Source organism: Emys orbicularis, chromosome 2 (assembly GCF_028017835.1).
Source record: "Emys orbicularis isolate rEmyOrb1 chromosome 2, rEmyOrb1.hap1, whole genome shotgun sequence".
In the NCBI taxonomy this organism is placed as follows: domain Eukaryota; kingdom Metazoa; phylum Chordata; order Testudines; family Emydidae; genus Emys; species Emys orbicularis.
In genome coordinates this window covers 227,930,827-228,507,542 of record NC_088684.1, presented here as the reverse complement: position 1 = coordinate 228,507,542, position 576,716 = coordinate 227,930,827, and the positions used below count along the sequence as shown (strand labels likewise).

At 42.0% G+C, this 576,716-nt stretch overlaps 1 protein-coding gene across 1 annotated transcript; it reads left to right on the top strand.

Moving 5' to 3' along the window:
- Positions 1 to 146,053: 146,053 nt before the first annotated feature.
- Positions 146,054 to 524,570, top strand: KCNH8 (potassium voltage-gated channel subfamily H member 8). The gene is made up of 16 exons (XM_065398842.1): positions 146,054 to 146,129; positions 276,068 to 276,301; positions 305,012 to 305,143; positions 334,858 to 334,985; positions 346,124 to 346,364; positions 389,762 to 389,919; positions 397,752 to 397,959; positions 445,741 to 445,938; positions 460,015 to 460,214; positions 462,374 to 462,623; positions 466,204 to 466,418; positions 498,274 to 498,312; positions 500,193 to 500,551; positions 510,824 to 510,930; positions 512,371 to 512,447; positions 523,863 to 524,570. The coding sequence occupies exons 1-16, from the start codon at positions 146,054 to 146,056 to the stop codon at positions 524,568 to 524,570; spliced, it is 3,330 nt and encodes a 1,109-aa protein (XP_065254914.1).
- The last annotated feature ends 52,146 nt before the right edge of the window (positions 524,571 to 576,716 follow it).

Below are 576,716 nucleotides of genomic sequence, written 5' to 3'. Positions count from 1 at the left end.
TCTCCCTCATCTTCTTTGAAGTTCAGTATTAGAAAATGCCCTGTCTCGCAACTACAGGGGTCCAACCCTGCTGAGATTTCTTTCAGGAAAGTTATATTTACCAGTACTTCATCTGGAAAGGTTTTCTCATGCATGGCACTTAAGAGCTATTAGCATCTATTGTTTTACCTTAAATTATATCCATACCAGAGAGATCTTTAATAATCCGGAGAGCCTCCATAACGTTAGCTTGCTTAGGGTGACTAAAATTATTCTAATCTGTTAGTCCTCAAGAAGTATAATGCCATTAAAGTCAATGGGACTGTTCACGTGAGCAAGGTGCTTAAGACCTTTCCAGTATCAGGATCTTTTTTTCCTGGTGATGCCTATATATTTATAAGTAGAACTGATTGAAAAATGTTGAAAAAGATTAATCAACTTTTTTTTTTACTGAAAGTTGGAATGAACATTTAATTGAAAAATCAAATTTTAGAACATTTTGACCAGCTTTATGTATTTGGATGTATTTATTGTGCCAGTTCTGGGCAGATAGAACCCTGAAAGATGATTAACTTTTCAGGAGGTTATTGGATATTGTACTCATGTGACAAGGGATTTGCCATCCCTTATCAAAGATTTGTGTTTGTTTATTCTCCATTCTCAGTGAGATAGCAATAATATTTCCACAGAAACAAAATAAAAAACCAATAGATAGAGTTGTCTCAAGTAAAGCCATCTTTTTAATAACAATTGTACAAGAAATGGATACCATCTTTTGTTACTGTTTATGGGGCAACAGTGAGAGTTATAAAAGAGGAGACAAAACAGCCTTCTAAGGAGCAGAACTGCCCAAGGAGAGTACTTTTACACTAAACTTTATAGTTACTACATGATTATTTATAATTTGTATTTTGGTGGAGGTTTTGGGCACAGGTAGAGATCAGTGGTTCAGGATTGGGGATCCATTGTTTTAGGTGCCTGTGGTGGGGTGGCTGCCCCACGCCCAGAGAGAGGGTGGGCTGCGGCAGGCCTGGGCGCCTGCGTAGACACGCAGCCAATCCGAGAAGGGCTTACTGGGAGCCAATCAGAGGACAGATTGGGGCCAGCCAATCAGGGCCCAGCTCAGCCTTATAAAAGACTGCTCAGAGCGAGAGCAGTCAGTCTGTCCCAGGCCTTCAGAGGGGAAGGTCTGTCTCCAGAGCTGGGAGGCCAGCACCACGGACAGCGCAGTGCAGGCCAGCCTTAGAGAGTAGGAGAAGGCCCTACTCTGTAGCCTGGCAGGCGGCAGGTCTGGAAGGAGAAGGCCTAGCACGGAGAAGGGCTGTTGGGGAAGTGGTCCAGAGGAGTAGTCAGAGAAGGAAGGAGAAGGAGGACAGCAAGACTGTCGCCAGAGGGCCTCTGGACTGGGACTCAGAGTAGTGGGCGGGCCTGAGTCCCCCCCTTCCCCCCTTATTGTTCTATTGGGCCATACCCTCAGCCCTAGGCCGCAGGGAGCGGCCGGCCAAGACTACACCAGATCCTTGACCGAGGGGATCGGACTTGAAGGTGTAAGACTGTGAGTCATCCAACGTCCCCCAGAAGGGGTTGTGAATGAACGAGGGGACACTGTCGGAGGACAGTGTTCCAGAAGAGGACGCTGTGCGTTGGGAGCAACACGAGTCCGGACGCCAACTGAAGGCGAGATGACAGGTGGGACATCACCAGAAGGGGGCGCTCTACCGGATCGAATCAATTCCCCAAGACGACCGGTAGGAGGTGCCACAGTGGTGAGCCCCAATCCTGTCACAGTGCCGTACAAATACACAATAAGACACTGTCTTTGCCCTGAAGAACTTATTATTGGCCCTGAATCAATATTCAGAAAAATGTGTGACAATGACAAACAAAAGAAAGGAGAGGGACAAGGTAATGAAGATAAAATTGTGTGCCTACATAGATTAGCAGGTGTATAATTTGATAGATCCTGATGGTTCCAAATGATCCTAAAGTTTTTAAGTATCAGCTATTCCTGGCTACATGGATCTGTACACTGGATTATTACAAAAGTCTGTGAAATTGCATTTTTTATATAATAACACAAACATTTTGCTTCAAATAGTTGGGCTTATTTAGCACTTTCTTCTCCAGTATATAACACCTGTACTTATTTATCACACTTGGCTATTATATTTCTCAATAAAATGAAAATGTAAACACTTACAATATCTAGTGTAATGTGCCCTGTGGGACCTAGTTCTGAATTCCTAACTGAGGGCCAGATTCTGACACCCTTACTGTCGTTGAAGAGTACCTTACTCCATGAGTAGTGCCTCTGGAATCAAAGGGCTGGATTCTCCAATCATTTATATTGGTGTAAATCAGGAGTAGCTCCCCTATGAAATTAGTGTCAGGGAGAAGATTCTCGGTTCAAAAGTCTTTCGAAAATTGTACATTGGTATTTATATTTCTTATAAAGCAAAAAGTGATAGTCCATTCCCATATATAAAACAATTACTTCAATGTGTTGTACCATGAGCAAATCCCTTCTTATAGGATATTGAAGGGGCACAATGCTAGGCAGCCAAGGAGAAGATAAAAGGTATAGGACAAGATATATTTGTGTAAATTAAAATTTAGAACAGGCCATTTTCCCCCATGGATCACTTTTGAGGATTGAGGCCTGTGTACAGTCATTCTATATTCAGAATTTAGAATATTTTTTAAACAAACACTTAGAATAAACTCTACTAAGTAAGAAACTATCAGCATTAACAGAAGCAATCCTGACAAACAATTATTTTCATTTTAGCACTGACAATTATGTAAATGTGTCTGGAACAGCAATGGGCACCTAATTATGACACCTAATTATGCCAATTTATTTATACACCTCCTTGAACAACATTTTATTTATAACTCTCCCACTCATTCAAAGACAAGATAAAGTAAGGAAGAATTTCATAGATGATTGCTTCATCATTGAAACACAAAACACAATATGAACTATTTGAACTTTTACATCCATATGCACACGATGGACACATTGTATTTAGTTTTCTTCCTTTTGCAGGTTGTGAAGGGAGACAATTTATGATGTCTCTGCATTTGATATAAATACTACTTTGACTGGCAAATAGAGGGTTCCCCCTTTCAAAATTACCTCTCAAATGTTCTTTTTGTTGAGGGAACACACTGACTATGGTTCCAAAATTACCTACATTACACTCAAATTTGATGTCATCTTATTCTTATTGTTGAAAATTATTTACATCAGAAATAAAGAGTCATGAACGTGAGGTTACAGAAAGAGTTACTTATACTAAAGGCACATAGCCCACAGAATTTTAAGTTATCTGCGTGAATACATTGTGTGTCACTCATCTTGGGTCTTTATCACGTTATGTTCTACATTTGTGTGTTGGCCAGTTGAAAGTATGTTTTCACAGATAAAATAGCTGAGGTAACTTCAGCAGCAGAGCTTAGTGTAAATGAACATAATCAAAATAAAGGTTTCCCGAAAAGAGAGTTTCCTCAACATTTTTCAGGAATGTTAACATCACTGTGTAGATGCCAAAATATGCAAATTTCAATAAGACTAGATAGATAATAAAAGTTTTCAGAAAGGGTAACTATTCCTTGGTTTCTTTGTGAAAGAAAAAGAGGGATGAATAATGAGCACTGTTCTTCACTACGTAGTTCAGCAAACAGCTGGGAGAAGGATGTTGTTTCAAAGTTTTTTCTCTACTTCTCTGGTTTGGATTAGGTTGGAATTCTAGAACTTTAAATTAAAATTTCTTAGAAAATTGCCAATATTTCCCAGCTACTGCAGGTTGAAATTTCCAGAATTTTGAGATTTTGAAGAATTTTTTAAATCAGAAATTCAATTTTTTACCTCCCCATGAAAATGTTTTATGAAAAATTTTGTCAGAAAATTCATAGCTGGGTGAAATTTTTCACTAACTAAAAAAATTTAATATTTGATCAAATTTTTGAAAATGTCCTGCAAATGTTTGCTTTCACCAGCTCTATTCCTAGAAGTAGCCAGAATCCCAATAGACCGTATAGGGCTGATGTAATATTTAGTAGCTTAAAAATAAGCATAATGTGTTTCTGTTTTTTAATAACTAATAAAAGAATGGAGAGTAATTATTTACAGTTGCTCTTGAGGTTACAGCTAGGAGAAATGGGATGAAAGAAAAAATGGGAAAATATAGGTTGAATAGCAGAAAAACTTCCTGAGGCCTTGGCTACACTTGAGAATTCACAGCGCTGCCGCGGCAGCACTGTGAAGCGCGAGTGTAGTTGCGCCGCCAGCGCTGCGAGAGCTCTCTCGCAGCGCTGCAAGTACTCCACCTCTCCGAGGGGAATAGCTTGCAGCGCTGCGAGCGAGCTTGCAGCGCTGCAGGCGCTGATTACACTGGCGCTTTACAGCGCTGCACTCGCTGCACTCGGGGGGGGGCGTTTTCACACCCCTGAGCGCAGCAAGTTGCAGCACTGTACAGTGCCAGTGTAGCCAAGGCCTGAGAGTGATTCTTCCCTTGTTGTAACTGTATCAGTCCTAGAGTATTAGAGAGACAAGGTAGGTGAATTAATAGCTTTATTGGAACAACTTCTGTTGGTGAGAGAGCCAAGCTTTTGAGCTAAAGAGAGTTCTTCCTCCAATCTGGGAAATGTACTTGGAGTGTCATAGCTAAATACAGGATCAAACAGATAGTTTAACATAAGTAGTAAGCACATATTCTAAGGGACCATTGAAGGTGAAGTTGCCCATTAACACCCCTATAGTCACAGAACAAAAAAGTGGGATTAGTGGGTTACCTATTGTTTTAATAAGCCATAAAGCCAGTGCCTTTATTAAGACCATGATTTTTAGTGTCTAGTAGACTAATGGATTTAAGCTCCCAGGTTTGTCTTTTGAAAGTATTGTGCAGGTTTTCTTTGAGGATGAGGACTGATAGGTCACATGTAGAGTGACTGCTTTCTGAAAAGTGTTCACCCACAGGCGATATGGTGTTTTTGTCTTTTATCGCTTTCCTGTGTGAGTTCATTTGAGAGTATAGTAATTGTCTGGTTTCACCCACACAGTTGTTATTGGGGCATTTAGTGCACTGGAAGAGGTGTACCACATGTTGTTATAGACATGTATAGGATCCATGGATCTTGAAAGGTGTGTTGTGGGGGGTGTTGAACTTTGTTGCAGTGGACATATGTCTGCAGGTTTTGCATCTGTTGTTCTGGCAGCATCTGTGCTGCTTTGAGTTGGTGTGTCCTGGTCTGTTGAGAGTTGCTTCTAAAGATGAGCTTGGACAGGTTGGGGTGGGGTGGGGTTGTTTGAAAGCTAGGAGAAGGGGTTCAGGAAATATTTCTTTCAGGATGGAGTCCCCATCAAGTATGGGTTGTAATTGTTTGATGATACCCTCTATGGTTTCCAGTGGGAATGGTAGGCGACAACTAAGGGTGTGTGGTTGGTGGGTTTTTTTTTTTCTGTATTGAAGCAAGTTCTGTTGGGGTATTTAGGTGGCACGTTACATGATGCAAATTACTTCTCTGATGGAGTGTCCTTGTTTGGTGAAGGTGGTTTTGAGTGTGTTAAGGTGTATATCCTGGACTTCTTCTCTGAGCATGTTCTGTGGTATCTGAGTGCCTGGCTCTAAATAAAAGATTTCTTGGTGTGTTTGGGGTGGGTACTGGATCAATAAATGTTGGTATGCTTATTCAAGGGTTTCTTATACATAGTTGTCTTTAGGGTTCCATTGTTGAAGCTGATAATGGTGACCAGGAAATTGATGCTAATATGGGGCTGTTCCAGAGAGAGTTTAATGGATGGGTGGTTGTTGTTGAAGTTGTGATGGTGATCTATGAGGGAGTTTAAGTCATCTGTCCAGAGGATGAAAATATCATTGATGTATCTCAGATATATCATTGGTTCTGTGGTGAATTTGTCCACAAATTCTTCTTCAAGGTGGCCATGAAGAGGTTGGCATATTGGGGAACCATCCTAATACCTATGGCTGTTTCATTGGTTTGGACAAAGTGTGTGTTTGTTGTTATTGTTATGGGTGAGGATGAAATGGATGAGTTCAGTGATGTGTTTGGGGTGGATATCTGAGAGTTGTCCATTGTCTTGTAAATATTTGAGGCAGGCAGCTATGCTGTCATTGTGAGGGACATTGATGTATAGGGAAATGACTTCCATGATGGCAAGGATGAGGTTCTGAGAGAGGCTGTTAATGTTGCGGAGGAAGCTGGTTGTGTTCAGGAGGAAGCTGGACCTTTGTGTGACCTTTGTGGTTTGAGGATGATTTCTAAGAGTCATGATATTCCTTTATCAAGAGTACCATAGCCAGATATGATGAGTCTGCCTGGGTTCCCTTGTTTGTGTATCTTTGGAAGCATGTAGAAGGTCCCTGGGGTGGGTTTGTGGGGATGAGTTTGTAGTTTCTCTTGGAGTTGTTTGGGGAAGGATTTGATTATTACATTGTGGTGTGGGGTGTTCTTTGAGTTCTTTATAGTAGGTGGTGTCAGAGAGCTGTCGGTTGCCCTTATTCATATAGTCATTTGTGATTGAGGACTATGATGGCACCCCCTTTATCTGCTGGTTTGATCACTATCTGGTGATTAGATTTCAGGAACTGTATAGCTGTCCTCTCAGCAGTGGAGAGATTTTGGTATACGTGATGTGTGTTGAGGATTTCACAGTCAATTTTTTTCCTGAAGCAATCAATGTGATGATCAAGAGTATGGTTTTGTCCACTCTGTGGTGTTCAGTCAGATGATTCTTTTTTGTTATGATGGTCGGTGTGGATGTGATAATTGTGAGTGATATCATCATTGTTGTGAAAGAGTTCTCTGAGGCAGAGTTGGCAGAAGAATTCTTCTAGTCCTCCACATGTTAGGATGGTATCAGGTTGTATGGTGGGGCAGAAGTTCAATCAGTTAGAGAGTACAGATAATTCAGCTCCAGTTAGGGGTAGTCTTGATAAATTGATGATGATCAGGTGTCATGTACTCTCCATGTGGTGGGTACTGGTGCCATGGTTTCTCCAGGAGATGGTGCTCTGTGGGTTGTGGAGTCATTGTAGTTGGTTCCGCTTTTTGTTTTTGTGTTGGATGGCTGTCATCAGGTTACTTTTATATTTGTTTTTGGATTCCTTGCAAGATTTCCAGGTAAATTTCCTGATTTTGTTTCTTCCAGTGTGTGTGAGCATGTGATGATTTCTTGTTTGAGGTGGTCCTTCTGGAATATGTGAGATGCAGGAAGTGGTTCCTCAGTTTTTCTGAAGTCCATGTGCAGAACTGTTCAGCATATTTGGAATTGTATGTAGGGGTCTGAGTGTTATAGATGGTGAGACCTGTGGGGATGATGTTTTGTTTCTTGCGTTTGCTCAGGAAGTAGATGTTGCTGTTAAGTTTTGCTTCTTTTTCCTTCATGTTGTGGAGTTTCCACAACACCATTTCATCACTTTTTACAAAACGACCTATGTGTAACCTGTCAGTCCTCATCCATAAAGGAAACCTGCACAACACTTTCAAAAGATGAGCCTGTGGCCATGCGTGGAGCAATCGCAATAAGGCTGTCCAGTCTGGAAGTGATAATAGCATAACAAAGTCTGTAATATCTCAGTTGACGAGTGCCAAGTCATCTGTCACTCAAATAACTTTTGTTCCTTCTAAAAATGGAGATAGTTCAGAGTAGACCGAACAAAAATATCTGGCAAATGGCCCTCCATAGAGGAGCTTTTCTTTGTATTGGCCACAGCCATATCTTCTGGATATGGAAAATCCACACTCAGACTGAGGTTAGAATCGTTGAACCAGTTAGCATTCTAAGCATGTGGGAGCTAGAAATTGCATGTTTCATAGGCATATAACTCAGAGGTCCTTGTTCGTTGTGTACAGATCCACCATGTTTATGGCAGCTCCTCCTAGGGAGACAGAGGGGATGATTTGGCTTTTAGCCTGGAAGTTCCTTAGGACAAGGACTTTATATTTCTTTGTATTATTACAACATCAAAAATACTGTCAGTGCAGGAAAAACACCATAATAAAATTAAAGCACAGTTCATGGGTTAAAATATGGCTTATACATAAGGAGATATATAAAAAGAGAGAAGCAAATGACTCCAATACAGTTCTGTGATTCTCAACAAAAACTAGAGGGGAATATCCTATATGTGCCATGCATTCAGAACCCCTCACTGGTGTCTCTGAGAGTATACCTACTTTCCAATGGGGAGGTATATTTCCCAGCTCAGGTGGATGTACATGCGCTAGCTTCGCTTGAGCTAGCATGCTAAAAATAGCCCTGTGACCCTGGTAGCATGGGTGGAAGCAAAGGCTATCTCCCCCAAATACATACCTCAGCTCTCTAGTGGTGTTGTACTCAGGGCAGCTAACCTGAGCCACTGCCCATGCTGCTGTGATCACACAGCTATTTTTAGCACCCTAGCCTGATCAGCTCAAGCTGGGAAGTACACGTCCCCATAGCAGTGAAGATGTACCCTGATACCCTACACAACAAAGAAATGTAGTATATACCCAATAATTTCTGCTCTAGAGCTGATATTTTCACAGCTGCCTATGAGGGTTGGATGCCAGTGGAAATTGGGTAAATATAACAGGCTTTGGAAAATTCAGCCTAGTATTCTAGCCTTATATCCTTTGTCTCACTGAAATATTTATTATTCACTTCACTGATCTGAAAAGGAAAAGACAAATAAAAACAAAATCGCTATCTCCACTTAAGGAATTCCTTCAGCAACAAGGAATTTTTAAATGTGCATTCATTTGGCTGTGGCATTATCTTAAGACGATTATACAGGGTATGAATGTTTATTGTCTGACTTTAAGATGCACAATGTAAGATTAACAATCACTGTTTTTTTCTATAAATGCTTTATTTCTGCTATTGTGTTTGTGGAAACAGCTAGATAATAATTGATTCTGTGACAGGGATTGGCTAATTTGCCGACACTATAGTATAAAACACATTTATACAGTCAATTACACCCAAGTGCATGGCCTATTTGCTTTATAATTTCATAAACTTGCCAGCAATTTAAATAAAAAAGTTCCATTAAATTATCATATCATGTGATGGAATGATATTGCCAAGTATATTAAACCATGTGGGTTCAGCCAGAATTAATTAAATATTATTACTTTTTTCTTATTAACACATTGAACCTACCCTTCCTACTCGCGACTAGAAATAGAAGGCTATTAGTGAACAAAGTAAACTTAAGGGCAAAGTTTAAACATTTTCCTGAGGGTGTTTCATTAAGATCCCTAGTTCTTTTGTTCAAACATTTGCTCATGGTAAATGTACTTGTATTGTGAAAATATTTTATGTTCCTAGATATGAATACTGGAAAAGTTTAAGGAATAGCTTTAATCATATTATTCAGACCTTTAAAACAGACCATATTTGATCTTATTTTTAACCCATCTAGACAATGCATTATTGAAATAATCCAGAGTATATTCAGATTCAGTGTTTGTTTCAGACTCCATGTTTATTTGTGATCATGATTTGATAGCCTTGTGTGCCCTTGTAGGAAAAAGTAAATATTGAAGATATTGGTATGGCAGTTATCTTAAATGTTCCCTCCCTCCACTGCCGATTAAAATAAAGCAAAGCAGGGGAAATACCTGTTTCATATTAAATAAATTAACAAGATTATCTCATGGGAGTTTGTTACTTTAATAATATGGTAAGATTACATATAAGAATTAGCCTTTTTTATGGCACCTGTTTCATCTCCTGCAAAGCAACACATAAAGGGGTCAACTGGTTTGACATCTGCCCACTTGATTGAATAATAATATAACCAAAAAAAACCTACCACCACACACACAACTTGCTCTCTGCCGGTGTTATGATTTCACATATTGTCTGCACTCTTGTGGCTTGTAATCACAAGGGATCATTTTAGGGAAGGCTTTATCTTCTCCTTATTTTTTTAAAGACTTTTAGAAAACCCCAAATTTAAAACACGCAGCTTTATAATTACTAGAGTGCATTTCGTTTAATAAGATAGCGTGTTTGAAAGTGGATAAGCATATCTTTAACAGCAGTCTACCAGGAATCAGCAGAAATAATTACCATCAAGATTTAATTATGTCAGACAAGAGTATCTGTCCTGAATAACTGTGTAGACAGTAGAAATTGGCATTGCTGTATGTTCTAACTTGATCCCTGTATACTTCTGTTGAACATAGTGTTAGCTATTCTGCTGTGACTGACTTTAAATTAATGTAATTGAACACATCAAAGCAATGAAGAGAATTATATGTGATAGAGAAAGGAGGAAATATGATGGAACAGAAAATTTTAGAAGAATTGAACTTGATTCTCCCCTCAGTACAAAGGTGTAAATCAGGAGAAACTTTCACTAAAGTCAGTGGAGCTACCTTTGTGAAAAAGTGGAGTAAGTGAGATTAGAATAAGGCCCACTGCATCTGGATATAACCATATCCTCCTGTCCCCTGTCCTATTCCTTCCCCCTTCACCTTTTTAGTTTTCCTCATGAGATCATCTTTGAGAGTCACTTTTTAAACAATTTAGGTTGTGATGAGATTTCCCCCTTTTACTAAAACTTTCTCCAAAGCATCTCCACACTCTAGGAATCACTCTAGCTTGTGTTGATGCCAAACTGAAAAAATGTGAGGTTTTTGATTATTCAAGTGACTGGTGTTTTTGAGAGAGGCAAATCTGTAATCTGAGTAAATATTACACACTATTATTAAAAAGGGGGAAAAAACAAAACAAAATTGTGCTAGAGTTAATTAAGGCTTCAAGAAAAGCTTGCTTTTATTGGCAATTTTTAAATATTTTTTTTTTTTTGCAACAAGAAAACTAAAAATTAAGAGGATGGTTGGCAGCAATATTGATATGCTAATGGATAAACATGCTAATTTAGAAAAAAACTAATCAACAAAGACATTACTAATGGAAATGTACTGGAAAATGGCTAATGCTGTATGCAAACCTGGTATCTGCAGAATTAAGAACTCCTCATTTTGTATTTATAATTGTAACTTGAAAGCTAAGCTTTGGTCTTCTCTCTGATTTGCTTCAGTTAAGATTTAAAGACATTTCAACTGACCTGGCCTGGTACCATGAAACCTGCTCAGTCACTATATAATTATACAACTTAAATTACATGTTTTGTTGACTAATACAGGAACTAAAATCTAACATATTTTCTGTTTAATTTACCAATATCTGCAGATAAAGAAGAGCCCCTTCAAATTAAAAATTGTACACAAGAAAGGCAGAAATCTATTTACCTAAAATAGGGTGTGGTGGAATTTCTCTGTTAAATTCATCTTCTATATCTATTATCTCAATATTTGAAAGTGTGATGAAGCAACATGTGAGTATTAGGGGAACAATGTTCAAAAACACTCAATATTGGCCTGACTCTGCTGCCATTGAAGTCAATGGATTTCATTGGGAGCAGTGTTAGGCCAACACTAAACTTTTGAAAATCATACCCCACAGTTGTATTGCATTCTTTTCTAAGTATGACATGAGACTGCCCTGCAAACTCTTCGACATCTGATGAACAACACTGAAGTGCCTGCCCTCCTGTAGTGAGGGTGGAGTTAACCATTATTCTGTTGACACAACATGAATAACTCCATGTCCTTCTTGGTGGTTGTATTTTCCAGGGAAGCTGCTACTTTATCCTATTTCATCTCTCTCCTTTAGACTCAACTCTGTTACAGTTCCAACAAAGCATTACCAGCTGACAGTTATTGAGTGAAGACTTATGTATGATAATTTACTTGCTTTACTGTTACACTGTCCTTCCTCCCCTTCCCTCCCACCCCCATTTGTTTGTCTCATCCAATGGTGGTATCCTGTCACAACCTACATTGTTAACTCTTCTCTTTTCACTGTATGTCTGTGGGGCCCTGAGCCCTGAGCCTTGACTGGTGCCCCTAGGTTCTAATGCAATAGAAGCAATAATAAATGCTGATCCTCCAGGACTGACACATCAGTCTGGAGATAGGATACTCTGGAATGGTGGGTTTTTTTGGAAAGGATGTTTCAGCTAGTGAAACTGGTGAAGTAAAGGGCAAAGCTCAAACAGTCAAGGTTTAGTTCAAGTAACACCCCCAAAGTTTATATACTTGTACACCCATCTGAAATTTATCTGAGCTTGGAAATCTTTTCTCCTCTTCCCCAGGAGTCCTCCAAACCAAACTATTCTTTCTCTTCCCTACCTCAGCTACCCTAACTGCACCATCTCTCCCAGTAATCTCTTCTTAGTCTACATCCAGTGACACCCATGCTATCCCTTTTCGTTCTTTTCTTTCTTCCTTCAATTTCCGTGAGTTCTGCCTTTCTTTGCTGATAGGCATGCTTTAACTTCATGGAACACTTCATATAAATTCAGTGCTCTGTGACTATGTAGGTCTTCATGGTTAACACCAGATAGAGAACTCTGGATTTCTTCTCCAAAAGCAGAGTTCCCTGCCACTTGAGCTAAAGGAGTTGAAGATTTTAGTACTACCTGGATTTCAGAGTTTTAGGGCAAATAGAAGGCTATACAGTTGCAAAGCATTTGACTAGCTCTGGTATTATGTCTAGTATGGTATGCATACACATTACAGTACCAAATATCCTGCAGGGTCTCAGTGAGTCTAGGCTGGCTGCTGACATCTTCTGAACACAACAACCCAAGAAATGAGTAGTAGATCTTGTCCAACACCAGTTTCTTAAATGATCTTTCAAGAGATTTATAGAACAATACTCAGTGCTTGGAGATGTGCAAATTTGTAGGGCTCTGTTCACAGTGTTGTTCAAAACGAAACCCTGTGATTTTGTTTGTGACATTGAAACGACCTTTATGTTCACTTAAAAGGTCTGAATTCTATGAGCCTCAGCCTCCAAGGGAACATCCTAATTCCACTTTCCCTGAACCATTTAGGTACTATTGCCATCTTCAGTGGTCTCCTCCCTGCTCTTCTGTTTCATCCGCCTTTGGGGGTGGGAGGGTGCCAGGTGGCCATTTTCCTTCAGAGTTTTCCAGGCAGTGCAACTGCCCTCCTCAATCCAAAGAGCACGAGGAAGGCTACCACTATGCATTCAAACATGTAACCTCATGAGAAGGAAATCCTTCCTCTCCCATTGCAGCCAGCATGTCTCGAAAGGGCTGTCTACATGAGAGGTTAAAACTTGCAGCTCTCAGGTTAAATGTAGTTAAATTGGTGCAAAGCTCTGTGTGGACATTCTTATTTTAGAGTGAATGTGAGATAAAATTGCCATTGTTGTCCCAAAGAGCTATTTCAGCACTAAGAGAGGCTTACAGTCATAATTGACAATTAATATAATAATAATTCACAGTAAAATTATTACAATAATCATCAAATTAAAATAATCATGTTTGATTCAACTCACGTATTTGGACATCCCCAAACAAGGTGATTCTAATCACAGTCAGCCAAATTCATTTGTAGTGTGGAACTCCACTGCCCATCCTGTATTAATTTAACTCAATGTATGATTTATTAAAAGATGAGCAAAATATAAAATCTCCTGTAAACATATATATACTGTAGTAAATCTGTGGACTGAACTATTCTTTAAGTTTTCTGCTTATCATTTTACCAGCTCACAACTTTATTCAGTTTAACTTATTCAAACTTTTCTGACTAAAATGGTTTTTGAGACAGACCATTAATCAAACTCGCATCTAGTAGATTAACTGATTTAATATTTTACCAAAGAACATCATATTTCATTTACTGTAATATTATAATAAATTACCCAAATGGTGTGTGGAAAAGTTTTACATTTGGGGGATGAAAACCTCTACAATGACTATACATAACATTAGAGTTTCTAAATTCTAGATTATTCTTCAACAAGAGCATTATAAAAAAATCAGTACCCAATCACAGTTGTAGTTAATGTAGAAGCAGTTTTAAAGTATTCCCTTTTCTTTCAGAAAGCAATCCTAATTAAGAACTGTATGACTAGATCTTTAGGTGGTGTGGACCTATATTATTTACTCTAGCTGAGGTCCTGTGAGTTCTATATAACACACATTCGTTCCTGACTCAGGTTTTGAAAATTCCCATATTGACCAAATGAACCATGAAAGTGACTAGATGCAATGCTATTTAATTCTATAATGCTCTGATTATATTACACCACCTTGGCTAAGTGTTTTCCCCGTCAAATAGAAGGGAATTGAGGCAGAGAGAGAGAGGAAACTTGTTCTTAAAAAATCAGTGGTGAAATTCACCACTCTTCACTGAGGCACAGGCAATGCACAACCACTAAGACAGTGGATGAAGTTATAATAAGAAGACCTTACGTAGATGAAGGCAAGGGGATGGAACTAGTGGGTGAAAGGATGGTAGCAGTAAGTTCTGGTATGGGGAGCTGGTTGAATTTATTGGGCCAGAGTGTCAACTGGTGGAAATCGGCATAGTTCCATTGAAGTGGCACTATTGCAATTTACACCAGTTGAGGGCCTGGTCCACTAACTATAACTAGCTTACAAGAGTTGGATATTGAACTATGCTTTTAAAAGGAATAGAGTTAGTGAGCCAATGGGAGGAAGGTAGGCTCCTTCAGCTGGTTTGCTGACAAGTACTGTAAGGGGCAGACGAGAGGAGAGAAGGTATTTAGAGGAGGTCCCACTGATGCTTGTAGGTGTCTGATGTCATAGTTTGTTATAAGGGAAGGTTAGAGACTGCTGTTTCAACTTGTCCTTTAGCCCTGACATGCTCCATATTTGGTCTCTGCTCAGAGGTGATGTTATTTTGTTTCCTCTCTATGCTTCAGTTCCCCATTCTTAAAATGACAATAATCCTTGTTCTAACGGGGGGTAGAGAGGAATGTTAGGATAAATTCATTAATGTTTGTGAGGTGCTCTTGTGTAACTGTCTCCATTTAACCCTTGGAATAATGGAGTCAGAAAACAATGCACATCATTCTCCCTTTGTTTGACCTGCTTTAGGTGATATGCAGCTTGCTGTGGTTGAACTTGCACAGACTTTCCTAACATTAAAATATTCTAGGAAGCCTAGTACCTGACATTGGATGCTGGTTCTCCTCTCCCCAAAGAGACCACATAATCTAGAGGATTTAGTGCTAAGAAGAGAGAAATAAACTTCTGATTTTATTGCCATCTCTCCCAGTGACTGGCCTTAATATTTTCCACTTTAGGCAAGTACTCACACAATCCTCAGTTGCCCTTATGACCTAAGCAAATACTATCTCAGTGTAATAGAAGGAGGCACTGAAACACAAAGAGCTTAACTTGAGACTTGCTCAAGTTCACACAGTAATTAAATCTAACCAGGATGAGAACCTTTCTGCTAGTCTGTGCATCATCTAGTATATCACAGTTCCACCTTCACCAGAAAAACTTAACTCCTCTTTATTTCAGTTATCCAGTCTGTAAAATGGGCATAGTAATGATGTATAAAGTAAAGGTTGCAAGTAAAGTATTTACAGGGGCAATATGCAGATTTACACTCACAATTGATTTTTCCAGGTGAAAAATGTGAGCACAAACTACATATAATGAAAGCCACACTAACTTGTGCTTCATCAGAGTGAAGCTCTTCTCCTCTTCACTTCTCACTTCCAGGGTCCCCAACTTGAGTCTTACCTGTCCCCATGCTCTCCCTATACAATACTACAGTTCCATGATCATCTCCTCACCCTGCTTTTTTCATGATGCACCTTTCATGAAGAAGGTGAGCAGGGCTATTAGGGCAGTCTGGCGTGAATGGATCATGAGGAGGAGGATAGGGGGAGAGGATTTTGGTTGGGAAGGAGCATAGGTAGGAGGGAGCCAGAGCTGTGCAGGCAGTGTGGGGTGTTAGGGATACTTGTGTTTCTGTACAAAGGTGTTAGTGCTTTAACATCTCTCCTGATGCTGCTGGCTCTGCTGCCTAATGCACTGAGGCAGCAGCACCATGGGGAGGCCTTGATGTACCAGTGCTCCAGTGCAGAGAGCCTTGGCTATCCCAGTGCTTGAACCTGGTGTGATGGAAAAGCAAGGTTGGGAATCTTTGTGTTGAGGCACTGGTGCTTGAAGTGTAGTTACACATGGCAGTTCTGTTTCAGCACTGGGGAGCCCTTTCAGGCATTAGTGTCTCAGGGCAGAGATGCTGGAGTACCAGCAGCCCATCAGGTCTTCCTTCCACAGCTGCAATTCCCACCCCACAATCTGCACACAAGCATCTTCCTCTCCTTGCTACCTTGCTTGTCTCCCTGCTTAACCCTTAACCCCCCAGCCATTCTGTCCCCCTCCCCATCTCTGATCACCACTCCATGGCACCCCAGAGCTCATCTCCTTATTCTTGCTACGATGAGTGTGTGCACAGCATGGCCCTGGGTCAGGAAGGCAGGCAGGCAAAACAGGAAAATGGACATAGCTGACAAATCTAAGCAATTCCATCAACTAATCTTGGCAAAATTCAAAGAGTATCCTGAACGGGGGGAATAATGCTATCTCTTTAATTTTAAAAGTTCAGAAGTGTCCTGTGACTGAGATATTGTAAGAGAGAGAATTTGTGGGGACTGTGGTGGTGAAGCTAAAAGAAATGAAAGAAATGTAATATAAACATTGTAATATAATGCAACATGTCAAAAGAAGATAATTTTAAAATGTTTCCTGTGCAAAAGTCAGTAAAGATTTCAATGAAAATAATTAGATAGGAAATTTAGTTGTCCTCTAAAGAGTTACTGTGCCAAGTTTGCAGACTAAATTTCTTTAAAATGTGAGACAGAGGGATTTTATTTTAAATATTAAGTTTTTAATCTTATTTTATGTACAAATCTCAGCACAAATTTAACTGTGGAATTACTACTAATGTCTCCATAACAAATTTCAGTGACATTATAAGGGGAATGATTAAAGAATGAATGGCAGCTAAATGATTGTTAAAGGATTGTTTAACCTAATCAGAGAAAATGAGCATTAGTGGAATAAAGAGTGTTTATAAACAAGCAAAATATCACCCACAAAAATGTTTTCTCAACTCCCTGACACATTTCTGAAGGCTGAGGTGACCAGGAGCCTGCTCTTGCTCCCACCTGAAAAGAGTTAGATTTTTGCCATTGGCATCTATGGAATCTGTATTGGTCTCCAGGTTCAGAGTTAAGATTTATGACATCTTCTAGGGGTACACTTTGTACAAAACTCTGAGGATCATTTCAGCTGAAAAGACGCTTTTTGACTTTATCTCATACTTCATAAGAGCTGGAAAACGATCAAAGTAATGAGTTATATACCACCTCTTAAAAATGTTAAGAGCGTGTGGCTCTCTCTCTAGTCGTATGAGTACTTTAAATAAAAATTGCTCTGCTCCTTTTTTGGGAGGCAGATTTTCATACATACAGACATATATCGCTAAAATATATGAAGTACAAATAGCTGTAAGATGTTTACGACTTTTACACTATATTAGGTAGTCTAACCTTTTTAGAAAATGGGTATAATTTGAAGATAAAGTGTGCAGGGAGTGTTATTAGTGTTGCATTAATTACAGAGAAGGCTCTCTTTCATTCCTTTTTTGGAGACATTCTTTGACATTTTGTGTGAGACAATGCATATAGTATTGTGGCAATAATGAGCTTAATATAACTGGAAACTCTGAGAAGATATAGTTTCAGAATTTCAAACACAAACAACACTAGAAAATCATTTGTATGCTTGTTTCTTTGTCTCACATATACTGAAAACTTTTTTTTTCTTGCCACTAAGTGGCACTGTGTTATTTGCATTACGCTGTTCAGGTCATATTAAAAGCCTGTAGGGCCAAATTTATCCCTGATATAATTCCAGTGAAGTTATATGTGAAATAAATTTGGCCCAGAGTTTTACAGGCACATAAACTCTACAGCATTGTTGTAAATTTCCACTGTGTAGGCCAGTATAAAATAAGAATCAGTTAATGTTCAATCTTGCAAGCAGCTGACCCTTTCATCTTGTATTTAACTGTTTCATTATGATTTTTTCCTACCAAATTAGCCTCTATTTAAAAAGGATCATCTTATCTATTTCAGTAGGTCCCTCAGTAAATTCTGATTTAGAAATGGAAGAGCTGTGTGTTCAGCATTCATTCCCAGTATTAAAAGAAAAAAAAGGGGGGGGGGAAGGAAGAATAATAATACTACTGTCTGCAATAAGGAATTTGAATTTAAAAAGAAGTGCAAGACTCTTAGTGTTTTAAAAATGTTTGCGTTAGTCTGGCAAAAATTGTAGACTTGTAAAGAATTTCAAAATGTTCATTTTGTCCAGTATCATTGATCAATCATGCCTTGTTTCCCTGCAGTGATAGGAGTTTAAACAAGCCCAGTAGAACTTTAAAACAGAGTTAGTCACTTTTATCTCTGACAAACACCTGCAGCCCAAAGCACAGAAATGTTTCTAGTTCTGCAGTTACCATGTGCCTTTAAACAGAGCTACCTAGACCAGAGACATACGGCAACCCTTTCCCTCCTCACATACAGATAAAAACTGTCACTTCATTGGGTGTTAAAAGAAAACTGCAGTTTTTTTCTGAGCATTTGGAAATTAACATAGAAAGAAGCATCTTTCAATCCTGTATATGTAAACTGTGAGATTTATCTGAAAATAAAGGGCCAAATTCTGCCTGCAGATCCATGTGCAGATATCTCATTGATTTCTCTGGGGTTTAGGCACATGTACATAAGGGCAGAATTAGACCCAGAAGTTGTTAAGGTAGTTAGGATGACTGTGACTAAAAGCACTAGCCTGGAAATCAGGAAACCTAAGTCCTATTTTTGGTTTTACCAAGGAAGCTAGTCATCTAATCTCTGTTCTTTCCATAAAAAAAAATAACAGCAACCAACACTCTACAATATTCTATAATAATAGACATCGGCACTGAAGTATCACAATCATTAGCCATAGTGTTTTGGACCAATATTGTATTTTTTTTTTAAATACGGGTCCGTTTCTATCAGTAAAATGGGGATAACTACTTTCTTACCTCCCGCAGATGTTGTGATGCTTAATTTATTAATGCTCATAAAGTGCTTTGAGATCTTTGGATTACTGCTACTGTGGAAATGCAATGTCTTATTATAGTTAGCATCCCTCATTTTCTTGATGATGATTGTTATTTTACTAAATAGGAGTAGATACATTTTTTTTACATTTAACATTAATTTTTCAATTAAAGTTTCCAGTCTCTGCCATGGAGTCCTAAATGGCTGATTCCAGAAATTATATCTCCTTAAAAAGTAAGAGGTATAATAGTAACTGCTGGAGTCAGTGAATACTGACACTTGTCATGTGATGGGTGTGTGTTTATATTTAGTTTTGAAATACTGACTTAGGTCATGTGACCAACCCAGTAACTAATTTCTTCCTAGAACTCTGGAATGTTTCCTCTGTTCCAAACACTTACTACAAGTTGCTGCAAACATAAGACTACCAATTTTAATGCTTTTTTCCCAAATATTTTTCAAAACTCACATATGAAATGTACTCCCTATGGAATTAACACTCAGAATGCTCTGATAAAAGAAGGGTCACCATATTTTAACTATTCAGTTATAACTCCAATAGTGTGAATGGGGCTGGAGGTAAATGATGTTTTTAAAAAAGTTATCTGAATTTAGTGCTTAGGAAGAATGCTGAATTGACATCCCTGAAAATGTCTCTTTTTAGCCATAGAACAGGTACAGCATAGACAGTGTGGAGTTTTCACACACTATCCCTCCATTGTACCTTTAACTTGGACACACCAACTTTCAGAATAAGTTCGGTCTCTCATCCTATTCATACCTGAGCCTCACTGTTGAGAACCACAAAAGATGTCTTTTAGTATCAAGCATGATGTAGTGTGTTGCGGGGTTTTTTTTGGTGATTTATCTACATGTCCATTGGGAACTAGACTGAGACCACCAAACAAACCACCAAAAAAGGACAATATTTTTCATTACCAACCTAAGCTGGATTTGAACTCTCAATCAAAATGCGGAAGGCTTTGTAAGTTATTACCATTTCTCTGAGCCCCAGGCCCCAAAATATTATTGCACATAAGGGTCAAATTCTGCCCAGAGATATATACACACAACTCCTATTGATTTCAAACAGAGTTGCATGGTGATATATCATCAAGAAAAAATTGACTGTAGGTATGATAATAGATGAATTAAAGAGTTTCTGAACCAATTTCCAAGAGCCTTGTCTTTTAGTAATATTAGTATAGGTAATAATTTTCAGATGTGGATGCCCAAAATTAGGCACATAAGTCCATATTTTAGAGTTTTAGAAGTACTCTGCACCCAAGCATGAAAATTTTGGCCATAAAATATTAAACATAATGTAATCAATATTAAACAATATATAATAATATAGTAAGGGAACAGTTAAGTGGCAGGAAGCCTAAAGGTGACAGTTCACTTTAGGAACACCTTGACAAAAATTGTTTTTTTGGTCATTTGGGACATATGGCTTAGCAGCTAAGTTGTTCTCTCAGTTGCATCTGAACAACCCTATGTAAATTTGTTTAGGAGATTTGCTTGTAGAGTGCGAGTTTCATGAAGAATCTTGATGTCACTTTTGACTGTGCTCGCTCCTTGAAAAGCCATATGTCAAATGGGGTATGAAAGTGTTGTGCTATCTCCAGATGCTCCGTCATAATTTACCCCAGGATAATTTTGCAAGAGCAACAGCTCCTTTCATGACCAAGAGGCTCAGTTATTGTAATTCTTTCTGCTCCAAGTCTTTCTAGGGTTGCTCCATCACTTACAGCTTGTTCAGAGTACAGGAGCATATTTGTTCACTGGCTTGAGCTACTGAAATCTTATTATGCCCATCCAACATTCTTTACATTAGCTGCCTGTAAACAGGAACACTGACTCAGAAATTGCACTATAGGTATTTAAAGTCATTACTAGTGACAGTTGTGCTACATTTTAGACCTGCTCCTTAAGCTTGGTACTGACTGACATCTGTGTTCACATACCACCTGCTATTTAAAGATGCCACCATTGCATATGACATTTTCAGTTGATAACCCGTTTGCTGTGGTGAGCCAAAAAAGTGAGGCACTCTCTTCCCACTGAAGTCTTTCTCTTTTTTGTTCCTTCCCACTTGTTAAAACACCTTAAGGTTGGTTTGTTTGTCTTAAAGTTGCTGCTAAAATGACCATGGTAGGCCCTGGATTTATTGCCTTTCCTTCCACGTCCTCTCTCTTTCCCATTTTAAAATTGTAACCCCTCATTTGTATTTGTGATTATATTTTAGGAGACTATATTCGCTCTAATTCTGTAGTACAGAACCCCACACTTGCCTGAAAAAGGAATGAGTGTAAGGACCACTGGGTTTGGCCCAATAGTTTTGTATACTGCCCCCAGCAAAAGACCTTGGGGAGCTGTACAGCAGAACAAAAGTAAACACAGTATAAATAAATGCCATTCTCTTAAAATACTAGCATACAAATGATATAACTTGTCCTACATCCCTGCGTAGAAATTGTATTATTTTTTCCAGCCTGCCCTCAATATAGCTTCTTAGCTTTGTACTCTCAACTGCAGTGAAAGCAATATCTATCAGCTTCCATGAGTAAGGACTCTGTAAAAACTGAGTAAGGACCTCTGGATTTGGTCCTTTATAATTATAAATAGTAGCAATAATTGTTAAATAAAAGCAAAATTTGGCTGATTTACTCCAGACTATGCATTTATGCTCATTCACCTAATCACATTTTGCCTTCAGAAGTCTTTGGGAGCCATGAGCTTATATCTAGGAGCAAATTTAAATTATTCCAATCAAAAGACATATAGACAGCATAATGGGGTAAAATGATGGGCCAGATCCTCAGCTTGTGTAAATAAACATAACTCAAAAGACTTGAGTTTACACCAGGTGAGGATCTGACCCCATCTGTGAAAAAATAATGCCTACTTCCAATATGTAATTTCGGATAGTTTTTTTTAAGAGAAGAAATGTTTCAGCACACAATTGCTGTCATCTTGCAGACCGAAGAGATGATGCCAGGTATTACTCGAGTTTGTTGAGTGGTAGAGGGTGAACTGGCACACCACACTATCTTCAATGTTACATCGCATTTAAAACAACGAAATTATCCCTCATTGCTTACAGTATTCTGACGTGACTGCGTGCCGTAGGCATTATCTCACATCTGCGGTACAACATGCACTTATCCCGCTGGTTATATGTGGTAACAAGAATCTTACAGAGAATACATTACTTGTTTGCTGAGATTATATATCTCGGAGTGCAGAACGCTAGGTTGCACCAAGCCTGTGAGGAGGCTTGGAGTTATACCCGTGATTTACGCAGACTGCAGCCTACACACACCTACAGTTCACCCATACTTACAGAGATCACAGAAACCTAAGTAGATAGCGTGGTAACCTAAATATGCAACACCTGGGGTTTTTGCAAGTTTTCTCAAGCCTTTTTTAACCGTGCTGCTATACTTTTTTTTTCTTCACTTGACAGGTTGGCTGACCAACATATACATAAAACTGCTAGACATATGCTTATCATTTGCATCAGGGGCAATACCTCCTACACGCACCTACATAACCAGCAATGACCTACATAAATCCCCACACATGTTGCTTTGAATAATCTGCATCAGTCTGCAGGTGCTTGTGCACTAGTCAATAAATACTGGGTTCTTGACAAAACTCATTGTGTTTCAGATCCTTTTAATTTACAAGGCTTGATGAAAAACAGCTTTTTCTGTATGATCTTGTAGGTACTGAGATCCACTTTTACTAGGTGGTGTGGAGAATGTGCACAATCCTGGTCATTTATGGGACTCACTAACTACTTCTGAAACAAAATTAGGGCAGGTCTTTGCTACCAGGAGTGATCCGCTACTAGAGCTTTTCATTAAGGTTGATAGTAGAAAGCTAAGAAGCCATATGCTGGGGTTGTTGAAAAAAATATACAATTTCTAGGCAGAGATAGATTACAGGATAGATGTTTTTCTTAAAAACAAAACAAAACCTATTATACAGTTTTCTTAAAATGCTAAGAAGTTCTTGCATATTGAGGATTTTACAGCAATTTGAAAACAAATTCTTGTTGTCTAAACTACTGTTTCACAAAAACATAGGGAGGTATTCACACTGGGCCTGATCCGTGTCTGGTGTGAACAGGCATAGCTCCACTGATTGATTGTCAATGGAGTTGTGCCATTTAAACCAAAGATCGGACCCAAACAAGTCACAAAATTTATTTCAGTGGAAAGAAGAAACATAACAATCAGTGAACTTTTGCAGCTGTTATAACTGCAGCAATTTACATTTGGTTATATGATCTAAATGCTCTCTCTCTGTGTTTAACCATACTGATTCATCCATCCCTGCTTCTCTAACCAGGATCACTACTAGCGTAGGTCAGATATTATTACTCTGTCACTTCAGGGCCTGTGCTTAGAAGGGGGCCCAGACAGTTTCCACCACTGTCAGCAGATCCCTCAGTACTAATGGGGCTTAGTTTTCAGAGCTGCTGACCGTCCAAAGCTCCACTGACTTCAACTGGAGTTACAGATGAAAAGCACCTTTGAAAATCAGGTCTTATACAAATACTTCATTGCTCCATGCAGAGGAGAACCAACAGGGGATGAATTGCTACATGGTTGCAATAGGGCTATAGTGTGGCTGGTGGGGAGTGCTGAAGCCAGCAACAGTGAGAGAGGTGCCTGCTGTTTCTTTCAGCAGCAGCCTTTGGAGTTGGTGAAGGGAAATCATGGAGAAGTGAGGTGCACAGACAAAATGAAGAAACATCTTTCTTATAGTGAAAATGTCTTCTTTCAGGCAAGAAATTGTACTCACTCTGGCTATACTAGCAGATTAGACATCCTCTGCGTGTTTTATTATTTGAACTTGTCTCAGAGGCTAAATGAAAAAAGAATAAAAAACAATTGTCCAACAGGAGCAAAATTTTCACATCTGCAGAGCTTCATACATAGAAAAAGTGTCAATGACCAAAATATCCCACTACCCATTGGCTGGGCTGAAAATGTTCCAGCCAACATTCTTTCAGGTGTGCTAGTTAAAAGTGAAAATACAGCATACTTCATTGCTGTTCCCTGAGGCTGATCTTGAATATCAATGAATTCATGTGCTGTAGTCAGGTTCACTTTATAAAAAAGATTTTTATGATGGGCTCTAGTGGAGTTGAGAGACAGAATACAGTTGCCTGGTGCCAGATAATAAGCAAGGAGCTTAAAAATGAAAATATATATTATTTCAAAAAGAACATTGTCAGGCACAAATTCTTAGCTTCCTGTCCAACAAAAATAAAAAAAACCCTGACAGCTAGGGCCAAATCCTGCTCCAATTAAAGTCAATGGGAGTTCGGACCCTATACTGAATTTCAGCTGTCATATTGCATTTCATATTGTGTAAGAGATATGGTAAAGTAATCTCTGAGTAACTGCTAGTAAAATGGAATTATTTTTCTTGTGCACTGAATATTCCCTTATTTAAAATATTTGCTCCATTTTTGTGGTTTAAGATGTAACCCCCTTCTTTGTTTCTGTATCAAGCTGTATACACTCAGAGAGCCTTTATCTGATGGGCTATGTGCATTACATTACATTAATGTAATGTATCACTCGGCTGTAAATTTGCACATTTTCAGTGACCACTCTCCTCTCTCTACAAATATACTGCATTTTCCCTTACAATAAAGATGTTTTATAATGGCAATATGGTGCTGTAACTCAAGAACGTGGTGTTGCTCAGCTTCTCTTTGTCATGCAACTCCCACTGTATTCTAACGGCATATGTTACCTCTCTGTCATAAATTATTGTTTGAGTATGGCACATTTGTGTCTATATTTAGAAAACAACCCTCTTCTTTTGCAAAGACCCAAGAGCCATGCTAGAATGACCACATTGGATAACGGTTTCTGTATTGTAAAACAGTTCCTTATGGTGCTTCATACTTGGCTTTTGCTTCCTAAATTCTTAATTACCAATCCTTAACTTATATTGGTGTCTGAGGAATAGTGCCTCATTGTGTTGAAATAACTCTTCAAGCTGTTTCAGTCCATGAGGAAAATATTTTAGGTTGAAAATATACAATTCCAGAAAAAGGAATATTCAATTCCCCAAACCCCACAAATGGGGAACAGGTGTATGTAAGAATAGGGGACTGTGTACATTTTAATATTGGTTTTATACAAATCCAATAAAAATATTAAACAAGAGGGAGTGAAATAATATACTTGGGACAAGGGAACCCTCAATTTTTTTAACTTAGTTATGTGTTGAATATACTTCTGAAACTCTGACACCTTTTTCTGTGTTACGCACTTTTAAAGAACTCTGCTAGTATGCAAAGACAGCAGCCATTTTCTTTTCAGAGTTGCTATAGCCTGTGCCAAGGAAACAAATGCACTGTGCGCTCTCTCATGGAGACTTTTATTTTTGTTCTTTCCTCATCTAAACTGAGATTGGAAGTAGGTAATTGCTCTTTCTTTATGGGAAAAAACATAACTTATAGCCTAAATCTTGAACGACGTCAATGCTACAGCTTTATCTAGACTCAAAAAGTTTATAGTAATACCGTGTCACCCTTTCAGCAGGACTCTTACCCTTTCCCTACGTTAGGTTGACCAGTGCATATTTTCAGGTTGAAAGCTCTTCTGTGCATTGACTGCATCTTTACTTTTGTGTGTGAATAGTTCTAAGCACTTTGATGTTAAGCAAATAATAATTTGAGGTCTCCATAGGCTGGGCTCCCTTAGCCAGCTGCTTGCTGTCTTCAAATATAATAAATTATGGAGCTTCCCTGGACTCTAGGATAGTGGCATATATTCTGGAGCATCTCTGATATGGAAGATGTAGAACTCATGAGAACTGAAGAAATCATGTTCTCAGAACCTAGCAGAGTGAATGAGAGACCTGAGACCTTCCCAGTGCAATTTTACCAAAAATAAGAGTGCCTATTGGCAAAAAGAGATCAAGAGTCAGTTTGGACACAGGGAGGTCTGGGACATGCTGGGGTTTGTGAAGATTGAATTGGATTGGAAGATTAGATCAGGGAAGAGCAAAAACATCCAGCTGGGTTGGAAGGGATTCTGGGGGAAAAGGGAACTTTTATAAGACCCAGACTTTATAGGATGTATCAGAACTGAACCTTTTTGAGGTTCAACATTCACTGAGGATTAAATTATTTTTAAATCATTCTGAAGTTGAATGAGTTCATCACTCATAGCAATTAAAACCTAAGAATGCAAAAGACCTTGGGCAATAATAATTAATTTCTGAGATACATGGCTAGTGAAAAGATTTTATAACTGGCAAGAAAAAAAATGGTTCCCATTTTAAGTATGGAAATCAGCAATAAATGCTGAGTACTAATGAAACTCATCAATGTGTTCAAAGAAAAGGACACACAATACCCAGGTCAATTAAAGGCTGCCTTTGATAACAAAACAGAAATATTTACAGATTCAAAGATGCTGGAGAAGTTTATTAAGACTGTGGATAAAATCAGAATAAGCAGTGAAAAAATCTACTAACAGATGAAATCAGGGAATTATGAAAATTAGCTGAAATAACTGCTTTTACACAATGTTGAAAGAATGTTGAAGAATCCGATTGGCTGAATTTGGACTTTTGGCTCAATGGTTGGAAATAAGAAAGTAGAACTAAAATTCAGATGCTTTAAGTGCACCGATTATCATAAATTTGGATGGTATGAAAGATCTAAAGGGAGCAAGTCTTTATTGTGTACATGGAATTCCAGGAACTTTGAGGTACATGCGAAAGGAATGTTCACCCTCATTCTTTTAAGTGATGGGTGAGGAGCAGGTGTTGGGTGAAGAGAAGGTCATTTTGCTTCGTGAGCAATACAATAAGGCTTTTTGAAACATCAGTCTTTGTATACACAGATAACAGTGATACAAAAAACTCCCAGAGACATTGGGTTATGTTTTCAGATATAATATAGTGCAGTGTGTACAATACATGTGAAAAAGATGGCTAAACATTGATATTTGTTGTTCGGAAGCCCTATACTGAATTATTTATTTCTTTATGGGCTTTTCCATGGCACTCATCATGGCATCATCTGAGTGCTTCAGAATACTAATGAATTTATCCTCCCAAAACCCCTGTGAGCTAAAGTGGTACTATTATTCCCATTTTAACAGATGGGCGACTGAGGCACAGAGAAGTTAACATCCAAAGTGAACACTAATTTTGAGTTCCCAATTTGAGATGTCTATAGTCTGTTTTTTTTTCAAGAGAACTCAACATTTTATTGCACTTTATTTGTTCAGAGCACAGCTCCTGTTGACTTCAGTTGCAGCTGTGAGTGCTTAACACTTTTTAAAATCAGACTCCAGGTGTGTTACCTAGCAGCTCTCTGTTCTTGGGGAGCCAGGGCCCAGTACCCAGCCTGTCTGAGTCACGAAAGACCTTCCTCCTCTCCCCCACCCCCAGACTCTGTTTGAACCAAAGCCGATCAGAAGAAAGACTTAGAAAAAACAATGAAAAGGCAGTGGGGGAGACACCTAAACCCCTGGGATAAGGGTGACAGGATTAAGGAAACTCCCATAGCCTCATTTGCATCGAAGATGGGACAAGGAGGCATTTCCATTAGCATTCAAAATGGAGAACAGAGATTCCAAGGCAAGAACCACATGGAACTCTGGGACCAGAAAAGCAGGGAAGCACTGCATCCTGGGGGATCTCTGCTCCAGATGTAAATGAACCCATGCCTGCACACACCCAATTCAGTAGTTATCAGACCAATTCTAGTAATAAAGCCTTTATTGGTATCCAAAATAGTGAAGCTCCCTAATTGCATTGTGAGCTCCCTCCAAGGAACACCGCCCATAGCCAGGAATGATCAGCTCCTATTGTCTAGCCTGAACAAAACAACTTTGGTATACTCCCTTGAGCCTTCAGTTTACACATAAACAAATCTAATGTTCTCCCTCGAACCATTGTTATTTCTCTACAAAACCCCCTACCCATGCTCAAGTAAGTGTTCTGATGCCTGGATCCAAAATCTGTATCAGTTCCATTGGGACTTCATCTTCCCCTGACTGATCGTGTTGGGGGCTCTGCCTTTCTGCAGCACACTGGATCCTCAGCTACCACCACCACCTGGGATCACTGATCGATTAAAGCTTCACAGCTCTCTCTCTCTCTCTCTCTCGGTATAGCCTTCTGACCCTGACTTGTGTGATCAGTTATAGTTTTCTAAACCTGACATAATCAAACTTAAGTTAGATTTAATATTATAACTGTTTTGTTTGGCTCCCCTATGGTTATTACCTGGCAATAAATAACTTTCATGGTTAAGCTGGTTGCTTCTCTCTCTCTCCCCCCACCCCTTGGGGGTGTTTTTTGGTTTCCTCATTCGCTCTGCAGCAACGCTCCTCGTACCTAAGCTAAAAGATCCTTGCAGTGCCCAAAATCCTGTGGGGTTTGCTCATCAAGTGGGTTACTACCAAAACAATTGTAACATGAAAGTGGGGATAGGTGTGCTGAACCTGGGACATATGAGGGTGTCAGCTTGGATGCGCTGCTCGACCCAGTCTGCTGAGTCCAGGGGCATATGAGGGTGGCTGATTGAAAGTGCTGCTCAACCCAGCCTGCTCAGGCGCACTCTATTCTGGTATGGTGCCCATGGTATATGAGGGTGACAGCTTGGAAATGCTGCTTGACCCAGCCTACTGAGTCCAGGGACATATAAGGGGTCAGCTTGGGAGTGCTGAACCCAGCCCTGGGGAACCTAGGTCCTGCAGGATAGCTCCTTTGGAAGGAAACTTGCAGCAAGGAGAAGTAGAGCTCTGTATGAGAACACAAGTGACACAAGCGGTACATTGATAGAATTACAGAACCCCCGCCCCCAGAAGAGTAACCCTAATAAATGAGCATACCCCAAAGTAACGGGCAAATTTGGTGACAGGTGTTTCAAGTTGGGTACCCAGAATCACCACATAGGAATGCTGACAGAGGCAGGGGTAGAATCTAGTTATTCAGGGCAGCATTCAATTACCTTAACCATGAAACTATCCTTTCTCTTCCTGCAATCCTGTGTGTTATTCACTACACACCTTCCAGCTTCTGCCACAAATGCTCCATTAGCTCTGTTGCGGCCCCTGAGTATAGTCCATTCTGTGCCCAGAATGAGGCATGGGTTCTGTGGAAGGAATAGTATATGATTATGAATTCAAGACTGTATCAGAATGCATATGCACAAAGGCAATCTTAATTCTGAACTCAAAGATTTTGAGTGCTTGCCTTTGCAATCTTAATATTCTTTTAATGTAGTATTTTGTAATTTCCTAGTTTTTTTTTTTAAATCAAATTCAAAAACAAACACACACACAATTTTCATATTGACTCACAGGGTTCCTCAGCAGGTTTGGAGCCATTAGGTCCATTGTACAAACCTCTATCACCTCATCTAACAGAATAACTGATAGGAGTAATAGGTTATCACCCTCTATGTGGAAAAGCCACTAGAAGGATACAAGACAAGCATTTTGCCAGTGGGTTTCCACAGCTATTTGCTGACAGCAGAAGGATGTTGAGACTCAGGAATCCAAGGGTCTATTCTAGGTTCTATGGGATGGTTGCTCTAGTGGTAACAGACACTTCTGCCCCTGCCCCAGCTTGTCCTCGTCTCAGTCCCAGTCGCTCCTTTCCCCGCTCCTCTCCCAGTCCTTTAAAACCACCCCCATTGTCCATAACATACCTATAACATTTTAAGTACATTGGTACATTGTGGCATCCATGTGGTCTTGAATGAGCTTATGGAACTACTATGCTTTGGGCTGGTCTTCACTGTGGGGAGATCGATGCTGCTGCAATTGATGCACCAGGGATCGATTTAGCGGGTCTGGTGAAGACCCGCCAAATCAAAAGCAAAGCACACTCCAGTCGACCCTGGTACTCCACCTCTCCGAGAAGAGTAAGGGAAGTCAACCGAAGAGCATCTCCTGTCGACACAGTGTAGTGAAGACACCGGGGTAAGTTGACCTAAGCTACGTTGACTCCAGCTACATTATTCACGTAACTTAGGTCGATTTACCCCCATAGTGAAGACTATCTCCAAGATTCAAGCCCTTAAAATATGTCACCTTAGAAGATAAATAGCAGTAAGATGAGAAAAGACTTTTTTAATATTACATTTACTATTTAGATGGTTTTGGCAGATGACTACTTCATGACAGTCAAATATAGTTTTAATTTTGTTTAGTAACAATGTAACCTTGAGTAAATCATTACAGTGATATTATTTACAATATAACCATTTTACAGGGTGTCATTATTAGCTGACAGAACTCCACCTTTTGCAGTGGCCATACCTGCCTTCAGCAAGTTTCTTAGGAAAAATCTGATATGAGAAAACTGATGACCACAGATAACCCACATTTCTCCACAGTGGAGTCCTCAGAAGTCTTAATATCTATATAAAGGGCCTGAACGTCTGTGGGGCACTTGTAAATTTGTAAGCTTTTATATAAAAGTATTTGAGGTCCTTTTGGTGACCTTTGGTAGAGCGGTCACATTTCTAAATTGAGACATTTTTGTACTCAGCAATCCATAGTGAATGAGTATTTTTAGCTATTTCAGAACCATTAAATGTAGTTTAAAGTGCTGTAGTCTTTGTGTGAACATTTACTTCTAATTAACAAAGCACAGTTGTGTGCTACCAGAAGTTATAGTCTAGCAGAAACAGGTAACAATAGTTATTCTTATATTCCTAGTTAAGTTTCCAAGACACATGGTAACTTTATACCCTGATGCAGAGACAAATTTATTTTATTTGGTTTGAAATGATAAAAGCTCATAAATTTATGTAAAGTGTAATAAAAAGGAAAAGTTGTTGCCATTATCATTAAAAGTAGATTTAACGGATTGAGATGAACTGATTGCTTTTGACAGCCCAGAAGATATTTATATTTTCACTGAACTTTTTATGTCAATTTTTCATCAGTAAACTATTTACTCTCTGTGGTTCAGCTAGATTTTGACTCCCTTGATTGTTCATATGGGAAGCAGATGATGACGTTCTATTTAATTTTCACTACTCCTGTGTGTGTGTAATATATATTTTTCAGATGCTTGCCAAGATGTATTCTGCTCATATCATATTATTTTAATTCTCTCTTATCCTTAAGTCTGTATTTATTTATTTTTATTAAAAGTAAGAAGCCTTCCCTGAAATACTAAGAACATGGCAAAAGAAATTCCTTTAAAAACACACACACACATCTTATGAAACAAAGACCTGGATAGGAGAAGATTGTCTTTCCTGCTCTGCTTAGTGATTTTTTAAGGCTTGATCCAGGACTCAAAACTCCCACTGACTTCTGTGGAGTTCCATATGCACACTGTAGCTCAGACTAAGGAATGTCAAATTGCATACACCTGCCAAATAGACCTGGGAGAATACTGCAGTACATTTTTAGCAAATGTTTGAATTTTTAAATTAATCTGTTTCAGACATCCTTGTGTCTCTTTTCTGTTTGTTTTCCACAAAAATTAAAGAAATTGAGTTTTACCAGCACTAATATTTATAGAATGAAATGGCGTGAATTCAAAACTAATATTTATAGAATTCAAAATGGCGTGACTACATATTTGCAGAAATCAAATTTTAAAATTGTGCACACAAGTATTTGTGCTAGAAGGGCTTTCATATTCATCCAGACAGGGAATTCAAACAAAACCACATGATTTTACATGACCAGTCACAACTAAGTTGGTGGAACACAGGGAGTCTAATGGAACCACAGAGGTATCAGAAGGCTCTGCAAGAGAGTACTGGGTCTTCCAGCTGACCCCACTATTAGCGGTCGGCTGGGATGTTTTGAGGATGCTTTGTCCATAACTATTGTTATAGTGGCTCCTAAATACACTCTTCATCAGCATTGCAATCCCAGGTTACTATGATTTACTGATGACTTGCATGAAATGAAATGGAAGACAACCTAAAACAGCGGAGGTAGAAATCCTGATCTGAGTCCAATCAATTGTGATATAATTCTTAATAGTCTTGTTGAATGTGTGGCCATCAGAACATCTGCAAAGTCATGCATGGCAGAAATGTTCTAGGTAGCATGTATCTTAGATACTTTGAGCTGCCTCCACTTGGAGACGGAGACTAGTTTTCTTACTGTGTGTGATTTGGGGGGAGGGGTGGTTACTTTGCAGATAAAATCATTGTCAGACAGAGTTTGAGTCTGTTGGTTCAGCTATATTCAAAAAATCTGAATAATCAGAAGCATTATTTGTAATAAAAAGGGTTTTTCTGCTTGCCGTTTGGCCTGTGTTGTTTGCTGAGGATCTGGAAGTGTTTTGGACACTTCCAGAATTGGAACTGTGTACATCCTAGCTGAGACTAGCAGAGACCAAGTGAGGCCTTTATTGGGAGAGATTGACTGCACACCTTTAAGCAGGGGGGAATTTGGCTGGCTGACAGAATGAAGGGAACAGTGCTTGCTGGGAACAGGGAAAACTGCTGCAAAAGGGGAAGAGGGATCAGTGTGGCAGTACTGACTCATTCCCTGGGAACTGGAAGGGCAGAAGGGTTTAAAAGAGGCAATCCCATGCGGCGAAGCCACCTTTTACACGAAGCGAGAATGAACTAATCGATAGAAATGGTCAGGAATTTTTCAACTGATTGTTTTTTCACTGAAAAATGCTGACTCACTGAAACCAAAACTGTTTGCAGTAAAGGGTCAGTTTGGACAAATTTCCTAACTCAAAAGGAAAAAAAAAAGGTTAGAAAAAAGTTTCAAAATTGTCAAAAGGGAAAATTTCAACATTTTCAAAACAAAAATTTTTGTTTTTCAGTTTGAAAAGACTTTTTATTTCAAAACACCTTAATTTAACTTAATTTATACAAAGAAGTTGGGTTTTTTTAAATGAAATGTTTCAAGACTATTGAAACAAAATGTTTTGATGGACCTGAACCAATTTTTTTTCTGGTTATTTAGATTTTGACTTTTTGTCCTGAGTTAGAATGGGGAAAATTTTCCAAATCTCAAAAATTATCATGACAGGAAAACCATTTCCTGCCCAGCCTGAAAGACCAGCAGTCATCGTGACTCTATTGGGGATGGGGCAAAGGTGGTGCATAGTGTCCTTGGGAAATGCAAGAGAACATGGCCACGTATGAAGGTGACATTAAATCATCTCCTCTCTGCACCTGGCTAGCTACATTGACTGTTTCAGAAGGGATGCAGGGCCATAGTCTTACCCTCTTACCAACTACTGTAGAGATACCAGTCTTGTGTAGGCCACAGGGGTGTTCCTTTCTCTTCACTCCTCTGCACATTCATGCTGGGCCAGGCAGTCTTACCCACCCTGAGCAGAGATGTGCTGAATTATGCTATTGAAAATAATGGGCCAGATTTTGATCTCAGGTATACCAGCTTCAATGGAGTTACTACAGGTTTACACTGGTAGAAGTGGTACCAGTATCTGGCTCAATGGCGTTTTACGATAGCTAAGTATGTCTGAAGCAATAGGGATGCATCAACCGTTGACCAAGGAGTGGTTTATTCACCCTGGATTTTCTTTAGACCATATCCCCTGTTTCTGTTTAAAGAAAGCAAAGTCTAAACTTATGTCATGCAGAAAGCTTCCAGATTCATGAGAAGAATGACATTTAGATATGTTTGTATTTGCTAGTGTTTTAGTGTATAAATGCTGTTCTAGTTCATTTATTTTTCTGCTTGTGAATTTTAACAAAAAATCTGGTGATAGTTTTCAAGTCCATGTTACCTATAGAAATTGGGCACAGGTGATCATAGTATTAGAGTTTAGTATTTGATTCCAGCTTCTCCCTCCAAAAAACCCTATGAAATTGGCTTAAAAATCAGTTATGATTTTTGAAAAAAAAATTATAAATGTTGGTACCTTTTTATTTGCTTATGGGTTTTGAGCCTTTAGGCTGCAAAGGGATAGAAACATATTTTTATTTTAAAGGATTTTAAAGCTGAGATTTACAAATAATATCATTATTCCAACATCTGGGGCTTTAAGGAAAACATTGGAAGTCATGAGACATGCAGCAAAATCACTAGAGTTGTCAGCATTGGTCTCCCTAAACAAAGTCCACTGCACTTCTGGAGCCTGCTGCAGGGCACAATGTCACTATAAAAACAGACCTGGGCCATTACAGGCCTATTCTGTCTTGGCCCCTTTAAAACCTGACTGAGGGAGGTTATGTGATAAAAGGACAATAAAAGAGTTGCCCTGTGGCTCAGTTTCTGGGAGAGACTCTCAGAAATGTCTTGATCTTCCTGAGTCTCTCCTTGGTGGTCCACAGAAGATGTGTGGGAAGAGGCTTAGAAGGACAACTGAAAAGCAGGAGAGAGTACCTCATGGAAGTGGTGGTGTTTGGCCTAAAAAGACAGCAAGAGTATGTGGAAGAAACCCAAGATAAAAGATTATTTGAGTCTTTAGGGCAAAGAGGAGTGAGCTCCATGTCAAGAGGTCAATGGTTGTTATTTCAGGTAAAGATTTAAGGCTGTGGGGAACAGGAGGAGGACTGTTTGGCCTAGGACAGGTAGAGTGGTGTTAGTATTAGGCCTGCTTAGTACCACTTCTCAACGTTGCCAACTTTTGTAATTTTAATGAAAGTCATGTGATATCTTGCTTAAAGGTTCAACTCCTGTAGAGAAGTATTTGTGTGAAAAGCTCATCTTTCTTAATTTTTTTTCTTTCTTTTTTTTTTTTTTTTTAAGTAATTTTCTAACCCTCATAATTGCAAGAAAAAAGCTTGAAAATGTGACTGGATTGTAACCTAAAAATTCAAAAACCAGAAGGCAAATAAAAAATTCCCAAAGTTGTTATTTTTAAGACAATATCTTGATTTTTCAAATTTTATTTAAGGTTCCAGGCTAGAAATTCTTGAAAAGTTGGGAAGCAGCCACCTTTGTCTCCCTGTGTCAATGAGGGAGATGAGGTCAGACCAAGGAAGAAAGACAATATTGTCTGGGAAGGCAATGAATCCAGTACCCATGGGGATGTGTAGGGTTGAAGCAAGTAACCCTTTATAATAGGGAGTAGCCCCAGAGTTGCTTGCCTTTGAAAGCTAATAGAGAATGCAAGGTCCAATAACTGTGGAGATAAGCTTGGGTTGGCTAAGGTCCATAGACTGGATCTGTGGAATGAGGCACTGGGTTTTTAAGGTCAAACTTTTTCCTGACTGGTCCCAGTCAGCTGGCATCAGCAGAAGGGGTGAATATGCAGAAATGAGGCTAAATGTCCTCCATTTCTTTACAAAAGAAAAAACTGGTAACACAGAATAAAGTAAAATCCTCTTTACTTAATGTGAATCTCTGTCTCTGGTGATCAAGTCCTCTGCGTCCAAAGATAATTAGCACTTTATAATGCTAATTATTATAATTATGTCTGCGAAAAAAATAATTAGGGGGTAGGTCTGTTCAATGATTTTCAATTGCCCCCACTACTCAGAAATAAGGTCACTTTTCGATTAACTTGCTCTAGGAGCTCAAAGATGAAAACATACTTACAGAAAATCCTTTGATTGTTTATTCCCTCATTTATAACATCCTGCAAATTATCTAAAAAGCCAAATAAAGAAAAATAAAATATTAGTGTGAGAAAATTACATGAAAACTTTCAGGTTCCAGGCACTGAGATTAAAGAAATCATTGCCTCCTTTGCCATTTTTGTGCCATTAACGTGTGCACTTTATGCCAAAATAGTATTAGAAAGCTCCCTTCTAGATTCTCTTGTGTCTTGTTTTTATTCATATTCCCACAACCAATTGGGAGGGGAGGGTTGAGATAAATTTACGAGCAACTGTAGAAAATATAAATGTGGACCAGTAATAAAAAATTACAAATGGTGTCACCATGGTGACTGGAAATTATCAGTTGTATAGTAATTTCCTATTTCCTCCATACCACTAACATGTCTATGGAGGCTGATTTAGCAGTCCAAATCCTTTCCACATTGGCTTGAAAGTGTTTTGCAAATTATATTGTGATCAGTTTACAGGTTCTTATACTCTCACATTTGAAATAACCCAGTTTTCACCTGGTCAAATCTTGTGAATTCAGGCTTTAGGGAAACTGAGACGAGAATCCAGTATGAGGAACCAGGGAACTGAGGGTAGGGGTGTTGCCCCAGGGGTAGAGTTGAGAGGCTATTAGGTGAGAAAGTGGGGGAGATTAGAATAGGGGAGCTGGGCTATAGGAGAAGTGGAGGAGAAACTTACTTTGGGAACCAAAGTTTGATAATTTTGGCCTAAATGACTTGCACAAGGCCACACAAGAAGTTAGAGACATAGCCAGGAGTTCCTCAATGCTCAATCAGACAAAGTTGTCTCTCCAAAATAGACACTTTTTAAAAACTATCTGGAGATTTTATTGAAGCCTATATTATGTTACTGCTTACAGTCAGATAGACACATAGGGGTTAGAAGAAAATAGGTTTTTTCCTGACTTTATAAGCTAGATCAGAGAATTCAACTAAAACACAACTCCTGTTTCAAAGAAACTAAATTAATATTTCTTTCTGAGCTCAGCTGACTGTCATGGTCAGATGAGATAGGCTCAGCCAGTCAAGGACACAAGAAAAATTCCATGTGACTTCTGCAATATGACTTAACCCTTGTTTCATAGTCTCATGAACCAGGCTTGACATAAAATATACCACAAACAATAGCCTAACAAATAAACACACAGTAAAAAAGATCACAGAAAGTCTTTGTTGACAGTTCTCAAGCATGCACAAAATTTGAGCAAACAAGTACAGGTTTGTAGAAGCAGTTTGAATTTGAACTAAGGCTGATTTTGAGTACTCTTGCAGCCTGATTCAAAAAGTTCCTACAGCTCAAGAAGCTGGCATAAATAAAGAAACGTTATTGGAGAAGAAAACATTGCCCTCCCAAGGTTGTGAAGAAGAAAGATCCTCAATGATAAGGTCTCCATATGGAAATTAGCCCTTCACATGTAATTTGACATCTTAAAAGGAAAAGCTTCCCAGGAGAAAGCAAGATCTCTGTTACATAGTTTGAGCTCTTTGAAAGGGAAAGACTCTAGTGAATTTTGAGAAGATGGCCATTTCTGTGAATTTTCAAAAGATTATATTTCATTCTCAGAAAGTGTCAATCAAAAATCTTAATGAAATATCTTTGAAGGCCCTCCTTCCAAGCATGTACACCACTGTTTGGTAAGATGTTGTAGTAAAATATGTTGAATCCCAAATATTTATGCTGAAGGGAAAAAAGTCAGATGAATGCCAGTCTAGCAGCCAGTTCAGAAAACATAGGTCAGACATAGGATTAACATTACTATATTTCCTTCCTTGTGAATTGGTGGAGGTGGACTGATTTAATTTTGTTTTGAGGCCTGTAATAGATTGGGCCTATCTTATAGCACCCTCCTCCTGTCAGACCAAGCTTTATTATGCCAGTCCGCTCATTCCCTGAGGCAACCCTCATCTGTATTTCTCAAGGAATCAGGGAAACTATCTTCAGCTGGGGCAGTTTCTTTAATTGCATCTTCTTAACAAACACAATCCTACCCCCTGCAGACTCTTACTTCAAAGTCTGTGCAAGCATATCAGTCCCTTCCCCAAGTCAGTCTCTCACACCAGTAATTCCCATAACAAGATTTCTTGGCTCAGAGCCTCAGTCCCCAAGAAGAACAGGAGTACTTGTGGCACCTTAGAGACTAACCAATTTATTTGAGCATAAGCTTTCGTGGACTACAGCCCACTTCTTCGGATGCATAGAATGGAACATATATTGAGGAGATATATATACACATACAGAGAGCATGAAAAGGAGGGAGTCGTCTTACCAACTCTGAGAGGCCAATTAAGTAAGAGAAAAAACTTTTTAAGTGATAATCAAGATAGCTCAGTACAGACAGTTTGATACGTGCTCCCAAACAGTCTCCCCTCATGTATGTTTGGTTTTCTTGAGCAGTTCTTTTCAGCAGTAACTCCGGTGGCAGTTCCTTGGGAGCACCACCCAGGCACTTACACTTCCTGGAGGAAGTTGTAGTCCCCTCCTGCTTATTCGTGGTGCTGTCTTTTATAAGGTTCAGCTAATTAAGTTCCAACTCTTTCCTCAGGTTCCATTGCAATAAAGCACATTAGTATGTGCTTAATTTTAAACAACATTGATGGCAATGGAATTACTCGTCTGCTTAAAGTTAAGCATATATTTAAGTGCTTTGTTGGATCAGAAGCCATTCACCTAGGGCAAGTTAAATGAGACTCTCCTGCAGTACAAATTAGCTGCAATTCCTCACACTATTATCCTGTCGAGATTGAGGTCAGAAAGTGATGTAAGTGCATCAGGCAGGCAGCCATTTAAAATTGCCTTGAGCAACCCTGCAATCCAGTTCTGCCTTATTTTTAAACAGCAGAAGGAAGCAAAAGTAAGAGGGCTGCTTTTCTGCTTTTTTTAAAAAAATGTCTTTTGTACCTTTGACTAGAGTGACGTAGCTTGGCTAAGCTAGTCTCTCAGTACAGTGGAGTTCCTGAACATGAAAGTCATTTGTGTTGTCAATCACAAACATAAATTTGTTAAACGAGGTATCACATTTAAGCCATGGAAAGGAGTGTGTGATTAAAAGAGTATTATCCCTTTAAAGGACAAGCTGGAGCCTGCATTCTGGGGATAATCAAGGCAGCCTTGTCCTGCTCTACCCTGGGGGCTGAGCTATATAAACAAGAGCAGAAGTGGAGCAGGAGAAAGAAGTAAAAGTCAGGTGGGCTGCAGTGGGTGGCAGTTGCTCTCCCGGGGACCTGCAGCTTCAGACAATCCGAGTCTAAAATAGGGAAAGAACAAGTAAAAAATTACTTAGACAAGTTAGATGTCTTCAAATCACCAGAGCCTGATGAAATGCGTCCTAGAATACTCAAGGAGCTGACTGAGGAGATATCTGAGCCATTAGCAATTATCTTTGAAAAGTCATGGAAGATGGGAGACATTCCACAAGACTGGAAAAGGGCAAATATAATGCCCATCTATAAAAAGGGAAATAAGGACAACCCGGGGAATTACAGACCAGTCAGCTTAACTTCTATATCCGGAAAGATAATGGAGCAAATAATTAAAAAATCAATTTGCAAACATCTAGAAGATAATAAGGTGATATGTAACAGTCAGCATGGATTTGTCAAGAACAAATCATGTCAAACCAACATGATAGCTCTCTTTGACAGGGTAACAAGCTTTGTGGATGGGGGGGATCAGTAGACAGAGTATATCTTGACTTTAGTAAAGCTTTTGATACTGTCTCGCATGACCTTATCATAAACAAACTAGGGAAATGTAACCTAGATGGAGCTACTATAAGGTGGGTGCAAAACTGGTTGGAACATCATTCCCAGAGAGTAGTTATCAGTGGTTCACAGTCATGCTGGAAGGGCATAACGAGTGGGGTCCTGCAGGGATCAGGTCTGGGCCCGGTTCTGTTCAATATCTTCATCAGTGATTTAGATAATGGTATAGAGAGTACACTTAGAAAGTTTGCAGACGATACCAAGCTGGGAGGGGTTGCAAGTGCTTTGGAGGATAGGATTAAAATTCAAAATGATCTGGACAAACTGGAGAAATGGTCTGAAGTAAATAGGATGATATTCAATAAAGACAAATGCAAAGTACTCCATTTAGGAAGGAACAATCAGTTGCACACATACAAAATGGGAAATGGCTGCCTAGGAAGGAATACTGCGGAAAGGGATCTGGGGGTCATAGTAGACCATCAGCTAAATATGAGTCAACAGTGTAACAGTTTTCAAGTACATAAACAGTTGTTACAAGGAGGAGGGAGAAAAGTTGTTCTTATTAATCTTTCAGGATAGGACAAGAAGCAATGGGCTTAAATTTCAGCAAGGGAGTTTTAGGTTGGACATTAGGAAAAACTTCCTAACTGTCAGGGTGGTTAAACACTGGAATAAATTGCCTAGGGAGGTTGTGGAATCTCCATCATTGGAGATTTTTAAGAGCAGGTTAGACAAAAACCTGTCAGGAATGGTCTAGATAATTAGCCCTGCCATGAGTGCAGGAGACTGGACTCAAGGTCCCTTCCAGTCCTATGATTCTATGATTATTTTGCCTAGATCTGTGCATTTTCTATGCTATCTAAGTAAAGAGTAATCCTGTGCAAAGTCTATATGTGTGTCTGCTTTCACTACGGCATATCCCCGAAGAGTTAAACTATAAATACTGAGCACCTATATGTCTGGGGATCTGGGAAGGGGTGTACTTAACTTATAATGGAGTCAGCATTAATCCCAGGGGTTAGGCAGTTGGACCATGGAGTCTCAGCTCTTGGAAGAGGGTGCAAGACAGAGGAGCTACACCTTGAGAGTGTGACTAGAGATCTCAGCCAGGGGAAGAGCCTGGACTCTGTTAAGACTCAAGAGACTTAAAGCACATCACGTCCAGTGAGGTGGGCCCCAAACACAATAGCCTCGGGAGTGTCCAGCCAGGGGGAGCTCTACTACGGCTGTGTGTGTGTAACCCCATCATTTCAGATATAGACAAAGCATTAGAAAAAATACAGTTGATTCAGAACAATCTTCCCTTATAAGGAGTGTGAACTAGATGACATGATAGGTCATTTTCATTTCTAACAGATATGGAGGAGCATGAGGATTGGACAGAAACATCCCACAGGAGAAGAACTATTAACTGGGATTCTCTATATCTAGTAAAGAGGAAAGGATAGAAGTTGATAAAGTACAGGTAGGAACTGAAGAGAAACAGTCAAATGAAAAAGAGTCCCATTCAATTACATCACATGAAGGCAGATAACTAAAAAGTGTCAACTTTTATAAGTACTTGTCTACAAATGCTAGAAGTCTAAATACTATGATGGGTGAACTTGAGTGCCTGTTATTAAATGAGGATATTGATATAATAGGCATCACAGAAACTTGGTTGAATGATGACAAACAATTGGACACTGTAATACCACGGTACAAAATATATAGGAATGACAGATAGGTCGTGCTTGTGTGGGAGTGGCACTGTGTGTGAAAGAAAGCATAGAGTCAAACAGCGTAAAAATCTTAAATTAATCAAACTGTACCATAGAATTGCTATGGATAGAAATTCTATGCTTGAACAATAATAGTATAGCAATAGGACTGTTCTACCGACCACCTGGTGATCAGTGATGGTGATTGTGAAATGCTCAGGGAGATTAGAGAAACTATAAAAACAGAAAATTCAATAATAATGGGGGATTTCAAGTATCCCCATGTTAACTGGGTTCATGTCACCTCCGGTTGGGATGCAGAAATAAAGTTTCTATTCACCATTAGTGACTGCTTTTTTGAATAGCTAGTCCTGGAACCCGCAAGGGGAGAGGCAATTCTTGCTTTAGTCCTAAAGAAAGCACAGGATCTGGCCCAAGAGGTGAATATAGCTGAACTACTCGGTAATAGTGACCATACTGTAATTAAATTTAACATCCTTCTGGGGGAGGGAAATTCCAAAGAAACCCACCACAGTAGCATTTAACTTCAGAAAGGGGAACTACACAAAAATGAGGAAGCTAGTTAAACGGAAATTAAAAGAAACAATCACAAGAGTGAAACACCTGCAAGCTGCATGGAAAGTTTTTGAAAAGCACCGTATTAGAGGCTCAAATGAAATATATATCCCAAATTAAAAAAATAGTAAGAGGACCAAAATAATGCTACCGTGGCTAAACAGAGTAAAAGAAGTGGTTAGAGGCAAAAAGGCCTCATTTAAAAATTGGAAGTCAAATACTACTAAGAAAAATAGAAAGTAGCATAAACTCTGGCAAGCCAAGTGTAAAAGTATAATTAGGAAGGCCAAAAAAAACTTGATAAAAGGGAAGGTCCTCTTGTAGATCTGTAATTGGTTAAAAGGCAGGAAACAAAGGGTAGGAATAAATGGTCAGTTTTCAGAATGGAGAGGGGTAAATAGCTGTGACCCCCAGAGGTCTGTATTAGGACCAGTGCTGTTCAACGTATTCATAAATGATCTGGAGAAAGGAGTAAACAGTGAGGCAGCAAAGTTTTCAGATGATACAAAATTACTCAAGATATTTAAGTCCAAAGCTGGATTTTGAAGAGTTATAAAGGGATCTCATAAAACTGTGTGACTGGGTAACAAAATGGCAAATGAAATTCAACATTGATAGATGCATGCATATTGGAAAGCATAATCTCAACTACACATATAAAATGATGGGGTCTAAATTAACTATTACCACTCAAGAAAGTCATTTTGGAATAATTGTGGTTAGGTCTCTGAAAATATCCTCTCAACCCACAGCAGCAGTCAGAAAAGCTAACAGACTGTTAGAAACCATTAGGAAAGATTAGATAATAAGAGTAAATATCATAATTCCACTATTTAAATCCATGCTATGCCCACACCTTGAATACTTTGTGCAGATCTGGTCACCCCATCTCAAAAAAGATCAATTAGAAATGGAAAAGGTACAGAGAATGTCAACAAAAATGATTAAGGATACAGAACATCTTCCCTATGAGGAGAGATTAAAAAGATTTGGACTGTTCAGCTTGGAAAAGAGACAACCAAGAGGGAGGTATGATAGAGGTCTATAAAATCATGACTGATGTGGAGAAAGTAAATAAGGAAGTGTTATTTACCCCTTCACATAACACAAGAACCAGGGGTCACCCAATGAAATTAATAGGCAGCAGCTTTAAAACAAACAAAAGGAAGTACTTCTTTACACAACACAGTCAACCCGTGAAACTCATTGATGGGATGTTGTGAAGGCAAAAAAACTGTAAGTGGCTATTAGCCAAGATGGTCAGGAACGCAGTCCTGTGCTCTGGGTGTCCCTAATGTTTTGACTGCCAGATGCTGGGACTGGATGACAGGGGATGGATCACTTAATGATTGCCTGATTCTGTTGATTCCCTTTGAAACATTGGCTTTGACATTGGCCACTGTCTACTGGGCTAGATGGACCATTGGTCTGACCCAGTATGGCCGTTCTTATGTTTTTAACTTTGGTTGGCCAAATCCTGGTAGATGTTGAGCACTCACAGTTCCCATCGACATCAAAAAGATCTGTAGTGCTTAGCATCACTTAGCAGTTGGCCCTTAGGTTATGAGTATGTGGTTCTAAAAGTTATGGCTCTGACGTGACACGAACAGATATGACACAAGACTATGAGCTGTCTTGTGGTAAGCCTTATATTGGTGCACAATTTAAGAGCTGGGGGGAGGGATAGCTCAGTGGTTTGAGCATTGGCCTGCTAAACCCAGGGTTGTGAGTTCAATCCTTGAGGGGGATTGGGGCAAAATCAGTAGTTGGTCCTGCTAGTGAAGGCAGGGGACTCAACTCAATGACCTTTCAAGGTCCCTTCCAGTTCTAAGAGATAGGATATCTCCATTAATTTATTTACAAGGAGCAGTGGTCATCCAAAGTCTCAGTTCTTGTAGTCACTTCATGCAAGTAGTGAGAACATTTAGTGACTGTAGCAACCCAAGAGGGGTTGGTTAAGTGTGGGATAGGAACAGGTCCACACTCACCAGAATTGCTGAGCCAGCATTGGGGAAGGAGATAGCAAGTAAGGAAGCATATACTGCCCCAGTTACTGCAACTCCCTCTGTGTGCCCCCCTTCCACTTTGAACAATATACATGCATCAGGTACCACACCTTTGGGAGCAGATGCTGGGAAAACACAAGCACCTTTGTGCCTTCCACTACAGCATGTGGATAGTGTATCAAAGTAAAGTTGCTCTAAATGAAGAGGTAAAATTCTAGTGAACGCAGATGGTAGCCAATCTAAAGAAAGAATTGCTTTTTCTATTCTCATTTGCTTCATTCAATGATTCTGCTGGTTCAATCTGGGTGCCCGTAGTTCAGGGAATGGACTCACTGCACATGAGAATAATGAGATATTTGTTTTGTTTATAGTTTCCTTAAAATGGAAGGAAAGTTGAAATGAGGCAATAATGCTTTTGTTGTTGCTCTAACTTTTTAAAACTTCCTTGTACTAATCTGTTAGTTTAGAGAGATTAGTTAAATTAATCTCTTGGTTCCAGTGGGTGTAGAACCCCAGGTGCAAGCTGTGAGATTTCTAGCCCAAGGAATTAATAAATCTGCTAACTGTGTCATGTCTGTGATTTAGACTGGAATATATTTTGCAATTTGTTTAATAAACTTGTGTGCCTAAATACCATGTGTTTGTGGGATGGTCCCCTGAGATTCATCTTGAAGGTTGCCCAAATGTATCTCCTCTTCCACAGTGACCTACGTAGGAAGTGACATGAGACGTGTGGTGGTTTAATTAGAAAAATGTTGGCATCAGATTAATAATGTAGAATACCCTTTTCTTCAGCTTCTGTTTCATATAAATATCCCTCTTCAGAGCTCCAGTTCCATATGGCAATTAGAAATACTTGTTCACATGCTGAACCAGTTCTGTAGCTTTGTGAACAGTGAAAACGGTTTTTCTATGAGCCTGTAAAAACTAGCGATGGACAAACTTCTTCAGATAAAATACTACTTGCCCTACCCACCCAAGAATGTTTGTTTATTTTTAGACCCAAACTGAGATCAGAACTTTTTTGAAGTTCTGACATTTTTGTATAGCTTTTTATTTTTAATTCCAGTTTTTGTGTGCCTGTAAACATCTGGATGCATGCCGGGAATGGAAGTGGCAATGGCCTGAAAAATCTCGCAGGGTGTGCAGCCAACTTTGGCAAATTCAGTAAATCTAGGTAATTTGAATGATAGTATTTAAAAGAATAGCAAATGATTTACAGTAAATTATTTATTCAACAAAATAATCTCTTTTGTCTGCTGTTGGAACATCCACAACCAAATAGTGATTTCCTTGAATTTTCTTATTGCTCAGAGAATTTTTGAGTGAGTTTTTGTTACTCTATAGATTGACTGGAAACAATGCATAGTATTTGATACTCTGTATTCAAAATGTTAGCTATATTGATTGGTCATGATTGGTCACATAAATCACACTGAGAACATGATAGTTAATATATTGGTGGCTTTTACTTGAGCACTAAGTGTTGCTACGTAAGGCTGGTGAACCTGCGAGGGTGGAAACTTTTTAATTCCACATCAGGATTGCCTACATTGTTTGCATGGAGCATCTTTACAGGATCTTCCTGCTTTGCCAAAAACAAGTTATTCAGCCTATTTAAGTGGAAAAACATATGGATGTCACCTCCCTATACACCACATCCCTCACAATGATGGCATAGTTGCCTACCTTTCATATTTACAAGACAATGGAAAATCCTCAAATATCCACCCCAAATACATGGCCAAACTCATCCATTTCATCCTCACCCATAACAATTTCACATTCAGCAAGAAACACTTTGTCCAAATCATGGGAACAGCCAGGGATAATAGGATGGCTCCCCAATACTCCAACCTCTTCAAGGTGGCCAATGAAGAATAATTTCTGGATAAATGCACCATGAAACCAATGATATACCTGAGATACATTGATGATATTTTATCCTCTGGACAGATAACTTATACTCCCTATCATGGATCCACAGGGCCAGTGTTCTTGACAGCTCTTGAACAGTCCAGTGTGTCAGCTCCCTTAGGGTCACACTCTCTCAGTGGGGTGAGCCCCTTGGCTTCACAACCTCCTGGGACCAAACCTCGGCGCCTTCAGCACCCCTGCTTCACACCATGAGCTCCCTTCAGCAAGTCCATCTGAATTGGACACCTGCAAGACTTACACACCCAAAAGAAGCAATGCACCACCACATATTCACAGAGGCCACAGCATCTTTTCCATTACCTTGGCAGTTGTTATACCAGGCACTTCTAAGATTCCTTTAGCACTCTTGCTAATCTATCACATGTACAGTTTACAGTACACAGTTCAGAGCAGTTTCACACCCTCCCTTAGATCTGGTCTGTTTGATGAAACTAGTGGGGTGCACATGAGGAGCTCAAGTGTGTCTCCCACATCCTTTTTCCACCCCAAAATCTTTGGGTTTGTGTAGCGGGGTGGACACCCGCTCCTGCCCTGAGGGGTTTGAAACAGCCCTGGGAGAAGGCTGTTTCAGGGAGAAGCAGCTACTGGACTGATTGGGGAAGTAGCTGCAGCTGGGCCACACCCTAATCAGAGCCCAGATGGCCTGTATAAAGAGGCTGGGAGCCAGGAGTTCAAGAGTCTCTCTCTGCCTCCAGAGAGAGAAGGGCCTGGCTGCAGGGAGCTAGACACAGAGTACCTGGGTGGAGCAGGGCTGGGGAAAGGCTGAGGAGCTGGGGAGCTCCAGCCTGGAAAGCCCCAGGCTGCAGCCTAGGAGAAGGCTAAGGGGTACTGGGGGTTGCAGAGGGCAGCCAGGACTAGGCCAAGGCAGCAGGTCCAAACCCAACCTAGCCGATGATGAGTGGCCTATACTGCAGTCTGCCCCAGAGAGTGGGGGCTAGTTGGTGACTGGCAGTGGCCTTCACCTGAGGTGAGGTGGGGTTAGTGGGTGGGGGTTCCCCTGGGAGGGGAGACCAGCGTGTGTGGGTATTGCCAGGGGGCAGCACCCAGAGCAAGGGGCACCGGGGTCCTGGGAGGGACATGGGGCCAGTGCAGATGAAAGGGTGGATCACTGGCCTGCAGAGGGCGCTCCAGAGGCTGGTGAGCTAATTCCCTGGATGACCAGCAGGAGGCGCTGCAGGGGTGAGTCCAACTTCTCACAGTTTGAAACTGAGATGGGGTCCTACTACTAACTCCTCATCATCATCTTCCAGGGAGTGAGGAGGGCAGTGAGCTCATATTCCTCCTGTGTCAACTGTCTTGACTGCAATCTGGGGTTGTGATTTGGACTCTCTTGGTTAAAAAACCCACCATGGTGAGCTCACTGCTTTGGTCACAGCATCAGAGCCAGTGCGACTCATCTCACATATGGAGATGGGCGGGGACTATCTCCCTGTCCCACTCAGCTACAGGGATCTGATTACAGATAGGCAAATAACTTGAGCTCCACAGCTCTTCCTTTGTGTTACTAGCCAGGGGGGAAATCCCTGCCTCCCTGCTAGCCAGGCTATTGCCTGTTCTCTGACACCTGCATTCTCAGCCTTCTGGCTCCATGGATTCAAATCTTTGGCCATTACAGAAGCAGGACTGGATCCTGTCTTAAAGATATATGGTCATTTCCCGAAAGGACATCAAAGCTGATATCCTGGAGAACCCTAACTACCAGCCACCCCGATCCCTCCTGTTTCTGCACAGGGATCTGAGTTGTAGGCAGGGTGAATAACTTCATATTCACCCAAGTTACACAGCCCTTCAGCATTTGAGGTTGAACAACACAGGGTCTGACAAAGATTCTCTCTGTTCCAGAGTCTCTCCACCACCATAAATGTCTGCCCATTAACCATCACCTTCTTCTCCCACTGGGGATCAGATGTGCCTGAGTCCTGGAGAGTACAAGGGGACATGTACACTGGGACCTGGAGTGGGAGCCCGTCTGCCCCCACCCCATGTTCCCTGGAGGAGCTGGCTGTGTGACTGACTTTTTGGAGGAAAGCAGTCACATATTTCACTCTCTGAGCCTGAGTTACAAGCTGCCTTCATGGGTGGACAGAGGGTGGGTTAGCTCCCCCGTCCTGGGCAGTCACCAAATTAACTCTTCAAGGATTCTGTTTGGCCACCATTCCCTTGATTTTTGGGGCATTGTGCCCACTTATGCCTTTTTTTTCTCACAGGTCTCTGCCCCATTGGCTCCTCCCCCAACTCCGGATTTACCTGAATCCCACTTCTGGGGATGTCTCCATGGGTTCCCTTTCCCCAGACCCATGCTTAGGCCAGTCCCCTTTGGGTCTCTTCACACCCAGACCTACTGTCCACAAACTCATTGACCAACCTGCTTGCACTCCACAGGTCTTTAGGCTTCCTGTCTACTAACCACATTTTCAGGTCCTGAGGGCAGATCTCATACAGCTGCTCCAACCCAAGCAAGTTATACAAATATTCCAGTGTAGTGACCCCTGCATCCTTACCACATTTGCAGAGATATTCTCCCATTAGGATGGTGACTTACATGTAGGTGACACCTACGGTCTTTTGTACATCCCAAAACCTTGTCCTATACACCTCAGGGGTCAATTTGAACTTGAGCACCAAAGCTTTTTTGAACAGTTCATAGTCCCGAGTATCCACTCCATCTGGCTGTATGCCTCTATGTCTTTGGGTGAGGACAGTGAAGCCGATCCGCAGGATCAACCTGGTTCAAATCACAAGTCTTTTTACAGTCAGTGAGGTAGGCATCAATATTTCTTCCCTCCTTCCTTAAACTGGGGCAATAATTTGGTATCTTGTTTCCCTGTGGAATTGGCATTTCCCCACTTACCTCTCAGTGGGTCCTCTTTCCCCTCAGCTTCTCCATCTTCCGTTCATGCTTCTGCTGCTTCTCCAGTTGTTCTGCTCATGCTTTTGCTGCTCCACACAGTCAGCTCATTCCCTCTCCCAGTCCTCTGTCTATTTCCTTTGCTATCAGCTCCAACTCCAACCACTTCAAATCTATCAATGGGGAACCAGGTTGTGAAGACCCCTTTCTGCATTGGGAACCAGATGTGGTGAATGCCCTGTTTCTGCACCATCTGCTGCCTCTGCTATTCCAAGACTCTCTGGAAGCCCCACCTGGATCTCAAACCTGCTTCTTGGACTGGTTGTCCAGATGTGCGATCAGCTGCTCCTTGTTGAGCTTCCCAACACCTAACCCTCTCTCTCTGCACAGGTTTGCAGTGTTCTTCTTAGGGAGATGTTATACAGCATTTCCTTACTGTTTCCTTTATCTTCCCTTGTTTTACCACTGCCAGTCACTTCTGGTGCCTTTACCACCCACCCTCTGCTACCACCTGTCACGGATCCACAGAGTCACTGCTCTCTAACAACTCTGGAATAGTCCCTGGGGGCACCCCTTCGGTGTGCAACCCTCTTAGGGTCAAACTATTTCACTGGAGTAAGCATCTTGGCTTCACTATCTCCTGGGACTGAACATTGGAGCCCTCAGCACCCCCCTTCATGCCATGAGCTCCCCTCAACGAGTCCACTTGAATTGGACACCTGGGGAAGACTTACACATCCAGAGTTACACACTCCTAACTCTGGAGTGACTCTCAGCCAGCGTTGTAAAAAGAGAAGGGTTTATTAGATGTCTAGCACACAGTGTAGAAAGTCCTTAGTTAACACAGAGAAATAGAAAGTTACAGCAAAATCCATTTGGGTCAGCCCAGGCTCTGACACCAGTCCAGTAGCATCTCCTCTTCCAGCAGCCCACACTAACAACTACAAGGGGTCCCTTCTTAGTCTTTTGTTCTTGTTCCCAGGAAATATGGTCACCTGGCCATCTTCCTTTAGGGTGACTAGATGTCCCGATTTTATAGGGACAGTCCCGATATTTGGGGCTTGTCTTATATAGGCGCCCATTACCCCCGACACCCTGTCCTGATTTTTCACACTTGCTGTCTGGTCACCCTATCTTCCTTAGTCCTTTTGTTTGCCAGCTGGTTACAGTCAGCTGGCTTCCTGCAGAGAGTCGGCTCCTTGGTGGTTAGTTGCTAGGTACCCAATGTCCAGGCAGTTATCTGGGCCCAGGCCCCAGACATCTAGGCGTCAATCATGCCTGGACCTCTGGGTCTCTGCAAAGAATAAACTAGCTTTTCCCACCAGCTAGTTAACCATGCACCACAGAGAGGAAACTGAGGCACAAACAATATTCACCCAAAATATTATGAAAAATTCCCACTTTGTCTCACTCCCTCAGGTTTTCACCACAACTTCACCAACTACCACCCACCCATTAAACTCTCTCTGGAACACTTCCACACCAGCATCAGATTCCTGGACACCACAATCAGCTTCAATGATGGAATCCTGCAGACAACTATATACAAGAAACCCATGGATCACCACACCTACCTTCCAGTAACCATCCCAAACACACCAAGAAATTTATCAATGCCCAGGCACTCAGATACCACAGAATATGTTCTGAGAAGAAAGTCCGGGATATATACCTTGACACACTCAACCACCTTCACCAAACAAGGACACTCCACTAGAGAAGAAGATTGCACCATGGAATGGGCCACCCAAATACCCTGAGAGAACCTGCTTCAATACAGAAATAAGCCCCGCTCTGACAGCACTCGCTTTGTTGTCACATATCACTTCACACTGGAACCCATATGGGGTATCATCAAACAACTACAACCCATGTTTGATGGGGACTCCATCCTGAAAGAAATCTTTCCTGAACACTCACTGCAGGCCTTCAAACAACCCACTATCATCTCTAAGCTCATCTTCAGAAGCAAGCTCCCCACAGACCAGGACATACCAACTCAAAATGGCACCAGATTTTGCCAAAATAGGTGCAAAACCTGCAGAGATGTCTCCACTGCTACAATGATCTACACGCCTTGCAACAAACCCTTTCAAGCTCCATGCATCCTATACGTCCATATCACAACGTGTGTAACAAACCTCCCGCACCTGCTGCTTTTTCCTCCCTATGACTGGACGTAATAATGGGCCACTTCACCTTGAAGGGTCCCTTGAAATGTGTTAACTTCTTATGTTAAACAATCTGTTCCACCTTGTATTTAGCAGTGACACTTTAGGTTAGTTTCCCAGCCCTGAAGAAGAGCTCTGTGTAAGCTTGAAAGTTTGTCTCTCTCACCAACAGGAGTTGGTCCCATAAAAGATATTACCTCACCCACTTTGTCTCTGGAGAAATATAGTCATGTGTAGTATAACCTTAATGAAATCTGGCAGGGTAAAGGGCAAAGGAGGTGAAACTGTGACATTCTCTATCTCCCTCATTAGGCTGGAGGTAAAGTTTGGGAGTATTCCAATCCTCAGTCCATTAAGCTTTAAATTCTCCTCCTTTACTCTTGCTTTTGTTCAGAATATGCTTTATAATTTTTTTACTCATTCACATGGGAAAAGAACAGTTCTGAGGTTTCTTGAAGCCTCTTCCAAAGAGGAATGCTCTTGGTAGAATGAATTGTATAGGTCCATGGAGATACTTCGCTGCATTTCGCTGATGAGGCTGCCATGAATTGGCTTGTCAAGCTCTGCATCCATTAAGAAGTGGGGACATGTATTCCATATCCCTCCTAAAGTCACACACTGAAAAATGTTGTGATACCTTCCTCACTCTGTTTGAGAATTATTAGTGTTCATAAGCAAACTCTTGATTCTTGCATGATTCTCAAGTGAATAAACCTTGCTTAATTTTGCTTTGTACTGCTTCAGGACTTCATTTCAGGATTAAGTTGTCTTTGAATTTTCAACATCAGTAATCCTGATTATCTATCAGAACTTCTTTAGTTTGAGAGTTTTCCTTCAATTTTTTTTGTAAGAGGTTAAATGTCTCTTGTAGCGTTTCACATATGGTTCACCTGCCATTTTGAAATCTGTAACTATTGCCTGTAATGACGCTGTTTCACCCTGCAGGGAGCTGGTCTGAAGAGGGGGAGGAAGATGGCAGCCTGCTGTCTGTATTTATCAGTATGCACAATTTAGAGAGTACCCCACACAGGATTTGATGTACCGGTAGGTTGTTTGGGCATCTGTAAACACCTTGTAGTATTTGCAGCATCCTGAAAAGTTTTTGCAACATGATCAGTTCTCATTCTAAAGTTTAAAAAAAAAAAAAATCCACTCTAACAGCAACAGAGCTGCAGGAATAGATCTTGCAGAAAACAGTCATTTAGCTGATCCATAATTGTGAATCTATCAATGGACATTTAAAATATTGTTGTGTACATTTAATATGGAGCATAGTAAAGGGCCACTAGCTCCATATTAATATGGACAAGCTCGGGGCAGGTTTCCACATGACAGGTTCTGCCCATGCACCTTAATCTTGACCTGCTGCATCTTTGTTAAACCAGTGTTGGGCCTCTTGAACAGAGGCTGTCACACACCCTGAACTGTATGTATCAAATGGCATCAAACCAATGTTATAATATGGGAAGAAGAGAACACTAAGAAAGTAGGAAAGTCATTTCTTGTGACCATAAATCCACAATCAAACCCATCTTTCAGGAGCTGAAAGGTTAGCAACTTGATCCTTTTAATCAGATTTGCATGAGCAGATCTTTGTGCCCAAACTGAGTTCTGTTGACATCGATGGGGCTGGCTGTGCACAAGCATGAAGATGTACCACTATAAATCTGATAGCCGGATCAGGGCCTGGGGTATTCATGCATTTATCCCTATAGTTCCTCTCCTTATGTTGAAAATGACAACCAAAAGTACCCTTTCTGCTTTATCCCAGCTACTAGTCTCAACATCCTGGTACCTTTTAAAATAGATCAAGAGAGAGAAAACGGGGATCCATTCTAACCCAGCTTTATGACTGAATGAATGGGAACTCAACTAATGTATAATCTTCTTTTTGGAAAGTGAGAAATATTTACAGTATATAATGAGATTTCATGTCAAAATGATGGTATTGTGTTTTAATAAAGGCAGATTTGAAAGTATTAGTTTTATTAAACAAAAAACAACACATTGTTAAAAATATTTCCATTTTTATATTTGCTTTTTCTATGGAGACCTTTATATGAAAAGACAGATTTCAAGCTAACTGTATTACTATGGAAATCAGTTCCAGCAGAGTGGAAATAGTACAAAATAATGAAAACATTAATACATCTTTACACATTGTATTATTCATCTATCAATTACTTTCCTTCTTGTGGTGTTCACCATCCCAAGCTCACTTGTTATAATAGTCATAAGGTTCCCCTCCCCTCATCTTTACTCACTATTTCTTTCCTTGAGCTGAATCCCCCAGAATTAGGAATGAAAGAGCATTTAAAAGGTTGTGTCCTGCTTTCCAGAACAAATCTGAAGGTTAACGGTTTTGCTACTGAACTTTGTAATGTATGTATAAATGTTGCATAGAGTACTATGGTTCTCATCTGAGAAACTTTCTTTATAAATAAGTCTCATTGTCTAGAAAAAGTGTCTGTTCTCCATTTTTGGTGTTCCATTGAGTCTTCAGTAGCTTCCAAACTGACTGACGTAACTCCCATTATGGAATCAGCTAAGACTATGGAAGTCATCTTTCTTAGTGCCTTAAGAGAGATTTTACTCAGGGTCTCAATATGAAAATGTTAAGTGCTGGAAAACATCTAAGTGGGTCATTCTATTTGTATCAAACATTTGACCACTTAATGCCTTCATTAGAAAAGGATGTGGGCAGTCAGAGTTGCTTTTAAAGAGGCTGGAAACTCTAGGTGGACTCTAAACAATCCCAATATTTAGCTTCCCCAGGTTTTTGTGACTCTCAGAACCTTTCTGGCTAGCTCTTTCATCCCTTGTTAGGCAGTGTTATTCAGGATATTGATGAACAGTTTTAATTTTTTAAATTAATAATTAAAAACAAAAATCTGTCAAAAGAAAAAAAAGGAAAGAGTGAGCTATGAAGTCAGTCCACCTGCCACTCACAAAGTAATAAATAGGTGGTGTGCATGTATATACTATTTTCTTTAGATCAACATTTTTTTGCTGCAGGCAGATAGAAAGCACTTATAGGACCCCTTTCATTGGCATGAAGCCAAACTTGTTCATTTTCTGCAGCTGGCATGAAAATAAACTCATTTTTTCAGAAGTGACCCCCATTATTTCAATTTTGTTAGCTCCCAACTAGTTGATGAGCTATAATACAAAGCAATGCAATTAATTTTTATATGGCATCTTTGTTAGATGGGTAATGGTGATCAGTGGTCGGGGAGGAGGAGTCAGTCATAAGCGAATGATGAAATCAAGATTTTCCGGAGAGTAAATGGGGAAAGGGAATGGCTTCTGCTAGAAGGTATGTACCGTGCAGTAGGCTACAGGAAAGAAAGAATGGCCCTAAACTGTGGAGAGTCATAGGCCAAAATTGGAAGAGCAAAGTGAGTAAGAAAAGGAAGAGGTGTCTATGAGGTAGTGTAGCTCAAGCCAGTGCAGAGTATGGAAAAGGGAGAGTTCTTTTGCATGAGATTCAGAAATGTGCAGAAGGTGGTGAAGGGGATGGGTGTGAAAGGGTGCCATTTCTGGAGTGAGAAGGTAAGAAACTTTACTGTAGTATGCTGAATCCCCTGAAGCTTAGCACAGGGATTGGGGAAGAAATGATTTAAGGAGACCATTAAAGAGGAATTTGTAGTAGTCAAGATGAGATGATTAAGGCCTGCATGCTCCTCTCCACTAATGCAAAGAGTAGAAGCTGGCAGAACTAGATTGTGGTTGTGGAAAATGGTTCCCTGGTTCAGTGGAAACCCATTTGCCTTAAGTCCATGGTTTGGGGTTACCCAGAGGGCATGTGCAGAAGGGTAGAGCCAGGGGCCGTAGTGATTTTTCGTTCCATATTCCCCATCTAATATCACAGTTCAAACACCTATCTGCATTGGAGTTAACCCTGCCTCAAACAGAACTAACTTCCACTCTGTACGCCTGTGCAGAAGGATTTGTGCAGGGGTGGAGAGAAGGTCTACTTCACTGTGATGACTTAGAGATCTATGAGTGCTAAGCACTTCTGAAACTCAGGCCATTTATTGAGTGCCTAATTTTAGGCGTCCAAGTTTGGAAATGTTGGCTTTATTATTTTTATTAAACACTGAAAATTAACTTAAAATCTGCAAAATTAGGGTTTTTTAAAATAGAAAATGATCTTTCTGCGTCTGCTGATACTTGTGAAGGTTGACAAATTGACAGACCTAGTAAATAACGTCCTTTTGTTATCTGCAGAACAGGTAGCAATACAAACTTCCCACACTGCCCCACAAATATATCTCCAACTTGATCCAGAGAGACCAGCTGTAGGAAGGAAGGTCGGTAGTTTGGTCGCTGGGCACATTCAAACAGTGGCCTCTCTGAGACTGGTGATTGTTAACAGATATGGTGGCGTGTGCTGTGTTTTGGACTCTTGTCCTCTAGATGCTAGTTCATACTTGCTTCACATACTATAGGCCACAAACCTACTGGCAGATGGTAGCGACTTTTAACTCACTATCAGTTTGGATGGGTTTGCACTGGCTTCCTAAAAGTGAAAGGCTCTCTATTCTGCTATCAGTTCCCCATGTACTGATGTATGTAACTTGCAGTGCTGCAGAAACAGAAATGATCGAAGCAAGGAGAATTCCAATAACACCCAAACTTATGAAGATGAACCATATAAGCATCAAGCAAGTGATCTCCACTCCCTCTTGGGTCCTTATCATAAAATAGGAACAAACACTGGTTTGAACTACAGACACAGACAAAAAGACTGACCGGTGATTGAAACAATCATTCAATCAATCATTCATTCTTCCCTGATATCATAGAGTGCAGTAGGGAATGACCCCCAATCAGAATGAAGAGAAGGAAAGGAGAGAAGAGAAGCAATAGTACTGAAAGCAACAACTATTAGTGTCAAGTATCAGAGGGGTAGCCGTGTTAGTCTGGATCTGTAAAAAGCAACAGAGAGTCCTGTGGTACCTTTAAGACTAACAGATGTATTGGAGCATAAGCTTTTTTGGGTGAATATCCACTTCGTCAGACACATGTAATGGAAATTTCCATTACATGCGTCTGACGTGAGTATTCACCCACAAAAGCTTATGCTCCAATACATCTGATAGTCTTAAAGGTACCACAAGACTCTCTATAACTATTAGTGTGAAGACCCATAACAGATGGAGAAGTGGACTGGGTGACTGGCCCCTTGATGTGATTCCTCTAGAAATTTTGGCCATGTCCTTCAATTTGAAGGGAGAAAGGCAGGGCCGGCTCCAGGCACCAGGCAACCAAGCTGGTGCTTGGGGCGGCACCTGGAGGGGGGCGGCGCGGCGCTCGGGCCGCCGGGGAGAGCGGGACCACAGCCGGGCTCGCCGCCCTCCCCCCCGGCGCTCTGGCCGCCCTCCCCCCCCCCCGCGCGCCCTCCCCCCGGCTGCCGGGGGGAGAGCCGAGCCCCAGCCGGGGCTCGCCGCCCTCTCGCCGCCCTGCCCCCGGCGCTCTGGCTGCCGGGGGGGGGGGGGAGAGCCAAGCCCCCGCCGGGGCTCGCCGCCCTCCTCCCAGGGCTCCGGCCGCCCTCCCCTCCGGCGCCCTGCCCCCGGCCGCCGGGGGGAGAGCGGAGCCCCCGCCGGGGCTCGCCACCCTCGCCCCGGGGCTCCGGCCGCCCTACCCCCCCGGGCTCCGCCCCCCCCCCCCCCGCGGGGGGGGGGGGGGGGGCGGCCGGAGGCTTTTTTGCCTGGGGCGGCAAAAAAGCCAGAGCCGGCCCTGGAGAAAGGAGAAGAACCCCACTCTAGCATGGTGTATAAACTCTTAAGAAAAAGATCACTCATTAGAGTCATTCCATTTTATACTAATATAGCATGATAGAGGTGTATGACACTTCACAAAGTTAGTAAAGACAGAGTTCCTGCCTCAGGGACTTACAATTTAAGGCCCTGGTCCTGCAAATATTTATTCAGAAGAGTAACTTCATGCATATGAGTAGTCCCAATGAAATCCTTCACAAGAGTGAAGTTAGCTGCATGCTTAAGTGTTTACAGGCCAGGATCTAAGTTAGATAAGCACAACACGAGGATATGACAACACAGGGATAAATATTGGAGAGGGAGAATGAGGATAAAGGCAGTATGAAATAGGGTTGCCAACCTCTAAGATTGTCCTGGAGTCTCCAGGAATTAAAGATTAATCTTTAATTAAAGATTGTCATGTGATGAAACCTCCAGGATTATGTCCAACCAAAACTGGCAACCCTAGTATGAAAATGTGTTCACTTAAGAGTTATGTATGCATCTTGAGAGCTACTCTGTATGTTATATAGGATAAATTAATATCTACTGATCCTTGTGACATCCTGATTGTCACAATCCTAAAAGAAGACCACATTTTAAAGAGCCAACACAGACAAAAACAGCCTAAATAATTTTTCTTAAACTGTACAAAATATTTCCACGATAGATTTTCTGTAACTTATATGGCAAATGTATAATGGCATTCATAGGGTGATGTAAAGGCTTATTGATACTTGTTTGTATATGTTACTTTGCTACTCATAAATAATGAATCCATCCCAAACTCAAGTGGAAAAGTTATGAGTGAGTCATGGAAGCACCCCAAAGTGTAAAACCTTTACATTACCAATGAGGTAGCTGGCCTAGCCTCCCATATTATTACAGTGAGTTTCATTTACTATGTTATTAGCACAAGGTTTGCCACCAGATTAAATCATTGATCCACCAAGTATCTAATCTTTTACCTGTGGGAATAGCTAATACCTGATATATCAGACGTTAAAACCAAACTTACCAAACAAAAATCCATAATGCATTTAGTAATGCTGTAGGTGGTGATTCTGTCCTGACCTCTCCTGGTCATCTTATCTTAGTATGGATAGCTACATAGTTTAGGCCTGATTTTGATCTCACATTGGTGTAAATCATGAGTAAATTCCATTCAAGTCCCTGGAATTACACTGGTGTAAAATTAGTGTGAGTGAGAACAAAATAAGAGGCTAGATAGATACAGATCTAGAACAAAAGTCTCAGCTGGTGTAGATAACTATTCATCAGAATCAAACCCCCAAGACAGGAAAGGAGGCAGAAAGTGATGAAAAGAGGGAGGCCAAAATTATGCAGGGCAGAAATGCACAAAAATCCCCTTCCCCTATCACTGATTACAAATTATTATACAAGCTGAGTCCCATATTGTATACTTCATTTACAATAATTGTACAACAGCTGTGTAATAGGTGTAGTTTAGGTATGAGTGTTGCTCAGAGTGTAGCTTAAATGTCCACAGTGAGATGTTAATATGAATATGAATAGTCCTGACTGCATGGTAATTGGTAGTATTACCAGAGTGAATGGGAAAGCTACATATGGATGAATGGGTGGGGCGAGGAAAGGGTGCAGCACAAGAGACTAATGGTAGATTTTATTTTCTTATATAGATGCCTTTTCCTTTAAATAATTAGCCAGCGGCAGTAAAAGCAAATGGAAAAGAGGAAAGAGGAAGACCAGTTTCACACAATGAAGCTATATACTCATTGTATTAAATCATTGCAATTTCCCTCTATCCACCGCTCCAGCTATCGATTCACCCCTATTATATTTATAACATGAACAATAAAAAGTTCCTATCAGAGTTAAAAATAAGGCTGAAGGAATATGGTAAAAATAAAGCACGATTATACAAAATGCTTTATCAGTCAGAGCTATCCAGATTTGTTCTTCTTTTGCATTTATGTTTCCAGTATGTGTGTTTGCAGTTAGGGTGTAACAAAATAGGAGGTGACAGCTCCCATGAGGAAATAATTTGTTAGGACTCCAGGGTCAGGACAATTGCATCTTAAACCTTCTCTGTTTTATTCTTCAGTTACAATGATATATGAAAATTTCTTTTCTGTCCCTTATTTATCTGACTTTTATATATGCACAATAATCTGTCCATTCTGTAAAATTGGATGTATAGTTATTAGAAAAAATATGGGATCTAGATTACTTGTGTGCTTTGTATAATCTGTAAGTGAAAAAGCATGAATCAAACTTTCGAGAAGCAAAATGACTTAAAAAGCATTGAGAATAAATTGTAGAATGTTGTACTCAAACAATTACATTGACATTTCATACAGACTAAGAGCCCGATCATGTAAATTCTTGCGCTTGTGAATAACTTTACTTCAGTGGAATTACTCAGATGAGTAAAGGTACTAACATCCATGAGTGTTTGTAAGGTCAGGCCCTAAGTCATGACATTTACCTGATGTTGCTTTACTTGTGCAGTTTACTGATCTGCACTAGAAAGTGGCAAAAGATAAAACTGACCACATACAACGTTTAAACAATTATATTTGGCGTGACCTGTTCATGCTCTCTGTATGTGTGTATATATATCTCCTCAATATGTTTCACTCTATATGCATCCGAAGAAGTGGGCTGTAGCCCACGAAAGCTTATGCTCTAATAAATTTGTTAGTCTCTAAGGTGCCACAAGTACTCCTGTTCTTTTTGCGGATACAGACTAACACGGCTGCTACTCTGAAACCTGTCTTATTTTATGTGTATCAAAATCTTTGTGTATCATGTCTTGTTTTACCAGAGATAATTTTCTATAGTACACACTTAATAATAAGCAGAATATACCAACATCATGTACCTATTTATAAATTCTAGGGAATAAATGCAGCAAAATCAATTACAGTTATTCATGTTCTTGAAAATGACAGTATATGACAAGTAAAAGGGGTCACTCCTCAGTCACTCTCCTTTTCTAAGACAATCTTTGTTTACCTAGTCCCCAAGTCTTAAGAGATTGTATGGTACATTTGCATAGGATAACTAATATATACCACACCATTTTCACGTCTGCAAGTACACGTGAGTAACCGTAATTACACGTGACACCAATTACTCTATTACTTTGTATTAAATTATAATGGAAAATTCCACTAGAGAATTGAAGCCTAATTGCATCTTAATTTGCATAATTTTGCATATTAATTACATCTCAGATGAATAATAAATTTCAGCAGATTTTTAATTTATGCATAGACACAAAAACAAGTGAAGAAATAATTTAGAAAAAAAATACCAGCAACTATTACTTAGGGCATTCAACTAATTTTGCTTAGTTTAGCAAAACAAAACTTGGTTTGTTTAATATAGCATCTTTAGGCTGATTGCTGTTTATTGCACAATATGTCAGTCTTAAAGCATAGAGAGAAGCCAAGCCTTTTCTTAATAATAATGAAAAAAGTGTTAATTCACAGCATTTTAAGTTTAGGGATTTTAAATTTTGAACAAAATGTTTCAAGGACAATACTATTTGGCTAATATGAGAATGTGTTTGAGAATTGTGGTAGATTTTTTTTTTTTTTTACTTACTAAGCATCTTATTTCAGTTGCAGTTTTAAAATATGAAGGAATAAAAACAATATTAAAGAAAAATCTTGATGAGGAGGTTCCTCTGTTAATCAAATGCAAAATGTTTTCTTATTTAGAGACAGGGGTTAAGCAACTGCAATTTTTGTGACTATTAATTTGAGACAAAGGGCACAATTAAGGCCAGGAAATGTGTGGGTTTTTAAAACAACATATATTTAAATAATTGTAGAGGCATTGTGTAGATTCTAGAACAGTCTTATTTGCTAGACAAATATCTACATAATCATGCCTGCAAAACACATGCAAACTATACCCTAATCCTGGAAAAAATATTACATTCAGTGGGACTACTCATTTGTCAAATTAAGCATATGAGTAAGTGTTTGCGGAGTCAGTGACTATATGCCCCATTTTTTGGCTATCCGTGTCCACGCCCACATTAGCTCCCCCCCCCCCCAAAAAAAAGAATAAATTGATTTTTAAAATTGTACCGTAGCAGTATAGGTGAAAAAGCCTATATATTTGGTTTACTTAATAAAACCATTTCAGTCAATGGATATTTCACATTGACAAAATTGCTCCCGTGAACTGAAGTCATAATTATCAGTCCACTTATTGTTCTTCAACCTAGTCTGTGAAACTTAAGTCCCATTCCATTGTTAATTCACCTAAAACCCTAATCTGGTATTATTCCTTTTATACCTGCTGCCACAGTCAATCTGAAACTGCCTGCACCAAGGATAATTCTATTGAACACTTGCCAAATTATACAAAAGGAGTGGATATCAACACTCTAATAAATCAGGAGAGTGTCAAGATCAATACATGTATTCTGCATCTCTATTGCTTAAAAGGGGGGGGGAGGGAGAGAGAGAGAGAGACTACAAGAAGCATATATTTACCAACTCATTTTATAGTTCTGTCAGTGAAACTGCTGGACAGAATCCAGAAGGAAGCTGTGTAATCTCCAAGAGGCCATTCTATATATCTTTTATCACATTAGTCTGGATTTTGCCAATTGTAATGGTCCAGGAGATTGTAAACAAGAACACTTCGTAGCATATGTTTCTGCTGCTCTTGTTACAGATCATCATTTTTACTTGCTAGGAAACAATTTGATCTGATGACTACTGGGCTGTTTTTATTTTACAGTAAAATGTTTTTAATTAATGTCTCTCTGGAAAGTTCTCCTTCTCTTTAGAAAGTACTAAACACAGTGAATGCTTTCTTTTATGATGTCCACTGCTATCGTGTCTGGTTCTGGTATCAGGCTTCTGTCACTTGGCTCCATCCATACATCACACTAAATCCCATTAGTAGCACCGTCTTTAGTACCCTTCTTGTTAAAAGTTGAAACAGTTTAGCTTTCAAAAATAGCATTCTAATGAGGATTGAGACTGTCCTTTTACTTTCTGAACATCCCATTTGGCAGAGTTCAGATAAGCAGGGGGAAATTGCATTGAATGAACTGAATTGTGGAACCAAATCCTCAACTGTTAAACAATGATTCCCTCTCATGGCCATTGCTAGCTACTGCAATTTGGGGAATTAATCCAACAGTTTTGAGATATTTTAAAAGAAAAATCGTTCATCATTCTTCATCCCAAGCAATATATAAATATATGCTGTGTAATTCCAACTGAAATTTTCCCAAATCCCTTTATTTAATCATACAGTTTTCAGAGCATTATGTGTTGATTAAAATACTCACCTTAACTTCAAGATGCATATTGCAACTGAAATTCCTAATATTTTATTAGTTTGAGGGATATGTTAAGATAAGTAAATTGGGCAAATAAGATTGACAAGATTCTCCTTTCCTTTGTAGCCTTACTCATTCCTGGCCTTAGGGTTCTAGTGATTGTGTTTGATACTGCAAGATGGAAAAGGCCAATTTAAATTTCTGGGATTTGAAGTGGAAATTAGGCTGCACCCACAGTCCTGATTTACAAAGGTAACATTCCTCCTTCTCCCCATGTCCTTCATCCACCATTGCTGGGAAGGGACATATACACTTTCACCCTGCTCCCAGGATCATCAAATGAGTGTTGTCTGGTCATTACCCTTATTGCCTTTGCTGGCCCTGCTGCTTTCTTCACCTCTCCTCAGTTCAGTAGAATAGCAGATCCTCATGCACATAGGGGAGCAGAGAATATCATGGTATATTTTCTACAGGTAGGACCACCTATTTGAACTACAAATCCCCAAATTATTTCACGAGTCTACATCAGCTGTTATCCTGAACTTTCTGCCATTTTGATTGGGAGATTGGATCAAAGCTGGATCTGTTAGAAGGATTTCAATCAAAATTCAGTCTTGAAATTTGATCTCTAGTGGAATCTGCTTGTGGAAGCAAATACTGCCAGGTTAGCCATTCTCTGCGCAAAAGACTTGGGACCCACTGATGTCCGCTGGTGTTTTTCCGGGGTATAGGTTTCAGGATTTGACCTTACATGAGAACATTTGGATGCCACCATTCTGCAATCTCCAAATTTTCCTAGATACAAAGTCACCTTCTAGGCATTTCAATAGGAAATATTCTTGAGTTCAGATTGGTAAAGGTTAGGATGGAATATTTAGGATCAGGTTTAATATTTTAAAATATTTTCAGCTGAGTTTAGGGGATTTGTATTGATATTTAATGAAGATTGATATTATCGGCAGTATAGAAATATTAATGAGTAATAAATATGTAAACTTTTAACAATTTCAATTAATTTAAATAAATGAAAACCTCCATATTTGTCAAGCAGTTTTCAAGCTGCTAAAAATCCAGTCCAATAACTACTGCTGGTCACAAAATGTGGAGGGAAAAGTCTATTAAAATTATTGCAGCATGTTTTTTTTTTAATTGTCTGACCATCTGGTCAAAAAATATACACAAAAATAGAACAAAGAGGAAAAAGTCTGTGAAAGATTTCATGAATTTTTTTAGGAATTTTTAATGAAAATTTTAAAATGATCCACCCTGATCTACCAATAAGATTATGGGTAAAATTTTCTTTAAAAAATTTTTTTAAGTGAAAATTTTTTGCATATGGAAAATGTGAAATTAACATTCCAAGACCCCAGTCCTGCAAATCACCTCACTACTGCTCTACACATGTGTGAGGTTGCGTGCAACAACTTACAGGCTCAGAGACCTAGAGAATATTTTCTACAGTTTGTCCATAGTACACAACAGCAGGTGTAAGTGCTTCTCAGACTGCCCTAGCAGTGTGCCTTATCCTTGTTCTGGGTACCACAACGAGGGGCGAGACAGCAGTTAATTCTTGGTCCCTGTGCAAAGAGTGACATTATAGGTATCGATTCCTATCAATACTGAGGGTGCTTTTGTGATGAAGATGCCTAGCTACCCAGAAATGGGCTGGACTGCCAACTCGTTTCACATAAGAAAATCATGCTTAGTAGTGGATTATAATTTCCCTCTCTTTATATTGTAGTTCATTGACTCTATTTCATTGTAATTATATCACAAACTATACAAAACAGTCAGTCTCCTATATTGCAGTAATGATTTTTTTTTACCATATTTAAACCCTACTGAGACCATCATGTCTATTGCCTCCTAGCGACATAGCATGAAAAAGCCCCAAGATTAATCAAAAACTTGGGTCAGTTATGCTTCAGTTGGGACATGATTTTTCTGCCATAAATTTACTTCAATTAGACTTTTAGTTGGGGATTTGTCTGTTTTGTTTAAGTTTTAAGCTGTTACTTTGCTCTTCTCCTCAATGCCATTAGACTCCAGAAACAGAGTTAGTCAGTGAGATTTGCTATGCATGTCATAACTTCCCTTGAAAGGTAGTATTTAAATGTATTATTTAAAGCACTATATAGTGTTTACAACATAGTGTTTCATAAATGCTAGAGAACCACAGTGTGAGGTAAAGAGACAAGGAGTTAGATGCCCTAGAAAAGAGTAAACAATAGAGTAACTACAGGTTTGGGAAATGAAAGCCCTGACCTGACATTCAAAAGATGCTACTTGGCAGTCTGAAAAAGAGGAGTTAGAGTTTCTTATGTGGTGCTTGTAGAGTTTAGCTGTGCTGTAGTCTTTTTCTGACTTATGTAAAACCATTTTTGCTTCCCTTGTTTTAACCATTGCACAAGAACTCTTGGAAATAAAAATGGGCAGAAGAAGAAGAGCTGTTGACTAAAAATGTATTTGTTTGTTTTTTCTTACCAGGCCAACTGACCTTTTTCTCCAGGTTGCAGATTTGGAGAACCTAATCTTAGACTTGAGACAATTAGTAAAGTCACCATATATTTTTCCTTTACTCTGTTTCACTTATTTTGACATTACAACCCTTACCAAGCCAAAGCAGAGAGAGAGGCACATAACATTTAGTTCTGCCACATTTTTTTTATAAAATGGAAAGGACATACAATATATCAGTAGGATCACGTGCATCTCTCTTAGCTGGGTGGATGTTTCTGTATATCTCCAGAGACCCTATAGGGTTAAGTTAACATAGTGGGACAAATTGGTCCACTGCTCTTATTTAAAGCAGCCCATGATTACTAATTCATGAGTGTGCTATTTTCCATGCCTGTTTCTGCTTTCAAATCTCTGCTTTGGATTGGCAAGATTTGCTGAGTAAATCAACTGAACTGAAATGAATAGGTATTCTCATTTTTCTTCTACTTTCTGTTTAATATATAGCAACCCTGAATATCAATCAAGAAGGTAAAGTATTGGGGGGAAACCCTGGCCTTCATGAGACCAGCAAAGAAGCATTAGCCATAGAGAAGTGAGAAAACCACAAGCTGATTTCATAACTGGCAAAAATATTGTCTGGGATACTAAGCTGCTTACTAGACTCTTTGTCTCCCATCTTGTAGATAAAGAGAGTTTAAAATCTGTGCTAAATTTTCAAAAACACCTTTAAAAGATTCCATTACTTAAAGTGATTTGGATAATTGTGTTCAATGTTAGCCATTATTTAAAAATATAATTAGTTGCTGAACTCAGAGAAGGAGGGAAATTTCTGCAGGTGTTTCTCATTATTTGCTATGCATACAAAATATCTGCATAAATTACCATTATTATTCCAATGTATACTAAGAGACAATAAAGCATTAGCAAGCAAAGAAAAATGTTGTTGACCCACAATCTGTGATAGCAGCATGGATGTACAGTAATAGAGTTTTGGCCTTCAGTGCTTTTGATGCACATGTGCAACTGCATTCAAGATTAAAATTATAGTTTTGCACCTGTAACAATATTAAGCATGTAACAAAAGGTGCATCTGAAAGATACTGAAAATGCAGAAGACAATGTGAGAAAGATATCAGTATTTGCCTGAAAATGTTTTATGAGCCTGTATGCATAAATAGTAATGGTAGGCAGAATGTTCCTTTTTCGTGTGGTGTTTTATCCAAAGTAAGCTTCCCCCTCCTTCCCGCCCCCCCCCCCGGCCTTTTACCGTAATGGAAATTTCCAAGTTTCTCCCTTTTAATATCCCTCTGATGTAAGGGAAAGGTCTAGGCACTACTTACGAGCATCAGACTCAGAGCCTGGAGTTCCTGAGGTCTGTTCTGGTTTGGAGAATGAATTGCTCTGGGGCCTTGGGCAATTGTCTATTTCTAAGTCTGTAAATGGGAATAATAGTAATAATCAGAAGTGAGCAAACAGAGGTAAACTCCAATTATCTATATGTTTTTCAGACATTCAGATAATCCATTTCAGATAAATGAATTTTGGTTCCACCATGAATCTCAAATATGAGGTTCAGAAACTATTTTCAGACAACCTGAAATTTTCATGAAAATTCAACCAAATAAAAAACTCTGAGGTTGTTCATTGCATTTTAAATTTCTTTTCCCATAAACACTCATACAAATGATAATTTGTTTGCTTGAATATTTGTGGAAAGAAAACTCATAAGAATTCAGCGTATATATTGTGTAATGAGAAATATGTGCATTTCTAGTATGAATCTCTTTGATTTCCCTCTTCCTGTTTGCAAAAGTTTATCCAGTCAGAGGGGTGAAACAATAGCATGTGACTAATGTACTGAATAATGAAAAATAAATAGTCAAAGAACAGTTGAACACTAGGCCAGGTGGAAATATGTCTGTGTAGGGTGTTCGCACAATTTTAACTAATGGACAAATTATTAAATATCCAAGTTTTTGTGATTAATTTGTGAACAGAAAAGGGGCAGCATTTTGCAAATTTATTTGTAAATACATGATTTATTTATACAAGCATCTCACCCCTCTCTATTCATATTTACTTGCTTACCAACTTCACAGGGTGAGGATTAATAAATGTTTGTAAATCAGTTCAAAGTTGCCAAATATTGAATTAAAAAAGACAAAAGTAGTTGTGTTTATATAAGGGCCAAGAATCAAGACTTTAAAAATTGGAGACTAAGGCTAGGTTCCTAAATCCATATGTAGATACCTAAATAATAATAGTTATCATCATCATCATCATCATCATCTCTTTTCATCTTTAGACCTGAATGTGCTTCACAAGGGAGGTCAGTATCATTATTCCCATTTTACTGATGGGGAAACTGAGGCATAGGGCAAAGAAGTGACTTGCCAAAAGTCAGCCATCAGCCCAGTGGTGAGCTGGGAATTGAACCCAGGTGTCCTCAATCCCAGTCCACTGCTCCATGCACTAGGTTATACTGCCTCCGTGGGTGCTTGGTGTTGTGGTCCGTTGTGGCCACCGAGGGGGCAGACCTCCTCACAGAGCCCCTGCTACACAACTCCCATCTTCATGTGCAGGTGGCGGAGTCCCCCTCAGTGCGCCGGAGGCTGGTTCTGGTAGAAAGCACCAGAATCGGACACCTCCTGCACTATGACGGGGGTACAGGGTGGATCCCCAATCGCTCAGCCGGCCCATGGGGCTCTCCACCCTTCAGACCCCCCTGCACGTACTCCAGGAGGTGGGGGCAGCCTTGTTGCCCACCTCTCGGATTTTCCTTGAGCGGGTCCTGTGAGAGGGGTGCTCCTCACCCACCCCTCACCCCAGGCCCCCTCCCTTCCACAACCTGAGCCGGTTGTGTGCCCTGCAGCCGGTTTGCTTCCGAACTGCATCAAGGGAACAACTGTACATGTTCATGCTCCACATATTTTATTTCTTCACCCTCGTGTCCTGCCCTGATACCAGGTGGCAGGACTATCTACCACCAGTAGAGGATGAGGCACCCTGGTGGGCCTGCCTCTATTCCACCCTGGTCCCATGGCCCGCCAGGGATATTGGTTGGCAGCTCCTTCATGGAGCCATGAGCACGGGCGTGTACCTGGCATGGTTCACCCCCATTCCTGACACCTGCCCCTTTTGCGGCGTGAGAGAGACGCTGGTGCACGCCTATCTCGAATGCGCCAGGTTGCAGCCCCTATTCCGGCTCCTCCTATTGAGGGTCTGGCTGCACTTTTCCCCACACCTGTTTATATGCTCACACCCCGTCCGTGGCCTCACGAAGTCATGAGACCTCCTCATTAACCTCCTACTGGCACTGGCCAAAGTATCCATCTACAACACCAGGAGAAGAATGCTGGACGAGTGGGTGCTCTGTGACAGTGGGGCCTATTTCCGTTCCTCCCATGTCTCACGCATCCGGGCAGAGTTCCTCTGGGCGGTGTCCACTAGCTCCCTAGACAGCTTTGAGGAGCAGTGGGTGCTGTCCGGGGTTCTCTGCTCGGTGTCACCCTCCGGATCCCTAGCTTTGAACCTGTGACCTCCACTCCCGTCCCTGTTATTTCTTAGTTGTCCATTGTGTTTAGTTGGATCCCAGGTCCAGTGGTCCCTTCTGCAAGGCTGTGGGAGAGGCCTTTAGCCAGGGGCGGGCTTGTGCTTGCCTCCTGGACATTCAATAAGGCCCTGGACATTCACTCCTGGACATTCAATAAGGCCCTGGGTGCTTGGCACTTCTGAAATCAAATCACTTATTTAGGCACCTATAAAGATGAAGACACCCCTAACTTTTGTCCTACATTTTTGAAAATCCTTGCCAAGATTTAAAAAAAACAACCCCCCGCTATACTTAGATTAAGTGGACTGTTTTTTTAAAGTGTTAAGCATCCAACAGCCTTCATTAACGTAGGCAGGAGGGTACATGTTAGGAGAAAGGACTGAGCAAATCTACACCTAGATTATCCGTTTCAAGTTTGTTCATCTTAAGAGATTTACAATAATGTTGTGCTTGGCATTCAAACAATACCATACACTTGATGTTTGTATATTGGGCCAAATCATAGCTGTTGGTCAATAACTTCTGTCACAAGCACATGAAAATCACAGAGCTCACAAAAGAGCTGAACCTTTCATTCACTGTTCACTGACATCTCCTCTGGCCATTATGTCCCTCTCTCTTGACTTTACCCTGATAGAAGGGAATGAATAATTATTTCTTGAAAGCAAGCAGTTACTCAAAACAAAGAGTTACTCATGTGTGTTCACTTCTTATGTTACATTCCTATTCAGTGCATTGTTTCTTACACACACCCACTCACCTGAATGCACAGCCTATGATATAGGAACAACCCCCTTCCAAATAAATGGGAGCTCTTTTAGGTCTAAAAATTCAAAATATGAAAAACAATTGATTAAATACTGGAATTTATCCTGATTTGACAGTGGAAGAGAGCTGCATAGATAGGACAACAGAATTTTAAAATTAGGTATATTTTTGTTTTGTTTTCCAGTTTTTAGCTTTCATGTGTCCGAGACTACTGTGTCTAGTAATTGATCCAAAAATACCTAACTCTACTGTTACCTTGACCTCCCTTTTCCCTGCCCCATTTGCCTGTTTATTCACGTGGGTCTTGATCCAAATCCAACTGAAGTAAATGAAAAGACTCCCATTGACTTCAGTATTATATGTGCTATATAATCAAAAGCTGCCTCTTTTTGTAGTGAGTTCAGTCAAAGGTGCTAAATTAGCAGTTCTGGTGACTGAAGTCCTTTATCCACAGAATAGGAATGGCACAGACAAAGGCATACAGTCTTCTTCGTGCTGTAATGTGGTTTAGCCTGGAGATAGAAAGACTGCCTATGGGGTTGGGAAATTAGTTCATTGTCCAAGACCATCCCATTTGCTTTGTTACAGTGGCTTTTCACTACTTTACATATGTTCATTGGGAACTGGCCTGAGACCAAGAATTCCTTTCATTCAGGTCAGTCATATACTTATCAGATGTAAACATTTTTTATGATTGCTAGTATAAGTCAAATTCAGATCAGTGATCTAAAAGAGAGAGGGTCCATATCAATTTACCAGTATCTGGGGCTATCCAAACAAGGCACTTATGGTCTCCAAGGTTGCTAATTTCCTACAGTTTCCTATTAGAAGAGTACAAAAATCTAGTCACTGTCTTATAGCCAGTATTAAAATAAAAGTAAACATCATCATGAATCTTTATCATAGCATAGGATCACAGGAATTGCTATACTGGATCAGAATTAAGATCCACCTAGTTCATCATCCTGCCTCCAACAGTGGCCAGTACCAGATACTTCAGAGGAGGGTGTAAGAACTAGAACTGGGCAAAATGGTTTGACCAAAAAATTTTCAATGAAACATGCCAATTTATACTGATTGAAACATTTTTCAAATCTGTGTCAAAATGTTTTGACTTTTTCATTCAAAATGATTTTTCATTTAAAAATTTTCTTTAATTTAATTTTCTTTAAAAAAAACTTTTTAAAAGCTTCAAGTCTACATGAAACATGTAGTTTCAGATCAAACCAAACATTTTGTTCAACCTAAAAATATATACACCAACAATTTCTAAAAATTTTGTTTTCAGGTTGACCTGAAATTATCCCACCCTCCCTCCACTCCGGAATTGCTAGCAATCCAAAAATCCATTATTTATATAGACAAATGTGGGATAATCTGCTGCCCACATTAGATCTTTACTCATCTCTAATAGTTACAGATTGGTTTAAGCCCTGAAGCATGAGGTTTAATATCTCTTCCAAAATTTTTATAATTAAGTATAACAGCTCTGGATATTCTTGTTATCCATATAAATGAGAAGAGGCAAGAAAGCAAGGAGAAAAGAGTTGATTCAAACTCCAGGAGCAAAAATATATCTTCACCTAAATATCTTCCTCCAAAGTTTTTCCGAGTTCATTTATTTCTGTCTCTGCATTTAAGGTAGACATTTGTCTTTCAGGAGTCTCTGACATCACTCTGGTTACCCATTAAACATAATTTACTCCATTCAGAACCAGGCAAACTTTAGCTGAACACAGCGCTCCTGCTTCTACTCCCAAGTGGCAAATTTCTTAAAGCATTTAATTTGCATATTTGGGCTTTATGGCCTGAGATCCATCCAGAAACATTATAAACTACTTTTCAAATGGAAAATCTGTATTTCATTTTTCATGTCTAGAAAGACGGGATTCCAATTCTGGACTGAGGAAAATGATACCATAATGAGCTCTCTGATCTGCATTCAGAGGAGTCAGTTCATTTTTTAATTTGTCATGTGCATTTAGTTTGTTTAAAGTTTTTAATTGACAGTCCTAGAGTCCTGGTACAGCAAAGGCACTGAAAACATCAGCACATTACCTATCTCTGGTGGTGAGGGAATAGGTTTGCCTCCTTGGCCTTTCAGTCCTTGGTCTCTTTGCTAACAAGGAGTCCAATTAGGGTATGTCTACACTGCAATTAAAAACCCACGGCTGGCCTGTGTTAGCTGATTCGGACTCGTGGGGCTCGGGCTTCAGGGCTGTTTCATTGCAGTGTAGACTTCCAGGCTGGAGCTGCAGTCTGAGCTCTGGGACCCTTCCACCTTGTCGGGTCCTAGAGCCGGGGTTGCAGCCACATAGCTTTATGGAGGTTTAATAGAATGTTAAGTAAGTATAATAGAATGTTGAGATACGGTATTCATCTTTAATTTTGTGACCTGAAATGTGGCATAGGGATAGGGGGAGCTATCATATGATTATATGTAGGAACTTGGAATACTCTAATCTCAGGAAGTGCTTGATGAGAGAGAACAGTATGTGTGGAGGAAGAAATAAAGCCTGAATGTTGCACTGTCTTGGCTCTCTCTTTTTATGTTCTTCCACAGAACAAATGGGATGGCCAGGCAGGGCTACTGTCCCATAAAACCTGAGAATATTCTCAGGGAACCAGCAAGTGGCCTGATCTTCCCCCAGGGAAGCTGGGCAGGGAAAAAAAATCCCTTCTCCCTTTTGCAACAGCTCCTTATTAAATCACAAGGTCAGGAAGTGCCCCCAGATACATGGCATAGAAGCTAGAGGTCCCCAGATAGGGGATGCTTAGAGGAGAAGGGTAAGGGCCAAACTTGGTCCCTCCAAGAGAGCAGCGATGTGGGTCTATTGTAATCTGGTCCTGAGACTTCAGTCTGAGACCATTACTGTAAACCTAATCCTGCAAGGTTCATACTATATTAATCACAAGGTGCCATGATGTAGCTTGTCCGGGGACTCCATGTTGCACCCCAGTGACTCAGCGAGAGGGGAGACCCTGTGGGCTGGTAGTTGGTATGCAGATATAAAACATCCCTACACGCTGCCAGTAGGTGCTGGAGAAAAGAGGGTCAGTTTAGAAATGGAGAGGAAGAAAAGTGTCAGGGAGAGAGCAAAATAAGCTAAACAAAATCCAAATCTCACTCTAGTACTGAACAATCTTTATCCAACACCACACAAGCCCCTGGCAGAAATGTGGCAGGTCTGCACTTTTGCCATTCCTATCCTTGCTGACAGAACGAGAAGCAGTCATCAGAATCCTCTTTGCCCACAGAACTCCTGAGGCGCTGCTTTATTGTGCTAGAGCATGTGAAGCAACATGCCAAAAAAGCCTGATCCAGTGCCAGTGGAGTCAATGGAAATCTTTCCATTGACATTAATGAGCTCTTCTTCAGACCCAAGGTGCACAGCTACACAAGTCTGCAACACTCTTATACATTTTTAAATATATGGAATTCATTTAAAAGGAAATGAGAGAGTGTGACATTTTTTGTATTAGTTGAGTAGTGACACTATTACATTTGATGTGAAAATATTCTGGATGCAGCAGGTTTATGAATTGTACAATTTTCCTACACTTCTAGATCTACTTATGATGTTTAGAATGTAATACTACCAAAGAAGCACGAATGTAATTGCTATATTTTCCCTCTTACTTATTGGTAGACTACGTCAGACCAGTACATGGTATTTGGTATAGGTTACATTTATTTTGAGGGCTTCACTGGGATTTAAGTGATGCATCAATCTTCTGCTGGCTGCCTGCAGAGGAGTAAATTTCACCCCAAGGCCAAATTCATCCATGTGCTACTTGCGCAGGGACTGAGGGGATGTGACTTGTACCTCTCCAGTTCTGGGTTTGCCAGGGGGCAGTACAAAGTGGCCTCAGCAGCGTGAATTATTGGAGCTGGTACAAAACCTATTGAAGGTGGCAGAAAGATTCCCTTTGACTTTAATGGGCTTTGTATCTGGTCCAAAAGGAATAATGTAAAACCTAGTGGGCCAATATTCCAATGTCATGTGATCCAATGCATTTTGCTTATAAAAATCTGTGTTAGAAAAAGAACCATTAAGCTATATGAAACTGAGTTAAAAGAATCAGTCATAGTAGAAAATAAGAAGTCATTTAAATGGCCACCTTTAAATAATTTGGGCCAGATCCTCAGCAGGTGTAAATGAACATAGCTCCATTGACTTCTGTGTCCCCTGGAACTACTCTGATTTACATCAACTGAGGATCTGGCCCCATTTTTTTTTCCTAACCTGCCTTTATTAAATGTAAAATATTTTCAGTTCGGGTTTTGGAGGGTTGAGTTGTCCCCCTACACACACACAGAAAGAGAGAGAGAGGGAGAGAGAGAGAGAGAACTTTAAGAAGTTACCTATAATCAAGTAAACTATATGCATTTTTTAAAAAGTACAATCTTAGTAGGATTTAAATATGGAGGGCCAGATCTTCAGTGGGGGGTTTGAGCTACTTTGGCAAAGCCAAGCAGCCATAATGCTGGCTTAACCAGCTGGTGGAATAATCTTCCTGTATGGGAGAATCCCAGATGGTATATAGCTGCCGTAGCCAAGGGTGCACATGGGAGGGACGGTGGGCATAACTCTGTTGCATGGTCCCTCCGTGTTAGTGATAGAATGCACATTGTGCTCTCCAAACTAGTTGTCTAGAAAAGGACTTTGTTTAAAGTATTGTGGTTAACAAAAGAAATATTTGTCCTCTTCAAAAGAAAAAAATCCTATAGTTTAAATTTGTATGTGGTATTTTAATCCTTGAGTAGTTCAAGCATCATAGCTTGATGGCAGCACTGAAATCTATAAAGAAATTGTGATCTTCTGAGTATTTTAGTGGCTTATCAGAGAACATAGAAGAACTGATGTATTTATTCTTTCTTCTGAGATTAAATGTAATTGGTTTAAAAAGATAATCATTCTTTTGTTTGAGTTTTATGCATTTCTTATGAAGAGCTAACACATTTTCCTGTAGGCTGACAAAGTGTACAGTCTTTTATCCTTATTTCCCAGTGGATAAATACTTTGTTAATTAATAAAGTATTATACTAGCACTTATTGTCTGCATTTAACTGTAGAAGGATTTTATTCAGATTATGTTAATAGATTGTCAGCTTTATTTTTTGCATTAATTACAAACTTTTCTGTGATGTTGTCATATGAGAATTGTTGCTACGAGTACAGGGCATTTTTGGGATTATTTTTTGTTTGACTGTTTTGAAATAATGTTGGCAACATATTGTTACATACTATATATTAGACCTGTACTGAATTATTTACTGAGAATTATATTAGTTACAAATTCAGCCATTTTTCCTGCCTCCTAATTGTTTGCAAACTAAACCTAGTATATATGAATCTACTTATTATTTATAAATACTCACTACATAGTGCAAAACAGTAATCAAATAATTTCTTGTGAACTGTTCTGAGCTGCTATTCGCTACTCATTACTTGTAATTTTTAATTGGTCACCTATGCCACAGAGTATTGTTATTGTTCCTGGACAAGATGACTGACTTTTTTAAACAGAAGGTTGACAAATGGAGAAATAACTGTACATTAATTATGCAAGTCAGATTTCAGGAAATTGCATATGTGAATTAAATAATGAGATTTAGCTATACAGTTATGGGTCAATAACTGTACAGCATTACTGAATTATTATCGTCTGAGACAACTCTATTTCAGTGTAACTTCTAGTGAAGTGAGGATTTTTGTTGTATATTGTCTGGGGGAGAAGACAATGTTCATTATATTGCTGCGGATCCCCCATACTTAGTATCTGGAGAGGTGTAATCAAGATGTTTAATTTTTGGCCAAACTTCCTTTGTAACAGGAAATAACTGACCTTGCCACTTCCTGACATTCTATTCATTATTATTTTTGTGTACAGATAGAGATAGTGAATAGTCAGGTACTAATAGAGACACCAGTCCTTCATGCAGAATCTCATTGGCTTCTATGGGACTCTGGTTATATCACTCTGTACAGATCAGGATCCAGGATTAGAGCTAAAATAATAATGGAATTGCATTTTAAAACAAAATTTGTATATTGCAACATTTTACTTTTAGGTTCAATTGGTATCCACATCCCAATTATTCCCCATGTCTTTCTGTTATAAAACCATAGCAGAAATGTAAATATTGGAACTGAAGAAACAGTTGGGTTTTTTAGACTAACATTCAGAATCCAACATCTGGTGTATTTTCAACTACAAATGCTATCTAAAAGCACAGGTTTTTTTAACTTATCAAGAGCAGTGGCAGTTATCATATACCTCATAAAATAGATGTTTGCTTGGCTCAAGATATATTAGTAGGCTGTTAAAATAAATCTTTCTTACATATCTCAGGAGGCAGAAAATTATTGAAGGGGTATCATTCTACCAACCATGGGCTGCTATCCTTCCAAATGCCTCTCTGTGGCTTCTTTTTTTTATTGCTTCAATTTCCATTGTGCCTGAATTATAAACATGCTAACATGCACTTCAGTGCTGTCAATCTATACAGAATGGGCTGATAATGGAGCATTGCTCTTAGTAGCCCTAATTTAGTCACATAATGAAAACATCATAGACCAGTTGGCAATTTCTGATGAAGAGATGTCCAATGCTGGGATAGCTGAGGTATTGGATGTCAGAATTGAGGTGTACAGGCACAGCTGTCTGGAAAAGCTTGTATAGCACTTGCCCACAGTATGCCTGGCTCTTGTTGGTGCTATCTGTTTCTCCTTTTTCTATGCATTCATCAAATGCACACAGAAAAATATGGTGAAAATGGGAAAAATATGGATACACTGGCAACCATATACAGTATATAAACCAAAGTATTCCAGCTAAAGTATATTCAAATATAATGGGCTAAATCCGGAAGTCCTCCAGTTTTTAGTGTCCTCATTCAGGCAAAACTCCCATTGAATTCAGTGGATGTTGTTCCTCAGTAAAGCCAGTATCAATTAAATCTCAGAATGTCCTCTCTTGTGTGTATGTAAGTGATATCTCTCTTTCACTGTGTGTATGGAGGTGATCTCTCTCTCTGTATGGGTGGATTTCACTCAGCCCATGTGCCAATGTGGAAGACAGAGGAAATTATTATATCACTATGTATACAACCGTTTTGTATCCTGTTGAATCCTGATACAGTTTGTGTCACCTAAAAAATTCAATTTAAAAAGAATCTTCCAGTGAGAACAAACCAAGGGATCCACAAACTCTAAGCATTTCACTGGTAAGGACACCACCAGTCCAGCCAAATCTTTGTCTATCCCTCTAAATGGAAGGTCAAGATTACAAAATAATCACTTGAGGACCAGGGGCGGCTCTATGTATTTTGCTGCCCCAAGCAGGGCAGTCAGGCGGCTTTCGGCGGCGCGCCTGCGGGAGGTCTGCTGGTAATGCGGATTCGGCAGCATGCCTGTGGGAGGTCCGCCGGTCCCGCGCCTTCGGCGTACCCACCGCCAAATTGCCTCTGAAACCGCGGGACGGGCGGAACTGCCAAAGGCAGCCTGACTGCTGACCTCACGGCGAACGGCAGGCCGCCCCCCACGGCTTGCCGCCCCAGGCATGCGCTTGGTGCGCTGGTGCCTGGAGCCGCCCCTGTTGAGGACTATGAATCCTTCTTCCTCCTGGAGATTAGTGGTCCTTAAGGGAATGGAATATATGATGGATCCCTTGGACCCCAGGAGATGCAGTTTGGCATGTAAGACCACTCATTCTCGCCCAGAAGTTATCACTTTAGAGAGTGGTGGAAAGAGATGTGCCAAGTCACCAACTGAAAACACCATGTAAGGGAGAAAGTGGGATTGGCCCTACCAGACTATTCTCTGAAGAAACTAGAGGCAGGGCCTTACTAGCCCAGAGGATGATGCATCCTGGGCCTAGGGCAAAGTGATTGTGAAAATGCATTTTTTAAATGCAAAAATACCTGGGATATTCAAAAGCACTCATGGTTGGCTTAACTCTGCTTTCATTGTAAGTCATTGGGAGTTTTACAGTTGACTTCAACGGAAGGAAAGATAAGGCAACATTCAGCACTTTTGCAAATTGCACCCAGAAAAGAGTAATTGTGATTAACTTCTTCATTCCTAATTTTTTTATGAGTGGAGAGGAAGAGATAAGTATTAGTTGGACCTTGTTGAAGTTAAGGGTTAGGTGGATACTTTGGTGAGCAGAAGTGTAGGGCAGAACAGGAAATGCAGGCAAGAGAGGATAGGCACTTACAAGAACAGATGTCAAACTCAAGAAACAACTGATCAGAGTTCTTCTACAGGAGGTAATTAGTGTATGAAAGGGGTGAGTAATGGCAACACTTTTCTCACGTATATGTTTTATAAAAGAGATTTGTGTTTAAAGGAAAAATACTAACACTAAAAAGGAGGAAAGAACCTAGATGAGGATGCCTGATGGATTTTGGTTTGTTCTATGAGGTGTTTGTTGTTTTTCTTTTTAAAATTGTTTGTCAGGGTTTTTGTTTGTTCATTTCACATTCTGAAATTTTAGAGTAAGTAATAGACCAAGATTAGCATCTGAGCGCCTTCTAAATAACCGGGAACCTTTGTCACTCAACATATCTAACATTTAGTCCAGGCAATCATACCTTCAATAGGGAAGATTTGACTGTATAAGCCTCTTAGTATTGTGACAGCACTCTGTTGTCATTTATTTAAAGAACAGTGAAGTAATGTGACTGGACTTTCTGAGCAAAGTTGCAGATACTATTATTATCTATGTATAACCTTTTTAAAAAATAAATTTGGAGGCATTCCAGTTCATGCTGTCAGTATAGGCATAAGATGGGCAGTACCAGTTGACTGTTTTTGATAATGCAGTTTAATAGTTTGTTTGGAAGGCCCTCGGCAATTTGATTAGTGCTGTTTGATGCTGCAATGACATCAGCATGAAGTGGAACAGTTCTGCTTGTAAGTGTCTGGCAGGAGATCCGAGTTTCTGTGCATCACACGGGCATAAGCATCAAATAGCATGCTATTGTACATTCCAGTTTAGATTTTTTTTATAGCTTAAGAAAATTAATAATGCATGAGCATCCAATAGGCTTCCATAAGACTCTGCCTTCAAAATAAAAATGCAAAATACAATTTGTAGTACTTTAAAAGTCTCTTCTGCATATTTCCGGGCATGTTTTCTGTTTCTTGAGGTGATAAGAGCCTGGGATGTAATCCTGGCCCTATTGAAGACAGAATTCCACTTGACTTCTCTAGGGCCCCCATTTCACCTATGCTTAGTAGGATGAAAGGTTGTAATGATGTTGCTATTCTGGATGTTTCATAAGGTGCTGCTGGTAGATGGCATAGATTGTTGGGGTAACAGGAAGTTATTTCTCTCCCTCAGGTTTTCTTCTGTTCAGAACATTAGGGATACAGTTCAGGTGGCTGTGGATTTATGAGACTTCAGTGTCAGGTACACTGTTTATCATAAGTAAAGACCTCTGTTATTCCATGGTCAGATATTATTATTACACGTATTTGTTGCTTCTGAAGAACAAGCTGATTGCATGCGTAAGCAGGATCTGAATGAGCTCTCCTCGGACACCTAGTGATGAGCTAGGGAAGAGGACATCAGGAATTGACCTTGTTAGCATGGGCACACCCACCCTGCCTAGGTGCTCAGCATGATGGGACTGCTTTGCCCAAATGATCACTTTTGGCTAGTGTTTGTGAGAGGGGAAGTATTGCCTCTTAGAGGTGCCCAGAGGGTGGTATGTAATTGTCCCAGGTTACTGGGTGGGGGCTCGAGCCAGTCTTGTGATGTATTGTTGAAAAAGAAAAAAACTAGATATTGAACCATGAACCTCTTCACATTTTCACCTTGCAATTACCGCGCTGTGGCTGATCTGGGGGCAGTGCCACAAACCTAACCCTATGAGTGACCAACTTTAAGTTGGGAGTGAGGAAGAAGAAATGGTTCCTTCTCACGGATGATCCCAGAGCTTTGTTTGACTATAGAGAGTGAACCTAAAGACTGTGGCTTGGAAAACATACAATAATAGATTCATAGATTTTAAGGTCAGCAGGGGCCATTATGATAATCTAATCTGATCTCCTTCTTAACACAGGCCATAGCATTTCACCAAGTGTATCCTGCATCAAGCCCAAAATGTGTTGCTGAGTGACAGCTTATATTTTAGAAAGATGTACAGGCTTGATTTAAAGACTTCAAGTGATGGAGAATCTAGAATCCCTTTGTAAGTTGTAATGTTTAATTACCCTCAATGTTAAAAATCCGCACCCTATTTCTGGGCTGAATTTGTCTAGCTTCCACTTCCAGAGATTGGATAATATTGAATGCAGTAATGGTCCTCCTGGAAGTTTGGACTTCAGAATGGTCCTGCCAGGGGAGGATCGCTCAGGGTAGAGATCATCTTCATATAAGGAGCTGTGTAGGTGGACTTCTTAAGCCTTCTTAGTAGAGACTGACATAATTGCAACAGTGGGTAAGTGGAACTAAGACTGTGATAGAGTGAGGGTAGTAGAGCTAGGTTTACATTGTCCCATATAATCAAATTCAGATAAAATATTGCATTCGTTTTTATGGAAACAGATTCAGCCTATGTGGTTGCACAACCAAGGAAATGAGTGGAGATTGTTTTCTAGTGAGTTAGAGCCCTTCATAAGTAATACACTCGTTACCATCTGTGACATACCAGGGTACAGTCCACACTAATGAGGAGCTGTGTCATCCCTGCCCTTTAACCTGGTGTGCCCTTTACACTGCGTTGCTGCTGTAGCCTCCAGCCTGAACTGCTCACAAAAAGCCTCCAGTTCTGTCTGTGTGTGTGCATCAGCCAGCCAGCCAGATCTTGGTTCTTACCAGTCTCGGTTATACTGAAGGGTGACCCCAACACCCTCCCAGTCTTAGATTCTCCCCCAGAAATGGGTATCCTGTACTGCCCAGAAGTCTCCTGGACAATACAAGTTTCATATAAAGTCCATTATGTCTTTAATAGAAATAATATGCACACAACATGCCATCTTAAATGTAGTTTCCCAAACACTTCAATTTAAACACACTGGATTAGATAAAACAATGAAAGAAGTCTATTAACTACACAGAGATAGATTATAAGAGAATACAAGTAATGAGGCATAAAAGTCTTAAATGTCTACAAGAAAGATAAAGATAAAATGTAACTGGTGCCTAACTTAACAACCTACATTAAATTCAAAGCAAAGTTTTCTCACCACGTGCTTTCAGAAGTCTTACTGACCAAACTCCTTGGGTCAAGACACCTTCCCCCAAAATCCAACTTGTTGTGTTAAGTGCCATGAGAGACAGAGAGAGAGAGAGAGACTGGGGGTGTCTTGGAGTGTTTGTCCTTCATTTTTATTGTTTCAGTGCCCCTCTGGAAAAACACTTCTAGCTGGGTACCAAGAGACAAAAAGTCTATAGGGAAAGATGTTCCCTGGTGCTTTTTTCTCACCTATTTGAGCTTCCTTTGTTTCCCTTCCTGCTTGATGACTCTGTTTACTGCTTAAATGCAAATTTCAGCAGAGCACATCTTGCTGTTTGAGATAGACCCATTTGCCAACCTCAGTTTGGAACATGTGTTAATAACACCATACAGTGGAATCTTATAACTTCACATATGAGGTTGCCACATGTTTTATCAGGACAATACTAACCAGGAAATTATGAGTTTTCAAATGATACTTTATAAGTCATACTTTGTACAAAGATTATTAGTGTGTGGGGTGTGGACACAAGGGTACATTCTGTCATACCAGCATATTCTGGGCAGGGAGCTGGCTAGCACAAGCAGGAAGGGGAGAAATGGAGGATCAGAATAAAACAGTGAGTGGAAAATGTGAGTAATATATTTACTGGGGAAAGAAGCTGAAAATTTATGTGACTGATAAGGTAGATAATTCCTAGCTTTTAGGTTTATTAGTATCAATACTAATACAAATAATTATTTTTAATATTAAACATAGTAATTTTATTGCCCTTTTGGATTGTTTTAAAAAATACAGACAGGGCACCAGAGTAATTGGAATTTATGAATCTTTAAATAAAACCTGTAGATCTAACCTGGAAGTATTCAGCCAGCAGTTATTCCTCTTCTTTGGCATGTTCCAGTGTAATAGTGAGGAGGAGTTAATAAAGTGATCACTTTGTCCATAACTTTTTACATTTTTACATTTTTACATAACATATGTCCATAAATTGTAATGTCATTTTGTGGATTGGGTAAAAGTGTTATGTTGTTCCAGTGGATAATTTCATGTCATGTAATTTGTCGAGATAAGTAACTGTAGAAGCAGTTTTGAGTTGATATGTAGATCTGCCAGGGTTTCATGGATTTAGATTACTTAAAAAATTAACCCCAAGCAAGATTAAAAATATCAGGGACAATACAGAGCAGAGTGTCTTACAAAAAGGATGCCTTTATAGCTCATCAGTGAAAATTTCTTGTCAAAAAGCTCCCTGAGCTAAGTAAAGGTTACTTATTCATATGAACACCTGACTTATAAAATCAATCAAGCCCTGATATCAAAGATGTCTGGTTTTTGCATCTATTCAGGTTGATGCTTCCATTAACTGAACTTCATATCCTAAAAAGGTATTTCATTTTTAAATCTGCTATGCATAACTCATTAACATCATAGCCCCTCACAGTAATTGCCTGAAACTGAGTAAAGAAAATCGAGAAAGATGAAGAGCTGAATTAGCACTTAATGAAAGGAAAAAAGTCAGACTATTTAATTGGCTGCCTGTCTGCCATGCAGCAGCTATTCCCTGCTTTATGGAAAATGTACGTTAAAAGTGTTTCTAGTTTCTAGGTGGTATTTACAGTTTGTAGAGAAGCTTTTATAGTGGGATGTCAAAAAGTGAAAAGCAGTGTTAAACATTTGTTTTAAACTGCAGTGTGCAGTATGCTTCAAGTGTAAAGAAAATTATCCAAGAAATACACATGTTTGCAATCATCTAATATCACACAAGAAATTTTTAAAAGTTTTCAAATATTTCTAGAGGCAGAACCTAATGCTTCTTCAGCTGATGTACTTTCTGTTACAGTAGCTCTGGGTAACTATTATTAACTATAGAGTTAACCTCCCAATTTTCTGAAGGTTTGAGATACCAAAAGACTTCTGAAGGTTTCCTGGAAGTAGAAGATCAATGCGTAGCTTACGTTGCCTGACTGGCCTTCAGTTAATGAGGAGTTTCAATTAGTTCAAGGTTGGAATAATTAAGGTAATATTATATTAACCTCTGTTCTTACATTTTTCTGGATTTCACCTACAGTATGAGGGTGGGACCAGATCCTCAGCTGATGTAAGTCAGTGTAGCTTCACTGAAAGTAACGGAGCTTTGGAGATTTACACCAGGTGAGGATCTGGTCTGGTGTGTTCAAAGAGATCATTTGGGAAACAGATTAATAAAAGCTAAAATATGGGAAAAGTGAAGGTGAGGAAAAGTTTTCTTCAGTATTACAAGCTATCATGATAAATGGGCCACTCCGCAGGCATGGCTAAGCAAGAGGGTGCCCATTGGGAGCTAGTGGAAACTGTATGTGAAAGGCTTTATGAAAAACATTAGGACATGTAGGAGATACAGCTACATCAGGATCATAAAGCTGGAGCCACTAAAATTACAAGACAGGATTCTTAGAAAATATGGTGAAGTTGCCACTGAAAAGTGACATGAAATAAATGGAGCAAACATGAAATCCTGTAAAACAAAGAGGATGGGCTACCAGTAATTTAAAGGTGATTGAAAACTTAAAAATAAAAGGGGGGGCAGTCTTATATCTGGGGAGCTGGGTTTGTTTTTTGTCATGTATAATAAAGGCCTGAAAGGTTTTTTAATACTTATAAGTTCAGGGCTTGTCTACGCAGGAAGACTCCATGATCATTGGAGATCTAGGCTGAGATCCTCATCTTTGCTCCAACTCCTGTACAGCCACATAATAGGCCCAAGTGGCATGAAGGGGCCCTCCTTTTAGAGCCCCCTTTATGCCACTTGGGTAAAGGCACTGTGGAACGCAGACCATAAGCACCCTGGAGCAAAACAGGACCAGAAGGGTGCAAAGGTGACTTAAAACCTATAGCGTTCCTTCCCTGGGTAGAGACACATCTTAGAATCTCATCATTCGTCAAATATGATGTCACACGATCAAATCACACTAACAATGGTGATGTCACACTAACAAATTTTGGAAAATTGGAGTAATTCTGAGAGACTGAAGGACTGCCAAGATAGTTCCAATATTTAAAAAGCATGACTCAGGGAGCTAGAGACAGGTTAGCCTGACATCAGTCCTGGTAAAATAATGGAATGGTAAATTTGATATCCACCAACAAAAATTTTTAGGCTAAAAATATAATCTGATATAGTATACTTGGATTTCTCCACGGTGTGTGACTTAGAACCGTATGACATCTAGATTAATAAATTTACGTAACATGGAATTAACAGGACACAGATTAGATAGATTAAAAACTATGTTACTTACACATAACTCTCAAAATGTACTTGGCAATGGGGAGATACCAATGGCTGTTTTGAGCAGTATCCCTCATGGATGTTGGTCCAAAGATATTCAATATTTTTATCAAGTTAGATGATGATATAAAATCTTTGCTGGTACAGTTTGTAGATTGGTGGGGTAGTAAATAATGAGGAGAACAGGATACAGATACAGACTAATCTGAATCAGCTGGTTAAATGATCACAATCCAACAAAAGGCTTTTTTAAGATAGCCAAATGCAAGGTAGTACATGTTATACCTACAGCATGAGAGAGACTGTCTTGGAAAGCAGTGAATCAGAAAAGGATTTAGAGGTCACTGCAGATAACCACTTCAACATAAACGCTCAGCACAATACTGTGGCTAAAGGAGCTAATGTGATTCTAGGATGTACAAAAAGGGGAGTGTAATCACATAGAAGTAGGGAAGTGATCTTGCCTCTGTACACAGCATTGGTAAGACTGCTACTAGAATATTGTGAACAGCTGTGGTGTCCACACTTCAAGAAGAATGCAGAAATAATGGAGATAGTTCAAAGGAGAGCCACAAAAATGATCCAGTGGCTGGAAATGATGTGATGCTGAGGGAACTCAGTCTATTCTGCTTATTGAAGAGAAGGATGAGAGCTGACTTGATCACTGTGTATAGGTACTTACACATGGAAAAGATGCCAGGGGTCCTCAAAGAAAGCCAGGAAAGAACAAACTTGACACTCCTGATATTTCTAGGTTAGAAAAAAACAAGCAAAAAATGTTTATTTAAAAATCCTTTCAGACTTCTTTATAATCATAAAGAAGCAAAAATGCGCACAAGCTCAATTTTTTAAAAATCCTGTACAGGTCACCTTTAAAGCAGCTGCCATTAAAATCTTTGTAGTGAGAGAGAGAATTTGAAATACTGCCAAACAGCTAAACAAAAAATATGAGGTTCCTGAACATACGTGCATATGAGCAAACCCTATCCCAATTATTTCTCACAAAAAGAGAAAAAATAGCCCTGATTCTGATCTTACTTTATCAATGAATTTCCATTTATTTCAGTGGAATTACTTCTGATTTACACCAGTGTGAAATCCTTTATGTTGTGAATGGTATAAAAATATAATTATATTATTTTCAAGCCAGGTGGGTTTGCCTCATTTCTTATTTACTTAGATTGTAGTCTTGCTCTGGAAACTAATGTACTGATTTAATAAATGGTGTAGATTTGCCAAGGTCTGCTTAAAAACAAATATAATATAGACCATTGCATAGTCCAGGTAGGTATAATATCTAAATATTTAAATGTATATGTATGTAAAGTATTAATGAAGTCTGTGTAGAAGAAAGCTGCTGCAGAAATAACAAAGTGAGCAAACATTCATGTGTGTCCTGCAGCTGTAGTTTGGCTTAGGTACAGTGAATTAACAGTATTGGGTTTATTTTAAAATACTCAGAGTTAATTGTGAGCCAGAGAGACTCTGACAAATGCTATTTGATCACAAATGTGCCTTATTACTAGCAATCAGCAGTCCCATGGCTGAAATGTTTAAAGAGCTTCTCTTCTCCCTGAATCTTTTGCAGGCTCCCATCCAATGCTTCCAACGGATATTTCAGATAACCCTTGATAACTCTTCAGACTTTTTTGGATTTCTCTGAAGTAAACTGAACTTTGAGCTTTGGCCATCACTGTCACTGACCAGAGCTGTGAAAAGCTCCTGGAAAAATCAGCAACATAAACAGTTTTTTTAAAAATTTGTGGTGAAAGATGCCTTCACAACTTAGCAATGAACCATGAGGCCTAGGTATTCTTCTGTTCCAGGGGTCCCCAACGCGGTGCCCGCGGGCGCCATGGCGCCCGCCGGGGTGTCTAAGTGAGCCTGCATACTGGCTGGTGGACGAGCATCCGCCGAAATGCCGCCAACAAGCAGCGTCATCCAGAGGCATCGCCGCCGAAATGCCGCCAAAAATTGGCAATATTTCGGCGGCGATGCCTCTGGATGACGCTGCTTGTCGGCGGCATTTCGGCGGCGACACCTATTGACATTGCCGCTTGTCAGCAGCATTTCAGCGGATGCTCGTCCGCTGCCGCGGTCCTCCGTGGCTCGTCGTCTGGCGCCTGCCAGACGAAAAAGGTTGGGGACCACTGTTCTGTTCTATTCTGTACCCATCACTGTGGTACCTGAGTGCCTTCCGATAGCAAAATAAGCATCGTGACTAATATCTGTTGCATGTGGTTCTCTCACTCTTATTCTCTCCAGGGCAAATACTGCATGTGCATATTTTTTTCTTTAAAAATATATATGTATGCTAACAATATACAATGTGCTTTCATAAGGGAAGGCAAAATCAATGAAGTTCACCTTGCACTTGAAATGGAATGTTGGCAAGGCTTTTTGTGGTTCTTTGATCCTGCAGTTCATTCCACAGTTCTAAATCAGCCCCTGAAAGTGCTCCATCTCCCGCATAGATATGTTTTACCCTTGTCACAGCCAGTTCCATTGCACACAAGAGCAGTTTTTGGTCACAATCTTCATCCTGGAGCTTCAGGAAATCTTCTAGGCAATCCTGGACCCAGATAATTAAGTATCTTGAATATAACTGAGGTCTTGAAGTTGTCACCTTCTATGAGGAGCCAGTGTAGTGAGACATGCTGCTGTGTCTTGGAGTAGTTTCAGTTTTGAGAGCCTATGGTTTCATGACTGGGTAGATTGCATTGCTGTAGTTCATTCAGGAGGCAGGTCAGGCCAGGTCATCCCAAGATGGGATGCAGTTTCCTAGCCAGACAAAGATGGTAAAATGTGATGCTTGTGGATGCTGGTATATGAAAGCTCAGTGACATCAAGGAATCCAAGTACACTCCTAAACTATGTTCTGACTTGACTAGTTTTGAGTATGCATCTTCAACCAGTAAAGATTAGACCATGGCTGAGACCTCATCAGAAGTTTTTCCTCTGCCAACCAGCATAACCTCCATCTTACTCAGGTTTAGCTTTAACTGGCTGTTCTTCAGCTATGAACTGATCTCAGATGAGCATTGGGCTAGCTTGGTGAGGTAGGCTGTGAAAGATAAATAGCGCTGTTTGTCTTCTGCATATTTTTGGCAATTCAGTCGATGATGTCTGACCAGCTCTCTCAGAGGTTGCATGTAAATGTTAAATATACTAGAGCGAATTGATCATTGTATGATTCCAACAGTGAGGAGTATGGTGAGGAAGTCACATTTTCCCCATCACTAATCATTGGGTGAGTCCCTCCAGGAAAGACTCAAGACATTTTACTTCATCTGCTGGACTCCTGACAGCTTCCTCAGACAGCACAGCAATATTTTTTATCAACTATGTTGAATGCTGTAGAGAGGTTCAAGAATGTAAGGATGGATGTCTGTCCTCCGTCCAACAGCATGACTCATGCTGTTTCTGTTCCTTGTCCTGGCCAGTCTCCAGATTGTCCAGAGCCTAGAAAATTGGCTTTGGCTAGTTGAACATGAAGAAGGCTTTTTGATAGTGTCCCAGTGAGCTTGCTCAGGAATGGAAGGCTTGATATTGAGTGTCAGTTAGCTAGGTCTGATACACCCAGGATGGGTTTTGTCAGTGTTGGTCTCTCTATGTGTTTTCGAAGAAGCAAGAAAAGATTACTTTCCTGAGTAAGGCATTTCTTCTCCTGTGGACCTTTTGGGACCCAAGCCCAGAGAAATTACATAAAAATTCCTTAGATTATATTTTGTTCTTCCTTCCTGGACCGTTTTTGCTTTTCTGAAATTCCCAATTCTCTTGTTGCCCCACTTGTCTTCTCAGCCAGTGATCTGCCAAGATGGAGTTGTAGCATGACTCATAGCAGCCATTGAAACCAATTATGCCAATTTTTCAAAGGCAGATTCTTAAATTATACCCATACAATGAATACTTTTGTCTGTAAATACCCATTTTCAGTTCAGTGAGTAAATTTGTGTCTAAAAATGTTGAGGATGCAACTTTGAGGATGCTTGCTCTGAAAATATGTCCCTTTAATTTTTGTTAAGACACAATGGATTTCTTCATGGAGACTAAGAAAAGCCCAAACTGAGTGTAACTGAACAAACTAAGCAGTTTTTTTGGAGTGGATAAAATATTGCCAAATAATTTAAAAAAATGTGGTGCTGTGATTCCTTGAATCCCATATGAATCTCCATTAATACTAAATAAAGTTGTGGTCCACAAATTTAAGTTGTGGCTACTGTTTAGAGGGTCCCTGGGTTGGAACCCAGAGTAGTGGGTAGAACTGGATTCCCCCACTGGCAAAGTGGCCTAATCCCCGAGAAGAGGACAAGGCTCCTTTAGAAGCCTGAGCAAAAGGCTAGATTTAAAGGGCCCTGGGATGGGGCTGAAGACTCTGAGGGCAGACAGTTTGTTGAACTCTTTGCTACCCTGGAAGGGGTTCATTTTTCCCTGTGTGACTTGGCTGGAGGGCTGAGGCATTGAAGACCTGCCTAATGAGGTTGGCAACCTACAGGGGGTGTCAGGAGTGGGGGAAATAATTGCAGTGCCAGACTCAGCTGCGAGGAGGCACTCAGGAGGTGAGTGCCCCATTGCACTACCTCAAAGAGCTTACAGTTGAAGTGTAAGGCGAGACCACAGGCTGATACAGCAGGCCGAGTTTAAGACTAGGTAATGATGAGACAATGTGGTCAGCAATAGTCACAGCCAGGGCCAGCTCCAGGCACCAGCGAAGGAAGCAGGTGCCTGGGGCGGCCAGTAGAAAGGGGTGGCAGTCCGTCCGTTGCTGGGGTGGCACGTCCGGGTCTTCGGTGGCAATTTGGCGGCGGGTCCTTCACTCCCTCTCTTCACTCATCGGCGGCACTTCGGCAGCTCAATCAGCTTTTTTTTTTTTTTCTTCACCGCTTGGGGCGGCAAAAAAGCTGGAACCGGCCCTGGTCACAGCACACTAGCTGCCTAACCACTGAATTTTTTGTAGGCCTCACATCAGAGGGAGAGGCTTGAAGGGGATAAAAAGCCTATCCCTAGGCTTGGTGGATATTTTTGAGACCTCCTCCCCTGCATAAGGGCAGAGTGGAAGGAAGCAGTGTCCCAGAGAGGGCCGTTGCAGATGAGTATCAATTAGAACAAGCTGTGGGTCTGCTTTATCTTACATCAGAGACTTCTCTGTTCCCTAGCCACCTGCAGATCCTGCAACAGCCTTTGCCCAACACTTCCTGGCTCCTATGTTGAGCTCGGCTCATTTGGCACTGAGAATTGGGGCAGTGGTTTTCAGTTTTGCCCATTTTAAGTTGACAGCAAGATATTAAGGAGGAGATGTCAGAGATAGGCTGAAATATAGGCTTGAAAGGCCCCAGACCAATCAAGATGGGAAAAGCTGACATACAAATCAGCATAAAGATGTTAATTGAAGCCATATACGAGGTCTGTGTCAAAATTACGCTGCTTTCTCCTGTGTCTTGAACTTGATAAAGCAGAGTCAGGAGATTAAAATAGCTTTCCTTTCCGTGTGTAATCTTTGTTGTCCTCTTTGTAATGATGCCATATGTATATGTGGTGAGATATCAGCACATCTTAAATGTATATTGAGGCATGAAAGGTTTTATGGAGAACTGGCTCCTTAACTCAGTCTGATTACCAAACTGAGATTCATTACTCTGAGTGATCCTGAAAGAAGGACTACTTCAAATATTGTATCATGAAGCTTGCAGGCATTCTGAGTTTCTATTGGCATTCATCAAATACTAGTATCTTGTTATGCATTTGGCTTTCACAGTCCAAGTGTTCATACAGTGTATTATTCATTTATGTGTGGATGAATCCAGTCCAGAATAGCAGACCTTTGGCAGCAGACAGGTTCAGTTTTACTGTACTCGATGGGGCTGAATGCAGAGAATCATTTATGAAATGTGCAGGGAGTGAGAAAGGGCAAAGCTCAGAGAGTCTTGGGATGGGTCTAGAAGACAGGATTGACCACTGTTTGAATCCCACCATCCTTCCTCCCTGAAGGAGGCCACATTAGGATTATTTACTGTCACACATCGGCCCAGGTACAGAGGCTGGACATGGGTATTAACTTTTTCCCATATTGAAGAAATAAGGAAAAGTTCTCTTCATTACTATACATCTAGATATCTCTTCCTGGTGGGTGAAATTCATATCCCCCATGAAAAGCCCAAGTAACTGGGCTTAGAGTGGGGGTCCTTTGCATGTGATTGGAAGATGGATTCCTCTTCCTTACTTGCCCCAACCTTGAGGAAGGGCACAGGGCACTGCAGTGCTGCAGCTACCACTACAACTCACGCTTAGGGTGACCATATGTCCCTTTTGGCTGTTTTGGCTGTTTAAGCCCTGTCCTGACCATCCTGACTTTTTTGGCAAAAGTGAGCATTTGTCCCATTTGCTTTTATCAACTTGATCAGTTGGCAAGAGCAAATGGGACAAATGCCCACTTTTAAAAAGTGGGGTGCACAGGAATGTGCAGGGGCAGTGAGCGGCGTGGGCCAACCCTATGTGGGGGAGTGGGAGGCTCGGGCAAGCAGCTTGGGCCAGCCCGGCGGGAGAGGAGGGCTCAGGCTAGCCCCATGTGGTGTCCCGTTTTCCCTTTGAAAAATATGGTCACCCTACCCATACTGTAAAAAGAATGTCTATGTATTCATTCTATTTTCTACAAATAGCATTCTCCAGTCATTGACTCATAGACATTAAGGCCAGAAGGGACCATCATGATCATCTAGTCTGACCTCCTGCACATTGCAGGCCACAAAACCTCACCCCACCCACTTTTGTAGTATGGCTCCAGGACTGGGGAAATGGTAGCAGTATGAAGAGAAAAAAGATCCCAAGTTTCCTCTTGTATTATAGTGAGAGTAGTTGTTGCTTACTGTTAAAGTTGCAAAATAGATATCATTATAACGGTTTTTTTTCAAATGGTCATAATTTTCTAAACAATAGCGTTGGTTGGGTTGTGGGTTTTTTTTTTGTTTTTTTGTTGTTGTTGTTTTGAAGAAACTGGTCTCAGCCCAAAGTTGAAATTTTTAGAAAAAAATTGAGGAAATTTCTTTCATCTGGTTAAGCTTAGTGATCATCAGTAGACACATATCTCCTGTTTATAAAATGTCTCAGTCACAGCTTTTGGTCATGGCTACAGCAAAAATAACTGAAGTTTGAAATTTGCCATGTAGACAGACTTTAATGAGGAGTAGTGATATTGCTAGTTTTTGTTTTGTTCGGGAGAAGAGGGGAGGGGAGGGGAGAGGAAGGGAGAGAAACTTAGAAAAAAAAAGTTATAAGCAATTGAAAAAGTCTCTTCTGAATATGTTCACTAGTTAAGACTTTTAACAGAGCATAATGAAGGCTCCTTGCTCCTCCCCCCAGTGATATAACCAGAGAAACATGCTCCCAGCCTTATAAGCATCATGGATTTTTGCTAGGACATCTTCCATGAGAGAGAATAGAAATGTCTCATTACCCTCAGCAGAATCTTACAAAAACACTAATTTCAGTCAAAAGAGATTACTGCAATGCAAAATAAATAAATAAAGAGAGAGAGAGAGAGAGAGAGCAGATTTTATGATGTAAGTACATCTCAACTTTTGTTGCTTCATTCTGCAATATATATTGAATTCCAAACCTGCATTAAAAACAAACAAGAAAACTTTCTACCTTTGCCCACTGTGAACACACACTATGGCGATGTAAATTGATGTGTTGCAGGTATCAAGTTTTGAGGAATGTTCTCTCCAACCAAACCATAGCAACATATGCACTGCTGTGGCTTCACTGTAGGGTGCTATCTACACCAAAGGGAGGGGTTCTCCCACTGATGTAGGTAATCCACCTCCCTAAGAGGCAGTAGCCAGGTTGGCAGAAGAATTCTTTCGTCAACCTAGGGCGGTCTACTCCGGGGATTAGTATGGCTTAACTATATTGCTCAGAGGTGTGACTTTTTCACAACCTTGAGTGATGTAGCTGGGTCAACCTTACTTTTTTTTAGTGTAGACTAGGCCTTAGTTTCTCTTTGTGTCTGCTTTCTCTATCTTTCTGGAGATTGTGAACACAGAACTGCTGGAGTTCTGAAAATGTTGTGCTACAACTGTGAGTTACAAGCTGCCATATTTTTATCCCTGTTCACCTGCTTGAAAATATAAGATACAGCATGCAGTGAATATGGTGGTTTACTTGATGCAGACATAGCAGCAAAATGAGGACAGACTTATGTATAAAATTAAGAAGCAGGCTGCAACTTTTATTAAACTTTAACACAGGGGAGAGGTGATACCCACCCATTGCCAGTGCACTCCTGTTCCAGGCATTTAATTGGTTCCAGTGGAGGGTTACAGGCTCCTACCATATAACCCATAACTTGGGGTAGGCTCTCCTCAGCCTACCCCCCCAGGATTCAGCTCACTCTGAGTCTTAGCACCCTTCCCTCTACCATGAGGGGAACAGAGGGTGCAGAAGGATGGGGACCTCAGTCTGTGAGGGCCACAGGATCTCTCCCTATCCCATTAGCTTAAGGTCCATCACCAAATCCCAGGTCCTTTACCTCTGGGAACTGTTCATTTTATCCTTTTAACCACACCGGAAACAGGCCACAAGTTGTGACAAATTAACAACTCAACCCAAGTACCACAGTTTGGTTCTAAGTGCCTTCCTACTTAACCCACTGTGGCTTGAAGGAGCTGTGATCAAGGCAAAAAGCTCCCTGATCTTCTGCCAATTAGCCTATTGGAGAAAAATTGTCTCCTGACCTCCAACTGGCAATCAGCTAAACTTGCAGTATCAGTCAGGCCAGACTCCCATTCCTAGTTTGGGGTGGGTAGGGTGGGGCTGCTGGAATGGAGCCATACATGGCCCACTCTCCAGATCACATCTTGGGAGCTGATGAATGCTGTAACCTTCCTGCTCAGCTGGCCAATGGGTGCCAGAGATTCCCCGGGTAGGAGGAGCTGCCTGGTGGCTCTCATTGAGTGTTTCTCTCCCTCGCTGCTTGGACTGTCCTCCTTGACCACCAGCCCATCAATTTCCCCCCATCCATTGAGGCAGGTGGGTGGCATTTCTGTCCCCATATGGAAATAATTCACTCTTGCACCTGATTACACCATGAATCAAGTTCCTGACATAATATTTGGCCCCTGGAGTCCAAAGTTTCCTCACTGAGCTTTGAAGGAGATTGTAGTGGCAGAAAATGGAACTATCATTTGATCTTGAACATTTTCTGCCAATTGACTTGCAGCTCTTCTGTCACAGGAGTGCAACAAGCCTTTGTTCTTGAAGCCCCACTTTCAAAAGGAAAAAAAAATGCATTTCTCAGTTGTGCTTATGTTTGAATACAAGGTTGCTTTTTCACAGCAGATACGGAATACGGTTGAGCAAAGTCAATGTAACGTACAGTGAAGTTAAACATTTTCAATGACTTCAGTTTGTTTAATATAAGCATACTCCAATTTATAACTTACTGAGGATAAGCCACATTTCATTATCTCGTAAATTATAACTGTCAGCAGACATATAGAAAATGATAGGCATTTGATTATGGATGTACATATTTTTTTTTGCCCAAGCAAACATTTTTGAAAGCAAAATAGAAACTGGAAGAAGAGATTAAGCTTACCTCTTCTTTCTGTATTTTTTGGACTGTATAAGGCAGAAATCATTGTCCCAAATAAATAAATTGAGTGTACTGCTCTGATTAGTGTGTTTCTATTTCTTCTAATTAGGTTGTTTATGCAGGTTTTTCAGTCAAATTTTTGGTGTTGGGGAATACAGGCAGAACATGTGGCTAGATCTGCCTGTATTCAGACAACAATTGCTCCTTTGAAACAATACCATACAGACCTTCCTATTTCATTATGGGTCCATTTGAACTATGACATTTCAGGGTTTTTTAAATTTTCATGAGGCTAAAGCTTGCCCCATCCCTACAGCTGTCAAACACATATGACCAATTCTCTTCCACTGTTTGTGTTGAGTATGGATGGGTTTTGGGAAGCCATACAGGGAGGAAGGGCAGTTCTACACAGTTTGTGCATTAAGGAGCACCGCTTCAAGGGGCTGCTGCTTCTATGTGCCAGCATAGCAATAATCTGGGGGTAAGGTATAGTAGGGTCCAGTAGGGGTAAGAATATAATTAAGGGATTAGTGGGTCCACTGCCATTCTTTTTGGAATGGAGGAGTAACAGCGATTTGAGCAACTGCAGCCTCAGAACTTCAGTAGAAGATATAAAGCATTTCCCTAGTACATGGGCGTACACATATCACGAAGTGATCACTCCATATCAGATTTCTCAGTTCTTGTCCTCAAAGGAAACCTGCCCAACACCTTCAAAAGACAAGCCTGGGAATTTAAATTAATAACTCTTCTAGACACAAAAAATCATAGGCTCAACAGAGATATTGTTTATGGCTTATTACAACAATCTGTAACCTACTAACACTTATCTGTCCTATGACTGCAGGAGTGTTAATTGCCCACTTCATTTTTAACTGGACTCCTGCAATATGTGTTAACTCTTTTATGCTTAACCCTCTGTCCCACCTTGTATTTAGTTGTATAACTCTGATTTCCTTTTCCAGACCTGAAGAAGAGCTCTGTGTAGCTCAAAATCTTGTCTCTTTCAGTTCATCCAATAGAAGATATTACCTCTCTTATATATGTGTATGGGATTTAGCAAGGGGAACACACATGCTTCAGTTTTTTCCTAGGCTTCACATAGGCCATGTCTGTACTAGAGAGCTTACAGTAGCACAGCTCTATGGATGCAGCTGTAAGATCTCCCATGTAGCTGCTCTATGCTGAGGGGAGAGAGCTCTCTCATCAACATAATTAAACCACCCCCAAAGAGTGGCGGTAGCTATGTTGGCGGGAGAGCGTCCAGCGTGTCCACACTGGCACTTCTGTCAGTATAACTTATGTCACTCGGAGGAGAGTTTTTTCAGATCCCTAAGTGGCATAAATTATACTGACAAAAGTGCTAGTGCAGACATAGCCGTAGAAAAAGGGTGGGGAAGTTGTCTAATGTAAAGAAGTCCAATTTCTACCCATTAGAAAGGTTTGCCTTTTTTCACATAAAAGAAAAACATGTCAGTAGGCCAGTTTGTAACGTGCTGTAGTGAGCTAAGTTTTTAATGTTCATTCTACAGGTCCTGGATGTAATGTAGTATAAGGCACACTAGATGGTGTTCTTGCCACATCAGAGTCCAGCTAAGGAAATGTTTTCCTAATATGTTGTGGAAAATCCCATTTTGAAAATAGCACTTCATTTTGTTCATGGTAGAAGTATGACAAACATAATGTTACTGAAAATCTTCACTGTGGGCTGGAAGAACAATGCATGCCAGTTTTGCAATTACAAATCTGCAGTAGGGTTGCCAACACTCCAGGATTGTCCTGGAGTCTCCAGGAATTAAAGATTATGTCATGAGATGAAACCTCCAGGAATACATCCAACCAAAATTGGCAACCCTAATCTGCAGGCAGTTGATTTTCCTGAACCTCATAAATCTTACTTATTTGGCAATCATTACAGCAATTTGTTCTTCTCTATTTTCCTGTTTTTCTAACAATGGGTTTTAGGTGTGAGAGAGGGAGTTAATGGCTTCATAGTTGAAATACATGACTTACATTTTTCAGATGGAACATTTGCATTTGTATTATATTGAGCAACTCTTGTTTCACATCTTGCTTTTCTTTACTGGTTTGTTTACACTGCACTTTCATTGTCATGATAAGATCATGCAGGGATGCTGCACATTATTCAAAATGTAAAACCAGGTGTGGGCAGGGATAATGCCTAGTTAAGACCACTGTTGCATAATCCTTGCTTCATACATGATGCTTGCACTTTTCTGATGCTGCACGTTATTCAAAATTTAAAACCAGGTGTGGGCATGGATAATGCCTAGTTAAGCCCACTGTGGTATAATCCTTGCTTCATACATGATGCTTGCACTTTTCCAAATATTAATATTTCTGTAAGGAGTGTGTGTACGTGGATGTGCCCCTTGAAAAAAAAGTCTCTACAAGAGTTCCTGGTAATTACAGGCCAGTGAGTCTAACTTAAGTACCAGGCAAATTGGTTGGTTGAAACTTTAGTAAAGAACAGGATTATCAGGCACATAGAATAACACTATTTGTTGGGAAGTCAGCACAGCTTTTATAAAGGGAAATCATGCCTCACAAATCTATTAGAATTCTTTGAGGGCGTTAATAAACCCATGTGGACAAGGATGATCCAGTGTTCTTGGACTTTCAAAAGCCTTTGACAAGGTCTCTCACCAAAGACTCTTAAGCAAACTAAGCAGTGATGGGATAAGAGGGAAGGTCCTCTTCTGGTCAGTAACTGGTAAAAAAAATAGGAAAAAAAGGGTAGGAATAGCTGGTCGATTTTCAGAATGAAGAGAGGTAAAAAGTGGCATCCCCATGGATCTGTGTGGGACCAGTGCTATTCAACATATTCATAAATGATCTAGAAAAGGAGTACACAGGGAGGTGGTAAAGTTTGAAGATGATACAAAATTGCTCAAGATAATTAAGTCCAAAGCAGACTGTGAAGAATTACAAAAGGATCTCACAAACTGAATGGCAGAGCAACAAATGGCAGAAGAAATTCAATGTTGATAAATGCAAAATAATGCACATTGGCAAATATAATCCCAACTACATATACAAAATGATGGGGTCTAAATTAGCTGTTACCACTCAAGAAAGAGATCCTGGGGTCATTGTGGATAGTTCTCTAACTATCCACTTAATGTGCAGCAGCAGTCAAAAAAGCTAACAGAATGTTAGGAACCATTAGGAAATGGGTAAATAATAAGACAGTCAATATCATAATGCTGCTGTATAAATCCATGATATATCCATACTTTGGATATTGTGTGCAGCTCTGGTTGCCCCATTTCAAAGATATATTAGAATTGGAAAAGGTATAGAGAAGGGCAGCAAAAATGGTTAAGGGTATGGAACAGTTTCCATAGGAGGTGATATTAATAAGACTGGGACTTTTCAGCTTAGAAAAGAGACAATTAAGGGAGGATATGATAGAGGTTTATAAAATCATGAATGGTTTGGAGAAAGTGAATAAGGACGTGTTATTTACCTGTTCCCAGAACACAAAAAACAGCGGTCACCCAATGAAATGAATAGGCAGCAGGTTTAAAACAAACAAAAGGAAGTACTGCTTCACACAATGCACAGTCAACCTGTGGAAGTGGTTGCCGGCGGATGTTGTGAAGGACTGAACTATAACTGGGTTCAAGAAAGAATTAGACAAGTTCATGGAGGATAGGTCCATCAATGGCAATTAGCCCAGATAGTCAAGGACACAATCTCATGATCTGGGTGTACCTAAGGATTTGACTGCCAGATGCTGGGACTGGACAACAGGGAATGGATCACTTGATAATTGCCCTGTTCTGTTCATTCTCTTTGAAGTATTTGGCACTGCCCACTGTCAAAAGATAGGATACTGGGCTAGATGGACCATTGGTCTGGCCCAGTATGGCCCTTTGTGTGTGTGTGTGTGTGTGTGTTTGTTTATGTAAATACTTATGTCTATACTTGTAGGTATACCATCATATATATACCCACAAATATTTGAAAGCAAAGAACAAAACAATCATAGCAGCAATCTAGAGATGTTCCTGCTCCAGCAACCTAGATCCAAGCTTTGCTGTACTTTGGGGAAGTTTAGATTCACACTTCACAGCTGGGCCTTATCTCTAGAATGGTTGAAACCAAAACCGTGGATCTCAATGCCCTCAAACTTGGGGAAGTTCAGACGCAGATTTAGATATGAATACTGGTGTATAGGGCCACCTCCATTCCTTCACTGAGAAGCAAACATGAAACATCTTGATAAGTAAAAATAGGAAAAAAGCAAATGAAAAGAAAAAGAATAAAGAAATGGAGGAAAGGATGGCTATTTGCCTCAACTGAACACACCTGAGAGACAGATGGCAAGAAGGTTAAGAGAGAGATTTTTCAAAGGCACAAGTGGCAGTTAAGTACCCAACTGCCACTGAAAGTCAGTTTCTTTGAAAATCTCTTCCCATACCCCTTACTAAGTGATGATGACCGAGTCTCATGTCTGTGTATGAGGATTCGGCAAACCCTATAGGTGAACATTAAGGAACAAAGGCCGCATCTGGATTTAAGCCTAAATGACTTTGGCCAAATGTATAACAAAAGTTAAGATAGTTAAAAGATGGTTAAAGCAGCTTTTTGTATGTAGACAAAGGGTCATTAGGATAAAACCTATACATTTGCCCTAGCTGCTACCCCACTCCTTAGGCTATTTCCCCAGTATCATAATTAACTCATTATTAGGAGAATGTGTGGAAATGAGCTAATGAGTATCTTTAAATATAATTCATGATTTGTTCAAACAATTGAGACATTTGTGTCTGGGGTCTAAATTGGAAGCTTGCCTAACAATTCCTTGTCACATGACAACTTCTTGCATCCTGTTTTCAAGAGAAATCTGCAACAAACTGGGTTACAACACGTACACTCTAAACTGGAACTTTTGATGTAACTCCAAGACCAGGTCATTGGTCCCAGATGAACTATCCCACCATGCTGGAACCCCTAATTGGACAAGAGTATCCTTTGGGGTGGGTTCGAGGAATCAGTGATCCCTATAAAAGATGCCATCATTCAGAGCAAGGAGGGGAGTGCTCCCTTGCACCAATAAGATACCTTAAGCTGTATCCTGCTCCATTCCCTGGGCCAGACACCCAGAGAAGGAGAAGTGAAGATCAGTAACACTGACTAAGCAGAGCTTGAGGTGTAACCAAGAGACAGGTAAAGATCAGAGCCCCACCACATATAAAAGTGGAGATCATGTCGTATCATTGATGGAGATACCGGGAAATATCAACTTAAGTCCATGTGAGTTAGAGACTTTAATGAGAAGAAGGTATGAATTCAAGGATGCTCAAACCACTCCAACTCATTAGAGTGTGTGTATATGTGTGTGTCTCTTTGTGTGTTACTGGTTGTTCCCCCAAGTAGACTCTACACCCTGTAAGTATGTTGTTGAAACAGTGAGGGATCCCAGGGTTAAACCAGTGTTGTTCTAAAGCTGCTATACATTTGGAGTTTTAGAAATCATTTTGTGTTTGTGCCAGACTGTCAAAAAACTACAGGCATTTTGTAAGTGGGGAGGAAAATATATTTGACAAATCGAGCTTAATACAATCTTTGTGAACAGCAAAGCTTAATGGGAGAAAGGTAGCCAAAAAAAAGCTACCAGGAAATTGTACTGAGAGTTGTCTTCCTGAAAATCAAGATGAAGTAACAGCTGTTGCTTTCAGCAGACTTTGAGTTAAATTAATCAAGTTAATAAAGGAAAAGGGATTCTCCCATCAATCTTTCCATAAAACCTTAGGAAGGATTATTTTTCTTAACTTATTCAATATGATTTAATGTCCAGTTATGGTAATTGGCGATCCAGATAAATCGAACCATTGACTTATTGATTGTAGTCCAACTGTAATATTAATTAGATAATTGTAATGTACTCTTGTAAATTAAGTCAAGAGAAAGTTCACCTAGCTAACAGTATATTTCACATAAACCTATATTCGTTTTATAACTGCTTGCTTAATCTTTTAGTACATTTATAAAACACACACTGAACTGGTTTATTTCCCAAATCTTCAATGGAAACAAAGTAAGTTATGTAGGAGAAAAAAGGTATATTCCTTAACAGTCATTTCTGAGCCCATTCTATATTTCAGGACCTTAAAATATAGCCCTATTATTCGTACAACACGTAAATGTGAGGTCAGACGAATATGAGAACCACAAACATGTGGAACAGAGAAGATTGTCCAGACCATTGTTGACTGTTGTATCCTTGCTTTGTAGCTGTTCCTGTTTTTCACATAAGGTGTTAAGTGCTTGGCTTCAAAGTGGATAACAGTGACAGGACAAATGTGCCGCCACCTTGCTCTGTCATGGGCTGTTGCTTACTAGTTGCTGGGGTCAATCTGACATGCTTTCAAGCTTGACTTCAGTATATCTTCATATTATTTTTACTGGCCACCACAAGAATGGGTGCCTTGCTTTAGTTGACCATAAAATACAGTCTTGGGTATTCTCAAGTTGGCCATATAAAAAAGATGCCCAAACCTTACAGCTGAACTTTTATGACCACGCTTTAAATGCCAGATATCTGACAATGATGAAGAATTTTGATATTGGGAATCTGGTCCCACCATTTGACCCTGCAAACAGACCAAAAACAGTGCATATCGAACTGATCAAGTTTGCTGCTGTGACAGCAATATTGTCCATGTTTTAGAACCATATAGAAGCATTGTGAGCACAACTGCCAAATAGATATTTAGCTTAGTGCTTAGTCTGACACCCCTGTCATTCCACAAGCAGTGTGAGAGCATTCCAAATGCAGAGGTGGCCTTGGCTATGTGATGGATAATTTGATCATCAATTGTAGCGTTATGTCACAGCATACTCCCTAGGTAGAAAAAATTCTCTCCAGGCTTGAGAGGAATATTGTTGATTTTAATAATTGGGAAGACAGGTGCGTCCCCAGCACAGGTTGGTACAGAGCTTCCTTTTTTTTTTAGGCTGATTGTGAAATCCAAATGATTGACTGCACAGACAAAGTGATCAGTTATACACTGAATGTCATAGAATCATAGAATATCAGGGTAGGAAGGGACCTCAGGAGGTCATCTAGTACAACCCCCTGCTCAAAGCAGGACCAATTCCCAACTAAATCATCCCAGCCAGGGCTTTGTCAAGCCGGGCCTTAAAAACCTCCAAGGAAGGAGATTCCACCACCTCCCTAGGTAACGCATTCCAGTGCTTCACCACCCTCCTAGTGAAACAGTGTTTCCTAATATCCAACCTAGACCTCCCCCACTGCAACTTGAGACCATTGCTCCTTGTTCTGTCATCTGCCACCACTGAGAACAGCCGAGCTCCATCCTCTTTGGAACCTCCCTTCAGGTAGTTGAAAGCAGCTATCAAATCCCCCCTCATTCTTCTCTTCTGGAGACTAAACAATCCCAGTTCCCTCAGCCTCTCCTCATAAGTCATGTGCTCCAGACCCCTAATCATTTTTGTTGCCCTCCGCTGGACTCTTTCCAATATTTCCACATCCTTCTTGTAGTGTGGAGCCCAAAACTGGACACAGTACTCCAGATGAGGCCTCACCAATGTCGAATAAAGGGGAACGATCACGTTCCTCGATCTGCTGGCAATGCCCCTACTTATACAGCCCAAAATGCCTTTAGCCTTCTTGGCAACAAGAGCACACTGTTGACTCAGATCCAGCTTCTCGTCCACTGTGACCCCTAGGTCCTTTTCTGCAGAACTGCTACCTAGCCATTTGGTCCCTAGTCTGTAGTACTGCATAGGATTCTTCCATCCTAAGTGCAGGACTCTGCACTTGTCCTTGTTGAACCTCATCAGGTTTTTTTTGGCCCAATCCTCTAATTTGTCTAGGTCCCTCTGTATCTGATCCCTACCCTCCAGCATATCTACCATGCCTCCCAGTTTAGTGTCATCTGCAAACTTGCTGAGAGTGCAGTCCACACCATCCTCCAGATCATTAATAAAGATATTAAACAAAACTGGCCCCAGGACCGACCCTTGGGGCACTCGGCTTGAAACCGGCTGCCAACTAGACATGGAGCCATTGATCACTACCCGTTGAGCCCAACGATCTAGCCAGCTTTCTATCCACCTTACAGTCCATTCATTCAGCCCATACTTCTTTAACTTGGCGGCAAGAATACTGTGGGAGACCGTATCAAAAGCTTTGCTAAAGTGAAGGAATAACAGATCCACTGCTTTCCCCTCATCCACAGAGCCAGTTATCTCATCATAGAAGGCAATTAGGTTAGTCAGGCACGACTTCCCCTTGGTGAATCCATGCTGACTGTTCCTGATCACTTTCCTCTCCTCTAAGTGCTTAAGAATTAATTCCTTGAGGACCTGCTCCATGATTTTTCCAGGGACTAAGGTGAGGCTGACTGGCCTGTAGTTCCCCGAATCCTCCTTCTTCCCTTTTTTAAAGATGGGCATTACATTAGCCTTTTTCCAGTCATCCGGGACCTCCCCCGATCGCCATGAGTTTTCAAAGATGATGGCCAATGGCTCCACAATCACATCCGCCAACTCTTTAGCACCCTCGGATGCAGCGCATCTGGGCCCATGGATTTGTGCTCATCCAGTTTTTCTAAATAGTCCCGAACCACTTCTTTCTCCACGGAGGGCTGGTCACCTCCTCCCCATACTGTGCTGCCCAGTCCAGCAGTCTGGGAGCTGACCTTGTTCGTGAAGACAGAGGCAAAAAAATCATTGAGTACATTAGCTTTTTCCACATCCTCTGTCACTAGGTTGCCTCCCTCATTCAGTAAGGGGCCCACACTTTCCTTGACTTTCTTCTTGTTGCTAACATACCTGAAGAAACCCTTCTTGTTACTCTTAATATCTCTTGCTAGCTGCAACTCCAAGTGCGATTTGACCTTCCTGATTTCACTCTTGCATGCCTGAGTGATATTTTTATACTCCTCCCTGGTCATTTGTCCAATCTTCCACTTCTTGTAAGCTTCTTTTTTGCGTTTAAGGTCAGCAAGGATTTCACTGTTAAGCCAAGCTGGTCGCCTGCCATATTTACTATTCTTTCTACACATCGGGATGGTTTGTTCCTGCAACCGCAATAAGGATTCTTTAAAATACAGCCAGCTCTCCTGGACCCCTTTGCCCTTCATGTTATTCTCCCAGGGGATCCTGCCCATCTGTTCCCTGAGGGAGTCAAAGTCTGCTTTTCTGAAGTCCAGGGTCCGTATTCTGCTGCTCTCCTTTCTTCCTTGTGTCAGGATCCTGAACTCGACCATCTCATGGTCACGGCCGCCCAGGTTCCCATCCACTTTTGCTTCCCCTACTAATTCTTCCTGGTTTGTGAGCAGCAGGTCTAGAAGAGCTCTGCCCCTAGTTGGTTCCTCCAGCACTTGCACCAGGAAATTGTCCCCTACACTTTCCAAAAACTTCCTGGATTGTCTGTGCACCGCTGTATTGCTCTCCCAGCAGATATCAGGGTGATTAAAGTCTCCCGTGAGAACCAGGGCCTGCGATCTAGCAACTTCTGTTAGTTGCCGGAAGAAAGCCTCGTCCACCTCATCCCCCTGGTCTGGTGGTCTATAGCAGACTCCGACCATGACATCACCCTTGTTGCTGACACTTCTCAACTTTATCCAGAGACTCTCAGGTTTTTCTGCAGTTTCATACCAGAGCTCTGAGCAGTCATACTCCTCTCTTACATACAGCGCAACTCTCCCACCTTTTCTGCCCTGCCTGTCCTTCCTGAACAGTTTATATCCATCCATGACAGTACTCCAGTCATGTGAGTTATCCCACCAAGTCTCTGTTATTCCACTCGCATCATAGTTCCCTGACTGTGCCAGGACTTCCAGTTCTCCCTGCTTGTTTCCCCGGCTTCTTGCATTTGTGTATAGGCACTTAAGATAACTCATCGATCATCCCGCTTTCTCAGTATGAGACAGGAGTCCTCCCCTCTTATGCTCTCCTGCTCGTGCTTCCTCCCAGGATCCCATTTCCCCACTTACCTCAGGGCTTTGGTCTCCTTCCCCCGGTGAACCTAGTTTAAAGCCCTCCTCACTAGGTTAGCCAGCCTGCTTGCGAAGATGCTCTTCCCTCTCTTCGTTAGGTGGAGCCCGTCTCTGCCTAGCACTCCTCCTTCTTGGAACATCATCCCATGGTCGAAGAATCCAAAGCCTTCTCTCCAACACCACCTGCGTAGCCATTCGTTGACTTCCACGATTTGACGGTCTCTACCTAGGCCTTTTCCTTGCACAGGGAGGATAGACGAGAACACCACTTGCGCCTCAAACTCCTTTATCCTTCTTCCCAGAGCCACGTAGTCTGCAGTGATCTGCTCAAGGTCATTCTTGGCAGTATCATTGGTTCCCACGTGGAGAAGCAGGAAGGGGTAGCGATACGAGGGCTTGATGAGTCTCGGCAGTCTCTCCGTCACATTGTGTATCCTAGCTCCTGGCAGGCAGCAGACCTCTCGGTTTTCCCGGTCGGGGCGGCAGATAGATGACTCAGTCCCCCTGAGGAGGGAGTCCCCGACCACCACCACCATCCTCCTCCTCTTGGGAGTGGTGGTGTGGAACCCTCATCCCTAGGACAGTGCATCTTTTGCCTTCCAATCGGTGGAGTCTCCTTCTCCTCCCTTCCTTCAGATGGGACATCTAGTCCACTCTCCGCATTAGTACCTGTAGAGAGAACATGGAAACAATTGCTCACCTGTATCTCCATTGCTGGTACATGGACGCTCCTCTTTCTCCTTCTGGAGGTCACATGCTGCCAAACTTCTTCACCATCCTTCTGTCCCTGCTGCACCTGCTCTGAATCTTCAGAACATTGTGACTGTAGAAGCATCTCCTGACGTCTGTCCAGGAAATCTTCATTTTCCCTTATGCAACGCAGAGTCGATACTCGTTTCTCCAGACCTCAAACCTTCTCTTCCAATATGGAGACCAGCTTGCACTTTGTACAGACAAAGTCGCTTCTGTCCTGTGGAAGAAAGACAAACATGGCACAACCTGTGCAGGTTACAACAGCTGATCGCTCACCTTCCATATCACCTTCCTCTTAAGAGCTTCCTCAGCTGTTGCAGTAACTACTCAGAGAAACTCGCAGATGAAAGCCTCAGTGAGTTCTCCCCAGGCGAACTCCCAGGCAAACTCCCTCTGTGAGCCTCTGCTGTTCACCGCTCAGCTGGTTCGCTGCTGACTGCCCTTATATACCAGTCAGGCCCACTCAAGGCCCACCTGGAACAAAGCACTCCCAAAGCACTCATCAAATTGAGTGAGCAACCAGTGCAATCATCAGTGCACTTTCATGTTAGCACTGAAGAGTTGCAGATTGAACAACTTCACATCAGTGCAGAACTGGATAAATGTTACTCTGTCAATGCCATGAAATGCATCCATAACCATATGGAAAATGCAAAAAAGGATGGAAAAGAGTGTTGGGTGCCACTGGAAACAGGAAAGGGGTCTGATATCTCACCATTTTCCACCACTGTGGCCATCATCCCATCATGGAAGGACTGGATAACAGACTTAACTTTTCAGAGCATCCAAAGATGAACAAAAGTTTTCAGAATCCCTCGTGATTTACAGAGTCAAAAGCTTAAACTTATTTGACAAACACCATATAAAGACCACAGTTTGCTCCTGGCACCTTTCCTGAAGCTGACAGGCTGTGATGATCATGTCTAGAGTGCCCCATCTAGACCAAAATCCACACTGAGACTCAGGGAGGATGGTTTTCCACAAGGCAGGTGTTAAGTTCGATATGGCCAGTGAAATAATTTCCCCAGCAGCAGAGATAGTGAAAAGTTGTGGTGATTATCACAGTTTGCCCTCTCACCCTGATGTTTACAGAGGTGGACAATGTTGGCATCACTGAAATTCTGTGGCACTGACTCTTGCTCCCAGATAATGTGGAAGAGTCATTTGAGGTGCTTTGCAGTGTGGTGTAGTACCCACCCTGCTTATAGCTCTTTGGTGGAATGCCATCTGGTCCAGAAGTTTTCCCTTTTGACATCTGCTTGCTTGCTCATTTCATATGATGAGCATTAGTGCAAGTTCTTCTTTTAATGGGCTTTGTGGAAAAGCATTAATTACTTCCTCAGAAATGTCAGAAGGATGGTTGAGAAGTGAACTGGAATATTCCATCCATCGGTCAAGTATTTCTTTTTTCAGTCAGTTACATTATAAATGGAAGGTAGGTCTATACATTTTCCAGTACATACATGCATTACATTTAGCCATCTACTGAAAGGTGTTAATTAGAGCTAAATATCTGTAATGTTTTTTTCAGTTAAAATGGTTATTTTGAGGACATGAAAAGTTCATGCAGAGGAAGCAAATCTTTGAATATTCCAGATTTTTAAAAAAAATCTTGAGGAAAAAATCTCTACTATGAAAAGGATTCATTTCTTGTTTGTGAGTGAACATTTCACACTGTATTGAGGGTTTCATATTACAAATCTGAACGATTGGGTTTGGATGCACAAGACACATGGTTATGTTTCTGTTCGCTCCTTAGATGAGCATAACTTTACAATGCAATTACTCACAAATTCAGAATTCTTCCTGCAATATTCTCTTCAAATTCACCATTTTGGTAAGCACTTCCAATATTATGCTCACTTACTAAAGTATTTGTGGAAAGCTAATGCACAGGTTGAAGTTAATTAATTTAAAATCTGTAATAAATATTTGCAGAAACATCTTTGCTATTTTTGAGCAGTTCTAACTGTTAACATATATATAATTTGTGGCAAGGCTGGTTCACAGTATGCTTTAACATATAGGATATGTCCACACTGCATACTCCTTATGGAGGTGCGCTGGAGGGCCATAGAGTATGTGTACTCTACAAGGCTCTCTAGCATGCATATAATTAGCAATGTAGATGTTGAGGCCCTGCTTAGACTAGTAGAGAAAAGACATGCCTGAAGCTTTATGGTACATACCCTAATCCCTGCATGGCTCTCTACATGCCCACGCTGTGCCTCCCATGTCTACACTACACTTTTTAGCAGTGTAGTGTCCCATTACCTCCCTAGTGCCGGAGACTTTCCCTGCTTCAGTGAAGACTCGGGCAGTGGGGAAAGGCTCCAGCTGCAGGGAACTGCTGGCGCCTTTCTCTGCTGCCTTCCCCTGCCAGAGCCTTTCCCTGATGCATGTAGCTACACATTGCAGTGTGGACGCAACCTGCTTTTCACTGCAGTGTGTACCTACATATACCCGACACACTGCTGCCAGTGGTGTGCAGTGTAGCCATAGTTTGGCTATATCAATACTGGCCTTTATGCATGTTGTTGTTATTGTTGTTTTGTTTTTGTTTTAAAATAATAAAATTCCCCTTAAAGTCACATCACAAGAATAAGTAATACTTTGGATGGGCTTCTGGGGAAACTCTGATGGCCTGGTGGGAAATTGGCTGATTTGCTTATTTGTAGCCTGATCTTGTAAACTACTGAGCAATCTGCCCCCAATCTAGCAAAGCACTTAAGCTAGTTCTGAAATTTAAACATGAGTAGTCCCATTGACCTGTGAATAGTCTCATCATGGTTAAAATCAATCGTGTGTTTAAGTACTGACTGGGTGCGGGCAGATTGCTCACTCAGCACCTTGCAGGAGCAAGTCTTACGTTTTCAACCTCTGACAGGCCACTGATTCAGAGCAATCTGGATTGCTGGGTAAACTGGGCATAAGCAAACAATATGTGTTTCAACATGGCTAAATGTAAATGCATACATCAAGGAACAAAGAATGTAAGCCATAATTACAGGATGGGGGACTCCATACTAGGAAGCAGTGACTGAAAAAGATTTGGGAGTCATGGTGGATAATCAACTGATCAGAGCTCCCAGTGTGAGGCTATGGCTAAAAGAGCTAATGGGATCCTGGGATACATAAATAGGGGAATCTTGAGTAGGAGTAGAGAGGTTATTTTACCTCTGTGTTTGGCACTGGGATGACTGCCCCCAGAATACTGTATCCAGTTCTGCAGCCCACGATTTGAGAAGGATGTTGATAAATTGGAGACAGTTCAGAGAAGAGCCACCAGAATTATTAAAGGATTAGAAAACATGCCTGATAGTGATAGACTCAAGGAGCTCAATCTATTTAGCATAACAAAGAGAAAGGTAAGGGGTGACTTGATTACAGTCTATAAGTACTTACATTTGGTAAACAAATAATGGGCTCTTCAGTCTAGAGAAAGGCGTATTACATGATCCAATGGCTGGAAGTTGAAACTAGACAAACTGAGACGGCAAATAAGGCATAACTTTATAACGGTGAGGGTAGTTAACCATTGGAACAATTTTTAGCAAGGGTCATGGTGGATTCTCCATCACAGACAATTTTTAAATCAAGATTGGATGCTTTTCTCTGGGAATTATTTTTTGGGGAAGTTCTATGGCCTGTGTTATACAGGTGGTCAAACTAGATTATCACAATGGTCCTTTCTGGGTTTATAGTACACCTCTACCTCGATATAATGCTGTCCTCGGGAGCCAAAAAATCTTACCGCGTTATAGGTGAAACCGCGTTATATTGAACTTGCTTTGATCCACCAGAGTGCGCAGCCTCCCCCCCTACCCCGGAGCACTGCTTTACCGCGTTATAGCCGAATTCGTGTTATATCGGGTCATGTTATATCGAGGTATCAGTGTACATGAATCTATGAAAAACTGTTCTCTCATCACTGTGACGCTTCCCAGAGGAACGGAGGATTGTGAAGCACTTTGTTACCCCCTGCCATTAGTGTGAGTGTCTGTGCCGACTGTGTATCAACTTCCTGATTCCATCAGTCTCTGGCAACACAAGCTGTCAAGGCTGTATCCCTACTTTGAACTTTAGGGTACAAATGTAGGGGCCTGCATGAAAACTTCTAAGCTTATCTACCAGCTTAGCTCTGGTCCGCTGCCACCATCTTAAGAATTCCCTCCCTGGGAAGCCTTGAGAAACCTTCACCAATTCCCTGGTGAATACAGATCCAAACTCCTTGGATCTTAAATAAGGAGAAATTGACCCTTCCCCCCTCCTTCCTTTCACCAACTCCTGGTGAATACAGATCCAAACCCCCTTTGGATCTTAAAACAAGGAGAAATCAATCAGGTTTTTAAAAAGAAGGCTTTTAATTAAAGAAAAAGGTAAAAATCATCTCTGTAAAATCAGTATGGAAAATAACTTTACAGGGTAATCAAACTTAAAGAGCTCAGAGGAATCCCCTCTGTCTTAGGTTCAAAGTATAGCAAACAAGATAAGCACTTTAGTAAAAGGTACATTTACAAGTTGAGAAAACAAAGTAAATCTAAGACGCCTTGCCTGGCTTTTACTTACAATTTTGAAATAAGAGAGACTTGTTTAGAAAGATGGGGAGAACCTGGATTGATGTCTGGTCCCTCTCAGTCCCAAGAGCGAACAACCCCTTAAACAAAGGACACACACAAAAGCCTTTCCCCCCCCAAGATTTGAAAGTATCTTGTCCCCTTATTGGTCCTTGGGGTCAGGTGTCAGCCAGGTTACCCGAGCTTCTTAACCCTTTACAGGTAAAAGGATTTGGAGTCTCTGGCTAGGAGGGATTCCATAGCACTGTACACAGGAGAGCTGTCACCCTTCCCTTTATAGTTATGACACGCCCCCCAAATCACAGATAGTGTTGGACGTCCGGTTCCACACTGGCTGTGATTTCTTCCTGGAGCTTTAGGAGAAAACAGAGTTAATAAAACACATGTACCTTTAGACATACTACTGATTATATAAAAACTAACAATATGTTTTATTTCAAGAACAATTGTTAACCAGTTAACTCTGGGAAACTTTCCCGGGAGAGTGCATCAGCCACTTTGTTAGAAGCTCCCGAAATGTGTTGTATTTCAAAATCAAAATCTTGGAGAGCTAAACTCTACCGAAGAAGTTTTTTGTTATTTCCCTTGGCGGTATGAAGCCACTGTAGCGCAGCATGGTCTGTTTGTAGTTGGAAGCGCCGTCCCCAAACATATGGGCGTAGCTTTTCCAGCGCGTACACAATGGCGTAGCATTCCTTTTCGCTGATTGACCAGTGGCTTTCCCTCTCAGACAGTTTCTTGCTGAGAAACACGACAGGATGGAATTCTTGATCTGGTCCTTCCTGCATTAAAACTGCTCCCACGCCTCGCTCGGAAGCATCTGTGGTTACTAGGAACGGTTTGTCAAAGTCTGGGGCCCTTAGCACAGGGTCAGACATGAGTGTTGCCTTAAGCTGGTTAAAGGCCTTTTGACACTTATCAGTCCACTGAACTGCATTTGGCTGTTTCTTTCTGGTTAGGTCTGTCAGCGGGGCGGCGATTTGGCTGTAGTGTGGTACAAATCGCCTATAATATCCGGCCAAGCCTAAGAAGGATTGGACCTGTTTCTTTGACTTTGGAACCGGCCACTTTTGGATAGCATCCACTTTGGCCTGTAGGGGATTTATAGTTCCTTGACCCACCTGGTGCCCCAGGTACGTCACTCTGTTTTGGCCTATTTGACACTTTTTAGCCTTAACAGTTAGTCCTGCCTGCCGGATGCGCTCGAAGACTTTTTTCAGGTGCTCCAGGTGTTATGTCCATGAATCAGAAAAAATGGCCACATCATCGAGATAGGCAACGGCAGATTCTCCCAATCCCGCTAAGAGACCATCTACAAGTCTTTGGAAGGTGGCGGGTGCATTTCGCAACCCGAAAGGGAGTACATTGAATTCATACACCCCTGCCTGGGTGACGAAGGCGGACCTTTCCTTAGCGGGTTCATCTAGTGGTACTTGCCAGTACCCCTTGGTTAAGTCTAAAGTAGAGATGAATTGGGCATGTCCCAATTTCTCCAATAGCTCATCTGTGCGTGGCATTGGATAGTTGTCAGGACGAGTTACAGCATTTAGCTTACGGTAGTCCACGCAAAAGCGTATTTCCCCATCTGGTTTGGGAACTAGAACCACTGGAGATGCCCATGCACTGGTAGAGGGGCGGATTATACCCATCTGTAGCATGTCCTGGATCTCCCTTTGTATAGCCGCTAGGGCATGAGGTGACTCCCGGTAGGGTGGGGTTCTAATTGGGTGAGCATTACCTGTGTCAATGGAGTGGTATGCCCGTTCGGTCCGTCCTGGAGTGGCTGAGAAAATCGGTGCAAAGCTTGTGCACAGATCCTTTATCTGCTGTCGCTGCAGACGTCCCAGGGTCGTGGAGAGGTTCACCTCTTCCACGCCACCATTCCTTTTTCCTTCATAGTAGACACCTGCAGGCCACTCCGCGTCATCAGTTTCCTGGGCTGTAAACTGGCAAACGTTTAATTCTCTAGAATAAAAGGGCTTAAGAGAATTAACATGGTATACCTTAGGCTTTATGTTGGAGGTGGGGGAGGCTATGAGATAGTTAACAGCTCCTAGGCGCTCCTGGACCGTGAATGGTCCTTCCCACGACGCTTCCATTTTATGGGCCTGGAGCGCCTTTAAGACCATGACTTGGTCTCCTACTGTGAAGGACCGTTCTCTGGAATGTTTATCATACCAGGCCTTTTGCTCTTCCTGAGCATCCTTTAGGTTTTTTTTAGCAAGGGCTAAAGAGTGTCGGAGGGTGTTTTGTAGGTTGCTTACAAAGTCTAGAATGTTAGTTCCTGGAGAAGGCGTAAACCCCTCCCATTGCTGCTTCACCAACTGTAATGGCCCCTTAACCTCGCGGCCATACACAAGTTCAAATGGTGAAAACCCTAAACTGGGATGTGGTACAGCCCTGTAGGCAAAAAGCAACTGCTGCAACACTAGGTCCCAATCATTGGAGTGTTCATTTACGAATTTACGTATCATGGCCCCCAAAGTTCCATTAAACCTCTCCACCAGACCATTGGTTTGATGGTGATGAGGGGTGGCAACCAAGTGATTCACCCCATGAGCTTCCCACAGGTTTTTCATGTTCCCTGCCAGGAAATTAGTTCCCGAATCTGTAAGGATGTCGGAGGGCCAACCTACCCTGGCAAAAATGTCTGCTAATGCCTGGCACACACTTTTAGCCTTGGTGTTGCTTAAGGGTACAGCTTCCGGCCATCGGGTAGCAAAATCCATGAAAGTCAGTACGTACTGCTTTCCTCTGGGTGTCTTCTTTGGGAAAGGACCCAGAATATCCACAGCTACTCGCTGAAATGGGACCTCAATTATGGGTAGTGGCTGGAGAGGGGCTTTAACCTGGTCTTGGGGCTTTCCCACTCGTTGGCACACCTTACAAGACCGGACATAATTAGCAACGTCCTTGCCCATTCCCTCCCAGTGGAAGGACTTCCCCAACCGGTCTTTGGTTCTGTTCACCCCAGAATGGCCACTGGGATGATCATGGGCTAAGCTCAAGAGTTTTACCCGATACTTAGTGGGAACTACCAGCTGTCTTTGAGGATGCCAGTCTTCCTGGTGCCCACCAGAAAGAGTCTCCTTGTATAAAAGTCCTTTTTCTACAACAAACCGGGATCGGTTAGAAGAGCTGAGAGGCGGTGGGGTGCTCCGTGCCGCCACCCAAGCTTTTTGAAGGCTGTCATCTGCTTCCTGCTCGGCCTGGAACTGTTCCCTTGATGCTGGAGACATCAGTTCCTCCTTGGACTGTGGACTGGGGCTTGGTCCCTCTGGAAGCGATGCAGGTGCTGGGGCTTTTTCCATTGACTGTGAACCGCTGTCCGCTGGTGCACTATGTGGTATTTCAGGCTCTGGCTGAGCCTCTTGGGTAGGGTTATCTGCTGCTTCCGCCAGTTTAGGCTCGCTGGTGCCCTCTGGCATTGGAGTTGTAGACGGGGTTGCAAGCGCTGGACTCAGTGCTGGCAATGGTTCTGGTGTTGGTTGCGTTGCCAGTTCCGGTTCTGGGACTGGCTTTGGCTGGGTCTCTGGGATTGGATCCACTACGGCTGTTGCAGTCGTTGGCAGGGGATCTGGTTCCACCACCTTTGGTTGGGTCTCCGGTAACACAGACGGGGTCCTGGTGGACGGCTCAGGAACAGGGATGGGGGTGAAAGCTTGCTTAGCCTGGCTGCGGGTGACTATTCCCACCCTCTTGGCTAGCTTCACATGGTTGGCCAAGTCTTCCCCCAGCAGCATGGGAATGGGATAATTGTCATAGACTGCAAAAGTCCACATTCCTGACCAGCCCTTGTACTGGACATGCAACTGGGCTGTAGGCAAGGTTACAGACTGTGACACGAAGGGTTGAATTGTCACTGTAGCCTCCGGGTTGATGAGTTTGGGGTCCACTAGGGATTGGTGGATAGTTGACACTTGTGCCCCTGTGTCCCTCCAAGCGATAACCTTCTTTCCGCCCACTCTCAAGGTTTCCCTTCACTCCGAGGGTATGAGAGAGGCATCTGGGTCTGGGGTTCCTTGGTGTGATTGGGGTGTAATGAACTGTAATCGGTTGGGGTTCTTGGGGCAGTGAGCCTTTATATGCCCCAGTTCATTACATTTAAAACATCGCCCTGCTAAGGTATCACCGGGGCGATGTTGGTTGATGGAGACTGGTGTGGTGGGGTGAGAAGGCGTCTGGGGTTTCCCTTGGGATGTGGGTGGGGCCTTGGGTTGTCCCCGGTGATAAGGTTTTGTTTCGGCTTGCCCCTTCTGATATTCGCTCCAACTGCTACTAGCTTTTTTCTTTTCTGTCACCTCCACCCATTTGGCTCCAATCTCCCCCGCCTCGGTTACAGTTTTGGGCTTCCCATCTAGGATGTACCTTTCTATTTCCTCAGGAACACCCTCTAAAAACTGCTCCATTTTTACTAGGGAAAGCAGATCTTCCAGAGATTTAACATTTGTTCCTGATACCCAGGCATCACAATTTTTGTCAATGTGGTAGGCATGCCGGGTAAAGGACACATCTGGTTTCCACCTTAGGGCTCTGAACCGCCGACGGGCGTGCTCGGGTGTTAGCCCCATTCTGAGTCTGGCCTTGTTTTTAAAAAGTTCATAACTGTTCATGTGTTCCTTAGGCATTTCAGCCGCCACTTCTGCTAAGGGTCCACTGAGCTGCGGCCTCAGCTCTACCATGTACTGGGTTGGAGGGATGTCGTATCCAAGGCAGGCCCTTTCAAAATTTTCTAAGAAGGCCTCAGTATCATCGCCTGCCTTGTAGGTGGGGAATTTCCTGGGATGGGAAGTGGTACCTGGAGAGGAGTTGTTAGGATGGTCTGATGCACCCTGCCTAGTCCTTGCTACTTCCAGTTCATGCTTCCTTTCTTTTTCTCTCGCCTCCTCTTTGGCTTTTTCCAGCTCCATCTCTCTCTTGTGGGCCTCCTCTTTGGCTTCTTTCTCGAGTTTTTTAATTTGAAGTAGTCTCTGATGTTTTTTTCTCATTTTCTTCTGCTTCTAGTCTGGCCAGTTCTAGTTTGTTAGCTGCTTCACTGGTAGTCATTTTCCTGCTTTCCTGTGCTGGGCCACACCCCTCTGCAGTTGACTGAAACTGGGATGTACTCAGCTCTGGCTGCTGCTGAGTTAACAGAGACTTTCTAACTAGCTACTCACGAGGATGTAAAAAGAAAAAAAAAACAATTCAGCTTGTAAATTCCTTTTACCAGTCGTTTGCTCATTAATTGAACCCTTCTCTTAACAAAGGACCTTGTTAAAAAAAACTTAACACCTCTGCCTTCAGGCAAGGAGAGATAAGATATGCATCTACCTTCAGCTCTGCTTTCCAAGCAGCTAGAAGGAAAAAAAAAATCTTACTGGCTTTTGGGTTTAAAATGATCCCACCGCTGTGCCACCATGTCAAGGCTGTATCCCTACTTTGAACTTTAGGGTACAAATGTAGGGGCCTGCATGAAAACTTCTAAGCTTATCTACCAGCTTAGCTCTGGTCCGCTGCCACCATCTTAAGAATTCCCTCCCTGGGAAGCCTTGAGAAACCTTCACCAATTCCCTGGTGAATACAGATCCAAACTCCTTGGATCTTAAATAAGGAGAAATTGACCCTTCCCCCCTCCTTCCTTTCACCAACTCCTGGTGAATACAGATCCAAACCCCCTTTGGATCTTAAAACAAGGAGAAATCAATCAGGTTTTTAAAAAGAAGGCTTTTAATTAAAGAAAAAGGTAAAAATCATCTCTGTAAAATCAGTATGGAAAATAACTTTACAGGGTAATCAAACTTAAAGAGCTCAGAGGAATCCCCTCTGTCTTAGGTTCAAAGTATAGCAAACAAGATAAGCACTTTAGTAAAAGGTACATTTACAAGTTGAGAAAACAAAGTAAATCTAAGACGCCTTGCCTGGCTTTTACTTACAATTTTGAAATAAGAGAGACTTGTTTAGAAAGATGGGGAGAACCTGGATTGATGTCTGGTCCCTCTCAGTCCCAAGAGCGAACAACCCCTTAAACAAAGGACACACACAAAAGCCTTTCCCCCCCCAAGATTTGAAAGTATCTTGTCCCCTTATTGGTCCTTGGGGTCAGGTGTCAGCCAGGTTACCCGAGCTTCTTAACCCTTTACAGGTAAAAGGATTTGGAGTCTCTGGCTAGGAGGGATTCCATAGCACTGTACACAGGAGAGCTGTCACCCTTCCCTTTATAGTTATGACACAAGCACTATCTTTCAGGCCTCCACAGACCTCACTTTCTCTGTACAGGTTAGCAATAGGTACACATCAAACCTGAATCCTTCAAGTATCCCCCTGGAGTGCTCAGCCCCTGATCCACTGAACACTCACAGAACGCTCTGATCCTCTGTACCCAAAGGAATAACTAACACTCCCCCCCCCCCACCAGTTTACAAGAATCAACTCGGGATCACCACTCCGCTGAATGCATGGCACACAGGTATATTTATAGTGAAAATGGGAATGTTTATTATCAAAGAACAGAGATTCAAGTGACAGTAAGTAAGAATATTGGAAACAAATGGTTACATATAAAACTAAATTATAATACACTTTCTAAAGTTCATAGAATATCAGGGTTGGAAGGGACCTCAGAAGGTTATCTAGTCCAACCCCCTGCTCAAAGCAGGACCAATCCCCAGACAGATTTTTACCCCAGTTCCCTAAATGGCCCCCTCAAGGATTGAATTCACAACCCTGGGTTTAGCAGGCCAATGCTCAAACCACTGAGCTATCCCTCCCCCCCAAAAAATAACAGAATATCAGGGTTGGAAGGGACCTCAGAAAGTCACCTAGTCCAACCCTCTGCTCAAAGCGGGACCAATCCCCAGACAGATTTTTTTACCACAGTTCCCTAAATGGCCCCCTCAAGGATTGAACTCACAACCCTGGGTTTAGGAGGCCAATGCTTAAACCACTGAGCTATCCCTCCCCCTAATCTTAACGCACAAAATATTCCCATTTCTTACAAGATACCTCACTCCAAGTCCTTTTCCCAGCATTTTCAGATAGGATACCTGGGATCCCCCTTTCATTAGATCAAGCCTCCTGGTAGCTTGTCTTCACAGACTGAAGGATGCCAGAGCAATTCTCTGTATTCGCAAGTGTAGCAGAACAGACATTTGATCATCACCTGAAAAGAGGATTCCTTCCTACCACTGTTTCCCTCTTTTTGTTAATTTCCTTCTGAAGTCTCCATAAGCTCTTCATTAGCCTCAGTATGCTAATAGAGTCTATTGTGAGATACACAATGGTCCACCAGCGAGAGAAATATTTCCCACCTGCTATCTCAAGGCATGCTACCTTTGATTGACCTGGGTTTAACCACAAGTCCTCGAGAACACAATTTTCTGCATATATACATACATTTTGCAATGATTATGATGTGATTACAAGTGTGACAGGCTTTTGTTAGAGACCTTACATAATATCTTTTGGTGAACCCAGGGGATCCCCTGTGCCCTCTGCCACTTGGCATCCAGAGGTCCTTGGGTCACAAGTATCCCTTATAGTACTTAAACAAACGACATCCCCTCCCTTGGTTAGTGTCAGGTGAATATTTTGTTGATTTATGGCAAGAGGTTTTTTTAAGGTATCTTTACTTTTTCATATTAAATCTAATATAGTGCAAGTTGTACTCTGAATGTTATTTAATATTTATGGGAAATTAAGGAAGTGTTCTGACTTTATGATCATTATATTCATCCTATTATGATTATGAATCCAAAGCCCCTTGAAGTCAAAGGCAAGAATCCCATTTTTTTTAACTCCAGTAAAAGGAATGTACAAAATCTTGAAAAGTAGTATCAGAATGTTTTAAGATTTCAAGTGGCAGTGTGGACTAGTGGATAGAGCACTGGAATGGGACTCAGAAGACCTGCATTCTATTCCCAGCTCTGTCCTTGGCCTGCTTAGGCAACTCCATTCAGCTTTTTGTGCCTCAGTTTCCCCATGTGCACAGTGGAGATAATGATATTGACTTCTTTTGTAAAGCACCTTGAGCTCTATTGATGAAAAGGGCTATATAAAAGCTAAGTATCATTATTATTATCTCACTTGCCCTTCTAATCTGAACATCCTTTTTTTTCTGTAGATGGTCAAGAAACTTGACAAATCCTACACATATTATGCAATAAAACCTACAGAAAAAAATCAGAAATGGAAATATGTCTATCTAAAATGCATTCTGTATGCACTTTGGTTAACTCTTGACTCTTGTGTAGCAGATGCAGAGTAATTGTGCCCATTTTCAATTAGGTTCAAAGAGTATTTGTCTTCTCTTGGAGAAGTGATCAAGTTTAGCTAACATCTGGTAGACTACTTTTCCTAGTCTACCACATGTAAACTTTAGTACTTATGCTCATTTTTCATCTGTAGAAAACAGATTTTTTTGCAAGACAATTATTGATTTAAAAAGTTCTTGAAAAAAAGAAATTTGAGGAGGGAAGCTACAAAGTTAAAGACTCAGGGAATATTGTATAGTTATTCCCTAAGTATGTTTAACGCATGGCCATGCAAAGCACCAGAAATATAGTATTACGTAGCTAAGTTTTGAAGCTTACAGAGCAGGTAGTTTCAACCGAGGTGTGAATTTTCCTGACCTCAGCATCTTAATTGTATGGGATTTATAAACGTCATTTTTCTGTAAGGGCCTGATCTAAAAGCTGTTGAAGTCAATGGTTGTCTTTCCATTGACTTCAGTGAGCTTTGGATCAGGCCCTAGATTTGCAGTAGTCTCGTGTCTAAACTGTGCTCTCTTTGTAAGTAACAAGATAAAGATGCTTTCCACCAGGATGATAGATGGGCAAACAAAACATAACTTTTTGGGGACTTGTAGAATTTTAAGAATACACTCATTTCATAGTAAAACCCATGGATTTCTAATTTTTAACTTATTTATACTGGATATTTTTGACCTCAGATGAGGAACTGCGCTAGTGTAACAATATGTTATATTCTCTAGTCTGGGTTTAATTTTAGATTTATATTCTTAAAGTTTTTTGCTGATCTGATGTGTATTTTAAACAGTAGGTGGCGCTTACCCTTTACATTAACATCAAATTGTAGGTTTGTTAGCATGTGCTATTGTTTGTGTAGGAAGTTCTTTGGAGTTTTTTTCAGCCTGTGTTCATAACAATGATGTGCGATATTATCAAGGAATGTTTTTTTCAAATTAGAAAAGTATATGTGAGGAGTACAGAACATGGTTTTTAAAACATCTGAGTGCTATATAATGAAAATATTAGAAAGAATCTGTGGGATTTGGAATTTGTCCCATAAGATTGAAAGCAGAACTCATGAATCAGGAAGGTTAAGTGAAATTAAATTATGGACGCCTTTCCTTCGGAGTTGGAGTTGTTCCAGATCTCTCAGACGCGCATTATGTGTTCTGTCTACAGTACCGTGGGGAAGCAAAAATAATTAAACCTGAAAATTAGATTTAAATACTGTTAAAGGTATGACTCAAACCAATAAAAGCAAGGAAATTCAAAGTTAACATTGACACACCATCCTTAAATTGTTCTGTTCAATATCACAAAGTGTAAGGTTATTCACTTAGTGAGAACAAATAAAAAATTCAGGTACTTGCTTTAAGCTTAATGGACTAGAGCTGAAGGAAACTTGAAATAAAAAGCTAGGGGGTGGTACTGATTAATGAATAGTATGAAAGTGGGTGGGAAAAGAACTGAATGGCAGTGCAAGGAGAGCAGAGAAAGTAGTTTGATTGTTTTTATATGTCAAATATGCACAGTAGTTAATTGTCTAAGGAGATACTGATTTGACTGCCAAGCTGACTGAATTACTCTTGAAATACACTTTTGACCATTGTATTTGAAAAAAGGAACTATGTGAGCCCCGAGGTTCATTTAGCAGTGCCCTCAGAGGAGGTGAACTTTAAAAAAGGCGACAAACATCCTTTGAATTTGTTGTTAGAATATTAGTATAGGATTCTTAAGAGCTCTGAAGAGCCTCCTCTGAGGTACTGCTGCCAGCTAGGCCTGGTCTACAATAGAAAATTAGGTCAGTTTAACTATGTTCACCAGAGGTGTGAAAAATCCACATCCCTGAGCAGAGTAGTTAAACTGGCCTAAGTCCCCATGTACACAACTCTTTGAATTTTCTATCTACGGGCATGGCTACATTTGCAGATGTAGAATGCTGAGAGTTAAACCAGCCCTTGGCGACCGCAGCAGGGAAAATGCTGCCGTGTGTTTACACCGTCAGCTGCAAGTGCACTGGCGTGGCCAAATTAGCAGCTCTTGCAACGCCACAAAGAGCAGTGCATTGTGGTAGCTATCCCAGTGTGCAAGTGGCTGCAACGTGTTTTTCAAATAGGGGGGTGGAGTGTGACAGGGAGTGTGTTGTGTGTATGTGGGGGGAGAGACAGTATGTTTTGGGGGGGCTGAGAGCGTGTCAGCATGCTGTCTTGTAAGTTCAGACAGCAGCAGACCCCGCCCCCCCCCACACACACACACACTCACAACAGCAGCATTCCACAGTAATGGTTTGCTTTGTCCCGGAGCAGATAAGCATGCCGGCTGTCAGAAACGGATCTTTGAAAGGGGATATCCGCATGCCTGCAGCCGATTTCAAAACAATGAGAAGAATGGCCACTTGACTTAAGGGAATTACGGGACATTTCCGGACAGGGCCGGCTCTAACTTTTTTGCCGCCCCAGGCAAAAAACAAGAGCGCCGCCCCGCCATAACCCCCCCCCCCGAGCGACGCAACGCCGAAACCCCTGCTCCCCCCCGAGCGCCTCGCCGGGTCGCCCAACCCCCCAAGTGCTGCGCCAGGCCGCCCAAACCCCCGGAGCGCCGCGCCGGCCAAACCCCCACCCCCCCGAGCGCCTCGCCGGGCTGCCCAAACCCCCGTAGTGCCAGGCCGGGCCTGCCAAACCCCTGCCCCGAGCGCCGCGCCGCCCAAGCCCCCGGAGCGCTGCGCCGCGCTGGGCCGCCCAAACCCCCGCCCCCCTGGAGCGCCGCGCTGGGCCACCCAAACCCCCGAGCGCCGCGCTGGGATGCCCAAACACCCCCGCCCCCCCCCCCCCAGCGCTGCTGAAACACTCCCCATGCTGCCCGGACGAAACAAAAAAAAACAAAAAACAAACCCCTCGAGCACCGCCCCGCCGAACAAAAAAAACAAAAACAAAAACACCGCGAGCGCCCCCCGCCACCCCAACATTGGCCGCCCCTTCTAAGGTGCCGCCCCAAGCACGTGCTTGGTCGGCTGGTGCCTGGAGCCGGCCCTGTTTCCGGAGGCCAATTACAGCGCAGTAATGCAACACCTCGTCCACACTGACGCCCGGGCATTTCAGCCAGGGCGCAGCAAGCTTTATGCTTCTTGTGGAGGTGGATTACCAGGAGTGCTCCAGCTGCAGTCCAGGCTCTCTACGTGCCTTGCCAGTGTGGACACCTCAGGAGTTAGGGCACCTGGGACTGCTTTAATGCACCCTAGTTACTGCCTCTCAGGGAGGTGGATTACCTACACCCATGGGAGAACCTACGTCAGCATAGGTTGTGTCTACACTGAAGTTCTAGAGCGGTGCAGCTGTGCCACTGTAGCATTTTAAGTGTAGACAAGCCCTTAGAGTTTGAAGTCTACACTTTACTGAGATGAGTGAAGCAAAAGAGGGTGCAGTGTACAAACCTCAATGACTTGAAGTGGAGCTGGATTTGTTCCAGATCTCTCAGACGCTATTTTTGCTAGGAATCAGTTTTGCTGCATGGATGGTTTTACCTAGCAGGGGCACATCTGTTTCCATTGTGATGACTATATCTTGCCAACAGAAAAAGAAAGGGACTAAGGGCTAAATTATTTTAAAGATATTTGGGCACAGAAAGATGCAGATAGGTACTTAAGTGCCTGACTTGCTTAGGTGCTTAAATATATTTAAGAAACTGACCCCTAAGTTTGCTGCTGTTTTTATGCTTGTTTTTAGATGACTGCTTAGATGTTCCATGCTAACTAACCAATATATTTAAAAGCAGATTAAAAAAACAGTTTGTTAAATGTAATATGGAAACACAAATGAGTGCTAAGGCTCTGAGACTCCAGATTAAAAGGGTACTTAATCATGTGCCTAACTTTAAGCACACAAGCGGTTCCATTAAAGTGAATGGGACTACTTGCATGCTTAAAGTCACCCAAGTGCTTAAGTAAACATCCGACTCAGGGCCAGACACTGTGGGTTTTATTGAAGTATTGGAATGACATTTCCAATTTATTGTAGCATTTATATTTCCAAAAGGAAAACCCCTGTGTATTTCACTTACAATTATAGGCCTAGTCCAAATTTGATCAAAGTCATTAGGAGTCTTTCTGTTGACTTCAGTGGCCTTTAGATCAGATTTTCTCTCTCTTGAACTACTTGTTTTCCCCTTGGTTGCTGGTGCCTTGTTGATAATACATTACATGCACATTCAACAATAAATAACACCAAATAAAATATTACACTGTATTTCAAATGAAGCTTAACTAATGCCATAAACAGTGATTCATGAATGGGAACAGTGCCCCTCAAATGAAATAAAACCTTCCTGTTCATGTTTAGTTTGTATTCATTTATCATGCATAATATAATCAGGAAATAAAAAAAAATAGTTAGAAAAGGGAGATACTGGAATAACAGCTTGCCAAGGCAGTATAAATATAGACAAAAAAACAGATTGTGATGGAGCAAAACAAAAAGCAAATGAGAGAAAAGCAAAAATGGCACATTCAAAGGAATTACTAGGGTAATGCTGCATATTTCATACGAAATGAAAGTATTTGGTACATGATGAAAAATATTCTGCTACAGATTACTAAACTTTTAAGCAAATAAAATGTATTGTGCAACCATTAGGTTTTTACCCCCAAATATTGTTAAGGGTAGTTACAAAACATCTAAATTAAAAAATGGAAAATATTTGTTAAAATGTTTCATTTTTCTTTAGCAGAAACAAATTCCCCTACTTTTAAGTGTTATTAATATGTAGAAGCACCTTAATTACTAACCTATTTAAGTATCACAGTCAGGGGCGGCTCCAAGCACCAGCGCAGCAAGCGCGTGCCTGGGGCGGCAAGCCGCGGGGGGCGGCCTGCCGGTCGCTGTGAGGGCGTCAGGCAGGCGGCTTTCGGCGGCATGCCTGTTGGAGGTCCGCCGGTCCCGCGGCTTCGGCGGCAATTCGGCGGCGGGTACACCAAAGCCGCAGGACCGGCGGACCTCCCGCAGGCATGCCGCCGAAAGCCGCCTGACTGCTGTGCTTGGGGCGGCAAAAAACATAGAGCTGCCCCTGATCACAATGACTACCTGTTAAAATTAAATTTAATGTTTAGATAGGTTGGTAAAGTTTAAACGTTATGAAATGAGTGCACTGTACTAAGCAAGCCCTGGACACTTTTTGTATATTTTTCTCTCCTGGGTTTTCAGAGTCAAAACCAAAAGCTCACCAACGGTGTGTGTACACTCCAATGTAAACCCAGGATTAGTGGAATTTGATTCAGCTGACCTGTGTCAGGGAGCTCTGGGCTTGAAAGTCTACATTTGGAATGTTTTCAAAATTGGAAAGAACTTGAATTATGATTGAAAAAAGGAAAAACTATCGATGAAGAAAATTTACATGTGATCAAGGAAAAAGAAGAATATTGGCAACAAATATTAGAGCGTCTGATTGCTTTAGTGAGAGTTCTCAGTGGGCAAAATTTAGCATTCCACGGCCGTGGTAGAAATGAAAAATTATACACTCCAGGTAATGGAAACTTTTTAAAATTTGTTGAATACCTAGCTTTGTTTGATCCAGTCATGAAGGAGCATCTATGTAAAATAACTGATCATGAAACACAGGTTCATTACTTAGGAAAAAATATGCAGAATGAATTGATTCAAATCCTAGCAAATGCTATTAAAAAGAAAATTGTAGAAGCTGCCCATTCTGCAAAATACTTTTCAATAATACTGGACTGTGCACCAGATGTGAGTCATGTTGAACAAATGACAATGATCATTCGTTTTGTGGATATGGAAAAGTCTGCAGATGAAGATAATGTTGAAGTGCTCATAAAGGAACATTTTTTGGGTTTCATACCACTTAAGGAGACGACTGGAGCATTTATGACTAAAACTATTCTACAAGAGCTTGAAACAATGTCATTATCTGTTGAAAACTTACATGTCCAAGGCTATGATAATGGGAGTAATATGAAGGGTAAAGACAATGGTGTGCAAAGGAGAATGATGGAAATCAGTCCTAGGGCCTTTTTCGTTCGTTGCAGTGCACATTCTCTGAATTTGGTTGTCAATGATGCTGCTAGATGCTGTTTGGAGGCAAGCAGTTTCTTTGACCTGGTGCAATGTGTTTATATGTTTTTCTCAGGCTCAACATGCCGTTGGGAGATTCTGACTCGCCATGTGAATTCTCTAACTGTGAAACCACTTAGTCAGACAAGATGGGAGAGTCGCATTGATGCTTTGAAGCCTCTTTGGTATGAACTTGGAAACATTTATGATGCCCTAATTGAAATTTCTGATGATACTACCTTTACTGGATCATCTGGCAATACCGCACGTTCAGATGCAGAAGCTCTTGCAAATGGCCTTTCCAAGTTCAAATTTGTGACTTCACTCATTTTGTGATATAATATCCTTTTCGAGTTTAACCTCACTAGTAAGCAACTTCAGGAAAAGAACCTGAACATACATTCTGCTATTCAAAAACTGCAGCAAACTAAAAATATTCTGGAGCAATTCAGAAGTGATGAAGGGTTCGAAAGAACACTGGTAGATTCTCTCGAACTTGCTGAAGAAATAGATTTTCCAACAGAATTTGAACCAGAGCCAGTTCGCATTCAGCAAAAGAAACAGCAGTTTTCATATGAAGGATGAGACACACCCATTCAGAACCCAAAACAAAGGTTCAAAGTGAATTTCTACTTTGCAGTCCTTGATACTGCTATTCACTCGGTTGATGAAAGATTTCAACATATGCAGCAGCTAGAGTCAGTATTTGGCTTTCTATATGATATCCACAGCTTGCAAAAGAAAACAGCAAAACAGGTAAGAGAATTTTGTATAAAACTGGAGTCGGCTTTGACTCATGAAAATTCAAAAGACATTGATGCTGCAGATTTGTGTAGTGGGCTTTTTCAAGATGACTTAAGAAACATTCCACTCCTGAAGAAGAACTGAAGTTTGTTTGTGAAAATAAACTCACAGACAGTTTTCCAAACATTTTTATCGCTCTACGCATTCTTTTAACTTTGCCAATTTCTGTAGCTAGTGGGGAATGTAGCTTCTCAAAGTTAAAATTGATAAAAACATATCAGCGTTCAACAATGGTGCGAGAGAGACTTGTTGGACTTGCCACAATGTCAATAGAGCATGAAATAGCTGGAAAACTGGATCTAAAAGAAGTAGTGACTGAATTTTCAAAACGTAAAGCAAGAAAAGTCATGTTTTAAAAGCACAGAGTGTTTTTTATTCGGAGTGTTTTGTAAATACAGTTTAAAGTTCATTGAAGAGTTTTCTTATTTCTTTCTATATTGGATGAATTAATGAGTAGTTTCAGTTGCCCAGAAACTGCATGTTGTGGTGAATAAACTATTCAGCCATATTTTATTGTCCAACCCTACCCCAATCCTGTAAAGATTTATACAATGTGGGCTTGGTCCTTCCAAATACTGATCCTGCAAAGCACTTAGGCCCTGATTCAGTGTGGCATTTTAACACATGCTTAATTTTAAGCATGTAAATAATACTACAGTAGGGTTACTCATATATTTAATTACGTTTCAAGTACTTTGAGGGATCAGGACCAGAGTGCTCAACACTTTGCAGAATTGAGCCTGACTCAAAGTTTTAATAATATGCATAACATTTATTCAGTATTGGAGTCGGCAGGATTGGAGCATTGGCTGTGCACGGTCTTAATTTTATTCACCTTGATGGAGCATATGTGCAGGTGTAAAGTTAAATACGTGTGAAAGCATTAGAAGAATTGGAGTCAAAGTTTGTGTCTGTATATGTGACAGTTCTGCCACAGTTCCAAATAGAACTCAGGGAATACTCAGACAAGTAAGTATTGCTCAGCACATGGGTTGCAGCATCAATTCATATTGTCAAGTAAACAAATGAATACAGCAGCAGGACTGGGTATGAAATGACTTTCCAATCCTTTCTATTTATATTATATTCTGTTAGTGTAAAACTATTCAAGAGGTATACCTAATAAGGATCTGCAATTGTTCTGCTTGCATTTTCATTTGAGAGACAGACAGAGTTTGGGGTAGAGCATTTGAGTGGTGTGCAGAATGTTTATTTAACAAACCACTCACATTTAGGTTTTGAACATCATTAATTTACATTATATCTCATTCATTAATAAGATTTGCTGTAGTATTTATTGTGGTATAATGGGTCTTCTCACATGAGTAAATGTTGAAGAAATGGGCCCCAAATCAGCTAAGATCTTGGGGCCAGATTTACAAAGATAGTTAGGCACCTACCGATATAGACTGCTGCCAAGTGGGATTTACAAGCATATTTAAGTAGGTTAGGCACCTAAGTCCTATTGAAATGAATGGCAGTTAGGCACCTAACCTGCTTAGGCACTTTTGAAAATCCCACTAATCACCTACCTGGATCTTTAGTCACCTAAATACATTTGCAAATCTTGCCCCTAGTGTTTCTCCTGTTGAAGTCAGTGGCAGTTTTGCCATTGACTTCACTGAAAGTGGAATCAGTTTCTTGTACTTTAGTATTTATTGACTGCAATAAAATCAGATTAATGGGGAAAATTAAATTCATTTTCTACTCTCTCATCCATAAAAGAGCTGTATTAAATAAAGAAGGTACAAATATCAAGGGCTATCGAGGACTAAAGTTTAATACACAGGTGTTGGCTACTGAAATTATTGCAGCCACTAATTATGTTAAGAAAGGAGGTGGATTAGGGAGTGAAAATTTAATCCCAAATTTACATCCAAACATTTCATGATTTTCTGAGTATTAATATAATGCATCTTAATGCTCAAGCAGAACCCAGTGTTCTTGCGGTTGTGTGACGCTGCTCTGTTATGGCTGTGGCTCTTCATTTTTAATAGTCAAATTACTGAATGTACATCTTATAGAAATATAACAAACCAACCAGTAAAGCATCTTCACCAACTACCACAAGTTAACCAAACAGGGAAACAGCACTATATTATGTGACTTACAGATGGTCAACACAATGTGATTTTTTTGCATATGCATAGTAAGCTGAGTGTGATCTACCTGCAGGCCGAGAACTACCTCCTGAAGAAATTCAGGAATAATTGAGCATGGGGGTGGAGCATGAATTAGAGAATTCCTTCATGTGTTCCTGGATCAGAACTCCCCCACCAAAAAAAATTAATTAAAAATCATGTTGCTAATTAATTCACTGAGCTCTACAGTATATAAAATAGGAGCTAAGTTTCAGAATGACTCCTTTGTTTATTCAGAAGAGCCCTGAGGTTTGACCATCCACCCTTTCTGCCCACCTTCAAATTCTTTACAGAGAGGTTCTTGCTCGTTAAATGTGTTATGATTCATTGTCTTCGTCTCTAGTGATTTTCCTCACAACTACAGTAGCATTCAGCATTACTAACACAAAATGACATGTGGATCTAAGCCTTGACTCTGAAAGGTGCTGAGGACTTTGCCCCTGATCCAGCAAACACTTAAGCAGAAGCTTAACTTTAAACACGAGTAGTGTCTCATTAACTTCAGTGGGATTACCCACATGCTTACAGTTATACATGTGCTTAGCTGGATCAGAGCCTGATAGCTCAACACCTTGCAGGATCAAGCTGACGATGCCCATTTTCCCATTAGAACTTAAAATAAAGAGCCAGAATGTCCAGTACAATGCAGTTGCTTTGCACTGCAACCCTGGCATATTTGGAGTGATGTGTCTGACCCTCTGAGGGTCACTCCAGTGTAAGAGGAACCTTCCAATGGTATAGACATGGCATGGAGGCTCCTTCAGCCCACCTACCCCATGCTTCCAGCATAGGTGTTATGGTTGGGACACTCCTATTTTGCTCTGTTCCCTGGCTGAAGTTTTGGTCCATGGGGGTTGTTTGCAGTCAGGGTATTTTAGAGCAGCTCCAAGGCAAACAGGGGCAGCAGGTCTGAAGGAGTACAAAGTAAAGCTTTAGGTGACTTTTGCAGCCCACTGCTCCACAGCTGCATAGTATACATTTCAGCTGGACCTCGTGATCTAGGCCTAAAAGTACACTGCATTGCCAGCAACCGAGCAATAATACCTCCTCTTTCTATTTACAGTCAGATCATCCAAAGATGACCATGCATTTCTGTCAATTTTTGAAAAACAGATTAGGGTTGGGGTTGAAATATTTTAAACAGCTCTAGCCCAAGAAAAATGTCAAGCTCTGAATTCCTGGAATATAGTCTCTATAATGGAAATGCTGACAGATTCTTAATTACAAGACAAGGCCACACAAATGATGTGGCAAACTGGCAATGTGTTCTGTGCTATCATTTATTGCTTCTCTGGGAGAAAGCATCAGAATGCTGGCTGCTGGTGTTCTAAGGACAATGGCTTGTATAAAGACTGTATTATTAGTTTAATTTTAGTCTTCTTTTGGACTAAAAATCCTGCAGTACGCACATTTTCTGAACTAAATTCTGTAGTTACCCCAAAACTGGCTATGTGACAGTAAATGCCATCATAAATAAGAGATTCTTCTTGAGAAACATACTAAGAATATACAAGCTGATGTGCAATTAATAAAATGAAATAATAAAACATCCCCCCCCCCACAGACACACACACCATGGGTAATTAATGTAACATGACTAGGAAGCAGATTGTACATTATAAATAAGAATCTACGAGACTTTGCATTTACTGCAATGTTTGATGTTTTGTGTAGAATAGACTCTACATATATTGGCTCTGATTCTGCAAGCAGATGCTGGGCTGATACTTTCACCTATATTACACCATATTGACTTCACTGAGGCTTTGTGCATGGGCAAGGGTCTGCTTGCATAGATCCAATTGTAGGCCATTATCTATAGAAATAGTTGGAGAACTATAAAATGAAGTGTTTTGTAGAAACAGTTGCTCAGGAAATAATTCTGCAGTAACTAATATAGTGGTGATACAACTTCACTTCATTTGGAATCCCAAGATATTACAATTTGTGGAAATAATACAATAGTCAACATTATAAATAAGAATTAGAAATGTTGTCCTGGTCACAAGCATTCTGTTTTGTGTCATCACATACAAGCAAAGTGAATTGATACATTTCAGTCCTGTGGGCCTGATCCTCAGGTCTTCCTGAGATTTACTCAGCACAGAACCTAAGGGATGGAAGCTAAAACAGCATAAAGTCACCTCTGGGATCCTTGATCTTGGTGGTAGCCAGAGTACAAGGCACTCCATGCCCCTTACTGCTGCTGCCAAGCCCCCAGCACACCCTCCTGCCTCTGTACCCTGTGAAGGGTGAGTCAGGAGAAGACTGCATATAGCCTGTTAAAGCCAACAAGAGTTGGATCAGGCTCCAAGTGCTCACCTGTATCCTTTTCTTCATATTTATGTAATGAAAACCATCTTGATGTTTTTCTCCTTATATAAATAGACTCTTCATTTTTTCTGCTTATCTTTGCGCTCCCTGAATCTCCTGTTGTTCCCCATCTTCTCCCCTGTGCTTGGTTCACTTTTTTCACCTATGTGCTCTCATTTGTCACCTCTTCCCTTTACACTTCGCTGTCTTTTCCCAAGACCTGGAATGACAGATTCCTGTGCCAGATTCCTCCATTACATCCTCCCTCCAAACTCACTTTTTCCACCTTGCTTTCTTTCATTGACTTCTCCTCCTGTGATATCTCCTTCTGCATTATTTCTCTATTTAAAAAATCTGAATTCATAAGTTGCTCCCTATATAATATGGCTCATTTTTGTTTGTTTGAAACCTTATCCCTTCTTTCCCCATCCCTATCATTTGTCTCTCAGTAGTCTATGCCTGTGTAGTTTATATTGTAAATTCAAGGCGTGCATGTGTGTGTGTGTGTGGTTTTTTAATCTTTATAAAGTGTCCTGCAAAATATTGGTGGTATATGATTATTAATAATAATCAGAGTAAGAACAAAGGAGATTTATTTAAGTCACTTGAAAAGTATATTAGGCCTACCAAATAGAAGAGTGGTAAGAGGAACATCTGCTGATGTATCCAAATGAGTTCCTCTATTTTAATGGCCTCATGAGAGAGAGAAACTAATGATGCTGTTATTAAGAAAGGAAGGTAGTTGGGTTGGAGAAGATTAAGAAGCAGATGAATCAATATTAAGGCAATCTGTTATACTCTTGCTGAGCTCAGGTTACTCTGCAGTTCCTTAATTAACTAGGGTCTATCTCAGGGGTGGGCAAACTACGGCCCGGGGGCTGCATCCGGCCTTCCAGACATTTTAACCTGGCCCTCGAGCTCCCGTCGCGGAGTGGGGTCAGGGGCTTGCCCCACGCCATGTGGCTCACGGAAGCAGCAGCATGTCCCCGCTCAGGCTCCTACATGTAGGGGCAGCCAGGGGGCTCCACATACTGCCCCTGCCCCAAGCGCTGCCCCCACGGGTCCCATTGGCCAGGAACTTCAGCCAATGGGAGCTGCGGGGTGGCGCCTGTGGACAGGGCAGTGCGCAGAGCCGCCTGGCCATGCCTCCGTGTAGGAGCTGGCGGGGGGACATGCCGCTGCTTCAGGGAGCTGCTTGAGGTAAGTGCCGCCCGGAGCCTGCACCTCTGACTCTCTCCCCTGCCCCAACCCCCTGCCCCAGCCCCACCCCAGAGCCCTCACCCCCAGCTGGAGCCCTCACACCACCCAGGTACCCCAACCCTTTGTCTCAGTCAGGAGCCCCCTCCGGCCCCCTGAACTCCTAATTTCTGGCCCCACCCCAGAGCCCGCACCTCAGCCAGAGCTTTCACCCCCTCCTGCACCCCAACCCCCAATTTCGTGAGCATTCATGGCCTGCCATACAATTTCCATACCCAGATGTGGCCCTCAGGCCAAATAGTTTGCCCACCCCTGGTCTATCTGTTCCCTTCTGCAGCATTTGTACCTCAGTTGTATTTGTATTGTATGCCAAAAGTTGTTTGTGACGTGTAATAATTCATTAAGTGTAGAGAAAAGTATAATGATGAATTAATACAAAAGGGAAACACAAATATCATAAAATGTGCATTCACACAGCCTGATCCAAAGCCCATGGAATTCATTGGAAAGAATCCCAATGACTTCCCTGAGTTTTGGATAGGCCCCATCATGCACAATATGCATATACACATGGTGTGTTGTACTCTACATATGATGGGTGAAATCCTGGACTGTGACAGGGTGCTTGGCAAGAACTGCTGACTCAGCCCTCTGTCACGCCAGCTCCCATTAAGGGAAGTAAATTGGAGCTGGCTAGAGAAAACCTGTGCCTAATTGATGAAGGGGAGACAGCTGCCTGCCCAATTACCCTGGGGCTGTACAAAAGGCTGGGAGGAAGGAAGCCCGGAAAAGAGGGGGAGTGGAAGCAGAGCGATAGCGCTTCCCTCCTGGGTGCAGACGCTACAACCCAAGCTGTGTATGGTGAAAAGGTGGCGGGAGCACAACCTGTAAATAAATGGCACCAGTGGTTACTGAACTCCAGGGTCTCCGAGTGACTTTGTCAGCACAGCAGGGGCAGGAGCCAAGAGGGCCCAACAGCACCCTGCTACATGGACTCATTGACGTGAGTGGGAGTTTTAACATTGACTTCAATGGAAGCCAGGATTTGATCTTGTAACTTCTGGAGAATAAGCTTTGCTTTAGGATATCCAGAAAAGGGTCTCTCTTTTTATTTTCCCTTTGTCCCAGGAGTTAATCTTAGGCTAGGTCTACACTACCCGCCTGAATCGGCAGGTAGAAATCGATCTCTCGGGGATTGAAGTATCGCGTCTCGTCGGGACGCAACAATCGATCCCCGAATCGACGTGCTTACTCCACCAGGGGAGGTAGGAGTAAGCGCCATCGACGGGGAGCCGCGGAGGTCGATTTTGCCGCCGTCCTTACAGCGGGGTAAGTCGGCTCCGATACGTCGAATTCAGCTACGCTATTCGCGTAGCTGAATTTGCGTATCTTAAATCGACCCCCCCCCCGTAGTGAAGACCACTACGGGGGGGGTCGATTTAAGATACGCAAATTCAGCTACGCGTATCTTAAATCTTAGTAACTCCACCTTAAGGCACTGATACTGAGATAATGATATTGACATTCCTCTTGACTGACTATTTTAAACTGGTAACCTCCTCTTCCATTCCTATTCTCCCAAGTCCCTAGTCCCTCTTTCTCGAAAATGTATATTTTAAGAAAAAATAAAATCTGGCTCCCTCAGAGCTGATGACAAATTTCATGTTTCTAAAATTATTCAAATGAATACTGTACAAATGGTTTGTTACAAGCAGTTATATAAATATAAGATATAGCTGAATATGTAATAGAAGGATCACCATCTACTGGTACATAAAAAAATGTTTTACTATTTCATAGATTCATAGATTCTAGGACTGGAAGGGACCTCGAGAGGTCATCGAGTCCAGTCCCCTGCCCGCATGGCAGGACCAAATACTGTCTAGACCATCCCTGATAGACATTTATCTAACCTACTCTTAAATATCTCCAGAGATGGAGATTCCACAACCTCCCTAGGCAATTTATTCCAGTGTTTAACCACCCTGACAGTTAGGAACTTTTTCCTAATGTCCAACCTAGACCTCCCTTGCTGCAGTTTAAGCCCATTGCTTCTTGTTCTATCCTCAGAGGCTAAGGTGAACAAGTTTTCTCCCTCCTCCTTATGACACCCTTTTAGATACCTGAAAACTGCTATCATGTCCCCTCTCAGTCTTCTCTTTTCCAAACTAAACAAACCCAATTCTTTCAGCCTTCCTTCATAGGTCATGTTCTCAAGACCTTTAATCATTCTTGTTGCTCTTCTCTGGACCCTTTCCAATTTCTCCACATCTTTCTTGAAATGCAGTGCCCAGAACTGGACACAATACTCCAGCTGAGGCCTAACCAGAGCAGAGTAGAGCGGAAGAATGACTTCTCGTGTCTTGCTCACAACACACCTGTTAATACATCCCAGAATCATGTTTGCTTTTTTTGCAACAGCATCACACTGTTGACTCATATTTAGCTTGTGGTCCACTATAACCCCTAGATCCCTTTCTGCCGTACTCCTTCCTAGACAGTCTCTTCCCATTCTGTATGTGTGAAACTGATTTTTTCTTCCTAAGTGGAGCACTTTGCATTTGTCTTTGTTAAACTTCATCCTGTTTAACTCAGACCATTTCTCCAATTTGTCCAGATCATTTTGAATTATGACCCTGTCCTCCAAAGCAGTTGCAATCCCTCCCAGTTTGGTATCATCCGCAAACTTAATAAGCGTACTTTCTATGCCAATATCTAAGTCGTTAATGAAGATATTGAACAGAGCCGGTCCCAAAACAGACCCCTGCGGAACCCCACTCGTTATGCTTTCCAGCAGGATTGGGAACCATTAATAACAACTCTCTGAGTACGGTTATCCAGCCAGTTATGCACCCACCTTATAGTAGCCCCATCTAAATTGTATTTGCCTAGTTTGTCGATAAGAATATCATGCGAGACCGTATCAAATGCCTTATAAAGTCTAGGTATACCACATCCACAGCTTCTCCCTTATCCACAAGACTCGTTATCCTATCAAAGAAAGCTATCAGATTGGTTTGACATGATTTGTTCTTTACAAATCCATGCTGGCTGTTGCCTATCACCTTACCACCTTCCAAGTGTTTGCAGATGATTTCCTTAATTACTTGCTCCATTATCTTCCCTGGCACAGAAGTTAAACTAACTGGTCTGTAGTTTCCTGGGTTGTTTTTATTTCCCTTTTTATAGATGGGCACTATATTTGCCCTTTTCCAGTCTTCTGGAATCTCTCCCGTCTCCCATGATTTTCCAAAGATAATAGCTAGAGGCTCAGATACCTCCTCTATTAGCTCCTTGAGTATTCTAGGATGCATTTCATCAGGCCCTGGTGACTTGCAGGCATCTAATTTTTCTAAGTGATTTTTAACTTGTTCTTTTTTTATTTTATCTGCTAAACCTACCCCCTTCCCATTAGCATTCACTATGTTAGGCATTCCTTCAGACTTCTCGGTGAAGACCGAAACAAAGAAGTCATTAAGCATCTCTGCCATTTCCAAGTTTCCTGTTACTGTTTCTCCCTCTTCACTAAGCAGTGGGCCTACCCTGTCTTTGGTCTTCCTCTTGCTTCTAATGTATTGATAAAAAGTCTTCTTGTTCCCCTTTATTCCCGTAGCTAGTTTGAGCTCATTTTGTGCCTTTGCCTTTCTAATCTTGCCCCTGCATTCCTGTGTTGTTTGCCTATATTCATCCTTTGTAATCTGTCCTAGTTTCCATTTTTTGTATGACTCCTTTTTATTTTTTAGATCATGCAAGATCTCGTGGTTAAGCCAAGGTGGTCTTTTGCCACATTTTCTATCTTTCCTAACCAGCGGAATAGCTTGCTTTTGGGCCCTTAATAGTGTCCCTTTGAAAAACTGCCAACTCTCCTCAGTTGTTTTTCCCCTCAGTCTTGATGTGCAACAACTTTATTGGTCCTACATATTTATAAATATGTAGGACCAATAAAGTTGTTGCACATTTTAAATGGCTCTCGCTATACTGCTTTTAACACAGCATAGTTAATCCCTTCTGTAAAGACAGTGTGGTCTGTCTTTCTTCATCATACACCCATCACCACAGTTTCTAGGCATTCTGCAATTAATTAATTGTACCCTGTTCTCATTAAACTTAAATATGTTCATGAAGACGGTATAAACACATTCTATACTCTTCTTTATAATAAGCATATAACTTTTCCCATACTAATGCTAAAAATAATCCAAGGAATTGTTTAAGTAGAGATAACACTTTTATTTAAATCAGCTCGAAAAATGCAGTTTTATGTCTTAAAATTTAAAAAATGTTTTTATTTTATTCAAAATATTTTATGGGAAATTTGATTTTTTTTCAATAAAATTCTACATGAAATGAACATTTTCATTTAATTGACATTTTTGTTTTGATTTTTCTAAACCAAAACATAATAATTTTTTTGATCTGGGACTTCTTGCCCTTTTTCCTTCGCTCAGGAAGGTTTAAAAGGGAAGAGAAAGGAAGGAGGAGAATTTTTTTTTTCATTTTTGAAAATCAGAACTAAATGAAAGCTTCAATTAGAAACTAAACACATTTTTGTTTCATTTCCATTGTTTCACTGAGCAGCTGAAAATTTTGTCAAAATTGGTCTGTGAAACATTTTGACAAGGCTGCATTTTTCAATAAAAAATAGATTTAATAAATTTCATATTTCCCTACATTTTATGATCTACCAAATGATGTATTTAGGTGTTACAATAATCAATATTTTAAAAAGAAAGAGAACGACATTACATCTGCCAACACCTCATTGAATTTTTAAGAAGATACCAAGCACAAACCCAACATAGTTTTAAATTTGGTGATCAGCACACATACAGTCCAGTTTGTCAATGATCAAAGGCTTCATTATACCTTTTAAGGCATGTACAATTAAGTTAGTGAGATGTAAATTGTGTTTGACTACTGAGAATAATGACAAAAATGTTTTTGAAACAAAAATGCTTCAAGAGCTAGCATTCACAGACTTAGTTACAGTAGGCAAACAATTTATTTACACAATATGAGTGAAACTAAAGACATTGATTACAAATGTATAATGGAAACAAGCTCAATTTTATGTTAGGAACTTCCTTCAGTAAGATGTAAATCTTTAATAAAAGACAAAAAATTGATACGATCTGAAGATCCTCAGCTGGCATAAATCAGCATAGCTCCATTGATGTAAATGGAGCTATGCCAATTTTCACCAGGTATGGATCTGGTTCAACATCTTCTTACTCTTAGTTGTGCCTCTCTGGCAAACCATCTCATCAATTAGGGTCTACACATGTTTTACTACAATAGTTACATATTTTAAAATGTGATTATGTTGTTGCTAGTGGTTTTCTTGCAATAGAGAGAAATGGCCTATTCAGTTTTGTTAATCATATGACATGCCTACCGAGACATACATGCTTCATGGGACAACACTCATTTCCGTATCTCTACTGTTCATGAATATAAAGAGAAGAAAATATATTAGAAAATATAAATGGAATTGCCAGTGTTACTGCTTTGGGTGGACTGCACCTCTGACCCCTCTTGGTCTCCCCAAGTGAACCCCTTCTAGGTCTCAGGCTATCACAGGAGTCCCTCACTTTCCATCCAGGTACTGGTTGGCAGTTCCATGTGTCTTAACTATGATTACCTTTGCACGTGTGACTTGAGCTCAGACCCTGCATTTCTGTTCCTTCCAAGACAATGACAGTGGTAATTAGTGATCAAACAGCTTCCTTAAAGTAAAGTATTGTTTATTTAGAACAAAAGCATTTTAGAGAAAGTGTATCTCAAAGCCAATAGAACGTACTGTATCTATATGTATTCTTCCCTAAGGCTTACCATTCCCTGGATGTGGAAGGACCAATTCTTTCAGATTCCTCCACAGTGCCAGCCTGTGCCAGCTTCTCTGCCTAGACAGCTGCTCACAGGTGAACCCCTTGCTATTCTCCCTCTCCAAGAATCTTTTTAACTCTTTAGTCTTCTTTTGCTTTCTAGTTCCCCACCTGGCAAAACAAGGTTTACAGCTTGTTGGAGACATGATACAGAAACTATTAATCTAACAGCTGGCCCCTATTGTCTTTCTAATGTGTACCTACGTATTCTTATCTGGGAAGCTTTCCTGTATAGTTCCCATTGAAATCAAGCACTATAGGCATATAAAAAACATCCACTAACCCCCATACAAGTGAGATCAGTGCATTCACACTGGAAAATATTATAACCCAGAATAGAATAACTTCCCTTCACTGACCTGGTCATGTATAATGTGCATCCTATTATATCACTATTCATAGATTAACCCATAGCAATTCCTACCATAGTCATAACCTTATTACATTTCAGCTCCATTTCTTTCATAACCAGTAAATAGATCTGTATGTAACCATGCAAGACTGAAACACATTACAGAGCTTTCATAGGTTCAGTTGCTAATCTCATATTTTAATATGAGAACTAAATTTCACATTTACAAATAAAACAAAATCTAAAATAGCAGAAGTAATAAACATCACTAATATTATCCTGGGTTTCTCTTAATGAGACCTCCAAAGAAGTGATCACATTGCAAACTATGTTGAAGATGGCATCACAGTGGAAGACCAATCTTTTTTTATAGCTTTCTCCCCATCATATAGCCTGCAGTAACTGACATGCCTCAGCTTATCAGAATCAGTCTGGGAAATCTTTAGTGTTCTCTTGATGAGTACAAGAATGGCCATTAAAATGTTAAAACAAATTAGCGTTACCATAGTATTATAGATATTCCCTATAGTTAGTACACTTTTCACACCAGAAATACTGATAAGTGGGCCTTATTCTGCTCTTTCTTACACCAGTGGAAATCAGGAGTAATTTCACCAAATTCATCTGAGTTACATTGGTGTCAAACTGGTATACCTGATACAGAATCAGACCCCGTATCCATTGTATGCTAAAAATATTAGAAAAAAGAACAAATAATTAGTCCTAGTATTTGCTATCATGTAGCCAACTGAATCACTCAAAAACAGGCTCAGGTGGACTATGTTATGAACTACGATTCTAAGGCTGGTGTTTGGAAAGTGATCATACCTAAGGGTTAAATCCTGTGGTCAGGGAAGTTTTCATGCTTACTTCCCCATGTTCAGTGGATCTCTGCATACAAGCAGGGCAGCACAATTTCTAACAAATTCCTATGGATCTGGCTGTGGGAAGGACAGTTTTACAGATCTGCACTTCAGAAACACATGTTTAGGGCTTAACAGCTAATCCTGTATCTAAGGGGATGCTTAAGTGTGCTGTCTTTGTTCAAAGTGTTTTAGTGTGTCTGCTAAATACGGACTATGCTTGATGTCAAGTCACAGTGAAAGATTCTGCTCCCCTACTCCCTACTCTGCAAGTAACCCTCTTCATTTTAATGGGACAACTTCCAGAGAGAGGGTGGCAGAACTAGCGCATAATAATCTTCCTTATTTGGAACGGCATTTTTAAGCAGATTTTTTTTTTCCTTTTTGCTGAAATTTCAGGATTCCAGCAGATAACTATAAAGGATTATTCCTTGATCCCAAATAATATATTAAAAATATAGCACAAATAAGACAACATGCAGGATACTTCGGTGATGGAGACTCTGGATAGTCATGTTTATGTTCACTAGGTATTAGAACAGGGGTTGGCAACCTTTCAGAAATGGTATGCCGAGTCTTCATTTATTCACTCTAATTTAAGGTTTCGCGTGCCGGTAATACATTTTAATGTTTTTAGAAGGTCTCTCTCTCTAAGTCTATATATAATATAACTAAACTACTGTTGTATGTAAAGTAAACAAGGTTTTCAAAATGTTTAAGAAGCTTCATTTAAAATTAAATTAAAATGCTGATCTTAAGCCGCCGGCCTGCTCAGCTCGCTGCCAGCCTGGGGTTCCGTTCACCTAGGCCAGCAGCGGGCTGAGCGGGGCCTGCAGCCAGAACCATGGCTGGCAAGGGGCCAGCAGCCAGAACCCCAGGTTGGCAGCGGGCTGAGTGGGGCCAGGAGCTGGGACCCCAGCTGCCAAGGAGCCGGCAGCCAGGACCCCGGGCCGGCAGCTAGAACCCCAGACCGGCGGCGGGCTGAGGGGGGCCGGCACCCCAGACCATCAGTGGGCCAAGTGGCTCAGCCCGCTGCCGGTCTGGGGTTCCATCCGCTGGCTCCTGCCAGCCAGGGTCCCGGTTGGCAGCCCCGCTCAGCCCACTGCCGGTCTGGGGTTCTGGCTGCCGGCCCCTTGCCAGCTGGGGTCCCAGCCGCCGGCCCCGCTCAGCCCGCTGCCAACCTGGTGCTCAGGGTGGGGGAGTGGGGATGTGGGGGGTGCAAGAGTCAGGGCATGGGGTGTGGGGGGGCTGGGTATGTGTGGGGAGTGCAGGAGTCAGGGCAGGGGGTGTGGGGAGTGCAGGAGTCAGGGCAGGGGTGTGTGGGGGGGCTGGGTATGTGTGGAGGGTGCAGGAATCAGGGATGGGGTTGTGGGGGGGATGCAGGTGGCTGAGGTGCAAGGGGGTGCAGGGGTCAGGGCAGAGGGCTGGGGGTGGGTGGGCTGGGATCTGTGGGGTGCTCCCAGCCCCCTGCTCTGAGCGGCTCACGGCAGGGGGCTGGAGGGATATGCCCCGTTCCTAACTCCCTTCCCCAAGGCCCCACTCCTGCCTCCCTTCCCTGCCTCCTTACCGGTCTGAGCAACAAGGGCACTGGGGCTGCTCTTCTCCCCCCCCTCGCAAGGGCCATTGGCGGCAGAGAGGGAGAGGAGGCAGGGCTCCCTGCAGCACGCTGGGGGAAGAGGCGGGGGAGGGGGAAGCTTGGCTGCCGGTGGAGCCTGCTGTACAGCAGCAGCCGGCAGGAGCAAGCTTGCTTCTGCCCCCTGCTCTCGCCAGAGAGAGCGGTAGCCGGGGGGCGGAGAAAAGCGGGCTGGGTTGGGCAGGATTTTTAATGGCATGCTGCTGCCTGCCGGGGTCCGGCTCAGCCCGCTGCTGGGGTTCGGCAGCGGGCTGAGCGGGACTCCAGCAGGCAGCAGCGTGCCATTAAAAATCGGCTCGCGTACTGTCTTTGGCACGCGTGCCATAGGTTGCCGACCCCTGTATTAGAAGAAAAGCAGTGGGAAGACTTCTAGCATTTATTGAACAGAAAGCATGGCATATTTTTAGCTGTGTGGAATGCAACAAGATCCTCCATGTCAGTGCTATCTTGTTGTATGCCACCATAAAACAGGTAGGTGTTGTGTGACATGCCTTTCATGTCAGCATTTTGTATTTTGTTCTTTTCTCTGATATACAGTTTGTTTTTTCATAATCTGTTCCCATTTTTGTCAACCTACACTTTGACCTCATCATGGCAACTGTCAGAGTTTTCTTCTGATCTAAACTGGACTTAATTCTGGCTGAGTGTTGCTTCTTGTCTGTGCATTGCTGTGCTGTTGAAGATTGCTGAGTTCTGGTTTGGGGCACAGAAGTACAATTTCCCTTTTAAACGGACAGATCCTCATGGGAGCTGTGGCACAGGTTGTAGGTGGTTATTTTGTTGGGTTTTTTTTTAGAATGATCTCCATAAAGAGGTTGCTCAGAATGATCATCAGATGCTTAGTTGCAGATATTTCATTAAGACATTTGCTTTCAGAGATAATCTTACATACAAAAATTATCTTAAAAACATGGAAGAAATAGAATTTGATCATGTAGTTAAAGACTTTATCATAATGCATATGCACAAGAGGGCTAACTTAAGGGTGTACAGGCAACTTTAATTCTCGCATTTGCTAACTTTTGAGTGTTTGACTTGCAATCTTAATGATGTTCTTTTAATGCAGTGAAATTTAATTCTCTTGTGTGGCTAATTTCCTAGGTTTTTAGAAGAGCAAACTGAAAAATCAGAAATTCTGTCATGTGGCATCATATTGACATCCACTTTGTTCATCTGCAGGGTAGAAATCTTTAGGTCCACTGCATAGACCTATGCAACTGGAGCTAACAGAGTTACTGATTGCAGCAGTAGGTTGAAATCATCTATGTAGCTCAGCACTAGAGGGGAATGAGACACTTAGCCAGAGTGTTTCACAAATATTTGCTGACAGCAGAGGAATGGTGGAACTCTGGAATCTTGGGTTCTATTCCAAGCTGTGGATGGGAGTGTGCTCTCAGGGGCTCGGACTCTTCCACCTATTTCCCCCATTCTTATAGTGGGAATTGTTGGGCAATCTTAGTGTTACCAGCCCAGCTTCTAACAAGGATGTGTAAATTCCCCATTATTAAATATGCTCCTGAACAGGGTGTTCTTTAAACTACCCAGGCCAAATCTTCAGCTTGTGTAAATTGGCATAACTCCTTTAACTTCACTGGAGCTACACTGATTTACACCAGCTAAGGAACTTTGTAGATCTAATTCTGCACCAGTTTACAAAATGTGGTTTACATGGGATATAAATCTAGATAAACTTTGGCCCAGATTGTCCCTCATTTGACAGACGTTTAATTGTAAGCGATCAGATGGATGAAATGCAAAGTATGCAGCTTTATTATTATACATGTTCTATTGTTGACATATTTAATTTAAAAGAAAATAGCTCAGAGTGGTAAAGAGCAGTGGTCACAGAGGTGTGCTTAGTGCTTCACTGTGATACAGTAATATTCCTAACAGGCACTATTTCAGATTACATTAGCTATTTCATGGCAGATGAACGGCGGGTTGCCACTTCCTTGGCCTTTTCTAGTATTTTTAGACTCTTACCTAGTGCTCTCTCTCCCCTTGGGGGGGCCCATGTTAGCAAACAAGGAAGCAGGTGGAAAATTCAAGCACAAAAGGATGACGTAGGTAGACCTTTTGGATCAGTAATTAGATATTTTTTGTTAATTATTTTCAGTTGCATGGTTGCAGCAGTAGGTAGGGTCAAATGTTTGTGCTGTGAAAGCAGAAAGCAGCTCCTAAATTGTTACACTGCAAGATGATTCATAATGATTCACAATATTCTTCAAGGAATTTGAGAAGGAAATATGGTTCATATCCAGCATGGGTTATTTTCTGTGGGTCCAGACCTGAAGGAATGAGCAATGTCCCTGTAAAATTGTTTTGATCTTGTGAAAGTGTGATCAAACATAAGGGAGGGTTCCTTGGCCCTAACATGTCCTCAGGGACCAGAGCAGCTGCACAGCCAGATTACTGTTCCTGGGTGTGGTGATCTACCTCATGCATCCCTCTGCTCCTTCATACCAGTCTTGTGCAAGACTTGCTCACCATACCCCTGTTCCTGGGTAATCAGTGTTGCTTAATAGAAAAATATGTAATGCATTAAATATAACACTTGTATTAGATTAGTGAATAGTTGGGACCTTATCGCTAAGCTTACATTTTGTATATTGAACAATCTAAAGCAGTGGTTTTCAATATTTTTTCATCTGTGGACCACTAAACATTTGCAAAAGGAGGTGCTGACCCTTTTGGAAATCTTAGACATAGTCTGGGGACCCCCAGATGCCTGCGGACCACAGGTTGAAAACCACTGTTCTATGGTAATGACAATCTTTTGCAGACCCCTTAGACATAGGCCACGTCTACACTTTCCGGTAGAACCGCACTGCTGCAATCGATGAAGCAGGTGTCGATTTATCGGGTCTGGTGAAAACATGCTAAATTGATGGGAGAGCGCTCTCCCATCGATTTGTGTACTCCACCTCCCCGAGAAGAGTAAGGGAAGTCAGCGGGAGAGCATCTCCTATCAATCCTATGCAGTGTAGACGCCACGGTAAGTGGATCTAGCTACGTCGACTTCAGTTACGTTATTCACGTAACTGAAGTAGCGTAACTTAGATTGATTTACTGTGGCAGTATAGACCAGCTTATAGACTGCGGACTCTCAGAGGTCTCCAGAGCACAGAAAACCACTGATCTAAAGCAACAAACTTTGCTTGCTGGAATTATACTTGTAGTCTAAATTGTAAACACCTGATTAACCTGGGTTTACCGTGGGGAGACACTGATGAACCTAAACTATAGCAATCCTATTAGACCCCAGTATATTATTTTTGGTGTAGTCTTTCTTTAAGTATCTGCTTACATTATGAACTCAGTAAAATGCTCAACTGCACTAATATAAATGAAGAGAGAAAGGAATGGAATGAACTGTTTACCAAAAATAGTGATATAAGCATATAAACAGAAATGAAAATCAACTCTCCAAGTTACTCTTATTTTGCTATCTTTGATAGCAATATAAGTGAATGATCTTGTAAAATCAGCATCTAAGGATATTTACTACTCAACTTTAAATTTAATATAACAAAATGTAAAGTGAATTTGCTGATGGATAAGAATAAGATATAAATACTTTCTTTTTGTCTGTTCATATACCAGGAAAGTAAACACAAAAAGAGGGTAAATATTTGAATACCTAGTATGTGCAAAAAAACCAAAGGTTTCTATCTTAACTAAAGCAAAAGAGGTAATTCTCCAGGACCTGACAGCAGACTTTCATTTGTCTGCCCATCACATTCAACTCCCTTTTAAATACTCTAGGCCTCTTAGGGGCATGTCCACACTGCAACTGGGACGTGTGATTCCCAGTGCGGGTAAACAGACTTGTGCTAGCTCTGCTCAAGCTAGCACACTAAAAATAACAGTGTGCTAGCTTGACATGTGACATGGGTTGTGCCTCAGGCTAGTTGCCTGAGCTTGGACCTTGGGGGAGGAGGGGGCTTGAACTTGGCTACTAACCACAATGTCCACAGTGATATTTTTAGCATGCTAGCTCAACCAGATCTAGTGTGAGTCTGTCTACCTGTGCTGGGAATCGCACCTCACAGCTGCAGTATAGACATACCCTTATTCTTTGCTTTCTTGACCTTCCTGTTCTCAGCACACTACTGTTTCAAGCTGCTAATTTATCTCATTTGAGCTATTCCATACTTACTGCTTTCCTATCCTTTTGAAACTTTTTGCATTTAAAACTCCGATGTAAGTATCAGATTGATTTCATTGGGACGACTCTTGTTAGTAAAGGGTTGTGGAATCAGCCTCAGTTGATTTCAGCCCAACGTGCAAAATAGAATGCCAGTGCCAGCACTAATGCATTTCCACCTCTTACCTGTTCTTTCCTGTGTCCCACTACCCTCTAGTAGTTCAATGTCTATTTTTCATGTGTATCTACCTTTTAAACTATTTGATCAGCTCTAGTAGTAACTGCAAGTTCTAATGGCTGTTCTGAGGCATATGAAATGAGTTTGTGGTCTAAGTCCAGTTCCTAGTTGTCCACAATACAAAAGTCATGGTCATAATTGGCACTATTTTTATTACTGGTATACTACTATTTATATCATGGTAGCATCCACAATGTGCTATGCACTGTTCAAGCATAAAGTGTGATACACTATCTGCCTATATTCCCCGTCCTCTGCCCTGAAGGACTCATCATCCAGGAGACCTTTGTCAATTTCAACTGAGAGGCCAAAGAATGAATGATATTAAAGATGAAATATTCTCTCTCCCTCATATGTAGTCTCTCTAAAACAGGGCAAAGGCACATAGATGATGCAGTTTGCATTGCAACTGCCAATGCTATTCCTCTAGCTAGTTGCTAGAGGGACTTCAGTCACTATGACACTCAGTCCTTCACCTTTCACCAGAAATGAATTAATGTTTGAAGCATGCAGGAGAGGTTGCCTGGCAGGTGTTAGTAACGTCTGTATTTTCATGTCAATATAGATTTTTTTTTTTAAAGTGCCTTGGTTAAGCTTTTCAATGACAGGATTTGTTTTTTTTACTTTTCCCCCTTGTTTTCATTACACAATCACTGTGGATTCTTTAGGAAGCTCTGCTACCCTTCACTGAATGGGGCTGGTCCAGAAGATGCTGTGAAACCTACAGTTGCCCAGGCCCCACAGGTCACGGAGACCCCAAAACTAGCACAGTGTTTACTGCTGCAGTGCCATGTGATGTGAAATACCATATGAGACACTATGAGCTGGCAGAGTTCTCTAATTATGACAACTTGACTTTTCTAGATAATCAGGACATCTGCCTGTCACGGTGCTGGCTGGTGCAAAATGTAGGAAACTTCCATCCATTATATTCTAACTCCCTCCACAAACACACACATGAGTTGTGGACAAATTACTTATTCTCTCTCCTGACACCCCTCCTTCTCCATTGTACCCTGCTTTGCACGATATAGGAGTTTGGGGCAGATGGAAGGAGAAAGTCACAGACTGAATCTTGCCTCTTACAGACACAATTTGATGTGAACTATTTCGCAAATTGCAAGGGCCACAGTTTTACTTCTACTTTAGCAAAGGGGCCTTTCTGCTGCCCATGATAAGTATGTGAAATCTAGTTTGGACTGAGATCTGCACCCAACTTGGGAGACAATATTCAGTGATTAAGAGAAATGAAATGTTACTTATAGTGTAACACCTACTTAAGTTGGAGTATATAGGCATAGTCTAGGAGACCTTGGATACTTTCATCTGAGGGGCCAAAGAAACAATTTTGACACAGGGAAGTAACAATGGCTCAAATTTTCAGTTTGCATAGTTTTTAATACTAAGGTACCCTGCTCGTGCCTGGTGTGAACGAGAATCTATACTAATCTACCATCCATCTGAAGTTTAGTCAATCAACTAATGTAGCTAATGATTCATCAGGATGTTGAAGGCTTTTAAGGTGACAGCAGGTAACTGTAGGACAGAGAGTGTCTCTACTCCCATGTTCCATTTAAAAAACAAGCTGGGAGCTCCCTGTTGCTGAGCCCCAGCAACACAGCTGGGACCCACCAGTGTTTCCCATGGGCTTCCAATAGAAGGAGGATTGGACGGATTAATGTAATCTCTGCAAAATACTGCTGTATTTGCAATGCCAAGGTGAGGTTGTCATGGACAAGCTTTATGCTGTGCAATAAAATCAATGCATCAGCATCCTCTTACCCCATGAATCTTCCTCATCAATCCTGCTGCAAAGAACATTTTTGACCCTTTTGTGCCCCCACCCATGGTACTTCTCTTAGGGAGTGAGAAACCAGATCTTATCTGCATTGTCAAAAGGAAGGGAGACCACAAAGAATTAGGAACTGCCAGAAATAAAAATAAAAGAGGCAAGAGAAACACTGTGAAATAATGAAAGCCAGAACCCTCTGTTTAATGCACAGGGATTTGAAAACCTACCCTTGCCTACCTCCTGGTGAACCTCTTTGGGGACTGAAAGAACAGAGAGATGTTTTGCCACCACAGCTGCTACAGTAAATGAAATGACTTTACTCTGGGGAGTAATACTAGGCAACATTCAAACAGCAACACAGCCTGAGCAAATCACTAGTCTCAACAGAGGAGTGGCTTTCATGCATGCCAATATCACTCCCTTCACTCCCCTTTTCTCTCTAGCACATAAACTTGTCATTCTGTGCTGTGACATGCATCTTCACACTTTCTTTCCTTTTCTTGTTAAAAGGGTTGTTTTTTTTCAGGTTAGGCAGAACTCCTGAATCACAGGTTGGGAGATCGTCAAAAAGAATCTAAAAACACTATATAGGAAAACAAAACCAATCTCTAGGGTCTAGAGTAGTCCCAAAATGCATACAACTCATTTGAGACTGTACTGCTGTTAGAAAGTGGATAAACTCCTGATCTTATGGACCAGGGAGCATCCATAGTTTCATTTATTTATACACAAAAATCTTAAATGTTTGTTCTTTTTTCTAAATAGGATCCTGTGCTTTGTCTTGCAAAGTTATTTCCCACAAAATTATGGCTCAAACTATTTAGTGTGACACAAGGATACAATCAAGGAAACAACATTTTTAAAAAAACCCTTCACAATAATTAAAAAATGCAGTGTATAGGGAACTAAAATGCATTTCTTACAAGGCAGTAAGTGAGGTGAGCAACAGCAACAAGGAAGTCACTCTCTTATTAAGAGATTAATAAGGCAAATTAAAAGGAGAAGGGGGGTCTGGGTAAAAGGCAGACCCTGCCAAATCTTCCCAGTTTTTGGCTCCAGCCCCACAAATTGCACTACCTAAATGGAGAACAAGTCTAGCGTCTCCTGTTGGTCCAAAATGATTCACACCATGAGGCATCTAAGTGCAACAGTGCTTCAAAAATGACAATCCAGAACCCGGTTCCTGCTGGATTCTGCCAATTTTTAGCCCATCTCCCCAACTTTTCTGCAGAAAAAGAGAAGAAACGTAGACACCTCTCACATACAAATCGGGGGAAAGAGAGATTCAGGCACCCAGTGCATCTTGGTTCAATAGAACCTCAGTTATCTGGATCCTGCCAGCTTTTGCCTACACCACCCAAGTCCCATGATTATCTATTTCCACTACACCTGGCTCTGATGTTCTTGTGAGCAACAGCACTGCAGAACTCAGATCCAGTGTCCCAGGTGGACCCAGCTGGATTCAATTTCTGGATACACATTTTTGCAACATTGCTATATCACAATACATTGGGGTTGAGACTACTCTAGTGGAGTAAGAGTAACTGTATACCCATTAAGTTTAGACAGTAAAACCAGAAGGGATGCAGCAAAAAAAATAGGTGGATCCAGCAGGTACTGTTGCCAAATTAGAGTTTTTGCAGCTTTCTGTACTAGACTGCGTACAGGGAGAGGGAGTCAGATCTTTTAGGAGGAATAGTAGCAGCAACACTTATTCTCACTTTTAATGGTACAATTTGTAGGTTTGGGCCAAAAATTGGCAGGCTCCTGATGCTGGGTTTTTGCAATACTGTTATATCAGGGTCTACGTTTTTAAGGTGTAGTTTGGAATTGGGAGCCAGAAAGTGGGAGGATTTAGGTATTTGCAACAATACTGTGGGGTTTTTTTTGGGGGGGGACTGGATTTTTTGGGGTTGAAATGGAGTCTATATTCTTATGTTCTATTTAGGCAATAGAACTAAAAGGATTGAGGCCAAAAAAGCGCCTGGAAACAGGTTTTTACAGCTCTATTGTGTTGAGGTTCATTACAGCCTGGATTTTATTGGTGAACTCGTTCTTTAAGCACACTCTCTCTCTTTATATATATAGGACTGGTGGAGGGGGTGTGACTGGCTGGATGCGGGAGCCTCAGCTGTTACCTTTCCGCTAGAAGGTGGAGTATTGTCAGATGAACGCACACTCAACGTGCACCCCAGTCATTTGCAATCCCAGCTGCCCTTAGCATCCTCCCTTACCCCCAGCCCACCTTTCCTCCTGGGACTACGCCCCTTCTGCCCAGGGGGCCCGCCACACACGCCAGCCAGAGGCTCTCCGCTCCGAGGAAGGGCTGAACAAAGCGCTTTGAGTGCAAACAAACAACCCCCAACCCACGCGCCCGCCACCCCACGCGTCTGCGGCTCCCACGTCGTGCAAGGAACCTCCCACGCCCCCACACATACAAACCCCTCCCCGGGTCTCTCTCGCCAGCCAATCAAGGGGGGGAATGGAGCGCGCGGCGGCTGCTAGCGGGCGCAGCCGGCGGGCGGGAGCTCCGGCAGCTGGTGGAAGGGGGGAGGCGCCGAGCTCTCTCGCTAGCCTATGTGTGGCCGGGGAGACGGGCACTTCCCCGGTTCGGCGAAGTCGCAGCGACCCGCGCTCCCCCCTTCCCTCTTCCCCCGCCCTTTGCACTTTCTTTGCGAGCCGCCCTCCCGGACAAAGTTTGATGGAGAATTTCGCACCGCGCTGGAAAGATGCCGGTGATGAAAGGATTGCTGGCCCCGCAGAACACCTTCCTCGACACCATCGCCACTCGCTTCGACGGCACGCGTGAGTCGGGGGCAGCGGGAGCGTGGTGGCCCCTTCCCATCCCTGCAGCGGAGCCGGGGGGCTGCCGGGGAGAAAGAGGCAGAGCTGGATGTCGGTCCGGCATTGCATGCACCCCTCTCCCCTGGTTGTGGCGGTGCGCCTTGGCAGCGGGGGGCGGGGTGGCTCTCAGCCCCTGGCTGGGAGGTGTCCCTGGTGTGCTGGGTGTCGGCTGGGGCAGCTCGCCAGTTACCAGGAGACCGGGATGCGCTTGGTGCCTCTTTGGGAACTTGCAGGGTTATTCCCGGACTGCGGTCCCGGCCGCTCCCAGCTGTTCTCTGCATGGAAGTTGTAGGCTCAGGCTGCTGCTTCCCGGGGCTTTCTGCCCCTCTCAGCCGCCCTCGTGCCGGCTGCGTGGTACCGTGTAGCAGGTGCAGCCCCCCTGAGAGTAGGGAGCGAGGAGAGATGCAGGCTTCAGACTCGGGACGTGGCTTTGAAAGTCTTTTTTTTTTTTTTAATCTCTTTGACAAGATTTAAGCTTTTAATCAGGTTTTGTGTTGGCCAGACAGCTGTGCAGGGGGTTGTTGAATGAACGTCTGCGGCGGTTTAATGAATGAGTTGAGTTGTGATTTCAGGACCCTGGACAGGTCCTGCTCCTCTCCCTTTGCGCGTCACTTACCTTCTAGCTGTTCTGACTTTTAGTCTTACCACTTGCACCCAATTTCCTGCCCCCTTCCCTCCCCTCGGCTCTTACTGCTGCTCGGGTCAAGCCTGCTCAGCGGTTCCCTTGCGATGGGCTGCATCAATCTGTGGAGTTTGTTCAGGTGCGGGGAAATAATTTGCGACTGGAGGCGCTAGGCTGTTGTTTAGGGGCTCCCTGTACCTAATGAGATGTTAGTCGTTACTGTAGTTTAAACACACAACGGCGGAGAAAACGTTTCGCCAGCGTAAATCTCTTTTTCTTGGGGGGTGGGGAGAAATCTGAAACGATTCATACTGGAGTGAAAATAAAATCTTTAAACTCATTTAACTTCGTTTTTCATTTTCTGCCAAACATTTTGATGTTTATATATTTTTAATCTTGTATCTATTGGCGTATTTTTATTACTGTTTTGGTGTTAGTGTGAGATGAAAGAACTGAGCTCAATTACTATATCAATAAATTGTAAAATCTCAAGACACATAGTCACACAGATAACTGCACGGAAACATAAAATCACGTTACAACTGTCTCTCTAGTCTGAGGGTAGCTTGAAAACATGATTAAAGGCTGCTTTAAATCTATATTCCATTATAAAGTAACTCTTAGAGTAGCTGTGCCTTAAAGAGCTATATCTATTTTGTTAGTGTATATGTCACAATATTCCAAATCTCCCCCCACCCTTTTTTTTTTTTTTCAGTTAGAGAGTTTACAATCAACTATCCAGGTGTTATTGAGGAGGTTAATTCTTGCAGATTTAATGTTGTAAGGTTTTTGTACTTGCTACTGTCACTTGATTGAAAAAATAATTCCCCTCTGCTGTCTGCTTAGAAACTCCCTACAATGGCTTCCAGTTCAAAGGACTGACCGCAGTGTGTGAGGAATTTACTAAAAAAACACTTCAGAGATCATTTATTTTGGGAGGTTCAAATTGGCTAAACTCCCTACTAGTGATATATAGGCTTTTAATTATTTACACATTACTATAAGAATAATTTTATTGTCTGTGTTAAGAATGACACCTTGGTGTTTGGGATGTTTATTGGGTTAGTTGAATCTTAAGACTAAGCACAATTTCTCATTAATTTATGCAGAATAAAAGAATTGCTGCTTAAATTTAGCTGTTCTGTTCAATCCCCTATCCTTTCTAGCAGCAACATGTAAAACAAAAGCATTAAAAGACATATATCTGGCACTTATTTGAGGTTTTTAAGAAGTTAAGTTTTGTATGAGACCTGAAGAAGAGCTGTGTATAGCTCCAAAGCTTGTCTTTCTCGCTAACCAAAGTAGATCCAATAAAAGAGATTACCTCACCCTCGTTGTCTCACTAATGTTTTTGGAAGGCTTTTAATAAATACATTGTTAACTCTTGACATCTTAGTGAATACATTCTGACGTTTTTATTGAGGGAAAAAATCTACGTGACTAACTTATTTTAAAATAAGTTAAATATTGGCAATTAATGAACTTTCAAACATAGTAATACACTTTTGCACAAAGTAATGGGAAACATATTCTTGATGTCTCTATTGAGGAAAATCCCCATTGGTTTCAGTGGAAGTTTTGCCTTTAAACAGGACTTTGGGATTTGGCTTCAATACCTGATAAACAGGCATTATTTAGAAGACATTACCATGGACAAATATATTTCTGCCTTTAAATGCTCCCAAAAATTCACAACAGAAAGTCTTATCATTGGCTGTGTATTACTGAGTGGGACTGATTGGGATGGGACTACATGTGGAGAATAGTACTATTTGGTGTAAAGGGGGCAGCATCTGGCTCTTAATTTACAGATCCGTAGTTCTCAACCTTTCCAGATTACTGTACCCCTTTCAGGAGCCTGATTTGTCTTGCATACCCCAAGTTTCACCTCACTTAAAAACTACATAATTTCAAAATCAGACATAAAAGTGTCAGAGCCACACTTTTACTGAAAAATTGCTTGCTTACTTCTTTTGTCTGTATAAAATTTTAGTTTGTGCTGACTTTGCTAGTGCATTTTATGTAGCTTGTTGTAAAACTAGCCAAATATCTAGATGAGTTGATGTACCCCCTGGAAGATCTCTGCATATGCCCAGGAGTACACGTACCCCTGGTTGAGAACCACTGAGGTAGATAATGCATTTTTATATTATTCAAATATATCAATTAAAACAAATAACATAAGTTATTAAACTATATCTTTCCTTGAAGAATGATAATATAGATCAAGTGCATAACATGATACAATTTTAAATCTGCAAAAATAGTTTTTTCACTTTGAGGCTGATTTGATATGATCTAGTTGGCTTTTTTTAAATCTAAAATTAATTTGCAAAGTACTTATTCCGGTGGTGGTTTAACTAGATTTTTTTTTTTCATATAGAAAAAAAATGCTGTTTTGTAAAGTCTAGCGCAAGCTCTGGGCCCAAATCTGCAAACTCTTAAGCAAGTGAGTAGGGTTACTCACCTGAGCAGTGTAGTAATATCAATGATAGTGCTAGATTAAGAAAAGTTACTCAATGTGTAACTCTTTATGGGATCAGGCCCTTCATGTTTTTAAATATGATTATACATTTTATTTTGGGGTTGACATTCAATATTTAACACAGGATATGTTACATAAACTACTTTGATTTCAGAGGTGATATTCTGTTATAAATATTTTTCTGCGTGTTTTGTTACAGTAATGATGTCTGTAGTTAACAGACCTCCTTTTATTTTAAGCCTTTGGGAAGGATATATTTTTGTTGTCATCAATGATAGACTAATCCACCAATGCATCTTTAATCCAGAGGAGAATTAATTCTAATTCTGGGCAACAGTGCAGAAAAGGATTCCAGAAAACACTGGAAAATATGCTTCACTTCGCATAGAACTTTATGAATGAGTTTTCATCATAATATTTCTCTTGGTTTTAATGTTGTACCAACTTACCCATATCATGAAATACACTGTGGGGGAAAAACAGAGAATCTAGAACATTTGTAGATAATGTGCACCCTCAAACATCAATGTTTAGTTTTATTATGTACTTTAGATACTTGGAACTTTCATGGTCATCATAATTTTAGTTGTATTATAACATCTGTGTTAGACTGAAATATAGACAATGATCATCAAACTATCGAATACATGTCAGTTACGGGGAGTCAGGGCACTACAGGAATTGCTCCATCCCTGATCCCCTGACAACACATTTATGCCCAAAAGCAGACCTCCTGCTGCCTCACATGCAAAGCAGGGCTTGCACACCTGGAGAAATAGGCTGCACCCCTTAAGGTGTGTAGTACAGGCATGCTCCCTCTGCATTCTGGAAACCTCCTGATGTTTCCCTTGTGGTGCTGTCCCTTCATATTGCCACTGTCTTGAGGCTGTGCCTAGTGGGCACATAAAAACTGCCATATTGGATCAGACCAATGGTCCTTCGAGCCCAGTTCCCTGTCTTCCGACAATGGCCAATGCCAGGTGCTTCAGAGGCAATGACCAGAACAGGTAATCCTCAAGTGATCCATCCTGTCACCCATTCCCAGCTTTGGCAAACAGAGGTTAGGGACACTTTAGAGCATGGTTTTGCATCCCTGCCCATCCTGGCTAATAGCCATTGATGGACCTGTCCTCCGTGAACTTATCTAGTTCTTTTTTGAACCCTGTTCAAAACCCACAATTTGAACCCCACAATCTAGTAAAGCTCTCAGGAATTTCTCCACAAAACACTTTTTTAATTGGAAAATGCTGATTCATCAAAACTAAAACTTTTGTGGGAAAGAGAGGGTTAGTTTTGACAAATGTTTTTAGGAAAAAAAAGTTGAAAAAGAAAGATTTGATATTTTCAAAACATGTAATTTTGATACTTTAAACAAGAAAAATTCCAGTTTTCTGGTTCAAAATCTTGCAAATTTTGAATTTTAAGCTCATTATAGTTTATTTTTAGTAATAAATGGTTGACATAAAAACAAAACACTTAGGTTTTTTTTTCAGATGTTTATCTCTGAACTTTTTTCAGTCTTTTGATATATTTTTTTTTGGTCCTGTCTGTGATGGGATTTCCCCCCCAATTTCAATTTTTTACAGATTTCAAAAACTGTTTCCCAGAAGCTCTACAATCTAGACTATATACTAGAAAAATTTTCACATCAGAGCCTGATGTTGCTGCCGCTTCTGTTGTGGATTCTTATGCTACTTTCCTGTGGAGCAAGGTTAAACTACATTTTAGTAAATGGACATGCCTAACTAAATTGTGCAGAAAACACACTATTTCTCAGTGTGATTTTATTCCCTAAAACCCCTCTAAAGATGAAAATCTGGAATTTTATAGTTGTTTTTCAGTGCTTTCTGTACCAAACGTTCTCAAATTCCAAATTAAATACACCTCTACCCCGATATAACACTGTCCTCAGGAACCAAAAAATCTTTATAGGTGAAACTGCGTTATATCGAACTTTCTTTGATCCACCGTAGTGCGCAGCCCCCCCACCCCCCCCGGAGCTCTGCTTTACCGCTTTATATCTGAATTCGTGTTATATCAGGTCGCGTTATATCGGGGTGGAGGTGTATGTTTTTCCCCTGATTGCTAGCCCTGTAAACTGAATCTAGGATTTGAGTCAAGCTTGCTTACCATTAACTAACTGATAATGACCTCTCTGTAGGAGAACTTACACCTTCAGTTACACTGTTTTCTACTTACAGCTTGATTGACACACATGCAGACTCATTATTGTCAACATGTTGGTAAACAAGAAAGAATAGACTCCAGCTCTTAGGTTAGGTTTTGATTTGCTAGCAGGAATAAAAAGCAGTAAAATATTTTTTTTCACTAAATGTAGGGAATGAGGCTACTGTGTGTATTATTTTTACAAATCTCATGTGCCACTTAAGTTATTTGATATTAACTTGCTTGACTGACAGGAGTTAAATCAAAAAAGGCTGTTAAGGGAGAAACCCACAGGAAATGAAACTATGACAGATATAAGAATCTTTGAGGAAAGGTGGCTGGGCCATCAATGGGGAAGAAACTACCTATCTGGCTTTGTGCAGGCTAGAATGGCTTACTGTTCCCAAGCCTAAAACCTGTTATCAAAGAGGATCTAAACCCTCAAAGATGTAAAAGGGGCTGCCTAGTCATTTGTCAGTGAATAGGTGACAGGCTGGCAAAGTCGTATGAAGTGAGGTAGAAAATGCAGCTGGGGCAGTCTGTTTCTCTCTGATAGATATAGGGTTAGCTGAGCTGAGGGGAACTTACAAAGGTGTAAATCATATCCATGTGTGTAGGCTTTTTATTGTGTTAACCCATTTTCCTAAATGCTTTCTACTTTTGAGGAATTAATAAATGATGCTTTGTTTTGATTATGCTATCTCTGTGTCACTGCAAAGTATACTGTTAGAGGCTCCTCAAGGAAAACTATTGTGTACCAAAGTTGAATTGGGCCTGTATCATTAACATGGCAGGAAGCCAGGTTTATGCCACAGTTCACCCTGTAGCCATGATGTGAAAATCAATACACATGATTTTGAATATAGAGAAGAGGCCAGATCTTGGCCCCAAGTCTGGCTGCTTCTACTACTCTGGCACTGATAGCTGAGATGCCATCTTAACCAGCTACCTGTGCATCCTCACAGTGTGAGTTGCTTGATGTCATAGGGTTGCTATGTCTGGCTAATCCCTGGCTACTGTTGCCAGCAAACATAACTTCGAGCAACCCTTAGTCTGACCTAAGCTGTTGCTTGAGACCAGCCTGGATGCTTCAGGATCAAAAGGATGTAAAGGTGACTTAAAGCTAGGGTGACCAGATGTCCCGTTTTTAAAGGGACAGTCCCATTTTTTGGGACTTTTTCTTATATAGGTGCCTATTACCCCCCACCCCCATCCCGTTTTTTCACAGTTGCTATCTGGTCACCCTACTTAAAACCACCTTTGCTCCCTAGTTGCTGAGCTGCACCAGCTACAGAAGGGCTAGTCCTGAGGATTTGGTGCAAGAAGCATCTGTTACATAAAAATTGCACCTTTTTACTTGTTGCCTTTCAGAATAGAGCTGTGCTTTAAAGAAGGCTCTTTCATTTACACTGGATTCTGAGGTGATTTTTCTTCATAAAATATTTATTTGAATTAAGTTAATTTATTTTGTTTTGTTTTGTCTGAGACTAGAATTAATTTAGGAGTGGAGGAGAGTCATTCATCAACTGACTAATTTTGCAGAATTGTATAATTATATATTTGGGGCCCAATCCTCAGCAGTGACCAGGTGACACCACACAATTGAAGGGGTGCCAAAGTGGCTCTAAGGTGGTGTCTCAGTCCAGGGACATCTCTTCTTTGATCAGGTTCCCTGAAAGAAGTTACAGCAACCTCCTGCACCGGGGCCAACGACCTCAAGAGGTTATCATGGCAGTTGGGGATGATCAGTGTGTATAGAAGATCCAGCCTTGCTCCCTTTCTTCTCAGCAATGCAGGGGTAAGGGCTGGTGCATGAGTTGCCACGACTGAGGAGCCTTCATCATGCAGTCAGGTAAGATGACTTCAGGACAGCTTTCCACTGGAGCTGTACACAGCTGTCCTACTACAGAGGAGGATCTGAACCATAGTTCTTTGCACTTCTAAAGCATCTCTTAAAGAGTTTTACAAACAATAATAAGTGAAACCTCACATCATCACACAGAGGAGGTAAATAATATTGTCCCTATTTAACAGGTAATTGGAGAAGAGAAGCAATGTGAGTAAGATTCAGTAAAAAGTGAGTGGGAGAGCTCAGACTAAAAGATTCCTGATGCCCAGTTCTGTACTCTGACCGTTAGTCAACACTAGCATAAGAATGCTGGGTCAGACCAGTGGTCCATCTAGCCCAGTATCCTGTCTTCTGACAGTGGCCAATGCCAGATGCCTCAGAGAGAATGAAAAGAACAGAGCAATTATCAAGTGAATCCATTCCCTGTCATCCAGTCCTGGCTTCTGGAAGTCAGAGACTTAGGCATGGGGTTGTGTCCCCGACCATCTTGGCTAATAGCCATTGATGAACCTATCCTCCATGAAGTTATCTTATTCTTTCTTGAACCCAGTTATATTTTTGGTATTCAAAATGTCCCCTGGCAACGAGTTTCACAGGTTGACTGTGCATTGTGTGAGGAAGTACTTCCTTATATTGGTTTTATACCTGTTGCCTATTAATTTAATTGCGTGACCCTTGGTTCTTGTGTTATGTGAAGGGGTCTTTCTTGAGTGGCAACAGCTAATTTAAACTCCATCATTTTGTATGTATAGTTGGGATTGGTTCCCAATATGCATTACTTTGCATTTATCAACATTGAATTTCATCTGCCTTTTTGTTGCCCAGTCACCCAGTTTTGTGAGATCCCTTTGTAACTCTTCGTGGTCTGTTTTGGACTTATCTTTAGTAGCTTTGTATCATCTGCAAACTTTGCTATGTCACTTTTCACCCCTTTTCCAAATCATTTATAACCTGTTGAAGAGCACTGGTCCCAATTCAGGTCCTTGCGGGACCCCACTACTTACCTCTCTCCAATTGGAAAACTAGCCATTTATTCCTACCCTTTATTTCCTATCTTTTAACTAGTTACTGATCCATGAGAGGACCTTCCCTCTTAGGCAAGATAATCAGTCATGGGATAAGAGCCTTTGGTGAGGGATCTTGTCAAAGGCTTTCTGAAAGTCCAAGTACACTGTATCAACTGGATCACCTTTTTCCACATGCTTGTTTACTCCCTCAAGGAACTCTAATAGATTGGTGAGGCATGATTTCCCTTTACAAAAGCAGTGTTAACTCTTTCCCCAAAAAAACATGTTGTTCTATTTATCTGATAATTCTATTCTTTACTTAAGTTTCAACCAATTTGTCTGGTACTGAAGTTAGGCTTACTGACCTGTAATTGCCAGGATCACCTCTTGAGTTTTTTGTAAAAATGGGTGTTGCATTAGCTATCCTCCAGTCATCTAATACAGAGGCTGATTTAAGTGATAGATTATATATCACAGGAAGAGTGCTAAAATTTTGTATTTAAGTTCCTTCAGAATTCTTGGGTGTATACCATCTGGTCCTAGTGATTTATTACTGTTTAGTTTTATCAACTTGGTCTAAAACCTCCCCTACTGACACACAAATCTGGGACAGTTCCTCAGATTTGGCACTTAAAACGAATGGCTTAGGTTTGGGAATCTCCTTCATATCCTCTGCAATGAAGACTGATACCAAAAATTAACTTAGGCCTTGTCTACACTACAGAGTTTAGTCGACAAAAGTTTATATAGACACTCAAAAAGCGCTATAATAAAAATCAATATTGCATGTTCATACCTGCTCCCTCTGTCAGCAGAGCACAACCACAGTTGGGGCCCTTTCATCAGCAGTGTGAGCAAGGCACTGTAGGTATCTATCCCACAGTGCAGCTCAACACCTTCTGCTGCTAGGTCTTGTGGGAAGGCGGAGTGGATCGCTGCACATCTTGGGATTGGGATCAATGTTCCATGATTCATTGTTTTCCATCCCAGCATTCTATGGGCTTCCGGCTTTCTTTCACAGCATTTTTCAAGGCCCTTGTTTGCTGTGCACCCCGGCATCTTTGTGTGAAGGGATGGATCCCACACTGCTTTCCTGTGCTCTGATAACTGTCATTAAAACATCACGAATGGCACTGCAGTTAATCATGAAGTTCCTAACCGAACAAGACTCCCAGATGCCTGACATGGTGTGTGATATGGATAGGAGCAACTTAGATTTCTTTTGACATTCACGGAACAGCTACACATGGTAGACTGTCACTTTTGGTGGGAGGATTGTATTGTCATGCAGGTCTGGGATGACAAGCAGTGGCTACAGAACTTTCGGATGCGGAAAGCCACCTTCCTGGAACTGTGTGCAGAGCTTGCCCCTGCACTGCGGTGCAAGGACACCAGAATGAGACATGACTTATCAGTAGAGAAACACATGGCAATCACAGTGTGGAAGCTGGTGACTCCAGACTGCTACTGGTCAGTCACAAATCAGTTTGAAGTCGGGAAGTCGACCCTTGGGGCTGTGTTCATGCAAGTGTGCAGGGCAATTAAACACATCCTGCTATGAAGGACTGTGACTTTGGGGAATGTGCGTGAAATAGTGGATGGCTTTGCAGAATGGGTTTCCCTAACTGGGGAGGGGTGATAGATGGCACACACATTCCAATTTTGGCACCAGACCACCTTGCGATGGAGTGCATCAATAGGAAGGGGTACTTCTCCATGGTGTTGCAGGTGCTTGTGGATGACCGTGGGTGTTTCACTGATATCAATGTGGGGTGGTCTGGGAAGGTACATGACGCACACATCTTCAGGAACACCGGCCTATATAGAAAGCTGCAAGCAGGGACTTTCTTTCCAGACCAGAAGATTACAGTAGGGGATGTTGAAATGCCCATTGTGATCCTGGGAGACCCAGCATACTCTTACAGCCATGGCTCATTAAACCTTACACAGGAAACCTGTATAGCAGTAAGGAGTGGTCCAACAACAGGTTGAGTAGGTGCCAGATGATGATGGAATGCGCCTTTGGCAGATTAAAGGCATGCTGGCGGTGCCTTTATGGCAGATTAGATCTCAATGAGGATAATATATGCATGGTGATAGGCATGTGTTGTACATAATATTTGTGAAGCTAAGGATGAAAGGTTTGCTCAGGGGTGGAGTGCTGAGACAGCTAGATACCAGGGCTATCAGAGGGGCCCAGAAGGGGGCAATTTTAATCAGGGAGGATTTGAGGCAACACTTTGAAAATGAGAACTAGTAATGTATATATCTGTGATTGGTACTGCAATGTTACATTACATCTAGTTTTTCTGGGAAGCAATTGTGAAATTTGGGGACTTAAATTCCAGTAAGCAAATGATAAAACTGCCTGTGTATGTCTTGGTAGTGCCTGCTATCTCCATTTGCAGGACAAAAATAAAGATTAGTTATTCAAAAACTTTGCTTTTATTGCACAAAAAACAACGCGCGCAGACACATAAGCACGCTTGGTGGGAAAGGAGGTAGCAGGGATGGGCAGACTTTCAGAGCTGTGTAGTTCCAGCTATCATTTTGCAAGTTGTCCGCAGGGGTGGAGTGAATGGGAAACTGAGGAGTCTGGGAAATCAGAAAGGAATGTGCGGGTGGAGTTGGGGGTGGGGAGGGGCACAGAAAAAAGTTCTGAATGTGCTGCAGGGGAGGGTGGGCATGCATCTGCTCAGTCTGCTTCATTTTTAAGGACTTCAGCATCTGCATTCGCTCCTCCATTACTTTAATCATCCGCACAGTAGCGTCCTTAACGAACTCCTGAATTTCTTTTCTGTCCTGTCTTTTGGCTTCCCTTCACTCTCTGCATTGAAAAACTGCAGTATCTCCTGGAACGTGTCGTCTTTGCTCCATCTCGGGCACTTTCTTATCTGGTGGAGACACTCGGCCGGTGTGCAGGCCACATCTGCAGAATCATAAGAAACAATGCACAGAAACATGATTTTTAAGTTCATGTGCAGCATTGAAGCATAATCGCTTTCTCACTGACCCTTGGCAAGCGCACATCTCGGCGAACACCCAAAGCATGGTGTCTTGGCCTGGGCGGGGGGTGCTCTACATAGGGAAAAGAGCACTCTGGAAGGGTTGTGGTGCAGCCAACTAGGGAAAAAATTCTAAATTCTCCCACACTTTTCCAGAGGCAGGGGTCACAGTAGTAGGTATCTCACTCCTGAGGGTAAGCAGGAAAGCAAGGGCACATCTATTACATGCTTGTGGCTACTGCCCTGGTCCCTATGCTGCTCGCCTGTGTGCCGCTTTGGTCCCTGCACAAGTGATTGCCGAATGGCGTGGGAAAGCTTCCTACAATGGGGGAAGGAACAAAGCAGCTCTGCCAAGGAACCTTTGGCAGAAGATTGCCGAGTACCTCCAGGAAAGTTTCTAAGAGATCTCTGTGGAGGATTCCTGTGAGATCATGGCATGCATTAACACCGTGTTTCGCCATATTGATTTGCTGCACAGGGATATGTCCGGCACACAGAAACACAGCTAGGAAACACAGCTAGCCTTGTACACTTCTATACATCTCCTCTCCTGCTTCTTGCTCACTGGAGAGCAACTGCTGAGACCGGCTAGACACCTCTGGAGTGGTAAACAGATCCTGGCTGTCTGCACCACCGAGCAACCCTGCTCTGGGCTCCACATCACCGTCTAACTCCACCTCTTCATCAAGGACTTTGTCCTTTGGGTTAGGTCCTCTTTCCACCACCTCCAGGCCCGCTGAAGTATCCACGGGGCTCTTGGTGGTGTAGGTAGGGTCGCCACTGAGGATCGTGTCCAGCTCCTTATAGAACCAGTAGGTTTTGGATGCAGCACCAGAGCAACTGTTTGCCTCCATCGTCGTATGGTACACCTGCCTCAGCTTCTTTATGTTCGCTCTGCACTGCACCGTGTCCTAGTCAAACCCCTTTTTGCAGAAGCCTCAAGAAATCTGCCAAAATTCCTATGGCTGAAGCCCAGCTGGGACTGTACAGCCTCCTCTCCCCAAATACTGAGCAGATCCCAGCAGCTCCGCAGTGGTCCAAATGGGAGAGCATTTGCTGCGTGAAGCTGCCATGGTCACCTGGGAAGATGCAATGAGACCTCTCCACACTGAGCAAACAGGAAATGGAATTTCAAAAATTCCCCGGGGCTTTAAAGGGGAAGGTTGTTTACCGGGCTGCAGGGCAGTGGAGTTCAAACTGCTGACAAGAGCGGTCAGGGTGGGCATTGTGGGACACCTCCTGGAGGCCAATTAAAGCGATTAAAATCAAGAGCAGTATCTGCACTGGCACTTTGTCGACAAAACTTTTGCACAAAGAGCCTTGCATCTCTCGTTGGGGTGGTTTTATTTTGTCGCCAAAATGACATTTTTGCTGCCAAAAGTCACATCGTAGTGTGTATGTTTCTACTGTTTTGTCGACCAGAAGCTGCCTTTTGGAGACACAACTCTGCAGTGTAGCCAAAGCCTTAATTTCTCCACAATGGTCTTGTCATTCTTGAATAGTCTTTTAGCACCTTGATTGTTCAGTGGCCCCACTGATTGTTTGGCAGGCTTTCGGCTTCTGATGTACTTAATTTTTGCTGTTAGTTTTTGTGTCTTTTGCTAGTTGTTCTTCAAATCCTTTTTTGGCCTGACTAATATTACCTTTACACTTGACTTGCCAGAGTTAATACTCCTTTCTGTTTTCCTAAATAGGATTTGACGTCCAGTTTTTAAAGGATGACTTTTTGCTTCTACCCACTTCTTTTACTATGTTGGTTAGCCATGGTGGAATTTTTTTGATCCTCTGACTTTTTTTTTATTATTATTTTATTTATTAGAGGCTCAAATTAAATGTGTGCTCAATTAGGGCTTTTTAAATAGCTTCCAAGCATTTCACTCTTGTGGCTGTTCCTTTTAATTACTGTTTAAATAGCTTCCAAGCATTTCACTCTTGTGGCTGTTCCTTTTAATTACTGTTTAAATAGCTTCCTCATTTTTGTGTAGTTTCCCTTTCTGAAGTTAAATGCTACTGCAATGGCATTTCCCCCCCTACAAGGATGTTTAAATTTAATTACATTATGGTTGCTATTACTGAGGGTTTCAGCTATATTTATCTCTCAGACCAGATCCAGTGCTCCACTTAGGACAAAATCAAGAACTGTCCTCTTGTGGGTTCAGGAGTAGCTGCTACAAGAAGCAGTCATGGATGGAGTCTAGAAATTTTATCTCTGCATTCCATCCTGATGTGACATATACCCAGTCAATATGGGGCTAGTTGAAATCCCCCATTCACAATAATTAGCATTTCACAATCACTGCCACCATTCTGGCCTGGCTATTCAAGCCTGGAATTTCTGTCTGTAGTGATTCTATGATACGGTTTGAGTCATTTAAGATTTTTACTATATTTGACTCTGCTTTTTTCCCACTTATAGTGCTACCCCCCACCAGCGCAACCTACTCTGTCATTCCTATATATTTTGTATCCTAGTATTACTGTGGGCCATTGGGTATCATCATTCCATCAAGTTTCTGTGATGCCTTTTATATCAATATGCCCATTTAATACCAGACACTCAAGTTCACCCATCTTAGTATTTAGACTTCTTGCATTTGTATACAAGCACTTGTAAGACTTGTCAATATTTAATTGTCTTCCTTAATGTGATGTAATTGAATGGTACCCTTGTTCATTTGACTTTCTCTTCAGTTCCTACCTGTACTTTATCAACTTAGCCTAGTAAAGAGGGGAGAATCTATGGAGTATTCTCTTTAATCCTCTCCTAAGGGATGTGTGTGTTCAAATCATGTGCTCCTCGGCACCTGTTTATTTTCCCCCAGTCCTTAGGTTTTTTTTTTTTTTTTTTTAAACTGCCTCTTGTATGTTTTAAATTAAGTTTGCTGTACCTTATTCAGTTGATCACAGTAGAACTCTCTATATAGATATTCTAAATCTAATAGAATGATGAGAGTTCTTTACTACTCATAATGGTTGTGCTGTTGAAGAATAAAGAATGTCACATTTATTCCTGATATAAGTTCACTGAAGTAAATGGAGTTACTGTAGAGGTGGGGCTACTCCATTATTTGCTTTGGAAGCTCTGGAGCAGATTTAAAAAGTACTTCTAATTAGAAATTAGACTCTTTTAACCTAACTTTTTGCTGTGAGTACTCGTAATAATTTTATAAATCTCATTCCTTTCACATGCAAAGCAGATGTGCTTAGGGTACTGACCAACATAACGAAATGATTAAAATATGATAAAAACATCATAGTGCCTTCAGTACGCATAAAAAAGAAATCAGTTTGTGTAAGGTTGTGTTGTGCAATTATAACTAATTTGAGACTAAGAGCCTAATTTAAGTGTGACCTGCTTTCATTTGCAGTACAGCACTACCTTGCCCTGCTGCTGAAAAAGAAAAGATGGGAGGTGGGGGGGAAGAGAAGTCAAATTAAAATCTCCCTTTACAAATCTCAAAGCTCGCTCTCAAACTTCATATGGGAAAAACTTCCTTGATAGAAGGAAATTTCTGTTTTGTGGAGCTTCTCTGTGCCAAGAAACCATTGGCTGCTTTTGTGTTCCAGGACCTTGTAATATGACTCAAGGGCTTTAGAACAGCTGTTATACTTAAAAAACTAGTATGTTCAGAGAGGGCATTGAATATCCCTTGAATGCTCCTAAAACTTTAATCTAGCCTGTCAATTACTACACAGAGTTAAAACAGATTGCAATGTGGGAAAACTCCCTGCCTTCTCTTGTTGACCTTACACTCAGGGCTGGTATTTTTAACAAAAATCTAGTGTCTTGTGATCTTGCAATGAAATATGCCTTCTAAAATCTGGCTGATAGTAAGTTTCTGCAAGCTGTCTGTCCTATTTTTGGTGGCTGTTCAGCACTGAAGTTAAGGAATCCTTAGGTCCTTTTATGAGAGTGCCTCCCCATAAGCCTTTTAAGAAGGGCTAGCTATCTGTCTTCAAAACTCTCTATTCAGTAGTATTTTAAAGGATTTTCCAGGAATGTTCTCCATCTGACATTAAATAAAAATAAAAATAATAATAATAATAGTTCACAATAATCCCCAGGATATAATTTGAATAGCCATCTCCTTAATGGAAGCACTATTTCTTTTTTTATTAACACAAACTGAATCTGATAGGCATATATTTTATATAAAGGAAGAAAACAGATAACAAGGAATGTCAAAAGAGTTGCCTTCATATTATACAACTTCCAGGTAAATTTCTCTCCAGTGGGATAAAAAGGCATAACTATTTCTATAGCTTTGTTTCTCTTCTTCAGAGGAATTTAGGAAATTTAATGAAAACTATAGGAAGAAAACTACTATCTGTGTTAATACAAAATGCCATGAAAACCCTGGTTCTTGGTCAATTTCCTAACTTCTTCATCATAATGGCAAATCCCAAAGGATGTGGCCTTCTTTTCAAGTGAGCTCCATCTGGATTGAGCTCCGGCAAGGTGCTTAAGGTGGTCTGATTGTATCTTGTCCGTCACTGGCAATCTTGTCACATCATTAAAGGTTTTGGTGCCCATGTGATCGTTGGATGTGTAGGAACATTCTTCGGTACACACACTTCAGAATTCATTGCCCTTTCCTTTTTTTATATGTCCATACCAAGAAAGCTGCAGAAACTGAGCCCCTGCTGATAGAGGTGCTTGCTGTTTTCAGCTTCGAATAGCTTCATTTCTGATCTTCTCCTGCCACTTGATATGGAGCAGCTAATGGAGAAGATGAGAACTGAAAATGTCAATCCAGTGTTCTTCAGCCTTCCTTAGTGCCTATGTTTCACTTACATGCAACGGAGTTGGATAACTGGTTTTATAGATCCTCAGCTTTGCAGGAAGCTTGATGTCACAACATCCATATGGAGGCCGCTGAAGGGCCTGATACATAGCTGCAGCTACTGCTATACCAGCGTCCATATCATTCAAGAATTCTCCAGCACAGTGTATTTGTTGCCCAAATATTTGTTGGCTACAACCTGCTGAATATCCTATCTGGACAGGTTAATACTGAGCTGGTTGTAATCTGGAGCTGGAGGCTGTTTGATGGCAATGGCCAGGGACTTTGTTTTATCAGGATTAATCACCAGACCCATGCATGCCACTTCTTGACGAACCAGATTGGCCATCAACTGCAGTCATTCACCAAACTGAGCCAACCATAAAATGACAAACAGAATGGTGGTCAGCTGAATGTTGCTGATAGCTGCCTCTTCAAGGTAATCCATCACCCAAACCATGCCAATATTGATGGTGACAGGTCACAGTCTTGCTAAACTCCCATGGAGATAGGAAAACATGCTTTGTATCTGCCATTGACTCAACCAGAGCTTTTAGTTCCATTATAGAGATTTTCTGTCAATGACACTATTGTCCTATGGATGCCAAGATGCTTCATCAGATCCCACAAACTTGCTGAATGCACTGAGTCAAAGACCTGATGGCAGTCTATAAAAGTGCTGTGTGCAGCTTATTAAATCCAGCCAACTTCTCCAAAAATTGTCTCAAGGTAAAGATCTGGTCAGTAATGGAACAACCAGGGTCTAAAGCTATACTTGGTATTCAAGCCTTTGCCATAAAGGATGTCGCTGATTTGAGATATTAACATGGAAGCAAAGACTTCTCCTGGGACTCATAATAGCATAATTCTTCTATAGTTGCTACATTTGACTTTATTGCCCTTTTTGAACAGAGGCAGAATAACAGCCTTCTTCCAGTCATTGGGGATATTAGTATACCAGATGGTTTGGAAGAACCTATTGCAGCCACGAAACAATACTCTCCCCTGTCTTCAGCAACTCAGGGGTAATGTTACAAACCACTGGTACCTTCCCAGGCTTCAACTTATGGACTGAAGTCCAGACCTCTTCTTGGTTGAAGGAAGATGGATCTACTGGAATTTCCTGCCCTTTTTCAAATAGAAGAGGGACTGAAGGTGACAGACAATTGAGGAGCATCTTGAAATGATCTTCCCGTTGATGCAACTGATCCTGCAGAGTATGGCTGCTGCTGCCACCCTGATTCTGTACAGGAAAAGCCTCACCAAAGGCTCTTCCATAAACTAAGTTGTCATGGAATAAGAGGGAAGATCCTTTCATGGATTGAGACCTGGTTAAAAGACAGGGAACAAAGGGTAGGAATAAATGGTACATTTTCAGAATGGAGAAGGGTAACTAATGGTGTTCCCCAAGGGTCAGCCCTAGGACCAATCCTATTCAACTTATTCATAAATGATCTGGAGAAAGGGGTAGACAGTGAGGTGGCAAAGTTTGCAGATGATACTAAACTGCTTAAGATAGTTAAGACCAAAGCAGACTGTGAAGAACTTCAAAAAGATCTCACAAAACTAAGTGACTGGGCAACAAAATGGCAAATGAAATTTAATGTGGATAAATGTAAAGTAATGCACATTGGAAAAAATAACCCCAACTATACATACAATATGATGGGGGGGGGGGCTAATTTAGCTACAACTAATCAGGAAAGAGAGCTTGGAGTCATCATGGATAGTTCTCTGAAGACGTCCACTCAATGGGCAGCGGCAGTCAAAAAAGCAAACAGGATGTTAGGAATCATTAAAAAAGGGATAGAGAATAAGACTGAGAATATCTTATTGCCCTTATATAAATCCATGGTACGCCCATATCTTGAATACTGCGTACAGATGTGGTCTCATCTCAAAAAGGATATACTGGCATTAGAAAAAGTTCAGAAAAGGGCAAGTAAAATGATTAGGGGTTTGGAACGGGTCCCATATGAGGAGAGATTAAAGAGGCTAGGACTTTTCAGCTTGGAAAAGAGGCGACTAAGGGGGGATATGATAGAGGTATATAAAATCACGAGTGGTGTGGAGAAAGTGAATAAGGAAAAGTTATTTACTTGTTCCCAGAATATAAGAACTAGGGGCCACCAAATGAAATTGGGCAGGTTTAAAACAAATAAAAGTAAGTTCTTCTTCACACAGTGCACAGTCAACCTGTGGAACTCCTTGCCTGATGAGGTTGTGAAGGCTAGGACTATAACAGGGTTTAAAAGAAAACTAGATCACCTCCATGAATTTAAGTCCATTAATGGCTATTAGCCAGGATGGGTAAGGAATGGTGTCCTTAGCCTCTGTTTGTCAGAGGGTGGAGATGGATGGCAGGAGAGAGATCACTTGATCATTACCTGTTAGGTTCACCCCCTCTGGGACACCTGGCATTGGCCACTGTTGGTAGACAGGATACTGGGCTGGATGGACCTTTGGTATGGCCATTCTTATGCCACCTTCTCTGAAAACACCATGAAGTTGAGTAAAGGGTGTGAAGATCATGCCTGGCAACAGCCTGTTCTAAACTGGCTGTCTGGATTCCTTTTTTTTTTTTTTTTTTTTTTGCATGATGACTTGACAATGTTCTCAAGTCAAACCCATTCAGCCTTTGCTTTTGTGGTCTACTAGCATGTCTTTGAAGACTCAAATTGTAGCTATTTCCTTAGTTCCAACTGCTGTCAGCATCTTCAGGCTGATCCATGGATGACATTTGAAGGGTAGGTCCTAGCACTGAGCTCACAGCAGTCAGCACTGATGACTTGAAACAACGCCATTTCTCATCAGAGGACAGAGGGAGTGAAACATCAGTCCCTAATGTTTCAGTGTGCTTATGCTATTCAGAACAGAGAGCCATCTGATAGCTTGGTTATAATAAGAGCTTTAGATTGAATCAGATTAATTTCAGCCCATTAACTGGCTGTCTTCAAAGTCTCAAAGTGCACTTCTGTCAGCAGAAGCCAGTGTTAACATGGCAAATTACAAAGCTGATATGTAGGCGAAATTTATTGCCCAAATAGCAAACTTTCTAGGAAAAGAGGGTTGGATTTTCAAGTATGTCTAGTATTTGAAACCTAACTTTGCTACCATTGAAGTCAACAGGAATTTGACTTCCATTAAAGTTGAACTCTAGTAGGCCAATATTGAATAAATTTGAAAATTCCCTCAAAGCATTAACAAAGGACACTGATTTCTGTTACATTAGTGTGAATCATCTGGGATTACTCTGAGGTCATTTATTTGCTCCAGACCCACATTGGAGTAAATAAGATCAGAATCTGACCCTAAGAAGTAAGAATGTGCAAAATTTAATTTTGCACATTTGTTAACTTATTCATGTACTTTTTTAATTTTACAAATTCTGTATATCGCTCCATTGTTTTTGGAAAGTTCTTTCTCTAGTTCTGAATACAAAGCGATGTCATCTTCAAAAATTGGAATAGTGAAATTGGTAGTTAAATTAAATCTTCCAGTGAACAGTACAGTGGGTATTGATCTCTTTTGGTAGCAAAGTATGTAATATTCAGGCAATGCAAATCTAACACACCTCCAGTATATTGAGAATATGTTTATCTCGTCCATCAACCAAAGTTATTTTCTGCATTAAATCTATATCAGGCGTTTTATTTTGCTTTCCCTTCAAGATGAACCTATTGAAATGCACAGAGATCTCTGAGGCTTGTGTGGCACTGAAACTTCTTATTGCTACATTATGTGTTTTTTCTTTTCTTTTGAGCTTTCTGGAGAGATGTCCTCATTCATGTCAGAACGGCCTTCCTTACTTCAAGGATCTGAGAGAGAGGGAGCTCTGAACTGGGAATCTTATCATTTTGTTAGATTCCCCTCCCCACCCCCCCAAAGACAGAATGATCCATTGAATTGGACTAGAGTTTATCTAAATATCAAATATCTGGTCTGATGAGAGAAACTTGCACTAATTGTGTTCCCCCTTCCACCTCCTCTCCCCCTCCCCCCCCCCACAACCTTGGAATTAACAGTGGTAGAGAACAGAGAGGGTATAATGTATTGGCAGCTTTACATTTTAAAAGAGAAAAAAATTCTCAGAAATATGAACTCCTTTTTTTTTTTGGTGAAAGATTCATATCTTTGGCTAAAACACCTTTAGCAAACCATTAATGACCATATTGTTTCAGAAGTCAGTTTAAATATGATGTACCAGATTAAAATACAAAAGTATTGTTAATCATAGCTTTTCTTTTGCGGTCATGGACTGGTGCATATACCTATGAAGTAATACCTAATTGTTTGAGATACAGAAATGTTTGAATTATCATATCCTGTTATCAACTATTTTCTTCATTCAAGTGTTGTGTAATAAGTTGGCTGAACTGTGATTCTTGAAACAAGTTTGTCTGAGGCCAATATGAATAACTAAAAGTTTTGGGGATGGTTATTCTCTCTCTCTCTTTTTTTTTTTTTTTCCACCTGTGACTAGTAGAAAAGAAAATCATAGTTTCAGAGACTAAGGTTATTGACTAGAGTATTATATGTTTCAATAAATTAAAGTTTCAAGTAGGAGAGGATAGTTAAATATTAAAGTAAGAAAATAAGTTGTATATGTACAAAGATCAAAGAAACTTAACAGGATCACTGATAACTGTAGATAATACTTATTCCTGCCTTGAGTGCAGGGGACTGCACTAGAAGACTTCTTGAGGTCCCTTCCAGTCCTATGATTCTATGAACTTGGAAGAAAATGTGTGGAGCCTGATTCTCAGTTACTATATTCCAGCACTTGGGGCATGAGCAAAGGTGGCACAAAGCCACTTCTGTGTTCCCCATATTATGGGGCTGTTTATGGGTCCTATTGTAAGAGAGTAGCCCAAAGGCTGCCCTAAAACTTATGCTCTGATCCCCATGGCCTCCTATGCAAACAATATCCATAGTACTAGGTATTCATGCCATGCTCCTTCCCTAGCCCTCCCTCAACACTCCCCTTACACTTGGGGCTGAAAGAAGGGTGTGTAGTGATTAAATGTATCTCTTTAATCTCTTCTTCTGCTTTTAAATAAATATCAATTTAAAACATGTTTAAATGATTGAACTTGGAGGAAATACTTGCACACTATTCAATAGCCTTTGAATGCCTGCATTTAATAATAGTTGAACCATTTACTACCTGATTTTGCACCCACAATCAAGTAGATGCAAGTGCAACTAGTGGAGATGTGAATTATGCCTGTAAAAGGGAGGCCACCCTTCTCAAATTAACTACTTTTTTGTTAATTACATTTTGTTACAATTTTGTAACAAAAATTAACAAAAATGAGAGGGATATTATTGGAATCTGAATGAGATGTATTGAAGAGTCCGTTTTATAGATATTGGATGATGATTAGTTAGAGGAATGATTGATTTGCAGAAGAAGGTGATGTGGTCAGATGTGGTATTGTGTACAAAACATGTTTATCCAAGTAGCAGAGCAAGGGTGCACTAGCTGGTTGTGACTTTGCACTCTATATGATTTTATTAAAATATGCTAATGAGTTTAAATATAATGTAACTGGAATATGCTTTATGCAAAAGGTCTCTTGTAAGGTATCATTACAAAGCTTATAATCTACTGAGTGTGGTCATCCTATTTGTATAAATGTACCACTCTTGTATCTGAAACTAGAAATATGAAATATAACTCTGAGAGCCTATTGTAATTATGCAAAGTGTGGGCCATTAATGGTGGTTTGGAATCTTGATGACTCTCATTAACCTGCACTTAATCTGCACTTGGCTCTGTTTTACTTGTAAGTCTCCCTGTATACTTGTGCTGGAAAGTGGGCAATGAAGTCTTACAGTGACATGTGATCATGTCACCTGAACTGGAATCCATCTTTAACCCGGTGCTTTTCCATTGAGAAGGAGGGGGTAGGAACCCAGAGAGGGACAAAGGATTCCCGCCTTATGCAACAGATATATAAATGGGTGGAACAGAAAAAAGGGGGAGGCCATCATGAGAAATCCCCTAGCCACCACCTAAGCTGGAACAAGGGCTGTACCAGGGGAAAGGACTGTGCCCAGACTAGGAAGGCATCCAGTCTGTGAAAGAGACTTATTGAAACATCTCTGAGGGTGAGATTTTATCCGTACTTGGTTGTATTACTTGGTTGTATTATGCTTGGATTTGCGTGTTTTGTTTTATTTTGCTTGGAAATTCACTTCTGTCTGTCACTACTTGGAACCACTTAAATCCTACTTTCTGTATTTAATAAAATCACTTTTACTTATTAATTAACCCAGACTATGTATTAATACCTGGTTGGGGGGCAAACAGCTGTGCATATCTCTCTATCAGTGTTATAGAGGGCGAACAATTTGAGTTTACCCTGTATAAGCTTTATACAGGGTAAAACTGATTTATTTGGGGTTTGTACCCCATTGGCAGTTGGACATCTGAGTGTTAGACAGGAACACTTCTGTAAATTGCTTTCAGTTTAGCCTACAGCTGTCAGGGCATGTGGTTCAGACCCTGGGTCTGGCTCAAACCAGGCAGGGCACTGAGGTCCTAAGCTGCCAGGGCAGGAAAGCAGGGGCAGAAGTAGTCTTGGCACATCAGTTGGCAGCCCCTAGAGGGTTTCTGTGATCCAACCCGTCACACTGGTAATAAGCTGTGAATCACTAATCAATTTGCTGAGTGAACAGTGGGCAGTGGCTTGGAATGAACTAAAGAGGAATAACCATGTCAGAAGTCTCTTATGGAATATTGCTAAGTTATAGTCTTCTGTGAAGTCAATTACAAGTTAGAGGCTGATTTGCTGGAGAAGCGATGTCTCTTTAATCACGAAACCATCCATCCTCCCTGTACTAAAGTAGTGGACTGTGACCTGGGAAACTTGGTCTCATTTCCCAGCTATGTCACAGACTTCCTGTGTGGCCATGAGCAAATTATTTAGTCTTTCTGGGCCTCAGTTCTTAATTTATAAAAGGGGGATAATAATACTTTGTGCTTCCTTGTCTGTTTGTCATATTCATCTGTTCTCTCTCATCTAAAACGTATGTGAACTCTTTAGGGCATGGACTGTCTTTTTGTGTGTGTGTGTGTGTGTGTGTGTGTTTGTACAATGTCTCATACATTGGAACTGGAACCTCTAAGTGCTACTGTAATTCAAATTAATAATAATCCTTGTCCTCCTCAGGCAACAGGAGAGATCCAAGGGGAATCGGAGTGTGAGAGAGGGTTGTAGGTTGTGGTGATGTTGGTGACCTGTGGAGACTATTCAGCTGGAAGTAAATCCACATCCAGGTGATTCACTTTCTGGTGTTAAGCAAATATCGCAAGCTGCTCTTGTGATATTTGCAGCACCTTTTGAAGTGGAATCAAAATGGGCTCCGGAGGGCTCTGATTCTGGCTGGAACACACATTCCCAAGAATTAGAACAGATAGCTGAATCACCAACACTTAGGAAATATTCAGAGAGGAAAAATGTTCCAATAAGTTTTAGTTTTGTCCATTTCTATCATGAACTAGTTGAGCCACTAATTTTTTATTGTGGGTAAACAGAGTTGTTGTTGATGTAAATGGTTTTTCTTACATAAGCAGTAACACAGAGGGATTTTTACTGGGCCTGTGGAGCTGATAATTGAAGCTGTCAGAAATTAGTTTCCTCTTCACCCTAACAGTATCCTAACAAAAATCAATTACTTCCCCACCCCTCCTTGCAATCATCTGCATTTGGTGCATTTTTATAGAGTGAAAAATGATTTGTTTTAATTATGAGAGAAAACACACTTTAGTCTAAACAGGAGAAATTGTTCATGTACACTTCCTCCTCCTAATAGATTCCCCTAGTAATGGTTGCATGGACTATATGCTGTGTTAGTTACTGTTATTAACAGAAAATCAGGTGGAGCCTTTCACTTGTGCTTTTGACTCTGAATATTTTGCTAATTTTCTTTTTATTTAATTATCCTAAACCAATGTGGTGAGCATTACATCATCCAAAATGGAAGCAACTACCAAATATACTTTTTTCCTGTGTAACACGTTTAACCAATCACAATCATATACAATTGTGGAAATTAATTTCTTCATGATGAACATCGGGGGGGGGGGGGGGAGGAAGAACTACTATATACAACAAAATTGTAGATGTACAGAAAAGGTAAGTTTGCCCAACAACCAGCCCTGCAAGTGGCAGGTGAAAAGTAAAATTTTACTAATCTTCCTAGTGAAATAGGTTCATTCCTGCATCATCACTTCTCACTCCCATTCTGCTTTAAAGCCCATTTTGTCTTTGATTCCTGTTTGGACAGGGTCCTCCCACTGAAAGGAAGAAAGGGGAAAGCAAAACAATGTCTCTCTGTAGGCTACTAAAGTACTGTGTATGACATATACCATATGGTATAGATCTTAATGAGATGAATTTTAAGATTTGTCTGAAACCATTACAAGTAAAACAACAGTTTGGAAATAATACTGGGGCATTCTTATAGGGATATATTTTTGCTAATATGGCTGACGTGATTTTCCATGATCTACTATTTGGAAAACACTTTCAGGGTTACAGTTAAAAACATTGAGACATATTTTGGTGCCTTATTGTGTAGGAGCTGACTTCGAGACCTACTAATGATTTCAATAGGACTATAGGAGAACAGAGTGCCACTCAGTGTGAGTAATGCGGGCAGAACTTAAGCTATAATTGGTTGCTTTCACTGTAGCTTGAATTATTTCTCTCCCTTACTTGCACAGCAGGTCCCCTCTGCGTGCCAGCTTGGAATAGATCTCCATGGAAGGGACAGGGTTTGCTGCTGGAATGGCATTGTCTCACATGTGCCTGAAGAATCTAGGAGGAGCCAGAGCTTGGCTGCTTAGGGGAGGAGTGGATGACCCAGGGCAGGGGAAGGAGATTGACACATCAACTCCAGATTTGTGGAGATGTCCAAAAAAATAATATCTTATCAAGCTGTATCATCTTTTCCACAAAGTCCCCGTCTCCCCCCACCAGCCCCCATGTGCATTTTCAGGGATTGCGTTGGGGTGCGATGGTGTGATAGGGTGAACTAGCAAGGGTTAACAAGCTATTGTGGGCTCAGTCAGTCCCATTTTCAGGTTTGGAGGGGGCAGTTACAAGGAGAAGGCCCAGCTCAGTTCCTGCCTGGCTGGAAGGAGGAGCAGATTTCCTATTCTTGCTCCCTGAGAGAGAGGCTGGTAGGCACCAGGACAGGCCAGAGCCTTCCTCAGGGAAGATAGGTCTGGCACGGGACTATTATGTGTGCTTTTCTACCAGAAACTGTCTGGGTAAGATTTCCACATGTGGCCCTCTTCAGAGGGGAGCGATAGCTCTCAAAAACAAAACAAAACACTCTGGATTTTTTGCTCCCCACTGGAGTCCACACTGATTTGTCCTAAGCCCAGAAGTGTCCTGGTCAAATGAGGCAGAAAATGTGGGCAGCAGACTAGCCCCTGTAGAAGAGCGAGGCCTGAGTGGCATGGTTCTTCAAACATACCTAGGCTGAGAACTGGAGCAGATGCTAAAATGGATGATAGAAAACCAGCAGCAGCTCCTGCAACAGATGGTGGGCAAACAGCAGCAGCTGGTTTGGAAGCTAGGTGCTCAGCAACAGGAGTCACAGCAACAGCAAGGGATGACTATCTTGCAAACACTGTCATGGGATATAAAATGTCATGCCGGCTTAACAAGGGTTAATAAGCAGCTATGGGCTCCATCAGCCCCTCCCTACTAACCCTGCCTGTGCTGTCAGGCATGGTAGGGGGTGGTTAAAGGGGGGTCTCAGCTCTGTTGCTGCAGGGCTGGCAAGAAAAGAAGTCCTTCTATTCCAGCTCCTGGAGATAAGGGCTGGTGGGGATCAGCACCCACTCAGAGACTGCTAGTGGCCACAGCCTCCCTGGGGGAAGGTAGGCCCAGCACAGGATTATTGTATTTGTTTTTCTGCATGGGATTACTGTGTGTGGTTTTTCTACCTGGAGTGGCTTCTGGTCCAAACAAGACTACTGAAGGTCGCACCCATCTGAGAGGGATGACTGCCCTTAAGAACACTCTGTGGATTTTTTCACCCTACTGGAGTCCACACCATAATTCGTCCTGATCCCAGAAATGCCCTGCTCACAAATGGCCATAGAGAGATCCGGGCACTAGTGCAGCTCCAACACAGCCATGCAATAAGGGGAGAGTGGGACTGCTGCAGCCAGGATCGTGCCAAGTTCAGTAAGTTGGAGCAAGGCATGTGATATTCCCATAAGTAGTAGAGAGGGTATAACTGAACATAAAATATAGGATCAGCATTAATTTGGGGACGATGAGAGAGAGGAAAAAAACATAACTTGCTATACTGATTGCATGTAGGTATTGGCACAGACAGGAAATTACCCACCTTTGTAGATGCCTGGAAGTGCATAAACTACTGAACTAGTTCTGCTCAGATCTAATTAAAATATACATAACCATAATTACTCTAATGACAATATTTTTCTAAATCCAGTTAATGAAGAAAAAATTCATTCAAAGGCAATTTTTAGTTCAACGGTTGCTAGATTTCCAGCTATTAAAGTTTAACATTATTGCTGAGCAGAGCATAGTGATTTCCTTTTTTCTCCTTTTAATGTTCAAATTATTGCACTAGTTTACATGACACTTCAATTCTTTGTGGTTCATTTATCATGGCTAATTTGTAGCTTCTAGCAACAGTTTGTGAATGGCACAATAAAGTAAATACAATAATAGAATGGTTTTCTCTGGGGATTGGCTGTCTGCTGATTGTTACTCTAGCTTGGGAAATGGCCTTAGTGGCAAAAATACGTTGAAGTGAGTTTTCTAAAAGCTTTTTATATCTATGAACAAGCTGAACCCCTACCCCATCTGTAACAGAGCATGAAGATCCTGATCTGGGGCTAGATTAGAATTCAGAGTAGAGGTAAAGTCTTCCATGAGCACCTCAGTGAGGAATTATGCCTCAGATAGGCACAATTTCCCCCCCTTGTTCCAACAGATCTACTACTGGCCCTTATCAATAGCAGATTGGTTAGTGCATTCTGGGGCAGGGGGAAGAGCCAAATCTCTGGCCCCATTAGACCCTCACCATCCATCTGCTAAGCATGTGGAGAAGGATATAAAAAGGATGGGCATTCCCATTTTGGGTAGGGGAATTGTGAAACTAGGCCACAGGAGGTCCTAGAGGAAAGCCCTAGTCAAAGGGTAGATGCTTAGGCAAAAAAATTATATTGTTTTTGAGTTACTGATCAAGCCAAACTGGAGGAGGTGTGTGATGGCCTTCAAATTGGTGGTATTAGTAGGAAAGGAGGTGAGAGATTTGCCAAGGAGGAGGGTTGCAGCATCTGCTTATACCTTTGCACCCAGACCAAGGTCCAGGTACTCTGTGTGAGAGTTTAGTGGGTTTTCATTTTCCTGTATTCTGTGCATGGATATGCAGTCAGTCACAGTCTAGCCCGTATTGTTAGTAAGAAAAAATATAATGGCATTGAATGAGCTCCTTGTTTTCCAACTCTCTGAAAATCTGGATCAATCTCAGTTTTAGTTAGGTTATTCCAGGGATCGGCAACCTTTGGCATGTGGCCTGTCAAGGAAATCTGCTGGCGGGCCGGGATGGTTTGTTTACCTGCAGCGTCCGCAGGTTCAGCCAATCGCAGCTCCCACTGGCCGCGGTTCGCCATTCCAGGCCAATGGGGGCTGCGGAAAGCGGCACGGGCCAAAGGATGTGCCCCAGCATGATTGGATTGATAAAAATTGTCAAATTCATAGCTGTCTTTATGTACTTCAGCAAACAAGTGAGATCATTGCCAATTGCTAGATTAGCTAAAATCCAGTTTATCATGGTTCCTTTTCTCTCTCCAAGACTTTCCCTTATTATCTCCTTCCCCTCCTATCTCACCAAGTTGTTTTTTGCTTCCATTGCTCTTGTTTTCACACGCCTTAGGCATTGTCTAGACTAGTACTTTTGTTGGTCGGGGGTGAAAAAACACACCCCGATCAACATACGTTTCACTGACAAAAGCACTGGTGTGGACAGCGCTATCTCTGCGGGAATGCTACTGCCGTGCATTGAGGGGAGAGCTCTCCCGTTGGCATAGAGCGGCTACACTGGAGACCTTACAGTGGTGCAGCTGCAGCAATACAGCTGTGCCGCTGTAAGCTCTGTTGTGTAGACGTAGCCTTAATGTCAAGATAACACTGGTATGTGGGAAGGTTCATGCTTTCTTACAAGACAGTTTTTCTTTGTCTTGTTACTGCAGCCACTCTTACCATTGAGAGAAAACTTACCTTTGTTTTATTAGTTACTTTTTTTTTTTTAAACCATACATTTCTTCCCACTACATTCTGGTCTTATAACTCCTGTTTCTTGTGGTCTTCCTTTACTTGTTGATTAGGGCCTTTTTTACTAGCCACAAACTACAAAGCAAATATATTATTAGCTTAAGTTTGGTTAAGAAAACTTTAATTCTTTAATTTCATAACTATCCTACAATGTATTTTCCTACTCTTGACATAAGTGACATATTTTGCACTTTCTTTCTTATACTTGTTGTATGAATGAGTTATTACACTGAGGATAGAAATGTAGCTACCGTATGTATAGTTCCAAAATTATTCTTGTAAGAGATCATGTATGCAGATAAGCAGAAAATGTCCAAAAGTTAATTTAGTCTCATGACAAAAATGCAGAAACAAAGCACAGAACTAACAAGTGCAGTCTCATGGAAATTAGCCAAAACCGAAAATAGCACATTCATACTAATCTAGGGATGCTCTGAATTTTGTAATTTCTAAGATCTAGAGAATTCTTGGTGACAAGTGATAACCCCTTTCCTTGCAACAGAGGATGCTAACGATTATAAAACAGCATCTATCTAAAGACGAATCATTTTTATGCTCTCAATGCATACCTTTTATCACATTAATGCTCAGTCAGCACGATACAATCCTTTCAGAAACTGTTGTAGTATATGTCAAGGGACAAATGTTCCTATAAAAATGTATTTCCTACTTTCAGAAAATTGTTTCCAGAAAACAAAATACAACTGATACTTAAAGTGAAAAGACAATTACATAAACTTAAGAAGCAGTTGGGTGGCTATTAAATTAAAACAAACTGAAAACAATGCGAAAATTGTAGCATTAATAGTTTTGTTTTTACATACTTTCATCATTTATTCATTTATCTCTTAACTTCAGTGTTGCAATGGACAGTATTTTGGTCTATTATACAGAGGCTCTTTAACAGCTCTGAGTGATGGAAAATGTACTGGTTGTTAGGGCTAGTTGAGCCGTAGTGTACTGGGGTGCAACTCTTTCAGTCAGTGGATCTAAATTTGCATAAAGCGTGATTGAATTTGGTCCATAGTTTGAATACAACCCCAAGATTTCCGTGTTTGTTTCTGTGGTTTTGAATTCTTTGAGATAATTTCCTGTTAGTTTGTATGTGGAATGCAACTGCTCTATTGATTTCATAGATCTCTTATCTTTTAGGAGCCTTTTTTGGCAAACCTTACTCCTAAGAATAGCCCCTATGCAGGTGAGCTGTCCCATTGACTGCCAGCAAAAAAAGGGGTTTACAGGATTAGGACCTTTGCTAAATGTTTTCTCATGCAGTGTGAACAAATCTTTTGGTTATTACAGAATTTTATAATGAAATCTCATTCCTTAGATTTTTCCTGTGACCTTTGGGGAAAAAATGGTGACAGAATTTCAACATTAAGGATAGGTTTACATTTTCAAAACTATATTCATAAGAAAAGGCTAAAAGCCTGCTTGTTTTATTGTTCTAAAATACATTCTGAGACTTGTCCTTGTAGTTTCCCCCTCCCCAAGATTAGGGGACCCCCAGCCAAAAGCTACCTCTGCCCCCCAGCATTCACCTGGAATTGACTGAGGTCATTGGGGAAACCCTTCCATCATTGATAAACAAGGCAAAGATGTCCCCAGAGTGAGATTTCCTTTTCTCACATGTTTGCAGTGTGTCGTCTTATAGTTGCTGCTCTCAGCTGTTATACTTCATAGGATGTATTCTAAGCATTTAGGGGATCATCATCTGAATACCATTGCTTTGGATGTAGCTCACTTGTCTTGAAACCTGGAGTCCTGACTTCAAGTAAACAATCTGAAAAGAAAAAGTGGTAGAAATACATACTGTGAAACTGGCACCTTCCATATGCATTAAATTAATTTTGCACCAAATTCTGGGGTACTGTGTGTCTGTGCTGAAATCCAAATAAGGGTGAAGTCTTCTCATCCCTTCTGATCTCCATGACTCTAGAAAGCACACATTTGTAACAGTGAGGATAATTAGCCATTGGAACAACACATGAAAGGAGGTGGTGGATTCTCTATTACCTGAGTCTGTAGAATTTAAGGCCAGAAGGGACAATGAGATCATCTAGTTTGGCCTTCTGCATATCACCGCCCAGCACCCACACACTAAACCCAACAATCAAAATTGATCAAAGTTTTACATCGCACAGGAGACTAGACTATTATGTGCCACAAGTAGAGAATAGGAGGGAGCAAGGTGCACAAGGGCTTGAGCCCCCCCCCCCCCAAAGGCAGGGAAATGATTAGGTGAGCTATACCAGATAATCCTTGCATGTGACCCTCACCCACACGCTGCAGAGGAAAGCAATCTTCCCCCCTCGCCCTCCGCTGGACTCGTTCCAATTTTTCCACATCCTTCTTGTAGTGTGGGGCCCAGAACTGGACACAGTACTCCACATGATGCCTCATCAATGCCGAATAGAGAGGAATGATCACGTCTCTCGATCTGCTGGCAATGCTCCTACTTATACAGCCCAAAATGCCATTAGCCTTCTTGGCAACAAGGGCACACTGTTGACTCATATCCAGCTTCTCGTCCACTGTAACCCCTAGGTCCTTTTCTGCAGAACTGCTGCTTAGCCACTCAGTCCCTAGTCTGTAACAGTGAATGGGATTCTTCCGTCCTAAGTGCAGGCCTCTGCACTTGTCCTTGTTGAACCTTATCAGATTTCTTTTGGCCCAATCCTCTAATTTGTCTAGGTCCCTCTGTATCCTATCCCTACCCTCCAGCATATCTACCACTCCTCCCAGTTTAGTGTCATCTGCAAAATTGCTGAGGGTGCAATCCATGCCATCCTCCAGATCATTAATGAAGATATTGAACAAAACTGGCCCCAGGACCGACCCTTTGGGCACTCCGCTTGATACCGGCTGCCAACTAGACATGGAGCCATTGATCACTACCCATGGAGCCTGATGATATAGCTAGATTTCTATCCATCTTATAGTCCATTCATCCAACCCATACTTGTTTAACTTGCCAGAATACTGAGGGAATACTGTGGGAGACTGTATCAAAAGCTTTGCTAAAGTCAAGGAATAACACATCCACTGCTTTCCCCTCATCCACAGAGCCAGTTATCTCATCATAGAAGACAATTAGGTTATTCAGGCATGACTTGCCCTTGGTGAATCCATGCTGACTGTTCCTGATCACTTTCCTCTCTTCTAATTGCTTCAGAATTGATTCCTTGAGGACCTGCTCCATGATTTTTTCCAGGGACTGAGGTGAGGCTGACTGGCCTGTAGTTCCCCGGATCCTCCTTCTTCCCTTTTTTAAAGATGGGCACTCCATTAGCCTTTATCCAGTCATCCGGGACCTCCCCCGATCACCACGAGTTTTCAAAGATAATGGCCAATGGCTCTGCAATCACATCCGCCAACTCCTTTAGCACCCTCGGATGCAGTGCATCAGGCCCTATGGACTTGTGCTTGTCCAGCTTTTCTAAATAGTCCTGAACCACTTCTTTATCCACAGAGGGCTGGTCACCTCCTCCCCATACTGTGGTGCCCAGTTCAGTAGTCTGGGAACTGATCTCGTTCGTGAAGACAGAGGCAAAAAAAGCATTGAGTACATTAGCTTTTTCCACATCCTCTGTCACTAGGTTACCTCCCCCATTCAGTAAGGGTCCCACACTTCCCCTACCCTGCAGCAGTGCCCATGCAGTGAGTGTGCCTTCATGCTTACAGAAAACAGGCTGACGATTTCACTCCTCATCCCAACATGTACATGATTCTATACACAATTTTGACATAAGACAGAAAATACTTTTTTTTTTTAAAGGTTTTTTCACATCCTGATTTAGTTCTTCTGGTGTTTTGTCTCCTTTCAACTTCATGGTGAGTGCACTATGCTCCCAAATATTGCTCCATGGAAGATGCCAATTTGAAAGGAAACTATTCGCCATTTGTATGTAATATTACTTTTTAGTGGCAGAGTGGTGTATAAAACTCTAACAGAATATTTAAGAATCAAGGGGTTCCCAACTTATTTGAAACCCATCGTTCATTTCTTCTTGCTCCTAGTCATTCTTGTGCTGGTATTTTGAACTGGCTTCAGTGAAATGGTGATGAAGAAAAATATTGCTGCTCTTTACAATTGCTGTTTGGGATGAAACTCTGTTTAACCTAGTAAGTTCCTGTGGTAATTGGAGAGACAAGGTAGGTGAAGTAATATCTATTGGACTAACTTTATTTGGTGAAAGAGACAAGATTACATAGAGCTCTCTTTCAGGTCTGGGAAAGATACTCAGGCCAGGTCTACACTACACCTCTACCCCGATATAACGCGACCCAATATAACACGGATTCGGATATAACGTGGTAAAGCAGTGCTCCGGGGGGGGGGGGGGCTGCGCACTCTGGTGGATCAAAGCAAGTATAACGCGGTAAGATTTTTTGGCTCCCGAGGACAGCATTATGTTGAGGTAGAGGTGTATAAACTTAGGCTATGTCCATGCTACCACTTATGTTGGTATAACTTATGTCACTCGGGAGTGAATAAGCCACCCCCTGACGGACATAAGTTACACTGACCTAAGTGCCACCTCCCACTAACATAGCTACCACCGCTCCTTTGGGGTGGATTAAGTCAATGGGAGAGCTCTCTTCCGTCAGCTTAGAGTGGGTACACTAAAGAGCTTACAGTGGTGCAGCTGCGCCGCTGTAAGGTCTCTAGTGTAGCCATAGCCTTACATCGGTATAACTACGTCTCTCAGGGTGGATGTGACCCCTAACCAATGCAGTTATACCAACATAACCCCCGCTGTAGACAGCGCAATGTCGATGGGAGAGCTTCTCCTGTTGGTGTGGTAGCATCTTCACTGAAGCACTACAGTGGCACAGCTGCATTGGTGCAGCTGTGCTGTGGCAGCCTTTTAAGTGTAGACCTGCCCTCAGTATCACAGTTAAATACAAGCTGGAGCAGATTGTTTAGCATAAGTAGCTAACACACATTGTAAGAGACAATTCAAGGAGAAGTGGCTGATTAACACCTCTGCACCTTTTTTTAAATTTTTGGTCCTATGAGGGAACACTTTTCACAAAGCAATCACTCCATATCTGACATCTCAGCCCTCATCCTCAAAGGAAACCTACGCAACATCTTCACAAGACAAGCCTGGGAGCTTACATTCATAACTTTGCTAGCCACTAAATATAATGGACTTAATAAAGACACCTGATTTATAACATGTTATAGCAATCTTGAGACTCTTACTGTAAATGATACACACTTAATATTAGTTTATAGCAACTACAATGTGAGCCAGAGTTCTCCAGCATTCTTGAACGTAACCACTTTGGCAAGAGACATGAACCTTTAGGGCCTAATCTTGCATTGGTAATTTTGAGCATGCAACGAAGCCATAGGCGGACTTGGCAAATATCTTTGTTCTTCTTTGCTTTTTCCTTGGGTGCAAAACAGCCATAATTTTAAAAATTGTTAAAGAATTGAATACACATCCTTTTTTCAACTTCCCCATGACCCGCACAGCAAATTAAGCACAAGAAAAATCCCGATGGACCATAGCAGAGTCTGCAGGGGCTTGGAGTGTTGGACAGGTATAACTGAAAGCACCCCTGTAGTCATACCCTACATGTAATTGTAATATTTGTACAAAATATTCCTTGTGAGGTACTTGAAAACTAATAATTGCTGGTCATTTAATATCATGGTGAAATGTATGTAGCAATGCAGTATTTAAAGTTATGACTCCACCTGTATGATGATGTTAGCATGTGGTCAAAATTGCGTAGCCCTGGCTAGGCAAAAAGTTGTTAAGCAGCTCTATCCTAAACAAAGGCATGTGTGTTTACCTCAGTTTACATATAAGTAGTAAACAAGATCCTCGAGACAGCATGGGGAGGAGGAGATGGCAGACTCAGCAAATTGGCCTTTCAGTAAAGGCAGGTGAGGAGAAAGCATGGAGTCTCCTAACCCACCAGACTCCATGTTGTCTTCTTCACTATTTGAATAAACTTTACTTTGAAGGGTTTGTCTCAGAAGAATCCACTTGATTTCTAACTTTATCTCTTATACTTGAATTCACTGAAACTCTTATCTTCCTTTTTTTAATAAATGTGTTTTAATTTTTCATCTAAACTAATCCAGTGCTGTGTTTAAACTGAACTGTTGGGTAACATCAGTTAAAGTAATAAACCATTGAATGTTGACTCTTTATAGGGCATTGAATGCTAATACCTGAACTGCCCAGGAGAGGGCTGCACAGTGCAGAACATATGTTTTTGGGAAAATTCAGGACTGGGAGTGTTTTGAGGTCACCCTGCAAGTCCTAACCAAGGCTGGTGGAAGCCAGTGTGTGACTGGTATGTTGTTGACAGGCTGTTGGGGTCAGGGCTGCAGCTATCACAGGCCCTCAGGGTGTGACCTACATGCTGTTAGGTTGTTTGTGAGCAGCACAGGTTGGGAGCTACAACAGCAAATCATTGTGAGGAGCCCAAGGTTGTGGGGCAGGCAGTGACACAACCTCTCATTGGTCTGGATTGCACCCTGGAATGTGACAACAGGTCTGAGTGCTCAGTCCCTAGGGTAAAGTGTTTCCCTCACAGAACTCACGAGCAGCCACTCTAGCTGATGCCCAGAGCTGGGTTGATTGCCTCTAAACAGGGACATGTTCACACTTCCATGGCTGAAAAGAGAGGTTTTGAAGAGTGATTTCGAGAGTGTTGTCAGCATTTGGGAAATGAACATGTTAAAATAGTGGAAAGATGGGAGGTTCTACAGGTTCCTGTGGAAAAAAATGAAGCTAATGTTTGAATCGGTGAGTAGTTATTGGAGCATCCTGTTTGTGTCTCTGGGTCTGTCAATCTTTCCTTTTTTTTATTGAGAAATCTTGAAGATCACTCTTTAAAAATTAACAAACTTGTATGGGAATGTATCGCATAGAATTGTAAAGACCTCTCTGTTCTTCTGTCATTTACTGGTTTGATTACTTTGCCTGTCAGATATTTTGGAGGGCTCTATGTGCAGGGAATCTGGGAGGATGCTATATGCTACCCTTTCTCCTAAAGGATATTCTGAAAGGTTGTTGAAATTTTACAATTAAGGGTAGGAAAACAGAGACTGACCCTCTGCTTGAACTGAATAAACTGAACATTGCATAACTCAGGAGTCAGCAACCTTCGGCACTCGGCCCATCAGGTTAATCCGCTGGCGGGCCATGAAACATTTTGTTTACGTTGACCGTCTGCAGGCACGCCCTCACCACAAGATCCTAGTGGCCGCATTTCGCCATTCCCGGCCAATGGGAGCTGCAGGAAGTGGTGCAGGCCACAGGGACATGCTGGCAGCCACTTCCTGCAGCTCCCATTGGCTGGGAATGGCGAACCGGTGATAGGAATCCTTTGAGACCCTACCAGATCAGACTGTATCCCTAAATATTGGGACAAATTGTATTGCCATTCATCAAAAAGATTGTCTCCATAAGCATATGTATTTTGATCATGTGATTGTTAATGTTGAAAAAGGGTATAGAGTGGTGAAAAGCTAGCCTTCTTTGTCAAATCCTTATTTTTTTTAATTGCATCTGTCTAAAACAGATGGATTTTGAGCTAATTTCGTCAGTATTAATTACTGCTGAATTTAACTGGATAGTTTGTGCTTGAGGCTGATTAGAGATAAATGACACTTAAGGAGTTATCTAGGTAATGAGTTTTTACACAAATTTCAGTTAAATCGGAGATCCAAACTCAAAATGAAACAGTTAGGGATAGCATGTAGATTTGTAACACATTTGGGCTGAGGGCAGGGAGGATTTGCATCCATAAACCAACTCATCCATATATATAATTATTATCCATATCTGTGTAAAACAGAAGACTATAATATAATCTGTTTTACACAGATATGGATAATAATTTTAATCTGTAATATTTGTTTAATTTAAAACAAATTCCTAATATATGGCCAGATTATAATACTCTTTCTGTCGTTGAATAGTACCTTACACCATAAGTATACTTGCCAAGTAAGAGACCCTAATTTACACTAAGTATTTAAATCAATCCCTTTTTTAAATTTTATTTAATAGTTTCAGAATATTCTGAGTATACAACTGACGGGTAGTTAAGTGATGTAATGAAGTAGATCTCAACCTTTCCAGACTACTGTACCCCTTTCAGGATTCTGAGTTGTCTTGTGTACCCCTATATTTCACCACACTTAAAAACTACTGGCTTACAAAATCAGGCATAAAAATACAAAAGTGTCACAGTACACTATTACTGAAAAATTGCTTATTTTCTCATTTTGTCTGTATAAAATTTTAGTTTGTACTGACTTTGCTAGTGCTTTTTATGTAGCCTGTTGTAAAACTAGGCAAATATCTAGATTGAGTTGATGTATCCCCTGGAAGGCCTCTGTGTACCCCCCCAGGGATACACACATTCCTGGTTGAGAACTACTGATACAATGCACTGATCAAGTACATTTTATTGCTTTATATATTTTATAATTTTTAACAGACATGGAAGAAATTCTGTATGTATCAATATCTTTCTGCCCCCTTAAACTCAGACAGCTCTTCCATGTCTATCATACATATACAAATGCAATTATTTCAGCGCCACCAAACACCATACATTACCACACCGTTCCTCATACTTGCTTCCCCCATGTAAACTGGAACAAGTACTTCAGAGAAGAGAAAGCAGAGCATCCCTGCTGTGTTTTGACCTGTCACAACAGCTTTAAAAATGCCAAACACAAGAGAGCCTCACATTTTGCTATATCACACATTTTGCAATTCTCACAAAAAAAGGAGAGTTTCTTCTCCACTCTGTTAGCAAAGAGTTTTATAGCAGAGTGCTGCAGGGAAGTCTCATATTGCTAAGAATTCATTATTTTTTCCCAAAAGATACTACAGTACATTTGCTAGCATACGATGATGTACTATCCTAAATAATTAAAACTATACTACAATTACTACAAAGTAAATAGTCTCTCTTGTGATACATTATGTTTGGAGTTTGTGTGTTCACTTGCTTTCTAAGGTCCTGATATAAAGCCTATTGTGGAAAGACTCCTATTGTGTACTGCATGTTTTGTATCCGGTCTTAAATTTAAGTACATGCTTTCAATGCTTTGATGGATCAAAACCTAATCTGCTAAATTATATAATTCACAATAGGTCTCCCAATCATTAGTGCAAATTTGCAAGGTAGTGTTGTAGCGGTTACACATGTTCCTGTACACAGTATAAATATATAACCACTATAAAGACAAGTAATAATGTAATACACCTCTACCCATAACGCGACCCAATATAACACGAATTCGGATATAACACGGTAAAGCAGCGCTCTGGGCGGGCAGGGCTGCACGCTCTGGCGGATCAAAGCAAGTTCGATATAATGCGGTTTCACCTATAACGCGGTAAGATTTTTTTGGCTCCTGAGGACAGTGTTGTATTGGGGTAGAGGTGTACTTAACCTCTATCACTATAGATGAAAATAGTCAAACCTATAGCTTAAAGTATGTAGAAATCATAGAATCATAGAATATCAGAGTTGGAAGGGACCTCAGGAGGTCAAATCCAGAGTTCATAGCTGGTCAGATCTGTTACTTGAGTACCTCTGTGTCAATAACTTATTCTGAAATGGTTGGCATTTAAAAAAAAAAAAAAAGATGCTATAAGATACCTAGACATCTGAGCTATATTCCTACAGAATTGCCTTAAACTCTTAAAAATATTGTTTAGTTGTAGGTATTAAACTTGTCTTTTGGGCCATACTTTAAAAGAACAGATACCTAAATTGTACATGCAAAACATGCACACATTGGTGCAAACATGTAACTGTGCATGTAAAATATGCTTCTGTTCATGGAAAAGAGCTATTCTCTGAACAATTACCTATTTTCTGAGTGCAATTACTTGTTTGACCTCATGTGCGCATAGGGCTCAATCCTGCCTTCTGTGTGGTGCTGAGTGTCCTTAATTTCTTTTGACTTCAGAATCTGATCAAACTCCTAATTTAAAGGTTAAATGTTGTCATCGTTGGAGCCAGGAATTTCAAAGGTGCTTAGGGGAGCTACATGCCTTCTCCCCTTCCTACCATTGGACTAACTCACCTTAGGCTCCTTTGAAAATCCTAGCCTTATTTATGTGAGTGACATTCTAGATGGACTATTTTAATAACTTCAAATTTTGTTGATATCCTTGTCTGAAGATATAGGACATTTTTTCCTTTTAGTTTTTGTATTGAGATCCTTAACTCCCTCTGTATCTCAAATACCCTGAAAGAGGAGTGCATGTTTTCTAGGAGTCTACACCCTAAAACTTGTGCAAGAGGTGTTCTTGTTCCTAATAACCATTTTAAATGGAGCTTGCAGTGAAGTAGCAAGATACTTGGAACCACATCCCACAATCTTTACTCAGTTTTTAATCATATAAAACTCTCATTGACAATAATGGCAGTTTTGTCTGAGTAAACACAATGGGGTTTGTTTTGCAATGGCAGAGTGCTTTCTTCTCATTAGACTCTGTTGTACCATGTGGTATTTAAAGATTTTGCATATAAACAGGTTTTTAAAAATAATTATATTTTTATCCATGATTAAAAAGGTGAATGATTGAATGTATTTGTATTCTAAAAACTACAGCTGCCTCAAAAGTGACACTCTGTTTATACGACAGCTGGGAGTGAAGCTCCCAGCCCGAGTAGAGAGACTGACCATAGCAGGGCTTGAGTGAGGGTGCTAAAAATAGCAGTGTGGAATTTGCAGTATCAGCTAGACACCTGTGCTTGGACCCACTTTACCTTCAAGATTCACACTCAGGTGGCTAGCCCGAGCCTCCACGGGTTCCACATTATGCACATCACTAGTTTTAGCACACTGGGGTGATCCCCACTAATATAAGCCTGTCTGCTTGGGGGGAAAAGTTCTCTCCCAGCTGCAGTGTAGACATACCCTAGAGATACAAATATATAGATATATTTTAGGAGTGCAGATTCACATTTTTCTTTCAGAATTAATTATTCATAGAGGAAAATAATTGAGTTTTTTGGCTAAGTCTGCATTTGTATTTAGTGCATGTGAAAGTTGAGTAATGAGAAATAAGGCCTCTCATGGCATTTTTCAGTACATTGATAAGAAATTAGATTATAGCTAGTAATTCATCAATGATGAATCCCCAAGTGATTTATAATTTATCACATCTTTTTTTATATACAACTTTAGTTTTATGACTAATATAAGTGATTTATTAACATAGTTGACTTACTTCTACAGAGCAGAGTATGTAAAGTATTAGGCCAAATTCAAAAGTAGGATAAAATTCAGATTTTGGTTAAAAGGAATGGATCTGACCCATAAGGGAATTGCTATGGCTCTACTGTGGAGAAGGTATACCAAGGGGACTTGGGCTTTCTGAGTTGGGAGAAGACCTGATGGGTGCAGGAGTGATCTGGGGGATTGCTGCAGTCTACATTATAGGCCTCCTCAGTCCCATGGGGATGTGGCAATGTGAGATAATCTTGACCCTATAGTAGTAGTAGCAATTTATTTTTCCTTTCCCCTCCACACATTGAAACTGAAGGTAGCTACTGGTCAAGAACTGAGGAGAACATGGTTCTTGAGAGAACTCTTCTGCCATAGAGAGGGGAGGGAGAGCATGGAGAATCCACCAAAATGTTCCAGCCCTTTGCAGATTAAGACCTATCCCTATCCCAATACCAGGTGCTAAGTGCTTCCTGTGAGCTGCTGAACAACCCCAAGCTGATTGCTTAGACTCTTGTGAGCCTGGGCTTTAAGGAATAAGAGTTCTGAAGATGTTATCATACTAACACACACAACAATTTTTCCAATTATGATATTTTAGTGGGAAATGAAAGTCTTCTGTCCCTGGATAAGATCTATGTACTTCAGGGGTGGGAAAACTATGGTCCGCGGGTTGGATCTGGCCTGCCAGCCATTCTAATCCTGCCCTCGAGCTCCCTCTGGGGAGCGGGGTCTGGGGTTTGCCCCGCTCTGGCGCTCCAACTGGGGAGTAGGGTGGCGGGGCGTGCCACACGGCTCCCGGAAGCAGCGGCATGGACCCCCTCTGGCTCCTACGCCTAGGGGCAGCCAGGGGGCTCTGCTCTGCACACTGCCCCCGACCCAAGAGCCACCCTCGCAGCTCCTATTGATCGGGAACCATAGCCAATGGGAACTGCAGGGGAGGTGCCTGCGGATGGGGCAGAGTGTAGAGCCACTGGCCGTGCCTCCATGTAGGAGCCGGAGAAGGGACATGCCACTGCTTCCAGGAGCCGCTTGAGGTAAGCGCCGCCCAGATCCTGCACCCCATAGCCTCTCCCCACACCCCAACCCCCTGCCCCAGCCCTGATCCCCCTCCTGCCCTCCAAACTGCTCAATTCCAGCCCGGAGCACCCTCCTGCACCCCAAACTCCTCATCCCAAGCTCCACGCCAGAGCCCACACCCCCAGCTGGAGCCCCCTCCCACACCCTGAATTCCTTATTTCTGGCCCCACCTGGGAGCCCTCACCCCCTCCTGCATCCTAACCCCAATTTTGTGAGCATTCATGGCCCGCCATACAATTTCCATTCCCAGATATGTGGCCCTCAGGCCAAAAAGTTTGCCAACCCCTGGTGTACTTGCAGACATAGTTATTTTATAAGATAAAATATGACCTGTAGGCTAATCAACAAATGTTTATTAGTTTAGTTTAACCGGACTACTTTTTAAGTTAGTTTTGAATGAATTCAGCATTAATTTGTTAATGAACTTATATCCAAGAGAGGTGTGGTTTGAGCAGAGGAACTTCTGAACTTCACCATAATCCTGGCTCTGACACCGCCTCCCTCTGTAGCCTTGTGCAAGTTGTTGTTGCATAACTGTTCTGCCTCTATTTTCCCATCTCTAAGATAGATGATGATAGCTATATGCTTACTTATCTCATGATGGGACTGTGATGATTACAGAGTGTCTGCAAAGCATTTTAAATATGAAGTACGTTGTACATAAATGCTAAGCATTATTCCTTATTACTAAGGAATTATTCTATTCCCAAATCCATTAACATAGCTATTATTTGAATAATATAGAAGTGAAACAACGTTGTTCACTTTTGGTTACTGAAGTGTATTAATAATTTTCTGATTGAGATTTGCAATTAAACTGTCAGAAGCCTGAAAGCTACATTTTCCCCACCCTAATAAAACCTAAGATTTTTGATTTAACTCTTTGATTACCTTCAATGGCGCTAGCCACCCCATTTGTAAAATTGTCACTGGGATCCTGATTCAGCAATCATCCCTATTCAGCAAAGCACTTGGGCATGTCACTTAAGTCCCAATGACTTGAAGTGGACTGAAGCTGATGTTTAATTGCTTTGCTTTTTATGTTTGCTTCTGAAAGACATGTAGGTCAGAATTTTCAAAGCAAATCAGTACCTACAATCAGGGCCCTTTCAAAGGAGCACATCAGATGAGGGTGTGAACACATTTGAAAAATCTAGGTGTGATGTCACAAGGGGAGCTGTTAGGTGCTAAGAACTTCCTGTCAGGAGCATCTTACTCACTATCTAACACTTGCCAAAGAAATGCATGGAGTGGAAAAGCCTTAGTCAGCTGCTTCTTTCTAGCTAGGATGGTATCTACAGGAGTCTCCTTGGATTTAAGGTAGGTTGGCTTTGGATTGAAGGTTACCTGTTTTATTAGGGCTGCCAGATCCTCCTCCTAGGAAAGTCTTGCTTCAGAGAATCTGGGCTGATTTATTTAGGGGAGATAAAAATTGGACCTTTATGCCTGGGTGTAAGAGGATGCAGTCAAATCCAGTCAAAATTTTATTTTATTTTTCCTAATTATGGTGTAGGGTTTTTTTAAGAAGTTTCATTGTTTCCAACATACCCATGTTCTCTTCAATGGGCATTGTCAACATAATTAAAATAAAGAAGGTTTTGAGAAGGAATCACTTTCACCTGTATTTTTAATCTCTTTACACTCTTGTTTAACTATTACTCACCATTTGTTACCTTGCTGCTTTTTTTCTCCATATACTTGGTTTTTCTTTCAAGTGGACATTATTCTATGTTTCTATCTGTAAAAATACAAAATGTATTTTTGAAAAACTACTCACTAAAGGAAACATACTGTACTATTGTAATGAAAATACAAAAATATTATTTCCACATCTCAATGAATGAAAAAAATGTGTAGGATTGTGCTCTCTCTCTCGCTCTCATGTGGCCTGTTATATATCTTTTTTGATTTGAGGGAATCCTCCCCTCTTGAGAGCATTCAGTTTTTCCACTTCCTCTGCTGGAGATGGATAGATGATTGGGATAGTTGAAGGACTAGGGTCTTTATTATCCCATTTGTTGCTAGGACACGTGTGCCTACATAAAGCAAATCTATATATCCCATGCTGCCAACAGGGCAATGTAGGACACTCCCAAAACATGGGACATGGAAGTTTGTTGATCCCTGAAATATTAATTTTATTTCTTTCCGTCTCTGCTTTGATTGTTTACCCTTTCCTTTATCACTTCCTCCTCCGTCTGCCCTTCCCTAAGCATTATGTTTAGCCCTTGCCCATTCAAAGTTCAATTGGACTACTCAGAGAGCATAGAGGTAAGCTTGTGTGTAAGCTGTTGCACGACTGGGGGTTTTAATGTCACCCTTTAACAGTAAAATGCACTTAAAAAGCTCAAAAACCTGTAAAAGTTGCATAAAAAGCAAATGTTTATCCACAGTATAGCACCCCCCCACAAAAAAATCCCGAAAGGAATAATTGTTTTGCTAAAATGAACTTCTGTTGTTCACGTTTGTTTACCTACAAAACTTTATACCTGCTGGGGAACCTTAAGTAGCCTCAGAGTATTGCAGCTTAGCAGCAAAGCTGTTCAAATAGAAGTGGGTTCAAAATATTTAACGTGTGCTACCGACGTTTGTACTACAAGTATAATTAAACGTCAGTAGTTGAGAGCCACCAAATGAAAAATACAGGTTAAAACCTGAGCCCCCTGCCATTTTTAACTGTGCTGGACTCATGCCCAAGAGCAGCACTTTCCTACTGCCTCACAATTCCCAGTAAGATTTTTCTGTTTAAAATCCTTAATACCATAGAACATGTTTAGCATCCATTTTTAATAATAGGGTTGTGTGGTAAGTGTGCTGATTTCTGCTATTTCTTATGGAGTTTGGTCGAGGCTTTTAGAACAAGTGCCATAAATGTCAGAGCATAAATAATCTATCACTATTCAGCTAATTCATAAATAATACATAAATCATGATGCAAAAGAGCACAGGCTCAGTAGACTTTCCAATTGTTGACAAACAACCACAACAAAACTTTGTAAATACAGTTCTCAGCTTTGCAATATTTAAAACCTGGCAAGTAGATAAAACAAATGTTTGTATGATGCATGAAAACAAAATGCACCCTCAGGCATTACCTGCTGTAACTGCATGTCATTGTTGTTATTGTGTTGATCTAACACTGCACAGGATCAGCATATTACTGTACTATTAGTAAATTAACTTAAGGAAGAGGCACTTGGAATATGTGCAGCTTCTCATTGTAGGACAACATTTGCAGATGGCATTGCTGGTTAGAGTGTGTAAATATGTAACATTTTAAATGCATTATGCCAGATGATTCACACAAGATTAGCAAAGTAGCATTTAGAAAGAAATATTGCACCATTTTAATATTGATTGAAAATGTTCTACCTACTTGGTTCATTTTATTTTGCAACAATTATTGATTAATCATATAAGCATTTTCGTTCTTGTGTGGGACTGTGGATTTTGATTGCTACTGAATATGTATTTCGATTATTATATATGTTTTAAAAGTTGTTTATTCTGAAACGTTCTTAATGAAAACAACCTCTTTGTCTATATTCTGTTTATAGTACTACTACATTCTGCTTATTCCTGCTGCTGCATAATCGTGGATAATTGCAAAATGCTGTTCCCTTGAATATAGGATAATCATTTCAAAGAACATATTTTCATGTTCACATTTGTAACTAAAAGTTTTATAAAGACTAACAAGGAGCAAAGATGAAAATGGGTATAACAAATCCAGAAAATATTATAAATTCAGAAAATGGATCAAATTCTACCAAATCATATTATAGGATTTAGGACAAAATGATGTATTACAGAAATATTTAGGGAAAATATACAGATAATGGCTGTGCAGGTACACAGACAACGGGATGAAAATAAAACAGAAACCAAAAGGTAGTATAACCTGCAATGAGGGGAAAAAATCTATTGCTATGGGATTATTTGGGTTTATCTCCTGATATTGCATTGATCGCTGCATGCAAGGATAGCTTCAAAACTTGTCCAAATATCCCTTGGTCCCCAATGCCCCACTCCCCATGCCCATGTACACACACTTATAATTCTTAATATGTGAACTGGGTTAAAGAAAGGTCATAGGAATGGTGGGTGGGACTGCATTTCAGAAACGCATGATCAGAGTTTAACCAGCATCTAACACATTATCTGGGATGACACTTAAGTGATAATTCCTGTTGGTTTATTCAGTCTGCCAACACAAAACGGACCCCCATCCACATGGCATTTTGTTGCCTAAAATTAGGATAGTCATTCTAATTTGGAATAACATAATCTGAAGGACTTTTATGATTCTGCTGATTAAACCAGGGTCCCAACTGATTGTATGAGAACTGTTGCACAACCCTGTATCGTAATTTCCCAAATCATTACATATTACGTATTAGACTCTCTTAGCTCTGTTAACTGACATTGAAAAAAATTGTTTCCACAAGAGAGCAAGAAATGTTGAATCATCTTGTAGCACACATATAATTAAGCAGGCATATGACATGCCTTTTATTCTGTCAACTGTGATATGCCACCAAATTATGCCATGTCTAATTTATAGCATGCCACTGCTGAAAACCAGGGCTGTAACATACCTTTCACTTTAATTACATGCATGCCTCAAAATATCACATTTGGGCAAGTCTTTCATTTTCACACATGGCGTTCATAAAGTGCTGGGAAAGAAAGCTATATCAATTTTAGATGATCCCTGCATTCTGAAATGTAACAATATGATCCCAAACTATTTTTCATATATATTTAGAACTATATTCCTGTGAAATAGCAATTCTTACTGTTTGAGATCCTAGATTAGACATACTAAGGTGCTTTGATGCCTTGTTGATAGGAGCCTCCGTCCGTCCTATTTTTAAAGCAAATAGGTACAGTTACCCTCTTTTTAAATAGTATGAATTACATGGTAACAAGACTGTAGATGTCACAATTTTATATAATTCAAGCATATTAGTGTTACTGTAGCTATTGCACTTTGATATTTGTAGTTGTTTGGAGACCCTCTAGCTAAAGAATTTGTCTCTAGAAATCCCAAGTTTACATGCATTTTCACTACCATTCTTGCACAGAGCAGTTTTAAACACTTTTATTCTCAAAACAACAGTTATTCCCTATATTCAGATACAGCTGAGCAGCAAGGGAGGCTCTTGGGCATCATGGGGGAGAGAGACAAGGTCTCAAGAGGTATATGGGGACTATGCACAACTGTGGAGGGACAGGTAAGAAAGGGGACTGTACAGGAGTGCAATGGAAATTTTTTTTGACACTACTGACTGGGCTCCTTAATAGTAGGTAGCCCCACCCTACAGGAAGGAAAGGAAGATGTAGTGGGGCATCAGGGATGGGGACAAAGAGACTGAGTGAGGTTTGGGAGTAGGTCATGTGAGCAAAGATGTCTGGGCACCTTAATGGGTTCCCCCAAGCCCTGGTGTAGCAACATAAATTAGAAGTTATGAAGTATAGAAAATTGCTAAGGGAAGCAAAAGACATTAGGGAAAAAATCCATGGCTGGTAGGGCTAAGGACAATAAGAAGGAGCTTAAGTATATTAGGAACAAAAGAAATTCTAGCAATGATATAGAACCATTAGTAAATGGATATGGTAAAAAAAAGCAGGTATGGTTAACTTGTGCCCAAGTGTCCTAAAAGAATTGGCTAAGGCATTCTCTGCCCCCTTTGATGTTGATTTTTAATAAAACTTAGAATATTGGGGAAATTCCAGAAGAGTTCAAGAGTTCTAATGGTGTGCCAATACTCAAAAAGGGCAAGTGGGCTGACTTGGGTAATTATAGGTTGGTTAGGCTGATATCAGTCCTAAGCAAATTAATGGAAAAGCTGTTATGGTCTTCCATTGAGAGAGAATTAACAGATAGGAATATAATGAGAACAAATCAGCATTGTTTTATGGAAAATAGATCTTGTCAGATAAACCTGATTTCATTTTTTGCTGGGATTACACGTTTAGTCAACAAAGTAAATTACATCTACACAGTTACCTTTTGACTTTTGTAAGGGGTTTGACTTAGTATCACATACCATATTGATTTAAAAAAAAACCACTAGTATTCTCCAGTATCAATGGAATACACATTAAATGGATTAAGATATCAAAAAGTAGTTATCAAGGGAGAATTGTCTCAAATTGTTTCTAGTGGGATTCCAAAGATGTATGAGTACTAGTCCCAACTCTATTTAACATTTTTATCTGTGATCTGCAAGTAAATATAAAATCACTGCTGATAACATTTGCAGAGATTGGTGAAGTGGTAAATAATGACAGGACAGTCAGAGTGATCTTGATCACTTGGTAAGCTGGGCCTGTTCAAACAAAATGTGTTTTATAAAGTCAAATGCAGAATCATACATATAGGGAAAAAATAATTCAGGCCATTCCTACAGACTGGGGAAATGTATCTTGGAAAGTGACTCAGAAAAAGGATTTAGGGGTCAAAGTGGACCAGCATCTCAATGTGAGCTCCCATTGTGATGCCACAGCAAAAAGGGATAATATGATCCTTAGATATATAAATGGAGTAGTAAGAAAGAATAGGTGGATGATTTTATACCTGCATATGGCTCTGGCGAGACCAATACTGGTATACTGTGAACCGTTCAGAAGTCTGCATTTGTTAAAAAAGATGAAAAATTGGAAAGAGTGAAGAAAAAAAGCAAAAAAAAATTGTCGTCTGGAGAAAATGCATTACCGTGAGAAGGCATATCTACAGGGGTACACTTAAGGTTAGTCGACTCAAGGTGTGAAGTAAATGTATGTAAGTTAAAGCATGAGAACCCTCTGTGTAGATGTTTTCAATCAGGAGTAAAGTGGTAGTTTGCTGTAACTTTGTTATAGCAAACTAAGGTCACTTTACTCCACAATAGGAGGTTTGGGGGTGGGGTTAATATACTTTACTTACACCCCTTCACTTCACACCTGCCGTTGATTTGCCTTCGCTTTCCTGAGTGTTCCTGCGGAGATGTGGCCAGAGACTTAGAACTCAATTTGTTTAGCTTATCAAGAAGAAGAGGTAACAGATTACAGTGCAGAAGTACATTCATGGGGAGAAATTAAGGGGTACTGAAAGCCTCTTTAATCAAGTGGAGAATGGTGTAACAAGAATCAATGACTGAAAACCATCAATGAGAGCACAGTTGGACCCCAAATCTTCCACAAAAGTAGTGGTACAATTTTAAGTTCCCAAATTCATATGAGGTTCTTGAGTACAAAAGCATTCTTATGCAGCAGATTGATTGCTATGAGTATTGCAGTTATCAGTATTGTATCATGTGAAGCCATGATGTTTGTAATTCAGAATCCTTCAATGCAACCAGATTCATCCAACAGACTTACTTGTCTCCTCTGGAACAGACTACAGGCAGCACCATGCCTTAGGATACTTGCTTTAATTTTTCATTTTCCCCAACATCACTCTACTTTTACCCACCCACAGCCTAGCTAGTTTGCATACCTGTCAATGTGACAGCCCAAATGTGAGACACAATGAGTAATACCCCAAAAAAGGTGCAGGGTGCAAGGAAAAAAAAAATTCTTACAGAAATGTAAAATGTGGGATTCATTCCATTGGTGCAAATAAAGTGTGTTCCCTGCGCGCGCGCGCACACACACACACACACACCCTGTAATATTAGTTTAATTATTCTTTTTCTGAGTAAATAATTTTCAGCAATAACAGTGAGTGGACATCAAATTTGGGTGGAATGTGAATAACTTTGGGACTAAAATGAATAACTTTTTTCTAAATGTGGTGCACGTGAGAAAGATGCTAGCATTGGAGAAGAACCCCATTACAATATGTTACTAGCTAACTCTTTCACCACATCAGAAAGACTGTTGAGAATATTGTTTTGTCTCATGTACTTGCACTCTAGATATAGATTGAATTTAAGTGAGTCCAAATTAGTGTTGTAAATGGAGGGGAGGAACTTGAACCCATTGTGCTGTACTAAGAGTACTTCTTTTTGGCCAAATTGCACCCCTTTCTAGAGCTCCAGCTTCTGAAACATAATAAACATTTGCCTGGAGTCAAACACTCTGAAGCATGGAAGAATTTTGAAGAACATATGTTAAGCTTTTCAGGCTGCCATGAAGGGATGCAACTCTAATTTTAGGAAAAACATGCATGACTCTGATAGAACTTTGTTCAGGAAGCCACGAGTCAAATATTTATCATTTATTGAAGATACTGCCATTTAAAAAATATATTGAGACATAATATTTTAAAATAAAGTAATTTGCTACAATGATTTTGAAAAAAAACCCAACCTTTGGTAAAATGCACATAATCTTATTACTTTGATAGTGACAAGCTGTTGAAATATTCACTGGAATACAAATCTTGTATTGATGGCAACTCTCACTCAAAAAGTCACAGTTAGCTAATTTAAGAAGCGATTCTGTTCCTGAAAAGTTTGAATATTAAAGCTTCTTGTGACTCTTATTAGCAGGTTATCCGTCTGAATGGTTCTTGGATTACCATATATCACCTACGTTGTCATCAGCGCACGTCTCCTCCTTGGTCTGCATGCGTTCCTCTGTGTGTCTGACTGCAGCCCTCATGACATACCATCTGGGATAGAACCTGATCTGTTTGGTCTGTGCCTTTTTTGATTGAGACCTCTGAGTCCATACACACTTTATCCTTCACTACCTCTCCTTAAATGTTTGAACTGTTTTACATATTTTTGGGCTGCATGCATGATATCCATGCAGCAGTCCACAACACATACAGTTGTGTTTAAAGCATGATTTATTAAGAAAGAGAATCCATAAAAACAAAACAAATGGTTTTGTATATTAGACCTCATCTGAATGCCTTGCAAAGAAAAATGGGGTAGCGTGACCTGAGTTTACTTTCCACGTAGGCAGGAATTTTCTTTGTTTTTAAATGTAACTAAAGTCACTTTCGGACCATTTTTGTCAGATCTCTTTCTTCCCTGTCCTCTGTATCTCAAGAGCTGTTGTTAAAGTTCCTGGTCAGTATGTTGGTTCCTTTGATAAGTATATCTTAACATCATCCCAGACATGCCCTCCCTCCATATCCCATATAGAACAACATATAGTTATTCTGGTTTATTATCATACCAAGCATCGTTCACTCATTCCTCTGTGGGTAGATCCATAATAGGCTTTTGTGCACATTTTGGATCATCAGGAAAGGAAGAATAAAGTATTTAGGAATGCTAATTACCTTTCAAATAGTTAATTTCCTCCTCATAGCCCTGATACGGGAAAGCATGTCAGCACATGCGTGACTTGAAGCATGTACTGAAGTGTCATCTTCAAGAATTCTCCCCTCCACTAGGTGGGGGGGGGAGAGGAGAGAATTCTAGGGGACAATGGGATTTCAGCAATACTTATGTGCTCTTTTGAATAGGTATGCTTTTCCAATTTGTGGCCCAAGCTTCTGGTCTGCCATGTGAGAGCCATTCCATTCAACTTTCTCTTTAGAAATGTAGCCTATAGCCCTTCATAACACATTCTCAACATAATTCTTCATATTATAGATCTCTTATTGACAGATATCCGAGCCTTTGTCACATCAAAATTAAAATGAGTTCACAGTAAGATGATTGTTAGAATTCTTTCTACCTTAAACAGTTCAGTTTAATCAACTAAAATTAGGCTTACTTGTGTTAAACCATACATTTGGAATTGCCCTGTGTGAAAATGTGGGCACAAGTTAGCCCGATTGCACAACTGGCAGTGTATTCTACTCTTACGTAGCCACAGCTCTGGATTTTGTGTACTGTAAATGTGTACTGTATTTTGCCTGTAGTCTTGTGATCTAAAGGCAAAATAACACTACTGCAGTTACGGTACTTTTAGACTAAAATGTCTGCACTCCAGATATTATCAAATGAAATTTTGCAAAATGAAATTGCTTTCCTTGCAATTTTCCCATTAATATTTTTTCCTATGTGGACTACATAGATTCCAATTCATCTCAGTGTGGGAGAAAAAGGGTGAATCTTTCTATCTGGCCTAGAAGGAGTTGGAAGGTAAGGTGGAGGGAAGAGATTTCTGTATGAATCCTATAGGCTGTTTGGTGGTTGCAGTGGGTTTCTGAAGTACTTTAACAATCATTTTTGATTTGGTGTGGTAGGAGGAGAGGTGGGGTCTGAATAGGTTTTACCCAAACTAGTTTTGTTTCTGAGAACAGTTTAGACTTAATGGCCCAGCTGTGACAGATGGGACCTGACTTTGTGGTTCATTGATCCTGGGGCTCTCTATGCATCCGGCTGGTTCCTGGCATAAAGCAGAACAATGTGAAGACTTCTCTATATCATGCCATTTGCCCCATGGTGCTGTTTCAGCAGTTGGGTTTTGGCAGGATATAGGGCCAAATACAACAAAACCTTTTTTCTCAGTCTTACTCCTGTAGTAACTGCAGTGGAAGATGGTGCATGAGCCACTATAACAGGGGTAGGCAACCTATGGCACGTGTGCCGAAGGCGGCACGCGAGCTGATTTTCAGTGGGACTCACACTGCCCGGGTCCTGGCCACCGGTCCGGGGGCGCTGCATTTTAATTTAATTTTAAATGAAGTTTCTTAAACATTTAAAAAACCTTATTTACTTTACATACAACAATAGTTTTGTTATATATTATAGACTTATAGAAAGAGACTTTCTAAAAACATTAAAATGTATTACTGGCACACGAAACCTTAAATTAGAGTGAATAAATGAAGACTCGGCACACCACTTCTGAAAGGTTGCCGACCCCTGCACTATAACATGTCTGCACCACCTGAAAATTTCCTTATACTGGGTGTATTCTCAATTGGCTGGGTAAGCCATTTTCACATAACTTTACATTGCTGGGGAAGTGTAAAGGTGTCTTATGCACAAGAGAATCTGTTCTGATGACTCTTTAGTACCGAAGAAAAGTGAAACAATGGGAGGTGACAATTAATACTTCCATAAGAACACAAGCAAAGAAATCATCTACCTTACAGATTAGGTGACCAATATGTGATTGGTGTACACAAATACAGAACAGGTTTTTTTTGTTTTTTTTTTTTAAAGAAATAAGTTACACCTTCAGCAAGAGATCTCCAGAAAAGGAAAAATAAGTTCTAATGGTTTTGATTGGGCGAGACTGGATGCCTTTTGGCATCAGCATTGACAAGAATTACTTAAAGGTTTATCTGTTGGCTATTGGAGTGCATTAACAATCTTATATTCATCGTAAATCCATGAGTGAATTTTGGTGAGTATGTACAGTTAGTCATTAGAAACCTGTCCTAAGTTAGATGATTTTCTTGACTACTGTAATACCATACAAAGAAGATTAACAGTAAGATATGCACTCATTAAAGTTAGTCTTGTTCAAAAAAGAAAATTTGTAAATGTTTTTAAAAAGTGATTGAGATATAAAAAAAACAGGAGTACTTGTGGCACCTTAGAGACTAACAAATTTATGAGAGCATAAGCTTTCGTGGGCTACAACCCACTTCTTCGGATGCATATAGAGTGAAACATATATTGAGGAGATATATATACACACACATACAGAGAGCATGAACAGGTGGGAGTTGTCTTACCAACTCTGAGAGGCCAATTAAGTAAGAGAAAAAAACTTTTGAAGTGATAATCAAGATGGCTCAGTACAGACAGTTTGATAAGAAGCAAGTGTGAAAATACTTACAAGGGGAGATAGATTCAATGTTTGTAATGGCTCAGCCATTCCCAGTCTTTATTTAATCCTGTGTTGATTGTGTCTAGTTTGCATATCAATTCCAGCTCAGCAGTCTCTCGTTGGAGTCTGTTTTTGAAGTTTTTCTGTTTTAAGATAGCCACCCGCAGGTCTGTCATAGAATGGCCAGACAGGTTAAAGTGTTCTCCAACGAGAACACTTTAAACGAGAACAGACGAGGATGCATCCGAAGAAGTGGGTTGTAGCCCACGAAAGCTTATGCTCTAATAAATTTGTTAGTCTCTAAGGTGCCACAAGTACTCCTGTTCTTTTTGCGGATACAGACTAACACGGCTGCTACTCTGAAACCTGAGAGATAAAAGGTAATTTCATACTTTCGTCTTGAGCTCCCATGTACTTGAAATTTTGGGGCAAGGTTCTCATCTGTTTTACTAGCACAAATTCTGAATGACTCATTGACTTGTAAACGTCACTGTTTAGTGGAATTACTCAGGATTTATATTAGCATAACTGATACCAAAATCTGTTGTGGTTTTTGAAGTGTTCCCTCCTTACAACATGGATATATAAGTATGAATCTAATGAGGAATTTGCCTCATAGTTGAAATAGACAGGTTTTCATGGCATGGCCCACATCCCAGGATTGTCTGGATTATATCTTCTCTCAGCGGTAATGGATAACATCTCCGTGGCAACTACAGCAATTACTGTAAGGAAAAGTAGTGTTAAGAATGCATTAATGCACACTTTCTTAACTATTTTAATGCAGTTTAGCAGGTGGAAACAAGTAGGAAGAGTCTACCATCTGATTAGCTAGCTCTCTGTGGTAACCTGTAAATTTTCTGAGGACCACTGGCGGCTGAGACATCATAGCTATTGGACTCAGTACAGGGGTAACTAGGTGGAATGGTCTGTGATATAGAGGAAGGAGGTCAAACTAGATCATCTAATAGTCCATTCTGGCCTTAAACTCTATGAAACTATGAATACTCTGGGAACCACTGATAAACAAAAACTCATATCTGTGTGAGTTTGTTTTCTGTGTACATTTAAAAAAAATGGTATGCGTGTGTACAAAGGTATATTTAGAAAGATGTATGTATTTATGAACCTGTATATTATGCAGCTAGTCTTAGATTGTTGTGTGTATATATATTTTTTTCTGCAAATCTAATATAAAATTTACCTCTGGTGGTAAATTTTGAATGCAGGTTCTAAGGCAGGGGTCGGCAACGTTTGGCACGCGGCTCGCCAGGGTAAGCACCCTGGCGGGCCGGGCCAGTTTATTTACCTGCTGACGCAGCAGGTTCGGCCGATCGTGGCCCCCACTGGCCGTGGTTCGCCGTCCCGGGCCAATGGGGGCGGCGGGAAGCCGCGGCCAGCACATCCCTCGCCCACGCCGCTTCTCGCCTCCCCCATTGGCCCGGGATGGCGAACCATGGCCAGTGGGGGCCGCGATCGGCCGAACCTGCCGCATCAGCAGGTAAATAAACTGGCCCGGCCCGCTAGGGTGCTTACCCTGGCAAGCCGCGTGCCAAACGTTGCCAACCCCTGTTCTAAGGGCTATGATTATTAACGATATAACCTAGTTTCAATTCAAACTAGTGATAAATTAGCAGAATTGTATGAGTACTGAAGACTAATGGAGACAAAGGTACTTTTCTTTACCTAAAATGTTAACATAATTGCTATGGATCTCTATTTTGGAACACATGGAATTCAGTACAAGCAGTTCTCGTCCTTTGTATGGTAGGTTATAATATATAAAACATACAGCATAATACTGTATTCACTTAAAGAAAACTGGTACTTAATATAGGAAACACCAATCTTTTCCCTATGGATTTCATTTTTCAAAGAATGAAGCAGGATTTATGGTAGTGTATTTAATTACTGTCTTTTCCCTGCTACATGTTCTAGACTGTGTTAGACACTAGATGCTATAGTAATTAATTACTTCAGTATTCAGGCTAGTTATTAAAAGATTTCTCATGAACTTTCCTTGGCAATGTACACAGACAGGAGCTATCTCAGAATGCAGCCAGTTGCCAGTTAGCTGAGTTCAACAATACACTTTAGCCAATAAAGAGACACTTCATTCTCTTGAATTACTGTAAGAACAACACAGATGATTATAGCTGAGTGAACAACTTATGGCAAATAATTGAACAAATTTAGCTCTTTTTCTGCATATGAAATGTTCACGATGAGATCATGATTTCCTTGAATGTATTTGTTTTTTTAATTTTACCAGAGAAATATTTTTATATGCTAATTTTTCCTTTGATTTTCCTCTATGGATTGATAACTAATAGTTTGCTATGAGTATTTCATACTCAGCGTTAGGTCCCAGTCCTGCCACTGTTTATATACATGACTAGCTTTAGGCACGTAAGTAGTCCCCTGGACTTCAGTGGAACTACTCATATGTTTAAAGTTAAATACATGTGTAAGCATTGGCAGGATTGGGACCCAACATAGCTAAAATGTTGACCAATCCTAATGTGGAAACACTTATCTGAGAAACTGCTCATCACTGAGAGTAAGGGATTAACTATCTGGTCCACAGTAATTTATGTGCATGGTATTAGCTATAAAGATTGCAATGAGTTTCTTATCTAACTTTAATGGCATCTGTACGATTTTTTTAGAAAAGGGTTTTGGGAAGCCTGATCCCTTCTATGTCAAGAAGTGCTCCATCCCATACATAATTCCATATCCTTTCCAAAGTTGTTTTACTTAAGCATTCATCTGAATAAAACTGAGTTACAAAAGGAGTAGGAGCATGGTCAAAAGAATTTGGGTCAGATCCTGCCACCCATATTCTCATTCAGTAGTACCTTAAACCATGAATACTTGCATTAATTTCATTAGGACTCCAAGCAGAGCAAGCCAAATGCTGGCTATGCTAGGAGATCAATGATCTGTTCGGAGCCCTCTGACTCCCATCTCAGGCTCCTGTATTGTGGGTAGAAACATGGGGGAAGGAAAGCAATTGTTGGTGGGATGCTGCTATTCCTCCAGTGCAGGTAGGCTGCAGGTGGGCCAGCAGTAGCAGAGAGTGGGTAGAGCCTTGACTCTACCTCTCTCTCTCTCTCCAATATGTCAGCCCCTGCATCCTAGTAAGCACAGCCTGGGACATAAGATGTATGAGGAGAAGGGCTGACATAGCTTACTTTCCCACCACAACCCCACCCCATGGAGAAAGGGGAAAGCAGGAATCAGATTGTCTGAGTTGCAACTCATTCCACATACTGCCTGGGGACAGCACAGCTACTGCTGAATCTTACTCAGGGTGGATTGAAGGGGCAAATCCATCATAATGTGAATAAGGGTGGCAGAATATGGACCACTTGTTTTTAAATTTGAACAAATGATTAAGGAAAACTTGTTGGGTTTTCATCAATTACAACACAGGGTACATCTATACTTACCTCCAGGTTCGGCGGTAAGCAATCGATCTTCTGGGATCAATTTATCGGGTCTTGTCTAGACGCGATAAATCGATCCTGGAAGTGCTCGCTGTCGACACCGGTACTCCTACTCCGCGAGAGAAGTACACGGAGTCGACGGGGGAGCCTGCCTGCTGCGTGTGGACCCGCAGTAAGTACCTTGTAGTTCGAACTAAGATACTTCGACTTCAGCTACGCTATTCACGTAGCTGAAGTTGCATATCTTAGTTCGAACTGGGGGGTTAGTGTGGACCAGCCCACAGAAAACTTCAAATGCAATTATTACCACATTATTATTACTATTTTGCATATTCCAGTGAAAATAAAATAATCATACTAATTATCTGTCAAGGTATATGTAGAACAATAATAAAGTAGATGAAATACAGTATTGATTTTCTCACTTAAGCCATTTGGAAGTGATAGATTAGCTAGTTATGATCCTAGGATTGACGTGTTGGAAAATACACAGCTCTGACTTTAGCATTACTTTGTTTCATTTGATAGTTGTGACTGGTAGGAAGATAGGTATAATATTTCTTCATACCTCCATTAGTCTTGAATCGAAATGAGCATAATCTGTAAACCATCATTGTTATCTGTAATATTAGAGGCAGCTATTAAAGAAGCTGGGTTTCTCAGAAGGTGATATTCACAGCATATTTCAAGTATATTTCTTTATCTGAAGTTTCTTTTTATAGAGGCTGCAAAAATGTGAAATTAATGACTCCATGAGGAACAGCTTCTTTTTAGAAAGATAAGCGCAAATAAGTGGAGGAATAACTAAGTTTTCTTTTAACCAGCATGAACAAGATAGGCCAGCAGTGGAGAATATGAATATAGGAAATTACTAGAGCAGCCAAACCATGACTCCATCCAGTCTTCACATTATTAAACAAAATTCAGCATTCAATGATAATTAAAAGACAAAGGCAAGATAAAATGAAAATAGTTAAGGCCAGGCATTATTAGAAATTAAATTGATGTATGAAAGCAAAGCCAGTAATCATATGACATTTTCAATTTAGAAAAGCTCATTCTTTACAGAATTACTCCACATATTGTTAAACATCTATATTTTCCCATGATAAGTATAGTTCATTGTAGTTCTTTTATAGGCTACCCTGATTCAGCTTCCTCTGCTTTTACTCCACTCCACCCCCTTTTAAAAAAATGGATAGTATGTTTTTCAGAATTATACATATTCTGATTTAGAGTGAAATTCAGATTCACCCAGCTGTTCTGCCTGTCCTGGAATTGCTTCAAATTGAGATTTTGGATAGTGTGACTTAAGGTTATGTTATTGCCTCCTAAAGAATGCTGGGAATAAAAGAAATTGCCATGTATACAAAAATGGTATAAATTAAGTAGATAATACCTACTGAGATAACCAAAGAGAGAGATAACAAAGAAAACAGAAATCCGTGGGCTTTTGATTCACCTTTTGTGGCTTTACACTGGTATAACTTCAATGGAGGTCTGATTTATAAAAGGATGAGATAAGAATCAGGCCCCATAACTTTGAACTTTCACTTAATCACAATTCAAAAGCCCAAACCTGCAAACTTTTACTAATAATCCAGTCTGCTCATATGAGTAAGAGTTTGCAGGGTTAGACTGCAAATGAAATGACTAAACTGGTAATCTCAATAAAATATCTTTCTAGATATTCTGAGATTTCTGGATTTGTTTTCTGAATTTGATATACAATACCAGTTAAAATTTCAGTTATAATGAATCCGAGCATTGGGCCAGATCCTCAGCAGATATAAATTAATATAATACCAATGGAGTTATGCCAGTTGACACTAGCAGAGGATCTGGCCCATTAAGTTTCTGCTTGATTTCCAGGGAGAGCTTTGGAAGCAGTCATTTATTTGTAACTGTTTCTCCTCAAATAAGTTAAGCCCATCGTTCATGCATTTTGTTCTATATTCAATAAATGAGTAGTAGTTTGAAAGGGGTTGGTGTTTTGTGGGAAATGGTATTTATTGGAGATTGACCTGGAGAACTAGAGGTGAGTAAGCATGGTGCCTGGGAAAGGAAAGATAACCTTATAAATAAGTAGCTGTAGCAGGGAGTTGCGTAGGCAGGGGGACCAAAAGTAGTGGCATATTGAGACTAAACTAGGACACTGAGGTTTAGGACCTATAAACAGTCATTGGAGTAATTGAGAAAAACTCTAGCAGAATCAAACCCTTTTAAAATTTTCCAGTGTTCAGTGTTTGGTAAATCTACTGGTATTGTCTTTTTGATAAGAAACATAAAAGCCTCTCATTTTGGAAGCAATTATCCCTGTCAGAAGCATCCAAGAATAAACTAGGAATATTCCTGTAAATAAGTGATACTCTATAATCACAGGTTGAGGATCTTCAAGGCACTGCATTCAATTTTTGTGGAGACTACATCTGAGGCACAAGTTTAGTCTCCGGCAGTGAGTACTGATCACAAGAACACTCCTCATACTGCGTGAAGCGCAATATTGCTCAAGGAGCACTGAAAAAATGGACTGGACTTTCAACATCCTTTCCAGTCCCACCAAGCAGTCAGAACTAAGGAGAAAGAGGAAAACCAATTGATATTTCTTCCCAGTGGCCAGGAAGGAGAGAGAAAACAGTCAATATTCTATATCAGCAACCAAGAAGGGAGAGGAGAGAAAGGAGGTATTGTGTTTAAATGGAGATGTGCCAATAAACAATCATGTAAAGTTGACATGCTTGGGGACGTCAGCATAATAACATTACATCAATGTATAATAGCATTGTGTTTTGGATGACTGCCATCTCCTGTTCCAAATGCTGCAGTAGAATTTCAGGACAACAGCATGCACGTTATTGGCTCTCCAGAGACTAAGTTAGCTGACTAATTGGCTTATCAGCCACACAAAGTTCAGGATCATTAGACTGGTATGTAGTCTCTCTTTAGTACAAAAGTTTCTGTATTGTGGGGATTGTCTGCTTTCGCAGCGCTTAATTTTATATAATGATTGCTGTGTATAACTAGGGGACAGAGGAAATAAACAGGATACCATCAATGAAGAACTTGTCATCCTTTCAAAGACATCTATATACATGTTGATTCCCTGTAATGCTTCATATTTAAGGCCCACATTCACAAAGGCACTTAGGTACCTAAACCCCAGGTTTACATGCCTAAATCTGGGTTTAAGCACCAAAATCCCAGTTTCAGGATCACTGCAATGCACAAAACTGCCACTGAACCTGTTAGTGCCTAAACTAATTTGGTGCCAAAGTGTGTTGTGTTTTGTTTGTTTGTTTTTGGTTTTGGTTTTTTTTGGCAGTAGAAGTTACCTAAGTGCCTATGTTTCTGCCTCTGGGCATGCACATGGCTGCTACTCTAGCCATCTGGATGCCCATCTCCCACCCAACCTCCAGAGCAATTCACAAATTTGGACAATCAGGACACCCAAAGCATGGAGTTGCATATCTGACCATCTTGGCTAATGGCCATTGATGGAACTATCCTCCATGAACTTGCCTAATTCTCCTGCCTAATTCCCATTATAGTTTTGGCCTTCACAGCATATTCCTTGAATTATATCAATGTGGCCTTTTTGTTTAGACTAACTTAGTCTTTCTGTCTCCCTTTGAACCTTTTCCCATCAACATTTGTTATTATAGGTAATTGTGACATTTTATGAATTTTTCACGTACTCTTACAGATGAGCTTAAAATTAGGGTAAATTTATAGGCCCAGTTGTCACAACAGGTTCCCAGTTCAAGTCCCCTCCCCCTCCTCCATCTGATAAGAGAAGGGTTTTGAACAGGGACCTGCCATCTCAGGTGAGTGTTCTAACCATCAAGCTACAGAGTCATTCTCATGCTTGTGCTCTTCCCCTCTGTCTCTGGCCCAATAGCTCTGTTTTATTTTAAGTATTTTTACATTAAGAGGGTTTCCTTGAGGAATCTGCCATAAATGAAGGGCTGATACTCTAATAATAGGACTATCCTCTGGGACAGCACATTTTATCCTAGGAGGATGACATCCTTCGAAGATTTTCACATTGTATGGAAAGTTTCTGTTTTTGCCTCTGGGTGTAATAGGTTATTTTTCATTCAAAATACTCCAGGAGTGCTTTCAGTCATAATATTCTGAGGATGGAGAGAAATGTGGTATTTAAACTGTGGCAGTGGAGGATTTGCAGTACTTATTTAAATAAACAAAATAGAGATGACAGCAGTGGAGGAGCTATTGAAAGCAGGGATGTCTGCTGACTAGCAGGGAAAACTGCTAGTAAATAAACTAGAAATGCTAGTAAATAAACACAACTATGACAATGTTAGCATCACAGACTTGGTGGGATAATACGCATGACTGGAATATTGGTACTGACGGGTACAGCTTGCTCAGGAAGGACAGGCAAGGAAAAAAGGGAGGAGGTGTTGCCTTGTATATTAAAAACATATATAATTGGACTGAGGTTGAGAAATAGGACACAGACTTGTTGAAAGTCTCTTGGTAAGGATAAAAGGGGTAAAAAACAAGGGTGATGTCATGGTACTACAGACTACCTAACTAGGAAGAAGAGGTGGATGGGGCTTTTTTTAAGCAACTAACAAAATCATCCAAAGCACAGGACTTGGTGGTGATGGGGGACTTCAACTACTCAGACATCGGTTGGAAAAATAACACATCAGGGCATAGATTATCCAACAAGTTCTTAGAATGTATTGGAGAAATTTTTTTATTTCAGAAGGTGGAGAAAGCTACTAGTGGAGAGGTTGTTCTAGATTTGATTTTGACAAATAGGGAGGAACTGGTTGAGAATTTGAAAGTGGAAGGCAGCTCGGGTGAAAGTGATAATGAAATGATAGAGTTGATGATTCTAAGGAATGGAGGAGGGAGAACAGCAAAATAAAGACAATGGATTTTAAGAAGGCAGACTTTAACAAACTCAGGGAGTTGGTAGGTAAGATCCCATGGGAAGCAAGTCTAAGGGGAAAAAACATTGAAGACAGTTGGCAGTTTTTCAAAGAGACATTATTAAGGGCACAAGAGCAAACTATCCCATTGCATAGGAAAGAAAGGAAGTATGGGAAGAGACCATCCTGGTTTAACCAGGAGATCTTCAATGATCTAAAAAATCAAAAAAGATTACTACAAAAAGTGGAAACTATATTCATCCTTTGTAATTTGACCTAAACAAATACTACAAGTATGTAAGGACAAAATTAGAAAGGTCAAGGCACAAAATGAGATCAAACTAGCTAGAGACATAAAGGGTAACAAGAAAACATTCTACAAATACATTAGAAGCAAGAGGAAGACAGAGGACTGGGTAGACCCGTTACTCAATAGGGGTGGGGGAAATAACAGAAAATGTGGAAATGGCAGAGGAGCTTAATGACTTCTTTGTTTCAGTTTTCACCAAGAAAGTTGGTGGTGATTGGACTTCTAACATAGTGAATACTAGTGAAAATGAGGTAGGATCAGAAGAGGCTAAAATAGGGAAAGAACAAGTTAAAAATTACATAGACAAATTAGATGTCTTCAAGTCATCAGGGGCTGATGAAATGCATCCTAGAATACTCAAGGAGCTGACTGAGGAGATATCTGAGCCATTAGCGATTATCTTTGAAAAGTCATGGAAGACTGGAGTGATGCCAGAAGACTGGAAAATGGCACGATATTTGCCCCTCTATTAAAAAAAAGGAAATAAGTACAACCCGGGGAATTACAGACCAGTCAGCTTAACTTCTGTACCCGGAAAGATAATGGAGCAAATAATTAAGCAATCAGTTTGCAAACATCTAGAAGATAATAAGGTGATAAGTGATGGCATGGATTTGTCAAAAAACAAATAGTGTCAAACCAACCTGATAACTTTCTTTGACAGGGTAACAAGCCTTGTGGATGGGGGGAAGCGGTAGATGTGGTATATCTTGACTTCAGTAAAGCTTTTGATACTGTCTCACATGACCTTCTCATAAACAAACTACATAAATGCAACCTAGATGGAGCTACTATAAGGCAGGTGCAAAACTGGTTGGAAAACCATTCCCAGAGAGTAGTTATCAGTGGTTTACAGTCATGCTGGAAGGGCATAATGAGTGGGGTCCTGCAGGGATCAGTTCTGGGTCTGGTTCTGTTCAATATCTTCATCAGTGATTTAGAAAGTGGCCTAGAGAGTAAACTTATAGAGTTTGCAGATGATACCAAGCTGGGAGAGGTTGCAAGTACTTTGGAGGATAGGATTAAAATTCAAAATGATCTGGACAAACTGGAGAAATGGTCTGAAGTAAATAGGATGAAATTCAGTAAGGAAGGACAAATGCAAAGTACTCAACTTAGGAAGGAACAATCTGTTGCACACATACAAAATGGGAAATGACTGCCTAAGAAGGAGTACTGCAGAAAGGGATCTGGGGGTCACAATTGACCACAAGCTAAATGAGTCAACAGTGTAACACTGTTGCAAAAAAAAGCGAACATTATTCTGGGATGTATTAGCAGGAGTGCTGTAAGCAAGACACAAGAAGTAATTCTGCTCTACTCCACGCTGATTAGGCGTCAACTGGAGTATTGTCCAGTTCTGGGCACCACATTTCAGGAGGCATGTGGACAAATTGGAGAGAGTCCAGAAAAGAGCAACAAAAATGATTAAAGGTCTGGAAAACATGACCTATGAGGGAAGATTGGGGGGGGGGATGGGTTTGTTTAGTCTGGAGAAGAGAAGACTGAGAGGGGACATAACAGTTTTCAAGTATGTAAAAGAAAAGAGGAGGGAGAAAAATTATTGTTCTTAACCTCTGAGGATAGAACAAGAAGCAATGGGCTTAAATTGCAGCAAGGGAGGCTTAGGTTGGACATTAGGAAAACATTCCTAACTGTCACGGTAGTTAAGCACTGGAATAAATTGCGTAGGGAGGTTGTGGAATCTCCATTGTTGGAGATTTTTAAGAGCAGGTTAGACAAACACCTGTCAGGGATGGTCTAGATAATACTTAGTCCTGCCATGAGTGCATGGGACTGGACTTGTTGACCTCTCGAGGTCCCTTCCAGTCCTATGATTCTATCTCCCACCCTCATTTTGTGTTTGCATGATCTTTAATCAATAAACAATTTCTGGCAGAGTGTATATGAAGTGGTACTTCACAACTGCAAGAGTCTACTCCAGAGAAATATTTAGGAAAACTAGAAGCCACCGTCCCAACCATTTTTAGGTGTTGATCAGGAAAGAATTAATTTAACATGTAATACAGATATAATAGTTAAATGAACAGTAAGACTTTATGGGCAGTACATTTTCTGGTAATGATTGCATCATGTTGCGTTGCTACTCCACGAAACCAGAGGGGTCTACTGCTCCCTACATATCAGATTTGATTGCTGAACATTTCCCTACTGCCCTCCTGTAGGGAGAATAAACCTCCCTGGAAATTAAATAGGGAAGGATCCAGGAAAGCAAGTGTAAGTGTTGTTAATAGAAGCTGGCATAGGTAAGGTTTAGTACGTCTGCCTAATAATTTCTAACATAGCAGATAAAGAGAGACTGACTCACCCTGCAGCAAGCATCCCTCCATCATTGCCTGCTATTAGATTATGGTTCAAATAAAATTGCCACTTACCTTTGATTCCCCCAGTCCCATCGAATCCCTCTGCAGCTTGCTATGAGGAATTCCTTTTTATTCCTGTGACTGTAAGATATGGAAGATAAAAGCATAAGCACAAGTTTGATGTATTTGTTAGGCATGGAGGGGAGATAGTGATTTCATTGTGCTAATTGACTACTTTAAACACCTCTGACTCTGTGTTGTACAAAAACTCCAGGTTCCCTCTGGGAGAACACCATAGGAAGTTGCTACATCACTATATCTTTGAGTTTTGGCTATTCTCTTAGCCATAATGGGCTTTGTTCTGCCCAACATTTTGTACCATATACAATAACTTTTGTTTTGGGGTAGATGTAACAAACTTTTGCATTACAATCCCATGGTACATTTTTGTGTTTCCTGCCTACAGGAAAGACTTCTGAATCCAGATATTCTCCCGTACAGGAGAGTGCATTCAGATTTGCCAAGTTGATGGCTTCTACCTTCCACAATATGTCTCAATTTAATCTGATGTAGACCAGAAGTTCTCAAACTTCATTGCACCGTGACCCCCTTCTGAGAACAAAAATTACTACATGACACCAGGAGAGGAGAACTTAGCCTGAATCTGCCCGAGCCCCGCTGCCCCGGGTTGGGAGGCCAAGGCCCGAGCCCTGCTGCCCTGAGCGGGGCAAAGCCAAAGGCTTCAGCCCTAGGCAGGTGGCTTGAAATCGGAGCCCTACCACCCAGGGCTGAAGCCCTCGGCCTTCAGCTTTGGCCCCAGGCGGTGGGGCTCAGGCTTTGGTTTCAGCCCTGGGCCCTAGCAAGTCTAAGCCCGCCTTGGCAACCCCATTAAAATGGGGTCGTGACCCACTTTGGGGTCCCGACCCACAGTTTGAGAACTGCTGATGTAGACTATTCCCACATCTACCACTCTCATTTCCTGAGTCTGTGGGTGTTGATGGCAGCTTCACTGTGGGACTATACTGAAATATGGATCTACAAGCCTAACTTTAAGCACCCTTTTTTGAATATTTTGGCCAAAATGAAGTAAATATTTTAAGAAATTACACAGCAGGTGTAGGAAATTTTCTCTCCTCCCCCAAACAGAGTTATGTATTTGCTTCCCTTTCTGTCGTCCTCTACCTATTTCTCTGTCCTAGGTATCTAATTTTATCTAACTCTGTGTTATTGGCAACTCTAGGCTGTGGGGTCCTGATGGTAGACAGGTCAGGAAGACAGACAGACCTGAAGGATGTATCACATTTGTCCAGCTATTGAATGTGCATTTATGGCAGAATGTGCCTGTGTGTGTATGGGAAGGGAAGTGGTTGTGTTAAGATGAGTAACAGTGGTGTGGGGAGTGAAGGAAAGAGGTGGGTGGGAAGAGATTCCTCTTTTCTCAGAGGGAATGGGTCAGTCGGCTTTTGTAAGTCTGATTTTGCTGAAGTTGAGTGTGTGTCAGGAGAGTGAAAATAAAGCATGGATAGATAGCAGAGAACCTTTAAGGTCTGTACTAAAATACAATTATTAGTAATGATACTCAAAAATCACAGACACATAAATAAAATCAGAGTCCCTTCCTCCTATAACTATATAATTATTGGCCTAATTAAACACCTTCTGCTATAGACCAAATAATAGTTTAAAAAGTATTGATTTAGGAAAATAGAATGGGATTAAGGTGCAATATTTCCTGGTTTTTCATCCCCCAACATAACTCTGGTTGCCCTTACTTGTCTTTGGTTTCTTATTGTCACTAAACTTTTAATAATTTTCTCTTATACGTTTCTGAACTGACCTCATTGCTGAAATTAGTTTGATATTTTTTCTGTCATCCCCTTCTGCAATAATACATGCTGCAGAACTACAGTAAGCAGTCCACTAAATTACCTTATTTTCCTTTTCTTTCCTGTAACTGAGTGCCTATTAGGCCAGAATATAAATGCACAGCTGATGCCACATAATTCATGAATTCCACCTTTTCATGAATTCCACCTTTTCCCTGAGGCAGAAACTGCCCAGCTCAAAAGAGGAAGGGGGAAGAGAAGGGAGGGGGAAGTGAAAGGAAAAACCTAATCCCTTATTACTGTTTTGCTTAGCACTATTCTGTAGTTACTTTTTTAAAGTTAACTTAAGTATCACAACAGGAGGACCTTGAGGCCCCAACCAAGACTGAGGCACTATTGTGCTAGGCACTGTATAAGCACCTAGTAAAAGACAAAGCCTCTTTCAGTCTAACTACACTGAACAAAAGATGGGAGAGGGAACAGAGACACAGAGGTAAAGTGACTTATCCATTGTTATACAGCAAGTTAATAGCAGAGCCAGAAATGGAACCTTGTTCTCTTCAGTTCCAGTTCATTGCCCTGGCTGTTTGACCACACTACTTCAGATAATCAATTTCCATATCCAGAATTTATAGAATAATTATTTAGAAAATGTGGGATGGGAGTCTACTTCAGATTAGATGCTTCCTTACCCTTTTTTAGTTTCTACTCACATTACCTAAACTCTGCGATGCCATTACTCGGATGAATGAAATGGGATTATTTTCTTTCCAATTCTGCTCTTAAATGCATTTCTGACCTTCCCAGTTATCACACAGATGTTTTGTAGGAAAATGTTATAAGATTGAATACTTTTTTTCCCCACAGCCCATTTGAAATGGAAGGATTAGAAATATCTGTTAGAGCATATCCATTTGAATGCATTAGTTTCTTTAAGTTACTCTGTTTTTTGACATTTTCTCTTCAAGATAAAATTTCCACATTACTTAGATGCTATTATGCATGCAAACCTGTCACTTTTTAAAAATGTTACTTTAGTTGCATGACTGCTTTCGGAGTTCTCACTAGTCAGAGAAGCGGGACCAAGAAAATTGTTTAACGAAAGCTACCTGCAGACTTTTCTTCTAATCAGGATCATTGTACACACATTAATTTAAAACCATAGGGCCTGATGCTGTTCCTATGACAGTTGGTGGCACAACTCCCACTAGACACATTTCAATAGTTCACACCAAATGTGCTCTGAGCTTCTTCGTCAGGGAAGGAATTGATAGTAATTCAAACATTGCTATAACATTCATGTGTGACTTTTCTGCACTTTATTTATGTTTATGCAAAATGCTTGATCTCCGGATTTACACTGCAGTTGGGACAGAATGGAAAATTCTACTGAAAGCTTTTGAATTTCTGAGACGTTTAAGGCTGGGAGTCCTATGATCAGTTTTCAGTACGTTGATCCTAGTGCTGTTTGTCCTGGTTTCATAACAATGTATGCTAGTTTAATCATAGATTCATAGAACTGGAAGGGACCTCAAGAGGTCATCTAGTCCAGTCCCCTGCACTCATGGCAGGACTAATTATCTAGACAATCCTGACAGGTTTTTGTCTAACCTGCTCTTAAAAATCTTCAATGATGGGGATTCCACAACCTCCCTAGGCAATTTATTTTAGTGCTTAACTGAAGTTTTTCCTAATGTCCAACCTAAACTCCCATTGCTTCTTGTCCTATCCATATTTAGCTTGTAGTCCACTATGACCCCCGGATCCCTTTCTGCCGTACTCTTTCCTAGGCAGTCATTTCCCATTTTATATGTGTGCAACTGATTGTTCCTTCCTAAGTGGAGTACTTTGCATTTGTCCTTATTGAATTTCATCCTATTTACTTCAGATCATTTTGAATTTTAATCCTATCCTCCAAAGCACTTGAAACCTAAGTTCCCTCTAGGTTGCGCAGCCGCCTATTAAGCCTCACACGGGCTCAGGGCTGTGGCGGGGAGAGGCGCCTCTCCCCCAGCCCCAAGCTGCTGTGGCGAGAGAGGGCTGGGGAGAGTGATCTCTCTCCACCACAGCCCTGGGGCAGCCTGCACCCCAAACCCTCATCCCTGGCCCCACCCCCCTGGCACCCCAACCCTCTGCCCCAGCCCTGAGTCCCCTCACACATTCCGAACCACTCGGCCCCATCCTCACCACATTAATTTTGTTATGTGCACCAAAATGAAGGTGATGTCACACATCACCTTCATATTGGTGCACATAAAATTAATTCCACACATGGACGTAAAAAATTAGAGGGAACACTGCTTGCAACCACTTCCAGCTTGGCATTGTCGACAAACTTTGTAGGTGTACTCTGTATGCCATTATCTAAATCATTGATGAAGATATTGAACAGAACCGGACCCAGAACCAATCCCTGCAGGACCCTTCCAGCATGACACTGAACCACTGATAACTCCTCTCTGGGAATGGGTTTCCAATCAGTTTTGCACCCACCTTATAGTAGCTCCATCTAGGTTGCATTTCCCTAGTTTGTTTATGAGAAGGTCATGCGGGACAGTATCAAAAGCTTTACTAAAATCAAGATATACCATGTCTACCACTTCCCCCTATCCACAAGGTTTGTTACCTTGTCGAAGAAAGCTTTCCGGTTGGTTTGACATTATTTGTTTTTGACAAATCCATGCTGACCATTACTTAGCACCTTATTATCTTCTAGATGTTTGCAAATTGATTGCTTAATTATTTGCTCCATTATCTTTCCGGGTACAGAAGTTAAGCTGACTGGTCTGTAATTCCCTGGATTGTCTTTATTTCCCTTTTTATAGATGGGCACTATATTTTCCCTTTTCCGGTCTTCTGAAATCTCTCCTGTCTTCCATGATTTCTCAAAGATAATCGCTAATGGCTCAGATATCTCCTCAGTCAGCTCCTTGGAACATGGCTGCATAGATACAGATATAATGCATTGAACCCAGGACATTCAATAAATAAAAAAAGAAAACATAAGCCCCGCTGAAGCTAAAGGAGTAGCTCCATTAGATGTGAGTAAGCAACACTCATGTTTGATTCAGGCCGGCGTCTGAAGGGAAACGTGTTCCCAGTGTTAAGCCAGTGTACTACACTAGCATATTTGGGTTCCCGTTCTTACCTATCCATTGCTGCTCTTTCCTGTAGTTCACTCCAAATTCCACTGAGGTCAATGCCAACTTTGATTGACTTCAGTAGGGGTTGGATTGGGCCCCTTGCTTGCATTGTCTTCATACTTTTTCAAGCTGCTGTAAATCTTGTAGAAACATCTTTTATCAAACTACTTCTTAAAGTGCTCTCTTTTTAATTTGCTCTTTGGGGAAAGGTGTAAAAAAAAAAAAAAAAAAAGACATTTGTATGGCTCAACTTTAAGTGAACAGATTGCCCTTTAATGTTTGCAGAAATACTTTTAAGTGACTGCATCAACGTAAGTGTCTGTTTAAAAGGAAACATACACTCACACTCAAAATCTGTCTTTTAAAGTATCAGACATTCCAAGTTCAGTGAAATCTAACTGTAAAATCTTCAGTAGTGAATACAGAGAAATTGAGAGGCAGATTCTGTACTACTTCAGCAAGATGTAGTCCGCACAGGAGAGGGCAATCAGAGAGCCATTTATAGCTCCCTAATTCTGAAGTTACTGCCATTTGGCCATGGTGTAAATTAGAGCAGCCTAAGGATTGCTGTAATTTATGCTAGCTGGATATGGTCCCTAAGGGTATTTCTATACAGCCATTAAACACCCATGGCTGGTCCATATCAGTTGACTCAGGCTTGCAGGGCTGTAAAATTGCGGTGTAGACATTTGGGCTTGGGCTAGAGCCAAGGCTCTGGGACTCTCTCCTCCTCACCCCCACAGGATCACAAAGCACAGGTTCCCGCCTGAGCCCAAATGTCTACAATAAAATTAAACAGCTCCTTAGCTCAAGCCCAGAGAGCCTGAGTCAGCTGACACAAGCCAGTAGCAAGTATTTAATTGCAGTGTAGACATACCCTTAGGGACCACACAAAAGCTGAGAAAGGACAGAGTGAAAATGTGGGCTGCCATAATGCTAATGCACCTGTTTTTTCCCTCCCTCATGCTCTCTTAGGGTGACTAGACGTCCCGATTTTAGGGGACTTGTCCCGCGTCCCGACCTTACATTGGTTGGGACGCACTTTGTCCCGATATCCGGGGGGCCGTGGCAAGCCGGCGCCACTCACTTGTTCTTCCGGGGCCCCTGGGGCAGCGCTGCAAAGCTGAGCTCCCAGCTGGCACCTGCATGCCGGCCGGCAGGAGCCTACAGAATGCAGCAGCAGCCCGAGGCACACACAGAGGTGAGGCAGGCAGTGAGGAATTCTCCGCAGCTCGGCTGCATGCTGGGGGGCGTGGCTTGTAGACACCGGCAGTGGGCAGAGAGACTGAGTCCCCCGTCCCCTCGACCCGACCTGCCAGCGACGTGACCCCCTTAGGCTAGGAGCCAGAGCGGGACCTGCCTGCTGGATGCTTGCTGCATGCTGCTCCAGGTAAGCAATCAATGGATCAACTTACTCCTGCTTTTGCTGCGGCTGTATGTGTGCCTGTGGGGGGATCCGCCGGGAGGCAGTGAGAGCGCGGGATGCTGGGGGGGGGGAGCTTTTATAGAGTCGCCAGGTGCATCTCGCAGCCGCTGGCTCCGGCCTCCAGCAGCTCCAGCCCCGCCGTTCTGCTCTGCTGATGCAGAGGGCCGCTGGCCCTGGTGGGCATGGGGGCAGGGAGCCACGTTCTTTCGGGAGGGGGCTAAGCATAGCAGTTCCTACACCCCCCAGCCTGCTAGGAAGCAGCTCCTCTCTTGTGGAGGAAGGCGCCAGTGGGGGGTGGGGACATTGAGTGATTGGGGGGGGGGTGAAAATAAAATAAAAAATAGGGGAGGAAAGAAATAAGCCAAGGAGGGCGACTGTCCAGCAGGGTTGGGGGGAGGGACGCTCAAGTTGTGACAGATGTTCTGATTCTGAAAGATTTCGATGAATCCGGTGTGCCTCAGTTTCCCCTATATTTTGCATGGCTACCCAGTGGGGGAATGGCCAAGCAGGTGTGAAACCTGGCGGCCAAAGGGGGGACTCCCAGGGAGGGTGCGGGGCGAAGTGACTCCGATTCTGAACAGCTGCGGAGAAGGGAGCGGGGCGGGCTTGGGGGAGACCCCCCCCCGCACCGCCCAGCTGGGGGCTTCAAGGCTTTAGGAAACAGGGCGAGCCCGGCCCTTACCTCTCCTGCTCTTGCCAATCTGCCCCAGCTTGGGGGGCCTCTTGTTCTGTCCCCCCTCCCCCCACGAAGAAGTTGCTGGTAAATCAATGTGGGCTTGTGCAAAGGGCACCACACACATGCCATGCTCAAGGATCAGTACTGGAGAGAGTGTGCCTTCTGAGGTAGTGTTTTTCACCACCACTGCATGCAAGGCAGGGGCTTGGAAGCCACAATCTATCTAGCCCATGGCACAGACAAGATAACTAGTCTAATCAAAATAAAGCTTGGATGTTTTCCCTTAGTACAGACTGCAGGACTGATCCCACATTCTGTATTCAAACTTACTGATTACAAGTGAACACATGGTGCAATAAAGCCTCATAATGATTAAAAAATTTCTGCACTGTGAGCATGTTGCAGCTAAGGGTAGAAAAAGCCTGTATTCCATATGCTGTGGCCACACCTCAAGGTATGTCTACATTGCAATTAGACACTTGCGTCTTGCCCAGGCCAGCTGACTTGGGCTCACAGGGTTCGGGCTAAGGGGCTGTTTAATTGTGATGTAGACATTCAGGCTTGGGCTGAAGCCTGGGCTCTGTGAGGTAGGGGGGTCCCAGAGCTCAGGTTACAACCTGAGCCAGAATGTCTACGCTGCAATTAATGGTGTGGCCGGGTGGGTCCGCTGCCCCTGGCCCTCCGCCCGCTCCTGCTCGCTCGCAGCCGGCAGACAGGGTCACCGCTGGCCCTACAGCCCCAGTGGCCCGGCAGGGGAAACGACACCGGTGCGGGGGGGGTCCCTCTCCCGACTGGACTCAGAGTCTGGCTCAAGGGGGGTGGGGGGGGTCATTAAGTCTTGTAAAAGCCATCCACTCACACACACATAGGCGAGACAAACATTGGTATGGAAAGGATGATTTGCATGCAGAATCCATGATTATTCTGACCAGTATATGGCAAATTTTGAAGACTTAAAATAACTTTAGCCACAAATAACACACCAAAGCTTTAATGCAAATCTGTATTTGATTCAAATTATTTATGCTGTGATATTTTAAACATGCATCCCCTCTTTAGATGGGCTTGATGAAAACTGACAGGCAAAATACAGTGAGCAATGTCAATTAAACGTTATGGGTAGAGAGGAATGTATGAAGCAGAAGGATGCCTACAATGGCATGTAGCTGATCTGTGACTTCTAGGAGCAATACCCCTGCAGCCATGGATAGGGCACTAGATGGGGAGGGTTCTGAGGGCTTGTCTACACTATCCGCCTCTGCACATGCTGATTCTACACAGGGCAGGCTGGGGCTGAGCACTGCTAGGCTGCTGCCCAGTTCACTTACCCACATTAGCAAGCAGGGATTGCACCTGGCAGCGTACATCTGCTTGATGTACAATTGGGACGCCATTGTCCCGATATTCAGGTAAAAGTTTACATTTGGTAGTGAAATAGAAAATTAGTTGATTGGGAATGTCCCATTAAACCTGATTGTGATTGGTTATCTACTGGCATTTTTGTTTTTTCAGGTTGTTTTCCGATGTAACGCAAATTTACGGTAGTGTACAGTTCTGAACCACAGTGCATACCGTAGGACAAACTACGGTGGGCACGTAATAACACGTAAGAAACACCGAGACTGCACAGTTCTTTTCAGTGTCTAGCTAGCTAGCTAAAGGTCTTCAGCCAAAAACCCCACCTGAAATGGCAACGGCAAGGGAGGAGCCAACTACCGAAAAACAAGAGAGACAGTGCAGATACAGGACAGAATGGGAAGCCACTTACACCTGGATTCGGAAATCCTATGTGTGTGATTCAAAAGCCTTTTGTAAAGCATGCAGGAAGGAATTTACCATTTGCCATGGCGGTGAGTCTGATGTTAAGCATCATGCTGAATCAAAAAATCATGGACAAAACACCCAGACTCACAAGAGCAATACCCAGACTCAGCAAGCCAAATGAATCCTTCAATAACAAGGTTATCACTGTTGAGCTAACTCAAGTTTATCAAACAGTAGTCCATCAACACTCCTATCGCTCGTCTGACTGTGAACTTAAACTGGCACCTACCTTCTATCCAGATTCAACTATTGCAAAGCACGTCAGCTGTGGCCGGACTAAAATGGAGGCATTGCTCAAAAAAGTGCTGTCACCACTCTCAACAGAATTTTTAAAAGACCTCAGCAAGCCAGATGGTCTCTATTTCTCAGTTGCCACAGATGCATCTAACAAGGGCAATGTGAAAACTTTCCCCTTATCACTGAGATACTGGACACCTGAACATGGGGTCCAAGATAAACTGTTAGACTTCTATGAGCAAAGCGAAGAGACCGCAGAGGCAATAAGCAACACATTACTTGAAAAACTTGCGACACACAAACTAGACCTAAACAAAGTGTCTTCCTACTGTGCTGATAATGCAAACGTGAATTATGGAAAGCGACAATCAGTGTACCAGAATTTAAAAAAACAAAATGAAAATATCTTGCCAGCAAACTGCCCTGCCTATATTGTACACAATGCCGTGAAACATGGTAGCAATACCCTACAAGTTGACATTGAGACTCTGGTGATTAAGATGTTCAATCATTTCAGCAGTTCTGCTAAGAGAGTAGCAGCACTGAAGGATATGTTTGACTTTGTGGATATGGAGTATGCCACTTTACTGCGCCATGTTCCAACGCGCTGGTTGAGTCTTTTCCCAGCTGTAAACAGGCTTGTAAATACGTAGCAGGCTGTTAAGTGCTACTTTGTTTCTCTGGGCAGTGAGAAGTGTCCAAAATTTCTATGGATGCTGTTCTCGGACAGGGAAAAGGGTGAACAAGGTGAGGGGCCTAGCAAAGTTGCGGTTCATCTGTTTTTCCTCCAGAATGTCCTGAAAATCTTGAATGATACTGTGCTCTGTTTGGAAAATGAGAGTATGACAGCATGTGAACTGTATGCCATAATGAATACTCTGAGAATTAAACTTCAGCAACGGAAAAATGACATATTCTTTGGCTCCAAAGTTGAAAGTGCATTAACTGAGATGCTGCCTGTCACTGCTGCATGTCTCCAGAAAGATTTCCTGAACTTTTACGATGTGTCGATCCTATATTTGGAGAAATGGTTTGATTTTTCAACAGCTGGCTACTTGTTCAATACCTAGTGCTTGAACATCAAAGTTAATAGGGTATTCGAATTCAAGGATCTGTCTGCAGTCGTGACAGTTGTAAACCTTCAGAAAACAATGGATCTTGATCAGCTCTATGATGAGTACTGTATCATCAAAGACATCAACTCCAAGTTGGAGCCTGGAAACTATTCAGTTGGGGAACTCTGGTCTCAAGTGCTGAGAAACAAGGACAGGAGCACTGAATTCCTGAACATGGCAAAGCTGGTGTCATACGTGCTCAGTATACCCGTAAGCAATGCATACTCTGAGCGTGCATTTTCAATCCTGAAAGGTGCATGGACTGATGTCCGGAATCGAAGCAGCATAGACTTGGTGCGGAGTGAAACCCTTGTCATAATGAATTTCCAGATGAGTTGCAAGAACTTCTACAACTTTGTGATTGCCCAGAAGCAAGTTATGGCTATGGCAAAGTCAGCCAAAAAGTACTAGACTTCTGGCATATCTGAGAGATATGCAAATTGGGAAGTTGATTTATTGACTGAATAAAAAACCCGGCCCTTTACCCCTGTTGTTTGTTTAGTGTACAAATAAATCTGTATGTTTAAATATGTATTATGACTAAGTCTATAATTTAGACTCACTGATTCCAGACCTCTGTGATGTAGTTTGCTTCAGCTGTCAGTGGCTGAAGCTGGGGCTGAAGCCAGGACTGGGGGCTTCCCCTCTGTGACTGCGGCTGGAGCCAGAGCTAGAACCGGGACCCTTCACTCCCCTGCCCTGCAACTGGATCTGACTTTGCAACCAGAATCCTGTGCCCCTGTCCTGCAGCTTCAGCCGGGGGCTGGAGCCGGAGCCCTCTGCCCGTGGCCCCGTGGCTTCTACTGGGGGCTGGAGCTGGGGCCATGAGTCCTTGCCCTGTGGCTTGTGGTGCGGGCTGCAGCAGGGGCTGTACAACCCCTCTCGCAGCTTCCTAGGGCCTCCTCTCGCAGCTTCCTAGGGCCCCCTCTTATGGCTCTGTGCACCTGTGTCTGTCGTCGTCATCTTTCTCTCCCTTCTCCCCCCCCTCCCCCCCCCCCCCGCTCGTCCAATGTGATATTTCACTCTTGCGATCTGGTCACCCTATGCTCCCTTTTTCTCAAATATATTGAGAAAATAGAAACTGGCTTCCCTGGCTTTACACAAGCTGTGAGGTCACTAACCCTTGGGGAAGTCTTAACTGGGCAGTTGTGGCCAGATTCTGTATAGCCTGAATGGTGCAAAGAGGCCAGTTCAGGGAGAGGAACTCTAGCCCAAGAGCTGACTAGATATGGTTCTTTTTGTGTAAGTACTTTACTAAGAAAAGAATTTTTGCAATTTTGGTGATTCTGATTTTTAAAACTTAAATCTTGCAGAACCCTCCCTCCCTCCGGTGCCCGCCGGGCCGCTGCAGAACCCTCCCTTCTTCCGGTGCCCAGAGGCTGCAGGAGGTGCTGGCTCAGCCGCTCCTTAAAGGCGGCTCGGCCGGGCCGGGCTCAGAGCGGCGCGGGAGGCAGAGGCCGGTGCAGGCAGCGGGGAGTGGCGCGTCCCGGGGAGCCCGGCGGCACGATGAGTGGCGGGGATCGCTAGTTCTTGCCCCTCCCGGGCCGGGGTCCGTGCCCCTGCAGGGCTGGGCTGGCCACCCCAAGATTGGCCAGAATGCCGCCCCTTACAATGTATCGCCCCAGGCATGTGCTTTCTCGTCTGGTGCCTGGAGCCGGCCCTGATTAGTGTCAGTGCCCACAGATTCACCTTAGGCACCTGCCTTAAGCTACCATTATTGGTCCTTTATAGTTTTTAAATAATTTCCCTGTTAGCATTTTTAATATCTTATTTAGTGATGGTGAATTTTATAGACTTAATCTGCTCAAACACCTCTTGTCTGCTATCGGAATTAAGTGGTGGCAGAAATAGTGAAGGGGCAACCAGGTTAGTAAATCCTCAATGGATACTCTGGGTTCTAGAACGCTGGCATAAGAGACGTGGCCAGCGCAGTCTAGCATGTGATATCGTACACCCATTAGAACATAGTGAAATGTCAACATGCAAACCTGGAGATGTACTATGGGTGGAGTGATGCATTACTAAACACTTCACCATTTCATTAAATACAACCAGGTTATTATAAATCCTGTCAAATAGTCAATTTTTCTTTTTATTTTGAAGTTTGAAGAAAAGTACCGTTAATCAAATGATTCCACAGGTCAGCAATTACACATGTAATTGCTAAATACACAGATCTAAATAGAAGATTTCCATTATACCCCATCTCATTCTCTTTGCTGTATCTTGTATATTGAAGAGGTGTCTAAGGAATGACTTTCATGTAAAAATCAAATTGAGCAAGAGCAAATTTTCTTTCTGCGGTATGTATTGTCAGAAAATTCCTGTATCGCTTACAGGCACATTTTCATGGAACTTCATTTTCAAAGTTCTGAAGTTATAGTAATTTTTAGTGACAAAAATTCATAAGGCATATTTGTGGATCAAGGCCTTTATGAAGTTCTTGATTAGCTTATTGGTATTGATATCAGATGTTTAAACAAAGTCTCTTAAATTTGCCCCAACACTTTTGTCTGTGATTGACATTCTGAACTCTTTTTCTGGATTGAGATATCTGATGTCTATCATTAGTAGAAAATCTGGACAATGTAGCCAAAGAATAAAAGCAGTGAGTTCAAGGGGTAGATCCTGAAAAATTAGATTGCTGTGGTACATGGGAACTAGATTACTCTGGGACAATGTGACAAATGTACATTTAGGTAAGTATGGTATAACAATATTTGCAAATGAAGTGTCCAGAAACTTATTTTCTTTCTTGTGATAACTAATTGCTCCCATGATTTACACAATAATAATCTGAACAATTGTCTCAATGTTGTCTCTGCTGTACAAATCCTGTCAAATCATACTGTGCTGTGAATGACTAACACTTGGAACACTTAAGTCACCATTTCAAGCAGTAGTACTTACTTCATAGTGCAGAAGTTGGAAATAACTTATCTGACCATCAGTTTTAAAGTAAATACTTATTGTTGCTGTCTTTGTTCTTGCCACTGGTTTATTTATATCTTCTGCCACTGCTGTCAAGTGTAAAATGGATGCATTTGTTAAGAGCTACTTAGTGATTTAGGAGGGTTTAGAGAGGATGGAAAAGTTGGTGTGCCAGTGATCAGAGATAGTTGAGCTGATTGAAAATGAGGACAGCATCTTTCAATAAGCTCATTTCACTTTCAAGACTTATAGACTCATAGACTTTAAGGTCAGAAGGGACCATTATGATCATCTAGTCTGACCTCCCGCATGATGCAGGCCACAAAATCTGACCCACCCACTCCTCGAATAATTCTCTCCCATGACTCAGCTGTTGAAGTCCCCAAATCATGATTTAAAGACTTTAAGTCGCAGAGAATCCTCCAGCAAGCGACCCCTGCCCCATGCTGCGAAGGAAGGCGAAAAACCTCCAGGGCCTCTGCCAATCTACCCTGGAGGAAAATTCCTTCCCGACCCCAAATATGGCGATCAGCAGAACCCCGAGCATGCGGGCAAGATTCTCCAGCCAGACCCACATTGACCATTGATACTAATTACCAGCGATGGCACGTTATTGACTTATTGACTAAAATCACATTATCCCATCAAACCATCCCCTCCATAAACTTATCAAGCTTAATCTTAAAGCCAGAGAGGTCTTTTGCCCCCACCGTTTCCCTCGGAAGGCTATTCCAGAACTTCACCCCTCTGATGGTTAGAAACCGTCGTCTAATTTCAAGCCTAAACTTCCCGACGGCCAGTTTATATCCATTTGTTCTCGTGTCCACATTAGTACTAAGCTGAAATAATTCCTCTCCCTCCCTGGTATTTATCCCTCTGATATATTTAAAGAGAGCAATCATATCCCCCCTCAGCCTCCTTTTGGTTAGAGTAAACAAGCCGAGCTCCTCGAGTCTCCTTTCATACGACAGGTTTTCCATTCCTCGGATCATCCTAGTAGCCCTTCTCTGTACCCGTTCCAGTTTGAGTTCATCCTTCTTAAACATGGGAGACCAGAACTGCACACAGTACTCCAAATGAGGTCTCACCAGCGCCTTGTATAACGGAAGCAGCACCTCCTTATCCCTACTAGAAATACCTCGCCTAATGCATCCCAAGACCGCATTAGCTTTTTTCACGGCCACGTCACATTGCCGACTCATAGTCATCCTGCGGTCAACCAGGACTCCGAGGTCCTTCTCCTCCTCCATTACTTCCAACCGATGCGTCCCTAGCTTATAACTAAAATTCTTGTTAGTCATCCCTAAATGCATCACCTTACACTTCTCACTATTAAATTTCATCCTATTACTATTACTCCAGTTTACCAGGTCATCCAAGTCTCCCTGCAGGATATCCCGATCCTTCTCCGAATTGGCAATACCTCCCAACTTTGTGTCATCCGCAAACTTTATCAGCCCACTTCTACATTTGGTTCCGAGGTCAGTAATAAATAGATTAAATAAAATCGGACCCAAAACCGAACCTTGAGGAACTCTACTGGTCACCTCCCTCCAACCTGACAGTTCACCTTTCAGTACGACCCGCTGCAGTCTCCCCTTTAACCAGTTCTTTATCCACCCCTGGATTTTCATATCGATCCCCATCTTTTCCAATTTAACCAATAATTCCTCATGCGGTACCGTATCAAACGCTTTACTGAAATCGAGGTATATTAGATCCACCGCATTTCCTTTATCTAAAAAATCTGTTACTTTCTCAAAGAAGGAGATCAGGTTGGTTTGGCACGATCTGCCTTTCGTAAAACCATGTTGTAATTTGTCCCAATTGCCATTGACCTCAAGGTCCTTAACCACTTTCTCCTTCAAAATTTTTTCCAAGACCTTGCCTATTACAGATGTTAAACTAACAGGCCTGTAGTTACCTGGGTCACTTTTTTCCCCTTCTTGAAAATAGGAACCACATTAGCTATTCTCCAGTCCAACGGTACCACCCCCGAGTTTACAGATTCATTAAAAATTATCGCTAACGGGCTTGCAATTTCTCTCGCCAGTTCCTTTAATATTCTCGGATGAAGTTCATCCGGTCCGCCCGATTTAGTCCCGTTAAGCTGTTCGAGTTTGGCTTCTACCTCGGGTACTGTAATGTCAATCCCCCCTCCTTTATTCCCCTCTGTCACACTGTCTCTATTCCTAAACCCTTCATTAGCCTCATTAAAGACCGATGCAAAATATTTGTTTAAACATTGTGCCATGCCTAGATTATCCTTAATCTCCACTCCATCCACAGTCTTCAGCGGTCCCACTTCTTCTTTCTTTGTTTTCTTCCTATTTATATGGCTATAAAACCTCTTACTATTGGTTTTAATTCCCCTCGCAAGGTCCAACTCTACACGGCTTTTGGCCTTTCTCACTCCATCTCTATATGCTCTGACCTCAATAAGGTAGGTTTCTTTGCTGATCCCTCCCCTCTTCCACTCTTTGTACGCTTTCTGCTTTTTCTTAATCACCCCTCTGAGACGCTCGTTCATCCAGCTCGGTCTAAATCTCCTGCCTACGATCTGTTTTCCCTTTCTCGGGATACAGGCCTCCGACAGCTCCTGCAACTTCAACTTGAAATAATCCCAGGCGCCTTCCGCCTTTAGATCCATAAATATGTTAGTCCAATCTACTTCCCTAATTAGTCGCCTTAATTTATTAAAGTTAGCCCTTTTGAAATCGTAAACCTTAGTCTCCGATTTAATTTTGTTAATCCTTCCATTTAGTTTAAACTGAATTAGCTCATGATCACTCGAGCCAAGGTTGTCCCCTACAACCATTTCCTCAACGAGGTCCTCACTATTCACCAAAACCAAATCTAAAATGGCATCCCCCCTCGTCGATTCAGCAACTACTTGATGAAGGAATTCATCAGCTAGCACGTCTAGGAAAATCTGAGCCCTATTATTGTTACTAGCATTTGTTCCTCAATCTATATCCGGGAAGTTAAAGTCTCACATGATTACACAGTTCCTATTAGTATTTACTTCCCTAAAAACATTAGAGTTCCCTATCCATATCCAGGCTAGATCCCGGCGGTCTATAGCACACCCCAAGCACTATCCCAGGGGAGGCTCTAGTAGTTTTTTTACCCAATGTGAGTATTGCCCAGACAGACTCCGTCTTATCCATTCCCTCACTTATTATTTCTTTACAGTTTACCTCATTATTGACATACAATGCTACTCCCCCACCTTTACCTTTGTTCCGGTGGTTCCTAAACAGCACATACCCTTCCATACCTGTACTCCAGTCATGACTACCGTTCCACCACGTTTCGGTTATTCCTACGATATCCGGTCTCATTTCTCGGACCAGGAGCTCCAATTCCTCCATTTTGTTACCTAGGCTTCTCGCATTGGTGTATAAACATCTTAATTTATGCCGTTTAGCCTCCCTCCCATTTGTTATCCGATTTGGTACGGACACTGTACAGCCAGTATGACCTATTAGTCTAGTATCCATCCCCCCCGTCTTCCTTATGTCCAATCTCTTCCCCCCGGCTATGTCTGTTCTTGTCTCGTCACCCTCCTTCTCAATGTTGTAATTTGGCGTGGAGATTAACTGGACATCTCCCAACCGTCTCCCCTGAATTCCTAGTTTAAAGCTCTCTTGATGAGATGAGCCAGCCTCCCTCCCAGAAGTCTATTTCCTTCCCTACTTAGGTGAAGTCCATCCCGTGAGAACAGCTGCCTGTCCCCGAAAGCCTCCCAGTGGCCATACCTCCCAAAGCCCTCCTTATAGCACCAGTCCCTTAGCCAACTATTTATCATCACAATCCTGTCAGCCCTTTGCTGCCCTTCTCTAGGAACAGGCAGAATCCCACTGAAAATGATCTGAGCCTCGATTTCCTTAAGCGTCTTCCCCAGCCTGGCATAAACTTCCTTGATTCTCTCTAGCGAGAACCTAGCCGTGTCATTCGTTCCTATGTGAAGGATGATCAAGGGGTTCTTACCTGCTCCTTTTAGGATCCTTTTCAACCGCAGGTCCACATCCCGTATCTTAGCGCCTGGCAGACAGCACACCCTTCTGTTCTCTGGGTCCGCCCTGGTCACAGGCCTGTCTAACCTCCTCAGTAAGGAGTCCCCAATCACATAAACCTGCCTTTGCCTGGTGACAGTGCGATCTACTAATCTATCCCCTGTTCCCTCTAGTCGCAACCCCTGTCTGTTCCTATTTTCCCTTATAGTCTCTCTTATGCCACCCTGTACTGTCCCGGGGCCCAGATTTGGTGCTGTCTCCATCAACTCCTCCCCTCTTTCTATGGGACTAGCCGCTCTTCTCTTCTTCCTCACCCTTCCCCCTTCAGTGACCATCTGCTGCACCCCTTCCTCGTTATCCAAACACCCAAACCTGTTTCTGAGCTCTATTTCTCCTTCACTGACCCTCCTTTTCCTTGGCCTGCTTCTCACGGTCACATGCTTCCACTGCGCTTGTTCTCCCCCCGACATTCCCCCCTCACAGACCCTGGCCCCTGCTTCCACCTGTACCCCTGAGCATTCCCCTTCAGCCACCCCTTGCCTTTGCTCCATTAGCTGCTCAAACCCCCTTCTAAACTCTACCAGGGTCTCTACCTGAATCTCCAAACCTCGGATCTTTTCTTCCAGCAGCTCTATTAGGCGGCATTTCATGCAGACGTACCTCTGGCCAGGCACCCCCGCTAGGACCATGTACATACCGCAGCTGCCACATGCAATCATCTGCATTGTGTCCCCCGCTGCTTGGCTCATGGCTGCTGTGGTCTCTGCCCACTGCACCTGGGGGAACACAGCACACGGGACACCGCGCCCTCCTGTCTCCCCGTCCACCTCCCCCTGCAAACTCCCACTCAAACTCCCCTGTTAGCAGCCCTGTTTGCCGGCTCCTGGGTATTGAAGTAAAAGGTGCCAGAATTTTCCAAAACGTCTTAAGATTCATTTTCTCTGCCTCATGATGGAGAATATTTCTTTTACTAGACTGCTGAATTTTTACTCCCAAAATCCCTAGCAATTTAAGACACCGTTTTTAAATATTTGTGGAATAGGTTGAATATACTTTAGAAACTAGTAATAACTGCTTAAACTTATTTCATCCTAAAGAAACTATAGAACACTCTTATGCATAAACATGCTCTGCAATTTATCTGTTATCCTTGCAGAATGATTTATAATGACTAGAGGCAATCTATGATGGTCCAAAAATGTGACTTCTGAAAGCTGAGTTGGCAAAATTATTTTTGCTTCCAGATGAAGTAAAGCAATATCTAACACTGGGACTCCTTAATATGTAACTAAAGTAGTGGGAATTATATCCTGTCCCCACAGAATGACTCCATCTGCAGTTGCAAATGAAAATGCACCTTTGAGGCATCATAGCACAATTGGGAATTTAGAAACTGAACAATGGACATGTTTGAAATTAAATATTCATGGTCTCAAAAGCCAAGCCTATTGACAACTTAAATTAGCAGTTTAATAACATTTGTCTATACTTATTTTTACAGGCTAGGCAAATCAACAATAGTGCAGTTTTACCATTTTATGAAATCACTTTTTCACTACTATGCTGAAATTATTGGTGTTCGTGTATAAAACAGAACAAATATGACCAGATACAAATGCGAAATACTACCAAGGGACTGTTCTTGAAATTCAAAAACACTGATTTCATCAGGAGATGAGCAAAAAGTTTCTTTCCCTACCATTAGGAAAGCTATTAAATAAACAACACTTCAGATGTTGTTAAAATCACTGTGTCATCATTGGTCAGGATATACCTTATTTTAAATATATAAACATACAAAGCCTTTTCTGGTTCCTGTAAAACCAGTGGAAATGCACTATATTGTCACATTAAGGTAATAATATACATTGCCATTTTTTAAATTAAAGGATCTATAATAGGTTAGAATCTCCAACAGTGACGGACACAGTGAGTTTCTAATCGAGAATTTCCAAGACTTGTTTTAAGTCTGAAAGAAAAGAATAATGCACTTTGTGTTTCATCTGGCATTTATCTAGAATTTCTGTATTAAATCCTGGTCCCACTGAAGGTAATACAAAAACTCCCAGTAACTCCAATGGAGCCAGGATATTTTTCTCTTTTTCTCTTTCTCTTCTCTCCCCTCCCCCCTCCTCACCCTTGGGTTTTATATTGCCACCAATCACAATAATATTTGAGTGCCTTCCATGTAAAAGGGAATGCAGCTGTGGCAGTGGTTCATAGACAGAAATATCTTTGTAGCTGGCGCTTGATCTGTTCCTTACTATGAAAATAAGGAACAGGGCCTTAAAATGACATGGGAAGCTGACTAGTAGCCAATAAAGGGACTTGAGTACTGGCCATATGTGCTCAAGAAAAAGGCGGAAAGTAGCCTGCTGTACCAGTTGGAGCTTGTGCATTGTCTTCACATTCAGCTTCAGCTACAATGAGTCACTGTAATCCAGCCTGGTGGTGACAAGTGTGTGGATTACTGTGGCCAGGGAGGAAATTTCCTAGCAAGCTGGAGGAGAAAGAAGTGTTCTGTGACCATATGGTTGTCTTCTAGATGGGTCAGTACAAGCAGGCGGAATCCCTGGAATGATAACACAGACATGTGCTCAGTAACAATAGAAGATGTGTTACTTACTGTAAGAGGGCACAGAGGCAGCACCCCTCCTGAAGCTGGTGCTGCTGATGTTCCTTCCCTTAGACCGCAAACACCCTGCCCCCCAAGCTTCCTGAGTCGAGATGTCCTTCCTCTCTGGGAGGAGCCCTTTAGGGTCTGTCTGTGGATGTGCCACACACCCAGACCCAGCCAGCACAGTAACTCTGTTACAGAGGGTATTTCTGAAAACTGATGCTACCTGGTCACCCAGGCTTATCAAGGTGTCAGAAGACCCTGAGGCTTCACAGACCTTTGCAAATGGGGGCTGTAAGACTTTGATAGAAAGTGGAGACACTGTTTTGGCCAGCTCTTTGAAGCATTTCTCCTTTCCAACCAGCATCACTTGATCTTGCTTGGGCTCAGCCTGAGCCAGCTGCTCTTCATCTAAGAGGTGATTTCCTGTCGGCATTGTGACATTTTAATAGTGTCTGGGGTTGCATCAGTTGAGAATGAGATATATAGTTGAGTGCTATTGGCATGCTGATGGAAGCCAAATCCATGGCATCTCATTATATCTCCCAGTGATCACAGGTAGATATTAAAAGGAAGAGGGATAGTATGGATCCATTTGGAACCCTGCAGGAGGGGGCCCTCAGAGAGGAGGAGGAATTACCCATCATTAGTCTGAGTTCTGCTGGAGAGGAATAATTGGTGCCACTGTAGTGCTGAGCCATCTACTCCTGCTAGGTCATATAATGTTAGTAGTACTATGTCAAAGGCTACAGAGAGATCTGGCAGAATGTGCATGGGAGATCTTACCTGTGTCCATGGCTATGAGGAGGTCATCTTTTAGTGTCACTGGAACTGTCTGTACTGTGCCCTGGTTTCCACCCAGTGAGGCATTGAGGATGTTGGCTCATGTCATACGGTGTCAGAGCTTGGAAGTTATTACTTCTCCATTTGTTTCCCCCACAAATGGGAGGTTGGAGATGGGATGGTAGTTGAAGAGATTTTCAGAGCAGGGTGTTTAGCCTCTTGAGGATTGGGTGAACTTATTACATTTTTTCAAGGAGTTTGATAGGTGTGCCTCTCTGAAAGAGGTTAAACAGGGTTGTCGTCTTCTTTAAAGGGTAGGTGCCTGGGGCAAGCCCACCTTGTTCCGTTATCAGACCTATTTGGGAAGGGGTCAGGTGATGGTAATAATGACTGAGATTGGAGAGTTAGCAGGAGCTGCAGGAGGGAGGTGGGCTCCTACAATCCTTCCAGAAGCAGGGGGATGATTGAAGGGAAGGATGTGTCTGCCTTTCAGCAGTGAGAGAAATAAGGGGAAATGCTTCTGAGAGTTATAGTCCATGGTGGGCTAAGTGTTTGTTTTTGTTTTGATGTTTTCCCTAAATTTTATGTTTAAAACTGTCCTCTGAAGGAAGTATGTGAAAAAGAATGGGACATGGCACAGAGTTCTTTTTGGGCTGGAGAGGGATTCCATGAGGCTGCAGAAACACTATTTCCATTAGTAGTGGGCATCATTGTTCTTCACTGGTTTTACCAGCCTGGAGGGGCATGGATCTGTTTCACAGGTTGTGGCTCTAATATGTTTCAGGGCTTCTTGAAATTTGGTAGGTGTGATTGGGGCCAAACTTAGTCAGGGATGGTTGGGCGGATAATCCATCTGGTCAAGGAGTTTGTATCACTCCTTAAACTCCCATATATATGGGAGAATGAGTTGTTTAAAATATTATTTGCAAAATACATATCTTATGATGAACACTCTATCTATCTAGATATAGATAAATGCAAAGTGTAGATCCTCAGATGGAATAAATTATCAGAGCTCCATGGAAATTAATGGCGCTGTGACAATTAATTCCAGCTGAGGAGCTGCCTCCTTGTAAACAATATATTAGATCCCACAGATACACAGTAGAAGGACAGACAGTTGATGGGATAATTAAGAAAAAAAGTCTTGGTAATAACTTTAAGTACTGTTGATTGCTTGATAGTTATTAGTAATACTGTTACTACTATTTGGCTCTGATTAAGGAAGGTACTTAAGCATGTGCATAACTGTAAACACATTATGCACAAATAATACCATTGACTATCTGTCAATGTACAAGTTAGGACTAGTCTACACTGGCTACGCTAATTTAACATGGCTTTTGTGGTCGCGGCACAGCACGGGGAGAGAGCTCTCCCAGCACTCTAAAAAAACCACCTCCACGAAGGGTGTAACTATCAGCGCTGGGAGCCCGGCTCCCAGCGCTGGTGCATTGTCTACACTGGCACTTTACAGCGCTGAAACTTGCTGCGCTCGGGGGGTATTTTTTCACACCCCTGAGCGAGAAAGTTGGAGCGCTGTAAATTGCAAGTGTAGACAAGCCCTTATATATGTGCTTACGTACCCTCCTTAACTGGGGCTGCTATTATGGTAGTAGCAACTAAAAGCTTCAGTCAAGACTGAGGTCCCATTGTACTGGTTCTATACAAACACATACAGTATGTGGACCTTGTCTTGAAAAGCATATATAGGAGTTTATTTAAAAGGGAAAAAACATAATGTATCTCATCATAGTTATAAAGTTCAGAAAATAGCAGTTGTGAATGTCCAACAAAAGCACTTAATTGGTATGTAAAACATAAAATCATTTGTAACCATGAGTAAAGAATGGCATGCATTGATGGTCTCCACTGTGGGCTGATAAGCAAAATGATACAGCAAACAACCACCCAGCAAACGAGCTAGTCCATGTGTTTTATTTCATATTTTACCCTTTGCATAAAATAGTTGTCTGAGTACAAATTTTACCTAAATTTCCTGATTTTTCTTTGTTTTTAATGGCCTACCACAGGGCGGCATGGTGCTTTTAAGGAAGGTGGTTTTAGCCCTCACTTGTGTCTGATTAGCTGTCTCCCAGGTGATGGATCTGAGTTCATAGCCTACAAGTCATCAGGTGTTCAGATAAAAGGCCTGTAAGTAGTTCAGCTAGGAAAAGAGACCTGCAGAGAGTAGAAGACCTTGGGACAGAGGAAAAGTGTTTGAAGGGAGCTCTCCACATAGGTGGAAGAACTGTCTGGAGATACCTCCTGTGTGGGCAGGGGCACAAACTTTGAGGAGGAGGGGCTAAGCAGCAACACCTAGCTTATCTGTTTGGTCTGTGTTGGACTGTTTTCGTTTTGAGAAATAAATTCATCCCTGAAGAAAGGGGTTGAATTTCCGCTGCTGTTGGAGTTTTATTTGATGCACTAGCCAGTGAGTCAATCATTTTGTTTTAAACATTCACTGCTGTAAAATTTGATCTCTGTTGACTTTATGAATCCCTTGCAGAACTCTGAAAACCTGCATTTAATTAGGTCATCCTCTCTTCCATGAAATTTTTCTTTCTCAGTACTATAGTGTGGGGAGGATAGGAAGAGCAGGATATAAATGATCATTCTATGCATTCACTTCTCCCTGTTGCCAGTTGAAAGCTGACATCAAACCACAACACTTATTTTCCCCAGTTAGAACACTGTTTCTCAATTTTTAAAAAAAAACGTTGATATTTATCTTTGTTGCCCTATACAGGGTAGTATATAACCTGTAGTAAGAGGTCCAACAATGCATGCAATATTTCACATGTCAATCAGGGTCCTTATTATTTTTGGGGTGTAGCGTTAGAAATCAGTGGCGTAGATTATGCACCCTTTGCTCATATGGATGAGTTTTTCCTCATGTGTGGACTGTTTATGTAAATGCCCACCAGGGTGAATAAGGACTCTAAAATATAACCCAGTCTAGAGTTGGAATAAGAAAGATGTAGTAGTGTGTCAACCTCAAGAAAACTGGAAACAATGTCCTAGATATCCGAGTCAAAGTTTTCATGTAATGTAGAGGAAAATGTAATTCTTCAAAAGACTCCATCATCTCCATGTTATTTAGAAAGAATTTTGTTTCCTGATTTGACATACAGGTTCTGATCATACTCCTTTATATGATGTACACACACAACTTTGAGACCCACTTAGTTTTTCCTAAGCCAGGGAAGATGGATTGGTCTCTGACTAACTACCTTAGAACCTTGGAGTTATGAACGCCTCCGGAATGGAGGTTGCTTGTAACTCTGAAATGTTGATTAGTCTGAACAAAATGTTATGTTTGTTCTTTCAAAGTTTACAACCGAACATTGACTTAATACAGCTTTGAAACTTTACTATGCAGAAGAAAAACGTTGTTTTTAACCATCTTAATTTAAATGAAACAAGCACAGAAACAGTTTCCTTGTCAAATCTCTCTTAAACTTTCCCTTTATATTTTTAGTAGTTTACATTTAACACAGTACTGTACAGTATTTACCATTTTGGGTGTGGGGGGGGTCTTATCTGCTGCCTGATCGCCTACTTCCGGTTCCAAATGAGGTGTGTGGTTGACCAGCCTGTTTGTAACTGAGGTTCTACTGTATTGCCATTTACTTTTTTAAAGCCATTGTCTATTACATCTATAGAGACACTGACCTATGGCTGTGGAAGAAAAGACCTAGAAAATGTAAGCAATACAGCTATGTCTACTTTTTTTTTTAAAAAAAAGCAAAATCTCATTCTCTGCAATGCAAACAAGCTCTTGAGCACTACAGTAACATGTCAGGAAATTAACTCCAGACCTAACAAAGATTTTTTTTTAATTAACAATTCTTAAAAGAGAGCATTATATAGATGCTAATATCTTCAATGCACTGTACAAGCATTAGCTAATTAATTTAAGAGTCTACTATAATTATCTCATTTTATTCACAAAGCTTGGAGGGGCTCAGACTTGTGCAGAATACAGATGGGCTTAAATATTTATAAATAATAGCCATGATAAAAGTTATAGGGTAGATATTACCAAAAACATTAAGCCTAAACTGTCCTTTGCTCCATTTATTGTTTGAAATCCTAATTTTAGATGATTTTATGTACGAAGTGCCCTCTTTCAGAGCCCTTAATGCAACCTAATATAGTAACGTAAGAACCACCTTGTTAAAATTTCCATTCAAAGGATTCAGTACAAAAACGCAGAAAAGGCAGGTTAATAAATATAAAGGTAAAAAACCCACAACTAACAAAATTGTCTCGTGACAAGTCTGAAAAGCAGGAAGAGAGACAGCCTGGGAGAATGACTTTAGATCACAGCAAAGCAAAAGTGAGATCACTTGCCAACCTAACTCGCCATGTTAGGATCCCTAAAAGGTATCTTCTTTGTGATAACACTTACTGAGGTGGTCTTTACCAAGGGAGGGTGCAAGGATGTTTTGCACCCTAGGCGAAACTTCCACCTTGCACCCCCCTCACGCCCCCGAGCCCTGTGGCAGCTCTCCACCCCCCCCCGGCCCTAAGGCGCACCCCCTGCGGCAGCTCCCCCCGGCCTGGGGAGCCGTGCAGCAGCTCCCCACCCCAGCTCACCTCTGCTCCGCCTCCTTCCTGAGCACGCCGTCACCGCTCCACTTCTCCCACCTCCCAGGCTTGCGGCGCCAATCAGCTGTTTGGCGCCGCAAGCCTGGGAGGGAGAGAAGTAGAGCGGGGCGGCGTGCTCAGGGGAGGAGGCGGAGCAGAGGTGAGCTGGGGCGGGAAGTTCCCCTGTGTGCCGCCCCTCCCCTTACTTGCTGCAGGCGGCCCTTCCCGCGCCCCCCTGCCCCAGCTCCCTCCGCCTAAATGCCGACGATGACCGGGGCGGCCGAAGCTCCGGCCACCGCGGTCGCCGCCGAAGGACCCGAAATGCCGCCCCCCAAATGCTAGTGCCCTAGGTGACCGCCTAGGTCACCTAATGGGTTGCACCAGCCCTGTCTTTACCGCCAGGGCTTACTTGGGGCTTTGAAACCTCACAAAACCAACTTACTCAGTTCACCATTTTGTAGGTGAAAATATAAAGAACACAGAGCAGGCATAACATATTCATGCTTGCTTAAATCAGTGAACAGCATAAAATAAAAGTGGTGGTGCTGCTCTATGGAAGTGATCATGAGAAATATGTTGTTTGGAGATCATCACAGTATATAAGGTCATAACTAGGGCTGGACAAAAGTTTTTGGATGAAATTTTTTTTAGATGATAAATGCAGATTCAGTAACACTTAATGATATACAGGTGCATGTTGGTTTCGCTAAATTGTTTGTGATGAGGAAAACAAATTCCAAAAAAGTCAAAACTGTGAGTGGGGTGGGGTGCAATGCAGAGAGAGGGTAGTGGCATGTTAAAAGGACATTCATTCATTGGACTTCCATACCACAAGATGGGAAACTGAGGCAAGGGACACTGACCAACGTACGGTGGTGTTGGGGTTTGCTTAATGGTTACATGCTTTTGAATCCTGGTTGTGGTGTTTTCTCAAACTAATGCTGTGTTCCCTTTCCTTTTTAATAAGGTTCTTTTTGTTATACACAGACTCATTGCTTGTGAGTGGGGAAATATTGCATCTCGGCTCGGAGGCGCTCAGGGATTGTGTTTAATTTTCCCAGGTTATTGGGTGGGGCCTTGAGCTGCGTCTCTTGTGTTAAGAGGAACCCCTAGATAGTGAACCCAACCCTTGTGGCTGCAGACACCGCCTGGCCAGAAGGGTTACGTATGGATTTAGCATGGTGCCTAAGCTGTCTGATGCCCGGAGAGGATAGCTAGCAGACATAGCGCCTCCCTGCAGCCTGGATTTCAGCTCCTAAGTCTGTGAGCGGGCTGGGTCTTAGTTTGCACTACTTTGATTGGCATCTCCCATTGCAGGTAGCTCCCTGCCTACCATGCTGGCTTTTGTGGATCCAATTCTTAGGCACTTCTCTCTCCCCATTCATTGCATAGGGAGCCTAGACACCTGACTCAGGCCTTGTCGATCCCATTGTTGTTCCTGTACATTTTTAGGTAACTAAAAGTTAGACACTGCAGTGCAAAGTGTTGCAATGCCTAAGTCCCTTTGTGGATCCAGGGCTGGATGTTTTAGAGGTGTGTTCTGCCTTATCCCATGCTGTTTTCGTTGCTATATTTGATCATTACTCACAGCTTAGCTTGTTTGATAGAAATGCCCCCAAAGTTGGTTTGGTTGATTTAAAGATGTGAATTTTGTTGTAATTCCTGGACATGGTGATGGAATTAACTTTTCATTTTCAGTATTCTGAAGTTAAGGTATATATCGTATAAAAACTAAGTAAATCCTTCTCCTTTGATTCACAAGGCTAGCTGCACAGTTCATAGATATCAAGGTTAGAGCCACAAAGTATTTCTGTTCTATTCCTCACCTACTTACTCACATAATGGACAAAACGATCATTCAAAAATAGGCTGCCACTTCAGATTCACCAGTCATATTTTTATCTCTGCTGAATTCATTAAAATCCAGGGCATGATGTAGTGCCTTGTTATTTGTAAAACCTTTTATTTGTGGGTTTGGCATGGAAGCGATTGAGATTTTATTTTTTTTAAGTGGTAAGAATTTTGTTTGTCAGTTTGGATTTTGGTTAATTAATTAGCCCATTTCAATTTTGTCCATGTGCTTAAAGGAATGCAATAAGTTCATTTTGTAAACTTAAACTAACTTTAGCAAGGGATTCTGCTTTTGTTGTTCATCTTAAAACTTAGTATGCAGTCTGTTTCATCTGAGGTAGCTTGAAGCAGACAATTAATTTAGGTCCATATTTTCCATCCTGGGCCAGGGTGTGTGGACCTCTTCAGGAGTCCCAGACTAGTTAAGAGGGGTAGAGAAGAGGATCAATCTGAGCAGGAAAAACTGTAGGGCTCTAGATCCACCCTGCACACGTGCAAAGCAAACCTCCTATTTCATTGGGAAATAAAGCACCGGTTGGCTCCTAGAAAGCTACTCCTATATCCTCCTGTGCTCCTGTTGTATCACCTGGTATAACAGGCTGCAGTAGCAGCTAACATGTAGTGGAAGCCCACCAGCCCAAGCTTCTCTCCTTTGTCCAGGGCCTCCAGCTCTGTTTCAGGTGGCACTAATAGATGCCCTTCGCTCCGAGGAGCCAGTAAAGAGGAGTGGGGTCAGAATTATCAGAGAGTAGAGTGGAGCACAGAGGAGCAGAGTTACAAGAACACTTGTAAAAGAGTAAGAAAGGAAAAGGTTGAAAAAGGAAGGGTGGGGGGAAAGGAATGTCAAGGTGGAAGAAGGAAAGAGTCCAGAATCAAACATTTAAAAAAAAGTAAGAGGGGAAAAGTAGAGAGAATAAAGTAGAGATGGCAGCAACTATGTCAGGTCTGAGGGGACCTGAATATGGTGGGAGTCGGGGCTGGGAAAGCATACATCCATCAGTCCATCCCAAGAGGGGCTTTAACAACAACAAGAAGTTGGGAACTTCTGATTTGAGCCCTTTGTCAACAGGCTGAGACCCACTGAAATGTGCTTTATGCTGAAAGCTGATGCAAGATCACCAGGACTAACAACCCCTACTAGGTTGTTTTTTTTTTTTTTTTTTGGTGGAAAAGAACAAGGTTGCGTCTTTTTTTTTTTTTTTTTTTGTGAGGCAGCATCATGTTAAAATCTCAGAATAATGAAGCAGGACTATCCATCAATACAGTGGGCTTCTGTAGGTAGGATGTACAGTATGTGGGACGTGTCCTCAAAATAGTGAGCAATGTGCCAACAATTCTGCTTCTTTAATAAGCCGGGTCCAGTGATTCTCATCTAGTGGAGGATGTCAAATCACAGACACCAGAACAAACCCAGGGTTTATGCCAAATTCACTGGTGTATACCCAGACATAGGTCTCTAGTGATGCAAATCTGCCAGGGGCGCAGCTGCAACTTTCCCTGTGCTGAGTGCACAGGAAGCTAGCACTGCCTAAGAAGCGACTGAGCTAAGATGTGTACATTATTTCCTGCATTACCTCCTCTGTTGGGGTTCCTGTGGATACCACAGAAATTGACAATCCCCTCCTCCACCACACACACCTGGTAGAAAACCTAAAGTAGGGCAGCAGAATAACACAACTGTCCTTTATTCTGGGTGAAGGCGACCTGGTGCTAAAAGGGATTACCTAATCTGGCCCGTGGTCTAAACAGATTAAGATGCAATTTGGAACTGCATTAAATCCCATTGCAAAAAGATAGGACTCTCCCCTAAATTAAACACACATGGTTAACAATCTTCTTCTTCTGCTCAAGAAGAATTGTACATTCCCCTTCAGCCTACCCTGACTCTATTGTCTCACAATTATAGTGTACATGTCATTATCTAATGGCTGGAAGTTAAAGCTAGGCAAATACAAACTGGAAATAAGGCATACATTTTTAACAATGAGGAGCAATTAATTGTTGGAACAATTTAAGGGTTGTGGTGGAATCTCCATCACTGGCAATTTTTAAATGAAGATTGGATGTTTCTCTAATAGATATACATTCTAGTTCAAACAGGAGTTACTTTGGAAAGTTCTGTGGCCTAGCTATACAGGAGGTCAGACTAGATGATCAGTGGTCCCTTCTGGACTTTGAATCTATGAATTCTATCTGAGTTGCAGGCACCTTACACTGAGAACAGATGAAACAGGTGCAGGGGAAGAACTGCTGTATTATGTGGATATTGGGCAAAAAAGATCTCCATTCATTTGAATCTTACTTTCTGTGACAATTCCCTCTCCACCATTGCCTTGCCCTGTGCTGTTACTGATGGATGAAAATGCCGAGTGCTCTCTGAAGTCTTTCTTTATTCTGCTGCATACACGTGGCAGGATTTATATAACATGAAGCAGACTAGGTTTGACACTAATAAGAGAGGGGAAGAAGAGATGTCAGTTTCAGCAATGACCATTTCAAGTCTATTGTTAAGGCATCTTATTGATTTGGTTGATGATGTGTGGTGGGGATCTGTTGTTTTAACAAACTGAACCAAAAGAATAATTATTCAGCAGATGATTGATATTGTGAGATCTGAACAGGTGCAGGTATTTCAACTTGAAATTCTTCCAGAGCAGGAAGAGAGAACCCATAATTCCCAACCGATCTTGGTTATAAAAAGAATAAAAAATTGCCTGCTTTTCCTAGTGTATTTAACCTCTCTGCTTCATCACAGAGATGGCAAGCAAGGAAGTAGGGTTAGCTCAATAACATACAGATTGGAAGAAAAGATGCAAAATTACCTTTTTAATAATGGTCTCATATCTTGTGTTAATTGGAAAATTTACATCTTATTCCTAAACAGTTCAGGAGGTTGGAATTAAAATTCCAAACAACTGTGTGAAATATCTCCTCATTGAAAAGTCTGTTGGCAAATCTCTCAATCTTTTGCTTTGGAGCTGCTGCTGTGGTTTTATTACTTCTAAACTTTCAAAGCTTATTAATTTAACAAGCAATTTCTCCACGGAATAATCATGCACTCCCCACAGACACAGATGGGGTAGATGACAAGAGAGAAACTGTGAAGGAATAGAAACACATTTTTGAGATTGTCAAATATTTTCCAGACTGACAGGTTGAAAGTTGTTCTGTGCCATTCTTTTTGCACTTCTTCGCAGAGGGAAGGAACTAAAAAAACCCAAATTCAGCAAGAGAATAAATAGTGCAACATCTGCTCAAGAAGAATCTATATGATTATTATAGAAGAGAAGGGGACATAGGGGTTTGGAAACAGACTACATTAGTTGGCACTAAAATCAACAGCAACCTAAAATGTTTACGCTCTTATTTACCCTTTCACCATGACTTTGTGATAAAAAAAATATTATCTTTTACTTAAAATGGTGAAAATTGCTGGATTGTTTTTACCATTATTCCCTCTCTCTTAGTAAATATTTTCTGTGAGAGGCAGAAGAATATTATTTAAATCAGAGCATAATTTGCCAGCTGCTGGAGGAAAAGCATCTATTTAACTGAAACATTTTTCAAAAGAAGTGAAATCTAATCTGTATTGCCAGATTCCTATCTGTTACATTAGGGTAACTCCATTAAAGTCAATTGAGTTACTTTGGATTTACACTGGTGTAATAGAGAGCATGGAAAATTTGATGATTTTTATTTGTAAGGAGGGACACAATAGATCAGTTTCTGAAGATGGAAAAATTATGCTTTGACTAAAATGGCATTCGTTCCGCCTCATTAAGAACATAATTCCTAAGGAGTTCAGGGAGAGGAAATCGTGATGAAGTTCAGGGAAAACGTTTATTTTCTGCTGCTCCCTACTTTTTCATTACTTTTGCATGATAAGAGAAGAAAATGAATTATTTAAGTTTTGTTCTTAGGCCTGGATGCACAAAAGGTGTTAGACACCTAAACCTGATCTGCACTACAAACTTATGTTTAGGTAACTGAATTTTCGACACCCCTGAGTGATGCAGTTATACCACCCTAACTCCCGGTGTGAACAGTGCTATGTCCACAGGAGAGCTTTTCCCATTGACATAGCTACGGACTCTTGGGGAAGTGGATTAACTACGCTGACAGGAGAAGCTCTCCTGTCAGTGTAGGGGGTGTCTTCACTAAGCGCTATAGCAGCGCAGCTGCAGTGCTGTAAGTGTAAACAAGCCCTTAGTCCCTATTTTAGGGACAAAACTCCTGCTGAAGACCCTCTAGGTGCCTAAATTCACTTGGTGCCAAGATTTTTTTTTTGCAGTACAGATCTGCTAGGCACCTGTGTTTCTGGCTCTGAGCCTGTGCGTTGCTGCTTCCCTCTACGCACCCAGGTACCTCTCTCTCTCTCTCCCACTTAAGGCCCCAAGCAGTTTACAAACCAGAGGAAGATGTATGTTTGGCCACCTAACTCGCATGCATTGCCTGATCTGGTAGGTGCTCAGAGGGCACCCACTGAGTCAGGCCCCACAGCCAAGTTCACACAAAACAGATGGAGGTGGGAGGGAGGGTAAAGTCATTCATTCATCCCTCATAATTTTTAGCCCAGCAGTCAGGGTACTCACCTGGTTATGGGAGACCCCCGGTTCAAGTCTCTCCCCCCCACCCCACCCCACCCCCCAAGGGGAGAAGGGATTTGAACAAGGATCTTCTATCTCTGAGTGCAATAACCACTGTTCTGTGAGCTGTTCTGGTGTGTGTGTGTGTGTGTGGGGGGGGGGAGTTCCTCAATCTCTCCTGTCATAACTAGAAAAGCAAGCCAGAAAATGATACCTGAGCATCTTGTCTTCCTTGGAAGCTGGATGCTGCTGACTTAAGTCTGTTTTGTACAAAGTGATTCATAAAAGTTTTGGATCTTCATCTAGCTGGGAAAACAGAGCTACCTAATGCTTACTTATCAGCAATTATCTGAAGGAAAAAAAAACCCTAATTCAATTTATTCCCCCCCCCTCATTAATTGAGAGACTGATGCTATGAGAAATTAATCAAGGGGCTGCAGGGTTAATGGGGTATTTAGAATGGCATGGCTGTCATTTGGACTCCATCTGAAAGAGCAGCTGTATTGGTTAAAAGGAGCAAGTGCTTGCTTCCAAATAAGCACAAATGCCAACAACTGGGCATTGAATCTGTTGTACCTTACTGCACTGAATCTGGAATGAGGTACAGGCTGGTGAAGAAAGTCAGCTAGCTCAGCAATTAAACAAAATCATCGAGAGAGAGACTTATCCAAGACTTTTTCTTGAGCCTTAGTTACAGCAAAAGTTAATGCTAAAAATAGAACCAACGGGACTTTGGGTTGCAACATGCCTGAAGAAGCTTCTTTTGACTTCACTTGTATCAAGTGAGAGACGTGATTTCAAAACTTTGTGGATTTGGCATCTAAAAACTTGGGAAAGGATTGAAGTTGATGGAAAATTAGGCACCCATTGTCCACTACCTTGCACCTTGGACTATATCCTCCTGCGCCTTTGTGGTGGCACAGAGGGGCCACACAGCCAGTTTAAGTGCCTACTGGAGGATTATCCTGGAGTGGGGGAATAACCAGGTGGTAGAGAACCAGCTGGCTCTGTGCAGTCCCCTCTTTCCTGGACAAGGAAATAGGGTCCTGACATGGGGGCTTTGGCCTGATTGCTTTGCTGTAGCTGCAGAAATGCTCTCCTGGGGCCATGGGCAGCAGGGGTTGATCTATAGCAATCCAGTGTAAGTCAGAGAAAAATCGGGTCCAGTATTTGTTTTTCTTCCAGTTAAAAATGATGTTTGGAACAGTTTATATGGACAGGTTGATAAAACAAAAATCTGACGCAAAAGGCATGTTAGTGGCAATACCATATGGATGGGTGTTCTGGTGAGTACAATAGCAAACAAGAGTGTAGGGATGTGTATACTATACACTTACTGAAAATTGCTGTACTGTGTTGAATCTGTAAATGCACAATTCCTTCAATCTGATTGGCTGAGACTACTTCATTTTAGTAAAACTGTTCAGCAAATTGAATCGTATTAATGGATGTTTCTGTATCTGATTGCTACCATGTTACATATTCATAAATATAAATACTGCATAAAACTTAAATCAAGACAATTCAGTTCACCTAAGAGTTCTGCCATTTTTTTTGTTATTAAGCCAGCACTTGTGAGTATTATGCTATACAGCGGTTCTCAAACTCTGAGTCGGGACCCCAAAGTGGCTGGCTTAGACTTGCTGAAGCCCGAGCCCCACCACCTGGGGCCAAAGCCCGAGGGCTTCAGCCCTGGGCGGCCAGGCTTGGGTTACAGGCTCCCTGCTGGGGCTGAAGCCCTTGGGCTTTGGCTACCCCACCCAGGGCGGCAGGGATCGGGCTTTAGCTCAGGCTTCGGTCCCCATTCCTGTGGTCGTGTAGTAATTTTTGTTGTCAGAAGGGAGTCGTGGTGCAATGAAGTTTGAGAACCCCTGTGCTATGATAGTTATGTGAGTAGCAGTCAGACCAAGCAGGTTGCTTACTGCAATTGCTTTTTAAGATGCTGAAACTATGGGTCTGTATTTAATAAGGGGAAGGCCTTTATACACCATACAGTCTTTTCCTGGCCCTGAATGCACTTTATGTTCCTAAGCCAAACATAGACTATGCAAGTTAGGGTGTTGGGAGGTATTCGCAATCACCACCAAGACAACAAGCCCAGATGCATTGCACTGTGCTTGACAAACTGACATCAACATCATTGCTTTAGGCAAAAGCATCAGCCAATATATTGTTAACAATGTTGCTTAACTACCAGCAATACTGTGTCCTAAGAAATGTGCTGATTAACAAAGTTAAAACACCAGTAGAATGCAGCTGTCACATGACTGGGGCGTAGGTACTTGGCTCTTTTTGGATAACCGTATTCTTGGAATGCTACATAATTTGCATATTCATTCTGTTACGGATATGGTTTCTGTTTAACATTTTATGGGGGGGGAAATCCTCTAGGATATGAAACATCTCAATACAGAAGCACCTTTGAGGATCAGGGATAAGAAGTACATTACCACAAATTACAAAACTCATCCCATACTTCTAGCATACAGCATATTGTAAAGGTATAAATATTCTACCAGAAATATTGTTTTCAAATAAGAAAGCATATTGAATTTGAAGATGAGAAAATAGGTCATTTGACTCCTTCAATCTGATTCCAATTAAAGAAAGCAATTTAAGTGAAGGAAGATTTAGTCGTTAGCTTTAGAAGCTGTATGTGATTGGCTCAATTAATATTGGCTCCCAGTTTTTAAAGTATAACTAGCACTACTAAGTCTAACAAGGAAAGATTAATGTGGAAAATTGGGAAATGTAACAATCACCTATTTACCAAAGTTAACCAGCCCATCTATTTCATACATAATATAATGAAGAATGTGCAAATTAAATGCTTTAATCAAAATTTGAGATTAAATTTGTAGAGGGGAAAAAAGGATGTAAGAGAAAATCCTAGGGTCCTATCTCAGTGGAACCAGGAGTGTTGGAGAGCAAAATATAGCATAAATCCAACTTTTATGGAAATTGGAATTTTGCACAGGCTGTTAGCCGGGGTTTCAAATCTATGCTATTGGTGCACATCTGATTGCACTCATGTGCTGATTACATCACCACAAGACTTGTATGGGGGCCAGTGGCCCAAACTGAAAGAACCCACTGGGGGCCACAAGGCCTTTCCCAAGAACAATAGAAATAAACAAACAGGGGAAGGGTCCTTGAGACTTGAGGAGGAAGGATGGCTGCTGGTTGGAGGAAGACTGTGCTGAGAGAGGGCTGTGTGAACCATGTCAGTCCATGATGAACTTGTACTGACAAACTGAGGTTCAAGAATAGGATGAAGCTCAAAATCATAAGTTGAATTGGTTCAGGGTTTGGTGCAAATGTTTTACCTTGCTCTGCTTAATTAGTTCCCTGTTTACTGAAGCAATCTAAAGACGACTATCATAAATACCAGCCCAGCACCCTTTTTGAAAAATTAAATCTGCTCAAACAAGCGGTGGTTCTGGAAATGATAATGGCAATTTGGTTCACCACAGACAACTCTGATACCTAATCTTCTTAGCTGCTTAAAGACAGTAGAGAATTTGAATGACCTCTACCACCAACAGTCATTGCTGAGAAGGAAACCTACATCCCACTCCCAAACCATGCAGTAGCTTGAGTGGTACTTACGTAATAGTTTCTCATTTTAGCAGACATCACAAACTGCCTCTCTTCCAGAGTAAAATGATAAAGAACCTACTAGAGAGCTAACTCCAATTTCAGCTGCTGGTACCTTGGATCTCTCCCAATCAGATTTCCATGCCAGAATGTGGAACTGAGACAGAACTGGATATGCTGATGGATGACCTCCTCTTCTCCATGGACATGGGGCGGATGCACGCACACACATGTCCAGCATGGTCTCTGAAGCATTTGAAACTACTCAACATCAAATATCACTTTCCCCATGTTTGAGAAATGTCCAAGGTGACTGGAAATGTGCTGCATTTGATCCACTCCTTTCTCTTGGGCTGTCTTCCCAAACTTGGAATGAGGCATAATAAGCAAGTGCACCTCCTCATCCAAAGCCCTCAGCTGTGGAATTCCTCAAGGCTCTACCTTTCCCCATCATCTAATTCAATATCTTTATGAAGCTACTAGGGGGAGATTGTGGAACCTAGGAAAGAAGGCCAGCAGCATGCCATCAACATGCGGCTCTGTATCTCTTTTTCATCAAACATAAACAGCACCATCACCCAGCTTTCTCAGTGCCTGGCTAAAATAAGCACCTGGATGCTGAGCTAAAGCTGAGCCTAGGCTAGGCTGCTTCCAGGATAAAGTGCAAAACGAATGTGCTTGACTTTCGCTTCTGTACAATCATTTATTATTTAAAAGATTCAAAACAAATTATTACTACCTGTGGGGAGGAAAAGAGAAGGAACAGATATTAGAGCATTTTTTGTGTGTGATTTGAGTCCATTAGATACCATAGTAATGGGTGTAGTAAAGCACCTAACTAGCATATACAATATTAAAACAAATTCCTTCCTGTAAAGTCTAAAGGAATGTCAAAAGATACTGAAAGACTTCAAAAATAAATATACATGACATGATATAGATTCATTCCTTGATCTTACCTAGTTCCATCTCCTGGTGAATAATTATAGTAACAATTATCTTTACGGTATGCCCTCAGCCAAAGGAGATTTACAGAATAATACTTGGTAACAAACGTCTCACTAGTTGAAAAGCTAGTAAAAACAAAATCTTTGTTTTTCCATTTAGTTTAACTTCGTTCATTCCATTTTAATTTTAAATTATTTTTAAAATATAAATTTTCTTACCATACTCTGTAATCAACTATGCTTAGTGGATTTTCTTAAGATCTCTGTTTCAAATGGCAGTATATGGAAAACATGTGTAAATTTATATTCATTTTTGCCTCCTTTTTACATCTGGTAAGATGCAGGCGAAGGAGGAACAATATAGCATATTAAGATGTAGATCTGGAAACCAACATTGCTGGAAAATGGCAAAATACCTCCACATTAGCTGTATGGTAGATGAATTGCTCTCTGCCCCTGTAATGCACAAGTTATGCCAAATTCTGAAGCTCTGGAGATGAGAGCTGAATCAAGCTCTAGGAATGGGTGGCAAAAGATTCTCTGATACAGATGAGAAATAAAGATTGGCGTAGTCAAATAAGTTTTTTTTTTTTTTTTTTTTTTTTTAAGAAATCAGTTATTCTATTTTTGCTACTAGTCAATGTCTTGCAAGATATATTTCTACAAAAACATCCAATTTGACATTACCTATCTATGTATTTATTATAACCATCTTTGAAAAACTATCTGAAATTTAACCACAAATCTAAAAAGAGCTTATTTTGGAAACTGGATGGAGAGATACTAATGCAAAGGAGTGGGACACCTTCAGCTCTGTTATCCCAACTTCCACCAGTATAACTAAGGCCTGGAGTACACTACAAAGTTAGGTGGAGGCACAGCAACTTACATCGAGCTAACTGTGTAAGTTTCTATGCTAAAAGGTCGCTCCCACCAATGTAACTCACCAGTTTCACCAACTTAATTCTTTCTCTGCAAGAGGCATAACATTTAGGTCAATGTAGTTAGGGTGATGCAGTGTCAGTATAGACACTGCACTACATACATTGACTTTAGTGGTCTCTAGTAGGTGTCCCACAATGCCCCACCATGACCACTCTGGTCACCATTTTGAACTCTGCTGCACAGCGGCCAGGTACATGCGCCTCCCCTTTTAAAGCCCGCAGATTTTTGAAATTCCATTTCCTGTTTGCTCGGCATGGAGAGCTCACCTAGCAACTGCCCAGCTGACCATGCCGGCTTCACGCTGCAGACAGACTCCTGCTTGGAGTACACAGGAGGTATTGAATCTACTGGGTCTGTGGGGAGAAGAGGCTGTGCAGGCACAGCTCCAATCCAGCCACAGAAGTGTCGATATCTCCGAGAAAATTGCTTGGGGCGTGAGTGAAAAGGGCTAAAGGAGAGACCCGCAGCAGTGCCACGTGGAAGTCAAGGAGCTTTGGCAGGTGTACCAGATGGCAAGGGAGGCCAACAGTCACTCCGGTGTGGAGCAGCAGACATGCCACTTTTACAAAGAGCTGTGTGCCATCCTCGGTGGAGAGCCCACCACCAACCGCACGGATACTTCAGGGGAACTGGAATCACTGGCCCCCAGAGGGAACAGTAAGGAGAAGGTGTCGTGACGAGGAGGAGTATGTGGGACCGGCGACTGGGGGGTTAGGGTGACCAGATGAGAGGAAGAAAATATCAGGACACATGGGGGGGGGGAGGGGTCCGCCGGCGGAGCAAAAAAAAAAAGGCGAGTGCTGCCGGCGGAGCGAAATATCGGGACAAATTGCATCCTGACCAAAGATTGGTCGGGATGCAGGACAAACACCTAAAAATCGGGACAGTCCTGATTTTAGCGGGACATCTGATCACCCTATGGGGGATCCAGTGATGCAGCAAGCCACGACCTGTTTTTGTCATGTGAATCCTCCATAGAGATCTTGAGGAAACTTTCCTGAAGATAGTCTGCAATCCTCTGCTGAAGGTTTCTGAGGAGGGCTGCCTTATTTCTTCCTCCAGGGTAGGACACTTTCCAACACTACTCTGCAGTTACTTCATCAGGCACCATTACAGCACTCAAGCGAGCAGTATATGGATCTGATCTGCAGCTGGACACCTGCAGGAGTTGTTCCCTTTCAGACTCGATTACCCTCAGGAATGAGAGATCCGCTAAAATCACCACTGCCTGTGGAAAGCACTGCAAGTATTCAGTTCAATTGCCCTATCTGGATATACTCATGCCCATGAGAGATCTCCCCCCCCCCATATTGTCCTAACTGCCCCCTGGGCCATACTCCCCATGGCTGAGACTGCCACTGTGCTCTAGGAATCCCAAGGAGAAGTAAGAATGCAGTACTTGCAACTTGTGTGGATCAAGGGGAGTGAGTTCAGTTTACTAAATTTCCATTTACCTTGTGAATATACTCACAATAGTACCTCTGTGTAGCTTTTGCAGCTGGAAATGTGGGCTTGAGGGTCTCTCCATCCACACCAGCAGAGCAGCTCAGCCACATAAGGAGGAGAAGAAAGAGGATTCGGAGTTAACCTGATTTTTAGAGGGTTCTATATTATAGGCTTGCCAATGATCTGACTAGAAGATAATCAAGTTCTTGTCCTGGAAATCCGGCTACACAGAATTAAATGTAGAGAAGTCAATACTTTTTGTAAGGACCCTCGGGGTATGTGGCAAGAACAATCTTGCTGAGGACAAAGCCAAGCTTTAGAGATTTTTATTAAAATAAAGGAAAAAGTGATCAAAGCTCCAAACCACAGAAACAAACAGAAATAATACAGTTCTGGGGGTACCTGTTGTATCATTCCTTACAAAGTCTACTTAGACTAGCACTCACACCCTTTCTTGGGGACCTGATGATACGAGACAAAGGACCATCTTCATCACTGGCATGCCAAATAAGTCCAATGGTCCAGGTTCCTCAATATCCGAGATTGATGGTTGGAGAAAAGGGTCAAATGTTGAGTAGCTAATTTATGATGAAAAGCTAAGCTAAAAGTTAAAGAAGGGGGGAAAAAAAACAAAAGGGAACTTAAAAGAACTAAAGATTCACTCCACATGGTAGTTTGCCCTCTTATAGGGTCATGTCACTATCCTGAATATTCATGTCAGTGCCCAACCTTCCAGGCCCAAATCTAAATTTCCTCACCCACATAAACTTACAGAACACTTACTATATAGGATAGCATATTCATAAATATTAATCCCATCTATCTCATTCTCAAAACCAGTTACCTTTGGCCTGAACCATTACTTCCATGTTCTTGCAGTGTTCCTTGTGGTTACCAGCAGGTCCTAAAATTTTGGTGAACACATTCAGTTCCCTAAAATCTAAAGGGTATCTAGTAGGCCATTTATCTATGCCAAAGATTACAAACACTCATGTTAAGACTAAGGCCTTGTTTTTTGTTGGCATCCTTTTCTCTACGAGAGATGGTGGGAATTGCAGCCTATGATGTAGATGGTTTGCAATGCCTCATGTGACTGAATAGTCCCATCTGAGATTTTCATTATCTTTGGCAGTTGTTTGTATCTTGGTTGGGAGCTCCTTGCTTCCTATGGGCTCTTTCCCCTTCAAACTGTAGGAGCCAGCTCCTGTCCTGGACTTTGATACCCTGATGGAGACAATGGTGACACTTGTTACAATCACTTGCCAAGATTTCCCAAAGGTCAGGATCAATTCCAAATTCCTTCATATCTTGCCTGCATGTGTCTTTATAGCTCTGATAGCTCCCCATATAGCATGTACTTGGGTATGTGTCTGTCTTCCAATCTACTCAGATGGCCCAGCCAGCGCAGTTGTCTTTGCTTGAGCAGGGCTGTCACACTTGGTATAAAGAACCTCTGCATTGATGACTTTATCTTGCCATTTGGTGTTGAGTATGCAGCATAAACAGCGCAGATGGAAACTGTTTAACCTTCTCTCTTGAGGAGCATAAATTGTCCATGTTTCCCACCATACATGAGAGTGCTGAGGACGCAAGCTTGGTACACTAGCATTTTGGTGTTTATGGTAAGCTTTGAGTTGTTCCATGCTCTTTTAGTTAGTCTGCTAAAGGTGGTGGCAGCCTTTCCAATGTGAACATTTAGTTCTTCATCCAGTGAGAGGTTGGTGGTCACTGTAGAACCTAAATAGCTGAACTGTTGGACTACTTACAGCTGGTTTTCATCTAAGGTGATTGAAGGATCTTGTGGAACCCCCTGCCCTAATATAACCATTTTCTTAATGTTGATGGTGAGAGCAAATGCCTGACAAGCACTTGAAAGGTGGTCCATGAGTTCTTGTAGTAGACCTTCATCGTGGGCTATGAGGGCAGCAACATCAGCGAATAGAAGTTCCCTGATTTGCTTTAGCTAATCATACAGACCTGTAGATTCCTTGCATTACCGCCAAATATAAAGTAATGTCTACTGAAATTATTCAGTACAAAAATATAAGCCTAATATAATCAAACCAGTAAATAAAGACACAGGGTATGATGTAACAAGCTAGCAGGAGCAAGAGGACATGTTCCAAGTGATCCTGCAAGCCTCTGGTGTTAGGATATAGAATACAGGGCTTGGAGGATCACCCTCCTGGACAGGGATAAAGCGAAGAGGAGAAGTGCACCAGGTGATGCCAATGCTTCTCAAGTGGCGAACAGACATGCTGGAGACTCATGTTGACCTTCAGGTTCAACAGACCCATGCTCACCTCCCTTTTCAGCCCCTAGAGAACTGCATTCTGGGACCTCCCTACACCCCTTCCCCCGATATTACATATGTCGCGTCCAGGACCTCTGCACTACCCCCACCACCCTGCCCTTGGGGAGAGTACAGACCATCTCAGCCACGCATACACTGATCTGTGAGAGATGCAGTCGCTGTATGTTTGTGAAATGAAAATGACTGTTCTTTTTCCATGTGTTCATAAAGTGTCATTCAGTTACAAATATGTCTGTGTGCATGGGTTTGGAATAAAAGTCTATTTATGGAAACTTAATTCATCTTTATTAGTTAAGTTTATTAGCTGGATGGGGCTGACATCATTCACAGATGATAGCAATAGGTGCATTTGCAATGTTATATTACTATACACACAGCACTAATTACAAGTTCATTCCAGGGTACAAAAAAATGATGCCACTATTAAAATGGTCTTTCAAAGCCATATAGTTTCCTGTTGAGCTCTTCTTATAGCCCTGGTATATGGCTGCTCAAAATCAGCAGACAGCTGTTCCACCTCTGCCCTCCTCCTCCCCCATCCCCTGTGGAAACTTTCCCCCTTTGATTCACAGATACTATAAAGCACACAGCAGCCAGCTATAACCATTGGGAAATTTTTTTCAGTGTGGTCTAATCTCATGAGTAGACAGCGCTAGCCATCTTTCAAATGGCCAAAGGCACATTCAGCTCTCATTCTCCACCTGCTGCTGTCGAGGTGGCTGTTGTACAACTTCATGAGCCCTGATAGTGAGGGGTAGGCTGGGTCTCCCAGGATCTCTGTTGGCATTTCAACATTCCCATTGGTAATCCACTTGTTTGAAAATCTTTCAGCTTTCTGAACTGGCCTGTGTTCTTAAAGATGCACGTGTCATGCACCTTCTTCGACCATCCTGCACTGATTTTGGTAAAATGTCCCTGATCATCCACTGGGGCTTGCAATACCTTAGAAAAGTAGACCTTTCTGTTGATGTACTCTGTGGAAAGGTCATCTGGTGCCAAAATAGGGATATGTGTGCCATATGTCTCCCCACCAGAGTTTGGGATCCCCATTGCTACAAAATCATCCACTACATTCTGCACATTGCCCAGAGTCAGTCCTTCATAGCAAGATGTGATTAATGGCTCTGCACATTTGCATTACAGCAGCCCCCAGAGTGGATTTCCCAACTCCAAACCGATTCCCAACTGATCAGTAGCAATCTGGCATTGCAAGCTTCCACACAGCAATCGCCACTTGCTTCTCCATTGTCAGTGCAGCTCTCGTTTTGTTGTCACTCTGTTGAATGGCTGGGGTGAGCTCCACACAGACTTCCAGGAATGTGTCTTTGTGCATCATCCGAAAGTTCTGCAGCCACTGCTCATCATCCCATACCTGCAGAAGGATGTGATCCCACCAGTCACTGCTTGCTTCTTAGGCCCAGAACCAGCACTTCACTGTTTGCAGCTGCTTCATGAATGCCAACAACCACCTTGAATTGTTTTTCTATGTCCCACAGTAAGCTAGCCTCCAAAAAAATCATCATATTCCCGATGGCTCCTCTGGTGGGTCTGCAAATACAGCAGGATCAGGTGCATTGTGCTCACAACAGTCATCACAATAATGCAGAGCTGTGCAGGATCCATGCTTCTCGCAGAGAGGGTGTACACGTGGGTTTGTGGGGCTTTTGAAAAGAGCAATGAAACATTATGGGATGCAGATAAAATTATGGGATAAAGAAAACTGCATCATGGCACATTGAAACCATGTTTCCAGTCACCTCGCGCGACTTGTTTGCCCCCATGCAGCATTGCAAACCCTTTCCAATACACCCTGTGCTAGATGGTGGCCAGTTGCACAGTGGGATAGCTATGCAGGTGCACTGCTCTCCGCATTGATGCAAGCACTGCTAGAGAAGACGTGCATCACTGACACAAGGAGTATAGTGTGGACATGCAAAAGCGATTTAATTACTGTGGAGTCTGTACGTCAACACAGCTTAGGTTAACTCAGTTTTGTAGTTTAGACTTGCCCTTAGGGCACAGGATCCATATTGTGGGAAAGTGGTTTGGCAAGACACAGTGCCCCCAGGCCCACTCGACTTTGGGGTATGGAGTCACCATCACCAAATGTCGGCGGCTCTTGCTGAGGATGAGGTGTAGCTAGAAAATGGGCTAGTTGAATATATCTCCTGAGTAGTCTATCGAGTCCCACCCAAAAGCTGCCTTGCCCTACCAGTCATATGAATCCCTAACCAAAGAGAGAAATGATTCTTTAAAGTTTGTCTTTTTTCTATGAAGACTGTTTGGTACCAGGAACTGTAGCCCTTTGCCATTGTGAAAGAAGTGGTCTAAATAACAGTAGTTACAATCCTCTGATTTAAAAAACACAAAACAACCAAATTATCTAGGTAGAAAATAAAGATTGAGTACTCTAGAGCGGATGGGAATAGACTTTCTCCAATTTAATGAAAATCGATCTCAAACTTTCACAATAGTTCTTTAGTCCTATAGGGACCAAGACATTCACTATTTGGATGTCAAAATCACAAGTATCTCTCTTGCTTTACTCTTGATCTGCTCCTTCTCCTTTTCTACATAAATAGATTAACGATACAGGAGTGCCTAATGTACTTACACAGTAGTCTCTGCCTATCTTTCTCAATTTCATTGTGATTCTCTTAATTCCTTGCAATATTTCATAGAATTGTCCTACTAAAAGACACAACAGCAACTAAAACGCGTCAGAACAGTTTCCCCAAAACTAATAAGGCAAAAATGAATTATTTTGAATGAAATTGCATTTGATATCTTCTGCATTAGCATTGCTAAATGTAATTAGAGGTGCCTGGGGTGGTGTTTCCAAAGCACAAATAGCAGATAAGCACCCAGCTTTGAAAATCCCCCCCTTAATTATTACATTTAGAATGTCAATAGACAGTGCAATTGGTTATGTAACTGCTATTTGAAAGCTTCTCCCTTGCTCATTTCAAGGTACATTTAAAGAAAAATCTTTATTGAAATATCATCAGTGTATTACAATGCACACGACTACATACATTTCTTTTTCTCATGCCCTGCAACAGCCATCTCATTTCCATTGTTATTCCATTATGGAGAATATATCACAAGTATAAGATGAATATTGGGAGAACCAGTATCCATCCTCTCCCATGTGCTCCTTTTACATTGTCATTATCTCATATGAAACACAAATTTGATATTGTTTATTAGAGAGAAAGTTAAAGCATTGCTATGTGAGGTTCATCTTTGTAACTGCGTGGTCTGACCCTTAAGGGCCAGCTGAGGCTAGCCGGGCCAGTTCAATTATCAGACCCAGCTAGGAAGGGATCAGCTAATTATAAAAGCCAGAAAGTGGCTCAGGGAAGAGAGCTGCAGGAGGGAGGCTGACTCCTCTGATTGGTTTTTGGAGCAGAGAGAGGGGTATAGAGTGAAAGGTGCAGCCTATGTTGCTCAGGGGAATTAGCTTTGTTGAGTGTTACTTCTTGAGTTCTTGACTGAATTAATAAATTGTGGCCTAAGAGAAGGGTCTGAAAGAGTCTGGGGAAGGCAGGCCAACAGCCCTACTTTGGCTTGTCAATTTACTTCATGATTGGTTTCATTTCACATATCTATTGTAGAGCATATAGGGACACTGAGGAAAACGAAGGCAAATCAGCTAAAGGTGTGAAGTGAATGTGTGTAAGCCAAAGCAAGTTAAATTCGGGTGACCAGATAGCAAGGGTGAAAAATCAGGACTGGGGGAAGTAATAGGATCCTATAGAAGTCCCTAATATCAGGCTAGTCTCGATAAAATAGGTACATCTGGTCACCCTAAGTTAAACCCTCATGTGGATGCCTCATTAAAGAGTAAAGAGGCCTTTAACTCATGCACAGTAACTTCACACCTAGTAGATTAGCCTTAACTTTCCTCAGTGTGTCCACGGAGACAAGCTCTTACTACCATCCTCTTGGAAGATGGATCCTCTGAAGCCAAAGTTGTATGAAAAAGATACCTTAGAAAACCAAACTGAATGAGTTAATTAGCACAGTTGTAGTAACAATTAGTGCATCTTGTAGTTCTGAAATGTCCTTTAGAGTGTGGTGATTTTTTTGAAGAAATAATGAAGCTTTCTCTCTGGGGCAAATTCTATACCAACTTCATGAAGACCAAAACCTAGTTCTTATTGAAGTTATGGCAGTTTTTCAATTGACTTAAAAAGAACCAAGATTTGGCCTTACCGAGAAAGTGGAATTTTGCCATTTTCTTTGTGAACACTGTTTGTTAGTAGAAATAGTTACATTCATAAAACTATCAATGGAGCATTGCAGCCTCTGCAACCCATAAGCATTCAGTTCGTCCCAAGAATTCCCCAAATCCTATTTCATAACAGTACTGGACTAATACAATTATATTTATGAAGATGCATAAGCTATGGGTGGCTCACTTTCCATGTAATAGTCACATGGGGTCTTTTTTACAAACCCCACACTGGGCCAGGACAGGAAGAAGTTAATGCTTTGACCTGCAGCAGGGGCTGATGTCAGTTGCACGTCACAACACTTCTCAGAAATGGCAAGCTTATTTCATAGATCACAGTAGTCTCTGTGACCTTGTGTTCCCCTCCCCATCTATTTATTGTATTCACCTGTTGCTTGCCCCATACTAAGGGCTGGTCCATACAGTGAGTTACTGCATGGCAAGCCAAGGTGTGAAACTACAACACACAGTGAGGATACTGCAACAGCACAGTGAAGCCCTGCCGTGAGGCTTAGTATAACACTACTTGAAAGCAAAATATGAGAAGTTCAGGCTACGGATTGTTCATCCATCCATTCAGAGACTGAGAAAGCTGGACAAATTTCCCTGAGGCAAGGGTAAGGGGAAGCCTGGGGAACAACAGTATGGGGGAGGGTTTTTCCTGCTGAGTTGAGGTTATAAACTGTTTGAAATCCTAGTGAATGGGAGAAATGGAGGGAAAAGGAAGTCTGGGAATAGTCTAGAGGTGGTGAATTTCTCCCCTCCCCCCGCCGTTGAAGGAATCCTAGTTTATTCCTAGTTAGGATGACCTATTATTGAGTCTTTGGAATAATTACTTTGATTCAAGAGTTGTTTTCCTGCCTTATCCTACAGCATGCTTTCTTTTTAGCTCCTGCTGTGGCGAGTCAGCTTTCTCATGACATGGCTCCCACACTGGCTTACATATTTATCTGAAACACAACACAGTAACATTCAAGTTCCAGGCTCTTTATTAAACTGTGTAGTTTATTCATCTTGTGTGTCATGAGAGAGTGGATCAAAAGAAATTGAATACCAAAAAATTGTTTAACTGAGAGGTATGAAATGCAATTGTGCATTTTCTTTGTTTCAAAACGCTACAACCATTGTTCATATCTGTTCTAAAACAAAGTGTCATGTTGAGCATAAAAATAGCTCTTACATCAGTTTCTTTTTGAAAATGCTCTTATGTAGTTTAAGAACTGCAAAAAAAGACAGATATAATGTAAGAGCTAAAAAGCAAGCAGAATAGAGAAGGTATACAGTTATGTCTACCTTATAAAATGACAGGTGAAGAGGGTGAATGTAGAAAGGGGGTTGTTAAGTGTCACAGAGCAGCTGGCAGTATGCATGCTGCAATGTCAGCAGATTGAACAAAAACATTTCACTTTCACGAGGCTGAGAGGAAGGAAAGAGCTGAGTGACAAGTACAGCAATACCAGTTTTGAAGGGTTAGATTAAAGGTCCCAGCCAGAAAGGTATCCATCATCACAGAGAAAACTCTGCATAAGCCCTTTTCCAGTGTTCTTTCATTCATACTAAAGCTTAACTGTGTGGAGTTTGTTTAATGTACACTTTGGATGCATATGACTTAGTGGAAATGGAATATACCAGTAATTTGATTTCTTTACTCCTGTCATGTTGAGTTTAGCTTACACTTTGTCTCTTCTCCTTGGGGAGCCAATATTGAATAATGGTCTCTTCAATCCAGTAGAGAAATATGTAATACAATCAAATGGCTGGAGTTTGTAGCTAGCCAAATTTAGACTGGAAATAAGGCGTAAATTTTTAAGTGTGTAATTAACCATTGGAACAATTTATCAAGGGTCATCGTGGATTCTCCATCACTAACAATTTTAAAGTCAAGATTGGATGTTTTTCTAAATATGTTCTAGGAAGTATTTGGGGGAAGACTAAATGATCACAATGGTCCCTTCTGACCTTGGAATCTATTAAACCTTTGAGCTCAGTGGTCAACCGAAGATGATTTGCAACTTGGATAGCTTTCTTTGGCATACAATTATCAGCAAAGTTTCAGAAGTGCTCATGTATCTTTTGACCCTGACACAAGCAAAGGACGAGTGTGAAGCCTGTGGGGGGAGATGAAATTGTACTATTCTACAGCCTTATCACCTTAGGACAGTGGTTCCCAAACTGGGGTTCGCAAAATGTTACAGGGGGTTCTCGGGGGGGGGGGGGGGAAATTCCCTAATGGCGGACAGAGCTGTCCCTAGGGACCCCGGGCAGCACGGGTCCAGCAGCCTGGAGCCCCTGGACTTCCAAGAGCTAAGCAGATCAAAGCAAGCATATCTATCACACTGAGGAGATTTAAACTTCAAGACTCCTTATAAGAATTGGAAAGGGAGATGGATATTTTTTGCTGTTTCTAAAAGTAAATAGGTAGCTTGTATTGTTTTTAAAATTTATTATGAAGAACAAGTTTAAACTTTGTTGTAACGTGTGTTGTTTGCCTGGACTGCTCAAGACCTGAATGCTTGTGTAGGAGGAACTCTTTGAGTTGGTTTCTTAAATACCTTCATGCCGTTTCACATCTGATACTCCTTGATGAAACATAGGAGCCTTGTCTTATAACAGGCTTATTCAAAGTGATACAAGCTACAAAAGTGAGATCTTGGAAGAGTGTTGCTGTTTTCATAATGTACTAAAAATACTGTAATGATAAATAATAATTAATAATAATGTGTAATAAGCATGTCATTTAAAAACAAATTTTATATTTCCAAGATCACTGCTTTTATAATTTATACTCAGGTAAAGGAGACAATCCCTGGAAATATTCATTTTTAGGAGGGGGTTCGCGAGACTTGACATTTTAGTGAAAAGGGTTCACAGGTTGTTAAAGTTTGGGAACCACTGCCTTAGGATAATATGAAGAGGAGGCGCTAGGCTGCTTTCCCTTCCAATCTGTATTATTAGGCATTGTTTTTCTTTTTGTGAGCAGTGTACAAATATAGAACCTGATCCTGAAAGATACTGAACTAAAACTCCAGTTGACTTCAACGTGTGTTGAGGAATCGCAGCACAAGGTTCTGTGAACTTTACTGATAAACAAGCATAAGTAAGATGAACTGTATATTAACTGACTTGTTTAATATCTTGAAATATTCTTACATGGAAAGGGTTTGATTGTTGGCTTGCCAATACACTGGAATGTGGGATGGGAGTGGGGGAGAAGAGGGCAGAAGGACTCTTCTCTACTCATTACATGGCCAGCACGTGGGCCTGCCATATTGCAGTCCTTGCACTCAAGGGAGGAAGGATTATCTGTGGCATTAGCAGAGGGGGAGGGGTCAGACAGCCTCATCCTGTAGGGAGCAAGCAGCAACATTTCCCTGCACGCTGGTCTGTTCAGAGAGAATTGGGCCTTCCTGAAGCATAGCTCCACCCAAAATCCCTGTGTGTTAGTCCAGCTCCCTCGCCCCGCCCCTAACACAGACCGGTGGCTCAATGATACAGTTGTGGCCCAAAGTATTTGCCACAATTGTGGTGTGGCATTGCATTACAGGTTAGCATTTATTGCCAGACAATGAACTGTTATATCACTACCAGTCCTTCTTTTTTTTTTTTTTTTTTTTTAAAGACAGAGGGACAGATATTTGTCATGATGATAAGGAATCTTTGCTTATTGAGGTGGTTTCTTTTCTTTTCTCTACAAATCCCCTGCACCATATCTTTTGTGCTTTACTATTAATAAAAATGGCCAAGTTTGAACGGGTTGTATCTGAGGACTGCAGCATTTTCACATTTTTGAAGGCTTTCACCTGAGGCTCAAAGCCATTTACCAACACTGATTATGTAAAGCTACTCACTACACTGTGAAATAGGTGCATATTATTATCCCCTTGTACAGATGCAGGCACAGAGTCACAAAATGGTTAAATGAGATCTTTTTGTAAGTCACAGAGCAGGCCACTTGAGGAGTCTGGAAAACCACAATTCAAGAAGGATGTTGATAAATTGGAGAGGGGCATGGTTAATCATTCTCATGGCTCTTCCCAAAATTTGAGGATTAAAAAATATGTCTTAGATACAGAGACTGAAGGAGCTCAATCTATTTAGCTTAGCAGAGAGAAGGTGAAGAGGTGATATACACTAAAATCATAAGTGCCTATGTAGAGAACAAATATTTGATAATGGGAGTAGCAGAGAAAGGCACACCTTGATGCAATGGCTGGAAGTTGAAGCCAGGTAAATTCAGATTGGAAATAAGGTGTATATTTTTAACAGTAAAGGTGATTGAACATCGAAACAATTTACCAGGGGTCATGGTAGATTCTGCATCACTGTCCATTTTAAAATCAAGATTGTGTGTTGTTTTAAAAGATATACGCTAGGATTTATTTTGGGGGGAGTTTTATTGCAGATGCTATATAGTAGGGCAGACAAGATCTCAGTGGTCCCTTCTGGCCTTGGAATCTATGAATAGTATCCGAGAATCTGAACTCCAGTTTCCTGCTTGAACTACTGAATATTAGTGTCCCTTTTTCTTATGTAAGAGCAAAAGGGAGTGCAACAAGTTGGAAGAATGGTTTTCTTTTTCTTCTATTGAATTCTAAGTAAGAAATTAGTTCTGCTTCTCTCCCCAGGGGTGAATTCCTTATTTGAATGCTGATGCTCTTTACTGTGTTTTTGCCCTTTATGAAACATACATAACATGAAGAAATCACAAGGGCACAGAGGGGTTTAAATAACTTTACTAAACATAGAGAACTTGCAAAGTCTAACTACATCTGTGCACTGCAGCTCTGGCTTCTGAAAAAAAAGACAGGGAGGCTTGTTAGAGGACTTTCAAATTATTCAAAGGGGGGCTACAGCATCCAATATACTACATATTGTAATGTGAAAGACCATAAAGTCATAAATGCATTACAATTATTAAACATACAATATGCTACAATTCAATCTGAGATGATTTACAACTTCTCTCTGGATAATGTCTTGTAGGCATCACAACAGTATCTGAAATAGTGTGTCTATATTTTATGGGGTAGCTGTATCAACAATATTTTCCTGCTCTGTACTGTTAGGGTCACTTGCAGTAGAGAGCAGGACATGATGTTTACAGATACTATTACAAGTAACCGTCTGCTGCTGTATTGTAGCTGTGGTATTTTCAGTGGATGTCACTGATGTAGAACATACTGCAGCTGTTATGGTGATGGCTAACACCTTGCACTTCTTATGAACAATACCACCCTGCTTGAACAGATGAATTAACAGAAACCTTAGAACAATGGTACCGCAATAACAGCCTTGAACCCATTACATGGGATCCGGGAGAACTACAAACCAGTCACCGAGAAGGATAGGCAGCACCAGATTTTCAGACCATAGACAAGGATGTGCCCTTTCTCCTTGAGTAGGCTTCTATTCTTCCTCAAAAGAAGATGAACACCCCAATTAGGAGGATTGGTAGACTATTAACCTTTCAGTTTATTCATGCACCTGTGTGGATTGTTGGAAGCCAAAATCAAACCTGGGACCTCTGGATCTTAAAGCATAAGCCTCTACTGCCTGAGCTAAAAGAGTCTGCTGTGGTCGTCAACACAGTAGTAGTCTCATCAACCTCTATATGTAGTCCAGCTACTACTACAAGGGGACAGCACACCACACAGCATGGGAGTGGATTACACAAACAGCCCTCTCCTGCCTTATGAGGGATTTAAATGCCCACCAATTTTCACTGAAGAAATGAAAGTGTGCTCCATATGACAAGATTCTGTGTACTTTGCTCTCCGATGTGAAAAAGTAGAAAAATGCCACCAATTAAACAGCAGCTGAATTTTAATTCAAAGATGGAAGCCTCAATTCTGCAAGGTAAACAAGCAGCCTCAATTCCCAATGTGATTTAACCCCTCTTCCACGTAGTGCAGCATTGGTGGGGAATGCCTTTTCAATACTATATATCTTGTTTGTTGTATCTCAGTTTTGTTCCCCTTGAATGTTGTTTTATTGTAATGTAAATAAAATTGTATAATTATTTGTAAGTATTTGACTGCTAGGACATGGGCATTTTTAAATTGGGTCACTATTGTACCACTTTACAGATAACATAAGGAGAGCTGGGTTGAAAAACTTCCAGTGGAACTGTTTTCCATCGAAAAATGCAGTTTCATCAAAAGCAAAACATTTTGTGGAAATGTGTTTTCAATGACATTTTTGATGGGGAAAAGGTTGTTTCAGTTTTCATTTTGATTAATTTTGTTTCAACTTTCATATTATATTTAAATATATAAATATTGCATTTAAGATGTATTCCATATAGTATACATATTGAAAATGAATTGAAAAACATTTAAACACTATCAGAATGCAGTGTTTCAATGGCCTCAAATTTAATTTTTTCAAAATTTTCCTTTGGAGGATAATTTTGAAATTTCAGCTTCTTGTTGAGATTTGGAACGCTTCTTTCCCCCCACCCCCAATGTTGGAATTTCCCATTGAATGGAAATTAGACCAGGTCTAATTATACATATTTTTAGAATGGAAATAGAGCCCTAGAGACATGCTGTGATAACAAATGTTGTGTGAATGATAAGCATGGCTGTGGCAGTTACTTCTCAGGGTATGACAAGGTCCTTCGCCAAAGGCTCTTAAGCAAAGTAAGCTGTCATGGGAGAAGAGGGAAAGTCCTCTCATGGATTGGTAACTAGTTAAAAGATAGCAAACAAAGGGAGGAATAAATGGTGAGTTTTCAAAATAGAGACAGGTAAATAGTGGTGTCCCCCAGGGGTCTATACTGGGCTGAGTCCTATTCAATATAGTCATAGATTATCTGGAAAAAGGGGTAAACAGTGAGGTGGCAAAATTTGCAGATATAAAATTGCTCAAGATAGTTAAGTCCCAGACAGACTGCAAAGAGCTACAAAAGGATCTCTCAAAACTGGGTGCCTGGGCAACAAAATGACAGATGAATTTCATGTTGATAAATGCAAAGTAATGCACATTGGAAAACATAAGCCCAACTATACATATAAAATGATTGGGTCTAAATTTGCTGTTACCACTCAAGAAAGCGATCTTGGAATCATTGTGGATAGTTCTCTGAAAACATCCACTCAATGTGCAGCGGTAGTCAAAAAAGCAAACAATATTGGGAATCATTAAGAAAGGGATAGATAATAAGACAGAAAATATCATACTGTCTCTCTATAAATCCATGGTATGACCACATCTTGAATAGTGTGCAGATGTGGTCGCCCCATTTCAGAAAAGATATTGGAATTGGAAAAGGGCAACAAAAATGATTAGGGGTATGGAACGGCTGCCATACGAGAAAAAGAGATTAATAAGACGGACTTTTCAGCTTGGAAAAAGATGACTAAGGGGGGATATGATAAAGGTCTATAAAATCATGACTGGTGTGGAGAAAGTAAATAAGGAAGTGTTATTTACTGCTTCGCCTAACACAAGAACTAGGGGTCACCAAATGAAACAGGCAGCAGGCTTAAAACAAAAGGAAGTATTTTTCCCCACAACGCATAGTCAACTTGTGGAACTTCTTGCCAGAGGATGTTGTGAAGGCCAATACTTTAAATCTTAATTGCCAATATATCAACTGATTTCTGGTCTACACTACAGATTTACATTGGTATAAATACATAGCTTAGGGGTGTGAAAAATCCATGCCCTGAGCAAATGTAGTTATACCAACCGAACTCCTGGTATAGACACTACTATGTTGGCAGGAGAGCTTCTCCTCTCAGGGAGGTGGATTCACTGTGCTGATGGGAGACTGGTCTCCTGTTGGCAAAGAGCGTCTTCATTAAAGTACTGCAGCTGCGCCAGTGCAGCATTTTAAGTGTAGACCTGCCCAGAGAGATGTTAGAATCTCCTCTCCTGAGGATGCTAGATCCCTTGCTGCAAACTAATGATGTCAAAACTCTATGGGCTGTTTCACCTTCGGGCTTATCCCTGAATAATGAGTGGGATAGAGCTGTACTGTTCCAAAGAGAGCTTAGGAAAGGAATTGTGACTCCCTCTCGGTTTTCCCCCTACTCCTCTCTTGCTTTGTCCCAGGGATAGGGACTAAAGTACGTCCTCTTATTGGGATGCAGTTCACTCCTCCTTTGCAGTCAGGCAGCTCTGCTAGCTGAGGTGTATGGGGGTAAGGGGATGACTCCATTCCAGGAGGCAGGAAGTATATTCTGTAAGCTGATGAGCACTCTTGTCAAATCATGAAGCCTCTCATTCAACCTCGTTTCTCAAGAGGAATGTATACAGTGATGAGAGAGCCACTATGTTCTTGTTCTTTCTACAGCTTTTCATTTTATTGGCAAAAACATCTTTTGAAAGCATACATTGTATGCCTAGGAATGATTTGTTTTGTAGAGTCCTGTCTACAGCTAAGGGCAATATGACGAATGAAAGTAGGTGGAAGTCCCCAGGAATACTGGATCATCCTTTCTGTGAAATATGTATCTCCTGCAACATTCATCACAGAGTAGTGAGGTTCTGCAGACAGCACAAAGAAGGCTTTGATATAAACTAAATCACTGAGAACAGGAAGATTACAAGTACTCCCTTCCTAAATATTATCAGCATTTGCAGAGACATATACATGAAAGGACAGAGATAAAGCCTGAGAGCTGTTTAACGTAATGGTATGCAGTGTCTGTGTGGGTAAGAGAGTGGCTTTCCAATTCACCCTAGGACAATGGTTTGCTTCTAAGGGAGGCCAAACTTCAGATTGTGATGTCTGGCTCATTAATCAAAAATCCAAACTTACAGCAAAAACCAGCCACCATGAACAGGCATGCCATGATCAGGAGTTTTGGATAAACTGTCTGAATCCCAAAATAAATCTGTTCTCAAAACCAGTCAGAATATAAGACACTAATACTAAATCAACTTCCATAAAAAACAAAAACTCCTCTGGTGAGAGTAGTATATTGTAATCTAATAATAGAAAATCAATATAGTCATTTAGAAAATGAATATTTTGGGTGTACCTTAACATATTGGGCTCAAAAGGATGTACTAGATGAGGAAACAATGGACGAGTATACTCCGGTAGCAGGAATTCCTTGAGCCAGTGGAACTCAGACCGGCACAATGCCTTCCAGAACACCGGAAGAGCATGGCTACCGCACCAGTCTGAGAGATAGCTTGAGTGGCAGTGGGGTAGATGAACCTCCCTTGGAGATTGTAACAAGGCCATAGTGTTGCCCATAGAGGCCAGGAAGGGGAAAGGGGAGACTAGCCCTGGAGTCCCGTTAGCCTGGAGTAGTCATTTATGCTCCCATTGTGCCTGACTCCTATACAGGGATACAAAGTGGGGAGGATTTCCATGAATGCAAGTATGAACAAATGAGCTCATCGGTAGCAGCAGGAGGCCTTTATTCTGTAGCATCTTTATTTTCCCTTGATAAATGCTCCTAATAAAAAGAGCTGCTTTGCTGTCACTTACAAGCTGAAATAAATGTAGTCCCAGCTCAAAGTATTAAGTTACAGTTCAAATAGGTCTCCATTTTGGCCTGTTATGATTAATCATAGTTTTGGAATATCGCTTACCTATATTTAATTATATCCATTGGAACTGTGTTATTGACAATAGTAATCATCTGTGTCAAATAGTTGATGTAGTCTACCTGTTTTAAGAATGTCAATACTTTTCTGGAAGAGAAAGGAACAAGGACCATTTGTTTTGTAAATTGTTTTAATTTAGCTCTTAGACCATTGGTGCCTAATGCTGTACAAATATAGAAGTAGATATGATCCCCAAATAGATAGGTAGAATGCGAATTTTTTGAGGCAGGGAACTGAAATGCGCTTTCCCCTCTTTTTCTGATGGTTGCTAAATTTGACTGAGTAACACAATTACTGACCTTTTCAGAGTAATCTCCTCCTGAGGAAGAGTCAAAGGAATACTGCTACTAATAGAATTTGAACTTGAAGAATTTACATAATAAGGCATCTGTTATCAAATAATGTAATTATGGGTGATGCCAGATATGTATTGCACTTTTCTTGGATATTTTACTTGATTGACCACAGAGCACTAGTTTTTAATTCCCAAAGAATGTTAAATATCTTGTACCAAAAAAAAAAAAAAAAAATCACCACCAAACTCCCCATACAATATAAACCAAACTTCCCATATAATATTCCCATAACCCAGAATGGGGAGAGGTACTAGTTAACTATATTCTTTCAGTTCACTTAGGTCTAAGTAAATCCCAGAAGGCAATAAGAAGTAAGTTTACTTAAACCTTATATTAGGTCTAAGTAAACCCCCAGAAACATAGCGAAATTGTGTAAATGAATTATTACCTATTTTCTCTCCCCCACAGCTGTCCTTCCTCTTTTTTTTGGTCACATATGTATATTACATCTTATCTCAAATTATGCTAATGCTCCTCAAGGTGGGGACAATATCCATCTGTTGGTCTTTTTCTCATAATTTTGTACTACCACCAATCACTGTAGTATCCGAGCACCTTCCATGTAAATAGAGTGGCACTGACAAAGTTGCTAGTGGACTTCATGGAGTTTCTAGCTCTTCTCCCTTTTTGAGTTATAGAAACTTCTGCTTTTTTTTAATAATTATTTTTAAAGCATAGTGGTAGATGTCATAAATGGGGTTTTGGTGAGAAACGTTATTAAATAGGAAGGTTAACAGTGTTTCCTAAAGGTGGTCAGATTCTGGCTTCATCTAATCTCCCCTGGAAGTCCATTCCACTATCAAATCCCCTGAGCTGAAAATGTTTAACTCCTGGCTCTGATGCACTTCATTCTGGGCTTTATGCTTTGCATTATCCCAGAGGACCGCATTTCCATGCTGTTCATAGAGGGAGATGTGGCTTCCTGTTTAGTTGTGACCTGAGCTATTAGTGGCTTTGAAGATTGACCAATGTCCTGAACTGGCAGTGGATGAGAGGTGGGAGCCAACTGAGGGACCACGGCACAAACCCAATGTGCTTACATGAGCAAAACTGGGATGGATATAGACAGCTGTCGTTTGCCCCAGACTTTGCATTGTCTTCACATTCATCTTTAGATACAATGAATTGTAGTGTTCCAATATGGTGGTGACAAATGCATGAATCGCTGTGGCCAGGGCTTCATCTAGCAGGAAGGGCTGATGATTCTTAGCAAGTTGGAGGTAAAAGGAAGTATTTCCAGCCACTGAAGCTGCCTGCTCATCCAAGTTCAGTGTCATCCTCTGTGTTCGTGTAGCATCTAGCACAATATGGGGTTCCAATTTTGAGTGTAGTTTTTAGGCACTACCACACTACAAATACAGTAACTTCTAAAGGCTCAGCTAGGATATTAGTTACATGACATGCATTGCTGCATAGTTGGTAAAATCAGCACTGTGATACAGCCACACACAATACCTGAGATCAGAGTTAGACCACTAGATGGTGATAAAGATACTAATGGTGAATTCAATAGTGCAAATTAGAGACCGGGGAAGTCCGGTACAAGATTGACCCATTTCTACTAGTATGGTAACACTTTATTGGCCAATACCCCCAAACCCTTTTTCTCTGTAATGCTCCTAATTAATTATTCAATGTTTTATTTGGTGGGTCTGAAGGAAAATTCCATACTAACTTCTACAAAATTACTTTTGGAGGCAAAAGATTTGACTGACTATATAAATTTTGGGCCAACATTTTCAAACATGAGTACCTAAATTAGGCAGCCAACCCAAATTTGAAAGTTTTAGACTTTTTTGTGGGGGACTGGGCAGAGGGTGGAGCGAGAAGGGGGTGGAGGTGGAAAAATGTAGTGCAGACTTTTCTATTGAAAGTAAGACAGTATTGAGAAGTGATACCTTCAGGTCACTTTATACTGAAGAGGTTTCTTAAAATAAGGAACTAATTATTATTATTTTTTAGAGTTAAGGGAATAATTCATAATGAATCATTTATTTGATACATTTTGTCTCCACACAGATTGCAATTTTCTCAAATTCACCCATTATCTTGAGAGAATTATTTGATTGTATGCTCACTTTTGAGCAATTTGACATGAGTATCTGGTATGTGAAGTCTGAGATTTAAGCTGTGTAAAATTAGTTACTTAAGTCATGAGGTACATTTCTGTTCCTTGATGAGAACTTTTAGAATCACATTTTCCAGTGTGTGTGTTTATGGCAGGTGAATTTTTAAATTTGACATCTGGGAATATTCTCCAGTATGTGCTTAAAAATTGCTGTTTCTGTGAGCATTTAATTCTTAAAGTCAATATTTGCTGAAAGTGTTTTGCAGTGTCTGCCTAACTACATAAAACCAACCCAATTACCACCATTCTGCAAACACTACTAGACACCATACTTACTACAGAAAATAGTCTCATTGAAGGCCCATTAAACTTACTCATGGTAATAAGCAGTGATGAGCTGCCAGAATGTTAACAACCAGTTCCCTACCGGGTCTTCGGCGGCGGGTCGTTCACTCGCTCTGGGTCTTTGGTAGCACTGAAGGATCCGCCGCCAAAGTTCCGCCGAAAACCCGGAGCGAGTGAGGACCTGCTGCCGAAGTGCCGCCGAAGACCCGGTAGGGAACCGAAGTGCCACCGCCGACCTGGTAGGGAACCAGTTATTAAGCGCCGCTCAGTGAGTACAAGTCCGAGACCCCCCCCCCCATCATAAATGCCCCCCAGGACCCCACCCAACTTGCCCCGCTCCCTGTCCCCTGACTGCCCCGACCCCAGGGTTGAAAGTAGAAATAGGGACTTACCGGTACGGGGTTGGGTTGGGGCCGGCTCTGGCCCCCGGAATGGGAGGGGCCTCGGGCGGAAGGGGCGGGGATGGGGGGGGTCAGAGCCAGCTCCAGCCCGCCCTGTACCAGTAAGTGCCCTCCCCCTCCCCCGCCGAGGTAGCAGCCGGGGGCTCTGGCAGCAGTTTAAAGGGCCCAGGGCTCGGCCGCCGCTACCGCCCCTGGCCCTTTAAACCGCTGCCGGAGCCCCCAGCTGCTGCTGCTACCCCAGGGCTCCGGCAGTGGGACTCCGGGGGCTATTTAAAGGGCCGGGGCCGTAGAGGCAGCAGGAGCCCCGGGCCCTTTAAATAGCCCTTGGAGCCCCGCCGCTACTCCAGGGGCTATTTAAAGGGCCCAGGACTCCCCTGCTTCTACTGCCCCAGCCCTTTAAATAGACCCCGGAGCCCTGGGGTAGCAGTGGCGGGGCTCTGGCAGCTATTTAAAGGGCCCAGGGCAATAGAGGCAGCGGGAGCCCCGGCCCTTTAAATAGCCCCTGGAGCCCCACTGCCGCTACCCCAGGGCTTCAGCCGTGGGGCTCTGGCGGCAGTTTAAAGGGCCTGGGGCTCCAGCCACTGCTGGGAGCCCCAGGCCCTTTAAATTGCCACCTGGGGAAGCCGGGCCGCCCCGCTACGGCACACCAGCTCTTGCCAGTACACCGTACCAGGGCGTACCGACTTACTTTCACCTCTGCCTGGCCCCATCCACCACCACCACCCCGATAGACCCCCGGAACTCCCACGCCTACCCAACCCCCCCCATTCCCTGTCCCCTGACCGCCCCCCCAAAACCTCCCCCCCTTCCAACCGCTCCCTGCCCCTTATCCAACCCCTCCTCCCCGGCCCCCTTACCATGCTGCTCAGGGCAGCGTGTATGGATGCCACATGGCCCACTGGAGCTCGCAGCCCCACCCCCTTATCATGCCTCTCAAAGTGGCAGGAGCTGCAGAGCTGCCCAGGAGTGGTCCTGAGCGCTGGCTCCAGGCTCTGCGAGAGGAGGAAAGGCAGGGGAGGGGCCGGGGGAGCCTCCCCAGCCGGAAGCTCAGGCGGGCCGGACAGGACGGTCCTGCGGGCCGGATGTGGCCCACAGACCGGAGTTTGCCCAGCCCTTTAACAACTGGTTCTAAACCGGCTTCTAAATTTAACAACTGGTCCGTGTGAACCGGTGCGAACCGGCTCCAGCTCACCACTGGTAATAAGTCTTACACAATATTTTCAGTATCAGTCCTAGTTTTGTAGCTATTCCAGTGGAAAAGGTATATTTTCTACCCACTTTATTTGGGACTGCAATCCCCAAAAGTTTTTACACCTAGAGTCACATCCTGTGGGGCATTTGAGTCATCTAGCACCTTGATTTCAATGGGAGTTGAGGTAGCTCAGCCCCTCATTAGATGGGCCCCATTGTTGGTTGTAGTTCTGGGTTGCTATAGGGTCCCACACAAGAGCAAGCCCCACATTCAAAGAAACAACTCACCAGGTAACACGCCCTTGTGGCTAGGTGCAGGGCCTTCCCCTTGGTAGGTTCTTCCTGTTGGACATCTCTCTTCGGGCCTTTGGTGGCCTAGTCCTCTGGCCAGGTCAGTTAAAAGTTCAGTCCCATCCAGGGGTATTCAACATCCCAAAATGAGCACCACTTTCAACAACAGTCCCAAGTTCCCAAAAAACAAAAGGTCCTTCACTCCTCCCAGGTTCAACTCACTGTTCTTCTCACTCTTATCAGCCTGCTGACTCCCTAGGCTTTCCACTATTGGGTGTCCAAGTATATCATAAACCAAAACCGTCTCCTTCCACCACAGCTTTTCTTCAGATGCCTCTTCCTTGTGGAATGATGGCCTCAGGATCACATTCCAGTGGCCTACCACAGGAGTTCATACTAGTCTCCTCTACAGCTAGCTCCACACTAATGGGCTTCCTCCCCACAGACTGCACAGTTGTTGCAGGGCGGGGCTAATTAAACAGGGTTAGGGCATGGCTACACCTGCAGATGTAGAGCGCTTTGAGTTAAACCAGCCTTCATAGAGTGCAGTAGGGAAAGTGCTGTAGTTTGTCCACACTGACAGCTGCCAGCACACTGGCGTGGCCACATTAGCAGCTCTTGCATGCTGGGATAGCTACCACAATGTACTGCTCTCTGTGGCCATTGCAAGTGGCTGCAACGTGCTTTTCAAATGGGGTGGGGTGGAGTGTGACAAGGAGTGTGTTGTGTGGGGGGGGGGAGAGTGGGTTTTTGGGGGGCTGAGAGTATGTCAGCATGCTGTCTTGTAAGTTCAGACAGCAGCAGTCCTCCCCTTTACCCCCCGTCTCTCGCGCTCGCTCGCTCTCTCACTCACACACACAAAATTCCATAGTAATGGTTGCTTTGTCTCAGAGCAGATAAGCATGCCGGCTTATCCAAAACAATGACGAGTGGCCACTTGACTTAAGGGGATTATGGGACGTTTCCAGAGGCTGATCAGAGTGCAGTAATGCAACACCTTGTTCACAGTGATGCTGAGTGGGGGCACATCAAACGTTATTCTACTCGCTGAGGTGGTGTACCAGGAGCTCTCTAGCCGTGGAGTCAGAGCGCTCTACGTGCCTTGCCAGTGTGGACGGGTAGTGAACTAGTGCACCCAGGGCTCCTTTAATGCGCTGTAACTTGCAAGTGTAGCCAAGCACTTAGTCAGCCTCAGGCCCCCGGCCTATAAAGGAGCGGGCCACCTTGTTTCATGGACACTTTAGAAATAATTGACTGGGTTGAGCGAAGGTATGTTTGTACCCTGCATTTGTAAATGTTGCCTAACTATGAACACATATATGCAATGAACTAAATCAATGTCAGACTTCACTTGGAGAGACTTGGCCAATTAATTCAATTGTAAAGTTTACAGTGATGGGTCCTGCATTCATAAGAAAGTACAGACGTGTACTTTATTATGTAACATTTCTATCTTCTTCAGTGCCACTCCAAATGCATTTAAAGATATAATATTCCCATAACCCAGAATGGGGAGAGGTACTAGTTAACTATCTGCTTTCTTGCAGTTCACTTAGGTCTAATTTAGTGCATCTGAAGAAGTGGGCTGTAGCCCACGAAAGCTTATGCTCTAATAAATTTGTTAGTCTCTAAGGTGCCACAAGTACTCCTGTTCTTTTTACTTAGGTCTAAGTAAACCCTTGTCTCCTTATTATGATAAGCAGTCTGATAGACTTCAATGGGCCATACTCATCTGAGGAAGATTTGGCCCTCAGAGAGTTTGAGTTATAAAATGCTCCCATCCTCAAGTCCACCATGGAGACAATTAATGTTTGTTGAAAATAGGTCAGGGATTAAATCGGTTTCTGTTACATCTGTTAGCCTTAATATTTTCAGCTGCTATTTTAGTCATTCAATATACTCTTACACTTCTTATTGTTACATTCTTGCACCCCCTAACTTGGGCAAAACTGCCATTAACTGACTCACGTCGTGAGTTGCCTGAGCAGGAACTGTTGGATTAGGCCTAAATATCATAGCTCCTCTGATTTGGAAGGATTCTGAAGCATACTCCAATCTATATATTAGTTATGTAAATTATTTACTCCATTAATTTAGCCTTTGTCTTCTCTTGAGGTTTGTGTTCTATATTGTTGTTTTTTTCACTCTGATCATGAACAGTTTGCTGAAAGTATTTAATACTTAGTATCAAGGCCGGCTCCAGGCACCAGCGGCGGAAGCACGTGCCTGGGGTGGCACATGCTAAGGGTCAGCATTCTGTCCATTCTTGAGGCGGCACAGTCTGGGCATTGTTGGGGGGTGTTTTGGGGTTTTTTTTTTTTTTTTGCTTCGGCAGTTCGGGTGGCAGTCTGAGCGGCTTTTTTGGGGGGGGATTTTATTTCAAATTTCAAAATTGTGGAAATAAACCACTATTAAATCAAATTACTTAGCTGCGAAGAAACATTATGCCAGTATACATTTAAAATAGTACTTAATAGTATTTCTTTTTTAGAATCTTTTTAATTAACGAGCAGATCAATTTTTGTTTAGAATCCACTGGGCCTATATATAAACTATTTTTAGCACAAGTGTTGAAGCAACTCTTACAAATATTAATTGTTCAGGCAGTGGAAACATTTATACGTTTTCTTCTGGTTTTTGTTTATTTCATGGGTAACTATGATTTATACTTTGTATAGTAGAATTATAAGTACACAATTTCTAGTTAAAGCGGAATTTGCAAATCAGGAAATAGACTATGGCCCTGATCCTGCAGCATTAAAGTTAGTAGGAGCTTTGCCATTGACTTTAATGAGTGTATGATCAAGCCTTAGGAACCTGAGCCAACATATTTTAAAGTCAGTGGAAAGGCTGCAATTGAGTTCAGTGGGCTTTGGATCAGGCTCTTTGAGCATTTTTTCCCCCCCTCTGATTTATGCAGCAGCACTGATGTCAATGGACCAATCCCAAATTTACTTCAATGTAACTGCTGGTAGAATTTGCCCCTATTCCATGATTTACAAGTTCTTAGTATAATTGGTATATTCTAATCTATTCCTGTATCTAAAAACACATTCAAACTCTCCTACAATTAGGTAGCATTCTCCAGAACCCTTTTTGTCCTTTCAGTGTTCGAGTCTGCTTCATGCATCTGACACTGAATTAGATAAAGAGATAAATGACTTTGCAGTGGATAATTGTAATTTAAGCAGTAAGAAACCCAGAAATAAATTAAGTTTATAGCTACAGTTGCTTTTGGGATGTGAGATCCATCACTTTTATACTGTAGCACCATCATTAAGTTGCAGTGCAAGCATATGATTTTAATTCTTTTGGCAGTATGGGGATTTGATTTTGTGTTGACAGCAGGAGCAGTATATGTCAATGTACAATTGGTAATAATTATTCCTTAGTTAGGCAAATAAAAATGACAGGCTGGGGAGTCAAACAATACATTGAACTGATCTAGATTTTTTAAAATAGATATGTGGCAAACAAGAAGTATCTATTTGAATTTCATCAACAATTTTGAAAAGATCTTTAATTAGATAGTAGCAAAGAGTGAGTAATTGAACCCAGACATGTGAAGTGTAACCCCTGAAGGCAAACCTATCCAAAGAAAACTCTGCATTGTCCTAAAAATACTGGTGTCCCAGCAAGTATCAGCCAACATCTCTCACTATGGTGTAAATAAGGAGTAACTCAGTTGAAGTCAGTGGAATTTCACTGATATAAAACCTAAGTATGAGGAGAATCAAGCCCATTGTTTTTTCCTGTAGGTTTATACACTGTCTCCCCACCAAAGAGCTATGAATACTTCATTGTTTACATATTTAGATTTATATATTGTGCAGACTGACCCAAGCCATTATCCGCTTATGAATATTTATCCAGGGATGCATTTTATTCAGCATCTTCCCCCTCACCACACAAACAGTTCTAAACAATGAAAGATGTCTGCTTTGGGAGAAAGCTGCACCTGGGTCCCCTTTAGGATGCTGTAGGGTAAACACACATTAATGAGCAGAATACAAGAAAAATACTGGCTTTTGGCATTCAGGGTGAAGTTTGGACAGACCACGAAAGGCCCCCTACAACACTGAAGCCCTGCATTTTATCTTGATGGTACGAGAAGCACAGGCAAAAAGGCTGTGCAACGGGACCTATACGCCACATGGAGGGGGTGCCATACTAGTCCAAAAGAGACCAGAACAGAGGGGACTGCTGAGTTAGGGTGATTGTGTGTCCCTCATGAACCAAAAACCCCAAAAGGAGTTGCAGTCACCTTCAGATTCGTCCACCGGGGATTGAAGTGAACTGTTCCCTGCAATTTGAAAGGTTTAAACTGGATTTGAACCTCCAATCAAAAACTCCTGTAGCCAGCCCCTCTTTATTTCCATGCCACTTCAGCAGCTCCCAGCACCACCACCCACTTCTTCAATGTCTTTAACTAAAACCTCTCCAGCGCATCATCAGAGATCTACAACCTATCCTGAAACATGATCCTTTACTCTCACAGATCTTGGTAGACAGACCTGTCCTCGCTTACAGACAACCCCCCAACCTAAAGCAAATACTCACCAGCAACCACACATCACTGAAGAAAAACACTGACCCAGGAACCTATCCTTGTAACAAAGCCCGATGCCAATTCTGTCCACATATCTATTCAAGTGACATCATCATAGGGCCTAATCACATCAGCCATACCATCAGGGGCTCGTTCACCTGCACATCTACCAATGTGATATATGCCATCATGTGCCAGCAATGCCCCTCTGCCATGTACATTGGCCAAACCGGACAGTCTCTACGCAAAAGAATTAATGGACACAAATCTGACATCAGGAATCATAATACTCAAAAACCAGTGGGAGAACACTTTAACCTGTCTGGCCATTCTATGACAGACCTGCGGGTGGCTATCTTAAAACAGAAAAACTTCAAAAACAGACTCCAACGAGAGTTGGAATTGATATGCAAACTAGACACAATCAACACAGGATTAAATAAAGACTGGGAATGGCTGAGCCATTACAAACATTGAATCTATCTCCCCTTGTAAGTATTTTCACACTTGCTTCTTATCAAACTGTCTGTACTGAGCCATCTTGATTATCACTTCAAAAGTTTTTTTTTCTCTTACTTAATTGGCCTCTCAGAGTTGGTAAGACAACTCCCACCTGTTCATGCTCTCTGTATGTGTGTGTATATATATCTCCTCAATATATGTTTCACTCTATATGCATCCGAAGAAGTGGGTTGTAGCCCACGAAAGCTTATGCTCTAATAAATTTGTTAGTCTCTAAGGTGCCACAAGTACTCCTGTTCTTTTTAATGTCTTTAATGTGATTCCTTTTGCCTATTAAAATGTGGGGGACAGAGGCTGTTTGAAGAGGAGCAGAATTTGCCAGCTTTACAGCTAGGCAAACAATTTCAGCCCATGCTTCTGAAATTTCACATGAACAGTTGAAGTTTGCAAACACATTGAACTTTGAAATCAAGACTGAGTTTGAGTGGGCTTGTGATTTAATATGACTATTGCATACAAGAGCTTCAGTCTCTAGATGAGTCATGATTCAGATGTTTTGAAAGAGTGGTACATAACTAAATTATCAGAAATTTACCTCTATTTCATGTGATTTTTGTCTTTGGTGTAAACTACAATTATATTCTGAACAGTGGTTCTGTATGTGACGTTTTACCAAAGATCCCTAAACATTAGGAATTATCAAATAAAATGTGATTGTAAGTAAACTCCTAACCAGTATCACTGTTATTCTTCAAGTAGAGTTATATGGAGCCTACCATGAGTTCTAGAATGGGCTGCTGCAACAAGAGAACTAAGAAACAGATTAATTTATATAGTGGTTGTGATTCACCTTCCTGTGAATTCTACAGTATCCCCGTCTCTGCTGATATGAGGCCAAAGCTAAAATGATTAGAACATTAGCTCATTAGCATGCACTTTTAAGAAATGTGTTTAGAAAAATGCAGTTCTCATTTCTTACACACGTTCCAAATTAACTTCTTTGTAATGTATATTAAACGCATGATCAACTTGGCTGGAGATAAGACAGAATGTTGTTTGTTTGTTTTTTAATTGGGTGAGCAGCAGCTCAGACTTCTGGAAACAAGTTTGAAATATTTGAGAAGCAACAATAGGGGGATTGAGAGAGATTCAGGAGAAAGGTGATTGAAATTAGGATTTCTCTCTTATGTTGTGGTCTCAAGAATGAAGAAGTTGAAGCACTAATCTAGGACCCAATTTTCAAAAGTATTAGGTTTATGAAGATACAGATGGTCACCAAATGAGATTTTGAAAAGCACCTGCACAGCTTAGATATCTTAGACATCTAGGGTTTCATCGTTGGCTAATTTTTCCTTAAAGATTTTTTTAGACGCTTTTCTGAGCTCCTCCACTATTAATTTTCAAGTTACCATTTCCTTAGTAACATAAAGGTTAGTTCTTTTGTTTTCCTTCTTAAAATCAATTTGCATGAAATGACTCTTTAGAAGTCTTGCTCACATTTTAAAACACATTGCAAATAAAAATATGAGGTTTAATAAGCCTGATAATATTAAAGGGAGCAAATTATGTGGTTCTTAGTTGAGCAAAACTCATTTACTTCAATGGGAGGCTTGCTTGATTATGAATTTTGTCCCAGAAGTTTTTTTTTTTTTTTTTTAATTATAATATAGCAAATATGTTATAGATCTTTTTAAATAATGTTAGGTTTTTAAAGTGAATGCTTGTGAAAAGCATTTGTGTGACAGCTTTTTAGACTGAAATCTGCATCCCCAAAGAGGAGATGCACCCTGAGAAGTAAGAGGGCAGCTGTCTCCACAATGCTTCACCAGCATGCCTCAATCCCACCTTCAGGGATGCCTCAAGAGATATTGTAAAGGGGTATTTAAGTTCTTCTCATTCAGTCATTGGCTTCTCTACTAAGGTGCTCAGTTGTGGTTGTTTTGATATATTGACAGCAGTCCACTAAAAAATGCTCTGAAACCATTAACTTATTTTAAAAATACCACACCGATCATGAAGAGCCATTTGAATGGTAATGTCTTTTGGCTACTGGACTTAATCTAAATTCAGTCTAGTGAGTGAGAAATGGAAGTTTCAGTCTGATCCCTCTTTCCCACAACCCCTGAGTTATGGGATAGGTAAAGTTGGGGGCATTGGTTTGCTATTATTCTCTTTATTTCAACCCAATAACATACTTCTGTTGTACACAGGCTGGTTTTATGTATTCATGCACAGTTGTGGCATCCATCATAGCTATTCACAGAACTATGATAGACATGCTGTAATTCAGTCTGTAATTCATGTTTTACTTCTGTGTTCCTCTGCAGATAGTAACTTCATCCTTGCAAATGCACAGGTGGCTAAGGGATTCCCTATAGTTTACTGTTCAGATGGCTTCTGTGAACTTGCTGGATTTGCACGAACTGAAGTCATGCAGAAGAGCTGCAGCTGTAAATTTTTACTTGGTGCTGAAACAAATGAGCAGATGATTCTTCAAATTGAAAAGTCACTGGAAGATAAGGTGGAATTCAAAGGAGAAGTCATGTTTTATAAGAAGAACGGTGAGTTTTATTGCTTTCATCAGTGTTCTATTAGTTCCAGACAAGCTGAAATTTGCTATTATTCAGCATAGTAGTTCTATATCCACTGTGTTTAACGATACTGCATGTGAATGTTCAGAAGGCTACAGAAATGGATTTGAATAAAGGCAGGGCTGTTATGATGGTAGAAGTGTGAATATATATGTAGAAGTGGTAATATCTATGTGATAAGTTGCAGGGTATTGTAAAAAGCTGGAGAGACATAAATTGCAGTGTGGAGCACTGAGTTATTCAGTGTAGAAGGTGCACCATGTCTACTCATCTTGTAATCAAACATTGACCTGGTCTTATTGAAACTTTAAAACAAAAATTAAATTAAAACTCACCTACAGTGAAACTGTTTTCCTTGGGAAAATACCATTTTGACCAAAAAAAACCCCACAATTTTTTCACAAAATGGCTTGATTTTGAGAAAATTTCCCACAAAATTTGTTCAGAATTGGAACGAACAAACAGATTTTCAAATATCAAAATGTTTTACCAAATGGAAATTCCAAGTTTCAACCAGCTCTACTGATTCTGAAATTTTCAGAAAGTTTTGAATGTCTTAGAGTGCTCTTTCTCTAGCTGCTATAATACATGTAATAGCCAAGGTTTAAAAAACAAACAAACAAAAAACAGATGCCTCAACTTAGTTCAGTGGATATTGGATTGGGACCCAAAAGCACAAGCCCCTACTTATTTACAGCTAAAGGAGTTCATATTTGTATGAAGAGGTAGAGGCTTGTGCGTTTTGCGCTGAAGGCCCTAAGTTTGATCCCCATTTATGACTGTGATATCTGTCTGTGTCTGCACAGAAAATATATCAGCAATGATACCACAAAGGGGAAAAAAAGACTTGGGTTTGCACCAGCATGCCTGTAGACAAGTGATATAGACCATTCTTCCACCCATTCTGTTGTTGGCAGGCTCCTTCACTCCACTTCTTAGAACACCTCCTTCACTCGTTGCTATGTGTTTTGATTGTGTTGCCTTTGAAGTGAAGCACTGGCCATATGTGATGCTCAAGCACGAGTAACCAATGGGTGAGCAACTGACATAATGCCGTGAGAATGGTCTCAAACAATTAAAAAATATTTAGGGCTTGAGGCTGTAGTTCACTGTGTATCAGCTTTCATTTTTATTTTTTAAGCTTAGCATTTGTGAACAAATGTTCTGGCTAGGTGCCTTCTTCACAGCTCTTGCTTAATATTTATGTGCTGTTGAAATGTTTCCCTGTAGAATTATATTACTTTGGTATTATACGTTTTTAAAGATGAGCATTTTCAAATAATGGATAATACTCTGAGGAAAGAAAAGACAATGTATTGAAAATACTAGGAGAAAAATTGTCCCCTTTTCTGATTGCAATATACGAGGGGAAAGGGTCATATAGTCTATAGGCTCATAAACCTCAGGCTAATACAAACTCCATATTTAAAGTGTCGTATTATGTAAAAACATTTTGAAGATGCAATAAAAGGCTTCCCTCTCCTACTTTTAGCATTTAAAAGAAAACGTTGCAGTGTGTCTGGAGCACATGTTCTATGAAGCTGATTCAAAGAAGTCAATTACTGATTTACTGATCTTTCTTGGATATGAAAAATGTTCCAGAAGTTTCAAGGGCCACTTTTTTTTCCCCATTGTTGGATAGTGGTGACTAAACAAAGTCCTAAGAGAGAGGATTTAAGATTAGGTGAATGGAAGAATTAGGGCCAGTTGTACTCACTGGCTTTTACCTGGGATGTAAATTGAATTCTCACTGTACCATCAGCAATGAATATCGCCTGTAACACTTATGGTGGTAAAAAAGGCAGAAAGAAATTATCATGGAATTGTAGGTAGACTTCCTTAGCAATTAAGGAGTTGGATCACAGATCAGTTGGGATGGACAAACTGGTTTGGATAAAAAAATTTCCACCTACTTTCACCTCTTAAACCTTTGTATATAATTTGAATCAAACTCATCAAATCATTTTTCAAAGTATAAACAAATTCCTCTTACTACCCATTATATTTTATTTTCATGTATTTATGCACCAGTGCTGAAATATCATGAGACTGTTTTTGCATAAAAAGTAAGAAAGGCAAGAAATCTCACAAGAAAGATTATTCTTGTGGTTTTTCAACTCTCAGTTGCAGACCCAGAAAATTTGGCAAAGCATCCATAATTTATGTATCTGAATAAAATGGAATTACTGAAACTCTGAGGTTTGCCCAGAAATTGAAGACATAAGACAGTATGTGGATTTTTTTATTTTATTTTAGCTCTTTAAGGGCATCTATGGAATACAAAAAAGAGGTTTTTGGGTTTTTTTTAATTTAAAAAACAAAAGAAAAATTGAAACCCTTTCATTGAAAGCACTCCCTTTTTTTAAGCCTTGTCCCAGCTGTCCTCACTTTTTTGGCAAAACTGTTGGCAAGAGCAAATGGGACAAATGCCCACTTTTGTCCAAAAAAAAAAAAAAAAAAATGTGGAAGAACGTGCGGGGTGGGGAAAGAGGTGAGAGGGTGAGCGGCAATGCCAGCCCCATGCAGTGTCCTGTTATTCCCTTTGAGAAATATGGTCACCCTAATCACAGAAAATCAGAGTTGGAAGGGACCTCAGGAGATCATCTAGTCCAACCCCCTGCTCAAAGCAGGACCAATCCCCAACTAAATCCCCAAATGGCCCCCTCAGGGATTGAACTCACAACCCTGGGTTTAGCAGGCCAATGCTCAAACCACTGAGCTATCCCTTCCCCACCATCAGTCATATGAATATTCACATAACTGAGTATCTGGGTTTAGGACACTGTTCACCGGTGCAGACTCACCCTGGGTGCTAGACCAGTTGGGATTCATTGCACATAGTATACATTACTAAGAGTCTGCTTAATTAAAGAAAATGATAGAAAAAGGGAGAGAAATAAGGTTCTGTTAGGAGAAACCCTAAAACAGTCTGCACAGGCTAAGCCAGGGGTCCCAAACACGCGCGGCCCACGGGGTTCTTTCGTGCGGCCCGCCAAGCTCCCTGCACCCCCTCTGCCTACCCCGTGGCACCGCGAGTACTGTGCCGCTCTCTGAAGCGGCTGGAACTATATCCCTGCAGCCCCGGGTGGGGGGGAGAGCAGGAAACAGCGCCATGTGCTGCTCTTGCTGCTCTCGCTTCCAGGCACCACCCCGGGCAGCTCCCATTGGCCGGGAATGGGGAACCACGGCCAATGGGAGCTTTGGGGGAGGTACCTGGAGGAGCAGCAAGAGCAGCACATGGCGCTGTTTCCTGCTCTCCTTCCCCCCCCCCCAGGGACTCTGGTTGCTTCCTGGAGCGGAGCGGGGCCAGGGGCCAGGGCACGGAGCCTGCCCTGGCCATGGTACGTGGCACTGCTACCCCGGAGCCGCTCTAGGTAAGCGGCGCTGGGCCGGAGCCCGCACCCCTCCTGCACCCCAACCCCCGGTCCGGAGCCCCCTGCCACATCCCACACCCCAGCTCCCTGCCCTGAGCCCCCTGCCACACCCTGCACCCCAACCCCCTGCTGCATCTCTCACCGCTCCTGCACCCCAACCCCCTGCCACACCCTGTACCCCAACCCCCTCCTGCACCCCCACCCCAACTCCCCGTCCTGAGCCCTCTGCCGCACCCTGCACACCTCCTGCACTCCCTGCACCCCTCACCCCTCCTGAACCCCCCACCCCAATTCCCTGCCCTGAGCCCCCTGCTGTACCCTGCACACTTCCTGCACCTCAAACCCCTGCCCTGAGCCCCTGCCACACCCCGCACCCCTCCTGCACCCCCTGGGGACAGGGAGGAGGCAGAGTTGGGGTGAGGACTTTGGGGAAGGGGTTGGAATGGGGGCAGGGAAGGGATGGGAAGAGGTAGGGCCTCGTGGAAGGGGTGGAGTGGGGGCGGGGCCGGAGGCAGCAAGGGGTGGGTGTCAATGCACTAGTCCTCATGCGGCCCTCGTAGTCATTTGAGTTTGAGACCCCTGGGCTAAGCCTCTGCTGGGTAAGATTTATGTTGTAAGAGTAGTCAGGCCTCAGGCTTCTGATACATGACTTTAAAAATAAAAAATAAAAATTTACCTCAGGAAGGAAGTGAGTTTAGATCATAAAACCCTTGTACGTGTTCCTCGTGGGAAGCGGGGCTTACTCCCATTTGAAACCTGTGTAGGCACATAAGTTATTAAAAATCATTATAACTTTTGTTTTAAAAGTGCTCTTCATGCTGAGAACTAATTACTTACCAAATTTCCTATTAGATTTGTACAGCTACAAAAACCACTCTATTAAAAATCCAGTAGATTTGTCCAGCTCTTCTCAGTGTGACACTTCACTTTCTTCAGTATGTCCTTTATCATGGTTATTTGCTTATTTTTTGGCTCTCCCTCTGATACTAGGCATGCATCTCTCCATGAATTGTGGTTCAACTTTTAGCTTCTACTTTATATTTCTGACAAATACCGTTAATAGATCATAACTTGCAGGTACACAGCATCAGTGTGCCCCCTGATCTTAGTTGCTTTATACAGCAATGTGATTGGGCTGGAAGAAGTCTGAGAGTTTTGCTCTGGGAAGGGGTTGGCTATTGGATAGCTGTGTAATCCCTGATCCAACTAGTGAGGAACGTACCTCCCTGCAACCTATGTTGCCCAGATGGCTCTTTTGCCTATCCTGCACGAGGAGTCATGTAGCATAGAATAAATTCCTAAAGTTCTGACCTGTCATGCAATGGGCTCACCTTAAAACCCAAGATAGAACTGCCCCAGATAATCTAAAGTCCTGGTCAGTAATGTGAAGAGATGTCCTAGTAGGAAAAGCTGTTACTGTAATATATTACAGTCCTTTAATTTGCTTGTGTGTTAGAATTGCAATTTTACACATAAGCATAGGCAGAGAATATGGGGTAACTTTGGAACCGAGTTAGCTATCCTGCAAAAGCCAACATGGAAAGTCATGGGGAAATACTTTGAAATGTGGGCACTTGCAGTAATTTCAATCTGCAAAAACAGGAATGTACCCATTTGAACCTGCTAACCTCATATTTGACTATGTAAGGCATTTCCTACTTATTAAAAGGATATAGAACATCCTAATGGCTGTACTTAGGTGAACAACATCGTTATATTAGTGCTTCAGCTGCGAATCTCAGTAGATCAAATATGGACTTAACTGCTGAGCCACTAACATACTTAAATGTATACACTAGATCTGGCTTTAATAAAATGGTTGTAGTATGTGTGCCTGTTTATTTTAATAAGCCCTTTAGATAAAATGCACACTATCTATCTAGATAAGACACGTTAACCAGACAGGAGTGCTGAATTAATGAAGATGTCCACAAAAAATTGTCTGAGCCATGTATTTATTGCACTCAGCATCAGGTTTTGTATTGATGTAGTCCTGTGTTCATATAGTCCTGGGAAGCAAACCAGTGGTCAAATTCTTAGGCCTAAATTCTGCACTCAGACACCTATGCATGGTTCCCAATTTGGTTAACAGAAGTATTATGTGCACACTCAATAGACTTATCAGACAAACTGGGCCAAATTTAAGCCTGGTGTGAGCAGGGGCAACTTCACTGACTTCACCTACTTGACCTATGGCACCTGCTTACACCAGATCTAAATTTGGCCCATAGCAAGTGTGCAAAGTTTTACAAAGTTGTCTGACTTATAAATGTGAGAACAGGCTTGTTCCCTCTGAGTATTTATTTTTGTTTTAGAAGGAACAGAAAGCCTTGAGACATACCAGCAAAAAAAATATCAGATTATTCTATAATTCTGCAGCATGCCTGACTTCTCTAATTGGCAGGTCTGACATACCCTCTAGGCAGGCTTGTCTTGCTACCTCAAGAGCTGTCTCAGGCACAGTTCTGAGTTCACAGTACAGATTGGAATGTCCTCTCAGCACTTATTTAAAAGCTTCATAATGAGCACTGAGCTATGATAAATAATGATTATCAGAGGACACCATGTTTGTGAAAATGCGGTATCGGGTTTTTTTGGTTTACTTTCTCTCTGTATTTGATGTAAAATGTAGGGCTAGTATTTTGTAACCATTTAGTAATATTTTATTTTATGCCTTATCGTGCTGGCAAGACACAGACCCAAGCTGCAAAATCTGAATACAAGTTCAGTGCTGGAGTTTGAACGCGCACAAACTTTTTCAGTGTTTTTATCTAAGCTTCCAGTTTGGCATATTATGGAGAGAAACTATTATGAAATTTGAAATCAAGATTAGGTTTGGATTTGAGTCACTACATAGTTTAGGGTGTTTGGATTCAAGTTTCTATTTCAATCCCATCTCTAATGCTAGCCTAAATTTAGTGGGTTTGACTCTTGCCCCCAGCACCCTACCAGCTTCATAATTAATTTTTTTCCCCCTATCACTTAGACGTTTCAGTGGTAGTTCAGCTCAAGAATGTAATTGTCAGAAAAACAAATTACAGGTTCTAATTAAAGCAACCCCACTAACTCTCAGAACAAGTTCAATGGAAGTTTTAGAGAAAGTACTGCTTTAAACTGACATCAGCAGAAAGTAAAACTAGCTCGTAGGCACTGAACTGAGAGCTGCATGAAGTGTATGAGCTGTACGTGGAAAGCGGTGGCATACCAGAGTTGCACTGTACATCTTTGTCTTTGCAATTATTTTATTCCTGGTCCATGATTAGAGTTAGCAAAAATTTTTTGCCCAAAACTTTATTTTGGCAAAAGATGCAGTTTGGGTTCACTTATCAAATATGTGTTGATGTCAGCAAATTGTTTTGGTAAAAAAGAAAAAAATTCAGAAATATTTAAACAGTTTCAACATTTCCAAAATGAAAGTTAGATTTTGGGGGCTACCTTCACCAGGGATTCACAAAATAGAGGAGGACAAGGTGGTGATGCCCCCTGTCCTTACACTCAATAGCTCAGTGGGTAGGGTACTCAGCTGGATGGGAGAGACCCAGGTTTGAATACCCACTTTGGAGCAGGGATTTAAATGCAGGTCTCACTCCTCCCAGATGAGCGCCCTAGCCATCAAGCTATAGGTTCTCTCTCTCTTTCTCCTGTTGAAGCTGTTCCACTTTGTATACGTATTTCTGTATTCTTTGGGCTAGAGAGAGTGAGAATGACTCCATAGCCCAGTGGTTAAAGCACTAATTTGGAGAGTGGCCCCTGGGTTCCTGTCCCTAGATGAGCACCTAAGTGCTTGGGTGCTTTTAAAAATCCCACCCTATATTGACTTTTATTATATATCTCAGTGTTTATGTGGCTCCTGACAGCTTCTAGCCTCTTACTTCACAACATCTTGAGTAGAAGTATGGTGACGTAGAAAGAAACAAGGCAATTTATCATGGTGTTTTCTACTTCAGAGGGCTTTACAGAAAGGGGTACTTCAGCAGGATATTTTCATAGATCTTTTCCAAGTAGACCTTTGCTTTACCACAGACGCTGGGCCAAATTCTGATCTCAGTTACAGCAATGTTAATTCAGAGTAACTCCACTGAAGTAAAGAGATTTACTGTGGATTTACACCAGTGCAACTGAGAACAGAACCTTGCTCACTGGATCTCATTGCTCGAATAATCTGCAACCAGAAAAATACAGCATTGAAGAAATATATTTAGACAATTCTCATCAAGTTAAATCAGGTCTTCGGAAGCCCCAGAAGTAGAGCACTAACCAATAGTAGATTGGACTTTTTCCTATATTTGTGTCTGTCTAAGAAGATGCTACAATGAGCTGTGTAATTGTTGAGGTAGTCAAATGTAACATCTCTACACTGAACTTGAATTGCTATTGAGGTCACATCCTGACTCATTCATGCCCTTGACAGACTAATTCCCTAAATCTCTCCCAGAACTTGAACAGCCCAATGACTTTGTCTCTTATTAAAGAAATTTCCCCCCTTTTTGGCCAGCTACTTTACTTTTCTCGTTAAAATTATGACTACTTAAACCTTTTTGTTTTATTGTGAAATTTCTCCTTTCAAGAATCAATGTAATAGAACACAGGTGTTCTGAAGAGCCCTTTTCTTTCTCTGTCAGTGTAGGTGAATGCACTTTAGCAGTTGTATGATAATCAGTGGGACTACTGAAGGAGTAAGGTATTGCTCAGTGGGAGTAAGGATGCTGGGAGCATTAGACCTGATAACAAATTAAAAACAAAAAAGAAAGCTAGCAAAACTGAACAGCTTTATTATAAAAGTACTGAATACCATTTAAGAAATGGCCAAAGTGGGCAGCTGATTAGGAAGTTTAGGGCAGATCCATCTTCTGTGATGATGACCAGATCTGGCAGCACTAGCTAGGGTTGCCAACTTTTCAATGTCTGAAAACTGGACACTTCTGCTCCTCCCCCTCCCCCTGAGGCCTGCCCCCTGCTCCACCCTCTCCCCCAAGGTACCACCCTCCACTCATTCCTCTCCCCCCCCTGCGCCCAGCCCGGGGACTGCCGCACTTTCCCCACCCCACCAGTTACTTGCGGGGGGGGGGGGGGTTCTCTCCTCCCGCTGTGCCTGCCCCCTGGCATGTTCAGCCACTGTCCTTGGCTGCCGGGTCCAGGTGGGGTGTAGCCTGCCGCCACCGCCTTTTACAGCCAGGCTCTCTCTGAGGCAGCCCAGTCACCGCATTGGGCAGCTGGGCTCTCATGCCAACCCAGAGCGGAGTGGCCGGCAGGAGAAATGGGTGGTCCCGCCCCTTCCACTCCCCAGCTAATTTCTGGCTCACTTAGCCTGTACCCTGGCAGCCGGGCCTGGGCAGGGAGTGAAAGGGGCGGGACCATCCACTTCTCATGCCAGCCACTCCACTCTGGGTCGGTGTGAGAACCCACCAGCATACCAGCCAATGCGGTGGCTGCCTGGGGGAGAGAGAGAGAGAGCCTGGCTGCGGGAGGCAGCAGGCAGCAGTGGGAGAAAGACAGAGCCCCACCCGCCCCCGACAGACTACTCTGTGGAGCATTTGCACCTGCATGCCCCCCCAACTCTTTGCTCCTGCAGGCGACAACCGGACTTTTGGTCATACCAGACTTTCCGGTCAAAAACTGGACACCTGGCAGCCCTAGCCTACATAACAGAAGGAGAAATCTCTTGTTAGCAAGTTAACAATAGAAGCTATCAACATTATTTAAACATGGAGTGCAATAACTAAACACAACAACATGAAAAGGGGGTTGAGGGGAAGTAAAAAAGCACAACCAAGCACTAGTAATGAAAGTCTGATATTGTTCAATTGAAATTACATATCCCATTGACCACAGAGTCCATCTTTTTAATTTATAAAGCTAGCTTTACCATTATTCCCACTGGCCTGTTTTACTTGTAGCTCAATAGTTTCAGCTCCCTGGTGCTCTACTAATTACATTTCAGATAAGCTGTGATTTTAAAAACCTTGTATATTAATGCAAGTAGATAGGGAGGAATGCTTTGAGAGAGGAAGTTATATCCTATTAACAGTCACTGATAAGGAACACTTTCGTACCTTCAGCACCTTTTTTCTCTCTTTCCTCCAAACAGTTGACCTTATTCACTTGTGGCCACTGATTATCATTTGTATTACTGTGGTGCCTGAAAGCCCTATTGAGACTGCAGCCTTATTGTGCCAGGTGTCACACAAATACATAGTAAGAGAGAACCTCCTCTGCCCTGAAGAGTTCACAGTTTAAAAACGCAAGACACAGAAAGGGTGGGAAATAGGAAGTATTGTTATTCCAGCTTTTATAGTGGAGAACTGAGGCACAGAGACATTAATGGCCAGATTTTCAAAAGAGCTCCACACCCCTTCGGCACCTCCATGAAGTGGCCAGACTGCACTTAATGAAAGAGATAAAATAAGGGGACAAATTTCATTTTAAAAATAGAAATGGCAGTAAAATAGCCCGTTAGTAACATGATCTGAAACATTCATGATCTCTCACTGTAACTTAGTTATATTTAAACAGAAATATTGCTGACTGACTGATGGAGTTGATACTGTTCTTATATTGTTGGCATTGAAGTTGACACAACCTACTAACTCCATTGAATAGCAACATGATTTAATTCTGGCATAATCCAGTGAAAATGGATTTGTTCCAGTAGTTTCAAACTGTGATAGTCTTAACCTAATCCATACATGAGTTTTACTACTGATGGCACTGTTATAGAGAGAAACAGACTTTTTTCTTATTTATAGCGATGTTTGCAAGTGACTGCTGTTCACACACATATGCAGTTTATAGATGCATTTGGGACAACCAGTTGTAAGACGTTACATGCATTTTCTTATTTTTGATCAGGTTTTTTTACTGCTTTTTTTAAGTGTCCATTTTAAGTACATTGAGGTAAGAGTGATGCTCCAGCTCTTTTCCCCGAGTGGTTACAATTAAATTAACACTCAGCAGTGTGTACGAGTAGTTCAAATAATCGTTCCAATATGCATGACCAGGCATTTTTGAACAATGATTTTCACATTTCAGATTGTCCATTCATTTAGCATGGTTAGGTTAGAGTTCCTCATGCTCTTCCCTAGTTTTGACTATTCTAATTTTATGTCTTCTGTAACTTTTGTCACCTTCTACTGATCCTTGGAGCACCCCAATGTTAATTTTTTGCTAAGCTGAAAATTGAGTGACCATTTATTTCTTCTCCTGTTTTCCATTTCTTAGCTATTTTCTATTACATGACAGCACTTTGTCAAGTTCAGACACTTTTCAATATCCTCTGAGTAAGGGGGAGCCTCTGGGAGTCACATTTCAGCCCCTGGTTCCCACCTTGCCCTGTAATCTGCTCCAGCCTTGTACGAGTAGGAAATCACTTCTTGTTCCATAGTGGCATAGCTGTGCTGGCCAGTATGTTGGGGTGCAGTCCAGGCTCCCTGTTCCCACCCATACCCTACCCTCTCTTCACTGACCTGCACAAGAGGGTGATTCATGGCCTCAACCATGCTGCTGCCCTTCCCCTCACAGTATGACCTATGATGTGGGTAGCCCACACAAGCAAATAAGGAGGATACCTTCTTGCCCTTTTTGATGATTTAGGTTCTTTACTACCCTCCATGAGGCGTTTTGTTTGACTTTTTGAACATCCAAATGAATTATATGAACTGACACTGGTCTACAATTTTTGAGACGTCATCTGCTTCAGAGATAAAAATGTGCTATTTATTATGTATTTTGATGTGCTGAATTCAAATATGACAATTTAAAACAACTGATTGGCTACTGTTTCTAAGATATTTAAGTTTTTACATTTTATGTCTATGTATATTGTGTAGATAGTAGAGTTTTAATCATAAATTGTAAACCTAGGTCTTTTCATGTGTTTATGGTTGCTTTACATGATATTTCACCTGTCCTGTTTATGTAACACTTTAAAAATCAGCAAAAGGGTTATATAAATATTTATTATGAAACAAAAGGCAAAAAACGATTATGTACATAGTTTAATCCTATTCAGTGTCTACTCGGCGCTTCTTGGCTTGTCTCTTGTATTCATTAAATGGAGCATCTCTTGTCACTGTCCAGCAATAGTCTGCAAGCATTGATGGGCTCCATTTGCCCTGATAGCATTTCTCCATTGTTGCAATGTCCTGGTGAAATCGCTCGCCGTGCTCGTCGCTCACTGCTCCGCAGTTCGGTGGAAAAAAATCTAGATGAGAGTGCAAAAAATGTATCTTTAGTGACATGTTGCAACCAAGGCTTTTGTATGCCTTGAGGAGGTTTTCCACCAACAACCTGTAGTTGTCTGCCTTGTTGTTTCTGAGAAAATTTATTGCCACTAACTGGAAGGCTTTCCATGCCGTCTTTTCCTTGCCACACAGTGCATGGTCAAATGCATCATCTCGAAGAAGTTCACGAATCTGAGGACCAACAAAGACACCTTCCTTTATCTTAGCTTCACTTAACTTTGGACATTTTCCACGGAGGTACTTGAAAGCTGCTTGTGTTTTGTCAATGGCCTTGACAAAGTTCTTCATCGACCCAGCTTGATATGTAAGGGTGGTAACAAAATCTTCCTTGATTCAACAAGTGGTGGATGCTGAACACTTTTCCTCTCAGGCTCCAATGACTGTCGGAGTGGCCGATCTTTCTTGATGTAGTGGGAATCTCTTGCACGACTATCCCATTCGCAGAGAAAACAGCAGTACTTTGTGTATCCAGTCTGCAGACCAAGCAAGAGAGCAACAACCTTCAAATCGCCACAAAGCTGCCACTGATGTTAGCCATAGTTTATGCACCTCAAAAGTTGTTTCATGTTGTCATAGGTTTCCTTCATATGGACTGCATGACCAACTGGAATTGATGGCAAAACATTGCCATTATGCAGTAAAACTGCTTTAAGACTCGTCTTCGATGAATCGATGAACAGTCTCCACTCATCTGGATCGTGAACGATGTTGAGGGCTGCCATCACACCATCGATGTTGTTGCAGGCTACAAGATCACCTTCCATGAAGAAGAATGGGACAAGATCCTTTTGACGGTCACGGAACATGGAAACCCTAACATCACCTGCCAGGAGATTCCACTTCTGTAGTCTGGAGCCCAACAGCTCTGCCTTACTCTTGGGTAGTTCCAAATCCCTGACAAGGTCATTCAGTTCACCTTGTGTTATGAGGTGTGGCTCAGAGGAGGAGGATGGGAGAAAATGTGGGTCCTGTGACATTGATGGTTCAGGACCAGAAGTTTCATCCTCTTCCTCTTCCTCGTCTGACTCAAGTGAGAATGATTCTGGTGCATCAGGAACCGGCAGTCCTTCTCCGTGGGGTACTGGGCGTATAGCTGATGGAATGTTTGGATAATGCACAGTCCACTTTTTCTTCTTTGACACACCTTTCCCAACTGGAGGCACCATGCAGAAGTAACAATTGCTGGTATGATCTGTTGGCTCTCTCCAAATCATTGGCACTGCAAAAGGCATAGATTTCCTTTTCCTGTTCAACCACTGGCGAAGATTTGTTGCACAAGTGTTGCAGCATATGTGTGGGGCCCACCTCTTGTCCTGATCTCCAATTTTGCAGCCAAAATAAAGATGATAGGCTTTCTTAACCATAGTGGTTATACTGCACTTTTGTGATGCAAAAGTCACTTCACCACAAACATAGCAGAAGTTATCTGCACTGTTCACACAAGTACGAGGCATCTCTGCTCACTTTGGCTAAACAGAAATATGTCCCTTTGCAAAATCAAACACTGACAAATAAGAGAGCACGACACTGTATGATTTCTAGAGCTGATATAGGGCATTTTGTTCAGCAGAGTGATGTAAGCTTCGTTATGATTGCATCATCCATGACTTCTAGGAATAACATCATGCAATTCATATCATGTATGACGCAATACCAGCTTCAGATTGCATCATTCATTGTTTTGCCTAAAAAGCAAGTACTGTCCAAACCCAGTCATAGATTTATTCATAGATCCAGTCAAAGATGTATTTTAGTCATTTCTGGTTTAAATTGAGATCCCTTCCCTTTATAACTCACTTATCCTCCGCCATTCCCAAGTCAAGGGTCGTATATACTGACCCAATAACATATCTTGAAAACTAGAGCCAATCAACAATTTTAAGCATCATTTTCGTTCTCAGTGACCCAGAATTAGCAAAGTTTGACTACATTTATTTCAGAAGCATTTTGGCTGTAGAGCAGTGTTATCCACATATTTTTATAGACATTCAAAGAATACTAGTAGATTATCGGAGCACAATTTTCTTTAATAGAAGTGATGCTGTTTTGTCTCTATCCTGTCATGTTCATCGAGGTGCTTTGTATTTCTATATTTAATCTTTGACTATTGGCTCGTCAAATAATATAATAATTCTGATTCCTCCTAATTCCTATTTTATGCTATTACCTGCCTTAGTTTGAGTTCCTTGGTGTTGGCTTCATGTAGGCTGGATTTCCATATTCTGAAGGATTCCTATGTTGGAATAACTTCTTGAACTTTGTCATGTAATCATACTGTTTCTTCCTTGACTTCCAATTCCACTCTTCTAAAGGGGAATGAATAACTCTGTGTCTCTCCTCCTTCACTAGCCTGTATGCTGAATATAAGGATGCCAGTTTTCCTTATTGTTAACTTTAGAGCCGCCTTTACCAAGGCTTTGTCTTGTGCAAAATGCACCTGCTCATCTTATCTATGGGTTAGGCTACCTTAAGCAAATCAGATCTGTGCTTTGGTCCCTCCTCTGGCTCTGTCTGTTTCCATGACAGTTGACAGCCTTGGTCCTGACCTTCAAAACCATTAAGGAACCATGCCTGCGCTACATTAGATACTATATCTCTAGCTATGAATCACCAAGACAGTTGCTCTTCTCTGGAACAATTCAGTTCACAAAGCTTGTGGCAAAACATGTGAAAGACGGTGATGAGATATTCTTAGACAAGGGGATCCTGCTGTTGAATGAACTTCCAAAAGAGATTACACAAATCCAGAGTCTGACCACCATTAGCTCATGCTGCAAGACCTTGTTCTTTTGATAAAGCTTCCCCCACCCATCTAGTATGACATTTACAACAATCACCATCCCATTTAGAAAAAACATCCCCAACGTTATCTCAAGAAGCAGTATCTTGTACCTGAGAAGGAAAAAATTCCAAGGAATCTGTAAAGTACACAAGAGGCCTTGTTATACCAATTTAAGTTATGTGGGACATGCTCAGATCCCATGATTGTAGACTGTGGAGGGAAAGAGATGGGGATGAACCATTGCTTCACTGATGTGTAAAGCAGGGTCACAGGAGGGACAGGGGTTACTGCAGGCTCTGGACTGTTCTGGCAGCTGTTACAGCCCCACTGTGGAACTCAACTTTTCTTAGAGCTACTTGGAAAATTTCTAACAAAACAGTTTTTCATTGGCATTTGCTCATTTGTTCAAATCAAAATCTTCAGCAGAGACTGTTCGAATTTGACAAAGTTCCTCAGGAAACCAGGGCTGATAGTGCTGCATGAAAGAATTTTGGGGCCCTGTGCGCTAAGGCAGTTGGGAGACCCCCCGCCTTACCTGTCCCTGGGAGAGAGAGGCCCCGGGGGTGTGTATCAGGGGGAGGCTCCACGATGAGAGGGGGTTAAGTTCTTCCCTGGGGGGGGCGGATTTGCGAGAGGCCCTAGGTGTGGGTGTTGGAGACCAGTCCCACCCTGTACTTATCCTGCAGTGATTCCTGTCTGGTGAGGCTGACCCAGCTTCCCACTCCAGCTCCCATTGGTTCTCACCGCATTGTGCAGGCAGGGCCTTCCTGCTGCATCACCCAACCTCCTTCCTGGCCTTCATGATTTTAGTTGGCGTGTGTGTGTGGGTAGTTCTGACCCCCTCAGCGAGTGATTCTCCTTCCCCCCCCCCCCCCCCCACCAAGATGCACCAAGTCATCTTGGTTAATCTGAGCCTGCAGATGGAGCTTTCAAAACCTTTTCCCTAAGGGCTGTTCAGGACTTCCACGGCTGCTCTGAGACAGCCACTGCCCTGAAAACAGAGACCCTGGTTTACAGGGTTCATGACTCAGGAGCAGCCAGCCAGGCAGACTGCCAGTGATTTAGGCATCCCAGGGTTTACAAAGTCCATAGTTTGGGGACGGACAGCTAGCCATGGAGACAGTCTCTTTTTTGCTGTGGATTTCGTTTTTGGTTTTCATTCTGAATAGGAACAAAACCAAATGGAATTATCTTTCTCTGAACACCTCTAATTGTGCTAACCCCTGGACTTGCTGTAGGGAGTAGATTTGGCCAAAACATTATACGACATTGTGTGTTTTTATATAAAATGTTAGCAGTGAAAAGGTTAAACCCTACAATTTTCCAACTCACAGTGTTACTATAATTCTCTTCAGTGAGCAGGCTCACTCTGTGTACAGCATGTGCTCATGCAGATTCAAATGATGAATTGGGAAGAATAATCCTCTGTACAGCCTTGTGTAATTCCTCAGCATGTGCTGTAAAATCCTATTATGCAATGAACGTAACCTGGCAGAAAGGGCAATGATATCAAGCCCAAATCGCGTCCTCTGTGACATGTCAACTCTGAGAACTCTCTCAGGCTCCAAACTTAGGAGCTTTTTCCAAAAAAGTGCCAGGCAGCACAACTTCAAATGCAAGTGACAACTCTAAGAATGTATGTATATGCTGGACACACCTTAATTTAGGTTGTAACTCTTGATGGATGTGAACAGAATTAAAAAAAAATATTAATTGACATAAACTGATGATGATCGGCGATCCCTCGATTTCGAGGATGATCTCTACCACGGATTTACATATAGGTCCTGACATGACTCAGGAGTCCGATCCTGGAACTGCAAATCCACCTGCAGTAGGTACAGACATTTTGTAGCAGGCCAGTGGCCTGCTGGGAGACGGTTATTTCTTTTTCCTTCCTCCTCTCTCTTTTCATCTTCGAGGGCAAGGCGCTTCTCCTCGAAGCAGGCCACCGTCTGATGGAGGATATGGCGCCATTGGGGTCGGTTGGTGGCTTGCTCTTCCCAGCTTGTGATGTCCACATCAGTTTTCTTGAGATACATTTTCTGTGTGTCTTTGTAGCATTTCCTCTGACCACCACAGGATCTCTGACCATGGGTAAGCTGAGAGTAGAGGACTTGTTTTGGGAGGTGAGAGTCTGGCATCCTCATACAATGTCCAGCCCAGTGAAGTTGGTGCATGAGGATCATTGCTTCAATGCTGGTGACATTGGCTTCAGCAAGGCTGCTGGCGTTAGTGCGGCAATCTTGCCACTTGACGTGAAGGATCTTCCGGAGGCATCGTTTGTGATACCTCTCCAAACTCTTGAGTTGCTGTTGATAGGTCACTCAGGTTTCGCATCCATAGAGGAGTGTAGGAACAACAATTGTCTTATAGACCTGGATCTTAGTGTCCTGCCATAGGTCACGGTCCGTGAAAACGCGTCGAAGCAATTTCCCAAAGGAAGTACTTGCACACTGGATCCTATGCTGGATCTCACTGTCGATTTTTGCATTTTGAGAAAGTTGGCTACCAAGGTAGCAAAAGTGCTCAACTATCTCCAAAGTCTGACCCTCAATGGTGATTTGTGGTGGGTCATGTGCAAGGCCTGAAGCAGGTTGATAGAGCACTTTAGTCTTCTCAATATTGAGTGAGAGTCCTAGGCTTTGGTAAGCTTGTGCAAGAAAATCCAGTATGGACTGAAGGTCATTCTCAGTGTGCACGAGTATGACCCAATCATCAGCATACTGAAGATCAGTAATGGACGCCCTGAAGACTTTAGACTTCGAGCAGAGATGTCGAAGATTAAAGAGCCGCCCATCCATTCTATACTGAATGTCAACTCCACTGGGGAGGTGATCTTTAACGAGGACCAAAATGACTGCTAAATAAATGGAAAACAGAGTTGGGGCAATAATGCATCCTTGCTTAACCCCAGTTTTTATGATGAAAAGTTCTATCTCAAGGCCATTACAGAGAACCGTGGCAGTCATCTGATCATGGTGTAGCCTTTGGATCTTAATACATTTTGGAGGGCAGCGAAATCTGACCAGCACCTTCCACAGGGCTTCACTATTGACAGAGTCAAAGGCCTTTGTCAAATCGATGAAAGCTATGTAAAGGTCCTAATTTTGCTCCCGAGACTTTTCCTGGATTTGGCGGGCAATGAAGATCATGTCAGTTGTCCAGCATGATGATCTAAAACCACACTGAGATTCCATCAATATTTCCTCAGCAAGGAGAAGTAATCGGTTTAAGAGGATACGGGCAAGAATTTTCCCTGCTGTAGATAGCAAGGCAATGTCTCGATAGTTTACGACTTATCTCCTTTCTTAAAGATTGTAACAATGTTAGCATTTCTCAAGTCTTCTGGAATCTTCTCATTATACTAGATATGAAGAAAGTTTGTGGAGTTTCGCTACCAGTTCTTCATCTCCATACTTGTAGACTTCAGCTGGTATGCCATCTGGCCCTGCTGCCTTGTTGTTCTTAGTTTGCATAATGGCTTGTGTTACTACTTCGAGGGTGGGAGAGGTCAGCAAGAGATTCTCTTTCATGTCATTGAGGTATAGATTCAATAGTGGCATCAGAGACCATTAACTCACGGTTCAGGAGTAACTCAAAATGCTCTTTCCATCTGGCTTTGATGGCTTTGCTGTCCTTAAAATACGTTGACCCGTCTTGGGCTTGGAGTGGTGTGGGTCCATGGGAGCACGGGCCATAAATGGCCCTTATTGCCTGAAAGAAACTACTCATGTCATGTTTATCAGCATAAAGCTCAATCTCCTTGGCCTTTTCTTATTTTTGATATCATGGATTTTCCTTTGGCTTTCAGCTTTGAGTTGCCTGTATGACTCTTTCTTCTGCTGGTGTGATATGTCATTTTACCACATGCGATGAGCTTTTCTTTTCTGGTCAAGCAGGCCCTGAATCTCCGCATCATTCTCATCAAACCAATATTGGTGATGGCGGGTAATACAGCCAATGGACTCGGCACATGCTGAGAGAACGGCAGTCTTTAATCCTTTCCAGAAATTTTCATTATCAGCGGTAGCAATAAACTTCTCTTGGAGACACTGCTGAAGTTTCTCCCGAGTCACTATATCTTCAAGGGACTTGACGTTGAATTTCTTTTGTACTGATTTTGCCTGCTTGCGATGCCTTGAGGCGATCTGGAAATTCACGATTGATCTAACAAGGCGATGGTCTGTCCAACAGTCATCGATTCCATGCATGGCCCTTGTGATGCGGACATCCTTACGATCTTGAGCTCTAACAGTAACATAGTCAAGAAGGTGCCAATGCCTGGAGCGAGGGTGTCTCCAGGTGGTCTTATACTTCTCACTTTGTCTAAAGAGGGTTTTTGTGATGATCAGGCATTGTTCTACACACTTGCTCAGGAGGAAGATGCTGTTGGAGTTAGCCTTTCCTACTCCTTCTTTTCCGATAGTGCCATTCCAGAGATCTGACTCCCGCCCAACTCTAGCATTAAAATCTCCAAGGAGAATGATCTTGTCCTCCTTGGGAATGTTGGTCAAGACTCTCTCAAGATCTGTATAGAATTGTTCCTTGATATCCTTAATAGAATCAAGCATTGGGGCATACGCACTGATGACAGCAGCAGACTGGTTGTTGCTGAGCTCAAGACGAAGAGTCATCAGATGCTCATTGATTCATACCGGAAATTCTATAAATTGACTGACAAACTTATTCCTAATTGTAAAACTGACACCATAAATGCGCCTGTCCTCTGCAGATTTTCCTTTCCAGGAAAAGGTGTAGCCTCCGCCTTCTTCTCTCAGTTGACCTTCATCTGGGCACCTTGTCTCACTCCGGGCAGCACCACTGATGTTATATCTAGCAAGTTCCCTAGTGACAATAGCAGTTCTTCTTTCTGGCCATACATTATCTTTGTTATCCATCAGGGTGCGAACATTCCATGTAGCAAAAGTCACTGTCTTATAGCTTTGACTGCAGACAGAGTGATCCCACTGGACCAGGTAATCCACCCAGGAGTGGGTGAGACAGCCTAGGTTTAGGGAACCTTTTCTATCCCTCTTCCCATGCAGGGTGAGCAAAGGGGATCCTAAAGAGGACTGCTCAGTCGCGATAGTAGCTGCCTGTCTCAGTCCAGGTGCCAGACGACCATCTAACTACCGCTGCCTACATGCAGATTCATGGCTAGGGACTGCCAGATTGACTAATCCTGTCCCCGTCACCACTAGTCTGTTGCCCCAGGGCTTGGAAGGTTGGAAAGTTATTTCCCATGGTAGAATCCTGCATGTGATTTCTTTTAATGTGGGGAAGCAGGTGAGCCTACAGCGACCACACTATCATGACAAGTTGGAGGTGTGAGGTTCAGTGGCTGGGAAAGTCCGAGATGACTGGAGATCTCCACTTGCTGCAGCCTTCATTTGCTTTCACAGCCATTGAAATCTGAGGACCCTCTTCCACCTGATCCACCATTGAGGATGGGGGGATTGGACCGTGCTTTGTCTGGGACCTCCCCTCAGACCTGTTCGCCTTGGGAGACCCTTCCAGGAACATGAAGCTCCTGACAACTTAGCTCTGAGGTTCACTGGAACACGCAAGACCCTTCACCACAGCAAGGTGATGGTCCCCAGAGAGGATTGACATAAAAACTAGCAAGAGAAGTAACATTTTTCTTGTTCAATAACAAACATCCCTGAACCCAGTTAAAACGTGAAACTCTTTTGGAAAATCGACCTGACTGTAACCAAGAAAATAGGTTATATTTCTAAAATAGAGCTTTTTAGCAGTAGAGTAGAAGACTAACCTACACATATAAACCCTTGGAACAGTAACATTTTTCCATTGAATAAGGTGCCTGATATTCTTTATTAAAAAAATATATATATATGTTACTTTTATTCATTATAAGAGGAGTGAGACTGGAGTAAATGCAAAAGCTTTTGACTCCAGGAGAATTACATCATGAAGGCAGTTTGTGGAAATAGCTGCTTCACCACAGGAGACGTGATGAGCTTCAACTCACCAGAAACCTCATGTACACAGTTTAATTTATGCCCCAATTCATGATTAGAACAAGATGACTGGAAACTCTTACCTCGGAGGAAGAGTTTTGCATCCAGTTTTGTTTTTGTAAATGAAAACAACTAACATTTTCACTTTATTCCTTAAAAAGGGGGCTTCAAAATGGTGCTCAAAGAACAATACACTTGTCTGACTATTTAGTTTTAAAAAAATGTGTTTATTCTAAAACTTCCAGTTGAATATATGGCCATCCATGATGATGAATACATTAGATAATGCTTTTGAAGCAATGCAGCAAGGAACAAACAAAAGACAGAAATAAAACTCATTATACATACTGGATATTTCATTAACTTATAAAAATGAGCTGTTTATTTTTGAGAGTAAAAATTCCTTTTAATCTAGTTTTCAGGGACAGCAGTACATTCTCAGTTACCTGAAAAAACTACATTCGCTAGTGTGATTACTTGGTTATTCTGAACTTGGAGCTATTAGCATCCAGCAGCATTAGGCAACAAGTATGTGAACATGGTCTTTAATGATAAGATACAGCAATGCTGGTGATCAAGGGGAAGTAAACAATGCCTGCTGGTTGTATGACTGCCAAATAAAGGGAAATAATAGAGGTTGACAGAAGGAAATACCTTGAGAACAAAACAGTGGAGGGATTGGAATGTTGAGAAGGGGAATGATCTGGAGAGGATCTTTCTCTAACAAATTACTCCACGGAGACAAAAGTTGGAGGACCACTATTGTAAGTGATCCAAATACAAGTAACTCATTGGGGTGTTTCTTGTTTGTTTTCAATTACAGTATACTAGGGGAATAATTATATCACTAGAGTTACAACAGCCACTAAATACTACAGCTAGAAAAAACCTATTGAACCTGGTCTATCGTTAAAAAATGGAGATCTGACACTGAATAGCTAACTAAACTCTTTCTAGATTAGTGCTCTATAAGGGCTGTATAGGCCAACCTGCCACCACTAATGTAGTAATTGGTACATTGTAATGCCCTTGGAAAATAATTGGGGGAACTGCAGACAGCTTAGATCCAAAAACTATTCACGTCAGTGGGAATCTTTCTGTTCACTTCAATGGTGTTTGGGTCAGACCCTAAAAATAATTTTGTGTGTTTCCCTAACTGTTGGTTATGTAATCTGGTAAATTTCTGACACTGGGAGGTCACTGTCTTTTTAAATGGAGTCTCCTCCTAATCTGTTGTAGGAGATAAGAAAAAGGAAATTAGAGCAGAGTAAAAGTAAGTAGTGCACATAAGGACAAGGGAAGAAAGTCACGTGGCTGCAGCAGGGACTGCTTAGCTTTTCATTTTTTGTTCAGTGGCATTCAAGGAAGTGTAATTGAAGGATTTCAAAATTGTGAGTTTTATAACTGTGACATCCCTTTCAATCGGTGAATGGAGAGAGAAGAAAACTGTGAGTAAACAAAGACAGAAAGTAAATGTGGATATATACTCAGGGACGGCTCTATGTATTTTGCTGCCCTAAGCACGGCAGTCAGGCGGCTTTTGGCGGCGCGCCTGCAGGAGGTCCGGCTGGTAACGCGAAATCGGCGGCATGCCTGCGGGAGGTCTGCCGGTCCCGCGCCTTCGGCATACCCGCCGCCGAATCCGCGGGACCGGCGGATCTCCCACAGGCATGCCGCCGAAGGCTCCCTGACTACTGCCCCCACAGTGACCGGCAGGCCGCCCCCCACAGCTTGCCGCCCCAGGCACGTGCTTGGTGCGCTGGTGCCTGGAGCCGCCCCTGTATATACTGCTCTATGTATGCTAGAGTCCCTAAGTAATCTACCAGTATATGAAAACTACACTGTATATTATGCCTTAAACATACTATATATTGTATTAAAAATTAAAAGAACATTAAGGTTGCAGAGTCAAACACTCCAAAGTTAGGAAATGACAGAGTTAAGGTTGCCTGTGCAATCTTAATTCAGTCCCCTCCTACATGTGCATTATATTAATGTGACTCTATATGACACTGAAAGTTTGTGGCAGAGCTAAGAATGGAACTTAGCTCACTTGGGTACCAGTCCAAGGCCTTAAACACAGGGAAATCTCCTTGTTTCTCTTACAACCCTCTGCCTTATTTACTATACATCCCATGCATCTACAGGGTCCTGTAGATCATGCAATTATAGACTGTATCATAATGTATACACAGAAGAGGGCTGAATTTTTTTAATGGAATTTGCTATTTTGCTGCAGCCAGGAACCTGACTTTTTTTGTGTGTGTGTGTCATCTTGCCTGCTAAAATCTACCTGCAGCTGTCTTTAACTCTCCAGCTTTTCACATGAACAGAACTGAGTTAAAGCATTGCTAGTCCTCGCCCCAGCATAGCCTTGCCCCTCTATGCCATGGCAGCCATGGCAGATGGGAATGAAGGATATTTAATGCAGATACAATAAGTTACTTACCACCTAATTTAGGAGATGCTTGCTACAGAATTTGGTCCTATTATGCAGCAAAATCCTCAGAACCCTGATTACAACTTATCAACAAATAGCCAGTATATATAGCCTCAGTTCCATCTCTATATTCTAATGCCTTTATAATACCCTGGAGACATCCCCTCTAGGTCCCTGTCCAAAATTTTAGACCAGCCAAAGAAGAGACTGCCCCCAAGAGATTCTATTGCTGGTTTTACTTTGATCCTTGTGTATGCTGGGACAAGTTTTAGAGAGTTTAGCTTGTGCTCTGTGCCCTTTCAGTACTCATGCAGTACAGGTGCTATCAACAAAGCTCATGATCATACATCTCACAACTGAGACTTAAGCAGATCTCAATAGTTGGAGGGGGGAACGCATCAATACTTATATTTTAAAGTTTCTGGCATTATAAAGGTAGAGCACTGCTTGAAACTTTAAAGTTGTTTGTTTTTTTGAAGAAAGGTTAGTAGCTCAGTTTCTGCACAGACTCCCAGGTGAAGGCAATTTGTGCTTATTTTGACAGAGGGAGTGGAGGGATAGGTAGAAGTAGCTGTGGATGAGAGGGTGACCATAAAATAGTCACCTCCGTGTTGCTGAGAACAACTATTGGGCTAGTTGGATTGCTCTATGATGAGATTTTTCTTTTGTTCTGCCTCTCCCTCCTGTCCTGTGATGTGCTATTCTCTGCTCAAGGATATTAAAATATATTTTGAGGCTTCAGATCTTACTGCAATGGAAAGAAAGGAAGCTTTCTGATAGAGATGTAGCCAGGGTCAATAAAGAAGGCCCATAAAAATAAAGCTGCAAAGGAAATCTTTTTGGTAGACAATGATTTGTTGACAGTGCCCTTTGTATGCACTAGCTGAAGCAGGAAAGGAATTCCCCTCCTGAAAAAGAGTTCTCTCAACAGAATAATAGTAACATTGGGTTTTATTTATCTAACAAGTAAGAAATCCTACTATAGGCATATAACATTGTGTGATACAGCTTTTCAATGTGCAGACCATATGCAGTGGGTTGCATTATATTTTTTTCAGTGAAAATCTGACAGCATTGAAAATTGAAGTCTACTCTTTTTCTGCTGGAAAGGTACAAACCCTTCATGATCTGTCTAAACCAGGGGTGGGCAAACTTTTTGGCCTCAGGGCCACATCGGGGAATAGAAATTGTATGGCTGGCCATGAATGCTCACAAAATTGGGGTTGAGGTGCGGGAGGGTGTGAGGGCTCTGGTTGGGGGGGTGCAGGCTCTGGGATGGGGCTGGGGATGAAGAGTTTGGCATGTAGGAGGGTGCTCTGGGCTGGGACAGATGGGTTCGGAGGGCGGGAGGGGGATCAGGGCTGGGGCAGGGGTGTGGGAAGGGGTGCGGACTCTGAGGTGGGGCTGGGGATGAGAGGTTTGGGGTGCAGGAGGGTGCTCCATGGTGGAATCAAGGGGTTTGGAGAGTGGGAGAGGAATCAGGGCTGGAGCAGGGGGTTGGGGCGTGGAGAGAGGCTCAGGGGTGCAGGCTTTGAGCGGCGCTTACCTCAAGTGGCTCCCAGAAGCAGTGGCATGTCCCTTCTCTGGCTTCTATGCGTGGAGCGGCCCCCGACCCTGCTAGCACTGGAGTGAGTCCGTGCGGCCCCCGACCCTGCGCCCCAGAGTAGGGCTATGCCGCGGCTTCTGGGAGCCGCGTGGTGCGGTCCCCGACCCGGCATACTGACTGGAGCGCCGGAATGGGGCCAAGCCACGTGGTGCGGCCCCCGCCCTGGCTGGAGCACCGGACTGGGGCCGAACCCCAGGCCCTGCTCCCCAGTGGGAGCTCGTGGGCCGGCTTAAAATGGCTCACGGGCCGGATCCAGCCTATGGGCCATAGTTTGCCCACCCCTGGTCTAAACCCTGACTTAGGAAATCATCTCTCCTGGGCTGAGGGGATACTTCACCTCCATACCCATTCATTCCATGGCCTTTTTGCCAAGACTGCAATGGGGTAGACAGTTGTTAAGGCATGGTGCAGAATTCAAACTGTTGATCCACATTATGGTTAAAAGACCCCATTACTAATCCCAGATCATGTGGTTCCTTCATTCCAGGAGTTACCTTGTAGCTCATGAGAGAATTAGTATATGCATCTATTTTAAGTTGGTGGTCTCCGCAGCAGTTTTTATTTGCTTTGTTCAGACAGTGTTTACACTGGGAGGAAAATAAGAAAAGATACGTAAGGAGATAATATGGCTGATGAAAACCTGACATGAAACAAACAACATTATGCAAGCCTGCCATAAAAATGCTGAGCAAGCTTAATGATTATTATTCATTTACTGAATCCACCGTAATGCAGCTATTTTAACTAAAGCAAATGTTGCACATTGTGAAATATTGAAGGGCTTTCTGTGTATTATAAATACTTTTGTAAGGACAGAGAGTTTGTTTGACGTTAATTTCCCTAGGTCTCAGAATCAAATTAATCATTTCAGATAAAGTTACCAAATGCAAAATGCAAATTAATGCACACTGGAAAACACAATCCCAACCCCATATAAAATAATGGGATCTAAATTAGCAGTTACCACTCAAGAAAGAGATCTTGGGGTAAATCTCTGAGAACATCCACTCAATGTGGACTGGCAGTCAAAAAAGTGAACAGAATGTTGGGAATCATTAAGAAAGGGATAGATAATAAACAGTAAATATCATATTGCCTCTATATAAATCCATGGTAAACCCACATCTTGGATGCTGCATGCAGATGTGGTCGCCCCATCTCAAAAAAGATATATTGTAATTGGAAAAAGTTCAGAAAAAGGCAACAAAAATGATTAGGGGTATGGAACAGCTTGCATATAAGGAGCAATTAATAAGACTGGGACTTTTCAGCTTGGAAAAGAGATGACTATGGGGGATATGATAGATGTCTATACAATCATGACTGGTGTGGAGAAAGTAAATAAGGAAGTGTTGTTATTTATTCCTTTTCATAACACAGGAGCTAGGGGTCACCAAATGAAATTAATCAGCAGAGGTTTAAAACAAATAAAAGGAAGTATTTCTTCACACAACACATAGGCAACCTGTGGAACTCCTTGCCAGAGAATGTTGTGAAGGCCAAGACTAGAACATGGTTCAAAAAAGAGCTAGAGAAGTTCATAGAGGATAGGTCCATCAGTGGCTATTAGCCAGGATGAACAGGGATGGTGTCCCTAGCCTCTGTTTTCCAGAAGCTGGGAATGGGCAATAGTGGATGGATCACTTGATGATTACCTGTTCTGTTCATTCCCTCTGGGGCACCTGGCATTTGCCACTGTTGGAAGACAGGTACTGGGCTAGATGGGCCTTTGGTCTGACCCAGTATGGCCATTGTTATACCAAATGTATTTGCTAGAATGTATTTATATATATATTTTTAAATGTCTGATGCCTGTAACATTATTGCCACTAATCCAGTGCTTTAATGGCTGTTTCTGTATTGTTGATGCTAAAACTATATCAAAACAATAGAAAAGAGAAAAAAATTCAGCTACTTCTAGAGTGGATAACAATAGCTGTTTAAAAAAGCATAGCGGCCAGAAACAACAGTTTTGCAGAGGAAGTGAAGAATAACATTGTATCCAATTGAAATTATGGGAGAAATTTAGCTAGGCAGAATGTAATTTTAAAAAAATGGAATTTGGCTAAGTAATATGAGTTATAGTAATATTCTTTAGAGACTTGCAATTCTGTCTTTCAATCAGAAAACTATAAAATTTTACTGATGCTTTTCATTTTGGATACACCAGTATAGATTGATGTATTGGTTGCTTTTCAACAAATAAGCGACAGGAAGTAGCACCAATCAGATTTTCCCAAAGGTTTTGATAAAGGAGATAACAGTAGTCCTACCCTCTCTCTGCTTCTTGCTTTGTCTTGCTCAAAGATGCTCATAATAAAACGTGCTTGCTCCATCACGTCTGCGTGAAAAGGAATAAGAAATTCAGGATGGAAAAAAGGGGGAATAAGCAGGCAGAAATCTTTTGCTTCTGATCTCCCATTTCTACCCTCTTTTTATGATGGTATCTTTGCTTGCACTGTTTTCACAGCTTACAAAATAGTTAAAACCCAGTATAGACCCATTCTGTTTCATTTGCCATATCCTTCTTTCCTCCCTTTCTCACTTTCCTGATTTCCTTCAAACTGGGAACCTGGTCCCAGCTGCAGGTTAAATTTACTAACCTAACTAAAAGCTGCCCAACTGCCTCCAGAGAGCTGTGACTGAGTTGGGAGAGGAACAATTGATTTTCCTTTGAAGCATCCTACTGGAACTTCAACTGCAATAACACTTCAAGGGTAACTGCTATATCCCCTGCTAGGCTCGGCCCCAGCTCTCAAGAGGCAGTCAAGTTGATTTTATATTAAAATTTAGATTAGACAGCCGAATTGTAAGCAAATTTGCAGTGCCTGGTACCATTTTTTAAACTGCAAAGTTGAGAAGAGAGAAAATAGGGGGACAGGGACAAGAGCGCCAAAAGCAAGCAGCTCTAATCTGCTCTTCCAATCAATCTTTTCTGAGCTCAGACATATTTATATACATATTAGCTATGTATTTTCAGCCATAGCTAGTGGCCCAGTGACCATGTTTAGTTTTATTTCATGAGAACTGGAAGTAGCCTTTGAGCATTAAATTGTTGCCAAAAGAGCAGTGAGATGGATAGGATATAGGAGTCTCGGGGTCAGGCACGCCCAAAAACAAATTTCAAATGAAAAATACTTAGTCCAATAACAATGATCCATCCCATTGTGAACATTAGTGGTCTGTTGGTATGCTGGAAGTGTCTGAAGATAATTGTTTTTCCTTTGTGACTTACAGAGATGGGCCCAAGCTGCCAACTATAGTTAGACTCTAGACTGATTTACCCCAAAATCAGTGGGGTTTGGATCCAGGGTTTTGGTATGATCTCAGCTTTACTCACAATGTGCTTGAACTATGCTGCAGTACAACACCAACACACTGGCAATAATTAGCTTCTATGCTGAATTATCTGGGTGAATTACAATCCCAGTGCTTAAAACCATTAGACTTGAATGTCCTATTTTCCAAGGATGATTTGACTTTTAAAAAAAAAATCTTTCTAGTTATACAACAATTTGACACTAAATAGGCAAGTTGTTTTACATTTAAAAAAAATATTATTTTTTACCCAGGCTACTAACTGCTATTACTGCAGTTAACATGTAACAGGGAAGATCTTTATTGTCATTAATTTTCACAGATAAAATGTGGGTATTATAACACTCATCTTCAATGAAATACAAGGACTTTGAGTTTTCGCTTGCCTAAGTTTAACAGCTCAGATTTGAATAATGGTACTTTACTTTCTATTTTAAGTCACAAGTCTGATTAGTTTAAGTATCTTCGAATTAGTGAAGCGATACACTAGCTACTGGGTCTTCTGCCAAGGGATGATGAGAGAGCCAAATTTGATAATTAATCTAAGGTAAAGATATTTCATAGTAAACATGGAAGCTTCAGATATCAGAGTTAACGTAGTGGCAGACACTCCATTAAAATACGAAGTGCCAGAATCAGTTAAGATTTCAAAGGAAAATGTGGTTTGAGAGAAGTAAGCAGCTTCATTAAACTCTATTAATGTTCCCAGTAGATAAATTTTGCATTTAAATTAATGCCTTGATTGCACAGAATGCAGCATTACTGAGCTTCGACCGATGATGCAAAGAGATTTACATGAGCTGAACATCTGTGATTTCCTGACTGACCTTCTAAATAAGATTTTTTGTTAGAATTACGTTAGTTGCAGCTTTAATAGTTTGGATTTTTCAGCAAAAAGACAGCTGTTTGAATTTAATTCATTCTGTATCCTTGCAGGGTCTTCATTTTGGTGCCTACTGGACATTGTTCCTATAAAGAACGAGAAAGGAGATGTAGTACTGTTTCTGGCCTCTTTCAAAGATATAACCGATACAAAGGTGAAGATTGCTCCAGAAGATAAAAAAGAAGGTCTGTATAGTTTCCAACAAACACTGATAAATACTATCGATACTTCAACATTTTGAGATATAGTCACCATTAAATAAAGGGGTCGGGGTGGAAATTCTTTTGAAGTTCCCTTTTAAAATTCAAAAGAGTACATTTATGTAGGACTTTTTGGGCTAGAAATGTAACCAAAATCAAAGAACTAATGATATGGAAAATGCAATGTTTTTTATTTGTTTTAATTTAGATCTTGCCCCACATTCAATAAGCTTTGAGTCATTGCCCCGGAAAATAGAGTATTCTGTAATTCAAAATTAAATTTAGAAACAGAAAATAAAATAAAAATTTTATTTTTTAAAGGAACATTTTGAAGCAGCTAGAACTGTCTCCATTCTTGGAAGATCTGGAAATATTTGATTTTTTTCATGCAAGCAGAGTACCTTCCCTTTTTAGAAAGAAGCTGCGGTTGCACTTTTCAACAGGGAAGAAAATGCATGACCTGATAATATTTATTTCAAACAGTGAAACATTAGAGAGCAAGTGCTTTCCTCAAGGGTTATAGTTTAGTATGGATTTTTGTCAAGGCCCACTAACATAAGAAGAAATGGCATATTACTAGTAAGCTTCTATTTTTCTCATTTAAATAGGAAGTTATCAAGGATTTTTATTTCAATGGGGAGTTTCACTGGTAAGTCTTTGCACCATGTTGATGATGCAAAGCAGTCATAAACCCATCTATTTTGTATAATTAGGTTTATGACTGGTTTGCTGTTGTTGGCAGGGCACACACAAAGCAGAGTGTACTGGTGAATCTGGATCTGAAAGGGTAGCCTTGTCATCTTAGAGTAGTTGTGGTTTTGTTTTGCTTTTAATTTGTGTTTAAAAAATTAAGGCCATACTTCATTTTGAACCTTAGCAACTGACTAAGGGCTGCATAATTTTGCCTTACTTGCAATTATTTAAAAGGTCTACAAATGTATGAATGATTAACTTTTAGTACATTTTTCTTGAACAAATACCATGACATTTCTAACATAATCAAATAAGGAATAAACGACATTCATACCTGCTCTAACTTTGACAGTGGCAACACAACATTTAAAAAGTCAAGGAAGAACTCAAAATAACAACGTTGGAAGAAAAGGCTCTGAGCAATATTCTCGTCTCAGTTAACTTTGTGTGTAGGATAGGATGGGGTTGGTATATGGTGTAATTGTTTTAAATTGTTACTCTAGTTTAAATGAGAACAGAATTTGGATCTTCATCTTTCCAATTCCTTTGAGTGTCAGGAATCCAGAACAGCAGAGCTTGAAGAATATAATTAATGGACATGGTAGGAATATCTTTCAAAATTCCAGCAGGATGTGCCTATATGCTGGAGTTCTAAATTCCGGTACTGTTGTTTTCTTTAATTATTTTTAAAACCTCGTATGTTGGCTATTCGTTCTCTACAATACACTAGAACAATGTAGACATGCCCCCTAAACTCTCCTGTGCCCCACTTCCTCATCCTACAGGATTTCTGTGTTTTGGCACCCACCGAAAGCTGATTCTGCACTTGCTGGAATAGGAACTGTGTAACAAAATGCAAATTATATGCAAGCTGTGACAGTAATAGTAATGTAGTATCTCATTACAGTATCTTATCATTTGGAAATTAGAAAATGTTACCCTTGTCTTGTGATAATACATATTCTTAAATCACTATGAATTCTAGAAATGTCTGATTTTTCCTCACATTTTGACAAATAGTTTCATCATTGTCTCATTTCCCCCCCCCAAAAAAAAATCTTATACAATGGAAGTATTTTTACACACCACACTTCTTGCAAAGAATATAATTTGTGAATTTCTGAGCCAGGAGTCTAAAAGAGAGATTTTGAAGTAGCACCTAAGTACGTTTCTGTAGATAACCTATACATCCAGTCTCAACCAATCCTTTTCACCTCAAAGTAGAAGCCGTCTCATATCTGTATCTAATTTCTCCCTGAGACTTAAAACATCTTCCATCTACAAAAGCTTTAGGGAGATAAAGGTTATTAAAATGTGGTGTGCGGGAGCCTTGTAGGGGAGAGATTATTTGAACATGTGTGGTCTGAAGGCTAATGATTCTCATTCTAAGAGTTGCATATCTCCAGAATACAGTAGCTGCTAAGCCCCATGAAATATTTCAATTATCATTTGAAATGGGTATAATAAATTACTTCAGTTCTTTTTAAAAAAAAAAAGATGAATATTGTTTTTCAGTATCTAACACCATAGATTCCTATTCTCCTCTCAGAAATGGGGGGGACAGTGCCTCTTAGCTTTTCATATGAAGTCTTAAATTTAAATAAAGACCATGAAATATAAAACAGATTATAACTCATACATGCCATTGTGAATTTTAAATGTACACTTAGGGCTTCTGAAGAAGTGGGCTGTAGCCCACGAAAGCTTATGCTCAAATAAATTTGTTAGTCTCTAAGGTGCCACAAGTACTCCTGTTCTTTTTGCGGATACAGACTAACGCGGCTGCTACTCTGAAATCTACATGGTGTGTCGGACTGCACTAGAGGTGTGAAAATTGTACAGCAAACAAGCTTGTTGGTGCACTACTGGTGCACACTAAAAATTCCCTAGTGTGCATTAATGTAGTTGTGTTTGAAACAGGACTACATTAATGCGCCCTGGGGAATGTTTAGTGCACACCAGCAAGGTCTACACAGGCCCGTTAGTGGGCAACACGTGAGTGTGGACTAAAATTTAACTCCCCTTGTGCAGACTAACGCACTGTGTAGACAAGCTCGGAGGCAAGGTGTTTTGGGTGGTCAGCGGGCCTATTGGTCTGGGTCTCCACCTCCAGCCATTCTATTAGTTCACAGTATCCCAGCTCTCTGGGTGAGGTCTTATCTGGACTGGACTTTTTGATGGTAACCCCTAGCTCTGTCCTCCTCAGTTCAGGGGTCATAGCTCCAGGGTAGGTAGGGGGACCCAGGGCCTTTCTCCTAAAAGTGAAGTGGTATGTACCAGCCTATGTTCAGCCAGGCCACTTGCTTACCTTTCACGGGCCACTTCCTATCACCCCTGCATCTCAGGTGGGGGTATGGTCATAGTCTTTGCTTCAAAGGCCCCACAGTCTAGGGCTGATGCCTGCAGCCTTCTTGAGCCCTTGGCCACAGTTATCCCTCCCTCCTTCCCTCCCAGAGTGTCTAGGAGCCAGGGGAAGACTGACAGCCAGGTCCCCTAGGTAGACATTTTTCTCCTGTTTCTGCAGAGCAGAGTTCATCCATAAATGGTCTCTTTCTGGGGCTGCTGAAGCTTCCTTTATACTGATGTTCTCCTCAGGAGCATGTGCGGCAGTCCTTGAGAGGCAGGACCTCCCTGGCCCAGTACTGCTCCAGCCCTTCCCCGTCTCGGCCTTAAACCCCATCACAAGCCCATAGACCCTAGTCCTGTAATATATAGCTTGTGGGCAGATTGTAACAATCATGCAAAGCTCTGTGAACTTCACTGGCACGCCACGCAAGCACAGCTGCATGATACACAATGCCAGATTGGCCCTTAAGGATTGAATACTGAAATTCTTCTTATCTTGAGTGATATATCCCTGAGTGCACAAGGTTTAGGACAAGTTCTGCTCTCACCTATGCTGGTGTAAATCCATAGTAACTGTTATTCTCTGTGGAGACACTTGCGCAAATGAGAACATATTTTGGCTGCTGGACTTTTTAAAAAAAAAAAAAAAATTGAGCAAAACCTGATCTGTATAACATGCTGAGACTGGAAATGATCTTCAGTTTATTTTAAAATACATTTAACATTTCTTAATTATTGTATTGTATGTAAAAAACGAAACAAAACAAAAAAAAATACATGTAGGTGCCAGATTGTGAACACTTTACTCACAAAGGTGAATGACTGTGCTACAGTTGGTATCAGAGGTATACAAACCTCACGCTGGGCCAGAAGGCAATCATGGGCCCAGGTAGCCCTACCCCTACCGGCCTGAAGATCAGGTTAAAAGGTGCTGAGAAGCCCAGGCATGTGGTGTTGGACAGGATGCAGGAGAGAAGAACCCTTCTCCAGGAAGCCAGACAGAAGGTTGCACCTGAGAGGGAACCTCACAGTGGGTAAGGCCTCCAGCAGCACCTTCTCCAACCACCACCTACTTTGAGAAGCAGCATGTCTTGCAGCACACTGCTCGTTTGGACTTGCTTGTGAAGCTATTGACTGTTTAGACTATAGGGGTCATGTCCCAAACTGAAGGAGCACATGGCTGAGAAGTAGCCCAGATTTAGGCTCTCTGTGGGGAGGAATCTGTCAATCTTACTTCCCACAGGGCCTTGAGCAGGGACCTGGTGAGAGGAAGGCCCTGGGTTCCCCGTACCATGACTCACTTAAGGGCAAAGGCCCAGGTGCAGGGGGGAGGCCTAGACACTCGCAGCTTACGGGCAGGAACCAGGCACTACTACTACGCCTCTGCCCCTGACAGCAAGACAAAGGGTAGAGGTCAGGTGCACTAACCACTAGGCCACCCAGCCCACTGAGCACCCTATCACATGGCCTCTTCCTGGGTTATTTTACTCAAATAACATAATTTTAAATGCTTAAGACTCGGTTCTCCCTTGTTGGTAAATCCTACAGTCCTTGTCTTTACTCTGGGAATTTTTTGCAGGAGTAAGAGTTCAGAAAGGACTTCATAATTTGGCTTTGGGAGAAACTGGCATGACCCAAAAGGTTTATCTGTGTGTTCTATGAGCCTGATCCAGCACCGGAAATTCCCACTGAATTTCCCAATGGAAGTTGCAGGTGCTCGTCATCCCACAGGATCAGGCCCACACAATGAGCCAACCTTAGCAACTTTAGACAACTTTAGCCTGCAAAACAATTTTACATTTGCCCCTCCACCCATGAAGGCAGCTGATTTCTTTTTATTTTATTTTATTTTACTATCACACACAACTCTAACTTCTCTGTTTTTGAGGAGGCCCAACAAGAAGCTCTCCAAAATTATTTTTCAATGAAAGCTCAGTTTCCTGGGAATCAGTCTGGCTCTGACCATAGAAGATGACAGAGTCTACACCATAAACAGCTTTTTATTTCTGTCAGAACTGTGTTCTCCGATCTGACTATAGACAGGGAAGGTTTATAAACAAACATGCTCCGTGTTTAACCCTTATGACTGCATAAAGGTGTTTACTAATAGGATTTTCTTTCAACCTTTGCTGTCTTCTCTCTATCCTATCCAGAAAAGACCTTCCACTAGCTATTTATTGGACATAATCAAAGAGGGCTTAGTAAAACTTCCTGATTTCTAAACTATTGAGCACGTCATTTGCAGCCACTGCTTGAGTTCCTGTCATCTGTTCTCCTCTGGTATCCTCTTATCTCTCTGGCCACTCCTTTGGCATCTCTTCCACTGTTTTCTTTCTGCTTCCATAGGATCCCATTCTTGGCCCCCTCCTCTTCTTGCTCTAGACTGTTTATTTGGGTGATCTCCTCTGCTTACACAGCTTCAACTACTATATTTATACTAGTTGATTGCCAACCTAACTGCCCGTTCTTGACTAATTTCACTTCATCTCGATTCAAATCTCAGCCTCTGTCTCTGACCTTCCCTTCTGAATGTCTCAGCAGCAATTCAAACTTAACATGACCAAAAAAGAACTCCTCGTGATGCCATCCTTGAAATGGCCACTCGTCTGCTTCTCTCTCAAACAGCTGAGTTTTCTTCCACGCTGCTCCTATGTATGTAAAGTTCTCCCTGAATTAATCTGTATGGCCACTACCCCCTCCCAAAAATCCACTGCTGCTATGAAGCTGACAAGAAATCATCCAAGCAATGATGGGTAGGTTGTGCAATAGCTAACCAATGGAACCACATGATGTTAACTTCATTTCCTAGGTCATCTCTCTACCCTTCAGTCTTGTTGTTTGTCATCCTTGCTTGTTGCTTCTTATTTCAAATCAGACGGTAAGTTCTTTGGGCCAGGAACCAGATCTACTTGTATGTTTGCAGAGATTCTAGCACAATGCATTCCCAATCGCTAAAAGCATCCCCTGTATAAATAATAGTGACTGGTAGTAATGGTGTCTACAAATCCCATACTGAGCAGAGGCAGAAGGAGGAGGGGAGCTTCTCCTGCCTACAGGCAAGCAGCTTGACCACACACCCACACAGCTGCTACAACTGCCAGTCATGGAAGGAGTCACCCTCAGCTGCAACCAATGAGGGGAAAAAAGGCCTGCTATAAAAGGAGGGAGCTCAGAGGGGGAGGGGAGGCGAAAGGCCCGGGGCAGGGAAGGGGCAACACCCCTGCACCAGGTTTCCTTCAGGAATAAGACACAAAAGCAGACCCCTGGGCCTAATTAGAGGCCACGGTCCAAGAACTGCCCTGATCAGGGGCTAACCAAAGGAAACCAGGCAGGTAGCAGTAGAGACGCCCTGCAAGACCACACCAAGGACTACTGACACTGGCCTTAGAGGGCAATGAACAGTCTTGGGCTAAAATGAAACGTTTGAAACAGCCTATATAACATAGCAAGAAATTTGTAATATTTACTCCTTGGCCCTGATTCTGATTTATATTAAGGTTATTTTACACCGCTCTGGCAATGTATAGGGGATTGAAAGTGGCTGTAAATATATACAATAAATTCCCACTGACTTTAATGGCTGCACGATCATTAATACATAAGGAAACTTAATAACAGCATGTTATATACTAAAGCTCTGTTCCTGCTATTATTCTGTATAAAAGCTCCCACTGAAGTCAGTCTTGACAGACAATGGCAGTATAAGGCCCTACTGCTTCAATTCTATATATATGCACATGCATACCACCAAAAGTCGGAAAAAATGTGCATTTAAGGGATGGTAGTAGTCTCTCTGTCAGACAGCTGCTATGACAATCTGCTACTGTCCTTTAAAAGTGACTGTTATGCATTTAGTGCCGCTGTTTGTTTTTTTTAATCAACAAGCTCTTTGATGGACAGTAGGCATGTTGCAACTTTTCACCGTTTACACTCTTAATTTGCCTTTACACAAATAGATTGTTTCCCCAACGCAGTAATGTATCAGAGAAATCCCACCATCCTCCTTGTCTCTTTAAAAATACCTATAATCAAGCACTGTTGTAAAAGATAGCTTTTCAACACCCTCTTTGCCAGATTTGGAATACTGTAACAAAATTGATGGTCTTTTCTTTCCGACGTACAGAAAATCTCTTATTTTAGAAAAGCAATTGTTCCCATCAGAAGGCGAGGAAAACACTAGTTGTTTTGCAAGGCAAAAGTTATTTCAATACTATGTACTAAGCTGGGAAGCCTATAGGTTAAATTCTGATTGTGGTTACATCTTTTTAAAATCTGGAGTAACTCCCTTGAAAGCAAGCAGATTTAAACTGGAGTTACTGAGATCAGAATCTGGCCCTCAATGTTGGAAAGTTTAGGGCTCTATTCTGCTTTCATATACATGCAGTAATGTCCTTTGACTTCTCTGGAGGTTACAGTTGTGTTTCTGAGAGAATAATTGACCAAACAAGTGAGTCCTGATTATCAATGCATTTCTTAATCTGAAATCCTGTAAAAAAAATTTATAGTGGAGAAAATTAGGCTTTGGTAAGAGGGGCAATATTCATTGTGACAGATATGACTGGTTTGGAGAAAGTAAATAAGGAAGTGTTGTTATTTACTCCTTTTCATAACACAAGAACTAGGGGTCACCAAATGAAATTAATAGGCAGCAGATTTAAAACAAACAAAAGGAAGTATTTGTTCACACAATGCACAATCTGTCTGGAACTCTTTGCTAGAGTATGTTGTGAAGGCCAAGACTATAACATGGTTCAAAAAAGAACTAGAGAAGTTCATGGAGGATAGGTCCATCAATGGCTATAAGCCAGGATGGGCAGGGATGGTGTCCCTAGCCTCTGTTTGCCAGAAGCTGGGAATGGTGGATGGTTCACTTGATGATTACCTGTTCTGTTCATTCCCTCTGGGGCACCTGGCATTGGCCACTGTTGGAAGACAGGATACTGGGCTAGATGGACCTTTGGTCTGACCCAGTATGGCCGTTCTTATGTTCCTATATTATGATATATCCAGCAAGCCCGTCTGCCTAATGGCCAGATCCTGTGTTTTGCTTCCTCTTCAAGGACAAGGAGCAGTGCAATTGCCGACAGTTACCACACAGCACTTGGTCAGCACACATTTATTTTTAAGATAAAAGCCGTACAGAGAGAACATACAAAAACAATAGTGGATTGGAGTGTTGTTCTAGTGATTTTTCTAGGTGACTATAAGTTAGGGTCAGCATCACAATGCCTATCCTTTTTGTGGTTCTGAGCCAGGGAGAAAATTTACGACACTTTGGAGGACATACTATTAGTTGACAGTAGCACCTGGGGCCTGATCCAGCTCCCATTGAAGAACGGGAAAACTCTGTCGCAGGCTGGCTGGCCTTTTAACACAAGCCAAGCTCAGCCTTTCCTGTAACCTAGCAGCCTAAGCTGATGGTGATTTTTGGCAACTGAAGGCTCATTAGTGACCTTACCTGTGAATGGGTTAGGAAAAGACTATACAAGTATGCAGGGGTGGGGGAAGCCTGTAGAGAAGGCAGGACTCTCCTGCAAGTAGGAGAACCCACAGAGCAAGGCTCCTGTGAGGGGGATACATGAGCTAGAGCCTACAAGAGCTGAGGAAATCCCATGGGAAGCTGCCAGAACCCCTGAGGAAGGGAGGAAAAACCTGCAAAGATAAGACATTACAAAAGAAGAACTCTGCAGGGCAGGATAGGCTCCTGTGCGGGAGGACCTGAGGAAGGGATAGTAAAAGCACATCAGTGGAGACTGAGAGGAGCAGAAAACTAATTAGTTCAGCAGAGAAGGAAGAAGGAAGAAGCAAGAGGCCTGAGAACCAAGGGGAGGCTGTGTTGAGCACAGGGTATGGGGAAGCAGCACAAGGGGGCTTGGAGATAGGAAGCGGCCCAGGGAAACAGAAGCAGGGTCTGAAGAAGCAGTGCTTAATACAGGGTCCCTGGGCCAGGACACAGAGTAGAGGATGGGCCTGTGTTCCCCTACCAGCCCCTGAGGAAGGGGCATGCTAGCCCAACCACAGAAGTGGGTTAGGCTCCTGGGAGGGAGGCCCAGTACAGATCCTCCAGCAAGTAACAGAAGGAACTCTGAAGAAGTAAATTAGGCTCCTGTGGGGAGAGGCCCTGATGAAGGCGAGTAAGAACACTTCAGTGGAGCCCGAGAGGGGTGGAAGAGTTATTTGGTCATATAGCTTGGAATAATCACAGTTAACACACGTGATTAACTCAAAAAATTAATCGTGATTAAAAAAATGAATCATGATTAATCACCGTTTTAATCACACTGTTAAACAATAGAATACCAATTGAAATTTATTAAATATTTTGGATGGTTTTTCTACATTTTCAAATATATTGACATCTATTACAACACAGAATACAAAGTGTACAGTGCTCACTTTATATTTTTTTATTACAAATATTTGCACTGCAAAAATGACAGACAAAAGAAACAGTATTTTTCAATTCACCTCATACAAGTACTGTAGTGCAGTCTCTTTATTGGGAAAGTGCAACTTACAAATGTAGATTATTTTTTTATTACATAACTGCACGCAAAACTTTAGAGCCTACAAGTCCACTCAGTCTTATTTCTCGTTCAGCCAATCACTAAGACAAACAAGTTTGTTTACATTTATAGGAGATAATGCTGCCCACTTCTTATTTACAATGTCACCAGAAAGTGAGAACAGGCGTTTGCATGGGACTTTTGTAGCCGGCATTGCAAGGTATTTACATGCCAGATATGCTAAGCATTCATATGCCCCTTCATGCTTCGCCCACCATTCCATGCTGATGATGCTTGTTTAAAAAAAATGCGTTAATTAAATTTGTGACTGAACTCTTTGGGGGAGAATTGTATGTCTCCAGCTCTATTTTACCTGCATTCTGCCATACATTTAATGTATTAATAGTCTCAGATGATGACTCGGCACACGTTGTTCATTTGAAGAACACTTTCGCTGCAGATTTGACAAAACGCAAAGAAGGTACCAATGTGAGATTTCTAAAGCTAGCTACAGCACTCGACCCAAGATTTAAGAATCTGAAGTGCCTTCCAAAATCTGAGAGGGACGAGGTGTGGAGCATGCTTTCAGAAGTCTTACAAGAGCAACATACTGATGCGGAAACTACAGAACCCAGACCACCAAAAAAGAAAATCAACCTTCTGCTGGTGGCATCTGACTCAGATTATGAAAATGAACATGTGTCGGTCTGCTCTGCTTTGGATTGTTATCTAGCAAAACCTGTCAGCATGGACACACGTCCTCTGGAATGGTGGTTGTAGCATGAAGGGACATATGAATCTTTAGCGCATTTGGCATGTAAATATCTTGCAACACTGGCTATAATGGTGCCATGAGAACACCTGTTCTCACTTTCAGGTGACATTGTGAACAAGAAGCGGGCAGCATTATATCCTGCAAATGTAAATATTTGAGCTTGTTTGAACGATTGCCTGAACAAGAAATAGGACTGAGTGGCTTGTAGGCGCTAAAGTTTTATATTCTTTTATTTTTGAATGCAGTTTTTTTTTGTACAAATTCTACGTTTCTAAGTTCAACTTTCCTGATAAAGAGATTGCACTATAGTACTTGTATTAGATTAATTGAAAAATACTATTTTTTTTACAGTGCAAATTTGTAATAAAAAATATAAAGTGACCACTGTACACTTTGTATTCTGTTTATAATTGAAATCAATATATTTGAAAATGTAGAAAAATCAAAAAATATTTAAATATTCTATTATTGTTTAATGATTAATCACGTGATTATTTTTTTAATTGCTTGACAGCTTCTATTTATCTATCTATCTAATCAGTTTCTAAGACTAATCCATGTACCCATGGCTGAAAATGCACCTTTAAATTAAAGTATCTTGTCACTTTTTTTGGAGGTTTTATTTTCCTCTGCTGGTATTTCGTGTGGGTTTTTCTAATACTGGAGCAAGAAGGGGCACAAAATCCACACTACAAAATGTCCATAGAGACTCCCCATCTCCTCCACCAATGTGTGTATGAACCTTTTCCCTTTTCAAGTACCACCAACAGCAATAGATTCTGCTGCTGCTTCCCCTTGCCTGCTCTGAGCCTCTAGCTACATGCTGCTCAGACACAATTTAGAATGACAAAGTATGAGATCGATTCCAGGTGCCAAATTAGTCCAATTAAAAAATAAATCCTTATTGCAGTTTGAATGTGCCATGTGTGTGAGAGAATTTAGCTTCTTATTTAAGTATTTTTATAAGATACAGTAAAAAGAAAGAGGTTATAGGGTAGGTAAATCATCTTTTTTGGGTGCACCATCATGTCAATAGTTCTGTAATGACTTGGCTGAGTTTGATAGAAAGATCATAATACATGCTCATAGACTATCAGAATGGCTTCCCCCAGAGTCCCGCAGCATGTCCATAGTGATACTACCTCTTCTGTCATTCACACACAAGCAGGATCACATCAGTTTTCTCCTTCTTTAATGTGCATATATATAAAATATATGACATGTTTCAATGATGCTGGCTATAATTAAGCAGCAGGTATGCTCTCCAGTGGCCACGATTGCATTTATTTTTATAAAATATGGCATATTCCTATGCAAAAAAGATCTTTATTATGTCGATATATTCTCCACTACAGCCTTCTTTCCCTTTTAATGAAAATTGAGGGTTTATCAATATTTATACTAAGGGGAAGACTAATGGCCCTTAAAGGATTAATAGGTGTTTAAATGAATGGTTAATCAATTGCTATAGCATCCAGCAGGCCAATATTTTGCTTATTATCATGGCTTATAAACATAGTACCTTCTACTGATGAGCTTATAACCACATAGAAATCTTCTACTCGTGTGTATAATGAACATTATACTAGCCCTTTATAAAACATTTTATAAATGGAATCTTAATATAAAATATGGCTGACTATTCTGTACCTTCTTTATGATCTTTCCTTCCACCATTTTTTGCTCTCCCGTGCTGGTGCTGCGCTGGGCTCCAGGCAGCTATGGCACACTCAGGACTAGGCTCCTCCTAGGCAATGCCCTGTGCAGAAAGATCTTGGGCTTTCTTGGGGCACCAGCCTAGCCAGAGGCAGTGGGGGAGGAAGGAGCCCACCAGGCAGCCTGCAGGTGTGCTGAGTGTTCCTGCCAGGGGTTGGTTCTCCACACAGCCTAGGGAGAGGGATGTGCCCCACCAGGGTTTATGGAGAAGCAGCGGGGCTGGGGTGGGGGGGAAGGGGTAAAGGGAGGAGAGATGCTGGGGAAGGAGGCAGCAAGAAGGGGAGCATGCAAAGGGCTGATGGTTGGGCAGCAGAGGCGATGCATGGGGCAGTCAGGTGCCCCTCCACTATCAACAGTTACATGTTCTCCCTGCAAAAATTATTCTTCTAGCATGGAGATGTTGAACAGGACCCTCGTTATCCTGCAAAGAGACAGTGGGTGAGTGAAATGAGGTATGGATGGGGTTTTTTACTATTGTGTCTGGGGGAGAAAGTGTAATAGCTGCCATTTTGAAAAGGTCAGACAAACAAAGGAGAAGTATGGTAGCAGCTGTCTTTAGAAAGGCAAAACAAGCAAGGAGAAAAGATAAAATTTAGATGTCTGAAAAAGGAAATACATCCTCCAATACAAAAATCTGTTCCCATGGCCATGAAAGAGAGTAACTCCCACTCCAGCAAACAAAGTATGGAGGCTGATGGAGAAGCACCCATCACTAAGGCTGACTTGAAGGACATGCTGGTAGAAATCAGAAAGATTAATAGGAGATGAGGGAAGAGTTCCAGGCTTACATTAAAAATATAAAAAGATTAATGGGAAAAATCAGCTGTGGAAACAATTAAATGAGCATTACTAATCCAGATGACAGATTGGGGAGAAAAAGAATTAAATCTGGAGGATGTGGAATATAGAGAACATATGAATAACAGAAGGTTTAAAGGTATTCCAGAGGAGACTGAAGGAAGAAATCTGCTGGACACATTGGACGATATTTTCCATGACACACTCAGACTGGGCAATAAAGATCTCATTCATACAGAGAGGGCTCACAGATCCCTTTTCTCCAAGCCCTCAGAAAGCTCTGGATCAATGGATGTAATTGTCTGTCTACACTGCTGTCAAGACAAGGATAACATACTGAGGGCAATGAGGAAGAGAGGTGAAACACTGATGATTTTTAACCACCCCATACAAATTTTCCAAAAGCTGGCAACCTCAATCCTTAGCAAGCAAAGAGAGCAATGCCAGGTGCCATCTATTCCTAAAGAGAACAGTATAAGATACAAATAGGGGTTCCCATTTAGACTGTGCTTTAAATGTAATGACAGGTATGTCTGTCTGAGATGCAGAAGAAGGGAAGCTGGTACTTATAGACCTGGGAATAGGTGAATCCATTCAAGAACAATTTGAATGAGATCATAGGCATCGGTCCTACAGGTCACCAAGAAATCACTAGGTATCCGTGAGATCTAAGAGAGCCTGAACATCTCAAAAAGATGCACAATCACGACAACAGTACAGACATGAGAGCAGAAGAAACAGTCCAGATCCAGAAGAACAAGATGAGTGTATAGGCTAAGATACTACAATAAACCAAGAATATAATCTATTAGGTTATAATGATAAAGGGATATAGTTAAATGGAAGCTGAGATGTATAGCATCCAGGTGATTTACTCTGTGTGGATACAGTATACTTATGGGTATAGCATAGTTTAATGTTATGAATTATATCAGTGATACACAATTAGATCTACCCATTGGCCAATTTGAGAATTTTATGACAAGAGGTGGGCCGTTTGCACGGAAGGCTGACCAAAAAAAAAAAAAAAACCAACCTTCAGCTACCAATAAATAAGGACCTTGATTACAACATAAGTATTAGTACTTCTATCTTTTAACAAAGTTTATAAATCAACATTATTATCTGTGTTTGTGGCAATCTCTAGTGGGAGGGGTGACACTGACAATCTCTGGCAAGCTTTGTGACGAGTGGTTTGTAGAAGGTCAGGGCATGACACATGCACTGAAGATGCTCATCTGTCAGATGATTGCAGTTTTGGTTCACAGAGATATGTTGATCCGAACATCGTTAAAAGGTAGATGGCTACATTCTGGCTATCCTGAAACTGGTCAGCATATTGAATCCAGAAATCACAATGTTCCCCACTTCTCTGAATTTTGCCTTCAAGACATCTGAGCTCTGGAGCCTTACAATTTCTAATTGAAAGACACTTTCATTAATTGAGTCAAGAATGTTCTTTGCTTCAGAAGGGCAAGGTCCATTGGTAGAGACAACAAATGGTTCACAAAGAAAAGCAAATCCTTGGAATTCTAAAATTCTCAAATCAAATTTTAAAATTTTCGATCAGAATGTTTAGGAATTCTTGCATCGTTTTCATCAAAGTTTCATCTGTAGCAACAACACACAATGTGGGAAAGTATAACATTTTTTCCTGTTAAGGCTGTTTGAAATATTTCAAGATTCCGCTGAAAAGCACACACTTTTTCAAACAGATCCCCAACTCTGCTTGAACAGCCTTGGAGCTGCAATTAGGGAATTCAAGTGACTAGTAATATCGCTCAGAAAAGCGACCTATGACCAGTGGCAGATTTAGAGTTAGTTGGGCCCTGTGCTCAGCTTCATTTCTCCCTCCCCTCCCCCCGGGGTAGCATTCTCTATCTCCCCCCCCCTTTTTTTCATTTTTTCCCCCTCTAGTCTCCTCTTGGGACTCAGGGCTGCGGGTGCAGGGTCTGGGAGGGAGTTAGGGTGCGGGAGGGGGCTCAGGGTTGGGGTGCAGAGTCTGGGAGGGAGCTGCAGTACGGGAGCGGGCGGGGGAGACTTAGGGTGCAGGAGGGGGTTCAAGGCTGGGGGTGTGGGGTCTGGGAGGGGGCTCAGGGCTGGGGCAGGCAGGGGGTTGGGGTGCGGAACACTTACCTGGGGCAGCTCCTGTTTGGTGCAGGGGGTGCAGGTGGCTCCGCGCGCCCCCTGCAGCTCCCATTGGCCACGATTCTCAAAGCCACCCCCCCCCCCGCCAGGCAGGGCTGGAACGCAGGTGCTTTAGGGGCTGCAGCCCAGGGAGGGCCCCAGGCTAACCGGGGCCCTGGGCTGCAGCCCCTAAAGCCTCGCCCCCTTTCTGAATCCAGCCCTGCAAGGAGCAGCAGGCAGCCAGCAGCCGGAGAGAAGCAATGGTTTCCCCTTCAAAGCGCCACTTCTCTCTGGACGGCGCTCCCGCCACCCGCACCTCCCGTCTGCTCCCCTGAGGCTGCAGGTGAACCTCCCTCCCTGCTCCCCTGCCCCCCCCCGCAGTCCCACCTGGTGGGGGGTGCGCCGGTGCTGAGCTGCCTGAGTGCCTGGCCCTGGGCCCCCTGTTGTTGGGGGGGCCCCATGCCAGGTAGAGTGACCAGACAGCAAGTGTGAAAAATAGGGATGGGGTGGAGGGTGGGGGTAATAGGAGCCTATATAAGAAAGTCCCAAAAATTGGGACTGTCCCTATAAAATCGGGACATCTGGTTACTCTAGTGCCAGGGTACCCTGTGTTTAATGGTAAATCCGCCCCTGCCTATGACATAGAGGAGACATCATTCATAAATTCCAGGAACTCGCAAGCCTTGCTGGTCTTGTGGTTTGAAAGAAATTCTATCATTTCTTTTTGAAGCATACAAAACCTCTCTAACACATGCCCCCTACTTAACCAGCTAGCATTGTGCTGCAACAAGTCACTGTATTTGGCTGAAATGTCTTGCAAGCTAGAGGTTGAGTCTAAGTAGTTCACTAATCTCATTACAGTACCATTGTTTTTTTTCAAGTCCCCAGACAACTTACCCCTCAGGACAGTCTGGTGAATGATGCAGTGAAGTGTGTTTAATGAAGTGTGTATCGCTGGCAAATGTGAAGCAAAACCCTTTTCTTTCCCTGTCATGGAGGCACCACCATCTGCACAAAGCAAGTTTACTTTCTGGAAATCTAAACCATTCTCTCCCACTGCCTCTTTCCTACCCCCTCCCCTCCCCCCCCCCCCCGCAAAAAAAGCATGTTACCTTTTCAAAAATGTTCACTCCTGTGGTGTAGGTATTAGGAACAAAATTGGAGAAGGGTCACCTATGGTGGAAAATTTTAACAATAAATGAATTTAAAGATGGTATAATCTCATAATGATGGATGTTATATAGATAGTTTGAGATTAGACAAGGCTTGGTTCTTAAAGTGTGATTATATAGATATAAAAAGAAAGAAGAAAATCCCCCTGTAGCAAAGAACTAACATGCCCATGAAGAAAGTAAGGAGAGCCCAGGCTAGAAGGGACACGTGACAATGGTGGAATGTATGGGGAGTGAGGGGATAAGAGAACAGAAACAGATGTTAAATATTGTTATATGTTTTAATATTGGTTATTAATTTAAAAAAGTCAGGGCTCAGAATTTAAGAATCTATGGTAAATGAGACTCAAGATCAGGGTACAACAATATAGGTGTTAAAGAAAGGAAAAGCAACATATGTGGGAGTTTTAAAATTACTCTGTGTGTGATGTGAGCTGTATCTTAAATGTCTTATTTAAAGAGGAGTTGCAAATGTAACGGAGACCTGACAACTTTCTGGCGGGGGTGGGAAGAAGCTGTATGACTATTTTTAACAAAGGGTAATATACTGGGGGAGAGCAGACTTAGTCCTCATGGGTGAGTTTATTAATGTCATGACTAGTAGTGTTAAGGGGATGAACAATCCAACAAAAAAGGAAAAGGAGGCTCTGTTCACTGAAAAAGGGTTTTCCTAGTATAATCTAGGTACAGGAAACACTTGAAGGAAAACAATGATAAATACCTGAATGCTTCTTGGACACAGCTGCCATGTCTCTCCAGGGCAATCTAATAGAAGAGGGGTGGCAATACTGTTTGCTAAACACTTCCTTTTTATTGTTTCAGCAAAATTCATAGATACAGAGGGCAGATATATTTTAATTAAAGGATATTTTTGAAAGGTAAACTTTTCACCATAGCTAGTGTATATGCTCCCAATCAAGGGGAAGCTTCTTTTTATCAGGTTTTTTTTGGGATTTAGGAGATTTTAGGGAAGGGAATATTATTCTTAGGGTGATTTTTAATGAGGTGTTTAATCCCATTTTGAATCAATGCAATATACACAGAGGGCGTTTAGGAGGAGGAAGTGTAAATTTGGTGCATCACCTAGAAAATGAGGATCTGGTTGATGTCTGGTGGGAGATGAATCTGGATGTCAGGGACTATACATGTTGTTCTGCTACTCACGGATCTTATTCAGATTGACGTGATTTTTGTTTCTAGGACCAGGGCTAATTTGGTCTAAAAAGATAATCTCAGTTATAACTTGGTCTGATCATGCCCCTGCATATATCAGAATAAAAGATTGGTACTCAGTGGAAAAACAAAGGGCCCAGCAGTTGAATAGAGCTTTGTTGTATGACCCCCTTAGAATTTAAGATCTGGAAGAAATTTTTTCAGAAATATATAGAAGAAAATGAAGAAAGGGATCCATGCAAGTGTTCTCTGAGATGCTGGGAAGGTAGTAATGAGGAATATCTTTATAAATAAAGCATCATACATGAAAAAGATCAGAGCTCTTGAAGGAAAGAGTTGGTTAAACAACTTTGTGTTTGGAAAGGTAGACCTAGATCTACAGGATCTAAAAGAGTATAAGAAAATAAATTATATGAGAGGGAAGATTAACCTGTTTAAAAACAGTTAAGATGTGCAGACACTTAGATAAATGTAAAAAATAGTATGAAAAGGGCAATAAACCTGATAGGCTTTTAGCCATAAAGTTAAAAAAGAAACAGGAAAATCAGCCATCCCTCTGATTAGAAATAAAAAGGGAGATTTAGTAAGTTGCTCCGTACAGATCTCTGAAACATTTGCTAACTTTTTCAATATTTTGTATGCTTCAAACCATCCAAATCCTGAACTTATAAATAGATATTTGAGAAGTGTGAAATTACCTCAGTTCTCAGAGGATGATGTGGCAGCTCTTGATAGGCCAGCTTCTTCAGAGGAAGTTGAAGTTGTAATTTAAAATCCAATAAAGCTCCAGGTCCAAATGGGTTTTCTGGAAAGTATTATAGAGCTCTAATGCAAGTGTTTGTTCCTATTTTAACTGATTTTTAATGGTATATTTTGGGGTATGAGATTCCAGATTCATGGAAAGAAGCAAAAATTGTGGTCATTCCTAAAGAAGGAAAAGATCTTACCAATTGCACGTCCTAGAGACCTATTTATTTAATGTGGTTGCTAAAATTTATGCTAAGGTGCTAGCAGACAGATTGAGAGTCGTCTTGCCCAAATATGTTCACCCTGACAAATCTGGATTTGTTGCTGGTAGGCATCTATCTGACAAGATTAGTAGAACTCTGAATGTAGTCTATAATGCTAATTCTAACAATTCTTCCTTTATACTGCTTGCTTTGGATACTGAGAGAGCCTCCGACTGGTTTGAGTGGGAGTACCTCAGACAGAATTTGGTTAGGTTTTAGAAAACAGTTTTATAGGGGCATATCAGCCCTATTGACTCATCCTCAAGTGTCTGCTTTGGTTAATGGTCATCAATAGACTATTCACACACTGGGTAAAACTCGAACAAGAGTGAAGCCCAGATATAGCTATTGCTAGTGATGGGATAAAAAGAAAGTTAGGTCACCTAAATAAATAAATAAGGTGGTCTGGATGAAAGGGTTAATAGCTTTGGACAATTTTTTTTAAATTCCTGTTGCCAAGGCCCTCTCTCTTAAACATGTTCAATAATAACTGGAAATTTATACTTAGGAAATATCAGAGTGACTATTGGTTCTGAGTAAGGGCTTAAATTACTCAATTTGGACAGCTGTTCTTGGGTCCTGATGTAAAATCATACCAAGAGATATGTAATACGATTATATCATATAAAGATTATATAAATATATATATAAATTATATAAAGATTCTATAGTTTCAGTATTTACAAGTCAAACATTTTATTGTGAAATCGGGATGCAAAGTGGCGCTATCTAGAATTTTAACCATCTTTGAGCAGTTGACCCAGGACGAAGCTGGGACAAAAAGTTAAATTTCTAAGATAATATGCAATTTTGATTGAAAAGGATGTTAAGAAACAACAATCCAGATGAAAAGTTGGGAGAGGACTTTTGATAAATAAATTGACCTGGGTAGGGAAAGGGAATATACATCTTCAATTTGGGTAGCTCATGAAGAATTTTTTATGAATTACCATATAGCTGGCATTTGACAGGCTAACCTCTACATCACAGCATTTGGCCTGAATAACTGGGGCAGGCACTAGACAAATGCACAGGTGCAGTTGTGGGGAATTGTTCTCCTTCTCATCTCAGCCATAAAGCGCTAGAGAGCCTATGTGGGCCACTTGATGTCCCTCTCACTGTTTTTTGGTGGTGATGGAAGGATCTATACAGACGTGGAACCCTATAGGTCCTGTACCCACCCCGCCATTGGTGTGTTTATTCCCTATTCCTTCCCACCCCCTTTGGGTTAGCATTGAGGTGCTTGCGGGACTTCCCTATCACATAATAGAAGATGCCACACACAGTCCACACATCCAGGCACCCCTTGAGCAGAAGAACTACACGAGTTCCACACTATGGGGTCCTCCTTAACTATGGAACAAAGGGCCCGGTTTGACCCACCCAGCTCTCATTTACTTTATTGGGAACCTTACTCATGCATCCAGAGACAGAATTTGTCCTTTAGACAGTCTTTGCTTAGCTATTATTTGACTACTTGAAAATTGCCTTCTATTTTGGCTAATGACTAACTTTCCTGTATAGATTTTTTTTTTAAATAAAAAGAACCTCAGTTAAACTAACCTATTAAGCTATCTGATGCCCCAAGAGAATAGTAAAAGAACAGAAATTCATAAAGTGGTGAACATGAAAACTGTAAGACAAATGCTCCTTACTCCCAGGTCCTAATTCATTAATGATTGCATGCATTATTCATGCAAAACTTGAACAGGCTTCTATCAGGAAAAATTGCTTTAAAGTACATATAGTGAGGAAAGCAGGCACTATTACTATTTTAAAATCATGTTTTTTCTCCTGTCTGTTTCTCTCTCCATTAGGCATCAGTGGTGCAGGCAAGCAAAATCACAATGCCCCATTGTATTGTGATTCATAAGTGAACTTACAAAGGGGAGTTAAAGGAAGTATTCCAATTAACTCATTTGGTTCTTGCTCTATGGTATCTCTAAGAGTAGGTCTACACTTACGGCGGCGAGTAGAGTACAGACACTGCATGCCCCACTGGCATGGGTATAAATAACATTGTAGACAGTGAGGTACTGCTTAAGAGAGTAGAGTGCCCTATATGCCTGAACCTTAGAGTATATACCCTACATGACTCTTTCCATGCCCAATCAGTGTCTTCCAAGTCTACACTGCAATTTTTAGCAGTGTAGTTTCCTGCTGTCCTCCCTGCTTCCCTATCATAGGGAAAGGCTCTGGCAGTCAGAAAGCAGCAGAGAAAGGCTCTGGCATTGGAGAGCTGACGGAATCTGCTACTATACATTGAGGCTTTCACTGCCATGGATAACTACACACAGCAGTGAGTGTGGACGCAGCCTGCCTTTCACAGCGGCGTGTAGCTCCACATATTCCCCCACATTGCCACCAGTGAGAACTAAATAGGTTATCTTTTAAAGAAGAACATAATTTTTGACCCCATCATAACAATATAAGAATGGTCATACTGGGTCAGACCAATGGTCCATCTAGCTCAATATCCTCTATTCTGCCGGTGGCCGGTGCCAGATGCTTCAAAGAGAATGAACAGAACAGGGCAATTTCATATGATCCATCCCCTGTCATCCAGTCCCAGCTCTGGCAATTGAAGTTTAGGGACATCCGGAGCATGAGACTGTGACCCTGACCATCTTGGCTAATAGCTTGTGATGGACCTATTCTCCATGAACTTACCTAATTATTTTTGAACACTTTCATATTTTTGACCTTCATGACATTCCATGGCAATGAGTTCCACAGGTTGACAGTGCTTTGTATGAAGAAGTACTTCCTTTTGCTTGTTTTAAACCTTCTGCCTATTAATTTCATTGGGTGACCCCTAGTTCTTGGGTTATGTGAAGATGTAAATAACATTTCCCTGTTCACTTTTTCTGCAGCATTCATGATTTTATAGACCCCTATCATATCCCCCCCCATAGTCCTCTCTTTTCTAAGATGAACAGCCCCAGTCTTTTTAATCTCTCCTCATATGGAAGCTGTTCCATACCCTTAATCATTTTGTTGCCCTTCTCTGCACCTTTTCTAATTCTAATTATATCGTTTTTGAGATGAAGCAAGTGCATATAGTATTCAAGGTGTGGGAGTACCTTTATATAGTGGCATTATGATATTTTTTGTCTTATCCCTTTCCTAATGGTTCCTAACATTCTGTTAGTTGGTTTGTTGTTGTTGTTGTTTTGTGTTTGTTTGTTTTTTTGATTGCCATGTTCATTTTGAGCACATGTTTTCAGAGAACTATCTATAATGACCCCATGATCTCTTCCTTGAGTGGGAACAGCTAATTTCGTGGGGCACAAGATCTGGCCCGTCATTTTATATGTGTAGTTGGGATTATGTTTTGCATTGTGCACTACTTTTGTATTTATCAACATTGAACTTCATTGCCATTTTGTTGCCCAGTCACCCAGTTTTGTGAGCTTCCTTTGCAATTCTTTGCAATCTGCTTTGGATTTAACTATTCTGAGCAATTTTGTATCATCTGCAAATTTTGCCACCTCACTGTTCACCCCTTTTTCCAGATCATTTATGAATATGTTGAACAGCAGTGGTCCCAGTACATTTCCCTGGGAGACCCTTTCATTTACCTCTCTCCTTTGTGAAAACTGATAATTTATTCCTATCCTTTGTTTCCTATGTTTTAACCAGTTACTGATCCATGAGGAGTTTCCCTCTTATCCCTGCTTACTTTGCTTAAAAGACTTTTCTGTGGGACCTTGTCAAAAGCTTTCTGAAAGTCCAAGTACCCTGTCAACTGGATCATCCTTGTCCACATGCTTGTTGACTCCCTTAAAGAATTCTAATAGATTGGAATCTATTCCCTTACAAAAGCCATGTTGACTTTGTCCCAACAAATTATGTTCATCTGAGAGTCTGATAATTTTGTTTTTAGTATAGTTTTAACCAGTTTGGCTGGTACTTAAGTTAGGCTTACTGGCCTGTAATTGCCAAGATTTCCTTTGGAGCCTTTTTTAAAAATAGGTGTTACATTAGCTGCCTGCAGTCATCTGGCACAGAGACTGTTTTAAGAGAGAGGTTACATACTACAGTCAATTATTCTGCAATTTCATATGTGAGTTCCTTCAGAACTCTTGGGTGAATACCATCTAGTCTTGATGACTTCTTATTTAGTTTATCAATTTGTTCCAAACCTCCTCTATTGACACCTCTATCTGGGACAATGCTTCAGATATGTCACCTAAAAATAATGGCTCAAGTATGAGGATCTCCCTCTTATCCTCTGCAGTGAAGACCGATACAAATAATCCATTTAGCTTCTCCACAATGGCCTTATCTTCCTTTAGTGTTCCCTTAGCACCTTGATCATACAGTGGCCCCAATGACTGTTTGGCAGGCTCCCTGCTTCTGATGTACCTTTTTTTATAATTTTATTTGAAAGGATGTCTTTTTGTCTCTAACTGCCTCTTTTACTCTGCTGTTTAACCAGGGTGGCATTTTTTATTTTTATTTTTTGGTTCTTTTGCATGCATTATTTGCGGTATACATTTAGTTTGAGCCTCTATTGTGGTTTTTTATAAGTTTCCATGCAATTTGCAAACTTTTCACTCTTGTGACTATTCCTTTTAATCTGTTTAACTAGCTTCCTTATTTTTGTGTAGTTCCCCCTTTTTAAGTTTTTGTCTTTTCCTCCTGCAAGGATGTTAAATTTAATTATATTATGGTTGCTATTGCCGAGCAATTCAGCTATATTCTTGGGCCAGGTCCTGTGCTCCAGTAAGAACTGAGTCAAGAATTGCTTCTTACCTTGTGGAGTCCAAGACAAGCTGCTCCAAGAAGCAGTCTTGGTGGTGTCTAGAAATTTTATCTCTGCATCCCACCCTGAGGCCACATATTTGCAGTCAATATGAGGAAAGTTGAAATCCCCCATTATTATTGCATTTTCTGCCTTTGTAGCCTCTCTAATCTCCCTGAATGTTTCGCCATCACTGTCACCATCCTGGTCAGGTGGTCGATAGTATATTCCTACTGCTGTACTCTTATTGTTCAAGCACAGAATTTATGTCCATTGAGATTCTGTGGTATAGTTTGATTCATTTAAGATGTTTACATCATGGTTTTAAGACATAGGCCCATGTCAGAGCTGCACCAACCCAGGAGCTCCCCAGAGCCTGAGGGAGTGTGCACATACTGCCACACTTTTGGAGGATAAAACATGTCTCCTCCCTGCTGCTAACCTGTTCCACTGGTGATATGGCTTTTTAAACTGGTTTGCACTACATGGGGCACTAGGAGGCAGCAGTCCTATGCTGCAGCTGTGCCTGGCCATAGGGATGGGTGCCAAAGGACAAAAGCCTAGTTATTCCTTCTCACTGCTTGCTCTCGCTCACAAGGACTGAAAAAAAATAGTCCTGTGTCATTCATACCACACTTGGCCATTAATATACAATAGTTTAAAACAGGGGTTTGCCAGCAAATGGGCTTTGCCGGTTGAATATCCATTGTAAGCCAATAATTGTCAAGTTGTAGCCCATCACTTGTCTTCAGAGCTCTTCCTTGTGGTCTGCCGAATTAGACACTTTGAAACCCAAGCAATGGAGGACTGAGGTGTTGCCCATTGTGGTAGAGTCCATAAGATCTTTCCTTCTGATTAGGGCCATACTAAATTCATGGCCATGAAAAACGTGTCCCAGACCGTGAAATCTGGTCTCCCCCGGTGAAACCTGGACTTTTGGGTGCTTTAACCCTATACTATACGGATTTGACAGAGGAGACCAGTGTTTCTCAAATTGGGCGTTCTGACCCAAAAGGGAATTACAGGGGGATCACAAGGTTATTTTAAGGGCGTTGCGTTATTGCCACCTTTACTGCTGCGCTGCCTTCAGAGCCAAGCAGCCGGACAGCAGCGGCTGTTAACCGGGCACCCAGCTCTGAAGGCAGCATCCCGCCAGCAGCAGCACAGAAGTAAAGATGGCAATACCATACCATGCCACCCTTAGTTCTGCGCTGTTGCCTTCACAGCTGGGTGGCCGGAGATGACAGCTGCTGACTGAGGGCCCAGCTCTGCAGGCAGCAGCGCAGAAGTAAGGGTGACAATACCATACCATGCCATCCTTACTTCTGTGCTGCTGCTGGTGGTAGCTCTGCCTTCAGAGCTGGGCTCCCGGCCAGCAACTGCCACTCTCCAGCTTCCTGGCTCTGACACCAGTGCTGCTGCCAGCAGCAGCGCAGAAGTAAGGGTAGGAGTACCACAACCCCCCCTACAATAACCTTGTGACACCCCCACCCCCAACTCATTTTTGGGTCAGGACCCCTACAATTACAACACCGTGAAATTTCCGATTTAAATAGCTGAAGTCATGAAATTTATGATTTTTAATATCCTATGACCCTGAAATTGACCAAAATGGACCATGAATTTGATAGGGCCCTACTTATGATAAAGTGGCCCATTGAATAAAAAGAGTTGCGTTACTTCTTTTTATGGGCCCTGCGCTGTAGGCACTTACGCACTTGAGTAAGTTTACCCACATAAGTGATTCTGCTGAAGACAGTGGGGTTACTCCCAAGAGTAACTTATCTAATCATTTAAGTGTTTGTAGGATTAGACCCTAAAAATATTTTATGTATCTTCTCCCTCTGCTCCCACTGTCACTTCTAAGTTTTGAAATAAATCATTTTCCTAGTGATTAAAAGGGATAGTTGTATGCACTTGCTGTTTTTCTGGTTTCTGACTTTGTGACTGCTACCTCAATGTGACAGTGTGTGACCTAAATAAAAAATTATTGAATAATCATTGGAATACACCTCTACCTCGATATAACGCTGTCCTTGGGGGCCAAAAAATCTTACCGCATTATAGGTGAAACCGTGTTATATTGAACTTGCTTTGATCCACCGGAGTGCGCAGCCCCGCCCCCACGGAGCACTGCTTTACAGCGTTATATCCAAATTCGTGTTATATCGGGTCGTGTTATATCGAGGTAGAGGTGTATACTTGAGATAGGCAAGTGCGGTTATTTTTAAGATTATTTTTATTTACCTATGATTTTAGATTTCTCTGGCACTTGTTAGGGCTTCAGGCACACACGTGTATGCATACACTGAATTGGGTCCTCTGTTTGTTCCTTTTAGTAGTCCACCCAGCCTTTTGTTTAAACAAACTTTCAATTAAATATTAGAGATGTTCTTACAGAACCCTGTTCTACATAAATAAGGGTGGTTCTTTTGGTCTCTAAAGCAGCCTCTTATGAATTTATTTGGTTGCTGAATCTGTCTAGACTACTACTATATATTGAAATCCTGCTCATGTGATTATTTATGTCAAAAATAAATCTCCAGGATTTTTCTGGGTAATGTGAATGAAAAATACTATACAAAGGCTGGGTATTAATCTTCTCACACATGCGCGCGCGCACACACACACACACACACACATGCACGCACAACAGCTTATCTAATAATTATCCATGACTAGACCATGCAAGGGCAAGGGACACTGGGGGATCCTAGTCAGAAGAGGAGGTTCTAGTTAGGGAAACTTAAGGGATTTCTGAGTAACACATCCAGTTGGTGGATAATGTTTAATTAGCAGAGGAAATAAAAGCAGTGTTATAAAGAGACATTGAAAACACTTAATGTCTGACCTAATCCTGTGGAAAAATACCAGAGACTGAGACACTCTAAGTCATGCTTAATTTGGAGTTGCAGTCAACAAATAAAAATTTATGGCTGTAACCACCACCTAAGGTCAATATTGAATCAGTGGTATAACTTTTATCTCCCACTTCATGAATAAACATTTTATTTTATATTTCAGATTTTTAAGAATCACACTTCATTTAAGGAATAAGAATATTATAAACAAATAAAGTGTTCTGTACCATATCCACTGCTATGCACTGGCTGCTTTGCCCTACTCTGATGATGCAATGTATGGCTCAGTCAGCCATATAAGCTGAGTTTGCGATTCTTTTACATTGCTAGAGCAGCACAAAGCCACTGGAGCATGTCAATGAATCTGTCTTCTGATTTATGAATAAGGGGGAGCTTTTCAAAGGTACAAAAAGGAATTTAGGTACCCAACAGCCATTGACTTTCAATGGGAGTAACAAATGTGGAAGACATTTGAGGCTTGATCCTGCATACACTTTTTCCACTATCAACTTTGGCAAACAGGATGCAGGATCATGCCTTTACTTTATATTTGGAGGTTTATTAGCAGGCAGTGCCATGGGTCTAATATTAAGATTTACCATTCTTACCAAATCATATGTTTCTTGTGACATAATTTCTAATCTTAATACATGTGATTCTGTAGATGACCATGTATAACAGAGGGCAGCAGGAAGAGATGAAAAATGAACGGTTGCTTCTATCACAGGTGAAGAGGTGGAGTGAAAACTAAACTGGAAAACATCCTTTCTAAGTGCTATTTTTTTAGGTTTTTTATCACACAGGAACTGGGCATCTGAACAGATTTTCAGCCCCAAAATGGAGCTTTTTTTGGACTGTTAATCCGTCACAGTAGAATTCCTTTGTTCTAAGGAGTGATTTGCAGACCTGGTACAATAGGGAATGATCAGGAGTTGCAATACTTCATAAAAAAATATACACAGATTTCAAAAACACAATCAGTGAATAAGGAAGCTGAGAAGGAAATCAGGATTGACTCCTTCAGTGGTTGCATATACAAGTTCAGGAAAAAAAGGAGAATTCAGAAACTTCCCTCATCCAGTATATATGTTACAAGTGATGGTTTAAATGGGCCAACAGCCTCATTAAATTCTCTTCTTTTTCACAAGCAGCTCCTTTTCATTGTCATCACTAACTTCTACTCTAGGATGGGAATTTTCTGTCTCATTTCTGTAGTATTTTTCTCAAATGTGTTCTACATTCCTTTTTCCTCCTTCTAGTGATCACTGGGACTTCTGTTGCTAGTACTCCTAGTGATACAATCTCTAACAAATAATGGAATCATCAGGCTCCAACTGGAGTCAAGTGCTGTGGGAAAGCTACACAAATATGCAAACTTTGTAATTCTAACTGCCATATCAAGCTATAGAGCCTGACTCTGATAATGAAGCACTGAAAGAGATGCTAGAATGGGAGAGGGATGAAGATTCTGGAAAGAAAAAGAATAGAACAAACCGAAAATAAGTTTTGAAAAAATTCCACAGAAACCACAAGTGCTCTCACACTAGAGCAGCAGTTGGGCCCTGATTCAGCAAACTGAGGCACATGTTAAAATTCATCCCCATTTAGCAAAGCACTTAATCCCATGCTGACTGTTAAGCCAATTGAAGTAAAACGGACTTAAACGAATGCTTAAAATTAAATGTGCTTATGTATTTTGCTGAATTGGAGCCTTTGGCTATGTCTCCACTACAGACCTTACAGCAGCACAGCTGTACCGCGGCAACTGCGCCACTGTAAGGTCTCCTGTGAAGCTGCTCTATGCCGATGGGAGAGAGCTCTACTGTCAGTATAATTAAACCACCCCCAACGAGTGTGTTTTTTCACACCCCTGACTGACAGAAGTTTTATCGATAGAAGTGTTAGTGTAGACAAAGCCTTAGTGATGACAAGGAAAAAGAATTACATGTGAAGATGAACACCGAGGTTAGTGGTGCTGTTGGTGTGTTCAAAAATTCATATGCATCAGTCTTGCCTTGCAACACATCTCACTGTTATAACCAGGGCCGGCTCTAGGCACCAGCGTCCCAAGGGGCGGTACTTTTCAAGGCGGCAGCACTCCGCCCCCCCCCCTCTTTTTTTTTTTGCTTGGGGCGGCAAAAAACCTGGAGCCAGCCCTGGTTATAACCTTGGCTTTGCTGAGAAGAGACTGCCATTTGGGCTAAATTATGTAGTGGATTATTTTATGTGGAAAAGTGTTCACCAAGGAATGGATGATAGTACCAAACTGTGACCAGAATGGGATTTGAACTCTGAAAACAAAGGTTTGCTACCATCTGTGGCCATGTGTATCTTAGGTCCACATTAGGAAATACATATGGTCTGACTTTCAGAGGTGCTGACTACCAGGAGCTCCCATTGATGTCTGTGCAGCTGCTCATCTCCCTTAAAAGTCAGGGTAATGCAATTGAACAGTTTACAATCCAGTGACCTGATCCTGCAAACATTTTACTCAATTACATTACTCATATGTAACTTTGCTCATATCTGCTTAATAATCCATGGTTTGGAGTCTAAATGGTGGCCCTAACTGATATGTGAACATGCCACAAAGGCAAAAGGGCAAGGATGGATATGGGGTACAGATGTATAATTACCTGGCTATTCAGTGGGTGCAGCAGCTTTCTGGGTTTTTTTAACTGAAGTATAAATACGCTCCTTTTTGTTTGGCTCTGTTGCATGAGTTAAATGTAATATTCTTCAGTTAGAGGATGGGGAGGTTGGCTCCCTCCACATTGCCTCATTAATGGTCTCGTTCTGCATATTATGCTTCACATTAGTTCTGTAGATATCAAGGCTTCCTGACTTCTCCTGGGCAGGCTTCAAGATGTGCAGCTTTTGGCTACTAATTTCTGGCTGTGCTAATTGTAATTCTTCACCTGTACATTCCGCATTGATTTTAATTAGACTTGCTTGACAGACAGATTCGTCCTATACTCCCACAATTCCTTTTCTCAATTGTGGTGATACTGTTCTTGACTTTTTGTAGAATATGGGCCAAACTCTGCTCTCCTTTACTCCAGCAGTAATCCAAGGTAATTCCACTGACTTCAGTGGATATACTCTTAACTTGCTACATTATAAGTGAGACCTGAATTTGCTTGTATAATTGACAGTTGCAGATATCTGAAGGGGGGAGGATCCTTGTCCTTAATGGATTTTATGTCATTAAAGAATGCATCAAGTGATGACTATGTGACAGGAAAATTACAATTCTAAAGACATGGAAACGAGAATTGGACATTCGTAACCATCACACTTGCTGACAAGCATATATTGTCATTGTGGAAATCTGTTAGGTTTGGGTTTTTTTTCTTTTTTTTTTATTACACCTCAACAGGGGGATTTCTAAATTTACATTTCCAACATTTTTTTTTTTTAAACAAAAAGTAGTTGATGGAATTTTGAGGACATGGTGATTAATCCCAGACACTGTTGCCTTTGGTCAGTAATCAGTCGCAATTTATTTTCTGAAAACGAAAAGGAAGAAAAGCGCTGTATTTTCCTGTCTGAAGCCATGAGTTATAATGAATTGTTTTTCATTTGAGCAAAGTTATTTGCCTTTTTATAGGAAAGTGATTTTTGCTTCCCTTTCTTCTGAAATAGGGTATTTTGAGGTATACAACACTTACATGTATTCTTATTTGTATCAAACTCTAAAATGTCAGTAGTTCAGCTCTCACAGGTTAAAGTGACACCAGCTGTTGTTTAATGGGCTTTCACTTTTATTCTACAGAAAAATGCAAAGGAAGAGGAAGAGCAGGTTCGCATTTTGATTCAGCTCGGAGGCGGAGTAGAGCTGTCCTTTATCATATCTCCGGACACCTGCAAAGAAGAGAAAAGAACAAATTAAAAATTAATAATGTAGGTGTAACGCATATGTTTCATTTTCCCTCCTTTTTTTGGCACATATTTTCCCTTGCTGCTGAAAGAGCAGCAGATGCGCTCACTAGCTTTACTAATTATTTTTCATTTTCTTTGACATACATATTTGCACAGTTGTTTCTTTTAACGAATACACTGAAAAAGGTCAGCACATACATAAGAGAAATCCCTAATCACAGTGTTGTCATAGCAAGAAGATTAAAGTATATGCCAGTGCAGTGCAGAGCAGCAGGTAGACAGCTTTGGCTGTGGTATTTCATTTGCAGTTTATGAACCCAGACAATGTGTTTAGTCACATTATTTTTATCAAAGGAAAAGGCCTTATGAAATTTCTCAAAACTTAATTTTAGCTTCCAGTTTTCCCTATATAATTGCTTTTAGTATCTTTTGCTAGAAGATCCATGAATAGATTAAAGTAATAAAAACCTACATGCTACAAGAAATTGAGAAGGCGATTTCTCTGAGAATAACATTTGATTGGAATGTATCAAAGTTGCTGCAGTACATAACCTGATGTGCTCGTACTTTAATTGCAGTAAAACGCTCTCTGTATTAAGAAAATCCTGGTGCTTATCTCTAAGTAACAATAACTGACAAGTAAGTTAATAAAATACTCTGTGGATGTTGTATTTTTTTTAACTTTGTCAGTTTTGTTCAGCATCAGCCTTCTATCATTATATTCCTGACTCCCCTTCCCAGAAGGCACAAAATAAAATAACTAAGTTCTGGGGAAAGCCCTTACACTCTTTTTTAATAGCTATTTTATTTACTGGTTAAAATTTATAACTGTTACCATGATGCCCTATATGTCCATAATCTCCTTCCTATCAATTAATCCCAAAGCATGTCTATATGCTACACTATGACAGCCATTTGCCAAAGTGGCACTCAGAACTTCAAGAGCCAAATCCTCAGCTGCAGTAGACCAGCATCACACCATTGACACTGATGCTTATTTACTCCAGCTGAGGCTTTGGACCCACGTCTCCAATACCTTTTGAACTTTAACCCCATATGGGGGACTCCTTTGTTCCCCCACCTCCACACAGGTGAGTATTCAGAATCTTCTAGAGAATAGTCTTTCTGGGAATCTTAATGCAATAGTACTAGTTATGCTTGTCCCACAACACTCCATGATGCCATATCAGCACATTTAGTCTCTGCTGCCATTAAGCAGGACTCGTGGGTGCTGCCTCTGCCTCCTGAGCCCAGTGAATAAGACTGACTGCCAATTAAACCTTTGCAAAGGAATCCAATGTACATGATCCTAAGAGAAACAGAAACAAGACTAATTACTTAATTTATGTGCTGAGCCATGATATTTCTCAGAATTCCTTAAACTTGAGGGGCCATGACACATCACTGACCGTAATCATATCACTGACATCCAGGAAATAGGTGGATTGCTAAGTGTGGCGATTGCACAGTATTGTGGGAGGGGAATAAGGAACTTACATAAAAGCTGGACAGAAGTGCTGTCCTTGCACTCATGGAAACTCAGAGACTGCTCCTTTAACAACTCCCTTTGGCGCACCACAAAGGGCACAGGAAAAGGTAAAAAGTTAATAGAGCCATCCCACCCACCCACCCACCCAAACTTGCTAGCTAGCAACTCTGTTTGGCCATAGAAGGGGGAGTATGCCTCACCTTTTAAAAAGGCTTCCTGGTGTATGAGCAAATTCTGAGAGGCACAGTTATTATGGTGCTCTACTGGGGCAATGCAGCTCCTCACAACCCTAAACAAAGGTCTGTGCCTAAATGGCACAACCTAACCCTTAATGATTTGGTCAGTGCCCACTGCGAAAACATTGCCACTTCAAAGGAGGACTTACATATTCTTTAGTGCCCACCCTCAAATACTGAATCTTCCAACACTGGGAAGTAGTCTGATTAAAGTAATGCCTCTGATCAAGCCACGGGCTGGAAGCAGACCACAAAGACAAGCCCCCCTAATTTATGTGTAGTGGTGATAGGGGTCAGACCTGGAGAAAGGAGTAGATTGGGACAATGAGCCTATCAGGGAGAGTGGGACTGAAAGCTGGTGGTGGCGGGGAGGGAAATTGGGACTGAGAGTGGGGGTGGAGGGGAGAGTGGACTGGCTTGGCAAGGAGACTTGGCCTGGAAATGAGTGGAGTCTAGGGAGATAAGGTATTGGGTGAGACTGAGGAAGGTCTTTGGGGGGAGAATTGGAACTGGCTGGGTGAAGAGACTGGAGCAAGGAGTTGGTAAAGGAAACAGTGAGAATGGATGAGGAATCCAGGGGTGGAGACTGGGACTGGGAGCCAGGGGAGATGGATATAGACCGATCAGGCAAGGATGGGTGGAACTTGGACTTGCTGACAAGGAGATCGGGGATAAAAGCTGGGGGAAACTGGGAATGACTGGACAAGTAGACTGGGAGTGGAGGATGCAGCCTGGGACAGAGCAGCCAGAGGTGGAGATTACGACTGACTGGCACCAGGCTGAGAAGCCTGAGGATTGGACACTGGGACCGGCTAGATGAGGACAGTAGGACAGGACTGAGGAGGCAGGGTGGGAAATAAGACATGATTGAGAGAGAGTCAAGTAGGAGGGAATGGGGCACAAAGAGTCAAGCTTGAGGAGAACAAGCAGAAGAGTCTGTGCCCACAAGAGCATCTCCGTCCATCTAGAGCCTGGGTTGGAACCCAAGATTCACGAATCTCACCATTCCTCTGCTGTCAGCAAGTATCTGTGAAGCACACTGGCAAAGTGTCTCGTCAGTCGCCCTCGAGTTCTGGTTCACATCTAAGATGACAACCTCCTACTGCTATCAGTTACTCTGTTAGCTCAAATGACCTTGGTCTGTGTGGCAGATGTAAAGGTTTCAACCCTGCTGATTCATGACTGTCAATATGATTCCACATGATGGAATTTTACTTTTTTCACAGTTTTAAACATGCAGAAAATTGCATACCCTACAATATGTTAAAAGAATGTTAAGGTTGCAAAGTCAAGCACTAAAATTAGGAAATGTCAGAATTAAGTTGGCTGTTTTACCTTAATTCACCTCTCACAGGTGGTCCCCAATTGTGTTCTTCGTTTTCTGCATGCCTGACTTGAGACCTTGGGGTCAGATTTGCAGAAATGCTGAGCACTCACAACTGCAACTGAAGTCAATGGGAACTGCTTTGAATATATTAGTGCTATATAATGCTATATACTCTGAAAATTCAGGTCCAAGGTAGCTCAGATTGGGTGTGCCAAATTAATACAGGGGTACTGGAATAATTTGTATAGTGTACTGCTGACAGCCACTGAACCAAACTGTAAACTCTGTATGTGATGGAAACCACTTCAAGCCAGCGGGTGCGGCAGCACCCCCAGCACCACTACTACCAGCACCTATGAATTAATGGATACTTTTGACCTTAATTCGTCTGCCTTAGTTCCCCATCTATAAAATAGGGATTATACCATCCCCTCACCTTTATGGAGCATTATGAAAATAAAGTAATGTTTGTGAAGCACTCATTTATTAGTGATGATTGACATAGATAGGCCCATGAGGAAATTAATAATTCTTTTTTCAGAGCAGGGTACAAATAGCGTCCAAATAATAAATAAAGGCCTGGGACCATACATTCAATAATAGGGCGGAAAAAAATATTGAACAGCAGCTAATTAAGTGAGCACCGTGCACTGAATGAGGCAGGAGTCCTGTGGAAAAAATAGTATGTGACCATTTAATTAAAAATGTATCGTATTGAATACACACAATTAAAGTTGCACAGGTGAGCTTAAGTCTGGCACTTGCTCACTTTTAGGAGCTTGACTGCAACCATAATGTGCTTTTAATGTATTTTTGTGTATGTAACATAACATTCAATTTGAAAACCGTACAAAACAAAACTAAAGTTAATTTCTAAACAAAATTTAGAAACAGATTTTGAATTTTATCAGCTTTTATTTTGCAGCAACTAAAAGTTCGTGATATGAAAGTAAGGTGACATTAAATGAAAAATATGGCTTTGGATGTGGAGGAAAAAATACTTTTTCATCGGACTTAGTCTCTAGAAAGAGAAAGATATAGTTCACTTGACTGAAGTCCTAAAATAGCTGTATATTGATGATCTCTAGTTTAATATTTGGCCACAGAGCCAAAATATTCTCATCAAAGCTTTCAGTCTGCACGCTAAGGTTGATTTTTAACATGAACAAAAAAATGTTAAAATAACCAAAGTCCATTGTAATACTCTGTGTATACAATGGGTGCTTAATCCAGCATCTTTTGCACACTTAGAACAGGTATCTAAAAGAATGTACCCAAGGTGTAGATTCATAGGTTATAAAACCAGAAGGAACAACTGTGATCATCTGTTAAGACTTCTTGTGTAAGGCCACAGAACTTCCCTGAATTAATTTTCTGTTTGAAATAGAACATATATTTTAGAAAAACATCTAATCTTGATTTTTAAATGTCCAGTGATGGAGAATCTGCCACAAGCCTTGGTATATTGTTATAGTGGTTAATTACCCTCACTATTAAACAAGTTTTGCCTTATTTCTAGTCTGAATTTGTCTAGCTTCAGCTTCTAGCCATTGCATCAGGTTATACCTTTGCTACATTGAAGAGCTTTCTATTATAATTTTTTTGTTCCCCATATAGGTATTTATCGACAACTCACCCTTTACCCTTCTCTTTGCTAATCAAGTTCCTTGAGTCTTTCACTCTGAGATATGTTTTGAATCTTTTAATCATTGCTGTGGTTCTTCTCTGAATCCTGCTCCAATTTATCAATATCCTTCTTGAATTGTGTGCACCAGCACTGGTCACGGTGTTCCAATAGCAGTTGCACCAGTGCCAGATACAAAGATATGTAGCTTGCCTGCTTCTACTTGATATTCCCTTGTTTATACATCCCAGGATCACAATAGTCATTTAGGCCCCGGCATCGCACTGGGCGCTCCCGTTCAGCTGATTATCCACCATGACTTGCAAGTCTTTTTCAGTCCACCATGCTGAAAGTATGGCCTACATACTTATGGTTGATGGTAGAAAAGAAGGAAAAGGCACCAATTGTTAAGCCTCTACAGTCTAGAGCATAGTTAGTTTGGTATAGTTTTTTTATACACATGGAAGGGTCCTGCCAACTAGCCAAGTAACCAATCAATTTAAGAAATCAAGAGGCTGCAGTGAAAACATCAGAAGTGTATTTAGCTAAATGGAAAATTCCAGCGCATATGGATAACCTATTTGAGAAGTAGAAGAATGTCAAATGCCTTAGGATTTATGCTATATTAGCCATTTTTGGACACTGTCCATCTGTTCAATAGGTTAGTATTAAGGTTGGTTTTAGGCACAGGCAGTGCTTCCATTCCTCCATTATTTTTTACTCACTGAAAATAAATATATTATAGTACCATTTTAATTACAGAGGATCATTACACTGAGCTATGGAGCTGTAAAATTGCAGTGTAGATGTTTGGGCTCAGGCTGGAGCCCAGACTCTAGGACCCTCACAGGATCCTAGAGCTTGGGCCCGAATATCTACGTTGCAAATTTTACAGCCCCATAGCCTGGGCCCCACAAGTCCAAGTCAGCTGACTTGGGCCAGCCATGGGTGTTTAATTGCAGTGCAGACTACCCTCTCTGTACTGCAGAGCTTGGGGGAGATATTGTGGTCTGCACTATCCCACACTCAGGGCTGTGCTTTAAAGGCACATCCTAGCCCTGAATGAGAAAGCACATTTGTGTATCAATAGAAGGACTTAATTGACTATATTCACAACTAGAATTGTCCTAGAACCTGACTGGTCAAAACTGATTTTTTTCCCAAGCTACAGTAACTTTAGTGTTCTTAGCAATATTACAATGGTAGCTCTAAGACACTGCTGATCACATTAGACATGCTGCATTGTTCCTTGTCTTTCCTATTGCTTTGTCTGTTCCTAGGAGGGAAAAAAAAAATCAGGAACTTAAACAGTGAACTAAGATTTGTGAAAAGCTGAAGATAAGAACTATAGCTCTTATAATCAAGAACTTAAAGCAGAGGAACAAACTTGGTTCTTGTCAAGCTCAAGATTCTTCCTGCTTAGGGGAAATAATTTCAACAGCTGTACTGCAATATAATTAAACTCACCGAGGCCTATGACAAGGACAAACAAGAAACCACCAATAGCTGTGAAAAAAACACAACAGAAGAAAGATTTTTAGAGCAGTATACTTAGGAGAAAGAACAACTCTTTTTCAGGTTTATGAAACTCTGTCATGAGTATAAGACGACCTAGAGGAGTCTAATGAAGAGACAACTGCTATCCAAGGATGATGTGGAGTATCAGCCTGTAAAGAATATTCACTGGAATATTCTTTGAGGGAGAACTTTGAACAATAGTGCAAGTCTAAGAAAGAAAACATGAAGATACAGCTAGAAGAAAAAATATTTTTTTTTTTTGGTATTATTATAATTTGTATTTTGCTAGCATCTAAAGGCCAAATTGAGATTGGGATCCCAATACACTAGGTGCTGTACACACGTGTAAAAGATAGTCCCTGCCATGAAGAGTTTATAATCTAAATAAACAAATCAGACAAAAGGTGGGAAGGGAAATGTAGGGACTGATCCAAGGGTCATACAGCTGGTCAGTGGGAAGAGAAACCAAGTCTCCTGACTTGTGGGCTAGCGCAGTGTCTTAAGGATCATACTGTCTCTCAGGCACAATTAGGAATGTTTACTAGACTTCCCTGGAAATTCCCCTGGGATGGTGCTAGTGCAAAATAATCCAAAAAGAATTGCAGATGTCAAGTATTCCAGGTCAGTGGAAGCAGCTGTGCCAGGCCCCACTACACACACACACACTCTCTCTCTCTCTCTCTCTCTCTCTCTTTAACAAAAGAAACATAAGCACAGAATTTATATATCCTGCAGATCTTTTTGGGGAGGCACTGCAATTGCACCTTTCACCCACCACAGGCTTCTGTGGTGCCAGAAGAAAGGGAAGCTGGCTCACCGGTGGAGCAGCCAACTGTGGAGAGGGAGGGGGAACTTTGGCCTTGCTGCCCCCACTCCTACAAAGGTTCCAGCACCCTTGCTGTGATCCTTCCTCTGAAGCATCAAGAATGACTGCTGTTGGAGATAGGACATTGGGCATGGGGGAGGGGGGCAGTACTCTGAGGTGAGGCCAAGCATTCTCTTTCTCAGGTGCTTAATTGGCTGGTTCTTGCTCACGTGCTCAAGAAGGTAATTTCCTCCTAGGTCAGACTGGCAGTGACCTTGTTTTTTTAGTTGGTTGGTTTGTTTGCCTTCCTCTGCAATGGTGGGTGCAGTTCTTATGGGTATATCTCAATCAATTTCCTAACACTAGGGCCTTTGGGCATCAGTGCACTTCAGTCCCTCCTCTTTTCTGCCTGTGACACATAATAGTTTAGTCTCCTGCAGGCAGTAATACATTTTGTCTAATTCAGATTGGTGGGTGTGGCGTGTGGGTGGCTGGGCGGTGTTGGTGGCCTGTGATATACCCAAGGTCAGACTGGATGATCTGAAGGTCCCTTCTGGACTTAAATTATATTTGGTGAGTGGAAAAAAAACCCCACAGGTTCAGCAGCTGCAAAAATGGATTACTATTGCAGAGTACAAAGCTAACCTAGCAAGATCTCAGAAGTAATTTGAGTAATTGTAGCAAAGAGAGAGAGCTAGTGTTTGCCACTGCAGAAGAGAAGTGGGAGAAAGGTCATGGAGAAATGGTGAATTCTAAGTTAGCATCAGTAAACATAAAACAAAAGGAGCTGGAAGAGAAGATACTTCTCAAAGGAGAACTAGAACTAATACAAAGATTTTAAACTGTCTGATTAAAAATTAACTGACAGCAGTCTGGACTTAGTGGAACATAGGAAAACAGGATGAAGCTGTTGAAAACAAGAACAAGGCAAAAGCTCGGATTAGTGCAACCGTGGAAATTCAGCCCTTCATCTTGAAGAATGAAGAGGCTGAGGATGGAAAAGACAGGAATATCAGCGTTCTCAGAGAAACTTGCAATGATAAAGGTTGTGTCAGACAAAGCTAGTTTGATTTTTACCTGCAGTCGCACAATTGTTATCCATCTGTTATGTTCATATTGAATAACTTCAGAATCAGAAGCAACCTTGGCTTGCTGAATGCACGCCAATTTCTACACTGTATTTTGTGACGCTTTTCATTATCTGTACTGCAGGCCTGGTGATAGCAGCACTAGCCAGGATCAGAATGACACTCGGCAAGTCCTTCTCTTAGTGAATAATATTATGAAAAGGTTCATGAACTAGATGCTGCTGTTCAGCAGGAGGAGACTTCTTTTTTTTTTTTAAATTGAAAGATGAAGAGACTGAAAATGAGGGAATTGGGAAATGTATTTGAATCTGAACTTTGTATTTGCAGGGACCCCTGCAAATGATAAGGATTCAAACAAGTTGTTCCTCTGGGAAACAAGACTACCCAGTGCACCATATGTATTCTCTAATGTCTATTGGGTCATGTTAAATATATGTGTGAGGCAAGATCTGGTCCTAAAGTAATTATAAATAATGTTAACGTTCATATAGCAGGCATCAAAAGGCAAATAGTTTATCTTAAGATAAAATGAAATAGACTGCTTAAGAGGTAAAAGCGTAGAGGGAACCCTGGGATAAGCTCATAGGAAGAGTCAGTATGGGAGCCTTAAAGTCTACCTGTCCTGCAGAAAAGGAGAGTCCTTTAAAAGGAACTCTGTGGTATTTAATGGAATTTACCCAGCAGAAAAGGAAAGAGTCAGTTCCTGGCCAACCCTATTCTTTATTAATTCCTACATCTTGTGGATTGATGGGGATTAACATTCACAGTCATCAGCACCACCTAGCCACATCAACATGTCCATTAGGGAAAGAAGAATTTTGTAAAAACATTTCCTGTTAATATAGAGGGGGGAAATAAAGAATATGATCATTTTCGCAAGATGTATTTCTGCCTTGTTTGGGGAATGTGCTTCATTAAAATAGAGCTCTTTGCCTTGTAGAGTATGTCTGCTACAGCTGGGAGGTGTGATTCCCAGCTCAGGTTGACCTATGCACACTAGCTCTGCTTAAGCTAGTGTGCTAAAAATATCAGTGTTGCCTGAGGTAGCACGGGCAGCGGCTTGGGCCAGCTGCCTGAGTACATACCCAGGCTTCATAAAGGTTTGTACTAAAGCAGCTAGCCAAGGATATTTTCAGTGCTACTCCTGGCTACACTGCTATTTTTAACATGCTAGCTCCAGCAGAGCTAATGCACTTCTGTCTGTCTTAACTGGGAAACACACCTCCCAGATGCAGGGTAGACATGCCCATAGATACTATACTGAAAGCGTATGGCTATTTGAGTAATTATTGCTGATTATAAGAGACTTGGATAACAAGTCCCTAAACTATGCATGCTGTATATGACCAGGGACAAGCTTAAACAATGGTAGCTTTAAGTGTCAGATGAATGTGGTACTTGAGCAATCCTATTTTTTCATGTTTTTTTCTTTTCTTTTCTAGTTTAAAAACAAACTGGGTTTTGTAGTGGGTTTTCATAATGTCTGTTCCAACTTCATTGTATGTTTAAAAGGAATGCTACTTTCACCCTGGGGATGGGTAGAAGGAGGAAAATTTGGGGACAAAATCTGATCTCGAATACACTGGTGTAAATCCAGAGTAATGTCAGTAGATTGATGTAACTAAAATCAGAGTCTGTCCAATTCTGAAAAGCAAGGTGCTTTTTTCTGGAAAGGTGAGCTCTGTGCTTTGCTAAATTAACTTAATGAAGATTCTTTGCCCTTAGGGTCCAACTGTGCCCCCATGGGAGTTTATTGGAAGGGACCATGCATAGCTTAGTTCAGTTTCATATATGGTAGGGCTAGCATTAGTCAGTTTGGTTCAGCTCTTTTACAGACTGCTTATCTGTGGGCTAAGGCATATCTTCCACCAGAAGCTTTCAATGATTCACATCAATCAAAAGCACAGACCCAACCCTAAATTCAAAATCAATGTACTTGAGGAACAGGATGTTTCCTGAGTCATTAATGTACAGATTCTATCAGGTAAAATGCTGCTTACTGCAGTTAGAATTGATGCTTTTAATTTTTGAACTGTAAGTTGTAATAATAATATCCAGTACTCCAAATTTCTTTGATGCAAATACAGAATGTGCATTAGTTCTGCTAGCCCCCCAGGAAAATATTCTCCAGCAAAAGAACTGAAATAAAAAATTATTCATTAGCAAATTATTGCCTTTGTAGTGCAGTTCACTTAAAACTTGTGTAATGATCTTGGAAATCCTTATATAAGAAATGAGACCACTCACAGAAGTCTAAGTTTCCTGGATCAGACCAATTATAAAGTTGGTGTGAAATCCATTAACTGTATAATGCAAGAAAAAAATCTTGGCACTACTTTAATGTCAGGCCTAAATCTTTTATCAGTTTAAACTACTTCATATCATGCTAAAGTTAAATACAATATGTGTGTGTCTGCATGTCTGTCTCATGTAAATTGAAACAAACTTTCTTTCTCTTACAAGAAGGTAGTATGATTAATTCATAACAATTTGAGTAAATTTTGCTTCTTTTTCTTTTTATGAATGATCTGCAAACAGATTTTCCCCAAATTTGTTTTTGAAAATTGTTTACCAGATAAATTCTTCAAATAATTCTGTGTCTGTAGTTTGTTCACAGGTGGTTCATTGTGAAAATTGGTATATTAAGCTGAAGTAGTTTTGATTGGCTGTGTAGGTCATGTGATGTATATCTGTTCCCCAACTGAATGAATGTAACTCTCAAGGTCAAATTTCAGTGATGTTTGCTATAGCTTATGAATGGAAAATCCACTTTCCTTTGATATTCTGCAATATTTGCTTAACTTTCACTGATTGGGAAAATATTCTAGCAAATGATTTTGTTTTTTAGGCATATTCATAGAGTGAACACAAAAGGGTTTACAAATACATTCAAAGTGAATCTGTTTGTAAATTTGAATGATTATCTACCAAAAAACGTTTTGCAGTATTTGTCCAGCTGTAAGTGTCACAAATATTTCTTGGCTCTTTTTATAACATGAAAGATCAAATTCATTGAAATATAATCTGAGGTCAGATATTTTTTCCTAATTTCTCCCATTCTTTCTCTTTCAGAATGTTTTTGTAGATAAACCAGCATTTCCGGAATACAAAGTTTCAGATGCAAAAAAGTCCAAATTCATACTGTTGCATTTTAGCACTTTTAAAGCTGGCTGGGACTGGCTTATTTTACTGGCAACGTTTTATGTTGCTGTGACTGTACCTTACAATGTTTGCTTTATTGGCAATGATGAGCTATCTACAACTCGAAGCACAACTGTCAGTGACATTGCAGTGGAAATTCTTTTTATCATAGGTAAGATATATTTTTCTGCTTTCTGAATTTTGTTTTTCATTTTTTATAGAAAATCTAAATTTAATGTAAAAAGATGGAGTTATGATCAGATAATTATATCACTTTTTAAAATATTCAATTTCTCAGCAGCACGTCCTAACAGATTTTTTCCTTACAGATATTTGGTGGTTTCTTTATCCTTATATATTTATCATGCCACTTACCAAAATGTGGTTTCTAGTTAGGCTTGTTATTATAGTTTCAGTGAGAGATCTGCTTTAAAAAAGTGGTGCAATATGTTTTTCATATTGGAAATGATCTCCATGTTTCATTACAACACAGGCCACATTAGTACTGTTGGTTATGTTCTGTAATCCACCTGAATGTTTGTATTTGAAGTGTAAATTTTGCTTTTTTGCTTGTCCCCTTTCAGATTCTTAAACTGATTTTTGTTTTATGAACCATCCACTAATTATATCTCCAAAACATTGAGGTAAAAATATAATATATTGGGAAATAGGATTATTCCTGATGGCTCTTTTGAGGTGCATGGAATTTCTTTTTAGAGATTCATTCCTTTTCTTTATGAACACAGAAAAGCTGATCATACACGTTCACATAGGCCTTTGAGTATAACAGGAAGGGTCTTAGAACTTTTTGTAGTTCCAATACAGTTCTATATCTATTGATTAAAAAATATGTAGCTACATTACATAAAAAGTATAGTGCAATTCTGGTGCCAATACATAGCTGTAAGGCCTTTTTTAGAGAAACATGGAAAGTTGAATAGGATTTTATTTAACCCACAGAGACATGGGAATGCAAAATGGTAGAAAGGAAAGGATGTGGAGGAGGGAATAAAACTATCAGCAGAGTAGAAGAATCTTTAAAGAAAATATCTAAAGTACAAAATAAAATGGGAAATACCATACATTTTCCTGCCACCCCCCTCCCACCCCCCAAAAAGGTGATTTGGAATGAGTGGTTAGCTCATGTATGAGAAATAAGAACAAAACCCAAACTTCTTATACACCAAATACCAAATGTAGGCTATTTTTAAAGAAGAAAACTGGGAGGGTGGAGTTTTTTCTTAAGATCATCTTGAAAAATGTTTCTTCCCCTTTGCTGATAGAAGTTTAACTTCAATATAAGAATAGCTAGCAGGGACGATGCTTAGTGGAAGATTCTGAAATATTTGTCTCTTCACCTTTGGAAGTAGAGTTCAAATGCAGATTTAAGGCAAACTTCTTCTCCCTGATACTCATGGTGGATCTTCACTGACTATTATTCTTTATTTATTCCCTGTTAATTGCTCACATTATCCTCAACCATTGCAGAATATGCAATAGAGATCTACGTTCTGCGATGCAAATCAGACAGGAGAATTTTTGTCCTTTGTAAAATGTGTGAGGTTTTCACTAATCAGTTATGAAGTGACTACAGATTACATTATAAAAAGTGCAAAAACAAATCAATTCCATTAGATCCATCTTAGGGAGAGAGAGACAGAGTGTAAAAATAATATAGATTTAAGGTTAAAATAACTGGATGATCACAGGTTCCCTTACCATACAGAATGCAGATAACTGGTTGATGTTATGATGGCGTAATTGGAATCTGAGTATGAGAAAACATACACTGCATCTATCTGATTTATGTGTAGTATTATTTATATGTAGCAAGACAGAAGATTTAAGGCCCAGCACTACCTTTTTCTTTCAATTCCTGGGTAAAAATACACAACTTTGATATCAATAAATCATCAACAATGATGTATCCATGATGCATGTAGCAAATGTTCTTTTTATTTTTCCTGACTTCTCTGATCTTTGCCTGCTATTTTTTGTGCCAGCTCTTGGCTTTGTGATATAGTGAGTAAAGAAAGTAAAATCATGAATAAACACATATGGGTAAAATTTTTGGTGCACTAAGAGGGATTTATCTATCCAATTTCAATTAACAGTAATGAGAATCACAAGCATCACATTGAAAATGTACCCAAATACTATTTACTCTTTTTTTCACACATTTTTCTTTGGTAATTGTTTTATTTATCCCCTTCGCTCTCCTCCTCCCTCTCCCTCCCTTTCTCCCTTCCACTCCCGTTGTTTTTTTTTTTTTAACAAAGAGGCTGGATTTTCTAATTTTTTGATCTATTGTTCTGGAGACAGGTTGTTCAGATCTTTTAGGGTTTCTATTTATTGTGTGTAAGAACTGGTTCTTTCATATTTATGTGGGAGTGGAAAATAGTAGGCTTAATGTTCACTTGTGCCACAGTCTAGCAAAACCCTTAAGCATGGACTTAACTTTCGGAACATGAGTAAGCACACTGAAATCAATGGGATTAGTCATGTACTGAAGGTAAAGCACAAGACTGAGGGCTTTGTTGGCCTTGACAAGGATACTTTTGATGGATAATTTGTGCAATCTTAGGGAGACGTTGAAAAAGTGTTGAGAAAATTCCTCAAGATTAGCAAAGTGAGAGAACTGATTGTAATCAGTTTGTTGTACATGAACTACTGCATCACTGTACTTGCAGATACCGAAGAATCTTGTATCTGTTTTAAATCTCTCTTGGATATCTCAGAATTTTTGATAATTTTTATTCACATGTGTAATTTTGATAAACTTTGTTTTATTTTTAGGTAAGATATGCTCTCATTTTTAGCAGTATCATTGATGAGGGTAAAGCACTCACAACAAGAAGGAAAAATACCTCTTGCACTTTCTAGAAGAATGTGAAGTTTAATGAGCAAGAACAATAGAATACTGTGCCTGCTGCATACCAGTTACCAAGAAAATTAATAGGATGTGGACTGTTGCTTTCCTTTGAGAAAAGAAATGTCTGTTAAAGTGCTGGGGTGAATCCTTTGCCTTGAGTGGAAGACAACTGCCAGGTTTATCTGAGCTGCAATTCAGGAAGGCATTCCTAGCAAAGTACTTGAGCACATGCCTAAATCCCATTTAAGCACATTGTTAAAATTAAGGGCATGCTTAAGTGCTTTCCTGAATCAGTAGCCTGGTGAGTGGAGTGAAGTGTTCAGATTAAATGTCTCTCCTAAAGAGTGAATAGTAGGTCAAGCTGTGGGTTTAACTGCTGTAACTTTTAAAATTCTCAAAAGCAAAGATTGGGGGTAAGAACGTATTTTATTATTTCTAGAGGGGGACATGGTTTTCTTTCACAATTCAACCTAATTTTAATTTGTTAAATCCTGTACATACTAAAGTGTTCTTTTGGTCATTTGTTTTCATGTAGCTATTATTTCAAGCCTTTTTCTATTCTCCTTCCAGTTTTGTATATAGTTCTTATCTAGTTAGACTCTATAAAGAAATATTTATTTTTTATCTGTTTCTCCATCTTTATGAAGAATGCTTTATTTTAACTAACAGGACTACCTAAAAAACTGCTTAAACGTTCTTTTAAAATAATAATAGATGGACCCAAAGAGAAATCCTTAACTCTAGTGAATTTAAATGCTCTCACACACAAGTTTTTAAAGGGTTTCATTGGTGACTAAGAAAAACACATTTATTTTACCATTTATTTCAAAGTTCTTGCAAATGATATTGTACAGGCAGCTAATTGGATAGGATTTGTTATGTAATACATATGCTAAGGATCTCAATCTATCCCTATGCTGTTCTTTTCCAGTATGCGTGAAGGTTTGACATATAGAATATGTTATGAGAGAACTGGATTTGATACAATCAGCAACCTTCTTACACACTTAACCCCATTTGCACCCCCTGAGCTGGAAGCGAGAATACCACAAAACCAGGATCAAAATCTGGCTTTGCTTAGGCAGACAAAAACAGCTGAAAGCTGCAGTTTTACTGACTGGGATAGATAAAGTGAAAGGACAGATTCATGAGAAGGGGGTGGAAATGTGGAAAACTGATCTTGATTCTGGTTGTCTGTGTTCAAGTTTTTTTTGCTGAAGCTGCTTTTCTGATAAGGAAAATAATGCATTGTTATTGGCTGTTGCTAAGGAAATTGTTAGCCTGTTAGGAGCAATTTGAGTTGTATGCTTTGTTTGAAGAAAATCTATAAGAAGTTTAGTTAGCGTGCATTGAAGCTTTTATTTGGGCAAGGATCTGGCACCTAAGCTCCCCTCCAGGTGGAAGGAAGGAGGGCCCCAGAAGGCTGGTTGCTGATTCCTCGAAACCAACTCAGACTTTGAGTAAATGTAAATGTTTGGAATGCTCTGAACCTACCGCAACAGCACATACGTACGTGTGTGTGTGTGTGTGTGCGTGCTTGAGACCTAATAAAAAGGTATTTTTAGGTAAAAGCACACTTGTTTGTACCAATCATTTATCAGATAGAGGAACTTGTCCCCGTTGATTTACTCCTGCCACAGGACCCTCTGTTGCTTTTTGTCTGGAGAAAAACAGTGATGTTTCCACTGCTTTGTTTTCTGAAAACCATGGGTAAAATATAGTATAAGGGACCTTGAGTTATTTGGCATGTTCTCTTTTCCTTCTGGATGATCTAGTTGACTAATCTATCTGGGGAAATTATTTCTTCTCTCTCCATTTTGTTAGTCACACCATTGTTGCCATGTGACTTTTACCCTTGTATAAATCTCCAGTCTCATGTTTTTGTTTCTACGAATTGCTTCATTCTGACTTTCAGATAAAGAACCATCTATTTCATTTCTTTATCTAAAAAAGCATTGATCACCTTCTTAATTGTAAGTGGTGTTACCTGAAAAATCATTGATCTGTTGTAGAGTCCTATCATTATTACTAAATAAAATAATATGAGCAGAATTTATCCTAAAAAGAAGTTGGAAGTCTTTTCAGGCACGTAACACTTTTTTGGTAGATTAGCCATTAGAACTTTGAAGTTTCAGTAGAATAATGATTATTCTCCACATAAGGCTATTCAAACCTAGTAAGATGGCAGATGGCCTTGTAGACAAACTTTTCTCATGTTGAATACCATTTCACAAACAAAACTGAAATGTTTTGTAAGTAACTCATTTTTAATGAGCTACAAGGAAATGTAGAGATCAGTAATATTCACATCCCAACAACTCCGGAACCAACATACCCTGCATGTTGCCGTAAAATGCAATACATCATTTGTTAATTATTATATCCTAATCTTTTGAGTTCAAAATAAGCATATCACAGTCATACAACACACTGTACCTAGCACATCAATTAGAACATTTTCATAAGACACTTCCTTTGTGATATTTTCTGTTGCATGTTATTATAGAACATGGAAAATAATTGGATCATTAATGTATCTTTCACAAATTAAATACCAGATGAATGGATCTAAGCCATGGACCTCAAATCTTCCAAGCATTGCCATAAATCCACATGAATTCCCTGGGTCTTACATTTTGCATATGAATATCTGAATAATTATAGTACAATAATAAAGTACAAGCATATATCTCACTATTGGTTATGCATAAATGATTCAGATATGCACATTATTCCATCAAAGGTCAAGTATAATGTACACTTACAAAATTTGGCCTACATCAGCCGTAACAAGATGGTAGTAGCATTTTAATAACTCACTCCATTATTAACAAAAATACACATGTTGCTTCATATTTTTTCCCAGTGAAAATGATTAGTTATTACTCACGTAGCATCATAGGTGCATTGTAGTGCTTTACAAGTAATGTTCTTGCCTGGAAGAGCTAACAATGTAAATAACACAAACACTGACAAGAGTAGATCAGAAGACTTGTGTATTTACGAGGGCAACAGAGTTCCTGTGGATAAACAGGGAGGCTTCAAAGCTCTAGTTGCTAAACTTGCTGCAAAAAAACCCCAAGAAGGGATATAAAGTGATGATCTGATAGCAGAATTTGTCCCTTCATATGTCACTTCATAATGGCAAAATATGAACTGAATAGAATGCGACTTCTCATACAATTTATTCCATTGGAGGAATATTGTAATAATAACCATGAGTTATGGATTAGTTAGTAATGTAAATCAACTACCCGGCAAGTTGTTTTGTGTTAGAAGTTTGGGGTATTTTATCTATAATTTTCATGTCAAAACAACAAAGTGAAACTGGCAAAAGCAAGGAGTTACTTGCTGACAATTTTTCAAATAGCTTCCATTAGCACACCCACAAAACTTACAAGCAAAGCCACTTGTCTCTCTCAAATCCCTATTTGCATTCATAAAGTATATCTGTCTGAAAATAGAGTGGATAGGCATAAACTACCTGATTTTTCTATGTACAAACGCCTGTTTGTGTGTGGGAGTGTTTCTGTGTTTATAAATGGGTGCAGGCACATTTTACGTTAATGGAAGCCACTTGAAAATGCCATAGTTCAGGTTGCCTCTCCATCTGTTTGTCATCTTGTTTGTGTGTTGCTATTTAAAAGAATCTCAGAGGGCAGCTTAGCTTTCATGTTATAAACCAGCTGGTGTAAATTGGTGTATCTCCCTTGACGTCACTAGAGCTGTGCTGATTTACAGCAGCTGAAGATTTTAATCCCATATAAAAGGCTTCATTTCTTAAAACAACAACAAAATGTTGTTATTGACCGTACAGGCATAAGTGTGTGGATACAGGGCCGGCCCTAGATTATATGACGCCCTAGTTGAGGAGTGTCTTCAGCACCCCCTCCCCCCATTTGTTAAACTTTTGAATACCTTATTTTTTATTGCCTCTGTAGCCCATTTCACGACTTTAATACACGATTTGCATGCATGATTTATCCCTGTCATATAAGATGATACATTTGCATATTAGGATCCGTAAATCTGTATTTATTCATGCCATATATAAACAAATAAGAAAATCATTTCCTCTAAGCTTATAGAAACTTTTCTTAATTTTAAGAATAACTGAAATGTACTAACATCAAGAAATTGAACTGAGCACCAACATTAGGTGGACCAGTATTAAATAGTGTTACAGTAGGTGACAGCCTTAAAATGTGAATTCTAATCCTTTAGTTCAAAAGTTTGCTTTTGTCCTTGCAAACTGAAGCACAGCATCTGAAAATCCAAAGGCAGTTTCAAGTGATAAAATAGCAAGCAATATCAGTCTCTCATCAGCCATCGTCGATCAAAGATATGTTTTAATGAGCCTGAGCTTTGAAAATCTGTGCTCATCACTCGTGACTGTGACTAGCAATGTGAGCAGAATCCTCAAAGCTATCCAGACATTAGGAAAAGTGCCCTTCGGCTCTGCATCATGAATGAATTGGAGAACATGAAGTGGAGAGTGCTTCCCGTGTTGCAAAATGTGACGGTTGTTGTCCAATTTGATATAAAGGTCTTTATCATTGACGTCCGAACATTCCTATGTGTCGTTGTCCGGTAAAGGTCCAGTACAATTGTTCGAGTATTTCCTGTCCGCCAGCAGCTTACTAAAATCATACAAGAATCCCCAAGTCTTTTTGTGGTGCTTCATTTGTCCAAACCTTTCTTCGATGGGCACTCAAGCAGTGTAAATGAGCGAGCAAAAAAGTCCCTCTTTAATTTTTCTTCCAAGCTTCCCATCAACTCATCTCTGCCCTCGTAACCAAACTGTCTCTTCTTCCGATGAATAAGAGTTTCCTTGAAGGCAGGCTCAACTCTGAAGTTTTCCACCATTTCTTTGGCAGCAATGACCGCATCTTCAAATCTGTTGTCTCTGTAAGCCACAACAAAATCAAGGCAGCTTCTCATCAAAAGTAGTAATGGTACCGATGTCCATCAACTGAGTTTGTAATGCCTTGCTTACAGTGTTTACTTGGAACAAGATATCGTGCCAAACCACAACTGAGACTAGAAATTTGAAGTCAGTGATCTGGTTTGTCAGGATTTGTGCTTTGGTGTAGGATTCTGGCCTTGTCTTTATTTGACTATGACAGTTCCATCACAGTGTCATAAACCTCAGTCACTTGGTACCTCACTGGCCTTACACTGTCAATGCAGCTCTCCCAGCAAGTGTTACAAATTTGACCATGAAGTCTGTGATCTTCCACCTGATGATTCATGCTGAAAACTGGATGTATATCCTGTGCAGAACTCCAAATAGAAATACTGTATCTAAAGAAGATGACGCCACATCTGACACAACCAGGTTGAGGGAATGGCAGCTAAAAGGCATGAAGAAAGCTCTTGGATTCAGTGCAAGGATCCTTGCCTGGACACCACTGTTTCTTCCCTTCATGTTCATTCCATTGTCATGACCCAGGCCACAGCAGTCTTGAAGCTTTATTTTATTCTCATTCAAAATATTCATAAACTGTTCTGTTAAGTCTTTTCCAGTAGAGTTGTCCACAGACCGGAAACAGATAAAGTTTCTTTACTTGGATACAGCCACCCTTGTTATCAACAAATCTGTAAATGACATCTTTTCACTGTGGCTGTCAGGAGTGCAGTCCATTATTATGGCATAGTCCTTTGCTTTGCCAAGTCTCATCAATATGTTATCAAGCACCTTCCTTGCCATGAGGTCAATCAATTCATTTTGAATTGTTTTGCTGCAGTAATGGTCCATTGCTTCTTTATGAACTATTCGATGTAGGTATTAGGGAGAGCAAGTCTATGTTCCTCAGTCTTAGAAAGTTATCAAACATTATGTGTTAAGCATGGCACAGAAAGTAACAGAATTTCTTTTATATTGTTGCATAGATAGGGGTTTAATAGATATCTCTGACGTCTCAATAAATATGTCCTTTATTAGTCACTACTTACACTCTTCAACTCTTAAGACACAAGTACATTCTCACACTTACACAATAAAACAAGGTTCACAATATCACAGCTGGGCTCTCGCTTTATTCTTATATCTCACTGACTAGTGATGCCCCACCCCATATATACCCAAGAGGGCATGGCTGACAAGATTCTGGGAGGTTCAAGGCAAATGTAGTACTCAGAAAGCCTGGAAGGCTCCATGATATTCTACAAAGCTCCAGAACATTCCAGGAGGTTAGTGAAAACTGAATCTACTTATGGAATACCTGAAATGTTTTATTCAAACATTCTATTTTACTCTTTGTTGCTAACAACTAAAACAGCACCCCAAGGCGGTCGCCTGCCCCTAAATCCAACCCTGTGTGGAGAGACACATTGGCATGAAAATTAGAATCTGTCTGCATATGTGCTACAACAGAGTTAGGGTTGGAATGTTCATGTTTAAGTTGGAACAATTTAAAATAAATTTTAGTAAATGTAATTTATTTGTTGATCTAGAAATAATTATAAATTAACCTTCTACTGTCGTCATAATGATAATTAAATTAAAATCAGCTCCTAGCAGCTCTTTACAGCCATTATTATTCTATCCGTTCAAGAGTGTAAAAACCTTTCATTATAAAAATACCCATTGTATCAAAATTGCTGGCCTTTTGGACTGACCATGATGTAAATGGAGTAGCTAACGACTCTTATATTATATTTATACTTTTAATAGACATAGTGAGTACACACATCTTTGATCCATGATCAATGGAATCAGGTCAGTTCTATTGTGACTTGTTAGTGATGTTCAGCACATTTATTCAAATTTTTTTAAAAAGTCACCTGAATGGGCTGTAATGATGTAAATGGACTTCTCAAGATGTTTGCAAAGGGGGAAAAGTGGACAATAGAAAAGGCTGTGAACAAGAGAATTGGATATAAGAGGCCATCTTCTCTATCTCACACCATCCAAGCTACAAATAAAGTCCATAGGACAAAATTCTATTTTGTAAAGAAAATATTAAGTTTCAAAGGGCTTGATTCTGAACTTTAAGAAATTTAGAATTGGGAATACCTAGAACAAAGCTGGTCTGTTAAATGTTATAAAGGCCTGCTCCAAAACACATTTAAGTTAACGGGAGTCTGATTGGGTCAGGCTGGAAGTGCAGCACAACATAGACCATATACTGAGTTGCTATTTTTGGCAGAACTGTGTAGGCAGCTGTAACTGTGACCAGATCTGTGAATGTGCTTCTGCCAAATATGGTCAATGTTCGCTTTGTCAGTGATCATATACAGGTCTCTGTTTATAAAGATTTTTCTCTCATATATATCTTTCTGCCTAACCAATTCACGGTTGGTTTCCTAGCCACTTCTTGATAACAGAAACTGAAATAATTGAAATTAGCATCACGTAACAATACAAAATCTTTGGCTGAAGCCATTATTTCTTATCCCCTTATTGTGACTTCTGTGATCACTAATTTCTTGCACTTTAGCAATTAAGTACATAATCATCAGTACGCATTAGCATAATTTTGCAATCAGAGTTGCAGCATTCCAGTAATATGTGACATGGCACTGGGGGTATGTCTACACTGCAATCCACTGACTAAGGCTTGCGGGGCTTCTCCTAACCGACTGTTTAATTGCAGTGTAGATGCTAGGGCTCAGGCTAGGAAGTTGGTCCAATAAAAGATATTCCCTCACCCACCTTGTCGCTCTAATATCCTGGGACCGATATGGCTACAATACTGCATCTCATAAAAGGACACCGTTTTCTGAAGACACTATGCTTTTATAAAGTCTCAACGTATTTAAGACATTTTGTTTATTTAAAATGGCTGAAGGTAAAAACAAATGCCAAGCCCAGAGTTGCCAGCTTTCACGGTTTTATCATGACTTTCAAGGTATTGGATATTATAGTTGTATCACAATTTCTGTTTAAAAGTTGATATTTCTAAGTCTTCTAAAATGGAATAGCTTAGTTGACTTCCTTTGAAATTTGGTGTGCCTTTAGAGAGTGGTGGGTAGGGTTAGTGACCCATGTTTGGGGTTATTTGAGCAAGGGGTTGCGGCCACAGAAGCCTTGAACAAAATTGCCATTTTCAAAATGTTTCTAAGTGGTGGTTTGTTTGTTTTTAATTTCGTTGGGGGGGGGGGGGTTGCGCACAGAGCCAGAGATCAAACTATTGATGTGATGTAGGTCAATATGGTCTCAATTTGTCAAGTTTTACCCAAGGTGGTGCATGGCACCCACTAAATCTTTGGGGCACCCAAATTGAGAATGGTATTTTACAGGGAGGTTTACTGTGAGTGCAACAGAATAGTCAGCAGCTGGTCTAACCAAAATTTTTGTTATATCAGGTGGGGAGGAGCCAGAGACAAAGGACACTGTGAGTCTGTCCGGTGGGAGGAAAGGAGGGGGAGGTTAGGGAGAGGGGTTGTGTCTGTGGGAGAGGGCAGGAAATGTGGACAGGTGGTAAGCAAGCTGTGGATTGGTTGTTTGAGAAAACCTGTTTAATTAGGAGGCACGTGGTTACTTCTTTATCTCGAAGCAGATTAGTGTGATATTTCCAAAGATACCCAGAGCAGAGGTTTTGGAACTGACAACACTGGTATCTTTACCACTGGGGGAAAAGAAATATGTGCACTGACAGGGTTGCCAATGTGTGGATTCTGGATGATTCCTGTATCATGAAAAGTTTGCGGGAGAGCAAGGAGTACCCCATGATATGGTAAGTGCTAAGTACAGACTGATTTGGGTGGAAAGAGGTGACCTGCATTGGCATCATGTTTTGCCCAATTTGCAGTGCCTAACTGGTAACTTAAGAGGTTGTGATCTACTAGACATTATGGTGATTCACTTCGGTGGAAGTGATCTGGGCCTTCTTCTTGGTGTTCACCTCATGTATGAGAGCAGATTTGGAGTGCATCAGAGATTTGAGTCTGGGAGTTCTGTTAATTTTCTCTGATTTGGCAGAGTATCTGAATAATTGCTACAGTAACAATATGAAAGTTAATAATAAATGTTGGTAGAACATTGATCAGAAAATGTGTACTGTGCAGTGCAGCATAGAAATGTTGCAAGCTCTGACACCTCACTGTTTTCAGAGATGAGGTATGGATATTGGATGAGGTCATAAAGTCTTTCAAATATAACTCTCAATATTTTGGAACAGAAACCCAGTCTGTGATTTCTCTCAGCAGCCCTGCCACAGACTCCACCCTCCAACCATTCTGAAACACGACCAGGAACACCATTCCACTATAACACAGGTCTCCTTTGCTCCAGCAACTGCATGTGAGTCGGGTTATAGTGGGTAGGGAAGTAACAGCAAAAGAAATACATGTGTAACAGAAAGTGAAGATTCAGGGAGATGTTTTCCTTGTGTGGATTATTTTGAAGTGTGTGACAGAGCTGTGATTGTGCTATGAGGAGAAATATATTTTGCACCCTCTCATATGTGAGGAAAGGGAAGAGGTGTATGTGTGCCTTCAGGATGCAGTATGCATGTTATCTGTGTAGAATGGTGTGGATTATGTCAGAAGCAAGATATAAGGCTTTTATTACAAAGGACATTATCAGCAGTGAGGTGGAATATGAAAGGATTATAATGCTTTAGTGATGGTTAAGTGAAAGTGCAGGTTGATATTGTATCCTGTGAGTATGTGTAAATGAGCTGTAAAAGGCTGTGAAGTGGTTCTTAAATTGTACATGTGTGGCGTTCTTTCTGGGGAGTTGGCTAAGTGTGGGAAGGTATGCCAGGAACTGAAACCTCCTTATAGTGCCAAGGATGATTATGTGATACATGCTTATTGAGACAGAGGATAGAGGAGAAGTGTCATGAACAACTTTGTTTTCCCCCTTTTTGTCCTTTGATAGTGTTTAGATGAAATCCTGTGGGTGAGAGTGAATAAGTTATAAAAGGAGGTGAAGAGCTTGTACATTTCAGCAACTGTGGTTTTGGCAGAGTAAATGTATGTGTGTTAATAGGGCATTGCTGAGAGAGGGCAAAGTTGAAGTTGCATGGGCAACCTTAACATCATTTAATTTCATGGTTTTCAGAAGTTTTGTGTTTTGCTGAACTCGATGTTCTGCAAGAGGACAACACTCCATCGAGCAACCTTAACTCTGCGTTAACACACCTTTTTTGTCATTGAATTTTTCTGAAAATCCTAGCTCCTGGACTCATATGATTATGTGAAAATCTTCTTTACCAAATTAAAGCTGTTTCTAGCCCTTATGCTTGCCTAACATAATGAATAATGGTTCAACCCACAAAACAAATAAGAACCTAAAATTTCTTTATTTAAAAATCTCCTTTTTTAGCCAATTTCATTATACGATATTTGGAGTTTGATTGATTGATTTTTGGAATGCTTAGAGTTAGCAGCTCTGCAAGCCATAAATCCTTCTCTCAAAATCAAACTCTTTTGTGTAAAAGAAATGGCAATTTTAAAAGTCACAGAATCACTACTGTAATTTACAGAAATTTAATTATTACATTTGGTACTCTATACTGTAATGTTGCATTAAAGCTGGTCAGGTCACAGTGCCAACAGACATTAACCTTTGCTACCACAGGAGCCCTTTAGGCCACTATATGCCTTTAAATTTGCAGATTTGCAGATTGTTTTATAGATCAATAAAATGGTTTACTCTTGGGTATAATTTTAACATCTCATTAAACTCTATTAAAGAAACAAATACTCAGTGAGACAAAGAAATTCATCTCTTTTTCATCTCTTCAGCTAACCCACCGATGTGTTTTTGGAATGTTCCGTCATGGTGTGTGTGACGGGTTTGGTCACAAAGACCCCCTTGGGACTGTCACCTGACGTGCTAAACTACCTCTGAGCCCGTTTTTCCCTTTCAGCTTGGGACTCCAGAACCCTGTCTTGTTGAAGCAGACATGCAAGCCTGCTGCAACACAGACCCAGGGTCTGAACCACATCTCCAAAGCTGCAGGCTTTAACTGAAAACCACTCAGCAGGTACTCCTGGTTCCAGCACCCAGACACCCAGCTCCCAATGGGATCCAAACCCCAAATAAATCCGTTTTACTCTGTATAAAGCTCATACAGGGTAAATTCATAAATTGTCCACCCTCTATAACATTGATAGAGAGAGATGCACAACTGTTTGCTCCTCCAGGTATTAATCACTTACTCTGGATTAATTAATAAACAAAAGTGATTTTATTAAGAATAAAAGGTAGGATTTAAGTGGTTCCAAGTAATAACAGACAGAACAGTGTAAGTCACCAAGTAAAATAAAGCAAAAACATGCAAGTCTAAGTCTAATATATTAAGAAACTGAATACAGGTAAATCTCACCCTCAGAGATGTTCCAATAAGCTTCTTTCACAGACTAGACTCCTTCTTAGTCTGGGCCCAATCCTTTCCCCTGGTACAGTTCTTGTTAGTTTCAGCTCAGGTGGTAACTAAGGTTTTTTTCATGACTGCAGTCCCATTTGTTCTGTTCAACCCCCTTTTATAGCTTTGGCCCAAGGCAGGAATCCTTTGTCTCTCTGGGTTCCCACCCCTCCTTCTAAATGGAAAAGCACTAGATTTAAGATGGATTCCAGTAACAGGTGACATGGTCACATGTCACTGTAAGACCTCATTCTTCATTACCCACGTGCTGGCCCCCATGTCCACAAGAAGGCTTGCAGGTAAATAAACCATCTACAGCCAATTGTCCCAGTCAATGGCTGCCATCAAGAATCTAAACCACCATTAATGGCCCACACTTTGCATAATTACAATAGGACCTCAGAGTTAACTTCATATTTCTAGTTTTAGATATAAGAATGATACATACATACAAATAGGATGAACACACTCAGTAGATTATAAGCTTTGTAATGATACCTTACAAGAGACCTTTTGCATAAAGCATATTCCAGTTACATTATATTTATATTCCAAGCATATTTTAATAAAGCATATGGATTGCAACGTCACAGTGTGTCTTAAGACTTGATCTTACACCCACTGAAGTCATTGAGCATTTTACCATAAATATCAATGAGAGCAGGATTGAGCCTGTATATTGTAGTGCCCCCTTAGGGCAAGGATCATTTCTTCCTTTATGCACTGTACCATATCCAACACTGTCATGCTCAGTAAACAGTAGCAATAAACTCTGTGCCCTCAGGGAGAATTTAGCTGGCAAATGACCCTGGTGCATGCAATAATTATTTTAAGAAAATCAAGCCTACGTATTAAATTAATTCTGCATTCTCAGAAAACATCTTGGTTTTTTTGTTTAAAATTGTATCCAACTACATGATAGATATTTCCTTGTGCTGGTGATTTTAAGAATTCATGGAAGAAAATAGCTTTACACTGGTGCTTTTCATTATTCATCTGAACATTAAGCACCCAACTAATTCTGCTAAACCATTTGAAACGGGCTCCTTTGAACTAACATGTAACATTTAGCTGAAATCAAGTGCCTAATCTTTGTACCCAGCTATCCAAACTAGGCTGGAATGTCTCCAGAATGTTCTGGAGCACTGACACTCACTTGAAAATGGGATTAAGGATTGTGCAAAGGGGAAATAAAAGAGAAAATATGTTTTGCCTTTCGCTCTCTCCTGTTCTAAGATGTCATTTTGCACAAGAACTAATTCTAATCCTTTTGAATTAATCTTTTTCTAAACTATCATGCTCCCAAGTAAGAGTAATATTTTTTTTAAGTGAAATCCATAAGCTCAGAAAGAGAACAAATTTTTCTGTTTGACAAAATGATAGAGCTGTACAGCTCAATGGTGCAGCAACAGCTTGTAGAGCTGAAGTCTGTTTGGGTAGTGCTTTATTAACAACAAACACGCACAAACAAAAATATTGTCAATATTGGCAGACCCCAAACTTATGTTTAACTTGTGTTTAACTGCCTTTATGATCCAGTATGAGCCTCCCTTACAACTGAGAGAGAGTGCCCCATAGCTAACATCTTGACATGTGCTGTGTAGCATACAGGCAGGTTGCTGACCCTATTTAAGTTCTTCTTCCAAGAAGAATCAGCGGTGTGCCTGTGCACTACACATTGCAGGGTTGGGGCCGTTAAGGCCATCATCTCATCAAGTAAGTGACCTGTTGACAATAATCACAGTGGATCCAAATGTCTTTGGAAAGTTTGGTGTGGATGGGCACAGATCATCTGTCAGCCTTTTCCTTTGGCATAGTCAGGTTATTGAAATAGAGAAGTTGCCTAGTTTATTCTTATTTATTTATTTAACATTTATATTGTGTTAGTACCTAGAATCTAACCAAATCAAGATGCCATTGTGTCTAAGGACAAGATTATGGACTCTTGAATCAAATGTATGCATAAAAGAAGAGTTCTGGAATATTGTTGTGCATCGCTAGGACATTGGGATTTATATTTTGTATTTTAGACTTTTTTGTTTGTTTGTTTGTCCTTAAGTTGCTGAAGATATAAAAATGTAGGAAGACTTCTTCATGCTGTTGCCTTTGTCAGACAAATATGGCATCCCTCGCTTTATCATATGGCATCCCTCAATTCATAGATTTATAGAGTTTAAGGCTAAAAAGGGATCATTAGATCATCGAGTCTGACCTCCTGTATATAACAGTCCATTAAATTTCACCCTGTTACCACTGTATTGAACCCCAAAACTTGTGTTTCGCTAAAGTAGGGTTACCATATTTCCACAATCAAAAAAGAGGACACTGGCGAGGGGGAGCCCCGCTCTAGCCCCGCCCCCGTCCTGCCCCACCCCATCCACTCCCTCCCACTTCCCACCCCCTGACTGCCCCCCTCAGAACCCCCAACCCCCCCTGCTCCTTGTCCCCTGACTGCTCCCTCCTGGGACCCCTGCCACTAACTGCCCCCTAGGACCCCACCCCCTATCTAAGCCTCCCTGCTTCTTGTCCCCTGACTGCCCCCTTCTGAGAACCCCCCAGACTAACTGCCCCCCTAGGACCCTACCTGTCCCCTGACTGCCCCAACCCTTATCCACACCCCCACCCCATATTCACACCCCCGCCCCCAGACAGACCCCCGGGACTCCCATGCCCTATCCAACCGCTCCCTGCCCCCTGACAGGACCCCCAGAACTCCCGACCCATCCAACCCCCTCTGCTCCCTGCCTGCCTCGACCCCTCTCCATACTCCCGCCCCATATCCACACACCCCCCCCAGACAGACCCCGGGGACTCCCACGCCCTATCCAACTGCTCCCCACCCCCTGACAGGACCCCCAGAACTCCCGACCCATCCAACACCCCCTTACTCCCTGTCCCCTGACTGCCCTCTCCAGAACCCCCCTGCCCCTTCTCCACCCCCTGGCCACCTTACCGTACCGTACCGTGCAGCGTGCTGGGCAGCAGGGGAGGAGGAGGAGGAGGAGGAGGGAGGAGCTCGACAGCTGCCGGAGGCCGATGTGAATGGCCTGGCAGGCGGCGATCTGAGAAGGGGGGGGAGGGAGAGAGGAGGGGAGGGGAGGAGCTCTAGAGCCCGGCCGGAAGGGGAAGCAGAGGAGGGGCCCTGGCTGCCGGAGCCCCATGCGAGTGGCAGGATCCAGCCAGCTGCCCTGTCAGCTGTGCCCCGCTCTGAATGGGGGGGAAATCCTGGACATTTTTAGACATTTACAAATTCCCCCCCGGACGCTATTTTTAACTCAAAAAGCCGGACATGTCCGGGAGAATCTGGACGAATGGTAACCCTACGCTAAAGCACACCATCCAGAAAGGTATCCAGTCTTGATTTGAACACATCAAGCGACAGAGAATCCACCACTTCCCTTGGTAGTTTGTTCCAATGGTTAATCAACCTCACTGTGAAAAATGTGTGTATAATTTGAATCTGGCTGGCTTCAGTTTCCAGCCATTGGTTCTTGTTATGCCTTTCTCATTTAGATTAAAGAACCCTTTAGTACATGGTATTTCCTTCCTATGAAGGTACTTATACTCTCCAATCAAGTCAACTCTCAATCTTCTTTTTGATACCTAAAGAGCTCAATCAGTTTAGTTTATCTCCCTGTACAGCATTTTCCCAATCCTTCAAATAATTTTGTGGCTCTTTTCTGCACTCTCTCCAATTTTTGACATCCATTTTAAAATGTGGACACGAGGGCTGTACAAAGTATTCCACACTCAATATCACCAATGCCATATGCAGAGGTAAAATCACCTCACTTCTCATACTCCCTACTCCCCTGCTTATCAATCTAAGGGTCACATTAGCCTTTTTAGTCACAGCATCACTCTGGGAGCTCGTGTTATGTTGATGGTCCACCATGACACCTAAATACTTTTCACATAGGTATAGTCTCCATTCCTTGTTCCCTAATATATAGCTTTTCATTTAGCTCTTTTAAAATGCGTTTTGTCAGAATGGGCCGAGCTTACCAAGTAATCAGGTTTGCTCTGCATGACTGTCCTATCCTCACTGTTATTGTGATAAATAAAATGGGGGGGATAGCTCCCTTTGATGGACACCCAGCCAGACAGTTAGCTGTAAAATCCCTCTTGGTAGCTGTTCTTTACTTGCTTTATCTGTAAAGGGTTAAAAAGTTCCCCAAGTAAAGAAAAAAAAAAGGGCACCTGACCAAAAGAGCCAATCGGAAGGCTAGAACTTTTTAAAATGGGGAAAGAAACTTTCCCTTTGTCTGTTGTTCTCTGGAGAAGGAGACATGGAGCAGCAATGCTATGTAAGGCTTGAACCAGGTATGAAAATTCATCTTCCATATCTAGAAGAAATAATTTGGATAGGGAATGTTTAGTTAGACACAATCAGGTTTATTTTTTATTTTGGCTTGTGGATTCCTCTGTGCTAACTCCTGATGCTTTTGTTTGCTTGTAACCTTTAAGCTGAACCCCCAAGAAAGCTAATTTGGGTGCTTAATTTTTGGAATTGCTCTTTTAAAATCTAGCAAAAGTCTAAGTTCCAAATGTATTTTTTTCCTTTTTGTTTTTAATAAAATTTACCTTTTTTAAGAACAGGATTGGATTTTTGGTTTCCTAAGAGGTTTGTGTATATGCTGTTTGATTAGCTGGTGACAACAGCTAATTTCCTTTTGTTTTCTTTCTCAGCTCTTCCCAGGGAGGGGGGCGGTAAAAGGGCTTGAAGGTACCCCTGGGGTCAAAGGTGGTTGTTTGTTTGTTTGCATTTGGGTGGTGGCAGCATTTACCAAGCCAAGGTCAGAGAGACGCTGTAACCTTGGAAGTGTAATACAAGCCTGGAGTGGCCAGTATTAATTTTTAAAATCCTTGCGGGCCCCCACTTCCTGCACTCGAAGTGCTAGAGTGGGGATTCAGCCTTGACAGTTATTTACCACTCCTGAGTCCCAGACCAGTGTTCGACCCACTAGACTACACTGCCTCCCCTTCTCTCTGTTCTGTCTCTTGTCTTACCCTAGATTGTAAGATCTATAGGGATCATCTTTTTGTTGTGTTTGTACTGTGCCTTGAGCAATGGGTCCCTGATCCATGACTGAGGCCCGTAGGCAAGTCCACAATTCAAAGAATACATAATCATTGCTGTTAAACTGTCCTGCAGGGGCTCAAGAGTGAGTTCCAACCTCAGGGCAGACTCTTAGGAAGTAAAGCGCAAACCCCAAATTGGCTTTGAGTTCTATACTTATTTCACCAACCATGTATTAAGTGTTAAACTCCTCAGGTACTATAACAGCCTTAACATGGAGTCACAAACTGTTCCCTTGGATACTCTAGTCTATCTTGTCACCCAGATAAGTTTGCCTTTGTGGTAGGTGGTCCTTTACACCAAAAATCTCAACAATAGTCAGGTTGTGCCCAGTGACTTACCCCATATCAATTGCACCTTAGATCTCACACCAAACACAATGTCTGTAGCCAATCCTATAATAAAAATCTAAAGATTTATCAACTAGGAAAGGGAAATCAGTGAGTTATTTACAAGATTAAAGCAGGTAAACATACACACACACACACACATGAGTTGCAGTCTTGAGTTTCAAAGGGTAATAGAAGCTTCTATAATAAGCAAGTTCTATATGTCCCATAGGGCAAACCTGGGCTAACCACTAGGAATCTCTTTCTTATGCCTACAAAATCTTGCCTTCAAGAACCCAAACAGCACAGAAATATAGTTTCTCCTCCTCAGGGATTTTTATTCCCTTTTCCTCTTCTCTGAGCTTCTATTTCAATGGAAGGGGGAATTCACTTGCACATCTTCTCTTCATGGGGGTGAAGAGCAATCTACAAAGTCTTTTGTCCTCTGATGTTGCACAATAGTTCATCTGGTACTGATGGGTCTTCTCTGTTGGGCAGGAAATACCACCACCTGTAGGAGACTAGTATTTTACATTAGTTAATAGTTCTGTCCTGTTTTGGTGTTAATTACAGAGGCTTACAATTCAAGTGCTCAGCTATTACCTTACAATATGGGATACAGATGTCATAAGTGAGATTAATGCAAGCAGCAATTTACAATCATTCAAATCTGAATACTAAATGCACTTTTATAACTCAGACTTATTTTAACCATAGAGAGAGACAGTAATATGATAGCTTTATAAAAGATATTGCCTCACCCACCTTGTGTCTCTAATATCCTCAGACTGACGTGGCTACAACTACAGTGCCTATTTTAACAATACCAACACACAGGTGAGCCAGACTAATCCCAGCTATGTATTTGTCAGAATCCAAGTCAGGCCTGGAAACTTGGGCATAAGCTGTCACCTGGTTGGTGAGCATCACAATTGCTCCACAAGTAAACTCAATAAATGTGCTACTTACACTGGAATGATGGTATCAGAATCTAGCCCTTAATTTTGCTGATAAATTGGCATGCCCAAAATAAATGGGTTATTTCAAATAATTTTATTTTGCATCATTGTCAGAAAGACAGATGAATGCCATGTACATTTTCTCAGCTGTGCCCTGGGAGATGAAGATCTATGGCACTAATGATATCCAGCCTAACTCCAGATCAGAAGAATGGGCATGAAACAGTTTAAAATAACTACTTAATCTATATTTATTGGGAAAACCAAAAATCTCTACAGAACATAAAAAGGGAAATATTAGAATGCAAATTTCAGTGCAATGAGTTTGAACTGAAAAACTGAAAAAGAAACATAAAGCACAAAAACCTGAGCAACTACAACAGCGAACTTTGGGTACAGGTAATGGAGAACAGAAAGCTGTATGTGGATGATGAGGGAAGATACCTAGCTTTCCTAGAAAGCATGCCTAGCTTGAGAAGCTGAATGCCATAACATTCATTAAAAGGGACATTATGCAGCATTATGCTGAATTTCAAAGAAAGCTGAAATTGCATATTATGAGGAAGAGGAAATGGTCACAGAACACAGTTAAACAGCGGAGGCAGGAGACATCCACAGTAGATATAGTTACAAAGCTACTGATGTCTGATCATGACCATGCTGAAGAAGGAGCTTCCTACTCCTCTGTTACCACATCCCAGTGAGGAGCAATTTGTCTTTGTAGTTTTCATGTGAGCTAGACTATAAGGGAGTCTCAGGTTTACCTTGACCAGCTATCTTGTGTGAGATTTTTTTACCTCATGTTATGTAACTTGTGTTAAACATGCACCTTTTTTTCCTAGTGAAGACAAAGCCATAGAGAGAAGCCCACCTTAAAACAGAAACATTTTAGAACTTATGCTGGCATTTCAGATGTCTTTGTACAGAGTGTGGTGAATGGACATATTTATGAACCTTAAAACGTCTATTGTTTGCTCCTGCTGCTGTTTCTTTAGTTTCAGTTAATTTTTTCTGGGCATTGTTCATAACAGAGCTATTATTTATTTATCCTGTTCTGCTTTTCTGAGCATGTGGCATGACTTATGGAACTTGAACTTGATTTACAACGTTGTTGATCCAATTTACACTGATTCCCCAGAGAGAAGTCTCCCAAGGGATATAAAACTGTATCACTGTCAAAGTTTGTCTACAGCTTTTTAGAAATAAAATTTTTTAGATCTACCACTAGAATTATTATTCATTATTTACTGAGCTCCAGTACTGTTCTCAGCACTGCAAAAATATATGAGAAAAGACAGGTCTTCCCTAGGGGATTATAGTCTCAATCAGGCCCACCCAATACTGTCTGGGCACCCTGGATGCACAGACTGAAGGTTTAGTCTTGAAGCAGTGTAGCTATGCTTCGATGATGATGGTTCAGTGTTTTGCCCAAGAAATGTGTTTTTTAAAATATGCTTACAAATATGCCATTTAATTTGCTAAATAATTACATGTCCTTAACTGTTTTGTAGCTGCAAATCTACTGTAAAACTCATGTCCTTCCTTTTATAGAATATATATCTAAATATAATTTTTAAATGCCAGTGCAATTGGTACATTTGGGACACAAATTTCTAGCCTGTCAGCATTTTTGGCAGTCATAATAAAAAAAATTATTACCACTTCTGGAAAGTCCAGAAGTCTTGCATTGCTCCCACTGACTTTATATTTGATCAGCTCACACTTTGATAAAGATGTTGTATCATTCAGCTTTAATGCCTGACTCTCTCCCTTATTAGCACCAACTTAGTCCCCAGTCTACCTGCTCTGGATTTTAATCAGGAGGAAAATGTTTATTTAAAGAGTCAAAATGCTTAATCTTTCATTTCCCCAAGCAACCATATCAGTAAGGTTCTGGAACGTGTGGTGACTATGTAATTCCTAGAAATAATGAAGTCTCTGAGGAAAATCTCTCTTGTTGATAAAATTTTACAAAAAATGTTTATTGCTTGAGTAGTTCCTGTTTCCACTACAGCATTCCCAAAAAATCAATAACATGGTAGTTAGGCTGTAAAAAAAGTTGCCCAGATGAAGATGTTCTAGGCCCCCCAAAAGTTCAGAAAGCTGTCAAAATGAAAGATAGACCACCATCACCCAACTCACTTTGAATTTCTATATACCAAGTTTGGTGCAAGAAGATGCTGTTGCTAGTATATCTCCTCCTTTTCACAACTGCTGCTTCCCCTTCGTCATCTTTTCCTAGTCAGTTCAAAAGAAAATCTGTACCTGTTGCCCTAATCTGGTTTGAAGAAACTAGCAAAAGAGGGTGAAGTGTCAAAGGAAACTGCCATGTCTGAGATCTTGTATGAGGGATGCTGCATGCAAAATTGTAAGCCTTTGGTGTCCTGGCAGCTCCAGGGAAATTTAGGCCAAGCACCTAACTCCTCTTCAGTTAAGTCTTTCGCTGTCTGTCAGCTACTTATGTGCAGTGAGTGAACAAATAATTTTTACTTCAGTACCTGCTCACCGGAGGTGTTTGAGCCAAGTGAGGATGAGCAGTTTTGTCATATTTCAGGTCTCCTATCCAACAGACTGGAGAAATGCTGGCATGTTTCTACACTGGGTATTTTGTAAAAATTCATAACCAGAATTGAAATTGTGATTCACATTGGGAAAATGGTTTACGTATGAAAGCAAACAACTCTCTCTCTCACCAAAAACTTCTCCACTGATTAGTCTTTACTTGGCTTGCTACCACAGCATAGGAAATTAATGTGAATAGCATCCACCAAAGTCCAGATATGCATGGAGACGGGATGATATTTGTGATCAGAACTGCAGAAAACCATGCTGGTTTCAGGTCCTCATCATTAACGGCTTTATTTTCAATAATGGTTTCTATTTTTTTTTTAAGCTACAAGTTGTCCCTACAGATATTGCATCTGCACTTTTTTGTGCCTGCACTTCAAAGCAAACACAAAACTGTACCCACACAAATAATGCTAGTTTGAAATCTAGTTGGAAATCAAACCTTAAGTGTTATGATGATAATTCCAACTTCCTCTTGAAAAACTTCAATAAAACCCAAACACACAAACAAAATCAATGATGAGCTGCAAAGTAAAATTATTAGTAGTATTTACAGTATAATTCCTGGAGGTTATGTCAAAATCATCCCTTATGTGAATTTATGCAAAGAAGATGCAAATGGCAATGAGACCCACTAAATATCCAATTGTCCAAAGGTTGAAAAGTTAAGCTAATTAATCTTTTGTGAAAGTGAATGTATCCAAATAATGACACCCCCCCCCCCCAATGACAGTTCAAGAGTTCTTCCCTTTACATTTCTTGGAGAAGAAAAGTTTGAAATTTACTTGGATCACCTCACTGAGAGGAAAAGTCAAATGGAGGTAGGAAAACAGGAAAATGTGCATATTGTGAATGTGTTTCAGGGCTTAGATGGCTTTTCATCAGAAACTTCTTAATGGAAAGAATATGATGCAATAATAGACATTCACAAAGGAACTATGTATATTTATAGGCAAATCAAATAGTAGAATTGAGCAGAAACAATTATAAAATTGACATCCTTGTGACACTGTGTATTAGTATTAGGTGGTGCTTTTTAAACACATTTTTACACCTCACTCCACAGAAAGCCTTTTGTGGCCATCATCGCCATAGTATCTGAGCAGCACATCTCAACAAACATTATCCTCACAATAGCCTTATGAAATAAAGAAATCTTATTCTAACTTTAAAGAAAAGGATGAATTGGGATTCTCTTCTTTCCCACTCCCCTCTACAAAATGCACCTCTCGTCTCTTTTCCCTTGTCTTGTGTCCATCAGTCTGTTTTCCCTTTCCCCTTTTTACCTTTTCCTCCTGGCTGTCCCCAACTCCTGAGTCCTTCTGCCCTCTCCAGATCTTGTATCTTTGTCCACTCTGTCTCATCCCTTGGATCCTTCTCCCCTCTTGCCCTACAGCTTTCTCCAGCACCCCTGGATTCTACTTCCCGCATGGGGCCTTGGAGTCTAGTGCTTCCTCTGCTCCCATGGAGCCTACTTTTTCCCCTCTGAATCCTTCTGCTGATCATGCTCTGCCACAGCCTTAGTTTCTTTCTACTGGCAGCTGCACTGAGGAGAACAGGGAGTTGGATAGCTGAGCAGAAAAAGGAATGGAAACATCTTAACCCAACAGTATCAACTTTATCTACAAAGATTGGCAAAAGTTTTTCTAAATGTGTAAAATAAATAAATGAATAACCTTACAAAACAGCCTTCAGTAGTTGAGGGCAAACAATCTGACTAGTTTTAAGATGGAGCTTTATACATTTATGGAAGGGATTATATAAGGCAGTTGGCTGTGATAGCAGGGGACTTGACTTGAGGAGCAAGGAGGTCCTCCAAAGTCCTATGTTACCAAAAGAAATAAGAACACATTTTAATTGTAGCATTTCAAAATTTGTTTAGAAAGTGAGGATTATTTTACAAATGCATGTTCTCAGAGTTCCTTGTAGTGTCATTGACATATTTCTCATTTAAAGAAATGTGCATACTTGCTATGTTATCTCAGGCAACAAATATTGACTTGCACTCGCATTGACAATGACAATATTACTAACTGAATCATTGTTTAAACCTAAGTGTCCCAATTGCTAATTTCTTGAATAATATTACTGGGTAGAGAACTATGGACTGGATTTACCAGATATCTGTCTGTGTAAATTATTTATATTGCTTAAACATGAATTTATTGCTCTATGTCGTTTTTAATTAAATGCAAAAAACTACACTAAGGCTCCTCCAATCGGCTTTCTGAGGGCAGGCACCTGTGTCCAGGTGGAACCTCATTTATTTCAGTGCGGTTTGGTGTAAGCATGGGAGCCAGTTGTAGAATCTGAGCCTACAAATGTACAGTCAGATGGAGTCAGGGATTGCAGAATGTCAAATTTAAGATTGGAATTGCAACCCTAGCTGCTCTTTTTTATATATGAATTATAATGTTTTTATGTGAGCACATCAGAGTGTTCAAATAGTGCATAGTAATAGAAAACATTTTTTACAACCTGACATAAAAATGTTTTAGATTACAAATGATCAAAAAATTAAATACTGTATGCCTGAGGGTGCAGAGCTAATGTTGTGCAATGTACTTTAAATTTAAAGCATTTTCTGATTGTGTGCTTAGTTTTGCAACCTAAATGTTATCATAATATAGTATTGTATTTTATTTCCTAATTTTATTTTTAATTTTTTTTAAAGAACAGATTAAAATACATATAAAATACTTATGCTGATGTTTCTTCAAAAATTTAAGACCATAAATAAATTTAAATATATTCACTGCTTCTCCCATAAAAACAATGTACAGGACAGCCTTTGATACCATAGGGCGGCAATTCAATTCTAAAATGGTGTTCTGGGTACAAGAGGTGACATTTCAATAGACTAAATCCAACAACATGTACAGCTGAGCTTTTAAAAGAAACACAGATGACAAGCTGCTTTATTCTTTTGAGAGATAATCTGTTCAGGTAAAGGCTGAGATAGTTAATGGTGCCATCTTACATAGTGGCTATGCACTGGAATGAACTGCTATTGTAATGCATCAAGTTCTGAGGTAATCAGAAAAGTGCTGTATCAACTGTTTCCCCTTGTTTTCTCCAACACAAATACTGATTGATTGATTAATTGATTTTTTTTAAATGTCCAGGAGGCAGTAATATATTGAAGGGAAAAGCATTTTGTCTGAAACCACATGATTTGATTAGAGTGAAGGAGAAATCAGTTAGAAGCAAGGATCATTTTTCAAAGAGAGAAATGTTATTGAGGTACATGATTAAAAACATGAATGAAGAGGGAGGACAGAGAAATATTTATAATATAAAATCAGCAAAAGCACTTGGCAAAGGGGTGAATAATTTAACACAGGTATGTTTGGAGCTCCATGCTGGGACCTGTATTTTGAATACTTGGGGATAGATTGTTCTTTCACTGATTCCAATCTTACATCAGTGTAATCTCCACTGGAGTTCTCCTAATTTTCAGTGGTGTGAGTGGAGAAAAAATAGGCCCAGGATATTTCACAAGAGTTAGTATCTTCTCGACATAACACAAGCTGTGATGCTGCTCTGAAAAATTCTGTTTTAAAGTGACACTCTTTGGAGTGATGTAATTGTGACCAATGCCTAGAATGGACCATGCTAAAAATACCACACTCAGGACAGACTGCAAGAAACAGGACAGGCACCCCCCCCAAAACAGGTATTTTATTCAATAATTAGATTCACCAAACCAATAACAAAAGAGATTCTGTAGCACCACAGTGTTTAATAAAATGCAGTCTCCTTTAAGCATTACAGCCCTTGGTTCCCATTCAGACAAACTGGTCTTATATGATGAGAGGTTATTGAAAACCCAATTAACCATACATGAGGTTCTACCAATCCCAAAGGATCAGACACTTGCCCCAAGGTCGATATGTATCTCAGATCTTACCCAAATATCATGCTGTCAGCCAATCAGTAAACTAAAGATTCAGAGGGGTAGCCGTGTTAGTCTGGATCTGTAAAAAGCAACAGAGAGTCCTGTGGCACCTTTAAGACTAACAGTTGTACTGGAGCATAAGCTTTCCTCAGCGTATGCTCCAGTACATCTGTTAGTCTTAAAGGTGCCACAGGAGACTCTGTTGCTTCTAACTAAAGATGTTATTAATAATAAAAAAAGAAAAGAGTTATGGAATGTTTAAAAGATCATATACATGACAAATGATTGCAATGTCCTTAGATCAGGTTTGTAGCAGTGATCGATGAGTCTGCTGGCTTGCAATCGTCTCTCGGGAAACTTCCAAAAGCCACTTATGGCTGCGTGTAGAATACAGACACTGCATGGATCTGTATCAATAGGTATAAATATCGGTATAGATAGTGAGGCATAGCTTAGGTAAGTAGAGTAGAGTGCCCTACACACCTGAACTCCCAGGGTATATATACTCTCATGGCTTTCTACATACCCAAGCAGTGCCTCCTACATCTCCACGGCTATTGTTAGCAATGCAGCATCCTGCTTCCTCCCCATTTTTGTAGACTTTCCTTGCCACAGAACAAGGCTTTGGTGGCAAGGAGCTGCTTTATCTTTTTCCTGCTTCTAGAGCCTTTCACTGCTGCATGTAGCTACACACTGCAGTGACAAGTGTGGACACAGCCTGCCTTTCACTGTGGTGTATAGAAACAACTGCAGTGTCTGTACTCTACACACTGGCATTGTGTAGACATAGCCAAAAATTCAGGATGGTTACACTTGCAGCAATCACACCATCTTTAGATCCAGGGGACTGGTTTGCAGCTCTCTACCTCCAAGATGCATATTTTCATATTGCAATCCATCCAGCCCACAGATGCTTTCGTATGGTTTATAGTTGGTCAGGGCCATTTTCAATATCAAGTCCTCCCCTCTGGACTTTTCACCTCTCCCAGGGTCTTCACAAGGTCATGGCGGTAGTAGCAGCACAGCTTCACCATTTCAGAGTAGTCATCTTTCCATACCTAGACGACTGGTTTCTCAAAGGTGGATCTTACGAAGAAATTCACTCTGCAGTATTGAAGCCCTTAAATCTATTCAACAGGATAGACTTACAACTCAATGGAAAAAAAGCCCATTGTCACCCATTCAGAAAATAGATTTTAATATGAGCTACCCTGATGTTCAGGGCTTGCTTAGCAGAAGACAGATTTGTTACTGTAAACAAACCTAATTTCCCAAGTTCAGATGAGACCACAAACTTCAGCAATAACATCCCTGGAACTTCTGGAGGCTTGTGCTTTTGGGGCACTGCACTCCTGTTTATATATTGGTTGCTGGGATGGAGAACCTCTCCACTCATGGTGCCTCCTGCTGGTTGCTCTGGGGATCAGCTCAATCTCTTATCTGCATGCTCCCCAGCAGGCCCTCCACCTGTCTTCTCTTTGTATGCGGCCTCTCTCACTTTGCTGCTGCTTCTGGTCTGTGGTTCAGCCCTCCAGCCATGTCACTAAGTCCCTCCCAGAAAGACTGATTTCTCCAGAAGGGATGAGGTGTCCAGCTGGCATCTCCAGTGCCCTGAGCAATTGCCCAGTGTTTCGTAGAGTAACCCAGGCCCACCCTCTACACTGGGTTCCAGCCCAGGGACCCTATAACATGCAGCCTAGCTCTGTACTTCTTTTAACCTTGCTGCTGTTTCCTCTCTAACTGGCTCCCCCCAGGTTCACCAGCTTCTCCACTCCCTCTTTTCAAGGAGCCTATGCAGCTTGCCTTCCTGCAGCCTCAAACACTCCTCCCCCTTTCCAGGGAGTGACTCTCCGGCCCTAGTTGCTGCCCTCTACTCTGTAGCCAGCTACCGGATTTTCTACAGGCCCTGCCTGTTCCTGCCCAGGTGAGGCCATTCCTCCTCTATTAGCTCCCTGGCTTGCAGTCTAACTAGTAGCTTGGACCCATCTGGCCCCACTCAGCTCTTGCCAGGCCAGTGTGGGGTGCACACATCATCACCGTTGCTTCCAGGTGTGATTGAGAACTGTCTACACTCCCAATAGACACAATCTGGACAAAATAGTGTCCATTCCATGAAAGATTTTGGAATCACTCAACTGGTGGGCAAACCTAGATGAAGTGTGTTCAGGAGTTCCATTCACACCAACTCCCTTCACTGTGATCATAGTCACAGATGTATCCCTGATAGGATGGGGAGCTTGTCTACTAGATCGCACCCTTTGGGCATATCCCATTAAATCCTCACCTTGGCCACATACCTACCAGGATTTCAGAAGATGATAGCTAATAACCTAAGCAGACACTTCTGCCAGGATCACAAAGTGGGAGTACAACAACTCGACACTGAAGAAGGTATTTCTTAGTGGGATTATCTGGATGTGAACCTCTTCACCACCATCACCAACAGAAAATGCTAGCGGTTCTGTTTGAGGACAGGTCTGGGTCCTCATTTGTTAGGAGACACCTTCCTTATTCTTTGGTTGAGAAAAACTTCTATATGCCTGTCTGACTCAGATGGCTCAAAACCATTACCAAAATCAGACAAGACAAAGTCAGAGTCGTCCTAATAACACCAGCCTGGCTGAGACAAGTTTGGTTCCTTTATCTAGTTTGCCTCTCATCTCACCCCTCACTTTGTCTACTACTAATACTTGACCTTCTGACCCAAGACTTGGGGAAGGTCCTTTATCCCAACCTTGTTGCTCTGTGTCTCAAGGCTTGGCTCCTAGAGGGCTGGCAGGAATAGAATGTACTGTTTAAGTGAAGTGCCGGAAGTATTACTGAATAGCAGGAAGTCACCTACTAGAAAATCATACCTACAGAAATGGAAGAGATTCCACCACTGGTACACACAGCAGAGTATCGCATATTTTGGACTACCTCTTTGCTCTGAAGAGCTCTGGACTGTCCTTCAACCCCCACGGTACAAGGATTTTCAGTACTTGCTCACACTGCTATGTCTTGATTCATTAACGGATTAACAAATCTCTTCCCACATGTCAGGGAGGACCTATACCTTGTTTTCAGCTCCCTAATGAAACTTCCTTTTGACCCATTAACATAATTTAAAGACTGAGTCCCCCCAGTACTGTCTTTTATAGGGAAAGATATCTCTTAGACCACATCCTTATTTCCCCCCTAACGTAATCTCAGATTTCCATAATAATCAGGAAATTGAACTCCCAGTCTTTTACCTTAAGCCTCACCAGTCAAGGGAGCAAGCTGCTCTTCATATCTTAGACACCAGGAGAGCTTTGGCTTTCTGTCTAGGGCTTCTCTCTGATTGATTGTTTCCTTTGCCGACAGTATTAAAGGAGCTCCTACATCTCCCCGAAAACTCTGCAAATGGGTCTCTGGCTGTGTTCTGTCTTGTTATGAGGCTGCTAAATTCCAAGCCCCCTTGTAGAGTTATGGGCCCCTTGTACCAGATCACAGTCTACACCAGTAGCTCTGTTGAGGAATGTTCCAATAACAGAAATCTGTAGAGGTGCCATGTGGGCTTTGGCTCACATTTTCTCACAGCATTATGCTCTAGTTCACACCTCCAGGACAGAAGCTGCCTTTGGAACAGCTGTTTTTCAAACAATCTTAGATCAAGTTTCTAAGAGGGTACTGCCTGGGAGTCACCTGAAGTGAAGAACCCATAAAGAAATTACTCAGAGAGGTTACTTAACTTGTACAGTAATTGGAGTTCTTTGAGATGTTTATCCCCAAGAGTGCTCCTGTACCTTCCCTTCTTCCCCTCTGCTTTGGAGACTTGCCTTGAGGAGACATTGCAGTAGAGAAGGAACCGAGAACTCCTTATCCAACATTCCCTTTGTGACAAAGTTCCTCCTCTATCTTGGTGGGTCCTGCGCTTATTGGCAGATTTTCTTGCCTCAGAGATTCACCATGTGGGTTGGGGAACAGCCCAGAGACCTTCCCCTCTGGAAGAACCCACAGTCTAGGTCAATTGGGAGGTTTGGGGGAACCCAGGCCCGCCCTCTACTCCAGGTTCCAGCCCAGGGCCCTGTGGACTGCAGCTGTCTATAGTGCCTCCTGTAACAGCTGCATGACAGCTACAACTCCCTGGGCTACTTCCCCATGGCCTCCTCCAAATACCTTCCTTATTATCACCACAGGACCTTCCTCCTGGTGTCTGACAACGCTTGTGCTCCTCAGTCCTCCAACAGCACAGCACACCCTCACCCTCACACTCTCCCTCTCAGCTCCTTGCACCTCTTGCTCCCAGCTCCTCACACTCACGCCACAAACTGAAGTGAGCTCCTTTTAAAACCCAGGTGCCCTGATTAGCCTGCCTTAATTGATTCTAGCAGCTTCTTCTTAATTGGCTCCAGGTGTCCTAATTAGCCTGCCTGCCTTAACTGGTTCTAGCAGGTTCCTGATTACTCTAGTGCAGCCCCTGCTCTGGTCACTCAGGGAACAGAAACCCTGTCTGACCTGGGATAATAGATCACTCTCCTGTAGCCCTCTGGCCTGAAGGAAGGGGGCTGCTCCTCCTCTTTCTCTACTACATGCTTGCTGGCTGGCTGCTAGACCCACCCACACCCTTGGTTGCTGCTGCTTCAGCTACAGCCCCTTGGGGGGGGCCTGCTGGCCCACTCCCCAGAGGAGGGGAGAGAAAGACCCCAGCCATTGCTCCTGCTGCTGGGGATGCCACCACCACCTCCACCTGAGAAGGGTCCTTCCTGCTGGCCACCAGACTGCCGCCTGGAGCTGCTGCGTTTGCTGCTGGGGAGCTGCTGGAGCCCTGAGGAGAAGAAGAGGATCATCTGCCAGTGGGGGAGCGCGTAGGAATTCTACAGACCACCGTGGAGGGGGCCCTCCCGGACTGAGTAACTTTTGAACTGTGCTCTTGTGGTGGGGATCTAGACTGTGTTTGTGGGGACACAGGGGGTGTGGCGTGGAGCCTGCCCCCTGGTCCATCTGTGTCCCCCCCCCGATCCCCACCACCACCATCATCGTTGCCCCCTCCACCACCCCCACCGACTACTCACCATCTGCCTCGAGCTCCTGCCTCTGGGACTCAGCTGCTCACCTAGGCTTGCCATGCCCTGTTGCCACCATTGGGCCTGATACAGCAGCCAGCCTAAACTGCTTTTCCTTTTGTTACAAGCGCACGTAGGTGCACGTTCCCCCCCCCTTTTGGACTGACCTCCTCCCCCCTGCAGCAAGCCCCCAGCTTTACCCCTGCTGCCTACCCATTTGCCCCTTGCTACCTTTTGCCCCTCCCCCTTGCCCCAGCCCCTTGCTAGCTCCAGTTTGTTTGCCTGCCCCGCCCTTTCCCTCTGCAGCCTTTGTCTGTTTGACCCGCCCCAGCCTCTAAAGCTAGCCCCGTGGTTCCTCTGCCCCATTTCCCGCCTGGTTGCTCCCTTCCCCCTGCGGTCCCCTTGCCCTGATTAGCCCCTCCCCTCGTGCGCCCATGTCCCCTCCCTTGCGCTTGTACCCCTCCCCGTTTTAGTTTGATTCTGTCTCACTGCACCCCCCAATGCTGTTCTATCCTCCCTTCCTTGGTGCAACAAGAGGAGCCGGAAACCTTCCCTGGGTCGGTGACTGACCCCTAGCCCTTGATAGCCCACCCCCATCCACCCCCTCCTTTTTCGGCGCCCTCCTCCCCTACCTACAGCCTAGCGGGGAGGAGTGGTCGACTTGCTTCCCCCTTCCCTACCCCCCCTCCAGTGTTTGCTCTCCCCCCATCCTCATTATGGCAGGGGACGAGGAGAGTGAGACCCCTCGGGCGGACCCTGCTGCCCCTCCTCCACCCGCCCCACCATCGTCCTCCCTAGCCTCTACCTCAACCGCCGCTGCCGAGCCACCTACTACCACCCCTGCTGGAGTGCCGGCAGCGGTGGGTAACGAGGTGACCTCCGCTGCTGCCACGTCCCTCGCCCCCTCTGACTCTGGGGGAGTCCCTCCAACCGGCAGGAAGGGCCAGGGCACAAAGAAGGGTAAAGGCCCCGCTAAAAAAGCCAGGCCCTCCATGGCAGGGGGTGCCCCCACTGCCACGGCCCCGCAACCGGCCGCGGCGTCCCTCCCTGCTGTTCCTTCCACCAGCTCTGTGGGTGTCCCTCCCTCGACCCCCAGGGCATACGCCCAGGTGGCGGCGGCCCCCCCGCCAGCCGCTACGTCATCTCCCCCATCCACCGCCTCTGCTACCATCTATAGCGGCCGGGGCCCCTTCCCCACCTTGACTAGGAAGCACGGCGTCCGTTGCCTCCTGGTACCCGCCTCGCCCCACGTGGAGACCTACGTGCGGGCGTTGGCAAGGGTGGTGGGGCCCACGGCCATTGTGGCGGCCTCCAAGATGTACGGAAAGGTCGTCTTCTTCCTAGCATCGGAGGCCGCCGCCCAGGAGGCAGTGGAGAAGGGCCTGGCGGTAGGGGGCGTGTACGTCCCCCTGGAGCCGCTAGAAGACCTGGGCGCCCGACTGGTCCTGACTTCTGTCCCTCCATTCCTTCCAAATGCCGCCCTGTTACCCGCCCTCTCTACCCTGGGAAGGCCGATCTCTGTGGTCAGCCCTCTCCCATTGGGCTGCAAAGACCCCGCCCTCCGTCATGTCCTCTCATTCCGCCGGCAGGTACAGTTACAACTGCCGCCGGCGGCACGTGACGGAGCGGCGCTTGAGGGGTCCTTCTTGGTCCCCTACCAGGGGGCCCGCTACCGGGTGCATTATTCAACGGGGGAGGCCCGGTGCTACCTCTGCCGGGCGATGGGACACGTCCGGAGGGACTGCCCCTTGGCCCGGCACGGAGGGACATCCGAGACCCCCGAGCCCCGGCAGGGCGCCGGCCCCGTCATCGCCGGTGCCCCTAGCTACCCGGCGCCCGAAGCCGCCCCTCCTCCTTTCTGGCCCACCAAAGCTCCCGCTCGGGCCCAAGGGGTATCTCCCCCAGTGCGCCTAGACGAGCGGGAGGGCCACGCCTCTGCCTCCTGCGTTCTGGCAGGGCCTGTAGAGGAGGGTGAGGTAGGGATACCTCCGGGCATAGAAGAGGGCATGCCCCAGGGAGAATCCTCCCTCCTACATGTTACCCCACCATTACCTCCCCGAGTCCCTAAGCTTTCGTCCTTGCTCCCTGACCCAACACCTGTTAGCCAGCCCCCAGATGATGCCATGGAGGGCTGGTCCTTAGTACAGGGGAAGCGGGGCAAGCGGAAGGCTCGAGCTCCGCTCCTCCCATCTGATGCGGTAGCCCCCCGGAAGACCAGGAAGGGGGGCACCGATGCTGAGCCTTCCGCTTTGCCCCCGGGTGGGTTTTGTCCACCATTACCGGCTAGGGAAGACGTGGCAGCATCGGAGGAAAGCACTACCCCTCCTCCGGTGTCCCTTCCTATGGAAGCCCCTGATGGAGCCCCTCTCGCCCCCTTACAATCTGTAGCCCCTGTATGCACCAAGGCGAGCGTTGCTTTGGGTACAGACGGGGAGAGCCCTGGGGTGGTGGAAGGTGATCTCCCCTCCATTTATGAGGAGATCGAGGCCCTGGGTCTGACCCCGGTTACCCAGGGGGAGGACGACCCTTTGCCAGCGGGCCTCGATCTGAGCGACCTCGCCTCAGCCCCCCTTTCCCCATGTTCCGTCCCCTTACCCACTGCTTCCGCTCCCGCCTCCGAGGAGCCCCTGGACTCTTCCACCAACCCGGCTGCAGATGGCACCCCGCTAGCGGTCGCCGAGCCTCTTGAGGCGACGGCCAGTGCCATGCAACCGGGACCTGAGTCACAAGGGGACTCCCTCATGGCTGAGGGGCAGCCGACCTCCTTCCCGGGTGGGGGCCCCACCGTTGTTTCTCCACCTACAGATGCCGTGGCCTTACCATCTGCCTTGGAGCACGAGCCTGGCATCGCAGAGGGCCCACCTCCCTCCCCGCAAATTCCTGAGCCCATTTGCGGGGTGTTACCCCCCCCCACCCAGTGGCCTGGCTGCTGGGACCCCCGATCCCAATATCACCCCTTCCCCTGTCCCTATTCCTGATTCCAGCCCTACCCTTGACACCGACCCTGTCCCTGTCCCCTCCACTTCCCGTGATGCTTTTGCCGCCCCTGGGGCTGTCTCCTTCCTTATCCCAGAGGATGACCCCCAAGGAGCGGCCTTTGTTTTTCCCTGTCCCGACCCACCAGGGGCTGCTAGTTTCCCTCCGCCGCCCCCCAGTGAGCCGGGATCTGAGGCAGGCCACGTGGCGTCGGCCCATCTGACGCCACGTCGAGGGTCTGCCCCCTGTTTGCCCGTCTCGGTGGGCCACGGGGCTGTGACAGGGGCCCCACTGGGGGCAAGCCTTAGATCAGTAACCCCACCCCCCCATACGCTGAGAGAGGAGCTACGGGAGTTCCTTGAGGACGTCCGTGGCTCCCGCAACAAGGTACAGCTTGCACTCCAGCGATGGGGGGATTTTCATCAGATCCTCCGGGCCGCGAGGGCCCTCATGGGGGAGGGTAAGAGGACCGGGAGGCAGGCCGCTGCGGCCTACCAACGGGTCCGCCTCTTCCGTGACTCCTTAATCGCCCACGGGGTAGGTCACGGATTGTTGCGCGGCCCGACGGAGGCCGTGAGCGTCTCTGCCGGCGAGGATCCCCCCCAGCCCTCCTCATGGCACCGATCATCTTTGCAACATTAAACACCCGGGGCTGTAGGATGGGTCTCCGCAGGAGCCAGGTGCTCTCCTTTCTTCGGGAGGGGGGGTACTCTGTGATTTTCCTGCAGGAGACCCATACGGATCCGGCCGCTGAAGCTAGCTGGCGGCTGGAGTGGGGGGACAGAGTCTATTTTAGCCACCTCACAGTTCGTACGGCTGGAGTGGCGACCCTGTTCTCCCCCGACCTACGGCCCGAGGTGCTGGGGGTCGCCGAGGCTGTGCCAGGCCGCCTGCTACACCTCCGGGTCCGCATGGAGGGGCTTGTGGTTAATCTCGTCAACGTTTACGCCCCGACATTGGGCCCGGAGAGGTTGTGTTTTTATCAGCAGGCGTCCGCCTTCCTCGGCACCTTGGATCCTCGCGAGTGCCTGGTCCTGGGCGGGGACTTTAACGCCACCCTTGAGGAACGGGACCGCTCGGGGACTGAGCAGCACCAGGCCGCCGCAGATGTCCTCCGGGAGATCGTCGAACATCACTCCCTGGTGGACGTCTGGCGCGACCACCACCCGGATGACGTTTCAACATTCACTTTTGTCCGGGTGGAGGTCCATCGGTCGTACCACTCCCGGTTGGACCGCATCTATATGTCACGCTTCCATCTTTCCCGGGCCCACTCCTCCAGCGTCCGGCCGGCCCCTTTTTCAGATCACCATCTAGCCACCGTGACAGCCTCTCTTTGCGCGGAGAGGCCGGGGCCGGCCTATTGGCATTTTAATAATAGCTTGTTGGAGGATGTGGGCTTTGTGGCGTCCTTCCGGGAGTTCTGGCTGGCCTGGCGAGGGCAGCGGCGTGCCTTTCCCTCGGCGCGGCGGTGGTGGGACCTGGGGAAGGTGCGCGCCCGGCTCTTCTGCCGTGACTACACCCGGGGCGCCAGCCGACGGAGGGATGCGACGATAGGGCAGTTGGAACGGGAGGTCTTAGAGCTGGAGAGGCGTCTGGCTGCCAGCCCCGGTGATCCATCCCTCTGCGGAGCGTGCCGGGAGAAGCGGGAAGAGCTCCGGACCCTCGAGGACCATCGGGCCCGAGGTGCCTTTGTTCGATCCCGCATCCGCCTCCTTCGGGAGATGGATCGCGGCTCCCGCTTCTTCTACGCCCTGGAGAAAAAGAGGGGGGCCAAGAAGCACGTCACCTGCCTTTTAGCAGAGGACGGCACCCCCCTCACGGATCCGGCGGAAATGTGCGGGAGGGCCAGGGCCTTCTACGCGGGCCTTTTCTCCCCGGATCCGACCGATCCTAACGCTTGCAGAATGCTCTGGGATGAACTCCCGACGGTCAGCGCGGGCGACCGAGACTGGCTGGAGCTACCTCTCACTCTGGCCGAGTTCTCGGAAGCCCTCCGTCGCATGCCCACCAATAAATCTCCAGGCATGGACGGGCTGACCGTGGAGTTCTACCGCGTGTTTTGGGATGTCCTCGGCCCAGACCTTGTCACCGTCTGGGCCGAGTCCTTGCAGGGCGGGGTCCTCCCTCTTTCGTGCAGGCGAGCCGTGCTCGCCTTATTGCCGAAGAAGGGGGACCTCCGCGATTTACGGAATTGGCGTCCCATCTCGCTCCTCAGCACAGACTATAAAATCGTAGCAAAGGCCATCTCGCTGCGGCTAGGGTCCGTGCTGGCGGACGTGATCCACCCAGACCAGACCTACACCGTCCCGGGCCGCACCATCTTCGACAACTTGTATCTGGTCCGGGACCTCTTGGAACTCGGGTGTAGGGATGGTCTGTCGTTCGCCCTCCTGTCCCTGGATCAGGAAAAGGCGTTCGACAGGGTGGACCACGGGTATCTCCTGGGCACTCTGCGAGCGTTTGGCTTCGGGCCCCAGTTTGTGAGTTTTCTCCAGGTGCTGTACGCCTCCGCAGAGTGTTTGGTCAGGCTCAACTGGACCCTGACCGAACCGGTCAGCTTCGGGCGAGGAGTACGTCAAGGGTGCCCCCTCTCGGGCCAGCTGTATGCTCTGGCGATCGAGCCCTTCCTCTGTCTCCTCCGTAGGAGGTTGGCAGGGTTGGTGCTGCGGGAGCCGGAGCTGCGGCTGGTCCTGTCGGCGTACGCCGACGACGTGCTCCTCGTGGTCCAGGACCCGGGCGACTTGGTGCGGGTGGAGGCTTGCCAGACCATCTATTCGGCGGCCTCCTCCGCCCGGGTCAACTGGGTCAAGAGCTCTGGCCTGGTGGTAGGGGACGGGTGGCAGGCGAGCTCCCTCCCACCCGCGCTTCAGGCCATCCGGTGGAGCGCTGGTCCGCTGCTCTATCTCGGCGTTTACCTTTCTGCCACACATCCGTCTCCGCCGGAGAACTGGCTAGGTTTAGAGGGCAGGGTGTCGGAGCGGCTCCGGAAATGGAAAGGACTGCTCCGGTGTCTCTCCCTTCGAGGGAGAGCACTGGTGCTCAATCAACTAGTCCTGTCCATGCTCTGGTACCGGCTCAACACCCTGGTCCCGGCCCCGGGCTTCCTGACCACCCTCCGGACGTTGATTCTGGAGTTCTTTTGGTCAGGACTGCACTGGGTCTCTGCGGGGGTTCTCCATCTACCCCTGGAGGAGGGAGGGCAGGGCCTGAAGTGTCTGCATGCTCAGGTCCACGTCTTCCGCCTCCAGGCCCTGCAGAGGCTCCTTTATGGTGCAGGTAGTCCGGCATGGAGCGTATTGGCGCACGCCTTCCTGCGCCACTTCCGAGGGCTCCGATATGACCGGCAGCTCCTTTGTCTCCATCCGAGAGGTCTTCCGCGAGGCCTCTCCGAGCTGCCGGTCTTCTACCAGGACCTCCTCCGGACCTGGAAACTGTTTTCAGTGACCAGGTCCGTGGCGGCCACCGTGGGGGCAGATCTCCTCGCGGAGCCCCTGCTACACAACCCCCAGCTTCGTGTGCAGGTGGCGGAGTCCCCCATGGTGCGCCAGAGGTTGGTCCTAGCAGAAGTCACCAAAGTCGGAGACCTCCTGGACTACGACCGAGGAGACTGGCTGGATCCCCTGACGCTCGCTCAGCGCATGGGACTCTCCAGACCTCGTACTCCCCGGCGCGTGCTTCAGGAGGTGAGGGCCGCTTTGCCGCCCGCTGCTCGGGACTATCTCGACCGGGTCCTGCGAGAGGGCACGCCCCGCCCACCCTCCACTCCGAGCCCTCCAGACTTTTTCATCGGGCCCTTGCCCCGTGGACCCAACCAGCCCCCTCCCCGTCCATTCGCCATGAGCCGGCTGCACCATTTGCAGCCGGTTCTGTTCCGGACCGCGCCAAGGAAACATCTATACACGCTCGTGCTACATGTTCTTCATGTCCTCACCCTCGCGTCCCGCCCCGATACAAAGTGGCGGGACCTTCTGCCACCTCTGGAGGGTGAGGAGCCCCGGTGGGCCAGCCTTTATTCTGCTCTGATCCCGAAGCCCACCGGGGACATCAGTTGGCGGCTCCTTCACGGAGCCGTAAGCACGGGCGTGTACTTGGCGCGGTTTACCCCTATCCCAGACACCTGCCCCTTTTGCGGCGTGAGGGAGACCCTGGCGCATGTTTACCTAGAGTGCACCAGGCTGCAGCCCCTATTCCGGCTCCTCACAGATATTTTGTTAAGATTTTGGTTGCACTTTTCTCCACACCTTTTTATTTATGCACTCCCTATCCGTCGCCCCACAAAGTTGCGGGACCTCCTGGTCAACCTCCTTCTGGCCTTAGCAAAACTGGCCATCTATAAAACCAGAGTGAGGAGGTTGGCCGATGGAGTTTCCTGTGACTGTGGGGCGTATTTCAGGTCCTCCGTTCTTTCACGTATCCGGGCAGAGTTCCTCTGGGCGACGTCCACTGGCTCCCTTGACGCCTTCGAGGAGCAGTGGGCGCTGTCCGGGGTTCTCTGCTCGGTGTCCCCGTCTGGTTCGCTTCTTTTGACCCTTTGACCTCACTCCTGTCCCTGTTCTTTTATTAGTTGTCCCCCGTAATTTTTTGGTCTCCAGGTCCTGTGGACCCCCCCCTTAGGCTGGGGGGGATCCTTTAGCAGTGGGCGGGCTTCGCCCGCCCACTTCCTGGATCCCAATAGGTCTGGTCACTCAGGGAACAGAAAACGACTCATCCAGTGACCAGTATATTTGCCCTCTACCAGATTCCTGTACCCCACTGGTCTGGGTCTGTCACACCTTATATGCCCTTATTATGGCACACGAGGATAGCTACAGTGCATGTGTGGACTGAACAGGCACTGCTACCAAAAATCTCCGATCAAAGGTGCATGGGGCTTATGTGTACCTGAAGTGAAGTATCCATAGGGACAAATATGTGGAAAAACTCCAGTTATTGTACAAGGTGAGCAACCTCTCCTTCTCATACTGCAGGCATAGGTCAGTCACAAATAGGCCTCTAGCCTCTGCCTCTGGACCATGACTCTTTTCCCTGGTGTAGGATACCATCTAGCTAGTATGTTGTGGCTTCCTCCTCTGTTTCTCCTTCATACTTGAACAAAGCTACTTACACTGTCTCTACCTGTTGTGCTGGTTATAGCAATAACATTATGGAAATATGTTTGCAGTGTTGTTGTAGCACACTATTGGTCCCAGGAGATGAGAGAGACAAGGTGGGTGCGGTAATACTTTTTATTGGACCAAATTTTTTTGGTGGAAGGGACAAGCTTTCGAGCTTCACAGAGTTTGACCTGAGGAAAAGTTCTGTGAAGCTTGAAAGCTTGTCCCTCCTGCCAAAAGAAGTTGGTCTAATAAAAGATATTACCTCACCCAACTTGTCTTTCTCATTATAGAACTATGTCACTTCCAACGCTGGCCAAGCTTGGAAGCAATTAAACAGAAGACACACACAGAGACAAATCAGAAAGAGGGAGAAAATAGGATGGGACGAAATGACACACAGTGGAGGAGGGTAGCAGGAATCACAAACTTTACATCCTAAAGGTTGCTTAGGATACAGTCTGTATTGGAGTTATGGTATGATTTCTCATGGTTCCAGGTCCGATCTTTAGATTCCTTGGTGATTGTTTGGATGTATGAGAAAATTCCCTCAAAGTTCAAAGGCTAAAATACTGTCTTTTCAATCAAATAAAGTACTTGTGAGTCTCTCTAAAATGTCTAGAAAGAGCATGATCAATTGTCATTGTCCCATTAAAATGTGCAGTCAAGATAGTGTCTGATAGGAATTTCTTACCATTTCAAGAATAGTAAGTCCCTTGCTATTCTAATTTGTAACCTCATAAAAACCCTAGGAAATCATCTAACTACACAAACTCAATACGTACTCTTTGTTTTGTGCTTGCTTTCATCAACACTTCTTATATGAAATTTGTTTAGGTTAGAATAATCCCCTGCCATTTTTTTTACCCATTTTGGCTCAGCAAAGATATTAAAACTCTGTCAAAACTCATACAGTTTGTACACACAAGGGATAAGGAGCCCAGACCTTTCTCTCAAGGTCTATTGGCCTTTTATCCTGTATGAGACCATGGAGGCCCAGGCCTTTTTGTAGGCTGTAGAAGTATTTTACCTTTTTCTTTTGGACTACTTTGACCCAACCCCAGTCTCCTCTCCCTAACACGTACAGCTGGAGAGCTGTACCCCAAGACTAGAAACCAGACAACAATCATGATGCCATCCAGAGAAGAATGTCCAAGGCAAGAGAGTGCCCTCTACACACATCCCCCACAGGGAATACCAGAGAGGTACAACCTATATCAGTCCCCCTTAAATTATAGGTTTTAATACCGTGGTTAGTAGCTGTTTGGCTCAAATATTTCCCTGCTACCTATTTTGATGTATTTAAATAGAAACCTCTAACACCACATAAATGCTTAATTATTTTGCCTCTGCACAGATTTCTAATTGTTTTGATGTATTTAAAGAAGAAACCTTTAAGCTAATATAAATGTTTAATTGTTTTCCCTTTGGCGCGCACGTTAGTGAAAAGCAGATCTACCTACTAATTCCTCAGCAGTCAGATATAATCGTTCTTGATTTTCTAATTGCAGAGCTTTCAAATAAATCAAAGCATGGGAGGAAAACTTTTAACTGTCCAGTTTTGCTTTTCTGTTGTCCATGTTATATGAAAGCCCACAGATAAATACATGTTGGGGTAAAGCTCACCTGGTAGTCTTTTATAGCTTTGCTAGTAATGCTGCTTTATGCATTGAGCATTGGAAATCTACACTTCAACTTTGACATCTGAGAGGAGTTTGTTTCTCTTTGTTTGCTCAAGCATGCCGGATGTTGCATACAACTGTGATGGACTGAATTAAAAAGGCAGAGATAAACAGTTTATCAGGAATTAGGAATTACAAGCACATGATGCTCCATGTGCATGCTGTGGAGGAAAAGTGTTTAATTCCTGAAAGCTCCCTATAAAACAAGAGAGCCAACTACAGAACAATCCTCTCAATGGGAGCTAAGAAAAATAAAAGTTAAAATATTGGGGGAAAGGGGAGTATGAGGTGTGGGAGTGTGAGGGGGGGAGAGTACTGAGTATGTAAGTATGAACGATAAAATTCGAGACGTACTTACAGCCTATCTTTATAACTTTTTCATATAGTTTATTGGGTTGGTGCAATTTTGTTTCACAACTGCCCTACCCAATATACAAGCTACATGTATATAGGGAAAAGAAATACTGATATTTCAGAGCAAAATTGCCTGATAACTCAAGAGATACTAACCACTGGTATTTTGTGTTTTTGTGACTTGACAATAAAAGTGAGCATACCTGTGTAATTTAGTTTGTTCGTAGTGGACTGACATATGGAGATTGTCTACAGAACCTAAACAACCAAGAAAACCCACTGAGGTCTAGCCTACCAGGCCACAGAGATAAGCCACCCTATATCCCTTTGTCTTCACAGGGAGAAAGCCAGCCCTGCCACTCTACTGTCCCTTTGTACCTGGGGCCACACAGTTCTCTTTTATGGGAGGCCCCTCAGAATTCTTAAAGCACCATGCACATTTCTGGTGCTGTAAAAATAAAATAACAATACCCTAAATCTGTGGCAGTGCTCCTTTGAGAAGAGTAGAAGTTATACCAGTAGCTCTCGTTGGCATCAGTAGGAGCTATGTGCATAGCTCAAGGGCAAGATATGGCCCTCGTCTTTTGGGAAGTGAAAATAATTTGAGACTGAACTGTCAAGATCTGAACTCTTATTTGAAATGGAACGTGTTTTAGCATGCCATGTCAAAAAAATCTCTGTGTTGACAGACATGCAGCCTTAAACAATGAAAAGGAAACACACAAAGTGCACAAGCCACCAAATAATTCATATTGCTTCTGATATCTCTCCAACGTACCCCACCAGCCAATTCTTTTCAGATGGCTCAGCACTTTTCTATTTTAAACAAGTGCTTACTGTTGAAGAGGATATTTCTTTTGGAATCCTGTGTTGGGCAGTTATAGCAGAAAGTTGTAATAAATTAGATTTTTTTTTAAATTAAAAAGAATTGTTTCCCCCTGTAATTAATAAAAGAATATTTTAAAGTAATTGAATTACATGCATTGTGGCTTCATTTTTCTCAGTGACGGGCACAGCTATTACAATGAGACTATGTGATCCATTAAAGAAAAATGTTAAGTTTGGATTCTGAGGCTTTTCTTTATTTTTTTTTATTCAATAAAAGCTCCCTTTGAAATCGATGCAAATAATGCCCTAGGGCCCATTCCTTTATACACTGACATATGAGTAACTTTACTCCTGTGACTGGTTCAATGAGAGTAGGTAGGTATGTAAAGTACATAAGTGTTTGTAGGATCAGGCCTGTAGTAAGGATTAAAGGAAAACTGAGTAAGGACTTCAAAATATGACCCTGAGTCTTTCTTACCAAGCATTTGGAAAATAGACTTACTGTCCTGTTTGACACTGCAGTCCATTTGAAGCAGGAAGTACCTGTGTCTAACTCTGTTTCTTCTCTTTGTCAAGCAGATATTATTTTAAATTTCCGAACAACCTATGTCAGCAAGTCTGGCCAAGTTATATTTGAAGCAAGATCTATTTGTATCCACTATGTGACTACCTGGTTCATCATTGATTTAATTGCTGCACTTCCCTTTGATCTCCTTTATGCTTTTAATGTCACTGTGGTGAGTACTACACTTGCATTCTATTAACAGTGTTTATCTCAAGGGGCCATTTTTGCAAATCAGCTTTTTTTTCAGTGGGGAGGGGGAATTGTTATATTCTCATAAGCAAACTAGGGAAATGTGGTCTAGATTAAATTACTATAAGGGGGGTGCACAACTAGTTGAAATAACTGGTTGAAAGAGCAGTCATCAACTGTTGGCTGTCAAACTAGGAGGGTATATTTAGTAGGGTCCCTCAAGGGTCAGTCCAGGGTCTGGTACTATTCAATACTTTCATTAATGACTTGGATAATGGAGTGGAGAGTGTGCTTATAAAATTTGCAGAGGACATCAAGCAGAGAGGGGTTGCAAGCACTTTGGCAGACAGGATTAGAATTCAAAGTAACCTTAACAAATTAGAGAATTGATCTGAAATTGACAAGATGAAATTCAGTAAAGACATGTGCAAAATACTTCAGTTAGGAAGGAAAAATCAAATGCACAACTAAAAAACGGGGAATAACTAGTAGCGCTGAAACTGGCCTCGGTTTATAGACCATAAATTGAATGAGAGTCAACAATCTGATGCAATTGCAAAAAAGGCTAATATTCTGGGGGTATTAACAGTAGTGTCATCTGTAAGACACAGGAGGTGATTGTACCACTATACTCAGCACTGGTGAGGCCTCAGCTGGAGTTCTGTGTCTAGTTCTGGGGTCACACTTTAGGAAAGATGGGGACAAACTAGAGAGGAAAGCAATAAAAATGATAAAAGGTTTAGAAAACCTGACCTATGAGGAAAGGAAAAAAACTGCACATGTTTAGTCTTGAGAGAGAAAAAGAAAAGACCTGAAAACTGTTTTCAAATATCAAGGGATGTTAAAAGAGGACAGTGATCAATTGTTCTCCATGTCCACTGAATGAAGAACAAGAAGTAATGGACTTAATCTGCAGCAAAGAAGAATTAGGTTAAATATTAGGAATAACTTTCTGGAATAGGCTTCCTGAGGAGGTTTTGGAATCCACATTACTGGAGGATTTTAAGAACAGGTTGGACAAACACCTGTCAGGGATGGCTTATGGTCACTTGGTCCTGCCTCAGCACAGCAGGTGGACTTGATGACCTCTTGAGGTCCTTTCCAATCTTACATTTCTATTATTTGAAATTTGTTTTCTCTTTCAGCACTGTGAAATGTTTTGGCCTAAGGTACTAAAGGGATAAATCAAATGCAGTTGTTGAAATGTATTTAACAGCTCAGCCATAGGCATCAAATTGACAAGAAGCCCATCAGTGGTGCTATTGAATTCAGTGGGACTTCTGGTGGAGGAAGGTGCTACTAAAACAGAGTAATGGCCCGTAGGAAATTACTAAGCAGAGCCAAAGTGTCCTCTGACAATGTAACAGTGAGTTGGGCTCTTACCCAAGTGACAAAATGTCAGCCAGACGAAGAAGAATTTTGAGCAGTATTAAAGATAGAATGTGAAGACAAAATAAATTGAGCTTGTGCCTTTTTTGCTTCTTTGTAATGTATAAAGAGAGTGTAAAAATGGTCTTTTCTGAGACTTTTTCCTGTTTGTTTTTAAATGAGAAATTCAGCTCTTTCCTAAACTGCAAGTCTCTATAGCCTTACCAACTTTAGCAAAATTAACCACTGCTGGCAACTGGGGTCAGCAATGGATACATCTGAACTAGATGCTGAAAATGCCTTACTTATCAATGTAGCCAAGGGCAAACTGTGTAAATCATCATCATTTCAGAAGTCCACATGGAAGTTAATGCTCTTCAGATCATCAATTTCTGCTTAGTACCTCTTCCACCATTTCTTTGAGAAGGTGTGTTCCGTACAGATGGAGAGGCTCAGGGGGGAGAAGAGAGCTGGACAGGACCAGGGTGAGGGCCATATCCTCAGCAGAGGGCCTGGTTTCCATAGAATTTGCCTGCAGTTCTTGTGGCAGATTTAGACTCTTTACTTCATACGTGGTTATAAATGTATGCTTAGAGTGGAGCATTCAGCAGAAACTCAATATCTAACTTTGGAAAGTTTTTAGCAGAGATTTTCCATTCCTGTGGGTTTTTCACATAAGAGGACTGGGTGCTTAATGCTTAGCATTTTGTAGTTCTTAGGTTTTTGTCCTCCCAGGAATGGACACACACATCTCTTGTTAGTATTGAGAATTACACATGTAGGTTGAGGGTAGAATAGGTTAGAGAGCAAAACTAGCCAAGCCCATGAAATTAATTTAATTTAATTAATGCATATCTTTTCATGAACAAAAAATAAAATGTAATATAATAAAATACAATATTTACATATTAATTCATAAACAAAATTCAGATTGAAATATCTGTCAATAATCCTCATTATGGTATCTGCCATAAATGAAGAATTTCATTTAATTTATGGTGACTTTCACATGTAGCAAAGTTTTATTTAAACTGAATTTGTTGACCCGTGTTGGAATCCTCTTCTATAAAATACATTCTTCATTTTTATTCTCTTTTAATTCCCTCTCCTTAGCTAACCTCCCTTCTCAACCCGTCTGGCATATTAAGAACAGACAGTCTGATGCTTGTGCTGTAATTTTAATCCCAGCTCAGTCAATGGGTCCAGGTTTTCATATCACAGTTTCTACAAACAGTAGGCATACTAGTTCATTAAGCTACCACTCCAGTTTAGCTCAGTGCATTATAATTGTGCCAACCAGCATGAATGTCAATGAATTTTATTTCCAGTCAGAAATTTACATTGCAACTTTTTTCTGAATGAGCCATTCCAAAGCCTTTTCTTCAAGGATTATTTAAAAAAAAAAGGGAACAAATCACTATTTTAGTCTGTACCATAATCTGAATAAAATGTTTCTTTTAAAACTAGTACTGTTGGCATCAGGGGTTGGGGAGGATCTTTATCGTAATGAATTCTGTGGGGAAGAACCATTTTCCAACAATTATTTTTTCTGTTAAAGACGACACAGTAATACAAATGCTATAATAATTTGATTAGTTCAGATCTGTCCTTCCTATCATTCCTTTTATCATTTGTTGCTGTGGACAATATTACAGTAACTAATAACTTAGTAGGCCGCTGAAATAGTCCTCCCAGTGATTCTCCATAAGATAGGTAGTGAGCCATAGCTCTGAGCCCTGAGTAAGGGACAGTGTATAGCTGTGTTGCCCCAGGAAGTAATTGTGACTCATAGTCACAGCTTCTCAGTTGCTCCGGGGATGAAATAAGATGTTTCATCTTTTTACAAGGTGCAGCTTGCGTTTCCACCCTTGTCCTGACCCAGCTCCATTGGCTTGTGCATTGTGGAGCATGACCCGAGGACTTGTCCACTTACTGGTGGTTGGGGAAGTATCTCCTCCCCACCCTTCACATACCCTTTGCATCAGGGTTGCAAAAAGGGAGTTGTAGGAGCTAGCTGTGTTGACCCTATGCCAGCTGAGGGATGCTGCCATCAGTTAGGGTTATCTCTAGGATGACCAGATAGCAAGTGTGAAAAATCTGGACAGGGGGTTGAGGGTAATAGGCGCCTATCTAAGACAAAGCCTATATAGGACTGTCCCTATAAAATCGGGACATCTGGTCACACTACGTATCCCCAGCAGGGGAGCTATGGGAGGTTTACTCCCTTTGTACCACCTCAATTGAGCAAAGGAGCATATCATGGCAGAGGATTGGCCAGCCTTATCTTCTCATTTAAGTCAGTCTATTCAGATCCTTAATCATATTTATGGCTCTTCTCTGAATTCTCTCTATTATGCAGTGGCCTTTCTAGTTTTGAGAAACCTAGGACTTTTTAATCTTGTGCACTCACTGTCTCCCCAAACACCTCCATGTTTTTATCCAAGGGCATAAATGCCCCACTGCTTTGCACTTTGTATAGTTATTTACCTCTGTGAAAAATTGGTGTTAAGTGCTACCAAATCAGAAATCTGAATATTACACCAGTAGTAGTATTCTACACTCATTTTGCACACCATTTGTTCTAGGGTAAATGACTATCCCTGGTGCAAGGCGAACAGCTACCAGAGTTTCTGTGGGAGTTTGGCCTGAAAAAAGAGAGTAGTGGTTTTGTGTTCAGTGCTGGAGGTGCAGTCTTGATATTTTTTTTTTCCAGTGATTTGTTCTAGATGTCTGGCTTGATTCAGTGTTTGCCGGTATCCCTTAACAAGGGGGAGGAGTTGACCTAGTTTTAAAAGCCTGTCACTAGCAAAAGTTGGAGCAACTAGCAACTAACTGTGGAGTTTCTCTGAGAGAGTAAATGGAAGTTTGGTATGGGTTTCCCCGTCCTGCCCCCCCCCCTTTTTTTTTTAAGGAATAGGGTCTAGGAAAAGAAGACAATGATGCCTACTGAGGCAGCACTAAAAAGTGACCATAGGAGATACAGAAGATGATTGGATGCAGTAGCTGTAGTATGTATGTTATCCTTGAGTGGGTATCTGATGGAAGCTACTTATTGATGAAATGTTGCCTGATAGAGCTTATGAGAGAAGACCCAAAATAGCTAGTGGTGGTGATATCTAGTTGAGTAAAAGGTTTGTTGCACTGGGGAATGGGGAGGAGAAAAGGGCAAAAGATGGGATATCGAGGAAGAAAAGAAGGGAACCAGTCCCTGAAGAAGAGAGGGAGAGATGATAGAAACAGCCAGGGACTCTGTCTAAATGAGGCTGATGTATGAGGACTGTAGTGTAGACATACCCTAAGTTGTTAACCCAGTGGAGGTGACTGTGACAGGGCGTGACTCACCACAGTGGCACCTCCTGCTGGCCATCCTGAGGATTAGATTAGAGTCAAGAGAATTCCTTCCCAACTTTGTATCAAATTTAGCAACTTCATTTCTCATCCCTAATCTCCTCAGTAGTTCGAGGCACTGAAGCCTGCTATTCTTTCAGCTTATGCTGCCTTTTGCTAAACTCTTGTCTTTATGTCATTGCAACAGAAAAGGTTAACCCAGCTAGTCTAAATTGATTAACTGAATGTAGAAATTCAGCTAGCATTGTATTTATGGACAAAGCAAATCTACCCTGGCACAAGTATGAGTGCTGATTCTTCACTTTGTCTTTCTAAATTTATTATAGAGAAAATAAAGCTGCCTGCTTTCATCTGAGATCTTTCCATGACAGATTGAACACAATAGAAGAAAAAAACTTGGAATAACTAATGAGAAAATTCAGTGTAATTATACAAGATTTATTATGCTCATGTGCAAATTTATTTTCACATAATTTCAAGATGTGGGTTTTTTTTAGCCCAAGTAGAAAAATGAATTTTTTCTAGACACCATAAAAAGAAATTGTGTATTGTTTCATCTATTGTTTATTATCCAGTAGTGTTCTCTTTTTTTTATAAAAACAAAATGGTCAAAGTTCAGAATTTAGTCACAATTTATGTATGAATGAACATGGAAATCAGCATATTTTTTTTTAGCAACATGACTTATGCCTGGGGATTTTTTTTAATCTTCACATAACTTTTGCCATGCTGTAGTTATGGTTATGTCTGAATTTAAGCATCTATATCTCAGCTATATTATCATTATTTGCTTGTATTATGGTACAGGCCCCAATTAGAGGTGAGGGTTTTATTGTGTTAGGCACTGTACATACATATAACAAGGACTAATAAAAAGGACTGTTCTTGCCCCAAAGATTTTTACAGCTGTCAACCGCAGTCCTACAAACACTTACTCACATGCTTAACTTTACAAACATGAGTAATCCCCCTGACTCCTTAGCACATGACAAGAGATAGCTAAAACAAGCAAATGCAAGGAAGGGAGGAGGACATGGGGACAGTGAAATGTTTGTTTGGTATAATAAACAGCAGTCTCAGTATGTAAACAGACTGCCTAGCTGTTGTCAGATATTATTGATTGCAGCTCTGTGTCCTTAAGGAAGGATTTTAAAGGAGGATACTGTAGTGGTTTTGTGGATTTTTCCTCCATCGTATAGGGAGCAGCATGGGAAAAAAAGCGAAAGTTCTTGAGGGATAATTAAAATAATGGGCAATGAAGGCACCGGTAAAAAGTTCAGGGGATAATGAAGCATTCAGTGTAAATCAATATCAAGGATTAGTTGTTAATGTTTTATAGTGGTGCCACATCCGTCTATTGGGCCATATTCTGCTGTCAGTAACACCAGTGTAAATTTAAACAGCTTCATTGTCTTCAATGGATTTGCTCAGGTGTAACTGGGAACAGAATAAAGCCCATGGCTGGTTTGGGGTTTCATTAGTCATTCCGAACTTAGCCCAGGTTGCAAACTTGATCAGCCAAACTAGGCCTACTTTTGAGTGAACTGAGCCATTTTATTTAACCTTTTAGAATGTCAACTTTTGTTGATTGAACCAAAAAGCCTTCAGTTCATACTGGGTTAATATACGAAAACAATGGTCAAAAATGAAAAGATTTGCTCATGTTTTTTATAGCACCCATTACTGTAATATACAAATGTTCTGGAAGTAATAGCGGGAGATATGCAGTTTGATTTGTGTTTTTCAGCCAACACAAGACAGACACAGAATGAGTCTTTAAAAATGTATATATTCCTATGACTACATGAAATAAATGTAAATAGTGATGACAAATGATAAGAAATGTAAAATGTAAGCAGAAGGCCCGGAATATCCTCTGGGTTTGGCAGGAGATTTAAAAGCTTGAGTCAAATTTTCACAATTCCTGGAAGTTATTTGGTTTCTGCATCCATTGAAAAATATAAAATCAGATTAATTCACATTGCATTCTCTGAAGCAAGAAGCTGTATCATGTGGAAATAGTACAAGGACCTTCTCTGAGGCATAATCCCTTATGGAGCTCTCCTTTGCAATGGAGCAATAACTCCTCCCATCACTGCTCTCTTCCCCAACACAATAGTGTGCTTGAATGACATATCAGAGCTTGTAACGTTCTCTCTGGTCTCTGTCCTGCAAAATATCTGTAGCGTGCTCTTGCTTCCAATGCATAAACTACATGCCATGTTTTTAACTAATATCCACCTTAGGAGAAACCGCTCATCCCCTTTTTATCCAGGCTTTAGTTACTGAGTCATTTTTATCCCACATGCAGGGTCGGCTCCAGGCACCAGGATAGCAAGCAGGTGCCTGGGGCGGCCAATGAAGAGGGGGGCGGCACGTCCAGCAGTTCGGCGGCAATTCGGCTGCGGGACTGCCACTCCGTCTGGGAGCAAAGGACCTCCCGCCGAATTGCTGCCATAGAATGAAGGGGTGCTAGAGCTGCTGCCGAATTGCCGCCGAACGTGATTGCGATCGCGGCTTTTTTTTTTTTTCCCCCTCCCTGCTTGGGGCGGCAAAAACGCTAGAGCCGGCCCTGCCCACATGTAATGCTATTGACTTTGGCCCAGTGTGGTTTTTTTAATCATACTGTTTGGCTCTTTGTTAGCAGTAATCAAACACTATTACAAAAATGGGGCAGTTTGTTTCTTCATGTTGGAGCCACGTGAAATTTGGTTAGTTTAGCTCATTTTGTTTTTTGGTTGAGGGGTTTGCCTAAATGCAATGCTTAAGTGAAACCCGAGGCCTCGTGCTGCACACAAAGCAAGGCCAAAGATTGAGGCCATCTGTGTTTTGAAATCAGTTTGGCTGCAGTCAAATAAACAAAAAATATATACACACACACTCAGTTTTAAAAAAATGTACTGGCTTAGCCACTGTTTGAACTTGTGAATCTAAATCTTAGCTCAACGCATGCACTGAGTAACCAAGTTGTGTGTGCATGTGGCAAGGAAATTTCATAGAACTTGTGTGGGGGAAGAGGACTTCCTTCCACTAAACCACGACTTTGTCTAGTTTATTTCACCAGTGCTGAAAATTCTTTTGCTTCATCTATTTTCCTAGGTGTCCCTTGTCCACCTCCTAAAGACTGTCCGATTGCTGCGTCTTTTACGTCTTCTTCAGAAGCTGGATCGTTATTCCCAGCACAGCACAATTGTCCTCACACTTCTTATGTCTATGTTTGCATTGCTTGCTCACTGGATGGCATGCATTTGGTATGTCATTGGAAAAAAAGAGATGGAAGAGAATAATCCCATTACTTGGGATGTAGGTAAGAGTCTGTTTTTTACCATATATAAATCACCCAGTGTTTCCTTTGTTGTTGTTAAAGTTTATAATACTGTAGGCTATAAAAGCTAACACTACATAGTATATTTTATCAACCAGGGCATATTTAATACATGTAAATATTTAAAATTAATTGCCTGATGATTAAGGGATAGGTAATCCCACTGAAATTTGACCCAAAGTGTCCATTCCTCAACCCCACATTTGTTTACCTACAACGTGAACATGATTTATATATAAAACAAGATTTTGCATATTTGCTCCTAAGAGGCGAAGTTCTTTTGAGTTTACCTAATTGTAAATTTTTATCTACCTACCTCCAACACAAGACTGTCATTCCTTTAACTGTCTCCTTTTCTTGTTAAAACATAGTGTGTACTTTAATATGTTTTCCATGTATGATGTTTTAAATAATCTATTTTGTTTGGTTTTTCTAGTAATGTTTATTTAAGCACTTTATTATTTTTCTCGAAACGCATTAAACCAGTGGCAAGGGTTTGTTGCCCAAATCATGTGTCTGATGATGGTATTTAAAACATTCATTAAAAGAGAGACAGTATATGGACAATAACATTTATAGGTATTGGTCCATGTTCATCCCTATGATAATGACATTGAAATCAGTGAGTCACCAGGGATTAATTTGGCCCAGTTTCTGTCATTTAAAGCTGTTCTCTTTCCTGATCTGAAAATGTGAACTCTACTAGCACACAAAAAGTTACAGGAGAGAATGTGAGGAACTAACCATTTCATCACTAGGGTTGGGGAAATGCTTTCTGCCTAAATTTGGACCCACTTGAGGTCAAGCATTTGCAAGTTTGGTGCATATTTCATTATTTTTGAGTTCCTGTTTCACTTGGAATTGAGAAGATATCCAATTTTTAAAAAAGGATTAAACTGGAGCACAGAGTAGGAAGAGTGAAAAACAAAGACTGTGACAAATGAGCAGGGAGGAAGAGTCAATAGAAAAATTCTGATGAAAAGATAAATACCACGTACTGGCTTCCCTTTAGTTAGATTTTTTTGTCAAAAAAATTGGAGAATGAGGAGGTGAGAAAAGATTTTAAATTATAGATGGTGGTGGAAGGTCTGAAATTCAAACTACTTCACTGAATCCTGCAAACCAAAACAGTAGCTCATGAGGTTTGCAAACCATGGAAAGCCAGGAGGGGCTTCCAGTTCTTAGTAGCTTCACAATGTAATCAGTAGACCCTGGACTGGCTTCTTTTCTAAAATTCTCCAGTGAAAGGCCTTGTTTGTTTGGGAAGGGTGTGGAATGGGGAGAAGAATATGTCAATGGGGAAGGTCTGTACTTTTCAGGTTAAACCTAAGGGCCAGTTTCCTCAACTGGTTATCTTGTGTTTCTTCTGAGTGATGTTCAAGACTTCTGGAGCTTTTAAAGTTGTATTGGATGGGAATTCCTCCTTCCTTCCCCCCGCCCTAGATTATATTTACGTAGTTATAAGGGTTTGCATCTATGAACTGGGTGATTAATTGACTGTTATATGTGAGTATGAAGAGGTTTGGTAATTATTGGGTATTACTGCAACTACATCACTCTTTAAGGCAGTAACTATCACCCTGCAGCTTTCAATGTCATTTTAACTTCACTCTGAATGAGGAACAAAGAAGAATTTCTTCTGCCTTTTTCTTTGCTGGCCAACCATGAGTCACCTCTTTTCTTCACTTCCTTGTTTTTTTTCTTCCTAGTTGTCTTTTCCTTTGACCTTACATAAAACCTTTTGTTCTTGTCTAGGTGAATGGAAAGAGGGGAGGACAATGGTAAAATTGGTTGGGTCTTGTAAACCCTGTTGATTTTATTTGTTCTGTAAAATACAAAAGGGCTGAATAGAAGCGTGTGAGTATTTTAGATGTGTTTTTGTTGTTTGTAAGAAAGGCCTGTTGCCTACTCGACACAATAATCATATCTGATAGAGGGATATAGGACTCATTCCCTTTCAAATGCCTGCTCAGGAAAATGTTTGGTGAGGGAAGTATACAAACAGCAGGGACCAAGAGTACAGAAAAGTTGGCTCTAGCTAAAACATCAGGTCCTTTTCTTGTCTCCTTGCATGTCTCTCCCCCCACCCTTCTTTAAAAGTTGCTGCAAGAGGAATGGCTGATGGGAAAACTAGTGAGAAGGTTAAAAATGCCTGACCTAGAACTAACTGAGGAAGTTGGAGGGAGAAGAACAGCTAACCACCGTACCTCTCCAGCTTACCGTGAGGCTACCAAAATCCTGTCTGATTCTCTGTCATGCTTGTCTATTGTTCATGTTTTCTTCCTCTTTGTCATGAATTTGTTTGTAAAAAACGGCTACTGGGGCTGGCTAACGAGCTCCTCACAAAGTGCAGTGCAGAAACCTCACAAAGTTGTAGCAGAAGCCTGGGAGATACAAAGAAAGCCCACTGTGTTTGAATTGGCCACACATTCACAGCAGAAAAAAAAATAAGGAAAAAAGTCGCGCTCAACAGGCATATTAAACAGCCTTCCAAGGACATTGTCAGCGGGTTTAGGCTCTAAAAGTTAGTTTATTCAAACACACTTAGCACTGTCTCAGTTACCAGGCAAACTGCCCTCTGATTCCCATTGAGTGCACCCCCCCTACAGTCTCAGGCCATGGGCCATCACTTCATATCAATTATGTGATTCTCCCACTCTGACAGGGTCCTAGGTGGCAGTGTCCAGGTACTAACCACAATTGCCTCAGCCGGCCTGACTAAAGGTATATCTACACTTATGGCGGTGTGTGCAATACACAGACTGCACGCCCAACTAGCACTCTTATAAATAGACTGTGAGGCACAACTTAGGTGAGTAGAGTGCCCTATACTCCCGAACCCGCAGGGTATATACTCCATACAGCTCTCTACACACCTAAGCAGTCCCTCCCATGTCTACGCAGTTGCAGTGTAGTGTCCTGCTGTGTCCTGCAGCGAAGAGCTGCTGGAGCCTTTCACTGCAGTGTGTAGCAATACACCACAGTGACAAGCGTGGATGCAGCCTGTGGCACGTACCTACATGTGTAGCGTCTGTTGTCTACATGCAGCCATAAGTATAGGCATAGCTTTAGGTTCAGCCCCTGCAGTTCTGTGCTCTCTGGGGGCAATGGCCATCGTAATTAGAGACCAAACAGCCTCCTTAAAGTAAAATAGCATTTATTTAGAACAGAAGCATTTCTAGAAAACGTATCATAAAAACAGTATAGCCCACTACACATGTGTCTGGCTTACCAGGTGTTTAACCATCTTCCATGTGGGGACAGAGGAAGAACTAGCTTCCTATACACTGTCCCACAGAGCCTCTTTCTGTCAGCTTGTCTCCCTGTCAAAGCTCACTGATGCTCCCTGGACAGCTCCTGGTGACTCACCACCCTTTGCAGGGATCAAGACAACTTTTTAATTCTTTATAACCCTTTTGATCTCTAGACTCCCAGCCTGACAAAAGAGCCGTGTCACTTCCCCCTAGAGACAGGAAGGATGCCACTGTCTTTTAAGTGTGTGCTTCGGTGTTCCTATTTGGGAAGCTATTTTGTTGTCTTCCTGTATAGACCCCATTGAATTCAAGTATTAGAGGCTGCCCTTTTTAGAGCTAGTGGGCCTGGGGCTAGCCAGCTCTGTTCTAGGCGGAGTGCCATTAAGGACCGGTGTTTGGGCCTGGTAGAGGGGATAATCAGACCCAGCAGGGAAGAGGTCAGGTGATACCTATAAAGGTTGAACTGAGGAGGCTTGCTATAGGAAGCAGGTTGGCTCTGGGAGTGGGGCGGGGGGGAGGATTTTCAGGCAGACAGCCTCTATGGGGACTGAGGAAGAGCTGCCAGAGGCATGTAAACTCTGGCAAGGAAGCCCTGGATCAGGGGAATTGTGCAGCTGTTGAATTAATGTTGAACTATTTATTTTGGGGATTTTTCTGAAGATTGCCAGCACCACCAGTAAATGAAGCCCGGAGGGGAAAAGGCCTGATCCAGACTCTGGGCATAGAGACAGTTCAGTAGCTTACACAGACACATAATAAACATTCCGTTACCCCCTCAAAGACCAGGTCACATACAGCGTTCATAACATTATTACATATCAGCTTCACATCTGTCACGAGCAGCATTGCCAAGCTTCTCTCCATATGTTATATGTAATAATTTAGTATAAGGGTTTTTAAAAGGAAAACTATTTAAAGTATTAGAATCGTTGGAAAACAATGGGCTCAGAAAGACTCAAACAAGGACTAAGTCACCTTCCATAAAATGTACATCAAATCTCTACCTGAACATATCCATGCTCCATATATTAGAACAGTGGGCTATATTCTGCCCTCAGCCAGATTTGTGTAACCACATTGGTTTTTTTCGCATGCAAGTTATTTGCTGGTAAGACAGGATGCTAGATTTTGAGCTCCCTGTGAAATCTGATTAGTGCTAATGTGGCAATGTAGTGCGTTAGCGGTGGTTCCACCACTGGGTCAGTGGGGAATCCAGCTGCAATACGCTAACTGCAGGTTAGGCAGCGATGCAGCCAGACTGAGGTCAGCTACCCCTGAGCCACTTCCTACCCTCCTCTCAGGTTGTACTGGATCCATTGAGTGTCCTCCGACTCCTCAGGATTGGTAGCCAGTGGCCGTCCCAGCGACTCCTCAATGTCTCGGTCTGCTGGCGACTCCAGCCACTCTGGCCAGTCCTCAGCTTGGCGGAGCGCCCCTTCGGTCTCCAGGCTCGGGAGTGGGCAGAAGGTGTCTGTTTCCTCTGACGGCTGCAGCCCAACTGAGCTCCAGGACTCGCCCTTTATACTTCCTGTCCCACCTCTTGACTTTGGGTGGGAGGGGCAAGCATTGCCTGGCTCTGCCCACCTGGGTTTAGAGAGTGGTCCCTCCCCCTGCGGCTCGGTGGGAGGCACTCCACCTGACTACAGACAGTATAAAGCTGATTCAAGCAGACTAAAATTACCCATAATGCAAGGGAATCCACAAGTGTTGTAAAAGCAACGCATCCAGCCCTATGCCACCCCATCTCCCCAGATAAGGGACGTATGTGGAGGAGGTGGAAAGAGTTTGGCTGGAGTGCTGCAGCACACCGGCAATCTCCAGATGCCACTTGGAGCCATAACCTAGAACAATCTTGAAGCTGCTTTACCTGACACCTGGGGCCACACTTGCCCCTGGAAGCCCCAAGGATTGGGAGAGGATAAAGATGTCATAGAGACACCTTCTTCCTGAGAGTACAGCTGAGCTGAACCCAAGGACTGGAACCACAGAGTGTCACAAACAGTTATATTGTATGAATTTCCGTTCACGTTTGTGTAGCCTCTTATTTATGTCATTGAGTTACCCTGTGAATAGTCCCAGGGTAATTATTATAAGCATGGTAGAGTTGGGTCCATGGTAAACAGGACTCACTAGTGAAGCAGAGTTTGTCTTGTTAATTTATACATCTGCATCATATTTTACCTCAAAACATGCTGGGATTTAAATACAATCAAGGAGAACACTCTCTAAATAGGATACAACTTAGCATAAGTATGAATCGCAAGAGCAGGTCCGTAATAATGAGGAGCTTCTCCTCCTGTTTTATAAAGGATGAGAGTCCACATTTATTTAGAGCCCAATTCTGACACTTGCTCATATTAGCTAATACCTTACTCCATTAAGAGTTCCACTGATTTCAATAGCACTACTTGCTAGTTAAGGTACTGCTTAATGCAGGTAAGGGTGGCAGAACCTGGCCCTTAGATTTTGTACCTAATCTGCCAATCGCATTTTACCATTACCTTTTTATTCGATGCAATTAAAACCACAACTAGACACTCAGTTCTTAAAGATGGCTGTGATCCAAAGCCCACTGAAGGCAATGAAAATCTTTCTATGGATTCTAGTGGGCTTTGGATCAGGCCCTAAGCCAGTATTTTGAGAAAGATGTACAGTATATATATCTTTATTCTGCTGTTTTTTTACAAAAGAACATGTCTCCTCCCTAGAAGCAGGTTTTTTCTTCTCCAGTTAGCTGTGGTAGCAAGTGCCTTGTAGCTGAAAAGCCCCTCTGGATTCATGGTATTGCCACTACAGTGCATCTAGCAGCTGAAAGAAAAAGATGGCTTTGGTTGGAGGAGGGACAAAAATTAGTGATTCTTTGTTTTTATACATAGACGTGTTTTATCAGGTCATGTTTCTTTTATCAACTTCCTTACCATGTTTAGTGTTTCCTCAGAAAGCTTTCAACACAGAATAAAGACTGAGGTTTTGATGATGCTCTAAAATTTTTAGGCTGTAATATTGTAACTATTTCTTAGGACCTAGTTGTGCTAACAGATATACATCATAACCCTGATCCCATACCATTGACTTCAGTGGGACATGCATGGGGCCCATGTATCTGTTTCTTTGGCTAATTTAAACAAACCAGGTACTTAATTTGCATTTGGATTAGGGAGAGGGGAATGATAAAGTGCTTCCAATGAAAATACACAAAGCAGAAAAGTGTGTGTGCTGTGTTCTTATTAAGCCAAATCATGAAGTTCTTCCTCAGTTCTTTGTCCTTATTCAGGCAAAGTTCCCATTGCAAAGAATTTAAAATAATAAATTCAAGAATTTTGCCATTCAGTTATGAGAAGAAAAGGAGATGATTTTTCATGAGGGGGTAGGCTGTGGTTCCTGTCTGCAGACGGGGGAGCAGTTATAGGAGTAGACTGACCTCTGTTGTCTTCAGTGTGAGTAACTATCTACCAATGTGAGTAAGATAGGCACAGTCTGGCCCTAAATTTACTTATTCAGCTCGAGTATTAATGAGGTTTTTACTGATTGACATAGAAATTATTGAAATCATAGAAATTTAGGACTGGAAGGGACTCGTGATAGATCATCTAGTCCAGTCTCCTGCACTGAGGCAGGACTAAGTATTATCTAGACCAACCTTATTACACAGGAAGGCCACATAAACCTAAGCGCAACCTTGTGTGTGCCAAATGGATTCCATATATTTTGATAAGATTTAAAGTCACCTGTATTGATTTATATTTTAAGTTCAGCTTGTTTCTATGTACAGTCTTGTCTATTTACACACTTTTGTAAACGACAATGATGTAAACATGACAAAATGCTAACGAATCAGCTGTTAGTATATTATGTTGAAGCAGGCTGTGGACCTTCTGAAATGCTCTGATGGGCCATATATGGCCCACGGATCATAGGATGGGCACTCTTGATCTAGACCATCCCTGACAGGTGTTTGTCTGACCTGTTCTTAAAAACCTCCAATGATGGAGATTCCACAAACTCTCTAGGTAACTTGTTCCTGTTCTTAACTACCATTAAAGTTAGGAAGTTTTTTCCTAATGTCTAACTTAAATTTCTCTTGCTTCAATTTCAGCCCATTACTGCTTGTCCTGTCCTCAGTGGTTAAGGAGAACAATTTATCACCTTCCTCTTTATAACAACCTTTTACGTACTTGAAGACTATCATCATGTCCCCTCTCAGTCTTCTCTTCTCCAGACTAAACAAACTCAATTTTTTCAATCTTTCTATGTAGGTCAAGTTTTCTAGACCTTTAATCATGATGTTTCTCTTCTCTTGACTTTCTCCAATTTGTCCACATCTTCCCAAAGTGTGGTGCCCAGTACTCCAGTTGAGGCCTTATCAGTGCTGAGTAAAGTGAAGAATTACTTTTAGTGTCTTGCTTACAACACTCCTGCCAATATATCCCAGAATGATGTTTGTTTGCAACAGCATTGTATTGTTGACGCACTTCATTTATAATCCACTGTAACCCCCAGATCCTTTTCTGCAGTATTCCTTCCTAGGCCGTCCTTTCCCATTTTGTGTTTGTGCAATTTGATTATTCCTTCCTGAGTGTAGTACTTTGAGATTGTCCTTATTGAATTTCATCCTATTCATTTCAGACTATTTCTCCAGTTTGTCACAATCATTTTGAATTCTAATCCTATCCTCCAAAACCCTTGCTATCCCTCCCAGATTGATGTCATCTGCAAACTTTATAAGTGCACTCTCTGTGCCGTTATCCAAATCGTTTATGTAGATACTGAATAGAACCGGACCAGGACAGATCCCTGCGGGATCCCACTCAGTATGGGATATGAGAAGGTGATACAACCTGAGCCTTCTTGTCTAGGACTTGAGACCCTCACCTGAGCAAGTCTTGCGGCCTTCACCAACCAAGAAAACAGTTGTTCTTTGGTCATTGTGCAGTTTGACTTTATTGCCTGATAAAGCATAGCTACTGGGCTGATCATTTACAGTCCAATCAGCACTTGAGATAGTGTTATGTTCCTTTTTTCTCTTTTGATTCCTTACTACTTAAATCCCTTGCATTTTCCTTTTGTATTGTTTCCATCATTCAGTCCCTTTGGTGAGGCAGCCATCTCCGTGAGACATGGCATGATTTTCTGCACAAATAAGTTTTTCAGTTAGCTAGCACAGAATAGAGGCTCTCATTCTGATCTCACTTACACCAGTGTGATTTCACTGACTTCACTGGCATTGCTTCTCATTTCCACAGGTTTAACTGAGATCAGAATAAGGCACAGAGCCTTTGTTGCCTGTTTTGAATTAGTCCATGCTGAGTTAGCGCCCTTCATGTTCTTACCAGCTATCAGAAGTGCCTTTTAGATCTGGCTGTACAAGAAACAGACAGTACTGAAACTGTTTCTTGTTGCTAAATGCATTCACCCTATGAGAACTGTATGATCTGTTGAAACTGGACTTCCATGAATATACAGTGAGCAGATTAGTAGGCAGCCAAGAGTCAGGATGCTGCTTCTCTTAGATAGTCAAAGCTGTCAAGTATAATTTATGTAACAGTCTTGAGCAGTTCTCCCTCTGTCAGCCATAACTTCAGCAACAACTTTTTATTAGCTCACCTACAGTAACACTTGCAATACTGTAGTCATGGATGATTTATTATCAGCACCAACTTAGAACACCTATATTTAAATGGAAAAAATGTCAAATTTGCCTCCTTTGGAAAGGATTCAAAAAATCTCTTTCATTCAAACTTATTTAATTATTCACGCTTCTTTCAAGAAATTATCTTTATTCTCTTTTCTGATTTATACTTGATAAGTAGTTTTTGTTACTTTTGTGACCATTATGTTTGACTCCGTAACAGTAAAGCTCTGGAAGGTTTTGGACCATTCTATTTGCGCTTATGTTACAAGGTTGCAGTATAAAACTCTCCATGCTGAACTTGTTCTGTGCATAGTTTGTCTAAATTCTGTCAGTATCTCTAAAGTCAGCTGTGGAGCTGGAATATTCATCATGATAATTATCAAATATCATATCCAGAGTTTAGTGGCTTAGCTAGGTTTTTAATGCTTGGAAAGTTTTCCCAGGCTGATGCAAAGAAACTTGAGGCATTCATCATTCTTTTCATTATTTCTTTTGCGGTTACCAACAATCTTGTCCGAAGCTCTGGGGATGTGGTTTGAAGATATCCTTGCGAGCAGGCACTTGAGTCACTTGCACACCTATCTAGGTTAAACTCAAGTTACACTTCTTTTGGAGGAAAGGCTATTTTTTAGGTGTTTGCAAAACCGGAGATATACAAAGCTGCTAGTTTTTCACTTTTATGTTGAGTTTTAGCGTATTCATTAAAATCTCCTAGTAATCTGAGATATGACACAGCAGGCTCAGTGGTATGATAAAAGCCAAGTTAGAAAAACAGCAGTACTGTTACTCTCGGTACATGACCAAAGAAATGTGGAAGCTGGGATGGTAACAATTAATACTTAACATTTCTTACACCTTCACTGTGTTGTACAAATCTTAATGAATCCTCACAACATTGTATAATGAAGTAAATAACATACTTCTCAATGTATGTAACAAAACTGAAGCAGAGAAGTTAAATGGCTTGCCAGAGACCACAGTGGGGAGCATGTACCAGAGCTCAGATTAGATCTCAGGATTTGATGGCGCCTATGCTTATCCTTATGTAGTGCCCTAATGAATAACTATTAATTATTATTCCTGCTGATTATTCCTGCTGTGTTTCTGTACAGACTTAGGCCCTGATCCTGCTGTTGGTTACTTATTAAAATTATTTTCTGTAAGTGACATTAGCAGTATTGCCAACTCCAAGCATTTGAAAAGCATGAGCCAGTCCCCCATCATGAAATTTTTAAAATACAGTTCTTGGGGGGGGGGGGGGGGGTGTTCATGTTTTCAAGCTTTTCTTAACAACTATGAAGGCTAGAAGCTTACTTTTTAAGAAAGAAAGAAAATACTGAAGCTCTCATGGAATCATAGGACTCCAGGTACTAGGGCTTTAAGAAAAATACCAACTGTTACAAGACTTCTGATAAAATCAAGATAGTTGACAAAACTGCACTTGTTCGACTCTGATCCTGTATAGACAGACCCTTACACCCAAGTCCCATAGACATGGGATCTGCCCTCACGGATCTAATTGCAGGATCAGGGCCTATACAAAAATTTAGTTTTAATTTAGTTTTAGTAAGTATCCAATGTATGAAGTAAGTGTGTGTGTATGTGTGTATATATATGTGTGTGTGTGTGTATATATATATATATATATATATATATATATATATATATATATATATATATATATATATATATATATATATATATATATATATATATATATATACATATAATGCTTAAGCTAGATTATGACCAACTCTTACCCTGAGTATGAGGCCATGCATAGCTACGTCCTCCTAGGAGAAGCCCTAGGAAGAAATTGTGATTGAGTCACAGTCCTATCCTGATCCACATCCTTGCTCCCATGAGGAAGTAAATTACTGCTGCCCTGAAAAGATTGCAACTTACTGCCTCCATCACACTGGCAGGCATGATGGGGAGGCAAAGCCAAGGCTCCACTCACTCCCAGCCCTATCACGATCATTTTACTCTGAGCGGGAATAGCAGCTATGGAGAGCTTGCTCTCCCTAACCCTGTGCCCTGTCACAATCCAGGCAGACCACACAGGGCATTGTGAGGGGTTTTACGCCGAATGTTGTCCTGTCTGACCACATAAGTGTAAGCGACAATCTTGCCTTTGATTTGGTTGGTTATAGAAGTGAAACACACACCAAACTAAGCCTGATGTTGATGAAATGTCACACATGTGAGTCAGTCATTCTTCTAGTTTTGCAGCTTCAAGGGTTTTTTTTATATTTTTTTCCTCTTAAGTCTCGATATATTTTTGATCACATTTATAGAACTAAATGGGTTCTCTCCTGTGCAAACAAGAGCAACTCTGAATGCCCAAGACTCTCCACCCATAACTGTGTATTCTAGTTAAGATTTGGGGCCAAATCCTGGGCTGTGGGACCCACTGGGCTTGGACAGGGTGTGAGTCGGTGCAGAATTTGGCAACTCAGTTTAAATCATGGTGTAGCTATAGTTTTATGGCAACATCTGTAAACTTCTCTTCATACCAGTGTGATTATGGACTGAATGATTTCTAAAAAGGGGGGAAGCACAATCAAGCTAAAACAAAGTTACTGAAGGAGTACTTCAGCCATTTCAAAGTGGGATATCTTGAAAAGCTTCCTCATTGGAAGAGGTCAGCTCTTTAAATGCTCAGGTTAAACAAGCCACAATTAGAGCTGACTTGACCCCTCATGCACACACACATGCCAATTTAGAGTTGGCATGTGTAGGATTATGACTCCTAGCCGGAGAAGAACTACACTCTTGACTAAATATACAGTATGTCATTCACTAGCCATTGTCAGAACTTTAGCTCAGTCTGATCTCTGCCTCTGAATTCTTAATTTAAATCTCTGCTCCAGTGCATTCATTGTATTTAATTTTAAATTCACCATTATCTTACCAGTGATGACAATACCTGTTACGTTGAAGTTGCAGTCCTTTCTAATTTTTGTGAAGCAGCTTTAAGAAGAGGAATAAAAGATATAATTATATCTCACTGAGCAGTGGCTTCTTCAATTGAAGAAAATGTATCAAGGCTCTAGTGACTTCGGGTGATCCCATTAAAGTTCCTTTGTTGTGTGGGATGTACATACATCTGCTTGCTTGTCTATTTCTGATGTCTAGGAAAAGAAAAGGATGAGTTCATCTGACTGCAAATTCTTTTCCAAATTAATGTATGAAAGAAACACTTGCTAATTCCAATTCTCGTGAAATTTTTGGGACTCCAGTTGCTTACAAATTTAACCAACCAGTTCAGATTATCCTCTTCAGATTTATAGCAAATTGATTAACCCCCGTATAATGGTATGTGAATAGTTGGTGGTACTTAAATGGTTAGAATGAAAGACAATCATCTCAAAACTTAACCAATCACAAATCATTCTTAAACTTTGTAAGCTTTTGGCAACACCCATCTCCTCAATATTTTTAAGTTTTATTTATTGGGTTTCAAAAATTTTGGGGGAAAGAAAAGAAAGTATCATAATACCATGATAAAGGCTATTTTTTAGACATTTCTGAGACGATTGGAACAGGAAGTGCTGGAAATTTCATGAAAACATCTATTCTGGAGAATTTTCCAGCACAGCTATCAAACAAAGGAAGTTTGGGTAATCATCATCTGAACTTGATCTCCAATCCTGTTGAGTTTTGCCCATCATAAATAGTTAGTATTTCAATATATTGCATATTGTGCACCTAATGCACTGACTGGAAATACATTGTTAATTCAGGAAAAATCCACCCTCCATTCCCAGTCTTTCAATCATTGAAATCAGTGCCATGGTAAGTAATATTTTATTTTTTTCCACTCAGTCAGTTGCTTTGAAATGTTGTCAGATGTCAGATCTGGATTATCAAATCATTTTTGCAAAGAAAAGTTCTAACAAAAACATGAAAAAATTGAGAATTAATTTCTGTTGATATTTATTCCAAATATCTGCCTAAAAACATAGGGCTTGATTCTGCCACACTTACTCAGGTTGAGAAGTGCTTACTCAGGTTGAGAAATACTAGCTCATATGAATAATCCCATTGAAGTTGACTGGACTACACTTTTTAGTAAGTACTACAAGGGAGGGGAAGTTCCTCTGATTCTTTCATCAAAATCCGTCCTCTATTTATTTTTACAGAATCTATCACTTGTGTGCCACGCTGCTAGAATTCACACACAAAAATCTTAATACAACAAATGGATTTTTACATATGCAGATCCACTCACCAGTGTGTGCAGCTGCTAGTATATAGGTGAGTTCTGAATGCACAAAGCTCCATGTTCACAAATTTGGGCCATGTTGAGGCCCACTTTGGATCCAAGTTTCTGCTTTCCTTGTATCTGACATATCCTACTCATAAAAGATTTTTAAAAATCATCATCATTCTCAAAGTACTGCTGCAAATGAAAAATAGTCAGGAATTTTCCATCTTTTTTTTTTGACAGATAATTCAATTTCCGCAAAATCAAAAATTTCCGCGGGAAAATTTTGATTTTGCTGAAATTTTTTGAATCTCCATTGGAAAAATTGAAATGAAATATTTCATTGTAGGTGGGATTGTCCTGAATCAAAATATTTCCATTTGTTGAACCCAGTAGAAACATTTAATTTTGGGTGAGTTCATTATTAAGCTGTGAAAGTTTGAACTGCCCTGGTCCATCATGAGAGTTAAAGTTCAAGTGTCTCATGCTCCAATTCTCCTTTTTCTCCTGTATGGGCCATCTGGCTGGACTATATCTCTCATTATGCATCATGGTCTCCTCTCTGGTTGCACCACTGCAATGAATCATGGGAGTTCCATGATTGAGCTACATCCTCTGAGATCCAGTCCACCCAGGGAGCCCAGCCCCTAGAGGAGAACGGGGACATGAAGCATCTGAATTACAGTTCCCATGAGGCACCACAGTGGTTCAAATGGACAGAGTTCAGTGTTAAACCAAGCTGAATTGTTACAACATTTCCAAATCAAAAAATTGTGGCGCTTTCCATTATGCAAAATATATATAGATATTGATGTTTTGACTTTTCATCCCAATTCAAAATGAAAACACATGTTGAAATGTCGGCATTTCCTATGGGATGGAAAGTCCAGTTTTGGACCAGCTATATTGCATACATTACACTAAATGGTTTTCTTCACATGTAGTGCTATATAAAAATGCTTATCCCAAAAGTAAAATGAGCAAGTATTCTACTTTTTGCTGTTCCCTCTCAAGTCTGAAAAATTATAGGGTTTTGTGCTAATGAAAAGCAGTTTTCACAGCTGAAAAATGTTTCTTCCTAGTTGTGAAAAGGGCCTTTTGTCCAAGGGTTAAAACTACTGTAGGCAAAACTTGGACCATGTTGGCCTTTTTGACCCAGGCTGAATCTGTTTAATACGATCATACTTTGGATGACAACTGTTGAAGCTGCACCACCAGTTTCTTAAGCAAATTTTAATGCACTTTACTGCACTGCTCTCATCTGGGAAGACAATTCAGATACTGAAATGTTAACACTCCAATAGTCCAGCAGGGAGTAAAAGCATGCAAGATAAGTAAAAATAGGACTTGGAAGAAATGAAGACAAGTGAAGCCACCTTGGATATTTTTCCTTTTAAATTTTATTTGAGCTAGGCCTATGCATTTTTAACAGACTCAGGGCAGTTGTGATTTCTGCTCTGTGTAGGGAGGACATATATACCTAATGTTAACCAAAGCTATTTTATTTTGGGGAAATGTTGTAAAAGAAAAAATACAGAGTTCTAGTGAGATATTCTGTGATCTATAGATACAGTCTGTAAAATTTCAAAATTGTTAATTCACTTTCCAGAGCTCAATGAATCATTCAAGCTTAGGTTGAAAGTAGAAAGGTCAGTACTGCCAATGCAGAAGGGCTGAGAGAAAAGTGTTCAGCCTTTTTATGTAGTTGCTAACATTTTTTTGCTGAAGAAATCATGGTACCTGGATGTAGTCCTTGTCTTTGGTGATATGCATCACAATTAAAAATCATGTGTGATGTGAACTGCAGATGACTTGCATATTTGTCTGTTCATTCCTCAAAGCAATCACTGTTGACATCAGTGGGAATACCTTGTCTGGAGCAATTGCTGCACAGGAAATAGAGATCCTCAGTGCAAACTGGAGTGAAGAATTAAGAACATAAGAATGGCCATACTGGGTCAGACCAATGGTCCATCTAGCCCATTATCCTGTCTTCCGATAGTGGTTTGTGCCAGATACCTTAGAAGGAGTGAACAGAACAAGGCAATTTATCAAGTGATCCATCCCCTGTCATCCAGGCCCATCTTCAGAGGTTTAGGAACACCCAGAGCATGGGGCTACATCCATGGCCATCTTTGCTAATAGCCATTGATGGTCTCATCCTCCACGAACTTATCTAATTATTTTTTGAACCCAATTATACTTTTGGCTTTCACAACATCCCTGGAAATGATTTCCACAGGTTCTCACTGTACATTGTGTGGGCGAAGAAGGACTTATATTTGTTTTAAACCTGCTGCCCATTAATTTAATTGGGTAACCCCAGGTTCTTGTGTAATGTGAAGGCGTAAATAACACTTTCCTATTGACTTCCTCCACACCGGTAATGATTTTATAGACCTCTATCAGATCTCCCCTCAGTTGTCTCTTTTCCAGCTGAAGAGTCCCAGTATTTTTTTTTAATTTCTCCTCATATGGAAGATGTTCCATACCCCTAATCATTGTTTGTTGTCCTTCTCTTTACTTTTCCAATTCTAATGTAGCTTTTTTGTGATGGGGGAACCAAAACTGCATGCATTATTCAAGGTGTAGGAGTACCATGGATTTATATAGTGACATTATGATATTTCCTGTCTTATCTATCCCTTTCCTAATGGTTCCTAACATTCTGTTAGCTCTTTTGACTGCCATTGCACGTTTAGCAGATGTTTTCAGAGGACTATCCTCAATTATTCCAAAATCTTTCATCACTTTCATCTGTCATTTTGGTGCCCAGTCACTCAGCTTTGTGAAATCTCTTTGTAATTCTTCACAGTCAGCTTTGGACTTGACTATCTTGAGTAATTTTGTATCGTCTGCAAACGTTGAAATCTCACCGTTGAGCCATTTTTCCAGATCACTTATGAATATGTTGAACAGCACTGGTCCCGTCACAGATATTTGCAGGGCCCTCACAATTTACTTGTCTCCACTGTGAAAACTGACCATTTATTCCTACCCTATTTCCTGTCTTTTAACCAGCTATTGATCTTTGAGAGGACCTTCCGTCTTATCCCATGACTCCTTACTTTGCTTAAGACCCTTTGGTGTGGGACTTTGTCAAAGGCTTTCTGAAAGTCCAAGTACACAATATTGACTAGAACACCCTTGTCCACATACTTGTTGACCCCCTTAAAGAATTTTAATAGATTTGTGAGGGATGACTTCCCTTTACAAAAGCTGTGTTGACTTTTCCCCAATATATCGTATTCATCTATGTGTCTGACAATTCTGTTCTTTAGTATACTTTCAACCCATTTGCCTGGTATTCAGGGGTGAAAGTAAGTCCAGTGACTTACCGGTACGCTGGGGCCAGCTCTGGCCCCCAGAAGGGGTGGGGCCTAGGGCAGAAGGGGCGTGGCTGAGGGAGTCAGAGCCAGCCCCAGCCCACCCTGTAAGGTAAGTGCCCCCCCCACTGGGGTAGCAGCAGCAGCCCGGGGCTCCTGGGGCTATTTAAAGGGCCTGGAGCTCCCCTGCTTCTACCGCCCCGGCCCTGTAAATAGCCGCGGGAGCCCTGGAGTAGTGGCTGTGGGGCTCCGGCGGCTATTTAAAGGGCCGGGGCGGTAGAAGCAACGGGAGCCCCGGACTTTTTAAATAGCCCCCAGAGCCCCGCAGCCCTACCCCAGGGCTCCAGCAGTGGGGCTCTGGTGGCAATTTAAAGGGCCTGGGGCTCCAGCCCCTGCTGGGAGCCCCAGGCCCTTTAAATCGCCCCCTGGGGAAGCCGGGCCACCCCGATACGGGAAACCGGCTCTTACCGGTACGCCATACTGGTAAGTACCGGCTTACCTTCACCTCTGCTGGTACTGATGTTAGGCTTACTGGCCTGCAATTGCCAGGATTGCCTCTGCTGGAGCCTTTTTTTAAAAATCAGCATCACATTAGCTATCCTGCAGTCATCTGGTATAGAGGCCGACTTAAGCAATCGGTTACGTACCACGGTTAATAGTTCTGCAATTTAATATTTTAGTTCCTTCAGAACTCTTGAGTAAATACCATCTGGTCTTGGTAACTTATCTGTTTAATTTATAAATTTGTTCCTAAACGTCCTCTATTGACACCTCTATCTGGGACAGATCCTCAGATTTGTTACCTAAAAAGAATGGCTCAGGTGTGGGAATTTCTCTCACATCCTCTGCAGTGAAGATCAATGCAAAGAATTCATTTAGCTTCTCTGCAATGGCCTTATCTTCCTTAAATGCTCCTTTAGCCTCTCGATCATCCAATGGCCCCAGCGATCATTTGACAGACTTCCTGCTTCTGATGTACTTAAAGGTTTTTCCTGTTAGTTTTTGTATATTTTGCTATTTGCTCTTCAGATTCTTTTTTTGGCCTGTTTAATTTTACACTTTACTTTTACACTTGACTTGCCAGTGTGTGTTACTTTCTATTTTCCTCAGTAGGATCTGATTTCCAGTTTTTAAAAAACGTCTTTGCCTCTAACCGCCTCTTTTACTCTGTTTAGTCATGATGGCATTTTTTTTTGTCCTGTTACTTTTTTTTTTATTTGAGGTATACATCTAGTTGGAGCCTCTATTGTAAAAACAGTTTGCAGGCATTTCACCCTTGTGACTGTTCCTTTTTAATTTCTATTTCATTAGCCTTCTCTTTTTTTGTATAGTTCCCTTTTTGAAGTTAAATGTTACTGTGGTGGATTTCTTTGGTATTTTCCCCCCATAGGATGTTCAATTTAATTATATTATGGTCACTATTACCAAGTGTTTCAGCTATATTCACCTCTTAGACCAGATCCTGTGCACCACTTAGGACTAAATCATGAATCAGCTCTCCCCTTGTGGGTTCCAGAACTAGCTGCTCTAAGAAGCAGTCGTTAATGGTGTCTAGAAATTTTATCTCTGCATCCCATCCTGAGGTGACATGCTCCCAGTCAATATGGGGCTAGTTGAATTCCCCCATTATTGTTGGGTTTTCTGCCTTTGTAGCCTATCTAATCTCCCTGAGCATTTCACAATCACGGTTACCATCCTGGTCAGGTAGTCGATTCCTACTGCTATGTACTTACTATTCAAGAATGGAATTTCTATCCATAGAGATTCTGTGGTACAGTTTGATTCATTTGAGATTTTTATTATATTTGACTCTAGGCTTTCTTTCAAATGTGGTGCCACTCCCCCACCAGCGTGACCTACTCTGTCATTCCTATATATTTCATACCCTGGTATTATTGTGTCCCATTGGTTATTATTCCACCAAGTATCTGTGATGCCTATTATATCAATATCCTCATTTAATATCAGGCACTCAAGTTCACCCATCTTAATATTTAGACTTCTTGTATTTGTATACAAGCACTTATAAAATTTGTCAATATTTAGTTGTCTGCCTTCATGTGATGTAATTGAATGGGACTCTTTCATTTGACTATTTCTCTTCAATTCCTACTTGTACTTTACCAACCTCTGTCCTCTCCTCTTTCCTAGACTATTGAGTATCCTCTTTTAATAAATCCTCCCCTAAGGGATGTATCTGTCCGAAACTTGTGCTCCTCCATATCTCCATATTACCCCTCCTCCCCAGCCCTTAATTTAAAAACTCCTCTACAACCTTTTTTAATTTTACAAGCTAGCAATCTGGTTATGTTTTGGTTTAGGTGGAGTCCATCCTTGCTGTATAGGCTTCACCTTTCCCAAAAGGTTCCCCAGTTCCTAATAAATTTAAATCCCTCCTCCAAACACCATTGTCTCATTTATGTGTTGATATCCTGTGGTTCTGCCTGTCTAACTGGCAAAATACCTTTTGCACCATTGGTTGGAGAAGGAACAAGAGCTAAAATAGCCCTGTGATTTCTCCAGGTCTCTTCTGTAATAGAAACACTTCAGGGGTTTATATTGAACACTCAGGGATTTATTAAAACTTGCAGATAGTGTGCAAAAGCTGCTCAGTGAGTGAAAAATCACATCAGACACTTTTCAGCCCTCAAGCACTGTAGCTTGGAGAGTTTTGTACAGTTCTAGGAACACCTCATGTAATGGAAGGCTGTGCTGGGATTGGGAATTTGCCAACTCTATATTGCCTTAGTCTTCATAACTCTTGGTCTGACCCCTACATGTTAAAAGGTTTCAAGTCCAGCACAAGTCTGGACAGACCACAGCATGTTTTTTCTGTATTTTGCATCCATTTTCATATGCTCTATTAATAGTAGGTTGTATTGCCTCATAGGCAATCTGCTAGCTTGCCTCCTGAGATATCAGTTGGAGTTCCCCTCAATGGGGCACCTGTTTCTGACCTCCTTCCAGTCTCTCTCTCTCTCTCTCGCTGCTTTCCTACGTCTGCTGCATATGGTATGGACCAGCGCCCATATTCACACTTTTTTTTTCCTAACTGAATTTTTAGAACAGACATGTGCCTTATATATCTGCTTTCTTGCTATTGAGTCATCCTTCTCTCTTCCTCTCTCTCCTCTTATTATACCAGGTACTTGGTAAAGGAAGAAGTGTTCCTGCTAACAAAATGGAAAATCTTTAATATAGTAAAGTAAAATCAAATGATATTCTGCAGTATTTTTCAGAAATCTATTCATTGCCCATAGGCCACAGAAAATGCTCAAGCTCTTTTCTTACATTTATTTTGATTGCTAATAGTTATATCAGGATGTTAATTGCAAAACTATTATTTGTTTCTATGACAAATTAGATATATCTAGGGTTGTAATGGTGCGGCACTGCAGAAAACTCCTACACTAGTAGAGCTGTGCAATAATACCATAACAACAATAATAGTAATATCTAGCTGTTATAAATCACCATTCATCAGTAGATCTCAAAGCACTCAAATGTCTTACAGAAGTTTGTGCAGCTTGAAACAGTCATGCCTTTATTTTCATTATACTATACCTTCTAAGTTATTAAGAACATTGTCAAGCCTGCAAATACAGTGGTTATGTTATGCTCAGAATTGCAGCTTTAAACATACACTATGCTTTCCTATGGACACTTTAATAGTATTTGTTCTTTTTCTGTGTTGTGTATTTTTGTTCTTGTTTTGTTTTCCTTAAGTTTAAATAAAGTCTTCCTTTACAATGAAAGTACCTGTTTTGCTCTTTGGGTATGAAGATATAACACACCGTGAAAAGACATGTGCTGCTGATTTCCTAAAAAGCCCAATATTTTTCAGCCTTGTCTTATTTATTTAAAACGGCACACACAACACTACATTATAATAAAGTTATTTAGGTTGCAAAGTCAAGCACTAAAATGTTAGGAACTGCAATGCTACATGAGGCAGGAGTCCTGTGGAAAAATAGTATGTGCTCATGAAACTAAAGACTGTAGCATAATGCACAAACAGGCAGAATGAAGGTTGTGGTGGCAACCATAAAGATTGCATTTGCTAACTTCCAAGTACTTGACTCTGCAATCTAAACAACTTTATTTTCATGTAGTCTTTTTAAAAACAAAGTATCTCTACAAATTACATAAAATAAAAAGGTAAAAACAAAATCTATTCTGCACAGTTGTGAGGACCGCCCACCATCATGAGGGTTTGAACCCTTTCAGCACTGCAGCAGAGGTTTCTACCGTATGATCTATAGGATTAGGTTGATAGCACGAGAAGACTGCTGTCACATATTGGGGGATTGCCCACCGGTGCCATGTGCTGGGTCCCCGGAGGAGGATGAGAGGAGCCCATTCCAGCACTCTCTCTTCCTGCCCTCCCTCATTCTACCCCATGTGGTATCCCTAGAGTAGGGAGGATGAGCTGTTGTGGGATATGTTGTATCCTGGGACGTAAGGGGGGAGCCCAGCCTGCTCTTTCTTCCCCCATCTCCATGTGATGTGCCTGGGGATGTGGGAAGGATGGGATGCTGGAGCTATGTGCTGGAACTGGGGTGTGCAGGTTGGTAGAGGAGTTATCCTGCCCTAACACTCCCCCACAGCTACTGCTGCACCATGAGCTGTCAGGTGTTTCCAATGCAGTGTGTTGCTGCTGTTTTGGTAGGGATATGGTCCTAGCCTTAGAATGGTCATGGTCAGTTATTTTTTTCAACAGGCTGCCAAAATATTCCTGAGGCACACAAGTGAGAGGAGAAATGGTGATTTTCAGTAGTTTATAACTCAGCCCAACCTGAATGGAATTTCATGGGTCGCGTAAAATGCACTTTTAAAGCGCCAAGGTTTTGTTCCTGGCAGATTTCAAAGGTCTGCTGCAAACAATATAGGTGTTAAAGCTTCTCAAAACAAAGTTGCAAAAATCTTTTGTAGTAGAAAGTGTTAGTCAGTCTAAATGTAGTGGTCTCTGCTGGCTTCCCCTATAATTTCATTTTGCAAGGTTAAAGATGGTTTCTGCTGTCATTTTTATATGAATGGCCAGAAAGTGGACACTTGTAGTTTTTTAGAGTTCTGTCTTTCTGTTTATAATACAAGAACTAGGTGTCATCAAATGAAATCAATAGGCAGCAGATTTAAAACAAACAAAAGGAAGTATTTTTTTCACACAACACAAAGTCAACCTGTGGAACTCCTTGCAGAGGATGTTGTGAAGGCCAAGACTATAACAGGGTTCAAAAAAGAACTAGATAAGTTCATGGAGGATAGGTCCATCAATGGCTATTCGCCAGGATAGACAGGGATGGTGTCTCTAGCCTCTGTTTGCCAGAAGCTGGGAATGGGCAATAGGGGATGGATCACTTGATGATTATCTGTTCTGTTCATTCCCTCTGGGGCATCTGGCATTGGCCACTGTCAGAAGATAGGATACTGGGCTAGATGGACCTTTGATCTGACCCAGTATGGCTGTTCTTATGTTATGTTCTTATGTTGCACGGGCTTTGCTGATGGTCAAATTCCATGTACCTTTATAGGGTAATTTATGAATAACAGACCAAGCCACTAATATTTGTAATGAAAATGGTTTTTGAACATCAAAGCGGAAAATCATTATCTAGTTCATCATCATCATCTTTATTATTATTATTTGTTTTGGTGCCTAGGAGCCCCAATCATGGACTAGCAACCTATTGTGCTAGGCGCTGTACAAACACACAACAAAAAGACAGTCCCTGTCCCAAGGAGTTTACAGTCTATGTATAAAACAAGACACAGCAGATCAATACAGACAGAATGAAACAATATTGGTCAGCAATATAGACAGTTGTCTCAGCACACCAGTGTCTGTATCATGTCAATAATCTACAAGGAAACTATCTATTGCTAATCATCTGTCCATAGTCTCACTTCCTTGATTATTTGTCTGATTAGGTCAGTAGTTACTGCTATCTAAAGCTTATATGAATTATATATGAGGTAACATAAAAATAGTGAACTTTTTAAAGTTAATAATTTCTTCTCATTTATAAAAACAAAACAGAAACAAAACTCCACATGGGCAAAGTGGGATAAATAATTTTTAAATATTTCCAACACCAAAAGGAAACTTGTGCCCATACCAACCAATTATTGATGTCGGAAGCATATATAAACCATTTTTCATTGATAAAACTTTATAAATATGCTTAGTACTTATATAGCACTTTACAATAACTAACTATAATATTCCTAAAAAGGTGGCAATATAATTATTCTAATCCTACAGATGGGGAGACAGAGAGAAATCAAGTGACTTGTAAAAGTAAGTGGAAGAGCCAGGACTAGAATCCCGATCTCTTGTGTGTCCTAAATGTACACACCTGAAAAATTACTGTTGAAAAGAGGCATGTATTCTCCTTATACAGAGGAAGACTTTCTAATACATCTCTCTTCTATATTTATCTACTTCTTGATCAACGAGACTGATAGGACTTGTGGACTAGTTTTGCAAGGATGTGTATGCACTTGTCATTTATACTGTAGCTGCTACCTACAGTAAGCATAGGTGTGCAAATAATTACTACATTATAAAATATCAATAGAAAAGTATTTCGTAGACCTGCTGAGATGGCTTTTAATAATAATATATGGAGATATGCCTATCTCATAGAACTGGAAGGGACCTTGAAAGGTCATCAAGTCCAGTCCCCTGCCTTCACTAGCAGGACCAATTTTTTTGCCCCAGAGCCCTAAGTGGCCCGCTCAAGGCTTGAACTCACAACCCTGGGCTTAGCAGGCCAATGCTTAAACCACTGAGCTATCCTTAGTCTGGTCTTTTAGGATGCATGAAATCCATAGATTATAGACAGTCTCCCATTATGGGACAGCCCCCAATTTAATATGGAGCTCTGTTGTGGGACAATTGAAGGATGTTTTGCTTCTTCATCTTTAATATAACCAAAAGAGCTAGAAGGCTGTTTGGATTCCTTGTGTTTAATATTGAAAATTAGTTGTGTGCCTGTCAATAGACTCCCGCTTCAGCTCCTGGAAACTCAGTTAAGCCCTCTGGGTGAATTAACCAGTATACACAGTCCACCAGAGTACCTTCAAGTATCTTTATTGTCATCTATGCCCCAGGTACATCACAACATAGCAGCAATTATGTAGATCACCTTTCTTACTCCCTGGTTTAGCTTTTTATACTGCCTCCTTTCCTTCCTGGGTTCTCCAGCTGGTGAGCTAATTACCTCATTAGCTTGTTGGGCTACCAGCAGGCGAAAGTGCTCTCTTCTACCTTAATCACACCCAGTGCCCTGGGTGTTCTAAGTGACCAGGGTGCTGGCTTCCATAGAGCTCAAATTGAAACTGATAACAGCACTCTGTCACTGTTCCATGAAAACTGCATTTTCAGTCCTATATGTCAGTGGGGAAGTGACTCCTCAAAGGAGATGGAATGAACAGAACAACCCACAGCCTGTACAGCTGGCCCACAGTCCCAAAAAGGAGCTGTCTGACAAGATGAACCCATCTTGGCCTGAGTTCCTCTACCACAGCAGGGACAAAGTGACATTAGAGACTTTGAGCCCTGTGGTCAAGGGTCACGCTCCTGAGACTGCCACATATCTCGACTAATAGGGGATATTTTCCTCCCAACCCAATTTCCTCTTCTTTCCCATGGCAAATTCATGGGGATAAAGATAGCCTTGTGGGAGAAAGAGAAAAGATCTGTGCCAGGTAGAGAGAGGGGGAAATTTGTGAGTATCTCATTTACATAAACTCTCCATCACCTCCAGAAGCATTATGGGTTCAGACCTTGGAGCAACTGCAGAGCCAGCCCTCATAAGGTTGGTCAAACCAGTGCAAAGTCACCATACACACAAGTAAGGTACAAAACTTTCCCTTATGCCCAAGCACAAGAGGGTCAGGATTTAGACTAATAATAAGTATCAGAGGGGTAGCCGTGTTAGTCTGGATCTGTAAAAAGCAACAGAGAGTCCTGTGGCACCTTTAACACTAACAGATTTATTGGAGCATAAGCTTTTGTGGGTGAATACCCACTTCGTCAGACGCATGACTTGCGTCTGACGAAGTGGGTATTCACCCACGAAAGCTTATGCTCCAATACATCTGTTAGTCTTAAAGGTGCCACAGGACTCTCTGTGACTAATAAGAAGTTCACCAACTGGGAATGTGATCCTAATGATGAATGAAGCAAAATGATTAGTCCTGACACAAATCTTCTTGGACTTGCCCTCACAGGAAATAAGGGCAGCTGTTGATAATTCCTTTACCTTGATGCTATAATCCATTGGGTTAGGTGGAGGAATAGCAAAACTCCACCTTGACTAATCATATGTTCAAACAAATTTATCTTTTTTTCATTCTTTTTCTAGTGAAATGTTACTGTGTTAACGGAAATATCTCAGACTAGCACAACTGCTTTGACTCGCCTTAGAAGCACCTCACATACCAATACCCAACATAAAGGAATTGCCATTGCACCTCATTGCCTTCACTCATGAGGATTCCAAGTCTCTTACATGATAAACAGTAGCTCCCCTATGGCTAAATTGTTTGTCCTTCCAAAGTGAATACCTCAATTATTTTCAAGCCCCTATCCGGTTAAAGACAGGAAATGAAATTCTGGCCCCATTGAAATTGATGGGAGTTTTGCCATTAACTTCAATAGGACTTGGGAATTTAAAAACTTTGTTTCTTTCTTACAGTCTGTGATATTTGCAAACTTCTTAGTGTCCATTGAGAGTTCAGTTTTGTGCCTATAAGGCTCAATTGTTATCAGGTTTTTGGCATTGCTGTAGATTCAGCTGTCTTTGTTATCAGCAACATTAGAATAGGTCACAGCGGTCGGCAACGTTCGGCACGCAGCTCGCCAAGGTAAGCACCCTGGCGGGCCGGGCCAGTTTATTTACCTGCTGACGCGGCAGGTTCGGCCGATCGCGGCCCCCACTCGCCGCGGTTCGCCGTCCCGGGCCAATGGGGGCGGCGGGAAGTGGCGCGGGCCGAGGGATGTGCTGGCCGCGGCTTCCCGCCGCCCCCATTGGCCCGGGACGGCGAACCGCGGCGAGAGGGGGCCGAGATCGGCCGAACCTGCCGCGTCAGCAGGTAAATAAACTGTCCCGGCCCGCTAGGGTGCTTATCCTGGCGCCGAACGTTGCCGACCCCTGGAATAGGAGCTTAGAATCTTTCTTGTTTTAAGATCCCTTGAGCACCTCTTGTTTTTGAACCAATATGATGATTAAATATTTGTTTGCCAGGAAAACTGCATTTCCAGTCAGAACAATAGAATCAATAATTTTGTTATGACTTGGTCTGTGAGCTTACAGAATTATTTTTATAATGGTTTTGAGATTCTATTTATTTCCAAGAGATAATGCTAATGCTCAGAGAGTAAAGGTACCTTCTCTCAGAAGAATTCTCCTTATTTCAACCAGTTACTTTTCTCTGTCTTTATAACCACTTGCTAACCTTTCTCTTATTATGCATTGTGTAAAATTTTCCATTATCTCTAATTGGTACCTGGTTTACAAAGATAGCTTAATGCATTACTGAGCTACTTCTATTGACTACTTAAATGTTGCTAACCAGGATCTTTCCCTTGGGATCAAACTGTAACTAATTTTATTCTCTGAAAATAAATGGCTCTTTGCTGATGTAATGGGAGCCACCTTCCTTTGAAGATGTGGTTTAAAACCTATTGCAACCTTTGCATGGCATTTTCATTTCTATATTCCAGTACAGTCGAATGGTTCTCAAATTCTGCACAAATGTGTTGTATTAATACAAACCTATTTGATAGTTTAGATTGTTTAGTCTTCATATAGCTGCGTGTAGGTATAATATATACTGTGGGGCCAGTACTATGCTGTTTCAGGAACCATGCTTGTGTGGGGCAAGTGCACTGAGAAACAGAGAGGCAGTTTGGGAAAACTGCTGGTTCTGTTTTTAGGGCCTGAAACCTAAATTCCATGAGGCGGATGCACTAGAACTCCTGTGCCTTTAATAGTGCGGGACAAAGCTGGATCCAGTTAGTTCCCAGTCATTCTCTCATGGAGGTATAGGAGAGTAGGGTTTGCTAACAAGCATCTCCCAAGTAACAGTGACAGTAGTCGTAGCAAAGTATGCTGGGATTTAAGGGGACTATATAAGCAGCACCCTTCCACCACACTACAGAAAGGCTTGGAAGAGGCCAAGAAGTTATGGGCAAGTAACCCATTTTTGTTTTGCTTTTGTTTCTTATGCAACTGTGTTTTACTTGGGATAGAATCTGAGAAACAGTGGCTGAGCCAGTTTCAAAAGATGGAAAATAAAGCTCCAGCCAGAGGTAGGTGTGTGGGTGTTTTTTTGGAAAACACCCTGGGATATTGTTTTTTTTAAATCTGGCCTACCACCCATGCAAGCTGTAAAGTTCAGATATGAATAAAGATCCACATTTTCTCAAGTCTGAGAATGAAATTATGGCCCCATTGAAATCAATGGCAAAACTTTCATTGACTTCAGTGGGGCCCAGTTTTGATTTGGCACATCATAGAGAAATGAGCTAGAAGCAAAGTTTGGGTCCAGATGTCCCCAGCATTAGTAGCTACTTGAACTTTGAGTTTTGGCTCAGGCCCATTTCTTGTTTCAGTTGCTAATTTGGGAAGAGATTCAATAAAAATTCTATCCAACTTCTGTGCTGTGGAAGTTAAATGGCACTATTATTGAATCTAGTCCTCTGTAGGGTACACTTAACTTCCATTATAACAATAATAATCCTAGCATTTGCTGCTGATAAATCCTCATTTGTAATTTTGGAAAGAAGGTGTTCTCATCAAACTCTGTTTCTGACAAGTTTGTTCTGAACCAATAACTGCAGAGCCTCCATTTTTAATTTTAAAAATGTTGGTAAATGATGACAGTGAAAAGATCCATAACAACTCCCTGAAGCATGCTGTTTGTAATGTCAAATAGAGTTGGTAATGACATATGGCATTTGTAGTTCAGATGATTTGAGGTTTTATTTTAGTGTATGCACTGGCATTTAAACAGATGCACATCTTAAATCTGAAATGTCAAACTTCTTGTGCATTAACTGTTTTTTTTTCAGAATTTTAGCTACTTAATAGAAAAGTAACACAAAATATTTACATGCAGAAAAAAAGATCATATTCCCTTCTTCATTCCATAACAAAGGATTTGTGTGTTGCTTTTATTTACAATATAGAGACCCATCCAGCAAATTTGTCCAGCTTTAGTTTTCTGAACCATCCTTCACATTAGTATCTAAGTGCTGCACTTACAACTGCACTTGAAATGTCTAGTAAAAGTCATTTGTGCAGGGTAGAGGATCCAGGCAACAGTGGGATTCCTTTTCTACACCCCACTTTTTTCCTGGCCATCCCCACCACTCCCTCCCTGGCTTCCTTAAATCGAGTCTTCTCCTTTGTTGGCGCCACTGCTTGACAGACATCTATGTCCATGGAGGTCAGGAGTGCATTTGCATAGCTGTGTATAGTTAGAATTTATGGAATGTATATGGTTGAAAGCCCTAGAGAGGCGAAGCAAGTTTTTCCATCGCGCCAGACCAGTGTGCCTCAACAGTTGAGCTGGGAGGAGTACTTCTAGGAATCATAGTATTGTTCCTCTCCATGCCCATCCCAAATACCGGTGTGGGTGTGCTGTGTGTGCGGGTGTTTTTGCTGAGATGTCAACAAGGTGCCAAGTAATGTTTATTGCAATGGTAAGTTTGGTGATGTGGACACGTATCATTGAGAACTGGACTGGACTCCGATCACTGAGAACAGGACCAAACTCATTCCACATAGGGCCGCCAAAATTTTACACCCAAATTGGTCTGGATGCTATTGACAATGTAAGTATAAAAGGCTCATATCAATTTCTTAGTCATCACCAGTCCCCTAAGTCATCAGCTGCCTCCCGTATGACATATTTTGAATGTACAGTTTAAGCTATTTACATGTCTCTAAAATACACACAACTGTGAATAAGCCTATTGTTAGCATAAACTCTATTATGAATGGATTTAATATACTTTAACAAGATTTTTTTTTAATACTTAAAGAAAACTAAGGGCTTGTCTACACCAGAAGTAATGCGTTCTACGAGGGGGGTGATTTCTAAAGCACCCTAATGTGTTATACATTAACTGATAAGAACAGATATAACTTAGATCATTTTTTCACATCTTAGCTCATAGACACTTTTAAAGTGCACTAGGGAATCTTTAGCGTGCACCAGCAAGGTCTACATGGACTGATTTATGCAAACCACATTAGTGCTTAAAATCACACCCCCACAGTGTGCATTACCCTGCCACGTAGACAAGCCCTTCAGATGTCTTCCCTTTGTCGGTTTTTTTTCCCCCCCGTAGTTAAAAAATTTTGTCTAGGAAAGTGGGTTAACAGAATAAAGACAGATGGGAGTAGATTAATTCTAACCCTACTTTATTGCAATGAAGCCTTTACAGATGTGTCTGCTGAACTTTATACTAAAGTTTCTCCAGTTTAACTTTCCCTCTAAATCAGTCTTGCACTATGTAGTGATTGAAAAAGAAACTGCCACGTACCTTTTATTTATTATGCATGCCAACTGACTCCTTGCCTCATGTTCAGTCCTTTTAAATTACACTCTCCCAGTGCATCCAATTGTGATGTAATTATATAAATGATGTGCCTTATCTGGAATATAATGTGCAGTTCTGGTTACCCCACCTCAAACTAGATATAGCACAAGTAAAGGTGAGGGTCATAAACAAATGGTCCATGGTAATGATTGGGACATAGAAACACGCTTATGACAAGAGATTGAAAAGTTTGGAACTGTTTACCTTGCTAAGAGCTGACTGTTACAGAAGTGGAGCCCAGCTGAGTATTCCTTTCCATCTTAGCAAATGTTTTGCATTGGAGTTTATTTTTTCAAGGCAAACTTTGCATGGAAAGAGCCTAAAGATATAGGGTGAAATCTTGGCCCCATAAAAGTCAATGGGAGTTTTGCCCTTGACTTCAGTTGGGCCAGGATTTCATCCACACTCTTTTTAAATAATGAAAGCTGTGGTTCTCCTTTACAGGGCCCAGCGGGCAGCTCTGTTAACAAGGGGAACCCACAAGCCCCAGTGAGCTCCCTTCAGCTCATCAATGTCCTTCAGTAGATCTAAATTGGAGGTAGGAAGCAGGCCTACAACAGTGATCGTAGATTGTGACAGTTGGAGCCAGCACTGCTCTCAAGAATTAAGTTTACTTCCATTAAAAAATGCGGTCCGGTTATGCAATCCATTTTCTCTCAGCTAGTCTTATTTTGTCAGGATGACCTCAAACTGTCTGCTCCTTACACATCAGCAGACATACAGCACCTTCTGTATTACTACTGTAAAGTATTTTTATGAGGTGATTAACACTTAATTCCTATTTTTCTAGTATTTTTGCTTTGGAGTTTTTTTAGGGTTTTTTGTTTGTTTTGTTTGCCATTTGTTCTCCATAATTTCCAGTTGTATAATATTAACTGATGTTTCATAACATAAACTACTAAGATTTGTGACTGAGCCATGGGAGAGTGAGAGGTTAAAGAGGAGTATAAGGGAGGGGAAGGGTTGAGACAGAGTGTGAGGGAGATCAGGAGATGGATGGGGTCACCTGAGCAAGTGGAGGCGTTAGAGAAGGACAGCATATGAGAAACTTCTGCATTTGTAACATGGGAGGAGGCAAGAGTTGTGAGAGAGGAAGGGTAACTGAGTATTCAGAAAAAGGGGACTGCTGAGGCTGGGAACTTGTAGAGGAGAGCTGGTCAGGAATTTTTTGACGAAACAGCTTTTCATCAGAAAATGCTGATTCATCAAAACCAACACTTTTTGCAGGAATGTCCCAATTTTAATGAAACTTTTATCAGGAAATATTTCTTGGGTCCAGGATGAAATTGCTAGTCAAAATGAGTCAAAGACAGAAAGTGAGCTTGTATATTGGAGACATGGGTTCAAGTCCCTGCTCTGCCATATTTGAAGATTGGTCTCAAACCAGGGTGACAGCATGCACTCTCGCTGTCTCATTTTCTTATGAAATCTTTTCAAACATCTTGGTTTTGTCCCAATGCAAAATGGGATATTTTTTTTTTGAAATCTCAAATACTCTTGAACTGGGAAACCAGTTTTCCATCCAGTTTTGCAGTACAGTTTATAATATTCTCAGGAAAGAGATTTTTCTCCTACAACATTATCCCAGATTGTATTTACATATATGATCATGGGGAAGTACTTCTTTTTAGATAAACTTACCACAGAGTATGTGGAATAGTCACTCTGTTATGCAGTGTGTGTATGTATAATGTAACTATTATTATCCGCATATATAAAATCATACATAGATTCACAGATTACAAAGCCAGAAGGGGCCAATATGATCATCTATGACACAGGTCATAGAACTTCCCCCAAATAATTCCTAGAATGTATCTTTTAGAAAAACATCTAATCTTGATTTTAAAATTGCCAATGATGGAGACTCCACCATGAGCGTAAATTGTTCCAATGGTTAACTACTCTCACTGTTAAAAATGTGCACCTGATTTTCACTCTAAATTTGTCTAGCTTCGGCTTCCAGCCAGTGGATCATGGTATGGTTTTCTCTACTAGATTGAAGACCCCATTATCAAATATTTATTCCTGATGTAGGTACTTACAGACTGTAATCAAGTCATCCCTTAACTTTCTCTTTAAGCTAGATAGATTGAGCTTCTTGAGTCAGTCAATATAAGTCATGTTTTCTAATCCTTTAATCATTCTCATGGCTCCAATTTATCAACATCCTTCTTGAATTGTGGCCACCAGAACTGTAAGCAGTATTCCAGCAAGGGTCACACCAGTGCATAATACTGAGGTAAAATAACCTCTCTACTCCTGCTGGAGATTCTCATGTTTAAGCATCCCAGGACTGTATTAACTCTTTTGGTCACAACATTACACTGGAAACTCATATTCTGCTGAGTATACACCAGGACCCCCAATATTTTTTCAGTCACTGCTGCTCAGGATAGAGTGCCTCTTCCTGTTAGTATGGCCTACATTCTTTGTTCCTAAATGTGTACATTTACATTAAGCCATATTAAAAACACATATTGCCTGCTTGTGCCAGTTTATCAAGAGATCCATGTCTCTCTGTATCATCCTCTTCACTATTTACCACTCCCCCAATTTTTGTCATCTGCAAATTTTATCAGTGATGATTTTGTTTTCACCCAGGTCATTGATACAAGTGTTACATAGCATAGGACCAAGAACCAATCCCTGCGGGATCCCAACAGAAACATACCCACTCAGTGATGATTCCCCATTTACAATTACAGTTTTCCCTGTTTACAATTTTGAGACCTATCATTTAGCCAGCTTTTAATCCATTTAGTGTGTGCCATGTTAATTTTATATTATTCTAGTTTTTTAATCAAAATGTTGTGTGGTACTAAGTCAAATGCTTTAGAGAAGTCTAAGTACACCTCTACCCCGATATAACACAAATTCGGATATAAAGCGGTAAAGCAGCACTCCGGGGGGGTGGGGCTGCGCACTCCGGTGGATCAAAGCAAGTTCAATATAACGCGGTTTGACCTATAATGCGGTGATTTTTTGGCTCCCTAGGACAGCGTTATATCGGGGTAGAGGTGTATATTACATCAGTCCTGTTACCTTTATCAACTAAACTTGCAATTTCACCAAACAATGATATAAAGTTAATCTGTCAGGATCTATGTTTCCCTAAACCCATGTTTATTGGCATTAATTATATTACCCTCCTTTAATTCTTTATCAATCAAGTCCCATATCAGCCGCTCCATTATCTTGCCTAGAATCAACATCAGACTGACATGCCTATAATTACCCACATCATTACATGACAGTGTTGTGAGAGAGACAAACATCCATATTGATGCAAAAATAAGATGTATAAAATTACTATAACTTTTATAAAGGTTGTTGCATATTTGTGTCTTTACTGAATACACTGGTCTACAATTTTTGAGAAGTTGGCTGCTTCAGAGATAAAATGTGCTATATATTATGTATTTTGATGTGCTGAATTCAAATATGACAATTAAAACAACTGATTGGCTACTGTTTCTGTAGACCAGTGATATTAAGATATAGCTACAAGTATGTTACACTGCTCTACAGCCAAAATGCTTCTGAAATAAATGTAGTCAAACGTTACTAATTCTGGGTCACTGAGAACGAAAATGATGCTTAAAATTGTTGATTGGCTCTAGTTTTCAAGATATGTTATTGGGTCAGTATATACGACCCTTGACTTGGGAATGGCGGAGGATAAGTGAGTTATAAAGGAAAGGGATCTCAATTTAAACCAGAAATGACTAAAATACATCTTTGACTGGATCTATGAATAAATCTATGACTGGGTTTGGACAGTACTTGCTTTTTAGGCAAAACAATGAATGATGCAATCTGAAGCTGGTATTGCGTCCTACATGATATGAATTGCATCATGTTATTCCTAGAAGTCATGGATGATGCAATCATAACGAAGCTTACATCACTCTGCTGAACAAATTGCCCTATATCAGCTCTAGAAATCACACAGTGTCATGCTCTCTTATTTGTCAGTGTTTGATTTTGCAAAGGGACACATTTCTGTTTAGCCAAAGTGAGCAGAGATGCCTCGTACTTGTGTGGACAGTGCAGATAACTTCTGCTGTGTTTGTGGTGAAGTGACTTTTGCATCACAAAAGCGCAGTATAACCACTATGGTTAAGAAAGCCTATCACCTTTATTTTGGCTGCAAAATTGGAGATCAGGACAAGAGGTGGGCCCCACACATATGCTGCAACACTTGTGCAACAAATCTTCGCCAGTGGTTGAACAGGAAAAGGAAATCTATGCCTTTTGCAGTGCCAATGATTTGGAGAGAGCCAACAGATCATACCAGCAATTGTTACTTCTGCATGGTGCCTCCAGTTGGGAAAGGTGTGTCAAAGAAGAAAAAGTGGACTGTGCATTATCCAAACATTCCATCAGCTATACGCTCAGTACCCCACGGAGAAGGACTGCCGGTTCCTGATGCACCAGAATCATTCTCACTTGAGTCAGACGAGGAAGAGGAAGAGGATGAAACTTCTGGTCCTGAACCATCAATGTCACAGGACCCACATTTTCTCCCATCCTCCTCCTCTGACCACACCTCATAACACAAGGTGAACTGAATGACCTTGTCAGGGATTTGGAACTACCCAAGAGTAAGGCAGAGCTGTTGGGCTCCAGACTACAGCAGTGGAATCTCCTGGCAGGTGATGTTAGGGTTTCCATGTTCCGTGACCGTCAAAAGGATCTTGTCCCATTCTTCTTCATGGAAGGTGATCTTGTAGCCTGCAACAACATCGATGGTGTGATGGCAGCCCTCAACATCGTTCACGATCCAGATGAGTGGAGACTGTTCATTGATTCATCGAAGAAGAGTCTTAAAGCTGTTTTACTGCATAATGGCAATGTTTTGCCATCAATTCCAGTTGGTCATGCAGTCCATATGAAGGAAACCAATGACAACATGAAACAACTTTTGAGGTGCATGAACTATGACCAACATCAGTGGCAGCTTTGTGGCGATTTGAAGGTTGTTGCTCTCTTGCTTGGTCTGCAGACTGGATACACAAAGTACTGCTGTTTTCTCTGCGAATGGGATAGTCGTGCAAGAGATTCCCACTACATCAAGAAAGATTGACCACTCCGACAGTCATTGGAGCCTGGGAGGAAAAGTGTTCAGCATCCACCACTTGTTGAATCAAGGAAGATTTTGTTACCACCCTTACACATCAAGCTGGGTCTGATGAAGAACTTTGTCAAGGCCATTGACAAAACACAAGCAGCTTTCAAGTACCTCCGTGGAAAATTTCCAAGGTTAAGTGAAGCTAAGATAAAGGAAGGTGTCTTTGTTGGTCCTCAGATTCGTGAACTTCTTCGAGATGATCCATTTGACCATGCACTGCGTGGCAAGGAAAAGACGGCATGGAAAGCCTTCCAGTTAGTGGCAATAAATTTTCTCGGAAACAACAAGGCAGACAACTACAGGTTGTTGGTGGAAAACCTCCTCAAGGCATACAGAAGCCTTGGTTGCAACATGTCACTAAAGATACATTTTTTGCACTCTCATCTAGATTTTTTTCCACCGAACTGCGGATCAGTGAGCGACGAGCACGGCGAGCGATTTCACCAGGACATTGCAACAATGGAGAAACGCTATCAGGGCAAATGGAGCTCATCAATGCTTGCAGACTATTGCTGGACAGTGACAAGAGATGCTCCATTTAATGAATAAAAGAGACAAGCCAAGAAGCGCCGAGTAGACACTGAATAGGACTAAACTATGTACAGAATAGTTTTTTGCCTTTTGTTTCATAATAAATTTTATTTATATAACCCTTTGGCTGATTTTTAAAGTGTTACATAAACAGGACAGGTGAAATATCATGTAAAGCAACCATAAACACATGAAAAGACGTAGGTTTACAATTTATGATTAAAACTCTACTATCTACACAATATACATAGACATAAAATGTAAAAACTTAAATATCTTAGAAACAGTAGCCAATCAGTTGTTTTAATTGTCATATTTGAATTCAGCACATCAAAATACATAATAAATAGCACATTTTATCTCTGAAGCAGACGACTTCTCAAAAATTGTAAACCAGTGTTATAGCCAGGATGCTTGAAAATATAACAATACATATAATGTTTAGCTAGTTATATTACAAAATGTTCAAACTCATCAAAGAAATACCAAAGGCTCTGCTTTTTGTCTCCCAAGAACAAGCGAATGTCAGAAAGATAACCTCTTTTTGGTTATAGAGCCAAGTTTATTATCTCCAAGGGTATGTCTACACTACGAGAGTAGTTCGATTTTACTTAAATCGAATATGTGGAATCGATATTACCAAGTTGAACGTGTGTGTCCACACTAAGGACAGTAATTCGACTTTGTGAGTCCACACTAACGGGGCAAGCGTTGACATTGGAAGCGGTGCACTGTGGGCAGCTATCCCACAGTTCCCGCAGTCCCCGCTGCCCTTTGGAATTCTGGGTCGAGCCCCCAATGCCTTCTGGGGAAAAAAATGTGTCGAGGGTGCTTTTGGGTAACTGTCGTCATCCAACCGTCACTCCCGCCCTCCCTCCCTGAAAGCGCCGGCGGGAAATCAGTTCGCGCACTTTTCTGGTCAGTGACAGCGCGGACGCCACAGCACTGCGAGCATGGAGCCCGCTGCGACCATCGCTGCAGTTATGGCCGTTGTCAACACCTCGCAGCTTATCATCCACCTTTCCCAGAGGCAGATGCTAAGAAATCGGGCGAGGAGGCTACGGCAGCGCGGTGAGGACCTGAAGTCTGAGAGTGGCACAGACCTGTCACAAAGCACGGGACCCCGCGCCGAGGATATCATGGTGGCAATGGGTCATGTTGATGTTGTGGAACGGCGATTCTGGGCCCGGGAAACAAGCACGGACTGGTGGGACCGCATAGTGCTGCAGGTCTGGGATGAATCACAGTGGCTGCGAAACTTTCGCATGCGGAAGGGGACTTTCATGGAACTTTGTGAGTTGCTGTCCCCTGCCCTGAAGCGCAATGACACCCGGATGCGAGCAGCCCTGACTGTCCAGAAGCGAGTGGCCATAGCCCTCTGGAAGCTTGCAACGCCGGACAGCTACCGGTCAGTCGCGAACCACTTTGGCGTGGGCAAATCTACCGTGGGGGTTGTTGTCATGCAAGTAGCCAACGCAATCGTTGAGCTACTGCTCTCAAAGGTAGTGACCCTGGGAAACGTGCAGGTCATCATAGATGGCTTCGCCGCGATGGGATTCCCAAACTGCGGTGGGGCTATAGATGGAACTCACATCCCTATCCTGGGACCGGACCACCAGGCCAGCCAGTACATTAACCGAAAGGGCTACTTTTCAATGGTGCTGCAAGCACTGGTGGACCATAGGGGACGTTTTACAAACATCAACGTCGGATGGCCGGGCAAGGTTCATGATGCTCGTGTTTTCAGGAACTCTGGTCTGTTTAGACGGCTGCAGGAAGGTATTTACTTCCTGGACTACAAAATAACTCTTGGGGATGTGGAGATGCCTATAGTCATCCTCGGGGACCCAGCCTACCCGCTAATGCCCTGGCTCATGAAGCCCTATACTGGCGCCCTGGACACTGAAAAAGAACTCTTCAACTACCGGCTGAGCAAGTGCAGAATGGTGGTGGAGTGTGCTTTTGGATGTCTGAAGGGGAGATGGAGAAGCTTACTGACTCGCTGTGATCTCAGCGAAACCAATATCCCCATTGTTATTGCAGCTTGCTGTGTGCTCCACAATCTGTGTGAGAGCAAGGGGGAGACCTTTATGGCGGGGTGGGAGGTTGAGGCAAATAGTCTGGCTGCTGATTACGCCCAGCCAGACAGCCGGGCGATTAGAAGAGCCCAGCGGGACGCGCTGTGCATCCGGGAGGCTTTGAAAGCCTGAGTGAGCAGGGTAACCTGTGACTATTAAGTTTGTTTACAGAGAAGCTGAACCTGCCCCCGTTTCTTTAGCCAGTAAATGTTCACTATCCTCTCCAGTTACATACCCCGTTCACCCCGTTCCCCCCCTTCCAACACACGTTTAAAAATAAAATCACTTGAATTTTGTTAATGAACACCGTTTTCTTTATTACTGTTTTCTCGGTAAAGTGTTGAACCTGGGACGCAGACTGTGGTGGGGAGCCGGTGTAGTGTAGTGATGCAAAGGACGCTTCTAAACTCCAGGAATGACAGGCTCCGCACTGGTGGACTGGTTGTTTCAACGGAGCCTGCCACCCCTCCTGTTCGGGACTCTGTGTGTGGGGGCTATGTGACTTTGTGGCAGGGGGAGGACGGTTACAGTAGCCCTGCTGCGTGGCTCTGTGATCCAGGATAAGGACCGCTGCATAAGATCTCTAACCGCCCTCCCCCGCCACAAAGTCACATAGCCCCCCCACACACAGAACATGAAAACCACCTCCCAGACTGACCAGGGTAACTAGTGAATGCAATGTGTGTGTGCCCTGCTGCTGAACCTGCCCCCACGTCTGTACCCTGGTAAAGGTGACTGTCCTGTCCAATTACCAACCCCCTTCCCCCCCTTCAAACAGACTCTCCTCTAAAAGAACATGATGGAAACAGTAATTAACAGAAACATATTTTTTATTAGCAACTACACATGAAACTGGGGGATGAAACTGGGACGGGGGCTTGGGTGAGGCGGGAAGGAAAGGACTTATCAAATTTTGGGGAATGAGAGCCTTCTGGTACTTGAGCAGTCTGCAGGGGTGGAGTGAAAGTTTTCACGGACTCTGCCGCCCCTCCTTCTTGGGACTTTGGGTGAGGGGGGTATGGGACTTTGTGGCGGGGGAGGGCGGTTAGAGATAGACTGCAGCGGGGCTCTGTCCTCCTGCCTCCGGTCCTGCAGAACATCCACAAGGCGCCGGAGCGTGTCCGTTTGCTCCCTCATTAGTCCAAGCAGCGTTTGAGTCGCCTGCTGGTCTTCCTGCCGCCACCTCTCCTCCCGTTCCATGTGTGATCGGTGCATTTGGGACAAGTTCTCCCTCCACTGGGTCTGCTGGGCTGCCTGGGCTCGGGAGCAGCCCATAAGTTCCGAGAACATGTCCTCCCGTGTCCTCTTCTTCCTACGCCTAATCTGCGCTAGCCTCTGGGAGTGTGATGCCAGGGTAGTTCGGGAGACAGTCGCAGCTGTGGGATGGGAAAAAGGGAGTGAATTCCTCAGAAAGATAAATTTTTGGGTGAACAAAGAACTTAGTCTTTCTCTGTGAACAAGACCATGCACAGCACCTATCACATGCGCACTCAGGACAAGGTCGAATTTTCGGCCTTCGCATTCAGTGCCTGGGGTCTTGCAGTGCAGATCAGACAAGCGGGGCAGGACAGCGGAATTTGGGTAACAGGCCGCCATGGTAAGCCGTAGACTTGTGGCTGCTTAAAACTTTAATAATATCACTGGCCTCCTTTCACGTTCAAAGCAATGCCAGTCCCTGCTGCCAGCAATCCGGCAAGTATGAACTCTGCCCCTGTCCCACCCCCTCGCGGCTGTCCCAGGGAAAGATCCCTGTATGCTGCTCCTCTCCCGCCTCCACCGCGTGGCTATAAACCACCGGTTACAGTTCTGTAAAGGAACAGGCAAGCAGTCCCAATACTAACATTCCCCTACCTAATTCAAAGCAGGTCACCATGAGCGACATCACTCTGATGAGGATTTCAGAGACGGAGAAAGAACGGATGCTTCGGGAAAGCCTGCAAAGACCAGGGCCGTATGCTGCCATGCTCTGCAAGGCAATGATCCCGGAGTACTTGCTTGTCTCCTGGCGCAGAAACGTTTCGTACCACGGAGGACCCAATAAGGCCGCTCTCCCCAGGAACCTGATGCAAAGGCTTTCCAATTACCTCCAGGAGAGCTTCGTGGAGATGTCCCAGGAGGATTTCTGCTCTATCCCCAGACATATAGACCGGATTTTACTGTAGCTGCACTGGCAGGGACTAAACAGTAGAGCGCCTAGGGCAAACCAATCATGCTAAACCGGACGTTGTTAGATTTTTTTTCAGTAGTTGCACTGCCAAGGAGTGAAACGTGAAGCGTCTAGGGCAAACTAATCATGAAAAACCCATTGTTAATATTGTTAATATTCCTGTTCTGTTAAAAATAAATGTTTACATGTTTAAAACACTTACTGACTGATCCTTCCCCTGATTCTGTGTCCGAGTTAACGCCTGGGGACGGTTGGTAGGGGATCTCTGTAAGGGTGATGAAGAGATCCTGGCTGTCGGGGAAATCAGCGTTGTAAGCGCTGTCGACTGCCTCGTCCTCCTCATCTCCTTCCTCATCTTCCCCGTCCGCTAACATGTCCGAGGAACCGGCCGTCGACAATATCCCATCCTCAGAGTCCACGGTCAGTGGTGGGGTAGTGGTGGCGGCCGCACCTAGGATGGAATGCAGTGCCTCGTAGAAACGGGATGTCTGGGGCTGGGATCCGGAGCGTCCGTTTGCCTCTTTGGTCTTCTGGTAGCCTTGTCTCAGCTCCTTGATTTTCACGCGGCACTGCGTTGCATCCCGGCTGTATCCTCTCTCTGCCATGGCTTTAGAGATCTTCTCGTAGATCTTTGCATTCCGTCTTTTCGATCGCAGCTCGGAAAGCACGGACTCATCGCCCCACACAGCGATCAGATCCAAGACTTCCCGATCAGTCCATGCTGGGGCCCTCTTTCTATTCTGAGATAGCATGGCCATCTCTGCTGGAGAGCTCTGCATCATTGCCAGTGCTGCTGAGCTCGCCACGATGTCCAAACAGGAAATGAGATTCAAACTGCCCAGACAGGAAAAGGAATTCAAATTTTCCCGGGGCTTTTCCTGTGTGGCTGGTCAGAGCATCCGAGCTCAGACTGCTGTCCAGAGCGTCAACAGAGTGGTGCACTGTGGGATAGCTCCCGGAGCTATTACCGTCGATTTTCATCCACACCTAGCCTAATTCGACATGGCCATGTCGAATTTAGCGCTACTCCCCTCGTTGGGGAGGAGTACATAAGTCAAATTTAAGAGACCTCTATGTCGAACTAAATAGCTTCGTGGTGTGGACGGGTGCAGAGTTAATTCGATGTAACGGTGCTAAATTCGACATAAACTCCTAGTGTAGACCAGGCCCAAGTGTGTTTATACAGTCTATGGAATGCAGCTTTATAATTTCTATTTTGCTTTAACACTCTATACTATTTTCTTAAATATTAGGTTTTGAAAAATATATATATGAGATATTGTGTTTCATGCTTTGTATAGAATATTTGATGAGTCTGTAATTAGGAATTAGGAATATACTGCAAATGGTAGGTTGTAAATCTAGAAACCATTTGTTCAAAACAAACAAATCCATCAGAGCGCCTCATCAAAGAACAGGACAAATCCCTCTTGTATAAGATATCCGCTTGGTATCAATATGATTTTTTTCCCCCCAAGAAAACAGACTTTGTAAGATATTTTATGTTTGAGAAAGAGTCCTGGTTGTGTAAAAGATGGGAGGGTGTTTTCATTCAGAAATTCCAAAAAGAATTAATGCTTAGGGTGTGTTATCAGAACTATAAACCAACTAATAAAAATGGATCTTTTAGCCCTCCTTTTTGGAAAGAACCACCTTAGGTTAAACCTACACAATGAATTTTAGAAATATGCTTATTGAGATTGATTTCCTTGTAAACACACTAAGAATCCGTTCTTTCAATCTGGAGAACATTTATGGTGGGATATGTTTTACAGATTATATTGGTTACTTAAAGGTGAAAACCTTTGTTGTTTCTCAAATGCATAAAATGGCATATGTTTCTTTTCACTTGTATATTTGCAAATATTTTGTATCTAAACACAAACCTTCATATGATAACTGCCTGATATCATTGTTATGAGAATAGTAAGATGTTTTATGTATAAATATATCAATGCCATATAACGCTATAACGGATTACAGATATAAGTAGCCATTTGACTATAGATATATTTATAATAATTAGGAAATTAGTTAAGCAACCCCTCACCAAACTCATGAAGACAAGAAGAACCTCTCCAAAGATTGGTAAAAAGAAAAGACAATACCTTTTTTGATGACCATTCTGAAAGTGCTTTCCAGAGCGGTCACATTGGAGCACTCTGGGATAGCTCCCAGAGGCCAATAACGTTGATTTGCATCCGCACTACCCCAAATTCGACCCAGCAAGGTCAATTTTAGCGCTACTCTCCCTGCCGGAGAGGAGTACAGAAGTTGATTTTAAGAGCCCTTTAGGTTGACGGAACGGGGTTGCTTGTGTAGACTCATTCATTATAAAATCGACCTAACGCAGCTAAATTCGACCTAACACTGTAGTGTAGACCAGGGCTAAGTCTCCTCAGCCTGGATGATGTTGGAGGCTGGATTATCAGCTGAAAGTCCAGAAAAAAACTGAGACAGAGCCACTGCCCTATTGATCCACGTCACAGGGGAGGGAAGGTGCATGCTGGGAGACCACATGGTCACACTCCTCTACCACCTTGTAGCGGGGTGGTCACCCGCTCCTGCCCTGAAGGGCTTGAAATCAGCCCCGGGGACAGGGCTGAGGCTGCGTGAGGGCTGCAGCTAGGGAGAACAGCAAGCCTTGGCTGATTGGGGAAACAGCCACAGCTGGGGCCACGCCCCAGTCAGACCGTAACTGGCCTTATAAAGGCCAGGGAAGCCAGGAGCTGTAGGACTCTCCCTCTAGCTCTTGAGGGAGACAGGCCTGGCTGCCTGGGAGCTGACAGAGGTACCTAGAGTGGAGCAGGGCCGGTGGAAAGGCTAGAGGAGCTGGGGAGCTCCAGCCTGGAGAACCCCCAGGCTGCAGGCCTTGATAAAGGCCAGAACAGGTACTGGGGCTACAGAGGGGTAGCCTGGGGTAGGCAAAGGTCCAAACCCCCCTTTGCCAGTGATGAATGGCGTGTACACTGCAGTCCGCCCCAGTGAGCAGGGGCTTGACGGTGACTGGCAGTAGCCATATACTGAGGTGAGGTGGGGATAGGGGGGTGGGGGTTCCCCTGGGAGGGGAGACCCAGAGACTGTGGGGGTACTGCCAGGAGGCAGCCCCCAAGGGAAAGGGGCACCGGGGTCCAGGAGGGATATGGGGGCCAGCGACAGGTGAGACACTGGCCGACAGAGGGCGCTCCAGAGGCTGGCGACCTAATTCCCTGGACATCCAACAGGAGGCGCTGCGCCAGTGAGTCACCGCATCGCTACACACCCTGATTGCTTCTCACTCCTTTGCTGATGTTTCTTGCTGCTTTTTGACACTTCCTCTCACTTCTGCAGTAATCACTTGGCTGCACCTAGATCTCTGATGCTTCCTCTTGCCCTCTAAGTGCTTTCTTACACTCCTCAAGGCCAATATTGCAACCTTCCCGAGCCTTATTTGTCACCTAAAGATCTTTATATAATTTTTGTGCATACTCTCTGTACTTACTGTATTTCACACCCAATCAAGCTATCAAATAAAGTTAGTTATGTGTTTTTTAGAAGCACGACTTAGATGAATCAGAGTAAGCTATTTTAAGAAGGGAAAAATGCTGATTCTCCAAAGTCTGTGTTTAATTCCATGACTGTCACATTCACAGTTAACTTGAGTTACTGCACATTAATATATTCCCATATACTGCTGGATGCTGAATAAAACTAAGACCATGCAAAAAAAATCTTTTTATCTGATGTCCTACTAATATTAATTACTAATGGCACTAATAATTTATTTGTTGTAATAGGACAATGTAGAGATTTTTATTATTTAACTTACTTTAATGTGTTAATGTGAAAAAGTAAGTCAATGTACTTTTGCAATTTTTTTTGTTTCTACAACCACAAGATTTATTTGCTATATGAACTTAATGCATCCATATCTCCTTTGTGCACTTATTGAGGGACTGATACTAATGCCTGCAAGTAAGGGCTGCAGGATCTGATCCTAAGTGTGATAGAAAAGTTCACTATAATGAATGTGATTTTCTAAGATTCTGTTCTATCAGTTTCATTAAGTAACTTATATTTTCCTTGTATAGCACTGATAAAGCACACTATCTAACATACACACATGGTAGTATTGCTTTTGAAGATCAGTGTGATATTTAGGAAACATCCAGCTGAGTCCTCTAAAGCCTGGAAAGATGCCTCAGAGATGTCATTTTGGCAGTGATGCACTTTCTCATTATTATTTTTTATTTTCTGGGCTAACTAATCATAGATTCACTGGAAGGCAGGATAGTGGGGTTGAGAGGTGTTTGATGTGCTTTGACTTTTTGGATTCTGGAAGGAATATTTGGAGAAGTGTAGGAAAGCCTGAATAGCAGTGTTTGAAAAAGTTTGGCGTTCTAAGGCCTTCGCCAAGGATGGGTCCTAATAACGACAAGGTGGATGTGCTGAAAGTTGCTCACCAAAGAATACTAAGGACATATCTATGCTATAAAATTACGTCGACCTAAGTTACATCGCCATACAGCCACTGCAGTTATTACATCGCTTGTGCACGTGCACACCATGCTCCTTGTGTCAGCGGTGCATCTCCTCACCAGCAGTGCTTGTATCGGTGCAGAGTGCAGTACACTGTGGGTAGGTATCCTACTGTGAAACTCACCACCATCCAGTGCAGGGTGTTTTGGAAAGTTTTTGCAATGCCTCATGGGGCTGAAATGAGTCCTGCTGGAGTGACCAGGATCCTAGGGTCAACTTCTCATAATGCAGTGCTTTCCATCCCATAATTTCATCTGCATCTCATAATATTTTGCACCTCTTTTCAAAATCCCTACAAGATCATGCATCCCTCCTTGCTGTCCACCACCTGTGACAGACACATGAAGCCTGCACACCTCTGCACTATTGTCATGAGCATTGCAAGCACAGGCGCTTGATCCTGAAGGATTTGCAGAGGTACAAGAGGAGCCACGGGGGACGTAACAATTCCTTGGAGGCTAGATTGCTGTGGGACAGAGAGAGAAACAATTTAAGGTTGCTGGTGGCACTCACGGAGCAGCTGGAGATGATGGAGTGCCAATTCTGGGCCCAAGAAACAGCACCAACTGGTGGGATCGCATTGCCATGCAGGTTTGGGATGATGAGCAGTGGTTGCAGACATTTTCCACGTGCAAGGACACACTCCTGGATTTGTGTGCAGAACTTTCCCCAGCCCTCCAGCACAGGGACACCAAAATGAGAGCCTCAATGACAGTAGAGAAGTGGGTGGATTGCTACTGGTCAGTCAGGAATCAATTTGGAGTTGGGAAATCCAACATGGGAGCCATTGTCATGCAAGTGTGCAAGGCCATTAATCACCTCCTGCTATGCAGCACTGTGACTCTGAGCAATGTGCAGGACATCGTGGATGGTTTTGCAACAATGGGCTTCCTGATCATGACATCACGCAGAAAGTCCTCTTTAGTTTTCCGTGGCCACTTACTAATTCTGCGCAGCCGTTCAGCCGGCGATAACAAAGAGGGAGGCTGGGCTCCCAAGGTTATATCTGTGAAGCCAAAATGCAACATTTTACAGAAGCAGTATTGTTTGCAACACACGGACCACTGATTCAGTGATTTAAAACACAGCCACTATTCACATACCTGTCACTAACTGGGTGACTCCAGGCAAGCACAAGACCCCAAAATGGTGAGTAGGCACAGGGGCAGGGGAAATCAGTGTTCCAGGACCGTGCTGCCCACTGGGCACGTGGCTCTTGGGGAGAGCCAGCACTGTAGGGGGGGGCCTTATAATCATTACTGTCCTGACATTTTCCACAGGCTGTGTTCATTATGGAAGATATCTCGCTGCTGAGGGTGAGCAGCGAATCAAGGGAGGGTCTTCTCCAAGACTGTGGCTTCCGCCCTGGCCTTTATGCGGCTCGCCTGTGTGCAGCAATGGTCGTCCACCCCTCCAGTGACAGCAGAGTGGCGCGGGAAAGTTACCCTTAATAGGGCAAGAAACAAAGCAGCTTTGCCAAAGAACCTGCAGCAGCAGATTGCCCAGTATCTCCAAGAGAGTTTGGTGGAGATCTGAGGCAGATTCCCATGAAGTGAGGGAGTCAATCAACACCCTGTTCCGCCGCTCAGACTAGGCATGTGGTGGTACGTGCATCATACAGACACAAGTCTGCTTTCTGCAAACCTCCAGCCCCCAAAAACTCGCTTCAGCAATTCCCAAAATCAAATCCACTTATCAGGGGCTTCCTCTCCTGTTTTTGCTTCGACAGCTGTGACTGGCTAGCCTCCTCTGGGGTAGAAAAGAGCTCCTGGCTGCATGCATCTCTGACATCCAAGTCATCCTTTGCCTCTGGGTCCCCCTCCCCCTCCACATCCTTGTCCAAGATTTCCTCCTCCTGGCTTGGTCCACTCTCGACTGGCACGCAAGCCACCGAAGTATCCACAGTGGCCTTCGCAGTGGAAGTGGGGTTGCCAACGAGTATTGCATCCAGCTCTTTGTAGAACCAGCAGCTCTTGGGCACAGCATTGGAGCGGTGATTTGTCTCCCGCGCCATGTAGTAGGCATTCCGCAGCTCCTTCACTTTGACCCTGAACTGTAGTGTGTCCTGGTCATGGCCCCTTTCTGTCATGCATCATATCATCTGTCTGTAGGTATCATAATTCCAATGGCTGGAGCGCAGCTGGGACTGGACAGCCACCTCTCCCCAAATGCTGATGAGGTCCAGCAGCTTGACATTGCTCCAAGCGGGGGATCACCTAGTGCGTGGGGCAGACATGGTCACCTGGAAAGATGCGCTGAGACCACTGCACGCATCACGGAGCAAACAGGAAGGGGACTTTCAAAATTCTCAAGGAATTTAACGGGTGGGGCTCACAGTTGGTCACCTGAGGGCAGGGCAGTAGAGTTCAAACCGATGACCAGAGAGCCAAGAACAGGCATTGTGGGACACCTCCCGAAGGCCAATCGCAGCACTATAATCGACCAGGGTGTCTACACTGGCACTGCGGTGCTGTAGCCCCGGCGCAGAAAGCTGTGCGCCTCTCGTCGGGGTGGGTTTTTTTCTTTTTCTTTTACAGCGCTACAACTGCACAGTTTCTGTGCACTAAGGTCTGGTCTTCACTGGGGGGCGGGAGGAATCGATCTAAGTTACGCAACTTCAGCTACATGAATAATGTAGCTGAAGTCGACGTACTTAGATCTACTTACCACAGTGTCTTCACTGCAGTAAGTCAACAGCTGATGCTCTCCCATAGACTCCGCCTGTGCCTCTCGCCCTGGTGGAGTACCAGAATTGACGGGAGAGCGCTTGGCAGTCAATTAATCGCGTCTAGACTAGATGCAATAAATCGACCCCCGCTGGATCGATCGCTGCCCTCAATCCAGCGGGTAATGTAAACAAGCCCTAAGTGTCTTGGCACTGTGTACACCTTGGCACTGTGTACACCACAGAAAGCTGCTTTACTGCGCAGAAACTTGCCAGTGTAGACAAGGCCTAAGTCACTCTGCACAGTCACCTTATGAAGGTGCAGCATGCTTGCCACCTATGCATCCTGATAATCCTGCTAGGTTATGTAGATGTGGTGGCAAGGCTACAGCTATGCTTCTCCCTGCCTCTTCCCTCCCTCCCCGAGTAGCTAGCATCCCACGGCAATGAGGATTGGGTAGCACAAGAAAACAGAGAGACTGCAGTTGTGGCTAGTCCAGCGTATTAATAGTAATGACCCTCAACAGTCTGCTTTCAGAGGCTTGATTGAACTCTTCTGGAAGATACCAATACAAAGTCACAAAACAGTCACAAAATGTTATCACAATTGTTAGACTTCATGTTTAAAGCTTATTGCCTATTTTGTAACTTTTCAGTCTAAAGGAATTTCTCCAGCTCCTAGTTTTACTGATCTGTATGAAGTGAGTGGAAAGGATAGATCTTTCTGTCCTTTAAACTGTCAGTACATGCGTAAATTAACATAATTATTCAAGCATCATGAAGGGTTTAGAATACAACCCAGAAAAGGAAATCCCACCCAGATCTTCTGACAGTGAAATCAGCATACCAGGCATATTATACTGCCCTCACTGTGCATGCATATCTAGGAAGATTTCCCACCTACAAAAGCAAATCCTCCAAAGGGCAGAACTTGGCACTATGAATATTTTTTTATCTCTGCTCCTTCCTTAATGTGTTGCTCATCTGCCATTTATTCAGATTCTTTGTTCAAGGTTTGCTTAGCTGTCCCTCAATTTGGCAAAAATGAAAATAAAGATTAGATGAGCAATTTAGAAAACAGATTCACTACAGCATCTTTTTAAAACCTTAACTCTGGTTTATAAGGCTTTCTGAATCTTTTCTTCTATACAGAAGAAATATATACATAAAGATCCAAAATCTTTATGATAATAATTAACAAGTAATGCTTTGCCTCTCAGAAGCTCAAAAAGCTTTTCAAACCGCAATGAATGGAAAGAATGAAATGGAAGTTGTATTCATGCTACAGTATTATTAGATTACTTTTTTATTTTCTCTGCTAAATTGGATTCTTTGATTTGCCCAATACAGCTGTTGAATGCATCTAATAAACACTTGATTTCAGTAAAGGAGTCTATTTTTCACCATATACACTCATGCATAAGAACAAATTGTGTATGGACATAATTCTCTAAACACCTTGTAAGTGTTTGCAGAATTGGAGCTTTAATTTTCCTTTTATTCTTGGAATCATATATAGAATCCAATGCCCTAAATCTTAAAAAGTATGACATTTATCTTACAGAATCTGTGGTTTTCATTATGCTGTTTCTCATTGGACTTTTTTTTTTTTTTTTTGCTTTTGCTTTTCAGGTTGGCTTCATGAGCTGGGGAAACGTATAGAGTCTCCTTACTATGGCAATAATACATTAGGAGGCCCGTCAATCAGAAGTGCCTATATAGCTGCCCTGTATTTCACTCTCAGCAGTCTCACCAGTGTTGGGTTTGGAAATGTTTCAGCCAATACTGATGCAGAAAAGATTTTCTCCATTTGCACAATGCTGATTGGGGGTAAGTAAAAATGTTTTGCAAAAAGTCAAATTTGAACAGGGGGGGAAAAAGGCAATTTGAAACTATAATTTGAAATGAATTCAAGTAAAACACTAATCCTAAAATGCCATGTCCTTGATTAAATTTGAAATTTGTGAGCCATGATGTGGTACATTTTCATTAGCTCAGTAGCAAATCCAATGAATCTGAAACCTTTTTGTGGTATAGTAAACCAACAAACAATTGTCTGCTGGTCTCAATTTTTAATTGCAAGGGCAACAATAATATTGAATAAAATATGCCTGATCACTGTTGTAGATGAATATCAAAGCCGGAAGGGTTTGGGTTAGATTTGGTCGGCTCATTGTTACCTGCTTTCCATTTATGGTGATACATGTTTGTTACTGTTGACAAAATATTTGCTCATTGCAGTGGCTTTATTTCTGTTGAGTCAACCCACCACCTCACTGCAAGATGCCCAACTGGTTTCATCATCCTCAAAATGTGGTATACCTGGATCAGGATAAGTGACAGTAATAGAGAAAAGTGGAGAGAGGGTTTTATACATTTACTTTCGTCTCTTCTCCAAAAATATTGGCATTAAAGCATAATACATATTTCATACTAATCAAAGGTGATGCTCTGCATGAGTGGAGGGAAGCAAAGTGAGTCACCATTAGACCGCTGTGCAGCACATTGTTTTTCTGGAGCTTAATTGTCCCAGATTTAGTGGTAAGTATTTTCACCAGTGAAGTTTCACTCCAAGCCTAGTCTTCATGACTCTTATTGTCAGTTCAGCAGTGTAAATTGCCGCAGTGTAAACTTGACACCAGAGCCCATGGTACATGCTGAATACCACTGTAAATTATGAATTCACAGCATCCAGCAATGACGTATAAAAATATAAAAAGCCTGATGAATTTTCAGCTCTTTTTCACTGTCCTGGCAATAAGTAGCTGTAATTATAATGAGTCAGACAAGGAACAGTGTCTTATTAATTCCAGCAGTTTCATGAATGCTACAGTTAGTACAGTAATTAATTTTATTGATAACATACAATTTCAATGCTGAATAATAGTGAAAAGGTTAAATATTTAACCTTCAAATGTTCCACATGCATTCAAGGTAGTCAAACAAAACTTTTTGTAGTGGAATACGGGGTGGGGATTGTTTTTTATTGAGGTAATCAAGAAATATCCATGAGGGGACGATGAAGACGGCAGGACTTCCAAAAACTTACCTTGGTAAAATATAAAGGAACCCTATAACTTCCATTTATTTCCTAGATAGAAGAATATCACTTATTTTCATTTCAAATATCAGTTCAGATGCTGGGGGCGGGGCGGGGGGGTGTTGTTTTGCTTGTGCTTGTTTGTTTTTGTTGGTTTAATTTGCAGACTTTATAATAATCAGAAGTTTGACATTTTTCATGTTAAGAAAAAAAGAGACTTCATTCTCCCTGCAGTTCATGACTATCTTTCGCTGAAGTCAGAGAGATTCATTTGAATTCTGTATGGTGGGGCACAAGGAATCAGGCCTCCAAACAGTTATTAGCTCTCAGAACACTACAAAGAGTTAGTAACTAATTGGTGTGAGATGCAGATCTTGTGTTTAACTTTGAGGGATGTTTTCTAACACCTGGGTAGTGGGTCCAGTGTGTGTGTGTGTGTGTGCGTGCAGGGACCGGGGTATTGAGGAAATACAGAGGGACTGTCAGATTCTTTCAGGACTGTAATGCAGATGCAACAGAAGAAAACTGGCAGCTGAAAGACAGGTTGAGTCAAGGATATGTTGGAAGAAGAGGGAATGAACTTGCATTCGGGAAGGGGCTGGGTGGAAGCATATGTCAAGAAGAGAAGGAAGAAGAGGTTGATTTAGAGTACTTTTGACTGAAGGTTTGTGGACATTTAAGTATGTGGGACATTATTTAGGGGACTCAGCAGAGAGGCCAAAGAGGGGCAGTGGAGTTATGGGGCAGTGGGAGGTAACAAACATGGTAGACAAAGGAACTTATCTTCACCTCAGTAGAATTTGTTGAGGACAAGAAGATTCATCTACATAGTTTCAAGGCTTAAGGTATTTTTGTCTGACAAATGCGGTTCTTAATGTGCCTTTGGTGTATAATTTTCCCAGATCTTATATTTTACTATACATTAATGAAATAACTAAAGTCTTGAAAATTAATACTTTATTTATTTTGCAAGATACTTGCCCTGGCGAGGCATTAATTAATAAATCTGTTGGCTTCATATGGAGTGGAGATATCTTTTTTTAAAGCAGAAGTAATAATGTTCTCTGGGTGTCACTGCAGGGTAGGTCAGTTGGAAGAGTATATATCATTGACTAAAGTGTGAATTTATTACATCATTAAGAAAAGAATGATCTAGCCTTTATTAATAAAGTTCTGTAGGCTGGCAGATAAAGGAAAGGGGAATATTCAGCACAGGAAGAGCCTGTAATTTTTTCCTGTAAGCACTTTTCAAGCATGACCTTAAGAATTGGGGAGAAAAAATATTTATTGATTATATCAGATGCTTCCTTATCTTAGGTTTATGAAACTTTGGTTGATGCTTATGAATTTTACATAATGTCTGTTCTTCAAAGGTAGCCATTATTTACTGTGTATTGATTTTTATTTTATTATACTGTATTCTTGTTTTATTATATCTGTTTGCTAGCTTTGATGTACTGATTTTGTATGAATTTTTCAATTATGGTGTAAGACAGATAAATAATCATAGGAAAGATAAAAATGTCTTACTCCATGCAATATGTGGTCCCAGAGCTGAAGAAGAAAGTAAGTGGATCATGCACAGATAGAATTTTCATGATAAGTAAGATCTTTAGACTTTAGTAGATCCATCTTTCTGCTCTTGACAGGTGAACTTGCTTTCAGCAGCTGAGTCCAGATATATTACAGATTGCATTGTGTTATTACTGTATTTGTTCAGCAGAACACTGCAATAGGGCAGCCATTATTACTGGACACTTTTGGGAACTGTGGCCTTAATCTTTCTGTCTCAGTTCCCCATGTGTAAAATTGGGATAATACCACCCTCTCACCTCACAGGGGTTGTGTGAAGGTAAATTCATTCATGTTTGTGAAGCTTTCCAATACTGTAGTGATGATCCATTAGTCACATAGAAAAGTCCATTTGAAAATTAGTAATTCTGAATTCAGAGGAGGGTTTGAATAGTGTGCAGCAAATAAGGCCTGTGGCCACACATTGAATGATGATAAAAAAATATTTAAATAACTACCCAGTCAGAGACCATCATAGCCACTGGAGATGGCCAGGGTGGGGAGGCGGGGTTGAGAGTCATTGACCGCCCCCAGTTTTTATATGGGGGGGCATGTCCCCCCACTTTTGAAAACCTAAACTCAGCAGGGATGCAACAAGGGGGAAAGCCCCCCAGGCTCCTGACCAGAGCAGGGTGGCATAACGGTGGAGCCCCTACCCAGCTGGCAAGATGGAGGGGCAGCTGGGCCATATTTGAGTGAGTGGCATTGCAACCTGGTACACGAGGTTGCAACACCACTGAAATTTGGCCCATTTTGGTTGCTTGCCTCCTCCCACTTTTCCCAATGCCCATGGTGAACATTCTGTCCTGTGCACTGACTGAGGGTCCCATGGAAATAAATATTATGTGATCATGTAGTTAAAGACACACAGAAGGCATACACACATGACTGTATGCATGGACAACCTGAGTTTGGCATTTCCTAACTGTTGGCTGCTTGACTTTGCAACAGCAATGTTCTTTTACCATAGGTTTTTTTAATTGTGTGTGTGTCTGTGTGTGTGTGTGTGTGTGTGTGTGTGTGTGTGTGTGTGTGTGTGTATTATCTACACACACACACACACATGTTCTCTCACTGTGCAGTCTGTCTCTTTCCATTACATCATACTCATCCCATTTTACTGATTTGCTTGTATTGCCTTGATTTCATCTCAGATCACCTCTGAAACATTACACATTTTATTATGAAATCTCACCAAATGGGTTCTGTGTTTTGTTTAATTCTCTAATCTCCTTTCACAACAAAGGAGCTACTGGTTCCTTCATTGCACTCTTCTTAGCCTATAACAGTTTTCAAAACTTTTCTAAACTAGAGAATATGTTGTCTGTCTCTAGCCCTAGAAGGAAACATCCCTTCTTTCTCACATTCCCCTTGTCTTTCTCTTTACCCACGGAATCTGTTTAAGTTGCCACTTAAGGTCAGTACCATGTTTCTTGTTTATAAACCGACATGTTCAGTACTCTGGGGAGCCTTTCTCTGCTTCCTTTCTAGTGCTGTGAAGACAGATATACCTTAAGAATAGACTCTTATAGAGTAATTAGATTCTTAAATAGTTTTTTCGTAAACAATTTATAAATAGGTACATTAGGTACCCCATTGTAGATGCAATCTAGAACTAAATACTTCCACTCACAACAGACAAGCATACTGCACACCTAAACACAGACAGATTATGTCCGTGGGCATGCTTTCAATTTTGCCTCGGGTCTTTTTATCCCCAAGCCACTCAAGTAAAAAGCTGTGTGTCAGACCTGTTGGGATAATTGGGCCTACACATTTTCTGTAATTTTGAGCGCAACTGTAAAAAGTGAATGAAAATTTATAAAAGGTCACAGTAACAAATCTTGATGGGAAAAAGATACAAAAGAGACTCAGGCTGAGTTAGTCCAAACAAAGGCTACGTTTAACTGACAAGCCTACTTGGTTACTGGACCATGTATGTGTTCATGCGTGCTTCCCATACAAGCACAGAGTGTCCACATATGCTGTGCTGGACATGGGTCTAACACTGTGTATACATATGTCCACACTGCCAACGTTAGTGCTACCATTTTAGGGGTGGTATCCCAAGGTTCTGTGCAGACAGGGAGACACCCTGGGAATCGCTTTGCTTTGTGTTCTTGGTGTTTGTCCCCTGCCTTCACACATTTGTCGATAGCAGTTCCTGATCATATCTCCCCTCACTGTTATTCCCTGCAACACTGGGGTGGGAGACATGGAGCAATGGGATGATGATGTGGCTCTGCTCCTGCTCCTTATCGCGGGACAAATGTTTATGCAGTGGAGTGGGCAATCGGCGAGATGCTGGATGAAATTTGGGCAGAACTTTCTGACACATCGACGACAGCTGACCTTCAGTGTCATAACAATTCACTTCACTCCCATGGTATAAGATGTGGTGAATGCCTCTATTGCCATGGATGCCCTTAAGTGGACTGTCGGTTCAGGTGCAGGAGAACCAGCCCAGTGTAGTGGGATCACGTTGTTTTAGAAACCTGGGAGGACCAGCAGTGATTTTAGAACTTTTGAATGAGGAAACATACCTCCATGGAACTGTGTGAGGAGCTTGCACCAACCCTCCAGTGCCAGAATGCTTGATTCAGGAAAGCCCTACCAGTGCAGAAGTGGGTATTGCCCTGTGGAAGTTGGCAACACCAGACAGCTATAGGTCCACTGCAAACCACTTTGGGGTTGGAAAGTCCATTGTTGGGGTCATGGTTTTGCAGATTTGTGAGGCAACTAACACTGTGATCTATCTACCGATGGTTGCCATAAGAAAAGTTCCAGAAATAGCTGGATTTGAGAGGATGGGGTTTCCAAACTCTGCCAAATGGGCCATTGGCAGTATCCATATTCCAAAACTTTTCCCTCCAAAAGGGGAGAGTGAGTATGTGAACCCAAAAGGTTACTCTTCATTTGTTCTTCAAAGCTTAGTGGACAAGAGAAGCAGATTCATGACTACAAATGTGGGAAACACAGGAAAGGCACAGGATGCTGTGTAGATTGGGAATTGTACTTGAAGAAGAAAGAAGGGACTTTATTCCCAAGAAGCTGTCTATGGTGTGTCTGTGCTTTGATGCTGGCAGACCAGATGCAAGCTCATGTCAAGGCCCTAGGTCTCACTGAACACTAACAAATGCATAGCTAAAAACAATTTTGCTTACTTGTGTGTTAGTGTTATCAAAATAAATATTAGATGTTAAATTGATAAGAATGTGTTTAGTGTGTTATAAAATGTGTGTGGGATGCTGCATGTATTGTTCTCACTTAGCTATCCCCCATATTATAAAGTGATAGCAAGCATTTGTATTGTAAACCTCCTGTGATTGTGACTCGTCAAACAGAAATAAGCCTTGTATAATGCAAACGATGGTCTCTGACAAGAAGTTATTAAATCCTGTTCATTAAATGCAAATGAACTGTTGTGTGAGCTGAAGGATCAAAGACACTTAAGTGCATTCTCCCCACCCCCAGCTCTCGGTGAAGAAGGGACCTGCATGGAAACTTGCTATCAGCTTGATTTCTGAGGGAAGAAGATACAAAAATGCCTCACAAGAAAAATGATCATGTTCTTGCTATTTGAACTCTCACAGAGACAAAGACACTAAACTAAAGCAGAAATCCCCAGGGTCAATCTAGGTCTGCCCTAAAAGACTTTTGAATGGGCAGATTACTACATCTCTGTCATCTTTAGGGGTCATAAATGACAACTCATATGTTTGCCTGCTTTAACCTGTAAATAACTCTTGTTTCTTTTTCCTAGTTAATTAACCTTTAGATAGTTTATTACAGGATTGGTTACAAGTATTGTCTTTGGTGTAAGATCTAGGGTACCAATTGACCTGGGGTAATTGACTGGTCTCTTGGGACTGGAAGCAACCTGAATTTTTTTTTTGGTGTAAGTGAACACTCTCACTGAAGGACTGTCCGGATATGTCGACTCTCTACTCAGACCTTATGCCACCAGCACTCCCAGCTATCTCCATGACATCACTGATTTCCTGAGAAAACTACAATGCATTGGTGATCTTCCAGAAAACACCATACTAGCCACCATGGATGTGGAGGCTCTCTACACAAACATCCCACACACAGATGGAATACAAGCTGTCAGGAACAGTATCCCTGATGATGCCACAGCACAACTGGTTGCTGAGCTCTGTGACTTTATCCTCATGCACAATTATTTCAAATTTGGTGACAATATATACCTCCAGACCAGTGGCACCGCTATGGGCACCCGCATGGCCCCACAATATGCCAACATTTTTATGGCTGACCTGGAACAACGCTTCCTCAGCTCTTGTCCACTCACGCCCCTTCTCTACCTACGCTACATTGATGACATCTTCATCATCTGGACCCATGAGAAGGAGACTCTAGAAGAATTCCACCATGATTTCAACAGCTTCCACCCCACTATCAACCTCAGCCTGGACCAATCTACACGGGAGGTCCACTTTCTAGACACCACGGTACAAATAAGTGACGGTCACATTAACACCACCCTATACCGAAAACCCACCGACCGCTATGCCTACCTTCATGTCTCCAGCTTCCATCCCGGACACACCACACGATCCATCGTCTGCAGCCAAGCGCTGAGGTACAACTGCATTTGCTCCAACCCCTCAGACAGAGACCAACACCTAAAAGATCTTCACCAAGCATTCGCAAAACTGATACCCGCACAAGGAAATAAGGAAACAAATCAACAGAGCCAGACGTGTACTCAATTAAATCATCCCAGCCAGGGCTTTGTCAAGCCTGACCCCAAAAACCTCTAAGGAAGGAGATTCCACCACCTCCCTAGGTAACCCATTCCAGTGCTTCACCACCCTCCTAGTGAAAAAGTTTTTCCTAATATCCAACCTAAACCTCCCCCACTGCAACTTGAGACCATTACTCCTTGTTCTGTCATCTGGTACCACTGAGAACAGTCTAGATCCATGCTCTTCGGAACCCTCTTTCAGGTAGTTGAAAGCAGCTATCAAATCCCCCCTCATTCTTCTCTTCTGCAGACTAAACAATTCCAGTTACCTCAGCCTCTCCTCATAAGTTATGTGCTCCAGCCCTCTAATCATTTTTGTTGCCCTCCGCTGGACTCTTTCCAGTTTTTCCACATCCTTCTTGTAGTGTGGGGCCCAAAACTGGACACAGTACTCCAGATGAGGCCTCACCAATGTCAAATAGAGGGGAATGATCACGTCCCTCGATCTGCTGGCAATGCCCCTACTTATACAGCTCAATATGCCGTTAGCCTTCTTGGCCACAAGGGCACACTGTCGACTCATATCCAGCTTCTCATCCACTGTAACCGCTAAGTCCTTTTCTGCAGAACTGCTGCCTAGCCATTCAGTCCCTAATCTGTAGCAGGTCATGGGATTCTTCCGTCCTAAGTGCAGGACTCTGCACTTGTCCTTGTTGAACCTCATCAGATTTCTTTTGGCTCAATCCTATAATTTGTCTAGGTCCCTCTGTATCCTATCCCTACCCTCCAGCATATCTACCACTCCTCCCAGTTTAGTGTCATCTGCAAACTTGCTGAGAGTGCAGTCCACACCATCCTCCAGATCATTAATGAAGATATTGAACAAAATTGGCCCCAGGACCGACCCTTGGGGCACTCCGCTTGAAACCGGCTGCCATGGAGCCATTGATCACTACCCATTGAGCACGATGATCTAGCCAGCTTTCTATCCACCGTATAGTCCATTCATCCAGTCCATACTTCTTTAACTTGCTGGCAAGAATACTGTGGGAGACCATATCAAAAGCTTTGCTAAAGTCAAGGAATAACATGTCCACTGCTTTCCTCTCATCCACAGAGCCAGTTATCTCGTCATAGAAGGCAATTAGGTTAGTCAGGCATGACTTGATGCAGGGCTGCCCAGAGGGGGGGCCAAGTGGGGCAATCTGCCCCAGGCCCCGAGCCCCTCAGGGGCCCCGCGAGCCCTGGCTAAGAATCCCTTTCCTGGCTAGAGGTGCCTTTTTACTTACCCGGCAGCGGTCTGAGTCTTTGGCGGCATTTCGGCAGCGGGGGGCCCTTCAGTCACTCCGGGTCTTCGGTGGCATTTCAGCAGCGGGTTCTTCAGTGCTGCCGAAGACACGGAGCGACTGAAGGACCCGCCACCGCCATCACCGCAGACTCGGAGCACCGCCTGGTGAGTATGTCTGCTCCCCCGCTTTGCCCCAGGCCCCCTGAATCCTCTGGGTGGCCCTGACTTGCTGAGGTCCTATGCCTCAGTAGCATCTGGAATGGTAGTCAGAGGAGGAAGAGGAAGCAGTGATTCAAGGACAGATGCAGTGAACATGGAAACAAGCAGACCACAAACTCATTTGGCCACTAGTTCTATGAGCCTCATCATTAGGGAACACTCCCATTCTCTAATGCAGAGGAAGCCAACTGTGAAATTTTTTTATTTAGTTATCATCATCATTATTATTGTTATTTTTGTATTATTTTCTCTGGAGTCTGGACCCCGACTATACCTTGACGAAGAAATGTGGGTCTTGACAAAAAAATAATTGGTTACAACTACCGTAATGCATGCTTCCTGTTCTGTGACTCAATTAATCAATGCCACTTCCTGCAGAAGAGCCCGATCCCCTGCACTAAGGAACTCAAACTGTCCCTCGTTCCTCCCATCTATGCCAATAAATCAGTCCTCCAGCATCCTCTTCCATTTGTCTCTGATGTCTCTGGGGTGCTGCTCCCGCCTCCTAGTGCAATGGTTTCCCTCTCAGGAGTTGAAGGTCATGCCAGTTCAAAGACAAGGATAGCATTATATTTTGTTTCCTGTGGAAGAAGCCAAGAAGTCTCCCCAGATAACATAACTTAGCTGTAGAAAGGCACAACTTCGATACTTTTCAGCACTCCAGTAATGTGACTGTTAGACTGTCCTTGGTTCTCAGACAACTTTTGCAGCCCATGAGAATATAGCAGAAGCTACTAATGGTAAGATACATCTTCTAATGTTTTTTTTTTTAATAATAAAATTTTCATAGTGTCTCAAGGAGAGGTGGGTGGCAGTTCATTCCAGGGGCTCTGTTACCAGTTTGAAATTTCTTTTTTAAAGGCTGGCCAACATCTGGAGAACATAGCAGTTTTCAAGGTACCAGAATGGAAAAGAGGGGTGGCTTTCTAGTCCTGTGGAGGAAATCCAACAGTTTATGCCAGAGAGATGTTTCTGCTAATGGTCACCCCCTACATATTGCTGAATGGAGGGGCTTGGTTAACTACAAAGGTTGACCAAGCACATTTAACACTGCCATTGAACCTCAAACTCCAGCTGGAGTTTCTGCTACACCAGAAATGTGATGAAATATGATTAAAAGACTCAGAGGCAATTCAACTGGAAATTCATTATATTCTCAGCTAGCATACGGAGTTTCCATGCAAAAGGAGATACGAACCACAAACACTGCCCCTCCCCTGCCAGCATCACCAGAAAATCCTGCCCCTGTGCCTGCCTAACAACATAGACATGAACATGGAAAGAGAGAGCACCTCAAGCCCCTTGCTTCTCCACTGCATTTATACAACCGTCAGACCAGATCCTTCTCCCACCCCCATTTTCCTGGCTTGTGCAGCATGACTCAGTGCGGGGAGAGGCCAGACACCACGGACAGGGATGGTGAAAATTTTGTAATCTTCCAAATGTAAGGGGACTGTTGTCCCCTTACTAAAACTCAGCGGGGTTTTTTTGGTTGGCTAGCTCCCAGTACCAAAAGAAAGGGGAAGAGTTGATGGGAAATCAGGACCCTGAGACTGACAGTCCCCAGGAACAATGGGAAGAGGCCAGTGCTCCAGGTCAGCCTGATTGACAGGGCGGGCAGGCTAATCAGGGAGTCAGGAGGCCGGGGGGGGTCCCGTCCTCTGTGTGAGCTGGAATTGCCTGGGCCAGACAGAGTGGGGCCGAGCTAAGGAGAAAGCAGGGGCCCAAGCTCAGCTGGGGAGCAGAGCCATGCCAGCCAGAGGGGCCAGAAAAGCAGCCCACAAAGCAGGTCAGTGCTGGGAGCAGAGTTACAGAAGCAGCCATGCTGAGGGAGCTGGCGGCAGAGCAGCCGCAGCAGTGCTGAGGCAGAGTGGAGCTGGAGCAGTCCGGAGCCGGGTGTGGGGAGCAGCTGGGGAGAGCAAGGGGGACCCTGGGCCACGTGCCCAGCACAGAGAGACGCCCCCAGCCAAGACGCCTGGGAGACCAGACTTGGAGGGGGATCGTAACCCCGACGGGGCAGGGGCAACGCTTGGAAGAATGGTCCTGCCACCTATAGCCTTAGAGCATGTGGCCACCACCAGAGTAAGTGTCCGACCCGTAGCATCCCTGCAGCACAGCCAGGGCCTGAGAAGGGGGCCTGGGACTTGTGAGGAACAGACTGAACTGCCCTTACATTACAGAGATGCTGGTTGTGACATCCCCGTGCCACAGAGCGGGGTGATGTTTCCTTTAACCTTTCCCATTTTTCCCTTATTATTTTAAATTGATTGCTGTTTAATAAATTGTATTTGCTTTGAACTGTATGTAATGATCAGTGGGTCAGGGAAGCATCCAGTGCAGAGAGAGCACCCCGGAGTGGGAACATCCTAGCCCCTGCCCTAAGTGACCACAACAAGGTTGGGGGTTGAGCTCCCCAGGAATCCTGGGCCCAGCCTTGTTGGGGTTACGAGGACTCTGCCACACAGGAGAGTGGAAGGGGAGCCCTTGAGGTCAGGCAGGCCTCTGGGTAAAGGAAGTGGGAGCGAGGACTCAGATCCTTTTGCTAGCCCATGTCACCAAGGTAGTGTATAAGCTAGGAAAGTTCCCCACAATAGCGGGACCATTCCCCCGCTTACATGAAGAAGAAAGGACTGCTGTGATTACTTTTTTCTCAGACAACCGGAATGTTCCCTTCCCGGACCTAACACTCTCTCTACTACCAGTCCCCTGTCCTCTGTTCCACACAGTTCCTGTTTCCAAGGGAAGGGTAAGATCAGGCGGAGGGAGGTGATAGAAACACTAAAACAGTTATCTTCCAAGGGATGAAAGACAGCCATTACTAACTTCAGACAAACAACTATAGGTTTTCTACAGTTGTCGTCACATCCCCAACCAGGACCTTTCTAAACCACCCCATCCCTTCTCCTGGTCTGCTTCCATAGGACCATTGTTGCCTGTGTGCCGGCCAAGAAATACACAGACAACGGGCACAATGATTTTTCTTTAATCTGTTTTTTTTCAGACATAGCTTCTGTCAAATGTATAATAGTGGTTCATCGGAAATCAATAAAACTGGTTATTTGTAGCTTTTCCATGCTTAGGGACCATGCAAGTGTTGCACCGGAGTGGGGGCTGGGCTTAAAATCAGGAATTTAGCACCAGACCAAGAGGAGATATTGGTGGGGGGGACTTGTAACTTGTCAGCCTCGGGTTCTGGTTCCTGATGCAGCTCGAGGCCCTCCTCAAAATCATTGGGGGAGGGGGAGGAACCTTCCCTAATCGGCTACTCTGGGTAGATGTGCAAAATCATGCACCTCATCCTCCGGATCTTCCAGAGCATCCTCTCTGTTCCCTGCTGCCTCCTCACCCTGGCCCTCCTCAGCATCCCATCAAATGATAATCTGGTGGGGTTCAGGAGGGGGTCTTGAGCCACTGAAGCTTTGTACTGGGAACCCTTGCGCCTGGGCCAGTTTGTCGTAGAAGGAGCATGTACAAGAAGTCCATCTGGAGCAACTATTGGAGTTGTTTGTCTTCTTGTACAGGATCCTCAAGTGCTTGATGCATTTCAGCTACTAGGACAGAGCCCGCTCAATGCCCACCTGCTCCAGCCTCTCTGAAATTTCACCAGTACAGTTGTATGTTCCTGCTGCTCCAGGAAGTCATGGAGGATGGTGTACTCTGACCACAATTGGTCAGCATGCAGGTGTGGTTGGCAGGCTAAGCAGCTGCTCTCAGAGGAGGATCCATATTCACTTGTACTGATCAAAACAGTGCAGCTGTGATGTGGTCAGCGCGGCTCACTATTACCCAAGAAAATGGAGGGACTGGGATCTTTGCAGTTGGGTAAAGGTGAGGAAGAAAAGAGTTCAGTGCATTGTGGGAACGGGGGTGGAGGATTACTGAAACTGGAGACCTGGTACATGCCCCTTACTCCCAACCACAGTGCAGACTGGCATGGATACGAGGCCATGCCACAGCCTGAGGTGTGTACTTACCCACATCCCACAGGCATGGTAGTTTATTCACCCTCCACTTGCCTGCAGACATGTGGTTCTGGAGTTTAGATGTGAACAATAGGGGGGTTATATGGCACAACCATGTGCATGGACATATGTAGACATAGCTAGAAAGGTCTACTGATAAAACTCAATGACTGTGTTAAGAGCATGCCTGGTAAACAAGTGTGGGACCAGAAATCAATGAGCCAAAATTGCTGCATTGGAAATTAGGCCTAACTGGTGGACAAAATAATGAGGAGATGGGCTGTTCCAACCATCAGTCCATTTTGAGGTCCCTAAAGAATGAGAAAAATGAGATGTCAGCTTCCATCATGGCTGCTACTTCCACCATCTCCTGGGACCCCAGACCTTCTTTGTCCTATTCTTGTGAGATGTCCCGCCCAGACTGAGCCAGAGAGGGAACCAGATGACATTGCCACCTCCACCAGCTCCAGCTGAATCACGAATGCCACCAAAGCAGTTCACACCAAAGATTTCACACCAAGTATCTAAACAAGAGAAGTGCCAAACAGAGGATAGATATAAAGAAATTTGGTCACCCTTTTTAATCATACTCAAAGTAGGAGGGCTCCCCACCCAGCAAGCCAGAGTCTTTAGCCCAGGTTCTTTTAATATTAACCTGATCCCGAATAAGTAATAAGTAATGTACAATGTAGTATGCTAATGTTTTATTGCAACTTTGCCTTAACAGAAAGTTTCTAAATGGCTTTAAAAACAATTTTATTTCCTGAAGTTTTTTAAATCTCTAGTCAGATAACAGCACATGTCAGCATCCATTCTGACCTAATGTTATAGATTTATTTTTTTTTTTTGGTACAAAAGTTCTGAAATGCCATGTCTATCTCCTCTCTGGTTTGGTTAACATGCTGTCAGAGTAGCTATATTTACTTAAGAGTTTTATTATTAAAGTGCTGCTCTGTATTTCAGAAGGTGTTGCATTCTCTAAAACTTCATTTTGCCTATTTATAAGTGAAAGCTTGGATTCTGTGAAAATTGTTCTAATATTTTCTATATTGTATTTTAACCATAATCTGCAAAGTCATTGCATCCCGTTGTACATAATTTCTGTTCTCCCCAGCTTTGATGCATGCCTTGGTGTTCGGAAATGTGACTGCTATAATTCAGAGGATGTACTCCAGATGGTCCCTTTATCACACAAGAACCAAGGATCTAAAGGACTTTATACGGGTCCATCACCTGCCACAGCAGTTAAAGCAGAGGATGCTTGAATATTTCCAAACCACCTGGTCTGTCAATAATGGAATAGATTCCAATGAGGTAATAGTCAAAGTGGGGCTTCCATTGGCTTTTTAGATTTGTTCTAATTGGTTTTTTTGGTTAAGATGGGTTTATTCTGAAATTTTATGTGAAGTCACACACCAGAAAGAATGTGCATAAGGAATAAAGCTGAGTTTGTTATCCCAGAGGGGATATGCAGGTTGTTGAACCATCTGTTTGGAAATATCAGACTCCCTGAAACTACAAATTCAAATTTCAGTAGGGCCACCTAAGCCCACCATAATTTGGAAGCACTGAAGTACCATTCAACAGGGGTCTTTTTGATGATGCCCTGAAACAGAGGAGTTTCTGTCCTGCACCAAATGTTAAAGTACCCATGGCACTTTTCCTAAGAGTAGGGATTTCTTCCCTGTCCTTGACCAAAATTACTACTTCCTCCATCCTTACCCTCTCTTCACTGTTTGCAACCTTTTGTACATAGGTGGCTGCATTTCATGGATGTTGTCTGTACAGAGGTTGTGAAAAATGATTGGATCCTTTAGGCTGAAAGGCACTGTCTGAATCTAAAATATACTTATTACTTCTTACATATTTTTAATGTTAACTAATTACTGAAGAAGAGTAACATGAGTGTGAAAGTTGGAGAGAGAATTCTGGTGGTTTCTTTATATATGACTCAACTAAATCGTTTGTTATTTTACTCCATAGGATATAATGACTTTCCTTGGCCCAATGCTTGTTTGAACAAACCATTCCTGTTGAACATTTAATTGTCATTATAACATGTGTCCTTATAAAATAGCTCCAATAGCTCCAAAATAGCCTCAATAGCTCCAAAACCAATATAGAAATAAATGTGAAGATTTTGGTTTCAGAACATTCCTTTTGAAGTTTTCTTTTCTGGTGCACACAGAAAACACAAGGGGTGGGATTTTCACCAGTGCTAAATGACTTAGGCACATACTGGGAGATTTTCAGAGGAACGAATGCCAGTTACTTCTTCCTATTGACTTTCAAAAAGTTACTTAAGCACTTTTTCTGTGTCTCTCTTCCCCCCCCACACACAAAAAAATTCTTGTGGTGCCTTGGTGGAAGAAAGAGAATGTTTTATCAGTTTTTATGCCATCCCTATATGAAAAAAGCATCTATGAGCAGAAACATGTACTTATTAATTTTCCTCTGCTGCACTAGATCTGCTGAGAAACTGACATAAGTGACATCAGAACCAAGCTCAAAACTACAATGGGAGCTTGCCTGAATTAGGACTGAGGAAAAACTAGGAAGAAGTATCCACCCTTTGCCTTCACCAGGGTTTTGCGCTGGACATGCACCTCATTCCACCTCATCACCATTCCCTTTTCCCCCTAACATCCAATGTAACATCATAGAGGGAACTCTGCAAGGGGGAACCTTATGGAGGTTTTATCCCCCATAACCACTACCATGGATTTTACCAAAGAAGTGGGCAATATAGGCCTGAATAAGGATTGGTTAAGGATCTCAGGAACTGGACCACAGTAACACTGTTTGCAGTTAGGGTTCCTTGGGCGGGGTGGGGTGGGTGTGATATTCAGGGTAAAACTCCATGATTAAACACACAGTTTAAATGGAAATACATTGATAGACCTTTCCCTTCCTTTGCAGCTATGATTTGCAGCTTCCTATTTAAAATGCCGATCTCCCATTCACACGATACATGATATGAACATTTTAAGAGGACTCTATTGCAACTCAACAAAATTATCATCACTTGTTTCTGCCCATGCCATATAGGCCTGGCATGAATTATTTGTTGTTTTATTTCTAGTTGGAGTCATTGTGCCAGGCATTGTTGCCACAAAGAACATACAAAGAATACAAAATAGCCTATTTTCTTCTATCAAAAAGCTGCAAGAATTGTGTGTGGGTTTTGTGCACAAGGTAAACTTGTAGTACAAATGTATTTTTAATTACCAAAAAACCCCTTAATATATTATAAAGTATCCCTGAAATCAGTGGGTGCTTATCTGTGTAAGGACTCAGTAAGAACTAACTAAGGACTGCAAGATTTGTGTATTTTACTTTAAATATAAATGCGTAAGAGAAAACCTCAGCATAAAGGCATTGTGTACATTGCTAGTAACTCAGATCATTTATGCAAAAAAGTCAAATAAATTATTTTACACTTAACATCAATCTCGTTTTCCCTTTTTGGACAGCTTTTAAAAGACTTTCCAGATGAGCTGCGCTCAGACATCACCATGCACTTGAACAAGGAGATTCTGCAGCTGTCCCTTTTTGAGTGTGCCAGCCGTGGTTGCCTCAGGTCTCTGTCTCTGCATATCAAAACCTCCTTTTGTGCTCCTGGGGAGTACCTCCTCCGGCAGGGAGATGCCTTGCAGGCTATCTATTTTGTGTGCTCAGGTTCCATGGAAGTACTGAAAGATAGCATGGTGCTGGCAATTCTTGGTAGGTTAATGTTTAACATCTTCGAAGAAAATGAATAGTCCTCTAATGCAGACAATACTGTAAAGTTAAATGTTAACAAAGATAAACAAACATCTCCAGATAACACTTAGACCACTGCTAACTGATAGATGAGTGTGTCCTAGCAATATTGATCAGAGATGTGCCAAAACCAGGTCCCTAGATCTACTACATGCAACACAAATATCCCTAAGGTTTTCGTTCTGAGTTAGATTCAAGACTAGAAGGGTCCTATTTTTAGTTCAGAAGAGGCCCAAATCGCATGAGTGATGATCTTACAATAATTCATCGTTCGAGGCAAAAATCTCAAGAAAACAGCTCTCAAGATGTTGGTACCATTAAATCTAATCCCAACCCACAGGCATAATTCAGCTTTAAACCCAAACCTAAAGTCATGGCCTAACCCTAACCCAAATCAATGTAACACTGGGTACCCTGACCCATCTCTAGTCAGGCTATGGAGTTAAAAACAGTCTGGTTTTTTAAGCTTATCTTTGCTATCAGCTTTCAAGGAAGCTAATAGCTAGAGCAGAGAGTGTAAATAGGTTCTATTCTAGGATCAGCCACTGGTTTGCTATATGTCCATGGACAAGTCACCTGTTAACCGCCCCATGTTTCAAGTAATTGCAGTAACGGGGCCCAATCCAATGCCCATTAAAGTCAATGAAAAGACTCCCATTGACTCATGTGGATTTTGGATCAGACCCATCAGACTTATCTAGTTCAGTATTTGTAAAGCACTTTGATATCTCCAGATGAAAGGTGCTATAAGTATAAAGTATTATTTAATGTGAATTGTTAAGCCCCTTTTGTAATTTTAGAATATATTCTTACATTTCTAAGTGTCACAGCCTTGAATAGTCATACAATACAGAGACAAAACAAATATTTACTTTCTGCTTTACTTGCTGTTTTTGCAGGACCGTGTTAGACCTTTGACATTACTGATCTCTATCTTTATAATTGAATTTCCTTTATTTTATTATTAATATACATTTAGGGGTTAGGTATTTTCAAGAAAATAACTATAATACATTTCTTTGTTTTATAACCCTTTAATTCCATTAAATTGACAATCCAAGCCACTCCAGACCATTACTCATTTGTAATTAGGAAGTTTAAAAATGGCTAGCATTTATTGGATCAGCTAAACCAATGCTATAAAATAGGGTGTAGAGAAATGATAAGCTTAAATATAACAAAAGGTCAAGAGTTGCCCAGAGAGGAATTAAGGTATCATTAATGCTTCCATTTTTAGGTATTTCTGAAAATGTTAATCAAAACATTTCACAATAGAGACAACAACAAAGGCTTAGAGGATTTCTCCATGAAATTAATGAAATCATAATTAGAAAACAGTGTGGATGAAAGTTTCATCACAGTGAATGGGAACTTCCTCAATTAAGTCTAATTAACACTAATAGCAGATGTATACATCAAACCTATATTACCCTAATGAGAATATACTCTGTTGAAGTGAAGTAATCCAGGAGACAAATTCATCATTAAAACAGTGGATTATTGTCTGGTCTAATTTATAAATTATGGCCTATAATTTTATAATTTATACTCTACTTGTAATTCCAATAGAGTGGTCCTCGAGTTTGATACGTTTTCATTAGCAATACAATACAGTTAATACAACATTAGATAATTTAATACAATATAGCTATTTATTTTGGTTTCTCTTGATATTATCAGTTTATAATCATGAATATGGGGTCTTTAAGTAAAGAAATATATTTTAATGCTGAAATGACATGCTATTTAAATATACGTATTAAATTTATGTTTTAAAAGGTTAGCCAGAAATGTTTGGGGAGAAAAAATCATTCCATCAACCAAATGAATTTGTGAATAAGGCTGCAATGACAGAGAGATATTATCAAACAGATGTCTCCACATAAATCCACACAAGCAATTCTGTTCTCCAATCAGAAAAGAGAAGAGCTGCTTAGACTGATTTATATGATGACATCTGTTTAAATGGCAAATGTTGGTGTACCCTGCACTTGCTCATTTTATTTTTTTGATAGTTATGTCTTCCACATTCTGTCTACAATGTTTGCTCTTGAAAAGGAATATGCAGTAATCTTGTAAGATAAATTGTATTTTTTTTCCCCAGCTGGTATTATTGTATTTAAAAGTCCTAAACTATGAGATCTAGTCCGGATGGTTTATAGATTCATCATACTAAAATGTTCACACACCTGAGGAATTTCCGATTAGTATATTTGAAAGCAGTTTTGGTAAATTCAGAATAGCTTTTTAACTAGTGCCCTTGTTTATATAGCTGACACTGGAACACCTTGCCTGCCCTCTCAGGAATATAACCAGGAAAATCTAGTCTAAAAAGCTGGTGATATCAGTCACAAAGTCAACATATCATTTTGCTTAGTTTTATATTGCTTTTGATTGAGTTGCCATTAGAACATAATGCAGTGAAATCATAGCAAAATATTTGTATTGGTGTGGTGTTGTATCTATTATGTTTACCATTCTGATCATAAACACAATTGGTCCTGATTACCATTTACACTAAGGGCACTTTACTCCATTCTTAAAATACATTTAGGGCCCTTTTATGCTGTCAGAGCTGTGTAACATAATCTTATGTAAATATGGATCAGTCCCTACTGGGTTTACTGTAGGCACTTGTGAAAACAGAATGTTGTAACATCTGGATCTTTACAGTGAAGATGCAGTAGCAATAGAAAGCAAAACTGATCTGCTTTAACCAACTTCTAGTGGGTTGTTGTTTTTTTAAACTCTTAAGTTAAGCGTTCCAGTGCAATATCCATTTGGAATTACCAACTGAATGGAATTTCAGCTTTGAAATACTGTCTTTTACTTATATGTACAAATATTTCTGAACATTTCACCATAAAATTTCCATGCTCTCAGGATCAGTTGTGCCCTTTAATACATGTGCGACTCAAAGGCAGTTATGCCTATATCTGAAGGTATAACGGCTTGAGAATCAATTTGGTTTTTTTATTGACAGGAATTTTGTTCAACTGAATCCCCTGTTTTGCAACAATACACTGGTAAGGTATACAATGACACATAGCCACCGTACATTGCAAATCATTCACCATGCAGATTTTAAGTAAAAAAAATATATATTTAAAAGAGCCCTTCCTTAGAGCCATCTTTTTGATTATAAATACTTTTGTCAGTTTTCCTCCTTTCTGACAGAGGGTCTGTGAATGAGCCTCTACTTTTGCAGACACAAAATTGCACCTGTCACTAATTGCTGGTGAAAACACTTATATTTGGATAGCTAATTACTATATTGCTCCCTTCAAGAAGGTAGTTACACATCTGGAGATTAGCATTTGTGCCTTCCACCAATTGTAGGTGCAGAAGTAATATTGCACCTGCAAAAATCGAGAAAGCTTTTAAATATCAGATCATGGATGTCTTTAAAATGTTAGGAATGAAATTGTGCAGTAGCAGCAGCAGACTTTAAATTTTAGCAGTTAACATTAAATGGACCTTTAAGTTTCAAAGGAGAGTCAAGTATTTATTCTTTTGAAATAACTTTCCTATTTTCCTTTAGGTAAAGGAGATTTAATTGGAGCAAACCTCTCAATTAAGGACCAAGTTATTAAAACAAACGCAGATGTTAAAGCTCTAACCTACTGTGACCTCCAATGCATTATCCTCAAAGGACTCTTTGAAGTGCTCGATCTTTACCCGGAGTATGCTCACAAATTTGTGGAAGACATTCAGCATGATCTCACATACAATCTGCGAGAAGGCCATGAAAGTGATGTAAGTACGTTAAGCTATCTGCAGTGTCCATTAGCTTTAAAGATGATTCTCGTACTTAGGTGGTTTAGATTATCGCAGTAAAATAAGGCTTTATTGTTCATTTTAAAATGACTACTCATTATGCTTGACATGATAATTCAGTCGTTAACCACATGAATTATTGATTGGGTAATCCCAACATGACCTCTTTTTTCTCACTTGTCTATGTGAAAACATTATTTATGAATGATTTCTTTTGAGTGGATTTTGTCCTCCTGTGCTTATATTTAACAACTATTTGCTATCATATAAAATATGTACCCAAAGATGTACTAGAGTTAAAGCTCCTATAGATCCTGAAATGCCAGGTTAATGAATATTAACTTCGTAGCTCACTGAATTCTCCATTTCACATTAAAAATTTTCAATGCTACCTGGGCTTGAAATGAGCTCTTATATGAACAACTGTTTTTCAAAGCAGTACAGATAAATATATTTTGCTGTTTAATCCAGGACTTCATAGGTATGTGACTGTGCAGAAAATCAGTATGTTGTACAACCTGTGCTTGCAAGGAAGAAGCCCTGAATAGGATATTGCTAAGGACCACAAAATGGATTGACCAAAACACTTTATAGTTTGCCACACAATTTCAGTTATACTAACAGTTTAATAATTAAAACATTTGGAGACAACTCTCCTTTTGTGATTCAACATATAAATGTATAAAATCTCCTAGGTAAGGGGAAGTGTTTAACTGAGTCTAAGTAACCACAAGACCAAGTATACTAGTTAGAAAATAGTGATGGACAACGTTCAAGAGGTTCAAAGGTTTGGTTCACATAAGCTTTGATAAGTTTAGGTGTTTATCTGAATTTCTCTGATTTTGTGAAGCTTCACAGTGACTCCATGGAATGAAGCCTTGGATAACCTAAAGCACGTGATCTGGATCTTAGTCCAAACGTTTCCATAGCTATCTGCATGAACTATACTCTGTGAGCAAACAGACTCATCCACCCAATCCCATAGCAGCTCTCAGGCATGTGGACTGTGGCCAGCTACTGCATAGTACAGGGGAAGAAGGGGATGTGGCCTACTGCTCAACTATTTCATGGGGCCAGGAACCAATGGATGCACAGTGCATGGACCCAAACAGCATCATGTCGTCATCCTGCCCATATCCACTGCCGCATGTTCCTGCACAGAAAGTCACTGTGGAGCTCAGTTCTGCAGCATGTTAGCCTGTGCACAGCATAGCCTGCATTAAGACAGCTTTATGCCCTAAAGCAAGGGAGATGGACCAGGGTGTCTCTCTGTCAGTGCTGACTGTCAATGTTGTATTTTGGTTATATTTAAACTTAATATCTCGGCATGCCCTAAATCTTATGTGTCCTAGAATGCATTGTGCTCTCCCATCCCTGCAGCAGCTGGGAAGCCCCAGAACTCATTGGGACTAAGATAGCAACTGAGCCAGCATATATGGCCAAACCTTTGCTGCAAACGGTAGAAGAATGTTAGCTAAATGAAGCCAAGAGGCCTCTCGGAGGTTGGGGAGGAGTTTGAGATACCATCTCAATCTAGAAAAGGGAATTGGTTCACTTCAAGATTGTGGCTGAAATTTGGGCTTTCCTCTTCTGTCTTGTACAGGTTCACACATCCCTATGTAAAAAATGTTTCACACTTTTCATTATACTGGCAAGTTTGTAAATTATCATACATATTGTATCCATATAAACCTATTAAATCCCTATAAAATTAGGCACAATCCCTTTCTCTTTTGAGGTGATAGGGTGGTAGACAGGCTCTTCTCCCCATCCCCGTCCCCACCTGGCCCCCACTGAAAGCCAGCACACCCTCTCACCCCCTTCTGGGTGATGTTTCCCTCAGTATACTCAGAGGGAGTGTCCAAGAGCAGTGCTTATAGGAATGATATCACAGCCTCAACCAATTGGTGTTTTCTATGCTACAATGTCATTGCAAGAGTAATGCTTTTGATTATGGGATTCAAAGCATTGTAGAATGTATCAAGAAGATTTTTTTTCCTGTCTTCCTGAATAAATAGTCTTTTCCAAGCAGGTTTAAAATTTAATGATACCTCTAGAACTTTATGGGAAATTTTAGTTTTGTGGGATTTTCTCCTCCTTAGTTTAGAGGATCATTTATTTATTTGAACCGGTCACTTTTTTTTTTTGTTACCTTATACTTTTCTCTTTCTCTCTCTCTTCCCCTACATTTTACATGACAGAAAATTTGGTACTCATGAAAACTGAGTGTGAATTTGAGGCTCATGAAAGTGGATCAGTAGCAGTAAGAGCCAGGCATACTGCAGGCAAGAGTAGCCTGACTTTTCCCATGATGACTTGCCAGTGTATCTCAATCCTGACAGACAACATATGCACCATTCACGAAGCACACCTGGAGAAAACTCCACCAATTCTCTCAGATGACTGAACTTACTTTTACTTATAACTAGAATTGGGTGAATTTTTTTTTTTTTTAGCATAGTAAATTTGCCATAAATGTATTTTTCAGGGCACTGAAACTATTTGGGAATTTGGGTTAAATTTGGCAAAGACTTTCAACTGGGAAAAAATCAGGATGGGGTTTTTTTCCCCCAACATTTTCAGAATAAACCGTTTTGACACATCCTTTCAAAATGACATTTTGCAAATGAAATGTCAATTTGAAACAACATTTGTTTAGAAAATGTCCATTCGAAACAACTTTTGAAATGTTTCGTTCACTCGAACAAAAACTTTTTTTTTTGCCATTTTGACAAGGAAAAACCAAAACAAATTCAGTTCCTGTTTGCAAGGAACCAGGTTTTTTTTTTTTCTGGTTTGGCCACTGAAAAATCTATTCGTTATTCTGCTCTATTCTTAATTAGTTTGATCCCCTAAGGAATTAGACCTGTGGGGACATCTTTCAGTCTGTATCAGGAAGCCAGGTGGGATGGATCCCAAGAGGAGGAGATGGGTGGTGATGGTCGGGGACTCTCTCCTAAGGGGGATGGAGTCATCCATCTGCCGTCCAGACTGAGAAACTCGAGAAGTGTGCTGCTTTCCTGAAGCCAGAATTCAGGATGTGACGGAGTGTCTGCCGAGACTGATCAAGCTCTCGGACCGCTACCCCTTCCTACTTCTCCATGTGGGCACCAATGATACTGCCAAGAATAAACTTGAGTGGGTCACTGCAGACTACGTGGCTCTAGGAAGAAGGATAAAGGAGTTTGAGGCACAAATCGTGTTCTCGTCCATCCTCCCTGTTGAAGGAAAAGGCCCAGATAGGGACCCTCGAATTGTGGAGGTAAATGCGTGGTTGCGCAGGTGGTGTTGGAGAGAGGGCTTTGGAGTCTTCGACCAGGTGATGGTATTCCAGGAAGAAGATTGCTAGGAAGAGATGGGATCCACCTAATGAAGAGAGGGAAGAGCATCTTCGCAGGCAGGCTTGCTAACCTAGTGAGGAGGGCTTTAAACTAGGCTCGCCGGGGAATGGAAACCTAAGCCCAGAGGTAAGTGGGATACCGGGAGGAAACACGAGGAGGGTTCAACAGGGGAGGCCTCCTGATTCATACTGAGAAAGTAGGACAATCGGCTAGCTATCTTAGGTGCCTGTACACGAACGCAGGAACAAGCAGAAAGAATTGGAAGTCCTGGCACAGTCAAGGAACTATGCTGTGATTAGGTATCAGAGGGGTAGCTGTGTTAGTCTGGATCTGTAAAAAGCAACAAAGAGTCCTGTGGCACCTTAAAGACTAACAGATGTATTGGAGCTTAAGCTTTCGTGTGTCTGACGAAGTGGGCATTCACCCACGAAAGCTTATGCTCCAATACATCTGTTAGTCTTTAAGATGCCACAGGACTCTTTGTTGCTTTTATGATGTGATTGGAATAACAGAGACTTGGTGGAGTAACTCACATGACTGGAGCACTGTCATGGATGGATATAAACTGTTCAGGAAGGACAGGCAGGGGAGAAAAGGTGGAGGAGTTGCACTGTATGTAAGAGAGCAGTATGATTGCTCAGAGCTCCAGTCTGAAACTGGAGAAAAGCCTGTTGAGAGTCTTTGGGTTAAGTTTAGAGGCAAGAGCAACAAGGGTGGTGTCGTGGTGGGCATCTGCTATAGACCACCAGATTAGGAGGATGAGATAGATGAGGCTTTCTTCAGACAACTAACAGAAGTTTCCAGGTTACAGGCCCTGGTTCTCATGGGGGACTTCAATCACCCTGACATCTGCTGGAAGAGCAATACAGCAGTGCACGGACAATGCAGGAAATTTTTGGAGTGTGTTGGGGTCAACTTCCTGGTACAAGTGCTAGAGGAACCAACTAGGGGCCATGCCCCTCTTGACCTACTGCTCAAAAACAGGGAATTATTGGTAGGGGAAGTAGAAGTGGGTGGCAACCTAGGCAGCAGTGACCATGAGATGGACGAGTTCAGGATCGTGACAAAAGGAAGAAAGGAGAGCAGCAGAATAAGGATCCTGGTCTTCAGAAAAGCAGACTTTGACTCCCTCAGGGAATTGATGGGCAGGATCCGCTGGGAGGCTAATATGAGGGGGAAAGCAGTCCAGGAGAGCTGGCTCTATTTTAAAGAAGCCTTATTGAGGGCGCAGGAACAAACAATCCCGATGTGCAGAAAGAATAGCAAATATGACAGGTGACCAGCTTGGCTTAACAGAGAAATTTTCTGTGAACTTAAACACAAAAAGGAAGCTTACAAGAAGTGGAAATTTGGACAGATGACTAGGGAGAAGTATACAAATATTGCTTGAGCATGCAGGGGTGTGTAATCAGGAAGGCCAAAGCACAATTGGAGTTGCAGCTAGCAAGGGATGTGAAGGGTAACAAGAAGGGTTTCTACAGGTATGTTAGCAACAAGAAGAAGGTCAGGGAAAGTGTGGGACCCTTCCTTAATGGGGGAGGCAACTTAGTGACAGATGATGTAGAAAAAGCTGAAGTACTCAATGCTTTTTTGCCTCTGTCTTCACAGACAAGGTCAGTTCCCACACTGCTGCACTGGGCAGCACATTATGGGGAGGAGGTGAGCAGCCCTCAGTGGTGAAAGAACAGGTTAAGGACTATTTAGAAAAGCTGGACATACACAAATCCATGGGGCCAGATGCGCTGCATCTGAGGGTGCTGAGGGCGTTGGCTGATGTGATTGCAGCGCCATTGGCCATTATCTTTGAAAACTCATGGCGATTGGGGGAGGTCCCGGACGATTGGAAAAAGGCAAATATAGTGCCCGTCTTTAAAAAAGGGAAGAAGTAGAATCCGGGGAACTATAGACCGGTCAGCCTCACCTCAGTCCCAGGAAAAATCATGGAGCAGGTCTTCAAGGAATCCATTTTGAAGCATTTGGAGGAGAGGAAGGTGATCAGGAACAGTCAACATGGATTCACCAAGGGCAAGTCATGCCTGACCAACCTGATTGCCTTCTATGATGAGATAACTGGCTCTGTGGATATGGGGAAAGTGGTGCACGTTATATACTTTGACTTTAGCAAAGCTTTTGCTACAGTCTCCCACAGTATCCTTGCCAGCAAATTAGAGAAGTATGGATTAGATGAATGGACTATTAGGTGGATAGAAAGCTGGCTAGATCATCGGGCTCAATGGGTAGTGAATAATGGCTTGATGTCTAGTTGGCAGCTGGTATCAAGTGGAGTGCCCCAGGGGCCAGTTTTGTTCAACATCTTCATTAATGATCTGGATGATGGGATGGATTGCACCCTCAAGTTCACGGCTGACACTAAGCTGGGGGGAGAGGTAGATATGCTGGAGGGTAGGGATAGGGTCCAGAGTGACCTAGACAAATTGGAGGATGGGCCTAAAGAAATCGATGAGGTTCAACAAGGACAAGTGCAAAGTCCTGCACTTAGGACAGAAAAATCCCATGCACTGTTACAGGCTGGGGACCGACTAGCTAAGCGGTAGTTCTGCAAAAAAGGACCTGCGGATTACAGTGAACAAGAAGCTGGATAGGAGTCAACAGTGTGCCCTTGTTGCCAAGAAAGCTAACGGCATATTGGGCTGTATTAGTAGGAGCGTTGCCAGCAGATGGAGGGAAGTGATTATTCGCCTCTATTCAGCACTGGTCAGGCCACATCTGGAGTACTGCGTCCAGTTTTGGGCCCCCCACTACAGAAAGGATGTGGACAAATTGGAGAGAGTCCAGCAGAGGGAAAATGATGAGGGGGCTGAGGCACATGACTTATGAGGAGAGGCTGAGGGAACTGGGCTTATTTAGTCTGCAGAAGAGTGAGGGAGGATTTGATAGCAGCCTTCAACTACCTGAAGGGGGGGGGGGGGGTTTCCAAAGATGGAGCTAGACTGTTCTCAGTGGTGGCAGATGACAGAACAAGGAGCAATGGTCTCAAGTTGTAGTGGGGCAGGTCTAGGTTGGTTATTAGGAAAAATTATTTCACTAGGAGGGTGGTGAAGCACTGGAATGGGTTAGCTAGGGAGGTGGTGGAATCTCCATCCTTAGAGGTTTTTAAGGCCCGGCTTGACAAAGCCCTTACTGGGATTATTTTGTTGGGGTTGGTCCTGCTTTGAGCAAGGGGTTGGACTAGATGATCTCCTGAGGTCTCTTCCAACCCTAATCTTCTATGATTCTATGGATCTGGAGAAAGTCCTAGTCAGATGCTCTTCAGTGAGGCAGAGAGAACGTAGCATTATGGTAATTCTTTTTATTTAGAATTAGAAGAAAGTGACTCTCCTTGTCATGTAACAGTGATAAAAAATTTTGAGACAAAGCAGCACCAGTATGATCCTATAAATGATTCAGACTGCAAGGAGATATTTTAATTATGCTTAAGTTTTGTGTAGTGCAGTAGGTACCATGGAAAACTTCTTACCCTCTGACTGTGCACAATATGTTAATCTAAAGGGAGTCCTCTAAATTTGGATCCACATCTCCTGCAATAGAAAGCTTGTGCATTAAACCAGTACCTTGGAGACTACAGGATGTAGATATTTTTGGATGTAACTATGAGCTGTGATAATCAATAAGGAGTGCTGCCAGAAAACTTTTAAAATTAGCCAGGAGTAATTCCCAAGAAATGTTCCCTTATCAGAAACTAATTTGCTTTAAAAAAAAAAAAAAAAAAAAGGTTTGATAGACTGTAAATATTTAGATAAGCAGTGTCAAACCAATTGCAGTCTTGAATCTCATGTGGAAATTGATAAGAATGGGCAAAATATTTTGCAACACTGAAGATAAATCAGTAATCACTCTGACTTTATAATAATTCTGTGCTTTCAGCAAATTACACTAGAGTAAATAAGCTTTCCAGGGTTACTTTTACCCATCCAATGTTGCTCTTGCTGTCCATCTGTTTTTCTTGCATCCAATATCAGATGTAGCAAGAGAGAGCAGTTGAGAACTCTGGAGCAATCTCAGTGCACATAGAAGAAAATTTGGTTTCAAAGAATGCCTTTAATACTCAGGGCTGAATGATGTTCTCACAGAAAATCTGAGGCTAGGGAGTACCAGCAAATTGTCCAAATGACCAGTCAGACTTTTAGCTGGCTCGATTTAGGTACCATACCTCCCATCTCGCTAGTGGGATACATAAGGGCAAGCCCTTGCCCTTGTACGCAGCCCCATTGACTTCAGTGGGATTCCACAAAGGTATAAGCAGTTTGCAGGGTTGTGGTCCAAGTGAGGAGTTTGCATGAGCCTGCCTCTACGATGGAATGGACTAGACCAGGGGTCGGCAACCTTTCAGAAGTGGTGTGCCAAGTCTTCATTTATTCACTCTAATTTAAGGTTTTGCGTGCCAGTAATACATTTTAACGTTTTTAGAAGGTCTCTTTCTGTAAATCTATAATATATAACTAAACTCTTGTTGTATGTAAAGTAAATAAGGTTTTTAAAATGTTTAAGAAGCTTCATTTAAAATTAAATTAAAATGCAGAGCCCCTGGACCGGTGGCCAGGACCCGGGCAGTGAGAGTGCCACTGAAAATCAGCTCGCGTGCCGCCTTCGGCACATGTGCCATAGATTGCCTACCCCTGGACTAGACTACCAAGTAGTGAGTATCTATTAGAGAAGACCAATAAACAGGAAAGATAAATTTGTCCTGTTCATGGTATTCTGTAGACTGAGTTTTCCATGTTAGGTTTGTTTGGCCATTCTCATCTCAGTGCTGTATTTTTATCCTGTGTAAAACTTCTATATAATTTTAACTGTATTCTTTATCATTCCAAATTTCCCAAGTGCTGCTTTTGACCTTGGCAAAGAGGGGTGTATGTGTATGTGCTTTTGTTTATAAGTTTTTATCATTACAAATAGGCCAAATCCAATCTTCACTTTTACATGTGAAGCCCTTTGGTGTGATTGCTGAAACTAAGGGCTGAATTTGGTCTGGTAACTGGAGAGCTGTTTTAATGCATCTCATAACTATTTTATTGTTAATGAAGCTTAACTGGCCTGGCTTATCACATAATTCCATATATCTACATACAACTGAAATCATGAACTAAGGGAATTATTTATTTATTCCTTAACCTAGTGAAGAGGGCTTTAAACTAGGTTCACCGGGGGAAGGAGACCAAAGCCCTGAGGTAAGTGGGGAAATGGGATACCGGGAGGAAGCACGAGCAGGAGAGCGCAAGAGGGGAGGACTCCTGTCTCATACTGAGAAAGCGGGACAATCAGCGAATTATCTTAAGTGCCTATACACAAATGCAAGAAGCCTGGGAAACAAGCAGGGAGAACTGGAAGTCCTGGCACAGTCAAGGAACTATGATGTGATTGGAATAACAGAGACTTGGTGGGATAACTCACATGACTGGAGTACTGTCATGGATGGATATAAACTGTTCGGGAAGGACAGGCAGGGCAGAAAAGGTGGGGGAGTTGCATTGTATGTAAGAGAGGAGTATGACTGCTCAGAGCTCTGGTATGAAACTGCAGAAAAACCTGAGAGTCTCTGGATAAAGTTTAGAAGTGTGAGCAACAAGGGTGATGTCGTGGTGGGAGTCTGCTATAGACCACCAGACCAGGGGGATGAGGTGGACGAGGCTTTCTTCAGGCAACTAACAGAAGTTACTAGATCACAGGCCCTGGTTCTCATGGGAGACTCTAATCACCCTGATATCTGCTGGGAGAGCAATACAGCGGTGCACAGACAATCCAGGAAGTTTTTGGAAAGTGTAGGGGACAATTTCCTGGTGCAAGTGCTGGAGGAACCAGCTAGGGGCAGAGCTCTTCTAGACCTGCTGCTCACAAACCGGGAAGAATTAGTAGGGGAAGCAAAAGTGGATGGGAACCTGGGCGGCAGTGACCATGAGATGGTCGAGTTCAGGATCCTGACACAAGGAAGAAAGGAGAGCAGCAGAATACGGACCCTGGACTTCAGAAAAGCAGACTTTGACTCCCTCAGGGAATTGATGGGCAGGATCCGCTGGGAGGCTAATATGAGGGGGAAAGCAGTCCAGGAGAGCTGGCTCTATTTTAAAGAATCCTTATTGAGGTTGCAGGAAAAAACCATCCCGATGTGTAGAAAGAATAGTAAATATGGCAGGCGACCAGCTTGGCTTAACAGTGAAATCCTTGCTGATCTTAAACGCAAAATAGAAGCTTACAAGAAGTGCAAGACTGGACAAATGACCAGGGAGGAGTATAAAAATATTGCTCAGGCATGCAGGAGTGAAATCAGGAAGGCCAAATCACACTTGGAGTTGCAGCTAGCAAGAGATGTTAAGAGTAACAAGAAGGGTTTCTTCAGGTATGTTAGCAACAAGAAGAAAGTCAAGGAAAGTGTGGGCCCCTTACTGAATGAGGGAGGCAACCTAGTGACAGGGGATGTGGAAAAAGCTAATGTACTCAATGTTTTTTTTTGCCTCTGTCTTCACGAACAAGGTCAGCTCCCAGACTGCTGCACTGGGCAGCACAGCATGGGGAGGAGGTGACCAGCCCTCTTTGGAGAAAGAAGTGGTTCGGGACTATTTAGAAAAACTGGACGAGCACAAGTCCATGGGGCCGGATGCGCTGCATCCGAGGGTGCTAAAGGAGTTGGCGGATGTGATTGCAGAGCCATTGGCCATTATCTTTGAAAACTCATGGCGATCGGGGGAGGTCCCGGATGACTGGAAAAAGGCTAATGTAGTGCCCATCTTTAAAAAAGGGAAGAAGGAGGATCCGGGGAACTACAGGCCAGTCAGCCTCACCTCAGTCCCTGGAAAAATCATGGAGCAGGTCCTCAAGGAATCAATTCTTAAGCACTTAGAGGAGAGGAAAGTGATCAGGAACAGTCAGCATGGATTCACCAAGGGCAAGTCATGCCTGACTAACCTAATTGCCTTCTATGAGGAGATAACTGGGTCTGTGGATGAGGAGAAAGCAGTGGATGTGTTATTCCTTGACTTTAGCAAAGCTTTCGATACGGTCTCCCACAGTATTCTTGCCAGCAAGTTAAAGAAGTATGGGCTGGATGAATGGACCATAAGGTGGATAGAAAGCTGGCTAGATCGTCGGGCTCAACGGGTAGTGATCAACGGCTCCATGTCTAGTTGGCAGCCGGTTTCAAGCGGAGTGCCCCAAGGGTCGGTCCTGGGGCCGGTTTTGTTCAATATCTTCATTAATGATCTGGAGGATGGCGTGGACTGGACTCTCAGCAAGTTTGCAGGTGACACTAAATTGGGAGGAGTGGTAGATACGCTGGAGGGTAGGGATAAGATACAGAGGGACCTAGACAAATTAGAGGATTGGGCCAAAAGAAACCTGATGAGGTTCAACAAGGACAAGTGCAGAGTCCTGCACTTAGGACGGAAGAATCCCATTCACTGTTACAGACTAGGGACCGAATGGCTAGGCAGCAGTTCTGCAGAAAAGGACCTAGGGGTTATAGTGGATGAGAAGCTGGATATGAGTCGACAATGTGCCCTTGTTGCCTAGAAGGCTAATGGCATATTGGGCTGTATAAGTAGGGGCATTGCCAGCAGATCGAGAGACGTGATCATTCCCCTCTATTCGACATTGGTGAGGCCTCATCTGGAGTACTGTGTCCAGTTTTGGGCCCCACACTACAAGAAGGATGTGGAAAAATTGGAAAGAGTCCAGCAGAGGGCAACAAAAATGATTAGGAGGCTGGAAAACATGACTTATGAGGAGAGGCTGAGGGAACTGGGATTGTTAAGTCTGCAGAAGAGAAGAATGAGGGGGGATTTGATAGCTGCTTTCAACTACCTGAAAGGGGGTTCCAAAGAGGATGGATCTAGACTGTTCTCAGTGATACCTGATGACAGAACAAGGAGTAATGTTCTCAAGTTGCAGTGGGGGAGGTTTAGGTTGGATATTAGAAAAAAACGTTTTCACTAGGAGGGTGGTGAAGCACTGGAATGGGTTACCTAGGGAGGTGGTGGAATCTCCTTCCTTAGCGGTTTTTAAGGTCAGGCTTGACAAAGCCCTGGCTGGGATGATTTAGTTGGGAATTGGTCCTGCTTTGAGCAGGGGGTTGGACTAGATGACCTCCTGAGGTCCCTTCCAACCCTGATATTCTATGATTCTATGCTTCTATGAAAACCTGCCCTATTAAATTTGGTTAAAAATGACTTTAGGCAAGATTTCCAAAAGGGACTGGTGATTTTGCGTGCCTTGGTTTTTACCTGAGACACTTTAAGTAGGTCTAATTTTCAGAGGATGGGTGATTGGCACTTTCAGAAAATCAGGCCGTTTTAAAGTCACTCTAGCCGGATAACCAAAAATTGGAGGCACTCAACAGCCCTAGTCTATTATGAAAATCTTGGTCTTTTTACCTGTCAGAACTATCCTCCATGTATTATAATATATGTGGCAGACAGTTTTATGGACAAAAAACTCTTAATCCATGACAGAGATTTTCATGATTTTAGGATATTTAGAATGGGGAACAATAAAGCTAAGCCCCCACCCCCCTCCTGTACCTTCACAGAACCACATGAAAATATAATCAAGAAAAGAGGATGGCTAAGATAAAAACAAAAAATAATCTGAAAACCAAGTGTACCAACCAGCATGAAATAAAATTTAGCTAAGAAATTTCTACAACACCCTTTTCCCTCAAGGAGCTGGTGCTAATGACCAAGAGATTATTTCCTTCTACGGAAGATAAAAGAGCAGTCATTGAGGAAGCAGCAGCGGATTATCTCTGAGAAATGAAAGATGTATAATAGGATTTCCCAGGCTATCAAGTAGAAACTGCAGCCTTCCCATTATAGAAGGGCTGAAAACGTAGCTTGAACAATCCAGGAAGAAAATCCAAAGAAACTCCTAAATACAAGAAATAGAAACCACAATGCTATCTCAGCCTCTAAGGAGAGAAGAGAGAAATGGAGAGCTATGGAAATGGGGAGATAAAGGCCTCAATGGGTTCTGCCGATATTGCTAGAAACAGCAATCCTCAAGTGGCTTGTGATGTTATCAGAACCCAGCGTGTCCTAGCAGGGTTATTGTGTTGTGTTCTTGTATTCTTGGCAAAGCAAGATTTTAACTAAAAAAGTGTCTTTACAAAAATGGTATATATTCTGCCCCTCTGTTTTCTTTGCTAGATTAGTAGATATTTGCTAGTAAAAGAGAAACTTGTAAATGTTTTTAAGCATATTTAATCATTTTAAGGCAGCTAGGAACTCATTGGTTAGAGGGAATTGTGACATTAGATATAAATCAGGCCATCAGTCACTTCAGTTAATTTGATTTTAGCTATGAAATAATTTGTTACTTGACAGAGATTTTCTGTGTCTTTTATGTACTGTCCATAGACTTTATATAGAGTGGAATACTATCCAAGTCAGATACTTTGCCATTTCTCAAGCTTTAATGAAGTCCCAAAGGAAAATAAGAACCTGTTTGGAAAGCATGTGTTCTCTGTCTTTGATTCAGCCGGGCATTATCAATATGTGTCACATTGTGAAGGGAAAGATGGCTTGCTTGAGGACTTAGAAATCTATCTTTGCAGACAGGATATTTAATTAGTATGAATCCATACTTGTGTAGCACTAAAAATAGCATCCTGTCTTTCATGGAGAGCTTTTTCCTCAAGATTGGCAGAGTATACTATTTAAAACAAAAATTCTGGGTCTGTGAAAGAGAGGGAGGGATTGGGGCTGTACAGTGCTACCACAATATACATGATACACAATGTAGATTCAGAACAGAAAAGCAGTAGATTCCTTCTCTGTCAGGAGCATCACATCTCAGTGTAGTAAAGTTAGTGTTTGCCAGTGGCATCAAGAAACCAGAATCTGAGAAGGAGTAAAACAGGGGATTTATGCAGAAAAGAAAAATAAATATAAGATGTGCACAGCCAGTGCTCTTAGAAAGAACGCCTAATTCTCTGGTTTTTGAGAAACTGGTATCTTATTTGTAGGGCGTGTTAACCTTTAAAGGTTAGTTTTCCCACATTATCAAGTTCCGGTGGTATTCTTTTGTCATTAACTTCAACCTCCTGAAAATTTAAAAGCTCTTTCAGAATTGACAGTGGTGGACAGGTGGGCAGGCAGTCATTTTATTTATCATGTAACCAAACATGTTGGTCAAATTATTGTTCTTTAAAAATCAGTATGGCAAAGGATCTGCTTTACACTAGTGTTGTGTTCTTCCAACACAATTATCCACCGTAGTAGTTGAAGATTGTGCAGCTCTTCCCACTGTCTGATATTTCAGTTTCACTTAATAGGCTAGAATGATTGTCATCAGAGTCATTAGTGCTTCTGTTCACTTGATCTGCTGATCTCCCTGCCCGTGTAATCAATATGGAAGAAGTTAGATGGGATAACATTGCTTTTCTGGAAGAACTGAAAACATCCAAACCTACAGTTCAAAATAAAACTGCCTATGAGCCACATCTCTGTAGTGTAAAGGAGATGTCTTATCTTGGAAATTAAAGCCTCTGAGGTCTCTCCTCTCGAACACTCTGGTCCAATCCAGCAAAGCCCTTAAGCATGTATTTAAATTTAAGCACAAGTGGTACCTACTGGCCACCAATGCCTTATCCATATGCCCGGTGGCCTCCTTGGAATCCTTGGGATACTCCTCGTTCCTTGAGGTCTCACTCCTTGACCTGCTGTGGGGCAATCCCAACAGTGGCTCCCACTCCCAAACCATCTCAGGCAAGCAACCACTGAACTCATTTGTCCTGGATCTCCAGGGCTGTTCTGACCAGATCCTGTGGTGCAAGAACGGGACCCATCATTGGTGCAGCGAACTGCCTCCTCGTCCTGCCCAATTGACTCGACTGTACTGGAATCTCCCTGTCCTTCGATGCCTGAATCCTTTAAGGCTTACCGGGACCTCCTAAGGCATATGGCTGTTGCCTTGGGTATCCAGGCAGAATTCCTGCAGAAAAATACACATAAGCTGTTGGACATTCTCCAATTATCAGCTCCAGGGACAGAAGCCCTCCCACATAAAAGCCCTCCAGCAGATTCAGTCTCTACCAGTTCTGGAGGCTATAGAGGAGGTCCCCAGGCAGCATCAGGGACAGCAGTTCTAGTCCCAGTATTTCCTGGTGCCCAAGCCCAAGGGAGAGATGGTGCTCTTCTGGAGCCTGCGAAGGCCCTCTGGAATACTCCAGCTTCATTGCCTCCCACACGAATGTTCAGAGAAACAGTACTTCATTCCCATGTAGGGTATTGAGGACTTCTGCTCCCATCCGGCCCCTAATTCTCTGGTGGTTACTGCAGCAAATGACCGGGCATGGTGGAAAAAGTATCAGACCACCCCTAAGGACAAAGAGTCCAAGAAAATGGACTTTATGGGGAGGAAGATTTATACCTCTTCTTCCCTGCCAACGTGCATGGTGAACTAGCAGGTGTTGCTCTCTAAATATGACATTGTCAATTGGGTGGCCATGTCTGAGTTCGCAGACAAGCTGCCAGAACACTCCAAGGAAGAGTTTTGGGCATTCATTGTGGAAGGCCATAAGGTGGCCAAGATTTTGTTGCAGTTAGCTCTGGACAGGGCGGATGCTGTGTCCAGAATTATGGCATCTGCTGTGACCATGAGGAGGGGCCTCAGGGCTGCAGAATTAAGGCATTGTACTTGATGTGCAGCAGATCATTGAGGACTTACTGTTTGATAGATGGGTTTTGTTTTCAGAAAAAAATGATGGAAACCTGCACTTTTAAAAAGACTCCATATTTACATTACGTTCTTTGGGAGTATATACTCCGGCTGCGAAGAGATGCCACTAGAGCAGTCAGCAGCAATACTGCCCACGGTGTTTTTTTTTTTACAGTTCTCCCTTCCACAGAAGCCACACAGTTCCTAGAGAAGAAGGTCCTCTGGTTCTGGGTTTAACCTGTCAGCTTCCCCCTTTCCCTTCCCCTCCCGGCATCCAGCAAGCACCCATTTTAACTCATGTTTCCAGGACAGTGGCCAGTGATGACCTCTTCTTCCCTATCCCCTCTGTTTGGGGGACAGGCTGGTTCCTTTTTACAGTGTTTGGGACTCAATTACCATAGACAACTGGGTCCTAAGCACCATCAGATTTGGTTATGGCATACAGTTCCTCTCCATCCCTGCTCCCCACCCCTTTATCCCCCACCCTCTTCAGGGATCCCTCTCACGAGACACTGATCTTTGAGTAGATTCGGTCTCTACTGGTTCTGGAGGCTGTAGAGGAGGTCCCCCTGCAGCATCAGAGGCAGGGGTTCAACTCACAGTATTTCCTGGTTCCCAAGCCCAAGGGAGGGATGAGATCTATCCTAAACCTCTGCAATCTCAACAAATACTTCAGATATGTGAGATTCTATATGGTTGCCCTAGCAACCATCCTCCCTGCCTTAAATCACAATGATTGGTTTCTGCCCTGGACCTGCAGGATGCTAATGTCCAGGTAGCAATCCTCCTGACCCACAGGGGGTTCCTCAGGTTTGTTGTAGCTGGCCACCACTACCAGCATACCATGGTGACTTTAGCCTGTCTTCCATTCCCTGAGTCCCTAACAAATGCATGACAGTGGTAACAGTGTATCTCAGGAAGAGAGAAATTCATATCTTCCCATATCTGAATGATTGGTTACTGATGGGCAAGTCCAGAGAAGAAGTCCACTCTCATGTCCACTTCACACTACACCTACTTGGTCATCTAGGTCTCATCCTAGACAATGGGAAGCGAACATTGGTTCCAGCTCAAAGAATCAAGTTAATTGGGGTCCTGATAGACTCTGTGAGTTCAAGAGTGTTTCAGTCGACTGAGCAATTCCAGGTGATTAGCCACCTGTGTCTGGAGCTGCAGTCTCAACGCTCAGCCACAGCCTGAGTATGCCTGAGGTTGCTAGGCCATATGGCTGCATACACACAGGTAGTCCAATATGCCAGGCTGGGTCTACGTCCTCTTCAGATATGGCTGAAATCAGTCCATTATCTGAATCGTCATCCCTTGTACCGACAGGTCCGACTTCATCTGCCAATTATGGGCTCCTTATGGTGGTGGATGGTTCAGGGCACACTATCTGTAATTTTTACTCCATGCATCTGAAGAAGTGGGTTTTTTACCCATGAAAACTTATACCCAAATAAATCTGTTAGTCTTTAAGGTGCCACCAGACTCCTTGTTGTTTTTGTGGATACAGACTAACACGGCTACCCCTCTGATACTTGTTACTCATAGCTTCATAGACTTTAAGGGCAGAAGGGACCATCATGATCATCTAGTCTGACCTCCAGCACATAGCAGGCCACAGAACCTCACCTACCCATTCCTGTTACATCTTCAGTCTTCTGGTCTTGCACTTCGTTCATTGAGAGTCCACCTGGTAGCGAGCATTTCATCCACCTATCCATGAGAAGTCAGTGTTTTCAAACCCCATGGTAGTGAGGTTCTTGAAAGGAGTCACTTGTTTCCCCTGCTGGATAAAGACCTGATTCCTTTGTGGGACCTTAATACTGTCTTAGTGGTTCTTATGGGGCATCCGTTCAAGCTTCTAGAAACTTCTTCTCTCTTCCTTCTGTGTCAGAAAATGACTTTTCTTGTGGTGATAACATCTGCAAGGACAGTGGGTGAGTTTCAGGCTTTGCTGTTGGAGCCCCCTTACATTCAGTTTTCTAAAGAGTTAGTAATCCTGTGGCCACATACTAAGTTTTAATCCAAAGTGGTTTTCCAGTTTCATTTGAACAAAGCTGTATGTTGATGAGTGTTCTTCCCTAAGCTGTATTCAAACCCAGAGGAACAGCGTCTTCACCGACTGGATGTCGGATGATATTTAGTTTTTTATCTAGATAGGACTAAACCTTTCCACTCCTCCTCTCATTTGTTTGTCTCATATGCAGCCCAAATGAAGGGTCAAGCAGTCTTTTTCACAGACAATCTCCAGGTGGATAACTTTCTGTATCATGACAGCATATGACATAGCCCAGGCTACACCTTCTCAAAGGGTGCGAGCCCATTCCACAAGAGCCTAGGCAACGTCAACAGCGTTCCTAAGTGACATTCCTATATTGAACATTGGCAGGGCTGCCACTTAGTCCTCGGTGCATAGTTTTACAAACCACTATGCCATTACAGCCGCTTCCAGATCAGATGTGGACTTTGGGAGCAGATGCAGTCTTTGTTTAAATAGACTCAGAGCCCTGCCACCTGTGAGTACTACTTCTAAATCACCTAAGTAGAATATATGGCTGCATCTACTCCAAGAAAAAACCTTTGCCTGCCTGTAACTATTGTTCTCCAAGATCTGATGCAGACATGTATTCCACGGCCCACCCTGTATCCCAGTGGTGGGCAACCTGTGGCCCACTGGGAGTTGTGGGCAGCCGTGCCTGTGGCAGGTCAATGTAAACACTGTCTCGCAGCCCACCAGCGGATTACCCTGATGGGCCATGTGCGGCCCACGGGCTGCAGGTTGCCCACCACTGATCTATCCCCTCTGCATCCGTCTCTACCTCTGACATTTAGTGTGAAGGAGCTGAGGAGGTCGGATAGACACCACCCTTATATGGCCGGGGAGGGGCTAGGGCCACAGGAGGTGAGTGCCACCCTATGGGTACTGCCACCCTCTGGCTCCAGTGTGCTGGGCGTGCACACACCTAAGTAGAATACACATCTGCATTGCATTTCAAAGAACAGTTACAGGTAGGTAACCATTTTTTCCAGATTAAATTTTCACCTTTCAGTCTATGTAGATTTAGCGGCAGCATAGAATGGCTCACCATTGCTCTGATAAGAGATCCCAAGCAACTGATTGTGTGTGCCTTCTGCTTGCCAGATACAGTATTACCAGTCTCTCCTCTACACATCTTAGATGTGGGGTCTGTCCACATCTGAACTTCCTGGTTGCTATCCTGTAATAATGAGCATGCACCAAAAACACCTTTTAAGTGTAAAAACACTTCAGTGAATTTGAATCAATAAACCCATAACCAGCATAACTCCTGTACTCCAATAGCACCCCTCAACAAAATGGGATTCCTCCAGCTATTCCTGAGTGCTCTGGCTCAATCCAGCAAAGCACTTAAGTACAGTGAATAGTCCTGTTGGACTTCAACTTAAGCCTGTACTTCAGTACTGTGTTGGATCAGACTGAGAGCGCTCAGCATATGGCAATATCAAGCCCATAGCAAAGGTGGGTTTGGCAGGTTTTCTGGGAGCAAATTTCTTAGCTGCCTGTGTGCATGGCCTATTTAGCAGCTAGTGCTGCTGTGAAGTACTGCTCAGTGCTCTCTTGCATAGCTTTTTTATAAGCCTTTTTCTGGTTTAATTTTTCTTGCACACTTCTGGGGCTGCCTGGCTCCTGTTTCCTGCTGAATGAGACACCACCCACGCAACCACCCACGTAGCCTCCCTGTGCTTCTATTTAATGGCAAGCAACAGGGGTTGTTCTTCTGTAAAACTGCATAACCATGTGAGCAAAATATAATTAGAGAACAGTCTCTTTCAGGTGCTTTCTATGACATTTTCAATTTTAAACCAGAGAGAAACACTGTGAGAATAGCTTCTGTCCTACATTTCCTTGCAGAATATTTTATAGACGTCTCCTGTCTATTTGAGGCATCCATGCATCAACGAAACAAATTGTGATGAAGCCCCAGCCATGAATTTTTGGAACCACTTTTGGACAATTGATTCCACTATCATGGCTGCCCATAAACTCAATACTACTTCCTTCACATATGTGCAATCAACTCTTCCTCCCCCTCCCCCCTCCCACACACACACTTCAGCTTCCTCTGCCTGGTGAATACTCACCTCGCCAAGAATGGTGGAAGGGAGAGATCTGGAGGAGCAGTTCTTCCCCAAACCCCAAGGAGGGAAAGGAGGGTCTCTCCCTCTGATTTTAGCAGAGCCATGGCAGCTGCTCTTCTTCATACTCCCCTATTCCTTTCACTCTGATTAAGGCTGACTTTCTTTCTACTTGGAATATTGGCTGGAGAGTTTAGTTAAAATCTCTCATGAGCATGATGCCCTGCAGCTTTGAAAACACTGCCTTGACCAACCCTCAGGTATCTATGCACCTATTGTGTTTCTAACGTCCATCACCTTGGTAAGTAGGTGCCACATAACATTGTGAAGAAACATAAAGTTCAGGAATGATTAAATGGATGCTTTTTCTCTGTCTGACATGGTACGCTATAGCAGATGCTCATTGTTTGTTCTTTGGTTTTCATTCCTTGTATCTTTACCTAAAGAATATCATCCTGACACACCTACTGTTGTGTGTTAGTTCCTGGGCACTGTAAAAGCTTTTGGGGAAATAGTGACCTATTTTTCCTTTTTTCTTCTCTTCTTGATATAGATTATTATACCCATCAATACCGACATTCATCCCACCATGTTTCACTAAGCCCCATTAGATCATAATCTCCACTCTTTAGGATCATTTCCAATTCTTTTTACTTGTTTCCCAAGATCCTGGCATTTTACTGCATTTACAGATTATTTTTAATAATGAGATGCCCTATCACCAGGGGTCCTGCAGTGCCACCCTGAGGGACCAAAACAGAAGAAATCTGATGTCTTTAAAAATCATTTTAATCAAATTTGATTTGCAGCACCACAAATACTAATATTCGTTAATCATAATTGTGCAGCTATTGTATGGTGTCACTACAGATCAGAAATAAGGTGATTTGGGTACTTTAACTTCCAGATCTTAAGATGTTTGGATTTCTTTTCAATTTAATTCTGAATTTTCTGGATTATAATGCTTGTTTTGGGGATAATTGCGAAATACCTGTTGTGTCTTTTATCCTAAATTACTTGTATGTAACTTTCACTCCATCTGAATGTAGTTTTTTTTAAAATCTGGGATTATCTATACATAAAATAGGATCCCATTGTGCTACCCTTACTCCTGTGAGTAGCCCCATGGACTGCGTTTCCACAATTGGACCCATAATACTTTTTGATAAACAGTCCTATACAAAGGCAAACTGTTTATGATTATTGTAATTACAATGCTAAGATTGAATAAGTGACAATGCTTAACTACTAATTTTAGCTTTTGAATCATTTTGAACTCTCTCCATCCTCATTCACCTCACTTCCCAGGATTATTGCATTCTGCAGCAGATTATAAAGCTTAACCAGAGGGTTACATGTAGAAAAATCCAGAGTCTAGAAAAGCAGCTTATCTATGTTTTTAAAATGTGTACGAGAAGGGTATAAAACACAGTATCACCCAGGAAAAACTCTTGGCTTTCAGTGGAGTATTTGCCTAGGAACCTAACCATATTTCTGTTGTAAGCATATTAGGGATGTTGTGTAATTTTTTTCCAGTATGTATCATTGTGCCACGGAACATTGCACATATATTGATTTGTAAACATTAACATGTTGTTTGTGTGTCTGCAACAGAAAAGCAGAAAAATATACTATAAAGGCCAAATTCTGCTTTCAGTTACACTGATATAAGTTCAGACTGACTTCTTTTGAGCTACTCTAAATTTACACTGGTGTAATGGAGAGTACAGTTTGGCCCTAAATTTGGAAGAATTATTACACTAAACAATCTTATTATTCAGTGTGAAGTAAAATTGAATTATGTGGATTTATTTAAAAATTGTTGTACAGGTACAGTAGTAGTGAAATCTTACTTCTGAATCTTCACTGTCATGTTAAACGCATATGTTTATACTTGTTAGAAATCATACATATCAAGCTGTATATTGAAACAGGAATGCAGTAATATGTAAGAATACTTGTATAAACGGCATAAAATCAACAATTCATGCACTCAATAGATACACATTATTTCTATATTTCAGCTTTCAGTTTCATTAGGTATTGAGTAGATAACATAACATTTTTTGTTCAGCATATAAAGAAACTAAAGAGGTATTTCATTAGCAAACAAAAAATGCTCTGTGGAACCCCTAGAGAAAGAGAAATAAATAAAATGTAATGTGTTCAACAAAGAAAACACATGGATTGTTTTCTAGATTTAAAGTTTCTGTAAGTAGACTTAATCAGTTAGAACAGTTCCCTTAGTGTACATCTATATCTCCATTTTGGGGAAAATAGACTCAGCAATCAACCTACCAGAGTGACACCAGAATCCTTATAAATTATCAATTGTTACCTGAAATGTGTGGGTCATGTATTGGGTACCACAAGGAATTACAAAAAAGACTGCACCGACTAATAGCTCAGACATAGGATGAAGTGGAGATCAGAGTGGGGAGAAAAGAGGGGGGAAAACTAACGGAAAGGAAAATAAGTTTATTTTTTTAAAACTATGCTTTGGACTCTCCCTCCCTCTTTCTTTACTGTATACCCCCCCAAAAAGCCGTACGTTAACAACTGGCATGCAGCATGCCTTATAAATAGAGCAAAAACATCACCTGTACAGATGTGTTTTTCGGTGGAAAATTGTTAGCTGGCTAATCAACATGTCTGTCGGATTTTTTTGGTGGGAGGGAGGAAAAGAGAGAGACAAGACACCAGCTACGTAGAAATAGGCTTTCTTACTGCTCTCTGGTCACCTGCAACCTGTGAGGCATGTATCAAAGAAGCAACTTTGAAGTCTAATGTAAGGCATTTTCTAGTTTGTTTATTTATGTTTTAGCTGATGGTTCGAACATTTCCCGCCCAGAAAAGAGACTAAAATGCCACCTTGCATCTAGAGAGAATCTCTCATGCTTAGGATTGTAGCACATTGATGGGGCAGGGCGTATGGGGTAGCTAGCTCTACTGCTCCCTATGTTGTTGGTTGTTGATCAAAATCAAACTTAGATGTCTGTGACTAGTGTTTGGGAGTCAGAGAGGTCTTATATGAGAAAGAGGCTTCTCTTCTTCTTCTTGTATGTTAAATTGTCCCAGGGTCAGTTTAGAAGAGTGACCAAGACTACCAGACCCATCCTGGGCAAGTACAATATTTGGTGTGAAGGACCGTGAACATTATGTGAGGAAAAGGTGGCAAACCCTGTTGCTGGCATTATCAGAATCCCATCTCTAGCTCATGCAGTGTATAATTTGATATTTTAGGGAGGGACAAGCTTTCAGCTAAACTGTTGTCTGGAGCAGTGAAATATATAGCCACAAGTTAGTTAATTTAATAATAGTAGCAGGCCTGTGTTTTACAAATAGTTACACAGTGATATTTTAATTTATGATTGTACTGTGGTCTCATCAGATAAGTAGGGCTGGGCAAGACTGTGATGGGAGACCTCCAAGCAAAGCCAGCTGTAAGAAATGGATGGATGCTCAGTTTGTGGCATTCTTCCTTCCAAGTAAGTACTGAACTAATATCCCACATGATATTAGGTGGAACTGTGCTGCTGCAGGTACTGCATGTAGGTTGTGATATGAAACAGTGATAATCTCTTCTTATAGAATCATAGAAATGCAGGGCTGGAAGGGCCCTAAGAATAGTTATCTAGTCCATGCCCCCCATGTTGAGGAAGGATTAAATATACTTGGACTGTCTCTGACAGGTGTTTGTCTAACCTGTACTTAAAAACCTCCAATGGTGGTAATTAAATATACCTTTTGCAAAATATAGGGGTGCTAATCTGAGGGGTTTTTTTTTTTTTACCAAATTCCAAATTGAGTGCTGGGGAGGGGAGAAGGGGAGTGAACTTTGCCAATTTAAACTTCAGAATGAATTTAGATATGCAAACTCTAATAACTCAGGGTGAAATTTGGTTAATATAATATCCCTCCTGAAAGCTAGCACTTATAGAATAGCTATAGGATGCTGGCATAGAATGGCTGAATTTTATTATTTGTGAGTCACGTAATCTCTGTATGGTACGTATAGTCTGAAAGGGACTGTGAGACACTTGATATGGATTAGGGATTATTATTTTCAACTAACCATTTTCTGTTCTGCTTTCCCTTTCTGAATTTATTGTTTTTGTTATGTTTGCTCTGGCATTCATGTTTGATAGTCCAGGGCCACATGGTGAATTTGGTTATTAACAAAACTGCTTCTTGCACAGATGGTACAATCCATTAAACATGCTCAAGACCTATTGCTGGATCATTCCCTGATTTTTTTTTTTTTGGCTTTGGAAGCCGTCTGAAGAAGCTTTATGTATGAAATAACTAATCTGGGGCAATGCCAGCACTAACAGTATTTTAATGGCTCCTGTTTGAATCACATTTCTCTTGCCGTTGCTTTCCATCTTTTCTAAGCTGTTCACATCAGTGTCTTTATTATGATCACATACAGTGATAGGCAAGATAAGCTTAGCATCTGTTCCCAAACTCTTCCCCCTGCATTCCATTTTGTTTCAGACAAAATTAACAGGCACCCCAGCCAGTTGATAGTAAAGAAAAATAAGGTGAGTGGCATTCTGTTGAGTCAGCAGAAGTCCCAAGGCAGATATGAATTGAGGTGTATGTAGGTTCAGACACAATCTGGGAGCAATGGAATCATACAAGCCTACAGGGATCAAACAGTTAATGGTGTGGGACCCAGACCAGGCCATTAAATTTCACTCAGTTAGCCTTGTATTTGGCCCACTTAGAGTGAAATTATGTACTGTACTGCTATGAGGCATAACACAGAACTTCTACTGCCAGAGAAAAGGGGCTATGGTGGCTGTCATAGTTAGCAAGCTAATGGTATCTCTGACCCCTTCTGGTCTTTGTTGGGATTCCCTCCAAGATCTCTTTCCACTTGGCTTCCCAAGAACTCAGTTCGACTCCAGCCTTCGTCACTCAGGTATCTTTATTTGGCATACAGCAGTGCTATTCTGAGTTGATCAGACTCAAAGGCAGCAGGGATGGATGCAGGGTACATCACAACTTCAAAGTTACACAGAAACCTTCTCCCTTTATATACATTACACAGCTCATTGCATTTACTCCTATACATTGCATCATACGTTTTTGGATTGGCTGGTTACTTTGCAGGAACCAGTCCCTGTGCAACATACGCTGTCCACGGTTTGATTTCCTCTTTACCTCATCTCTACATTCCTAACTTATTTTGTCCCTTGTTATGTAGTTCATAACAAATAGTTCCCTGTGTGTTCTCCCTCTTATCTTAGTTGGCTTAGACATTCCGTCTTCTTAGCCCACTCACCTATTTACTTATCTTATTTGGCACAAACATTCTGTTTTCAACCTGATGATTCATTTATGTTCCTAATTCTATCTTCCAGAAAATGAGGCCTCCCTCCATGTATTAATTACTCATGTCAGGCCAGTGCTACAGTCTTATCAAGTGTACTTCCCTCTCAGGTCTTAGGCAGTCACCAGTCTTGTGTGGAATCACATAATTCTCCCACTCTCAGACCAGACCTTGGGCTCCCATCCCCAGTTGATAACTATGGTTCCTCAGCAGGCCTGATGTGTGTCCAGTACCTGCAGTTCTGTGCCCTCCACAGCAGTGACCAAATAGCCTTTTCAAAGAAAAGTATTATTTATTTAGAACAAAAGCATTTCAGAAAAAAAAAAATCTTAAAACAAGAAAATGGACTATATACATACTGCCTCTTCCTAAGGCTACCCAATCTTTGGAAGTCAGGGAGGGCCCAAACTTCCTCAGACATTTTTGCAGGACCTGTCTCTGTCAGAGCTCACTGACAACAATCCCCCCACCTGTCTCTCCAGAGAGCCCTTTTATCTGTTTTGTGTCCCTTTGATTCCCTAGGTTCCCAGCAATGGTAAAACAGCTGTGTAACTTCAGGCTGGAGCTTAGAAGTAGGCCACTATCCTACAATTGCCCCCCAAATGTTTGTTGGGGCATTGTTTATCAATATCCATTGTGATGCTTTCCTGCAAAAGCTCCTTATTAAGCTAGATCATATATTCATATAGGAACAGGGTTGCCCAGAGGATTCAGGGGGCCCGGGGCAAAGCAATTTCGGGGGCCCCTTCCATAAAAAAAAGTTGCAATACTATAGAATACTATATTCTCGTGGGGGCCCTGTGGGGCCTGGGGCAAATTGCCCCATTTGTTGCCCCCCCCCCGCCCCCCGGCGGCCCTGTATAGGAAAGTCTAATAAACCCATGTAGTTAGACAGTAACTTTGCCTCATTGACAGGTTGCCTGCAGTATTCATAAATTACATAGCAGCATTCCTAGATTATTACATAGAAACTCCACACCCACCACAGCAGCTTTGTCATCTCTGCACCCTCCTGACCCTGGGCTGCTTTGGGGCCTGGAGACACCTCCAGCTTAACTTAGACAGCCCTGAGAGTCTGTCTGAACTATGGCAGCCTAACTGGGATGCCCTATGGGCTGCATCACTTCCTGGAGTCACTGCAGCCCTGCCCCTGACACACGTGCACGCACACAGTCCTATCCTTTACCTGCCCCCTACAGCAGGGCTTGTGACCGGGTCCTCGAACAACCATATTGCAGCTGACTTCCATAGTTCCTACTCCAGGGGAATTCTGCCCCAGATAGACATGAGGCTTTTAGGGCCCTTTTCCCATGGCATAAAGAAGCTGGAGCAGGGCTGGTGATCTCACCCTTAAATTCCTCTTTCCCAAGGTTGCTCATATAGGCACTGAACATTTCTAATCAGATTTCCTCCTACCCAGGGCCCCTGTCTGGCAAATACTTATGCACATACTTCACTGTACTCACCTCAGGAAAATTAAGGACATTCATAAGTGTTTGCAGGACCAGGGATTTGGAGTGTTATTGTTCTTAAGGCTTTCAGTGTTAGCTGTAATGTTTACAAACATACAGTAAATCCTCATCAAAATGTCCCCTCCTCAATTACTGTAACCAAATAGGAAAGATATCTAGTGTTCTTTCTGATATATCTTTTGTCTGTAATAACCTGGAAGCTGTCTCAAAAGTATTATCTGCTAGAATAGCATGCTGTAGGTGCAAAGGTCTATTGCCATCTCTTTTAACAATTGCTTCTCCTATCTCATTTTGTCCTCATTGACTACCTCCTTTCTTTTGATGGTGTTCTTTTCACTGGTGTAGGATTTACTACATAAATAAAAGGTGTCTTTCTTAATTCATGATTTCAAAGTGGCACAAAATCCTCAGGAATAGTGGTGGGGGGGTTGTTTTGTTTTTAATGAAAGAGAAGAGTGCACACAGAAACAGAATAAAAAAATTATACCAGCGCGCTTTCCCCCCCCATTATTATGGTTCCTCTATTTCTACCTTTTAAGCAGAATTACTATAAGTTCTGTGTTAAGGAGTACAACCATCACAGTCTAGATGGAAGGTGAGTGAATACTTCACTACTAATAATTTATTCATTGAATTTAGCCTCTCTTTTCTGAGTGTTCACTTTATAGAATATTTATGGAAAGTGAATTTCAAACTTGTAAACGTGAGTGTTGGCACCAGAAATCTACTTCTAAACATTATATGCATCCAGTCAGAGAAAAGAAACTCTGTGACCTACATGGCCAATAAAAACTAACCAACATAACTCACATTTTAAATACTCACACAAAATCAATAGAATCATGATTACTTGTCAAAATTGAATATAATAATGAATTAATGGGAGAAAGTTATATGTTGCTGGTGGACAATTCACAATCAGAAACTAAACTCCAGAATAAGGTACTCAATACAGATTATTCACTCAGCTCTTGCTGCTTACACAGCATACTGTACAAACCCAGAGTGCTGAAGACATCAGTTTCTAGGGAATTTATTTATTCTCCATTCAGCCAGAGGCAGTGTAAAAAAGGTAAGAGGGAGGAGGCTGCAAGAGTGAGAGAGAGAGAGAGAGAGCTGATAAACCAAAAAATTAAAATGCAGAAGATATTGGGACAGGAGACATTTCCAAATGCCTATGAAAATATGCTTTTAAATTATGGAGTGTAGTTACAGTAACAATTATAGCTAACCTAAGACCTCCTGTAGCATGTATTTCTGTCAATGGGCTGTGATTTAAGGGATTTATTATATTTCATTGAGGAACTTCCTGATTAAGGAAAACTGAGGGGATGAACATGTGTGAGGCATTAAGCTTTTCAGTGATATGGTAATCCCTTGTTATGTGCTCATATATTTTCCATTACCAGTCAGTAAAATCCCTATGCACTGAGCATATGGCATTTGATCTATATTTTTACATATTGCCAACATCCTTAAACAGTTTTGTGTACTTCTTAATACTAACTAAGCATATTAATATTCCAGTTTGTGCTTCCAAATCCTTTTCTGACACAGTGCCTTTTGTTCCCTAAAATGCAAAATATTATTAACATATTCTAGGAACCCAGACTTACAAAGAACTCAGTAAATCTATACGCATGCTTTGTTCCTAAAGCTCAGACTCCTTAGGGGGGAGGGATAGCTCAGTGGTTTGAGCATTGGCCTGCTAAACCCAGGGTTGTGAGTTCAATCCTTGAGGGGGCCACTTGGGGATCTGGGGCAAAATCAGTACTTGGTCCTGCTAGTGAAGGCAGGGGGCTGGACTCGATGACCTTTCAAGGTCGCTTCCAGTTCTAGGAGATGGGATATCTCCATTAATTATTATTATTATTATTATTACTCAAGCCCTGCTATGAAGAATATTGAACCTTCTAAGCCAGAACAAGACAACATGATCCATCAAACCCTACCCTTTCAAGCCCAGCAAATCTATATACTCTACTGTTTATCTCATTATCCCTAAAATTTGGATACTGGCTGTACCTCTAAATTCATTTTTTTCAAAATATGATTTACAATCCCTCTTGAACAGATTGTATATATATTATTTACATTTTCCCTGGCTTACCCTGAAAATCCCCATAGATGATCTACCAGATATCTATACCACTGGGGGTTACCATTTTATAACCTCAGTCCAGAAAAAAATCACCTCCAGATGATTAAAAGATCTGGATTTACTTCCTGCATTGAATAATCAGCTTTTTCTGACATGGAAGTACCATTCTTGGCCTTATAATTAAGGATAGGAGTTCATAATGGCGGTCACAGATTCTGTGATTTTTGGTGACTTCAGTCCCGGTGGGGGGCTTGGGCTGTCAGCCCTGGTCGGTGGGGTAAGCCCTGGATTGTGGGGCTTGGGCTCTCAACCCTGGACAGCGAGTCAGTCACCCCACCCCCCTGGGCAGAGGGGCTCGGGCTGTCAGACCTCCCCCCACCACCACCCCCTGGGCAACAGGACTTGGGCTTATGTGAATTATTGCTTATTGACCATGACCAGTCTGTGACTTTTACTAAAAATAACTGTGACAAAATCTTAACCTTAATTACAATGAACATTGATAGAAGAGAATACAAATGTTGCACCATCTGTACCAAATTCCAAAATGTATACTTTAAGATTCTAAACAATCCTAGGGAAACATCAAATTGAGACTGGACTTGATTCTGATCTTGGTACTTAGTCTATTACCACTGTATCTTGTGAAATCAGTTACTGTGTTGTGTACAAAGTTTTACAAGATACAAAAGGATACATGTGCTGTATTAGAAATCTGAATCAGATCCTCTGAGCATCTTTAGCATGACTCACATTAACATTAGTGACATTTTCCTAATCTGTCTATTTGGGAAATACCTCTTCAACTTTGTTTTCAAAATGTGTTTATAACCTTAACCTTACTTCTTTTTTAAACACAGCATACAATATGTACAATTGTGTGTCCTCTTTCTTTTCATGGAAGCCACACAACACTTTAAGGAAATCTGTGTATTGTCCTAAAGCAAAAAAATGCTTTAGAAGATTGGAAATTAGGACAGTTCCTCAGGTCCTGTGATAATTCCACTGATACTAAATTCATGCAGTCAGATGCAGGAAGGTGAAACCCTGGTTATGTGGATACTGCAGTTTTTAACTTTCCTGCTCTTAGTTCATGCCCTTGTACATTAGTATTCTTTTTCTCTCTGAGAATTATATTTTTGGAGAGGAGAGTCAGAAGAGACTTAGAATGCCTCTTTTTCAGAAAACTTTGCCCACTTTCAGGTCAATCTATTAGGTGTGTGGGTCTCAAAAATGTTTACCGTCGAGCATCATTTCTATCAAAGCAAATGAGCTCAGGCCCCACCTTTATGTAAAATGGACACAATATTTATCTTTGTCAGCTATTAATGAAGTATTAGAATACTAGAGATATGCAATTATAATGTTCTTTACTTTGGCATGCTTCAGTGAAATGGATTAGCTTGTTCCTGCACACATAACTTATCCAAATGTGTTGATTCAAACTGAAACTGCCCAACTATGGGGCCAGGGACAAAAGAGAGAACAGGCTGTATGGACAGAATAAGGGAAACCAATGGGAGGAGAGGATGGGGGACATTCTCAAGAGGGAACCTGTCACCAACAATCTGCTCCCCCTTGAACCTCTGTCCCTCCCTTGAGCTACCTTTCACCAGCCTGTACCTCCATACATCTTCTGACCCCCCATTATTTCCCTTTCCCTACTAGCAATGCTCTGAGGCAGCTGGTTGCTCTCTCCTCCTCCTCCCTCAGGCAAATCCACAGTCGCTGGGTTACCAGCAGGATACAGTGAGGGTGGTGGAGAAGAAAGGTTCAATGCACTCATTGCTGGCACAGCATTGATCCCTGGCAGTCAGGTGGATTCCCTGCAGGGGAAATGCTGTTCAGCCCCTGCAGCCCAGCTGAATGCATGCAATTCCAGCAGGGCTTCGGGAACGCATACATAAAAGCTAAAGCCATTCCATGCAGCAGTTTGTATTTCCTTATTGTCAAGGCTGCACATATAACTCTCCTTTATACTGGGGGAAGAAAGTTCAAAAGAGGAAAAGATCTTTGCCCACATTTAACAATGCGCACCCACACAAGTCCTTTCTTGGTAAAACCCAAGCAAGATTCTGGCAGGCAAATTAATATTTTCATATTTCTGTTTGTTAAACTGCTAATTCATGTGGCTGGTTTTGTAGATATCAATTAATATTATATCAACATATATTTAACACTTATACTGCAGTAGTGTCTAGAGACCCCAAATTGCTAGGCACTATACACCCCTATATTAAATTAATCTAATTAATACCAGGTGTGTCTGGGTGCAGGTGTGCATGCAAGTCAGGCCTTTAGTGTCACATTAAACTGATCTTTTTTAAACTATAGCATTTAGCACACTGAATGCTTCCATTGCTCCAAACTATCTAGGGCCCAAGTGCTGAGTTCCTTCCGCTGACATTGATTACAATCCGAGCCGAAAGGGCTTGACATCTGACCATATCAGGGCTCCAGTTAGGGCTGCCTGACATTTTCTCTCGCTGACACAGGAGGAGCAGGGCCATATTTTTGCTTTATTTACACAATGTAATGATTCTGGTTGTTCTGCTTTTCAGTGTATTGAGAATTATTGCTAAGTTTATGTAAGCAACATGTCTGATTAATCCACACGCTGATCGCTAGGCAGATGTGGAATAGGTTTACTGCTTAGACAAAATTAAACATTGGGGAAGCACACATTTGTGTGGCAATAATAATGACTTCATTTTTATGAGTAATTACAGAACTATTTGCCTAATAGCCTCATAAACTGCAAGAGCTCTGATCTAATGACAAAACAACCAAGATTTTCAAAAATGGGTTACTAAAATTAATCTGCTGAAGTAAAATATTCAAAAGCACTTAAGTTATTTATGCTCTGAAGATCTCTTGACTTTCAATGTGACTTATGCTCCTAAGTGCCTAAGTTACTTTTGAATTGGCCCAAATCCTCTACGTTATTCAGGTGCTTAAATCCCATTGAAGTCAAATAATTTTGAGGATCTGGGCTTGAGGGCTAGATTTACAAAGATTAAAAGTAAATGGGACTTAGGTGCCTACCTCGCTTAGGCACTTCGGTAAATCCTACTAGCCGCCTATCTGCATTTTTAGACCCGTAAATACCTTTGTAAATCTGGCCCTTAAGCTTTGAAAATGTTACCTAGCGTTTGCATGTAGACAACTATGTAAATAGTATAATTTTCAGAAGTACTGAGCATCCCACAGATCCCTCTGATTTCAAAGGGAGATGCTGGGTAGTCAGCACTTTTGAAAATCAGGACACTTATTTTGGAGCCTAAAGAGGAGATTTTCAAAGGCACAGATGGTAGTTTGACTTTCTGTGGGAGTTTGGAGCCTAACTTTAGGGATCCATTTTTGAAAATTGTTGGCATACCTGTCACTGTTCTAGATTCCTACATTATTTAAGGACCGATCCTACAACGAACTCTGTGCCTACATGGAGCCCTATCAAAATCCTTGGGCCTCCCTGTGCAGAGATCCATCCATGTATGTCCAGTGCAGGGTCATGTCCCTAGTCTTGTTTTACTTTGGAGTAAAATGTTAATTTTACAGGAATTCCCTATTTCTTTAAAATGGAAGGTACATTTTCTGGTCAACAACTTGATCCTGACAGAGTCTGTTTCAAAGACGTTTCATTATCATCAGTGGCATTTTGAATTTAATTTGTGGAATATACATTTGTTTCATTATGAGATTTCCTTGCTGTTCCATCATATAAAATTGCCTTTGGAAGCCAAATCTGTGCAGATTCACTTATTTTCTGCTACTACTACATTTTTTCCCTCCTCAGGTAATATCAAGATTATCAAACAAGTCTACACTATCCCAGGTATGATTGTCTGATTTTAAATATGATGAGCTTAACTTTGAAACATAAGTGCCTAGGGCCTGATCCAAAGCCCTCTTAAGCCAATGGAAAGGCTCCCACTGATGTCAGTGGGTTTTGAATCAGGCCCTTAAATAGGATCCTGCATTTGAATGCTAAAACTGCTGTTAGATGTACCTCATAAATGTCCATTTTCTATGCCTAAATGCTTAGGCATCTTAGCATCCAGATGCTGGATTTGGATGTTCCATTAATGCATATTCGTTTTAAAGATGAGCCGGGAATGTTTACTCAACCCAAATGATAGACGTGGAAAGTTAAATTTACATAAAGTTCTTTCTCATATCAGAGTTCTGTACAGTTTGTTCATCAGACTTCTATATAGCAGAATAGTTCTCAGGGAGGCCATTATTATCTTCTTGACAGACAGGCCTTTGCTATTACATTTTATATTCTTGACTTTTTGGACATGTCAGATTGAAAAGGTCTGGCTCATTGTATCTGCATTAACAATAATAATTGTATAATGTTTACTCAGTAAACTGATAGTGCAAGTTGAATAGCAAAATTAAACTCATGCTGCAAAATGTGAGGACAAGGAGTGATGGGCAAATCTCAAAAGATTGTTCACCCAAAATTTGTATCTTTACCCAAACTATCCAAACTGATATGATTGTGGACAACTGGGCTGGAAATCTCTTCAGAACAGACTCCTATGTGAGATTTTTGCTACTTCCTGTTCTCAATCACACTGAAAATGCTCCAGTACTATTTTCAGAAAAGGTTTCTTTTGGGCTCAGTTGAATTTGGCTGTCCTATTTATTTGAGATGTGTGGAGTTTGTAAGAATGACGTAGGACCTGATTCTGCTACTCATAGTGATAATACTTTGCCCCACAAGTTGTAGCATGGGAATAAATGGGATTACTTGTGAAGCAAGGCCCTGACCTGGAAATAAACTCCAGATGGGCAGACCTCTGCAATTCACTGCACATGTATTTTGTTTCCAAGAAATAATAATAATTAATTAATAATGCATAACTCTTATATAGCCATTTTCATTAGTAGATATCAAAGTGATTTACAAAGGCATACATTATTCCTATTTTACAATTGGGGAACTGAGACACAGAGACATGATTTGCCCAAGGTCACCCAGCAGTAGAGTGGCAGGTCTTTGGAGTCCATTAGGCCCCCTCTGCCTCCTATAACAAGCGCCTACAGTCCATCCTACAGTCTGTATTCTTTAATAAATTCATCTCTATCTTTTGATGAGTTAGCTCTTCAGAAGGTAATCCTGTTACATTGTTGTGCATTAATAGGTCTCTGCGGGAGCTCAGGGGTCTGGCTGTAAGGTAGTAAGATCAGAGTGTAAGGTCCCACTTAGTGTGACTAAGAGGAGGAACCAGGATGCATTCAGGTCCTAAGTGAACTGTATCACTCCTTATAACTGACTGTACTGGCCATATACTGGACTGTGGGTATATACGTTACTTACCTAAAACCCATTCTTAATTTATCAACAGTCTGACAGCATTAACTTCAGAAGAACTAACTCCTCAAAAGACAGAGAGAAACCTATTAAAGTATATGTACTCTGGGTGGCTTGTAAGAACTAAAGCCAGGCAACATTTCTCAGTAACAAAATACATTTGCAGTGAGTTCACTGGTTATGTTACTAGAGGGCTTTTGTGTATATATACGTGAGGGACTGAAGAGAGAGAAATAAATAACAGGTGGGTCCCAAAATAACATTTGTTCTAATGAAAAATAAAAGCTCTAATGGATTTGGTTTTATTCAAGTATGAACATCAGAGCAAATCAGCTGTCCCTGCAGTGCTGGGCTTTGAAGTTTATATTAATACGAATTATCCACTATTTTAGACAGAGCCCAAGGGAAATGGCAGCATAAACAAGAGACTCCCATCAATTGTGGAAGACGAGGAAGATGAGGATGAAGGAGAAGAAGAGGAGAATGTCATTCTTTCTCCAATCCACACGAGGAGCACAACCTCATCCCAAGAGAAGAAGGCTGGAAGCAATAAAAGCTATCTAGGGATAAACTTGAAACAGTTGGCCTCAGGAACGGTGCCCTTTCACTCCCCTATCCGAGTTTGCAGTTCAAACCCTGCAAGAACCAGACATGAAACTGAACTCCACTACTACTCCAGAAAGAGAGAGAAAAACCTAAAACTGCACCTTTCAACACTGAACACCATTGGTCCCCCTGACCTCAGCCCAAGGTAATAGCTATAAACATTTATCTTCTTCCCCATCACATAAGTCTGCTTTAAGTATCAGGTCACGATTTTTTTTCTTAATGCTGCAAAATTCTTGTTTTTCTTTAATGTTAGCATCTAACCTTCCTGGAATCTTCTTATCCCAGGCATCCTATAGGGACAGGGAGACTCCTTTATTAACAATAACTCAATGTTATTTAGCCCCCAGCAGGGGGAATTTTAGGACTTCAGGGCCGTATTACAAGATAAAGATGATGTTACAACAGTGGAAGTTACAGTGCTCAGCATATATGAAAATCAGATGAAATATTTAGATGATGAGCTACTGATTTCAGTGCCTGACTTGAGGCACTCAGATTTTAAATTTTGGCCTTAACCTCTCTATGCATCAATATACTCTCTGTGGAACAATTATGAAAATACATAACTTGCAGGGGCACTATGAGGCTTAATTTTGTAAAGTCCCTCAGAGGAAAGGCTATATCCAGAGTGATCAGTGTCAGCTCATACACAAAGTGACTGGAGTAAGTTAATAGTTTACGGTTTTTAAAAAGTGACAGATTGTATAATGGCAACCTGGCTTTACAGGTTGGATGGGAAGTAACTATGAAGTTTTTAAAATCAGCTTTTCTCTAAAATGTATGGTGTAAACAAAATACATGATGGTGTGTGGTGGTATAAAAGTATGATTAGTACAAGTGTGAAATGACCTCATTAATGGCAATGCTGCTTATGTAGATTATTCCAAAATCATAAGCTGCTATTAGCAAAAACAATAGTCTTGGGGACAGATCCTTGGCTGATGTAAGTCACCATAGGGAGCTGTACCAGTTGAGGATATAGCCCTTCATATGTCTTGGTTTGGGGGTTTTAATTCACATCCTCCAGCAATTTTGAAGTATTGTATATTTTTAAAAGTTTTCTCTGTTCACTAGTGATAGACAAGCTAACGTAATAATCTCTTTCTCCTCTCAGGGTTATGGTAGCGGTAAAGTAAACATGAAAACCACCAACTCGGCATCACAAATATACAATAGGTCTAGCTGGGTCAAAATGTATTTAGGAAATTGTGCAATAAACTCACTATAGCCAAAATTCACATAGATACATGCAGCAAACCAACCCCTTGTGTTGTTAGTATATCTGTGGAAGCATGTGATAGGTCAGCTTCAGGGTTAGCAAAAGTGATTCAGGGAAAAGTCTCATCTCTACTGTAGGTCACACGTTTGATTTGGCTCAAGTCAGTTATGACTGAAAGTCATTACCATTTGATGGCCTGCAATATCAGAACATGTTCAACAAAATAAAAAGGAAAATCATAAGCCTGGAGCAAGTGTTTTTCCCAGTTAGTATTAAAATGCAAATAGGACCCTAACCAATGGCTAAATGTTGGCCTACTTTTGGGCAGGAGTGTAAGAATGAGGGGGAGACGTGCAAGAAACCGCCTCAACTTGTGATCCATCTAGAAGGAGCAGCCACAATGTTGCTGAGGAAATGTGTGCTGTCCTCTCTCCCAGCATTCTGCATTGATACTATCCGCCTGAAGAAAGGCAGAATGAGGGCAGGGCCATGACCAGAACCTGCCAGGGTGGCTCCAGTGTGCATTCTCAAGGAATCCCTAAGGGAAATTCTGCCTGGGCCAACCAGAATTCCACCTGGGGACTGCAGCTGTATCTCCAGTGCGGGCCTCTGCAGCCCTGAGACTACAGTAGTGGCCACATTACAGATTAGAGGAGAGGGGTACAGTTCCCCTTTAACCCAAACAGATGATCAAGCACGCTACCTGAGTAGTTAGGCAGTGCACGTTTTAGACTTTGGGCCATAATCAAATCATTTTGTGGAGAATAAACACTTCCCTGTAAGATGGCTCCACTGTATAGATAATTGAGGTAGTGTTATGTATTTTTCCCTGTAAATCAATATCAGTATCTTTTGAACATAGGGCTATATCCTCAGCTAATGTAAACTGGTGTAGCTCTACTGACTTCAATGGAGCTAGGTAGATTTACTCCACATGAGAATTTTACCCATAGTCTCTGAATTGTGTTTCCTTACGTGTTTGCACAGTACCTAGCAAAATAGGGCCCCAACCCAGACTGGAATCTTACGGCACTGCTGCAATAGTATTAATATGTATTAATAATAATCAAATAGCTCTCCTCAGTCCTGCAACCTACTACATAGGTGCCCAACCCATAGGAAGCCACTTACATTTGGAGCACTATCCATTCAGCCTTCATCAGAACAGCCTTACCTTATTTCTTAAAATATTTTGCTTTGCTGCCATCACAGCAACTATCAACCAAGCCTTTTTTTTTTTTTTTTTGGAGGAAATGCTTCCAAGACCAGATCTACTCTAGTATTTACAGTACTCACAGCTGGCATGGCCAGTATATTCATATAAAAATGGCATTCATCCTTCTCTACATTTAATAGGAAAAGCACATTGGTAAAATCCTATATGAGACAGAAATGGGTGCACTCATTGCACTACCAGACGCTGGGAGTCTTAATTTTCCTTAAAAGAAAATCAGTCTCTTTCTGGGTTCACTAAAGGACCCAAGAAGTCTGGAATATCATCAATACTAGAAGAGACAATGGTTGTACAGGATTTCTCGTTGTAGTCTGGGGAAATTCCTTCCACAACTTTGTAAATACTAGAAGAGACAATGGTTGTACAGGATTTCTCGTTGTAGTCTGGGGAAATTCCTTCCACAACTTCATCAGAAGGAACAATTAAGGCCTGATCCCATGCCCGTTAATATCAGTGGGAGTCTTTCCACTGACTTAATGGGCTGTGAGTCAGGCCCTTGAAGGCTAAATGTAAGTCTATACATACCTCACTTTTGACATTACTTTTCAGTTCACCTTTAATCCTGAAGTAACACTACAACCCCTCCATATATTAGTAAGGTCTCTTGTTAGTTTACAGATTTCTCCATAGAGACTTATTGACTGTATACCTGTCTTGTGGATTTTATGAGAAATACAGTTCTAGTTATTTTAGAAAGTTGTATCTTTAAGTTTATATCTCTGAACACTTTAAACTATGGATCTGCTGTAATTTTCAATGCATATCTAATAGCTTTTCACCATGCTTATTTTCCATGTGGGCTTTAAATGCAATTAAGATAATGTTTTAATCCATTAATAACCTGTACAAAGTGGATATTTGATGAGAGTTAAATCTTATTCTTTGAAGACATGAGACCAAATCATAGCACTCGGCTTTTGTACTGAGTTTCCAAACAAATTAATCATCTGAATTTCCAGTTGCAGGAAACACCATAGTCCTGAGTAGGTCATCTTTTCATGAGTCCCATCTTCTTCTCTGTCACCCTTACACAAGTTTTCGATAGTGATGATAACTTTTTGTATGCACCTAATACAGTAAAGTGTAATGACTTTCAATTGAAATCCTAACCCTGCAAACAGATGCACTAGTACAGAGAGCCTTGCACCCACTGAGGCCAGTAGCACTCTGCATGGGCACAGTGAATTAGGAGGATCAAGACTATAATACGTATGTTGCTGCAAGCACATGTGTCTCAACTCAAACCCACCACCAGTCCCACTGTGTTCTCTGTTCTGTGTTTTCCAGATTTGCCCAGTCATGAGATTTTTGCATTTGAGGAGAAGAATAAGTACATCCTTATTTCATGTAAAGTGTAGTTCCCGTTGTACAGGTGTCCCCTTATCACAAAAACCACCCTCCCAATTAGCAGTGTAAGAAGAGAGGCCAAGAATTGGCTGAGAATAAAACTGAATTATCTTCTAGAAGTCACCCCTCTGTGTCAGTGTGGGGGCAGTGTTAGGGAAGACTGTACCACTTCCCATGCTGTGCCTGTTCTGTGGACAAAGTGCGGATTTCCTTGTCCACTGTCATCAGTCGAGCACCTTTTACAAGCACTTGATTTGCTTTAAAACATTAGGGGATAAAGGCTTATATTCATATTACAAAACATCAATACATCAAAATAAGAAATATTCAAACTTGTATATTAATGGCCTATGCTTCTAATTATTCCATTCTTCATCTTCATGGGCCTGATTCAGATATCACTTATACTGGAGTGAAGCAGAGGAGTAGCTTCATGGGACTCAAATGGTGCAAAACTGGCGCAAGTGAAAGAAAAACCTGCCTTTTTGTCTCAAATGCTTTTCTACAAAGTGAGCGTTTACATGTTAACGTGTGTTTCTGTATGCACAAATGGGTGCTTCTGTAGACACAGTGTCTGCAGGCACAGCTGAAAAGGTCTGTTTCATAAATCAATCTTTTATTTGTTGGTTGGGTTGGTTGGTTGGTTGAAGGTTTTTGATATGATGTGCACTCTCCCCTTTCTCTCTGTTTGACAAACACATAAGTACAGCCTTGAGCTATGCTTGCATCCTGCAATAAAACCCATCCGATTCAAAATAAGATCCTCATACAGTGATCTCATTCTGAATAGTATTTTTCATCTCAGGAGCTCCATTGACTGTGATTCTTAGAGCAGCTTAAATTTCACCTTAGCTTAGTGAAGCAATCTTAACCCTGTGGTTAGCCATATGTATGCAAACTCAAAAGGAAGAACAATCCCACAGGAGGACTGAATATCTGAAGAGCTTGGGAAAGTTTTACTGAATTCTGTACGGCATTTGTTACTCTGATTAGATGTTTGCCCGTGTGTTGGGAAGATCTAAGGAACCATAACTGGAATTGCAACCTGACCATTGCAATGCATTGAAACAATCTGGATTTCCATTCCACTTCCTCATAAATAGAGTTTCATTAGAGCCAAGTTTGTTGTGGGTCAAATTACTGTTTCTACTTTCATGGTTGCAAAAGATGGGTTTGTAACATGGCTGGAGTTGGGGTGAGTCAGGGCAGGATCTATACTGATCTTTTAGTTAGTCTATCTTCTACACCCCCACAGAGGGGGGCATGCTGGGGCTACTATCAGCCATGCCTGAGTAAGAATTAAGTACAGACTTCAGGATTTGGCTCTTAATACAGCTTATATAGGTACACCTATATAGAGCATGCAATGTAATTCATAATGTCACCAATAAAAAGCACCTGGGAGTCCTTCCCGGGACTTCAGTGGGCATTGATTTAGGCCCAATATCAGTCTGTCTTGCAAATGGGGTTTGCTGCTTGCAAGATGATAGACTGATATTGGCAGGGCTGGATAAATAGAACAATGGAACTGTCAAAGCTAGCGTTTCTACTGTGTATGTCTGCACAGAGTAGACAGAGCTTTTGACCTGGCATTGCTAACTTGGTGACGGGTCCCATGGTGCCCATGGAACCCCCGGGGCTTCACCCAACCTTCCCAGGCTGCCCGATCAGTGCCGGGAGCCTCACAGAGGCCAGTGGCCTCGGTATCCCGTTCTCCTCCGGTGCTCGAAGCTTCGGGGGTAAGACCCCACAGATCCAGGAGGACCTCGGGAGCTAGCTGCTGGATCACCAATGTACGTGGAGGTTCCCGTGGCATCGTCCTCGATGTCACCAGACATGGCTATCATGGGGCCCCCTCACCCAGTTCCTCAGGATGATGCCAAGGCACACCAGGAACTTTTGAAGAGGGTTGCTTCTAACCTGGGGCTTCAGGCAGAGGAACTGGAAGAGCCCTTGGACTCTCTGTTTGATGTCATCGTCTCCTGCCAGGGGAGCTCTACCCCTTCATGAAGGGGTCTCCAAAATCACTAATGCCCTGTGTCAGACCCCTCCCCCCCACTTCCCTGGCCCTATCTCTAAAAGGCCCGAACTTAAGTACTTTGTGCCAACCAAAGGGCATGCGTACCTATACTCCCATCCGGCCCCCAATTCCCTTGTGGTCGAGGCGGTTAACCACAAGGAGAGGCAGGGACAACCCGAGGCCACCCCCAAAAATAAAGACTCAAGGAGGTGGGATCTTTTCAGATGTAAAGTTTATTCGTCTTCCAGCCTTCAGCTGAAAGTAGCCAACCACCAAGCCCTCCTTGGCCGATATGACTTCAATATGTGGCAAGCCATGGCCAAGTTCAAAGGTCACTCCTCGATGCTTCCAAGAAGGAGTTCTGAGTGATCCTCGATGAGGGCACAACTGCGTCCAGGGCGGCCCTCCAAGCGGCGTCAGACACTGCTCATGCTGCTGCCCGGACCATGGCTTCCGCTATCTCTATGCAGCAAGTCTCTTGGCTGCACCTCTCTGGGTTGTCCACCGAGGCCCAGCAGTCATTGCAGGCCCTGCCCTTAGACAGCAGGGCCTTATGCAAACAGCCTCAAGGATTCCTGCACCACCCTGAAAACCCTGGATCTCTACATCCCAGCCCTGGCACGTAAGCGGTTCAAACCACAGCAACCTCAGGGCCAGGGGAGCCATCCTCAGCAGGACCAGCCCCATAAATGAGTCCAGGATTACAAGCGCCACCCAAGCCACCTGCCTCCACCCTCTGCCCAGTCGGGCTCAACCCGTAATAAGCAGGGGGCCAAATGGTCATTTTGAAGGTGTGCCCGAGGGCAACCTACCAGACTATTCCCCGGATTCACCTTTCCCAGTGTTCTCCGACCGCCTTTCCCCTTTCCTCCCGACTTGGACCACTGTAACTTCGGACCACTGGGTCCTCAGCACAGTGGAATGGGGTTATACCTTCCAGTTCCTTTCTACCCCCCCCCCTCCTTCTCACCTTCCCCATCCCTCTTCAGGGACCCCTCTTATGAGAGTCTCCTCATTCAGGAGGTAAAGGGGTTACTACAGCTGGGTGTGGTGGAAGAAGTTCCTCTCGAGTACAGGAACAAGAGGTTCTATTCCCGGTACTTTTTAATCCCAAAGGCGGTCTACGGCCCATCCTGGACCTGCGAGACCTCAACAAGTACCTACAGAAGCTAAAATTCTGCATGGTCTCTCTGGCTTCTATTATTCCCCTCCCTGGATCCAGGAGACTGGTATGCTGCCCTCGACTTGAAGGACGCATACTTCCACATAGCAATCTTTCAAGGACACAAATGCTTCCTCCAGTTTACGGTGGGTCCCCACCACTACCAGTTTATGGTCCTCCCGTTCGGCCTGGTGACAGCACCGAGGGTGTTTACCAACTGCATGTCAGTGGTAGCACTTACCTCAGGCGCCAGGTATCCAGATCTACCCGTACCTCGACGACTGGCTCATCAAGGGTGGTTCCAGGTCTCAAGTGCGAATGGATGTCGTGGTGCTTCAAGCCACATGCCGCTCTCAGGGCCTACTGGTGAAAGACAAAAAATCGACGTTAATGCCGGAGCAAAGGACAAAGTTCATCAGAGCGGTCCTCAACTCTGTCTGCACCAGGGCGTTCCTGCCACTGGAAAAGTTCCACACATTGGCAAACCTCATTCCAAAAGTCTCTGCATTCCCTCTGACTACAGCCAGGGTCTGTCTGCGCCTGCTGGGCCACATGGCAGCATGCACTTATCATAGAAAATCAGGGTTGGAAGGGACCTCAGGAGGTCATCTAGTCCAACCCCCTGCTCAAAGCAGGACCAATCCCCAGACAGATTTTTGCCCCAGATCCCTAAGTGGCCCCCTCAAGGATTGAACTCACAACTCTGGGTTTAGCAGGCCAATGCTCAAACCACTGAGCTATCCCTCCCCCCCTTATGTGGTCCACCATGCCAGGCTCCAAGTGCAGCCCCTACAACAATGGCTGGCGACGGTCTATTCCCAGTCCCGAGACCCCCTGGAGAAGATCGTTACCATTCCCCAGGCAATACTTATCTTGCTGAGATGGTGGACTGTGACCGCAGGACAGTCCTGGAAGTGGTTATGTTCGATAACCCTCCTCACTCCATCAAGTTGGTATCTGACGCCTTGGACCTCAGCTGGGGGGCACATCTCGGCAACCTCCAGACACAGGAGATGTGGTCCCCGGAGGAGGTGCGGTTACACAAAAATGTCAAAGAGCTCTGAGCAGTCCGGCTGGCATGCGGAGTCTTCTTGCCCCACCTGTCGGGCAAGGTGGTACGAGTCCTGACAGACAACGCAGCCTCAAAGTTCTATATCAACCGGCAAGGGGGAGCATGCTCGTCGGCTCTCTGTCAGGAGGTGCTCCATCGGTGGGATTTCTTCATCAGCCACGAAATCCACCTGGAAGCTTGTCACCTTCCCGACATCAGGAATATGCAGGCAGACCAGCTCAGCAGGGACTTCTCCTCTCACCACAAGTGGTTGCTCCATACAGAGGTAGCCTGCATGACCTTCCAAAGATGTGGAACTCTCCAAGTGGACCTGTTCGCAACCAGACAGAACAGGAAATGCCACTGGTTTTGTTCTCGACAGGGAGCCTGATTTATGCATTCCCTTCGATTCCACTCATCAGCAGGGCCCTGGCAAAGATCAAGAGAGAGAAGGCACAGGTTATCATGATTGCCCCAGCATGGCCTTGCCAGCATTGGTTCGGCATGCTCATGAGCCTGTCAGCAGTCCCTCCCTGGCCCCTGCCCAACCGACCAGACCTGCTGTTGCAGGACCACAGTCGGCTCTTACACCCCAACCTTGGGTCCCTCCATCTCTCAGCATGGATGCTGCGTGGCTGAACCCGAAGGAGCAGACCTGTTTGGAAGGAGTCCAACAGGTCCTCCTGGAAAGTAGGAAGCCCTCAACTAGACTGACTTACGTGGCCAAGTGGATGAGGTTTTCCTGCTGGGCGTCCGAACGGGGCATCTCTCCCTAAAGTTCCTCCATACAGACTGTCCTGGACTACCTGCTCTATTTGAGGAACCAAGGCCTGGCACACACTTCCATTAAAGTGCATCTTGCGGCCATCTCCGCTTTTCACCTGCCGATCCAAGGACAAATGGTGTTCTCCCATGATGTGACGGTCAGATTCTTGAGAGAGCTGGAGAGACTCTTCCCGCAGGCGTGGGCTCCTGTCCCACAGTGGGATATTAACTTGGTCCTCTCTAGGCTCACTGGCCCGCCCTTTGAACCGCTGGGTTCCTGCTCCCTTTCCCATCTGTCATGGAAGGTCACGTTCTTGGTGGCGGAGACGTCAGTGAGACAGGTCTTGGAAATTAAAGCTTGGCCTCAGAACCACCGTACATGGTCTTCTACAAAGATAAGATTCAGTTGCAGCCCCACCCAGCCTTCCTGCCAAAGCTGGTCTCCACCTTCCATATGAACAAGGAGATCTTCCTCCCGGTGTTCTGTCCTAAACCACATGAGACCAGTGAAGAGAGGTGTCTTCACGCCCTGGACATCCAGAGGGCCTTGGCTTTTTACTTAGAACTTACCAAGCCTTTCAATAAATTGACTCAACTCTTCATCACTACAGCGGATAGGATGAAGGGTCATCCGGTGTACTCGCAGAGGATTTCCAATTGGATTACCTCATGCATAAGGACCTGGCAGGGGTTCCGCCGCTGCCAATCATCAGATCCCACTTGACGAGAGCACAGGCATCTTTGGCGACCTTCCTGGTGCATATCCCTATCCATGACATCTATAGAGCCACAAAGTGGTCCTCTGTCCACACGTTTACTGCTAATGCCATCACTTAGCAGGCCAGAGATGACGCTGGGTTTGGCAGAGCTGTGTTGCAATCTACACGTCCGTGAACTCCTACCCACCTCCAGAGGTACTGCTTTGGAGTCACCTAATATGGAATGGACATGAGCAAGCACTTGAAGAAGAAAAGACAGTTACCATTTCCATAACTGGTGTTCTTTGAGATGTGTTGCTCATGTCCATTCCATGACCCGCCCTCCTTCCCCTCTGTCGGAGTTTCCGGCAAGAAGGAACTGAGGGTGGGGGGAGCCAGCGGCGCACCTTATACTATGCCATGCAGGTGCCACTCCAGGGGGTGCCCGAGCTGGTCCCCTACAGATACTGCCGAGGGAAAAACTTCTAGCACCACTGCATGTGGTGAGCACACACACCTAATATGGAATGGACACGAGCAACACATCTCAAAGAACACGAGTTACGGAAAAGGTAACTGTCTTTTTCACTGATAGTCCTAACAGTTTATAATTATTACAAATGGCATAGGGAATGCAAGTAGACTAGACTAAAGGCCCTATCGCAACCTGTAAAAGTAATGATAGTTTCAAAATAATCAGTTAAGATGAAGGGCCTGATTCTCCTCTCTTTACTCATGGTTTAAACAAGTGGTAACTCAGTTGGTCACACCCGTGCAATGGCCTTTATATTTCTCTAAGATTAGTGTCATACAGAATTCACCATTGCTTAAGACTGTGCCTTTCAAAGTAATATTGATAATTACATTATGAAGTGTGAGGTCTATACACTCTATACTCAAAGACAATGTTTTTAACAGGATTGTTGATGGGATTGAAGATGGAAACCATAATGAGGGAAGCCAGACTTTTGACTTTGGCTCTGATCAACTCAGGCAGGAATCCCAGGTATCTCCTACAATTGTGGGTAAGTGCCATATCTAGCCACTCATTGTAATAGACACTTTTTTGATGACTTGCCTTTTGTGCATCTATATTTGCATGATTCTTAATAAAATAAGCCTTTATGAGTTATGTGAATGGGTTTAACATGCAGCTAAACTTAGTGTCATTTGCATTGACCGCAAATCATGACAGAAAGGTACAACTGGATATCATCAGTGTGTCTGGGCCAGTTGTCCTGCTCCTCCCTGTTACAAGTCAAGATAAATGAATTGTCAGGAGTTTGATTTCCACTACATCTTTACTAATATAGGGGTCGATTCTATGAGGTGCTGAGTGCCATCAACTCCATTAAATCCGCTGAACACGACACATTTCAAGATTGGGTCCCATAGGAACATACCTGGAAAATAATTTAAGAAGAACTATACTGGAACTTTGCTGCTATTTTCAGGGTCGGCTCTGGCTTTTTTGCCGCCCCAGGCAAAAAAGCCTCCGGCCGCCCCCCCCCCTGCGCCGGGGGGGAGGGCGGCGAGCCCCGGCGGGGGCTCCGCTCTCCCCCCGGCGGCCGGGGGGAGGGCAACCGGAGCCCTGGGAGGAGGGCGGCGAGCCCCGGCGGGGGCTCCGCTCTCACCCCGGCGGCCGGGGGAAGGGCGCGGGGGGGGAGGGAGGGCGGCCGGAGCCCTGGGAGGAGGGCGGCGAGCCCTGGCGGGGGCTCCGCTCTCCCCCCGGCGGCCAGAGCGCCGTGCCGCCCCCCTCCAGGTGCCGCCCCAAGCACAAGCTTGGTGGGCTGGTGCCTGGAGCCGGCCCTGGCTATTTTACTATTAACTCTTGGCTTTTTACAGAGTTAACAGTGTGTCAGAAATGAACAGAGTGAAAGCCATGAGTAGCACGAAATTCTGGGCAGTCTTCTGAAAGGACTGATGAAATAAAGCAGCTGGCAGGAACACAAATATAAGAGCCCAGCCATTACTGGTGATGCAAAAGCAATGGGCTAGTGTTGAAATGGCATAACCAGTTGAACTCAGATTGTTTCCCATTTTCCCCTCCTAGATGAGGAAACCGTTCCCACATAATTATGTATCTCTTGCCTAAATGCTCCTTGAAACTAATTCTTTTTGAAGGCAAAAACAACTGCATAATAGGGGTGTGGCAATTACAAATGTGATTTTTTTAATTGCTGAATTATCAGACTTAACGCCTTGACAGAAGTTCTATATCTTCTCACAGAGTAGGTCCCACACAGGAAGAGGCAGTGCAAACTTCCCATAATACCTCATTTACATCCTTCCTATGCATTTTACATTGACCATAGAAAGCCATTAAATGCTAATTTCATTTGCTCCCAACCAAACCTGAGGTCAGATTTAAAGCAGAGAACAAGTGAAATAGTCCCCTTACTAACTCCCTAAACCACCTGATAACGTATTTCTATAATTTACATATATGCATGGATTATTTACAGACTCTGAAGTTGGTGCTGCAGTGCTAGTTATCAAAGCAGAAGAAACCAAACAGCAGATCAGCAGGCTTAACCATGAGGTACGGAGATTTGTTTTATTCTGATTAACAACGCTTTGCTTAACAACAACACGAGAAGAGCTGGGCAAAACCCCATGATGTTTGGGAATTTCACAACGTTTTGAATTTGCAAAATTAGGAAGAGATTCCCAAATCATTTTACCTGTAATTTAAATACATTGTTTCTAATACCTTCCAAGAGTAATTCAAATAAACAAAGAAACATATTTTATCTAGTCTGTGCTATGTATTAGAGTTAGCCTAGTCTTGATGGTTCTTCTGTCACAAGTAAGCAGCCTCTATATGGTATGTGTGTATGTGTATATATATACTGTTTTTTTCCCTATAGAATAGCTCTTTCTCCCTTCCTCCCTTCTCATGCTTTTTTTGTTTGTCTCTCTGTTTCACTCTGCCTACTCTTATCACACACCCCTCTATGCTTTTTTTTTTTTTTACAATCTCCTTTGAGCAAAATGCAAACCTAGTAATGTTTAAATTCATATAAAAAATTTAACCCATATTATCTGAGTAGATTCAAAATTAGGTAGGAAGCGTTTGCCCATCCCCAATTAGGTAGCAGTGTTTTGCTGCTCAAGCCATTAGTCCTGTGGAATGTAGGAATTATATAACATTTTGCTTTTTCAGATTATAATTTAGTTTTAAAGAAAGATAGTTCCTTATATCTGCCTGGCTTCCACCTATTCTGAATGCTCCACTAATAGTGATATAAGTTATCACTTGGTTATAGGGTAAAATGAAAAGCATTAGAAAAATTATTCCCAGCAGGTATATGATACTGTGTCTTCACAATGGTCTTTCTAAAAATTCATGTCCATTATGTTTTCAGTCAAATAAAGTACTTCAGGTCATATGATGGAGGCATCAGTAGCAACTCCACAGTTAAAGTTGCACTGAGATTTGCACTTAAAGCAAGACTGTTTTACAATGAAATGGTTGCTTTTAGTTTCCCATTTACAGTTGAATTTTCTGTAAAATCTTTTTTTCTGAAAGATGTTATAAATTTGGTAAAGGAAACATTTAAGAATGAGCCCTTTTTTGAAATTTGGCCATAAGCCTTGCCTTTTTCTCTTCTCTCTCTCTCTCTCTCACTAACCAACTACTGTCACCACACATGGTAAATTTCTCTCTCTCACCCCACTCCTCCAATCTCACTAATTGGCCATGTCTCAAATTTTCAGGCTTAAACCTCATATCCAGCTCAGCTGAAATCAGTTTAGGACCAGCAAAAGGGGCTTTATACACCTTTATCTCCACCCCTAGGCCCCGTTTTGGGACTGGCTGGATGCAATTATAATGGAGATCTACATTAAAGCAGCTTCAGGAAAATGACTAGATATACCACAACTGGGACTGTGAAGAGGGGCCTAGAAGCAGTTGAGCTCCAAATCTGCCTTAGAAGTCCTTAGAGCCTCCTCCATAAACAGACTGGAAAATCCCATGGCTTGAGACAAGGCTGGCATGACCATCACTGGTCAGAGCTTTCTAGAAAGCTTGATGCAGAGAGCTCATACATATCCCAAGAGTGAGCATATGTACTGACAATACTCAAAGGAGAAATGTCACTTACTAGCATGTGAGTGATGCTTTTGAAACTTTACCATAGCAGAAGTTAGGAAAGTAGTATTGACTCATTCCTTAACCTTGAGGAGCACAGATATTTTTCAGATCTGAGGCTATAAATAAGTATTGTATGATTATCATCAAGCAGCAGTTGAAAATATAGTACTATGTCAAGAACCTTTCAAGCAGAAACCTAGTGGAATAAACAAACATTTTTTCTGCAGTGGCTTTGTGCCTGTCGTTGCTTTTCAGTGTAGTTCTATAAATCTTTTAGCACTGTGATACATTTAAACAATAGTAGAAAAGATGATATTTTTTCTAACATAAAATTAGTTTACCCTGTTAACACTGGGCAAAAAAAAAAAAAAAACAGTTTTGGTGCTGATCCTCTTCTCACACTGCTGTGAAAAGGGAGTGAGTCCCTTAAAGTCAATGGGGTTACAGAGTGGGGAGAGAATTGTATCTAAACAAGGAATCCTTTATGCCTAATCCAGTTTCTAATTCTATATTAATTATTAAAATACAGATTAAATAAGTCTCCCAAATGGTCTGAAGTAAATAGGATGAAATTCAATAAGGACAAATGCAAAGTCCTTCATTTAGGAGCTGCACACATACAAAACGGGAAATGACTGCCTAGGAAGGAGTACTGTGAAAAGGGATCTGGGTGTTACAGTGGACCATAAGCTAAATATGAGTCAACAGTGTAACACTGTTGCAAAAAAACCAAATATCATTCTGGGATGTATTAGCAGGAGTATTGTAAATAAGACACGAGAAGTAATTTTTCCACTCTAACACCACTGTAGCCACCACTGGTGTTAACACCAGTTAACACCACTGTAGCCAAATTCCAGCTTAGTTCATTACATTCTGCCTCTCCAGTTCATTTTAATTGGATATGGAATTCTGCTTCACTTCCTGTCCTGTTGTGCAGTGCTCTTACATCTTTGTTTATTACTGGAGATGACTGAATTAGAATAACTTTTTGTTACAAATATATGTATTGCTATCAATTTGATCTTACTATGGATGAAAGGCACAAATCAATAAATTGAGTGTTACCTTGCATTATCTTAATTTTATATATATATATGTATATATACATATACATATACACACACACAAAAATAAATTTAATACAAAAATTTTATCTGTAGAAAAATAAATTTAAGTTAATGCAAGGTCATTCTCATCACTTATCGAAGAGCTGCTCAGACAGCAGTAGAAAGGCAGAATTAAGAGAAACCTAGAAAACTGGGGGAGTAAGAGACAGTGATGTGGGAGCAATGGTCTAAAAGCTGGGTAGAGGAAAAGCTTTTTAGTAGAGAAAGGTTACAGATACCTAGAAAGTAGCAAAAAAAGACAAATTAGTTTGGATAGAGAATATAAGAGAATATTTTAAGGTGGCACAATTTAGATTTAGTTAAGCAGGTAATGTTCTGAGACGTATATATTCACTAACAGTAGATCCTTGCTATAATGCCCTTCACAATAGTGAACCTTGGCCTATAGCAAATGTGGTCCCTGGATTCCACCACCAGCACTGCCCACTGTGGTGGGGGGCTGAGAGTTCCTCCGGTTACAAGAGTACAAGGGTTTGGGGAACTTGACAGCTCCTCCAGCCTGGGGCCATGGCAAGAGGCTGACGGGTCCTCCGGCTCCGGGGCCACCACTTGGGCAGAGACGCTCACCGCTCATTGAGCTGGTTTTATGAGCTGTCTCCTGTCAGCATAACATGGCTACATGAGCGCTCTTACAGTGGCACAGCTGTATTGGTACAGATGTGCCACTGTAAGCTTTAGTGTACACATGACCTAAGGCAGGGTTACAACTCCCTCCTGCTTGAATGGGCCATCGCTGAGACGTATGATTTCATGATGACTTTTACTTCAAGTCCATAAAGCATCCTTTCACCATAAATACATTATTCCTTAAATGTTACCCATACATATATCTCACAATGATTATGAATCTTGACAAGTTACATGCTTTCTTTTGAACCCATAACAGCGTTCAAAAAAGAACTAGATAAATTCGTGGAGTATATGCCAGCGGGGGGGGGTGGCCAGAGCCCCCGGGGGGCCGCTCTCCCCCCGGCGGCCGGGGGGAGGGCGCCGGGGGGGAGGGTGGCCGGAGCCCTGGGAGGAGGGTGGCGAGCCCCGGCCCTGAGTATATGTCCATCAATGGCTATTAGGCAGGATGGGCAGGAATGGTATCCCTAGCCTCCGTTTGCCAGAAGCTGGGAGTGAGCGACAGGGGATCACTTGATGATAACCTGCTCTGTTCATTCCCTCTGGGGCACCTGGCACTGGCCACTGTTGGAAGACAGGATACTGGGCTAGATGGACCTTTGGTCTGACCCAGTAGGGCCGTTCTTATGTACCTTCCATGTTAAATATCCTGTAAGACACGTGTCTGGTGGTGTGAGTTTGTCAGGCCAGCACATCCCTCAGCCCACGCCGCTTCCCGCAGCCCCCATTGGCCGGGGACGGTGAACTGCGATCAGTGGGAGCTGTGATCAGCCAAACCTGTGGATGCTGCAGGTAAACAAACCGGCCTGGCCCGCCAGCGGATTTCCATGACGGGCCGTGTGCCAAAGGTTGCCAATCCCTGATTTAACACATCAAGTATAAGCGTTATTAAATGCAAAAAAGCTACATTAATGCAATACTAAGTTTGCATAATTAAAGTCACAAGGTCAAGAAAAACAAAACGTTAAAGTTCGTAGAGCATTAACTTTGTGCATAATGGGACAGATTATCAGCTGGTGTAACATCGGCATAAATCTATTTGACGTCTCAGAATCTCTCCCTGTGTTATGGTGTACATTTTACAACATAAATATATTTTAACCAGCATAACAACAACAGAAATAATACTATTTATTTGCTGGATAGTCAAGTTCATAACAATCTTGGTGTTCATTAAATAACAAACCTGTGAATCAGAAAGGTCTAAAACTTTAATAAAACAAACTGGAGAGCGTCTCTGGTGAACTGCTGCGCACAGCCATGCAGTGTTCCCGACCCCCTGCCTCCAGGGCACATCTCCAAATTCCTATGTTCATTATACTGTCCTTTATGAGGGAGTCTCTCTAAATTATAATCTTTTACAAACATATCTCTACAAAGTTAACATTTTTGGAACCTTAAATGCTACATTTAAGTGATGCGACCACTTTTGGAAAATTTAATCATAAAACCCTAGGTTACTTTAATTTTTTTTTTTTTTTTTTTGCATTTAGTTTCCTTGGTTTTTTAACATAAAAGGAAAAAACAGAGGTACTTGTGTTTAATAATATTTGTATATGTATATATGTGTGTGTGTGGTTGTGTGTGTGTGTGTGTGTGTGTGGTTGGTTCACATCTCACTTAAGAAAATGAAGCGTCTCTACCCTTTCTGCTGTTGCTCTGGAGATGGTTTTCTACCATTTTACATTTTGATAGGCGTAGCGTACCATCACAAAGACGTTTGTTCTTTAACCATAGATTAGTATTTGCAGGATATTAGAGAATGCAACAAAAGTAGCAAATACCCTAAAATCTCAGCCCCTTCCCATGCTGATTTCCTTGTGAAGCCAGGCAGGGGAGATGTGGCAAAACCTGGACATGAGGGCCTGAATGCAACAGAAGAAATGGGGTTCTTTTGCATCATGGAAGAGGATTCCTGGACCTCATGCAGAGAGTCTCCTCAGGTGTTCACTGGGCAGTAAAGCCACAGGAGTGAGTCTGTGACTATAACTGGATCCACGGGCCAGTTCCTCCGCACACAATTTTCTCTTTTGAAAAAGTGGAAATACAGGAGAACAACAGCAAGGTGACCTTTTTCCTCTATGAAATTTGGTGCAGAAAGAGAGAACCCAGTGCTATTCAGACCTGAGTGGAAAGAAGCCTGAGGGAGACAATTGGGCAAAGTGTGAGTTTGGCACTGAAGGGAGGGGGGCCACTCAATGGTGAGTGCAGTACAGATAGATATAAGGATAGTATGGTGGAAATGGCTCTGAACTGGATGCCCCAATCCTCTGGCTCAGCACTGGTGGAGACCAGAGTCGAATAGAGGGACATATTCCCCTCATCTAGGAGTCACATTCCTGTAAATTAGAGGAAGCTGATCGTTCCTCAGGCATCCATGAGTTGTAGGACATAGTTGTGAGACAGGCTGTAGCGACTGGCGATTCATTCATTAAAACTATCAGTAGCTGGGTATGTGGTGACCATTTGGCAATTTACCTATCAAGTGTGAATGAGGTAGATCTCATGAGACATCTAGCCAAAGTTTTAGTTAAGTCGGGGTGGAGTTCATGGTCACAGGACATGCTGGTAACTGGCATAGGGAAGTGTAGGAAAGAGGTCCTGGAAGCTAAACTTAGAATAAAGGGGAGGGGAGCATAGATCCAGGACATCTCTAGTAGCTTCCTCTGATGTAATTTGGCTCCATATGCAGAGCCAACTAGATGGGGAACCTCAAGCTCTCAACTGTAGATGACAAGGTGGTTGTGTAAAGAGAAGGGCGTTACATTTATTAGAGATTGAAGCGCTTTGAGTGGGCGGGGGGGGGAGGAAGGTGAAACTGAGCTGAAAGAGATGGGCTCAACCTTAACCAAAGAGGAACAAGACTGTTGCATGGAGATTTCAAGTTTCATGACTTATTTCATCTAGGAGCTGGCAGAAAACTGCCAAATGAGGAGGAGCACACAGGTCACATACAGACAGGGCTAGAGAGGTCAGTGATGCAAAGGTAACTCTGTATTTGGTAGTAAAAGTCAGGATAGAAATTACAGCTGAGCTGGAGGAGGGACAGATTGAGATCTCAGAGATACATTCTAGGAAAGTACCTGCAAGTACTTAATTAAAAACCATCAGGATTATGTTTTGGTAAACGTGGTGCTCATGAAAGGGCCAGACAGGCAGATAGCCACTGAACAGGCGTACCAGAGGAAGGATCAATGACAGCATCCCCACACTGATCTGCCACTATGCTTTATTCTAAGTTGGAGTGGCCACCAGTTCAGTTTACGCATCCATTCAACCATTGCTCTGTCGGCTGAAACTACCAAAAGGGGAGACAATTAACACTACGTGTGGTTTTGTTTTTTGTGATGGACACACATCGACCATAAGAGGAAAAGAACTGAAATGAGATGACTGTTTCAATTGGGCTACTCCATAGAACTGTGTGATGAAAGTCTTCTATAAAAGGGAATTATCTTAGGTATTTGAAATTTGGATTTGGTCTGACTCAGAACAAAAAACAAACATTTCAAAAATTTTCAAAAGGGAAATCCCCAGGGTTCCCGACTCACAGACAGTCTGCCTGGCTAGCTGCCATGGGCCCTGGAAGCCCCAGTCTTGGAGCCAGTCCACTTAGTTGACTACTCTGGGACCATAGACCCTAGAAACCAAGGCTTGTGAGCTGACAAGAAATGAGGCAAATTTCAAAAGATTCTGTCAGAACCCAGCCTGGTTACAAGAGAAGACAGATGCTGCACCTCTGGAACAGTGTCAGCCAACTCCTCTGCTTTGTCAAACGCTAAGCTAACTTCTTCATTTTCTGTGGCGTTCAGAAGGGAGGGATGGGAGACAGATGCTAGGGTGAGATAGGTGATCACAAGGGTGATAAAATACTGAAGGGAAATCAGAATTAAACCAGAACATTTGATCAAGAAATTGGAGGCTAACAAGACTCAAGGGCCAGATAGGAATGGCTATTAACATTTAAAAGTGGTAGTAATAATCATCAGCTGACATCTGTATAGAGCTGTTCACCAAAAAGTGCATTCAAATTTTCCCTAACAAAATGAATTTACTTGCTGTTGAAGTGCAGGGTCAAACAATGCATCGTTACCCCAAAAATCAGACCTAAGGCACCCCATTTTCCTTGCTTCAGCTAATGGTGACAGATCAGCACTACTGATGCTGGACAGCGCCTAGTGCTGAACAGCATTTTCAACACACAGAGCAGCTGGAAAAAACTTTGTATCAGCATCTAACAGTATGTACACATCAACAGTCTAGTACTGGCAGTAAAGAAAAGCTTTCTAGCCCATTGAAGTTGCAGGAGCGATTTGGATAATTACACTCTGCCCCAGCCAAACTTAAGGTTGGCCATGACACCAGAAAGTGTCATGGAATCTATAATAACCACAAATGGTCAAAGCCTCATCTATTACATCTCATCCGAAAGACAGGAGAGACTGTTATGTTGGCAGATACTAATGCCATGCGAGAGCATTGCTGCAGAACTGTCTCAAACAGAAAGTTGCCACTCACTAACTCACACCATTTCTGCTGCACTCTTTGGTTCCTCTTGGTTTTTCCCCATATCAGAAAACATTGCAGAATTCTGCAGTAACTATTCCAAATTTGGCATCTTATAGTAGCTTTACAGCACTCGGGTGGTTTGTTGCTGTAGATGCTCTATTTTTATAAAGGTCTCCCATCCAAACTGATCAGGCCCAACCTTCTGTAGTTTATGGACTCTAATCATTTTAGCAGCCCAATATTACATGCCAACAGGGAAGATGCAGAAAATGACAGACCTACTGTGTAAACTTGATGTCAGCAGTGAACAAATTACAAATTCCTAATTTAACAAAGGAGGTCTCTGCTCTGATTTTACCAATGGGAGATTATGCCTAACGAAATTTGTTGCAGAAGTAATACCCAAAAGCTCTGAAACTACTTATGCTACAGAGACCTATTTAGAAGCACATACAAGGCTAATCTATCAATGAATGTTGCTGTATAGGGAACAAGCTACTTATCAAAAAATGTAGAAAGAAGTGGCTCATATATCAAAGATACTTGTGTTCTGGAACAGCTTGTTATGCTAGGTCAGACCTGTCACAAGGATTAATATTAGGACTGATTTTTTTCCCCTTTATTTCAATGAACTGGAAGGAGGGACATGCTAGAGAATAATAAAATAAAAAAATGCTGTTGGAAGGGGAAGAGGAAAAGTTGAAACCAAGATTAAGAAGAAATATAATTCTAGATGTTGTCTTGCAGCCTCTGAAGTTCAAGCAACCTATGTTCACATAAGGGGAAATTAAACTCCTTACCCACAGCCGTGAACAAAGCCCTAGTAATGGGGCTGTGAGCTGGGAACTCAGCAGGGTATAAGGAGCAAAATTCAATGGCTCCCCCTCAATGGCTGCTACCACTATCCACCAGCTAAAGTAGAGGACCCATGGCCTCCTCACCCACCACTTCCCAGTATTCCCTGCCATACCCACATATTTGGAAGCAGGTTGTGTACCAGCTCGTGGTTGCAAAAGAAGTCCAGGAGCCACTGAAGGGCTGCTTTGTTCCAGATCTACAGAAAACCCAGACACCCCTTTGGAGGTCTGCATCACAAAGGGGCTTTTCATGGGTGCTCTTTTCACAGGTGAATTTGATTCATTAACCTAGTTCTACCACATTTCCTGTGGGCTTTCATCCCTCACATTATCTCTGAAATTCAAGCAGATCTGTTTTATACCTGAGCAGCCTATCAACTAACTGTCTGAACCTTGTTATATGTTGATGTAAAGCTGCCAGAGAAGCCATTTGCAATGCAGGCCAAGTTTTTAATTGGTTGTACAAAACTCAATTAGGCTACATATCCTTGACTTTTAGCTACTAGTACCTTATTAATTAACTATATATATATACACACACACACACACACACACACACACACAATTAGATCATTCATTTTAACAAATCTGACAGCTGTCAGATTAGACTCTCCTCTACTTATGACCAGTTCTTATTTCCCATCAAGCAGAATCATTAAAGCAAAGAGCCTCCCTTTTTAAAAGGGAAATGTGATCACTACAAAAAATATAAAATGCAGAGGAAGGACTTAACCTAAATATGCTTTGTACTTTCCTTCCAAATTTCCTATGCTCCTACCTCTTGTAGCTGTAGAAAAAGTACAGTGGATGATCCTAATACTGCCAAAGCCAGCCTGAAGTGCCCTCTTCAATGGATTTCCTGTAACTGTCTTCACAATGGTGAAGACTGTATTTCTGGTTATAAAAAAGTTAAGTTGCATAAGTCACCTAACTAATTCACGGTCTCTTTAGTTTGGGGCAAAGCAAGTACTGCTAGATTATCCTTTTCTATTTTTGACAGGTGGGTGTATCCTTCTGAAAAGAAATGTGCAGTCATGTCTTGCTTTCAACAGATTACTTCCACTAACATCACTTTGATGAACTGTGTGTGTTTATTTCCACAGGCATAATGACAATAATCTGATATAAAATAGATTGATTAACCGACACTGGTGGCAAAGCCAAGTTCATATTTTCCCCCTCAGCATGTTCATTTCCCTTTATTATTAAAAATAAAGACCTAGCTTTAACTCCCTAAAAATCTTTCCCTTAAAAAAATACTAACAAAACATGAATTGGTCCTTTCATTGCTTGCCTTAAGCTTTTAATTTTCCTAATGAATGTCTTTACCTCCGAACATCACCATATTTGCCAAAAGAAGCTTATTAACCTGTAGGCCTGATTCTGCTCACAATGGGAGTTTTGGAGGGATGTGCCCTATATTTCTATTAGATGTTCTCAAGTAATATTAATTTGTTTTTATCAACAACTTCAATAATGTGCATTACCTCTTAATGAATGGAAAAGAAACATTAAATTGAAAAAATGATTAACACTTGGTGATGCCCTAGAATAATCTCTCTCATCAAATGCCATCTCTGGCAAAGGCCCCCTTTTCATCAACATTTCCCAAACAAAAGCTGTGACTACAGCTGTGCAAACATTTCCAATGAAACATGCAGCTACACTAAACCCAGGTTTTGGAGTTTGGATTCCAATTTGTAACTCAGGCTTAAACTTCATTAAATAATTTGTTAAACTTCCTGAACCTTTATCTCAAATTTGGGTATAGTCTATAGCAAACCTAGGCCTGTTATATATAGCAAGCCATTACTGAGCATTCTTAGAGACAGGCCTAATTTTTTTAGAAGTGACTAGGGGGTTTCAGTGCCTCTATTTTTTGGGTACCAATTTGAGCTACCTTGAAGAAGAGATCTGATTTTCAGAGAGCCAGGCACTGAGCACTTTCTAAAGCTCAAGGAACCTTTAAGACATCTGAAATTGGGGACTAAATAACTGACACTTAAATCATTAGTCACCGCTTAAAATTTAGATCATGGATTTCTTTACAGTTAAAATGAAGACGGCAACACCATTTCTTGCATAGATCTTTGTATACATTTTCAAAAGGATTCATCGCGGCAGCCTTCATCAGTATTAATATTTCCATATCATTCATGTTTATATTTCAGACTTTTTCTCTTCCTTTTTTTTTTTTTTTAATGTAACCAGGAATGTTTTAATCTTTGTTGTTAGAAGGATATTGTTGCCACAGGAAATCATTCCTCCCCCCCTCCGGTTTGAACCTGCAGCCATTTTTATATGTGGAACTTGTTTAAAAGCAATTGGAGTTTTCAGTGTGAACAGATTCCAGAATCTGCTTTTATTGGGTTTGTCTATTTTAAGCTAGATCTATTTTTCACCTGATCTCACTGTTACATTTGCTTTTTATGTTTCAGTATTAGTGAAGGAAGTAAGCAACACATATAATAAAATGTATGTGTATAACATAAGGAGATACAAACTTAAATGGAAGGACTGTTTCCAATACATTACTTCTCTGCTCAGTTAAATGATATTTCTTTCTAAGCAAAGATACTATATGAGACTAGGCTGATACCTTTATAAAAGAGTGCCTTTCATCAAGCAAGAAAAGGAAATTACAGTGTATTTCAGATGTGTTTGTAAACCATTTATCTACACATACTATCTACTTTATTTCATGTAACTGTTACTTTTTTGCCTTGCCTCGGCAGGTCGCTACTTTAACTCAAGAGGTCTCACAATTAAGAAAGGACATGAAGAACGTGATGCATCTTCTGGAAAACTTATTGACATCACAGAAGCCTCCAGGGTTCTGTGCAGTGCATGGCACATCTGTGAGTCCTACATTGGAAAGCTTACAGCCTAGAATGACTTGGACTACACATCAACCTTGTATGCATATGCAAGCTGGGAATATTACTTGCACCAAAGCACAACTTTGCCATGGTAACACGACTCCTGACATTTGGCACAGGGATCCATCTTCTGTAGGGAGCAGTCCCCAAAGAACTGAATCCCATGTTCAAAATTCTATGGACAGTGAATTTTATTATACTTCAGGCCTTGAATATTCACCTTCCTGCTATCAGGTAAATCAGAAGGATAATTTGCAGTTTTTAAGCTGCACCTCTCCATATTCAGATACTACCTTGACTCCTCTTCAGTCTATTTCTGCAACTCTTTCTTCCTCAGCGTCCTCCTCCTCAGAGACTTCACTGCACCTTGTGCTCCCCAGCAGATCCGAGGCAAGTAGCTTTAGCCCAGGAGCAGTCAGTTCACTAAGCTTTGAGAACTTGCCAGGATCTTGGGACCTTGAAGGAACAACAGGAGCAGTTTCTGCACAAACCTCTGAAGATTTCCCACTAGATGTTGTGACAAGCACAATTGATATTAAAGATAACCAAGCCATAAATGTATAACGATAGACCAATAAGTGGTATTCAAAGCATGTTCCACAGCTGCCAGTTTAAAACTTAACCAGTACTGCATGACTGCTTTGTATTGCCTTTTCTCTGGTCATCATGGAGACTTGCTAACATGAAAAATCAGATTTTTAGAAAGCAAGTGGATATGATAAGATATAACCAGTTCATACAGTAGGAAACAATTTCTAGATTCTAGAAGCATGTTGAAAAGCATTTTGTATACACAGATATAACTTATGGTCTGTTTGGCAGACTTTTGTGATAGTCCAAAAGACCCTGAGGGTCAGAGCAGCTGGAAGTCTAGGACAAAAGAACTGTCATAGGAGGTTTTTGTTGCTTGAAGCAAAGGCTTTTCCTGAGTGCCTGATTGTTGTTCTCAAACAATATCCATGGCACTGTTTGCTTCAGGTGATCATGGCTCCTGCTGGTTTATTTGTCAGTTCCGTGAAGGCAATGGGGCAATTATCGCTGCATGTCATCTCCTAGACAATCAACCAAATAGAATTGGTAGAGAGTGGTTAGTAGTCGCATGGTATTTGTCATGTAAATGAAACCTCTTTATTTATCAAAAAATACTATTTTTATATACTTGGTATGAAATCTGTACCTGGAACTATTTAAAATATTTATAAGAAGAATAAGGATTTCTTTTCATTTTGTAAAAGCTTGCAGTTTTAACAAGAAATGCACTATCATCATGTAGTAGATCAAACTATTTATTGTTAAGACTATGTAGTTTAAAACTGGATCCCCCTTTATCTGCATGCTGTTTGCAATGAATGTATCCATGCTGGAGGAATACAAATAAAAGGTAATATTTTATTTAAAAAAATAAAAACCTGGAATGTCAAGTCAGATATTAGTATTTTAACCTGTGAACTGTGCTATGCTAATGATATTCAGTGCCCTAGTTTTGTCTTATAGCATTGTATTATCGCCTCTATTGTTAAAACTGGTTCAGCGCTTCAATATAATCCCTATTTTCAGGGGGTTAATACCTTTTGGCCAACAAAATTCAATGAGAACTGAAAATTGGCAGGTAGAATTGTAAATTAAGAGCAATATTTTTTAAACAAATTTTAAAAAATATTTAGGCTATTTTAGTCAGCAAGAAAAGAAGGAGTAAATAATAATCTTGAACTGTTATATTTATCTATTGGTTTGTACTTGTATACCTAAAAATAGCTTTGATCTTTAGAAAAAATTAAATTTGGCAAATGATTTTGTCCATAAAATTGTTTAATTGCTTTTGGTATTTTCAAACAATATTTTTTTAATGCTCAATATATTAACACTTTGAATAGTGACTGTGCATGCATAGCAACTACTTTTCATGGAGATTTTTATATGAAATTTTAAGATGAATAGTATATACCATAAGTACATGTTCATAGCAAATCTACGTAATTATACATCCTTTATAACCTTAGATTATTTTTAAATAAGGAAAAAATACTGTGAAATTATTTTTAAAAAATAATGCATCAAATCCAGCAATCCTTATCAAGATGAAACTCCCACTGACTTCACGTTTAATCACAATTTTGATTTCACTGGGAGTTTTATTTGAGCAAGAACCTCAGGCCTGAGTCCAGTGTTAAGGTTTTGATGCGCTAGGGAGTACAAATTCACCCTGATACTCTGTGTTTAACTCACATCATTCCACATTATTAATCTCACTGGTGTAAATTCAGAACAAAGCGTCAGCATTTAATTTTGAACGGCTTGACTTTTGTCAGTGTCAGACCTTTAACATGATTGTTTCTAAGTAGTTTTTTCTATTGAAATATTGTGTTAATTTGAAGTTAAATACAGAAGCAAGTATGAAATGAGCTACATATAGAACAGATTAGAGAGAGAGAGAATAAGGTAATTGGTAGAATATATAACAATGTATGTCTACAGCATTTTGTGGGACTAGATTATCCCATTCTTTGACAATGCCCATAGAAAGATAACTTACTTTAAAAATTCTTTAAGGCTTTTATGCAGAGGAAGGAAAGGGGAGAGATTTTAAGACCGCAGTCCCACAACAGACTGATAGTAGCATGGGCCAGTGCTATTTAGATCAGCCTTAACATCAGTAGAAATTTGCTACTACTTTAATTCACCCCATCCCCCACCTCCCTGCAGCCAGCCATACATGTGATTTGTAGCAGAGTCCTTAGAATACACTGTTCACACAGAGCAGCTATCACTGACTTAGGAGCTCGCAACATAGCTGCCCCACATCTTAATTCTTCACTCCTTTGTTCCCCTTCATGCTGCATAAGGAGAACGGAGCACTAGACCCACTGTTCAAAATAGGCACGTTTCATTTCTACAATAGTTTGTCCAGTATTTGGAAAGTTCCGTTTATCCTGTACCCCAGTCACTGATTCACGGCACAAATACACTGCCTTCGCAGTTCCTATCAACATCACCTGAGTCCAATTACAGATTCAAGACAGTCTTGCCTCTTTCATTTTATAAGTGTGTAGATATATATATATATATCTACACACACACACACACACACACAATGTAGAATGCAAAGTCGAGGAGCTCTGCATAATTAGCAGGGTTTCACTACTGTGCATTGGACTCCAGCAAGATAAGGGAATGCAAGTGCAACAACTGAAAGCAAATGAAACTCAGCAGATCTGTCACAAGCTAGTCTTTGTTTCTGAAAATGTAAAATGTATCACAAACAAAGCTGACAAACATTAGTTCCATCAGTGGTTCTCAAACCAGGGCTGGCGTTAGACTTGCTAGGGCCCAGGGCTGAAGCCTGAGCCCCACCGCCAGGCTGAAGCCAAAGCCCCAAGGGCTTGAGCTGTGGGTGGTGGGTCTTGGGCTTGGGTTTCGACTTCAGCCCCACCACTTGGAGCATCCTCGCTCAGGCGACTGCCTCACTGCCTGAGGCTGAAGCTCTCGGGCTACAGCTACAGCCTGGCATGGAGGGTGAGAGTTACGTAATTTTTGTTGTCAGAAGCGGGTCGTGGTCTAATGAAGATTGAGAACCACTAGTTCCATTATCCTGATAATAATACCAAAGAACTTGTTTTAGCATGTCCTAGACAGCAAAGAGCAGTGTTGAACTGGTGGGGATAGTGCCCCCAGGGAAAGGCTAGAGGATGGACCATTTGGTGCATGATAAGGAACCAGAAATAATTCCAGTGTGAGGCTAACCTAGGGAAATAGAAAAGTGTGATTAGAAGGGTGTTTCAAGCGTGATGTCACTTATACAGTGATTTACATTTGTATTATTAAAAAAAAAGCAAGAAAAGACTTGCATATCAAGCAGGGTTTATTCTGGAAATGTTTGGAATTGAGACATTGTCCCACCAAAGCCAAAACAAAATAGGGGTTAAAATGTGAAAATATTGGACATGGCCAAATATGATGGGCCAAACCTTTTGGAATGGAGCAGGAGTCCTAGCTGCCAGGTACTGTTAGCACAAATGGAGTAGTTCTATGGGCAGGGTCACCCTAGGCATTTATTACTATTAAACACCCTTCTAAAGCACCTGTCACTGTAATAGCCAAATGCTCTCCTAATCTAGGGTTGCCAACCCTTCAGGATTGGCCTGGAGTCTCCAGGAATTAAAGATTAATCTTTAATTAAAGATTATGTCATGTGATGAAATCTCCAGGAATACAGCCAACCAAAATTGGCAACCCTGTTAGGTGCTCAAGATGGATTTCAGTGCTAGTGTTCCTAAATTTTCTCTTCCAACTTCAGCAGTTTATTGTAACTTTTTTTTTTGCACTAAACTTTACAAAAATAAAATAATTTAAATCTATTTTGTCTTATGTTTGTTCTTCATTCTCTCTTCCCCTCACTTCATTTTTTTCTTACACTTTCTATGCTTGTTGTTTTCATCTCTTTTAGTGACTTCCCCATACTCTTATTTTTCTATACAGTACAATAATTCTTCCCTCACTACTATTCAGTTTCCTGTGTTCTGCCCTTCAGTCATTCTCATCTTCCCCAACAATATTACCCTTTTTCCTATCTCACACATCCCCTCACACTCTCCCATCATTCTTCCTCACTCATTTAAATCAGACATATCTTCCTCTTTTCCCCAAGTCTGTTAATTTAAACAATTCTCTCTGTAACAGTCACCACTGAGGAAAGCGGACACGGACCCTAGTCATGTGATAAGCCAAAGTTTATAATCCTATGTCATATAGCAAGGTCCAGGAGATAAACCATGGGTCTCTTAAAGCAGCCCTTTTACAGGTCACCTATGCATTATATTGGGTTCTTGCCACATTTATTCCAAACAAATCTGGTCTTTGCCATTTGTTCACCATTGCATTCTATCTTTAAGCCTTAGTATGCATTTTTAAAGAGATGCACTTATGTTGTTTCACTAGTTATTAACATATTAATTAAGCAAACAGTTTTCACTAGCCCTGCAAATACCCATTGATGTTTGCAAAGCCCAAGTCCATTTCTTGCAATACCCTTGTTTTGGCCTGGCTATCACTTAACTGCCACAAATAATTTGGCCTCTAATTAGTCCATTTGTTAACTGTGCACAAGATTTAGTTTTATTAGGCATGTCTGTAACATACTAGTCAATTGTCTCAGTTGTTTCTTGTTTAAAAAAAAAAATAGTGTCTTTCCTGAGTGACATTCTTGGCTGGATCAATGTATTGACATTTTAAATGTCTTTGTCTAGCAGTTTGTCCTGTGCATATTTTTAGTGGAATGTACAGTAGATCTTCAATCCTCTAGCCCTGTAGGAGTGTGCAGGATTCACCTTCTGCAGGTTCTCTTCAACACCATTTGCTTCCAAAAACAAATATGTGCAGTTGGTTCACCCATCTCCTTCTATGTTAAGGAGTTCAGGGGATGGCATTTGCTCCATTTTTGCCAAAGATTTTAATTTTTTGTCTGCCACCTTATCTTAAAAATATGCAGTAAACGACTAGTGTTTTTTCTCTCTTTCTGCCATGCGGAGAGAATCTCACATAGTAGAGATCACTGACTGCAGCAGCTATGGTCACACTCACGTTAAACTCAATTTTCCCTCTCAAACAAAAATATCAACTCCACCTTCTCAAACAAAGTCCCCCAACACAGGAAATGATCTACCCCAAACAAATCAAAGAATCCCTCCTAATTGATATCTCCCCTAAAAGAAGCAAGTGCCCCGAAAACAAAGGATCACTCCCAAATTAAGCGAACAATCCGCAAACAAAAAAATCAGTCTAATCCCACCAAAGCAAAAATCATTTTAAAAAATCCTAAAACAAAAATCATTCTCCCCTGCCCTCAACTACTTTGACTTCCTATGTACTTTGTTTAGGGTGACCAGACAGCAAATGTGAAAAATCGGGACGGGGTGGGGGGTAATAGGAGCCTATATAAGAAAAAGACCCAAAAATCGGGACATCTGGTCACCCTAACTTTGTTGAAGGCTTTCCTTCACAGTCGGCTTGCATTCTGTCTACCAGACAGCCCTCCAACCAGCCTTGTTTGCTAACAAAGAGGTGTGGCTTCTGGTTAGAGCTGCACCAGGACCAGATGTTTCAGGTTGCTCTCCAATCCGGGGGGCATATTTTCGACTGAACAAAATGTTTTATTCAACCCAAAACAAACAGTTTCATTTAGTTTAAGCTGAATGCTTTCTAAATAAAATTGAAGCAGATTTACAAACACAGTCATTTTGAATTAAAAAAGAAACCAAAACATTTGGTTTTGAAAATGTCAGGACACAATGTTTTGGTTGTTTTGGAATGTGTGTGATCATTTTTCCAACTGAAACAATTTGGCAAATCCCAGAAGTTTTGCTTCACCTGAATCTGCATTTTTCAGCAAAAAAGTTTTGTCCAAAACAATTTCACCCATCTCTAATGCTGGTGGCTGCCCTCCTCCTACATCCTTCAGCTCAGGTGAGTCCTCTGTCCCACTACTGTGGCCTCACAGGAAGCAATGACAGCACCACTCTGTAGTGCGAACACCACTGAAAGAGGGCAGCAGCTTTCTGCTTCAAAGACACAGAGATAGCTGCAAGGGAGCTCCAAGCAGAGGGGAGAGCCATTTCAAGGGCGTAGGGTTGCCAGGTTTACATGGACGTATTCCTGGAGGTTTCCTCACATGACATCATCTTTAATTAAAGATGAAGCTTTAATTCCTGGAGACTGCAGGACAATCCTAGAAAGTTGGCAACCCTAGGCACAGGCCACTCATTAACAGCACAAGAGGATTTTATTTTGGTAACTTTAACCTGTGCTTAGGTTGGCCAGGGATCTTCCAGGAGCCTTCCCAGTATCCCTACAGGCCAGTCTGATTATTTAAAATAGAAGACTGGTTTCAATCGGAAGGAATGCCATTTAGGACAATGGAATTAAACTGCTGTCAGAGGAGAATCAGGCTTTTATGTGCTAAAGGCATTTTGCTGTTTAAGATTTAGAGCCTAATCTTACTCCGGGAGGCTGTAGATCTGAGGGTGTACACAACAGCCTGCCACTTAAATGGGCCGTCCTCACACACAGGATCCTAACCTTTGTGAATTCTACATCAGTCACAGGAGTTACTCAAGATGGGTGGAAACCTTAGCATAGCAGCATGGGTTAACGAAGGAAAAAAGGAGCAAATAAATTATTTCTTTGGTACCCTCTAGCTGTACAAGTTGCCCTTTGAAACGGCCAGTTGCTAATATTAAAAGTAAACTAGCTGTGGCCATATGTGCTGAATGTTCCTAGTTACTAGACTGTTAGGAACATTTAGAGAGAAATAAGTTTTCATTTGTTTCTTTTTAGTTCTTTTCTTGCCATCTGTTAAACCCTCTGATGCTACCTTGATCTGATTGTGCCTTGATCCAGTAGTGACAACCCCATCCATTCAAAGATCACAAGTCAGGCCCCCAAAAGTGCTGAGACTGGCTTAAAAAAAATCAGCAAATTAAAAAAAAACCAATAGTTTATTTTGATTTGTTTTTTGGTTTTTGAGCATTTAGATGCCATGTTTTTAAGCTTTTCTCCCCAACCATGAAGGCTCTAAAAGGTGAGAATCTCATATAAACACAGCTTCAGGAGCTGGGACTTTAAGACAAGACACCCAATCTTATGAGACTCACAGGGAAACCCTGTAGTTCATGCAGACTGGAAAGCTAAGATGTTACCAATTAATGTGGGGTGTTTTAAGCGAGGCAGGGAGGGCCAGAAGATTTCCCAGAGAGAGGGGCATAGGATGACCAGATGTCCCGATTTTATAGATATTTGGGGCTTTTTCTTATATAGGCACCTCTTACCCCCCACCCCCGTCCCGATTTTTCACACTTGTTATATGGTCATACTAGCATAGAGGGAACACATAGGAACCTTTCTTCTCTGCTTGAATGGCCCCACACTTCCTGATTAGTGGAGCATTCAGTACATATTACCAAATGTACCCCTATTTTAATTTGACCTTAAAGTTCAGTATAATCACACCAAAGGCAGCACACATTTGAACTTCCGTCCCCTATCTCATATATAACTTTAAGAAAAAACTTTCTGTACATTGTGTTTTGTTTCAGCCCTAATAAAATGGGAAAATGGAAGCTCATGGCTGCTGAAAATCCTTGAGTTATGAGAATTGAGAAAGCCTTTACCAGGTATCCAACGGATTCTGCTTTGTGCTCTAAAATCTAAGCTTTCATTTAGGAAACAAAAACAAAAAAGGTTTCTAGCTCTTCTGTTTACAAACAATCAAACCCTATGGACCATTTTCCTTTTACGTCTGCATACAAAGAAAACAAAACAAAACAAAAGACAAACTGCTACATTGGATTAGTTAGTAGGGCTAACTTTTTGTACACTATAGGTCTACTTAGAGGCCAGCATTGTCAGACATTTCAGCTTTACATATTCATCTCGTTTGTCAGGATTTATTTTGCATGGCTTGATGTTACATTTGGGTAGATGGTCCCCAGAAATCAAGGTGCACATTTTTAATATGCAAATAGTTGAACATTATTTGATACAGTGCTTAAAAATCCGAGTAAAAGCAGCAGGTGAACAAAAACATATTTTACATATGACATTACTTACAGGAAATGAAAGGGGCAAAGTTTACTTCCAGTCTAAAATCCTCTTCAAACGCAAGTGGCAAAGTTCCCCTTTATCGCTTTGCTTGTTACCACTATTTGATTTCATTGAAGGCAGCCTTAAAATGACAAGCCTTTCTCCCTTTAAAGGCAATTAAAACTGTTGTTGTTGGACCATGTTTGCCAAATAGTTATCAATGTGATTGCCTGCTTATATTTTTCTGAAGGAAAACCATGAGTTTGCACTATACATTATTCAACAGAATCCTAGGTAACTGTAGACCGGGGTGGGCAAACTTTTTGGCCCGAGGGCCACATCTGGGTATGGAAATTGTATGGCGGACCATGAATGCTCATGAAATTGGGGGTTGGGGGTGCGGGCTGTGGGATGGGGCCAGAAATGAGGAGTTCAGGATGCGGGAGGGGGCTCCAGGCTGGGACCGAAGGGTTTGTAGGGCAGGAGGGGGATCAGGGCTGGGGCATGGGGTTGGGGTGCGGGAGGGGGTCAGGGGTGCAGGCTCCAGGTGGCGCTTACCTCAAGCAGCTCCTGGAAACAGCGGCCATGTCCCCCCTCCAGCTCCTATGCGGAGGCACGGCCAGGCGGCTCTACGCACTCCCCCGTCTGCAGGCATCACCCCTGCAGCTCCCATTGGCCTCGGTTCCCAGCCAATGGGAGCTGCGGGGACAGTGCTTGGGGCAGGGGCAGTGTGCAGAGCCCTCTGGCTGCCCCTACGTGTAGGAGCTGGAGGGGGGACATGCCACTGCTTCTGGGAGCCGCGCGGAGCCACTGCACGCACAGAGCGGGGCAAGCCCCCGACCCTGCTCCCTGGCTGAAGCACCAGACTGGGGCAAGTCCCGGACCCCGCTCCTGGCGGGAGCTCGGGGCCAGATTAAAACATCTGAAGGGCCGGATGCGGCCCCTGGGCCATAGTTTGTCCACCCCTGCTATAGGTAGAATAAGAGCTAAGGAATTCCAGTTTGATAGCTTCATCGTGCCAAATGCTAGAGCATCTGGTTTCCTATTCCAAAGCCTTTGCACAGTAGGCTTAGGTTTATTACAAACTCCCCAATAATTCTTGTGTAAAAGAAAAATTATCAAGGTTATTAAAAAAAAGGCGAGATGTAAGCCACCCACTTGCAGAGCAGCCACCGAGAAAAGAAACTAACTGGGCTGCAACCATTGATCATTTATGTAAACATATTGATACTTTTCTGACTGAAGGAAGTGTAAAAACAGACCATATGAGCGCATGCGCGTGTACACGTACACACACACACACACACACCCCAGGCTGCAATCACAAGACCCAGGCATGTTTCATTTTCAGTAAAAATGAAATGTAAGAATTTAAAAGGATATTGCCCTACCCTAGGGCCATAACATACCCTCTTTGTTAAGCATAACTCATCACTCACTTCAACAGGGAGTTGTGCTTAGAAATGAATGGCATCATATGGGCCCTAGGTTAGTTATTTGCATTACTGTAATGCCTGAAGGCCCCAACAGAGGCCATTGCCTCACTGTGTTAGGTGCTGTACAAACGCATCATAAGAAACAGTCCCTGGCCCAAAGCGCTTTCAGTCAAACGAGACAAGACACAGTGGGAGGAAGAAGGGAGGTACAGAGAGGTGAAGTGACTTGCCCAGGGTCACACAGCAGTCAGTGGCAGAGGCAGAAATAGTGCCCTTGACTCCCAAGTCCAGTGCTCGAGTCACTAGCCCACAGTGCCTCTTCTTAGCATTGTTGGATTCTTACGCTACCATACCATGCTGGTTAAAATTAAAGCCAACTGGGTGCCTAGCTTTTAAAATTCTGGGCCTAGGATTTGCAACTGTGGAGTGACCAACAGGCCTTTTGATAAAGTGGAGCATGTGGCTTTACAGCTGGCAGCTTTATTCGATTGGGTGTCTTTGTACTGGTGAGCGAGCTATTTCTCAGCTCAGCAGGACGGCTGGCACTGGCTGCAGTTAGGAAATTGTTTCAAAATTCAGGTGAAACAAACATCTGGCATGGTCTATGGCCCGCGCAGCAGGCTGATTTTCTGCTTTACGCAGCAATATGACCTACTTGCCAGAAGGTGTCCAGAAGTGCAGCTGAGGCAAGGAACAGCGTTCTAGAGAGACAGAAAATGAATCTCAGCCATGAATATCGACCTAGTCCAACTGTGTCCATTGTGCAAAATAGGTTATTTGTAAGCGAACCATACAGGAAGATTATCCCTGCTCAGCACCGCAGTGCCTGCACAGCCTGTAGCAGCAGCACCTGTTCAGTGACTGTCTATGGCTGAAAACAGGTGCCTGATAGATGCCTGGAAGCGTGCCTATTAATTAACCTTTTCAAGATACTGTATGAAACTGGGACTCTCTGAAGGGCCTGCCTAGGCGGCTCATCACAGCTGCATGCTGAATGTTAGGCAGGCCTGCGCACCACCCGCAGAGACCCAGTGAATTGCCGCCTTCAGAAGAAACACACAAACCTGCACAATGGTACCTAACGTTGCCATGGTCGGGCTTGGCAGCAGCATGACTAGCCTAGCCTCTGCCTAGAAGAGGCTGCCCATTTATTAGCACTTGAAATGTGCTGTACAATCTATGTATCCAACTGCTGCAAGTGCCACTGCTCCACGCCGGTGGCACAGAAAGGGGAGGCCTGGGTGGCTCCCACAGGCCATGGAGTCGCAGTGGGGGGGGAGGGGCACCTAAGCCACGGCTCAGACACTTTTTGGCCTAGCCAAACCCGAGTAGCAACGTGCCCCCACGCACCAGGTCGCAATGCCATTCACTCAGCCTTGGAGAGGGATAAATATAGGAGTTCCTGGCCACAGGGTTCAGCCTGCTGATGGGGGCACTTAAGAGGGGAAGAGAGGTCAGGTGTGGGGCAAATCTATCCCCCACACACACTTTAAAGGGTGCTCCATAGCCTCTGGTTCCTATTAAATAAAAGTAGCCCACATCCATCCCCTCCTCTCGGTCTTCTCCCACGCCCGCTGTCCTGCCCCAGCTAGCCGCACAGAGCCTCCAGGGCCAGGCTTGAACCAGAAAGAGGGAGCTGGCACTTGGAAACATGTGTGTTCTAGTTAAAAATTAAACTTTTATTATACCAGCAACTTTTTTTAAAAAATTAAAAGACTGAAAAAACCCAACAATATATTCCTCTTCCAGGCCTCTAACACAGCCTGGTTGTGAGACAATGTTCTTTGCCACTAATGTTAATGTAGCTGGAAGAAACTGGAATGAGCTTTCACTTTCAGCAGTAAATCCATTGCAATGGAGTAACCAAAAAGGAGACTGGGGCCCACCATGTGTGTCTGTAGTTGAAGGCTGGATGAAGAACTTACATGTACACTGTAGCAACCTGAATGGAACCTCAAAGGGACATCAGGAAGACACTCTGCATGACATGGCTTGAATGTTAAGCTGCAGTTGTAAATAGTTGCTTTATTAAAATAATCAGTTTAGTTTTCTAGGAACCAAGTCCTTTCATGTTAATACCCAGCATACAGTATGTGTGTTTCCAGAATGTGAAACATACACAGGCACAATACAAGAGCTGAAGTCACAGAAGCATCAACAGACTTTGTTTTGGACTCTCATGTCTGGTAACTTCATGGCCAGAGCATGGTTGCTGTATATACAAGTCAGTGATGCGCTGCTAAGATTTTTAACAATTGGCTTCCTCAAAACTGTGCAGTCTATTAAATAAATTTTCTATGTTCATTGCTCTTTCAAGGCTGGAGGCTATTATTAATAGTTTGAACCTTCACTCTGTATGAATGATCTCTTCTACCGGCTTTAAAAAAAAAAAAAACCACACAGCATTTCAAAAGTTTGCTCCTGCATCCGGAAGGAAACGCTCATCTGATCTACTCTAATGCCACATGCAGAAAGCTGTAGAAAAGGAGACAAGCAGAACTGGAACTAGAAATCTTGCAGGAGGACATAAAGTTGCAGAATAATTACTGCTCATTAATGCTGCCAGGTGGCTCTGGTTAGATGCAACCAGTGTGTAAAAGAGACAGGCACATCTCTCTGAGGCAGAGGGAACTAGGGATTGGAAAATGGGAGGGTTCGGCACAGAAACCCTACGAATAGTTAAGGTTGGGCAGAAAGCTTAGGAGGAGGTTTTGGTTCTGCCTTTGTTAACTGATTTACCAATAAAGCCGAACGCAGGGGTAAGCCTGGGCTACATACAGTAAGTGTGTGTATGGTGTTTGGAGGAGGGTGGGAACATCCAAGTGTGATGCTGACAGACCAGGAGCCAGCTAGTAATGCCGAGGCCCCAGGCCTCACTGAACACTGACAAATGCATAGCTGGAAACCAGTCTGGCTCACCTGTATGTTAGTATTGTTAAGCTAGATATTAGAGTTGTAGGGATGTGTTTGGTGTTTAGACCTTAGGATGCTGCATGTATTACACTCACTTAGCTGTACCCCATGTTATAAAGCAATAGCAAATGTTTGCATTGTAAACCTCTGTAACTGCATAACTCATCAAACAGAAAAGAAGCCGTCTCTAATGCAATGCTGGCTTCCTCCAAAAGGGGTTAGGTCCAGCCCAACAAGAAGGCCTTGGAAACTGAATGTGCCATTGTGAATCCTTAAAAGACTGTGTTAACTGCATTCCTCTCCCCGTCCATGAGGAGGAGCCTGCACAAGACCCTGGGCTCTGGGGAGAAGGGGCTAAAAATCTCTGACAAGGAGAAAGTTGGTTCTTTTTGCTGCCTGGACTCTAAAGGAACAAGAATCACTGAGCATAAGCAAAAGCCCCCCCAGCTGTTTTGCCGGGGTTAGCCCTAAAGGACATATGGAATTTGCTTATTATAGAAGTTTCTGTTATCTTTTGTGTGTCTATGTTACCTGGGAATAACTCATTTCTTTTGCCCGGTGAATAAATCTTTAGTTAGTTTATCATAGAATTAGCTATAGGTGTTGTCTTTGGTTTGATAGCTAGGTTGCAACTGACTTGGGGGTAAGTAACTGGCCCTTTGCAACTGGGAGTAACCTGGAGACTCTCATAAAAAAAACAACCTTCCACACAAACTTCCTCGTGGCTGGACTTTACAAAAACTAGACAAGCCATTTACAACACACACTTTGCGTCTCTACAGAGGAAAAAGGACACTAAACTATTTAAACTACTACATGCCACAAGGGGCCACAACTGTGGTACCTTTAATTTACCCAACAATATTGTTAATCTATCCAGCTATACTCTTAGTCTGGCAGAAGAGTGTGTCCTATCTCGGGGCCCCTCCTTCTGCCCCACCACCCCCACGAACATGATACAGTTCTGCAGTGACCTGGAATCCTACTTTTGCCATCTCCGACTCAAGGAATATTTCCACCACATCACTGAACACCACACTAACCCACAGAAACCTTCCTACCAACGCTACAAGAAGAAGTATTCTGCATGGACTCCTCCTGACGGTCGAAACAACAGACTGGACTTCTACATAGAGTGCCTCTGTCGACGTGCAAATGCTGAAATTGTGGAAAAACAGCATCACTTGCCCCATAACCTCAGCCGTGCAGAACACAACGCCATCCACAGCCTAAAGAAACAACTCCGACATTATAATCAGAAAGGCTGACAAAGGAGGTGCTGTAGTCACCATGAATAGGTCGGAGTATGAACGAGAGGCTGCTAGGCAACTCTCTGACACCACATTCTACAGGCCATGATCCTCTGATCCCACTGAAGGGTACCAAAGGAAACTGTACCATCTCCTCAAGAAACTCCCTGAAGAAGCACAGGAACAAATCTACACAGACACACCCCTAGAGCCCTGATCAGGGGTATTCTATCTGCTCCCCAAGATCCACAAACCTGGAAATCCTGAATGCCCCATCATCTCAGGCATTGGCACCCTGGCAGCAGGATTGTCTGGCTTTGTGGACTCTCTCCTCAGGCCCTATGCTACCAGCACTCCCAGCTATCTTTGAGACGCCACTGACTTCCTGAGGAAACTACAATCCATTAGTGATCTTCCAGAAAACACCATCCTGGCCACTATGGATGTAGAATCCCTCTACACCAACATTCCACACAAAGATGGACTACAAGCCATCAGGAACAGTATCCCCAATAATGTCACGGCAAACCTGGCGGCTCAGCTTTGTGACTTTGTCCTCACCCACAACTATTTCAGATTTGGGGACCATTTATAACTTCAAGTCAGCGGCACTGCTATGAGTACCCGCATGGCCCCACAGTATGGCAACATTTTTATGGCTGACTTAGAACAACGCTTCCTCAGTCTCATCCCCTAGCGCCCCTACTCTACTTGCACTACATTTATGACATCTTCATCATCTGGACCCATGGGAAGGAGGCCCTTGAGGAATTCCACCAGGATTTCAACAATTTCCACCCCACCATCAACCTCAGCCTGGAACAATCCACACAAGAGATTCACTTCCTGGACACTACAGTGCAAATAAGCGATGGTCACATAAACGCTACCCTATACCGGAAACCTACTGACCGCTATACTTATCTACATGCCTCCAGCTTTCATCCAGACCACATCACACGATCCACATGTCTACAGCCCAGCTCTAAGATACAACTGCATTTGCTCCAATCCCTCAGATAGAGACAAACACCTACAGGATCTCTATCAAGCGTTCTTAAAACTACAATACCCACCTGGGGAAGTGAAGAAACAGATTGACAGAGCCAGAAGGGTACCCAGAATTAACCTACTACAGGACAGGACCAATAAAGAAAGTAACAGAACGTCACTAGCCATCACCTACAGCCCCCAACTAAAACCTCTCCAGCGCATCATCAAGGATCTACAACCTATCGTGAAGGATGATCCCTCACTCTCACAGACCCTGGGAGACAGGCCAGTCCTCGCTTACAGACAGCCCCCCAACCTGAAGCAAATACTCCCCAGCAACTGCACACCACACAACAGAAGCACTAACCCAGGAACCAATCCCTGCAACAAACCCCGTTGCCAACTCTGTCTGCATATTTATGCAAGGGACACCATCATAGGACCTAACCACATCAGCCACACCATCAGGGGCTCGTTCACCTGCACATCTACCAACGTGATATATGCCATCATGTGCCAGCAATGCCCCTCTGTCATGTACATTGGCCAAACTGGACAGTCTCTACGCAAAAGAATAAATAGACAAATCAGAAATCAAGAATGGTAACATTCAAAAACCAGTAGGAGAGCACTTCAATCTCCCTGGACACTCAATAACAGACTTAAAAGTGGCCATTCTTCAACAAAAAAACTTCAAAAACAGACTTCAACGAGAAACTGCAGAACTGGAATTAATTTGCAAATTTGACACCATCAAATTAGGCCTGAATAAAGACTGTGAGTGGCTGGGTCATTACAAAAAATAATTTTCTCTCTGTTGAGACTCACCCCTTCTTGTCAACTGTTGGGAATGGGCCACATCCACCCTAATTGAATTGGCCTCGTTAGTACTGACCCCCGACTTGGTAAGGCAACTCCCATCTTTTCATTTGCTGTATATTTATGCCTGCCTACTTTTTTCCACTCGATGCATCTGAGGAAGTGGGTTATAGCCCCTGAAAGCTTATGCCCAAATAAATTTGTTAGTGTCTAAGGTGCCACAAGGACTCCTCATTGTTTTTGCTGATACAGACTAGCACCGCTACCCCTCTAAAACCTGGATACTATTGTGATTTTTGGTATAAGGGACCATCTACCACAGAGGCAGGCTTGCCTGGGGAGATAAGACAGACTGGACTGCCCAAAGGGATTGTCTGTGACTCCATGGTAAGGCTGTTACAGTGCTTGTGGAGTTCACACTTATTACTTGGTTAGTGAAATCTAATTATAGAACATATAACCAATTTGGGGTTTGTGCCCTATTTCCTGACAGTTTCCCTAAGGTTGGCACCCACATTCATGTGCCATTCCAGACAGTGTGACACCAAGTATGGTACCTGTCAGACTGCAGTACCTGCTCCCTACCACTACCCTCACTTGGGCTTTCCACAGCAGAAGGGGAGTACTAATTTTAAATCTACCAGGAGCTTCACAAGAGTTGCTGAAGTCAAAGCAATGAATCAGCATATTCCTACCCTCAACAACAGGGGTTCTCAAACTGGGGGTCGGGACCTCTCATAGGGGTCACGAAGTTATTATATGGTGGGTCGCAAGCTGTAAGCCTCCACCCAAAACCCTGCTTTGTCTCCAGCATTTATAATGGTGTTAAATATATAAAAGTGTTTTTAATTTATGGGGGAGTGGGGTCACACTCAGAGGCTTGCTAGTGAAAGGGGTCACCAGTACAAAACTTTGAGAACCACTGCTCAACAACCATCAGTATGAGTGGCACCGGCCTCTTACCATTACAACTCTTCCATCCCTGGCAAATAAAGATTGGAGCAGCTTTGTGCCACTGCTGTCTCTTCCCAGGTGCACTTTTCATTACCAGAGACAATGTCCACCTGCTTTATAGACTAGCAAAAACCAGGTGCGCATATGGTCCACTGTACTTGTGCAGTTAGGATTCCTGACTTCTCAGCATTAAATTGTTAAGCGTTTTTGGATGGCAGTAGCAACTGTGAAATATAAGGAGCATGACACAATAACAAGGAACTGGCTTTATAAAAGCATTTTGCTTACTCAGAGTGGCCTAGATTCAGTTTGAAAAGAAGTTTCCTGAAAAATTGTTCCTTTGTGGGCTTTTGCAAACTGGAAGAGAAGCAATTTATTTTTCGGACATGCTGTCCCAAATTGGAGTTCCACACAGGCAGTCACCTTTTGCGAGAATTGTAGTATTAATGGGGTTCTCCAGATAAATGGTGACACTGCCTCGCTTAAACTTCCCTGGGTGAAATATTAATTTTTAATACCAAAACAAATCTGCTCTCACATTGTGCACTCAAGCTATTATGTAGCTCAGAACAGACCCTGGTTACTTATAAAGGCTGACACTATGGAAAAAAGCCTTTATCTCCGCTTTTTGCAAATACTGCCATGTAAGTAACATCAGCTTAAAATAGATGGCACAAAAGTGAGATAAATCATTTTCATTATCCTGTTCAGAACCTCAGCCAAACATTGGTGGTGTTGACCCGCAAACAGAGTGTAAATATATTAGTTTTTAAATTGATGCCAAGCAAACACTGGTTTTATTATTCACTTTATTCATGCTAAATGTTTTCCGGAGACCTGATTTATGACACAAGTGCAAGCTAGCCCAAAACAACATGTTCTGCAAACAGTGATAATGAAAAGCCAGTGTATTTGAGTTTATTACCCTTATTAATAAATGATCAGGCCCACAGAACAGCAGAAATCAGATCAAAGTAGTGCACAGTGATTCATTGCAAAGAGTTAACAGGAGAAAATTTTAAAATAATAAAAGACTAGCTGCAGTTAAGATACCAAGGAAGGCTGAAAAATCACCACCTCCTGAGATAGAGGTATGCAAGGGCAGAGGAACTACAGGGATGCATTAAGAAGCTATATGTTATCCTGTAGCGATTATAAGGGATTCGAGATCCTTAAAATTTACCTTTTACACGTTCCTCCTGGATTTAGTTGCTTTCCATTATATATAATACAAATTAAAGACCTCTTCGCTTTTTTAGAGCTGAATCCTGCTCCCATTGAAGTAAAACCTTTGGCTTCAATATTACAAGCTTTCCATAGGAAGTGAGGAACCCACGATTGAGTCCAAGAGTAGATTTCCTAGCTGTTTGGCTTACATTTGAATTCCCCATACAATGGCACTTCTATCACTTCCCCAGGGATTATTCCACAGCCTAATACAGCTCACTGTCAAGATTCTTTTTCCACAATGCAGCCTATATTTTCTTGATTTAATTTCAGCCAATTCCTATTTACACCAATTTGGGACACCCTACATAAATTCTCTCTTCCTTATGTTTGCAGCCTTACAGATTTGCAGAATTAAGTCCAGCTGTACATGTTAAACTTTTAATCTTTCTTCAGAAACTTCCATCCACTGATCAATTTTGCTATTGAAAATCCCACCTGTCATGTTCCACCCCCCACTGTACACCTGTATTTCAGATTATTTTCCCCCCAGATGGGCTAGCTTGCATTTTTCTAAACTGAGTTTCATTTTGTTGTTTTCTATCTGTCTTAAAATTCACCCTTTTGTTTTTGTTCTCTGCCATCGACGTATTCACACCATCTCCCAGATCTCCCCTGCCCCATGAAGGAAGAGGAGATCAGTGGTCTCTGTTGCTATATTCCACCCTACTACAGATCCATGCAGGAGAAAGGTTTAGGCCCACATTGTTTGGGGCAGGATAGGAATGGAACCAATGGAACTAAATCATCTATTAGCAGTCCACATGGATACCTTAGCAAAGCTAACACAGGCCCTGGCTTATAGATAGATAAGGTTGGTGGTCCCATCCTAGTTTCTGCCTGCACTTCTGCAAGGAAGGCCCATGATTAAGCTAGCATGGGACTCAGGAATGAGTTGTATTGACATAGTCACATGGGAGAGGCATCAGTACACTACTTTTTCATGAGTAAAACAGCAATGGGGCTCAATGTCTGCTCTGGAACTGGGGGCCTAAATGTTGTATACCAATAACCCAATAAGAGACCTCTACATCCAAATCTTTCAGATAACATGAACGAGGAGTCTTTGTGGAACCATAGACACTAATAAATTTATTGGGCATAAGCTTTCGTGGGCTAGAACCCACTTCATCAGATGCATGGAGTGGAAAATACAGGAAAAGATGTGATTTGCCTTACCAAGTGTGAGGTCAGTCAAACGAGACAATTCAATTGACAGCAGGATACCATAGAGGAAAAATAATTTTGGAAGTGGTAATGAGAGTGGCCCATTTCAGACAGTTGACAAGAAGGTGTGAGTAACAGTAGGGGGAAATTAGTTTTGGGGAAATTAGGTTTAGGTTTTGTAATGACCCAACCACTCCCAGTCTTTATTCAGGCCTAATCTGATGGTGTCCAGTTTACAAATTAATTCTAGTCTCTATGCAAAAGAATAAATGGACACAAATCTGACATCAGAAATCATAACATTCAAAAACCAGTAAGAGAACACTTCAATCTCCCTGGTCACTCAATAACAGACCTGAAAGTGGCAATTCTTCAACAACAAAAACTGCAAAAACAGACTCCAACGTGAAACTGCAGAACTGGAATTAATTTGCAAACTGGACACTGGAGAGAAATTGACCCTTCTATCAGTTCTAACTAAAATAGAAGGACTTTCTGCCTCACTCTTAGTCCTCAGAGTGCTACCAATTACAGCTCTGTGATGAATCTTACCTCATTCCTCCATGCACAAGGTCAACACTCTGCCAGTGCTGATGGGCCTATCTATGCTCACGGAATGTTTCTAGGTAGACTTCTAATGTTTTGGGATCCTATTAGCAGCTTCGTGTTTCTGTCTACAGGCATGAGCAGTTTTTCTTTGGTATCTCCTCATATTTGATTTCTGAAGTAGTGTGGCCAGAGGATAGGAGCATATATTTAAGTTTTGCAGTTGTTTGTTTCTTTTTCCAATGTATACAATACTTGTGTCATCAGATGTAATTCCCCCATGAGGCCTGAACCATCAGAGTGTAGGATTTTTATTTGATATAAAGGAGCCACATTCTTCCTTAGGCAGCCCCATAGTAACAATATAAGTTATACCAGCTTTCATCCCTAAATCCCCCCAATGCAATTTACACACTACTCTGTGGAGAAGGGAGTTATTTTAACATGAAATCCAGCCACATTCTTGGACACTTAAAATTCCTGATGTCCTGCATTGCAGGGTGAGTTCTACTGAACAAGACTGAGTTCCCGTAAAGAAGTGACACTCCTTTCCAGCAAGGCAGAGGGGATTTTTAAGACTGCCCCCTATTTACATTTGCGATTGTTAGCTCCTATTAAAGTAGCCAGCTTACTCAAAAAGATACCTGGACATTAAAGCAAAGTCAACAGGGCTACATGAAAAATTTCTGTCATCTTTTTCGGGGGGGAAACTGGGTTAGAGACTAACACGTGCATATGAAAAGCGTCTGCTTTGTGCGGAAAATGAGTTTTTCTGCGAGAAACCTCCACACCCAAAAGCAAAATATTAAGATTTGGAAATTCTGCCACAGTCTCTCATCAGAGTTGGTAACTAAACTCATTAGTTTAGTTACCTGAAGTCCCCATTCTCCTCTATGAGCCAGGCTCCCTAGTCTGATTACATCCATCACAGTGGTTTTCAACCATTTTTCATTTGCAGACCCCTAAAAAGTTTCGAATGGAGGTGACGACCCCTTTGGAAATCTTAGACATAGTCTGCGGACCCGTAGGGGTCCACAGACCACAGGTTGAAAATGACTGATCTGTCACAATGTACTATGGCCAAAAATCTCAATACAAATATTTGTAAGTTACACTGAAACAATTGTTTCAGAGTACAGGGATGATGTACAGTTAGAGGTTAAAATGGGGAAAGAACAAGTTAAAAATTACTTAGACAAGTTAGATGTCTTCAAGTCACCAGGGCCTGATGAAATACATCCTAGAATACTCAAGGACCTGATAGAGAAGATATCTGAGCTATTAACAATTATCTTCTAAAAGTCATCGAAGACAGGAGAGATTCCAGAGGACTGGAAAAAGGCAAATATAGTGCCCATCTATAAAAAGGGAAATAAGGAAAACCAAGGGAATTACAGACCAGTCAGCCTAACGTCAGTATCAGGAAAGATAATGGAGCAAATAATTAAGCAATCAATTTGCAAACACCTAGAAGATAAGGTGATAAGTAACAGTCAGCACAGATTTGTCAAGAACAAATCGTGTCAAACCAACCTAATAGCTTTTTTGATAGGGTAACAAGCCTTGCGGATGGAGGGAAGTGGTAGACGTGGTATATCTTGAATTTAGTAAGGCTTTTGATACTGTCTCACATGACCTTCTCATAAACAAACTAGAGGAATACAACTTAGGGCTTGTCTATACTGGCAATTTACAGCGCTGCAACTTTCTCACTCAGGGGTGTGAAAAACACACCCCAGAGCGCAGCAAGTTTCAGCGCTGTAAAGTGCCAGTGTAGACAGTGCACTAGTGCTGGGAGCTCCACCCCTCGTGGAGGTGGGGTTTTTTTAGAGCGCTGGGAGAGCTCTCTGCCAGCGCTGCGCCTCAACCACACAAGCCACATTGAAGCGCTGCCATGTGAGGTAATGGATGTGATTTGCATAATCGCTGTATAGGTTATTGATCAATAACCTATATAGTGAACATGGCAGTCCCTGTGCTCTGATTGGCTGCTGTGCTCAGAATTTCAAGTTGTTGGTTAGAAACAAAGATTCTACATCAGCTTCTCTAAAATGCACCCAATAGAGGAAAAGAAAAAAAATCCCAGAGGAAGGCTCCTATCCTCCAAAATAACTGCTGTACATTTCTGACTGTGACAAGGAAACTGGGTGGATTTTCCTTAAGAATTTCTGACTCTAAGCTAAGGGCTCCCGTCCCAAGTTGCTTTTAAATTTAGTTATGACTTTCAGAGGTGTTCCCATTAGGGGAAACTTTGCACTCTGGGAAGTCCCTTGGCATCATATTTGTGCTCCCTGGCGTGAGAGATTTTATGCTGCCCCACAGCCCTCTTAGGCTGTACTAGAGCTGGAAGGCCTGATTCCCAGCTTGGGCAGACATACCTGCACTGGCTCTGATGGCACTAGAGGCTAAACATAAAAGTAGTCATGGTGGCATGAGTGGGCGGGACAAGCCAGCCACCAGAGTACGTACCTAAGGTCTCAGATGGGGACTTGGGGAAGCTAACCCCTCTCACCGCGTACACCACCCTGGCTACACTCTGTTTTCAGCATGCTAGCTCCATCAGGGTCTGACAGACTGATAATATCCTGAATGAACTTTATTGAATTAGGTTAAATCTTATTGAAAGAAGGTTAATACCTTTGAAGTACACCGTATTAGAAATGTGAATGTTTATGTACTATTGTGAAATTGTACAGCACTTCTTTAGCAGGAAGACAGGATTAATGCTATCTCTAGAAGGCATGAGGAAGTTCAAAGGTCTTTTTGGAACAGTGTGTGTGAAGTGAATTTCCTAGGCAGTACCTTGAGGTGAGGGGAATGCCAATTCTCCCTTGGAAGCCAACCTTTTGAAGATACACCCTGGGAAGAGACGCCTATTGTATACTAATTATGTGTTTCTGGAAACTCCAAATCATAGACCCCATATCTGTATAAAAGTGTGGACTAAACTTGTCATGAGTGTGCTTGTTCTGAGCTGAAGCTGTGCTGAACTTGTAACTACATTGAACACGCTAGGTTGGGATGCTGAAAGATTGCTCTTGCCAGAGCCCATGTTCGAATTAGGATCAACTCTGGTAAGCTTATTAGCATGCATGTAGGTTCTTTTATTGTTTTTAAATGTTTTCTCTCTAATACATTTACCTTAAGAATAAAGTAGGCTTGCTTAGAAAACTGTGTATGGTAGCAATCACTCTGTTATCAGTCTCTGAAGAGAAAGCAAGCAGGTCAGTTTAGGAAGACTCTTTGCTGTAACACAGTGAAGGCAGAGAACTGTTCAGCCTGGAGATACACTGGTCAGAAGGGAGTGAGACATAGGTCCCCACTCAACAGAGGCAACAGCTAGGAGGCTAGAGGCCTGAGAGTGGGTGCCCTTGCTGGAACACTCAGGGGCAGTACAGGTGCAGTTGCCCTGAACTGTAATAGTAGGTATGTCTACCCAAGCTGGAAACCACACCTTCCTGCTCCAACATAGACGCAGCCTTAGACAAGCCCCATAACTTTGGCAAGCACAAGTAAAAGTCCCTGGGGAGAAAAAAGCTGGGAGTTTCTTGAGAGGTTTGCAGAGGTGGCTTTGGGAGCATGGTGGAAGAGGCATTCGTCAGGGAGCTGTGTGATAAGTGGTAAGAGAGGCCCAGGGAAAGTGAGACATTTCGGGGGTGATGGCTGTAAGCAGCTAGCAGCCTGTGGATGGCAGTGGCTACAGTGAAAGAATCAAAGTCGGGAAATTGTGAAGGAAATTTTAAAGGTTAAGAGTCAGAAAAACTCATGGAATTTCAGTAATTATTGAAGTCGTATGATAAAATCTAATGGCCCCATCTGAGACTGAGATCCCATGGAGCTAGGCACTGTTCATTCATATAGTAAGTAACAACCCATGGCCTGAAGAGTTTACAATCTAAATAGACAAGACAGGCAAATGATTCAAGGAGAAACAGACACAGAGAGATGAAGAGATTTTCCCAAGGTCACTCAACAAGTCAATGGCAGAGCCAGATATAGAAACCAGGTCTCCTAAATCATAGCCCAGTTCCCCATCATCCTGGATGACTGGAAAAAGGCTAATGTAGTGCCCATCTTTTAAAAAGGGAAGGAGGAGGATCCGGGGAACTACAGGCCAGTCAGCCTCACCTCAGTCCCTGGAAAAATCATGGAGCAGGTCCTCAAGGAATCAATTCTGAAGCACTTAGAGGAGAGGAAAGTGATCAGGAACAGTCAGCATGGATTCAGCAAGGGCAAGAGCATTGGGCCAAAAAAAATCTGATGAGGTTCAACAAGGACAAATGCAGAGTCCTGCACTTAGGATGGAAGAATCCCATGACCTGCTACAGGGACTAGGGACCGAATGGCTAGGCAGCAGTTCTGCAGAAAAGGACCTAGGGGTTACAGTGGACGAGAAGCTGGATATGAGTCGACAGTGTGCCCTTGTTGCCAAGAAGTCTAATGGCATTTTGGGCTGTATAAGTAGGGGCATTGCCAGCAGATCGAGGGACGTGATCATTCCCCTCTATTCGACATTGGTGAGGCCTCAACTGGAGTACTGTGTCCAGTTTTGGGCCCCACACTACAAGAAGGATGTGGAAAAATTGGAAAGAGTCCAGCGGAGGGCAACAAAAATGATTAGGGGGCTGGAGCACATGACTTATGAGGAGAGGCTAAGGGAACTGGGATTGTTTAGTCTGCAGAAGAGAAGAATGAGGGGGGATTTGATAGCTGCTTTCAACTACCTGAAAGGGGGTTCCAAAGAGGATGGATCTAGACTGTTCTCAGTGGTAGCAGATGTCAGAACAAGGAATAATGGTCTCAGGTTGCAGTGGGGGAGGGTTAGGTTGGATATTAGGAAAAACTTTTTCACTAGGAGGGTGGTGAAGCACTGGAATGGGTTACCTAGGGAGGTGGTGCAATCTCCTTCCTTAGCGGTTTTTAAGGTCAGGCTTGACAAAGCCCTGGCTGGGACGATTTAGTTGGGGATTGGTCCTGCTTTGAGCAGGGGGTTGGACTAGATGGCCTCCTGAGGTCCCTCCCAACCCTGATATTCTAGGATTCTATGAAATCCCACTGCCCCTCAAGCTTTGATAAGTATTTAAATGCTTGGTGCTTATCCACCTGAATCTCTGAAGCTTTCACTTATTAATATTTGTGCAATTGTATACATGTTTTACTGAGTGATTTGTAGATCCCTGCACACACAATTCCCCTGTACTTTGCACAAGTTCATTGCACTTTTTGGCTTGATGGCACAGCCCTAGAAAATTCATCAGCACAGGCTGTTGTGTTCCAAGCACATCTCAGAACAGATGCTGTGACCTGATGAGTTAAACTCAAGTATGGTAAAACCTCAGAGTTACGAATACCTCGGGAATGGAGGTTGTTCATAACTCTGAACAAAACGTTGTGGTTGTTCTTTCAAAAGTTTACAACTGAACATTGACTTAATACAGCTTTGAAACTTTACTATGCAGAAGAAAAATGCTGCTTTCCCTTTATTTTTTAGTAGTGTACATTTAACCCAATACTGTACTGTGTGTGTGTGTTTGTGTGTGTGTTGCTGCTGCCTGATTGTGTACTTCTGGTTCCAAATGAGGTCTGTGATTGACCAGTCAGTTCGTAACTCTGGTGTTTGTAACTCTGAGGTTCTACAGTACATTAAGGAATGAATGTGATAGCTCCTACTTCTCTCCTACCAAATTGCACAGTACAAAAACATGCAGACTAAAATGCAAACAAATCAGCTGTTAGTTTTTCTTTCAAAACACAATAGAGCAGGCATACAGGTATAATCAAACAAGATATATGGTTACATAGCAATGAGTACCTGTTCAAATAAACAAACAACAAACTTCACTTCAATAAATTTCAATCTAAATAGCACATAACTTTTTTTAAAAATAGCTGACTAACTTCTAAGACGCTCAGGCTCTGAGGAGAGGCATCTGGTTCAGGGCAAAGGCAGTAAGAAAAGCTCACTCTAGTTGCTCTTGTTACAGACTGTGGCTAGAATCACTTCGAACTACAGCCAAGGCAGAGCACCTGGTGACCACGTGCTTGTCCCCTAGCTCATTACAACATGGTTTCAATTTGTAATGTAGGCTGAACCTTCAGCATGCTGCATAACCAGTTTAAAGCCTCCTTCTTCTTCTTTGGAAGCTATCATTTACCTGTATTACAGATAAAATCCATTCAGACACATGCATGATACAGTCTTTAATTACATGATCATACACTATTTTCCACAAGATCCCTGCCTCATTAAGTTACTGGAGGGAACTGGAAGGAACAAGTCAGCTGTATGTGTCTGTCATGTCTCATGAAGGGTTTAAAGACTAATAATAAAATGTAATACTCTTAGATCTTCAGTTTTCTGACTATTCTTGTGTACTACTCCTACCCTCATATTTGCCAATTGCAGATTAATTGTATATCTTTATGCTCATATTACATTTCATTCGAAGTTTTTCAAATCCAAATACCTCTGAATATTTTTTGAATAATAGGAGCTACAAATAGGAATAGTCTGAATGTGAATTCCCCTTTAGCCCATTCCCACATCACTATTAAGTGGTTTGTAATTATATTGTTTACTGAATCATTTTTTCTAAGTTGCTTTCAAAGGAACTTGCTGTTTTGCATCTTTCAGTCTCACTAGGAAATCCTGGATAAGGAGAGTCTCTGGGCAGGGACTAGCACCTCCATGAAGCCCTTTGAGGAACAAAGCTATTATTGCATATACCTTTGACAATTTTAGTCACCTTTAGTCTGTACCTGAAGATCAACTTTGACTTATCAAGTGGCAAGAGAAAACCCAGGTCCCATCCAATCAATATGCTGAACAAATAATGCAGAGCAGACAGAACATGCATGGCAAAGTGAAAATAGAGTGGCCAAAGGTGCATTCAGGTTCCTTAGCATCTGAATGAAATAGTCCTGAGACAGTGTTATGTCCTCTCCTTCTCTTGTGGCCTACTGAAATTACCTGGGGATGTTCTCAAGTTGAGAAACCCAAGCAGCATCCCCCGCCACCCTATATTGGGGGAAATTACTATTATTGACACCTATTGCTAAGTCCTTTATGAAACACTCCCAGCAGTGAGTCAGTTAGGCAACCTGGAGAATTAGGGAAGAAACTTCATGACTATCACAACATTGTACCATTTCTGAAGAAGCAGGTGCAACCATCACTATTAAAACATAACTACAGCTAAGGGTTTCTGTCACAAAGTGATTGGGTCCTTTAATGGGAGATGGGTCCAGCCTCACCTGTGACTATTAGGTGCCTCCTAGCTGAGACTGTGTAGCTATAGGTCAGGTGATCGCCTGAAGAATAGATTCAGAAAGGGGAATTAGGCATTGCAATGCCTAACTCCTAGGCACCCTGCCATCCCATGGAATGCACAGCCCTGAGTTAGGTGCCCATAATCCCAGTGCGATGCATGCACAGAGATATGCGCTTCAGGAAGATTTTCAGAATCTAGCTGGCTGACTGAGGAGCCACCTAAGCAAGCTGGAGATGAAATGCAGAAGAGAGGGGATGGGCTTAGGGCCCAGAGCCACAAAGGTACTTAAGCACCCAGCTCCCATAAATCTGGGCCTTAGACACCTAACAGAGAGAGGCATCTATCTCTGCTTGGGTTTCTTGGCCATGAGCCCTTGCCTGGAATTAGTTGCCTAAAACAGGTCACTCCTTTCTCATGAAAAAGAAGGAGACACACACCATACATCCATTATACAAACAGCCCAGCGATTAAGGCACTCTTCCGGCATATGGGAGACTTGTTTTCAAACCCCTGCTCAGCCTGATTTGGAGCCCACCCCTGACTCTCAGGTCTCACACCTCCTAGGTGAGTGCCCTGGCTATGAGGCCCTTGGGAATTCTGGGGCAGGTCTCACTCCAGTTGAAACTGTTCTACTTTGTATAAATAATTAACTCATCATTGAGCCAGACTTTATAGCTTGGTGGCCAGGGCACTCATCTAGGAGTCAGCTTCAACTCCCTGCTCCAAATCAGGCACAGTGAGGATTCAAACCTGGATCGCCCACCTCCCAGGAAAGTGCTATTGGGTGTTCTGGTACATGGATAGACACAAACATTCTCCCCCCTGGCTGTCTTTCATGCAGGTTAGGCCTGCTCCAAGCACCTCTCCTGGACTGGGCCCTGCAGGTGAGCTAGGCAGGGGGATGCCTCATTTGAGATTCCCATCACCCCTTAGATATGAAGTAGGGCTCTAGGCAGCGTCACGACTTGTACGTGTCCACTGGCAGAAACGTAGGTGCTTATGGGGATTTAGGTGCTTAGAGGGGTAGGCGGCTCCTGAGCAGGGGTTTTGTGAATGTCAGTCGTGCCTCAGTGTTGGATTTAGGTATCTAAAGAGGTAGTTAAGCACCAAAGTCCCTTTATGACTCTAACCCCGATCTCTATACAAGCCATCAAGTGATCATTTGAGCTAAAGAACTGCAGAGCTGCAAGCTCCTGTAGCTGACTACGAGGCAACTATCCCAGGGAGTGAAAACTGCAGGGAGCAGGTAGACTCCTGCAGGAAGCCCTGTGTCAGGGCAACCCCAGGGGGCTGAGAGAGGTGAGGGAAAAGTTTCTGGGAACTGTAGCCCATATTAGGCAGAGGAACTACTGGTACTTTATTTTGGTATTTTGCCTAAGTTTTTGTTTAGCCAACAAATTATGCCCTGAGTCTGGCATGGCAGCAATCCTTCCCTGAGCCACTGGATTACCACTTCATTTGTGTCTATTTTGAAAGATAAATACACTCCGCAAGCTGCCTCCTTCTCACAGCTGGGCCAATGCTATCCCTAAGGCTATGGCTACACTATGAGGCTTTTAGTGACACGGCTGTACCGCTACAGCCATGCTGCGACAGCTGTGCCACTAAAAGGCATGCAGTGTAGCTGCTGTTTGTCAGTAGGAGACAGACTCCTGCCGACACAAAACTTCCACCCCCCACGAGTGGCAGCATCGGCAGGAGAGCGCTCCCGCAAACAAAGCGCTGGTCAGACAGACGCTTTTCGTCAGTAAAACTTTTGTCATTGGTGGGTGTGACGTTGCATTCCATATGTTTATGGAAATATGCTTATGAGTGTAAATATAATGTAACTGGAATATGCTTTATGCCAAAGGTCTCTTGTAAGGTATCATTACAAAGTTTATAATCTACTGAGTGTGTTCATCCTATTTGCATGAATGTATCATTCTTGTATCTGAAGATAGAAATATGAAGTATTACTCTGAAGTCCTAGTGTAATTATGCGAAGTGTGGGCCATTAATAGTCGCTTGGAATCTTGATGGCTCCCATTAACTAGGACAATTGGTTGTAAATGGCTCTGTTTACTTGCAAGCCTTCCTGTATCCGTGGGTGCTAGTCAGTGAGTAATGAAATCTCACAGGATATGTGACCATGTCACATGATACTGGAATCCATCTTAAACCTGGTGCTTTTCCATTTAGAAGGAAGGGTGTGAACCCAGAGAGAGACAAAGGATTCCCACCTTGTGCCAAAGCTATAAAAGGGGATGGAACAGAACAAAGGGGGCTGCCAGTCATGAAAAATCCCCTAGTTACCACCTGAGCTGGAACTAACAAGAACTGTACCAGGGGAAAGGATTGGGCCCAGACTAGGAAGGAGTCCAGTCTGTGAAAGAAGCTTATAGGAACATTTGAGGGTGAGATTTACCTGTACTCAGTTTCTTAATGTATTAGGCTTAGACTTGCGTATTTTGTTTTATTTTGCTTGGTGACTTACTTTGTTCTGTCTGTCATTACTTGAAATTACTTAAATCCTACTTTGTATACTTAATAAAATCACTTTTGTTTATTAGTAAACCCAGAGTAAGTGATTAATACCCGGGGGAGCAAACAGCTGTGCATCTCTTTCTATCAGTGTTATAGAGGGCGGACAATTTATGAGTTTACCTTCTATAAGCTTTAAACAGAGTAAAACGGATTTATTTGGGGTTTGGATCCCATTGGGAACTAGGTGTCGGAGACGGGAGTACTTGCTGAGCGGTTTTTGGTTAAAGTCTGCAGCTTTGGGGGCGTGGTTCAGACCCTGGGTCTGTGTTGCAGTAGGCTTGCATGTCTGGCTCAACAAGGCACGGTTCTGGAGTCCCAAGCTGGCAGTGGAAAATGAGCTCAGAGGTAATTCCAGCACATGAGGTGACAGTCCAAAAGGGGTCTCTGTGACTGAACCCGTCACAGGCGTGTGTTTTTTAACACCCCTGAACGACAAAAGTTTTGCCGGCGAAGTGCCAGTGTAGACAAACCCTAAATTAATTCAACTGAAGTAAGTGGGGTTACCTGAAGGTTGAGTTAAAACCCTCAGTCCAGATTTTCGGGAACCCTCCAACCACATTCACAGGTTTTGTGGTTACTTTAAGGCATCAGAGCAGTACAAAGCAGCCAGAGATGGGCCAAGAAACTGGTCCATATATGTTAGAACACCCCAGTATAACCACAGTTGTCCTAATTTCCTAAGGGAAATCCTAATACAATAATCTCTACAAGGTATGGTCCTGAATGGCCTGAGCACAGGATTGAGTGAGCGACACCTTCATTTCAATCCCCCTTCTGACATTTGAACTTGTCACTGAACCTCAGCTGGCCCCATCCTTACAAAGATGTTGTGAAGATTAGTTAATTAAAATTTAGAAAGAGCTTCTCAAGTCCCTGCCTATATCACAGACCTGGTCTTTCTTCAAATCCTTTTCCCTTCCTCTCCCCATTCTCAGTGATGTTGCTTTGATTCCCCTCCTGTGTTCTTCTCACAAACACCGCCATCTCCTCATGCTGAGAATCTCCCTCTCCACAGTCAACTCCTTCCTCAAACCTTGCCTGGGTCAGCTCAGCTGTTGTAAATGACAGAGTGGAAACGTAAGGAGAGAGACATAATCCCTCAAGATGCGTACGCTTCTTAATGTGTGACCTCATGATCTTATTGTGACATTTGTCCTTCTCTGGTTAGAGTCTATTCCTCTAGCATGTAAGCACCCCACCACAGGTTGCAGCCCCCCTGTGCTAGACACGGTACAAACATAATAACAGATAGTCCCTCCCCATAGAGCATATACTGTAAATAGATAAAACAAAATGAAGGAGGGAGAAAGGACACAGATAGATAAAGGCACTTGCCCAAGGTCCCACAGCAGGTCTGTGGCACGCAGGAATAGAACCCGATTCTCCTTAGTCCTATGTTCTAGCTACTGGTCCACACTCCTTTTTGGCTAATTTAGACCCTTCTTTGTTATGCCAAGTCAAATCTAGATTGTGTACTTTTCAGCACCTCTTAATTATTTTGTGCAGTGGCTAGCTAGGATTCTCCAAAACTCCTAGAAGGACAGAGTGTTGATCAGCCACTCTCAGCAATATATTCATTTAAATGCAGGAGATTACAGAATGAAAAGTCACGTATACTAATCGATTAGCAAGGCTTTGCCACACAGAGCATTCAGAAAAGCCTACATTTCAACAGAGCCGAGGGCCGATGTCACGGGAAGGAGATTCCAATGCCATGGCTCTTCATTGCATTTTAGATGCATCAGACACAGCTATGTGATTTTGAACACGTCTGTCTTCATGACCCAGAATTGTGTTTTGTGTAATAATCTCTGAAGCACCTCTCTTTTCTTTACACTGTCTTATTGTAAATTATGGCACTGGGATACTTAAAAGCATTAGATTTGCTCCATCTAATTACTGTTTGTGGTAGTAGTTGAATAAAGCTCTTTTCCAGTATTTACAGACTATGCACCAGATACTCAGATCTCAATTACATCCCATGCACTGAACAAAGGAGCACCATTTATGCTAGTATTTTACCATCTGCATTTAAGCTTAACTCCAGGAAGTTTATCAATGAAGGAGCGCTGAATGGAGTAACTTGTCTTCTGCAACACTTGACAATGTTTACTGTGAAAGGATTATTTGTTGTTATGAATGATGTGTTCATCATTTACTGTCTGTGTTCAGCCTTTGTACATCGTTAGTGCTTTATTATAGAGTAAACGTTACAGAAAGTATATTTAGCATTCTTCCGAGGAGATAAGTAGGCAGATGAAATGTGATGGCAAATTTGCAAGTAGAACAGAGTGAAAACATCCTCCTATGCACCACACCAGTCTTAGGGGTGGCTAGGTTATTTTTAACTTTAGCAGTACTGTAAGCTAGTGCCATATGGTGGTTGTAATACATCCCTCCGCTACACTGAAACTTTCTGAGGGGAGAGAACAAGCTCACTGACTGTGGTATTCCCCATAGCTACTGCCTGTCACAGGACTAATCTAAGCTCAGCAGCAGACCATTCAGTGCAGTCAAAGGGACTGCAACAAAGTTCCTTTTCCCCTGAAGCAACTGTTCTTTGTTGAACAACAAAATACCTCCCGCTATTAGCCCATAATTTTAGATCTCTGCTTGGCTGATAATGGGTTATTAAAATAACCTCCGATTATGCATGTTGTTGTGCTTTGTTTGGGGAAATTGAGGGCAGTGGTTTCTGAGATTTTTTTATTTTGATCTTGTTTTATTCTGTAAAGCACAAGCAATCAGGTAATAGCCATTATTACCTGTCAATCTTTCTGCTTAGCACATCCCATCTAAATCTGACTATTTCTGTCTTCCAACTGCAAATTTAGGGGCAGAATATCTGGCCTCTTTGCCTTGCTTGAGTGGCACAGAAGGACTCTACTTTATCATTAGCAGAGAACTCCCCTAGTATGGGAGTTCTCAGCCGGCCCAGAGTCAGCATATTAGCTCTTATGCCTCCCTTCTGTCCCCAGTGTTAGAGCTGGGTGAATAACATACTTTCCAGTTCACTGGCAGTTCTGGAAGGGGAAAAAAAGTTGGTTCAACCCAAACCAGAATTTTCAGCAAAACAAGAGTTGGACAAATTTAATTTGGGGTCAAACAAAATGTTTTCTTCAACTTGAAACATTTTGTTCTGGGCATTTTTAACCTTTTTAATAAAAACCCAGGAAATGAAGGATTAGGCTAGACTCACAAAATAAAGAAGGCAGAGGGAAAGCAGATGATGACAGCCCCACCTCCTCTCAATAACCCAGTGGTTAGGGCTCTCACCAGGGATGTAGGAGACTCAGGTTCAAATCCCTGCTGTGGAGCAGGGCCTTGAACCTAAATCTCCACTCTCCCAAAGGTGTGCCCTCACCACTAAACTATTCTAGGGTGGGGAAATTGCTGGATCTCTCCTGGGGGAGCTGTCCCATTTCATATAAAATACTTGAAAAATCATTAGGCCAAAGAGTGAGAATGAAGCTATTGGCTGATGTTTAGGGTACTCACCTGGGAGGGAGAACATCCAGGCTCCAATCCCTCTTTCAGTGAATATTTAATTACGGGTACAAGTGAAACAGCTCCAACAGGAGAGGTTGTGAGAGCTCCACCCCAGATCACCAGGTAATTGGAGCAATCTCCTGGAATGTGGGAGACCTGCATTTAAGTCTATGCTTCAAATCAGGCAGAGCAGGGATTTGAAGCTGGCTCTCCGACATCCCAGGGGGACAGCACCACTTCCTTTATGAATGGTGCCTAAATCTCCATATCACTGTAGCCTGAAAAATCAAAACATTTCATTTTGATGTTGAAATGACTCATTTTGACATTTCTGATTTTTTTTTTTCTTTTTTTTTTCCACCGTAACAATTAATAAAAACTGACACAAATATGTGGAAATGTTTCGGTCAACCTGATTCTGCATTTTTTGGCCAAAAAATAAATAAAAAAAGTTTGGATAAAATATTTCACCCAGTTCTACCCAGCATGTGAAGGATGCCAGAAGTACTACAGGACATTGACTATTCCCAGCTAGTGCACATCCCCTTACCAGTCATTACCAGCTAGTGGAGCTTACAAAAGACCCCCAAATTGCTCTAAACTACACCAGCACTGACAGAGAACCAGTCTGAAAATCAGGGAGTCACAAGACCCACACTTCTTTGGCACCAGCAACAGGGCCGGCTCTAGGATTTTTGCCGCCCCAAGCAGAAACAATTTTGGCCACCCCCCCACCCCCGTTTTTTTCTTACCCCACCCCCGGCCCCGCCTCAGCTCTGCCCCTTCCCCAAATCCCCAGCCCTGCCTCCTCCCCCCAGGCTCTCAAGCCTAGGAGGGAGGGGGAGAAGCGGCACACGCGCCGCGGCCACTCGGAGTCTCCCCATCCCTCCCAGGCTCTCAAACCTGGGAGGGAGGGGGAGATCCCGAGCGGCCGCGGCGCGCGAATCAGCTGTTTCACGCGCCGCGGCCGCTCGGGATCTCCCCCTCCCTCCCAGGTTTGAGAGCCTGGGAGGGAGGGGGAGCAGCGGCGCGCGAATCAGCTGTTTCGCACGCCGGGGCTGCTCGGGATCTCCCCCTCCCTCCCAGGTTTGAGAGCCTGGGAGGGAGGGGGAGCAGCGGCGCGTGAATCAGCTGTTTCGCGCGCCGTGGCGCATGAGCGGCAGCAGCGGAGGTGAGCTAGGGCGGCCGGGGCACATTTTTAGGGGCAGCATTCTGGCGCCGGCCATGCCGCCCCTAAAAATGTGCCGCCCCAAGCACCAGCTTGTTTTGCTGGTGCCTAGAGCCGGCCCTGACCAGCAAAGACTGAATGCAGCAGAGGATCTGAGCCATAATATCGGACATCTGAGAGTAATGGAACAAATGTACCAATAACAGTACTAAACCGCAGGAAAGAACTCTTAAAAATTACTGTATTCCTGTGGCATTTCCCATGAACTAATTACATCATAATGTTACGAGTAAATAGGGCGATGTTATTTTCTGGGTCTCTACTATGGGAGAAAATTCTGATGTCAGGTCACACAACCAGCAAACTGTGGAGCAGATAGGCATTGGGTTTTTGCTATTCCACATACATTTGAATAAAAATTCGCTATCTGGGGGAAAATAAACCTGCCAGTAGTTACAAATCTGGTCTTCCGAGCTGCTCAGTTCAAAAAGTGTCATCCTAATGGTTCCAAAAGTGACACTAGTATAGTATGAAGGAAGCAAAAGGGGTTATTAAAAATATCAATTGAAGCTAGTCCTCCATAACAACTCACTCAACTGACTGTCCCAGTACAATAGCAAGGTCCTCAGATACACAGCACATACAAAAAGGATTTCCTGTAAAAATATGCATGTTAAAAAAGATTAAACAAAATCATAACGTGAGGATGAGCCCAACCCACTAATTCACAAGTTCTGTATTATACCTCAGGAACATAAATTGTATCTGACCAAAGTATATCATGCTCTTTTTTACTTTGGTTATGTGGAGCATTCAATGTTGCTATTGCTCATTTTACCCTGTGCAACAATTCATATTCGAGGAATGAAAAATCACCAGTAACATTATGACATGATATATGAGACAAGATTTGCTACACTATCTCACAGCAACTTCTTTTTAGTGGTACTCTCTGAACTTTCTGCCTGCTGTAGCCACAGACACATCCTCTATAACAGGGGTAGGCAACCTATGGCACACGTGCCGAAGGCGGCACGCGAGCTGATTTTCAGTGGCACTCATACTGCCCGGGTCCTGGCCACCAGTCCGGGAGGCTCTGCATTTTAATTTAATTTTAAATGAAGCTTCTTAAACATTTTAAAAACCTTATTTACTTTACATACAACAATAGTTTAGTTATATATTATAGACTTATAGAAAGAGACCTTCTAAAAACATTAAAATGTATTACTGGCACGCAAAACTTTAAATTAGGGTGAATAAATGAAGACTGGGCACACCACTTCTGAAAGGTTGCCGACCCCTGCTCTATAATAAAGTATTAAATACACATAGTTATATAAAACCTCAAAGACAGACAAATGTATTGCAAACACACACTGCCTATAAAAACAGCAGGAGAAACTTACACATATCATTATTATTGACTATCTTCATAGGAGCTCCAATCATTGGCCAGAACCCCACTGTGCTAGGCGCTGTACAAATAGACCAGCAAGACAGTCCCCCTTCCCCAAGACCTTACAACCCAAGTACACAGCAAGAGACCACAGTTGAAGACAGAGAGTATGTCTACACTGCAATTAAAAACCCCATGGCTCCGAGTGACATAGCCCAGGTCAGCTGACTTGGGCTTGGGCTGCGGGGCTATGAAATTGCAGTTTAGACTTCTCGTTGTTTCCTTGTACTCCCTCATTAGTCTTTCCCGGTACGTCTACACTGCAATTTTATAGCCTCACAGACTGAGCTCCAAGAGCCCAAGTCAGCTAACCCAGGCTCTGAGACTCGATGCCACAGGGGTTTTAATCACAATATAGACGTACCCAGAAAAAACAATGGGAGAGTATAAGAAAACAGTGAAACAATATTGATTGGCATGATAGGCCGTGATCTGACCATACCAGCAACCTAATCAATGTCAATTTTTTTGTGGGCATCGTGGCAAAGGAGAGTTTTAAGGAGGGATCTGAAGGAGGAGTTTTGTAGCTGTTTACAGGGAGCTATTCCTCCTTGGGGGGGACAGCATGGGAGAAAGCACAAAGGTGCTGGTTTGAAAATGTAAACAAGTAGGAAATGGAGGCTGGTATCAGCCAATCGGAGGCAGGAGTCAATCTGTAAGAGAGGAGTGATATGGTCAAAGTAATGGACTAGTAAAATGATCTTTGCAGCTGCATTCTAAATAGATATGAGTGGGGAAGATTGCATTTGTCAAGGCCTGAAAGAAAAATGTCGCAGTAATCAAGACATGTGACACAGAGCTTTAAGTTTGCTCATCTTTCACTCAACCTCAAAGAATACCACATTGCAGATTTAAAGGTTGAAAGGCTCAACAAAGATACAATGTTATCTAGAAGAGCAGTCTGCAAACCTAGAGCAGCGTCACAGAAAGCACACAAATGAAACGGAGATTGATAAGGAATAATTATCATGCTGCCCTGATGTGACCTCGCCTCACAGGTCTACTGTGAGAAAACCAGACAGAGAGGAAACACAACAGATACCAAACCTTATAAAAATAATAATGATAAGAGTATAACATCTACTACTACTCAGTAATCAGGGGGTGGTGGCTCGCCAAAGGTTTGGTTCAAAGTACTGATTGCAACCTCTGTGCCTCTGTTAACCTCTTATGCATCTCTCATCCCTGGACTCCCTTCTTCTCCTGGCCTCCACTTCCTCTTTGCTGACAAACTCATGTCTGACCTCTCTTCTCTTCCTCCCTGCTTCAATCTCTCCCTGACAGGCCGATCACTGCTCAGCAAGAGGTTCACTCTGGTAAGTCTACGTAACAGCTACCATATAATGTCATAAAAGATATTATTGCTTGGCCATGAACAATGTGATCTTTAAACATTTAAGTAACTTTAATTATAGTGAGAGCGACTCCGAGTCTTCTCTGGAGAAGTGAGGTTCTTACCCACGAAAGCTTATGCTCCCAATACTTCTGTTAGTCTTAAAGGTGCCACAGGACCCTCTGTTGCTTTTTACAGATTCAGACTAACACGGCTACCCCTCTGATCCGAGTCTTCTGTTATTCACAGCACAGGTGCAGCTTCCTCTTCCCCACCCCACCTAAGTGCTTTGACCCTGAACTGAAAGAAGCAGCTCTCAGGGCAAAACTGTCTCCAATCGCTCATTCATGGGCTTCCAAGTCACCCACAAGGATGCCAGTTAGTGCCACATGTTATTACGGTTGCTTCTACTCCTCTTGTATGCAGACATCAAAGCTCAGTGCCCAGGTTCTGTAACCAGAGGATAGCCTCTGTATCAAGGGAGGCTAGGCATTGTAAACTGTCCTCCAGATTTCAAGCTGGGCACTCGTTCACCACGAGTTACTGTAACCCACACACCTCCTCAATGTGGGGCTCTGTCCCCTCTAGTGGCACCGAGACCACTTAGTGTACGTCCAGACTACCCGCCGATATATCGATCCCCGAATGCGCTCCCCGTCGACTCCAGAGCTCCACCGGAGCGAGCGGCGGTAGTGTAGTCGACGGGGGAGCCGCGGCCATCAATCGCGCGCCGTGAGGACCCAAGCTATTCACGTAGCTGAAGTTGCGTATCTTAGATCGATCCCCCCCTTAGTGTAGACCAGCCCTTAGAGAGAGTTAAATGAGTCTGCTCTACAGCCTTAGCTAACAGCCAGTTGGCTTTTAGCTCATGCGGTACAGGCTCATGCACTAAGCTCCAGAGGTCCCCAGTTCGATCCCGCCCGGTGACGACCGGGGTCTGTCAGCATTACATTATCATCTGCAAAGCTATCCCACAGTCACAGCATGAAGAGGAAACCAGGCCAAGCCGGTGCATAGTTGTGGCAACTCTGGACGAGCCAGCGAGTAGACTGTTGAGCCTGGTCCGGGATCTACACTCAAATAGACAAGGAGGAAGCTGCAGTGATGGACTCCTGAATTTCCTTAGCATGTTAGACCTTTCCCATCAGTGCTGCCATTCTACACAAACGTGGTTTTCCGCTCCCTGGTAATGCTGATCGTCCATATATGGACAATTATGGTTGCTGTGAGATGGTCATCTATGCATTAGGAAACGGGCTAAAACCACCAACTCATTTAACACAGGCCACAAGACAGCTATCAGAGGGTACTGACCTTTGGCTGTCCAGGGCCAGCTGTGAACTGGTGACCTACACGTGTAATACCGCAATAAGATTATTAAAATTACTGCATAAAAGGCCAGGCGAGCAACTTTCCATCAGCAATTCCAAATTAAAAAATCAGAGGGGAAGTTCATTTTTCCTACATCTTTTTCAAAAATTCCATAATAAATACCTTTAAGGGATTAAAAAAATCCTCAGCAGTTGTCTTGTTTTGCTGAGAAATGATGTATGACTTTGCACCAGTAGCTGCAACAGCATGTGCTTGGCTCTACAGTTTGATTTATTGCAGTTAGTTTAAAAAAAAAAAAAAAGAAGGAAGCTTATTCCAAAATACTTTAGGACATATGTTCATAGAGTTATTTTTAGGCTAGCACAGACATAATCTAAGAAACAGGCATGCTTATACTGTGCTGTGTGCATGCTGTAAACGGCTGATCTGAACATACCTGAAGAGCCTTTAAACTATATGATTTCATTATACTATGTAAATTAAATAGTCATGATACAGTAGGGAAAGGTTCATAATTACTGCTATAGTTGTTGATATTTGCTGTCTACAGTTCAGTCTGAATACCAAGATGGCCCTGATGCCATTAGTGTTAATTACACTTAAATAGTTCTGTGCCGTGTTTGGGGAAGATGATCTTCAGTTGCAGTATCAGGTAGTGCTGTGTTTGTGTTCTAGCAGTAATGAGAATCCCGTGTTTTCAGTACATACTGGCAATACTGATACTCCAAATAGGTTTGCACATAGTGATACAAAGATTTTTGTACCACTGATTTATCTGGGGTGTGGGGGGAAAGGCAGGTAAAGTAGCAGTAGCAGACATCAATGGGATTCACATAAATAAATACTATGCATAAGCAAAGGTTACAGTATCTGGCACATGGTAGGCAGAGTTGATAGCGATACTTCTAGTTAAGGTTGTCTACCACTTTCCATTATAAGGCCCTGTTTTCAATTGCTTATAACTTTGCACTACTTCAACAATTCAGGCTAAATTGTTCCTTCCCAGGTTTCTGCCTCATGTGGAAAGTTTCAGCAAAGGCTAGTTGTTTCTGAGAACAAGATTATAGAAAAATTTTGCCCATCTTGAAATAGTTGTAAGACTTTTTTTTTTTTTTTAATTTGAAAATCTCCAGTGCCTCCATGCTTGGGAATGGGGGATTGAAATTTGGCAGGAGCATTATTCTGATGCAAGGATGTGTCCTTTGCTGTCCCTGTGAAAATACACCCACGTTTGGTCCAGAAATAAACCACACACAGATCGTACATGTGTAATAGAGGCTTGTTTGGCAACTAAATTCTCAGAAGATTCCCTCTGCACTGGGCATGCTCCAGCCCGGGGCTAAGAAGGACTTTAACTATAATTGCTCCTTCCAGGTGCTGGGGGCGGAGGTGGTATTGAGAGCAGGGAGACTGTCTCATATGCTCTCAATGATCAAAACTGGTGCCCAGCAAAAGGAAGAGTGGGGGAATAGGAGTAGAAAGGTCCTGTGGAAAAAATAATCACATGCTATATAATTACAGGCCGTACCATAAACACAAGGTAAAATTAAGGTTGAACCAGCAACTTTAATTCTGGCATTTCCCAACTTTTGAGTATTGGACTTTGCAACCTCATCTTTCTTTAAAAACAATTATATACAACACACACCCCGAGCATATTAAAGTGGGATTCTACTCTGAAAAGTGACTATGTAAAAATGTCAACTTCTTATTCATACCTGTTCCCAGTGTATATTAAGAGGGGTGTCTGCTCGTCTTAAGGGAAAAAGTTATGTTTTTACTCTGAAGCACTGGCCCTTACCTCTTGAGCTAAATCTAGCTAGCTTAGCTATTACTAAGAGATCTATCACCATGGGCACGATTATCTAAATTCAGCTTCCTGAAATTACACCCACATTACTTCTTTTGCTGTCACTTCCTTATTTGTGCACCAGTGTCAGCAACAATGTCAGCACAGTAATTACAACAGGACACAGCACTAAACACTGTTTCAGTTTGGGTTCCACATAGAGAGGTTTTGCTTTTTTTATTTTTTTTAAGCTATTTGAAATCCAGGTCATTTCTAGTCAGATTAAAGTCGTTTTAAAGGAGGAAAAATCTGATAAATACATTGTTAAATTGTTTAGGTAAGTTATTCAATGTGTTATTCAGAACTCTCATTTTCTGCCAAAAGCTATATTTCTTCTGAAACACAGTAGTCTATAAAGCATTTTTCTAAATAGGTTTGTCTCATTTCACTATATTTCTAATAAACTTTTCAGAGGTCTTCCTGCCACTCTAATGGCAGTTAAACAATTACTGTTGTTACAAACTGGCCTTCTCCCTAGAGCAATTCGGTTAAGTTCGAAAGCCCAAATGGATTTTAACCATTTATTGAAAACCACAATAGATTCCAAATGAACGCTCCTAGGCTACAGTTTAGCAAGTACAGTAAGCAATCTCTCTCCCTGCTAGGTGGTCCGGTGAGGTGAACTGGGTGTGGGCAGACAAGCCTCCCTCTCTGTTCAGATTCTGTCACCTCTCCACACAGAGAAGCTCTTAACTCTACCCCTACATATCTTAAGTTATGCATGTTCCTTGTGATGGTCACATGCACAGCCTGCCCAGACAGGCTCAACCATGGCTCCTACTGCTGAAAAAAGTGGAACCCAAACATGTATTACAATATTAAACAAAACACATGCTAAAACAGTGATGAGATGAACATTGAAACAAGAAAGGCAAAGGTGCCTCACTCCGAGGACACAGGCGCGCCTAAGAGTGCACTCTGCATGGGGGCTCTCCAGTCCCCAAACACTGTCCTTTAGTCACAGTATGATTTTAAAGCTTTCTAAGGGTACGTCTACACTACCCGCTGGATCAGCGGGTAGCGATCGATCTATCGGGGATCGATTTATCGCGTGTAGTGTAGACGCGATAAGTCAATCCCCGATCACTCTCCCATCAACTGCTGAACTCCAGCAGTGCAAGAGGCGGAAGCAAAGTCAACGGGGGAGCCGCGACCGTCGATCCAGCGCCGCGAGGATGTGAAGTAAGTAATTTTAATTCGATCTAAGATACGTCAACTTCAGCTACACTATTCTCGTAGCTGAAGTTGCGTATCTTAGATCGATTTCCCCCCGTGTAGACCAGGCCTAGCAGTTTTCAGAAACTGAAGTTTCATAAATACGATAGTAAGCACTTAACAGGAAAGCCATCCTGCCTCCCATTCCTGGCTCTGATCAGAATGTTTGCCTCAGTGAAACTAGTTAGAGGCCCATCACACAGGTTCTGCTAGGAGGTGTTTTATTGCAGCACAGCATGTCTCCTTTCAGACTGTTACCATTCTCCCTGCGTTTCAGACTGAAAATAACGCTGAAATGAGCAAAAAGTTTGAATCTCATTTAGAAGTTCACTGGATCTCCAAAAGAGTAACAGAAGTGCATGTCTCCTAACTTCCCTTGGTCTTCTACCTCTGGTGAAGAATTTTATTAGTCTGGTAATTGCAATGAAATATCAACCATTACACACAATTAAAGAATTTTACAAAGGTTGAAAGTTGTACATATTGTTGCCCCTCTGATGAATAGTAACAGATGTCAGGTCAGCTTCCCAAAGGAGGAGACACGAGTGATGTAGATCACCTCTTTTAGGGATCTTACCCTTATACACTAATACCTAATTCCCAGGGAGCAACTCTTCCTCAAGCATTGACTAGTTAGAAAATTTAAGGCAGACATCAATGTCTCTTACTCACAGTTGCCAACTTTCACGCGATAAATAAGCAGCCCGACTTTCACAATAAGCCAAAAATGAAGCTAATCCCATTTCAAAACAAGGCCAGAACAAGCCAATCCCTAAGAACCCCAACACTCTATATGACTAGATCTCCCCAGGATGCAGTCTGGAACTGTGTTGGGCCTGCTGTGCACACCTGACTCTCTCCCCCCCCCCCCCTTTTCCCCTAGTTGCTCCTTGCCCCTGCTTGCCGGGAGCCGATCAAAAAAAGAAGCAACAAGCTACAGCAAGCAACAAGCTACAAGCAAAACAAGCAACAAGTTACAAGCCAAAAAACTAGCCAGCAAGCAACTCACAAGCCAGTTAAGCCAAAAACAAGCCAAATTTCTGCGTTTTTTCTGCAGCTTTGGCATGTCTGCTCTTACTGCTTGCCACAGCTCCCCCAAAGAAATCTGAATCCAAAAACCCACATCACAGCATTTTCTTCCAAGACTAAAAACTAGCTCGCATACTTAGGAAAAGGACTTGTAAGACTATATGTAATGGTGCCCTCTGGTGACCATTTCCATAGCAATATGTTCTCTCCCACATCTTGTTTCTATCTAACTATTTTGGTTCTTATCTTGCAACTATCTGAAGCACATCCACAGGTATACACAGAAAGATACTAGACCAGAGACAAAATATATATTTTTAAAAGGCTGTTCTCTTAGAATAGTAAGTTTAGCCAGGCTAAAAATAGGGTGTTCCAGAAATCTTCACATTCAAACCAAGACCTTGCCTCTACTAGAAAAGTGTACAGGGTTGACTAGACTCATTTTTAAAACTTCTCTAGTTAAAGCCAATGTAAAAATCAGTTTAACCCTTGCTCAAAATCAGTTAGCTTTCATTGGTAAATTAGAGACTCTATCAATTTATCTAAAATCGGTACTTAGTCTTTTACATGGGCCTATATCCTTCCCTTTGCATATCCTGCTTGCTCTTACACAGTCTGAGTGTATACCTGTTTACCAGATGGTGTTCAGTGCCCCAGTGGCTCAACCCCAATATGAGCCTGCCACCAAAGCTGGACAGCCACATGGGAATGGAGCGATCAGTTGCACCCTACAAATGGGTGTAGGAGGAAGTAGCATGCCTCTGTGCACCCGTGGTGTCCAGCAAGACATTCCTCCTTGCCAAGGCACAATATCCTTCCTGATGCTTTCCCTGGGATGGAGTAGCTTTGCATTGTCCCTTCCTGCAGGCTGAGGATAATTAAATAGCACAATCTAGCTCTTAGTTATTTACATAAGAGATAAAGGTTGGTCTTTATCCATAATACTATAATACTGCAGACACGGATTCATTTAAAAATTATACAAGACACTGTAAGAAGTTTTTAAATTAAAAACTCATCAGCCGAGGTTTGACAAGCCATTATTTGCCCCAGTGCAAATGTTTCTTTTATTAAATCTGAGAACTGTCCTGTAAATCAGTGCCTTGTGCTCTGTTCGGCAAAACAGAGAGCAGGCTGCAGCTCCTGATTAGCTTCCTTTGCAGTAACCAAGACTGGAGGTTCTGAATGATCTCTTTCCATTATTCCGTTTTGCTGGCTTTCATTTTCATTACTTGATAACAGCATTAGCTTTAAGATTTCTTCATGAAGCACAGGTCTCCCCATTGTTTTCTGCATCTATGACAGTAACACTCTCTAGCATCAGGGAGCATTTATCAGATATCAAAGACTGCTTTAACAATTTCTCCGGTTCTCCATTTTCATTTCGCTCACAATTGGGGAAGGCACAAAATCACGACGATTAACAGTAGAGAAAGTAGTAGTCTGCCTTCAGCCGTTTGTTCAGAAATACAGAACATCCTTGATGGTCAAGTGTAGAGGCTTCCCCTCATAGGAGCAGCGGATCTAGTGCTGCATCTGCTGGTCGTACTATCTATTTAATTTTCCTTTTTGCCCTCTTTTTTAATTCTGCTGTGGATGTTTCATATTAAGGCCGAACAGTAAAACTCCCGAAGAAGTAGACTTGGCAAAATCACTTTTTCACAAGTCGTTGCACAGTGAAATTATTCTAAACAATTATCTTCCTCATAATGTTTAATTTTAATTAATCAAATGGCTTATCCTATAATCCTTCGTTTTCATTTTAAAATTACTGGGACCTACCTTAAAACATGTTAATGGTATCTTCTTTGCTGTGGTAGCCCAGGCTTCTGCTTAATGATTCCGGCTGTATTCCAACTGAAATTCTAACCCACTCTGTGCATCTCAGTCAAAATCCAGCTTTTGGAGGGGTTCTTAGCTTTGCTTGAGGAATCCAGATTTGAGAGGTGTTCATACACAGAAGTTTTGCTATACTGAGTTCTTTCCTCCTGGTGCTTTTTCTTTCTATGGTGTGATTTTTGCACAAAACTTAGTCCTTGTTTAGGCTTAGGATTTCAATTACGTGTATCTTTAAGAAATACAGGGGGTCATCAAAGAAGTTAAATCAATAACACTCAGGCCAAAATTTTCAAACATGTCTAAAGTTAGTCTCCAAAATCCTTATTTAGGCCCTTAACAGTGGTTTGATTCTCAAAGGTACTGAGCACTCCCAACACACTGACTTCAGAGGGGACTGTGGGTACTCAGAACCTCTGAAAATTAGGCCACTTTGACATGAGTGCCTTTAAAATTATTGATAGTTAGACACCTTCATTTGAAAACTTCATTCGTTCTGTTATCTTACCCCTTCAAAATGCCAATGGCTGTATAATACATCCAGACAAGTGACACACATACTATACAATATTATAGCCATACAGTACCACTTCCTGTTTCATTTCAATGAGCAACACCTCATTAAAGTGTGCACTGAATTCAGACATTCAAGTTTGTGAGTAAAGAATGCAGTGGTATTGAAGCCAGTGGTGGGTAAAAGGATCTCACATGGACTGGAGGAGAAAAAGCCTCAACATAATAAAAGCTGAATCGTTTCAGTGAATTATAGAACTTACAGAAGTATAACAATCAAATAAGCCACATAGTTTGTTATGCTATACAAAGCACATGGGATCTTTTATAGAGGAAAAAGCAAATACGCCGCATTTATTGAAAATACAACAGTTGGCATATGCTTTTCAGTCTCTCTAACACACACACACACACACACACACACACACAGTCCTGCCAGTTGATGTTTATAGTTACCAGTCTGTTGTAGCTCGAGTCAATCTAATGGCCAGTTAGATTGAGCACGAGTGTGGAGCTGGGCTCTTGTCGGTCACAATCCAATGCTCCGAGGCTTTGCAGGTCTGAACCCAGAGTTCAATGGCAAAACACCCCAGCTTTATAGCTGTAAATTCTCATTTGAGTCCATTCATTTTGCAATGTCATCCTGTAATCATTAGTCCTTAAGTGGTGTTATCATTTGATGGTTATTGTCCAGCTTCCCATCATTATCTCCTATTTGTTGTCTCGCCTTCGGAGGTGCCTGCCTCACCTCTGAGGTCGTCAATGCTGCTAACAATGACATCGGATACAATGGATGTTTTCTGATTGTCTCCTGGCCTTTCCAAGTCTCTTACTTTTTCTTGACCATCTGGACATTTGTGATGGCTTTCACACCTTATCTTTTCCTGATGCATGCATTCCTCATTCACACAAACAATCTCTTACAGAAACCTTCAAAGGTATACAGACAGTATTTTATATTCAGCAAAATTCATTGTAAATCAAGCCTTGCTAAATCTTATAACTAAAACAATTCACATTGGGGCTTCAGGCCCTCAACATTTCTTCTAATCCCCTTAACATAGACACAATACAAGATCCTGTCTCTTACTTTCTAAACCTTAAAACAAAGAATATTTAACTAGAGTGCCTAATTTGTAATACATATAGGAAACCATAGTAGACATTATAACCTATCCTAAAACAAAAGGTTGACCATAATCAGTAATAAGGATTGTTCTGGTCTGTCATTCCTTTCTGCTATTCAAAAAGGGTGGCTGGCAGGATGAAATCAAATCATACATTAATTCTCATAGTACAATTATAAAATCCTGCTCCTACAAGTTTACTCCAAAACTGATCCCAAGATTTCAGGAGATCTATATTTATATTGAATCCATTCTTCTTGCAATGAAAAAAAGTGAGACTATTAAAAGGGCATCTCAAACTCAGTCTTGTGAATGATACATGAATCATGCTACGGTTAGGGAAGATTGAATTATCAATAGATTTTCCCCCTAATGTCTCCATTAGCTATGAAAACTGTTATACACAAAGGATCAGGAGACTGTCAGCCCTTTCTGCGCTGATTTCTTCTATGTTTCATACACCTGTGCTTTCACTTACAGTACGAGTACAATAATGTTAGGTAGAAAGACCTAGTCAAAGGAAGAGAGGATAAAACTCAGCTAAGCATCTTTCAGAAGAAAGTTAACAAAAACAAAGAAACTCATATGGAAAATTCAGGTCAAAAGGACCACACACAAAAAACCAATCATACAACAAAGCAGAGGGAGGACCTGATTTGCTTAATTAATAGCAAGAAACAAGAAAGCAACCTAGTATTGATTTGTAAAAGGGAAAAGGAAATACAGAAGTGTTCTTATAAGGCTATGTCTACGCTACAGACGTTACAGCGGCACAGCTGTACCGCTGTATCTGTGCCACTGTAAGGTCTCCCATGCAGCTGCTCTATGCTGACGGGAGAGAGCTCTCCTGCTGGCATAATTAAACCACCCCCAACAAGCGGCTGTAGCATCATCCTCCGATATAGTGCTGTCCACACTGGTGCTTTTGTTGATGAAACTTATAACAATCAAGGGTGTGTTTTTTCAAACCCCTGACCGACAAAAGTGCTAGTGTAGCCATAGCCTAAGTGTTCTCTCAGGTATGTAGAAAAAGGATCTAAATTCAAGCCAGTCCAGTACACAAGTACCAAATACATGGTAAAACCTAGTGAAGTAAAGCAAATGCAATGTATTGCACCTATGTCCTCCCCTGCAGTATAACAACTGGAAATATCACTGGGATACTATGAATTTTCTGATGCGTACAGATAAATGCAGTGGAAAATTCCCCTTAGAGTTCAAGATGCAGGCTCCTCCATGGTACTTAAGAAGCCTCAAAAACATAACATTTCATTTATATCCCAAACTCTGACTAATGCATAGTTTCCTATGTATGAATGTTCTATAGAAATGGTAGAGAATGATTCTTCTGAATTCAGATAGACTAAAAATACACACCTAAATGAGCTATGCAGCGGGCAGAGCAAATATGGCTGCTACACTTGGCAGAGAGGGAAAGAAGAATTAAGGGAATGTCTGAGGCTGACTCAAGAAAAAAAAAGTCACAAGACAGTCAGACAAGATGATCAGAAAGGTGGGTGGGGGAAAAATAGAAGCAACGTAGGAACTATAAAAAGGCACAGGCACAGTCAAAGTGCTAAATCAGCACAGAAGCCAAGTCAGAAACTGTATCACTATCAGAGTTGAGTGGGGAAAAAGAGTAACCCGCCCAAAAAGCAGAGAAATACAAATCATTTAGCAGTGGCAGGAGAATAGAAAATTGGGAGTTTAAGGAGACGATATTGGAGCATGAGGACTAGCAGGGCAGGAAAGCCATTAAAGGTGAAGCCAGTCACTCAGAAGTAAGGTTAAGATTTTGTCACAGTTATTTTTAATAAAAGTCACGGAAAATAAACAAAAAATCATGGGAGCCAGTGACCAGTCTGTTACTTTTACTAAAAATAACCAGAGGGAAGGGGAGAGGAATGACAGCTGGAGCCCCATGGGGAGGGACTGACAGCCCAAGCCCCACTGCCAAGGGGGGGGGGACCACCACCCCAGTGCAGCCACTGGGGAAGGGGCACACGTCTCCAGCTCTGGCTGCATCCACAGGGGTGGAGGGGAAACGACACACAGCCCTGGCTCTGGCCCCAGCTGAAGTTGCAGGGCAGGGGCGCACAATCCTGGCTCCTGCCCCAACCGAAGCTGGGGGGGAGGGGAGAGAAGGGCAGCCCCAGCTCTAGCCACGGGACAGGGGTGCACAGCCCTGGCTGCAGCCGCAGAAGTCACTGAGGTCCGGTAAAATCACTGACTTCCATGACGTCTGTGACTAAATCATATTCTTACTCATGAGGCAACATCATACAGCATAGGGTCTCAAGTGAATGATAAGACTCAGAACCAAAAAGGCTGGAGCAGATTGGGATAACAGCTTGTGACAGCAGGTGCAGGGATGTGGATTGTAGCAGGTGGAGTGATACAGGATAGAGGAAGAAGAATGACTTAAAGCTGGAAGATCTAATCACTAAAACAAGGAGAAAAAATTTCCTTATAAAATCTTCATCCTCACTTTCAATTAAAACAAGCAGAAAGAATTAAAAACAGATATTACACACATCAAATGGAAGGCTAATAAGATAAATTAAAATGATTTCCATTCATTTTAATGTAAGTTCATTGAACAAATAAATATGCATTACTTAGAATATATACAGACTGAAAACATATGCAGTCTAGGTATAACTGTGCACCCCTTGGACGATATTACAACATATAGCTTGATGAATGAGCCAAATTTGTGGCCCTGGAGTGTTGTAGGGATTATACATGGATAATTTCAGTAGTTAGAACGATATTTTATAAGTGCATGCTGTGAACTTTGCTCATGCTAGACAAATGGCATTACTTCAAGTTATTCCCAAATCCTATAACGCTCCAGAATCATACTACAGACAAGTAATCTTACATAGTGCAAATTTACGTTCAGTCATACACTGCTGAAGAAAGGCTGATACGTCACAGCAGGGACTCTATTTTACTATATGTTCATTTGGCACCTTCAAAAATGAAGCTCAGGATTCTGATTGGGGCATTTAGCACTACCATAATACAAACAAGTAATAGTATTGTAGTAGTGAGGTTTGATAGAACTAGCAAAAGACCTTGGGCCAAATCTTCTGCTAGTTTAAATCAACAAAGCTCAGTTGAAGCCAATAGGGCTATGACAATTTACACCAGCTAGTGACTATGACCCCTTGTCTTCAATGTTGGCACCTTCAACAAACAGTTGTTGCATTATGCAACATTTGGTTCTATAGATTGTTTGGGAGGGGTTGTTTTGTTTTCATACTGATGGACTCAATTTCTTAGAAGCAATCATTGGTGTTCCAAAACAAAGAGGCTTCTATGGAGTTGAGCTACTCAGGTTGCTAGTGTCTGCCGAAATAGCTAAGCTATATACTTGGTTGCAAATCCATCTGTGCTGTTGTGCCAAGATGACCTCCCATTGATTCTCCAAATTCTACATTGTTTGGACACTCCCACAGAATGGACCTGATTCTCCTCTCACTTACACCAATGTAAATCAGGAGTAATTCTACTGATGTGAATGAAGTTGCAACTATGCAAAAATCAGTGTAAACAAGACTCAATATGTATAAAATTACCCAGGCTCTCCTATCCTCTAAATGCGATTGGAACCCAAAGGAGGACATTCCAGCATTTCCTATTAATAACCAAAGAGCTATCCAATGTTCAATCTTATCAAAAAGCTGCTGAGAGATACAGCACAACCAAAATCATTAAGCAGCATGGGATCTGTCACAGTTCAGGACAACTGTACTTCTATTTCCTCTTTGTGATCCAGCAAGAGTACCTGCTCATAGGCTTCCAGCTCCCCATCCATCACCTGTCCTGGGTAGAGACACACGTCTTTCTCCCTCCTGACCAGGGTATTTCCAGGCTGACCACTGGGAATTCCACAGCAAATTTAGGCTACCTAAGCTGGCAAGCTTTACTTTTTGCCCCAGAGAAGGTAAACAGTGTAATTGCCACAATTAAGTTAGAACATAGCTCCTTCTAAGCAAGCACATTTATTCCTAAAGTAAAAGCAATACAGAGAAAACATATCAAAACAATAAAAGAATCTTACATGCATGCCAATAAGCTTACCAGAGATCGCCCCCTCACTCCAACAAGGGTTCTGGCCGGTGAACAGTCCTTCAAACCCCATCCATTCTGTGTCTACAAGTTCATAACTCCTTTTCCTCAGAAAAAGAACCACCGGGAATCTGAGAGTTACTCCTTTATGCCATTTGGGCCTTTCAACCCTGGGAATAGGTAATTCATAGACAAAGCTTCTCTCCCCAGGACTAAGCTTCAAAAGATAAGGTCTGGAGATGGGCATTTGCACTCCCCTCCTCACAGTATTTCCTAGGAAACCTACTCAACTAGCAGTTCATTCTGGTCTTAGCCTATTGTTTAATAGTTCTTTAAAACTCATAACACTTGCCAAGGTTTACATTAGTTATGTCTCCTAGACAAGTTACATACAATCCCACAATAATACATAAACATTTGTATTTTTAATAGAATGAGCTCATAAGGTGCATAAACTTAATTCAGTCAGGTTTGTCCAGGATATTGCAGGAAATTGCCACACCTATCATAAGATCTCTTAAGCGCTAACCAGGGTTATCATGTGATCCCAACTCCAAAGGGAGGCCTGAACCCAGAATGGAACCTGTGCACCTGGAGTTAAATAGACACAAGCTTCTTGGGTACCATTTCTGTCTTTCTCTAGTTCTTGTTCTCCTTCCCACATTTATCTGTCTCACCACCTCTTCCCATTATCTCCTTTAACTCCAGCTCTTATTCGTCTCTTCCCAGAGTTCCCCGTCTCCACTCCAGCCCCAGCTTCTCCAGCCCCTAAAAGTCCCTATTCCCCTCTTCCCCTGCCCACCAGAACTCCAAATAGTTGGAGTTGGTCCAATAAAAGGCATTGCCTCAGCTACCTTGTTCTCACTAGAACTCCAAATAGGCTTTGTGTTCCTGGCAGGTCAGACCCTAGAAAGGCAGGAACCCCAGAAGCAAGATGGGAAAGGAGGGAAAGGTTCTGTCAACTGAGGAGGGAAGGGCTGGGATAGGAAAAGCAGTTGAGGTATTGGCTGGAGCAGGCCTGCCTGGTATGGTCTGTGTTCACTGGGACTAGGCAATGGGGAAAAAACAAACAAAACAAACACCACACACAAATGATTAAGAAAAAAAGAAATTATTATAATTAGCATTACTTTCTTCAGGAAGTGGGAGGTCATTCTTTGGCAGAGTTCTTGTAGGTTCCCCACATATCTGCCCTCTCAGTTAAACCACAGAAGGTCAACCTACACTGTCTGGCCTAGAACATCCACCTCTGTTGCAAAGGCATTTTTATTCTAAGCCCATATTTTCAATGGATTATATCTTTCCAAAAGCCTCTGAGATGAAATATTTCATACTTGTTCTCAGCCTAGAATTAAGAGTAAGGAGAAAATCCAACTGGCTATTTCAGTGTTACCCAAGTGTAAAACTATGATGTGTTCAGCTGCTAAGAAAGGCTTAGATGCCTTTTTGAACTCATGAGTAATCACAACTCTCAAACGGTTAGATTTAAGACCTTGTTCTTGGCATGCATGTAGTTCCTGTCAATGCACATCAATCCTGACCCGTAATGCTCTTGTAGAACAAATCCTGTGCCTCTTGTGAACAAAGACAGAGAATTGTGCCAAACTAAACACTGATTTTGTGATATGGACAAGTCTCCAATAGGGACTGGGCGAGACACAAACTCAGTGCACTCATGAACTAAGGCAGAATCTAAAATCGGACAGTGATGCTGGTAAACCAAGTACCAGCTCTGACCAAGGTAATAGATTTTAGCTAAGAACTGACAAACGCATAGTTGGAAACCAAACTAGCTCACCTGTATGTTAGTTTTATTCAAAATAGGTATTAGTCTTATAAGAATGTATTTAGTCTCTATGAAAAGCTTGTAAATTGCTACATGCATTAATCTCACTTGTAATGCCTGTATTCCATGCTATAAGGAAACACGCAACTTTTGCGTTATAATTTTTAAAATATTTGCTCTGATCTTCTGAACTCAGGCATGGGAATTGTCCCCCCACCCATTAAGGATGCCTATCAAGATTAAATGCGCCATTAAGAAACATCACAATACAAAGAATTGGTGGGTGGCCCTATCACACCTTGGAAATGTGCTACATGCAAGGGAGCTCATCTCATAGACTGGAAGGCCAAATATAAAAGAAAAAACAAAAATCACAAGAAAATTTGTCATCTGTTTGAACTCTCACAGGGCCATAGATATTAAATTAAGGCAGAAAGCCCCCGGCGTTACCCCTGGGTCTGCCCTGAAGGACATCTTGAATTGACAGATTACCACTTCTCTGTCATCTTTAGGACTCATAGATGGTAATTCATTTGTGTGTATATGTTTGCTTGCTTTAACCTGTAAATAACTCTCATTTCTTTTTCCTAATTAATAAACCTTTAGAAAGTTTTTTTTTTACAGGATTGTCTACAGGTGTTGTGTCTGGTGTAAGATCCCAGATCAGTTTGTATCTTAGATAAGTGACAGGTCTCTTGGGACTGGAAACAACCTGAATATTTTGTGATTTTTGGTGTCAGTGGACATTTATCACTAAGTCCAGTTTGTCCAGGTGGCAGGATAGACTGGAGAGTCTAAGGGGACTGACTGTAACTCATGGT

Bases quoted from the DNA above. Each gene is read 5' to 3' on its own strand.
- KCNH8 (XM_065398842.1), top strand. From the start codon at position 146,054: ATGCCGGTGATGAAAGGATTGCTGGCCCCGCAGAACACCTTCCTCGAC. The intron at 462,624-466,203 runs GTAGGTTAATGT...ATTTTCCTTTAG, and splicing joins CATGGTGCTGGCAATTCTTG to GTAAAGGAGATTTAATTGGA. The intron at 500,552-510,823 runs GTAATAGCTATA...TGTTTTTAACAG, and splicing joins CCCCCTGACCTCAGCCCAAG to GATTGTTGATGGGATTGAAG.